Genomic DNA, 576,716 nt, shown 5'->3' with positions numbered 1-576,716 from the left:
TCTTCCTGCAACAGAAAGGGCTTTGGAAGCAGAAATTGTGCAGACTATGGTCGGGAAAAGGGAACTGATTACTAGCAATGGTGCACAGTGAGCCAGGCAGCTGACAGCAACAGAAGCCAAAAGGCCACTTTTTTTTTATTCTTGCTTTCCTCTCCTTTGAGAATGGCAGTCTCTGCCAACGACTGTATTTCTCGACTGGATAAAGATTTCACTGTGGAGACGTGTGACTGGAATTAATTGCGGGACTAGGAGAGGAAAATAAAACCCCAGCACATAAATACTGCGCTGTAGGGCTTTTGTTCTATCTGAAGTTGCTATATATTTTTAAGCAACTGGCTTCCGGAAGAAAAAAAAATGTTTTTAATGTCTAAGCAGGGAGCAATATAGTTTGGTCCATCTCACTTGGGTAGGTGATCATCAATTTAAAATCTGTTCAACCTCTTAGGCTCTATATTGACTGTTTAAATCTATGAATCTTTTACTTAATTCCTTGAGGAATGAAGTGCAGTTTACAGTTTCTTTGGTGTGATTCTCTAGGACCTGATTCAGCTCCATCTCAAGGACCAAACCCCAGCTATTACTTTGATAATATTTCATTGACTTGTGATGTGTTATTGTTTTAACTAGTGAATATGGACAAAAAAAATCAGATGTTTCACCTTTCACTGTGGGAAACAGTGTGTAGTTTGTTAAGCTTCAAAGTTCAAAGTAAATTTCATATCTAAGTACCTATATGTCACCGTATCCTATCTTCAGATTCATTTTCTTGCAGGCATTCAAAATAAAACAAAAAAATACAATGGAGTAAGTGAAAAACTACACACAAACAAAGATTAACAACCAATATGCAAAAGAAGACAAACTGTGCCAAAAGAAAAAAAAGAATATATAAAACTAAGCTTGGCTTAGGTACTACTGTTTCACAAGTGCTGTGAGACAGCTTTCACTAGTCAGACTTGGGCTGTTCATTTGGTTGAGGTTCTAGGCACACAAATGGCCATTATTCTCTCCTTTAATTGTTCTTTTTTCTGAGGAGACAGAATATTGAAGGGGAAGTTAGTCACAAGATAAGTCTTTCCTATTTTGGCTGTGGTATTAACATAAACTGAAAATGAAGCAGCAAAATCAAATCACCTCACTCAGAAATGGTATTATTACTGAACACAAGCACAAGGAAACCTGCAGGTGCTGGAAATTCAAGCAACACACACAAAAAGTGCTGGTGAACGCAGCAGGCCAGGCAGCATCTATAGGAAGAGGTACAGTCAACGTTTTGGGCCGAGACTCTTCGTCAGGACTAACTGAAAGAAGAGATAGTCTATTTCTTCTTTCAGTTAGTCCTGACGAAGGGTCTTGGCCCGAAACGTCGACTGTACCTCTTCCTATAGATTATTACTGAATTTGAGTTTCTGTGTGGTATATTTTATGTGCGTGAGTATACAAACTATATGTGTGCATATTTGTGTGCATGTATGTGGATGTAATTAAATATGCATATGTGGTGTTTATCTGCGGATATCTGAAGCAGTAACTTTCATAAAGTCAAGGCTAGTTCTTGCCTCCTTCTGCTACTTGAATTCATATAACGAGATCATTTGAATTACTTTGAGCACAGCTACTATTCCTTTGATACAAGAAACAATGCCAGTAGGTTATCATGCCTTTATTTGGCTTGCCCATACATCCTATACTTGCTTATGAATGCAAAGCAAGCATAGTAAATTATTTTCTCTTGTTCATCTGTTCTTTTCCATGGCATGCATCATTGCCCAGTGAAGACAACAAGCCTTTTGCCTATTAGACCTTCACCAGTCCTATTCTTTAACCAACCAGCTGGAGTATTTGAGACCCAAACACACTGGGCATCTAGGGATGACTGAACACTAAAATTGAACGACACAGGCCTATTCAGCAACTGCCTTAGTGCACTCCACTTCTGATTATTTCATCTGTCCACAGAATGACATTATCTATCCGAAGAGGGCAATTTCCCCACGCTAACATCCTCGAAGGTCCTCCATTTGTCTCCTACCTTTACGGCAGCCTGATGGATCAGCCAATTTTTAAATCCGCACCCTCCTATATAATCTGAAATATCCTCTGTAGGGCAGGAGGTGTAAATTGATATAGTTTCCCAGTATCAGGGATTTACTTTTAACGAGTTCTTACTGATCTGTTAAATTGTGACTGATTTAGACAAAGCTTGCCCCCACAAGATTAGAAATAGAGGACTGAGAATGAATGTGGTACCCTCATAAATATGCTTGAAAGCTATTTAGAGAATTGTTTTTATGCTCATAATGCACAACAAATTGCATTTGCACAGTAACATCAATACTGCAAAACGAACTAATATATTGCATCAGCATGTTATCAACAAAAAAAAAGCTGTAATCATAAGGAAGTCTCAAAGTAGAAAAAGAAGTCGAATTTTCCCTCGAGCAAAGGAAGTGGAAGTATGTCCAGATGAGGGGGATAGAAAGGAGAGATGATAAAAATGTTCCTCCCGTGGGGTATCTTCAAAAAGAGAGTATAGATAAGATGCATTAGGTCATTTAAGAAACTCATAGATAAACACATGGATGATAGAAAAATGGACAACTATGCAGGAGGGAAGAATTAGATTGATTTTAGAGTAGGTTTGCAAGATCACAAGACAAAGGAGCAGAAGTAGGCCATTCAGCCCGTCGAGTCTGCTCCGCCATTCCACCATGAGCTAAACTATTCTCCCATCTAGTTCCAATTTCGGGCTTTTTCCCCATATCCCTGGATACCCTGACTAATTAGATACCTATCAATCTCCTCTGTAAACACCCTCAGTGATCGGGCCTCCACAGCTGTATGTGGCAACGAATTCCATAAATCCACAACCCTCTGGCTAAAAAATTTCTCCTCATCTCTGTTTTAAATGGGTACCCTCTAATTCTAAGACTGTGGCCTCTTGTCCTGGACTCACCCAGGTTAAAAGATTGGCACAACATCATGGGCTGAAGAGCTTGTACTGTGCTATATTCTATGTTTAAGATAAGAACTGAAAGGTTTAGAGCAGGGGTTCCCAACCTGGGGTCCACAGACCCCTCAGTTAATGAGAGGGGGCTATGGCATAAGGAAGGTCAGGAAGCCCTAGATTAGAGGGAGTCTGAGGGGGAATGTTTCTCACAAAGAGGTTGCTCAGATTTAGAATGTGCCACCTGAGGAACTGGTAGAGGCAGATACGCTCATAACTTCTAAAAAGCATTTGGACTTTGAATTGTCAAAGTGCAGAAGACTATGGATTTACTGCAGGTTAATGGGGTTGGTATGGATATTTACAATGGGTGGCATGGGCATGGGAGTTTGAGGCACCGAACAATTCCATGACTCTATTGGTAAGAAATAGCTCGAAAGACGTGTAGTAGTAGTAGAGAAGCAGATAGTTTCAGTATAGAATTCCAGAGTTTAGGCACAGCCAGCCCCAGATAGAATAACTAAATTTCAGGATGATCAAGAAAACAGAAATGGGGAAAACCATTATCATGGATAGATGTAAAGCTGAATAAGATTACAGAGGAGGAGAGAGGCAAGCAATAGAGAGATTTGAAAGTAAGTTTAAGAACTTTCAAAACAAGGCTTTGGTTCATTGGAGCCAATGTGCACTGGATAGACAAGTTAGGACCTGAGAAGCAGAGAAGATTTATTTATAACCAGTTACCATGACCGAATCTGAATCTGGTTTATTACTATTGATACAGCTCGTGGAATATATGGTTTCACAACAGCAATGCAGTGCACAACACAAAAACTACCATAAGCTATAAAATAAATAAATAAATAGTGGAAAGGGGAATAATGAGAGATAATGGGTTCATGGACCATTCAGAAACCTGATAGAGGAGGGAAAGAAGCTGTTCTTATAATGTTGAGTGTTAGTCTTCACATTCCTGGGTGTTTTTTTTTTGTTTTGGTGTATTATTGGCACATGACCCAGATTCAGTGAAAAGCTTATCTTGCACACTGTTTATTCAGATCAAATTATTGTGTTGTGGTAGAATAAAGTAAAACAATAGCAATGCAGAACAAATAGTGAAAGTTGCCAAAAGGGTGCAGAACAGGTGAAAGATAAAGTGCAAGATTATAATGAGGTAGATTGTGAGGCCACGAGTCCATCTTACTGTACAAGAGGTCCCCTCAAGGGTCTGATAACAGTGGGATGGAAGATGTCCTTGAGGTGGCTTTCAGGCTTTAGTAACTTTTGCCCATTGGGAGAGAGGAGAAGAGATTATGCTGACTGCTTTACTGAGACAGTAGGAAGTATAGACAGAATCCATAGAGAGGAGGCTGGTTCCTGTGATGTGCTGAGCTGTGTTCACAACACTCTGCAGTTTCTTGTGGTCATGTGCAAAACTATTGTCATACCAGGCCTTGATGCAATCAGATAGAATACTTTCTATGGTGCATTAATAAAAAGTGGTAAGGGTTCAACAAGGACATGCCAAATGTCTTTAGCCTCCTGAGGAAGGTATTGGTGGGCTTACTTCACCGTGACAACAACGTGTTTGGACCAGGACAGGCTGTTGGTGATATTCACGACTAGGAACTTAAAGCTCTCAACCTCAACACCGTTAATTTATACAGGAGAATGTGCACCGCATCCCTCTTTCTGAAGTCAATGACCAGCACTTTTGTTTTATTGAGATTTGGGGAAGTTTGGTTGTCGTGATACCATATCACTATCTGCTTGCTGTTCTCCAACTCCTCATTATTTGAGATGCAGCGGACTACAGTAGTATCATCTACAGGCCTGTAGATAGAGTTAGAGCAGAATTTGGCCACACAGCCATGAGCGTATAGGGACTAGGGATGCAACTTTGTGCAGCACCAGTGCTTAGAATAATCATGGCAGAGGTGTTGCACTTTGTCTTTACTGATTACACTCTATTGGTCAGAAAAACTCCAGTTGCAGAAGGAAACACTGACTCCTAGGGCCCTGAGTATGGTGATGAGTTTACTTGGAATAATAGTATAGAAGGTGAAACTGTGGTCAACAATAGTCAGATGTAGGTGACCTTACTGTCCAGATGGTGAGGGTTTTTAACAATGGTGCCACCTTTCTGAGGCACTGCCTTTTGAAGATGTCCTTGATGGAGGGGAGAGTTGTTTTGAGATGGAAGGGCAGAGTCTTCAGCCCCCTTGCTGCCTTTTGCAGTCACGTGCAATGGGAATGTGACAATGTTTGGAAGCATTGTTTGCCTTGGGAGCAAATATATTCATGTTAAGTCAACTCATTATTAAGTTAGGAACAGGGCAGCATTTGATGTTTTATAAGGCAGCACATGGAGACAATTCAGCTGCTAGTAGTCAATTCGAATACGATGTTCTGCTAAGGGGTTCAGAGCTCATTCCATAAGACACCACCTCTGATTTTCTTTTCCTTCACTCCAAGTAACTGGATTCATTCCTTAGCTAGGTAGCAGAGTCAAAATCAATAATTCATTTTTCAGTAAATCAAAGCAGAAAGAAAACCTATATTCTCTACCTGTGATGTAGTGGCTTAATGTGTGCAACAGTGTCTCAATGGGCCTTTCCAGACTGAGTAATATTGAATATTTCTTTTGATCTCACTAACTATACAGTCTATCAACAATGAACTATAAAGTGTTTCACTGGAAATTTCACATTAAGCAACTGAAATATATTTTGAAAATTTGATGGGATTCACGACAAATCATTGTTTCTCCTTTCCATGATAGACTACTTTTCATTCTAAAGTAAAATGAGCACCTTGGCTTTATGTGTGTGGCACATGGATTCTCCTGGGTCTTTGGTGCCTTGTTGGGAGAGGAAGTCATGAGCAGAATTACAAGTTTGCAGTGGTGGTAGTAGTAGTAGAGTGACCATCCGAGTCGAGTATGGGGGTAATTCTCCTAAGGGGTTGACTATTGGTGGGTAACTTAATCCGGGATGCTAGGGTGGATTCTCTTAATGAAGAATGCCCGTGCATGATGTTGTTTAACATGGGGAGGTTGATGCATAGGCAGCCACCATGCATCAACCTTGACAGGACGGGATCAGGGTCCATTGGCATGGAATGCAAGGCGACTGGAGACCCTTCACTCTGCCTTACTCCTTCCTCCATCTTCACTGCCATTGTGATGTGTCATCATCTTCCTCCAGCTCCATCAATGAGGTCCAGGTTGGATCACTCTTTCTCTGGAACATTCCCCTTGACCTTACCGCCATGGGTGACACTACCAGGAGCTAAGTTCCTGACAGCAACGTTCTCAGGATTTCAGGAACTTTCGAGACTTTCTGCCACCACAAGGTGACGATACTTGAAGAAGCCTGTAGACCAGTTGGTAGGAGAGTGGAGAAGTAAATGTCTCTTAGAAAAGTTATTGCTGAAGAGAAGTTTGGCAATAAGAAGATGGACACCTTTTTTAAAAAAAGCACTGTCTTGGAAAGGTTACATGAGAGATTTGCCTGTGCATGTATGACATTAGTGCTGAGGTCTTATAGTTGTATGAAGAGATGAGGATGCTGGGTTTTCCTCCTTCGAGCAGGGAAGGTTAAAACACATTTAGTAGAATTGATTAAATGATGGGGAGTTCTAGTGAAGTGCAAAGGGAATAACTTTCATTAGCAGAGTTTTAGCAACTTGAAGACTTAAATTTAAAATTGTTGGTATATAGTTAGGTGATGATAGGGAGAATTTAGTTCACTTAACATGTTATTGTGTTCTGGAACATGCAGCCTTAAACTGTGCTAGAAGCAGATTTGGTACCAAATATTGAAAAGGAATCAGATCTGTCTTTCATAAAAGAAATATTTGCAAGATCTTGGGGAAAAGGTCAGAGGTGCAGGAGTAATTGGATAGCTCTTCAGAACACAGGTACAGACAGGATGAACCAGAGGATCTTCTGTATGAGAGTGTAATTGCTGAAAATTGTACTTCCAGTGAGTTGTGAACCAGGCGGCCTGGGATCCTGATGCGGAAGATGAATCAAATAAGTTGTCTTATTCAGTGCTGACTGTAACCTCTACAGAAGCATCACTGCTAATTGCAGAGATGGAGGTCACCCAGATCTTTTGTACCCAGGCAGCAAGTGGGAAATCAGTTTTTCTGATGAAATTAAGGCTGTATTGTGACAATACTTTTCTAAGCCAGAGTGACTATGGTTGGTAATTTGCCTGTCAATCAAGTCTAATAACTAGATTGTCTTATTATTCATTCACAGGATGTGGGTATTGCCGGAAAGGGCAGAATTTATTGCCAATTTCTAATTCTCCTTTAGGAAGTGTTGGCGAGACAAATTTCTGAAGTATTGCAGTCTTTCGATAAAAGTAATCACACAATGTGGATGTGGTACCAATGACTGATTTTATCAGTTGTGCTTGAGTATCTTCCACTCAATGCATGTTTCTAGAGAAACTGTTCTGATTTCAAAGTAAGTTATTCTGACTTTATTGAGAGCCAGATGGTAATATATATTTCTCAAGGTGAAATTATGAAATACAAATAAACGATGGCTTATCTGTCATGATGTTACCACCCTTCTCAAAACGTATCGTCTTGGCCAAACTTTTTATCACTTTTCCAAATCACTCCACTGGCTTGAGATTGATTCTTCTCTGGTTATGTTTCTGTGAAACACCTTGGAGACAGCTCACGATATCGAGTGGAGTATCTTACTTCGTGTTGCTATTGTTGGCACGCTATAATTTCCGATGAACGTGATTTCTTTTATTTAGAGATACAGCATGGAACAGGCTCATTCTGGCCCACTGAGCCACTCTGCCCAGCAAACTACCTACTAGCCTGAACACGGGGCAATTTATAATGACCAATTAACCTACTTACACATTCTTTGGAATGTCATAAGAAACTTTAGCACCCGCAGGAAATCCATGTGCTAGTGGGAGGGGTGTACAAACTTCCTTCAGACAGCGGCGGAATTGAATTTCGAATTCCAATGCCTGAGCTGTAATTGTGTTGCACTAATCACCACTCTACTGTGGCACCCCAATGACACAAGAAATCAAGTGGTTGCTTGGCCCTACAGCCAGTGGCAAACTTTCTCTCAGGAGGACAACAGCCATGAGTTAATAAGTGAACACACCATTCCCAGGAACTACTACTGTACATCTAACTTGGGGCGGTACGGTAGAGTGGTGGTTAGCACAATGCTTTACAGTACAGCGACCTGGGTTCAATTCCAATACTGCCTGTAGGGAGTTTCTACGTTCTCCCTGTGACCGCGTGGATTTCCTCCAGGTGCTCCACATCCTCCCACAGTCCAAAAACGTACTGGTTGGTAGGTTAATTGGTCATTTTAAATTGTCCCGTAATTAGGCTAGCGTTAAATTGATGGGTTGCTGTGTGACTCAGCTCGAAGGGCCCAAAGGGCCTACCCTACTCTGTAACTCAACAAATAAATAAATAAATAAAACTTCCTTTACCTTCAAGATAAGTAGTTCCTGGTTAGATGCTCAGGATGGAAAGGCAAAAGGCGAAATTATATTTGATTTGCATGGTGGGCGAAAATCAAACATCACGAATTTGCATTGATCCATTCCTCTCATTAGCTAAATTGAGCAAGGCTCTTCCCAGGAAACCCACCCCCGCTCAGCCTAGAATCAATGCTGTGCATGCAAACCCATGTCATGGCATTAATGACTCAGAATTATTCTGTGATAGTGAGGTTACTATGATGGTAAAATAATTTATAGTCTTCCTTCCAACATAGGACGAAATGAACTGAGTCAATCAAGTCAAAGTCAAAAGTGCAATTACACCACCTCCCTCACCAGTTTTCTGGGGTCTTTGTAAGACATGACATTTACTAGCAAAAGGGGACATTAACATTATTATAGATCAGATGGATCCCATTGGTTCAGACTCCTTACAATTCAACCCAAATCTTTATTAAACAAGTATGTACATTTGATTATCTTCCTAGTTGTACCTGTGGAACAGCTATGAACCCATCAACTGATGGGCCAAGGAAAAATTCCATACTTTAGTTCGCTCTGAACAATTAATCACACCAAGAAATGATGAATTTGCAGAAAAACAGTTGCATTTTGCCTGAAGCTAATCACTATGGTATTTTCTTGGCTCGAATCTTACACAGAACCTAACTTTGTTCTTCTAACTTCAGTTACTTGAAACATAATGTTTTATTCAATAATTTTAACAAACTGAAATAGTTTGGTTAAATAGTATTTGCAAAAGTTGACTCCATAGTTTGTCCTGTGGTCCAGTATGTTAGCTTTCCGTACTGCCTGTACATGTGGGGGGAGAATGCAGTGTTCTTCCTGCGGTGCCTGTATTAATTGGTTACTGCAAGTATATTACATTTGTAGCTGTGAAGATTCCCTCTGAGCTGTACTCTTCTTCACACCACTTGAGTTACTGTCGCCTTCGTGTTACCATCGCCTTCGTGTTACCTTGAACCAGTCTGGCCCTTCTCCTCTGACCTTTCTCATTAGCAAGGCGTTTTCACCCACAGACAAACAACTACTCACAGGATGGTATTTAGTTGTTGTCACCATTCTCTGTAAGCTCTAGAGAGTGCTGTGTGTGAAAAATCCCAGCAGATCAGCAGTTGTTGAGTTACCCAAACCACTTCGTCTGGCATCAACGGTTCCAAAGTCAAAGTCACTTAAATCACATTTCTTCCCCTTTCTGATGTTTGGTCTGAACAACATCTGAAGCTCTTGACCACGTCTGCATACTTTTATGCATTGAGTTACTGCAATATGATTGGCTGATTAGATATGAACAGGTGTACCTAATAAAGTGGCCACTGAGTATATGTTCAACGTTAAATCCCTCGGGGCAAACAGATTTTGAAAATCAGTTGACTAAATACATTTAGAATGAAGGGAAATTAGTGGTAATGTTGACCATGGAGCCACTGAATTTTTATAACATACTCTTATTTCATATATTAACTTAGCAAGGCTTTTGACAAAGTTTTAATATGGCAAAAAAATAAAAAATCAAAGGATCCATGTGAGGAAGGAAATTGATCTAGTAACAGGAAGCAAAATGTAATGATTCTCTGGTTATTTTGTGATTTAGATACCTGTATCAATTGGGCTTCACAGGTTTCAGTAATGTGATCTTAGCTGTTTGTAATATGTATTAATGATTTAGATTTCAGTGTCGGCGGTCTGATAAAGAAACCTGCAAATGATACAAAATTATCCATGTGGTTAACAGTGTGCTGCTTTAGATTGCAGGCAGGATTCGGTGTTCTGGTCTGTTAGGCAGAAACGTAACATGTTGCATTTAATCCAGCGAACTAAGAGGGGCAACAAGACAAGGGACTAGACATTGAGGGAGGATGATGAAAGGCAGATGGGAAAAGACAGATCATGATGTGTACTGTATGTCCACAGATCCATAAAAGACAGGTTAAAAATCAAATTAATGCTTTCCTTGATCAGGAAAGGTATCAAAATGTAAAATCCAGGTATGCTCAAACAGTATACAAGATTAATTAGGACATGATTGAGTTCTGGTCAGTGCAACACAAGAAAAATGTACTTGCATGAAGGAGAATATAAAGGAGATTCACAAAGGTATTGCCTTGACATAAAATTTTACCTAAGAAGAAAGATTGTATAAGCTAGGGGTGCTTGTCTTGGAACAACAGGGACTGTGAGGAACAATTTAACCAAGATGCAAAAAATTATAAGTGATATAAATTAAATAGTAGATATAGTACTGAGCAAAAGTCTTAGGCATATGTATATAGCTCAGACATCCCACCTCTCCCGGACGTTCCGGGAGTCTCCCGCATATGAATAGTGGTTCCCTGATGCCCGCAAATTATACACAATATCACGGAAATCAATTTTTTTGAGAGCGAGCGAGCGAGAGAAAGCAAGAGAGAACACGAGAGAGAAAGCAAGCGAGAGCGCGAGAGAGCGCGCGAGCGAGAGAAAGCAAGCGAGAGCACAAGAGAGCGCGCAAGTGGAGAGAGAGAGAGAGCGCAAGAAAGAAAGCAAGCAAGAGCATGAGAGCAAGCAAGTGAGAGAGCGAGAGAGAGCACGAGAGCGCGCCATGGCAGAGTGTTCCAAAAAAAAAAGAAAATATAAAATGTATGTCACCCCAGACTACACTAAAGTATACCCCTGCCTAATAGGGGTCAAAAATAATGACAGCGTTGCTCGCTGCACTGTTTGCAACGTGACTTTTCTATTGCCCATTGTGGGTTAAAACGTAAAAGACGTGTTGAGGTGAGTTTAACAGGTGCCATTCGTTCATTAGCATAGCTAACATTATTTAAACTAGCTGGCTAACGGCTAAGGAGCTACTCCATTGCAGACATCCCACCTCTCCCGGAAGTTCCGGGAGTCTCCCACAAATTGATGGTGCTACCTCCCTGAAATGAGTTTTTGCAGGGTGGGATGTCTGATAGCTAGACCTTAGCACAGTATTGTAGTAATTTTATATTTTGCACTGTACTGCTGCCACAATAAACAAATTTCATGACATGTGAGTGATGATAAATCTGACCCTGATATGGGTCTCTATTGTGGACTGATAGTAGGAAGGGGTCAGGGAGAGGGGAATTATATTTGGGAAAATGGGAAGGGAGAGGGCAGGGAGTAGAAAACACCAGAGAGACATTCCGTAATGATCAATAAAGCAATTGCTTGGAATCAAATTACTTTGCCTGGTGTATCAGGGCTGGGTGTTTCTGCGCTTGTGCCACCCCCCACCCCAGCACTCCTTCTCTGCCACCTGTCCCACCCCCCTCCTGCTGTGGCTCCACCCTCGCCATACCCAACCTCCTTCAATCCCACCATAATTACAAACTCACTCTCCACTCCACGTTCACAAATACAGTACTGTGCAAAAGTCTTAGGCACCCTAGCTATATATATGTGCCTATGACTTTTGCACAGCATTCTAGGTTAACAAGGTAAAATGGAGTTAAAGTAATTTGTAAGAGGCTAGAAAATAGTCATGGTAGAGGCCAAAACCTTTAAAAAGCAGTTGGGTGTCCATTTGAAGAGTCATAAATTGCAGGACTAAATAGCTGGTGCTGGAAGGTAGAATAAAGTTGGGTAGATTTTTTTAAGCCTGTACAAATACTGTACAACTGAATAAATAGCCCACTGTAGAGTTATAAGTTTTCTATTTTTGCATAATTCAATAAAGGGATAAAACTCCATTCCCTTACCAGTCCAATCTACATGTGACTTCTGGTTCATGGCAATTACTCTCTGAAGTATTGGAATGAACTACCTCATAATCATGGGCAATTAAGTATAGCCTTCATCCACTGAATGAATACATAAAAAGAAATCATGAGAATATCTGAGGAAGTATATACAGTAGATTCCGGTTAATTGTGCCATCGGTAATCATGGCAGCTGCTTAAATGAGACAGCTCTTAAAGTACAGAAATAAATCATGAAAATAGCTGGGATTCCCTTCTTTTATTTGGGATAATATGCCGCTTAACTGGGCTGGTGACTGTTGCTGAATATCTTCTAACTAGCGTAACTAGTATGCGCTTGTGTGGCTGTCCGACACTATACCATGCTTAGAGTGAACAGTTTTCAAACAGCATCAGTTGTGTTTTGGTGTTCAAAAAGCAGTGATTTTTGTCACTGATAGTTGGTGAGTTATAAACAGTAAGACAATTTAGAACCGTTTTGCTCACTGCTGTTTCAAGCATTCTGGCTTGAAGATGCCACAAAAGACCCGGAGTGAAAAGAAAACGATTTCACTACTTCAACAAGTTAGGAACAACAAAGAATTTGAAAGTATTGACAATAATCTTAAATATTACAATGAGAATGAAGATTTAGAAGGTGCTATCATCTAAAGCACTGCTTGAGGCAGTACACTATCTGCACTAGGTTTCTGTGCTTATTTTGTTCTTTATAATCAATCAAAAGAACATGTCAGTGTACACTGGATGAATTCCTCCATCAAGCAAATAATACACATTTTTATAGTACTGTATGAGTTTTGGTAGTGTTCTAATTTGTACTGTATTTCATTGAAATACATAATTTGTTCCTTAGTTAAACAGTAGTTTGTCTTTTTTCTATACCTTTTAAACTATTTCCATGAAATTTCAGCTAATTGGGGCAGCTGCTTAATTGAGCCAAAGTGTACTAGTCCTGCTGTGTCCCAATTGATTGGAATCCACTGAATTTGGAAAAAATGGAGTGTTTAAAGATTGATTCTTGGCAAGTGGTGTTTGATCAATGAAGAAGGATGAAGCAAGTAAACCTTCTCTCTTTATAGTTCAGAAGAATAAGGGATGATTTCATTGAAACATACAAAATTCTTGTGTCCTTGGGCTGGGAAGTTGCACGATGATGATTTTGGCCCTGTCTTTGGTGTCTAGAATTGAGGGTCTCAGACTTAAAATAAAGGATTGGCCGCTCAGGACTGTGATGAGTAATGTCTTCACCACGAAGAGTAGTTGAGTCTTTGGAATTCTCTACGCAAGAGAACTGTGGCTGCTTAGTCACTGATTATATTCTAAAATATAGACTGACAGATTGGAAATGAGGGGAATCAAGGGACATGAAATCGATGCAGGAATGCAGTGATGAGGTTGAAGATCATCATGGTTTTAGTGACTGATAGATCAGGCACAAGATGCCAATGGTTTACTCGTAATAATTATTATGATTTTATGTTCATTGAAAAGCTTACAAAAAAAGAGAAGTTTTATACGATGAATTACTTTGCTGGTATTGATGTTGACAACGCCAAACAACAAATGTCACACTTGCTACCTTTTCATTGTGAATGAGGTCACTTCAGTAGGACAGAAGTGAAGCAAGGACAGAAAATAACTTCATGCTGTGCTGATTATATTAATATTGCCTTCACTCAGCCAAAAAGACTATGTTTTAATACAACCACTGGAATAGTTGTTTGCTTCCTTAACAAAACAACAATACAAAAGGAGCTAGTTAACGGCAGAAATAACATATAGTAAAATGTAAGGTAATCCATTTTATATCTCACATGAGAGCGAGGCTTTAAGGGAAAGTTATATCACTGACTCTTATTTCATCTGCACACCTTAAACATGACACATGTGTTTGCTGAAAGGCTAAGTGTACCTTGTTTATGAATGGCTAACAATTATTCTTCTCAGCACCACCTGCAGTCCTATGCCCATTAGCTATATCACGTTTGATTTGTTGACCATGTAAGCTGTAGTAATGAAATGATTGCCTTTTGGTTGACAGAAATTCTATTCGTGATTTATGTCTCACCGACGAAAGCTATGCTTTGCTTTAGGAATACTTTACTACTGGCAAGTAACATTGTTTACAGTGAGATTTAAATGGTTCCATGCTCTAATTAATTGAATCTAATTAACATTGTTTGAGAAAGTGAGCTGCTTTCTATTCCTTTTCTTTCCATTCATCTTCACTTCAGAGCGCCAAGGAGAAAAGTCCAATCAGAATTGAGAGAGTAGCTCAAAAAGAATTTGGATTTAGATTAGGTATAAGATTGTGTGGAAAAGGAAAATTCCTTTTAAATCATTAAGCTTCCATTAGAATCGGTATCAGGTTTATTATCATTGGATGTGTTGTGAAATTTGTTAATTTAGCAGCAGCAGTACAATACAATACATGATAATATAGAAAAAAAACAAGTAAATTGTAAGTTTATATATCTATACTAAATAGATTAAAAAGTGCAAAAACAGAAGTAATATATATATTTTTAAAAGTGAGGTGGTGTTCATGGATTCAGTGTCCATTTAGGAATCGTATGACAGAGGGATGAAGCTGTTCCTGAATTGCTGAATGTGTGCCTTCAGGCTTCTGTACCTCCTTCCAGATGGCAACAATGAGAAGAGGGCATGCTCTGGGTGATGGGAGTCACTAATAATGGACATCGCTTTTCTGAGGCACCGCTCCTTGATGTCTTGGATACTACAGAGGCTAGTACCTAAGATGGAGCTAACTAATTTTACAACTTTCTGTTGCTTCATTCAGTCCTGTGCAGTAGCCCAGTTAGTTGAAATTGTAACTTCATAAAAATAATCAGAGCCAGCATGTATTAACTATACACAATTGTCCTTGTGAAGTATGTGGCCAACCACATTATTTGAACTTTGGTTCTCTATGTGATAAATCTATTGTGCTTTGGTACCTCTGGATCAGTTCAGAACCAGATACGAATCAGCCACTCTGTTGTGAGTCTGCAGTCACATAAAGGCCAGATAAAGCAATATATCAGAACTCATTCCCTGAAGTTCACCAGTTGGTAAACAACGATCCGGTACTTTGATGGTCATCAAAACTCACTAAAGTTTCTCATTGCAAATATATTTAGTTAATTGTCATGTTGTGATCTGAATTTCACATTACTTGTTCATCACTAGTCTGGACTGTCCTTCCATTCCCTAGAAGTATAAAGGTAAGAAATAGGATGCAGTCATTCATCTCTTCTTCTTTCTACTCGATGTTTTACATTGTCTTCATACTTAATTTGTCACCCAAGTTGTGCTTTGGCAAAATTGAGCCATCTGAGGCACAGTTCTGATTCTTTCCACTTCAAAAGTAACCCATCCTAACTCTTGATTTATAAAGATACTTGTAGAGGAAATTACTTTCTTCAAGCAACTCCGTATATCTCATGCACGTATAGCAATCCTGTCCATATTTAAAGGCAGTTGAATACTAGGAATCTCATGAACTTGATTGTAAAATCTAAGTTATACTTAAAAGGTACTTCCATGGATGACGTATAGAATCAAATTTGACCAAATTAAACCCTAGATACCAAAAAGCAATAAAAACTTCGATAAAGGGTAGAATGCAATAAATTACCATCGGCCCACTGGGTAATGTGAATCACTGAGAAGACATGAGACTAACATCATCTGTCTGATATCAAATTAGATCTGTCTCTTTAGTGTTATAGCATCTTCCATCAGTTTGTATAACTATAGATACACTGCAGAGAATTTGCTAGAGATTTCGTTCATTGAAAAAGGAGATCTGTACTTTTTTCTAATTTCTAGCCAAAGTGCAAGCATAACTTCCCTGGCTTCCTGCACCTCTCCTTTGATTTGTCCTCATAGTAAAACAGTAGACAGATTAGCATCAAAAAATAAATGTGATCATTACTCAAACAATTTTCTGCAAGTGATTGCCTTCTGCATACAAAGAAGGTTGAGAGATGAGCAGTTTTTTTTCTTGAGGGATGCAAATCTTTCAAATGGCAATGGGTAGATAGTAATTATGTACACTCAAGATATAGAATTTTAGATCATCGGTCTCCAAGGGAATAATGGCTGAGGAGATTTAGACTAGAATAGGACTTGATCTAAGAGATTGGCCTTGTTCTTACAGAATAGCAGAGCAGGCTCAAAAAGCTTACAGCCTAAATCTGCTTTTGTTTCCAGTGTTTAAATTTTAGATAATATTCTGAAGATGATTACCTGAGGAAATAATGTTCCTCCCTGTGTTATGATTGCTGCTTGTGAACTGACCTGCAGGATGTAGTCCAAGGCTATTTTAATGCCTGAAGAGCCAATTGTCTGATTCAGTCTGAATGGGCATAAATTAAAGTAGAATCAAAAAACAAAAATAAACATTATGCCTTACGCATTTGGAATTTGATCAAAAGGGGAAAAAAAGTAACTTCAAGACCTCCAATTTTTCTATGCCACATCTTTAGGAAATAATCAGTGGAATAAACAGTAAATATTTTAACACTACTTATAGGTATGAAACTCAGAATTTTGTGACTGAGGTTCTGCCAATATTAATTTCACCTAATTTGGATCATCAGAGCTGGTGTGAAAGATCATTTAACTGCAGCTCTTCACCCCTTAAGAAGCCATGATCCTGCTATCATATTGAATTCATTCACGGCTTAGTGGGAAGTGTGGTGTTTCCCAATTCGAAGGTTGAAGGTTCGAGACCCACTAAGTGTTGAGCATCAAAGTCTGCTTAACACAGATATTAAAAACTTCAATTTCTATCTGCCCTCTCACATGAGTGTAAAAGACACTACTGGCAGAATCTTGAAGGGGAAAGACGATGCTTCTGGTATGCAGGCCAATGTTTAATCTTCAATCAGTAGTACGAAGAAAAGATCATCAAGACAGTTGTTAGTGGGAGCATGCTGGCCACAAAGACTGAGAAAGATAAATGTTTTATGACAGTAAATTTGAAAACAACACCAATGACTGTAAATTACGCTAAGAAATTGAAGGGCTCAGTCGAAGGTGTCTTCTTTTACTTCCAATTATTTTTCCATAGCTTAACTGTAAGTTCACTATGTGGAGATTGGCGGGTTAAAAGATGTCAATTACAGAGGATATTCCAAATCACAAGGAATTTTAAGCTTCGTTTTTTATCAGGGTAGGAAAAATACTGGTGAGTCAAATACAAAATGTGTTATGTACAATCTTGTCGTCAATCTAGTTAGCACATAATTTTCCATGATGCATCAATGCAGAGAAGGTAGTGATTTGATTTAAGCAGCGAGTCTGCAACATTTTGTGCATGAAATTGTATTATGCAACATCATTTCGTAGCCCACGCAAACCACTTAAGAACTGAACATTTTTTTAAGATAAGGAAAAGCTTTACTTGCCTATTATGTCGGTAATGCAGGAGCGGGGCATTTAATTGACTAAATACATATTGGTGTGGAAGGTCAGCATAAGAAAGTAACTTGGTGAGAGTCTGAAACAACTATACAGCTTCTAATTCTTTTATTAAGAATAAAGCTAAATTTCTGATTAACTGCAGAACATGAATATTACAGCACTTGCTGTGATATTGCGTTAGACCAAAGCATAACAATATAAACACTCAGTGGCCACTTTATTAGGTACAGTAGCCCATCCACGTCAAGGTTCAATGTATTCTACGCACCATTGTTGTAAAACATGGTTGTCTCTCTGTCACTTTTCTGACCTCTCTCATTAACAAGGCATTTTCACCCAGAGAAATTTCATTCACTGGACTTTTTTTTTGTTTTTCACACCATACTCTGTAAACTCTGGAGTCTCTTGTGTGCGAAGATCCCAGGAGATCAGCAGTTTCTGAATTACTCGAACCACCCCGTCTGACACCAACAATAGTTCCATGGTCAAAGTCACTTTGATCACATTGTTCACCATTCTGATGTTTGACCATGTCTTCAAGCTTTTATGCATTGTTGCTGCCACACAATTGACTGATTAGATATTTGCATTAATGAGCAGGTGTACAGGTATACCTAATAAAGTGGCAAGTATGGGTAGCTGAAAATACCCTGATGCAGCTTCTTTCAAAGCTGCCAGGGGTTATGAGTCTGACTGAAATTACATCATGTATTCGATCAAAATTTGATAATGTACCACCCTACGTGATTGAAAGCAGAACTTTCAGAAAATACACAGATGGAACTATTATGCAATCTCTGATCTGAGGAATAGACTGAAAGCTAAAATATCTCCTATACTACAATACCATTTTGCATTAGCTCAGAATATTGGCCTGCTGCTCACAAACTAACTCATCTGAATAGGCAAAACAGAAAACATCAAGAACAAGCTCAGAACACTGTAGTAAGGACAGAAGTGGATAACCTTGCTTTGGAAATTTCCGATTATTAGAATCATTGTAATGGAGTTTTGAGTTTTTCAGATTTACACTGCAGTTGGCAGGGACTGAAGGTCACGAGTTGGAAAGCCTGCTGTTCCTTTTCAGCAGCCTAGCTAAAGAAAGTCATTTCTTTTCCACCTTTGTTCACAGGGCCTCTAATGTCCTGCCTGGTGATGGAGAAAGGATGCAAGTTTCAACAGTGGAAATCTCCAGGCAGTGGCACTCAGTGGAGGGTAGGAAGGGCAGCATTTGAGGCTGACAGTGAAGGAATTGAGGGCAAGACTCTGAGATTCTCATTTGCACACCCACATAGTCCATCTCTAGACCCAAGAAAAATAATAAAAATAATGGAGTCCATTGAAAGTGGTTGCTTATTTTGTATGGAAGGAAGCACAAGTATATGAAGTAAACAATATATAATGAAAGATTTATAACAATTATAAGTATTGTCAGAAATGCTCTACAATAAAATCAATCCTTTCTTGCCTTACATTATTTTACTTCATTCATCGTGAAACTCCAAATCCCAGACAGTAAGACAAGTAAGTATCCTTCTCCAAGCTTTCAACCAAAACTCAGCTACACTAAAAGGATTTTCAGAAGTACATGAGATGAGTCAGGGAATATTGTCCCTTCACTTCTTTTTCTTACTCTATTCTTCTTGTAAAGTAAAATCTGAGACACTTTGATTTCAGAACGTCACACTGTAATCCTGCCAGCACAAAGTCAATAGAGCCCCTTTTACCAGCTTCTTCACAGTGTCTGTTCTACCAGCAAAGAAACCATAGCTGCATGGCATTCCAGTTGTAAAGATGCACTCTGAATGACCAAAGACCCATCAGTTAACTGAAACTAAATTCACATTCACATGATGCAATGTTAGAAAACAGCATTTGCTGCATTATGGACAGTGGTTTAAGAACACCGAACAAACTCTATTCATGACACCAGCAGGAGAAATTCATCTTTGATTGCAAGTCTTTTCTATGTGTGAGGGCATCAGCCACAGATGGTACTCAGCTGCATACATCTAGTCCTGATTATCTCACTGCAGCTGAATGAGTGGAGGTGAGCACTACAGGAAACCATTACAAGGGCACGTTTTGCTCTGGTGACTTCAGAGGCGAACTTCTGTCTTGCGTTGTACCATGATTAAAATCAAAAGCATGAACTGAGCCCATTGTTGTTGGGATTCCAATTCATTTAAGTCAATCTAATGGTTTAAAAGGTTACATTGTGCACTCCAACTGGCATCATAAATCACATGGAAATTTAAAATGCAAATACTGCCCTTCAGTGTTGTGAACCAACACAGAAATTCATGAGGATAGCACTGTTTCTTCAGTGTCATGCATATTATAATCCTTAATTCAAGAGTGGGTAAAATTGTGACCTTTTCCAGACTAAACTATATAACTCGAGAAATTTGAGGGATACTTTTATCTGCATCTTCTGCGTGCACCAGTAAAACTTTCCCGCATTAGATTTGCATAGATTGATGTAATTGTCTGTGAGCTGCTCCTTTCGAGGTTTGCTCAAGTCATTAAGTTGTGCTCTCAGGAAGTGTGCCCACTGCTGGGCACTCTTGAAGCCACAAAACTCTCTGAACAAGTCCCAGCTTTGGATTCAGGTACCCTCCTTGACCTCTTTTAGAAAGCCCACCCCCCACAATACTGCTGAACCATCGCGCCCTTAGATAATCAGTCTCTTCCTTGGACTCCTGAGTTAAGCCCCCATGTCCGACGTTGACTTCCAACCCACAGGTGAGACCCCAATCTGACTCCTACCCGAATGGTTAACCTGCTCCTCCCCCCTTAACTCCAAACCTAGCCTTTTATTTGCAAGGGCTTCGATGTGTCGTGAATGGAGGTGTGCACCGAATACCATTCAGAAATGCCTGATGCAATGGCACCACTTAATTTTACTGAGTACAACTGTAATTAGTACATGTTTAGCATGCCCCTCCCAGCCCCAATGAATGCCCCTAATAGAATCATAGCATCATAGAAAAGTACAGGTCAGAAACAGGCCCTTTGGCCCATTTAGTCCATGCCAAACCATTTAAGCTGTCTAGTCCCATTGACCTGCAGCCAGATCACAGTCCTACATAACCCTACCACCCATGTAAACTATCCAAACTTCTCTTAAACATTGAAATCGAGTTCGCATGCACCACTTGCACTGGCAGCTTTGTAATATTTTACAAAAGGATAGTGGGAGAGGGGGTAACAATTGACAAGTTACACTAAGAAGATTAAAGGCTATCTTTCATTAAGTTGCATTCCTGTTCTCTTTTCCTTTCAATTATCATCGATTTTCTTTTTGATCTTTGTTACCTTCTGCTCCCTCGACACCTTGGATGGGGAGGTGCAGGATAGGTGCACAGAAATGGAAACCCAGAAAAATTGTTACCCCAGGGGCAGTTGTAGAGGTAAATTTAGGTAATGATACTAATTAGGTAGAGTTAGCAAATTCAGTTGTGCTCAAGACTCACTGCATCACGCATTACTGAATGGCTGCCAGCATATTTTTCCATTCATTACATATTGTAGAGCTTTTAAATAACCGTATAACAATTACAGCACGGAAAGAGGCCACCTTGGCCCTTCTAGTCCGTGCCGAACTCTTACACTCACCTAGTCCCACTGACCTGAACTCAGCCCATAACCCTCCATTCCTTTCCTGTCCATATATCTATCCAATTTAACTTGAAACGACAACATCGAACCTGCCTCAACCACTTCTGCTGGAAGCTTGTTCCACACAGCTACCACTCTCTGAGTAAAGAAGTTCCCTCTCATGTTACCCCTAAACTTTTGCCCTTTAACTCTCAACTCATGTCCTCTTGTTTGAATCTGCCCCATTCTCAATGGAAAAAGCCTATCCACGTCAACTTTATCTATCCCGCTCATAATTTTAAACACCTTCCATTTTAAATGGAAGAGTGCATCTGGAGGTTGGGGTGGGAAAGGGGTGACAACAGTCTAGGTAGGAGAAGTCAGATTAGGACTTCAGTCTTGGGTCGGACGTCATTGATAGAAGTTCATGGATAAACAATATTCAAAATAGAACAGAAACTCAGAAAGGAAAGTTGGAATACTTAAATTTTTCAAAGCAAAACTAGAGTTGCCAGTACATTTCCCCTGTAATTTCCTCAGTTGAAGCACATGCCCAAAGGGAAAAGGAGCCTGCCATAATCGGTCAGCACAGAATAGATGGGCTGAAGTGCATGCTTCTGTGCTGCTGTGCTCTATTTGCAACAGCTTGAAACAATCTCCTCTTCTGTGAGTTGACTCCCAAACTGTGCCTTACTGTCACGGCATGGTTCCGATTCAGAACTTCAAAAAATAAAGTGACTTTCAGCTCAGTTGTTTCAATAATTGTTACGTTGATAGCTTCTGATCTGGGATATTATATTTCAAGCTCCAAAATCAAACTCCCACACTTCAGTTCACTGATGCTTTACAACCATCCTGCACACTTCATAGAATTTTAGTGCATTAGCTGATTTTGTGTGCAGTTTATATGATCTTGCCCTCAGTCTGCATCTCACACTCATCAATAGAGATCAGTTCAAAGTAAATTTATTACCAAAGTACATATATGTCACCACATACAACCCTGAGATTTGTTTTCTTGCGGGCATATTCAGTAAACCTAATGAAGCATAATAGAATCAATGAAAGAATGCACCCAACAGGGCGGACAAACAACCAATGTGCCAAAGGCAATAAACTGTGTAAACCCAAAAAGAGAAGAATAAGTAATAGATATCGAGAGCATGAAATGAAGAGTCCTTGAAAGTGAGTCCATAGGTTGTGGGAACAGTTCAGTGATAGGGCGAGTGAAGTTGAATGAAGTTATCCCCTCTAGATCAAGAGCCTGATGTTTGAAGGGTAATAGCTGCTTCTGAACCTGGTATTGAGTCCTGAGGTTCCTGTGCTTTCTTCCTGATGACAGCAGCAAGGAGAAAGCACCTGGCTGGTGGGGGTCCCTGATGATGGATGCAACAACACTCCACGTATGTGTGCTCAATGGACAGAAGGGCTTTATCCATGATGGACTGAGCAACATCCATTACTTTTTGTGGGATTTTCTGATCAATGGCATTGGTGTTTCCATACCAGATAGAGATGCAGCCAATCACTTCACCACACGTCTATGGAAGTTTGTCAAATTATTAGATCTTATGCCAAATCTTTGCAAACTTCTCAGGAGGTAAAGGTGCTGTCATGCTTTCTTCGTAATTGCACTTATGTGCTAGACCCAGGTTAAGTCCTCTGAAGTTATAACATTGAAGACCTTAAAGTTGCTGATCCTCTCCACCTCTGATCCCACAATGAGGATTGGCTCATGGACCTCCGGTTTCTTCCTCCTGAAGTCAACAATTAGTTCCTTGGTTTTGCTGACATTGCGTAAGAGGTGGTTGTTGTGGCATCACCCACCCAAATGTTCAATCTCCATTCTATATGCTAATATGGATGTGGCTCATGGATCTTGTTAATTTTCAATATATTTAACAGCAGACTGATTAGGTGTTACAGTAAATTAGGGTGCTCAGGTGAAAAGGAGCAAATCATTTCAGAGTGATGTTGAAGATGTTCGGAAATCAATACTTCAGTCATATTTTCCATCAAGTTTCACTTCAGGTCTTTCTTCTAGATTCCAGAATCCATCTTGCTCCTTAGCTGAGTTGTTGCGTGTTTTACAATCATCTTCCAAATCAAAATCTCAGCAGGAAACTTTAATGTGGAGTTGCGTTGCTTTTGATTAATCATGCACAACATATCAGAAATTCCAACCTACACACCCTTCTTGAAGGCAGTGGTGGAAAGTTAGTTCCCTTGCCTAAAGAGTCACGATGCCCAATGATCAAAATGTAAACCCTATTCTCTTCCTTATTTTTATAAAGTCAAGCTAAAATCAGTCACAGATTACAGAAGCATAGCTGAAGTATTGCCAAGGGTTTCGTAAGCCAACATTTGCTGTTAATTTAAGTTGATTCATTGTTTGTGCTGTAAGCAAGAAATATCTCAAATTGATCTTTTATTCAAAATAAAATACTGTTTGCTTTAACAATGTGTATGCACCTTGGGCAAAAGCCAATTCCAATTGATCATTATTTAAATAAAATTTGATTGACCCTTTAAGTAGACTCAAATAAATTAGTTCAAAATGATCTCATCGAAAGATTGCATTAAATCTCAAACTCAAAAAAGAGAAATAAAATTCATTGTTTGTGATAACCTTCTGCCCTATTGTTTTACATCCCCTCAAAACAGATGACTTGGCTGCAGCACAGGCTTTGCCCCATTAGGTTTTACTGGGAAAAAAATTTGAAGCTTTGTAATAATATCACTAATGATATTTTTGAAGCTTCTTGTCATGAATTTTAAATAGCTTCTCTCCTATCATTTCTCTAACTCAGTCTCCTTCCATGAAAAACAATTTGATTTCCAATTGACAGGAGGTTTCTTTATATTTATCATTAATGTCCAATCAATAACACTGAGCTAAGGGAGTAGTTGCCAGTTTATGATTTCTTTTGCATCTGGCGACTTGGAGTGGGTTTGATTTTTATACTGGGATTGTGGATCAAACTAATGGCATCAGATGAGGCCTCATGGACAGATACTATGCTACTGCTAAGGTTTAATTAGCACTGGAATTCATGATTTTGCCATGGGCAGATCTGTGTAGCCCTGATTACAAGAGAGAATGCTTCTCAGATCTATTTGTGTAGTCAGCAGGCTCAATTTTTCCTGGGCCATTTTCAAATGGTTTTCTGAGTGTGGTCAAAACCGAGGACTTCCATCCTTGAGTCTTATCGCAAAGCATGCTTTTTAGGACAGCATTTAACCAAGAGCAGGGTTATTTTGTTGAGGGTAAATTTATCTTTAGAAGAATATTGACTATGTTCCAGGAAGGTTTTACTGGATTCGAGAGACACTCATGGAGCGTTCCAAACTAATTTGGCAAAGGGTTGGGAAACTGAGTGATAGTGCTGAGGATGGGGCAGTTGGCATACAAGCAGAGGCAGTGGGTAGTGAGGCCATCTGGAAGGACAGGCAGATGATAGAGCAAAATTACAGTAGGTGGGATGAGTAGCAGCGTATCGGGGGACAAAATTGAAAAGGGTGATGAACACAGGTCTGAAGGTGTTACATTTGAATGCAAGCAGTATACAGAATAAGGTAGATGACCTGGTAGTGCAGTTAGTGATCGGGAGACTTGACGTTGTGGGCATCACTGAGTCTTGGCTAAAGGAAGATTATAGTTGGAAGCTTAACATCCAAGGATACACATTGTATCAAAAAGACAGGCAGGTAGGCAGAGGGGGTGGTGTGGCTCTGTTGGTAAAATATGAAATCGAATCGTTAGAAAGTGATGCCATAGGGTTTGAAGATGTAGAATTGTTGTGGGTAGAGTTAAGGAAATACAAAGATAAAAAGACCCTGATGGGAGTTATATACAAGTCTCCGAATAATAACCAGGATGTGGGCTGCAAATTACAACAGGAGATAGAAAAGGCTTGTCATCTGTAAAGGGCAATGTTACAATAGTCATGGGGCATTTCAATATGCAGGTAGATTTGGAAAATCAGGTTGGTGTTAATTTTGGATCCCAAGAGAGAATTTGCAGAGTACCTACAAGATGGCTTTTTGGAGCAGCTTGTTGTTGAGACCACTAGTGGATCAGCTATTCTGGACTGGGTGTTGTGTAATGAACCAGATTTGTTTAGGGAACTTAAGGTAAAGAAGCACTTAGGTAACAATGATCATTATATGATAGAATTCACCCTGCAGTTCGAGGGGGAGTAGCTAAAGTCAGATGTTTCAGTACTAAACTGGAGTAAAGGGAATTAAATAGGCAGGAGAGAGGAGCTGGCCAAAGATGATTGGAAGGGGACACTTTAGCAGGGATGATGGAAGATCAGCAGTGGCTGGAGTTTCTGGCAGCAATTCAGAGGGCACTGGATAGATACATCCCAAAGAGGAAAAAGTATTCTAAAGGCAGGATAATGCAACTGTGGCTGTCAAGGGAAGTCAAAACCAACAAAAAAGCAAAAGAGATATATAATAGAGAAAAAACTAGTGGGAAGTTAGAGGATTAGAAAGCTTTAAAGCCAACAGAAGGCAACTAAAAACGCTATAGAGAGGGAAAAGATGAAATATGAAGATAAGCTAGCAAATAATATCAAAGAGGATACCAAAAGATTTTCTCAGATATATAAAGAGTAAAAAAGAGGTGAGTAGGTATTGGACTTCCAGAAAATGATGCTGGAGAGATGGCAATGGGGGACAAAAAATTGCAGATGAACTGAATAGATATTTTTCATCAGTATTCACTGTGGAAGCCATTAGCAATACAACAGAAATTCGAGAACAACAGGGGGCAGAAGTCAGTGCAGTTGCTATTACTAGGATAAAAGTGCTTAGGAAGTGGAAAAGTCTGAAGGTAGATAAGTTTCCTGGACCAGATGGACTACAATCCAGGGTTCTGAAAGAGGTAGCTGAAAAGTTTGTGGAAGCATTAGTAATGATCTTTCAAGAATTAGTAGATTCTGGCATTGTTCCAGAGGACTGGAAAATTGCAAATTTCCACTCCATGAAGGAAGAAAAGCAGAAGAAAGGAAGCTTTAGGCCAGCTAGCCTGACCTCAGTGGTTGGAAAAATGTTGCACTCGATTGTTACGGCTGAGGTTTCACAACACTTAGAGGCACATGACAAAATAGGCTATAGTCGGTTTGGTTTCCTTGAGGGAAAATTTGCATGAGAAATCTCTTGGAATTCTTTGAGGAAAGAACAAGCAAGATAGAGAAAGGAGAATCGATCGATGTAGTGTACTTAGATTTTCAGAAGGCCTTTGACAAGGTACCACATATGAGGCTGCTTAGTAAGATAAGAGCTCGTAGGAAAGATACTAGCATGGATATTGCATTGGCTGATTGGCAGGAGAAAAAGAATAGAAATAAATGGAGATTTTCCGATTGGCTGCCAGTGGTGAGGGGTTTCTGTTGGGGTCAGTGTTGGGAATTCATCTTTTCATGGAATTGATTGCTTTATGGCCAAGTTTGCCATCAATATGAAGACAGGTAGAGGGGCAGGTCATGTGAGAAGGCAGGGAGGCTGCAGAAGGACTTGGACAGATTACGAGAATGAGCAAAAATGTGGCAGATGGAGTACAGTGTCAGGAAGTATATGGGCATGCACTTTGGTAGAAGGAATAGAAGTGTAGACTATTTTCTAAATGGGCAAAAATTCAAAAATCTGAGGTGCAGAAGGATTTGGAAGTCCATGTGCAGGATCTCCTAAAGGTTAATTTGTAGGTTGAGTCAATAGTGAAGAATGCCAGTGCAATGTTAACATACATTTCAAGAGGACTAGAATATAGAACGTAGAACATAGAAATTACAGCACATTACAGGCCTCTTGGCCCACAATGTTGAGTCGACCATGTAGCCTACTCTAGAAGCTGCCTAAAATTTCCCAACCACATAGCCCTCTATTTTTCTAAGCTCCATATATCTATCTAAGAGTCTCTTAAAAGACCCTATTGTATCTGCCCCCACCACCGTCGCTGGCAGTGCATTCCACGCACCCACCACTCTCCGTGAAAAACTTAACTCTGACAACCCCACTGTACCTACTTCCAAGCATCTTAAAACTATGCCTCCTTGTGTTAGCCATTTCAGCCCTGGGAAAAAGCCTAGCTATCTACGCGATCATTGCCTCTCATCATCTTATACACCTCAGGTCACCTCTCATCCTCTGTCACTCCAAGGAGAAAGGCCAAGTTCACTCAACCTATTCTCATAGCAACACCCTTGTAAATATCCTCTGCATTCTCTCTATAGTATCCACACCATTCCTGTAATGAGGTGACCAGAACTGAACACAGTACTCCAAGTGGGATCTAACTAAGGTCTCGTATAGCTGTAACATTACCTCACAGCTCTTGAACTCAATCCCACAGTTGATGAATGCCAATGCACCGTATGCCTTCTTAACAATGCTGTCAACGTGCCTATGGACACAGACACCAAGATCTCTCTGATCCTCCACACTGCCAAGAGTCTTACCATTAATTTTATATTCTCTCTTCAAATTTGACCTACCAATATGAACCACTTCACACTTATCTGGGTTGAAATCCATCTGCTACTTCTTAGCCCAGTTCTGCATCCTATTGATGTCCCACGGTAACCTCTGACATCCCTCCAGACTATCCACAACACCCATAGCTTTTGTGTCATCAGCAAACTTACTAACCCACCCTTATACTTCCTCATCCTGGTCATTTATAAAAATCACAAAAGAGGAGGGGTCCTAGAATAGATCCCTGCAGAACACCACTGATCACTTACCTCCAAGCAGAATACAAACCATCTACAACCACTCTTTACCTTCTGTAGGTAAGGCAATTCTGGATCCACAAAACAAGGTTTCCTTGGATCCCATGCCTCCTTACTTTCTGAATGAGCCTGGCATGGGGAACCTTATCAAATACCTTACTGAAATCCTTAGACACTACATCCACTGCTCTACCTTCATCAATATGTTTTGTTACATTCTCAAAGAATTCTATCAGGCTCATAAGGCATGACCTGCTCTTGACAAAGCCATACTGACTATCCCTAATCAAATTATGTCTCTCCAAATGCTTATAAATCCTGCCTCACATGATCTTCTCCAACAACTTGCCCACTACTGAAGTAAGACTCAGTGGTCTATAATTTCCTGAGTTATCTCTACTCCCTTTCTTGAGCAAGAGAACAATATTTGCAATCCTCCATTCCTCTGATGCTTCTCCCGTCCCTATTGATGATGCAAAGGTCATCGCTAGAGGCTAAGCAATCTCTTCCTTCATTTCCCACAGTAGCCTGGGGTTTATCTCATCCCGACCCAGCAATTTATCTAACTTGATGCTTTTCAAAAACTCCAGCACATCTCTTCCTTAATGTCTATAGGCTCAAGCATTTCAGTCCACTGTAAGTCATCCCCATAATTGCCAAGGTCCTTTTCCCTGGTAAATACTAAAGCAAAGTATTCAGTAAGTATCTCCGCTACCTCCTCCGACTCCATGCACACATTTCCACTATCGCACCTGATTCGTGCTATTCTCACACGGTTCATCCTCTTGCTTTTCCCATACTTTTAGAATGCCTTGGGGCTTTCCTTAATCCTACTTGCCAATGTCTTCTCATGACCCCCTCTAGCTCCCCTAATTTCATTCTTAAGCTCCTTCCTGACAGCCTTGTAATTTTCTAGCACTGTAACAGTACCTAGTTTCTTCAACCTTTCATAACCTTTTCTTTTCTTATTAACCAGATTTTCGATGTCCTTTGTACACCATGGTTATTTTACCCTACCATCCTTCCCCGGCCTCAGTGGAACATACCTACGCAGAACACCATACAAATGTTCCCTGAACATTTGGCACATTTCTGCCATGCATTTCCTTGAGAACAGCTGCTCCCAATTTACGTTCCCAACTTCCTTCCTATTAGCATCATATTTCCCCCGACCCGAACTAAATGTTTTCCCAAATTGTTTGCTCCTATCCATATCCAGCTATGGTAAAGGAGATAGAGTTGTGATCACTACCTCCAAAATGCTCTCCCGAGAGATCTGACACCTGACCAGGTTCATTTCCCAATACCAGATCAAGTACAGCCTCTCCTCTCGTTGGCTTATCTACATATTGTGTTAGGAAACCTTCCTGAACACACCTAAGAAACTCCATCCCATCCAAATTCCTTGCTCTAAGGGGATGCCAGTCAAAATTAGGCAAGTTAAAATCACCCATCACAACAACCTTATTATTATTGCACCATTCTAGAATCTGCCTCCTTATCTGCTCGTTGATGCCTCTGTTATTATTGGGGCGGGGGAGGTCTATTAAAACACCTAGTCGAGTTATTGGCCCCTTCCTGTTCTGACTTCCTCCCACACTGACTCAGTAGGCACTTCCTCCTTTTCTGCAACCGTGATACTATCCCTGATTCGCAATGTCACACCCCCACCTCTTTTGCCTCCCTCCCTGTCCTTTTTGAAACGTCTAAAGCCCGGCACACTCAGCAGCCATTCCTGCCCCTGAGACATCCAAGTCTCTATAATGGCCACAATGTCATAGTTCCATGTATTGATCCACGCTCTAAGTTCATCCGCCTTGTTTATGATACTCCTTGCATTTAAACGGTCATTGTCTCAAGCCATCTGGCTGAGTGCATCTTTGCTCTGTCATTTGCCTATCCTCCCTCACAAACTCCCTAAAAGCTGTCTCTACTAGTGCGCCAACCACCCCACCCTCTGCTTCTTCACTTTGGTTCCCACCACCCTGCAACTCTAGTTCAAACCTTCCCCAACAGCATGAGCAAACCTCCCCCCCCCCCCCAGGATATTGGTTCCCCTCCAGTTCAGGTGCAACCTATCCCATTTGTACAGGTCACCCCTTCCCCAGATGATCCAAGAACTTGAAACCCTGGCCCCTGCACCATCTCCTCAGCCACTCATTCGTCTGCGCTGCCTTGCTGTTCTGACCTTCCCTAGCTCCTTGCACCGGGAGTAATCTAGAATTATCACCTTGGAGGTCCTGCTCTTCAGCCTCCCTCCTAACTCCCTAAACTTACTGTGTAAGAACTCTACCCCCCCTCCTGCCTATGTCACTGATAATATAAATATAAAAACAAGCATGTAATGCTTAAGCTTTATAAGGCATTAGTGAGGCCTCACGTGGAGTATTGTGAGCAGTTTTGAGTCCCTTGTCTAAGAAAGGATGTGCTGATATTAGAGAGGATTCAAAGGAGGTTCATGAAAATTATTCTGAGAATAAAAGACTTATCAGACCACGAGTCTTTGAATGCTGGCTCTGGACCTGTACTTGCTGACATTTAGAAGAATGAGGGGGAATTTCATTGAAACCTGTCATATATTGAAAAGCCTAGATAGAATGATGTAGAGAGGATGCTTCCTGTAGTGGGGGAGCCTAGGACCAGAGGGCACGGCTTCAGAATAGAGAGATGCCCATCTAGAACAGAGATGCAGAGGAATTTCTTTAGCCGATGAATGGGGAATCTATTGAATTCATTGCACAGGTGGCTGTGGAGGACAGGTCATTGGGTGTATGTAAGGTAGAGGTTGATAGATTCTTGATTAGTCAGGACATGAAGGGTTACGGGGAGAAGGCAGGTGAATGGGATTGAGAGGGCAATGGAACAGCCATGATGAAATGGTGGAGCAGACTCAATGGCCAAATAGCCCAATTCTGCTATTATGTCTTCCGGTCTTATGGTCTTATCATTTAAGCTGCTCTGACATATCAGAAGTGCCTCATTTACTCCTAGTTGGTGTTTGTGAAGCTTTGCTAGCAGCAAGAACACACAGTGTCTCAAGACTGTAAGACCTTGGAGCAGAATTAGACTATTAGGCCCATTATATCTGCTCTACCATTCGATCACATCTCAAATCGATTCTCCTGCCTTCTCCCTGAAACTTTTGACACCCTTACTCATCAATAACCTCTCAACCTTCAATTTAAATATACCCAATAACTTGGCCTCCACAACCATCTGTGACAACAAATTTCACAGATTAGCCACACTCTGGCTAAAGAAATTTCTCCTTATTTCATTTCTAAAGTAATGTCCTTGTATTCTGAGTCTATGCCCTCTGGTTCTAGGCTTCCCCCCTATTGAAAAAATCCTCTCAACATCCACTCTATCTAGGCCTTTCAATATTCCATAGGTTTCAATGAGATCCCCTTTCATTCTTCTGTACTCCAGCAGGAACAGACCAAGATCCATTCATCACTCCTCATACATTAACCTTTTTTTTTCCTTGGATCATTCTCGTTAACATCCTCTGACTCTCCTAACTGGAATGGGCTGCCAGCGATGGTGGTAGAGGCAGATACGATAGGGTCTTTTAAGAGACTCCTGGACAGGTATATGGAGCTCAGAAAAATAGAGGGCGATGGGTAACCCTGGGTAGTTTCTAAGGTAAGGACATGTTTGGCACAGCTTTGTGGGCCAAAAGGCCCGTATTGTGCTGTAGGTTTTCTATGTTTCTATGTTTTATTGGCACAGCAGCAAGCATCTGGGGCCTAAATAGTGAAACTTTTTGAACTTTGTTAGGTGTCTTTTTTTTACCAAACATCCAACAGCTATCCTGATGACAGCTTGGCCGAGTATTTAAAAATTCTCAGTGAGCAAACTAAACAAGAAAGAACATTTTAATTATCATTTTATATATTAACATATAAATTGAAATATTTTACATTTTGAAATATTTATCTGAGGGAGTAACTGTTTGATATACAAAAATAGTTTTCAAGTCCAACAGTTTGCTAAGCAGTAATTATGGCCTAGTACACCATTTTAAAAAAAACTGACTTTGATCTCATGCAACAAAGGGAAGATTTTCAGTGCATTTTATAGAGGGCTTAAATTTACATTGTGTTGCCGGATGCTGCAGGAAGAACCACTTGCGGAGAGCATTGAACCGATGACAGTAATTTCAGGTTTTCCACATTAAACCACTCATGTACGTAATCCCAAAGTTAGATAGAGAGACTCGTATGGCACGGAAACTGTCTATTTGGCATACCAAGTCTTTGCCGAACATCAAACACCCATTTTAAATTAACTCGATACTAATCCCATTTTATTCTGCTTGCATTACTATCACTGCCCATCTGCCACCCATTTGCAGACAACCCGCAGAAGCCAAATATCAACCACATATCTCTGAGTGTGGGAGAAGACTGGAGCACCCAGAGGAAACCCTCACAGCCACAGGGAGAAAAGGCAAACTCCGCGCAGAAGTGTTGTGACTATGAACTGAGTCACCTGGGAGAAACTGAATTGGGTTGATTCAAGGTTTTTATTCATCTGGACAACAGGTGTTCACTTGGTGACACTCTCAATAGCTTCTCCTCAAACTAAAGGCATATCAAATTTTATATCCTAAAAATACAAAGGTAACAGCAGGTAATTCAGTAGTTATAATGGCATTCTTCACTTCCATATTTTGAATTTAACTATGCTTTCTTTGGATTACATATCTACAATGAGAGACACCTCTAAATGTTCAAACACATTTTCTGGGACAAAGTAATGTATATGGATAGTCTAACAGTCTCGGAGACAGAGATCCAAGATACGGAGAATTACTGCTGCGAGAGTTGACTCTGAGTAAACCAATATCACATCCACTGATAGAGCAAATGTGCCTGTAACTAATTTGATGTACTTGAATGGCAAAAACAGTCTGGTCTGGAAGCTTTCTTGAACTCGACCGCATTGGTGGAAAATAACTTGCCTGGTTTGATGTAGACTTGCGTCATTGTCCTGCATTTGGCTGATGCAGGCACTTAACAGATCATGGGTCACTTCACTTTCCAAGCATGTCTCATTAGCTACCAGCATTCTGCTGTGGGCCTGTAGTCTGTGCTGTACAGACAATACTGTTTGTTTACAAAGCTGCCTTTTAAATTTCAAGCTGGATGACTGCTATGCAATCTACATTAGGAACTGAAGACTAGTACTTGTTTGATTTAATGCCTGGTATATACATATAATTCCACAACTGCGGAATCCCCAGCAGAAGGTACTGGAGGTCAGGGTTGAACTGTCAGCTCTAGAGCAGTGAAGCAACAGCTTTACTAGCTGCGGCAATATGCCACTCATGTTGTCAGAATGGAGTGAGCATTTGCATCATTCATAATTCAATTCTGAGTTAAAGTCTTCAGAAGGATGCTATGTGGTTGCTTTGTCCAGAAAGTGTCACCAAAGACAATCCTCAATCCTCTCCCCATTAAGATTTACTTCAGCATTCGCCAGCTACTATAAAATAATCCTAAAACGTACAAATTCTTTAATCACTGAAAGTGATTTCTTTTGTTTGCTGCTTTTGTTTAACACAGGGAAATAAAAATAAATGCTAATTATCTTCAACAATGAACAAGCCAGCCTCGCTCAGTGACTATTGAAAACTGAAACCAAAGTACGTTCGTTACTCATTCTTATCATGAGATACATTTTTAGTTACTATTTATGTGCAGTTTGGGCAATGTATCTAACTGATATGAGATATATGCCATTGATATGCATTCAAAATAATTCTTGCAATTTTTGTGGTAATTTTATTGTAATCTTCAGCTTAATTCATTGTATCAGTTCCAAATTTAATATTTTTATATTTTAAAAGCAGCCAACAGCAACCAGGGACAACTTTGCAGCTGTTTGTAATCTTCTATTTCAAGTGCTTTAAGATCTGTTTCACCTATTTCCCAAAGTGTTTTTTTCATTCCCTTAGATAAAATAAATCTGACCAAAGAGGTAAATACGTGGTCGGGAACTAAACTCATAGATACTGAAGTAAACATATCAGCAATAATAACTTGAATTTCTGTTGTGCTTTTAATAACTGCTGTAAAACATTTCATAACAGCTCCTACCAAATAAAATTTGCCACTGAGGTGATAGAAGGTAAGTGACCATAGGCTTTATCAAAATGTAAGATATTAAGGAACACTAACCAGAGAAAGAGGGATAGAGAGGCTCACAATCTAGAGCTTTGGCTGATGGCAGCTAACAGTGGATTAATTTCAGGATAAGTGGGGGCTTTTTAAAGTCATCTAGATTTCAGGATTTCTCCTCCATTAATGAGCATTTTAGCCAAAGCATTTGGTTCTGAAGAGGAAGCGATTATCTGAAATATCTTGGGACTGGGCTTGCAGTGTTAAATCTACTACATTGTTTTCTCAACTGGAATCTGTGAAGATTCTCAGACTGAGGAAGAGTTAATTTAGAACTGTGAAATAACTCATTAAGAAACTTCCAGCTGGACTGACATTTTGCCAGATAGTGCAATGATAACTGTCCCTTTGTGCGGTTCTGTCAATATTTTAGTGCCTACTCGGAACTCCTTTGAATTCTTAAATATCCTCCAGTCTCCAAGCCCCTTGTACTAAAGCCATTGTAAGATAAACTTTTTTTTTAAACCTTTCAACACTCTAAACACAGTCTTTATACCTATCTATCGGGAATTATGTTTTTCCAAAAATGTATATCCTAAAATGTATTATCCTAAAACTCAGCACTGAAGTCCTCAAAACCACAATTACATTGTCCACATCAAGGAAGAGGAGGATATTCTAAGAGACCTCAGAGATTCTGTAATCCTGACCATCTTCAAGATAGGAGATGAGTTTGACTGTGCTAAGTGCAAAGAGATCTCCTTGATGTTTGTCACAGAAAAAGTCATTTACAGGATCTTCTTTAACCGCCTCTTGCCACCAGTAACCAAAGAGCTGTTCCCTGCATCATAGTGTAGATTCCATCCATCTAGGTGCAGAGTGGGGTATGACCGTCACCATGCAACAACCTCAAGAAAAATACAGTGCCGGTCACTTTTCAACCACATAAATCTCTGACTCTATTAGTTGGGGAGGGAGACTATGGAACACCCTCCTCAAATCCAGCATCCTAAAGGAACTCATTCCATGGTAGCATACAAGCCATGTTACTAAATAATGACTCCACAATAGAACCAGCTTCACTGAAGACCTGCATTAAACAATGTAATTGCTGTTACTTTTCTCTTGCAACAATGAAGTGCTGTAACTCACCTACATCAAACCTCTCAAGGCAGTGAAGCTTACAGTGACTACATTCCAGAACCGAGTCACTTAAACTTCAGTAGTTGTGCTGCAATGTGCAGATAACACTTGTGTTTGTCCACACTCGAATACAGAGCTCCAAGACGCTGCAAGCTCATTCACCAAAGCATACAAGTGGATAGATCTTACACTCAATATTCACAAGACCTCATCGTCTACAAATTTCATCTGTCCCTCATAAGACTGCCCTGTGGCAATAAAGCAGCAAAACGAGACCGCAGAAAACATGAACGTCTCCCCACATCAACCTTACGCAAAGGCAGACTTTGTTGGTGAAACTCCCAACTACCTTCAGTGCTCCAACATAGCCTTTGGTCGTTTGTGGAATAGGGTATTGGAAGATCAGGAGCTTAGCACTAACAGAAGACTTGTGATCTACTAGGCAGCAGTAAGCCCTGCCCTCCTCTACACTGCTGAGACCTGGACTCCCTACTGCAGGCACCTTAAGGCACTGGAAAAATACCAGCAAATACTCTTTCCTTAAAATCTTCCAAATACATTGGAAGAAGAAACAAGCCAACACCAGTGTTGTTTTCCAGGCCAATTTTCCCAATTTTGAGGTTCTAATTAATCACTATTGGCAGCTCGAGACTGAACATGTCACCTGTATGCCCAAAACCAGACTCCAGAAACAGACCCTCTATTCCAAGCTCTGTAATGGAAGAAGATTACTAGGGAGGCATGGGAGAAAAATGAAGGATGTACTCAAAGCCTTCCTGAAAAAAAAAAGAAAATCCCCACAGAGTTTCTAGGCTCTGACTGTTCAAAATAGAGAAGGGTATGTAGGGTGGTACTGAGAATCTCAACATTATGGATCAAGTGCACAGACAAGCCATGCATAAACAGTGAAGGACATCTACCCAACTGCCCATCCACTTGTCCCTCTCCTGCCCCACACTGGCCTCATCAGCACAAATGAAACTGGAAGCAAGTCATTCTCAATGCCGAAAAAGATCTACTTTCATTTTGCATTCTTATTAGTGTCTGTTTTTATTTGACTCTTAGTAATCTCACTTTCAGAGTAAAATTGTCTCCTTGTAATTAGTTAGGAATTAGAATCAGGTTTTAATATTATTGACATACGTCATGAGATTTATTGTTAATCATCAACAACTCGCCTTCCTCAATAAAATAAATTTAAATGGTGATAATAAAATTCTGAGTCAAATCTAAAGAGAACACTTCATTACCAAATAAAGTGGAATTTCAACCGCAACATACCACACAACATCCTACAGACAGACAGCTGCAGATTTGGGTCATTAATAGATGAAGAAAACAGAGTCATCCAAGTTATGTTCCTGTGAAGATTTCTGTCATATTTCCAGTGCAACTCCACCACCAGGTAGGGTACAGTATCAAGTTTGGCAAGCCTCCGCCCCCACCCTCTAATTTTGGATTGGTTAAAGTGTCAAAGTGGCATAGTGACTATTATTGGATATTAGTGATTATTATTGGTCTATTGATCCAGAAACAAAAGTTTGAATCCCACTTTGGCAGCTGGGGAATTTACTTTCAAGTAATTACAAGATCAAAGATTATCTCTATTTGTCACATGTACATCAAAATATCAAAACATTCAGTGATATGTGTTGTTTTGCATTAATGACCGGAAGAGTCCTAGATGTGTTGGAGGCAGCCTACAAGTGTCACCATGCTTCTGGTGCCAACAGCGCATGCCCACAACTTACTCACCATAACTGTACTTCTGTGGTGTGTCGGAGGTGAACTGGAGCAGCCAGAGGAAACTCGCGCAACCACGAGGAGAACATAAAGTAATCCTTTTGGACAGCAGCGGGAATTGAACCCTGAGCACTGTAAAGCATTATGCTAAATGGTTTAGCACTGTGCTGCCCAAATAAGATTAAATAAAAGTGAAACGATGGTATCAATGATGATCACCATGTCAGAGGCAGAGGCCTCCATCAGTCAGATTTGACCATGGATATTGCATTCTTGTTACCTAGGTATGCAAGCCTGGGCAGTACAAAATGGAGAGCAAGCTGTTGCACATATAGTGACCCTCTCTCCACTCCTCCACGCATCTGATGAACCCAAACCCAAAGGAATGGCATAGACCGATACAGTTTGGTACCAGCAGCATCGCAGGAGTTGTCAGCCAGCATTGAAACTCAATGTAGGACTGCCAGCTTTGGATCTTTCCCTCGGGGTTTGCTCCCAAAGCCTTCCCCCGGTATAGCCGCAAGGCAGTGGAGGTTTGAGATCAGAGTTTTCCTTCTCCTAGGTGAGCTGCCAACCACGGCTGACGAGCCCCATCTACCCGAAGCTATCAATTTATTACCAAAGTCTGTCTGGGTCACTGATAACCTCCAGAAGAAGGAACTGGTCCACCCTCACCTGGTCTGTTCTATGTAACCCCATCAATATGCATGACCCTTAAATGCCCTCTAACCTGTCAACTCAGAAATAATCAGGATTGCTGCGAAGCTCATAAAATTCATTGACTAATTATTTAAATGGGGAGAGAATTCAAAGTTCTAAGATGCAACGGGACTTGGGAGTCCTTGTGCAGGATACCCTTAAGGTTAACCTCCAGGTTGAGTCGGTGGTGAAGAAGGCGAATGCAATGTTGGCATTCATTTCTAGAGGAATAGAGTATAGGAGCAGGGATGCGATGTTGAGGCTCTATAAGGGACTGGTAAGACCTCACTTGGAGTACTGTGTGCAGTTATGGGCTCCTTATTTAAGAAAGGATGTGCTGACGTTGGAGAGGGTTCAGAGAAGATTCACTGGAATGATTCCAGGAATGAGAGGGTTAACGTATGAGGAACGTTTGACCGCTCTGGGACTGTACTCCTTGGAGTTTAGAAGAATGAGGAGGGACCTCATAGAAACATTTCGAATGTTGAAAGGCACGGATAGAGTGGATGTGGCAAAGTAGCTTCCCATGGTGAGGGAGTCTAGTAGGAGAGGGCATGACTTAAGGATTGAAGGGCGCCCAATCAGAACAGAGATGCAAAGAAATTTTTTTAGCCAGAGGGTGGTGAATTTGTTGCCACAGGCAGCAGTGAAGGTCAAGGCATTGGGTGTATTTAAGGCAGAGATTGACAGGTATCTGAGTAGCCAGGGCATCAAAGGTTATGGTGTGAAGGAGGGGGAGTGGGACTAAATGGGAGAATGGATCAGCTCATGATAAAATAGTGGAACAGACTCGATGGGTCGAATAGCCAACGCCTGCTCCTTTGTTTTATGGTCTTATGGTCTAAATTAAGAGAAAGTACTTTACGTCCATCTTGCTGGGCAATCCTATTCCAATAAATCCAGTCTTGACTTGGTGTTATTTTTTGGCTGGTAGTTCTCCTTGAAATGACTTGGGATACTTTACTGTATTAAAGGTGCTATATAAATGCAAGCTTCTGTTTCAATTTAGTTCCAAGTACCTGTTAAGCCATACTGTCACTTCAGCCCTTTAACAATTATCATTTGCTTCCCACAGGGGTTTAAAAAATCAGCTAGCAAATGATATTTCCTCTCAAATAGGTTCTGCTATCTGGTAGATTTTTACAGAGAATTGAAAATCCTTTATACACAGGAATAAATTTTAACTAAATGGTTCCATAATGTGAAGCTGCCACATTCATGTCATACTGAGTGTCTATAATTCATCGTGGGGTAGCTGGCTGCAGCTCTTTGGAGAGTTGACGTCATTCCAATGCATATGCGCTGTGCACTCAAAAGTATAACTCATAGTTCATCATGGCTCCTCTGTGGGTTTGTAGATTAAACCCCTCAAAAATTTGACTTTGATACATAAGGTGGTTTATAGTGAATGAGAATGAGTCAGTAGTGTTATGTAGCGTGGGACAATGTTCTAGGTCGATGAAGAGAACCTGGCCTCCAGGCAGTTGTCTCCCATTCTTTTGTAGGGTCTGTTCCAGCCAGGTGGTCAAAAGAAATTTACCAGATTATCGGATTTTTTTTTAGATTATGAAGACGCGTAGTCCCCTTTTATTGTCATTTAGTAATGCATGCATTAAGGAATGATACATTATTTCCTCCGGTGTGATATCACAAAAACAGGACAAACCAAGACTGAAAAAACTGACAAAACCACATAATTATAACATATAGTTACAACAGTGCACAATACCATAACTTGATGAAGAAAATCCGTGAGCACAGTAAAGTTCAAAGTTTCTCAAATGTCCCACTTCTCACGCAGACGGGAGAGGGAAGAAAAACTCTCCCTGCCATGCCGACCACAATCCGACTCTGAGTCATCCGAAAACTTGAGCTCTGATCAGCTCTCCGACACCGAGTACTGAGCGCCATCTCTGTCCGAGCGATTCGACCTCCTTCTCGGTCGCCAAAAGCAGGCAAGGCCTGGGATTTTGAGGCCTACCCTCCGAAAGATTCCCGACCACACAGTAACGACAGCAGCAGATGGGTGTTTCAGAAATTTCTCCAGATGTTCCTCTGTGATTTCACGTCCATTCTCCATCAAATCAGAATTGCCCACGGCCCCTATTTAACAGATACGACATCATTTTTCACTGGAGAGCTGCACACGCGCGGCGCGCTGCCATCTTCTCCTCCCGCCTTTGAGGATGAGGACAACTTTACTAGTGTCCAGGATCATAGTGGCATTAGGACAACCTTCTCCTCCCGTGTGCTCATCAAAACGAGAAATTATACAGTCAGCACAACGAGGCACACTGCCCCATTGCTTGCTGTTTGCAAATACAATGTTGAACCCGCTGAACCACTACAAGATGCTTTCTGACATGAAAGTATCCCCCCGCCCCGACACCAGTTTTCTGAATGGACGACGAACCCATGTACCTCACTTTTTTCCCTTCTCTTTTTGCGTATACAATATTTTTCTCATTGTAGTTTATAGTGTTTTTATTATGTACTGCAATGCACTGCTGCCACAAAACAACAAATTTCATGACATATGCCAGTGATATTAAACCTGATTCCGAAACTGATCCTGCCAGGATTATCATCTGAGGATCTTTGGCTCACCAGTACTTTCATATGTGAACTGACTGCAAAGACTGGTGGTTTGCTGAGTACCTTCAAAGCTTTTCAGAGTTCCCATCTCCAAGAATATGAATCCGACCTGAATTCCCGATGCCTCTTGAACAGCTGTAACCAATAGTAGCATGAATGGAAAACAATTAAAAATTAATATCTTACGTAACAAAAATGAATTAATTATCTATTTCATGTGACGTACTGGCAATGAATTTCAGAGCAACATGGAGACTAAATATTCTATTGCAGGATTTTAGCAGTCTGTCCATCTCTGGCAAGGACTCTACTTGAATGAAATTGACCATCGTAAGCCAGTTACACTGGTACACCAACTTAGCACTATGATCTGAAATCCAAACGCTGGCATATGAATACTGCACCGCACTTTAAAAAAAAGGCATCCATTACCTGCAGCAAGTTGCTGTGCTGTGAACCAGGTACAAGCCCCTGTGCATCCTCGCAGCAGTCAATCAGTGATCTCATCAAGGCACAGCTCAACGAGCCACCAAGGCCAAGTGCATTGGATGCCTCTGAGGCAAGTGTTACAGCAGCTTACAGCTGAGGTGTGGGGCTCAAAAATGCACTCTGGCTAGTGCAGTGGGTGTGGAATACTGTTCGCAGCTGACAGTGGCTGCCCTGTGTGTAGGCTGACTGCCCAGATCCTACAGTCGCTGTCATTGCCTCCTGTTGGACATGATCAGAAGCAGCCCCCATTCCCACTCTCCTTGCTTGGCTGAGCAATCTGCCCTATTCCCAGCTTCTCTGGTCTGTCAGAACCTTTTTAGGAGCCAGGACTCAGCTCTACGACACCTTGGGCCTAGTGATCATCCAACCTTGCTGCTGGACAGAGAAGGTCCAACTCTGCAGGCCCCTCTCTGCATCTAGTCGAGGGACAATGGGATTCTGAGCACTGAGTTTCGTTCAACCGAACCCAGCCCACTGTGTTATGCTAAGAGTGGTTGTTACTGCCTGTTATGTTGCTGGCGTTTAGGGCAGCAAGAAGATCCTCCATTTCTGGTGGTATTCTAGGCTTCCTCCATCATGTCGGTAGCTTCCTCTCAGTTTTCACTACTGTCAGTCATGCAAATCCTGAGTGGAGACTCAGGAATACCATCGCACTCAGATGCAGAAGGACTCTTCCTTGCTCTTCCCATAACAATTTTGTTTTACCAGCCAGGGTTGTTAGCCCTGAGCTGAACCACCACCCCACCCCACCCCCAGCCCAACCTGGAGGACCAGTGGATCACTCTTAGTCTGACCTCTACCCTTTGACCTGTTTGGCATGGGTGACCCTACCAAGAGCCAAAGCATAAAGCCCTGACTCCAGCCAACACAGCTCCCCGGGTCATTAAGGCACACACAGGCCCCCAAACCATGACGGTCATGGTCCTTTTGGAGGGTTAAGAGTGGTAAATCATGCAATTTCTCTCTCACAGGTCAGATATTTTTTCACCCATCAGTATTATCATTTTATGATTTACTATAAGTTTCACTGCAGAATTCAGTGAAATACAAGAATACTGTCTATTATGCCAGCCAAAAATAGATATAGAATAATCTACACCTTCTGTCTCTTTATCTAATAACTGACTTAACTCCCTTAAATTATGAAGATACATTTTGCAGCACATAAAATGATTGAATGAAAAATAAGATAATGATAGGGAGCTGCCAGACTGCCTAGATACTTGTATTCATTATGTCATGTTTATTTGTATGCTTAAATAATGAAACAAAGTCAATATTACTACTTTATGCTGCATCACTGCCACTGTTGCCTGAGGATATCATCACATCCGATCATTAAGGCTAATATGATCCTTTGTGCTGCACCTAAATAGCTTTTCTGCTGAATTTACAAGCCAAATCTCCCCCCTGCATTCCTTTTTCTTCAATTATGTTGTGTCAGTCCGGCCAGGAAAGGGAATTCATCACTGTTAGTCTTGGCGAGGCAGGCCAATTCAGAGTACCCACTGAAAGTGCTGCATTTTGTATTCTTGCTTGAATACAAATTCTGCCTTGCTCCCTTTGGGAGTTAGTTGAGTGAACTACGTAACAGTAAAAGATTTAGGGAATTCAAGACAGAGAGGTGGGACTGCCTTTTGATCACCGTAGAGATCGCTCCACTGCCAGAGAGGGGAGAGCCTGCTGCTGTGCCCGGAGAATGTTACCTAGATTTTCTGCATTATGGATATGGACTTGGACCATGGACCTTTCTTCAGTCTTATAGCTATTTATATTGTGTGTATTTTGCCCGTTCTCATTTTTTCCATGTGTGGGGGAGGGGGATTTAGTGGTCAATGTGCCTGTTCCGTTTATGTTCATTTTTTTTTTGTGCGGGGAGAGGGGATTTGTGGGTTGATGACCGTGCTAACGTTTCTTTTCTTTCTTGGTTTTGTGGCTATCTGGAGAAGAAGAATTTCAGAGTTGTATATTTTGATAATAAATGAACCCCTGAACAGTGAAAAAAACAGATAGTTATCTCTCTTCTGTGCAATTCTCATTAATACGTTGACCTGGGTTCATTCTTATCTGCACAGCTGATATTTGCAAATTCTCCATGACAGTAGGTGGCCCATTTTCTTCCCATGTACCAAAGATGTGCTCATTGGCCATAGAAAATTATTCCTCACGTAGGTGGTTAGTGGGAGAATCGGGGTGATGTTAATGGAAACATGAGAGAGAATGGATACTGGGGAATAATTGGAACAATGGGATAACTCTGAGAGCTAGCATCTCTCAGTGAGCTGAATTGTGAAAGGAAATGTGGAAGCGTACGGAATATTCTGAATTTTGTTATTGTTTTCCCTTGTATTACCTCAATATGCTCATGTAATGAAATGATCTGTATGGATGGCATACAAAACAGTTTTTCACTGTACCTTCGTATATGTAACAACAATAAAGCAAATTTGTTAATTTATTTATTTTATTGAAATCAATGAGAATTATATTTATGAGATGTTTGAGTTTGATAACAGTTACACACACTGGATTCTTAGATGTTTGGAAGCCTCAGGAATGATCTTATTGAAACGTATAAGGTCCTAAGGGGGCATGGCAATATTGATGTCAAGATCTTTTCTCTATAGTGAGAGAACATAGAGCATAGACCATTACAGGACAGTACAGACTATTCAACCCACAATGTTATGCTTACCTCTTAATCTACTTTAAGATCAATCTAACCCTTCCCTCCAACATAGCCCTCCATGTTTCTATCATTTACCTGCCCATCTATAAGTTTATTTTATGCCCCTGATATATCTGCCCCTTACCACCACCCCTGGCAGCACATTCTTCACACCCACCACTCTTTGTATAAAAGTCGGGCACAGATCTTGAACAATAGGTGCTTCATTTAAAATCGATGTTTGGCCAAACTTCTTCTTGCAAAGGGTCACTGAATCACTGAAACACGCTACCCAATGGGGTGAAAGGTGAAATATTTAAGGGGACATGAGGGGGAACTTCCTCACTCAGAGGGTGGTGAGAGTGTGGAATGAGCTGCCAGCGGAAATAGTGGACGCGGGTTCGATTTCAACCTTTAAGAGAAGAGTGGATGGCCGAGGTGTGGAGTGCTGTGGTCCCGGTGCAGGTTGTTGGAACCAGGCAGAATAATAGTTTGGCATGGAATAGATGGGTTGAGCGGCCTTTTTCTGTGCTGTAGTATCCTATGACTCTGGAGATTTATAGGGCTACATCATTAGAAGTATGAAAAGTGGAGGCAGAGACCTCTATTTTTATAAGATCAGTAAGTGTGGGTATCTGGCACTGAAGAGTTGAGCCATGGTCATATTGAATGGCAGGGAAGGGTTGGAGAGAGCCAAATAGTCTTCGCCTGCTTCTATTTTCATGTGCTAACGTCCTGGGGCTGGGTTGATTTATCTCCAATAACCATACTCATCGTTCTTTGTGCAAGGCATTACTCCATCTGTTGAAGTGTTTTCCTCTTGATGCCCATTGATTTTGATTTAACTAGAGCTCTTTGATGCTCTACTCAGTCAATTTTTTATCTTCATATTAATTTTCTGGATCTGACTGTTGCTAGCAGGAGAAGCATTTATTGTCCATTGCCAAATACCCTTGGGAAGATGGTGAAGAGCTGCCTTTTTGAACCTCTGCAGTGCTTCCAGTGTAGATCCTCCCACACTATTGACAGTACAAGTTCCAGCCTTGAGCAGAGTCAATTTGATGAAAGCATTTTGTTTTTATTTAGAGGTAGATTGCGGAACAGTCTCTTCCCACCCTATAATCTCCGCTGCCCAGCAACCCACCTATTTAGCCCTAGACTAATCACAGGACAATTTACAATGACCAATTAACCTCTGGACTGCGGGTGGGACCTGGAGCCCTCTGTGGAAGCTCACACAGTCATGGGGAAAACGTACAAACGCCTTACAGATGGTACTGGGATTGAACACGGAACTTCCATGTCCTGAGTGTAATGATGCCATGCTAATCACTATGTTACCATGGCATCCTGGTAGTTCACTGTTAAATTCAGCAAATCCTTTTCACTTAGAGACACAGTATTTTTCAAGTCTTATATTTCTACTGCCACATTTATTACCAACTCATTGAAATCTGAAAAAAGAAATGAAGAACTTTAACCTGAAACACTGCTATCTACTAATTCAAATAATTCAACTTATTTACACATAACTCATTTCTCAGAAATGACTGAGGAGATGCAATATATAATCCATTGCCCTGAACTCGACAGATATTATGAGTCAAGTGTCAACCAACAGGAGAAGATTTAATTTTGATTGGGGGTTGTCTGACCCCAAGACAACTAAACAGTGTCTTTATAATTTCACACTTCTTCAGAAGACCTTTCGTGGTTGGTTTCTGCCCTGCCATAATTTATCCTTTGTCCTATTTTATCATGCATGAATAGATTGAGAACTACAAAGAAAACAGCCATTCAATTTGAAATATCAAATTCTCCAATTTAGTTAATCCAGGGCAAAAAATGAAACTCTTTCTAAAATCAAAGAACTGCCCATTCCATCTTCCTGACATTACCATTAAGCATTTACATTCTGTGGCCACTTTATTGGGAACCTCCTGTACCTAATAAAATAGCCACTGAGTATATGTACATGGTCTTCTGCTGCTATAGAACATCCACTTCAAGGTTTGACGTGCTGTGCATTCGAAGAAGCTCTTCTGCACACCATTAGTGTAATGTGGTTATTTGAGCTACTGTCACCTTACTCTCAGCTTGGATCTGTCTGGCTATTCTCCTCTGCCCTCTCTCATTTACAAGGAGATTTTGCCTACAGAACTGCTGCTCACAGGATGTTTTTATGTTTTTTGCACCCTTCTCTGTAAACTCTAGAGACTGGTGTGCATGAAAATCCCAGAAGACGAGCAATCTCAAACCATCCCATCTAGCGCCAGCAATCATTCCAAGATCATTTAGGTCGCATTTTTTCCCCATTCTGATATTTGGTCTGAACAACTGAACCTCTTGACCATGTCTACATGCTTTTATGCATTGATTTGCTGCCACGTGATTGGCTAATTAGATATTTGTGTTAACAAACAGGTGTACAGGTATACATAATAAAGTGACCACTCAGTCTATATTGAATATCCTTGATATGTGAGTGATAAAATCTCTGCTGTTTGTAGCTTACAGAATACACGAGCTCTTTGGAGTATCAATTCAATCACGTTAAACAGTTCCTCATAATGGGTTGAAGTAAGTGAAAAACACACCAGTAAAGCACTTCAATTAAATCTAGAAAAAAAACAATAGACATTCTTGAAGAACTAAAAAAATTCATAGTGTTTTCACTGCAATCAGTACCGTCAATGTAAAGTTGCTGAATGGCATAAAACTGATTAAAGTTTATTTTCATTTTCCAATCTCTAGTGGTTCATTAGATTAAAGAGTTTTGATTAACATGTTGTCACTATCAGAAAACAGACTGTCAACCCAAGCGGAGACAGGTTTAGATATCCCTGACGAAATCATACAGGGAAAATTGAGAATATTGACTTTAATTATCATCATTTCTTTCTTCAAATGAGAAACAATAACATCCTTGGGAAGGCTTTGTCAAGTGATTTCCCTGTTAATGAAGTTATTTAGCTGTCTCGTCACTTTGAAGGACTAACACTGGCAAGCTTTTGAATTTTTTTTAAATGTCTTCTTGAACTATTATATTGCAAGGGCCCAGAAATAAATCTTCATGATAAGAAGAGATTGACTTGAAGTTTAGAATGATCATTGATGAAAACAGATCTCTTAATTTCTCTTCTTGAAGTAGATTGAAATGTTGAAAGAAGCGACATCAAAAGTGTCCAACTTTAACCAATTGTTTGAAAAAATATTTGATTTTCCTAGGAACTGTATTGTAATTTTTGCATACAAACTTAAGGAGGACTCAACAAAGAGGTTCTTGAGTCATTGCAATATTTACATTCCAGTATTTTAAAAAATCATTCCGTTTTATCAAAACTGCCAAGTTTCTACATAATTAGCTTAAGGTTAACTTCCTTGGATATTTCATGTGTTGACACTTCAGATAATGGAATTTTAAATTTCTGTTAATCTTAATAATCTAATAATTCATAAGTAAACTCACCAAGTTAGTTCTTCATTTTGCTATAAGCTGCACTCTGTATAATCACTTCTTTAAATGAGCTAATAGTGTGGATAAGAAAAAACTATTTCTATCTGTGGCAGGGTGAAGAACCATAAGCATAGTCTGAATATTTGTAGTCATTTCAATAATGCAGTCATGAAACATTTTGACATACAAAATGTGACGGTGATTTGGAATTCTCTCAAGTATGTGACAATCTATGCTCAGTCAATTGTTAAGTTTAAATCTGATGTTGCTAAGAGTTTTTGTTGTGCCAGATGTGGAAGCAGAGTTGTGATCTCACCTGAAAGCAGAGCAGGCATATAGGACTACATTTCTACAAAATTGTTTCTCCGTTTCTGTTTTCCTGTGTACCAATTCCTAAATAGTTTGTACCAAGAACTTCGTATATGATTTTGTTCTCAATACAAGATGCTATGTACAAAGATATTTCAGTATTGCCACACATTAAATGCAGACATTTAATACACAAACCAAGAGAAAATCTGCAGGTGCTGGAAATCTGAGGAACACAAACAAAATGCTGGAGGAACTCAGCAGGCCAGGCAGCATCTATGGAAAAAAAAGTACAGTTGATGTTTTGGGGTAATATGCAGGTACAGGAAATACTTAGGAAGAAAAATGGATTATTGACCCTTATTGCCATGGGGTGGCTTATAAAAGTTGAGAAAACTTGTTTCAGCTATGCAAGGCTACACCTGGAATATAATAAACAAGAGAAAATCTTCAGATACTGGAAATCTGAGCAATACACACAAAATGCTGGAGGAACTCAGCAGGCCAGGCAGCAACTATGGAAAAAAGTATAGTCGACGTTTTGGCCTGAAACCCTTCAGCAAGACTGGAGAAAAAAGGCTGAGGAGTATATTTGAAAGGCGGAGGGAGGGGAGAAAGAAAAATGCCAGATGAGAGGTGAAACTTGGAGGGGGAGGGATCAAGCAAAGAGCTAGGAAGTTGATTGGTGAAAGAGTCAGAAGGCCAAGAGGCCACACCGGGAGCACCAAACACAGTATCTGACCCCAACAGACTCACAGGTAAAGTGTCGCCTCACCTGGAAGGCCTCTTGTGGATCGGTGAGACCCGATGTTGATTGGGAGGCCACTTTGTCGAGCACCTACGCTCCGTCCGCCAGAACAAGCAGGATCTCCCGGTGGCCACCCATTTTAATTCGACTTCCTATTCCCATTCCAATTTGTTCATACTGTCAGGATAAGGCCACACTTAGATTGGAGGAACAACATCTCACATTCCATTTGGGTAGCCTCCAACCTGATGGCATGAACATCGATTTCTCAAACTTCCAGCATTGCCTCCCCCACCCTCCATCCGTTCACCATTTCCCATCCCCTTGTCCCTCTCTCGTGTTACCTCCTTGCCCGCCCATCACCTTCCTCTGGTGCTCCTCCCCCGCCCCCTTTTTTCTTTCTTCCATGGGCTTCTGTCTGTTTCACCAATCAACTTCCTAGTTCTTTGCTTCATCCCTTCCCCCTCCAAGTTTCACCTATCACCTGGCATCTCTCTCTTTCTCTCCCCTCCCTCCACCTTTCAAACCTACTCCTCAGCTTTTTTTCTCCAGTCCTGCTGAAGGGTTTCAGTCCGAAATGTCGACTGTTTTTTTTTCCATAGATGCTGCCTAGCCTGCTGAGCTCCTCCAGCATTTTGTATGTGTTACCTGGAATACAAAATTTTCGTTTTCGTCTCCATATTTAAGGTAGGAATATACCTGCATTGGAAGCAGTTCAGAGAAGGTTCACTAAGTTGATTCGTGAGGTAAATAGGTTAATATCAGGAAAGACTAAACAAGTTATGTGTGGACTCTTCGGAATGTATAAGAATAAAAGGTGATTTTATTAAAACAAAGTTCTGAAGGGGCTGGACAGGGGAGATGTTGAGAGAATATTTCATCGAGTGTGGCGGAGTTTCAGAATTAGATCACCCACTTAAGAGAGAGAAGGAAGTATTTCTTCTCTTTACAAATTGTGAATCTTTGGAATTCTCTAACCCAGAGAGCTGTGGAGGTTTAATCACTAAATACTCACAAGGCCAAGATAGCTGTTTCATAGTGTGTAGGGGGGGCAAGTGATCTGGTGAATGCATAGTAAGTCAAAGTACAGACACATGGTAAACCATATATATGTTGCAACTGGGTTAACTGTCTGGACAGGCCCCTCTGCTGACTGCCCCTGTGGCTCCTCCCACAGAACCCTGAATAAAGGTGATTTCGCCTTGCCCCTCCCCCTCAGTCCGGGGGCAGACACTCACAATGGAAGTCGTGTCTTACTGCGAATAAAAGCCTTTCAGTATTTACCCCACTTCAGTCTTTTGGAGTTATTGAAGGTGCTTCAAGATAAAGGTCAAATCAAACATGGCTTGGCTGAATGGTAGAGAAGGCTTGAAAGGCCGTGTGGCCTCTCCAGCACCTGTTGCTCCTATTCCTATACACATGTCAGGGGGCTCTCCGAGATTAATGGAGAATTAGATCATTAAGTATTGTTCAACTCTTTCTACACTGTACTTCAGTCCTGTGCTGATAATGACTGTGTGTTATTGTATAATGCTTCTGCATTCGGATGCAGTGCTACCCAATGGGAAAAAGAAACAAATTATGGAATAATACAATAAAAAGGATGTTCAGCATGTAAGCTATGCCAATTATTTTCATTCATTCCATTCTACTGCCATGTCATTGAGTTTTGGAGTTTAGTTTTGCTCCAATTTCTCTCCAGATTCCTTGTTGAATCTGTTCCCATTTAATGCCTTTCAGGCCATACATTCCAGGCCACAGTGGTCACTGAGCTACTAAAAAGCATCTCCTCGGACTAATTCCAATTCCTCTGTCAAATCACCCTAAATCTGGGTCTTTGCTACCATTGGAAACAGATTCTCCTTATTCTCTTTCAGAGCCATCCAAGATTTTACTTGCATATCAAATCTTATCCTTGCCTCTATTTTCTGAAAGGGACACTTGCTTCTTTGAAGCAGAGTCACCTTCAGTATGTGTAGGCGGAGAAAGTAGACCTTACTCCTGTTGGATATCATGGGAGTAAATGAGGCAGAAGTTCCAGTTACTGTGGCCGAGCCTACTAGTCAATATACAGATTGGCCAGCAGTTCCAGAGAATGAAGAGTTACACCTCAGGTTATGAATCATCAGAATGTAGATGCTTTTCTGTACTTTGTGATTAGCTTTACATAAATGCTCTCTTGTCCACAACTTCTCCCTTATTTTTGTCAACTTGCTGGAGATGTGCATCATTATCAATGGGGCAGCAATCTCTTCCTTCACTTTCTGTAGCAACTCGGTGACGTATCTATCCTAATGTTTCTCAAAAATTCCAACACATCCTGTTTCTTAACCTTAACATGTTGCAGCACATTAGCCTGTTCTAGTCTGACCTCCAAATCATCAAGGTCCATCTCACTGGTGAATGGTGAAGCAAAGTGTTCATTGAGAAACTTTCCTCTGACTCCAGGCACGTTTCCTCTTTTATCTCTAATCTGTCCTACCCTCACTGTGGTTATCCTCTTGTTCTTCACTTACATGTAGAACACACTTAAGCTTTCCTTAACCCTACTCACTAAGGCCTTCTCTGGTCCTTTTTCACTCTCCTAATTCCTCCTTAAGCTTGTTTCTGTCTATCTAATAACTTTCAAGGCCCTGTCTTTACCTTGATTTTTAAACAAAAGTATGCTTCCTTCCTGCTCCTGACTAAACGCTCCGCCTGTCCTGTCAACCATGGTTCCTTCACCCTACCATCCCTTGCCTGACTCAATGGGACAAATATGTACAAAACCCTATTCAAGTGCTCCCTAAACAACCTCCATCTTTCCAAGCAACACACAGAAAAAATGCTGGTGAACGCAGCAGGCCAGGCAGCATTTATAGAAAGAGTTACAGTCAACGTTTCGGGCCAAGACCCTTCGTCAGGACTAACTGAAAGAAGAGATAGTAAGAGATTTGAAAGTGGGAGGGAGAGGTCTAACCTAATAGTATGATAATTAGCCCTCACCCTAACTAAATATGTTCCAATACTGTCTGCCCCTTTCCTTATCCAAGTCTATGATAGGGATCAGGGAGTTGTGATCACTGTCTCCAAAATGCTCTCCCACCGAGAGATCTGACACCTAAGCATGTTCTTTGCCTTGCACTAAATCCAGTATGGCCTCTCCTCCAGTCAGCCTGTCCACGTATTGTGTTAAGAATCCTTCCTGGACACACCTACCAAATTCTGCCCCATCTAAACCTTTTGCACTAAGGAGGAGCCAATCAATATTAGGGAAGTTGAAGTCTTCCATAACAATAACACTGTTATTTTTTGCACCTTTCCACAATCTGCCTACTGATCTGCTTCTCAGTGTGCCTGTTGCTACAAAATACTTCAATTAGAGTGCTTGCTGTCTTGAATCCACGCTGACTCAATGGACGCTCCCCCCACTCATTGCCCCTTTCTGCAGCTATAGTACTATGCTTGATTTGTAATGCCACTCCCCCACCTCTTTTACCTCCTTCCCTATCCCTTTTGAAATATTTAAACCCTGGAACATCCAGCAGCCATTCTCGCCCTTGTGACAGCCAAGTCTCTTTGTGACAGTGTTGTCATTCTATGTACTGATCCATGATTTAAGTTCATCACCCATGTTCCTTCTACTTCTCGCATTAAAATGTGTGCTCCCAATGCATTATATAGAGGTTTTCAATGGTATCCTGAATGCTGCTTCGCAATTTGAGCAGACTTGATCAGAGCTTCCCAGGTGTCAGTGGAGGTGTTGCATTACTTTGAGGAAATTGAGCATATCCTTGATTCCTTTGTAATTTTCCACTGGTAATCTTGCCATGCCACAGGTTGGAATAGTTGGTCACTTTCAGGAATCTGTTCAGGCTTGCAAACAAATTAGCCTGTTGAATATAGCCAATGAGGATTCATAAGTCCTTGAAACTGGGGAGTAACACGGACAAAATACTGCAGGGCTGATGAAAGCTCAAAACGATGACTGTTTATTCCCTACCATGGATGCTGCCTGACCTGCTGAATCTTCTGAGTGATTCCAGCATCTGCAGAATCTTTTGTGTTCTTGGTACAGGGGATTTTAACATGGGAGAGGATAGAGTCATTGGTTTATTTCTGCTTCCAACTTTGCAGAGGAAGTGTGGCTGGTACTTTTCTAGTGGCTTTAGTTGGCAGCTGTTAGTGGTCCAGATCTCAGAAGGATTGAGATCACTGTCTGGTAAACCATAATTTAGTGTCAGGTCAGTGCGATCATGTTTGCTGTTGTGTGCTGGGGCAGCAGGCTGAGGGTAGCAGACACCAACAGAATCAACAAACCCATTCGTAAGGCCGGTGATGTTGTGGGGATGGAACTGGACTCTCTCACGGTTATGTCTGAAAAGAGGATGCTGTCCAAGTTGCATGCTATCTTGGACAATGTCTCCCATCCACTACATAATGTACTGGTTGGGCACAGGAGTACATTCAGCCAGAGACTCATTCCACCGAGATGCAACACAGAGCATCATAGGAAGTCATTCCTGCATGTGGCCATCAAACTTAACAACTCCTCCCTTGGAGGGTCAGACACCCTGAGCCAATAGGCTGGTCCTGGTCTTATTTCCTGGCATAATATTACTATTTAATTATTTATGGTTTTATTACTATTTAATTATTTATAGTGCAACTGTAGCGAAAACCAATTTCCCCCAGGATCAATAAAGTATGACTATGACTATGACTATGAGATCTTTATCCGTGAGCTTTCCCCAGTAGAGTAAGGACTGCAATAATGCATAATAGGAATTTCATCATCAATGTCTGCCTTCAGTGAAAGTTAACTCATGGGCTAAAAGAAAATGGTCCATGTTAGTACAAGTACCTTTTAAACAGAATAATAGTTGCCATTGCAATGTAAATCAGCCTCTTATGCTCTAAAGTGAACAGAGTATTCAACCTCATTCTTGCAAGTAGTAAATTGTTACCAGAGATCTTTTTAAATTCTTTCTCTCTGTCTTCTTGTCTCTTGGTCTCCAGGGATGTAGCCCTGAATCTTTACTGTTCACTGCTTAGAAGAGTAATTCTCCACAGGGACACAGCTGATTGAATATCTATGACAAAGCATTAAGTGGACACTGTCCTAGAACAGGCAGGCCATTGCTCATTCAGTTAATATGGGTAAATCTAATGTGCCTTAACTAATGGCTGGAACAACTATATCAGCATTCATAAACTGAAGAAACTCTGACTTCATCAGTCAAGATCAGACTTGCCTAAGATATACATTTTTAAATTCATTCATGGGATATGGGCATCTTGAAATCCATTTCAAAAACATTCCACGAATTTGTCCTCCAGCATGTTATCAATAATTTGACTTGTGCAGTTCTATGATTACTGTTTCCTCTAGAAACTAAAGATTAATTTTAAAGATTAGCTTTATTTATTTGTGCCGGTGTGTCAGATCGAATCTGCGAGGATTGTGTTGCGCAGTCTGGCGCTGACATTGAACACCCAAAACTTACTAATCCTAATCATGTGTCTTCAGAATGTGAGGGGAAACTAGAGCAACCAGAAGAAACTCATGGGGTTATGTGAACATAATAATTCCTAATAGACAGCAGTGGGAATCAAACCCCCATCACCTTTACTTTCCTGATTTATGCTTACCCAATGTAACAACCATCATTTGGTGGCCTATAAATGATCCCTACCAATGTTTTCTGCCCTTTGCTGTTTATTAGCTTCACCTAGACTGATCCTAATTTCACACTATGACCCACTGAAATAATTTCTCACCTCTAGACTGACCTTGTTCCTTAATGGCAGTGGTTCCCAACCTGGAATGCTCAAACCTTCAGGGTGAGGTTGGGAGGGAATGCTAAAGTTTACAACAGCTAAGTTAATGTAATAGTATTCAAACAATTTAATTTGCAAGTCCATTAAAAACTATCTTCTTAAACATACTAGTCCATGATGTCATTATAGAGAGGCACAAGAGACTGAGCTACTGAAGTGGTTCTATTTTACAACTTCCTGGCTTATCCGATTCCATCATCTGCAGCTTTTTGCTGTCTCTACCTATCACCTCTCAACCTCCCTCCCTCATCTGACTCCATCTACCTCGCCCCACCTAGATCCCCACTTGCCCTACTTCTCCCTTTCACCTCTTTCTATTGGCTATCTTCCTTCTATCCTTTCAGTCCTGATACAGGGTCTCAACATAAAAGGTTGTCTTCCCATTTCCCTCCACAAAGCTGCTTGACCTGCTGAATTCCTCCAACACTTGTCTTTTTGCATGTCACTGTAGAGTATAGGATATCTTATGAGCATTATGAGTAGAAAGAAGTGGGGTTTTTGTTAAAAACATTAGAACTGACTCCTCTCACTGTTTTAGTGAAGGAAAGACCATGGGTTTGGTAGGGGCTATTGAAAAAACTTTGGTAAGTAATACTAATTAGACTATAAGAAGTCAACTATTTCATCCTGGTGGCCTATGTTAACAATCAGCATGATTTTCTGATTCAGGAACTTTATAGTTTCCCTGGGTTGATTTCTATGAGAAAGAATGAAAATTATCCATTTTTGACTTTAAGAACAGTGTAAAACCCAAGGCAGTAGCACTCACTAATTCAACAATCTGCCAACTACTGTCAGTTTTATTGCACTTGGTAGAAACAGAATTTGCATCAGATAAATAGGGAAAATAACCGAAAGGAGTAATTTAATAAAGAGTAATGATAATCTGCCATCCTCAGGACTTTGGTGGTGGAGCCAGATTAGCACCTTTTCAGCTATTAGATGCTATTCATATCAATACCCTAATAGGATCTTAAACCTTTTTTTAGATGTTTTCCAGTATTATATAAATTTCCCAAGTCAACCGGTTAAGTTTAAAGGAGGACAGGAAATGGGACTCTGGTCACTCAAAAAAAAGCCTGGAAGCTAATTGGGGCCTAGGCAAGTGGAAAGAAGCATGAGAGCCTGGCATGACAATCTGTAAGGGAGAGTGGTGACTGGAGTGCCAGCAAACCGAAAGGAATTGTGGGAAACAGGTGCCACAACAAGTCAAAGACGTGCATAAGCACCAGGACCTGATGTGTACAGGAAGCTCGGAAGCATTACTTGGTGAGCCAAATGGCAAACCATTGGGGACCATTAGGGTGACACGGTAGCATAACGCTTTACAGTGCCAGTGACCCAGGTTCAATTCTGCCTCTGCCTATAAGGAGTTTGCACATTCTCCCCATGACTGCAGGTTTTTCCAATGTCAGCTTCAATTCCAAAGACATACAGGTTAGGGTTAGTAAGTTGCGGGCTTGCTAAGTTGGCTCCGAAAGTATGGCAACACTTGTAGGCTGCTACCAGCACATCCTCGGACTGTGTTGGCTGCTGACACTGTCTGTTTCGATGTACATATGTTCAAAGTTCAAAGTAAATTTATTATCAAAGTACATATAGTATAGAGTGTGTCACTATATACACCCTGAGATTTACTTTCTTGCAGGCATTCACAGTAAGAACAAAGAAACACAACAGAATCACTGTAAACGTGCACCCAAACAAAAACGGTCAGACAACCAACGTGCAAAAGACGACAAATTGTGCAACTACAAAACGAAAAACAGAATAATGTAAATAAATAAATAATACACAGTACTGAGAACTTGAGTTGTAGAGTCCTTGAAAGTGAGTCCATAGGTTGTGGAATCAGTTCAGTGTCGGGGGTGAGTAAAGTGATCCACTCTGGTTTCAGGATCCTGATGGTTTAAGGGTAGTAACTGTTCCTGAACTTGGTGGTGTGGGAACTAAGGCTCCTGTGGCCCCTCCTCGATGGCAGCAGTGAGAAGGGAGCTGGATAGTGGAGGTCCTTGGTAATGGATGCTGCTTTCCTGTGACAGCGCTCCTTGTGCTCAATGATGGGGAGAGCTTTTCCTCTGAGCGACTCGGCAGCATCCACCACTTCCTGTAGGCTTTTCCATTCTTGGGCATTAGTGTTTCCGGAACAGGCCGTAATGCAAATAGTCAATCTATTCTCCACTGTGCACCTGCAGAAGCTTGGCAAAGTTTGAAATGACATGCCGAGTCTTCGCAAACTTCTCCGAAAGTAGAAGTGCTGCTCTGCCTTCTTTGGGGTGGCATTTACATACTAGACCCAGGACAGATCCCCTCAAATGATAACGCCAAGGAATTTAAAGTTACTGACTCCTTCTGGTGACAAGTAATGCTAATCTTTCATCTTTAATCTTTGGTTGAATATCAGATTATCCGAGTTCTACTGTAAGCACATGTTACAGGCCAGCACTACAGAAATGTGGAGGAGAAGTGGAATCTCGCTCTCCTCCATATTTAAGCTAATTAAACAACTTGCAGTGGGAGCTGGATTCTGCTGTATATAAACAATTGTTAATTCTTCGCAACCTGCCAGATCACCCAGCCTGCCAAAGTGATAGATTGATGCATGTGCATGAATTGGATTGGTTCCAACATCACTGCTGTTGATTTCAGCATTTTCTGTGGCCAAGGATGAAAACTAGCCTAGGGTGTCAACAAAAGCAAAATTGAACATACAAATCCCTGAAGCAAAATTTGCGTATTCATACTGATACAATAACATTATTCAGGTTCAGACATCAATGCCCATCCTTAGGATTTTTGGTCTAATTATTTGCTTTATGTTATGACTGCTTACGGTTTAGATTTGGATGAGATGATAATGAGGAAAAATTGCAAATTGATTTCAGTCTGAACTCATCAGGGACTGTCAGGACATCAGAAGAAATCAAGTTTGTGGAGACCAAACAGATGCCTCTTGATTTATTATTACCATTAAATGAAGGGTACATTTTTAATACATTTTAATTTATTTTCATTAGCTATTTGCATTTCTTTGGGGTTTCCAACAAGAGATCTGATTTGAACCATGAGAGATTCATAAGTTGCAGGGGTAATTTTGACTGACAGTGTCAATAAAGCTGCTCATTTAACACACCTCAGGTTCATTTTATCTTTTAAAAATTGGGACCGATGTAAAACAGAAAGCTGAATCAATATGGCTTGCTAGTCAAAATGAGTTTGTGTGGGACTCTGGATTTACTTCATGGCTCTTAGCTATTTGTTATACTCCTAAAGCAAGTGGCTCAGTTAGTAACTACTTTACAAATAAACTCCTCTTGGGCTTTCAACTGGGTACAGGTATCGATTATAACCAATGTTTCGATGGCAAACTCTGCTTCTGGGATGACGCCTGGGCATGTCTAGTCTGATGGTATTAAACCTGAATTCCATCCCTCCTGGTTGGTTAGTCCTCGTCCAATCAGGTTTCCACCCTCCCACATTGTATACAATCAAATTCCACTTCGTACTTAGAGCGTGACCTTCGTCCTTGTTAAAACTCTTTCCCTCCAGTTTTATTTCAATGGATTCCTTTACTAGATGGTCCTAAAAGCCATTGGCGCAGCAAAGTAGTTTTGTACCATCAAAGTCAATCCTATGGCCATTGCAAATGTAGTGTTCTGCTACCACCGATTTCTTTGGATACACCTCCTGTGCTCCCTGATTTGGGTTACCATTGTGTATCCCGTCTGGCTGATATACGCTGCTCCGCATTCACAGGGAATCCTGTAAACACCAGCCGACTTGAGTCCCAGGTCATCTTTGACCCACATAAAGCTGTGACTTGAACTTCCCTACGGGTAAGCTCTAAGTAAGAACTGGAATTCAAGAAGGGTTTATTCGTTGGGAAAGCACTAGATCCTTTTTCAGTAATTGCATTGTTCATTGAGAACTCTCTTCTGTGTTTCATGATCAGTACTTCGAAAACTACAGTTAACAGGGTGGCAGCACGTCAAAAACTAGTTAACTCACCCCATATTCCTTCTCTCAGTTATTGTGCAATAGTGCTTCACCAAGAACATGTAAAACATAATGCAAAACATGCAGATACACTGTAAAAAATACAAGAAAAAAACTCCCAAATAATCCATAAATTCAACAGGCCAGGTCTATTCTTTAGAAAAGGGAAGATCTTAACCTGGGCTTCCTGGGGCAGATTTCTGTCCAGGGGCTAAAAGGAGGGCACATTGGGATGTTGTAAAATTATGGATCAACTAAAGCGAGAAGTCCGATAATAAAACCTGCTACGTGTGGACTTATTTCTTTTAGAGCAATGACCACCCCTCCTTAGCAGTATGTATTGATCTGTTGTCCGTGCATGTGCTGTTATCTACACATGGGCATTGTTCTCTGACTCTCACCGCAATGTGAATACACCAGTTAAAGCCATATCCCCAGTGTGTGTGTTTATTTAATTGATATGTAGTTGTGCACAAATTGGCGACAAGTACGAACCTGAATGTCAGAGAATATTACAAAACTGCACCGCCAGTTACAGGACAAAACAGCGGGAGTTAAGCAGCGCAAGAAAGCTGGAGGACACATGAGTAGTAGTGAAAAACGCACTGAATTTAAAGTGAAAGTAACATGGCAATGGCTTCAGTCGGGGAAGTTGACAAATTTGATAGCATCAATGAAGGTCGGGAATCCTATATCGAGAGTGTTGAATTGTATTGTTACACGAACAACATGGAGGAGCAAAAGAAAGTCCCTACACTTCTTAGCTTAATGGATGCAAGACGGTGCCAATCTCCTGGACAACCTAGAAACCCTGCAAAGCCAGCAAACAAGACGTTTGATGAAATTGTTACAATTTTGCAAAATTACTTGAGCCCTAAACTACTGACAATAGCTGAGAGGTTTATATTTTACAAAAAGAATCAGTGAAAAGATGAAAGACTTTCTGAATAAATAGCAGAACTGCGCAAACTTTCCCAGTACTGTGACCTTAGAGATGGACTTTCTGATGTGTTAAGGGACAGGCTTGTATGTGGCATGCATAGACAAAGCACTCAAATGAGGCTACTGACAGAAAGAGATATTTTCCATTACAATATTGTTGCAGACTGAAGCAAAGGATGCAGCAGAACTACAGAAAAGGATGTTAGAATGTGAAATGAATGAAATGTCCATGAAGTGAAAAGCCTCAAACACAAAACTAAGCAAATGCATAAAGTTACAGAATGTAAAGCAGAATCAGACAACACAGAGTCAACATAGTGAACTGTCATGCTTAGAACTGCACAGTATAACTCTAAAATCATCTGGATCACAATAGATGTGTCTGGTGTAAAACTGAAAATAGAGCTGGCTGACCGCAAAAAACTATTTTCTAAGATACCATTAGAGAAAATCTCAGTGATGATAAAAGACTTAGGTGAAAATGTGTCTCCCAAAGGCAAACTGAAAGTAAAATGTGACATATGGAGACCAAACACAACAGTTAGCTCTCTATGTGTTGTAAAGTGGAGGGCCAGTGCTTTTCGGACATGAATGGTTGAGAAAAATCCAACTAGGCTGGCACTCAATCAAAGTTCTCAGTGTGGAAATTGCAGCCCAAATGGTAGCACTAACCAGATGCTTGCATGGCTGGTTGACGCTAATCAGAAGGTGTTTAAGAAGGGAATAGATAAACAGACCAAACACTTGGCCATAAAGTTCAAAATGCATCCCCACAGGCAATGTTACACCCGTGGGAGTGCCCATCATCACCATGGCAAAGAATACATGTTAATTTTGCTGGGCCACTCATGGACTCCATGCTTCTGATTGCTGTGGAAGCTCATTCGAAGTGGCCAGAGGTTATATCAAGAAGTCAGCCACCTCAACAAAGACTGTCTTTGTTCTGCGGATTATCTTCACCAGAAACGGCTTACCAGAACAAATTGTGAGTGACAACGGGTCACAATACACTTCAGAAGAATTCCGACTGTTCATGAAGAAAAATTATGTCAGATATTTCAAGTCAGCTCCTCACCATCCAGCAGCAAATGGGGTAGCTGAAAGCTTTATCCAGACCTTCAAGAAGTCCATTAAATCAATGGATGAGGAGGACATTTTTCTACAGCACAAGGTGGAAACTTGCTTTTCGTGTATCCGACCTCTGCTCATGCAACAACATATCAAACACCTGCATGGTATTCTTGAACAGAAATCTATATCTTGCATAGATCTCCTGAAACCAGATCAAGGACGGGAAGTGCAGAATAAACTGTTCAGCTAGTTGCCAAGTGAAGCAGCAAGGAGCTTCGAGATTGGACAGGACGTCCTAGCACTTGATTACCAAGAAGACAAGTGGATATTTGGTAGGATAGCTACAAGAAATGGACCACTGATGTACACAGTGGATGTTGGAGATCAGAAGTGGAACGTCTTGTGGACCAGCTCACTGGATGCTCAACAGAAGAACACACCTGAGTCGATTGCATCCGGCAAGACGGACACATTACAGTCACCGGACTTGCTTCTCAGTGATGATCATGTCACTGACAGCAACATGACACCAGAAACCAAGAACGTTGTCTTAGACAAGACACCTGCCAAATCTGATGCCACTCTACAAGTCCAGAGGCGCTATCCTAAAAGAAACAGTGCACCACCCAAAGGACTGATTCTTTAGAACTGTGCAGTTAGTTATGGACAAATGTTGAGAAAGCATCTTAATTTGGAATATATATTTACGAAAGGGAAATTGAGTGTTTTGTACATATACAGTTTTATTTTGCATTGATCTAAAGAGGAAAGAAATGTAATGTATGGATCTATTTCTTATAGAGCAATGACCCCCCCCCATCACTGCATATTGACTTGCTGTCTGTGCATGTGCTGTTGTCTATGCATATGCAGTGTTCCTTTTCTCTCACTCTTGCTGCAGTATGAATACACCAGTTAAAGCCATATCCCATGTGTGCTTTTATTTAATTGTTATGTAGTTATGCACAGACCCAACAAAACCTGTACAAAATTTAACTGCCAACTGCTACTTTGTGGCCAGTAAAGCCAACCACTAGGTGTGAGCAACTCATCAAGTCAGGCAGCATCGATGGAAATGAATACAGTCGACTTTTCGGACCGAAAAACTTCATCAGGACTGGAAAGGAAGGGAGAAGATGCCAGAATGAAAAGGTGGGGAGGGGAAGGAGAAAGAGCTAGAAGGTAATAGGTGAAGCCAGTTTTGGTGGGGGAGGAGGAGTTGAAGTAAGAAGCTGGTAGGTGATCATAGTCATAGTCATAGTCATAGTCATACTTTATTGATCCCAAGGGAAATTGGGTTTCATTACAGTTGCACCAACCAAGAATAGAGTATAATATAGCAATATAAAACCATAAATAATTAAATAATAATATGTAAATTATGCCAGATGGAAATAAGTCCAGGACCAGCCTATTGGCTCAGGGTGTCTGACCCTCCAAGGGAAGAGTTGTAATTTTTGATGGCCACAGGCAGGAATGACTTCCTATGACGCTCAGTGTTGCATCTCGGTGATAGGTGGAAAACACAAAGGGCTGGAGAAAAAGGAATTTGATAGGAGTGGAGACATGGGAGAAGGAGTGGACCATGGGAAAAAGAGGGGCACCAGAGGGGAGGTGATAGGCAGGTGATACATAACTATGGTAGTGAGTCTGGGTGAACACATGCCCAAAGAGTTAGAGGGCAGCAAAGGGTCACAGAGTGGGAGCAGAGAGAAAAGGTCTCATCAAAATTCTGTCGAAGGGAAAATTTAAACTTCTTCAGGGTAGGCATACCTCAAAGAGTATTCAAGCTATGCCTAACCTGAAGAAGTTTACGCTGAAGACATTCTGATACCGTCTCATTAAAAGTACATAGAGAAAGACAAAAGAAACATTTTTCCATTGTTAAAAGTGTATCCCTGCTATTCAAGATCTGTTCAGCCACTTAACCTTCTGGTTAGTTATATATTCATAGAACCATCCCTCAAAGCTGTAAGAAAAGGGATATATTTGGGTGCCGAGATTGTACTCACTGTTAAAATTAAATAGGACATTATAGCAATTGGAACTCTAGTTAATCTTTTATTGTTGAAGAAGTATAAAACATCATGTCAGGAGAGTGGGATTCTCTTGGACAGCCTGTCCTGAAGGTTTGCTGTGTGAATACAGAGTTTTATATTCTCCAGTTACAGCTTCTATATGGCTTGGTTTTAGTCAGTTACACCAGAGAAAATGGTTTGATGAGCTAGACATTGTCCTTCATAGAGGAGAGCAGAACTAGGGGCTATTAACTAGGAACATCACTCGTGAATCCTGTTGAATAATCAGCAAAGAGTGATTACATTGCAGAAAGTGCTATTACAATTACTAATTCAGGTGGACAGAACAAAGACATTTAAGGGGATGTAGTTGAGACTTAACTAAAAAAGATTGAAATGCTGTTGTTAAGATTGGATAAAAAAGTATAGAAGGAGACCTGTGTGAAATATAAATATTGACACAAAGCTGGTTGACCGAATAGGCTGTTTTCTTTTCTGCTTTAAATACCATATTATGCAATAGGTGTCAGGTGGAGACTGATAAGGTTTTAGCTATAATCAATAAACCCAGCACAGAATCTGGCATTTTAGTTTCAATTATTTAGTACTGCAACAGGTGCTGGCTTTAGCCTCTTCCCCTTTGGGAAAATTAAAACATTTCCCTTGCCAAGTGTAATCTTTTACTCATGATCTCTTTTAGAGATTTTTGGCATTTTCCTTTGAGCTCAGCAGCCACGGGCTTGGCACACATCTCTCAGCCTCTGTTATTAAAATACAGAAACAAGAGAAAGCAAGCCTTGTTTTTGGATCAAATGCAAAATATAATTAAGCAGTTTTTGGTGTTTAAACTTGACCCGAACAAAGGGGGAGAAAGAAAATCCTCTGCAGAGAGAATTTAAAAAATCACAGTATTGAGCATATTGGTAGAAATAGTCATTTTTAAACACCGGTATGTAAAAGCATCAACAGTCACTGTACTCTTGTGAGCCTAGGTGTGCAGAGGTAAATTGTACAGATGGCCAAAACATTCAATCCAATTTGGCATTATTCTTCTCATCACCTACCCATCAGATCCCTCTGAAACCTCTCCTCCTTCCCTTTCTTCCATTCTTCTACTGTCCTCTCCTACTAGATTCCTTCTTCTTCAGCCCTTTACCTTTTCCAACTATCACCTCCCAGCTTCTTTCCTCATCCCTTCTCCGCCCACCCACTTACCTAGCCTCTCACCTGGTCTCACCTATCACCTGCCAGCTTGTGCTCCTTCCCCTGCTCCCCACCCTTTCATTCCAGTTTCTTCCCCTTCCCTTTCCAGCAACGATGAAGGGCTTCAACCTGAAACTTCGACTGTTTACTCCCCTGCACAGATATTACGTACATGTTGAGTTCCTCCAGAATTTTGCTTGTGTTACTCAGGATTTCCGGCGTCTGCAGATTCTCTTGTATTTTACAATTTGCACAGTACCTTCTGACAGCCTCTGATCATTTCCAAGTGTTCTGTAGTCGATAGACTATTTTTAAAATACTATTGTTGTTGACACTAATAGCAGTACGATAATGAATTGTTTTGGTAATATTGAGGGATAAATATTGAATAAGACAAATAGGATGGCTCCCCAGAATTTTCTCAAGAATCAAGGGAAATTTTACCTCCACCTAAGAAAACAGTTTAAGCCAATACTTGACATCATATCTGAATGTTGGTACAGCAGTCAGAACAGCACGTCTTCTCTTCTCAACCATGCTGCTTTCTTAGTGTTGAAATTTGTCTACCACTCTGGCTCATGAACACTGAGAAAGATTGTGATGTTCAAACTACAGACCAGTGAATACAAAGCAGGTCTCACTGAACAGTGCAGTTACCAATTTATGTATATAAAGAATATCTTGGACAGCCAACCACCATTTAAAAAAAAAATCAAGGAGTCCACACAAGTTTACACTTTGGGTGACACAGTGGCCAGAGATTATTACTGCTCCCTAACAGAAACAGATCCTAGGTTTGATCCTGACCTTGGGTGTTGACTGTGTAGAGCTTGAACTTCTTCTAGGGACTGTGTAGGCTTTCCCTGGCTACTTCATTTTCCCCCCACATCCTACAGATATTTAAGTTGATTAATTAGTTCTGACATGTTGCTACTCATGTAGCTAGCTGGCAGGAGAATCAGGAGAATTTGATAAACATGAGAAAGACAAAAAGTAGCAGTGAAAATAAAAGTGGGTCATAGAAAAGATGGGAATTTTCCAAGAACCAACAAAAAAATCCTTAGGCCAAACGGCCTCCTTTTATGTGATAAGAAAATATGAGATATGAGAAAAATCTCCAGAGAGTGACTTTGAATTCATTACCTTTTGACTTAAAGGCAGAGATGCAAAACAAATGAGTCTTATTTTATATGGTGTAACCTCTGGTTAATTGGATGCCCATGCAAGTCATCATCGGAATCTGTTGCTGTCATTTCAAATACAATGTTTTGCATTAGCACTGTAGGGTTGCCGTTTGAATAATTGTTAAAACTCCAATTATCTGCTCTGAAAATAGATAATAGAAAAAGCAACACAGCAAATAGAAACATGTAAAAACTTAATAGATAAATTATTGCAACACGTACAAAATGCTACAGGAACTCGGCAGGTCAAACAGTATCACCAAAACATCGCCTGTCTATTCATTTCCATAGATGTTGCCTGACATGCTGAGTTCCTCCATCATTTTGTGTATGTTGCTTTAGATTTTCACATCTACAGGCTTTCTCATGTTTAAGATAAATTATTGGCCGGCCAGAGAGTGTCAAAACTTGTTGATTTCTTGTCAGTCATTGCCCCTCTGCCAAAATTTTCATATGAGGCCAAAGCCCAATCTTTGCATATTTTCAGAATCAACATAGCGCTGCTGTTGTGCTTTCCCCAGTTTCAGGGTGTTGGCATTGTCAAGAACCAATGTATGCTTTGCCATTGGAGATGGAGCAATGGCTATGGAAGGATTAGGATCGGAATCAAATCCAGTATTGGTGATGGTAAAATGGTTTGGGTGGGAGAAATGTGATTCAGTCAAATCAATGGTTCGGATTGGAGAAATAGTTGGAAGCGAGGATGACAGACGAAGACCTGAAATTTGAGTGATCAATGGAGTGCTGATGGAGGTAAGGGGCATTAATGAAACCAAGATATTCACTCACACTGCAGGTATCCAGGTTCAATGCCGTACTCATGGAAAGCTGTTTGCAAGTACCTTCAGGGTCACAAGGGCATGACCCACCTGAAGATGTCCTGTTGAAATTCCAGAATGATGCAAAAATGGCCATTATTGCGTGTCACTCAGACATTAAAAAAAAACTTCTTTCAATTGCATAATGAGAAAAAGATATTTACCCAGTTAAATTTCTTGTCATAGAGATTATAAGTAATCAGAATATTTTATATCCAATCAAAAATGAGGAGATCATCATTCAAAGTAGAAGCAGTGTCCTAATGATGGATTCTCTTTGAAATACTGAGTAGCAGCTTCATGTATCCAACGAGAAGATCCAATGTATTTCATGTCAGGTCCCACGTGTTCCCTGCCGCCACCAGGTAGCAGTCGCAGGAGGTGCATACCAGGTCAGTTACCACCTGAATACGGCATCCACCATTAAGGACTCCTCCCCCCACCCCACCCCCCTACCATCACCCAGGATGTTGCCTCTTCTCATTGCTACCATCATTCCATCAGCGAAGGAGGTACAGAATCCTGAAGGCACACACTCAACGATTCAGGAATACCTTCTTCCCCTCTGCCATCAGATTTCTGAATGGACGTTGAGTCCATGAACACTGCCTCACTACTTTTTTTGCACTCCCTATTTAAGTTAAATAGATACATCTACTGTAACTTACAGGTTTTATTATTATGTATTGCAATGTACTGCTGCCACAAAACACAAATTTCATGACATATACCAATGATATTGAACCTGATTCTGATTCTGATTGTGAATAACCCTTCATCAATGTTCTGACATAGCACTTAATTGATACTGAAAAGTTGGTTTAAAATTTAAGGGCCTGTCACCAAATTTTCAAAAACAGCTCGTTTCTTGATGTGATTCAAGTTGAAAGCAACGCCGTCAAGGCACAGTGGTAGTCGGTTGTTGCCTTGGCAACATTTGGAGTAATTTATGGGTCTGGCAAGGCCCAAAGGGTGCGATAACAGCAAAGTTTAGACTGAGTTCATGTTGGAGGACAACTTCAGCTCAGCCGATTACCGCACAGTCAGCTGAATTTCTATCATTAACAAAGTTAAAGAAGGAGTTACCAGTAATTATGACAATAAAATCGAGTCTGAATGTGTGAAAGAGGACATTTGGTTTGTAAGATTGAGAAGACATACTACAAGCACAATTTAATTGGATGCAAGGTTAGCAAGACCTGGAGAAGTTAATATGCAAATTCTTCAATGTGACACATCTTTAGTTGAGTCCTGACGAAGGGTCTCGGCCCGAAATGTCGACTGTACCTCTTCCTATAGATGCTGCCTGGCCTGCTGTGTTCTACCAGCATTTTGTGTGTGTGTTGCTTGAATTTCCAGCACCTGCAGATTTTCTCGTGTTTACATCTTTAGTTAGTAAGTTTCAGGATAGGGTAGTGACATTGTGGCTAAATTACCAGAATAATAATCTGGAAGATTTAATATTTGTAAATTCAACATCAGGTTGACCTATCACTAAGGTGCCAACCTAGCAAAGATGTAATATACAGCATGATAAACAAGAGAAGTATCATGCAACTAAATCTATGGCCAGTGGGTTCCAATGAAGATCTGCAGTCTTGTCACATTGAGGTGTGAATGACGGCAGACACCAACAGGAAGAGGAGGTGGAGGCTCAAGAACACCTCCTTCAACATTAGTGTGGCCCAGCATGTGAGTGCCAAAGATGAGGTTGGTGCATTCACAACTATTTTCACACAGAAATGCCATCTCAGCTTCTTCCTGAGATTTTTTTTTCCCCTCATCACTGCAATCAGGTTTCAGCCAATTTGATTCATTCCATGAGACATTAAGAAATGTCTGGAGCTGGTCCAAAAAAGAGTTTATACTAAAGGCCCGCACTCCACAAGAGGTCATGTCTCTAACTAAGCTGTTCCAGTACATTTACAATACTGTCCAACTATGTGGAAAATTTCCCAGGCATACCCTATATATGAAAGCAGGGCAAATCAATCAGTAATTACCAGTCCAAATCTCAAACATCAGCAATATGATGGAAAGTTTCTTAAACAATGCAATCAAACAGCATTTACTTGCTGATAACCTCTTCATTGATGTTCAGTTTAAGTTTCATCATTACAGTATATCACTGCCTTAGACTAAAATAGACCAAATTGCTGCATGTATTCCAAAAGTGAGAGTTACTGCCCATCATTGCAAGACTGCATTTGACAGAATGTAATATGAAGCAGCCTTGCTAAAACTGAGGTCACTGGGCATCAAAGGGGAAATATGCCAGTGCTGGGAGTCATATCTCCCACAAAGGAGGGTGCTTTTAGCTGTTAAGGTGAAGAGTGTTCTCCCCCCCCCCCCATTGGTTCCTCAGATCAGTGTTCTAGGTCCAACCATTTTCAGTCGGATCATCATTGATTTTGGGATGAAGCAGCTGTGGATAGTTATGAGTAGAATATGCACTTGAACAATGATTCCTTGAGCAAATTGGCCTCCAACAATCTCATCCATCTTTCTTTGTCACAATAACTGTCCAACTTTCAGGTAATTGTCAGTGAATATTGCACAAAGTTTAATTCCACTCACAATTCTTCATCAAATGAATTCCACACCAGCATGTTGCAAATTCTAGCTGGCATTGGGCTACTGGCTGTTAAGCAGCCAAGTGACAGAATTGTCCAACAAATTTCCCATGACAACAGCATCATAGAGGAACTAGATAAATACCTGAAAGCAAAAAAGAATGAGAGCACAGACTTAATGTGGCTCAAGCTATTCTTGTCAATAACCCACTCATCATCAATCATTTTGGGTTCTAATGTGACCATCTAGCTAAAGATTTCATTACAGCCTTAGTTCAAGGTTGATGAAGAAAGAGTGAAATTATCTGGTAGTTGGACCATTATTGTGACAAAGAAAGATGGATTAGATTGTGGGTGGCCACCATGCTGAAGATATTATTGCTCAAGTTTGTATTCTGGTCACAACTATCCACTGCTGCTTCATTATAGCATATGGTCAGGAGTGAGCTGGCTGCATGCTGGTGATTATATAGATAATGAAACAGCCCATAGCCAACTGCATCAAAGCTTGGAGAATATCCGCGCTAAGGCTAAAGAGTAGTGATCAGTATTCATGCCACAGAAGTGACAGAAAGAGACTTCCTAACCACCTTTCCTCGACTCTCTGTTGTGTTACCATTCAGGCAGCACAATGGCGTTAACAGTTAGCATGGTGTTTTACAGCAGCGGTGACCCAGGTTTCATTCACGCCACTGTCTGTACGAGTTTGTATGTTTTCCACATGACCACATGGGTTTCATTCACGCCACTGTCTGTACGAGTTTATGTTTACCACATGACCACATGGGTTTCATTCATGCCACAGTCTGTACGAGGATGTATGTTTACCACATGACCACATGGGTTTCATTCACGCCACAGTCTGTACGAGGTTGTATGTTTACCACATGACCACATGGGTTTCATTCACGCCACTGTCTGTACGAGGTTGTATGTTTATCACATGACCACATGGGTTTCATTCACACCACTGTCTGTACGAGTTTATGTTTACCACATGACCACATGGGTTTCATTCATGCCACTGTCTGTACGAGGTTGTATGTTTACCACATGAACACATGGGTTTCATTCATGCCACTGTCTGTACGAGGTTGTATGTTTACCACATGACCACATGGGTTTCATTCACACCACTGTCTGTACGAGGTTGTATGTTTACCACATGAACACATGGGTTTCATTCACGCCACTGTCTGTACGAGGTTTTATGTTTTCCACATGACCACATGGGTTTCCTCCAGGTGCACCATTTCCTCTCGCATTCCAAAAGGCGTGCAGGCTAGTAAATTGTGGGCAATCATGGCGACCCTTGTGGGCCAACCCCAGCAGATACTCAACCTCTGTTGGTCGTTGATGCAGAAGACACATTTCAGTGTATGTGACAAACAAAGCTAATCTCTGAAATCTCCCATCATCGGTATCTCCTAGGTCACCATTAACTGGACATACAACTGCCGACAGAAGGAGGGAACAGGTTTAGCTATTCCACAATTAGCTGCCCAGATAACTTCAGTCACAATAAGCTCAACACCATCCAGCATAGATCAGGCAGTGCATTCAGCAACTTCCTCACCAGTCTATCTGCTTTACACCTGTCCAAAATGGCTGCAGCCTGTACCATCTATTACATGCACTACAGCAGCTACAGCTTCCTCACTCGCACCCCTCCAACTCCACGACATCCAACAACTAGGAAAATAATAATAACAGGATCAATTTGCATTCAGAACACATTTTTAATGCAGGGAAATATTCCTAGCTGCATCATAAGAGTGTTTACAAATTTTGACACTAAGCACATAAAACTTTCATTCATAAATACATTTTTTAGAAGGGGTTGGGTAGAGATTTAGAGAAGCAGAAATGTTTGGAAATGGAATTCCAAAGCTTTGAAAGCCAAAGGCGCAAGTGTCAGTGATGGACTGATTAAAATCAGGGGCGTAGAAAAGGTCATAATTGGGGGAGTGCAGAGACCTTGAAGAATTGTATTGCAGAAGACCTTACGGAGTTAAGAAAAGGTGAGACCATGAGGGAATACGAAAACAAGGAAGATAATTTTAGAATTGAGGTGTTGCTTAACTGGGAGCCAAGCTAAGTTCATAAGCCAAGCTAAGTTTATAAGCCTAGGATCATGACTTGGTAAAAGTGCAGCAGAGTTTTCAAAGTTCAAAGTAAATTTATAATCAAACTACATATATGTCACCATATACTACCTTGAGATTCATTTTCCTTCAGGTATTCTCAGTAGAACAAAGAAATAAAGTACAATCAGTGAAAAACTACACACAAAGACTGATAACCAACCAATGTGCAAAATAAGACTATCTATGCAAATGTTAATAAGCAAGTAAATAAATAATATACAGAACATGAGTTGTAGAGTCCTTGAAAGTAAATCCAACAGTTCATTGTTGAGGTGAATGAAGTTATCTATGACTTGATGAAAGATGGCGGCGCGACGCAGCTCAAAGTGGCCACTCCGGTGGTGATGTCTGTTATTTGTCAAGTAGGGTGCTGTGCACAATCCTGATTTGATGGAGACGGACGTGAGAGCACAGAGGAACATCTGGAGAAACTTCTGAAATGCCTGCTTCGCTGCTGCTGCTACTGTGTGGTCCAGAATCTCCGGAGGAGAAGGCCCCGAGTCCTCGGCTTTGCTTGTTGCTTGAAGGCCGGGGCAGAGGATGGTGCTCGGAGAGGCTGTGTCGGAGGGGCTGGTCGGAGGCTCGAAGTTTTCAGACGGACCCAGAGTCCGCTGCGGTCGGTTGCTTCCAATGGTGCTGCATCGGCGAGTTGTCGGCGCTTGGAAGTTCATGGCGGGAAGAGTTCCTCCTTCTGCCGCCTGCGTGAGATGATGAGTCTATCGGGACCCTGAGACTTTTTTTTAACCGTGCCCATGGTCTGCTCTTTATCAAATTATGATATTGCTTTGCACTGTTGTAACTATATGTTATAATTATGTGGTTTTGTCAGTTTCAGTCTTGGTTTGCCCTGTGTTTTCTTGTGCTATCATTCTGGAGGAACATTGTATCATTTTTTTAATGCATGCTTTTCTAAATGACAATAATCAAAACTTGGTACTTGATTCAAGAGCCTGATGGTTGTAGGGTAACAACTGTTCCCGAACCTGGTGGTATGAGGCCAAGGGTTTCTGTACCTTCTTCCTGATGGCAGTTCTGAGAAAAGAGCATGGCCTGGATGGTGAGGGTCTAGATGATGGATGCTACTTTCGTGAGTCAGCACTCCTTGCAGATGTGCTCAATGGGGGTAGGGGCTTTTCCTGTTTTGCACTGGGCTGTAGTTACCACTTTTTGTAGGTTTTCTGCTCTTGGGCATTGGTGTTCCTATACCAGTTTGTGATAAAACCAGGCAATGATTGGAAGGCAAGAACCACAGATGCATGAAGATACCACCATTTGCTAAGTCTTCCTTGAGATAAGAAAAAAAATCCAAACTTAGGTAAATTTTGCTCTTCCTCCACCAATGTCAAACCAGATCCCTTATCTCCCTGCCAGAAAGCACTACTGGAGTACTTTCACCATTCAGGATGCAGTGATTTCAGAGAAGATCCGTCATCATATTGTCGAGAGAAATAAGTACTCACCTTGGCAATGCTGTCTGCATCTTAATAATTTACTAAAAAAATAAAACAGGCAATTGAATAGCTCATGACTCTTATTTGGCCCAGACAGTTATAAATGTTAATACTTGAATTTAAATTTGAAGTAGTGGCCCTAGATTTGGCTTCCACAACTGAGTGAAATCTAACTCTTAATAATATGTGGGTTTTCAGTTCTTTCGAAATGTTATTTCACTTTCTAGGCTTCTCAGCAGTTAATGAAATAACCACTGAATCAATTGATTCATATATTTTTTTAAAAAACCTGGAACATTAACCTTGATGTAATGTTGAGTGCAATGTATTAAAACACTTTATTGAAAAGAAACTTTGTGAATACACCCACAAACTTTTTGTGAAATATTATGAATGCACAATAATCAATTTTTAATTGAAGTTCACATTCCATTTGCCTTTTAATCCTACAATGCCCACCTCATCTAGAACCTCCTTTATACAGTTTAAATTAGTAGAGGGTTCCTCCTGCTGTTTCTAAGTAAGGTATATTTCCTGCCCCGAGATCCTGTGTTCATTTTAATTAACTTCGGCACATTTTAACTAAGAGTTTTTCACAGGCATTAAAGACAGGTGCTTCTAACTAAGCATGCTACCAGGTGCAAAGACAATAAAGTGCATGCCTTACAGACTGCCTCTGATGTAACCTTTGCTTATGTGTTACTTTGACAAAACACCAAATAACCTTGCCTGAAATACAGATGAAAGAATTAATTCTGACATATATTTATAAATGTAATTACTGCATTCTTTCTTCTGGAGCAATCAAAAGGGTGCATCTGCGCAAACTGGGCTGCAACCAACAGTAATTATTAATTCAAAACTGCCTTATAAACAGAAATCAATTAAAAAGAAAACAATTACAGATGCTCACAGTAGGTTCTTGATAAAGCAATTGTAATAGTTAATTTGTGTGAGACATTTTGTTTCCAAGCTCTGTGAACCATTGATTGTAAAATATTTTTTGCTATAAATGAAAACATGAGATTATCAAAAACTCTGCTGTCTGTGTCCTAACTCACAGCAGCTCCTGAACCTCCGGTGTCCACTGACTTAAAATGGCTCCAAGTTAACCAGCACCTCCAATCTAAAACGTTCATGCTCATTTATCTGATCCTCCATTTTCTTGTCCCTTTCCTTATAGTAACCTCCGGTGTTGTTATGCTCTGAAATTGTCACGTTTCTCCATTTCTGATCTCTGCTTATTTCTGAATGTAGATTAAGGCATCCGTTAGTCTTGCGAGACCATGGATCTGCGCCTGGAAAGTCTTCACTCTCCAGGGCACAGGCCTGGGCAAGGTTGTATGGAAGACTAGCAGTTGCCCATGTTGCAAGTCTCCCCTCTCCAAGACACCAATGTTGTCCAAGAGAAGGGCATTAGGACCCATACAGCTTGGCACCAGTGTCGTCACAGAGCAATGTGTGATTAAGTGCCTTGCTCAAGGACACAACACATTCCCTCGGCTGGGGCTCGAACTCACGACCTTCAGGTTGCTAGTCCAATGCCTTAACCACTTGGCCACGTGCCCACACTTCTGAATGTAATCACACTAATATTTGTGACTATAGTATCAACTGCATAGATCCTAAGCCTAATATTCTACACCAAACACTTTCCCTTATTTTTATCATTAAGATTCCCACAAAATCTATATTTTAGCCTGGACTTATAAGGCCCTAATATCCTTTTGTGGCTCAGTATTAATTTTTGCTCAATAATTTTTCTGTCAAGTATCAAATATTACTATGTAAGACTTAGAGTCTAGAATGACAGACGCTGGTCAGGATGATATTGATAAAGTCAAGGAGGGTGTTAACAAGGATGTGGATAAAGGTTTCTACAAACGATCACCTGAGGGACACTATTAGAGAAGTGAAAGTAAACAGCACTAATGAGGGCATGGGCATGCAGTGTGTTGAAATCCATGGAAAAACGTGCTGTGTCTGTGGTACATGTCACTCAAAGATCTCCGGCCTACTGCCTGGATGATATTATAAAAGCACAGTGAGTTCCATGATCATGTTAGAATGCCTCAGGGTCAATGAATGACCTTTCAAATGTCACCACTGTCAATATGTATGGAAACACTGCATTTATTTTAAAATACCTTATGTTGCAAATGACCTAATAACTAATAGGCTGCTTGATTGTAAACCTTTTTTTTTTGAAAGACCTTTATTTAACAAGAAATAAATGATTTTGGAACAGTCTTTCATTCAAAGAGATTTCAATCAGCCCTTTCAGTGAGAAGAGTTATTGGAATACCTGCCAACATGGAAACATAACAAAATCTGACCAACATGTTGACAGTTCAAAAACTGTCTGAATAAAAGTTTGCAAGGTGCAAGAGTACAGTGAAAATGAGATTTTAAGTTAGTTGGATTGGACGCAGTGTTATTTAGATATAAGGAAACATGAAAGGGCTTACAAATGTGAATCTTTGAAATATATTTTCCTGATTCCCAAACATAACTTTAATAAAGGCTTTCATTTATAATATACAAATCAAAATCTCACAGACTACTCAGAACAGAGAAGAGTACTGCACAGGAGCAGACTCTTCAGCCCATGATATCTTCACATTTTTATAACCAAAATTTGACTTCTTATTATGGCTTTTTGTAACATCTGACATAACAGGGCAATTGACAAACTTGGTTGAAGTTAAATGATTTTTTGCTGCATTTTAAAAGAGAGACATAAACCGACAAGAGCAACATTGATCAAACAACAAATGAGAAAGCTTTCGAAAGAACTGCAAGAGAGGTTCAATGCACAAATGCCCCAGTATTGCATGTTTAGTACATGCAGTTAAAGGCATATCTTAACTTCAATGCTAGGAAATTAAATAATTAATTTCCTTCCCACCACATTCACAGCTATTGGAATTTGTATTTCTACATTTGTAAAAATGCCAATGATATTTTGAGAAAGTTGGATGGCAGGTTAAAGGAGAAGATAATAAAAATGACAGTCAGATTCAAGTGGAGGCACGAGAGACTGCAGGAGCTGGAAATTTGGGGTAACACGCAAAATGCTGAAGGAACTCAGGGCATCAGGCAGCATCTGTGGAGGGAAATGGAGAGTTGACTGATCCTGATCTAGAGTCTTGACTCTGGGTCACTGACTGTTCATCTCTTTCCATAGATGCTACCTGACCCACTGACCCCCTCCTGCAGTTTGTGTGCTGAACCATATTCAGGTACCAAATCTTATTAATGGTTTTAAAGGAAGAAACATGGGTTATTCCAGAACTTGGCCAAATTTATCATCATGCTTGCAGAATATTGACTGACAGCTTCTGCAAATAAGGGTCGTAAAGGTAACATTGTTATTACTGCAGCACCAAAACAATAACCTCCAGCTGCATGCTTTACTGTTCATAAGACCATAAGATATAGGAGCAAAAGTAGGCCGTTCGGCCCATCGAGTCTGCTCCGCCATTCAATCATGGGCTGATCCAATCCTTCCAGTCATCCCGACTCCCCCGTCTTCACCCCATACCCTTTGATGCCCTGGCTAATCAAGAACCTATCTATCTCTGCCTTAAATACACCCAATGACTTAGCCTCCACAGCCACTCATGGCAACAAATTCCACAGGTTAAGAGGGAGTTAGATATGGCCCTTGTGGCTACGGGGATCAGGGGGTATGGAGGGAAGGCTGGTGCAGAGTTCTGAGTTGGATGATCAGCCATGATCATAATAAATGGCGGTGCAGGCTCGAAGGGCCGAATGGCCTACTCCTGCACCTATTTTCTATGTTTCTATGTTTCTATGTAATCAGATGTTCATTATCTCATTGTCGAGGTGCTAGGATAATGAAAGATAGTGAGGGTGTAACAAACACCATCCTTATCTAGGCTAAATTACTTCAGATGCCCAGTATTTTTTCATCTTTTATTTTTTGGAATTGTTAGCATTTACCTAAGGGGTAAGTATAGTCTCGGTTTAAGATCTCATTCACAGGATGCAAAAGGGTAGCACCTGACTAGGTTCTTGAACTTTGGTCTCCAGAAGAGCCTGGGCCCTCTGACGCAGAAACAAGCGTTAGAAACAAGTGTGAACGTTAGGCCACACTGACATTTAAAGGAACCGAAATCATTTTGAAGTTGCTAACATTGCGTGCAGTAGAATCTGACTGCTGCAGGCTTTGGTTGCTTCAGTTGTGAATTTCTGCATGAAACGAGATGACACCTCAGTGCAGTTCTGGGAGTGTGCTGAAATGGTGAACGTGCTGCTGTTCAGCTGCATGTTGAACCAAGTCCCCACCTGTTCTCCAAACGTTTTGTAGAATTATCAATGGAAAACAGTTTTTCCTTTGGAAATACACCGCAGTAACGGGCTCTTCTGGCACGACACGCTCACTCCTCCCAATTACGCCTATGTGACCAATTAACCTTCTAACACATACATCTTTTCATGGTGCCAACAGTCCTCCCAGGTGAGGCGACAACTCACCTGTGAGTCTGTTGGGGTCACATACTGTGTCAGGTGCTCCTGATGTGGCCTCCTGTGCATCAGTGAGACCCGACATAGATTGGGAGACCGCTTCGCCTAGCACCTACGTTCCAACCGCCAGAAGAAGTGGGATCTCACAATGGCACCCATTTTAATTCCACTTCCCATTCCCATTCCAATATGTCCACCATGATCTCCCCTTCTGTCCCAATGAGGCCACACTCAGGTCGGAGAAACAACACCTCATATTCCGTTAGAGTAGCCTCCACCCTGATGGCTTGAACATCAATTTCTCGAACTTCTGGTATTGTCCCCCCACCCATCCTTCACCATTTTCCATCCCAGTTTTATGCCACTTTTCACATAGCATTCAGCTGTATCCAAACCTCTTTTGGGAAAACAAATCTATTTCATCTGACGGAAAGATGCCACACTTGCAGGGAGCTGGTAGAAAAGCTACTCTTCCGTCTATTAACCACCTAGCTGTTGAAGTTACAAAGAAAGGCACTGATAATAAAGATATTTTTAGACACCACCTGCAATGTGCTGATCAAATCATTGCATACTGCAGGTGGCTTCCAAAAACATCTTTACTATCGATGTCCCTTAATATTAATACAGCAATAAAAGCCCTAATCTATATTGACAGTCTGTGGACAAAAATACTTCCTGAAATTCAATTGAATGTAAATAGTAAGTGATGAATATTCAAAGCTGGCAAGAATACAGTGTTGCACACCTGTTATAAGAGCCAATGTTTAATTCCTCTGGACAATTACTGTTTATATGTGGACTAATATAATCTGTCAGAAATTCAAATGGGTTGGTACTCCCTGGCGTCATTTTCGAGTGCTGACATTTCAAGGTTGATATTCACCCTGGTGCAGCCTCTGATGGATCTGTGGAACTCAATTTGAATATTTAAACACTAATTAGTGAGACATTTCGGAACATGTTTTCCTAGATTCTCATTTATATTTAAAACTTGGACACAAGGGTTGATTGAGAATGAAGGTTCTGCTTGGAAAAGGTAACAAGAGAAGAAATAATAGCCAGAGTCTGCTCTTCAAGCACGATTGCTGGAAATGCCGAGAAGGACAGAAAGATTCATTTGCCAAGTTTGCACTGCTACTGTGATATAAAACTGTGCTGCACAACTTGTAGTCTTCTTGCTCTGGGGACCAGCAAGACATGGTAATGCATTTATTAACATTATGTTCACCAAGAATGATGACTGTAAGGTTGGAAAAAAGTTTTTAAAAAACACTCTAACAGCAGACAAAATTCTACAAACTCCAGCTTAGTTGGTCTTTCAGATTTGATCAGTCCAGTCAGCTCCTCACCTGTCGAACGTGTGAAGTTAGTGCTGACAAGAAGGAATGGTAATATACTGTATAGTGGCCTATTAGAATACGCCAGTTCTTTATGCACGTAGCTCAGCGGAGTACGCTGAGTGCATTAGGTTGTGGATTCATTTCAGGCACATGAGCAGAGGAAATTAGACAATACATCAGTGCTGTTCTGAGCGAATGCTAAACTGGTAAATATGCTGCTGTTTAGATGTAATGCTACACTAAACCCCATCTATTCTCTTCAATGTTTGTGAAAGATCGCATGACACTGGTTCGGAAAAAGTGCAGACGAGATTTTTCCCAGTACGTCGACCAAACCAGCAGAAACAAATTGTTGGAGGAACGCAGCAGGTCAGGCAACATTTATGAAGAGAATAAAGAGTCGATGTTTCAGGCCAACTTCCTTCATCTAGCCTGGCCTATTATTTATCCTACAATCAAAAGCATAAAAACACATTACCTCTCATTGTCATCTCACTGTATGTGAAATTTTGGGCTCAAAATTCAACTGCCATGCAACTATCTTCCAATAGTGACTGCATAACGGAAGTAATTTATTACTATAGAGCACTCTGTTGGGGTGGTGGGGGGAGGTGATGCATGGCCTGAAATGACATCACAGGCACTATCTAAATGTACACCTCTCTCAATTTGTTTCAGTCTTTGCAGTCCAAAGTAAATACACTACTATACCATTTTTACATCAGGTTCATGCCTCAGGTTAGCGAAATTTCCTGCTAATCATTTTAATTCCAATTCTGGCAAGTTGGTCCATGGCCACCTCTTCTGTCATGACAAGACCATGCTCAGGTTGGAGAAGCAACTTCATATTCCGTCTAGGTAGCCTCACCATGATGGTATAAATATCGATTTCTCCGAGTTCTGAAATTTTTATCCCCTCCACCTTCCCCCTCATCAATTTCCCACTCTGGCCTCTTACACATTTGCCTCACCTGCCTATCAACTCCCCCTGGCGCCTCTCCTTCACCCCATTCTCCCATGGTCCACACTGCTCTCCTGTCAGATTTCCCTTGTCTCCAGCCTTTTGTCTTTTCGACCTATGACCCCACAGCTTTTAGCTTCAAAACCCCTTCCTCACCCACCTGACTTCACCTATCACCTTCTAGCTTGCCCTCCTTCACTTGCCCCATGTTCTTATTCTGGCATCTTCCCCCTTCCTTTTCTGTCCTGTTGAAGGGCCTCAGCTTGAAACATCAAATGTTTATTAATTTCCATAGACACTGCCTGACCTGCTGAGTTACACACGTCTTGTGTATGTTGCTTGGATTTCTAGCATCTGCAGAACTGCTTGTGTTTATGTTGGCCATGTTAGATTATTTGTTTAAACTTCATTTATCGTCTTGGAGAAAGAACTCCATTGTTAACATATAACCAACACAATGCATTAAATCTGTACAGATGAAAGAAGCATTAGAGGTGAGAAAGGCTTTCACAGGCTGGGAATCGGAATGCATCTATTTGTGCTGACAGGCTTCATATCGAGAACTGCTTTCAGTGCTCTCCTGCCTATTCAACTGGGTGCGAATGACTTCATCACTCTCGTTGAAACAGAATAAGGTGTCAGTAGCAATGATCTCTGATCTGTTCTCCTTTATTGAATGCTGGAGTTTGAGTTGTCAGCTGACTCATTTAGATGCTGCTGAACACTAGTCAATCCTATTGCTCCATTGGCTCATGGACTGTATGAGTAAAAGATCGCACAATTTGACTTGTGCAATTGGAAAGTTAATGAGCAGAAAAACTGTTTCCAAAAACCATTGCTAACTCACTGTTAACCCCTAGAATGGGCAACAAATCGGACCCAACTATGGACTCATTAACTTTACTTCAGTTATATGTGAACTAATGAAATCATCCTGGAAATGCAGGCTGTCAGGAGAACTTGCTAAACATACTTGGCTTCTTTGAAGAAGTGATTTTCCACATGAACCATGAGAGGTAAGACCTGCAAAGACTGAAAATGTTCCAAGCAAAATAATCCATTCGCCCTAAGTTTGTGACCTATGGCACCTAGCACAGTCATAGCCTGACCTTGAAAGAATCATTAATCTTCATGGCAAGAATTCCTGCGCTCCCAGAGCTTGATGCTGGCCAGCATCACTTCATTAGGACCATTGTCATGTTATTAAGCACATTAAAGAATTCTGATAGAGATCAAACCAGAAAGCGAACTATCAGTATTATAAAGATTGAAATGTGCACTTAAGTAGAAGCTGAAATATAATAAATACGTTTTTAAAAATTAAAATCTGTTACATACTGAAATATTCATGTAGAGAAATTGCAAAGTTTGAAACTATATACTTTTAGGCCAGATATGTTACTAAATTCTGACTTGCAGACCTCAAGTCATAAGCGCAGTATTTCAAAGGGAGTCACATTGAGAGGTAGACTGAGTGAGATAAATTTCTGAATCTGCTCTCTAAAAGCCTATCCTCTGTCTATTATAATTGACCTTAAGGCTAGTTATTGCAGATATATATTGGTTCACACCAATTTGAATTTGTCACTAGCGTCTAATGCAGAAGGAACCCCAAGACACTTTGCACTTGTGAAATCAAACAAGTGTGCATCAAAGACAGCAATATCTATTAGAATAAAGGTGTGTTTTTGTGTCAGAACTTAAAGGAGTGTGAGGGGGCAATCCTGAAGATATCAGTTCACCAAAGAGATTCAGAGCTTCAAGCTTAAGCAGATGCTGAATCAGCCCTTATTTGTTGCTTTATGAAATTAATTAGATATATTTTCACACATCCAGTATGATATTGGTGGTACAAAGGAAGGAAAAATGAGGGGATGAGATGCACAGGAGTCAGACAAAGTTGAAGTTCTAAGCATTGTTGGGCAGGAGGAGGTGGATGAAGTGGAAAGTTGGGCAAAACCATGTAAGGGGTTACGTGTGTGGAACTGGATTTTAAATTGGAGTCGTTAAGAGAAGAGGAGACATTGAAGATCAGGGCGGTGGGTCATTAGGACTGAAACATAGGAGCACAGGCTTGCAATGATATAACTGGAGCAGGGAAATCCAGAGATAGCAAAAGCACAGAAGTTCCTGCTAGCTCAGCAGAAGCTCACTGCTTAAGATCAAAGAGGTGCAGAGACGTGCATTTTTGCACAAGTGGCTTAGACATCCATCAGCTAAATTGGCTAGACTACATCAAGCACCACCTGACCTAGAATAGGGGAACATTAGAGATTAAAAAAAGATTACATTATATGGTTCCTTAAGCCTGTTCCACAACTCAATAAAACCATGATAACTACTACATCAACTCCAATTTTCCAGTCAATCCCCAGTGCCTAGAATTCTGTTACTCTCAGTCTTGAATATGTTCATTTATACAGTAGTCTGGGATTGAGAATTTCAAAGATTCACAACCTTTCTGATTGAGGAAGTCTCTTTTCATTCCACCATGAAATTGTCAGCCACTTATCCTGAGCCATGGCCTTAGCTGTAGCTTTCTGTCCACAAGGAACTTGAACACTGAACCATTTGGCTGTAGGACAGTATGACCAGTCCAGCCTCAGCTGACACCGTTAACCAGCCACCAGCTGGAGTATCATGGACAATTCCTGGCCCCCACTTCAAGAGTGGCTGGTAAAGGAGTTAACCACGATGTTACCAGGGTTGAAGGATTGTCATTGCCAGAAGAGGTTCAAAAAGTTAGAACTGTTCTTCCCTGGAGTACAGTGGTTAAGAGGTGACCTTATAAGATGATTTCAACATGATGAGCAATTTTGATAGAGAAAGGAATTCCCTCTGGGTCAGAAATGGCAGGTAATAAATTTTAAATCATTGGCAAAAGATCTGGAGGGGAGATGAAAAATTCCTTTACTCAGCAGGTTGTCATGATCTGCAGTGCTCGACATGGAAAGCTGATTCTGTGTCGCTCATTCCATAAATTATTTAAAAGGAGAGCCAGGCAGATACTTGAGGAATTTACAGGATTATGGCCAAAATCAAGGCAGTAAACAATTGCACTTTGAAGGCTTCCTCCTTTTCTGTGGCTTTCCTTGATGCCATGCCACAAAGTGTACCCTGAGACACCACCTATCCCCATCCTTCCTCCCACTGTCCCTCACCGCCATCATGTACAGCGATCAGCCATACAGGAAAAATCAAGTTTCCTGCCTTCTCTGATTGCAGCCTCTAATATGTAAACAACAGGCCCCTTTCAGGCTCTTGTGCAAGAACTGGAGATGGTTATATACCGTAAATTATGCATCACCGCACATGAGGCATGCTTGACAGAAGCGTGAACTTGGGTGCTCTCCTGCTAAATTGGATTGTTGTTTTATCCTGGCTGGGACTACTGCCAATTAATTTAACACCACTTGTCTTTTTTATATGTATGATATTAAGTACCATTGCAAAGTGTAAGCCTGTAGTTGATCATATACAGCACATACTTACTGGCCCAACTTTTACCTTTATGAATTGCACTTTGTTAATTACTGATCTCAGTAGACTGGCTCAATACTTCATTACCCTTTGAACATCAGAGTCTAGTAGATCTGAATGCCATACTTTTAAATGGGCATCTCATCCTCAGAATAAAAACTATTAACAGGCACAAAGGCCTCCATCAATGCCAACAATGGACACCACTGACAAGATGGTCACCGTCTTGTGGGGGCAAAGACAATCGCCCCATAGAGGCCAGTGAGACTTCTCTGATAGGTGTATCCCCAAGAACCTTCATCCGAAGAGGGGACATTCATCCACCATCAGGTATCATTGATGCCTAGAAAGTGCCAAATATTTATTTGTTTTAAATATTACTTGTGTGAGAACATCCAGTGCTGACAGCTACATCTTTCAGATTCACCTGCATCTTAAGGGGCTCCCAAGTTGTTGAATTGTGTGCACAGATACTATACATAAAGTAGGTTTGCATTCCTAGGGATATAAAAAGATTAAAAGGTGATTACTTGAGGAATTGGGATTCAGGGAAAATATCTGTAGGAGAGGGAGAGAAAGACTGAGGGGGAGGGAGAGAGAGAGAAAATGAGAGGGGGAGGAGGGGAGAGACTGAGAAAGGGAGAAAGAGGAAGGGTGAAGATGGAGAGGGAAAGAGAAGGAGAGAGCAAGAGAGAGAGTAGAACTCCCTTCCACTAAACAAAAAGGTGATAATTTGATTACTAATTACAATAGTCTGTGGATTTTTTTTCCCTAGGACAGGAATGCAATCGGCCAGATTACTGGAAGTGACAGTTGACTTGGGGATTGGGAGATGTAGCAGCTTAAATATTCACTGACACTTTCTTCAGAGCTGGAGTAGATCACAGCCTAACTAGTCTCAACTGAATCCCAGGTTCCTGGTATTCTTCGAGCCATAGTTTCATCTTTCCCCACCCCAGCCTATGAACTTCTTCCTCAGATCTATGGGACTAAGGGTCATGGAATTATGCAGCACAGAAACTGTCCCTTAGGCCTAACATAACCATGAAGACCATCAAGTACCTCAGAATCATAGAATGGCCGTGCCACACTGAAACTGGCCCCTTGGCCACCTCCTTGACATCGAGTACCTATCCATGCTAGGCTCAATTCAGCGGTTGAGAGAGCAAATACACCAGCCATTATTTAGCTTGAACGTTACTTGAAAGAGGAATTGCTTTTAATATGAAAAATAACTCCAATTAAAAAACTTTAGTTCCTGGGAGGAGACAGAGGTACACTGGTGGTATAACCAACCAACTTGCTAAGTTCTTGTACCAAACACAAGCATAAGCCAATAGTTGTTCCAAGAAATAGTGTCGATGTTGCCTGCTACAAAATTGTGCTCTTATTAAGGAGCTAGATCTAGCCAAATTTTAACCCAGTTATAACATCAAAAATTGCCAACAAAATTAATAATAAATGATTATAGCCAACTCTCCATGTGGTTTTCTGCCTCTTCATGAATTTCAGATTGGATCAGAAAAGATCAAGTCAACTCATGCATCAGCAGAGGTTTAGCTGGCAACACTCTTTGAATCATGAAGCTGTGGGACGTGCGCCAAAAAATCTGGCTAGCACTCTAGTACAACCCTGTAAGAGTGCAGTACTGGCCAGAATATCTCTTACAACTGGGATGTCAAACTGATGGCCATTTTCTGCTCTCAATCAGATAGAAAAGATCACATGACAACATCTCGGAGAAGAGCAGGAGAGATATTCCCAATATGCTGACCAACACCTGCAACAGCTCCTGAGGGCAGGTTATCAGATTATAAAAGTACTACTCGGTGGATAATTGTTAATTGATTTATTATTGTCATATGTAGCAATGTACAGTGACAAACTTTCTTTTACATGCCACCTATGCAGATCATTTCACAGTATCAGTAGTCCAATGTAGAAATGATGTGAATTGATCTATGCGGATGGCATGCAAAAGAAAGCATTTCACTGTGTGACAATAATAATACAAGTGCATGCTGTTTTTCCTGCAGAGGTAGGCTCGAGAAAAGACGTGTGCCGAACTCTGAAAGATGCCATACAGATGTGAGTCTTTCTTTCCCACCTAGTGGAACAAAGCAATCAAACCTCTGGATAGGGTGCAGAGAAGATTACTGAGAATATCAACAAGAATTAGAGATTTCAATTACAAGGATAAACTGGAGAACCTGGAGGAGTCAGTTTGGATCAGGAAGGCTGAGAGCAGATTTGTTAGAGGTGACAAGATTCATGATAGGCTTTCAGAGGGTGGATAGAGGTAAACTGTTCTCATTAGCAGAGGACTGAGAACTGGAAGCCGCAGATCTTTATTTGCAAATCCAATGGTGACATGAGGATTAGGTGTTTTTTTTTTGCAGCAGGAAGCTGTGATGTCAAAAATGCATAGCCCGAAAGTGTGGTCCACATGAATTCAATTCCAACTTTCAGAATGACACTGAATAAATCGTTGAAAATGAAAACAAAATTGCAAGACTGCGGGAAATGACGGAGAGTGGGACTGGCTGGATTACTCTGCAAAACCTGGCAGTTTACAGAAATTCATTCTATAGGACAGTGTCACCACAAATTAATCAGGCGCAGTCAGTACAGATTTGTTAAGGGCATGTGTTGTCTGACTAATTAGAACCTTTGAAGAGGAAACATGAAATGTTAATGAAGGCTGTGCATTTGACCACATGAAATTCAGCAAGGCTTCAGACAAGGTATCACATGGGAGCCTGATCAAAAAAAAAGGAAAGCCTAGGAAATGGCAAGCTGAGTGAATGAGAATCAACTCAATGGCAACAATTGATGTTTTTTTTTGTGGCTGGAGGAATTGTGTATTTAATGTCTCAGTAGTATAGTAAATATATTGTTTAATTAAGCATTCTTTCTTGCTTCTATAATTCATTACAGGTTACACGTAAAAGTATGTGAATGGTGTATGTCACTGCGCCACCACAAATTTCGCTAAAGTAGAAATGAAATATACACATTCTTCCGGGCTCCCATCTTTTTCTTTCAATTAGCTTTGTGTTCCAGAAATATAAAACATAACAATTGCAACAAGAAAGTTTTAAGCAAACCCGATGCACAACCTAATTGTTGAAGAGCAGTGAGATGTTCAAGTAAAATAACCGCAGCGAGTTTAAAAAAGGGGCAAAACAAAACAGATGAATTTATGGGTTCAAAAACAGTGAGTAGCAAGTGATAATAATAAATTTTAAAAAAGCAGAAATAGCTGGCTACATCAAAAAGATAGATGCTTTGATTGCACAAGAAATAACTGGAAAATGTATACTGAGTGAATTGAGCAGTATTTTAAAGCAATTGGGATAGCTAATGAGAAATGAATGCCAGCTTTGCTGAGTGAGATTGATGGAAGAGCATACAGTTTATTTAGAAGTCTGAATGCTCCAACTAAACCACACATAATGAGCTTAGCTAATATCGTGAAAGAAATGCAGGAATATTTAGAACCAAAACCACAGTGGATTGATTGTAGACTGCTTCAAGTTTCATAGATGGAATCAAAAGGAAGGGGAGCCCATTTCAGTGAACGTGGCTGAGTTGAAGAAGTAGTCAGAGCATTGTCTGTACAGTAATGAATCACAGAGAGATCAGTTAATTTGTGGAATCTTTCAGGAAACCATTCAAAAAATGGCTCCTGACATTTAAAAGAGCAGCTGATTGCACAATTGAGGTACAGTCAGGAATGAAAGTGAGTGTGAACAAAATTACAACGTCCTGCCCGCTGCCTTATGGAATTTGTACGTTCACTCCGTGATTCGTCTGGGTGCTCCGGTTTCTTCCCAAGATGTACCGGCGGGTAAGTTAATCGGTAATTGTAACTTGTCCTATGATTGGCCTAGGATTGAATCGGGGGTTGCTGGGCATTGTGGTTCAAGGGGTTGGTGGATTGTCCGGTTTACCCTGAGAAAAGAAAATACTGGAAAAAATTTACAAAAGAGGACCCTCCTCTTGACGTATTCTCCCGAATGCAAATTGAAAGGCTCCCTACTACAGGTCTACATGGCGACGCAAAATGGCTGGAGCATGCAGCAGAAATTCCAGTTCCCCATTTTTACCAGCAGCGGGATGAACTTGCCCTTCACAGGGGTTGCCTTATAGTGCGATAAAGGGTGTTTCACCACCATGCTGAGAGATGAAGTGTTGGAAAAGCTATATGCCAGTCATCTAGCTGTGGTCAAATTGAAAGCATTGGCTTAAAGCTCTGTCTGGTGGCCTAAGGTAGATCAGCAGATTGAGTACCTTGCCATGCACCATTTGGAATGTGGAGAGGATGTTTCCTATGGTGGGGGCATCCAGAACTAGAATGTACCACCTCAAAATTGATGGGCGACCCTTTAGAATAAAGGTAAGGAGGAATGTTTTTAGCCAGAGAGTACTAAATCTGTGGAATGCTCTGCCACAGTCTGCAGTGGAGGCCAAGGCCTTGCGTATATTTAAAGCGGAAGTTGATTGTTTCCTGATTGGTCAGGGCATCAAAGGCTATGGCAAGCAGGCAGGTGTATGGGGTTGAGTGGGATCCAGGATCAGCCATGATGGAATGGCAGAGCAAACTCGATGGGCTGAATGGTCTAATTCTGCTCCTATGGTCTTATGCTCTTAAGTAGTCCAGTAGGCAAGAGAATATGTAAGGAGTGTATGGCCACAAATCCTTAATAAGTGTCAGAAAGTTCAATAATCTAGTTGAATATGCATAACTGATACTTTCCTTTATTAACTAAGGCATAGACTCTCAGACCAGGGAGGTTATGCTAAAAATGTATTCAGCATCAGTCAAGCTGCAGCTTGAGTATGGCAGGTCACATTCCAGGAATGATGTGATTAAACTGGGCAGGGTGCAGAGGAGACTTACAAGACTTAGAAAATTACAAGCATGAGGAACACTTGATCGGCTGAGGTTTTTTTCTTTGCAACAGAATGTGTTGAGAGGGCTTAAATAAGCCATGTAGCATTATGAGATAAGTAAATAGGAAGAATTTATTTCCTTTTACAGAGGGGCAAAAACCAGAGGGCATCAATGGTGAAACAGACTCGATGGACCATATGGCCTAATTCTGCCCCTATGTCTAATGGTCTCAGCTCTAGTAATTGATAGGAGGATTAGAAAGGAAAAAAGAAAACCTTTCTTCACCTTGAAGTTGGTAGGCACCTAAACCTCATTGCTTGGAAGGATTGTAGAAGCAGAAACCCTCAATCACATTTGAAAGGTACAAAAGAACCAGCAAGTTGGCGGTGCTGGAGGTTTACTGTCTGCGTGAGATGATGGGACTTTCGAGAGACTTTGAGCTTTCTACTGTTCCATGGTCTGTTCTTATCAAATTACGGTATTGCTTTGCACTGTTGTAACTATACGTTATAATAATGTGGTTTTTGTTAGTTTTTAAGTCAGGTTGTCATGTGTTTTCGTGATGTTCTGGAAAAACGTTTTTATCATTTCTTAATGCGTGCGTTACTAAATGACAATAAAAGGGGACTGCGTGTCCTCGTAATCATATAATGAGGGAGAGTGAAAAGCTCATCTTGCAGGTCATTCATGCAGATCAATTCATTGGGCTAAATGTCAGTAAAACCAAAGAACTAATTATTGACTGCAGGAGTAGGAAAACGGAGGTCCATGAGTCAGTCCTCATCAGAGGATCCGAGGTGGAGAAGGTCAGCAACCTTAAATTCCTCAGGGTTATCATTTCAGGGGATCTGACCTGTGTCCAGCATGTAAGTGCCATTACAAAGAAAAGCACAACTGCACCTCTACTTTCTTAGAAGTTTGCGAATGACATCTAAAACGTTGACAAACTTCTATGAATGGACAGTGGAGAGTATACTAACAGTTTGCATCACAGCCTGGCATAGAAACACCAATGCCCAAGAATGGAAAAGCTGACAAAAAGTCGTGGATCGCCCAGTCCATCACAGGTGAAGCCCTCCCCACCACTGAGTACATCTGCAAGAAGCACTGTCACAGGAAAGCAGCATCCGTGATCAAGGACTCCACCATACAGGCCATGCTCTCTTCTCACTGCTGCCATCAGAAAGGAGATACAGGAGCCTTAGGACCCACTCCACCAGGTTCAGGAACAGTTATTATCCCTCAAACATTAGGCTCTTGACCCAGAGGGAATGACTTCAGTCACTGTTTCCACTGTCAAGGGCACTCCATCTCATGTTCTCAATATTTATTGCTTTTTGTTTTTTTGTATTTGCATAGTTTGTTGTCCTTGCACACTGGTTTTTTGTCAGTGTTGTTGCACGTGGCTCTTCACTGATTCTATTGTGTTTCTTTGTACTTACTGTGAATTGCCCACAAGAAAAAGAATCTATGGTGACATATAAGTACTTTGATAATAAATTTACGTTGACCTTTGAACGCTGAACAAGTTAAAACAATAATAGAGAGCTGTATAAGGTGTTACAGTACAGAGGCAGATAGACAGTAAGGTTCAAGACCATAATAAGATAGATTGCTGAGCTGTGTCCATAACTCTCTACAGGTCCTTGCAGTTGTGAGCAGAACAGTTGCTATTCCAAGCCATGATGCATCTGTGGTGTATCCAAAAACATTGGTGAGAGTCAAAGGGGACATGCCAAATTTCTTTAGCCACCTGAGGAAGCAGAGACATTGATGACTTTTCTTAGCGATGGAGTCAATGGGTTTGCAGCAGGATAGTCTAGGAAACTGAAACTCTCAATCATCTTGACCTCAGCACCATTAATGTAAAAAGGAGCATGTGCACTGAACACTACCACCTGCCCTTTCTGAAGTCATTATCTGTTCGTCTGGTTGACATTGAGGAAAAGGGTGTTGTCATGGCGCCATGTCACTGGCTCTCTATTTCCTTTCTGTACTCCAACTCATCAGTATTTGAGATTTTGCCCACTATGGTGGTATCATTTGCAAACTTGATGAGCTGTGACCTGCAAAACTACAGACTAGGTGGGGTTAGGGTAGATACGCAGTCCTTTTGATGAGCATGGGCATGGCAGACTGAATGGCTTGCTTCAGTGTCATAACCTATTTCTGCTTTTAACTTTGATGTGCCAAATGTCTCCTTATGCGCATAAGTTATTTGATTCTAATCTTTTTCAATGTTGGTACTTCTCAGATTTCTGCCCAACCTTCCATTCTCTTTTGGTTTTAATATGTGAACTTACCTAAATTGTCTTTTACTATGGGCTTAAACAGCAATGATTTTCAGTCCATTCCTATACTACATTTGGTCTTGTTCTTCATTTGCCTCTCTTTTCATGGTGACAAAAGAAGGCTCGAAAGGGTCTTATTCAATTTGTTCTGGCAGTGATTAGTTTGCCTCCACCGTAAAGCAAGGAATGCCCTCTAGTTCAGAAGGCCAATCAACCACACCATACAGAGCTGAGGAAGTTTGATGGAGGGCATGATTGAGAGGTAAAGGGACACAACCCATTCTGATGATTCAATCAAGCATATGGAGACAGATTGCCTGGATCAAAAAATCACTTGTTCCTTTCCAAGAAAGCAAAATTTGAGGAGTGAACAAGAGAGTCTACAGAATGAGATAAACTGTTCAAAGGAAAATATTTGATCAATAAAGAAGAATTGAAAAAATTAAAGCACTTGACCAACCATCACTCTCTGATTGCACGGCAATTTAGAGGCCATTATCAGTGTTTTGACTTCTATGACATTCTAAATGACTACTTTGTGCAGTTCAAATTACTTTAGGAATAGAAGACCTATCGTTCTGGAAAAGGGAATTGTACTGTCTAACAGTTCAAAAAGGGTACAGTTTCTGACAAGATTGTGAGAAGACCGATATTTAGAATCTTAAAAGCAATTTTGTTCCAAAATGTTCAGCTTGTCAGAATACAGTTTCATTCATAAAGGCCAGTTATACATAATAAGAGTTATTTTGTTTTACTGCATACTAATGAAACACTGGAATAACTCACATCATTTCTCTGTGATGTGGCTTCTGAAATGAACGGACAGATAATGAAAGGGCTTTGAAATAGGATGGTTGGGAAATTAGAACATTCTTGTGATGAATGTTTGAAAACGTGACATGGTTGACAGGCTGATGTTTTTTTTCTTTCTCATCTTTAAGTACTTTAAACAAAGGAATCAAATCAATGGACATTTCCTTCACTTGACTTGCAAACACTTAAACATGGAATAGACTCTTTTGTTTCTTCTGACTTCCTAAGACACTTTTTTTCTATCATTCTGCCTTTAGCTGCAATCCGTGCACCTCTGAATGTAGTTTGCATCTAAACTTTTCACTAATGAACCAAACTAAAACAGTTCCCTCCCCCTCCACCACCTCCCCAGCAGCCCCCCACCCCCCCAACTCTTCCTCTAACCTTAAAAATATAGCTTGTTCAGACTGGTTTTACTTCAGGGAACACTTGTCAAAGGAAGTCAATTTGATGATCAAATGATAGCAAATTATTTCAAAGGCAGCTGCATTAATGGTCTGCAGAGCAGCAGAATGCTCAGGGTAGTTGCTTCCAGCCAGAACCCAGTGATAAATGATGTGCTGCAGAGAAAGAGCCACTTGTTTTTGCCGAGTTCCTCCAGCATTTTGTGAGTGTTACTTGTTTTTGCAAGCATGATGCTAAAATGAAGGCTTTCTTACTTAACCCAAAATGAACGAATTTAAGATCTCCATCCGCTAATATCCCATGAGGTAAGAATTAGTTCTTGCATTTTAACAAAAAAAAAGCCGTAATATTGAACTGGGTCCTCAAGAGAGAACTTTGAAAGTTTCGTGATTGTTTTTATACCTTTATTGTCTTTTAATGGATTAATAGGATAATGTTATGAAATTGTAAAAATCGTAAATATTTCTCACTGTATTCTGTATAGGTAGTTTGCAATTAAAAACTCTCTAAATGAGGATTGAAATTCACAGCTGACTGTTCAAAGCTTTTGACATTAAGAAAGGAAAGTGGAAAGGCAGAAATAAGGACCACATGCTGAACAGGGGTAGAATGAAATAAAAGGATGGAAGAAGGTTAAAATTGGGATATTAGAGAAAGCAGAAAAAATGGTATTAATTGAAATGAAGAACAGAGATAACTTATTAATAGTAGCTATCTACACCTCTGTGATATCACACACTTGAGATCTGCCTTACCGACCTGCTGTTGAAACCCCTACTTATGCTCCCATTATCCCTGGAATTGACCATTCTCATAAATTCTGTAAACTTGAAGCTGTCCAAAATATGCTTCTCATCTCCTAACTTGTATGTTAGAACACATCTATGTTCACTTCTGTTATAAGATTCTCACCGTCTTTTCCGATCCTTTCCTACCTCAGTAATCACCTCCAGAGCCAAAACCCTAGAACATACCTGTACTCCTCCAACTCTAAGCTCTTCAGTGTACCTCAGCCTAATTGTTCCTCCATTGGTGGCCATGCCTTCTGTTTCCAATGCCCTAAACTGTGGAATCCCTCCCTGAAGATCTCTATCTCTCAAACTCTTTTCCCTCCCTTTAGGTTTTTCAAGATTGTTTAATGTTTAATGCTATTTCCAGTACACAAGTGTCAAGGAGAATGAAATAATTGTTACTCTGGATTCGATGCAGCACAAAATAAAACACACTAAGCTACAGAATATAATAATAGACACTACTCAAAGCCTGATTCCCGAACAAGCTTTTTGTTATCGTCCCAATCCCCTCCTTCACTTGTCACTTTGGGGTCTTTGGTTTATTTATTATTGATTTATTGGTCTATTACTGTCACATTTGTCAAGATTCAGTGATAAGTTTTCATTTTACAGGCCATCCAGGCAGATAATGCCAAGCATCTTTACACTGAAATAGAAAAAAGAAAACAGGTACAGAATATAGTATTGTAGAGAAAGAGAAATGCAGACTGATAAATAAAGTGCAAGGGCCACAAGGAAGTAATTTGGGAGATTGTCTTTTAGCATATGAGAGGAATCTGTTCAATGTGGGATCAAAACTGTCCTCGAGTCTGGTGATACATGCTCTCAGCCTCTTGTATCGTTTGCCCAAGGAGAAAGGGAAGAAGAGAGAATGGCGGGAGGGGGTCTTTGATTATGTTAGCTTCTTTCCTGAGTCAATGGAGGGGAGCCTGGTTTGTGTGGTGGACTGTGCTGCATTCACACTCCCTGCAGTTTCTTATGGTCTTGGGCAGAGCAGTTGTATACTAAGCTGTGGGATGCTTTCTATTGGGCATCTACAAAAACTGGATCCAAGTCATCAGAGATGTGTTAAATTCCATTAGCCTTCCGAGGAAACAGAGGTGTTTAGATGTCTTCATGGCCACAGTGTTCAGATGGCTGGATCAGGACAAAGTCTTGTTGATAATTTAACACCTAGGAATTTGAAGTTCTCAGCCATCTCCATTTCAGCATGATTCTGCCATGCAAACCTCAATGTATATTGAGTGCCCTTTTTATTAGTCGCCTCCTGGACCTAATAAAGTGGACACTGATTGTATGCTTGTGGTCTTCTGCTGCTGTAGCCCATCCACTTCAAGGTTCAATGTGTTGTGTGTTCAGAGATGCTCTTCTGCACACCACTATTGTAACACATGGTTATTTGAGTTACTGTCGCCTTCCTCACAGCTTGAACCAGTCTGGACATTCTCCACTGACCCCACTCATTAATAGGGTGTTTTCACCCACAGAACTGCTGCAGATTGGATGTTTTTTTGTTTTTCTCACCATTCTCTATAAAGTTAAAATCCAGGAGATCAGCAGTTTCTAAGATACTCAAACCACCCCGAATGGCACCAACAATCATTCCAATATCAAAGTCACTTAGATCACACTTCTCCCCAATTTTCATGCTTGATCTGAACAACAACTGAACCTCTTAACCATACCTGCATGCTTTTATATATTGAGTTGCAGCTACATGATTGGCTGGTTAGATATTTGCAGGAGTACAGGTGTACCTAATAAAGTTGCCACTGAATGTATAATTGAGCGCCATTTCTCACTAGATCACTGCAGGAAGGTGCTAACAAAATTGCTGTTCTTTAACTTGCTTACCCATCAACCCTTAAAACCCCTCTCCCTGCACTAAAGGCAACAAGACCATCAACCCCCAAACCCCGTCCCCTTGCACAACAAAGCGGAAAGGGAACGGGCAAGAAACACAGAATATAAAAACCATAAGTCTGAAAAAGTCTATAGCTCATAAATGCAATAGTCCAATCCATAAACTGAGAACTACAGTAGCATCCTCTGACATCACCAACATCATCGAAAGAGAGTTCCTTCATTATTGGCATTAAGCAGAAGTGCTGTTGGAACCTCTCAGTATCTGTTCAATGGGAATATATAACTCCTTTAGGGGCTATCCTCTGGATAGTTTTATGCTAATAAATATTCTAGCTGACATCGCTTTATGTGATTTATACAGTTGGCTCTAATCTGATAAAGGCAGCGCCAGTCTTTTGACTTGTACTTCCTCATACTAGACAGAATTGTTGTGAACCGGAATCGTACCCTCTTTGCAAACTAAAACTATGGTATTCCTGCTATGATTTACTAAGGTTACAATGATATTAAATCTGAAAGTTAGCACTGTGTCTTATTTCGTTATCTTGCCAAGCTGGTTTGAACTTTGCATGAATACGGGTTAGGTGTGGTAATATTGCGACCGCATCACTGGACTTGCAGTCCAGCGTCCTGTTATGGTTTCATCTCACTGCTGCTACACAGAGACCGAAAATCGTTCAATCAAATCAATTCTGAATTTTAAATATCAGTATCTGTAACCACAAAAGCACCAGCTTGTTATTAACATCCCACCTGCCACGTTAATGTCCTTTACAGAATTAAATCTGCTGTCCTTAGCCATGGAGGTACAGCCTAGCAAGCCACAGTTACATTAAAACATCACAGGAACATCTTCAAAACGTGGTTTACAGTGGTGCCAAAAGGCAGTTTACCATCAGGAAAGTAAGCTGCACTCATCTTGTAATTTTATAAAGAACCAAACTCCATTGATTTTCCATACTGCTGAAGTTTCCCTCATTCAAAGCTTCTATTTTGAGTCAGCAGATTTAACACCTGGAATGCCTGGATATTAAATCACACTATCAGCTTAACAGTGCGACCTTATCAATATTCTAAAGCACAGACTTAGCAAGAACCCACTTACTGTCTGATAAATAGTATCAATACATTACTGTACTATCAGTATCCCATTTGATCATTTTATCAATATCTACTTCTAACACTTTTTATATCAAATTGCACCATCTTATCAATACTCCACTTTTTTGGTATATCAACAAAAGCACTCACAAATTTCTACAAATGTATTGTGGAGAGCATTCTGACAGGCTGCATCACTGTCTGGTAAGGGAGGGTGGGGTGGTGGTTGCTACTGCATAGGATCAAGTTAAGCTGCAGAGAGTTGTAAAATTAGTCCGCTCCATCATGGGCACACGTCTCCGTAGTATCCAGGACATCTTCAAGGACCGGTGCCTCAAAAAGGCAGAGTCCTTTCTTAAGAAACCCATCAGCCAGACATGCCTTCTTCTCATTTCTATCATCAGGAATGAAGAACAGAAGCCTGAAGGCACACACTCAGTGATTCAGGATCAGCTTCTTCCTCTCTGCTAGCTGATTTCTGAATGGACATTGAACCCATGAACGCTATCTCTTTACTTTTTTTATTTCTGTTTTTTTGGCACTGATTTAATTTAACTATTTAATATATATACTTACTGTAATTCAGTTTTTTCTCCCTATTATTATATATTTTGTTGTACTACTGTCACAAAGTCAGCAAATTTCATGAGATATGCCGACGATATTAAACCAGATTTTGATTCTCTACCATCAATGATTTTGCACTGCCTTATCAATCTAATTATTATATAGTTGCAATGCCCCCTTATCACCGTGTTATTGATAGCCCACTGTACCTTCAGGTTACCATCACTGTGTGCCAGGTTATCATTACCCATTGCACCATCTTGTCAATATTCCACTGTGCTACCCTATTGAAATCGCATCGCATCATCTTATCGCCAGTTCTTTGCTGCTTCCTTCAGTCCTCAGCATTATTTGCTTTCTATTTTACTGCAGATTTTGTAACTCCTCTACCTGACCATATGTCCAAGTTAATCTGAACAGACATGGCCCTGGAACTCATCCCTTTAGGACATCACAACCATCTTAGGAGTTACCTTTACTCTTGTATCTGCTGTTCTTGATTCTCACTACTTTCTAATCCTTTGGGCTTATTTTCTCTTTGTTGTGATATTTTTCTTTATTTAGTTATTTATTTATTGAGATACAGCATCAGCCCTTTACCATCTCCAACTTCTGATGCTATTTCCACTCTCTCCTCCTTTATCTGCATATCACCCCTCACCTGGATCCACCTATCACCTGCAAGCTCTTGCCCACCCCTTCACTCCTTTCCCTCACCTGTTTATACTGGATACCTTCCCTCTATCTTTCAGTCTAGATGGAGGGTCTCAAACCAAAATGCCAACTTCAAGTTCCCTGTACAGTTGCTGCCTGTCTCTCTAAGTTCCTCCAACAACTTGTCTTTTATTTTATTTTGTGTGTGTGTCCAAGGCCTAAGGCCTTTGCACAGTACTATATTTGTCAACGTGGAGTGGAGAGCAAGGTTGTAAATCTGGCGGGAGCAAAGGATGTTGGGAATGGTGAGGGTGGAGTGCCACATGAGGGGTGTGGGATAGGTGGCAGAGAAGGAGTGCCAGGGGCAGAGGGTGGTGCATGTGCAGACACACCCAGCCCTAAGACACAAGGCAAGGTCATCTGACTCCAAACAATTGGCTTATTGGTCATTGCAGAATGTCTCTCTGATGTTTCCCACTCTCTCCCCTCTCCCTTGCCCTTTTCCCAACCATGATTCCCCTATCCCTGCCCCATTCCCATTCCCACTCCCAGTCCACAATAGAGACCCATATCAGGAACAGGTTTATCATCACTCACGTGTCATGAAATTTGTTTTTTTTTAACAGTAGCAGTAAAAAACAATACATAAAATTACTACAGTGCTGTGCAAAAGTCTTAGGCACCCTCACCATATATTTTTGAGCCTAAGACCTTTGGACAGTACTGTACAACCTGATCTCTATATAAGCATATTCTTGACTATCTTTCTTCTTGATTTCTCCTACCCCCCACCCCTACCCCCAGTTTATCAAACCCACCTCCTACTCCCCTGTTCCCATTCGTCCTGTCTGATGTGCCTATTGGAAGTATAATGATATGAACAGGAGTTTAAACCGGACTGGTTTTGGCACAGCATATTAAATACACTTATTGCATATTTCACAGATACACATACCATCAAGAGAAACTCTTGCCTATTTCCTCCGGTGTGCCTGTCCTATGTGGGAGACATCTTGACTACGCGTATTTAAATGGAATCTTTTCACTTTGTTACTGTTTGTGTCGGCATAGAATTCAAACGTGGCCAGGTTCGTTCTCCACTCAATGCTCGCTCGTGCTTTCCTGCTGCACGTCCATTGGATCACTCCTGTAATCTCTTGCTTCATCACAGGTTACTCGACTAGCCAACAAAAGCTCCTTATTTTGTGCGAGAGAAGAAATAGACATTACTTCCTAACATCCTTAATATATTGTCAATTCAACATCAAATCTAGAATTCTGCCTGCCTCTACACTGTACATTGCAATATTTTACAGAACTGTGTTACATTTCGTTCCATTCATACGAAATATTTCTAAACTAGAATAAGGAGCAAATTATTATTTATTTCTTCCATGCATTAGGAATATCATTCTGCAATCAAAATACCATCATCATCATCATTACATGTCGTGTCCTATGACGTGGGTGATCATGGTCAATGACCATGATTGTTCTTGGCAAAGTATTCTCCAGAAGTGTTTTGCCATTGCCTTCTTCTGGCCAGAGTCTTTACAAGATGGGTGACCCCAGCCATTATCAATGCTCTTCAGAGATTGTCTGTCCAGCGTCAGTGGTCGCATAATCAAGACTTGTTATATGCACCAGCTGCTCATACAACCATCCACCACCTGCTGCCGTGGTTACGTGACCATGATCGGGGGGGGGGTGTTTAGCAGGTGGTACACCTTGCCCAAGGGTCCCCTGCAGGCTAGCGGAGGGAAGGAGTGCTTACACTACTTTGGGGAAAACCTATCTCGATCCCACCACCCAAATCAAAATACATAATGAGGAAAAGAAATATAGTCTTAATTGTAGAATTTTAAAGTGCTGCGGGAACAGAGAAAAACTTGAAGGCATACATACTCAAGACTTTTAAGATAGCCGGACAATCTAAGAAAACTGTTAAAGGCATCCAAAAGATTTGGCTTTATAAATAAAAGTACTGAGTACAAAAGCAAGAGAATTGTACAAAACCTTTACAAGCTAAAAAATAAGCCCCAGTTAATACCTGGACACCAGACTTTGGGAACCGCATCAAGGGCTTAGAGAGATTTATTATGAACGACTTTGGTTACATCAAGCAACAGTAGTTGTAGTCCTCAGAGTATAGACAGTTTATCAGAGATTTGATGTATTTGTTGTTTATGTTTCCTTAAGCTTTATTCAAACTGTTTGAAATGAGCGAATAAGAAGGAACTATTTACAGTAGCAACATGGTCAATAATCAGTGGAAACAAATATAACATAATTGGGGAAAGTTACCAAAGGCACCAAAAAGGAATGCTTCATACAACATTGTTGTGACTTGGGATGAAGATCATATAATAATTTGATAGAGAGATCTAGATGAATGCTTGAAAGGGAAGAAAGATTTCAAGGAACATAGACGGGTATGGGGTCACTGGAAAGCTCTGTTGGAGCTGACATGGACATAAGATCGATTGTCCTTCTGTCCTGCACATCTGGGCCTGCATAGTGATTTAAATAAAGCTGGCTTCTGTAAAACTACCTGCAACTTCCCCTAAATCAACATTTGAATCAAATCAAGTCAGCGCAGGTTTATGCTGGGGGCAGCCCACAAGCTTCACAGTGCTTCCGGCGCCAACAGAGTGCCCGCGACTCAATAACCCTAATTGGGATATGGGAGGAAACCAGAGCAACTGGAGGAAACCCATGTGGTCACGGGGAGAACGTACAAACTCCTTGCGGACAGCGGTGGGAATCCTGTAGCTGGTATGAGAGAGCAATGTGCCAGCTCTAAGAGGAGTGGCAGAGCATTTCAGATCCTTAGACTGCTGTAGCGTGACCTCTTGAGTTGAGTATGATGTTCTCCTGTGGGTCCTCGGGTGGCTATAGAGGTTGATCCAGGATCCACTATATTCTGGTGCAGAGTGGGCGAGAGTAAGTGGTGGCTGTGGTTCGTGGTTGGGTCTTTTCCATGGAATGCACTCTCTGCACCACAGGGAACTCCGGGGCGCTTCCTTTCTCCAGGGACAACAATAGTTGTTGGAAATTTTGTAGACTGGAAAGCTTCAGCACTGGGTTTTGGAGCTTGTTTCTGTCAGTAAAATTCATTCATAAAGTCAAATCAAGTCCAGTTTATTGTCATTTAATTATATAATCATGTATATAATGTATTTAACATATACTGTATCTAGAAATGAGGCATTTCTCCAAACCAGGGTGTAAAATACAGTAGTACACATAATATACAATAACTTTTGAAGGTAAGGATAAAATCTACAGAAGAAACACACATAAATGACAAACTAAAGTGCATAAATTAAATACTGTAAGGTACGGAACAGGTTAACCAGTGACACTTCGAAGGCGATGCGGCAAGGAGTTCAGAAGCCTAATGGCCTGAGGGAAGAAACTGTTTCCAATCCTGACCTCTCTTGTTTTTATGCATCGGAGTCTCCTGCCTGATGGTCGGAAGTCAAAGAGGATGCTGGATGAATGGGTGGGATCCTTAATGATACTAAAAGCCCTGTGTACGCAGCGCTCCTAATAAATGTCCCCAATGGATGGTAGGGAGACCCCTATGGTCGTCACAGCTGTCCTCTGATCTTCTGGTCCGCCACTCGGCTGCTCCCATACCAGATGGAGGTGGACCAGGTAAAGTGAATCTTTCCCAAAGGGCATGGTTCAGGAAGTGTTACCCTACACCTGAAGAGAATGCAGGCAGAGAGGAAATGGGTAACTGCCAGACAGATGAAAAGAGGTGAGAAATAGCTAAAGAAACCCCTAAGGGTACTCTCAATGGTAGCGGTGGAAACGTATCCAACTGTATTTAAAAGGGAGATGGATGACTATCTAAAAGGAAACAAGTTGCAGGGTTATGGGGAGGCAGAGATTTTTTGAAATTAAGGGAATTAAAAGATAATAGTAAGAATGTGCTGCTAAATGATTAACAATGAAAATATTGACTGATGGAGAGCCAAAGGCACCACTGCTGCATCTAGTTTTTTTAATCTACCGATTTTCCCTCATCTACATAATGTGTGTAGATGAGGGAAAAATAAGATAATTGGTAGAATAATGTATGTGCTTCAAACTCAGGACTAATACTTTAAAGGCTGATATAGCTTTGACAAGTCTTTATCACAGTAGGTAAAGTGGATAACCCTCAGAGCAATTGACCATGATCGATTTGTTGGCTTTGTAACATAATGATAGCCTCTGAGATCAATGTGGGAAGAAAAGGTAAAGGCCAGCTTCATAAAGTTCCAATAGTTACATTCATAATCAGTCACTGGAAACAATTAGGACAGCATTGAGAATGACTTGCCATTAAGCAGGGGCAGTATAGGTAATGCAAATGCTGAGAATATAATTGTCATCAAAGTACTAGAATGAAATGAAAACACACTAATCTGTGATTGGAGAACAATATTTACTGTTTTGTGGGCATTGAGAGAGAAGGATTGCACATTGGTTTAATGACTTCATGAACTTGCTGATGAAACATAATTGCTGTTAACAATGCAAACACTATGGAATTAGCCTAATATTAACTTCAGGCTGTATCACAGTTATTCCACATTGAATTCAAGTAGCATTAGGGTTACATATCAACTGTGGATCAATTGTAGTGATCTCACCATTGAACAGCAGGCCAGAAGTTCAAGTCCCAAGTAGGGAATCTGTGTTCAAGAATCTTTTCTGCAATTCTGTCACTCTACTGAGAAAGTGCTCTGTTGTTGGATACTGAGATTGAAACTTGCCAATTCACATATGTCCTCAACTCAATAGAATTAATCCTAGAGCTCTGATCAATATTTATCCATCACAATATTGCTAAACCACATAATTCGCTTCATGTCACACCTGCTCCTTGTGGGAGTTCCTTGTCTGCAAAGTGGTTGCTTCTTTGTATATTACACTTTTCAGTACTTCATTGGCTTCATTGACACTGGAAGCGAAATGAAAGTCATGAAAATGTAGGATTTTTTTTAATGTAACAGCTGTTCGGTAGAAAGATTAAATCTGCACAGGTGGTTATGTTTTAGATGATCCCTCGTGAAGGTGGCAAATATTCACACAAAAAGTGGAGCTAGTTACAGACAACCGAACAATTCATGTGTTTCCCTATCATTTGTGATTTATACAAACATTTGAAAATGTTCAATGGTAACATTTTTAACACTTTGTTCTGTGATTTTATTAATGATTCATTCAAATGTTCATCATATTCCTATATCAACAATCCATAGCTTGTTCAGTGCTGAATATATATTGTGTCAGAATTGCTACTTCTCATTACTAACAATAATGAAATCCATGGTAATCTTTGTAAATATGGAAGTTATTTAATTTTATTTTACTTTGGACCAGTTTACCTGGAAGTGATTGCTCATTTTTGTGTTGCATCTCAGCTTGTGCCTTGCATTTTATGACTTTTATTTCCTTCATAATATCTTGATTTGAAAAGACTACCTCTGTGTGACACAGCAGGGAACTGCTTAGTTGTTATGGGTTCTAATCTGCCTTCACGCATCAGACGTAGAGATTCCTTGAGAATGAAGTGCTTTATTAAAGAAAGAGAAGTAAGGTGTTGTTGCTTATCAATCATGGGTCTTTCAACAGTTACCAGGTTAAGCCATACAAGATGAGGTATGCACGCATTATTATGATGACACATTTATAACTTGTCTTAGATCAGAAGATTGTTGCTAAGATGGTTAACAGAATTCAAAGGTGTTAGTGTCCAATATTTATGGTGTACTTTGGATCTTTGTCTTTCTTCACAGTCCCTTAACGTTTATTGTGAAATTGCACTGAGCTTTAAAACAGACCTTTGCTTTAAAGACAGACATCATATTTATTGCCATCTGGTGGTGTCTGCCAACTTCTTTATATCGAAAGGCCTGGAAAGAGCGGACATGGAAGGGATGTTTCCGCTACTGGGAGAGTCTAGAACCAGAGACCACAGCCTCAAAATGCAAGGGCATCCCTTGAGAACAGAGGTAAGGATGAGTTTCTTTAGCAGAGGGTGGTGAATGCACTGCCACAAATGACTGTCAGTGAGCATATTTAAAGTGGAGGCAAAAAAGCTTCTTGATTCGTAAGGACATCAAGGGTTATGAAGAGAAGGCAAGAGAATGGGGTTGAGAGGGATAATAAATCAGCCATGATGGAACGGTGGAGCAGTCACAGTGGGCTGCATGGCCTAATTCTGCTCCTATGTCTTATAGTTTGGTCTTCCTGGCGCACAAAACAATTCATCTACTCACTTCATCTGATTTTCAATGGAAGCACAGGACCAAGCAATCTTGCCATCAGTAGCCCCACAACTATAGTGATTTGCCCATCACATCCATAGCAGCATTAATAGTTAGCTGACGAACAGATCTATTTTGGTTTGGTTAATTGAAGCATTTACATTTGCTGAGCTTGCCTTTGATTCGAGGTGATAATGGACCAAACACTGAATGGGGACCAGTGAAAAATACTTGTGTGTTGTGTGAAGCTCTGCAGGCACTGGGCATTCTTTCTATCTGTTGCCCCAGTCATGGATACACTGGGAATAATCAACAGGAATGGAAATTAGGTGGAATATGGTGTAAGTGGACAAATCCTTATTTGCATTTGCTGAAAACACCATTCCCAAAACCATTAATAAATCAGATAGAACTAACAGTTTTTAAAAATGCATAAAAAACATTTAAAATCAACCCTAGCAGATTTGGAAGCACAATGATCTCAATCAATTGTACACATCAGGACATAATGAATCAATAGCGTATTTGATATTTGTTGCTGCTTTTATTTTCTTTAACACTGATGGGAATAAACCTCAATGGAGACATTAGATAGATTTTCCATTGGAATCGAAAGGCACATCTGTTATGTTTTGTAACTCAAAAACGTAGAACTAATTTAAAGGAAAACAGAGAACCATGAATAATGTTTTAGTTTTGTTTTCAGTTTAAATGAGGCGCGCACATATCATGTGGTAGCGTCATGACGTATACAATTCACGTATTTTTACATATATCCCATAATTATCTAAATAAATAAAGAATACATACTCAAACAATATACTTGCAATATTACTCAAATACGCACTTTCCAGCTCAGGTATAAACTCCAACTGAATACAAAATGTATCTTGACTATACACACAGTATACTATGTAATACAACTACTATACAGTCATCCACAGCATAGTAAATTTTAAATTGTCCCATTCAGGCCAAAAGATTTAATCACGGTTGAGAATTTCTTACTCTTGTGGGATAACTTCTTTCCTGACAAGGGGGATGACTCTGTTTCACAGGTGAGGCTCGTGGTTGTGAAATAATCTCAGCTTCTGGGGTTCCTGCCTAGTTGTAGTAGCTGTTGTCTCTGAGACTGCAGCAAGTGGTTCTGACTGCTCTGGGCACCTTTCTTTTCCTTTTCTCTTCTTTCTCTCTAGATCTACTTCAATCCCTGCTTCTCTCCTGGTCCTGGTTTCTTTCTCCCTGTTTTTTTCTCTCTTTCTTTCTAGGATGTGCATCTTGATTTTGGGTAGGTGCATTTGGTTCACCGGAGTATTCTCTTATTAATCCTTCTATTTCTCCTTGAATAAACTTATCTCTCCTTTTGGTTTCCTCATCCACAACATCATCTGACGAACCCTTTGTTTTTGTATCTCCATTGACTCCCTTCTTTTTGGCCTTCCATACATCCAGCTGGGCTTTAGTCTTTGATATCTACTTTTACAAGCAGCTTTTTATCTCCCACCTGAAGTTCATGCAATAACCTTAATGAACGCAGAGCAGATTCTTAATACTCATGAAAGCCAAATGCTTGTAACTTTCTTGAAGTTCCTTGAACTCTCTTCCAGCTTAAACCATGCCACTTTCCAAATTAAGTGCCTGATTAACATATCAGAAGCTTTCTCAAATATATTGCCTCCAAAAACTGTTTTAGTCAGACTACTGCTTTCGTCACTTTCAAGATTTCTCTGAGCAGCATGGTCCTTCCTTGGTCCAATATGTTTTCCAACTAGAGGCACAGGGGTAGGCACCGACACCTGGCTTGTTCACCGTTGGGCAATGGTTCATGGTGTATTGCATGGAGACAGCTGTGGCCTCATCCAGTACCTTTCCTAACTCACTTTCAGTTGATTCTTTTACAGGGGATGTGGCGTGCAAATGGTGGATGGACCTCCAATCAAGTTGTAGTTGTCTCAGTCAATCATGTCCCCATAATGCTAACCCTCCTGTTTTTACCACATTCAAGCTCAAAATGGCTTATTGGTTGTTGTATTTACCTGTTACAAATGTCATTCCCACAGGAGTCATCTTTTAACCAGTATGGGTTCTTAGTTGGATATCTGAAGGCTTCAGCTTAGTATCATTAAAGTGCCACTCAAACTTATTTTGTGGAATGGCTGAAGCAGCTGAGCCAGAGTCCAATTACATTTTAATTACTTTGCTGATGTAAGCCATATTGCTTGTATGTTGTTAGCTTTCACATTATAAATCTCAAGGGTACTCAGTCTGGTGTCGCTCTCATCAGCCTTTTCATCAACAGAATGCAGATTAGTGCTCTTTTCCAAATTGTAACCTGAATTTTCATCTTTTTCTCTTGTACAGTCCACTTATTTTTGTCTGCCCAACATGGTCTTTGCATGTGTCCAACTTCGTTGCATTTTCTGCAAGCTTCACCTTTAAACCCAAATTGGTCTGGCATATGCGAGCTCCTGCCACAACAGTAGTACAATTGGATCATTTAGACACTGCAACTTTGTTCATGCTCACTTTCATTCCTGACGGCAACTCAGTTGTGTCAGCGTCTGCTGTTCCTGCTGACACAGTTATTTCAATAGCTCTTTTAAGTGTAAGTTGTGTTTCAGTTAGGAGCCACTTTTGAATGCCTTCTTGTAAGATTCCGCAAACTAAACAAACTCTCAGTGCATCATTAATCCCATTACTGAACTGACAATGCTCAGTCAACTTCTTCAATTCAACCATGCACACTGAAATGGACTCCTCTTTTCGAGTCCACTTATGAAATCTAAAGCATTCTGCAATCAACAATGGGTTCAGTTCTAAATGTTCCTACATTACTTCCATGATATCAGTGTTAAGAGACCCAACCACGCCAACTTCTGGGGTTTAGATGCTCTAACTCTCTAGAATATGAATAGCTGGCGCAGTCCCTTTAAGGGTTCAGGACCATCCCATTAATTGGCAGCCATGTTTTGGCACCAGGATAGCAATACTTAAGAAGCACCTGAATGGAGGTTCAGTGCTCAATCATCAGCTCTACTTGGGTTATCGTCTAGTTTAGTACTCTGTTCTTGTTTTTGGTCTTGCAGCATACCTCAATTCCCGTCTTGGATACCCCAGCTCTTGGGTCCATCCATCCTAGCCCAGGTCGCTCATCACAATCAACAAAGCTCATTTCAGCTGGTTTAACTGGAGCAGCCAAACTTCCAAGCAAACTCAATGCGCTCAGCAAAACTGGCACACATTTCTCTTTGGCTATTTCATTTGCTTCAAAATAATGTTTAGAAACATAGAAAACCCACAGCACAATATGGGCCCTTCGGCCCACCAAGTTGTGCCAAACATGTCCCTACCTTAGAAATTACTAGGTTTAACTATAGCCCTCTATTTTGCTAAGCTCCATGTACCTATCCAAAAGTCTCTTAAAAGTCCCTATTGTAACCGCCTCCACCACCGTTGCTGGCAGACCATTCCACGCACTCACCGCTCTCTGAGTAAAAACTTACCCCTGACATCTCTCTTCCATATTGTAAGTTGTGCGACTGGAACTTCCATCATAAAGAACACCCTGAAGAACACCATTAGCCACTGCCAGCCAACCAGAAAAGGCTTGTTTTATTTCCACTCGCTGCCTCCTGCCTGTCAGCCATTCCTCTCTCCTGCCAGTATCTTTCCTGTACTGCCATAGGATTTTATTCATTTGATTCACTCAGTATACAATATCCAGTTATCTCTTGTGTAATCAAACACGTCAATATTTCTAATGTGGTCAGCGATTTCTGCTATTTTTCTATGATTATTATCACATGGTACTGTTTAAGAACCCATGAATTCTTCAGTTTTCTGCATTTTATTTAACTGGATCGTCTTTCCTTTCACAAAGAATGCTTGCTATTCCGAAAGAAAAAGAAGTGCCACCTTGCTTTTTTTTTAAATTAACCATTGCTTGCTGTGCTTTTTTTTAACTCTAAAGTTTTGCTGCACTTCAATAGGTAGGTAGCCATCTTGGCTTTGTTTAACAAATGCCTCACCACCACTGTTATGTTTTTTTAACTCCAAAACATAGAACTAATCAAAAGGAAAACAAAGGAGCTGGGAATAACATCTTAATTTTGTTTTTACTTTAAGCAAGGTGCGCACGTATCACATGGTAGCGTCATGACGTATACAATTCATGTATTTTTACATGTATCCCGTAATGAATTATTTAAACAAATAATGCTTATTCAAATGATACATTTACAATATTACTCAAATATTACTGAAATATTAAATACACAACAATAAACATTAAGTTTATGAGCAACCAAGCCAATTTCACCATTTTACACTGTTGTCAAATAGCCTACATTGGCTAACTTGTGTAACTTCTTCATTGATGAGAAACATAGAAACATAGAAAATAGGTGCAGGAGTAGGCCATTCTGCCCTTCGAGCCTGCACCGCCATTTATTATGATCATGGCTGATCATCCAACTCAGAACCCTGCACCAGCCTTCCCTCCATACCCCCTGATCCCTTTAGCCACAAGGGCCATATCTAACTCCCTCTTAAATATAGCTAATGAACTGGTCTCAACTGTTTCCTGTGGCAGAGAATTCCACAGATTCACCACTCTCTGCGTGAAGAAGTTTTTCCTAATCTCAGTCCTAAAAGGCTTCCCCCTTATCCTCAAACTGTGACCCCTCATTCTGGACTTCCCCAACATCGGGAACAATCTTCCTGCATCTAGCCTGTCCAATCCCTTTAGGATTTTATACGTTTCAATCAGATCCCCCCTCAATCTTCTAAATTCCAGTGAGTACAAGCCTAGTTCATCCAGTCTTTCTTCATATGAAAGTCCTGCCATCCCAGGAATCAATCTGGTGAACCTTCTTTGTACTCCCTCTATGGCAAGGATGTCTTTCCTCAGATTAGGGGACCAAAACTGCACACAATACTCCAGGTGTGGTCTCACCAAGGCCTTGTACAACTGCAGTAGTACCTCCCTGCTCCTGTACTCGAATCCTCTCACTATAAATGCCAGCATACCATTCGCCTTTTTCACCGCCTGCTGTACCTGCATGCCCACTTTCAATGACTGGTGTATAATGACACCCAGGTCTCGTTGCACCTCCCCTTTTCCTAATCGGCCACCATTCAGATAATAATCTGTTTTCCTATTTTTGCCACCAAGGTGGATAACTTCACATTTATCCACATTAAATTGCATCTGCCATGAATTTGCCCACTCACCCAACCTATCCAAGTCACCCTGCATCCTCTTAGCAGCTAACACTGCCGCCCAGCTTCGTGTCATCCACAAACTTGGAGGAAAGGAGGATAACAATTAAATACAAATAGTTTGACAAACAATTGTCAAACATTCCTTTAATCCAGAGCAAAATACAGAGAAAACAGGAGTAGGAGTGGTCTATTTGACCCTTCAAACCTGCTGCTCCATCCAGTATATTAATGGGTTATTACAATATTACTACCCTCTCCTCATTCCACTTACTTGTGTTTACCTCATTCATAAATATTTTCAGTAATTTGGTCTTTTCCATTGTCTGCACCAGTGAATTCTGCAAGTCCACCATTCTCTTAATGAAGAAAATTATTGAGTCATAGAAGGTTAGAGCACAGAAACAGGCCCGTTAGCCCATCAAGACCATGCCAAGCTATTAATCTGCCTAAGCCCATCGACATGCACCTGGGCCGTAGCCCTCCATAACCCACTCCTCCATCCAGGTACCCATCCAAAGTTCTCTTATAATTTGAAATCGACCCCCATGTCCACCAATTGCACTGGCAGCTCGCCCCTGTTTCCTCTCATATTCCCCTTAAACATTTCTCCTTTCACCCTTAACCAATAACTCTTGATTTTTTCCAACATCAGTGGAAAAAGCTTCCTTACATTTACCCTATATACCCCACATAATTTTGTATATCTCTATCAAATCTACTTTCATTCTCCTATGCTCCAGGGAATAAAATACTTACCTATTCAGTTTTTCCCTATAACTCAGGTTCTCAATTCCCGGAAACATCCTTGCAAATTTTCTCTGCACTCTTTCAATCTTATTGATATCTTTCCTGTAAGAAGGTGACCAGAAATGGATGCAATACTCCAAATTAGGCCTTATATCTCATACAACTTCCACAAAACATCCCACCCAATTCCTGTACCCAATACTTTGATTTATGAAGGCCAATGATCCAAAAGCATTCTTTGTGACCCTAGGTTCCATGCTCTGCCAATTCACTTTTTATTTGAATGCACTTTGAATTCCTTGTTTCTGTTGTAAATATCTCGCCTTGGATCCTAAGGGATCCTAAGACATGGAATCCCTTGTTCTATACCCCCAGCGAAAGGAATCATCCTTCCCACATCCAGTCTGGTTATCCCTGTCAGAATTGTGTACATTTCAATGAGATCTCCAATATTCCTTTTAAAGGTCTAATCTCATCTCACTATTCCAGGAAGCAAACCGATAAACATTTGCTGCACTCCTCGATGGCAAGTTTATCCTTTCGGAGGCCAGGAAACAAAACCTGCACAAAATATTCCGGATGCAGTCCGCTTGCATAATTGCAGGAAGATGTGCCCCTGTACTCAAAACCTTTTTGTAGTGGAGCTCAGTTTGCTGCCTGAACTGTTTTTTGCATCTGCACATTTGCACTCAGAGACTGGAGAACAAGATCGAGTTTAACGTCCTGTGCGCATGTCTGCATAGATGCAATGAAAAAATTACTTGCAGCAGCATCGCAGGCACGCACACAAGGGCACCCAGCCCCTTGGTTTAATAATATTTTACAGTCTATCACTGTTTAAATAATACATGTCCTTCTATTTTTTTTCTGACTGAAATGGATAACTACATTTATTCACATTATTCTGCATGTGCCCACTCACGCAACTTGTCTCAATCACCTTGAGGCCTCTTTTCAACCTCCTTACAACTCACAATCCTACACAGTTTCATGTTATCAGCAAAATTAGATGTACTGTACTCAGTTCCTTCAATTAAATCACTGATGCATAATGTATAATAGCTGAGGCCCTTGAACTGATCCCTGTGGTACCCGATTAGTTACCATTTGCCACTTCTAGTCAACTCCGTTTCTTGCCAGTTAACTAATTTTAAATTCATGCCAGTATGTTATACCCTATGCCACGTGTTTTAATTTTAAAAACTAACCTCTCATGGGAGATTTTATAAAGGCATTCTGAAAGTCCAAATACACAATGCTCATTGGTTCTGCCTTATCTATTCTACTAGTGACATCCTCAAAAACGTCCAGTAGTTTTCTCATATAGTTCGTCTTTCATAAGTCACTGTTGACTTTATCAATATTTCTGTGCCCCTTTATCACATCCTTTATAATATTGTCTAGCATTTCCCTACTAATAGGTTATATTAACTTGTTCGTAGCTTCCTACACACTCTCCCTGTAGTGGGGTTATATTTGCCATTCCCCTGCCCCTCTCCCTTCCTACTGCAAAATGGAGAAACCATTCCATTATCATGAAAACAAGTACATCCACTATTTCCATGGTTACCTCTGTTAATATTGTGAGATATAGATCATCCTCCCCTGGGAATATACTAGTTCTCAGTGCTATTAATTTCTCCAGCAACATTTCTTACAATTTCTCTTTCCCATTCAGCTCCTGTTTCCCCAGCACATCTAGGAAATTATTTATATCCTCTTTTGTGAAGTAAAAACCAAAGTACTTCTCTACCATTTCTTGCTCCCCTCTTTAAATTTCTTTGTCTTTTAATGTAAGAAATTTGTATTTGCCTTCATTATTCATTTTTGTTTTAAATGAGAGTTAAATAGCTAATAATTCTGTATAGATCTACCAGCTATCAAACATTTCCTGTCCTAAGTGTGCCGGATATCAATCTGTGTAGGTGTTAAAATACAAAATCTGAGGTACCTTCATGCCAGGATTTTCAACTTGCAGCTTCGCCACTGGACTCACTATAGAATCCAACATCAGAGCACAGAATCACAGAGCAGGGGCTCTGAAAGCACTTTCCATCTGGCCCTTGGTTTTACATTAGAGAGGTCTAATATGGAAACAGCAACCCCATTCATTTGAATGGATTGCCAACCATTGACAAAAAGTATGTGCTTTATTTATTTATACTATATTAATGTATTTAATTGTAAAATTAGTATTTAATTGTAAAATTAGTCTTTAAATGTGCTTAATTATTTTAATCATATTAATTACTTTAATCAATTGGAATACTTAAATGCCTCTGAGAGACATTTAAAATTGCCACTGCCTCACTACTTTTTTTAATCTATGCCCTACTTATTTAATTTAACTATTTGATATACATCTACATACTTACTGTAACTCACATTTTTCTCTGTAAGAAATTTCACAACATATGCCAGTGATATTAAACCTGATTATGGTTCTGATTGTTCAAAAGTCTTCATCAAGCACAAGTTTTCAAAGGCATGTCAGGGTTTCGGGTGGAACCTAAATTTACACCAGCTCAGGTTTGGTTCATAGATCTCAGCAAGCATTAGATATTAAGGTCAAATCATTCAGCCCTCCGCATATGGAAAGGCTCTGGTGGGCAGGAACCATGGCAGCAAGTTTGGTTAGAGGGATGGGCCCAGCACACTGTGTGCTTCCTGTCTTTCTGTTTTGTCATGCTTGGCATCTACTGTTCAATAACGTAATTTAGTTCTTAAAACACTAACCATAACCAAGTGTTGCAAGCTAGAAATAGAAGCTAAAAAACTTCTAAAGGCATCTGCTCAAAATACTCTTAAGAATGTAGGAATTTGGAAAAAGTATTGGCAAGAGTATTCATCAAAGCTTCCAGTGACTTTTTCGTTCTTTTCCCAGAATCCCTTCTTATGGCACTCTCAAAGGTTTACCTCCTGTCTGTGTTTAGGTCACCAATTCACACCGAAATTAACCCTCTACACAACTAGTTCAAGCAGCAGCCCCCCCTCCCACACTCACACTCTATGCTGCCTCAATATACCAGCAGTTTTCCCTCAACATACACAAGGGATGGTGATGAGACCCAAAGCACTTACAAAGCAATTAAATACATCAAGATATGTTTTTCCTTTATGATTTTCTTCTCAATTTAGCTGATCATAAAAGAATCTCTGACAACATATGACTATAGAAGGTCAGAATGCAGACATGATCATGGGCATGAAATACATTTTGGGATTTTGTATAGCACCTTTCACAAAGCCAACACTTCACTCACTGAAGCAAGAACAGAAGGAAATGGAGCAGCTATATCCCACGAAAAGTAATGTTACCATGTCCAATGTTGAGGGTTGAACAGTGACTGTGGCTCCACAGGAAACTTCCCTTTTTCACAACATTCCCATATTATGCTTTGGATCATGGACGGGTAGACAGATCCAGACTGCCAACAAGTCAAAATATTGCAGAGAAGCTTTGGCTGGAGTTTTCTGCTCAAGTCTGAAGTGAAAGTGAAAGCCATAGGCTTCTGACTGAAATATGAGTGTGTTGCTCACCGAGATATTGATCGGAACAAACAGAAATAGTCGTATCTCCTTCATCTGTTCATGTTATGGTCTGTTCCTAGATTCTGGTTGCTCCCTTCTTAGTCGCTATTTTGGGCAATTTTGATCAGGGTGGCCTGCAGATAATGAACACTGAGCTGAATTGAATATACCTGGGCTCCTTCAATTTTGTGTTTTATATTTTGTGCTTCTCATTTTTTTTTTTGTTGTCATTTGCGCAATTTGTTTTTTTTACACATGGGGGGGGTTGGCATTTTCTTTGAGCTTTTTCCCCTCTGCTCTCTGATTTCCAAATGGACACTGAACCCATGAACACTATCTCACGACCTTTTTATTTATTTCTTTGCTTGCACTACTTAATTTAACGATTTAAAAGACATATACTGTATATACTTACTGTAGTTCAGTTTTTTTCTATATTTATTTATCATGTATTGCATTGTACTGCTGCTGTAAAGTTAACAAATTTCATGACACATGCTGGCAATCTCAAACCTGATTCTGATTCCTGGTTCCATGGCTTTCTTTGTTTCATGGCTGTCCGTGGGAAGACAAATCTCAGGGTTGTATACTGCATACATACTCTGATAATAAACGTACTTTGAATCTTTGAGTAATTTCATTCCAATGGGAAGATAACCTTGTGATATTTGATCGTTCACACTACTTAAATATCGTAAAAATCTTACCAACAAATTGTTCCAGAAATTTAACAATTCCAAATATTCTACTGCTTTTCAAACACTTAAACTTATTTAAAAATTGACAACCTCTGAAGATGGAAAAGGGTGATAACAGATTTTTTGCACCTGAGGAAACTAAAAAGTTTTCAAGTAGAATATTGCTAAAGACTTGTGAAGAAATACGTTGTTTACAGGATTTGTGTTTAGAAAGAAAGGCTAGATGGCACCCCCTTGTGTTTAAAACGTGCAGATGACATCTCTGCATTGGCAGCCTGAATCAGTACTATGTGAGCACTATTTAAATATAATACACATGATTATATTTATATTATATAATATTTATATTATATTATATTACATCACCTACTACTGTAGGTGAAATAATCATATTAATAAAGCTTTCTTCTGCTCACTATTTCATAAAATTTATTAACTTGTTTGTGTTAAATCGGTGACTATCTCCATTAAATTACAAGTAAAGAGATAAGAGTAAAGGCTGATTTATACCTCTGTGTCAAATCGACGCCGTAGGTACAGCGTTGCCGCGAACCCTACACAGAGCCTACGTGGACCCCTACGCCGTAGCCTGACACGCACCTCTCCCAAAATGTAACTACGCGTCACGGCGATGCAGACCGCAACAACTGTGATTGGTCCACTTGGTAGCATCACATTTCCTCCTACGCTGCAATAGCTTCCCGTTGGCTGACTGAAGGGCAGGGAAGGAACTCTGGCTGCAATGCTTTCCATAAAGCTTTACAGACCTCCGAAATTATGGAGGACACATTTCACTTTTACGAAAAAAGACACTCACTTTAAACCTGTTTATCCCGAGAAAGACTACCATGACCACGAAGCCTTGAACGGGCAGGTGTGTGCACATGCGCAACGTGCCCGAATTGCAGAGCGACGTAGACACTCCAACGCACAGGTATAAATGCTCACAACGCACAGAGGCCACTTGCATAGATTATGGCGTCCATTTGATGCAGAAGTATAAATCAGCCTTAAGGCTTGCAATTCAGAAAAGCCTAAAGTGCTACGTAGCTGCTGAAGTACACTTGAAGAGTAGCCACATTAATAACACAGGAAAAGTGGAGCCAATTTTTACAGGTGCCTACACACAACTACATAATTTGTTTAAGAAACACTAATTCAAAACTAACTATTGGCTGTGGTGTTTAGGCTAACTCCCCAACTGTTATAAGTAGCACCATGAGATCTCACATCGCAGCCAAGACAGCAGATGGGGCTTCAGTGCAACATCTCACACCTCAAAAGCAACACCGCTAATAGTGTAACATTTCTTTAGTTCTACACTGGAGTTGAGTGCAGATTTTTGTGCTTGAGATAGCTTGAATCCAAAACTTGATGACTCATAAGCAAAGGTGCTACCAAATAAGCCACACATTAAGGATCCAATTTACATCTTTATCTTGCATGGTTTCTCAGGTTACACCAGCTCGTCACTGGTACTGTGCCATTTTACTTTCTTTCCAAAATATTTGTAAAGATCTTTCAAACTCAATGCTGACTGCTTTACTTTCAGAACAAAATGTTAACACTATTGTGCAGCTGTGGCTCCGAATTTGTTGGACCTGGATGCCCTGTGGTATTCAATTGTACTAGATGGATTCATTTCTGCATCCTTCATATTTAATTTTTTGAACAGCAAATTATTGCAAAGCAGGCTTATAATGGTTTAGAGAGTGCAAAGAGCCACTCAAGGGCCCGTTGAACTTCCTCGACATAAGATTCACAGATGGTGAAAGATTTTGAAAGTAATTTTAAGCGATCACCTGTAAAACTGTGGGTTCAATTTCAAAACTTAAGAGAAATTTGGGTAAGTACACGACTGAGAGGGATATGAAGGGCTATAATCCAAGTGCAGTTCGATGGGACTAGGCAGAATAATAGTTTGGCATAGACTAGATGGGCCAAAGGGCCTGTTTCTGTACTGTGGTGTTCTATGACTCCAAAAGATAAAAGAAGTAAAGAATAAATGGATTAAGAAAGCACAAACTGGAGTTAGAAAGGAAAAGCAGAAAATAAAGTATGCAATTGCCCAAAATAATTTACTGTGTTTTCTTCTAATTATTCATAAGTTCTGGATGTTAGGACAAGGCTGACAATTTAAGCCTGTCTTGGAATGCTCTTTGAGCTGAATGCATTGCTAGATATTTTCAGATGGCAATTAAGTGTTAACAACATTGTGGGTCTGCATCACATTTAGGCTGTAAGTAGTAAGTATGGCCGACTTCCTTCTATAAGGTCACCAAGCAACCAGGTAGCTTTTTACAATGTCTAGTTTCCTGATCACTATTACCGATACATGCTTTTTACATTTCAAATTCTTTTACTGGAATTGCTCCCTGCTGATTGGGAAATTTGAATTCAAGTTTTTATCTTCAAATCCATAACATGAGCTTTTGGATACTTTCCCAGTAATCTAACCACTGTAGGCCAGTAAGAAAAAAAGTCTACAAATCTCTAATTGTTGCCTCTCTGGACCTTCAATGTTGTGATATTTCAGTTCTAGATATCTAACTACTAAATACAAGATATGTTAATTTGTTTTAACTGTTCATAATACAGAAGAAGATAGAAAGCAAAGTATCATCTTGTGAGGCTACTAATGAAGCCACACACATTATTCAGTCACAAACAAGAGAAAATCTGCAGATGCTGGAAATCCATGTGTGTGTTGCTGACATTATTCAATTACTTGAGGGAATAGTTAGTTTACAGAGTATCTATTCTTGACCACAGATTCATGAGTTACCTACTCACTGAGATTTACAGGAAGATGCTTCCCACTCAGCATCGCCTCCTGCCGCATCTCCAGCAGTGCCCTGAGGTCAGCTGCAGAGTCACCAGCCAGGGACCACCGCTCACAGACGTTTCGCTCCCTTAACCCTGGTACGTCTCCTTATGACGGAGAGATGGCAGTGATGTCTCCTTGCCGCCCCCTGCCGCTTTCGATGGGTTAGTGGGTCCTCCAATTTCTGTCCTTCTTCCTCAGCCACAGCCAAAAGCTGCACTTCTCTGCCTCTTCGGCCAATTGTCCAGTGGCTCCCCTGAGCCTTGCTCCAGTCACCACCATATCACGGAGAAACCTTGTCCTCGATGTACCTTAAGCATGTTTCTTAGCTTCTACTGTCTTTTTTTTTGGAGAATTTTGGACCCGTGATTCCGACATGCATGGTCACATGCCTCCTGACTGATTAATTCTGAGTCCTGCTGAAGGGTCTTGGCCCAAAACATTGACTGTACTTTTTTCCATGACCTGGCCTGCTGAGTTCCTCCAGCATTTTGTGTGTGTTTCTTGGATTTCCAGCATCTTCAGATTTTCTCTTGTCTTTAAAACCAATCACACTTAGCCCAGAGACCAGCATGAGGAGAAGAGAGTCACAAACATTAATTTTAATTATTCATTATCATACTGCTAAATATTTCAGCTTATCTGACCTACAGTACTCTGCATTGCAGCGAATGGTAGGCAAGAGGTTTGTACTCAAGGTTCTAATGCTGATCTTGAATCCTACAAATCAAGAAGTGCAACTATCTGAGCTATGGCTGAAGCAGATGTTTTAATTCACCCATGTGGCTTCATATTCCCATTCTGACTTGTCTGAACGTGGTGCCTTCAACTACTACAATGAGGCCACACTCAGGTTGGAGGAGCAAAGTGTCATATTCCATCTAGATAACCTTCAACTTGATGGCATGAACAATGATTTCTTTAACTTCCATTAATTTCTTCCCCCCCTCTCCCTTCACTTCTTTTTTTCCATTCCCCATTCTGGTTCCCCTCTCACCCCGTTTCTTCTCCTCACCTGCCCATCACCTCCCTCTGGCCCTCTCCGCCTTCCCTTTCTTCCATGGTCCACTGTCCTCTCCTATCAGATTCCTTCTTCTCCAGCCCCTTACCTCTTCTACCTATCAACTCACAGCTTCTTACTTCATCCCTCCTCCCCGTCACCCACCTACCCCCTCAGCTGGTCTCACCTGTCACCTTTCTCCTCCCCACACTTTCTAATTCCGGCTTCTGCCCACTCCCTTTCCAGTCTCTTCTGCCTAAAACGCCAACTGCTTATTCACCTCCTTAGATGTTGCCTGACCTGCTGAGTTCCTAGCTCATGTGTGCCACTTCTTGTCTTGTATTTACAGAAGCATTTCTCATAAAGTGAGGTACTTGGGTGAGGACACCAAAGCTACAATCAAGCAGAGTACAAAAGTAGTGCTTAGGAGATGCCACAATTGTGCATTAAAATTCACTTGCCGGTGTACCAACTCATCAGTTGACAGAGTGGCTCTGGTTTCATCCATGTTTATCAGTACAGAAGAAAATCAAGTTCTTTCCAGTATATAAATTGAGGCGGATGTTCTCGTGAGATGGGGTTTGCTTTGGTTTTCTTTTGCTACAGTGACTCATCATGTGGGTCCCTATTCTTACACAGTCAGCAATAACCAATTGACCCAAGTGTGGTTTGCTTGTACAAAGCCTATTCAAAACCAAGGACATGCAGATAGAGGATGTTTTGTCCATGCTGAATGAATAATAAGTTTCACTGAGCAGAGCAACAACAAAACACAGAAGAAAAGATTGTGCCCAAACCAGCTAAAGTCTCAGGCTAATTTGAATTGATCTCAACAAAAGACTCTCAGCCATTGAGAAACTGTTCTTCTTGAGACTAGTATTGCTATCAGGTTAGAAAGTTGCTGAAGGAGAAATATGTTAACTTTCACAATGTATAAGCATCAACCTCCTGGGGTGGTCATTATTTAGCGATTATTATGTATCGGCATGTACTTTCATAAAATTTTCCATGAATGCTATATTTCAAAGTGTGTTGCATTAAAGGAAAAAAACTTAATGAACGTTTCTTTTTACACAGAGCTATCACCAAATTGAAATGCATTACGCGATGTGGATAATTCCTCATTGACAAAAATGTTGTCCTCCCTTCCCAAAAGAAAGTTACCAAGGGAGCTGCAAAACTGCACTTTTGATCAAATCAGGCTTTTGAAATAAAATGGATTAAAATATTTGTCAGATTTAGTACGTAAATCATCTTAAGTTCTTTCTTTCAGGTCCTCTTTATTTCATTAAATCCAAATTAAATCACAGACTAATGCCAGGAAAATATATCAGGCTTGCTAAACATTCTAGATAGCATATAGATTATTCAAGGGGAACAGTAAGTCCATTTTTTTCTGGTCTCTGCCTCTTTCATTTTGCTCTTTATTCAACTCAGTGTTAAATTTTATTTGATATGGCTACGGAGAAACAGCATGTGGTCTTTTTACTGTATTGATGAAAAATATAATCCAAGCTGTTGTTGATGCAGTTGTACAAAAGACAGCCCAGCAGTGTGCTTCTCAAAGTAAAACAGTCAAATACTTCAAAGTGCAACAATCGGTATTAAACCTGGTCTACAGCTCATAAAAACACTCCTTAATTCAGAAGCTGGATTCTTTAAGGTAGGAACTGATCCCCATCTTCATCGTAAAATCCTACAAGAAGTAATGGGTATGGCACAGTCCATCACAGGTAAAACCCTCCCCACCATTGAGCACATTACACGGAGCTCTATCGCGGGAAACCAGCACCCATCATCAAGGACCACCACCACCCGGGCCACACTCTCTTCTCGCTGTGGCCATCAGGGGCAAGGTACAGAACCCACACCACCAAGTTCAGAATCAGATATTACTATCAGGCTCTTGAACCAGTGGCGATAACTTCACTCACTTCATCAGTGAACTACCTCAACCTAAGGACACACTTTTAGGACGCTTCATCTCATGGTCCTGATATTTATTGCTTATTCTTTTCTCTTGTATTTGCAGTCTGTTGCCTTTTGCACATTGGTTGTCCATCCTGTTGGGTGTGGTCTCTTATTGATTCTATAAAAGTTCTTGATTGTATTGAGTATGCCCACAAGAAAATGAATCTCAGGGTTGTATGTGGTGACATATATGCACCTTGATAATAAATTTACTTTGAACTTCGAATTTTGAACTTAAGTTTTCCACCATTAGCTCAAACAAAATTTGTTGCATTCAAGTAAAACAGAATTGCATTGTGATAACTTAATCTGCCCCATTTTCCTTTATGACTGTCTTATTTAATATTCATTTCAAGGGAAAAGCAGTATAAGAACAGGGGAATCCTTCTGAAATTGTAGTGTGTTTTGGTGAGAATATGCCTGGAATATTGTCTGCAGTTTTGTCCTTTGCACCTCAGAGAGAATATACTTGCTTGGAGTCAGTTGCCTCCTGAGGCAAAGGAGAAGCATATGAAGAGGGATTGAATAAGAATAGCCTTTGCCCGCTGAGCAGGATTAACTGGGACTTGACGGGCATGCCTGGCACTACAGAGTTAGGGGGTATGGTCTCAAGATAAAGTATCAGCTAATTAGGACAGAATTAAGAAATTGATGTGCTCAGTTGATTTTCAATCCTTGGAATTTTCTACCACAAAGGATTGCAGTTGTTAGTTTGTTGCGTATGTTCAAGGCCTTGATCAATACATTTACGAGCACTAAGGGAATCAGAGATGCAGGGAATGTGTGAGATATCAGACTAAGGTCCTAATGTTATCTCAGGTTAACTCAAGATATTCCACTGGGTACTGATCAATTCTTATCTATTTTTCAGCAAGACAAAACAGATTATCTGGACATAATCTCATTGCAGCTTGTGGAAACTCACTCTACACAGATAAACTGCCATATTTCATGTATTATAGCAGATGACCACATGTCAAAACAGTATTTTATTGGCTGCTAGCTACTTTCAGACATCCGGAGGTTGTGAAATTCAACAGTTGAATTCAGGCAACACACATCAAATTTGCTGGTGAACGCAGGAGGCCAGGCAGCATCTATAGCAAGAGGTACAGTCGACATTTTGGGCCGAGAAGGGTCTCAGCCCGAAATGTCAACTGTACCTCTTCCTATAGATGCTGCCTGGCCTGCTGCGTTCACCAGCAATTTTTATGTGTGTTGCTTGAAATTCCAGCATCTGCAGATTTCCTCGTGTTTGAGTTGAATTCAGGGGCATGTCTGAGTGTGTAGGGCTGGGATGTTGTTTTGCAGATATGCCAACCTTTCCACAACAATCTGATGAGATTATAGATGCGCACATGGACTTTCACCCAATAATTTGTCCTCCAGTAACTTCCAATAAAGTTAAAAGTCCTGTAAACACCTTGTACAAGTGTAAATCTTTCTTTTTGATACTCATGGAGACATAAGAGAACTGCTCTGATATTGGCCATGTATATTCCAAAATCAAAATTACCTGCCCTCCCTCTTACAGTTGGTCATACAAAAGCTGCAATAGATGCACAAATTTCAACGTGATTTTTCACTGTTAGGTCAATTCACAACACTTCTCCGAATTAAATTAAGATCACGTGAAGCATCCAAAGACACAATGCAGTGGTTCAAAGTTAATGTTGAGTCATCATGTGTGGCTCATTTTTGAACAATGAAGTATTTCTTCTATAGACATTCCCATACAGTTTTGCATGCAAAAACATCAAATCCAACACTGCTGCTGTAGTCTGATATTCTCACAAATGCTTACTTGTAAGTTTAGTGGGGTTTTCGACTTGCTGCAACAACTTGCCTGAGACTTTCTATTCAATAAGCAGAGATCAGCCAAAAAAGAATTGACAAAATCATGGCTAGGCAAATTGAGCACTTCAATGCATTTTAAGTAGATTTAAAGCATAGACCAGTTACAGTATATTGGGCCACACTTCAGTGAAAAGAATTTAGTTGAAATATTGCATCCAAGCTGTGCACTCTAAATTCTTTAACCATTCCTTCAATTCTCTTAATGGCATCAGATTATTCAGAGGAGGCACTTGAAGTGTAGCAAAGATAAGATTAACCTCCAGCTTTTTTTCTATTCATATCTGTCTCATTTTTGTTTAAATCCCGAAGGATTTTCTTGTATTTATCCACAAATGTGGTGCTGTTAGCATTTTTCCACTCTCCATAATCATTCTTAAGCTGATTGGCTTGCAAGGCCATTTCAAGTCAATTGAAAGTCAAACACCTTGACCCAAGTTATATATAGGCCAGACCCAGACTCAACAAGGGCAACAAATTTCAATCTAAAAAGGGCGTTTTGAACTGAACTTATTTTTTTTACTTCTATAGCTTTGTGGTTGCCATTACTAGCGTAAGTTTTAAAAAATAACCTTAGCTCATTTAACTACTTAAATTGCCCAGCCACTATGGAGGGATTGGAAAACATGTCTAGCCCACAGGATTATTAACCCAGTAGCAGTAACTTGATTGGAGCAAAGTATGTAATCTATATTGGAGGAACCAAACAGACAGTCAGTGGCTGCTAGCCCGACCAGCTCCATTCAGCTCACTAAAAAGTTTCAGTTACCCGTCATTTTAATCCATCGATCCACTGCCACTTTGAACTCTTTGTCTTCATTCTCCTATATTTCCCAAATGATGCCCAACATAAACTGAAGAAATGTTAGCTCTTCTAATTAAATCACTCATTATAACAGTTGAGACTTAAAATTATATTTATCAACTTTAAATAACCACCTTTTTAATTTATCTTTAGTTGTGGCTGTATCTTGCAGCTTCATTTTGCCAGTGAATGCAGCTTTGGTCTGCACCCTATCACAAACATCTTCTCTTTTCTCTCCACCCCTACCCTTCTCTGCAACTTAAAGCACATTTGCTTTCTCCTTTTTCCAATGCCAATGATAGGTTCTTGGGCTGAAATATTGTCCCAAGGGCTCTTCCTGACCTGCTGAGTGCATCCAGCATTTTCTGCTTTTGTTTAGCATAACCGCACCCTAACTCATCATGGCTAAGGTGATACTGATCTTTAGGTTTGATTGGGTAAACAGGGCAAGGTGAAGGTTGGCAGCTGGTAGCCCATCTGTGCTTCCACTGAGAGGAGGCTGTGCATTGGGACTTGACTGGGAGAAGAACTCACGTGGAGGCGGCAAACGGAGCCTAGGCAGATGGCCATGGGGACTGAAGCTGAGGGAATGTGAGGCTCGATGGAGATGTTACTAGGTTGTGCATTCAATGCACATGACAGATTATACATTTCCATCCCCATATTCTCTCACAAGACAACAATGAGTTTACTTGTGGTGATAACTGCAAAGGTCACAATTGTTTACTGCTAGTCAATAAATTGTCAGACTAACCTCTGGTGGCTACTGAAACCTTTTCAGTCATTTGATTATGAGGTGTAACTGCTGAGTCAAGGTATTTAGAAAGGAAATAATGTAACTGATTTGAGTTAACACAAATAATTAATCAGGATAAAATATAATAAGAAGGACTGCACACATTGACAACACCATAAGTATTCTTTCCTTAAACAGTGATCAGATTGCAAATGAGTACCGACCTCAATAGCAAGAGGGAACTGGGGGAACATTAGCACTGCTACCGTCATTAACCTCAAAATGCTGCAGTATCATTAAGTATGTATGTTAATTAAGCTCCATCTAACCTTAAGTTAATCATATAAGACAGTCCTAATCCTGCTAGTTAAAAAATAGCAGAGTCATAAATCTTTTTAGTTTTTTTGTCTTTGTGAAAGCGATTTTGAAAGTGAGGCTTCCACTTGTAAGTGCCAGAATATGTGTCCTAGGAATTAATAGGAATCAAAGTTGAGAAAAAGACATTCTATTAATTTATGTGAAATATTATTGTTACTCTCATGTGCCTATTGAGTTTAAGGAATGCAATAGAACACTACTTAAAGCATTTTTATGCATGTAAGAACAAAAAGGAATTGCACAGTATATTCTTCTAAATATTTTTATTATGAGTAACATTTATTTTGATATATAAAAAACAGCTTCAGAATTGCAAACAGAAAAGAAATGATTTCCTTCCTCAGTGGAAGAATTGAGGTAAAAATGCAAATAAAGTAAGTAGACTCTCTAAGAGATACCGAACACAAACTACCAAGGTGTCACTTTTACAGTGAAGGTACACTTGTAGCCAATAGGTAGCAATTTACCGCAAGTAAGAAATGTTGTTGGATTTAAGCACCTTTCTAAGACTTACTGACAACAACCTGACTGATGCACCAGTGCAGTACTGAGGGGGAATGTAGGACTCTCCAAGATGTGATCTTTTGGACAAGTTAAACCATCTGCCCTCTCAAGAATTGCACGAAGTACCATAGTCCTTTATTGAAGAGGAGTTTTTGGCTGGTAGTTATAGGCTGAAAAGGGATTGTTACATTGCTATCTGTGTGTAAATTGACTGTTGCAATTCCTGCATTACGATAATGACTATTTACAAATTATCAATGTTTTTAAATTTTATTAGGACATTTAAAAATTTCGCATGCAAGGGAAAATATGACCATTTTTGACTATATGAAACTATCAAAAAGTATATGGTTCTCAGCTGCATTTTCAATGGAAAGTCTAGGAGCTTCTCCCAAGTTAAGTCCACACAGATATGTAGCACTAGATGACTAAAGGAAAAATCATTTGTATTGCACTCAATACTGCCTTGCCTTTGTGAGATGCTCACAGCTCCATGAGGATTTTGTGATTGTACAAAGAACATCCTCCTGACCTCACTGCTGTTGACCAGGTGCAACATGGTGCCACCTGTGAGCATCAACCATGCCATAGACAAGTATCAAGGCACCGCCCAATGACCACCCTGATAAGCTTCTGATGATACAAAACTGTCAAAATTCTCCACTATTTCAAGCGTTTCTGATGATGAGTCTTGCAAATAAATGAAGAGCATGAGGCAAAGAGTTCAGCGCACTGCGGAACCACTGATGGACTTGGGCCTGAGTCCAGTGGCAATTCCATTGAGGTTAGGTTGTTTTTTTTTGTATTGGAACAAAGCCATTATATGCCAGAAGGTGAGAATAGATTCGAAAAAGGTGATGACAAACTCACTAGTTGTGCTTTATGAACCCACCACTTATCTTGCTAAAAGACAGTGACCTAGATGGCACCATCAAGCATTTTTGGGCTTCCCTGCTGCAGTGACCAAGTGCAAATCTGGAATGCAAAGGGCCACTCAATGTAGTTAGCCATCAGTTCACTATGAAGCCACTGCCTAACAGGTAGTGCAAACTGGCTTGGTACATTGTCCATGGCCAGCCAAGGTAGATTAAAAGGATATTCAACAGTCTCTTGTCTTTCTTGTTTCCTCCATACATGTGTATTGTTGGGAATGCATGCTTGCTTTTCTTTATCATGCCCACAGATCCTTCACAACTACCTTGTGTTTTTTTTGCAGGTCGAGGACTCCTGGCCATTAATTGGATGAACACCTTTAGATTTTCCTGGCAACCAAGTGAAGAGCTCTTTGCTTATGAAAACCACCTCAACCCAGCACTCAATAGAGATACTATTTGACCAAAGACTGTTATGCCTAGTTTCCAAAAAAAGTTTGCAAAGTCTGAGCTCCTTCCCTTTTAATCTTCACCAACTTCTCTTGTAACAATTGGCATGTTAATTTACAATATAATGGGTAGTAAGTATATACGAGGATCCTGCCTACTTCTCTGTCTAGTTGATTTAGTGCAAGTACTGAATGTTCAGCCAGCAACCACAGTAGGGAACAACCAACATGATAAGATGCTGCATCATCGTGTGAAGAGAGGGTGGGTATGGAACCAATTTTTTGTGCTGGAAGAATACACTGGAACAGAACCTTTATACGTTGGCAAGGTAAGAACAGGATATTGAAAGCACAAAGATTGATGTTAATTTCATTAGCTGCTTTTTCTGAGCCCATCTTTAACCTTCTAGAAAGACAGAGACTAAGATTTATGAAAAATCATTCACTGCCTTCTGCACAGCTGCCAATAATTCCCTATGTATCCAATGGGGTCTTTGGGATTTTCAAGCAGATCCTGAAATCCTGAAAATTTTTGTTAGCTGTGTGAAGTATGTTTTCACAACAGAACTTGGACATTAATGACATTCAGTGCGGGAGCGCAAAACTGTGGCAATTTACCAGCTATTATAATGAGGCATCTATTTAAACAGTCTGTGTTAGGTAGGCAATGGAAGATGCAATGCAGATAGATTCTCCATAGATTTTAATGGAGACAAATGCTAGTCGGCCACTAAAGAATTAGTATTTTCATATTATTTTTCCAATCAATTAAGCTTTGTTGAATGCTTGCCATATGGATTTTAGCAAGGCCTTTGATAAAGTTCCTCATTGCAGGCTGATCCACCGGGTTAAATCCAGGGTGAATAAGCAAATTTGATACAAAATTGCCTTGGTGGTAGGAGGCAGAGGGCAGTTTTGGAGGGTTGCTTCTCAAATTGGAGACCTGTGACTAGTGGCGTGATGCAGAGGTCAGTGCTGGGTCCTCTATTGTTTGTCAGATATTTGATTTGGATGCCAATGTAGGTGAGAAGGTTAGAAAGTTTGCAGATAGTTCCAAAATTGGATAGGGAGGAAGTTTGTCTAAGGTTACAACAGGATATGGACCAACTGGGAAACTGAACAAAGGAATGGTAGATGGAACTTAATTCAGACAGGTACAGAGTGAAGTTAGAGTAAGGAACATCATACACCATGAAAAACAGAGCCTTCAGGGGTGTTGCTTAAAAGAGAGATCTATGGGCACAAGTACCTATTTCTCTGAAAGTAGCAACATAGATAGACAGGATACAAGGTGTATGGCAAATGTTGGTTAGGCAACACTTGGAGTATTGTGTGCATTTCTGGCCACCACTCTATAGGAAGGATGTGATTAAGCTAGAGAGGGTGTATAAAATATTCACAAGGAATGGAGATCTTGAGTTAACTGGAAAGATTGAATAGGCTGGATCTGGCTACCCAGGAGTAGAGGAGGGCGAGAGGTAAATTGATAGATGTATTTCAAATTTTGAGAAACATAAATAAAATATACAGCCAATATCCATTTCTCATGGTGTGAGGGTCCAACCAGAGGGCATAAGTCTAAGGTGAGGGGGAGGAAGTTTTCAGGAGCTATGAAGGGTCAGTTTTTCACACAAAGAGCACTTATTCTCCAGAATGAGTTGCCCGAGAAGGTGGTGGAAACTGGAAGAGTAATGACATTTAAGAGGCATTTTGACAGTAATTGACTGAACGAGGTATAGAGGAATATAGAATGAATGAGGGCATAGGGACATAATGGGATTTTGTGTTTGGTGGGTCATATCTACACAGTCTTATAGAGTTTTTCGAGGAAGTTACCAGGAAACAATGAAGGCAAGGCAGTGGATGTTCCCTTTGACAAGGTTCCACATGGGAGGCTAATCAAGAAGGTTCAGTTGCTCGGCATTCAGGATGCGAATTCAATTTCAACATTTAAGAGAAATTTGGATAGGTACATGGATGGGAGGGATCTGGATGGCTACATAATTAGGCAGATTAATAGTTCACCATAGACTAGATGGGCCAAGGTGCCTGTTTCTATGCTGTAGTGTTCTATGACGCTAAGAATGCAGACGAGGTGGATTGGTATAGACAGGCCCAACGCTCAGCATAGAAGCCATGGGCCGAGATCCTGTCTCGGTGTTGTATAAAACCAGAAAGCACTGAAAATGCCCAACAAGTCAGCATTTTTGTAAATTTATACATTTAAATGCATAAACTCAAGAGTTTCTGCAGATGCTGGAAATCCAGAGCAACACACACAAAATACTAGAGGAACTCAGCAGGTCAGGAAGCATCTATGGAAATGAATAAACAGTTGACAGTTTGAGCCGAGACCCTACATCAGGATTTCATGGATGCTGCCTGACCTGCTGAGTTCTTCCAACATTCGGTGTTCATTTAATTGCATACCTCTGTTTTCCCTTCAAAGTCTTGGCACTATAATTCCTTCAATAAGATATCTTTTGAGCATCACAAGTGAACCTGCTTCCAAGTATTGCATTCCAGATCACAACTCAGCATGTCAAAAGATGTTCCTGTTGAGACCTCCAGTTGCCTCTTAATTACTTTAAAAACATGTCCTCTAGTCATCAATCCTACAGTCACCAGAAAGGTTGCCTCCTTTTTTGACTCTATCAAAAGAAGCTGATTCTAAAAATTTATCCTCTGAGGTATAAAAGGTGGGGGTCAATTTTTTGTATATTGAAGATCGTAAACACAGCGCAGCACATCACACAAACCAATCTTCCGTCCTTGGACACGAAGAATTCTGCAGATGCTGGAAATTCAAGCAACACACATCAAGGTTGCTTTGATGTGTGTTGCTTCCGTCTTTGGACTCACCTTACACCGCACGCTGTCGGAGCAGTGCTGCCAGGATAATCAAGGACACGACCCACCAAGCCAACACATTTTTCGTTCCTCTTCCCTCCGGGAGAAGGCTCAGGAGCTTGAAGACTTGTACGGCCAGATTATGGGAACAGCTTCTTTCCAACTGTGATAAGACTGCTGAACGGATCCTGACCCGGATCTAGGCCATACCCTCCAAATATCCAGACCTGCCTCTCGGTTTTTTTGCACTTCCTTACTTTCCATTTTTCTATTTTCTATTTATGATTTATAATTTAAATTTTTAATATTTACTAATTTTAACTATTTTTAATATTTTAATATTTAATGTTTGTCATCCAGGGAGCGGGAAGCGCAGAATCAAATATCGCTGTGATGATTGTACATTCTAGTATCAATTGTTTGGCGACAATAAAGTATAAAGGAGCGAGGGACTCTGTTTCACAGCCTCCACTGATATACCTACTGAGAGTAAAAGGAAGACAGAGGGGTGGAAAATAATGAGGAGATAAAAGGTGAGGAAATCAGTTTTAATAAAACCAATCTATCATTGTGTACTTTCAGCTTCATTCAGACATGGACAAAGGAGAAGGGTCTGTCAGATACATCCTCTCTGGTGATGGAGCAGGTACTGTTTTCACCATTGATGACAACACTGGAGACATCCATGCAGTACAGAGATTGGATCGGGAAGAGAAATCTCACTATACTCTGCGTGCACAAGCCTTGGACAGATGGACTGGTCAACCAATGGAGCCAGAGTCTGAATTCATCATAAAGATCCAGGATATCAATGACAACGAACCAAAATTTCTTGATGGACCTTATGTAGCCAATGTTCCTGAAATGTCTCCAATAGGTAAGGAATCATTCGTAAAGCAGCTTCTTTAATGGAAGTTCTAAGTTTAGGATGTTCCTGTAAGTGACCATATAAGCCAAAGCAGAATTTCTATTCATGTTATTTTAACAATATTGCAAGTATGAGAGAGATAGCCAATGTAACTTGTAAAAGTTAATTGAGCCTGTATCATACATACAATAAAAAAAAGAAATTGCTGTAAATACTCAGCAGGCCAGGCAGTATTTGTGAAGAAAGGGAGCTAACTTTTCAGTTCAATTACCTTTTAACAGGGCAAAGTTAGAAATGAAACAGGCTTGAAGTTGCAGAGAATGTGGAAGGCATAGGTGGGAAAAAAGGAATGCTCTTTGACAGGGTGAGACCAAAAGAGATTGAATAATATAAAAGTGAGTGAATGATAAAAGGAATATCATTGGAAAGCAAAAATGGGAGGAGATGGATGAAATTTGAGATAATGAAAACTATAAATGCTGGAAATTTGGGGACAAAGTTAGAATGGCTGTTGATTTGAAATCGTTGAATCAATATTGAATCAGGTGCTACAATCAACTCTTGTTGAACAAGCAGGTACCTGAAAATAAAGAGGGAATTGGTTCTGAAAGAAGAGTGAACTCGAGCTTCCAAGAAACAAGAATCATGTGTCTGGTATTAAAATTTACAAAAGATATTCCTTTGAATATGAAGGCTACTGAGTTGGAAGATGAGGACTAGGTCCTTTCTCTGGGTGTGAGTAAAGAGAGTAAGGGAAGAAGTACAGGAAATAGAGGGGATGTATCCAGAGCATCATCAATTACGGTAGAGGAAGAATGTCAGTTGAGGAAAATGGAAAGCATATTGCAAACACTAAAGTGGAAAGTTGTCATTGGTAATTAAGTGAACACTAACAATTCATGTTGACTTATCAATCACACTTCTTTTACTTGTTCACAAGGAGAACATTTCAGCCCGTCACTAAACCATTCTGAACTTTTTTGTGGAGGTGGGTGGGGTTGGGGGAGGATCATTGCTTGGTGCTGCTGCGTTGGAGGAGGGGTGGGGGTCTTTAGGGTTGTAATGTTTTAACTATCACTCATTCTTCAGAGCACCCTTCTGTTTTTGTGGATGTCTGCAAAGAACAAAAATTTAAGGATGTATATTGCATACATTTAAACAAAGAAATGTCATTCTTATATAGAAATTGATGAGATAGATACCAATATTGATTAAATAGAAAATTTGTGCACTTCTGAATCTTAGCATTGCATATTTAAGTACCAATTACAACACGTTTCAGGTGTTAATGACCAATTAAATCTATGTGTTAAAGGCCAATACCTCTTGAGAATTAGGAAGGTACTACCCAATAATAAGTGTGGCCTTGGAATCCTTCGTTTACGTCTTTATCTTGTCTCAGTATGCTTGGTGACCTTGGTTCCCAGGTTTGAACAGAAAGGCTGTACAAAGGAGAGTATGGCTTTCGAGGGCCGTGTTCAGACTGGATGAGGGCATTATGACTGCTCACTGTCTCTCTCAGCTTATCATCTTGACTCTTGCCTTACTGACCTTCCACATTGATAATCGTCTATGCAAAGGGGAGTTCAACTCTCAAATGTTTAGTTTAGCTTGAGACTATACAGTGTCTGCACTCTATTCAGTCATCATACCATATTAACCCTTGCCTTGCTGCAACATCCACAAGGTGACACCCAATAGAGGTGGGGAAACTGGGAGAATGCAATAGAGTTCTTGTCGGAAAGGTGGGGTGGGGGCGGGACGTGTAGTGAATGCAGCTGTAACATTTTTGTTTCTCTTTACAAACTAAACTTGGTGCACTCAAAAGAACTGTTGCCTTTTATAATGTTAACCCTTTTCTTCAGCTGCATATCACACAGTGCACCCTGTTTAAGAATGAAAGTACATTTGTGATTGGACTCAAGCATTCCTCAGACCTAACATTCCTTTTAGTTGTATTTTGCCCAGTGTTCTGGCATTCCAAATTATAGCGTCACGCTCACAATCAATGTTTCTGGTGGTATTTTAATCCTTTCAAGAGATGTACGTTTTATTGGCAAGGCTAGAATCTAATTGTTCTACGTTGCCTTAAAATTTGCTGCAGCATTTGCATCAAAGAGACTCCCACAATGCTATTGGGTGGAGAGCTCTGGGGTTTAGACCCCACAATGATGAAAGAGTGGAAAGGATGCATGGTTGTCCCAGAGATATAGGTATATAGTCCCAGAGAGCAGTTTTGGACCCTATATCTGAGAAAGGATGTGCTGGCATTGGAAAGCGACCACAGGAGGTTTACAAGAATGATCCTGGGAATGAAAGGGCCAGCAGTATTTGTGGTTAGTGCAACACTATTGCAGCTCAGGGTGTCAAAGTTCGGAGTTCATTTCCAATATCCTCTGTGGGGAGTCTCTGTATGACCTCCAAATTGAATGCATGGGTTTTCCCTGGGTTTTACCACTCATAGTCCAAAGACATACCAGGTAGGTTAATTGGTCATTGTGAATTGTCCTACAATTAACTTAGGATTAAATCAAAGTTGTAGGGGATTGCTCGGATGGTGCAGCTCAAAGAACCAAAAGGACCTATTCTGCACTGTTTCCAAAATTTAAAAAAGTAAATAAATTATAGCGATACGTTATCAACATTCCGTACAATTGATTGCATCTAAGGTTGAAAGTAGAAAGTAGAAAGAGATCAATAAATTCTCTTTATAAGATGTTTGCTACTGTTGTGGAATTAAACACAATCACACAATTCAGCTTCTCTTTGCTTCAAATATTGCAACATGTCATCCTTCTTCTCATTTGATGACCTATTCCATTTGTTGCAATGTGGCTCGGTAGTGAAGTGGTTAGCACAATGCTTTACAGTACCAGCGACGCAGGTTCAATTCCCACCACTGTCTGTAAGGAGTTTGTACGTTCTCCCTGTGACCGCGTGGGTTTCCTCAGGGTGCTCCGGTTTCCTCCCACAGTCCAAAGACATGCCGGTTGGTAGGTTAATTGGGCATTGTAAATTGTCTCATGAGTAGGCCAGGATTAAATTGGGGGATTACTGGGCGGCGTGGCTGGAAGGGCCTGTTACACATTGTATTGCTAAGTAAATAAACAAATTATGGTTAGAGTTAATTCTATCTCTGGCCATCATGTTAGAACATAGAACAGTCCAGTACAGTAAAGGTGTTGCACCAACTTTTTAACCATTCTTTCACTTCACATGGGGTTGCTGACAAGTCTTTTTCTATTATTTCAAAATATGTATACTTTTTATGAATTAAGCTATTCTTAAGTTCTGTTAATTACATTTTTGTAAAGCATGTAAAGTAGAAAAAGTCAATATTTTCATTACAGCTCATTAATGTTAGCATTTTACTAGATAGCATTTGTTTAATTTGTGTGCACAGTCTGGAAGGCCTAGAAGATGCACCGACCTTCAGTACATCCCTCAGCACACGGTCTTGTACCTGAGAACATGGCAGTTTGCAGCACTCATTCATGGACAACATCTTGCTCTGGAAGGTGAAGAGTTTCAGATGGACCAGAGGGCATCTTTATTGCGATGATCGTTCCCTAGCAACTGATGAAATTTCAAAAAGCATACTTAACAGTGCAGGGTTCCGTGCCATTCTGGATAAATCTCGACAGACGTCTCTATGCCTTTTCCCAGACCACCTGGACAAACTCAACTTCTCCAAGGAGCCAAGGCTGGCACTTATCACCCAACTCTAATTGCTCTTAAACTACAAGGCATGCTAGGCCTCTTCAGAGGGCACTTAGAACTGATCACATTATCATGCACATAGATCAAGTCTCAAATACACTAGGTGAAAATTATTGACTTTCATCTTCATAAGATATGATTAAACCAGGCAGGTTTTATAGTAATCCACTAGTTTAATGGTCATTACTGATGTTAGCTTTGCATTTTCAATTAGTCAATCGCATTTATAATTCTTTGTTATCCTAGTGAGATTTGAACTCTTCTCCAGATTCTCAGGTCAGGCTTCTGGAACCAATATTGTAAATACTCTGGTCCCATTCATTGAAGGTCTAATGATCAGCAAGTGAGTTTAATTTCAAGGGTTACTATGCTATCAGTTAAAGGTCTGAGCCTGTGATGGTCATGTCTTCACCTATGCTAGTGAGCTTGGAGCAAGGGGTGTAAGAGCTCCTACTGTGGGCCAGGTTGTGCTAAGATTCAAGATTATTGGTGTGGGTGAGCAGGAAGAAACAAGAGAGGACAGGTGTGGTTCAGAATATTCCTGAAGTCAGAGACTTCATATTCCTCCTGAACTCACTGATGTCAGCTGTGGCTCAGTTGGTACACTCTTTTCCTCGAAACTAAAAGATTCCTGGTTTGAGTTAAACTTCAAGGTCTTGAGAAGAAAATAAAACCAACCTTGGACTTCAAGCCTAGAGACATGATAGTGCTACCCTTTTGGATAGGTTGTCCTCAGAATAAGATTTAGGTTTATCTTTTTGATAGGCGTTCATAGTTCAATGAAGCTTGAATTTCAGCAGTAGATTTGCAAACACATACGCCACTGTTTTAATTAATTAGTACCTTTGATGCAGGACAGATTTTTGTCTTGAAGAGTTTGCATTAGAGGAAAGGCAAGCCCATGGAAGAATTTGAAAGGCAGGATGAAAAATTCAAACTTAAGACGTTGTCAGTATTAGTCAGAAGTGATGAATGGACAGGGGGCAAGGTGTCAACTTGTTGACAGAAAGCAGACATTCAATGTGACACAGCAGAGGGATTAAGGCTTCTCAAGGAAAGTACTGGACTAGTGAAGTCTGCAGGTCACCAAAGTATGGGCAAGGGTCATATTGAAACTGAGGTGTGGCATGGTTATGTTATCCAGATGGAAGAAGACAATGTATCTGTTGGAACTGATAGGTGCCACGAATCATGTCTGCCTTGCTTATGAATTAGAGAATGGTCACTGATGGCCATCACAGAATGCAGTACCCAGATAGATAAATAACAAAAATGGAATAGGACTCATTAAGCCACCATGAAGATTTTTCATTTAATTCTTGTATCTCTTTGGACCCCGAGGTAGAAACTTGTTTTTGGTCACGTGTACTAAATGCCACGGCTTGATATTCATGAGAAGTAATAAGGTGCCTGAAGTAATTATAATTGGTTTGACAAACACCGAAGAAATGTTCCATGGCTCCTGTCAGGGATAAGTGGATTTTTATGTGATTTTTCATCCTGTTTCTGTTTTCCAAAACTATGTTGCTCACCTTAAGTACTTATTATCAATGTAAATTGTAAAAATCTACAAAGGTTCAGATTTACCACACGTACATCAAAATATATAGTGAAAGGCATCATTTGCATTAAGAGGAAAAAAGAAGTGATGGGCAAGCCACAAGTGTTACCACACATTCTGATGCCAACACAGCATGCCCAGGATACTCAGCAGAGCAACACAAGCAACAAAATAAAGCAAGACAACAGTAGCAAAACCTGCCCCTTTCTCACCCTCTGACCCAGTCACAGGCACAGATGGGACTCCAAGCACAGGACAGCCCACCACTCAACCTGCAGTCCTTGGCCCCAGACTCACAGACGCACATTCAGATGTCATAAGTATTAAGCTGCATCATTATTTGACGTTGTGATTGGGGCCAGAAAACCTTCTTTCCAAAACAGGCAATTAGCCTCTGCATTCTACAAAGATCTAGAGGATGAATTAATGAGAAGAAGCCCGAGGGTCAGATAAACTGTCTCAGTCTAAAATGTCAACTGTCCGTTTCCCTCTAAAGATGATGCCTGACCCATTGAGTTCTGCTGGCAGCTCATTCCTTTTGCTGCAGGGGAAATGGTAACAATTCACCGCCGCCTGTTTAACAGGATAGTGTCATCGAAACGTCTCCAACAATTTCCTTATGCTAACCAAGCCAAATAAACTAACCAATAGAAGGACATCAATTAGAACAAAGATGAGGAAGAATTTCTTTCGCCACAGAGTGGTGAATCTGAGAAATTCATTGCTACAGATGGCCGTGGAGGCCAAGTCATTAGGTATATTTAAAGGAGAGGTTGTGAGGTACTTAATTAGTAAGGATATCAAAAGTTATGATGAGAATGGAGTTGGAATGGAAAATAAATCAGCCATGTTGGAGCAGACTTGAAGGGCTAGTTCTGCTCCTATGTCTTAAAGGAATTCTCCGGTACATATTCTTCCATTCCCAAGTTAACAAAACTGTGCTTGCCTTTCTTCTCTCCTCAGGTACATCAGTAATACAACTGACAGCGAGTGATGCTGATGACCCCACATATGGAAACAGTGCACGAGTAGTTTACAGCATCCTTCAGGGACAGCCATATTTCTCAGTGGAAGCAAGGACAGGTATGCAATAACTCAGAGTTCAAGAGTAAAGAAATGTGCGGTGCTCTTCACAGGTCCGCTGTGCAAGCACATTAATAACCTTTTAGAAGGGATAATGAGTGTAAACTCCCAGAACAGGACTGACATGCCAAATGATTTTCGGTGCCATAAGATTATATACAAAGCACCGGTGCCTGTAGATGTTTGGTGTAGCGATGTTGCACCATCCATAACATGCAAAACATCATACGCAGTAGAATCAAACTGCCGAGGTTAATCACAGACAAGATGCATGGCTCAAACCTTCTGCCACAGACTAGCCATGAGTCAGGTGTCAGACCAACGAAGCCTTAAGCACCAGCTTCGACAGTTGATAGGACATTGGCTGTTGGAGGTGAACAACTGTGTCACAGGAACATAGAAAACCTACAGCACAGTACAAGCTCTTCGGCCCACAAAGCCATGGCGAACATGTCCTTACCTTAGAAATTACCTAGGGTTACCCATAGCCCTCTGTTTTTCTAAAACCCACATTGTCAGGTACCACAATGGATAGGGCCCCCTACCACTACCAACTACAGAGACTAGACGGAGGAACGTCCCCATCCAGCAGTTGTTGTCTGGGAGGAAGGTAAAGGAGACACTCAACAGTTCAGACACCTGTTCTGCCCTCTACCATCAGATTTCGGAATGGCCCATGATCCATGAATACGATGTCCTTATTCCTTTTTTTTTGCATTATTCATTTAATTTGTAACTTATACTAATTTTATGTTTTTTGTACTTGACTGCAGCTGCAAAACAAATTTTACATCACCCTGATAATGGTAACAAACCTGACTCTGAGTGTTTGTAAGTTGTCAAATTCCTAACCTGGGATGAAGAGTGACCCCCCCCCGCTTCTCCCATGTGAGGACCAACGTTCCGGCTGGGACTTTGCTGAGTGTGGCCAGCTACCCATACTCTCTGCTGTGTTATTCTGTTTCCTGAATAGACCATCATCAACACCTCACTTCCTCAGGAGGCGAAGAAACTTGGCATATTTCCTTTGACCATCACCAATTTGTATTGAGGCACCATTGAAAGTATCAAATTTGGATGCATCACAGCATGGCATGGCAACTGCTCTGCCTGTGACCACCAGAGGCTGCAGAGAGGTACGGGCACAGCTCAGTACCTCACAGAACCCAGCCGCCCCTCCATGGACTCTGTCTATATGTCTCACTGCCTCAGTAAAGCAGCCAGCGTAATCAAAGACCCCACCCACCTGGGATGTTCCCTCTTCTCCCTTCCCAACAGGCAGAAGATACAAACAGCTGAAAGACACAAAGAAGATACAAAAGCATGTACAACCAGGATTAAGGGCAGCTTCTGTCCCACTGTAATCAGACTATTGAATGGACCTCTTGTACAATAAGATGGATTCTTGGCCCTCGCAATCTGACACATCATGAATGTACACTTTATCATTTACCTGCACTGCCTTTTTTTGAAAACTTTTGCCCTTTATTCTGCATTGTTACTGTTTTATCCTGTTCCACCTCAGTGCACGGTGTAATGATTTGATCTGTGTGAACAGTATGCAAGACAAGCTTTTCACTATACCTCGATACATGTGACAATAATAAACCATTTTCAATTCTGATTCCTATTCCAAAGACCTTTCAGAGGTGAAAGTCAGCCACATTTCTGTGAGTCTGATGTTGTTTTAGCCAGACTAAGAAAGAACAACAGGTTCTTTGCCTCAGTGGTTTTACCACAACAGGTTATTTCATGGTCAGTATTGCAGACACAAGTATTTTAATTCAAGATTGGTTTAACTCAATGATTTTGAGTTCCCCAGGTGCTCTGGTGTGTGACATCTCATCATCAGTAATTCAAGTCTCCATATCATTACTCTAGCGATATAATCGATATGCTACCATGCTAACTGGACCATAAGGCAAACCAGCAAATCCCTCTCAGCAACGCAATAGCTCACATATTTGACACTTTTTAAAATTTTAAACACTTCTGAGACTTTTATCGCAGTGTTATTGAAAATTGTCAATTTGATAGCAGTTCTCAAGATTTGCTGAACTAAATTGAAGTGAATTTATTCTCTGCACTGTTGTTAATCTACTACTTCCCTGAAGCAGTAAGGGCGCCCTCTGCTGGTTGTTTCTCAAAACAGACCTTGTTTTAGTAGAGAAACAATGTCCGTCTTTTTTCCCCAGGCATCATCAGGACAGCTTTACCATATATGGACAGAGAGATAAAGGATGAATACCTTGTGGTGGTGCAAGCCAAGGACATGGGTGGACAAATGGGCGGATTATCAGGCACAACAACTGTAAACATCACCCTGACAGATGTCAACGACAATCCTCCAAGATTCCCTCAAAGTAAGTACAGCTCTTATTTGGATCAATGGTTCTCTAATGAGAAAATGCTTATTGGTTTGAGGTTCCATGCTGAATTTACAAAATCTTTTGCTGTTTATTGTAATCCACAAAAACTTTCATCCATAATATTTCACCCTATCAACACATCACTCTATTTCTTTTTGCCTTGCAGACACATTATTGTTCCTCATATCTTCTGAAATAAATGATATTCGTACCATAAAGTCAGTTATTACAATCAGGCTGGTCAGTGAAGTCTTGTCCCAGCCCTTCTGACAACTAGCTGGCTACTTATTATCAGCCTTCCTCTGCAATAGGGCATGGTGCTACTTTATCAACACTGGTGATGCAAAAAGTCATTTTCCATAAGCTCGAGTCATAACTGATCTCTAGCTACTGACATCACATTCCCCCAACAGGATAAAGAACTTACCAAGTACAAAGTACAAATAAACTATAAAGTAATTTATTATCAAAGAACATACATGTCACCATATACAACCCTGAGAATTGTTTTCTTGTGGGCATTCAGAGTAAATAAAATCAATGAAAGACCATACCCAACAGGAAGGACAAACAACTAATGTGCAAAAGACAACAAACTGTGCAAATACAAAAAAAAGTAATAAATTGTAAAATTCCCGTAACATCTGAAGAAGCATTGGCACAACAACCAAAAAAGGACAACCACTGTTATCAAAATAAACTGAGGCATTTTCCAGAGCAACTCTCTAAGTCCACTACGGCTTTGTCTAGCTTTAAACCCACTCTGTAGTTTACTGAATAGGATGAAAAAGTGTTATCAAATCAGGAGCAATCAAATGAATTATACCTCGACACACTTTCTATACAAGGATGGTTTGAAATTATATGTACCTTCATCAGCAAAGTTAAAGCAATTACTTTTTCTTTTTCAATCTTTTTATTAAGTTTCAAAATTAATAAACATAATAATAGTAATGATACAAAGAGATTGGGATTAAATTAATCCCGGGTTAACATGTACAAGCACAGATTCCAAGTAACAAATATAGTTTAGCCTCCTAGTCTCATAGTAACTAACCATGAAAAAGATATTTTATAAAGAGAAAAAAAAACCCTGAACTAAAAGAAAACAACTAAACTAAAAAAAAAACAAAGATTGGGCTGTCATATTACATCAGCTAAAATTATTATTTGTCGTTAACTCCGCTCCTCTATACATGAACAAAAAATTACTACAAAAGATTCAGAAAGGATCAACTTACATCATATGAAAATATTGAATAAATGGCCTCCATGTTTCCTCAAATTTAACCAAAGGATCCATAGTACCGCTCCTAATTTTTTCCAAGTTTAGGCATGCTGTCATTTGGGAAAACCATTGAAATGTAGTAGGGGGATTGGAATCTTTCCATTTAAGTAAAATGGATCTTCTGGCTATTAATGTAATAAATGCAATTAGACGACAAGCTGACAAGGATAAATGACTAGAGTCTATCACTGGTAGTCCAAAAATTGCAGTAATACGATGAGGTTGTAAATCAATATGCAGAACTACTGAAATAATATCAAAATTATCTTTCCAATATTTTTCTGGAAGAGGACAAGACCAGAACATATGTTCCAAGGAAGCTACCTCAGAATTACATCTATCACAAACAGGATTTGCATGGCAGTAAAAACGAGCTAACTTATCCTTGGACATATGAGCCCTATGAACCACCTTAAATTGTATCAAAGCATGTCTGGCACACATTGAAGAAGTATTAACTAGTTGAAGAATTTTCTCCCATTTCTCTGTAGGTAAAGGTATCTGAAGTTCTCTTTCCTACTCATTCTTAATTTTATCGGAAGTACCTAAGCGTATTTTCATAATTAAATCATAAATAAATGATATTAAACTCTTCTGATAGGGATTTAAACTTAAAATTTTTTCTGTAACCTCGATTTGATGTGATATCAGAAAGGTAGGTAAAATAACATTCAGAAAGTTTCTATTCTGTAAATATCTGAAAAAGTGTGATCTAGACAAACTATATTTATTAGACAACTGTTCAAAAGACATAAAACAATCATCCATGAATAAATCACGAAAACATGTTATTCCCTTTGTTTTCCATAAAAGAAAAGCTTGATAGACTCTAGATGGTTGAAAGAAAAAATTAAATATAATAGAACCTGACAGGATAAATTTATTCAGTCCAAAAAATTTACGAAATTGAAACCATATTCGTATTATATGTTTAATTATTGGATTTATCATTTGTTTATTCAATTTAGTAACTGCAAAGGGAAGCCCTGCCCCTAAAATAGAAGCCAATGCAAACCCCTGTACAGACTCACGCTCAAGGTTAATCCATCATGGACACTGAGTTTCAACCAACTCTTGTGTCCAAAACATTAAATATCGAATATTAATTGACCAGTAATAAAATCTAAGATTCTGCAAAGCCAAACTGCCTTCCTTTTTTGATTTCTGTAAATATCTCTTACTTAACCTAAGATTTCTATTCTGCCATATATAAGAAGAAATTTTAGAATCAATAACATCAAAAAAAAGATTTCGGGATAAACATTGATACCGCCTGAAATAGATACAGAAATTTAGGTAGAATAATCATCTTAATAGCATTAATTCAACCAATCAAGGATAAGGACAATGGGGACCATTCAGTAAACAGTTGTTTAACATGATCAATTAAGGGTAAAAAATTAATTTTAAGTAAATCCTTATGCTTCTTAGTAATTTTAACATCCAAATAAGTAAAATAATCAGTAACCAATCTAAATGGTGATTGTCTATAAATTGAGACTTGCATATTTAATGGGAAAAGCACACTCTTATTAAGATTCAATTTATAACCAGAAAAACTACTAAACTGAGCAAGTAGTGTTATTACTGCAGGAATGGATTTCTCTGGGTTAGAGATATATAGTAACAGGTCACCTGCATATAGTGATACTTTATGCATCCCATTCCCACGAATAATGCCAGATATATTGGGTGAATCACAAATAGCGATTGCCAAAGGCTCCAGGGCAATATCAAATAGTAAAGGGCTGAAAGGACAGCCCTGTCTAGTACCTGGGAAAAGCCTAAAGAAAAGGGATCTCTGATTATTAGTGAATACAGAAGCCAAAGGTGTATGATATATCAATGGGAACCAAGGTATAAATTTTGGGCTAAAATTAAATTTCTCAAGTATATTAAATAAATATTCCCATTCAAGTCTATCAAACACCTTCTCAACGTCAAGCAAAATAACACATTCTGGAGTCTTAGGTAAAGTAGTGTATACAATGTTCATTAACCTCCTAACATTAAAATGTGGATAATGGTTTTTAATAAATCCTGTCTGATTCTCGCAGACAATTTGTGGCAATACCTTCTCCAATCTAATTGCTAATATTTTAGAAAGGATTTTAGAATCCACATTCAACAAAGGTATAGGTCTGTATGATGCACATTCAGTGGGATCTTTATCTTTTTTAGGAATTAAAGAAATAGATGCTTCATAAAAAGATTGTGGTAATTTACCTACAAATAAAGCATCTTTAAAAATTCTGCATAACCAGGGAGAAAGTAAATCTGAAAAAGATTTTAAAAATTCAGCCATATACCCTTCCGGACCAGGTGCTTTACCAGAATTCATCAAAAAAATTGTAAAACAATTAATTCAAATGGTACAACTATCTTCTAAAGCTATAAACATGAACTTTGGACTAGATAAATGCAATAAGTGCAGAACATTAAACGTAAAGAAAGCTGCATTAGAGTGAATAGAATACAAAATGGAGCAGCGGGATACGACACAACCAATGGATAAACATGAAACACATAAGTATCTGGGATATCATCATGCAAAGAAAATAGATCATAGTGCAATAAAGGGAAAATTTACAACAGAATTTACTTCAAGGTTTAAGAAAATATGGCAAACAGAGCACAGTAGTAAAAATATTACGAAGACTATAAACACTTTTGCTATACCCACGCTACCATATTCTTGTGGCATAATATCTTGGTCTGAAACTGATCTGGAAAATTTTCAAAAAAAAAAATAAGAACTGAAATGACAAATTTTAGAGAACACTACGTACACTTAGATTAACACTACCAAGAACAGAAGGAGGAAGAGGAACAACAGACAAAAAACAATTTACACAACAGTCAGATAAAATTTCTAAGGATAGATTTTCATCAACAAAAACAGGATTTAGCACTCCACATAAGCAAATGCAATTCTGATCAGAAGTGAGCAACACTAAACTTAAATGAAAGCACAATCCAGAAGAATGAAGAATGTATCACTATTGAAGAAAGATTTAACTAAGGGAAGAGCATGACCCTTCATGGAAGACATCCCCACAATCTGAGGAGACTAGTTGTCAACTAGAAAGCGTCAAACGCCTGGCTCACAGTTGGAGCCTTCTTCCCAGAAACGGTGGGTTTTCTTGTAACAACACAGGACCTGGTGGTTAACACAAAAAAAAAATTGTCTAAAGTACATAATAAAAGACCAACAAATTCAAGATGATAAATGTAGAAAATCCAAAGAAAAACCAGAAATAATCCAACATGTTACAGGATCCTGTAACAATTTAACTCAATCTGATTACTTACACAGGCACAATCAAATGACAAGCACCATTCACCAAATTCTTGCTTTAAAATACAAACCCATAAAAGACACCTTACCTTTCTATAAATACAAGCCTAATACAGTTTTAGAGTCAGAGTACTACAAATTATATTACAACCAATCCATTAATACAGATAGGACAATTCATAATAACTGTCTGAATATAATAATACAGGATAAACAAACAAGAACAACTTATTTAATAGATATAGCCAATCCAAACACACATAACATACAGAAATCAATAAGAGAAAAACACCAGAAATATGCAGAACTGAAAGAGGAACTTGAAAGACTACGGGACGTGAACAGGGTATCCCACTCGTAATTGGGATGATACCAATTGATATCATCCGAAAGTCACTACACAATATCTTTCAACAATTAGGCCTAAACAGAAATATTTATGTAAATCTCTAGAAAGTGACAATAATAAGCACCACTTGAATAGTTCAAAAGTTCCTGGCAACTGAGGAATGAGTTTGCATGCTATGCCTGTACATCAGATTTTACCAGCTTGAACTGAGAAAAAAATTAAAGTACAATAATCATAATAATAATAATAATAAATAAGTGATAAAAATCAAGAACATGAGATGAAGACTCCTTGAAAGCGAGTCTATAAGTTGTGGGAACAGTTCAGTGATGGGGTGAGTGAGCTTATCCCCTCTGATTCAAGAACATGATAGTTAAGAAGTAATAATTGTTCCTGAACCTGGTGGTTTGGGTCCTGAGGATTCTGTACTTCTTTCCCAATGGTAGCAGTGAGAACAGAGCCTGGCCTAGAGCATGGGGGACCTTGAAGGTGGATGCTGCTTTCCTGCAACAGTTCTCCATGTAGGTGTGGGGAGGGCTTTACCCTTGATGGACTGGGCTGTATCCACTATATTTTGTGGGCCTTTCTGTACAAGGGCATTTGTATTTCCATACCAGGCTGTGAGGCAATCAGTCTATATACTCTCCACATTCATAGAAGTTTGTTTAAGTTTTAGATGACATACTGAGTCTTTGCAAACTTCTAAGAAAATGGAGGAACTGCCATGCTTTCTTTGTAATGGCACTTACGTGCTAGACCCAGGGCAGCTCCTCTGAAATTATAACACTAAGGAATTTAACATCCTTCAATAAGGACTGGCTCATGGGCCTCTGGTTTCCTTCTCCTGAAGCCAATAATCGGCTCTTTGGTCTTGCTGACATTGAGCAAGAGATTGTTATTATAGCACCACTCAATCAGATTTTCAATCCACTCTTATATGCTGATTCGTCACCACCTTTGATTTGGCCAACAACAGCGATGTCATCAGTAAACTTAAATATGGCATTGGAGCTGTGCTTGTCCTCACAGTCATAAGTATAGAGCAAGTAGAGCAGGAGACTAAGCACTCATAACCTGGACTGATGGCGATTGTGGAGGAAATGTTGTTGGCAATCTGAATTGACTTGGGTCTGCAAGTGAGGAAATCGAGGATCTGTTTGCACAATGAGGTATTGAAGCCTTGGTCTTGTAGCTTATTGGTTAGTTTTGAGGGGATAATTGTATTGAATGCTGTGCTGTAGTTAATGAAGAGCATCCTGATATATCCAACTTCACCGTTCAGATGTTCCAGGGTTAAGTGAAGAGTCAATAAAATGGTATTTATTGTTGACTTTTGTGATGGTAGGCAAATTGGACTGGATCCAAGTCAATTCTCAGGCTCCATCACCAGTCTCTCAAAGCATTTTATCACAGTGGATGCAAGTGGATGCTAGCCACTGAGGCAGATTACCATGTTCTTCTTAAGCACTGGTATAATTGAAGTCTGCCTGAAGTAGGTGGGTAGCTCAGACTGCCAAAGTGAGAGGTTAAAGATATCTGTGAACTCTCCAACCAATTGATCAGCGCAGGTGTTTAGTACTTGGCCATATACCCCATCTGGGCCGGATACTTTCCATGGGTTCACCATCTGAAAGATGGTGTCACACCAGCCCCAGAGACTGAAATCACAGGGTCTTTGGGGGCTGTGGGTGTTTGTGAAGGTGCCTCCACATTTTGACAGTCAAGGCAAACATAAAAGGCATCGAGCTCCTCTGGGAGTGAAACTTCATGGTCACCTTTGTCGCTTAGGTTCACTTTGTAGGAGGTGATAGCACTCAAGCCCTGGCCACAGCTGTCGAGAAACCGTCAGTGATTCAGGTTTGGTCCGGAATTGCCATTTCACTTCTGCGAAGGCTTTTGCATTTTACTTGGTCTCCTCTTGTATTTCACTTCCCCTTAATAAATTTTAAAGTGTCTTAAAATATAGTCCTAGAAAATGAGTTAATGGCAAATAAGGAAGGAGCTTTTAGCTTATGTGAGGAACTTTGACTCTCTTTGTCAGGAGTGTACAGATCTCCATGCTAATGTGCCACCTTTTAAACTGCCCACTCCCCCCCTATTGTGTTTGTTTATATCTATACTGTTAGTTGGTAAGCATTTTGAATCGTATTAAGTTCTGGATATTTATTTTTACTTTGGTCGACCTGTTTGGACAAAGCATATTCCTAATACTGTTCCTGTTACTTCTTGATGGAGGCAGGTCTAAATGTTATTTTATGCTCATTCTGATTTTGGTTTTCTGTATTTTCTAATTTGAAGAAAAAACTGCAAAATATAAGTTAAGAGCATAAGATATAGGAGAAGAAGTAGGCCATTCAGCCCATCAAGTCTGCTCCACCATTCAGTCATGGGCTGATCCAATTCTTCCAGTCATCCCCACTCCCCTGCCTTCCCCCCATACCCTTTGATGTCCTGGATAATCAAGAACCTATCTATCTCTGCCTTAAATAAATTCTCTGATGTTTTCTATTCCAAAAAGTAATTTGTCCTGTCTCAGATTATAATAGGCCCACATTAAGGGGAGCCAACCTTGTTCTTTTTAAATATCTCCGAAAAAGTTTACATCTGCTTTTATCATTCTCATTAAATCATTCTCTTATTCAACTTTCCATTCTCGTTGGTTATTCTTTCCCGAATTCTGATATATTCCGAATCCAAAGCTTTATTGCTTTTCTGGCAACGTCTTTTCTTTTTATCTATAGCTTGGTTTAACGTCCATTGAAAGTAGCTGCTGTATCACTGTTTTCAGCTTTTGTTATTGCCTTAAAGGAATATAGATTAATTAAAAATCATGTGCCGATGTTTTATGTGAAAATTACTTATTTTTTGCCACACCAATCTACCATAGCTGACTTGCGTCTCTTTCCCTTACAGGTTGCTTTATTCATATTTTAGATCCTTGTTTCAAATTGACCTAAATTAGTTCCATATTTCATTTAAAATTCTATCATATTTTGGTAACTAAAAGGTCCCTCAGCTATCAGATCACCAATTAACATTTACTTATTACACAGTACTACAGCAAAAAGAACCATTTCTCTTACTTAGAGGACATGCTTTTTTTCCCAAAACAACAACAGCCAAAGTCATTTTGCAATTTGCATCCATAAGGGCTATTAGATCATTCTTATTTCCTTCTATTTGTACCATAATTCATCCATCTGGTTACAAGTGCTGACTGTACTGTAAGTTCAGATAGAGACCTTGGTTTGCCTTTCTACCATTTTTCCCCAACTCTGACTCTTAAGATTTGCCCTATCTCATCCCTCCTCATTCCCTGGTTATCAAATCATCCATTTTTCTCTTATTCACTATAGCCTTGTCTTTTCTCTTTAACTTTCTCTGGATAAGAAAATACTTATTTTAAAATAAGAACACTTAATATTTATATTGGGCCAGAACTTTCTGGCAGCGACAAGCCACTGTTGCTCATCTTCGACCTAGGTTTTAAAAAATAATTACCTTTTCCAAAAATTGCAGTGCCAACTTGCTTTCCAGTCCTGTTCAGTTTCAAATGATGATACCAGAACAAGAACAAATTCCATTCAGGGAAAAAAAGTATGTCTGAAACCCAATGTACCATGATACCAGATGTGACATCGAATATGCCAAATGTGTCTCAAAAATTTGAAAGAGCTTTAGGATCAGATGACCGAGGCAGAGCAGACTTAATGGGCCGAATGGGTTAATTTTGCTCTTATGTCTTATGACTAAGGAGGGCAGGTCTATATGGACTTTAGTAAGGACTTTTGTCAAAGTCCCTTGAGGTAGGCTAGTCTGAAAGATTGGAGTACGAGGTGAGTTGACAAAGTGGATACAAAATTGGCTTGGAGGCAGAGCGTATTAGTGAATAATTGCTTTTCATTCAAATACATGAAAAATCTACTGAAGTTCAATAAAATAACTTTTTTTTAAAATTACCTTAAAGTAAAATACATGTAATCTCATTCAATTAATTTTTTAAAATAGTAAATTATCTTATGGTAACTTTGCTCCCGAACAGTTGTTCCTCCATATTCAAATTAAAGCTCTTCCAGTGAACACACACAGAATGCTGGAGGAACTCAGCAGGTCAGCAAGAACTCAAACGGTGGGAGTGGAGAAGGAGGGCCTATTCCCCACTCTGGTTGCTTATCTCTTCTCCTCACCTGCATATTGCCTCCCTCTGGTGCCTCTCCTTCTCCCCTTTCTCCCATGGTCTACTCTCCTCTGCTATCGGATTCCTTCTTCTCCAGCCCCTTTACCCTTCCCATCCACCTGGCTTTATCTATCACCTTCTAGCAAGTCCTCCTTCCCCAACCCCCCACCCTTTTTATTCGGGAGTCTTATCCCTCCCTTTCCAGTCTAGAAGGAGGGTCTCGGCCTGAAATGCCGACTGTTTCTTCATTTACATGGATACTGCCTGACCTGCTGAGTTCCTCCAGCATTTTGTGCGCGTTGTTCTGGACTTCCAGCATCCACAGGATCTCTCGTGTTTATAAGGCTCTTCCAGTACCAGGTCTAACCTGCTGCAGTTACAGCAAGCCAATTCCCCAGTGCGTGTGCTGAGAAAATGCGGCATTAGTGCCGCAATGCTGAACTCCATCAGGAGTCCAGTGTCAGGATACAATCAGATCATCACCAGTGGTTCTGTGTTCACATGGGAATCCTGTACTTTGTATCTCTCACAGCTTCGACGCGCAAGCTGTTTGCTATTTAACTGCCAGAAATTCCCAGCAAGTTTCAGCCTTAGAGTGTCTCTAAACATCCCAAAGTGCTTCAGGGAGATGCACAACAGTTGAGAGCAGCCTTTAAGAAGAAGATCACAGTACTTTAGAAAAGCTACCCTTTTGAAGTTTTAGATGTGGTGTTAATTTTTGGAGGGTGAAAATGATAAGAGATTTCCTCCAGTGCCACTGGGGGGAGATCTGCTACCATCACTGGCTCTGTTCCCCCAAATTAGGTTTCATTTCTATTATAAACATTAGCTTCCTGGAACCAACTGGGCAGAGGAACAGAGGTTCCCTCCATAAGTAAAACATGATTGCATCTCATCATTTAGTACCAAATGTTAATTGCCCATTATTTTAATGGGAACTTCCTCATAAAATAAGAAGCCCAAATTGTAGGCACAGAAATCTGCATCAAGCATTAAAGTGAAGCAAAGGATCTTTGACTGGACGATAAATGTTTACAATATGAAGAGCAAATCCTTGACCATAACAATTTGCACCTATGTGTACCATTTTGCCCTGGCACAGAGCTATATCAGATGAACGTGATGGAGACAGCTTTGGTTGGCTCAGCGGTGGGAAGAATTCTAGCTAAGGACGCAGATGAGGGGCTAAATGCAGAATTGAGCTACAGCTTCATCAATGGCGATGGGATGAACGTATTTGAGATCATCACAGATGAAAGTAACCAAGTTGGGATCATCACCTTAAAGGAGGTAAGGATTTTGCCAAAGAGAGCTCAGTACATTACAGAGAGGTGGCAAAGTCTGGACCTCTGACATGCTGTGCCTTTCATATTTACAAATTTATCCCCAATGGCTTCTCATCTCATCTTGCTATCAGTAACTTGCACTGATGCGACACCTGTAACAGAGCGAATCATCTTAACCTGCTTCATAAGAATGAAATTTTAAAAATTTAGGCATTGCAGTAGTGAGTTGCCATGTGCCCACTGGGGCTCGTGCAGTGGGGAGACTAGGGACTTGGACAAGGCATGGGGCAGTGATTCACGGTGGTCGGAATCAGAAGAGTATGGCGATTTCTGAAGTTGATAGAGCCGGCAAAGTTTGCAGAGAAGGGTGATATAACGGAGATATCATGGGTGATACCATGGAGAACTGAAGTAAATAAATCGAGCCTCATGGGCAAAACATCTTTGTGAAATTGGGATATGGTAAGCAAGAATTAAAGAAAGTGAAGGAAGAATTAAAGAAGGGGAAAATCTGCCGTCCTGAGAAAAAGACACTGGCTGTCCACTTTATCTATGCTTCTCATGATCTTATACACTTCCATCAAGTCACCACTCATCCTCTGTCGGTAGAAAAAGAAATGCCTTAACTCAGTTATACTAATGAGGAATGCAGGCTTGGAGATTTGCTCCCTGGGGGTGGTGGGGGAAGGAGGCACCAAGTGGAATTTATGAAGGACGTTAGTAGCTTCCTGTTGGAAGTGTGTTTAGGCCTTGTGAAAGTGAAGGGATCTGGCCATCAAACTGGGACATTGCGAGAAAGTGGTCCATAAATCGCACCCTGGGTACAGAGATCAGGGCCTTCCACGACATGTCCAGGAATCAGCCTCTGGGTCTGGAGACAGGGATTTGGAAACCATGACTCAGTGAGGTTCTACAGGAAACACCTTCATTCCCGATGATAGATACTATAGAGAGAGTGCAGAGGAGATTTACAGGGGTGGTGCCTGGATTGGAGAGCATGCCTTATGAGAATAGGTTGAGTGAACTTGGCCTTTTCTCCTTGGAGCGACAGAGGATGAGAGGTGACCTGATAGAGGTGTATAAGATGATGGGAGGTATTGATCATGTGGATAGCCAGAAGCTTTTTCCCAGGGCTGAAATGGCTAACACGAGGGGGCATAATTTTAAGGTGCTTGGAAGTAGGTACAAGGGTGATGTCAGAGGTAAGAGTTTTACACAGAGAGTGGAAGGTGTGTGGAATGCACTGCCAGTGACAGCAGTAGAGGCAGATACAACAGGGTCTTTTAAGAGACTCCTGAATCGGTACAAGGAGCTTAGGAAAATAGAGGGCTATGCAGTAGGGTAATTCTAGGCAGTTTCTAGAGTAGGTTACATGGTCAGCACAACATTGTGGGCTGAAGCGCCTGTAATGTGCTGTAGATTTCTAAAAAAAAGATATCAGACCCTTGATTAGATCTCTCACGTTGCTGAAGGTAGATCCTTGATCGCCCTGTCCACTTTGTCATGGCCTTTGTACTCTGTTTATCTCCACAGCGCTTTCAATACAGCTGCAACACAGTATTCTACAGTCCCAATGATGGTTCTCACTCCACAAGTTTATTCCCTTCCATGGATGCTGCCTCAGCTGCTGAGTTCCTCCAGCATTTTGTGGGCGTTGCTCTAGATTTCCACCATCTGGCAAATCTCTTGTGTTACTGTATTCTACATTTTTTTTTTCTTTTTGCTATCTCGATGCAGTTATGTATGGCGTGATAAGTTTGGATGGCATGCCAAGTCTTCCATTGTACCCGGTACACTTGACAATGATAAACTAATAATGGTGAAGGGGCTTGTGGTGGGAGTAAGCGAGTTAAAGAAAATTAAAAGAGCTTACCTAGGACATGTTGCCACTGCAGGGCTAGGACCTGCTCCAAGAAGCCCCCTTAAATGGTGTTGTTACAGTGAGTTGGTGACTGTTCTTGGAATGACCAATGATACTCGCTCCTTATAATCTGACTCAATTTTATGAGCAACAGGATATGATGTCATCACGTGTATATCTCAGGCCTCTTTGCTGCAAAGGTAATTTTGTGATCGGAGTTGACCAATCAAATTTCCATACTTGCACGATCCAACCCATCAATCCTCACAACCATGTGCTGCTCAGAAATAAGTAATCTTCAGCACAGAGCACTGAAGGAACAGTGCAACCCACTTGAATTTCCCAGCCAGGTAATGAATCAATGGCAAATTATAGAACATAGAATTTCTTAAAAATATTTTATCAATAGATTACCTCTGTGACTTTGAAGTACTGGAGTCCAAATTATCTCAATGAAAATAGCACCTGTGTTTTTCCTGTTTTTTGAAATGCGTCTTTAGATTTTAAGTCACCTCTCTATGTTGAAGGCAAATGGCTGCAATGTAATATCTAACACAGAGATGTATTCCTGGACCTCAGGGTTACATCCTTATGTTACATGACTTTATAACCATTTGCCATCAGCTAGCTTACATGACTCAAGTGCAAAATCCTGTCTATTATGTTTCTAACTCGAACTCCCAAATCTCACTAAGCATAACTAATACCTTACAACACAGCTGTTTATAAAGTGAGAAAATAAACAAACGCAGGTCTGTGCACTTGTCATGTTAAACAGACATGGGAATTTCACTAAAATCATTGACCCCTTCATTGCAAAGAGAAAACAAAGCAATATTATCACCTATCACATCTATGATCCACTACAGAATGGTATCGCATGGAGGGAGGTTATTCAGCTCAAGTCTTCTGTAGCCGTGCAGAACAGTGCAAAAATGGGCATCCAGGCCCGATTTCTGAAGGAGACCTTACTTGTTTACTGTGTACTTTAACAAGGAAAGGACAGAGGAGATTTATTAGAATGAGGGACTGGATAAGATATTAATATCTGAAAAGGTTGTAGAAAATTAGTGTTGTTCTCTTAAGAAAAGATTAGGGAGCATTTTAATCAACATGGATTCATTGAGGCACACAGGACAGATTCAGTTTCTTTGGCCCACCATGTCATTGACAGCCGTCAAGGGACTACCCATACTCATGTCATCTACTGTCAACCTGTCCATAACCTTCAATGCCTTGGCACAAGTGTTTGTTTAGAGATTTCTTAAATATTGTGAAAGTATTTGCTTCTACCATGCACTTAGGCAATGCAGTCCAGATTGCAACCACCCTCTTGGTGAAAAAGTTCTTCAGCTCCCCTCCAAACCTGTTGGCCCCTTAAACTACCCTTATAGTCTCTGGTTTTGCTATGTAAAAACGTTTCCTCTATCTACCCTGTCTATGCTTCTTATAACTTTGTATATAAAAATTTGTATCTGAAATTATTTTGAGGTTTGCCAATTCTAACTCAGTGGCGTGAGTATTGATGATGAAGACCCAAGGTAATATGAAAAATTCTTGTCTCCTGCCAAAGGGTTTCGGCCCAAATCGTCAACTGTACTTTTTCCCATAGATGCTGCCTGGCTTGCTGAGTTCCTCCAGCATTTTGTGTGTGTTGCCAATGAAAGTGTATTCAAGGATAACTTCCAAGAATCAATTGGATAATAGCTGAAATGGAGAGGTTTATAGAGCTTTGGAGGATGAGAGAGAGGCCTTAATCGAATTGCACTTTCAAAGAGTTGGCATGATCACTACAGGCTGAATGAATTCCTTCCATATTAGGTGATGTCAGGATTTCAGTGGATGAATACCTAATGTGATTGCTTATCTCTTAATTCCAGCCATTAGATTTTGAAACCAAGGACAGCTACATGTTGGTTGTGGAGGGCACCAACACCCACCTAGATCTTCGCTTTCTAAACTTCGGTCCATTCCGAGATACAGCCAGGGTGCGTCTGACAGTTGAGGATATGGATGAGCCTCCACAGTTCGATTCTCCCTCCTACATGGTGGAGGTGTACGAGGATGTCACAGTCGGAACTACTATCCAAATTGTTTCAGCAAAAGACCCAGATGCAGCAAACAACTCCATCAGGTACGAAATGACTATAACAATAGGCTTGTACCCTAAGCTGATCACACGATGGTCAACATAAACCTAGCATCCCAATTAATAGATTTCCTTTCATTACAGGCCCACTGAGCTTTGACCAATTTTGTACATATTTTCCCACAAATGCAATGTACAAGCCATAAGGTACTGTGGTTTATGTTGCTCTTTGTGCGCAACATATAAAGATTAGCTTTATTTGTCACATGTTCATTGAAAATGACGGAACATAGCGGCATGCGTCGTTTTGTGTCAATGACCAACAAGGGCCAAAGATTGTACTTGGGGCAACCTGTGAGTGTCACCACACTTCCAGTGCTAACATAGAACAGTACAGCTCAGGAACAGGCCTTTTGGCCCACAATGTTGTGTCAAACCAATTAAGTTAGTAATGGAATGGCCAATTTAACTAATCCCTTCTGCCTTCAAAATGTCCATGACCTTCCATTTCCCTCATATTCATGTGCCTATGCAAACGTCCCTTAAAAGCCTCTAATGTGTCTGCTACTCCCATCACCTCAGGCACCCACCACTCTCTGTATAAAAAAAACTTGCACCTCACAACTCCTTTGAATTTACTCCCTTTCACCTTAAAAGCATGCCCTCTGGTATTAGACATCTTAACCCTGGCAAAAGATACTGTCTTTGTCCTTTATTTGAGCTGTTCATAATCTTAGATGCCTCTATCAGATCTCTTCTCGGACTTCACTGCTCCAGGGAAAACAACCCAAGTTTGTCCAACCTCTCGCTATCAAATGCCCTCTAATCCAGGCAGCCCACATAGCATGCTTATAACTCACTAACCCAACTGTACACCTTTGGAATGTGGGAGGAAACGGGAGCACCCGGCACAAGACTACCCAGTCACAGGGAGAACGTACACACTCTTTACAGAGAGTGGCAGGGAATCGAACCCTGTAAAGCGATTGCGCTAACTGCTACAGTGCCACGCCGCACTGCACTTCCCATTTTTCTGCTTGGTCATAGAGCTTAAATATCATTAGTGTGATCAATGCACAGATACGCTCAACAAGAAATTTTGGCTCCAGATTGTCAGATTCAGATTAAGTATGATGCGATCCCAGTTCCCACTGCCACCTTTCTGGCCTTTCTCCAGATCCTCTGTAATTTATGACACATTGATATGTTTTGCTACGGTTTCTTTCTGCTCTCTATTTACTCCCATGCCGCACAATACAGAGGATGTTAATAATGAGCTTTTCCAACACCTCTATCAGTGCTGTGCTGCAATCACTCCCTAGGGCTGTTACCACAGTGTCTCCAACAGCCTAACACTTGATAATGTGCTCCAGATTTGTCCTTCTGTTGTGTTAGTCTCTTTGTTTATATAGCCTTTCAATTTGCGGTGTTCATGTAAATTAACTTGCCACCAATAAACCCAGGAAATATTCATTATTCTTCCTGTAGTTATCCCAGCATAAAATATATAACTGGTCAACAGCTCGAGATATTGTTAAGATCATATCTCGAAATAAGTGATCTGTTAGGCACAACTGATACCATGAATGGACTTGAATCTTTGCACAGAGAAAACAAAGCAGATTGCTTTGCGATAATGAAGGCTGACAAGATTGACCTGGGCATGTCTTGTCTTAGTAAAACCGATGCAAGTACTCTCTGCCCCTGGAGCATCAAAAAGGAAAAGAAGATTTGTAAATAATCTTGGCATTTGCAGTGATTACTCAAAGCCAGATACTTTATCTTTGTAAAGTGCTTGTGTATTTGTGGTGCACAGTGTCCTCTGACCATTGATGAGGTAACTTCAATAAGAGAGTGAAGAAGAGTTTCAGACAGTTATTTGTATCTCTCACTTGCTGCCTATCATTTTATGAAAGGATAGCCACCGCCAGCCTACCACTCCTGAGAGTTCAACTAGCATGCCGTCCAGCACACTATACAATACTGACAGCTATTTCATCAATACAGACACTAGCCTTGTACTTCATTGGAAAATCAGTGCCAGACTTCAGAGCTGCGATGTAAACTAGCAGCTTTCCTATTCCCAGAGTGAGGTGTGTCAATTTTAAGACTACACATTGTGTAAAATCTAGAAGCTACCCGATGAATTTGCTGTTGATGTTCTGCCAGGATCTCACTACCACCATTTTAATTCACTGTTCTCATCAGATGATGATATTTCTCTGCAGTAAGTGGGGGTGCGTTAAATAGTCAGCAACAGGTGGCACACAAGCACAAACTACTACTACTACATTGACTCAGGCCTAGGGGGCCGGCGTCGGGCATGATGACGGACTCTCCACTTCTCCCTCATCAGTGTGTTCAGTTCATCTACATTAGCTGCGCCGCTGTCTTCTAGGAGCACATTGACCATAGTCTTGGGAGGGCACTCAGGGTTCATCCTCCCGTGCTTGGGCTCCCATACGATGACTAGGCTGGCAGGTAGCTCAGGGTGGCGTAGACAGTGCCCCGCTAGTTGCAGTCTTCTCGCCTCAATTTTAGTGGTGAGCATCGGTAAGTCATTACAGAGCTCGACGTTCGTCATGTACTGTTGCCAACTCACGTCAACAGCCATCCAGAGCATTCGTGTATAGCAACCATCTAGAGACTTTCGCATAGTCTTGGTGAGTGTCCACATCTTGCATCCGTACGTGAGAATGGACTCTATGACTGCTATGAAATCCTCTTTTTAAGCCCTCTGGTCAGGTTCGACTTCCAGATTCCATTCATGTCGTTCATAGCCCTCCACGCCAGCTCCTTCTGTATCTTTATGTCCTTCTCCGAACTCATCATTCTTGACCCGAGGTACTTGTAGTCAAAGACTTTCTTAATGGTATCATTCTCTACATCTTGAGAGTACCTCATAGGCATATGTAAACCATATGAATTAGATGTGGTCACCTCATCCCTCAAGCCCTCTAAGGTGCTTAACAAGATCATAGGTGATATGATTATAAATTCAACTTTGCATTCTGACATACTAAGCCGTTTATCATGTTTGTATCTATTTTTGCTTTATCAATGTTCAAAGATTGTTTCCACTGCTGCTTGGGGAGCAAGATTGAAGGTTTAGTGGCCTTCTTCTGTTCTAGGTTATTTAATTGTATGTTCAATGACTTCATTGAGAGAAAGAATTCCAAAAATGGAACAATTATATCCACCTCCTTCAATCCCTCTGGTAGTTTGTTCCATATACCAACCAGCATCAGACCCCCTTTAAATTTTACCCCTCACACCTTAAACCCCTGCCCTCTTGATTTAGACTCCCCTACTCTGGGGAAAAAGACTGTCTTTCTATTCTGTCTATGCCCATCTTCATTTTACAAATGTCTATAATGTCACCATTTAGCACCCTTAGTTACAGGGAAATCAGTCCCAGCATATCCAATTTCTCCTTATAACTCAAGCCTTCCAGTCAAGGCAGCATTTTTGTGAATCTTTTCTGCATCTTTTCCACTTTAATCACATCTTTACTGGAGTGTGGTTACCAGAATTGCACTCAGTACTCCAAGTGTAGTCCAATAGAAACCATAGAACCATAGAAACTACAGCACAGAAACAGGCCCTTTGGCCCTTCTTGGCTGTGCCGAACCATTTTCTGCCTAGTCCCACTGACCTGCACAGGAGACCATATCCCTCCATACACCTCCCATCCATGTATCTGTCCAATTTATTCTTAAATGTTAAAAAAAGAACCCGCATTTACCACCTCATCTGGCAGCTCATTCCATACTCCCACCACTCTCTGTGTGAAGAAGATCCCCCCCTAATGTTCCCTTTAAACTTTTCCCCCCTCACCCTTAACCCATGTCCTCAGGTTTTTTTCTCCCCTTGCCTCAGTGGAAAAAGCCTGCTTGCATTCACTCTATCTATACCCATCATAATTTTATATACCTCTATCAAATCTCCCCTCATTCTTCTACGCTCCAGGGAATAAAGTCCTAACCTATTCAACCTTTCTCTGTACCTGAGTTTCTCAAGTCCCGGCAACATCCTTGTAAACCTTCTCTGCACTCTTTCAACCTTATTTATATCCTTCCTGTAATTTGGTGACCAAAACTGAACACAATACTCCAGATTCGGCCTCACCAATGCCTTATACAACCTCATCATAACATTCCAGCTCTTATACTCAATACTTCGATTAATAAAGGCCAATGTACCAAAAGCTCTCTTTATGACCCTATCTACCTGTGACGACACTTTTAGGGAATTTTGTATCTGTATTCCCAGATCCCTCTGTTCTACTGCACTCCTCAGTGCCTTACCATTAACCCTGTATGTTCTACGTTGGTTTGTCCTTCCAACGTGCAATACCTCACACTTGTCAGTATTAAACTCCATCTGCCATTTTTCAGCCCATTTTTCCAGCTGGTCCAAGTCCCTCTGCAGGCTCTGAAAACCTTCCTCACTGTCTACTACACCTCCAATCTTTGTATCATCAGCAAACCTGCTGATCCAATTTACCACATTATCATCCAGATCATTGATATAGATGACAAATAACAATGGACCCAGCACTGATCCCTGTGGCGCACCACTAGTCACAGGCCTCCACTCAGAGAAGCAATTCTCTACCACCATTCTCTGGCTTCTTCCATCGAGCCAATGTCTAATCCAATTTACCACCTCTCCATGTATACCTAGCGACTGAATTTTCCTAACTAACCTCCCATGCGGGACCTTGTCAAAGGCCTTACTGAAGTCCATGTAGACAATATCCACTACCTTCCCTTCATCCACTTTCCTGGTAACCTCCTCGAAAAACTCCAACAGATTGGTCAAACATGACCTACCACGCACAAAGCTATGTTGACTCTCCCTAATAAGCCCCTGTCTATCCAAATGCTTGTAGATTCTGTATCTTAGTACTCCCTCCAATAGCTTACCTACTACTGATGTTAAACTCACCGGCCTATAATTTCTCGGATTACTTTTCGATCCTTTTTTAAACAACGGAACAACATGAGCCACTCTCCAATCCTCCGGCACTTCACCCGTAGACAGCGACATTTTAAATATTTCTGCCAAGGCCCCCGCAATTTCAACACTAGTCTCCTTCAATGTCCAAGGGAACACCCTGTCAGGTCCCGGGGATTTATCCACTTTAATTTTCCTCAAGACAGCAAGGACCTCCTCCTTTTCAATCTGTACAGTTTCCATAGTCTCACTACTTGATTCCTTCAATTCCATAGATTTCATGCCAGCTTCCTTAGTAAATACAGACGCAAAAAACCTATTTAAGATCTCCCCCATTTCCTTTGGTTCCGCACAAAGCCGACCACTCTGATCTTCAAGAGGACCAATTTTATCCCTTACAATCCTTTTGCTCTTAATATACTTGTAAAAGCTCTTTGGATTATCCTTCACTTTGACTGCCAAGGCAACCTCGTGTCTTCTTTTTGCCCTCCTGATTTCTTTCTTAAGTATTTTCTTGCACTTCTTATACTCCTCAAACACCTGATTTACCCCCTGTTTCCTATACATTTCATACAACTCCCTCTTCTTCTTTATCAGAGTTGCAATATCCCTTGAGAACCAAGGTTCCTTATTCCTATTTAATTTGCCCTTAATCCTGACAGGAACATACAAACTCTGCACTCTCAAAATTTCCCCTTTGAAGGCTTCCCACCTACCAATCACATCTTTGCCAGAGAACAACCTGTCCCAATCCACGCTTTTTAGATCCTTTCTCATTTCTTCAAATTTGGCCTCCTTCCAGTTCAGAACCTCAACCCTAGGACCAGATCTATCCTTGTCCATGATCAAATTGAAACTAATGGCATTATGATCACTGGAACCAAAGTGCTCCCCTACACAGACTTACGTCACTTGCCCTAATTCGTTTCCTAACAGGAGATCCAATATTGCATCCCCTCTAGTTGGTCCCTCTATATACTGATTTAGAAAACTTTCCTGAACACAGTTTACAAACTCTAAACCATCTAGACCCCTAACAGTATGGAAGTCCCAATCAATGTACGGAAAATTAAAATCCCCTACCACCACAACTTTATGTTTCCTGCAGCTGTCTGCTATCTCTCTGCAGATTTGCTCTTCCAAGTCTCGTTGACTATTGGGTGGTCTGTAATACAATCCCACTAATGTGGCCATACCTTTCCTGTTTCTCAGCTCCACCCATAAAGACTCAGTAGACAAGCCCTCTAATCTGTCCTGCCTGAGCACTGCTGTAATATTTTCCGTAACAAGGGAATCGATTTATCGAATGCTTACGTGACATCCTAACTCTCCTACTCAGTGTGTCAGCCAGTGAAGGAAATCATGCAATACACATTCTTCATCAGCTTGTCGACTGGCATTGTCAATTTCAGAGAACAATGTACTCACACCTCTATGTTTCATGGTGCAAAAACACTCGTCAGGGCCAAAATTTAACTTTCCAAAATGCACCATTTTGCACTTGTCTAAATTAAATTATTCTTTCCCCATCGTCCCAGTTGACCTAAATCCTGTTGCAACAGGAACCTAGCACTGGTCCCTATGACACACAAGAATCAGTCTGGTAGAAACAACCATCCTCAATCACTCTAGCAAGCAAATTTTGTATCCAATTGGCGAGCTCACCCTGCATCCCACATGATCTCTCATACTCTGTCAGCCTGCCATAAACAACTACGTCAAAGGCCTTGCTGAAGACTATGTAGACAATGTGCACCATTGAGACCTCATCAGTCCTCTTAGACACCTTTTCAAATAACTGGATTAAGCTTGTGGGATTTGATTTCCATAAACAGAGCCATGTTAACTATCCACTATCATTCCTTGCCTTTCCAAATGCAAGTAATTCCGATCTCTCAGAAACTCTTTTGGCACATTTTCCACCATTGATGTAAGGCTCCCTGGCTTGTCCTTAACAATATTAGCCACACTCCAATCTTTGGGTCCCTCACAAAGATACAACAATCTCTTCCAGGGCCCCAGCAAATTCTTCCCTGACTTTTCATAACATCCCAGGTCATATCCACCTTATGTTCCTTAAAGTTTGCCAACATATCCTCTATCCTAATGTTGATAACTTCCAGGATATTACTATTCCTTGAACTCAGTAGTCTTCACGCCCTTCTCCATGGTGTGTACAGGTGAGAAGTATTAATTTAAGACCTTGCTCTTCCCCCACGGCTTCACACAAAGATTAGTAAACAAATCCTTAAGTGGAACACACAAAATGCTGGAGGAACTCAGTAGCTCGGGCAGCATCAATGGAGAGGAATAAACAATCGAAGTTCCGGGCCGAGACGGTTCGCAGCCTGAAATGTTGACTGTTTATTCCCCCAACAGATACTGCCTGACCAGCATTCTGCATCTGTTACTCTGGATTTCCAACATCTGCAAGATCTCTTTTGTTTATTATCTTTATAATCCCTCTAGCTACCCCTTTAGGACTCTGTAGAAAGCATCCCACCAATGGGCTTTATAAATGGAGTATGACCTCTACACAAGCAATAACATCCTGTTAACCTCCTAATTACCCACTACACCTTCACACTACCTTTTGTCAGTGGTTGCATTCGATACAGATCCCTTTGTGTCTTTGAGCTTTTCAGTTACCCAATATTTACATAATTTTGCCCTTTTATTTTTATGTCAATATGTTCCATTTTACATTGCAACACTATACTCTATTTACCAGACTTTTACTCAGTCACTTAGTTCATCTATATCCCTTTGCAGCCTCCCTGCATTCTTCTCAGAATTTACATTTCTCTCTTCACAAATTCAGCAACCATTATCTTCCATTTCTTTATCCAAACCATTTTATCCAAACGGGTCCTCTTCCTCAGCATGCCACACTACACTTGTTCAAGACAAATTGAATTGAGTTGACTTTATTTCTTACATCCTTCACATAATAATAAAGGCACCCATTAGCCTTGCGAGACCATGGACGTGCGCCTGGAAAGTCTTCACTCTCCAGGGCGTAGGCCTGGGCAAGGTTGTATAGAAGACTAGCAGTTGCCCATGCTGCAAGACTCCCCTCTCCACGGCACCGATGTTGTCCAAGGGAAGGGCATTAGGACCCATACAGCTTGGCACCAGTGTCGTCGCAGAGCAATGTGTGATTAAGTGCCTTGCTCAAGGACACAACACGCTGCCTCAGCTGGGGCTCGAACTCACGACCTTCAGATCACTAGTCGAACGCCTTAACCACTTGGCCACGTGCCCACACATAAGGAGTAAAAATCTTTATGTTACATCTCCGTCTAAATGTGCAATGTGCAATTTATAGTAATTTGTAATAAATAGTATGTACAACAGGACAGTCAATATAATATAGAAATATTGTATCAGCATGAATTAATCAGTCTGATGGCCTGTGGAAGAATCTTTCCTGGAGCCTGTTGGTCCCGGCTTTAATGCTATGGTACCACTTCCTGGATGGTAGCAGCTGGAACGGTTTGTGGTTGGGGTGACTCGTGTCCCCGCTGAGCCTTCCCTTTTCACATCTGTCTTTGTAAATGTCCTGAGTAGTGGGAAGTTCACATCTACAGATGCGCTGGGCTGTCCGCACCACTCTCTGCATAGTCCTGCGGTTGAGGAGAGTACAGTTCCCATACCAGGCAGTAACACAGCCAGTCAGGATGCTTTTACTTGTGCCCCTGTAGAAAGTCCTTAGGATTTGGGGACTCATGCCAAACTTCTTCAACTGTCTGAGGTGAAAGAGGTGCTGTTGTGCTTTTCTCACCACACAGCTGGTATGAACAGACCACGTGAGATCCTCAGTGATTTGTATGCCAAGGAACTTAAAGCTATTCACCCTCTCGAGCCCTGATCCACTGATGTCAATAGGGGTTAGCTGTCTTCATTCCTCCCATAGTCTACAACCAGCTCCTTTGTTTTCGCGACATTGAGGGAGAGATTGTTTTCTTGACACCACCGTGTCAGGATGATGACTTCTTCTCTGTAGGCTGCCTCGTTATTATTTGACATAAGACCAATCAATGTAGTATAGTCAGCAAATTTAATTAGCAGATTGAAGCTGTGGGTGGCAACACAGCCATGGGTATACAGAGAGTAAACGAAGGGGCTTAGGACACAACCCTGAGGGGCACCTGTGTTGAGGGTCAGAGGGGCAGAGGTGAGGGAGCCCACTCTTACCACCTGCTGGCAATCTGACAGGAAGTCCAGATCCAGCTGCACAAGGCAGGCTGAAGGTCGAGGTTTCTGAACTTCTTGTCAAGCCTGAAGGGAATTATAGTGTCAATTGCTGAACTGTAGTCTAAGACAGCATTCTCACATAAGCATACTTTATACTTTATACTTTATTGTCGCCAAACAATTGATACTAGAACGTACAATCATCACAGCAATATTTGATTCTGCGCTTCCTGCTCCCTCGATTACAAATCGATAGCAAATATTAAAAATTTAAATTATAAATCATAAATAGAAAATAGAAAAATGGAAAGTAAGGTAGTGCAAAAAAACCGAGAGCCAGGTCCGGATATTTGGAGGGTACAGCCCAGATCCTTCTTTTCCAGATGTGTAAGGATGGTGTGTAGAGCTGTGGCTATTGTGTCATCTGTCGATCACAGGCAAATGCAATGAGCATAGGAAGCATGATAGACAATCCACAGAAGGTAGTTTATTTAAAAAAAAATTAACAAGAGCGTAAACACTGTGCAGATCAGGTGCAATTTTGTGAAGAGAGAAATAGTGTTAACAGTTCATGTCCTTTCATTAGAATCTTTTACAGTGCTATTTCTGCAGACTAGCAGGGTTAATATCACCTCTGCTTCACCTTGTCAAAGCCAGGCAGGAAATTGAAACCACAGGTAAACATTATACCTGGCTGGGCAGAACTAAGGCCAAACCTGGTAAGACCTGATAAGCTACAGAAGATGGGCATTGTTAAAGGAAGATGAAAATGGGTTTTGTGGTGATTCAACAATAGAAGTTAAGGGTTGGGCATTTGATATTTGATTAGCCTCGAATTTAAATGGGTAGAAAGAAGAAGATTGTTAAAGTACTCCAGTATAGTCAACTTGAGAGGTTTCTGAAGCAGGATGAGGGTTTCAGCAGGTGAGCTGGGGCAGGATCGCTATCACATTGTTTTATGGAAGTGGCTGTTAGTGTAAATCTATGTGTAACCTAAGTGCATAATCTCATTGGGTGACTGCCGTTGTACTGCTAACGATATATTAGAATCAAAAGGATCTCTGGAGACAGCTTATCTACTGATGTCTACTTTAAGCATACTGACTCTCACAGCTATCTGGACTATTCCTCTTCTCACCCTGTCTCTTGCAAAAATGCCATCCCCTTCTCGCAATTCCTCCGTCTGCGCCGCATCTGCTCTCAAGATGAGGCTTTTCATTCCAGGACGAGGGAGATGTCCTCCTTTTTTAAAGAAAGGGGCTTCCCTTCCTCCACTATCAACTCTGCTCTCAAACACATCTCCCCCATTTCACGCACATCTGGTCTCACTCCATCCTCCCGCCACCCCACTAGGAATAGGGTTCCCCTGGTCCTCACCTACCACCTCACCAGCCTCCGGGTCCAACATATTATTCTCCATAACTTCCGCCACCTCCAACGGGATCCCACCACTAAGCACATCTTTCCTCCCCCCCCCCGCCTTTCGCAGGGATCGCTCCCTATGCGACTCCCTTGTACATTCGTCCCCCCCATCCCTCCCCACTGATCTCCCTCCTGGCACATATCCATGTAAGCGGAACAAGTGCTACACATGCCCTTACACTTCCTCCCTTACCACCATTCAGGGCCCCAAACAGTCCTTCCAGGTGAGGCGACATTTCACCTGTGAGTCGGCTGGGGTGATATACTGCATCCGGTGCTCTCAGTGTGGCCTTCTATATATTGGCGAGACCCGACGCAGACTGGGAGATCATTTTGCTGAACACCAATGCTCTGTCCGCCAGAGAAAGTAGGATCTCCCAGTGGCCACACATTTTAATTCCACATCTCATTCCCATTCTGACATGTCTATCCACGGCCTCCTCTACTGTAAAGATGAAGCCACACTCAGGTTGGAGGAACAACACCTTATATTCCGTCTGGGTAGCCTCCAACCTGATGGCATGAACATTGACTTCTCTAACTTCCACTAATGCCCAACTGCCCCCTCGTACCCCATCCGTTATTTATTTATATACACACATTCTTTTTCTCTCTTTCTTCCTCTGTCCCTCTGACTATACCCCTTGCCCATCCTCTGGGTTTTCCCCCCCTCCCCCTTTTCCTTCTCCCTAGGCCTCCTGTCCCATGATCCTCTCATATCCCTTTTGCCTATCACCTGTCCAGCTCTTGTCTCCGTCCCTCCCCCTCCTGTCTTCTCCTATCAATTTGGATCTCCCCCTCCCCCTCCCACTTTCAAATCCCTTACTAACTCTTCCTTCAGTTAGTCCTGACGAAGGGTCTCGGCCTGAAACATCGACTGCACCTCTTCCTACAGATGCTGCCTGGCCTGCTGCGTTCACCAGCAACTTTGATGTGTGTTCCTCGTGTCTGCTAACGATATATTAGAATCAAAAGGATGTTTCAAATGTTTTTTTTTAAACAAGGACTGTGGTTAGAATCATAAAATCTCTGCCAAAAACCGCTGTTGTTGCCGCAAACATAAATTATTTAAACAGGGAATTCAATAGCTGTTTGAAAAAGAAGGCATAATAAATAGTATCAGGAGCCAGCAGGGGAATGAAATGAGACTAGGCAGGACCCTTGGAGATAACACTTGATGTAATTGATTGGCTCAAAATGCTCCATGGAGTCAATTTTTTTTTAATGACTTTTGCCTCTGGGACTAATGGTTATTTCATATTGAAATTCTAAGTCTCTGTTCCTCTGGCATTTCAATTGGATGTTTTAGAGACGACACTTAGGGTTGAAGTAAGGGTCTCTGTCCAAAAGAGACAGTCCCAGCATTTCACTGACAGCAAGACTGGGGGATGAGTACAGTCCCAGACTTCCAGACACAATTTCCTGTGCTTTACAAGTCTACAGATCTCTCAAAGTTGGCACGCAAATAGACAGGGTTATTAAGCAGGTGTATGGATATAGGTCTTCATTAGATGGAGTCTGAGCTCATGAGCCACAGGGTAATGTTGCAGCTCCTTAAAACCCTGGTTAGACCACTCTTGGTGTATTGTGTTTAGATCTGGTCACCTCATTGTAGGAAGGATGTGGAAGCTTTAGAGATGGTTCAGTGGAGATTTACCAGGATGCTGCCTGGATTGGAGAGCATGTTTTATGAGGGTAGGGTGAGCAAGCTAGGGTTTTTCTATTTGGAGTGAAGAAGGATGAGATATGACTTGATAGACATTTACAGGATAACAAGAGGCATGGATGGAGTCGATAGCCAGCGACTTTTACTCAGGCTGGAAATGGCCAATACAAGGGAGCATAATTTTAAGATAATTGGAGAAAAATATAGGGAGGGATGTCAAAGGTAAGTTTTTTACACAGAGAGTGGTGGGTGTGTGGAGCAGCCTGCCAGGGGTGGTGGTAAAGGCAGGTACATTAGGGACATCTATGACATAGATGATAGAAATATTGAAGGCTATGTAGAAGGCAAGGGTTAGATTGATCTGAGAGTAGGTTACAAGGTCAGCACAATACCATGGGTCAAGAGACCTGTATGCTGCTTTGGTGTTCAATATTCTATGGTCTATGATAGGGATGCCAAAAGAAACTTTTAACTGTTCAACATCACCCCACCATGCCACACATCTTACTTTGATCAGGTTTAATCGTCGTTATACTCACATTATAATGAGGAGTGTATTGAGAACCAGGCAGAAACAGGCACCTCATAGACAATTTTCCAGCAACATCACGGAAAATGATCTCCCCTGTACCTAACTGTTAGAAGATCTTGAGGTGACAAGACGAAATTTTAAAAAAGCATGTATCAAGCATGCTCACTGCCTGAAGTGGGGGAGTGATGGCAGACTCAATCGTAAAAGATTGTCTCTGCTTCAGCAGCTCGGGGAAAGTATGTGAGGAGTCTGCAGCTTTCTCCCTGTTGGCCTATGTTTTCCCAGGCCAAAGATCAACACATTGTTAAGTGAGCCTATAAATTGCTCCAGTGTGGTTGGGATGGGGCAGAAGAATTGCGGGGAGGGGCTGACGGGAATGGGGAGGAACTATACAGAATGTGTGGAGAGGTGTTTAATAGTCAGCATACACATGATTGGCCAAAAGGACCAGCTTCTGTGCTGCATGATCCTACAACTCAATGACCATGACTTGAAAATAAATTACACAGTCGTGTGGAGAAGCAGGAGAGTTTTTTTTATTAATTAATATTTCAGGATGAGTGCGTCCTTGAGAATGCCTGCTCTTGTTGCCCGTCATCAGTTGCCCATGAGAATGTTGTCGTGACACGACTTCTTAAATCATCACAATCCTCCTGGTCCAGTCGCTCTCACAGTACTGTTGAGGAGGGATTTCTCGGACTTAAACATGGAGAAGAGTAGGAACCCGGAAGCTCCTACTTCAGGAGCAACAAACATCTGCTGGAGGAACTCAGCATCAATGCCGGAAGGGAATGGAACTGTCAACGTTTCAGATCAAAACCCCACATTAGGACAGCTCAGAATGTTTCCAAGCCAGGACTGAGTTGTCAAGTTCCTTTGCCTTCTTGGTGAGAGAGATCACGGGTGTGGCAGGAGTTAAGGGAGATGTCCATTTTGTAGATGATATAGAGCCAGCTCAACAACTCCTTCAAAGGGCCACCTATACCATGAAGGTCCAAATGTTCAGCTTCTGTAATATTCTGGAATTCTATGATAAAGGGACCATGAAAGGAGATGTTGCTACTCTGAGCCACATGGGGAAATTCAAGGTCCCAAGTGCCTCCCTCTCAGTTACCTGCTTATTGAAGAGGTCTACCTGCAGTGATGGTTGCTGGTTACTAAGTTCCTTGGCCTGCCTGCTGGACAATTGAATAATGGAATGTAGATAAAGCGTAAGCAGAATACGAGCTGCTGCTCTTCTAGTTTTTGTTTGACCTCACCCTGGCAGTGGAGGAGGCAGAGGACAGACAGGTCAGTGTGGAAAAGGGAAGAGAATTAAAATGGCCTCCAACCAGGAAGTTCCAGTTCGCCACTGCAGCCGGAACACAGGAGCTTGGCAGAGCAATCACCTAATCCGCACTTGGCCCCTCAAGACCACCAAAAGCAGTAAGTGAAGTTGGAGGAGACACACTGTTACAGTTGAAAGGGGAGGTGCTGAGGGAAGGATGAGATTAGATTAGCTTTATTTGTCACATGTACATTGAAACATTAAAACATACAGTGAAATGCATTGTCTGCATCAATGACCAACTCAGTCCAAAAATGAACTGGGAGCAAGTGTCACCCTGCTTCTGGTGCCAATAAAGCACGTCCACAATTTAAGCTACATCCTTGGAATGTGGGAGGGAACTGGAGCACCCTGATAAAACCCACATGGTCAAAACGGGCTGGGAGGGGAAAGATGTGACAGGTGGCGGGATCCTTTTGTAGCTGGTAGGAACATTGAGGAATGTGTGGTGGATGTGGAGGCTGGTGGGGTGAATGGTAAAGACCAAGGGAACTCTACCCCTGTTTCGTCTCTGGAGAGGCAGGATGAGAGTGGAATTATGGGTAATGAAGATGGGGGTGAGGGTTTGTAATAACTGTCACTGAATGATTTGTCTCCTGAGCTGGGAACTGAAAGAGAAGAAAGGAGAGAGAGATGTCATAAATAGTCCAAATGTCAGGATACCTACGTCAGACTGTTGTTTATCAATACAAGTACCTATGTCAGGGTGCTGTTTATTGACTGTAGCTCTGCATTTAACACCTGATTGAAAAGTTACAGAACTTGGGCCTCTGTACCTCCCTCCACAACTGGATCTTCGACTTCCTAACCGGAAGACCACAATCTGTACAGATTGGAAATAACATCTCCACCTCAGTGACAATCAACACTGGGATGTGTGCATAGCCCACTGCTCTACACTCTCTACACCCATGACTGTGTAACTAGGCATATCTCAAGTGCCATCTATAAACTTGCTGATTATACAGCTATTGTTGGCAGAGTCTCAGATGGTGATGAAAGGGCGTACAGGAGTGAGATATACCAGCTAGCTGAATGGTGTCATAGCAAAAACTTTGCACTCATCGTTTGTAAGACCAAAGAGCTGATTGTGGACTTCAGGAAGGGTAGGACAAGGGAACACAACCAGTCATCACAGAGGGATCGGAAGTGGAGAGAGTGAGCAATTTCAAGTTCCTGGGTGTCGATATCTCTGAGGACCTAACCTAGTCCTAACATATTGATACAGCCATAAAAAAGGCAAGGTAATGGCTATATTTCATTGGGACTTTGAGGAGACCTGGTTTGTCACCTGAAACACTCGAAAACTTCTATTGATGTACTGTGAAGAGCATTCTGACTGGCTGCATCACTGTCTGGCATGGGGGACGGTGTTGGTGGGCCACTGCGGCGGATCAAAGTAAGTTGCAGAAAATTGTCAAATTAGTCATCTCTATCATGAGTACTAGCCCCTGTAGTATCCAAAGCATCTTCAAAGAGTGGTGCCTTAGGAAGGCGATGTCCATCATTAAGGGCCCCCACCACTCAGGACATGCCCCCTTCTTAGTGATACCATCAGGAAGGAGGTACAGAAGCTTGAAGACACATACTCAATGATTCAGAAATAGCTTCTTCTCCTCTGCCATCCAATTTCTGAATGGATATTGAACCCGTGAATACTACATCACTATTTTTTTATTTCTGTTTTTTGCACTACTGATTTTAACATAACTATCTAATAGATATATACAGTACTTACTGTAATTCAGTTTTTTCCCATATTTATCATGTGTTACGTACCCCGTAACTGGTTTGCCAAACCAGCAGAAATGGATCACTCAGTTGGAGTCTGGATTACTAGAACTAAGAAAGTTTTATTAAAGAAACAAGCAACACAGTAATCAAAAGGATAATAAATGCAACAGTTCAGCAATGATAAAACCACATGTGCACAGAATTAAGATGACAGCATCAATCAAGCTCTATCGTTGTCTAGGGGTAAATGACCAATTTCAAAGTGACACAAAATTCAGTCCAATTTAGTTCAGTTCGCAGTAATCTTTGCCATGGCGATGGACAACGTGGGGGGAGGGAGAGAGAGAACGAGAACGACTGATCATTCAGAACGGCTTCCACTCACAGACTGGCGATATTGCTCACAAGCAGCTTTCGGGCGGGTCCTTTGTGATGTCACCTGGGGTCACCGACTGTGACCCCTCCTCCAGATGTGGTCGATCCTCTGCAGTGAACCCGGCACCCAAGCGAGGGTGGACACACATCGGGTTCCTGCTGATCGTACCTTTCCACCCTGTGCGTTTAAGGCCGATCCCCCGATCAGCCGTTCAAGAGCTTCCCACCGACTCGTGAGAGGCGCACCGCTTCCAGGGTCTCGTTACCTCGAGTGTCGTGTGTGTGTCCTGCCTTAGCGAACCTGTCCCTTTTTATCCCCCTGCTGGGGTATCGCCTGTCCATCACTTCAAACAGTTCAGGGTTCAAAGGGGGAGCCGCTCTAGACAGCTCTCTCTCCCGTCCCTTCATTACACATCTCCAGATCGCCTGTCCATCACTTCAAACAGTTCAGGGTTCAAAGGGGGAGCTGATCTTGACAATACCCAGACTGATGGCTCCTTCATTAACACCTCCAAATGCTGCTTCATTGTTCCTCATCTCTCCTTCCCCTGAGGACAGGTGGCAGACCAACTGCTGATGCCACTGTTGCAAGCCCAGGCCAGCAAACATCTTAATTTATGTGTATTCTCGTCACACCTGTGAAATGAATTTGAGGAGAATTGAAGAATGTAAGTTTATCATAATCATGTAGTGCAGTTTATTGAGAGCAGTGAAATAGGGAAGTTGATTGAAAGACATCAATCCTGTTCTTTTCATAATCTTTCTTAATATTTGCACATGAACAACCCACTGACTTCGAAATGACAGGAAACAAAATTAGCATGAAGAAGTTTGGAAACAGTAGTGATTACCTAAGCTTCATTCTTAGTGACTTTTCTCTGCATTTTCATTTAAAAAAATTAAAGCATCTTATTAAGAAGGTATTTTCTTCCTTTTCTCACTTCTCATTGTAAGGTATTCAATTGAGCGATCCACCGATCCTACAAGATCCTTTTATATTGACATCGCCTCAGGAGCTCTAATGACTGCAAAGTCACTGGACCGAGAAGATCTTTCTTGGCATAATATCACAATCCTTGCAATGGAAATGAGTAAGTATCTGCTTGATATCTGGTTCAGAATCATATGCTCTTTTCATTGCTGACATTCTGTTTAATTAAGTTGAACTTGCCAAATGGCAAGCAAGCCAATAAGGACAGATGGGGCAAAAAATGTATGGGAGTAGGTGAATTCTCAAGGAGACCTTCGAGTATTATTTCAGATTCAGATTCCAATTTATTTACCACATGAACATGGAAACACACAATGAAATGTGCCGTTTGTGTTAACAACAAACATAACTAAGGATGATTTGTGGGAGTTTGCACGTGTCGCCACACATTCCAACATCAACGTAACATGCCCACAATGCACAGCAGAGCATCACAGGACACTACAAGCAACAAAGCAACAGCAAGAAAACAACTTGCTTTCCTCCCTTGCATCCACACACATGTACAATCTCTAGGCTTCGGGCTTTGGGCTTTGACTTCCAGATTTCCAATCGACCTTCAGGCTTCAATCTTCGGTAAAGAACCAAACTCCAGGCACGCCACCTTACCGGCCCTCAGGCCTCCTCATCCCTCTTCTCGCACAGACATCCAATCCGGGAACCACTGACCTGGGAGAGCCTGACGGATGTCCTTCATCACCCGTCCATGTCACTGGAGCAGTGATGCCCACATCACTAGCCTTCAAGTGCTGAGCAAAGGCCCAGGCTGTGGATAACTTCATCACCAGGACTTTGAATGTCGAGCAGAACCAGAGGCCTGTCTTCCAGCTCCCTTGCTTCCCTGTCCCTTCTGTGCCCCAGAACCATCCCTACAAGCTTAAAAAAAACAACAATCTTGACGTTGATGGAGTGTGAACATTGCTGATACATTATTGTTCAGTTAGAAACGAATTGAGTGACTTGTTGACCAGTTTCCGAGGGCAGTTTGAAGTCCGCCACATTGCTCAGCATCCAGAGTCAAGCGTCAAGCAGACCAAGCTGGGACTGCAGATTTCCTTCCCTAAGAATGTGAATAAACCAAATGGGTTTTTGCAATGACCTGCAAGTTTTGTAATCATTATTGCTGTATGTTTTTTTTTAATTCCAGATATAATTCATTGAATAAATTTAATTTCTCTAGGGACCGTGATATGATTTGAACTTCCCTCAATGGGTCATTCAGTCAATGCCATTAGTTTACTAATCCAGTTAATTAACTCCCTTTCTATTATAGCACAGAATTTGCAATAATTAACAATTATTCAATTTCAAAAGTAAGGCACGGGTATGGATAGAGAGTTTTTGATTGACAGTTTGCAATCTGGCTGTGTTGAAATTAAAAGCCTGTGTATTTACAGTGTAATGTGCCCCTTGTGGGGGTACATTATATCCTTTTTAATGATCTTGTAAATTTCATGGATTTTCACAACATGGAAACAGTGCCCTCAGCCCACGAAATCTTCACCGATCATTAAGCACCCGTTTATATTAATCCCAAATTATAATCTCCCCCTTTCCCATCAATTCCTGCCCTCCCGCCACCAGATTCCACCACTCACCTACACACTACAGATAATTTACAGAAGTCAGTTAACCCACCAACCGGGAGGAAACAGTAGCACCCAAAGGAAACCCAGAGAGTAGCAGGGAGAATATGTAAACGCCACAAAGATAGCTCCAACATCCAGTGCTGAATTAGATTACTGAAACTGTGAGGTAGCAGGGCTACAAGTAACACACAGAATGCTGGAGGAACTCAGCAGGTCAGGCAGCATCTATGGAAATGAATAAACAGTCAGCATTCTGGGCCGAGACCTTTCTACTATCTGTGCCACTGTACTATTCACGATGGTCTGAATCTACCACTACCACTTACTCAAACCTACTCTGTAAAAGCAACTGCAACGTTGAGAGCCTTCTCCATTAAGAATTTAGTGCAGATATTCCAATTGTTTACTTAGAGATACAGCATGGCAACAGGCTCTTCTGGCCCAGCCAGCCTGTACCACCCCATGTGATCAATTAACCTACTAACCCATGTGTCTTCGCAATGTGGGAGGAAACCAGAGCACCAAGAGGAAACCCCTGCAGTCATGGGGAGAACATACCATACAAACTCCTTACAAACAGCCATTTTGTTGACAGTGATTAAGTGCCTTTCAAAAGCCTACACCAAACCTGTAATCTTCTCAGGAAGATTCCTGAACTGTCCATGAAGCCATGAACACTACCTCACTGTTCCTTTTTTACACTACTTATTTTGGTTTTTATTGTAACTGATAGTATTTTTTATTTTACTATCGTATGTGGTGCACTATACTGCTGCTGCAAAATATCAAACTTCAGTGATGATAAATCTGATTCTGATGTGAATTTCAGCTACGCACAAAGTAGGCATGGTGTAATGTTCTCTGGAAACATTTGTTTATATGAAATCAATCACTGAAAGAATTATTCTCCCATATGTGTATTATAATTTCCTGAGATGAATATCAATAAAGTAAAAGGTTTTTAATTTTTTATTAATTATTTATAGTTATATATTTTAATCATTTGCATATGTCCCAATCTATACTTTACATTCTGTATAAAGTTTTAATATTCTTTGAATATTGAGGCTTTTTGCTTCCTAGTTTGCTGAATGTGAGGGTTCTTTAATGTGATCGGTTGTTGAGCCAGTTTGATAATGTCACTCTGCAGGGATGCTATTCAATGGACATCTGACAGAAGAATTAAAACAGGGGAAGCTCTCTTATAGGAAAACTCTCTTCATTGGCTTTTAGTGCTAGTGATAATAAGGTCAAGATCACAAACGTAACCCCAGTGGAAAATTTTCTGTTTTAGAAACAATATGGTGAAATTTATAAAATAGTGTTCTGGCACACAGCTATGCACAGGTGTTGAGATTAGCACATTGCAGGTTATGCAATAGAAATCAGTAAGCCTTGCACTGGGAAAATTGATTCCTAAAATGTCCCCTTTAAGTGCTTCTGAAGCTGAAGGCTTCATTCCACAGCAAAAGCAATAGTTTTCTCTTGTTCCTTGTTACATAATATGTAAAACACAATGGTTGAATAAGCAAATGATCAAGCAGTATTTTGTAACTTCGGAGGACCAAGTCCTCATGTGCTTATCTCTGTTACGTGTAGAAAAGGTTCTTATTACCAGCACATAACAGGAATGGTCCAAGAACATCACCTCGTAATTTTGGTCTCGTTTTACACTACGTATTTATTTTTTATATATTTCTTCTTGTAGCTTACAATATTTTTAACGTATTCACTCCACTGTTGCCTCAAAACAACAAATTTCATGACATCTGTCAGTGATTATAAACCTGATTCTCTGATTCAACTGCATGCTGAGGCCAGGCATGACCGTGCGCAGAGAATCCTGATTAGCATCTGTGTGGGTTTCCAATGACTGCATGGAGAGCCAAGAGCATAATATTGAAATTATTTTGATCCCTGAGACAAGTTATTTGACCTGCTATACTTTAAAGACAAGATTGCAATTGGACAGCAGAAATACTTTGAAGCCAGAAGGTAGTGGATTCGATTCCAGCACTGAAGGCCTGAGCCTAGATTTAAGGCCTTCAATGCCAGGAAGATGTTATTGTTTAGAATAAATGTTAAAGATTTTAAATGACATCTGAGTTTGCAGAGGCAAAATTCTGGGCTCACAGGATTGAACAGAAGTGTCTGCAAAGTGATTACTATATTTGGTCAACATAGACGGGAATTAAACTCATCAGCTCTGGAGATTTCCTATCCAGTGCCACCGATCTCATGATTCCCTTGCCCTGTACTGATCTCTTCTACCTCCTACCCAGGATCCAGAAACCCAATTGTCTGGGTCCTTCTCCAGCCATATTGAGCTCGTGACTGCATACCTTGACTCCATTTTAGCCCATTTGGTTCAATGCCTCCCGCCTGTATCCACAACATTTCACACACTCTTAATCTCAACAACTTTCAACTCCCTGGCCCTGATTGCCTCATTTTCACCATGAATGTCTGGTCTCTATACACCAATATCCCCCATCAAGGAGGCACTATAGCTCTCCACTGCTTTCTCAAAAAGACACCTGACCGGTTCCCTTCCACCACCATCCTGCTCAGTATGGCAGAACTAGTCCTCACCTTGAACAATTTCTCTTTCAGCTTCTCCCACTTTCTCCAAACTCTAGGTGGAGCCATGGACACCTGCGTGGGTGGCAGCAATGTCTGGTTTTCTGTTTGCTACGTGGAATAGACCATGTCCCAAGCCATCCCTGGTAATGTGCCCCAACTCTTCCTTCATTACATTGATGACTGTATTGGTGCTGCTTCATGCACCCATGCTAAGCTCAGCAATTTCATCAACTTTACCACCAACTTCCACCCTACCCTTAAATTCACTTGATCCATTTCTGATACCTCTCTCCCCTTTATTGATCTTTCTGTCTCCATCTCTGGAGAAAATCTGTCTACCTATATCTGTTATAAACCTACAGATTCCCAATCGCCATCTTGACTATAACTCTTCCCACGCTGTCTCCTGTAAAAATGCCATTCCCTTTTCTCAGTTCCTTCGTCTTCTCTGCATCTGATCCCAGGATAAGGCTTTCCTTTTCACTCCTTCTTGACTGAATGGTGTTTCCCTTCCTCCACTGTAGAAGCTGTCCTTACCTGCATCTCCTCCATTTCATGGACATTTGCACTCAGCCCATCTTCCTGCCACCTCAACAGAGATAGAGTTCCTCTTGTCCTCCAATACATCCTATGAGCCTTTGTATCCAACACACCATGCTCCACAACTTCTGCCAACATCAATGGAACCCTACCACCAAACACACCTTTCCCACCCCCTCACTCTCTACTTTCCGCAGGTGGGTAAATTGATGGAAAGAATTCTTAGAGATGGTATATATAATTATTTCGATAGACAGGGTCTGATTAGGAACAGTCAACATGGATTTGTGTGTGGAAAGTCATGTTTGACAAATCTTATTGAATTTTTTGATGAGGTTACTAAGAAAGTTGACGAGGGTAAGGCAGTGGATGTTGTCTATATGGACTTCAGTAAGGCCTTTGACAAGGTTCCACACAGAAGGTTAGTTAGGAAGGTTCAATCTTTAGGCATTAATATAGAAGTAGTAAAATGGATTCAGCAGTGGCTAGATGGGAGACGCCAGAGTGTAATGGTGGATAACTGTGTGTCAGATTGGAGGACAATGTGTAGCGGTGTACGTCAGGGATCTGTACTGGGTCCAATGTTGTTTGTCATATATATTAGTGATCTGGATGATGGGGTGGTAAATTGGATTAGTAAGTATGCAGATGATACTAAGTTAGGACGTGTTGTGGATGATGAGGTAGGTTTTCAAAGCTTGCAGAGAGATTTAGGACAGTTAGAAGAGTGGGCTAAGAGATGGCAGATGGAGTTTAATGCTGAAAAATATGAGATGCTACATTTTGGTAGGACTAATCAAAATAGGACATACATGGTAAATGGTAGGGCATTGAAGAATGCTGTAGAACAGAGAGATCTAGGAATAATGGTGCATAGTTCCCTGAAGGTGGAATCTCATGTGGGTAGGGTGGCGAAGAAAGCTTTTGGTATGCTGGCCTTTATTAATCAGAGCATTGAGTATAGGAGTTGGGATGTAATGTTGAAATTGTATAAGGCATTGGTAAGGTCAAACTTGGAGTATTGTGTACAGTTCTGGTCACTGAATTATAGGAAAGATGTCAATAACATTGAGATAGTACAGAGGAAGTTTACTAAAATGTTGCCTGGGTTTCATCTTCTAAGTTACAGAGAAAGGTTGAACAAGTTAGGTCTTTATTCTTTGGAGCGTAGAAGGTTGAGGGGGTACTTGATAGAGGTGTTTAAAATTATAAGGGGGATTGATAGAGTTGACGTGGATAGTCTTTTTCCATTGAGAGTGGGGAAGATTCAAACAAGAGGACATGAGTTGAGAGTTAAAGGACAAAAGTTTAGGGGTAACATGAGGGGGAACTTCTTTACTCAGAGAGTGGTGGCTGTGTGGAACGAGCTTCCAGCAGAAGTGGTTGACGCAGGTTTGATGTTGTCGTTTAAAGTTAAATTGGATAGATATATGGACACGAAAGGAATGGAGGGTTATGGGCTGAGTGCAGGTCGGTGGGACTAGGTGAGAGTAAGAGTTCAGCACGGACTAGAAGGGCCAAGGTGGCCTGTTTCCGTGCTGTAATTGTTATATGGTTATATGGTTATATGGATCACTCCCTTCATAATTCCCTTGTCCATTCATCCCGCCTGGCACTTATCCCTGCAAGTGGCAGAAGTGCTACACCTGCCCATTCACCTCCATTCAGGGCCACAAACAGTCTTTCCAGGTAAGTAGATTTCACCTGTGAACCTGTTGGGGTCTTCTACTGTATCCAGTACTCTCGATGCGGCCTTCTCTGCATTGGTGAGATCCAACGTTGATTGAGGTACTGCTTTGTCAAGCACTTCCAATTCATTGGCAAAACTGTGGCGAACCATTTTAATTCTTATCCCCATTCCCATTCTGACATGTCAGACCATGACCTCCTCTTCTGCCATGATGAGACCACCCTCGGGTTGGAGTTGTAATACTTCTTATTCCATCCAGGTAGCCTCCAGCCTGATGGCAGCAACATTGATTTCTCCATCTTTCAGCATTTTTCCCACATCCCCTTCGACTTTCTTCAATTCCCCGCCCTGGCCTCTTTAGATAGCAGTTACCATGACACTATTACAGCTTGGGGTGTCGGAGTGTGGAGTTCAGTTCTGCTGCTGTCTGTAAGGAGTTTGTATGTTCTCCCCATGACTGCATGGGTTTCCTTCGGGTGCTGTGGCTTCCTCCCAAAGTCGTACCGGTCAGTAAGTTAATTGCTCATTATAAATTGTTCAATGATTAGGCTAGGGTTAACTAGGTGGGCTGCTGGGCCACGCTGCTCAAAGGGCAGGAAGGGACTAATCCTCACTGTTTTTCTAAATTACCTCTTCTCACCTGCCTGTCACCTCTCCCTAGTGCCCATCCTCCCTCCCCTTCTCCCATGGTGCACTCTCCTCTCCAGCCTTTTCCACCCATCATCCTCAGCTTCATTCTTCATCCTCCCCACCCCAGCCACCTGGCTTCACCTGACACCTTCTAGCTTGTCCTCCTTCCCCTCCACAACCTTACTGTTCTGCCATCTTTCCCCTTTCCTTTCCTGTTCTGATGAAGGGTCTCGGCCTGAAACGTCATCGGTCTATTCATTTCCATAGATGCTGCCTGACCGTCTGAGTTCCTCCAGCATTTTGTATGTGTTGCTCTGGATTTTCAGCATCTGCAGAATCTGTTCTGTTTATGAATCATGATCAGTTTTGTGAACTTAGTTAAATACTCCATTTGGATTCCCACTTGTAAAAGTTTGTTTCCTTTCAGGGAATCCCACACAAATTGGAAGTGTTTCAGTCTCAATTAAAGTCCTTGACATCAATGACAATCCACCAGAGTTTGTCAGGGATCATGAAGCCTACATCTGTGAAAATACCAAACCTGGACAGGTAAGCAAGGGGAAGGGTGTGTTTCTTACATATTCACAAACTTATAATTTGAATTATGCAACAGAGCTTATAAAACTGACGACAGGACTTTCTCACAAGGCAACATAATGAGGAGAAGTGGTTTGCAGATTTTGTATGCAGGATTAATTTTTTAAACTTCATTTCTGGTACATAGAGCCTTTTCTCCCAAGAGCCCATACCTGGAAACTACACATTCACAAAGCAGTTCTGTCCTTGAACAGAGAGTTGTTGGCTGAGAGCCTTTAGCCAATGATTGGTGATTCTGTTGAATTCATTGCCACAGTCAACAGTGGAGGCAAAGTCACTGGATATATTTAAGTAGATAGATAGATATACTTTATTGATCCCGAGGGAAATTGGGTTTTGTTACAGCCGCACCAACCAAGAATAGAGCATAAATATAGCAATACAAAAACCACAAACAATCAAACAACAAAATGCAAACTATGCCAGATGGAAAATAAGTCCAGGACCATTCTATTGGCTCAGGGTGTCTGACCCTCCATGGGAGGAGCTGCAAGTTCGATGGCCACAGGCAGGAACGACCTCCCGTGCCACCCAGTGTTGTATCTCGGTGTAATATGGCCGAAGTGAGTTTAATAAGTTCTTGATTAGTAAGTGTGTCAAAGGTTATGGGGAGAAGGCAGGAGAATGGGGTTCAAGTCAAGTCAAGTCACTTTTTATTGTCATCTCGACCATAACTGCTGGTACAGTACACAATAAAAATGAGACGACGTTTTTCAGGACCATGGTGCTACATGAACAATACAAGAACTACACTGAACTACGTAAAACAACACAAAACTACACTAGACTACAGACCTACCCAAGACTACATAAAGTGCACAAAACAGTGCAGGTGTTACAATAAATAATAAACAAGACAATAGGCACAGTAGAGAGCAGTAGGTTGATGTCAGTCCAGGCTCTGGGTATTGAAGAGTCTGATGGCTTGGGAGAAGAAACTGTTACATAGTCTGGTCGTGAGAGCCCAAATGCTTCGGTGTCTTTTGCCAGATGGCAGGAGGGAGAAGAGTTTGTTTGAGGGGTGTGTGGGGTCCTTCATAGTGCTGTTTACTTTACGGATGCAGCGTGTGGTGTAAGTGTCTGTAATGGTGGGAAGAGAGACCCCGATGATCTTCACAGCTGACCTCACTATCTGCTGCAGGGTCTTGTGATCCGAGATGGTGTAATTTCTGAACCAGGCAGTGATGCAGCTGCTCAAGATGCTGTCAATACAACCTCTGTAGAATGTGGTGAGGATGGGGGTGGGAGATGGACTTTTCTCAGCCTTCGCAGAAAGTAGAGATGCTGCTGGGCTTTCTTTGCTATGGAGCTGGTGTTGAGGGACCAGGTGAGATACTCTGCCAGGTGAACACCAAGAAATTTGAGAGGAATAATAAATCAGCCATAATTGAATGATAGAACAAAGTCAATGGACTAAATAGCCTAGTTCTGTTACTATTCTTATGGTCGTATAGCTGAGTGTTCACTATTTTCAAGTGTTGCATGTGACAGAGCTCCAATCACAATATCTTTTATAACTCAACCCCTGGATAAGACCCAATGTCACATTATCTTGAGTTTTGCTCAGGAAGAGAAAAAAAATGATCGAAGGGGAAAGGGGACTGGAGTGGAATTAATGGGATTGTTGTATGACAGAAAGTTTAGTGGCCTCTATTCATACGGAATCTTATTGTGTTTCAGTGAATCCCTTGATTCCAGCTTCCTCTTTCTTGCAGTTTAAAACTGAAATGCAACATATCTTGATTTAAATAAGAGCAAACATTAAAAACTACAGAGGAGAAATTTGCCCTCAGTGCCAGTAATATTTGAATGCAAAACAATGGGTCATCACATCCACTCACCTCCCTGCTTTAGTTTCTTAAATCTCAAAATGGCTGAATTTACACTGGGGAACATGATCAACATCTGGTACTTATAAGCCCAAAAAGCACTAGTGTCTGAGCACTAGTGTATTTCACCTCTAATTTATGTAAAATATGTGTGAAATACTATGGAGGCATGTTGTTATCACAAATCCAATAGATTCTGATACTTATTGGCAGAAGAAATATTTGTTCAGCTCACCTGCTCTGACGGTCAGCTGTTGAGAAATAATTCCAAACCAAATTTTTTAGCATCTTTCACATTTGGTTGGAAGCCACCAAATCAGATGTGGCTCTATGTTTGACAAGCTGCCCAAGGGATTGAGTTTCTCTTCAACAAATACAATGCCTTCTTTATTCCGCTAATGAAATCGAAGGAGTAGGGATCTCACAAGTGTGCTATTGATCTGATAAAATAATCTAATTTCCTGCTTCTTTTGATTAATAGAAAGATTCCTTCCTTTAAGAACAATATGGTTACTTTCTTTGCTTTTCGAAGAAATTCAGAGAGGAATTTGAGACTTGCGTTAATTACATAATCCGGTAAGATACTTAGCTGCACAGAGCAGAAGACTAGAGTCAGTTCAGGAATTTCCTGCACTTGTTGAACCCAATCAACACAACAGTGGGGTTCAGTGCCACCCGATTGGAAAATGGAAAGCGAGGAACATAAGCCACACGCTATTGGCCAGACAGCAAGAAAGTGTGGGCATTGGGTCTGCTTAGGTTTAGGCCCAGTTCTAGCTCCATAACTGGTTGGTCAATCAATCCAGCAATCTCTTTCTGTATCTCAGCATGAAGAAGGGAAGCAAGCCAGAAGGACACAACCAGCAGTCATGCTGACACATCCTTGCAAGAAACGCTGCAGACTGCAAACTGGTCATGGGAAAAATGCGGCTGAATAGGGGTACAAATGAAATGGTAGTCCAGAGAATGGAGAAACTAGTAAATGAGTTCTACAACTTGAAATGTCCTGGCCTCCTGATTTTAATATTTCATTACTGGCACTTTATCATAAATTACACAAGAAATAGGAGCAGGAGTAGGCCATCCGGCCGATAGAGCCTGCCCCGCCATTCAATAAGATCATGGCTGATCTGTCCATAAACTCAGCTCCATCTACCTGCCTTTTCCCCATAATCCTTAATTCCCTTACTAAGTAAAAACCTTTCTAATTGTTTCTTAAATATATTTAGTGAAGAAGCCTCAACTGATTCCCTGGGCACAGAACTCCACAGATTTACCACTCTCTGGGAAAAACAGTTTCTTCTCATTTCCGTCCTAAGTCTTCTCCCTTGAATCTTGAGGCAATGTTCCCGAGTTCTAGTCTCACCTACCAATGGAAACAACTTTCCTACTTCTATCTTATCTATCCCTTTCAAAATTTTATATGTTTCTATAAGATCCCCTCTCATTCTTCTGAACTCCAGAGAGTATAGTCCCAGGCGACTCAATCTCTCCTCATAGGTTAACCCCTTCATCCCTGGAATCAACCTGGTGAACCTCCTCTGCACTGCCTCCAAAGCCAATATATCCTTCCCCAAGTGTGGAGACCAGAACTGCACACAGTACTCCAGGTGCGGCCTCACTAGTACCCTGTATAGTTGTAGCGTGATCTCCCTGCTCTTGAATTCAATCCCTCTAGCAATGAAGGCCAACATTCTATTTGCCTTCTTAATAACCTGTTGTACCTGCAAGCCAACTTTTTGCGATTCATGCACAAGCACTCCCAAGTCCCTCTGCACAACAGCATGCTGCAATCTTTCGCCATTTAAATAATAATCTGCTCTTCTATTATTCCTCCAAAGTGGATGATCTCGCATTTACCAATGTTGTATTCCAACTGCCAGACCTTGGTCCACTCACTTAACCTATCTATATCCCTCTGCAGACTCTCCACGTCCTCTGTACAATTTGCTTTTCCACTCAGTTTAGTGTCATCAGAAAATTTTGCTACATTACACTCAGTCCCCTCTTCCAAGTCATCAATATAAATGGTAAACAGCTGCGGGCCCAGCACTGACCCCTGCGGCACCCCACAGACGGCCAACCAGAGAAACACCCATTTATACCAACTCTCTGCCTTCTATCAATTAACCAATCCACTATCCACGCCAATACACTTCCTCCAACTCCCTACATCCATATCTTATTTATAAGTCTCTTGTGCGGCACCCTATCGAACGCCTTCTGGAAATTAAAAGCCATGATTGCTGAAACCTGGGAATCAAAACCAATTAAGATTAAATATTGAAGTAACATCAAAGATACACATATTTTTGTAATTGCTACACACGTTTGGTATTTGATTTGAACACCATAAAGGTTTCCCATTCCACCAGGTAAAATATTCCAATGTGAAAAAGCTTTGGTGCATTGCAAATCTGGACAATGTATGTCTTATCCATAGTTCAGACCTGAGAGAGACAATGCAGTTTTTTTTGTGTTTAAATAAGCATTGTTAGAATGCTTCTGAAAGAAGTGCCTAATGCGGGAGTTATTACAGGAAAAGCAGTAGCTAAAGATGGGAAAAATACAATTATTCTTCTCAAAAATTCTCTTCCATTTTTAGAATATTTTTCTTTCAAAGTCCTGAATTTTGAATATAGAAGACGTCAGTATCATCAAAACCTTAAATTGACAATACACTAGGTATTTATAGGTGCACTCTACATATTTAAGGTCATCCAAAATTCTGTTGTCTGGTCCCAGTTCATCCTAAAAAACCCCATTCACCCATCATAAGGCTTCTGGTTTCATTGACACCCATCAGGCAATATCTCAGTGGTAAAGTTCTAGCCCTTGTTTTTTGGACCTTTCCCCACACATAACACCCCCTCCCACCCTTCCCCCTCACACACACTCTTATTTCACTATCTTTGTAAACCTATCCAGTTCTACAACCATTTCTGATCCCTGTATTCTTCCTATTTGGCTTCTTGTTAATGTCCAAGTGTAACCTTTCCACGACTGGCAGATGTGCCTTTAGCTGCTTAAACCTCCACACTGCAGAATTCCTTCCTTAAACTTCTCAGCCTCTCTGTCTTCCTTTCCTCTTATGGACATTCCTTAGTGCTTATCCTTGACTAACCATTTGGCTTATTCCCTCATATGGCTAGGATCAATGTTTTCTTTGATAACATTCCTATCATGTCCCTTGACGTGTTTTTGTTAAAAACACTTTTGATATGAAAGTTGTTGTTAGACGAGCGAGCTTTATAGGCTCTGTAAATGAAATGAAGCAGGTTAATCATATTTCATTTTTGAAATCAGATTTTTATGGAAACAATGCCATTTGATGAGAGACTGCTACTTTTATATGATACTGAGAATAAATGCCCAATGCCAGTGGATTGAGCTGATAGCTGGTTATGAGACACAGTTATCATTATCTTAGCTTCAAGAAGAATGATATGAAATTCTTTTTTGCAGTGATACCATACTGTCAGTTGCAGTAATAGACACGGTGTTATAGGCTCTGAAGCACTCGACCAGCATACATAATTGCTTGGAGTGAATTAAAATCATTCCATTGTGAATAAAACAACATGCACAGAACTAAGCACAAAAATCTTGAAGAGTAATGAGGTGGTTCTGCACTAGGTGAGATGTTATATCAAGGACAATATCTACTCTGTAAGATATCGCAACACTAATTCGAAAAGGAAAGGATTTCTCACCGAAGTCCTGGTCAATGTTAATCCCTTATCGGGTTATGATCACCTCAGTGTTTGCGGGAAATGTCTGTGTACATATTGCCACCAAACTGAATTACTACAGCAATTATATTTAGCGCTCAATTCAAGAGTGTTTAATGCCATTTCCAGGACACAGGTGTAATGGAGAACAAAATAATTGTTACTCTGGATCTAATGCAGCACAAATAAACACAATAAGATAAAGAACACAATAATAGAAAGCAAAATAAGTATAAATACATAGGATAGCTTATATACATAGACTGTATGTCCATAAAATGAAGCTAGGCACAGAAATGTCAGTACGTAAGGAATTGATAAAATACTGGTGGGGGGGATGGGTTAGCGGATTGATCTGCTGATGAGCCTTACAGCTTTTGGAAAATAATTGTTTATGAATTTAATTAATTGTGATTTTGGGATGAAGGGGCAAATTAGGGTCATTGTAGTGTAGCAATTAGCACAATTCTATTACAGCTCGGAGCGTCAGAGTTCGGAATTCAATTCAGACCTCATTGGTAAGGAGTATGTACGTTCTCCCCATGGAATGCATGGGTGTTCCCCAGCTGCTCCAGTTTCTTCCTACAATCCAAAGACGTCCCTGTTGTTGGTTAATTGTAAATTGTCCTATAATAAGGCAAGGGTTAAATTGTGGCGGCACGTCTCAAAGGGCTGGGAGGGCCTATTGCACACTTTATCTCAATAAGTAAATAATAAATAAATAAACTTCCTTTTCCTTTAGAGTGAGGTGTCTTATATTGATGCAGGAATGACAAATGAAGATCAGTTTTGGTTTGATTCCTTTCAACAGCTGATTCAAGTGGTCAGTGCCGTGGACCCAGATAACCCTCAAGAGGGTCATCACTTCTACTACAGTCTGGCTCCCGAGGCAGCAAACAATGCGAATTTCACCGTGCGGGACAATAAAGGTAAATCAAGATCCTCTGTCCATTTCATTCATAACATGTCATGGGTTAGCTGTTCAGTGAGTGATGAACGGAGGAGTCATACAAATATACAACATGGAGACTGACCGTGAATGCTGCACTGGCCGTCAAGAACCCATTCAACACTAATCCTACAATAATCCCATTCTACTCCCTTATATATTTATCAGATTGTACCACCTGTCTATACACTAGAGACAATTTACTGTTGCCTGTGAACCTACCAATGACACATGGTTGGGACGTATAAAGAAACCAGATGACCTTGCGGGCACCCATACTGAATTCAGAAATCAGATGTGCAAAGGGACTTGGGAGTCCTAGTGTATGATTCCCTAAAAGTTAACTTGCAGGCTGTTTCAGTACTAAAGAAAGCAAATGCAATGTTAGTATTCATTTCAAGAGGACTGGAATATAAAAGCAAGGATGTTATACTGAGGGTTTATGAGACATTGGTCAGACTGCACTCAAGAGTATTATGAACAGTTTTGGACACCATACTGAGGACAGGATGTGCTGGCATTGGAGATGGTCCTGAGGATGTTCCCAAGTATAATTCTGGGAATGAAAGGGTTATTATATGAGGAGCATTTCACGGCTCTGGACCTGTACTACTTGGAGTTTAGAAGAATGACGGGAGGATCTCATTGAAACCTACTGAATATTGAAAGGCCTGGATAGAGTGAGCATGGGGAGGATATTTCATATAGTGGGCAAGTTCAGGACCAGAGGGTACAGCCTCAGAATGAAAGGATGTCCCTTTAGGACAGAGATGAGGAGGAATTTCTTCAGCCAAAGCGTGGTGAATCTGTGGAATTAATTGCCGCAGATGACTGTGGAGGCCAAGTCAATGGGTATATTTCACCAGCAACTTTGATGGGTATACCTAAAGTGGAGTTTGATAGGTTCTTGATTAGTGAGAGCTTCATAGGTTACAGGGAGAAGACAAGAGAACAGAGTTGAGGGGCAAAATAAATCAGTCAAGATTGAATGATAAGGTTCAATGGGCTGAGTGGCCTAATTCTGCTCTTATGTCTTATAGTCACAAGGAGAATATGCAAACTCCACACATTCAGTGCCAGTGATCAAGAGTGAACCAGATCACTGGAGTTGTAAATCAATGGCTCTTCTAGTTGTGCCAGTGTCAGCCCAGAGAAAAAAAATCAGCTGTGCATTGTATCCATTTTTGAAATTCACTTAATGAACAGTAGTTGTAGCTGGTGACACACAGCTCCGGTGACCTGAGTTGAATCCTGACCACAGGTACTGTTTGCGTAGGACCTGCATGTTCTCCTGTGATCCTGTGCATTCCCTCAGATGCCCCCATTTCCTTCCGCATCCTAAAGACATACTGGAAGGTTAACTAGCCGCTATTAGTTACCCTTGGAGTTGGTGGGTGACAGGACGACAGGGATTAGGAGTGGGGGTAAGACAGGGAGAGCCGATGTGCTTGTGAGAGAGAGTAGTCAAGGAAATAAATGGGGGGGGGTGGGTAAGGTCTGAGGGACAGCTTTGATTCGATGGGCAACGTGGCTTCTTTGTAAACTGTGGGTAAATATATAACCTGCTAGCATCTCTACTTAAGCTAAGCACAAGTTACCAAGCATGAATTTGTATCCAGACACAAGAGGCTTTACAGATGCTGGAAACCTTGGGTAACACAGACAAAATGCCGGAGGGACTCAGCTAGTCAAGCAGGGTGAAAATAGGCATTTGGCTTTTCGGGCCAAGTCCCTTCATCAGTGCTGAAACATTGAATGTTTATTTCCCTCCGTAGATGCTGCCTGACTTTCTGAGTTCCTCCAGCACCCTGTGTGTGTGTTACTCATGAACTTCTATCCTTTTGTCACAACCTGAAATGCTGCCTCTGTGCTCCATCTCAAGATACAACCAAACCCATGGGATTTAGCATTTTCCATTTTTATGACTTTGTTTGTGAAGTTCCTTTTGAAATATTTCTGATATTGTTGTTTCTTTGTCTCTTTTACTTGTTTTAGGAAAGGTGATGGAGATTATTTCTATTCTGTGGGGAATTATGCTTTTCCTTAAATCCTATATGGCATTTCCTCATGATTATCTGTATAGTTAAGACTGGCAATTTAAAGCAGAGTGTTATTCGAGAACTGAAGAGAAATATGAGTTTCTAAAGCATTGGCAGTTTATTTTGAATAAAATGAAGAGTGGGAAGAGGTGACCCAAAGGAAAATATTCAAGTTTTTTGTAGTGCCAAAGAACAAAAGTCATGCGTTCCTTATCACAGTACCGAGCACGCAATGGCATTTAATTACTGTCGTCATCATACTGAGTTGGATTTCTCAACCTTCATTGTCAACTGACTTGCAGAATTGTGGCTGTATTTGGAATCAATATCTCACTACTTTTGCTGTTACCAGAAGGGACTGGTAATCTCATTCTATAAACAAGTTAATGGCTGTTTACACAAAGCAATAGAGTAACCTTAAAATGAGCTTTTAGACATGCAGCATGAAGGTTATTTTGTGTAATATGTTTGCTTTAACTTTGATTTTTTTACTCTGCATTCATGTGCATATTCAGGTGGAAAAAGCTTGTTTTTTTTTCAATCATCTACCCAACAGAGAACACAAACATTTGCATTACTGATCCATTGATAATCACTTTGTTGTCAGAGCAATACCACTGTGAGTTTTTGACAAAATGTTGGACCAACTAAAACAAGTCTTAATGATAGCTTTATTCCCAAGGCCCTCTAACCTAATTAAAGGCTCAGATCCAATTTATTTACGTCATTTATCTTGAAAAGCAGTCAGACCTTGCTAGAGAAAGCTTCAGCACCAACTTCAGTCAGAATAACTATCTGTGTTTATGTAATGGTTTTGGGATCCACTCTGTTGGATCACTGAAGTCAGCATTGTAGCCACTCCTGGTTCAACCCATACCCTACCTGGTATGGTCTCAAAGTCCAAAAACAACTGAAGCAAAACTACCATTGGAGCTGGAAATTTCACAGGGTAAGTGGTACAACCAGGGCTCCAATATTCAAGATCAAGATTCAAGTTTATTTGCCCCATGCACATCAAAACATACAGAGAAATGTGTCACTTGCGCTAACGACCAACGCACCTGAGGGTGTGCTGGGGACAACCTCCATTCTAGTGCAAACATATCATGCCCACAATGCCCAGCAGAACAATACAGAACACAATTAGCAATAAAACAACAACAGCAAAAAATGAACCCCGTTCCTCCATCCCACCTGTGGTCCTTTAACCCCGGCCAGGCCTTCAGTGGACCTGGGCCTGCGGACATCAGGTTTTGACCTCCCCAGTTGCACACTTGGCTCTGGCCAACAGGCCTCAACTTCTGTACATTCCATCTGACCCCCAGGCCTCAAACTTTGGCAACAATCCCAAGACATGCCAATCATCTAACAATAGGCCTCAAACTCCTAACTTGCCAATGATGGGACCCCGAACATTAGGCCTCGAACTCTGGTCTCAATGACTTGCATACCCTCGGGGGTCAGTGGAACTTATTCCTTCTGCTCGCACAGATCTTTGTCTCTGAAACCCAACAACTGGAGGTGGGGCCCTCATCCACTCTCTGCTAGTTTGACAGCCAACACCTGACCAGGAAATGTTCTATATCCACATTGCTGGTCTTTGAAAATGGAGACTCCAGCCTGACCCCTAGTTAGCCCCAACCCTGTCCCTAGATCCTAACCTGATCGGTAACTCCACCCTTTGTCCCCAGAGTTATCATTATGAACTCCCCCCCAAAAAAAATTAAAAGAACAACTAAAGTTGAGCTACGACTCAACGGAGGTCACAGCTTGGTGACCTCTTGGATTTTCATGACTATGATGAACTGGGTTTGCAAAGGACTCAAGAAATGAAAGTAGGAGTGGGCCTTGAGCTGTTCGTGCCCACTCCACAATTCAATAACACCATAGCTGATCTTTTACCTTTGTGTCATAACTCTTGATTCACCTAATGTCCAAAACAGAAGAACCCAGCCAATGTGTACACTTCTATATATATGCTTAGATAGCTTCATTAAACCATCTCTGCATTTGGGTTGAGATACTTCAACCATATCACACTAAACACAGCTCCCAGTAGATGTCCCTGATACTTTGGAGTGGCGTGGTAGCGTAACAGCATAACGCTGTTGCCACACCAGTGATTAGGGTTCAATTCCCGCCACTGTCTCTTTGGGCTGGAAGCACCTGTTGCTGTGCAGTATCTCGAGGTATATATAAAAAAATAAAGTTCAGGGTGACTGTAGGCTGGCTTTTAACTCACTACTACCACCTAACAGCCAATCTGGAATCCACTGCAACAAACGGTCTGCTAAAGCACTCAGTAAGACAAGCATTCTGATCAATTTGCAGTTGTCCTGCTGTAATATGAATAACAGTGAAAGAATAACGATTAATAAAATAAAATTCATATTGAAATTCAAATTGTTTTATTCAATAAAACAGTTTAACTCTTTTATTCACTATCTGGCTGCCAATGAAAGTCAAACCAGTTAGAGTTTGTGATTAGGTAAGGAAAACGTTAGCTCTTCCAATTAAAGTTTGGTTAATCAAGGTTGACTCTCCCCAGTAACACAACCCCAATATGTCAGTGCAATATTGAAATTGTTATACCTTGCAGCTTATTGTCAAAACTAACTCGCAGCATTACTGTAAACAATGAAGGCAAACTTTGTAATGTATCATCCAGAACAAACATAATATAGGCAAGGCTCATTGAAAAGCATAAAACAATCCTTATTTCCATCAGTTCTAATTTTGCAGATGCAAGATCTGCATTCAGCATGTAAGATATGATATGAAATGCTGAGTAGAGTACAGGAAAGCAATGAGAAAGGAAGTCTTAACTCTCATTTGGAGTTTAAACCAGGCCAGGCCAATGCTTTGAGTGTTCTCCTGTCATTGCCACCAGCAACAACAGCAATTTAAATTGACTCATCCAGTCACAGGTATGTATAGGTTTACAGAAGGACTGATCCTCAGTAGATAATTCCTTTGAGGGACAACAAAGATGAGTCCTGCCTGATATCCTAAAATATTGCATTTGTGGGGCAAGGGGAGATACTCATCTGACAGGGACTGAGCTGTGTCAATATTATTCCAGTCTTTTGCTGACCCTACAACAATCAGACTCGTGAATCATCATGGACAACTTCACTCACCACAACTCTGAACTGATTCTATGGCCTACAGACTCACCTTCAAGGACCCTTCTCCACTCATGTTCTCAGGATTATGTTTCTTATTTACACAAGTCTTAGGTTTGTTAGTCTTGTATAGGAATGTTTTTTTCATTAATTCTATTGTACTTCATTATTTTTCTTGCAAATGCCTGGAAGAAAATGAATCTCAACGTAGTATATGGTAACATATTATGTACTCTGATAATCCATTTTCTTTGAATTTTAAACTTTGATGTAAGAGACTTGTGACTATTGAATGCTGAAAGTGAGGAAAGGACATCATAATGAACACAAAAACCCATTTAAAGCAGGCAAGCATTTCAAAAATGAACTAAACCATTGTTAACTGAAAACAAATCTATGCATTGATGGAGTTAGATGAAGAGGTGAGCGGAAGCTGTGTAGGCTACAAACATAAGCCGTTCTGACCAAGTGAGTTCATACTCCCCTACTTCCACCTCTCTTTATGTATTCCTGTCAAAGGAACAAATTGTCTTCTTCAATTATTCATCCTGTAGTTCCCTAAATATATCCATCTTGCCTGCCTCAACAATAGGCTGATCTTGAGGTTCACATTCCAACTGCTCTCTAAGTTAATTCACTTTTGATAACATATTAATGGTTTCTAGTTCTGGTGTGGAGATGTCAGATCTTTGCCAACTCTAAATACCACGATAAACCTAACGAGTTAAGTGACCTCAATATGTGCTGCTAAAATGTAGTTACTTGCAGTGCTTTGTAAAACATTCATTATCTATATTAGATATTCCATACCATTTTCTTTCCTCTTTCAGATAACACTGCCTGGATCCTGACCAGAAGAGGAGGGTTCAACCACCAGGAACAGGGCACCTACTACCTGCCAATTCTCATTGCGGACGATGGACTTCCAATGCAGAGCGGCACCAGCACCCTGACAATTCGAATCTGTGGCTGTGATATAGATGGAAACGTTAGGTCCTGTAATGTCGAGGCCTACAGCCTTCCCATCAGCCTCAGCAGAGGAGCACTTATTGCAATTCTTGGGTGTATCTTCATCTTGTTGGGTAAGCATGTAGCTTTTATACCTGGATCCATGTTCAAGTTCAATTTTATATGTCATTCAACCATACACATGAACTCAGCCAAATGAAACATGGCCAAGATGCAAAACACAGTACCAACAGTCATACATAGTACAAAGTACATATAGCATATGTAATTACGATAGCAAAGAAACATGCAGTCCCAAAAAATAAAAATGCCCAAATCCCTGACTGCCATGGCCTGTAGATTAATGGGGTGTGGGATGTTGTCCTGGAACCACATTTCTGCAAGAACAAACACGCAGCACTCCTCATCACACACGAGTGCAGTCGCAAACACAATCCAGCGTATCTTCCACCGAGTGAGCACTGGAGGGCAGCACTGATGGGAGAGTCCAGCCCCCAACCCAGCTTGGGCTCCAGCACGCCCACCACACCTCCACTCTCCCTTACATGTGTGTAAATTTCAATAACATATACATAGGTAACAGTGAGCAAAATTCAAAACTGCCTCCCAATTTATTGTCATCAAGTTGATAGCACAATGTAGGTTAATAGTGATCTACTAAAAGTTTTATGAAATTAAGGAGAATTCCTTAAAGAAACTATTTTCACTGTTGTGAAACTTCGGGCTTGGGAGATTGGTAGAAGTGATAGATGAGATGTTGTTTATTAGAGCTTGGCCTTTCAAGAGTGAAATTAGAAACCTTCTCCACAGAGGAAGGGTAGTGGTGCCTGGAAGGCCTCTTTCATGGATAACAATTTATGGTGGATCTAAATTTGATGAGTAGATTCTTTTATTGTTGCTTGTTGTAAATCCTGGCAAATCTGTCCGGATCGTAGGAGTACCTTCACCATATACACTACTGTTATTCAAGAAGGAAGCTCATCTCATCCTTTTCATAAGCAACAAGGAAATAAAAAAAGTTTTGACCTTGCCAGAGAATACAAAAGACAAAAGTGTTAACCGATACAGGAGGAGAAGGGTTGTGGCAACCTGCTTTTACCACTATGTTTACTATCGCATCTGCAACTCCTGTAGGGATAAATGCAAATAAAACAAGATGCCATATTATTACAGTAGTTCAGTGGAATCTCTAAATCTGTATCTCACAAAATAATCCATGACTGATCTTCCAAATGGTCACGAGGGAGAGGATGCCCAATAGGAGCAACCAGAACCCAGTTAATATCACAAGAATATTAGAAGCAGCATTGCAGTACTGATATTCTGGGATTAACTGTCAGTATTACATTAAGTAAAGTTTGAAACACATTATAAAGAGGGGAAGTATATAATTACTGGATCAGGACACCTCCACATTTGCTCTTCCTTCCAGTCTAATTGGATTTAGAACTCTGAATAAAGGAGTCTGGGAAGAATTGGGTGAGATGCTCTCTGAATTATTGCTTGTAGTTGTAGCTTTGTTCCTTCAGAAATGATATACTTTCCTTCCAGCGGGTAAAACAGAAATCTGCTAAATTCAGACCTGCAAATAAAAACTCATCCTTTGAGAAGAACTTGAATAAGATTGGACCATGTAACGTAATTTTAGAAGGATGAGAGATAATTTCATCAGAACATTGACAATTTATTGAGCTTGACCTGTTAAATATACAGAATCTGCTTCATCCAGCTGGGGAGTGTGTAACCAGAGGTCATAATTTCAGAATAAGAGAGTTATGCCTCTAATACAGAGATATGCAGATGTGTCTTTGGTTATGAGCATTCGGCATGCTCTACCCTAGAGGGAACTTCAGTATATTCAAAGATGAAATCAATCAAATTTTAAACACCAGAAGCATCAAGAGAGATGGGGGTAAATTGGGAAAACAGAACTGATTTGGAAGTTCAGTGCAGATATTTCCAGTGATGCTAGAAACCCAAGGGGCCATTTGGCCTATTCTGTCTCTATTTTCATAGGTCTTCTGATGAGTTAATTAGCCTTAGCAGATGTGAAAAATGAATGATATTGAATTTCTGCCTAACTTCTACTGACTTCACTTGTAATGAAGTGTTACATTCATACTTATTATGATACAGAGGAACACCATCCAAAACATCAGCTGAATATGTATTAGGTAGCATTTGTCTACTTTACACTAACATAAAAATTAAATATATTTTTTTTAATCCAGAGTTTAATCCAGTCGAGTGTAAAGTGATGAATTTAGGGGATCAAAAGCAGGAGCAAAGTATACAGCAAACACTGGGCCTTTTGGAGCACTAATTACAGAGGGATCGAGGGATACAAGATCTTCATCAATGTTCCCTCTCATTTGTAATGAGCAGTGCGTGCAATTTTTTGCCCAGTGACAACAACATGTGTGCACTGAATAATTTCTCCAATAAAAATAGTATAAATAAGCCAGTTCTAAAATCTGCAGACAAATCATTGTCAATATCGTCCGCATCAGAAACCGGAAGAGGAAATGTGACTGTGTGCAGCCTTGAACTACACTTAACATGGTAACGAGGTAGAGGGTGACAACCTTCTGTGTGCAGTTTAAATTCCTTTGTGTGCTAGTAGCAAAAGATTTGTGTGCGCGCAAATGCGCACACCTTAGAGGGAACATTGATCTTCATAGTTCCCTGAAAATGGCCATACAGGTGGATAGACTGGTAAAGAAGGCATGTGGCATTGTTACCTTCATCATTGTCATGTTGCAGCCTTATAAAACTTCAGTCAGGCCACATAAGACATAGAGTAGGAGCAGAATTAAGACATTTGGCCCATTGAGTCTACTCCGTAAAGCAAAATGTGGATCGAACCCATCACCTTTGCGTTATTAGTACCACATTCTGACCAACAGAGCTAACCATCCTGCAATGTGGAATACCACATTGTAGCAATCACTGTTGGAGTGGGCAGTGTTAGAGTGGTCCAGCTTTGGTTCAACAGGCCTGAGCGAGAACAGACAGAGGCTCTAAGTACATTTCCAGAAGGTGTTTTTTTTTTTCTTTTAGTACATAGCTAGTGCACAGAGAATGGGTTCAGAGTTCCTTGTGTGAGATGTAGGAACTTTGGGAGACCTCCGGTCTCCTGGGTAACTACATCAGTACAAAATGCACCAACCTGCAGCTCCTCAGAGACTGTGTGAAGGAGCTGGAGCTGCAGCTCAGTGACCTTTGGCTCATAAGGGAGAATGAGGAGGTGATAGATAGGAGCTACAAGGAGGTAGTCACTCCTCAGTTGCAGGAGACAGATACCTGGGTGACTGTCAGAAGAGGGAAAGGGAATAGGCAGCCAGTGCAGAGTACTCCAGGGGCTGTTTCCCTCAATACTAAGTATACCGCTTTGGGTATTGTTTGGCGGAGGGGGAGAGGGGTTGGGATTGACCTAGCAGGGAGAAGCCATAGCGAGCAATCTCTGGCATTGAGTTTGGATCTGTGGCTCAGAAGGGAAGGCAGGAGAAGAGAAGAACTGCAGTGATAGAGGATTCATTGGTTAGGAAAACAGGAAGGAGGTTCTGTGGATGAGAACAAGATTCCCGGAAACTTTGTTGCCTCTGGGTGCCTAGGTCAGGGACATCTCAGATTGAGTCCACGGCATTCTAAATGGGAGGGAGAGCAGCCAGAAGTCATGGTCCACGTCAGTACCAATGACATGTTTAGGAGAGGTGACAAGGTCCTGCAAAGTGAGTTCAGGGAGTTAGGTGCTAAATTAAAGGACCTCCAGGGTTGTACTCTCAGGACTCTACCCATGTCATGTGTTAGTGAGGCCAGAAATAGGAAGATTGTACAGTTTAGCTCAAAGGAGTTTGTACACGAGAGTGGGCTTCAGGTTTTCATTTCATTGGGCTCTCTTCTAGGGAAGGTGGGACCTGTACAGAAGAGACAGTTTGCATCTAAGCTAGAGGGGGATTGATTTCCTAGAAGGAAATAGATGGGGGTATAGATAGGGTTAATGCAAGCAGGCTTTTTCTACTGAAGTTGGGTGGGACGACAACCAGAAGTCATGGGCTAAGGGTGAAAGGTGAAAAGTTTAAGGGGAACATGAGGGGAAACTTCTTCACTCAGAGGGTCATGGGAGTGTGGAATGAGCTGCCAGCACAAGTGGTACATGCGAGCTCAATTTCAACATTTAAGAGAAGTTTGGAGAGCAGGGAGGGCTATGGAGAGTTATGATCCTTGCGCAGGACAGTGGGAGAAGGCAGTTTAAATGGATTCAGCATGGACTAGATGGGCTGAAGGGCCTGTTTCTGTTCTGTACTTCACTATGACTCTAAGGAAGGCTTGCTAGGATGGGGAGGGGAGTTAAACTAGAGTTGCAGGGAATGAGAATCAGAGCAACAGAACAGATAGTGGAGTGGTTGTGCAGAAAGATGTTGTTAAGCTGCCATACAAAGTCAAGAATTAAAAGGTTGTGCATGGTTGGGCGGATGTTCTAAGCTGCATGTAGTTCAATGCAAGGAGTATTGTAGGAAAGGCAAATGAGGCCAGGGCATGGATCAGCACATGGAAATATGGCATTGTAGCCACTAGTGAGCCTTGCAGGAGGGGCAGAAGTGGTAGCTCAGTATCCTGGGATTCCATTGTTTTAGATGTGATAGAGTGGGAGGGATTGAAGGAGGAGGGATGGAATTACTAGTCATGGAAAATGTCATGGCAGTGCTCAATCAGGACAGATTGGAGAGCTCGTACAATGATGCTTTATGGGTAGAGGTGAAGAATAAGAAAGTTATGGCCATGTTAATGGGATTATGTATGTTACAGACCATCCAATAGTTTGCAGGATTTAGAGAAGCAAATTTGTACAGAAATTGCAGACTGCTTAATGAAACATAAGGTTTTGATAGCAGGTGATCTTAACTTTCTGCATATTGACTGGGACTTCCATACTGTAAAAGGGCTGGATAGGAAATAGTTTGTCAAATGCAATCAGGAAAGTTTCCAAGTACATAGAAGCCTCAACTAGAGAGAGTGTGATACTAGCTCTCCTATTGAGGAATGAGGTAGGACAGGTGACTGAAATTTGTGTAGGGAGACACTATGCATCTACCTTCAAGGTAAATATAGAAAAGGATAGGTCTGGTCCTCGAGTTGAGATCCTAAATTGGAGAAAGGCCAATTTTGAAAGGATCTTGCACACGTGGATTGGGATAGGTGTTTTCTGACCAAGCTGTACTAGGAGGCCTTCAAAAGTGAAATGTTGAGAGCACAGAGTTTGTACGTTTCTGTCAGAATAAAAGGCAAGCAAGCATAACAAGTTTATGGAACCTTGGTTTTTGAGAGATATTGAGGTGCTGGTTAAGAAAAAGAAGGAGGCACATTGCAGATATCAACAGGGAGGAACAAATGAGGTACTTGAGTATATGAAATGCAAGAGAACACTTAAGAAGGAAATCAGGAGGGCTGAAAGAAGACATGGGGTTGTCCTAGCAGACAAGATGAAGGAGAATCATAAGGGCTTCTACAGATATATTAAGAGAAAAGTATAGCAAGGGACAACATTGGTTCTCTGGAAGATCAGTACAGGAATTGGAAAGTTATTTGAGACATTATTGAGGCGTTATTTGGAGTATTGTGTGCTGTTCTGGTCACCTAACTACAGGAAGGATGCAAATAAGATTGAAAGAATGCAGAGAAAATTTACAAAGATGCTGCCAGAACTTGAGGTCATGAGTTTTAGGGAAAGATTTAATAGATTAGGACTTTATTCCCTGGAACGTAGGAGATTGAGGGAAACTTGGTAGAGATATACAAAATTATGAGGGGTACAGATAGAGCAAAAGCAAGCATGCTTTTTCACTGAGGTTGGGTAAGACTATAATTAGAGGTCATGGGTTAAGGGTGAAAAATGATGCTCAAGGGGAACTTGAGGGGAATCTTCTTCAGTGAAGCGGTGGTGAGAGTGTGGAATGAGCTGCCAGTGCAAGTGGTGGATGAGGAGTCAATTTTAACATCTAAGAGAAATTTGGATGAGAGGGGCATGGATGATTATGGTTTAGGTGCAGCTTGATGGGACTAGGTAGATTGATGGTTCAACACAGACTAGATGGGTTGAAGGGCCTGTCTCTGCACTATAGCGTTCTATGACTATGACTCAATGTGTATTTCTAGTCACCACCTGAAAGCAAGGATGTTGAGGCTTTGAAGAGGATGCAGAAGAGGCTTGTCAGGATGTTCTGGGTTGGACTGTATCAGCTATTAGGAGAGGTTGAACAAACATGGGTTGTATTCTCTGGGGTGTCAGATGGATAGTCAGAGTCTTTTTCACAAGGTGGAAATGAGAGAAGCTACAGGACATGGGTTTAAGATAAGAAGAGGGAAGTTTGAAAACGTGCAAGGTCAGAAAGTTCTAGATAGCTAGGCCAATCAAAAGAGCATCAGACATTTAATCTGAGGATCCAGGGTTCATCTCCCTGTTCAGGTGCTATCTTTATGAGGCTGCAAGGTAGCATAGTAGTTAGCACAATGCATTAAAATACAAGTGACCTGGGTTCATTTACCATCACATCCTGTAAGGACCTTGTACTTTCTCCCTCTGACCATGTGGGTTTCTTCAGGGTGCTCTGGTTTCCTCCCACAGTCCACAGACCTAGTGGTTGATAGGTTAATTGGCCATTGTAAATCAGGGAAGGATTAAATCGGAAGATTGCTGTGCAGCATGGCTCGAGGGCTGGAGGGGCCTAATCCGCAATGAATCACAATAAAGTAAAGATAATTTACACTGAGTGCACTAGGTGCCTGGAATTCATTGCCAGGGAAGATGGTGCAACCAGAAATGTTAGCACCTTTTAAGAGGCTTTTAGACAGGTATGTGAACAGGTAAGAAACAAAGAGATACAAGCCATATGCAGGTAGATGAGAGCCAGATTAGCAACATGGTCAGTGCAGGCATTGTAGGCCGAAAGGCCTATCCTTGTGCTGTCAGTTCAGCGTCCTATGTTCTTCTTTGGATCCAGGGCAGTCTTAATGTTTATTATTGTCCTTTTTTAAAATAATACAAAGGGCAGTCTCAGCTAACTTGTACCAATGCTTCTGCTTCCCTTTCAGTATTAATATTGTTAATTTTAACAATGAGAAAACACAAGAAACAATCCCTTATTGTTGACGAGGAGGAAAACGTCCATGAAAATATTGTAAGATACGACGATGAAGGCGGTGGCGAAGAGGACACAGAGGCCTTTGATATTGCTGCCCTGTGGAATCCCAGGGAAGCTCACTTGACAAAGTCCAGGAGGGACATGCTGCCAGAAATTGAAAGCCTGTCCAGGTATGTCTCGCAGTGCAGATCGGGCGACGACAGCATCAACAGCTACATTCTGACAAAGTTGCACGATGCCAACACGGACCCCTGTGCTCCCCCTTTTGATTCCTTGCAGACTTATGCATTTGAGGGGAATGGCTCTATAGCAGAATCACTGAGCTCCTTCGAGTCGACCACAACAGACTTGGACTTCAATTATGATTATCTCACCGAGTGGGGACCTCGGTTCAAGAAACTGGCAGACATGTATAGAGGCTCCGAGAGTGCTGAAGACTCATTGTAGCTGGTGGGGAGAGCTTCTTGATTAATGGCAGCCTCTGTTATCCGGCATGGATCTCTGCCTATTTTGGTCAGAAAGCCCATCGTCAAGATGAAGCATCTTTGGAGTTTCAACTGGGATTGAGCAAACCATGTAGGAAATAGTGAAACTGCAGATTGGCGGCTCAGACAGGCAGAACACATGACAGACAGGACAGGGGAAAAAAAACTTGAATCATTAAAGTCATTATCTGCCTGTATAGAAGGACAGAAAGTAAAAAAAAATTAAGGTATCTCAGCCTCTGAGGATAAAAGTGATTATGTCTTGCCTCTGTAACACTGAAATCTATTCTAACACTGAGCAACGGCAGCTCACACACCATCCCAGCCCGCACTTCAGTAAATCAGAACGAGACTGACCTATATTTGAGACTCGCTTGTTCATTTTCAAAACTCACTGTTAATATCTAGGCAGGGACGTGGGTTATTAATCAGGCCACCGCCGCAGTCACAGTGTAAACAGGTTTACATTTTACTTGGAAGTTCATGCAGTGTCATTCTGTGACCCGGTGGATTGTTGAGCTATGAAGAGCTCTGCCTTTCTGGTTTAATTACATGTCAAAAAAAAAGACGTTGTCCTTATCTGTGAAAGAATCCTATAAACTGATGAAGTGGCTGTGCCTACGTCTGCTGAAAATCCAGCACGATTCCGGCTCTCCAACCAAATACACAAAGGAGGTTCATAACTTCAGCAAGAGAGCCCCTCCCCCCACAACTCACCCAACATCCATATATGATGGCAAATCGGAAATTGCAAGGGAAGCAATTCTGGATCCTCCTCTTCCTTAAAATTTGCTTCGCATCCATAGTCAAACCCTCAGAATTCGCATTACTCAGCAGCAAGCCAGAGAATGGAACTGAGGAGTGGATTCATAGGTGGAGAATCGCAAGCCTCAGCCTCAGAGATAATCTGTTAAACAGCAGTTTACAGATGCACTGAATTCAAGACTCTCAGACCTTGGCTGATTGTCTAGTACGGAAAGGAAGTGCAGATCAAACAGATACACATTTTAAAATGTAACAGAATAAATTGTATTTAAAATAGGATGCAAAAATAATGACATTTAAGTCGGTGTGAAAAAATGTTAACCCATTATTTCCCTGACTGTGCATGCAGTTAAAACTATACTGGAATCAGATACCTGTAAATAGATGAGCAATGCTTTAATGAATTATTGATTCCATTGTCCTGAATACAGGATATGTGTCCAATGGTGGCCAATGCCTTTGAAAATGGCTACTAATCCATTCAATATGACTGGACCTGGTTCCATTTTGAAAACAAATTGATTTAGTCTGGATTTACAGTGCACATTGGAGACAAGAGATGTTTGGTAGTCAGGGGCTGCTGCCTTTGGTTTTGTGTACTTGCTGCACAGAGACAGAACTTACCACTCACTGTCTTGTGACAGATGAGACTTGTAAAAGGTACTCTGATTTCAAGGACAAAATGGTGAAAATGTGCATCTTTAACAACAAAAACTGTATTTTCTTGTTTATGGAAATTTTTTGTACATTTGTTAATTTCTTAAAAAAATGAATATTGATGTGCTGCTTGTCAGGACGTTAGCAGTTGTTTTAATAAAAGTAAATAAGTCATCATTATTCTTTCAATCATCCTCCATGAGAGTCAGCAATTGCCTCCGTTCAAATCCTACAATTACAGCTTTTGTCTTATTGAAATCAGTAACCTCTCCCCTCCTCCCTTTCCGTCACCATTCTCACCCTCCCAAAACATTCAATTCAAGTTTGATTGTCATTCAACCAAGCACGAATAACCGTGAATACAGCTAATCAAGACAGTGTTCCTCTGGAGTCAAGTTGCAAAACACAGTACCAACAGTCACCCACAGTACAAAGCACACGTAGCACATACAAGATCACAACCACATGTAAGATATCAGTAAAGTACGGCTACGCAATAAAAATAGTCCAGACCCTGTCCATGAATGCCGCAGGAATCTGCAGTCGACCACAATACAGCTTGTCTTCTGCCAAGCAGACACTGGGGGGCAGCACCGACTCCAGCCTGGATACTGTACCACACCACCATTATATTCTAGCAACTGCATTGCTCATTTACCTGGACAATCCCTTTCATCCTTACATTCCTGCCACTGGGCACTTAACATTCCTGTCCTTGCATTGCTTCACATCAAGCTCCCTAAATTAAACAAAGTCACTCCCAGAACGTTCTTTATTAAGGGAATCCACCCTAAAAGCCTGGATATGCAGATCCCACATCAGTCTCTACAGCCAACTGAGGAACAACCAACAGACAACTGCTTCGGAGAGCATTATACTCAACTCAAGCGATCGCACTTTTACTACTGTGGCCTCACATTCCCAAAACCAACTGGGAAGCACGAAGGCTCTGTGATAGCTGCCTAATTCCTGCCTTGTCAGTCAACCAACTAACAAATTCCCCAAACAGTTTTTTTTAATAGCTAATTTATAATTCCACAGTCTTTTTTTTAACATTACCTTGCATTATTTCCCTGTGTTGTTCAGAACAGGGTCCAAGACATTAAATATCTCTTCCTGGAAACCCTAGGCGAATCTCTGAGGGTTGGCAACACTCATCCAAGTATTTACTACAGGAAGGCTCCCATGGCAAGGGGAAGGAATTAAGGTCTAGATATATCAGTAGCTTTTTTTAAATACTTTTTTTTCAAAAATATAACAGTAGTTTTTAAGAGTAAATTCCATACATGGAACCCAGTCTGATTCAGAGGCTTGGTCTCTACCAGCAGGGAATGCTGCAGAAGTAGTCAGAATCTTCACTTATTTCTGGTAGCAGCAGAGAGGACGTAGAGGGAGAAGTTAATACACTGGAGTTTAGAGAGTCCGGGCCGGTGTCAGGGACTGCACAGGGGCATATCAGGGGAAAAAAAAGAGTTTAATTATGGGATGATCTGTGATGAGCAGGGATCAAAGGGACTGAGATATCAAGGAAACCGGAAACAAAACCAGAAAATGTTGAGAGCACAGCAGTTCAAGCAGCATCTGTGGGAAGAAAAGCAGAGTTAGTCTTTCAGATCGATTACTTTTTTTTTGTCAGAACTGCAAAAGAGATGAGAAACAAATTAATTGTAAGTTGGAGATAAAACAGGATAAAGTGGGAGGCCATTTATTCAGCATTTTCATTTGATGTAATTTGATCATTTCCAAACTGGTTTTATTTCTCTGTACTGTTGTTGGAGGGGAATGGAGGCGTCGACGCTGAGGTTTTCTTCTTTTCCATTTTTAAGTTGTTAGTTTTGCCCAAGTCTTTTAGTTTAGTTTAGTTTTTTTTTTCTTTTGGGATGGGTTTTTTTTCCTTTTTTTTGTCTTTTTCCTTTTTTTTTGCTTTATATTATCCGTGATCAGTTCTACATGTATGGGAGTTTTGGTAATTTCCACTATTTGGTTTTGCAATTACTCTTTTTTTAAATGTAACAATACATCTCATATTATCTGTATTATTGCTATGTTTTGTTTCTATATTTTGAAATTAATAAAAAGATTGAAAAAGGAAAACAGGATAAAGTGAATAGAGTAGGGTCATGATAGACATGCGAATAAGCTGTAGACAGGCTGAAATGAGAGCAGTTGGGGGGAGAGAGAGAGAGAGCACAAACAAAGGAACATTGCAGGAATGAAATGAGGCAATTTAAAGAGCAAGAGCACAAATAAAGGAACATAAAACATGTGAAACACCGAGCTCAGAAATAGCCAGAATGCTGTGTCGGTGGAGAGAGTCAAGATTATAAACACAGGAGATTCTGCAGATGCTGGAAATCCAGAGCAACACGCACAAAATGCTGGAGGAAATCAGCAGGTCAGGCCGCATCTATGGAGAGGACTAAAGAGTTGATGGTCTGGGCTGAGACCTTTCATCGGGACCTTTCAGGACCATTCAGTCCCGATGAAAGGTCTCAGCCCAAAACATTGATTATCTCTCACCATAGATGCTGACTTGACCCCCTGTGTTCCTCCAGCACTTTTGTGCGTGTTGAGCCAATATTGTGAATGAATAGCATACAGCAGAACCGAGCAGAAATAGGAAGTTACCTAAAGAATGAAACCTACTAAAAGTGAAGGTGAGGTGCTCTTCCTCAAGCTAACATTGATCCTTATTATAACAGTCAAGGAAGCCACAGACGCCTTTGACAAATTACTTGTCTCAACCCTGGCACCAGCCATAATCCTACACTAGACTGTTGAAGTGTTGTCTAGGCTTCCTTATTGGCTTCGATCAGCCCTAATCTACATCATACCTAATCCTCTTCTGAGTCATCCATCATCCCAGTACTGATTGCTCTACCTGCAGTCCAGTAAAATGTAAGTTTAAAATCCCTATACCTAAGTAATATTTTTTTAAGCAAAACTTCAAGAGTTAGAGAACAGGGAAAAACAACACAGAGGCCCACAAAAGAGCCATTCACAGAATAAATCTCCAGAGGATCATTTTGTGGAGCTTAAGATAGGGTACGTCAGCAGTCCCAACTTGCCTAAATGCATTCCCATGCACAGATCTTCCTTTAGATTCAACCAATATTAGACAGTTGATCTGACCTGGGATATTCTCAATGGGAGAGAAGCGACTGGGTGTTAGGAAGGAAAGGTGAGAGTCAGATTTGCTCTATCATTACCTACTTCCATATTTCGTATGCAAAAGCCATCAGGTTTCCCGTGGAGTCAGGAGTTCGACCAATATTACGTGATATCACAGAATTGAAACCTTTGGCTTCTCCATCGGAGCAGCTCAGCGAGGTCGCTGTGATGAGCCCGATAAGTACATTTTACAATCTCGGTCTGAAATGGGTTGAAGCTGATTCCAGGCAGAATAAGCTCAATAACAGGTGCACATGCACAAAAAGAAATCCCTGATGTTTATCAGGGACCGGATCATCCTGTAGATTAGGTGTACTCCTTTGCTCATCTTCGGCCTAAGGTTATAGCCCCCATCACCACCAGCTCCCCCAGCTCTCATCTGCCAGGTCGCTACGGAATGAACTTACATAAACTCTTTATAAAAAGAGTACCTTTCCAATTCGTCAGCATGATGGAGTTTTCAGGATATTTCTTAAAGATAGTGTAGACTTTCCTCAGGCTACTTAATTAAACTCAGTCTCTTCATCCCAGAGATTTGCTGACTTAGGGCAGAAATAACTTGAAATGCCTCTTTTATCAATGAAATCAGAACATGTTACACAGATAGTGCTGTCTTATAATGATGCAAAAGCCCTTGGAGCTGGCTTGCAACTGATGTTGTAGCTTGGCGTATGTCGTGTTGCCAAATGAAACTCAAACTTGGGGAAGAGCACTGATCAGGACTGCTTCGAATACAATTTTATTTATTTAAAAATGTGATTTTTTTTTCCCCTTCTTTGTCCTCAAATTATTCAAAAAGGTTTGTGGAACGAGAAACGGGGTTGATATTTCAGGTTGAAGACTCTTCATCAGGAATGTTCTTCAGCCTGAAGATATTAGCTCTGTTTTCTTCCCACAAATGCAGCCTGATCTGCTCGGCATTTCTAGCCCTTTTTATTTTTATTTTAAATTCCCAACATCTACAGTCCTTTTAAAATTTTTCATCTGTTTTAATAATGTTGACCAAGGTGGTGAATATTTACCAGGATAATAGGAATTGCACTCATCTCTTGCTCAACAGAACACTATATGAACACCACTTACACCCATCAGTTAGACAAGCTGGGATGTTTTGGACATTAAACTTTAAAAATGTATAGGTGACACATTTAGATTCAACGTATTCTGATACTATCTTCTGCCCATAAAGAGCCAGAGAGACCAGATGAAGGCAAGAGAAAGGTTCATCTATATCAGCCTTGAATTTCAAGGACATTTGAGCCCTGGAAATACTACACGTCTAAACATTACCTCTAACCTATTCAATAAACTGGCTCTCTGATAACATTAACCTGTCTAATCAATCTAATTCCCTAAATAAATCTCACTGATTGAGATCAATCCCACGCTTGAATTTGTAACAACAAATATTTGATGCCATTTGTGATAGATAAAGAATCTTTCTGTTGCTGAGGTGATGGGGACAGGCATTACTGTGGGAGTTTAAGTCAAAGGAACATAATGCTAAAGTCAACATTGATCTGTTTAGAAGTGTAGTTAAGAGCAATTCTCCGTACAAAGATTGGTTGACATGTAGACCTGTATTGTAGAGAAAAAATAAACAGTAGTTACAAATGCAAGTAATAAAATTAAAACAGTGCTTAATGGATTTTACTCAACCTGTGAGCCAAGAATGCGTACAGATTAAGCTTTGAGATGAAAAAAAACTGCAGATGGTGGAAAATCTGAAATAATCACTGCAAGTTAGCAAGTCAGGCAGCATCTCTGAAAATGAATAGACAGTCAACGTTTCGGACCGAGACCATTCATCAGTCCTGATGAGTTCCTCCACCATTTTGTATTTGTTGCTCTGGATTTCCAGCATCTGCAGAATCTCTTATGTTTATAATTACTACAAGCAATGGAAACACTCAGCAGGTCAGGGATTATCAGGGCACAATTGTTTCACATCAGAGGTGTGGAAGTGAGAAAATAATTTAGTTTTAAATTGCAGAGTGGGGTGGGGGGGGGCAAGGGAGTGGATAAGACAAAGCAAATATCTCTGATAGGCCAAGGCAGGGTTTGCCCAGGTGTTCACAGTGTTTGCAGAGCACCTAGTTCGTACATTCAAGAAAGGTGTCAGAGAAGCAAAGCCCAAACTAAAGAAAGATGTTGAAGTGGTGAGATACCATTTTGAAACTTGGCACACCAGTCCTCACAGAGAAATCAGAAGTGGAGGGTGTTGTGTCTATGCAATCACATATCAATTAAATAAAAGCACGCAAATGAAGGTGAAGTTAACTCGTGTATTCACTTTGCAACGAGAGACAGGGAGCCATAGATCAATGAGCATAGGTAAGTTCCTCCCCCATTAGATTACTGTAACATAAAACTGTATATGTACAAAACATTCAAATTTCCTTTAATAAACTATAACTAAGTTCACTATACTAAATATTCCATCTTTTGGGTGGTGCTCTGTTCTTTCAGGATAGCACCTATGGACTAATGGAGTTGTATCAGGTTTGGCCAGTGTCTTGTCAAAAACAATTTTCTCTGTTACAGGTGTCACATTACTGCTAATGACATGATCATCACTGAAAGTCAAGTCCAGTGGCTGTAATGTGTCTGTCTTTTCGGATGCAATCGACTCAGGTGTGTTATTTGGCTGAGCATCCAGTATCTGGTCCCCATGATGTCTCAATCTCCAACATCCACTGTGTACATCAGTGGTCCTGTTCCTGTAGCTATCCTACCGGTGTCTCTTCTTGGTAATCACACTTGTCTTCTTGGTAATTACGTGCTAGGACTTCCTGTCCAACCATGAAGCTCCTTGCTGATTTACTTGGCAACTGGCTGAACTGCACTTCCCTACATAGATCTGGTCTCAGGAGGTTTATGCAAGGTCTCAGATTCCTGCTCATGTATAGCATTTCAGGTGTTTGATTTGACGTCACGTGAATAGAGTTCTGATACATGAAAAGGAAGTTGTGTCCTCCTTGTCCATCACTTTAATATACTTCTTGAAGGCTTGGATAAACCTTTCAGATAACCCATTCATTGCTGCGTGGTGAGGAGCTGACTTGAAATGTTTGATGCCATTTATTTTCGTGAGTAGTTTGAACTCTTCCGATGTGTATTGTGTTCTGTTGTCACTCGCAATTTGTTCTGGTAAGCTATTTCTGGAGAAGAGCAGAAACAGTCTTTTCTGATTGTGGTTAACTTTATTGGTGTGACCCCAGGCCACTTCAAATGAGCATTCACAGCAATCTGGAAAATGGAGCCCATGAATGGCCCAGCAAAATCAATATGTACTCTTTGCCATGGTGAAGATAGCCAATCCCATGTGTGTAACGGTGCCTGTGGGGGTGCATTTTGAACTTTGTGGCATCCCGAACAGCTTTTGGTCAAGTCATCAATCTATCTACCTTTTCCCAGCCACCACATGTAGCTCAAGGTGCGACTCTTCAAGTTGACTGTACCCAGGTGTTCATCGTGCAGATTCTGTAAAGCTCTGGTGTGCAACTTAGAGGGAACCACAACACAAGATCCACACATTAGCGTTCTTTGGCATACTGACAGTTGGTCTCATCTCACTGAGAATTGTGGAAACATCGGTTTACCAAGATCTAGCTATCGTCGCATGGTTATGTCACAGACTTTTGATAATGTTGGATCATTCCTTGTTTCTCTTTGTATTTTAGAATTTGTTACTGGCAGCTGGTCCACCAATGCTGTGTGAAACACTTCTGCTGGGTCACAGAATGAAGACTTTTCTTCAGTTGTCAACGGTGGAAGATGTGACAAGCCATCAACTTTAATATGTTGTTTGGTACTCTTGGACTCTGTGTCATAAGAGTGGACCCCTAGGAAACGTGCCCAACATTGCAACTGAGTAGCAGACTTTATTTGGATTCGCTTCCTGGGATTGAAAATGGTCACAAGGGGCTGGTGATCTGTCACTATTGATCTTTTATCCTTAGAGGCAGTGGTAGAACTTCATTATTCCCCATATTAGACTGAGGGCCTCCCGGTCAATTTGTGTGTAATTGTGTTCTGAGCTCATCAGTGATCTTGAAGTAAATGCAATCGGACATTTTTCCTGGTGTGTGACAAACCGGCACCAATGCCATAAGGGGACACATCACATGCCAGTCTGATGGGCAGGGATGGGTCATAATGGGTGAGCAGTTCATATGATGTTATTAGTCTCTTTTGATTCCCTGAATGCCCTTTCACATCTTTCTGACCACCTTGCTCCTGTCTGCAACAGTGTGCTCAATGGATGCAGCACTGTAGCAATGCAGCAATGCTTGGGAGAAACCGGTGGTAGTAGCTAACAAGGCCCAAATATAACCTGAGTTATGACATGTTTTCTGCTTTAAGCACCTTAAGCACCTACAGCATTGCTTCACTCTTCTCTTGTGACTTGTGCAAGCCAATCTTGTCAATGACATGTCCACAATGTAAGATTTTGTTCTGGAAAAACTTACATCTCTCTTTCTTTGCATGCAGACCATACTCACTTAGCCTGGGAAGCACCTTCCCAAGGTTCTGGAGGTGCTCTTCATCATTCTTGCCTGTCACGATGATGTCCTCAAGGTGACGTTGTGTTCTGGGGATATTTTGGAGCACTTAGACCATTGCTGTTTGCCAAATTGCCACGCCAAAGACGAAACAAATATACTGGAACAGACCCTTGTGAGTGTTGATTGTGAGGAACTTCCTGCTTAACTCTGCAATCTCCATTGGCAGATAGGCTTCTGACAAGCCAATCTTTGAAAACCTCTCCCCGTCTGCCAAACATGCAAAAATGTCTTCTATTCGTGGCAGGGGATACTGCACAGGACGCAGCACCAGGTTAATTCTCACTTTGAAATCCTCGTATATATGGCATTTGCCTTCCCTTTCTTGTTCGCTAGGACAAATTCAGTATCAACTTTAGGACAAGGTGCTTTATGGAATTGTGGTGTTGCTGCTTCATCCAGTTCAATTCTGGCCTTCATGCCTTTGAGTTTACCAATCCCCTTCTCAAACACCTTCTCACTAGCATTATACAGCTGTGCCAGTCTCTGGTTAGTGTTACCATTTGGGTTCCAGGTGTCTGTTGATGCCAGACTGAGGGCTTTGATTGAGTGCCAGTCTAGTGGGACTTTTCTCAACCATTCACGTCCGAAAAGTGCTGCCCTCCACTTTACAGTATATAAAGCTCTAACTGCTGTGTTCGTCCTCCGTACATCACATTCACTTTCAGTTTGTCTTTGGGAGACACTTTTTCACCAGTATAGTCCTTTAGCATCACCGAGGTCATTTATAATGGTAGCTTAGAAAACAGACTGTTGCAGTCAGCCTCTGAAATTATGGACAAAGCTGACACTGTATCCAGCTCCATTTTCAGTTTTACACCAGACACATCAGTTGTGATCCATATGATTTTGCAATCTGCTTCTATAATGATATACATTTCTAGGCATGACAGTTCATCTTTGTCAAACTCAGTGTTTTCTGTTTCAACTTCACATTCAGTCACCTTATGCATCTGTTTAGTTTGGTGTTTGAAATTTTTCACTCTGTTTTTTCTCTTCAGTTGTGCTTTTGATCTGACTTGCACACTCTCTCTGTGTAGTCGTGCCTTTAACATCTTCTGCAAACTTTTTCTTTAAACCAACAGTCATTTGCATCATGGGAGAATTTGCAACATCAATAACATTTATGGCCTTCTGCATCTTTCAGGGACATTTTTTGATCTTCACATTCTAAACTCTTTTTTCTTGTAGTTCTGTCGCATCCTTTGCTGCAGTCCCTAACAATATTGCAATGGTCAATGCCTGTTCTAAGGTTAGGTCTCTATCAGACAGTAGTTTCAAATGCTTTGAATATGAATGCCACATACAAGTTTGTCCATTCATGATTCAGGAAGTCAATCTCTAAAGTCACAGTATTGGGAAAGTTGGTGCAATTCTGCAATGTATTCAGAAATGCTTTCATCCTTTGACTGGTTTCTTTTGTGAAATCTAAATCTCTCAGTTGTTTTGGGCTCAAGTGATTTTGCAAAATTGCAACAATTTCATCCATCATCTTGCTGGCTGGCTTTTCAGGAGTCACCAAGTTACGTAATGGACTGTTCTTTCTCACACCCATTAAACTAAGAAGTGTGGAGACTTTCTTTATCTCATCCACATCGTTGGCATTACAATACATTTCAACCCTCTCAATATACGATTCCCAGTCCTCATTAAGCACTATCAAATTTGTCAACTTTCTCGACTAAGGCCATCGCCACATTATTTTTACTTCAGCTTTGCTAGTTGCATTTCTCACTGTGTACTGTGCACTGTTATTCTCGAGCCCTTTGCTAGCATCCATGACCACCTTCTTTGTACTGGGTCAGTTCACTCTTTCCTCTAACTGTCTCTCTCCTTCCCTCTGATTTCTGTTGTCTCATAACTGTCGGTGTAGTTGGTCATATTCACTGACATTCAGGTTCAAATGGTTGGACAATTTGTTGTGTCTGTACAACTACATATCAAATAAATAAAGGCACACACACACAGAGAAGAAGTTAACATGTATATTCGCTTCACAGAGAGAGCAGCAAATCAATGTGTATGCATAAGTTATCAGTCAATAATTAGTACTAAGAGGAGTCTTTGCGCTAAAAGAAATAGATCCATACATTACACATTGCAATAGTTTAACTAAGCTGACAATGTTTAGTTGATGATTTTTGTTTGTACTCAGTGTCTGAGGCTTCTCACTTAAGTGTTCAACAATAATCAGCCAGCACTGATGGATTCCTGTTGCCCTGATACCATTTCCTCATGACTACAATGTCCTGGTGAAACCTTTCACCATCCTCATCAGTGATTTGGAGAGAAGAAGTCTAAATAGGAATGCAGAAAATGAAGTGACATATTGCACTTCATGATTTTGTATGCTTGAAACATGTTGTCAACCAGATGCATGTAGTTTGGTGCTCTGTGGTTGCCAAGAAATTTTCAACAACATCCTTGAATACCTTCCATGTAATTTTCTCCAGTCCCACTAGAAGTTCTTCGAGTTGCCTGTCATTGATGTCCTGTTTGGTGAACCAACAAAAATGCTTTTCTTAATCTTGGCATCACTTATTCTGACATGAATTATGAATTGAAATCACAAATATCGGCAATTTCAAAAATGTGGTGCATGATGGGGATTTTCATGATCGGCAGCCCAAAATCCATAAGATACATCCAAAAGTATTCATGAAGTAAAATCTTTGTTGTCCAGTGTAATCTAACCAGACTACTTTTGCTAGCTGTTTTGCTGTTAATTAATTCCACCTGGTAATATTTTGTATGCTCATTGTCTAAGTTGAAATATCCCAACAGTGCTTCTAAGTATAACACAAAATAATCTATTGCATCCGGTGCTCCCGGTGCAGCCTCCTCTACATCGGTGAAATCCGACGCAGATTAGGGGAGCACTTCGTCAAGCACCTCCACTCCGTCCGCCAGAACAGACAGGATCTCCCAGTTGCCACCCACTTCAACTCTGCTTCACATTCTCATTCGGATATGTCCATACATGGCCTCTTCTACTGCCATGATGAGGCTAAATTCAGATTGGAGAAGCAACACCTCAAATATCGTTTAGGTAGTCTCCAGCCACTTGGCATGAACATTGACTTCTCCAGCTTCTGGTAATTCCCTCCCCCTCCCTTCCCCTATCCCAGTTTCACTCTGCCCCTCCCCCAGCTGCCTATCACCTCCCTCATGGTTCCGCCTCCTTCTACTGCCCATTGTGCTTTCCCCTATTCCTTCTTCACCTTTCCTGCCTATCCCCTCCCTGCTTCCCCTCCCCCACCCCTTTATCTTTCCCCTTACTGGTTTTTCACCTGGAACCTACCAGCCTTCTCCTTCCCACCCTCCCCCCACCTTCTTTATAGGGCCTCTGCCCCTTCCCTCTTCAGTCCTGACAAAGGGTTCTGGCCTGAAATGTTGACTGATCGTTTCCACAGATGCAGCCCGAACTGCTGAGTTCCTCCAGCGTGTTGTGAGTGTTGCTCTAAGTATAACAGACAACTGTTAGTTCAGTACTTTGCAGAGACTGCCATTTTGGAAACCAGGACATTATAACATCTTTAATTACTACTTTAATATCCATTTTGAAAAATAAGTCGGAAGTTCTGTTGATTTTTTTTCACAATTTAAAAAGGGAAGGTTTGACTTTCGTGTGATATCCAAAGAAGGATAAGATTTTCTGTTCAATGGAGTCAGCCAGACAAGTAACAGTTACATACTTCTGCCTCAGTCGCAATACCACGATGTTCTACAGTATTAATTCCTCGGATGAGAGGAGTGCTCCATGTGGAGAGATTGGGTGGAATGAAATTTAGGATCATTATATTGTATATCATCTCAAGAGAAGAGACCACTGCCTTGTTCCAAAGCTATTATAGAATATTAAATTGAATCTGGAGGACCTCCATTGGTTGGGTTGACCATGGAAGTTGCATCCTAGTTGTCTATGTTGTTGTTAACAATGCCAGTAGTCAATACGCAAGCCAGAGCAGTACGATATGGAGAGCAAGCTGTTGCCCATGCAGCAGGCTCCCCCTCTCCACACAGCTGCTGAATCCAAAGGAACGGCAGAGTTTGAGACCAGCAGCGTCACAGGAATTGCCAGTCAGCAATGAACAACACAGGATTGCCTTAGGGACTCCAGCTTCAGATTTTTCCACAAGGTTTATCCTGAAGCCTATCCCAAGAGTTGGTATATCCACAAGGCAGCAGAGGTTTGAGAACAGAGTTTTCCTCCTTCTAGATGAGCTGCCAGCCACGGCTGATAAAACCCACCTGCTCCAGTAACCCACCTTTTCCCCTTCACCTTCAGTAGAAACAGTTCTGCCAGGCTTCGTAGCTGAGCCACACATGAATGCGAGGAGCTGGACTTGGTTGTCAGAGGCTATTTGAGACATATGCCATTGGGAGCATTTAATAAGAAGTAGGAGCAAATCTCCACTACACCACCCTCCCTCCACCCCCAATTCCACCCCCTCCCCCAGCCATGACAACCTTAAAGAACCAAATCTGATACATACACAATGGACAGGTCGTTATAAATTACCCATTGCTAATTAAATACTGTTCCGTCATGTAAGCAATATGGAGACACAGGCTGTGAAATTCTTCTCAAACGATTGACTGACATGAGGGAAATTCCCCTGAAAAAGACCATAGATGCAAGTTTGATTAATAATTTAAAATCAGAGAATAATAATTGTGAAGACAAAATTAATTGTGATTTGGCTGTCTGCCACAAAGCAAGTGAAGCCCAGAGCCCTCCCTCCCAATCACCTCCTCCAAGTGGCTGTACCCTAAATCAAAGTGCAACTTTCATCCATGCAGAGACACGATGGATCTGGTCTTTACTGCACGTCAACTCTGAAGAGGTTCTGGGAACAGCACTAAACATTCCATATGGCCATTTTCAACCTAACCGAAACTTTTTTCTTATTTTAACTGGGTGGGGGAGGAGAAAGGGAAAGGGTGAAGACACAAGGATTGTGGAGCATCCTCTTCAAGTTCAGCCATTGCAAATATTCATCTTCATGAAACCCTTGTTTCCTTGGGCTAGGTACGTCTCGGGAATACACATTTCAGTCCTGCCAACTCCGTGAGATTGAGATGGCTCTCCCACCCAAACCCTGGTTTGTGTGGATGCTGTGTGATTTGCTACCCTGTTACAACTTGATGTCAAGAAAAATTTCAGACAGCACACTGCATACGATTAAAGGAATTATATTTATGAATGTTAACTTATCTGAAGGGTTAGTAAAGAAAAGAAAGAAAAAAATCAAAAAGGGTCCATTATAATTAAACAGTCAAACGTGCACAAGTTGGAGCACAACTCTTCCAAAAGTCATATTCACTGATCCTCAGTAGACCTCTGCACCTTGCTCCATCAAATCATGATCCCCCACTGGGACGAATCCTATGACCGGTTCTCTCCAGCATCTTCTCTCTTCATCTCCCACTGAACAAAGACCTCAGCTCACACTAGGGTCAGACACACAAACAAAAAAAAAAGTTCCCCTGATTAGATGGCTCACATTCCCAATATCTCTAACCATAACCCTAACACTGCCTCTACAGAAAGACCATTACATTAGCAGTGAAACCTTCACCAGGGTGTTACATTCATTTTATGTTTGCTCCAAGGTGACACGCAAGTCTGAGTATACAGTAAACTCTTAGGTCTACAACAGAATCATTCTTGGTGAAGACTGGTGTCAAAGAAAGTTCTTATTATCCCATCATTTTCCCCAATCTTTCTTGCCACAACATTGCACCTCACCTCCAATGGACTCCCTGTAGAGATGGAGTTAATCTTCAGAATTAATTTTCAGCCTTTGGGGTCTATAGTCCTGATCCAAGGTTACGAATACTTCAAGAGTTGAGATGAAGTATGAAGACATTGGTTGAGCTGGCACACATACAAAGGTTGATCTCCAAGCCATTGTTGAAGCAGTTGAGACAATTGATCTAATACTAAATATCTCTAGCAACTTCCCTTTATGGCACCACAATGCAGCTGGAAAATGTGGATCACTTCCCTTATCCCAAGTGTTACCTTTTGGTGAAAGCATATATCAGCAACATCTCCATGGATTACAATGTATATGTGGAGCCTTTGGTTGGTTGAGGCAAAAAGTATTTGAAAATCAATACTGCATATGTGGCACTAAACTCATCATTTACCAGGCAGCAATGAACCCTGCCCTCCTATATGCTTCTGAGACCTGGACTACGTGCAGCAGGCATCTCAAGGCACTAAGAAATTATTACCATTGATGTCTCTGCACAATCCCCAAAATTTACTGATGAGAAAAGCCAATAGCCGCAAGTACTGACTGCCTAGCCATACACAGTTGGCTCTGTTAGGCATGTCACTGTGTTTGCATTTTGGCACCGGGTTGCCAGAACAGACCCTCTATTTCCTATTCTGACCAGCTGCATTAATGGATGTTTTTAACTGCTCTAATATTGACTAAGACAACCATAGCGTAAAAAGTTTGAATGGAATGAAATTCATGAAATATGTCCAAAAAACATTTCCTTTATCGATATACAGAAGTTTCTACTAGAGATAGAGTAACACTGGACAGGCTGCTGGGAAATGAGGTGGGGCAAGTGGTGGAAGAGTTTGGCGCAAGCACTTTGGTCCAGTGACCACAATTCTATTAGTTTTAAAATAGAGTCATAGAGAAGTACAGCAGAGAAACAGGCTCTTTGGCCCATCTAGTCCATGCTGAAACCATTTAAACTGCCTACTCTCATCAACCCTTCACTATTTATGCATTTACCCAAACTTCTCTTAAACATCGAAATCGAGGTCACATGGACCACATGTACTGGCAGCTCACTCCACACTGTCATGACCCTCTGAGTGAAGAAGCTTCCCCTCATGCTCCCCTTAAACTTTTCACCTTTTACCCTTAACTCATAACCGCTAGTTGTCATCCAATCCAACCTCAGTAGAAAAAGCCTTCTTGCATTTACCCTATCTGTGCCTCTCATAATTTTGTCCTGTATACCTCTATCAAATCTCCTCTCAATCTTCTCTGTTTAAAAGAATACAGTCCTAACTTATTCAATCTTTCCTTATAACTCAGTTCCTCCAGTTCCAGTAACATCCTTGTAAATTTTCTCTGCACTCTTTGAATCTTGTTTACATCTTTCCTGTGGGTAAGTAACCAAAACTGCACACAATACTCCAAATTAGCCTCACCAACATCTTATCCAATCTCAACATACCATTCCATTTTCTGTACTCTAGACATTAATTTATGAAGGCCAATGTGCCAAAAGCTCACTTTACGACCCCATCTACCTGTGCCACCACTTTCAATGAATTATGCACTTGTATTTCCAGATCCTTTTATTCTACCACACTCTTCAGTGCCCTACCATTCACTGTGTAATACCTAACCTAGCTGGTTCTACCAAAGTGCAAAACCTCACATTTGTCTGCATTAAATTCCATCTGCCATCTTTCAGTCCATTTTTTCAGCTGATGTAGATCCCTCTGCACGCTATGATAGCCTTCCTCATTGACCACTGCACCCCGAATCTTGGTGTCATCCATAAATCTGCTGATCCAGTTAACCACATTATTATCTAGATCATTGATGTAGATGACAAACAACAAAGGACCCAGCACCGATCCCTGCGGACACACCACTGGTCATAGGCCTCCGGTAAGAAAGGCAACCTCCTACTACCTCTCTCTGGCTTCTCCCACAAAGCCGATGTCCAATCTAATTTATTACCTCATCCTCAATGTCAAGTGACTGAATATTCTTGACAAGCTTTCCATGCGGGACCTTGTCAAATGTCTTGCTGAAGTTCATGTAGACAGCATCTACTGCCTTGCCTTCATCAACTTTCCTGGTAACTTCCTCAAATTACTTTATAAGATCTGGAAAAGGGTATGACAGCTCAGGGGTCAAGGTCATGACTTGGGGGAGAGCAATTTTTCAAACCATTAGACGGGATCTCGCAGTGGTTATTTGCAAGGAAAGGAGCGTTTGCCAAGTTGGAGGCCTTTAGGAGTGTGACGTCAAGAATTCAACACCTGTGTGTTGCTGTTAGGGTGAAGGATAAGACTGGCAGGTTTTGGGAACCCTGCTTGATGAGAGATGTTGAATCTATGGTTAAAGAAAAGAGAGAGGCCTGATACTGTGCATTAGTAATTGTGAACTAGTGAATTCTCTTGACGTCTACAAGAAGTGTAAGAGTGTACTTAAGGGGGAAGTTAAGGACAAGAAAATGAGGATTTGGCAGGCAAGATTATATATATAGAATCTCTTCGGATTTTGCCTATCCCTTTACACTTTATATACACACACACACACACACACACACATATATATATATATATATATATATATATATATATATACACATATATAGTGTAAAAGAGCGATAGGGAGTGATAGGGAGTGAAGAGGCCCCCTTAGAAATCAACATGACCATCTATGTGTGAAACCAAAGGAAATGGGTGAGATTTTTAATACATATTTCTATTTAGTTTTTACTGTGGAGAAGATGATTCTAGCTTAAGGAAATGGGGCAAATGGTGATGTCTTGGATCACATAGGAATCTGCAGCAAGGAGGTACTGGAGACTTAAAGTGTATTAAGATATATAAGATCCTGGGGCATAACCTAGTGCATACTCAAGCCTTGTGGGAAGCTTGAAAAGGAACTGCAGAGGCCCTTTCAGAGATATTTGTTTCTTCTCTAGCCACAGGCCAGGTTCCAGAGGACTGCAGGTTGGCTAATGTGGCACAATTAAGCCAGTAAACTACAGGCCAATGAATTTGACATTGATGGTGTGTAAATTACTGAGAGTGGGTTTCTGACAGACAGGATCTACTAACATCTGGAGAGAATGGGTCTAATTTGTGATAGCCGGCACAGCTTTGTGCGTGCAAAGTCAGGTCTGCAAATATTTTGTTCTTTGAGGAGGCAAATGTTATGTTTTGTAACTCTAAAACATAAAGCTAATTGGAAGAAAAACAACGGGAGACAGGGACGAAGTGTACTCTGTCTTTACAAAGTGTACTTTTAGTGAGGCTCGCACTTAATACATGGTAATTTGATAACGTATGCCATTCACTTATTTTTACATAGAATCCACAATGCATTATGTAAACAACAAAGAATGCTTAATCAAACAATATTACTCAAATATTACTGAAGTATTAAATGCACAACAGTTGCTCTAAATTCTAACTCAATATAGAATGTATCTCAACTGTATATATAGTTATACTATGTATATAATACAATTACTATACAGACATCCACAGTCAATTTTAAATTGTCCCACTCAGGCCTGAAGATTTAATAGCTGTGGAGGATTTCTTACTCTTGTGGGATAACGTTTTTCCTAACGGGATAGGGGCAGGGCAGGGGTTTCACTGCGCTTGGCAGGTGAGACTTGTGGCAGTGAAATAATCTCAGATTCTGCAGCCTTCTCTGAAGTGGTCATACAAGTTGACCCTGGGACTGCAGGAAGTGGTTCTGGCAGCTGCAGACACTCTTCTTCTGTATGTGTTGTCGTCCTGAACAGTGCATGGTAAGCTGCTCGATCTGCTGATCTATCCCAAGCCACCAAACAAAGCCTTGAGCCAATGCTTTCATTTTAATGACGCCTAGATGACCAGCATGCAGATCCCCCAACAGTGCAGCTTTAAGCTTGGTTGGTGTAACAACACTCAATCCCCACATAAGGCAATCTCTGTCAAGGGCAAGTTCATCCCAGTGCTGGTAAAAATGGGGGAAATTGAATTTCTGCTGCATATTCCAGCCATTTTGAGTGACCATGTAGACATGAGAGCGTGGAGTAGTTTCTGGTTTCCCCTTGAATCATCTCTTGCCATAATAGGGCAACTTTCAGTTTACATCAGGGAAAGGAATGTATTATTTGGTCAATGTTCAAGTATTTCCTTTTCCAAGGGCAAATGGCACAATCCATCAGCATTTCCATGATTAGTCATCCTCTTGAATTCAATCTTTAAATTGCGGCCTCCAAGAAACAAAGGCTATCTTTGCATTTGTGCTGATGCTGTTAGTGGAACTCCTTTCTGTGGATTGAAAATTGACGATAGTGATTCATGATCAGTAGTGAGGTTAAACTCTCTCCCATACAAGTACTGGTTGAAATGTTTACACCCCAAACCAGACCTGAGGCTTCTCTGTCAATCTGTGCATAATTTCTCTCTGCAGTGTGATGCAAAGGTTATGGGTGCATTTACTTCCATCATACATAACATGTGACGTGACCGCACCTACACCATAAGGTGAGGCATCACAGGCAAGCCTTACTGGACGATGTGGATCATAATGTGTGGGTCTGATGTCACCGTTTCCTTTGCCTTTAAAAAGTCACCTCACACGGCTTTGCCTTTGCCAGTTCTTCCCAATCTGTAGTGCCATGAAGCTCAGTAGCCAGGTCTGCCAGGAACCTGTTATAGTAATTGACAAATCCTAAAAAAGACCGCAACTGTGACACGTACTTCGGCGTTGGGGCATCCACTTGAATTTTTTCTGCACACATGTGTAATTCTTGTGTGAACACAGTAAGTGACGCTTGGTTTAAAGAATTCACATTTGTTGCCTTGTGCTCTGAAACCATAATCTTCGAATCTACTTAACTTTGTTTTGAGATTTTGGAGGTGTTCTTTGTCATCCTTATCAGTAACAATGATGTCATTCAGGTAACACTGAGTCCCTGGTAGCCTTTCAGCACCTGGTCCATAGCTTTCTGCCAGAGCGTAGATACAGATAGTACTCCAAAAATAAGCCTATTATAGTAATAAAGCCCTTTGTGAGTGTTTCTGGTGAGAAACACTTTGAACTCTTCCTCCATCTCCATCTGTCGGTAGGCCTCAGCTAAGTCAACTTTGCTGAAGTGTTTCCCTCCAGAAGGCTTTGCAAAGATATCCTCTACCCTGAGCTGAGGTTATTGATCTACTTTCAGCAGTGGGTTGATAGTAACCTTAAAATCACCACGGATCCTGACACACCCAATCTTCTTAGTTATAGGGACAACTGATGTTGCCCATGGGCTCCACTCAACTTTGGAAAAAATTCCTTTAGTTTCCATGCAATCTAGCTCACCGGCCACATTATCATGGAAGGTATAAGGAACCCTCTGGGCTTTGTAAAACTTGGGCGTGGCATTTTTATTTTATACTATTTTGCCCTTGATATGCTTGAGTTTTCCAATGCCATCCTTGAACCCTGCTGTGGCGTCATCCAGTTCTTATTTGGCTTTCAGTCGACTCTTTTGCAGGTGGCATGGCATGCAAATTGTGAATAGATCTCCAATTAAGTTGTAGTTGCCTCAGCCAAGCACTGCCACGCAACACTGGCCCTCCTGTTTTTACCACATGCAAGTCCAATGTGGCTTGTTAGTTGCTGAATCTCACTTAATATAAATGTCATGCCCATAGGATTTATCATTTCTCCAGTATAAGTTCTCAGTTGGATATCTGTAGTCTCCACTTCAGTATTTTTGAAATGCCATTCAAACTCATTTTGTGGAATGACTGAAACAGCTGAGCTAGTGTCCAACGCCATTTTAATTCATTTGCTGTTCACTCCTTGTGTACACTACATTGTTGGTCTCTTGTCAGTTTCCACACTGTAAATCTCAAAGCTACTCAGTCGTGTGTTACTCTCATCATTTTCAAACTTTTCATCAACAGCATGCAGATCAGTGTTGTTTTTGAAACTGCGATTTGACTTTCTATCTTTTTTCTCTTCCCTGTGCAGTCTATTTGTTTTTGTCTGCCCCTCATGCTCTTTGTATGTGTCCTATTGAGTTGCATTTTCTGTAAGATTCGCCTTTAAATCTGCGTTCCTCTGGATATGTGGGACCTTGCCACAACGGTAATGTAATTTATTTGGTCAGGCATGCTTCTGTTTAGACGTTTCACTGACTTTAATTCCAGACCTCAACTCAATTGTGTCTCTGTCTGCTGTTTCCATTTCTCTTCCAACTGTTCTTTTAAATGTAAGTCGTGCTCCAGTTTGGAGCTAGCTTTGAATGCTTTCTTGCAAGATTCCACAAACTAAGTGATTTCTCAATGAATCACTAAGCCCATCACTGAAATGAAAATGCTCAGACAATCTCTTTACTTCAGCCCCATGTGCTGAAATGGACTACCCTTCCTTTTAATTCTGCTTATGAAACCTAAAGCGTTCTGCAATTAACAATAGTTTCAGTTCTAAATGTTCCTGCATCACTTTCACAATATTAACAAAGCTAATGAAATGCAACCACAGGTCTGCTGCAGATGCCATTTCTTTGGCTCTCCACTCAACCCTTGATTATCTGGACAGGAAAGATGAATACGTCAGAATGCTCTTTATTGACTACAGCTCAGCATTCAATACTATCATCCCATCAAAACTAACCAATAAGCTTCAAGACCTTGGCCTCAGTGCCTCCTTGTGCAATTGGATCCTGGATTTCCTCACTTGCAGAAACCGAATTGAGATTGGCAACAACATGTCCCACACAATCTCCATCAACACAGGTGCACCACAATGCTAGGTGCATAGCCTCCTGCTCTACACACATTACACTAATGACTGCATGGTTAAGCACAGCTCCAATGCCATACTTAAGTTTTCTGTTGACACTGCTGCTGTTGGCCGAATTATAGGTGGTGATGAATCAGTATATAGGAGGAAGATTGAAAATCTGGCTGAGTGGTGCCACAACAACCTCTCACTCAATGTCAACAAGACTAAGGAGCTGATTATTGACTTCAGGAGAAGGAAACCAGCGGTCCAGGAGCCAATCTTCATTGGACGGTCAAAAGTGCAGAGGGTCAGCAACTTTAAACTCCTCTATGTTATAACTTCAGAGGACTTGTCCTGGGCCCAGCACTTCAGTGCAATTATGAAGAAAGCATGACACTGCCTCTGTTCCTTAGAAGTTTGTGAATGATTCGCATAACATCTAAACACTTCAGCAAACGCCTGTAGATAAGTGGTGGAGATAATATTGACTGATTGCATCACAGCTTGGTATGGAAACCTCACATCTTGGGAGAAGCTCTTCCCACTATTGAGCACGTCCACATGGAGCAAAGTTGCAGGAGAGCAATATCCATCGTCAGGGATCCCCCACGAACCAGGTCATGCTCTCTTCTCACTGCTGTCATCAAGAAGAAGGTGCAGTTGCCTCAGGACTCACACGACCAACTTCAGGAACAGTTATTACCCCTCAACCATCAGCCTCTTGAACCAGTGGGGATGACTTTGTTCAACATCACTTGCCCCGTCACTGAACTGTTCTCATGACCTATGGACTCCCTTTCAAGGACTCTTCTTCTCATGTTCTCAATGTTCATTACTTAATTATTTTTTTTTTTGGTCTTTTGCATTTGCTCAGTTTGTTGTCTTTTGCAGATTGGTAGTTGATCCGTTCCGTTGGGTGTATTCTTTCATTGTTTCTATTGGTTCCTAGATTTACTGAGTATGCTCACAGGAAAACGAATCTCAAGGTTGTATATAGTGACATGTATAGTTTTACCTTGAACTTTGAAATCTCATTTCAGCTGGTTTGGTTGGGCAGTTAAACCTAAGCAAACTGTATGCCTTTACATCCAATCCATTTAGCAAAACAGGCACATACTTTTCATTGGCTATTTCATTTGCCTCAAAATACAGGTACTACTCAATTCACTAAATATACAATATCCAGTTACCTCCTGTGCAGTCGAACATGTCTATCTTTCAAATGTAGCCGGCCATTCCTGCTTCTTTTTTATTTTTGATTATTAAGACCCAGTAATCAGTTTGTGAAAATATGAATTTGTCTATATTCTGCCTTTTTTTTTAAACTCGCTCATCTCTGTCCCTTCCCGAAGAAACACATGCTGCATTGTTTTTTTTACTCGACAATTTCTCATTGCATTTTTTTTAACCTCAAACTCCTCGCAGTGCTTCAACAGGTAAGTAGTCATCTCAGGTTCATTTAAAACTTTCTTGCCACCCCTGCTACGTTTTGTACCTTCAAAACATAAAACTAATTGAAGGAAAAACACAGGAAGACTGGGAGAACGTGTACGCTTCACTTCTTTACTTAAAAGCCAGACACGCACTAATGACATGGTGGAAGTATACCATTCACATACTTTTACATATAACCCACAATGCAGTATATAAACAACAAAGACTGCTTAATCAAACAATATATTTACAATATTGTTCAGATATCACTGAAATATTAAATACAAAAGAGTAACCATGAGGGTAGATGTGGGTAGGGTAGTGGATGTTATCAATATGGAGTTCAGCAAGGCCTTTGACAAGATCCTCCATGGCAGTCTAGGCAGGGAAGTTAGACTGCATGGCATCCAAGGAACATTACAGATTTGATTCATAAACGGCTCAGTAGTAGCAAGCAGAGAGTGTTGCTCAGAGGTTTATTCTCAGACTGGAGATTTTCTTGTTTGTAATTTATATAACTAATTTGGATGTGAATGTGCAAGGTATGGTTAGTTAACTTAGAAACTGTAAAGTAAGTAAAGTAAAGGCATCCGTTAGTCTTGCAAGACCATGGATCTGCGCCTGGAAAGTCTTCACTCTCCAGGGCGCAGGCCTGGGCAAGGTTGTATGGAAGACCAGCAGTTGCCCATGCTGCAAGTCTCCCCTCTCCATGACACCAATGTTGTCCAAGAGAAGGGCATTAGGACCCATACAGCTTGGCACCAGTGTCATCACAGAGCAATGTGTGATTAAGGGCCTTGCTCAAGGACACAACACGTTGCCTCAGTTGAGGCTTGAACTCACGACCTTCAGGTCGCTAGTCCAATGCCTTAACCACTTGGCCATGTGCCCACACTTAGAAACTGTAGGTGGTGTTATAGAGAGTGTAGAAGATTATGACAAAATACGAGGTACCTTGATCAACTGGGTAAGTGGGATAAGGACTGACAAATGGTGTTCAATCCAAATAAATGTGAGGTTATGCAATTTCGGGGTTCAAAGCAGCATAGGAATTATACAGTGAATGGTAGGGCCTGGAGAGTGTTATGGAATAGAGGGACCTAGGAAAGTAAGTGCATGGTTTGCTGAAAGTGACATCACATGTAGATAGGGTAGTGAGGAAGGATTTCAGCATGCTGGCCTTCACCAGTCAGAAACAGAATCAGGTTTAAAATCACTGGCATGTGTTAAGAAATTTGTTAACTTCACACAGCAGTACAATGAAAGATGTGAAATACGTGATAAATGAACATTGATTTAAAAAACTGAATTGCATTAAGTGTATATATATATATATATATATATATATATATATTAAAATGTAGTTAGATAGCGTTCATGGGTTCAATATCCATTTAGAAATTGGATGGCAGAGGAGAAGAAACTGTTCCTGAATCGTTGAGTGGGTGCCTTCAGGCTTCTGTACCTCCTTTGCTATGGTAACAATGAGAAGAGGACATGTCCTGGGTGGAGGGGATCCTTAATTATGGACGCCACCTTCCTAAGGCACCATTCCTTGAAAATGCCTTGGTTACTATGGAGGCTATTACCCAGAATGGAGCTGACTAATTTATAAGTTTCTGAAAATTACTTTGATTTGTGCAGTAGCCCCTACTACCCCCTATACCCCCATACCAGTGGTGATGCAGCCAGTCAGAATGCTCTCCATGGTACATTTGTATAAATTTTAGAGTGTTTTAGTTAACAAACCAAAACTCCTCAAACTCCTAATGAAATATAGCCACTGTCTTGCCTTCTTTATAACTATATCAATATGTTGCATACAGGTTAGGTCCTCAGAGGGTTTGACACCCAGGAACTTGAAATTGCTCACTTTCTCCACTTCTGATCCTTCTATGAGAATTGGTTTGTGTTCCCTTGTCTTAGTCTTTCTGAAGTCCACAATCAGCTCTTCTGTATGCCCTTTCAGCACCATCTGAAATTCTGCCAACATTGGTGTATCATCAGCAAATTTCAGGGCACTGAGCATAGGAGTTCTGAAGTTATGTGGCCGTTACACAAGTCAGTGGAAAGTTTGCTGTTGGAGTATTCTGTGTAGTTTTGATCACCCTGTTGAGGAAAGATAATGGCATCCATAATTAAGAATCCCCTCCACCCAGGACATGTCCTCTTCTCATTGTTACCATAGCGAAGGAGGTACAGAAGCCTGAAGGCACTCACTCAACGATTCAGGAACAGCTTCTTCTCCTCTGCCATGCAATTCCTAAATGGATATTGAACCCATGAACGCTATCTAACTACATTTTAATATATATATATACTTAATGCAATTCAGATTTTTAAATCAATGTTCATTTATCACGTATTTCACATCTTTCATTGTACTGCTGCGTAAAGTTAACAAATTTCTTAACACATGCCAGTGATTTTAAACTAGGAAATGAGCAGAAAAGATTTACTAGGATATTACCTGGACTGGGGGCCCAAGTCACAAGGAGAGGGTGCATAGACTGTAACTTCATTCCCTGGAACACAGGAGATTGAGGGGTGACCTGATAGAGTCATATAGATCATGAGGGACATAGATTGTAAGCACCCCCTCTTTTTCCCTGGGAGGGAGTGCTAAAAACAAGACAGCATAGGTTTAAGATCAGAGACAAGAAATTTAAAAGGGACGTCAGGGGAAATTTCTTTCCCAAAGGGTGGTGCACATTTGAAATGAGTTGCCAAGATAATGGCTGAGGTGGGCACGTGAACAGTATTTAAAAGGCATCTAGATAAGTACATGGATAGGAGAGGTTTAGAGGGCTACATGCCAAATGGGGGTAGATGGGACAACACAGATAGCATAGGCCAGTTGGGCCGAAGGGCCTATTTAAGTAGTATATGACTCTAACAGGTTACTTGGTAGACAGAGGGTAAGGTTATACAATATTGCTGAAATCCTCCCTAGCGAAATGCAACATTTCCTCTGACTTTTGGGAAACTTAATGACCAGTCAAGGACATTGAGAATGTTATTGGCAATTTTGAGTCCATGCACTGGGTGGATACAAGGATGCTTTAACTGAAGGAGGCTTCATCCCACAAACTATCCAGTCACCATAGCCTATCAGACAAATCCTGCCTCTCTGTGAACTCCATGCAGTACCCAAACTGAGCTAGTTAGCTGCCTCAGAACCCATCAAAGGAATGGAAGTAAGTCATTGTCAATGCCAAGGGACCGCCTAAGAAAGCGAGCGCTTGGTAGACATTTATTACACCACCAATATAAAGAGGCATGAAGCCAATGGGAGAAAAGAGCCAGCTATAATTTTATTGATTGGTGAATCATGGTTAATCATCTGAACAGTCAGTGCCAGTGACATTTAATAGCTTGCAGTGTGTGTTTGTCTTTATTTATTATTTTCATTATAAACATATCAACCTTAGTTTAACTTGAATAAGCTCACCCTATGGTATGATGTGGCTAATTATCCAAATTGAACTGTTAGATCAGCATGCGCTATACCAGTAATCAACTTACAATGACTGAACAAATTATTAAACAACTTGCACTTAGAAAGTGCTTTTAATTCAGTAAATTTTACACAGGGACATTGGTAAAATTTGATGCTGAGTCACTTAGGAAAAGTGGTCAGACAAGAATATGTTTCAATGTTAAGTCCGCAGTATGACGATGGTTGGTGACTAGGCACAGCCAAGTTGGTGATTGGGCTCGCTTATTGGTGATGGGTATTATTTGGCACTTCTGAGGCATGAATGTTGCTTGCCACTTTTCAGCAAATGCCTGGATGTTCTCTAAGTCTTGCTACACAGAAGCATGTACTGCTTCATTTCCTGAGGGGTATCAAATGGAGATGAATGTTATGCAACCAATAGTGGATATCCCAATGCTTATATTAGAAGATCATAGACATAGGAGCAGAATTAGGCATCAAGTCTGCCCCGTCATTCAATCTTGGCTGATTTGTTATCATACTCAACCCCTTTCTCCTCCTGCCTTCTCCCTGTAACCTTTGACACCCTTACTAATCAAGAACCTATCACCTCCGCTTTAAATATACCCAATGTCTTGGCCTCCACAACCAAATCTGGCAATGAATTCCACAGATTCACCACCCCATAACTAAAGAAATTCCTCTTCAACTCTGTTCTAAAGGAATGTTCTTCTATTCTGAAGCTGCACCCTCTGAAATGAATGTCATAGAGTCACAGAAACAGGCCCTTTGGCCAAACTATTGACCTTACTAATCCCATCAACCTGCTCCCAGACCATAACCTTCCATATCTCTCCCATCCATGTACCCATCCAAATTTCACTTAAATGTTGAAATTGGATCTGAATCCACAACTTCCACTGGCAGCTCATTCCACACCCTATATAAGAGAGTCACTACGATGAAAGAAAAGTTACTGATAAACCAGTGTCCTGAGGAAGTCTTGCAGTGAAATCCTGGTTGAGACATTGAATTTGCTGAAACCGCGCGATGTAATTCTCCGACTTGTGGAGTCAGGTGACTATAGCAAAGAAACCGAAGCAGATAATTTATGACAGAGACACACAAGACTGCAATTGCTGGAAATCTGGAGCAACACACAAATTGCTGGAGGAACTCAGCAGGTCAGGCATCATCTCTGGAGGGGAATGGAGTGTTTCTGGTTGAGATCCTTCATCAGGGCTAGCCTGACCTGCTGTGTTCCTCCAGCGCTTTCTGTGTTGACCAAATTATGCATTTCTCACAAGTGGCAGTGTGATAATAACAAACAGAGAAAATTATCAAATAGAGGGATACAATTGGTCAATGAGGAATACATTGGAAAATATCCTATCTTCCAGCTCAGAAGATAATAGCATGTAAAGATTTAAGGACTTCTCTTTCAACTACACTGACTATACTATGATCTCAGTCTCTAAAGCTGACGTCCCTCAGGAAGGTGAATCCATGGAAAACATTCAGACTGGATGGTGTACCTGGCCACATACTAAAGACCCATGCTGACCATTTGGATAAGATCTTTAACCTTCCGTTTCAGCAGTGTGTGGTACCCACCTGCTTCGTGCAGGTTTCAATTATACCAGTACCTAAGGAGAACGTGGTGACCTGCCTCAATGACTATTGGCCAGTTGCACTTACATCCACAGTGATAAGGTATTTTTGAAAGGTTGGTGATGAAACATATCAGCTCCTGGCTGAGAGGCAATTTGGATGAGCTCCAATTTGCTACCAGAGCAACAGGTCCCACAGCAGATGCCATCCCATTGGCTTTTCACTCAATTCTGGAACATCTGGAGAGCAAAGATGCATACATTAGCATGGTCTTTATTGACTACAGATCTGCATTCAATACCATCATCCCCTCCAAAGTAATGAATAAGCTTCAAGCCGTTGGCCTCAATACAACCTTGTGCATTTGGATCCAGCGTTTCCTCACTTGTAGACCCCAGTCAGTTCAGATTGGCAATAGCATCTCCTCCACGATCTCCATTAGTGCAGGTGCACCACAGGGCTGTGTGCTTAGCTCCCTGCTCTACTCACTTTACACTTATGACCGTGTGGCTAACCACAGCTCCATGCAATATTCAGGTTTGCTGATGACACCACTGTCATCGGCTGAATCAACAGTGGCGACAAATCAACATTTAGGAGGGAGGTTGATCTGGCTGAATAGTGTCATAACAACAACCTCTCACTCAATGTCACCAAGACCAAAGAACTGATTATAGACCAGGAGAGGGAAACCAGAGATCCATGAACTAGTCCTCAACAGAGGATCAGAGGTGGAGAGGGTTAGCAACTTTAGATTCCTGTGTGTTACTTTTCAGAGGACTTGTCCCAGACCCAGCAGTTAAGTGCAGTGACAAAGAAAGTACAGTAGTACCCTACCTCCTCAGGAGTTTGCGGAGATTTAGCATGACATCTAAAACTTTGACAAGCTTCTCCAGATGTGCAGTGGTGAGTATATTAACTGGCTTCATCACGGCCTGGTATGGAAACACCAATGCCTTTGAATGGAAAATCCTACAAAAAGTAAAGGATTCAGCCTAGTACATCACTGTTAAAGCCCTCTCAACCATTCAGTACATGTACATGAAATGCTGTCATAGGAAAGTAGCATCCTACCACTCAGGTCATGCTCCCTTCTCACTGTTGCCATCAGGTAGAAAGTGCAAGAGCACCAGGACTCACACCACCAGGTTCAAGAACAGTTGCAACCCCTCAACCATCAGGCTCTTGAATAAGAAGTTATAACTGTACTCAATTTCACTTGCCCCATCATTGAAATGTTCACACAACCAAATATCTCACTTTCAAGGACTCCTTATCTCATTATCTCAAGTTCTCATTATTTATCACTATTCATTTATATTGCATTTGCACATGCTGTTGTCTTCTGCACGCTGGCTGATCGTTCATTGATCCTGTTATAGCTACCATCCTACAGATTTGCTGAGTTTGCCCACAAGATGAATTTCACATATGTACACATATGTACTTTGCTAATAAAATTTACTTTGAACTTTGAACCTACCAAGTATGTCTTTGAAGTGTGGGAGGAGCCGGATCACAGGGAAAATCCACGCATGCGTCGGCAAGGACATACAGACTCCTTACAAACGGCGTCGGAATTGTACTCCAAACTCTGGAACGCCCTTAGCCATAATTGTGCTGTGCTAAACACTGTGCTACTGTGGCACTATTCTTATTCATCGTAGTTAGTCCTCTCAAAGTTTTATACATCATATTTCAATTCACTTCAGCCTTGAAGAAACAATTTTTTTCAGCCGGACTAATCTTCTTCACAGCTCAAGTTCCCCTTACTGGCAAGATTTTTGTGAGTTTCACAGACCGGGGTTTATTGCTCATCCCAAACTACCTCCAGCAATGAGACATTCTAGACCATTTCAATGGATAATTAAAAGTTAATTACTTTTCTGTGTGTCTAGAATTACAGTACATATGGAATTGGTAAACTAAGAATTAAGGAGGTTGCTCTCTAATGTTGGTATTGCTCTGTGGATTATTGACTAAATATTGACTCTAAGTACCAATATTTCCTGTAATTTTTATTTCATGGATGCATGGACCAACCATTGATCTGAGCAGGAAATTTCTACACAGCCTGAAAATTTAAATTCCAACTGCACAGCAACAAAGGCTATATGCGCAGGAGCAGGAAAGGGTTAATCTGATTTGTCAGGGTGTTACGGCATGGCCATGCACCTGTGCAGCTCAGAGGGAACAGGGGTAAATCCTGTTATTAAGCGCACAGAACAAAATGGTGAAATAATACAAGAAGAACTGAAAAAATATTCTGCAGTAGAGCATGGAGAGAGATGCAGAGTTGATGAAGATACAGGTGACAATTTTTAAGATGCAGAGGGAAAAAACAGAAGTCCTGTAACAAGATGGAGGGTAGGAGGGATTAAATAGAAAAATGGAGGTGTTGTTCCACATTTATCCAGAAAGAGAGCACCTTGAAACCTGTTTCTCTTTCGACCTATCTTTTACCCACATGCTGAAGGGAACATAATAAAGTATTAAAGAATCCCGCTAATGCCCAATGCATATATGGATTCTAATGGACTTTAATCAGATTATCAAAAAGGTCAAGAGTTGACCTTTCCCACATACATAATTAGAGCTTCCACTACATATTGGCCCTTGTACATCTTAATTCATGCAATTGAGAAAAAATACTTTATATTCCAAAAAGCAAATAAATTAATAGGCTAATACTCGTTGGAATTTAGAAGATTGAGGGGGGGATCTGATTGAAACGTTAAAAATCCTAAAGGGATTGGACAGGCTAGATGCAGGAAGATTGTTCCCGATGTTGGGGAGGTCCAGAACGAGGGGTCACAGTTTGAGGATAAAGGGGAAGCCTTTTAGGACCGAGATTAGGAAAAACTTCTTCACACAGAGAGTGGTGAATCTGTGGAATTCTCTGCCACAGGAAACAGTTGAGGCCAGTTCATTGGCTATATTTAAGAGGGAGTTAGATATGGCCCTTGTGGCTACGGGGATCAGGGGGTATGGAGGGAAGGCAGGGGGAGGGTTCTGAGTTGGATGATCAGCCATGATCATAATAAATGGCGGTGCAGGCTCGAAGGGCCGAATGGCCTACTCCTGCACCTATTTTCTATGTTTCTATAAGTTATGACTGCCTTTCATTTTTTGCACGTGTGCAGTTCAAAGCTGTAAAAATTGAAATTACAGGCCATAAAAATTGTAATTCCAGGCTATTGCCTTGTTGGTTTGTTGGAAGAAGTGATTTGCTGTATGTTTTGACAACAAATGCACTATTACTAAAAGCTCATTTCACATACAACATGACCTTTCCCAGCATAAAGCATCAACAGCCAACAGCCAACTGCGAGAGCACAACATGAAGCAGGTCCTTAATTTCTGTCTTTCAAGGTGACAGGAACTGATACATATTATTCCACAATCTAACTCGCTGCATAATGACCATTATTTTAAATCAGTTAGCCATTGCATTCCAAAAATTTAATAATGAAAGATAAGTTAAATGCAAACATTTCTACTGACAACTGGAACTTAGTTTATGAATGAGTATCAACCAGATGGATTATTTTTTGCAAGATGGATTATTTTATTCAATTCTCATATGAGATATCAATTTTGGGACAATTGTGTAGCATGCCAAAATCACCAAACTGAGTTTAGCTGGTGGATTAAGCTGCAGGCATATCAACTATCTCTTATCCTGCGAGCAAATAGAAAGGAGAAAAGGAACATACTCCTCTTGATCCGTCCATCTCTCTAACCAGTGGCCTTGTTCACATTTCAGCTAATTGGCCTCTTAATTCCACTCTAGCTAATAAATGCAAACCACAGTAATTTGGTTCAAGTCCTTCATGCTATGCAGCTCACGGCCAATTTAGAACAGTTATTTACAAAAATTTTGATAAGCATGAAGTATAGGAACAAGAAATGGAAAATCAACAAACTTGCCAGGATTGAAAACGCAAAACTCATTAAAGTGTTATTACCAACCAAACTACAAATGATTTCAAGCGAAACCCATCCAAATTTGGAAATCCTACTGCATCAAACTGTATAGTATTTAATAAGGTAATAACATTTAACACTGAAAAGGGTTGGACAACTGATACTTTACATTTGGGTTTGCTTTAGGAGTCATATTCATAAAATCTTCTGATCTGCAGAGTCATTAGGAAATGTTTGGCTGATCATTACTGAAACAGCCTGAAAGAAGAATGGGAAGGGGGAGGAACCTTATTAAAGCCTATTGAATATTAACTCACAGAGTCAAAGTGGAGAGGATGTTCCACTCTGCAATTCTGTCTCACTCAGGTCCCACCATCAGCTCTTAGGCCCCCTGGAGTCTTCATCTTCCTCTCACCACACCATCCCTGAACACCCCAAACCTCCCTTCCCCTCAGACACCACCAACCCCCTTCCCCCTTCGATCCCAGCTCTCATCTATGCCAGTTTTCACCATTTCCTCTGACCTTCCCCTCTCCGAGAGAGAATGTTCTGTCCTCAGTAAGGGCCTCACTTTTGTCCCCCTGTACCCACACCTCAGTGAGTTCTGCAGCTGCCATGATGCTGAGCTCTTCTTCCGCCATCTCAATCTCCCAGGCTACTTCTTTGGCAAGGTCTCTCCACCCCGCACCTACTGTCTTCAACCCTCCTCCTCTTCCTGGACACCCTGCCCTGGTCTTCTGCCTGCTCTGGACCTTTTTATTGCCACCTGTTGACGGGACCTCAACCGTCTCGACTTCAACATTCCTCTCTCCAATTCCAAACTCACTCCTTCCGAATGCTCTGCTCTCCACTCCCTAACCTCACATCAAACCCGCAGATAAGCGAGGTGCTCTAGTAGTCTGACGTACTGACCTCTACCTTGCTGAGACCAGCAACAACCCACAGACACCTCCTCTTACTTACCCCTGGAACAGGACCCCACTGGAGAGCACCATGGCATTATCTCCCACATCATTACACAACCATATTAACTCTGGGGATCTCCCATCCACTGCCACCACCCTCATAGTTCCTGCACCCTTCACCTCCCATTTCTACCTCCTACCCAATATCCACAAACCCGTTCATCCTGGTAGACTCATTGTTTCAGCTTATACCTGCCCCACTGAACTCATATCTGCATACCTCAACTCTGCTTTATCCCCCACTAATTCAGTCCCTTCCTACCTACATCCATGACACTTCACATGCTCTGGAACTTTTCAATGATTTCAAGTTCCCTGGCCCCCATCATCTTATTTTTACTATTGATGTCTAGTCCCTACACACCTCCACTCCCTCACCAGGAAAGCCTCAAAGCTCTCCATTTCTTTCTGGACCACAGACACAACTAGTTCCCACTACCACCACTCTCATCCATCTAGCAGAACTTGCCCTCTCTCTTAATAATTTCTCCTTTGGCTCCTCCCACTTCCTTCAAACAAAAGCTGTAGCCATGGGCACTCGCATGGGCCCCAGCTATGCCTGCCTGTTTGTCAACTACATGGAACAATCTACGTTCCAAGCCTACACTGGTAGCCATCCCACACATTTCCTACACTACATCAATGACTGCATTGGTGCTACTTCCTCCTCTTTGCCTTCAGCTTCCACCCTGCTCTCAAATTTACCTGACACCTCCCTCCCCTCTCTCGATCTCTCTGTTTCCATCTCTGGAGACAGTTTATCTACTGATGACTATTATAAACTCACAGACACTCACCGCTACCTTGACTATACCTCCTCCCACCCTGTTACTTGTAAAAATGTCATCCACTTCTTTCAATTCCTTCACCTCCGCTGCTTCTGCTCTGCTTTCATTCCAGAACAAAGGAGATGTCCTCCTTCTTCAAAGGAAGGTGCTTCCCTTCCTCCACCATCAATGCTGCCCTCAACTATATCTCTTCCATTTCATTCACGTCTGCTCTCACCCCATCCTTTCGCCACCCTACCGGGGACAGGGTTCGTTTTGTCCTCACCTACCACCCCACTAGCCTCCACGTCCCGCACATAATTCTCCGCAACTTCCGCCATCTCCAGTTGGATCCCACCACCAAGCATATCTTTCCCTTCCCCCCACTTTCCGCTTTCCGCAGGGATCGCTCCCTACGTGGCTCCCTTGTCCATTCATCCCTCCCCATTAATCGCCTCCATCACTACCATTCAGGGCCCCAAACAGTCCTTCCAAGTGAGGCAAAACTTCACCTATGAGTATGTTGGGGTCATCTACTCTTTCCGGTGCTCCCAGAGTGGCCTCCTGTATATCAGTGACCATAAGACCATAAGGCATAGGAGCAGAATTAGGCCGCCTGGCCAATCAAGTCTGCTCTGCCATGACTGATCCCTTTTTTGCATTCTTCAACCCCGATCTCCGACCTTCTCCCCGTAACCTTTGATGCCATGTCCAATCAATAACCTATCAAGCTCGGCCTTAAATACACCCAACAACCTTGCCTCCACAGTTGCTTGAGGTAACAAATTCCACAAATTCATCACGTTCTGGCTAAAAAAATTTCTTCGCATCTCTGCTTTAAATGATTGCCCATCTATCCTGAAGCTGTGCCCTTTTGTCTAGACTCCCACACCATGGGAAGCATCCTTTCCACATCTACTCTGTTTTGGCCTTTAAATATTCGAAAGGTTTCAATGAGATCCCCCTCATCCTTCTAATTTCCAGCAAGTACAGACCCAGAGCCATCAAACCTTAGTCGTATGATAACCCTTTCATTCCCGAAATCATCCTTGTGAACTGCCTCTGGACCCTCTCCAATACCAGCACATCATTCCTGAAATGAGGGGCCCAAAACTGTTCACAATACTCAACGTGGGGCCTCATCAGTGCCTTATAAAGCTTCAGCATCATATCCTTGTTCTTGTATTCTAGACCTCTTGAAATGAATGCTAACATAGCATTTGCCTTCCTCACCACGGACTCCACCTGCAAGTTGACCTTTAAAGTGTTCTGCACAAGGACTCCCAAGTCCTTTTGCACCTCAGATTTTGGATTTTCTTCCTGTTTAGAAAATAGTCTGTACGTTCATTTCTACTGCCAAAAAGCATGACCATGGACATCTTCCAACAATGTATTTCATTTGCAACTTTCTTGCCCATTCTCCTAATCAGTCTAAGTCCATCTGCAGCCTACCTGTTTCCTCAACAGAACCTGCCCCTCCACCAATCTTCATATCATCTGCAAACTTGGTAACAAAGCCATCTATTCTATCATCTAAATCATTGACATACAGCTTAAAAAGAAATGGTCTCAACACTCCTGCAGAACACCACTAGTCACTGGCAGTCAACCAGAAAAGAATCCCTTTATTCCCTCTTGCTGCCTGTTGCTGATCAGCCAATGTTCTAACCATGTTAGTAACTTTCCTGTAATACCATGGGCTCTTGACCTGGTAAGCAGCTTTATGTGTGGCACCTTGTCAAAGGCCTTCTGAAAAACCAAATGTACTACATCCACTACATCTCCTTTATCTATCCTACTTGTAATCACTTCAAAGAATTCCAACAGGTTTGTCAAGTAAGATCTTCCCCTAAGGAAAACATGCTAACTCCTGTGTCACCACATACTTCATAACTTCATCCTTAAACATTGATTCCAACATCTTCCCAACCACTGAGGTCAGCCTAACTGGTCTATAATTTCCTTTCTGCTGTCTTCCTCTTTTCTTAAAGAGTGGAATGACATTTGCAATTTTCCAGTCCTCTGGCACCACACCAAAGTCCAAAAATTTTTGAAAGATCATTGCTAATGCTTCCACAATCTCTACCGCTACCTCTTTCAGAACCTGAGGGTACAGTTCATATGGTCTGGGTGACTTATGGACCCTTGGGTCTTTTAGCTTTTTTGAGCACCTTCTCCCTTGTAATAGTAACTGCACCCACTTCTCTTCCTTCACACACTACAACATCTGGCACACTGCTAGTGTCTTTCACAGTGATGACTGAAGCAAAATAATTATTTAGTTCATCTGCCATCTCCTTGCCCCCCATTATTATTTCTCCAGCCTCATTTTCTAGTGGTCATATATCCACTCTCATCTGTCTTTTTTTTTACATACTTGAAAAAAGCTTTTACTGTTTGCTAACTTGCTTTCATATTTCATCTTTTAGTTGCTGATGATTCTAATGATTTTTTTAGTTTCTCTCAGTAGGTTTCTAAAACCTTCCCAATCCTCTATCTTCCCACTAATTTTTGCTTTTTTTTTGTATGTCCTCTTTTTTGGTTTTACATTAGACTTGACTTCCCTTGTACTATTTTGTGCTCTAAAATACTCAAAATGTTGTACTATTTTGAGTATTTCTTCTTTTTTGGAATACATCTGCCCTGCAACTATCTCATTTTCCCCAGAAACTCATGCCATTGCTGCTCTCCTGTCATGCCTGCCAGCAGTTCTTTCCAATTTACTTTGGCCAATCCTTCTCTCATACTATAGTAATTTCCTTTACAAAACTGAAGGCCTGCTACATCAGACTTTACTTTATCTCTATCAAATTTCAAATTGAATTCAATCATATTGTGATCACTGGCTCCTAAGGGCTCTTTTACCTTAAGCTCCCTGAACGCCTCCATTCATTACATAACACCCAATCCAATATAGCTGATCCCCTAGGTAGGCTCAATGGCAAACTGCTCTAAAAAGTCAACTCATAGATGTTCAAAAAACTCACTTTCGTGAGATTCATTACCAACCTGATTTACCCAAGCAACCTGCATGTTGAAATCTCCCATGACTATCATAACATTGCCCTTTTGACATGCCTTTTCTCTTTCCAGTTGGCAGCTGGTCTGTATATAACTGCCCTCTGGTTCCTTTTACCCTTGCAGTTTCTTAACTCAACCCAAAAGGATTCATCTTCCGATCCTATGTCACATCTTTCTACTGATTTGATGCCATTCTTTACCAGCAGAGCCACATCATCCCTTCTGCCTACCTTCCTATCCCTCTAATACAACATATAACCTTGGATATTCAGCTCCCAGCTACAAACATCCTTCAGCCAGGATGCAGTGATGGACACAACATCATACCTGACAATCTGTAATAGTGCAACAAGATTATCCACATTATCTCTTATACCCTGTGCATTGGGATATAACACTTTGAGTACCGTATTTGCTACCTTTTTGATTTTGCATCCCTAATGCACTGATACTCACCCTGCTGGCTGCAATTTTGTCCTATCATCTGTCTGCCCTTCCTGACAGTCTGACTGCTCGTTATCTTTGGTTTTTACCACCCGTCCTATCCTGAGTCCCTTCACTCCGATTCCCACCCCCTGCCAAATTAGATTAAACCCTCCTGAACAGCTCTAACCAATCTGCTCATGAGAATATTGCACCCTCCCTCCCCAGGTTCGGGTCATACCCCCAACCCCGAAGCGATCCCAATCATCCAAGAACCTGAAGCTGAACCCTGCACCAGCTTGTCGGGCACATATTTATCTGCCAAATCATCCTGTTTCTACCTTCACTAGCACATGGCACAGGTAGCAATCCAGAAATTACTATCCTGGAGGTCCTGCTTATCAGCTTTGTGCCTAGCTCTTTAAATTCTCTCTTCAGCACCTCTTTGCTTTTCCTTCCCATGTCATTGGTGCCAATACGGACCAAGACATCTGGCTGCTCTCCATTCCTCTCCAAAATGGTGTGGACGCAATCTGAGATGTCTCTGACCCTGGCACCTGGGAGGCAACATACCATCCGGGTGTCCCGTTTACCCCCACAGAATCTTCTGTTTGTTCCCTTCACTATTGAGGCCCCTACCACTACCACTCCCCTCTTCTTCCTCTTTCCCTTCTGCACCACGGATCCATGCTGAGTGCCAGTAACCTGGTCTCCATGGCATTCCCCTTGGAGGTCATCACCACAACAGCCTCCAAATCTGAATACTTATTATTGAGGGGAATGGCCACAGGGGAGCTCTGCACGAACAGCCTATTAACATTTCCATGTCTCCTGACAGTCACCCAGCTACTCGCCTCCTGCAACTTTGGGGTGACTACTTCCCTGTGTCTCTGATTGAGTATCTCCTCACTCTCCCGTACAATCCGAATAGCCATCCAGCTGCTGATCCAGATCCCTAACATGGTCCTCAAGGAGCTGCAGCTGGATGCACTTCACGCAGATGTAGTTCCCAGGGAGACTCTGAGTCTCCTAGGACTCCAACAACCGGCATGAAGAACACACAACGGCCATTTACTACACTAAATACAGCAAGAGAGAAAACAAAAAGGGAAGCTTAACAGAAACATAACCAGAGCCAATACTTCTTTGGAGCCAAAGCCTGACACTCCTACTCTCACCACTGTCCACCCTGCTTGTCTCTTCTGCACTTTTGTTTAATTTGCTGTGCTCTGCGAGAAACCTTGACATTGTGCTCTGCTCCCCCTGCTGATTGGGCTTTCGGAATGTCCAAACACTACAAAGCTTTCCTTTTAACCAATCATCATCAACCTGTGAGAAAACTCGTTGCTGTGCTCTGCTCCCACCACTGACTGGGCCTTCAGTGAGGCCTGATGTAGATTGGGAGACCGCTTCGCCAAGCACCTTTGCCCCATCTGCCGGAAAAAGCGGGATCTCCCAGGGGCTACCCATTTTAATTTCACTTCCCATTCCCATTCCAATATGTCTATCCATTACCTCCTCCACTATCACACTCAGGTTGGAGGAACAATACCTTATATTCCATCTGGGTTGCCTCCAACCTGATGGCATGAACATCGGTTTCTCAAATTTCCGGTAATAGCGCCACCCCCCTCCCATTCACCATTTCCCATCCCCTTTTCCCTCTCTCATCTTATCTCCTTGCCAGCCTATCACCTCCCTCTGGTGCTCCTCCCCCTCCCCTTTTCTTTCTTCCATGGCCTTCTGTTCTCTCCTATCAGATTCCCTCGTCTCCAGCCCTGTATTTCTTTCACCAATCAACGCCCTAGCTCTTCACTTCACCCCTCCCCCTCCCGGTTTCTTCTATCATCTTGTGTTTCTCCTTCCCATCCCCCCACCTTTTAACTCTCCTGCTCATCTTAATTTCTCCAGTCCTGCTGAAGGGTCTCAGCCCAAAACGTCGACTGTCGTCTTTTCCATAGATGCTGCCTGGCCTGCTGAGTTCCTCCAGCATTTTATGGGTGTGCCTAGGTTGTTTACAAGAGTGGTGGTGTCCAGGACCAGTGGGCACAACCTTAGAACAGAATGATGTCCCTTTGGAATAGAGATGAGGAGGAATTTATTTAGTGAGGGGGAAGTGAATCTGTGGTACTCATTGCCAAAGACAGCAGTGAAGGCCAAGTTATTGAGTATATTTAAAAGCAGAAGTTGATAGTGTTTGTGTCTGTGCACAACTACATATCAATTAAATAAAAGCACACACATAAGGGATGGATTTAACCAGCGTATTCACATTGCAATGAGAGAGAGAATGCTCATGCATTGACAACAGCACTTGTGCAGAGAACAGATCAATATGTAGTGCTGGGTGGGGTCATTACTCTAAGAGAAATAGATCAATGCATTACAATTCCTCCCCCTTTAAAATAAAACTGTATGTGAACAAAACATTCATAACCCATATTCCAAATAAACATGCTTTCGCAATAACAATCCATAACAACTTCACAGTTCAGTCTTTGGGTGGTACCCTGTTTCTTTCTGGATAGTGCCTCTGGGCCTGTGGAGTGAGTGGCATCAGGTTTGGCAAGTGCTTTGTCAATGACAATGCTCTCGCCACGCCTCTGGGCCTGTGGAGTAGAATCAGGTTTGGTAGGTGTCTTGTCTGAGACAACATTCTTGGTTGCTGGTGTCACGTTGTTGTTAGTGACATCATCACTGAGAGGTAAGTCAAGTGACTGTAATGTGTCCGTCTTGTTGGATGCAATTGACTCAGGTGTGTTCTTCAGTTGAGTACAATATTTGGTCCACATAACATCTCCATGTGTGATCTCCAACATCCACTGTGTACATCAGTGGTCCAGTTCTTGTAGCTGTCCTACTGGGTGTCCACTTGTCTCCTTGGTAATCACATGCCAGGACTTCCTGTCCAATCTGAAAGCTCTGTGCTGTTTCACTTGGCAACTGGCTGAATTGTTTATTCTGCACTTTCCTCTGTAGATCTGGTTTCAGGAGGTCTATGTGAGATCTGATTCCAGTTCCTGAACAGCATTACAGGTGTTTGATTTGTCGTCACAAGAATAGGGTTCCAATGCACAAGAAGGAAGTTGTCCACCCTGTGCTGTAGAGGAATTTCCTTCTTGTCCATCGCCTTAATGGACTTCTCGAAGGTTTGGATAAATCTTTCAGCTAACCCATTCGTTGCTGGGTGGTGAGGAACTGACTTGACATGTCTGATGCCATTTTTCTTCATGAACAGTCAGAATTCTTCTGACATGTATTGTTGTCCGTTGTCACTCACAATTTGTTCCGGTAAGCTGTTTCTGGCGAAGACATTCCTCAAAGCAGAGACGGTCTTTCCGAGAAGGTTGACTTCATTGGTATAACCTCTGGTCACTTCGAATGAGCATCAACAGCAATCAGGAACATGGAGTCCATGAACGGCCCGGCAGTGTCAATGTGTACTCTTTGCCATGGTGACGTCAGCCACTCCCACAGGTGTAATGAACGGTGCCTGTGGGGTGCGTTTGAACTTTTATGCATCCTGAACAGCTTTTGGCCAAGTCTCCATTCTATTAATCTATTCTTGGCCACCATATGTAGATCCAGGTGAGAATCTTCACTTTGACTGCACCCAGGTAGTATCCTTCATGCAGATTCTCTAACACTCTGGTGCACAGTTTAGAGGGAACTGCAATACAAGATCCACACATCAGTGTTCTTTGACGTACCAACCGTTGGTCTCCTCTCGCTGCAAACTCTAGAAACATAGGATTACCATGAGCTGACCATCCTTGCATCAAGATTTTATAGATTTTTGACAACATTGGGTCATTCCTCATTTCACTTTGTATTTCAGAATTTGTTACTAGCAACTCGTCCACCAATGCAGTGTGAAACACTTCTGCTGGGTCACGATATGAAGAGTTTTCTTCTTCAGTTGCCAATACTGGAAGACCTGACAAGCCATCAACATTGCTATGTTGTTTGGTACCCTTGAACTCTATGTCATAAGAGCAGGCTCCTAGGCTCCTAGGAATGTTATAACCAGGTAACAGTCATCACTGGAATTCCCTTCCTGGGAGTGAAAATAGACACAATGGGTGGTGATCCGTCACTAGCGGAAACTTTTGTCTGTTGAGGTAGTGGTGGAACTGTTTTATTCCCCATAATAGACTAAGGGCCTCTCGGTCAATCTGTGAGTAGTTGCATTCTGCACTTGCCGGTGATCTTGAAGCAAACACAATCGGACGTTCAGATCCATCTTTCATGGTGTGTGACAGAATGGCTCCATTGCCATAAGGGGTCACATTGCACACCAGTCTCATGAGGAGGAAGGGGTCATAATGGGTGAACAATTCATTGGATGTTATTAGTCTTTGTTTCCTTGAATGATTTTTCACATCTTTCTGACCATTCCCACTTTGCTCCTGTCTATAACATTGCATTCAATGGGTGCAGCACCATTGCAAAGTTTGCGAGAAACCGGTGGTAGTAGTTTACAAGGCCCAATTATAACCTGGGTTATGTCACGTTTTCCAGTTTGGGTGCCTGTAGCTCTGCTTCAATATCCTCCTGTGATTCATAAGCCATGCTTGTCAATGACATGTCCACAATATGAGATTTCATTCTTGAAAAACTCACATTCCTTTGTGCACAGACCATACTCATTCAGTCTGGTAAGTACTTTACCAAGGTTCTGGAGGTGCTCTTCATTATTTTTGCCAGGTACAATAATGTCATCAAAGTAACATTGAGTTCCTGGGATATCTTGGAGCACTTGGTCCATTGCTGTTTGCCAAATTGCTGTCAAACATAAGATGATTATACTGGTAGTCCTTTGTGAATGTTGATTGTAAGGAACTTCCTGCTTGACTCCTCAATCTCCATTTGCAGATAGGCTTGTGACAAACCAATCTTTGAAAACCTCTCCCCATCTGCCGAAGATGCAAAAGTGTCTTCTATTCGTGGCAAAGGATACTGCACAGGATGCAACACCAGGTTTATGCTTACCTTGAATTCCCCACATATGCAAATGGCTCCAGACTTCCCTTTCTTGATTACCGAGATGATGGTCATGGCCCAATCACACCATCCAACCTTGGCGAGAATTCCAAATGCCTCCAAGCTCTAAAGTTCAGCATCCACTTTAGGACGTAGTGCATAAGGCACTGGATGCACATTATGGAATCTTAGTGTTGCTGTTTCATCCAATTCCGTTCTGGCCTTCATGCCTTTGAGTTTACCAACCCTCTTCTCAAACACCTTCTCACTAGCATTAAGCAGCTGTGCCGGTCTCTGGTTAGTGCTACCGTTTGGGCTCCAGCTGCCTTTCGATGCCAGATTGAGAGCTTTGACTGAGTGCCAGTCTAGTTGGATTTTTCTCAACCACTCATATCTGAAAAGTGCTGACCCTCCACTTTTCAATACATAAAGCTCTAACTGTTGTGTTTGACCTCCATACATCACATTTACTTTCAGTTTGCCTTTGGGAGTCACTTTTTTGCCTGTGTAAGTCTTTAGCATCACTGAGGTCTTCTCTAACGGTATCTCAGAAAACAATCTGTTGTAGTCAGCTTCTGGAATTATGGACAACGCTGACCCTATATCCAGCTCCATTTTCACTTTTATAAGGACGCATCTATTGTGACCCAGATGATTTTGTGATCTGCTTCAGTTATACTATGCAGATCTGGGCATGACAGTTCACCTTTGTCAGACTCTGTGTTGTCTGATTCTGTTTTACATTTGGTAACTTTATGCATTTGCTTAGTTTTGTTTAGGACTTTCCACTCAGCTCTGCTTTTTGTCTGCCTTGTACTTTCTCTCCATGTGACCTTATCTGTGATACTTTCTGCAGACTTTTCTTTGAACCTACAGTCATTTGCATCATGGGAGGATTTGCCACAGCGATAACATTTTTGGCTCTTTGCACCTTTCAGGGACATTTTGTGCATTTCTCATTCTAACCTCCTTTTCTGTAGTTCTGCAGCATCCTTTGCTGCAGCCTCTAACAATATTGCAATGGTAAAAGCTCTCTTTCTGCCATTAGTCTCATTTGAGTGCTTTGCCTATGCATTCTATATACAAGCCTGTTCCTTAATGCATCAGAAAGTCCATCTCTAAGGTCACAGTACTGGGAAAGTTTGCACAGTTCTGCTATGTATTCAGAAAGGCTTTCATCTTTTCACTGGTTCCTTTTGTAAAATCTAAATCTCTCAGCTTCTACCAGCTTTTTAGGGCTCAAGTGATTTTGTAAAATTGTCACAATTTCTTCAAACGTCTTGCTTCCTGGCGTTGCAAGTTTTACTAATTTGCGTAAGAGACTACATACTTGCACCCATTAAGCTAAGAAGCATAGGGTCTTTCTTTTGCTCTTCCGCGATGTTCACTTTACCTTGTTTGCTCAACCCTCTCGATATACAACTCCTAGCCTTCAATAATGCTATCAAATTTGTCAACTTTCCCGACTGAAGGCATTGCCACATTATTTTCACTTTAAATTCAGTGCGTCTTTCACTGTTACTCAGGGGTCCTACGACTTCACGTGCTGTTTAACTCTTACTGTTTCATCCCGTAATTGTTGGTGCAGTTCGTGATGTCTTCTGACATTCAGGTTCGTGCTCATCGCCATTCGTTGTGTCTGTGCCCAAGTACATATCAATTAAATAAAAGCACGCATATGGGAGATGGCTTGAACTGGTGCATTCGAGAAAGAGAGACAATGTGCATGTGTAGACAACAGCAATGCGCAGACAACAGATGAATACCTAGTGCTAAGGGGGGAGAGGGGTCATTGCTCTAAAAGAAATAGATCCATACAATACAGATAGGTTCTTGATTAGTAACGGTATCAAAGGTTACAGGGAGAAGGCAAGAGAACAGGGTTGAGCAGCCTAATAAATCAGCCATAATGTAATGGTAGAGCAGACTCGATGGCTGAATAGTCTAATTCTGCTCCTATGCTTTTTGATCTGATGATCCTGCACAAAGCCCATCCTCAGAAACAGGTTTTGTAATTTGTGATCAGTGATAAAGTGATGTTACCCATGCAGAGTTCAAAGGAAGCTGACCGAACTTCCACTGCTTCGCCACTTTCTCTCAAACTCGGAGACAACAAACCAGGATGTTTAAAGCAATATCTATGAATTGCATGAAACACTTGACACAGTATTATATAGAGATGGGGATATTTACATGGCATTGAGGTAGAAACTGGAATAACAGAGATTTCAAAAGCATAAGCATCTGTTTGTCTCATGAGACCATGGATTTGCGCCTTGGAAAGTTTCCAGGGTGCAGGCCTGGGCAAGGTTGTATGGAAGACCTGCAGTTGCCCAGGCTGCAAGTCTCTCCTCTCCACACCACTGATGTTGTCCAAGGGAAGGGCATTAGGACCCTTACAGCTTGGAACCGGTGTCGTCACAGAGCAATGTGTGGTTAAGTGCCTTGCTCAAGGATACACACGTTGGCTCAGCCAAGGCTCGAACTAGCAACCTTCAAATCACTAGACAAACGCCTTAACCACTTGGCCTTTGAAATAATTAACTGAAGAACTGAAAATCCATACTTAAAGTTTAGATTTTAGGTTTGAGAGATTTGTTAAATTGTTTAGTATACCTCTCAAAGCCCATTTAAAAATCAAATAACTGTAAGATAATCACACCGAATCAGTTTGCCAAACAGTGCATCCTATGAGGTACAGGGAACCACTGGCAGTAATATTATTGTCCTCCCCATTTAATTGCACTGGTGTCTACTCAGGAAGTTTCACTCCATTTCATAATTTTGTAATAGAGATTGGTGGTTCAATCACAAAATATAGGTAAAAGTAATATCATTGAATAGCATATACCTTACCCTTCTGGCCAGATTACATCTTTGGCTTCAATGGCTGGCCGAGTTACATTTGTTAGAACAAAGGACAGTACAGCACAGGAGCAGGCCATTTGGCCCACACTGCTGTGTAGAAGCAGCTAAAAAGTAATCAAAAACACCCAAACACTCGTCCTTCCTACCCACACCATGTCCATAGCCCTCCATCTTCCTTACATCCACGTGCCTAACCAAACTTCTCTTAACAATCTGCAATGCATTTGCCTCTACTACCACACCAGGCAGTGCATTCCAGGCATCCATGACTCTCTGAGTAAAATACTTACCCCTCACATCCCCCTTGAACATACCTCTTCTCACCTCCAATGCATTCCCTCTGATATTAGACATTTCAACCCTGGGAAACAGATACTCTCTGTCCACTCTACCTATGCCCCTCATAATCTTATAAACCTCTATCAGATCTCCCCTCAGCCTCCTGTGCTCCAGAAAAATCAACTCAAGTGTATCCTCTTGTAATAGCACAAGCACTCTAAACCAGGCAGCATCCTGGTAAACCTCTTCTGCACCTTTTCCAAAGCTTCAACATCCTTCCTATCATCGTCGTGGCTATCCCTCGGGGTCGAGGATGATGGTCTTCATTCTGAAGAAGTGGCCCACAGAGTGAAGACGCCTGTGCGTGTATTTGTTTAACGTGTACTTGATGTTGCACTCCAAGAAGCACACAATACTTCACAAATCAACCAACTGATTCCAATGGCATGGAAACCATGACGATTGGAGCTGATGGATTTGTTGCAGCCTTCATCCACCTTCACAGCCGTTGAGTTCAAAGTAACGTCCTCCGCCTGTTCCACCATTGAGGTCTTGGTTGGATTGTTCTTTGTCAGGGACCTCACCCTCGACCTTACCGCCATGGGTGACCCTACCAGGAGCATAGCTCCAGACGGCATTGCTCTCGGGATCACAGGATCACACAAGCTTCTCCACCAAGACAAGGTGACAATCCACGGAGAAGACCCTTCCTATAGTGGGGCAACCAGAACTATAGGCAATTGTTAATCAGGCAGTTTTTATAACCATTGGAAATTCCGCTCCACGGTTATTTAGTGCACAATTGCAATAATAGGAGCACATTTGACCTCAGTTCAAATTGAAGCATTTCACCTGGCCATCTCTTTTTCATCTGATACTCCAGATAGAACAATAGATTACAAATTTTGAAAAGAAACTCATTTCCAATTCTATTGATTGGCCAGGTTCTCAATGTTTCACTGAAGGAAAACTGAGTACCTTCCAACCAAAGATTCTAAAAAATATGTTCAGTTTTCTTTAATCTCATTTGAAAATTAAGCTGTTTTAGCCTTAGGACTGATACACTTTGAGTTGTGGTATCAATTAACCAGAAGAGTCACTGTGAGGCAAACTGACAAGTTCTCAGCAATGCAGATTGATATTTTGGGATTGAAGCACAGATATAGATAGAGCCTTATTCAACTGCTGAGTCATTCCCTCTGAGGAATCTTAGTTAAAACTATTTGTTTTTTCTGAAAGTCAGAAGTCTCTGAACAAAATTGTTAACTAAGAGACTCGAAGATGCAAAAGGTAAATTATACAAACTGCGTCCATTTTCACTAGTCAACAATGGGTCAAACAGCCTCTGATGCAAGAAATCAAACACTAGAAAAAGCTTAATATGACAGATGAGTGGAGAACTAAGGGAGTTCTGAACTCTCAGAGATGCCATCTTTCATATGAGACAGAAACTGAGAACCTACCTTATATTTCAAGTAGAAATAAAAATCCTTCTGCATGCTCTCAAAGAAAAACAGAGGAATATTAACCCACTCTTTATCAATATTTATCCTACAACAGTCAGTCCCTCTTACCATTACCTCATAGCACACACAAAATGCTGGAGGACCTGCTGAAGGGTCTCGGCCCAAAACGTCAATTGTACTCTTTTCCACAGATGCTGCCTGGCCCACTGAGTTCCTCCAGCATTTTGTGAGTGTTGCTTGGATTTTCAGCATTGTTACTTGCTCAAGGAGATCTGTTTTTTTTTGTGAGAATGATGTAATGGTCTTTTGGAGGTCACCTAATGTGATATTCCCGCCGATGTGAGGTCATGGGATGACATGTGACCCATGACTATATATCAGGGTCGACCCAGGTGACACAGGGGCTTTTTTTAGTTTGTAGATTTCCAGGTAGAATGGGCTGTATCTCCATTTCTGTTGCGTGTTTGTTTTTGGTGACGCAGTTTCATTTTTAAAACGGAGTGTGCGTTCTATTGCAAAATACCATATTATTTGGATTGGAAATTTTTGCTAGATGTGTTGATTTACTCAATTTCAACATTAGAAGGGAGAGTGAAGAATTTATCGAAGTTACAGGATCGAAGGATCGAGAGGAGTCAGCATTGTTTGGCAGTTTAATAAAGGATCGACCTTATTGAGTCTTCATTGGAGGAGTAGCTACCTGCATCGAGATAACTCTTGCCAAAAAGAGCAAGGAGTTCATGCAAAAAGGTGCTCTCTCTCTCTCTAAAGGAATTTAAGGTCAGTTAATTTAAACTGTTTATTTTCGGCATTGTGAATCCTGTGGACAAAACCAGCAGTAAAGTTGCGTCTGTGAAGAAATCCTTCTCCAGAGAAGTCTCTCCCAATTGAACGTGTAAATCTGTTGGACTTTCGAAGTTATCGCTTTAAGAACTAGATTTGACTTTATCGTTTTAAGAGCTGTTTTTGCATTTAACGCTTTAAGAACCAGAACCGAGTGGCAAGTTGGTGAACGGCTGCATATCTGTTAACTTCCGGTTAAAGTTTTGTTTGTTTTTTTTTCCTTATCGTTTATCTGTGTTTAATAAATGTATGGTTGTTTTTATATAACCTGTCTCAATTGATATTCATTGTTGCCGTTTACGTAACAAGCATCTGCAGATTTTCTCTTTTTTTTTATCATTACCTCACTGCTGTTGGTAGGAAAAGCTGCTTTGCTCAAATCTACTGCATGTTGCAAGAGTAGCCTCATCTCAAAAAATGTTTCATGTTCTACAAAATGATTTGGGGTGTACTGAGCATGAAAGATACTATAGGAATTCTAGTCTTCATTCTTTTCTTAAGTTCTTAACCAAATTAGCAGTCTAATTTTGGTGTTTTTCTTGACCTGGTAGTGAAATTGTTGAATGAAAATCTTTCTTGAATGTAATTGGAGTGAAATGTATTGACTGATGGAGTTGTTTTCACTGTTATTGTCAAAAGGGTTATGATTTGCTTTTCTCTTAGAAAATGCAGTTGAAATCAGAGAAGACACTGAGATTTGTATTTGATTCATTTTTGATTAATGAAACTTGGCCAGACGTTGGTGCTTTTTTAAAAATTCTCTCTCTGCCAGGGAAAAAGCCAATATTTGTTTCCCACCCTACATGTTCCAGAGAAGATGCAACTTTCTTAACAACTGAGTGACTTTTGACATAGTTTCAGTGACCAATTAGGCATCAACGTCATTGCTGAGGGTCTGCATTTATGGGTAGGCCAGACTGAGTAAGAATGGCAATGTTTCTTCCTGAAGTGAAATTAATGAACCAGATCAAATTTTGCACATCAACCCAATATTTTCAGGATTACCAGAAACACAGTAAAGCAAACTTTATTTTCAGCACCTCAATGGGAATAGAACTTATGTAGCTGAAACATCAACCAAGATTTCTAATCACTGGTACAATTACTTTGTCAACCTATCTTAACATCTGAAGTCTGGGCAGAGACCAATTAAAAAAGATTTGTTTTACTTTTCCCTTTCAATTCATCCCCAGCTCATTGGCTAAGAAGGTCACTTGTGGGAATTTGGTTAAAGTGCATTCCGTACAGGTGGGCGTGCATATATATTCATCAGAACTGGGATCTAAATTTAGGCCTCTGATTGGAAGCAGAACACTGTTGCATTAGAATGATCAGCTGGAACGTTAACACATCATCACACCAATGCTCTTCTTTATAGCAAATTATTAGGTTGTTGCCCAGAGGTTATCCTCAGATGTAGCAGAGGCAATTAATATGTTCTTCATGATTGTGTATCAAGAGAATTATATTTCCAGGGAACATCTATCTGCAAGAAAAAAAGATATTCTTCCAGTTCCATTTCAGCTGTGATTTATATCATTTTGTCCATCTGCTGTATTGTGTACAGTGCATGAGAAGAGCAATTTTATATTAACAAATACTCACATTTTGTCAATTTCTAGGTATATGTTTCAAATATAAGCATAACAAACTGGATCTAAATAGTGTTACTCAACTGAAAACAACAGCAAAAATATGGATTTATCTATTTCATAGTATCAATACAATGAGAAATTCTTAACCCCATACATTTACTCTGCACAGTTACTCTCTCACAACAGTTATGAAACTTGAACCCACAAAAGCTGTGGGTTCCAGTCTCATTTTGAAGATCTGAGCATAAAAATCTAGCCCTGTACATTATTAAGGAAGTCTTAGATTTTCAGTGATGCAATCTATCAGAAGAGACATTGAATCAAGATCTTGTCTGCAGTGTCTGATAAATGTAAAAGGCACTCTTTAGGGAGGTTCCATTCATAAGGGAGCGAGGGATTTAACTCTCATTCTGCAATGGTGCCAAGAAAGGAGGTTTGGTCATTCATCATGTGCCTGCTTGCACAATTTGGCTGCTATGTTCATCTCATTATAATAATGCCTACATTTTGAAAGTACTTTGTCATTTGTAAAATTGTTTAAGCATCATATGAGGAACGTGAAAGAAGCGACAGAAACTCAAGGCTTTTTTATAACTGTAATCATTATAATTTATAATTGGTAGACTTTCCTTCACATTGCAGTTGTCTTTCTTCATTTCGCTATTATGTTCAGATAATAATCTGTTTTTAAGTGAATGAGCATGATCTCATAGCCCTATAGCAATGTTTATCCATCAATCAACACCACTAAATACAAGTTGCTGTTTTAAGGTAATTCCTAAGCACAGATTGGCTGATGTTACAAGACTGATTGCTATCCGATATTTCATACGCTGCAGAGCATGTTAGGATGTCCTGAGGCCAAGAAGGCTTGTGTGCACATTGCACCCTTAACATGTCTTTCAGTATGTACAAAAGGCTTTACAGCTAATAAAGTAACTTTGAAATTCACCTATCATTGTAAAAAACAAACAGGGAGATTCTTTTTTCAGGACTGTTGAGTGTCAACTTTAAGTTTTGATTTCAGGGTTTTGGTGTGAGACTTGATCTTTCAACTATCTGGTGCACATGAGATTGTTGATAATATAAGTTTAACTAAGAACGACAACAAAACATTAGAAGCCACTTTACATCAGAAGCAGAGTGCAATTAAAGAAATGCTGTTTGGATAGTCTATAGATCCTAACTCCCAACTGTTATGATAGACTCCGCAGCATTGTGCCAATATAGCGACCTTAATTAAGAACATCAGATTTAAGGGCAGCATAGTTGGCCAGCTGATAGAGCTGCTGCCCCACACTCCAGCAACCTGCTTTTGATCCTGACTTCCAGTGGTATCTGTGTGAAGTTGCGTGTTTATGAATTTCCTCCAAGTGTGCCAGTCTTCCCCTAAATACCTAAAGCCTGTGTGCTGATAGATTAGCTCACCCCTATAAGTGATCACCAGTGTGTAGTTGAGTGGTAGAACATAGAACATAGAACAGTACAGAACAGGGATATGCCCTTTTGCCCACAATGTCTGTGCCAAATTAAACTAAACATACCTTCCTGTACATTAAGGGTTCCCAATCTGTGGTTCACAGGCCCTTTGTTTAATACCATTGGTCCATGGCATAAAAAAGGTTGGGACCCTCTGCTGTACATAATCCACATCCCTCCATTCTCTGCATATTTAGGTGCTTGTTTAAATGCCTCTTAAACATCGCTATTGCATCTGTTTAGCCTCCGGCCCTGGATACATGTTCCAGACCCCTACCACGTGTAAAAAGAACTTTCCACCTCTCACCTTAGAACTATGCCCTTTAGAACTTAACATTTATGTTGAGTTTTTGTAACTCCAGAAACTAATTGAAAGAAAAGCATACGAGCTGGGATATTTGTGTACTCAGTTTTTCTTTAGTGAGGCACTCACATATGACATAATAACATATGACATTCATGTGCTTACTACATATGACCTGTAATGAATTATGTAAACATCAAAGGATGCTTAATTAAACAATATATTTACAATATCACTCAACTATTACTGAAATGTTAAATGCACTACAATTTATACCCTGGGAAAAAAGACTGACCATCTACCCTATTGAGTCTCCCCTCAGCCTCTGACTTCCAGGGAAAACAGCTCACGTTTGTCCATCCTCTCCTTATAACTAATATGGCTCAAAGGCCATACTTAAGTTTGCTGATAGCATCTCTGTTGTTGGCCGAGTCGAAGGTGGTGATGAATCAGTATAAAGGAAAGAGATTGAAAATCTGGCTGAGTGGTGCCACAGCAACAACCACTCAGTCAACGTCAGCAAAAGCAAAGAGGTGATTATCGACTACAGGAGGAAGAAACTAGAGGTCCACGAGCCAATCCTCATCGGGGGACTGCAATGGAGAGGGTCTGTAACTTTAAATTTCTCGGTGTTGTCATTTCAGAGGATTGGCCCTGGATCCAGCACGTTAAGTGTCAATACAAAGAAAGCAAGGCAGCGTCTTGATTTTCATAGAAACTTGTTTAGATTCAGCATTTTATCTAAAACTTTGACAAACTTATACAGATTGTTGCATACCCCGTAACTGGGTTGTCAAACCAGCAGAAATGGAACACTCGTTGGAGTCTGTGATTACTAGAAACTAATAAAGGTTTATTAACAAAAGTAAGTAATACAGTATACTAACCGCAAGGATATAAATGTAACAGGTTAGCAATGATAGTATACACATATACACAGAAATAGGGTAATAGGAATCAACCAAGCTCTATTGCAGTCTAGGGGTAAAATGATCAGTCTTAAGGTGAAGCAGAGTTCAGTTCAGTCTAGTGTAGGTCGAAGTAATCGCTGTTGTTGTACCGTTGGAAAGAGAGAGAGAGTAAGAGATACAGTTGAGGTTTCAGGCAAACCTTTCGATGCCTTCTGATCCCACTGTGGTCACTGACTGTGACCCCTCTGTTCTGGATGCAACTGTTCTTCCGTGGTGAACCCTGCACCCAGGCAAGGGCGGACACACAACAGGTCCCCACTGGTCGTACCTTTACACTCTGGGAGCCTCTGGCCGATTCCCGAGAATCGGTCCTCCAAACTCCCACCAACTTGTGGGGCACAATGCTCTTTCCAGGGTCTCGTGGTGTGTGTGCTGTGCCTTCGCAAACCCACTATTTTTATCCCCCTAATGGGGTATCACCTGTCCATCAAACTTCACACTTCCTATTGTCTCAGCAGGATTGTTAATGAACAGTTCAGGTTCAAAGCAAACTGTCTGTGGCAGATGCCAACATACTGAATTATGTCTCTCTCTCTCTCTCTCTCTCTCTCTCTCTCTCTCTCTCTCTCTCGTTATCTCTCTCTTCTCTCTTATTAGCATTTTGAATGGCTCTCTGTTGTCTCTCGTTATCTCTCTCATTAACATCATCCGTTCTGCAGCTCTGCTTGGCTTCACACATGACAAGATGCACATTGGAGAGTATACTGACTGGTTACATCATGGCCTACAAAAAGTAGTAGATACAGACCAATCCATCACAGATAAAGGCTTCCCTACTATAGAGCATATTTACAAAGAGCGCTGTTGCAGGAAAGCAGCATCCATCATTGAGGACCCCCACCATCCAAGGCCAAGTTCTCTTCTCAATGCTGCCATCAGAAAAGAAGAACAGGAATTTTAGGTCCACACCACCAGATTCAGAATCTGAATCAGGTTTATTATGTGATGTGATGTGATGTGAAATTTGTTAACTTAGCAGCAACAGTTCAATGCAATACATAATCTAGCAGAGAAAAAATAATAATAATAAATAAGTAAGTCAACTACAGTATATGTATATTGAATAAAATTTTAAATTTTTTTTAAACGCAAAAAACAGAAATACTGTATATTTTTTTAAAAGTGAAGTAGTGCCCAAAGATTTAATGTCCATTAAGGAATCGGATGGCAGAGGGGAAGAAGCTGTTCCTGAATCGCTGAGTGTGTGCCTTCAGGCTTCTGTACCTCCTACCTGATGGTAACAGTGAGAAAAGGGCATGCTAGCTCTACATCTAAATGGCTGCATCTCTGTCTGGTATGGTGGCGGGGGGTTGAGAGTATGTGGGCAGTAGGCGAATCATCCCTCTTGTGCTTCTTGATTTTGTTACTTGAGGTTCAGTGTCACGCAACCTTGCCACTTTGATCCGGCCCACGCCTTCATTAGCCAGGTGCAACACTTGCCTTTATTGGATCTTGCTCCTCCTTACACAAGTTATCGGGTTTGTGGGGGTGTGGCCAGGGTTAATCAGGGTGCGCCTGGAGTTAGTGGGGGTGCATGCCCCCTTGGACCTTAGAATTAGGTTTGAGGGTGGGCTGGCGGTTGTATATGTGGGGCTGGGAGAGATAAGGTTGTGGAGTTTTGTGTGGTGAGGTATGAGGTGCTATGGCGGATAGGGTAGTGTAGTGGAGCCACTTTTTGATCTGGCCCATGTCTTTCATTAGCGTGGTCCGACACCACTTGGCTTAATGAACCAAGTGTGCACTGGGACACATCATCAGTAATGCGTCCTGGGGTCATTGGGTGTTTCTGGTCTTTAACCCAGGCGACCCAGCCAGGGTTGATCAGACCCGGCTTGTGTTTATCCCATGGACCAAGATACTGAGAGGCATGTAGTTCTGAGGGTAATGATATTTTTAAACCTCATTACCTGGCATCTGCATGGGTTAAACTGACAGTGTTTACTGGAGATTCAGTATCACTCCACCCTATGACTGAGTTTAGTGGTGATTTGTTTTCTGTGGATCCAGCTTGGGTTTAACTTACTGGTTACAGGAACAGTTATTACCCCTCAGAGATCAGGCTCCTGAGCCAGAGCAGATAACCTCACCCACCCTAACGCTGAGCTGATTGCACAACCTATGGACTCACTTTAAAGGACTATACAACTTGTGTTTTCAATATTATTTGTTTATTTATTATCTCATTTTACATTTTGTATTTGCACAATTTGTTTTCTCTTGCACATTGGTTATTTGTCTGTCTTTGTGCGTCGCTTTTCATTGATTCCATTATGTTTCTTTGTACCCTACTGTGAATGCCCACAACAAAATGAATCTCAGTCTAGTATATAGTGACATAAACATGCTTTGATAAAAAATTTACTTTGAACTTTGCACTTGGAATACCGCTTGATCCCGGCAGCATCCTGGTGAACCTCTTCTGCACCCTCTCCAAATCCCTCCACATCCATCGTGTAATGGGGCATGCAGAATTCACACAATTTGAGGGAAAGCAATGGTGGGAATGTGAGGAGAATAAAAATAGGTTAGGGTAGGATTACTGCAAATATAATCAGTCGGATCAGTGCTCGATAATCAGTGCAGATGATGAGCCTGTTTCTATGTTGTATTTCACTATGTTCCATTTTAAATATTTAGAAGAAACAAATTATCATATCAAAAATTTGTCTAAGATTAAATACATTTCTTTACATTATTATAGCCTAATAAGATCTGAAAAACAGATATATTTTATTTCAGTGAAAATAAAGGAGTACTGATGATTTCTGGGCACTAGTTTAAACTTTCTGGGAACATTTTTGTCCTCAGCTCTCAGCATTCCTTCCCTCCACTTCTGTAGCTCTGATGGTTCTGTGTACCATCTGTAAAATGCTCTCACTCGTCTTTGGTTTCGAAGTATAATACTATGTTCCTTCATCGCCTCTGGGTCAAATTCTGGGCTCTCTCTCTCTCTCTCTCCCCAACAGCATTGTGAGAGTATCTTCACCGCAAAGTTAAAAGCCTGGCTCACCACCTCATAGTCAAGGGCAGCTGAGGATATGCAATGAATGCCAAATCTTTCTAGCAAAGATAAAAGATAAAAATTAGGTTTATTTGTCATCAAGACATGCAATAGAAAAGCATTGTTTGCCTCAAATCAAATTAGCTCATGATTGCCGCCACTCTACCAGTGCCAACATAATACGCACACAACTCATTAACCCTAACCTGTACATCTTTGGAATTTGGGAGGAATCAAGAGAACCTGGAAGAAAGAAGAAGAAGAAGAAGAAGAAGAAGAAGAATATCTTTATTGTCGTTGTTGTGGAGCAATGAAACACAGTTTAGCAGCTCAACATTTTGCAGCATGACAAAGAATATATACATAAAATAAACTCTAAAACCTCAGGAGTGCAGTCCAAAATTAATAATATATGGATGGAGGGGGGGGGGTAGGACTATTGCACACCTGCCATTCCTGGAAGTGTGATGCATTTAGCTGTCGCCGCCTTAGGAGGGGGGCAGGAGAAGGGAAGGGGGTGTTATACATTGCACTGCTTGTGGGTAGAAGCTGTTAAGGAGTCTCTTTGTTTTCATCCTTAATGCTCTGTATCTATTCCCAGAAGGTAGAGGGGAAAACAGATGATGTCCAGGATGAGTGGGATCCTTTGAAATACAAGTAGCCTTCTTTTGAAGTCTGCCAATATAGATGTCTCTGAGGGAGGGTAATGTTGTGCCAATAACCCGCTCTGCTACCCTCACCAGCCGCTGCAAGTCCTTCCTGTTCTGTTCTGTGTAGCTGGCAAACCACACTGCCCAGCAATATGTCCAGAGGCTCTCTATAGTTGTGCGATAGAAGTTGATCAGCAGGTGATGAGGGAGGAGAGCGTGCTTTAGCTTCCTTAGGAAGTAGAGCCTCTGTTGGGCCTTCCCCACCTTATAAGAGATATGGGCAGTCCAGGTGAGGTCAGCCAAGATGTGGACGCCGAGGAACTTGAAACTCTCTACTCTCTCCACCTCTTTCCCGTATATGTGCAGAGCAGACTGTTTGACGCGCTTTGATTTCCTGAAGTCTACTATCAGCTCCTTGGTTTTTGTGATGTTTAAGTCCAGGTTATTATGACAGCACCATTCTGTCAAATGTTGTACCTCCTCCCTATAGGCTGTCTCATCACAGTCTGATATGATACCTATTAGGGTGGTATCGTCAATGGTGACAATGGTGTTGGTGGAGTGAATGGTAGAGCAGTCTTGGGTGAAAAGAGAATAGAGGATGGGGCTGAGAACACACCCCTGTGGTGTACCGGTGTTCAGGATGAGAGTAGATGATGTGTGTTCTCCCATCCTGACTCTTTGGGGTCTGTTACTCAGAAAATCCAGTATCCATGAGCACAGTGAACTGCCAAGGCCCAGGATGCTCAATTTCTGCACCAGGGATAACGTGCAAATTCCTACAGACTGTGGTGGGAAATCAAACCCCGATCTTACAGACAGTGTCATTAAGCGTTGGGATAACCGCTACAGGACCTGAACACCCCATACGTACTCAATCATACTCTGCACATGAATTAAGAGAAAAACACAGTGCCCATAGTAAAGGTGTGAAAATCAACCTACTTACGCTATTGATAATTGTTGAGTGCATTAAGAAGCAAAACTCCTTGTAGTAATTGATTTCAGGCATTTAGATTCTCATCCTGCTTCTAAAAAGACTCCTTTAATTGTAGATCTTTAGCTCTCTTCTGCGTCCTTACACACAATCTGTTACATATCACATTAAGCAGCCTTTGTCTCTGATCCATTGTTCCATCAATGACAATATCTGCTCGTGGCGTAACATCAGTAGTTGCTCTATATGAAATCTGCTGTCAGTTTGTTGGGCTATGAAGTCTTGCCATCTTTCATGTCTGATAATGCACCTCACTCTGTTTCAGCAACTAAGCCTGTTGTGAGCACCTCGGGCTTCATGTTTTGATAATGTTTATCCTGTGACTGCAGGATCAGACTTACTATTCTTGACACATTCCCTACCATGCCCAGATCAGCAGTGCTGTCACCTCATTCATGGCAATCAGATCATACATGCCTTTTCTATTGCACTAATTGAATACAGGAAATCTCCAGGTAACAAATCAATTCCATTTTTACAGACGGCCCTAAATCAAATTTATCTATAGATCAGAATATAAACGCAGATCAGTACAGCACAGGAAGGAGACTTTCAGCCCACAATGTTGTGCCAAACTAATAAATGAATAATCAATAACAATCCAACTAAACTAATCCCTTCTGCCTACATAATGTCCATACCCTTTCATTTTCTGCACATTCATCTGCCTATCTAAGAGCCACATGAACAGCTCTGTAGGATTTGTCTCCAACATCAACCCAGGCTGTGCATTCTAGGCACTCACCACTCTTTGGGCAAACAAAAAACTTGCCCCACACACCTCCTGTGAAATTATCCCCTCTTACCTTAATTGCATGCCCTCTGATATTAGACAAAAGATACTGACTGTCTATCTATGCCTCTCATAATCTTATAACCTCTATCAGTCTCCCCTCAGCCTTCACTGCTACAGAGAAAACAACCCAAGTTTGTCCAACTTCTCCTTATAGCCCATGCCTGCTAATCCATGCACTATGCTCTTCTACATCCTTTTCAAAGCCTTGACACCTTCCCAATAATGAGGTGACCAATACCGAATGTGTACTGCAGATGCAGCCTAACCAATGGATTCCAGTTAACTGGGCCATCAGTTATTTGGGACAAAATCTAATTGAGAAAATACCCAGGATTCTCTTTGTTTATTTGCATACTGTGCCACTTATTTGGGACAGGAGATTGTTGCCGAACTGTTTCTAACTAATGTCAGTCACGTCGCCCATGTGGCCTTTAAGACACTACACCATGTTTAAAGTGAACAGTCTTTAAATAGTGTCAGTTGCGTGTGCTTGTGTTCAAGAAGCAGAGTTTTTTTGTCACTGATAGTTGATAAGAAACAAGCAGTAAGATCATTCGGAACCGTTTTGCTCACTGCAGTTTCAAGCATTCAGGCTTGGAGATGCCAGCAATGGCCAGGAGTGAAAATGAAATGATTTCACTTCTTCAACAAGTTACGAGCTATGAAGAATTTGGAGATATCGACAATCATCATGAAGGTTACAATGAAAATGAAGATTTTGAGAATGCAAGCATCAAAAGTATTGTATATGAAGGCTATGCATTACCTGCACGAGGGGGTCTGTGTTGATTTTGTTTATTTACAGTCAAAGGACATGGTAGCATGCAGTGGATTAATTCCTCAGTTGCTAGGTATTAGGAACAAATACACAATTTTATAGCACTGTAGTAGTATTGTAATTTATTCTGTATTTCATTTAAATACATAATTTGATAGTTAAATGGTAATTTGTCTTTTTATACCTTTTTAACTATTTCTATTAATCTTCGTCTAATTGAGGCAGCTGCTTAATTGGGTCAAAATGTACTGGTCCTGATGTGTCCCAATTAACTGCAATCCACTCGATTTATATAGCCCACAAACAGCAGAGGTCCCAAGCCAATTCTAAATCCAAACAGTCAATTCACCACATCCCATGCATTTTAATCTTCTGGATGAACCTCCCATGAGGGACCTTGTCAAGTGCATTACCAGAATCTCTGTAGGCAACCTCCGCAGCCTGACCTTCATCAGTCAGCAGTGTCACCTCCTGGAATAACTCAGCCAAATTAGTAAAATGTGACTTGCCCCACACAACGCTATGTTAACTGCCCTAATTAGGCCATGATATTCCAATTTTTAATAAATCCTGTCCCTAGGAATCCTCTCCAGTAATTCTCCATCACTGATGTGAGACTCATCAGTCTAAATTTTCAGGATTATTCTTAATCCACTTTTTGAATATACAAAAATCAGTCGATATGGTAACCGTACCTCAATGCTATTATAATGGATGGCATGTAAAGCATACAAGACTGATAACAAAGAAAAATTACAAACAATGGAGAGAGAGAAAATAAGTTATGCCATTCATAGCAATGAACGAATATATATACATTGGGATTTTGAATTTAATAATATTATGAGAGTATAATTGTATGTAGGGATGTCCACAAATCAGGTGTCATAACCCAGTCATGTCTTTCTAAATTGGACATGAAATCTTATGCAAATTGTGACTTCGTCCCAACATTGCTTTGACATTATTTTTCTCTCTACCATATATCAGCCCATAATTTGCTCCAGGAGTGAATTTAATGAGATCAGCCATTAGTTAAATTTGTCTTGTTTAATGGCAGCAACGTTTTGCAGGCAGGCTGCTGTTAATAGCTGAGCAAAGAAAAGTCGGGCGCCTGGAATCTGTGAGAGCAGGAAAAGAACATTGTAATATCACAAACATTCAGTAAGGGGGACTGTGACATAAATAGTTCAGATACAGCACTAGGGAGACAATACTGAGATGACATCTTCACAATGCCAACAGTATGCCAGCGCATCTTCAGCAGCAGCTTTGAGATCTCGGTATTTAATTGTTCACCTCCCATCACTGCAGCACTTACACAGAAACAACAGCGGTCACTATTATTTTGACAGGAAATTGTGGCTGTCGCTTTTTAGTTGGCAATTTGTTAAATTCCGAGGCTGATTTGACATACAATTCACCCACACTAATTAATACTTCCTTCCTAGTCCTGCCCAGTCAATTTGCATATGACGCTAAACATTTTGTTTTTATAAAACAGCAACTACATTATAATAACTTTAAACATAAGATATTCCACAGATGCCAGAAATCCAGAGCAACACACACAAATTGCTGGATGAACTCAGCAGATCAGGCTGTATCTATAGAAAGGAAGAAGCATTCCTGGTGCTGAGGCCTGAGCCCCAGAAACCAAGATTTTCGATGCCTAGTCCGGATGAAGGGCTTCGTCCCAAAATGTTGACTGCTTATTCTAACGCAAACACGAGGAATCCTGCAGATGCTGGAATCTCAAGCAACACACGTAAAAGTTGCTGGTGAACGCAGCAGGCCAGGCAGCATCTCTAGGAAGAGGTACAGTCGACGTTTCAGGCCGAGACTCTTCGTCAGGACTAACTGAAGGAAGAGCTAGTAAGAGATTTGAAAGTGGGAGGGGGAGGGGGAGATCCGAAATGATAGAAGACAGGAGGGGGAGGGATGGAGCCAAGAACTGGACAGTTGATTGGCAAAAGGGATATGAGAGGATCATGGCACTGGAAGCCTAGGGAGAAAGAAAAGGGGGAGGGGGGAAAAGCCCAGAGGATGGGCAAGGGGTATAGTGAGAGAGACAGAGGGAGAAAAAGGAGAGAGAGAAAAAAAGAATGTGTGTATATAAATAAATAACGAATGGGGTTCGAGGGGGAGGTGGGGCATTAGCGGAAGTTTGAGAAGTCAATGTTCATGCCGTCAGGTTGGAGGTTACCCAGCCTCCAACCTGAGTGTGGTTTCATCTTTACAGTAGAGGAGGCCGTGGATAGACATATCAGAATGGGAATGGGACGTGGAATTAAAATGTGTGTTTCACTGGGAGATCCTGCTTTCTCTGGTGGATACAGCGTAGGTGTTCAGCGAAACAATCTCCCAGTCTGCGTCGGGTCTCGCCAATATATAGAAGGCCGCATCAGGAGCACTGGACACAGTATATCACCCCAGCCAACTCACAGGTGAAGTGTCGCCTCACCTGGAAGGACTGTCTGGGGCGCTGAACGGTAGTGAGGGAGGAAGTGTAAGGGCATGTGTGTAGCACTTGTTCCGCTTACAAGGATAAGTGCCAGGAGGGAGATCAGTGGGGAGGGATGGGGGGGGACGAATGGACAAGGGAGTCGTATAGGGAGCGATCCCTGCGGAATGCGGGGGGGGGAGGGAAAGATGTGCTTTGTGGTGGGATCCCATTGGAGGTGGCGGAAGTTACGGAAAATAATTTGTTGGACCCGGAGGCTGGTGGGGTGGTAGGTGAGAACAAGGGGAACCCTATTCCTAGTGGGGTGGCGGGAGGATGGAGTGAGAGCAGATGTGTGTGAAATGGGGGAGATGCGTTTGAGAGCAGAGTTGATGGTGGAGGAAGGGAAGCCCCTTTCTTTAAGAAAGGAAAACATCTCCCTCGTCCTGGAATGAAAAGCCTCATCCTGAGAGCAGATGCAGCGGAAACGGAGGAAATGCGAGAAGGGGATGGCATTTTTGTAAGAGATAGGGTGAGAAGAGGAATAGTCCAGATAGCTGTGAGAGTCAGTAGGCTTATACTAGACATCAGTAGATAAGCTGTCTCCAGAGACAGAGACAGAAAGATCTAGAAAGGGGAGGGAGGTGTCGGAAATGGACCAGGTAAACTTGAGGACAAGGTGAAAGTTGGAGGCAAAGTTAATGAAGTCAATGAGCTCAGCATGCGTGCAGGAAGCAGCGCCAATGCAGTCGTCGATGTAGCAAAGGAAAAGTGGGGGGCAGATACCAGAATAGGTTTGGAACATACAAGCTTTGTAGATTGTTCCACAAAACCAACAAAAAGGCAGGCATAGCTAGGACCCATACGGGTGCCCATGGCTACACCTTTAGTTTGGAGGAAGTGGGAGGAGCCAAAGGAGAAATTATTAATAGTAAGGACTAATTCCGCTAGACGGAGCAGAGTGGTGGTAGAGGGGAACTGGTTAGGTCTGGAATCCAAAAAGAAGCGGAGAGCTTTGAGACCTCCCTGGTGGGGGATGGAAGTATACGGGGACTGGACATCCATGGTGAAAATAAAGCGGTGGGGGCCAGGGAACTTAAAATCATCGAAAAGTTTCAGAACATGAGAAGTATCACGGACATAGGTATGAAGGGATTGAACAAGGGGGGGATAAAATAGTGCTGAGGTATGCAGAAATGAGTTCGGTGGGGCAGGAGCAAGCTGAGACAATAGGTCTGCCAGGACAGGCAGGTTTGTGGATCTTGGGTAGGAGGTAGAAACGGGAAGTGCGGGGTGTGGGAACTATAAGGTTGGTAGCAGTGGATGGGAGATCCCCTGAGCGGATAAAGTCAGTGATAATGTGGGAGCCAATGGCCTGGTGCTCCTTAGTGGGGTCACGATCGAGGAGTAAATAAGAGGAGGTATCCGCGAGTTGTCACTGTGCCCCAGCAAGGTAGAGGTCAGTGCGCCAGACTACAACAGCACCCCCCTTATTCTAATAACATTTTTCTCTTTCACTTATGAGTAATCAAAAATAGGTGGTATTGTAGTGTAGTGGTTAGCACAACGCTCTACAGTACAGGCGATCCAGGTTCAATTCCTGCCATTCTCTGTAAGGAGTTTGTACATTCTCCCCGTGACTGCGTGGGTTTCCTCCCACAGTCCAAAAGGTATACCAGTTTGTAGGTTAATTGGTCATTGTTAACTGTCCCATGATGAGGCAAGGGTTAAATCAGGGGTTGCTCAGTGTATCTCGATAACATTTTTAAAGAATTTAAATGTTGTTTTTAGAAATTCTATCAAAATGATTAGAAAGGCTGTTACACACTTTTCTCATGATAAAGGTTAGAAAGAAGGTCTTGCCTTCCACTAACTGCAACACCTTTCACAACCTCAGGACATGCCGTAGTCTTTATCTACCTTGCAGGATGTGGTCTTTGCTGGCAACGTTACCATTTATTGCTCATCCATTATTGTACTGAACAGGTGGAGTTACTTCAAGAGTCATACGGTTCTGGAGTCACATATAGGCAAAAACAGGTAAGGATTTTCTCCCAAGAGGGATTGCTGAATCAGACTTTTTTTAACGACAAACTGATGGACTTGGGAACATCATTACAAAAACTATTTTATTTTGTTTTAAATCCAGACAAAGGTCTCGCTTTAAGTAACAACTGGAATTTCATTGTAAGCAAGGTGGAAGAGCGGATACCTGATTGGATGAGGACTAACCAATCAGGAGGGATGAACTACAGGGGATATGAATTCCACTGTACTTGACATGCCCAGGCATCATCCCTGATGAAGATGGCAGAGCTTGTCACTGAAACATGGATTATAATCGATACTTGTACCCTACTGGATGGCCGAGAATAGTTTAAAAAGGCAGTGTATTATTTAAATGGTGCCAGCTTGAGAAGTGTTGATGTGGAAAGGAGCAGGCTATTCTGTCACACCAGTCACCAGAAACAAAATGTAGGTGGAGCAAGTCCAGGCCCAAATGCCTCAAACAACAAAGGCTCAGTATATAGAACTGAGATGAGGAGAAATTACTTCACTTGGAGGTGGTGAACCTGCACAATTTCCTATATCACAGGGCTATCACAATCCAGGCCACGCTCTCTTCTCGCTGCTATGATCAGCAAGAAGGTACAGGAGCCTCAGGACCCACACCAGCAGGTTCAGTAACTGTCATTACCCCTCAACCATCAGACTCTTGAAGAGAGGAGATTATATCACTCAACTTCCCTTACCCCAATACTGAACTGTCCCCACAGTCTATGGACTCACTCACTTTCAAGGAGTCTTTATCCCCTCATGATGGTGAATTTTATTGTTTTGTTTTATATTTGCACAGTTTGTTGTCTTTCACACATTGGTTGTTTGTCTGACTTGTCACGCACAGTCTTCCATTGATTCTATTGTGTTCCACTTGTATTAACTGTGAATGCCCACAAGAAAACCAATCGCAGGGTTGTTTATGGTGACATAATTTTTGATAATTAATTTACTTTGGACATTGAACATTTGAACTATAAAGTCTAAACTACTAAACACACTTAAGAAGTTGTTTAGCTAAATAATATAGGTAAGTTAGATAAGCCCAGAACAAATAGTATCAAGGGGAATGGGGAGAGAGTAGAAGTGTTGTACTTCATTAGATGACATTCAGGACTAGTGATCCAGCACCTTGCAAAGTATGACCTATGGAAGGCTGTTTTAAGAGTGAGAAGAACAACTCTGATTGAAGTTAGAGATGGACTGGGATGTACGAAAGTTCTGGCAGCGTTTGCAGGCCAGTACTTCCTACGAGGCCAAACCTAACATCATAAATGTCTGTGATGCTTCACTTCCAGGTGAGTCAAGAAAGAATAAAACTACAACTGCGAGAATCCTTCCAACATCTGGTGACCCCGTGATCTCTGTCCCAGAAGTTGACGTCAGAACATGTTTCAACAGGATACTGAAAACCTGTGGCAACCAACTGGCGGGAGTGGTCAAGGACATCTTCAATCTTTCACTGCCATCCGCTGTTGGAGATCCCCACTCGCTTCAAAAGGGTAACAATCACACCAAAGACAAAGAAGAGCAGGGTGAGCTGCCTCAATGACTATCGCCCAGTTGCACTCACATCTACTGTGATGAAGTGCTTTGAGTGGTTGGTCATGGCTAGAATCAACTCCTGTCTAAGCAAGCTGCAATTTGCCTACCGCCACAATAAGTCTACAGAGGATGAAATCTCACTGGCTCTCCACTTGACCTTAGATCATCTGGACAATAGCAATACAGGTGTGCGCTACTTAACGTCCACGCGGACAATGTCCGATCGCATATATGTCCGTAGTCCCGATCGGAGAACGTGACGTGGCAGACGTAACCAATCTCATATATCGCGCGTCTCGAATGTAGTAACGTTATCTCTCTGTTTAATTTTCTTTCGAAAATACTACCGTAAAGTGCATCATGGCTTCCAAACGCAGGTTATTCAACCTGATAGGTCAGTGGGACTAGGTAGAAAATGGTTCGGCACAGCCAAGAAGGACCAAAAGGCCTGTTTCTGTGCTGTAGTTTCTATGGTTCGATAGGTCAGTGGGACTAGGCAGAAAATGGTTTGGCACAGCCAAGAAGGACCAAAAGGCCTGTTTCTGTGCTGTGGTTTCTATGGTTCTATGGTTTCTATGAAACTCTTCCAGTAGAACACTATGAGGAAGTTGAGAACAGTGACGTGGATGATCCTGATCATCTTTGATAAATATGGGCTAAGAAAGTGTTTACATAAAAAGTGAAAAAAATTTAAAAGGTTAAAATGAAATAAAAAATTATAGTGTATGTATGTATTATAGTGTACAGCATAAAGTTTTAGTGTAAGTTCTTGGCTATTTAGTCAATACAGGTACACTACAGTACTCCACATAGGTTTGCTAAGTATATAATATGGTGTTCGCATGACGTCCAAATCACGTAACGTCCGATTTCACAGAACGTATCGTGGACATTAAGCAATGCATACCTGTGTCTAAAGCAGGCTGCTGTTTACTGATTGTAGCTCAGCATTCAACACAATCATACCCTCAGTTCTAATCAACCAAGTCCAAAACCTGGCCTTCTGTATCTCTCTCTGCAAATGGACCCTTGACTTCTCAGCAGGAGACCACAGTCAATGTAGATCAGAGGTAACATCTCCTCCTCGCTGACAATGAACGCTGGTGCGTCTCAAGGATGCATGCTTACCCCACTGCTCTACTCTCTCTACACCCACACCTGCACAGCTAGGCGCAGCTCAAATGCCATCTATAAATTTGCCAATGACACCACTGTTGTTGACAGAATTTCAGATGGTGGCGAGGTGGTGTACAGGAGCGAGACAGATCAGCTGGTTGAGTGGTGTTACATCAACATCCTTGCACTCAACGTCAGAAAGACTGAGGAATTGACTGCGGACTTCAGGAAGGAGAACATAAGAAATAGGAGCAGGAGTAGGCCATCTGGCCCCTCAAACCTGCTCCAATATTCAATAAGATCATGGCTGATCTGGCCATAGACTCATCTCCACCTCACTGCCTTTTCCCCATAACCCTTAATTCCCCTACTATGCCAAACTCTATCCAACCTCGTCTAAAATATATTTACTGAGGTAGCGTCCACTGGGAAGAGAATTCCACAGATTCACCACCCTCTGGGAAAAGCAGTTCCTCCTCATTTCCGTCCTAAATCTACTCCCCCCGAATCTTGAGGCTATGTCCACTAGTTCATGTCTCAACTACCAATGGAAACAACATTCCTGTCTCTATCTTATCTATCCCTTTCATAATTTTATATGTTTCTATAAGATCTCCTCTCATTCCTCTGAATTCCAGCGAGTTCAGTCCCAGGTGACTCAATCTCTCCTCATAGTCTAACCCCCTCATCTCTGGAATCAACCTGATGAATCTCCTCCGCACCACCTCCAAAGCCAGTATATCCTTCTTCAAGTAAGGAGACCAGAACTGCACACAGTACTCCAGGTGTGGCCTCACCAGTACCCTGTACAGTTGCAGCATAACCTCCTTGCTCTTAAATTCAATTCTTCTAACAATGAAGGTCAACATTCCATTCGCCTTCTTGATAGCCTGCTGCACCTGCAAACCAACCTTCTGCGATTCATGAACAAGCGCTCCCAAGTCCCTGCTGCAACTTTTTTACCATTTAAATAATAATCTGCTCTTTCATTTTTCCTTCCAAAGTGGGTGACCTTGCATTGACCAACATTGTACTCCATCTGCCAGACCCTTCCCCACTCACTTAACCTATCTATATCTCTCTGCAGACTCTCTGAATCTTCTGCATAATTTGTTTTTCCACTCAACTTAGTGTCATCAGCAAACTTAGATACACTACACTCGGTCCCCTCTTCCAGATCGTTAACTTATGTTGTGAACAGATGTGGACCCAGCACCGAACCCTGCAGTACATCGCTCATCACTAATTGCCAATCATGGAGTATCCCAGCTCTCTGCTTTCTATTAGTTAACCAATCCTATATCCATGCTGATACATCACCCCCAACTCTATGCAATCTATCTTATGGATGTCTTTTATGTGACATATTATCGAACGCCTTCTGGAAATCCAAGTAAATGATGTCCATCTGTTCCCCTCTATTCACTACGCTCATTATACCCTCAAAGAACTCCAGTAGAAGTCGAGGGAACACACACCAGTCATTACCGAAGGATTAGCAGTGGAAAAGGTAAGCCAGTTCAAGTTCCTCAGTGTCAATATCTCTGAAGGTCTATCTCTGAAGTTCGACATATTGATGCAATCATACCACCACTGTTGTAGGTTAAATCAAAGGTGGTGATAAATCACTGTATAGAAGGTAGACTGAAAATCTGGCTGAGTATTGCCATAACAACTCTTTACTCAATGTCAGAAAGATCAAGAAGCTGATTATTGACTTCAGGAGGAGGAAACCAGAGGTCCATGAGCCAGTCCTCATCAGAGGATCAGAAGTGGAGAAGGTCAGCAACTATAACTCCTCAATGTGATTATTTTGGAGGACCTGTCCTGGGCCCACACATAAGTGCAATCATGAAGCATCTTTACTTCCTTAGGAGCTTACGTAGGTTGGGCGAATCAACGGTGGTGAAGAATCAGCATTTAGGAGGGACGTTGAAAATCAATGTCAGCAAGACCAAAAAGCTGATTATAGACTTCAGGAGAGGAAAACCAGCAATCCATGAACTAGTCCTCAATAGGGGATCAGAGGTGGAGAGGGTTAGCAACTTTAAATTCCTGGGTGTTACTTTTCAGAGGTCTTGTCCCAGACCCAAAACATAAATACAATTGTAAAGAAAGCACGGCAGTACTCTACTTCCTCAGGAGTTTGCTGAGATTTAGCATGACATCTAAAACTTTGACAAACTTCTATAGATGTACAGTGGCGAGTATATTGATTGGCTGCACCACAGCCTGGTGTGTAAACACCAATGCCCTTGGACAGCCCAGTCCATCACAGGTAAAATCCTCCCCACCATTGTGCACATCCACACAAAGTGTTGTCACAGGAAAGCAGCATCCATCATCTGGGACCCCCACCACCCAGGTCATGCTCTTTTCTCACTGCTGCCATCTGGAAGAGAGTACGGGAACTTCAGAACTCGCACGACCAGGTTCAAGATCAGTTATTACCCCTCACATCCGACTCTTGACTCTTCAATCAGTATCATTTTCCCCATCATTGAACTGTTCCCACAACCTATGGACTTACTTTCAAGGACTCTTCATCTCATGTTCTCGATATTTATTGCTTATTTATTCCTTCTTGTACTTGCACAGTTTGTTGTCTTTTGCACACTGGTTGAGCGCCCCAGTTGGCGAGGTCTTGCATTGACTCTATTATGGCATTTATTCCATTATCGATTTATTGAGTATGCCCACGAGAAAGTGAATCTCAGGGTTGTATATGGTGACATATATGTACTTTGATAATAAATTTACTTTGAACTTTAAACTTTGAATTACAAAGATTGCAAGACAGTGTTGTACATTCTGTTCGGAGTATTGGTATGTCACCAAAGACTGTAGCAAATTTCTACAGGTGTACCATGGAGAGCATTCTAACTTGTTGCATCGCCATCTGGTATGGAGGGACCACTACACAGGATCAGAAAAAAGCTGCAAAAAGTTGAAAACTCAGCCAGCTCCATCATGGGTAATAGCTTCCCCAGCATCCAGGATACCTTCAAAAGCCAAAACCTCAAAAAGACAGCATCCTTCATTAAGGACCCATATCTCCCAGGAAATGCCATTGCTACCATCATGGAGGAGATACAAGTGCCTAAAGACACATATGCAATGTTTCAGGAATGGCTTCTTCCTCACCACCATCACATTTCCTCAGTATTTTTCCCTCTTTTTTTGCAATACTTATTTAATTTAAGTGAGTTTTATGCATATTTATTGTAATTTATTACTGTGTATTGCAAAGTACTACTACTGCAAATCAAAAAAAACTCACAACACATGCCAGTGATATTAAACCTGATTCTGATTCTGAAAGGTGTCTGAAGGCAGTGGTGTAAGGTCAGGAGGAAGTATAAAGAGGATCTGAGAGGCAAATGTTTCATGCATAGAATGGCTGGTATCTGAAATGTGCTCATAAACACAAGAGATCCTGCAGATGCTGGAAATCCAGAGCACCATACACAAAAGGCTGGATGGAACTTAGCAGGTCAAGCAACATCTGTGGAAATGAGTGAACAGTTGACATTTTGGGCTGAGACCCTTCATCAAGACTGGAAATGAAGGGGAACGGTGCCAGAATATAAGAGTGGGGAGAGGGGAAGAACAATGTAGATTGTGCTAGATGAAGCCAGGTGGGTGGGGGAGGGGCATGAAGTAAAAAGCTGAGAGGCGATAAGTGGAATAAGAATTGAAATTTGTTGCTGGGAGCTGGACAAATTGATGTTTATGCAGTCAGGTTGGAGGCTACCTAGACTGCTTTATCAAGCACCTCAGCTCCATGCACAAAAAGCTGAATTTCCATTAATTCCTATCCCAATTCCCATTCCAACTTGACATTCCATAGTCTCCTCTTCTGCCACGATGAGGCCACTCTCAGGTTGGAGGAGCAACGCCTCATCTTCCAATCTGATGGCATGAACGTCAATTTCTCCAACTTACAGTAATTCTTCCCCCTCCCCTACCCTCTTCTTCATTTTCCCACTCTGGCCTCTTACCTCTTCTCCTCACCTGCCTATCACCACTACTGGTGCTCCTCCTTGTTCCTTTTCTCCCATGATTCACTCTCCTCTCCTGTCAGGTTCCTTGTTCTCCACCCATTTGTCTTTTCCACTTATCCACCCCCCTTAGCCCACTTGGTTTCACCTATCACCTTCTAGCTTGTACTCCTTCCCCTCCCCCAACATTCTTTCCCCCTTCTTTTCCAGTCCTGTTGAGTGGTCTCGGCCCTAAACATCGACTTTTATTCATCTGAAATGAGCTGCCAAAGGAGGTGATAGAGGCAAGAATGGTAACAACGTTTAGGAGGTGTCAGGACAGGAACTTGAATGAGCAGGGCACAGAGAGATAGAATTAATGCAGAGAAGTAGGATTAGTACAAGTAGGTATCAGGGTCGGCATTGAGATGGTGGCAAGAACAGCCTGTTGCTGGCTGCACCCATAATGGGATATTGACTAGATAACTTGCTTCTGTAACTTTGATCTGGCTTTAAAAATTGACCAGGATTTGTGGATAGCTCCACTGTTCTTTTGTGTATTAATTCATTTTAACCCTTCTATTCCCTTTAGAAAGCAAACTGATATAGACCACATGCAAATAGATGCACAGTTTAAATTGGCATCAGGGAAGGGCCAATATTATTCTGCATCCTGATGCTATTTCCAAAATCCTCCACATTCATTGGGAGGAGACGGACCTAATATTAACTCCCCTCAGATCAAAATCTTCAGTATTGAGGCCCACTTTGCAGTGAATTCTGGTGTACAGGGTTGGTTACAATTGTCTGTCTCCCTCAGTTCAGAACTCTACCACAGGAAACAATCTACAGAAGGGCAGAACGAACACTTTAATGATATCCTCAAACCCCCCCCCCCTTAAAAAATGCAACGAGTCCAGCTCTGAAGGCCATCAAGCAGATGAGAAGCATTCAGGAAGATGCCACGTGTACTCTTTGAGTTAGTGTGATGGGAGCATACAGGAAATGAGAGCATATGCTGGAATCAACAGCCCAAATCACCTGTCGACCCATCTTGTCAATCATCACTTATGCCAGATCTACAAGTTTCATCTGGTGCTCATTTGCCATCTCAGGACCAGCAGAACTCAGGTGGAAGCTGTTACTCCTGACCCCGGGAATCTGCCAGAGAGCAAGGAGCAGTGAACGCAAGTCTAAATGTTTGAATTTAAATCTCTGGAGCATGACCCAGCCGACAACCTTGTGACTCGGCAATGAGTGATTGCTATCACTGATGGAATAAACTGCAATCAAGTAAGCCTCCCAGCCGTAGCGATAAAGTTAATAGCTTTTTTCCCCAGAAACACTGGACTTTTAAAAAAACAATCAAGGCAGCTCATAACATTGTATTCCTCTGATCAAAAGACTAGGAAGCATACATCTGATATTGCCCATGATCTTACAGTCACACTTTGTAAGACACTATCTTTCAGAAATCCTTTACAAAGCAGCGGTTCCAAACAAGGAATTTGTGATGCATGTGACATTTACTTATGCTTTTTGTGCCCTATAGAAAGAACAGAATGTTTTTGTCTTGCTTATCACACGAACTAGAAGATGTTATTACAGTTATTTCACTTTGTGAACTAACTGGTAATAATGCAGGCTTAATGCTAGCAATGGCTTCGATAGCTTTCTTCCCTCCAATTCAAAACATTGTGGGTTCATTATACACACCCGAGCACAAAAAGTTCTAATTTGACATTCCAGCGATAAGCAAAGGGGTGTTACATTAACAATGGCGTCATCTATCAAATGCCCCATTAAGTTTTTGTTCAGGAAGCTAAACCTACTCACGTGGCTTGTTCTCAGGTGAGTTGCAAAACAAAGTCTCGTCAAGACTTGCAGGTGATGCTGAAGAACTTAAGCTCAAAGCCTTGTACAAAATTTGGATAGTTCTTCAAATTAAAAAGATATTCCTATAAAGAACGCTGTTCAAATGACATCATTTGTCTTTGGCCAGCGGGGCACAAGAGAAGCTATTCATTATTATAACACCTTCCTGAGCCTCTGGATATCCAAGTGCTCAAAAGACAATGAATTTCAAGAGCAAACACGAGGAAATATGCAGATGCTGGGAATTCAAGCAACACACATCAAAGTTGCTGGTGAACGCAGCAGGCCAGGCGGCATCTCTAGAAAGAGGTACATTCGACGTTTCTGGCCGAGACCCTTCGTCAGGACTAACTGAAAGAAGAGCTAGTAAGAGATTTGAAAGTGGGAGGGGGAGGGGGAGATCTGAAATGATAGGAGAAGACAGGAGCTGGAGGGATGGAGCCAAGAGCTGGACAGTTGATTGGCAAAAAGGATTTTCGCCAATCAACCGTCCAACTCTTGACTCCATCCGCCCCCTCCTGTCTTCTCCTATCATTTCAGATCTCCCCCTCCCCCTCTCAAATCTCTTACTATCTCTTCTTTCAGTTAGTCCTGACGAAGGGTCTCCGCCAGAAACGTCGACTATACCTCTTCCTAGAGATGCTACCTGGCCTGTTGAACTTGAAGTGCAATATGTTTCGGGTAGTTTTCGCAGACAAATACAGTAGCAAATGTGCATGCAATGGTGATAACATTTCAGGTGTTTAAAGAAGAATGTCACTCAAAAATTCTCCTTATCCTTTGAAAAGACGCCTGGAGGCAATTTACTTTCTGACAAGCAGACAGGGTCAAAGTTTATATTTGCTCCCAAGTCATATCACTCCACCCCTTCTCCGCTATTACATTAAAGCCTGGGTGGGGCGAAAACATTATTCTGATTGAAAGAGTATAATCATTGAACCACCCCAATACTTGATGTTGGCTCATACTTTAGGTCCTTTTCACAAATATATGTAGCGTTATTTCTATGCAGCTTCAGGACACCAAGTGAAATGTTAACATATTTTTGTAGAACTAGCAAAATCTTTGGACAGTTTCCCACCTGTTAATTAGGACTTGTTAATTAGAAGAAACAAACTATGAGTGAGCCCAACAGTTCTGGTTAATTTTCAGCTGGGAGCTCTGACATCTTAAGCAACACACACAAAATGCTGGAGGAACTCAGCAGGGGAAAGATACCAGAATAAAAAGGTGGGAAGAGGGAGAGGGGAGGCGAAGGAGGATGGCTAGAAGGTGATAGGTGAAGCTAGGTGGGTTTGAAAGGTAAAGGACTGGAGAGGAAGGAATCTGATAGGAGATGAGAGTGAACCATAGGAGAAAGGGAAGGAGGGGACCCAGGGGGTGGTGATGGGCAGGTGAGAAGATATAAGAGGCCAGAGTCTGGAAAAGAAGATGAGGGGAGGGTTAAGGAATTTTTCTTAATCAGAAAGAGAAATCAATATTCATGCCATCAGGTTGGAGGGTACCCAGGTGAAATCTAGAGAATTTCTCGTAGCTATGACATCTTGCTCTGCAACCATCAAGTTATCACTTGGATCAATGCTCCTCAAAGACGACTGAAATTTAAGAGGATTTCTACAGATTTCAATGTGGAAATGCTGGAATTCATGTGCAAATCCTCACACACCTCACAGAGTGAGTTAAAAATAATCTGAGGAATTCTGAAGAAAACAGTCATCACATAGTTAATGTTAATGGCCTCTCTTCAGAGCAAGGAAATGGTAGAAAAACAAACATGTTTTGAGTTGCAGAGAAGAGGGAATGGAATAGAAAACAGTGTTGCTTCTCATGGGGCAGGGATAAACAGAGACTGGATGAACAGGTGATATTGGTGAGACAGGGTGTTGAAAACACAATAACTACAGCTGATCTGCCCTGAGGAAGCAAGAAGACAGATGAACGAGAATAGAAGAAAAACAAAACAAAATAATTGAGTTACAAGATACAGAACAAAACATACAGCCAGATCTAATACAAACTGGAAAGGCTGAACATCTAAAATTATTGAATTCAGCTTTAAATCCTGAGTGCTATAGCATGCCAAGCAGAGAGTCCATGCCTCAACATGATTTTGGACTGTAATGAACAAGCTGAGAAACCAAATACAAACAGTGGAATGGAGAATTAAAGTGACAAGCAACTGAAAGCTCAGGCACATCCTTACAGACTGAATGAATACACTCTGGCTCACCACAGCATTAGACCGAAAAATGTACAAGCAAAATCACAGTATCACCAGGAATGATCGCTCTCTGAACTGGGGGCGGGGGGGGGGGTAGATTGAAGGAGGAGGAGGTGATTTATGGTGGAGGTAGAAGAAGAGATAGGTGTATTTAATCTTCTACCATCACTGTATGAGGAGGAATGGGTGGAGATGGAAGAGTTGACCAGAGACTTTTACAGAGAATAGTCCCTTTGGACTTCTGAAAAGGCAAGGAAAGAGTATCTCATTGAGGATGATGAAAATTATAGAGGATAATTCATTAAAATTGAGTTTGATGGGTGGAAAGTGACGACAAAAAGGAATTCTGTCCTTACTCTGGAAGGGAAGAAAATGGGTGAGAACAGAAATGCAGTCAATGGACTGAATACAGATAAGAACTTGAAACTATTATGGAGAAAACCCATAGCTAATGAAAAAGCAAAGGTGGGCATTACCCCATTTTATAACTCTTAATAGAATGCATATATTGCATACTGTATTTATGCCATTTGATGTATATTCAAACCATTTGTGCATGAAGATGGAGAAATCAATAATGTATTTCAAAATAAGACTGAAAACTCTTGATTCACAGGGCATGCTATAGAGAAAAAGATGTACTGTTAGAATTTTCCCATCCCTATTTTTAATTCAGCAGCTGTCGTGAGAGTTGGTGAAAATCATTATATTTATTCGCACACAATTAAATATGAAAAGATTCTGGCTTTTTTTAAAAATTTTCTTTCACCACTAAAATACACTACTGTGCAAAAGTCCATGTAGCTGGGTGCCTAAGACTTTTGCACAGTGCTGTGGCAATTTTATATATTGCACTGTACTGCTGCCACAAAAAAAAACAAATTTCATGACAATGTGAGTGACGATAAACCCAATTCTGATTCTATTATGGACTGAGAGTGGGAAAGGGATAAGGAGAGGGGAATCATGGTGGGGAAAAGAGGAAAAAAGGGTAGGGAGCAGAAAGCACCAGAAAGACATTCTTTAATGAGTAATAAACCAATTGTTTGGAATCAAATTACCTTGCCTGGTGTCTCAGGGCTGGGTGTGTTTGCACCTGTGCCACCCCTCCTGCAGTGTTCCACCCTCACTATTCTAACATCCTTTGCTCCCACCAGATTTATAAACTTGCTTGTCACTCCATGTTGACAAATACAGTACTGTGCAAAAGTCTTAGGCACCTTAGCTATATATATGAGCCTAAGACCTTTGCACAGTACTGCAAACTCCACAAGAATTTGTTAAAATTTTTAGCATGATGCCTATAACAATCATTAAAGTAGGTAAAGAACCCAGTTTCCATTGAATTTGCTTGCATTCCCCACTGTACAAAGACCAGTCATAATTTCCTTCTCAATATAGGCTGCGTGACTTTGTACTGTATGTTGAATAATGAGTATGGAGGAAATAATGTATCATTTCTTAATGCATGCTTTACTAAATGACAATAAAAGAGGACTACGTGTCTTCATAATCATAATTCTGTGTTCAGAACAAAAAAAAATTATTATGGATTTAGTACCTCAAAAATCTTCTTCCATCAAACACCTGATGGAGCTCCCTTCCACAGAATTGCAGTATACTAGAAACTGAATTTTGTGGTTGTAATGATGGAGAAGTTACTGTCTTCCTCACACCATATAAATGGTTCCTGAATGCTGTCACTGAAATAGAATGTATTAGAAATTACCACATTATGAAGAAGTACTTCATTGGCTTTTTTCACTCTTTGGGGTATTGTGATAAAATGCATTAAAGTCACTAAATGCAATACTTATTTTGCCCTCATCCACCTGATGCAAGTTGTGCACTCCTCTACTTTCCCGTTTCAAGCACAACTGTGAGTTACTCTGAAAATAGCATCTTCACTGCGCAGTTTTAAATCCATTAACAAATGTTGGTAACATTGTCAAGGCCAGTACTTACACCTCATCCATGATTGCCTTTAAGGCAGAAGTGATCAACCACATTGAGCCTTCTAGTGCAAGTACAACCATAGTGACGTTTGGTGTAGTTTCAGCATTTAGACTCAGCAATGACGAATGGATGGCAATGTTCTTCCAAGTCAAGTTGATGTGCAACTGGGAGAAGGACCTGCACATTACTCTGTTTCGTGATTTGGCCGTAGTCCTTCTTAGTAGTGGAAGTTACAGGTACATGAGGTGCTGTTAGAACATAGGTAGATAACAAAACACATCTTGAGGGTATGCCTTTGGTGAAGAGCAAGATACAGTACTGTGCAAAAGTCTCAGACACATATATGTAGCTAACCTGCACAGGACTGTATTTGTCAACATGGAGCAGAAAGCACGTTTGTAAATCTGGCGGGAGCAAAGGATGTTGGGAATGGCGAGGGTGGAGCAATATGGGAGTGATGCGGAACACATGGCTGAGGAGTGCCAGGGTTAGGGGGTGGCACGGGCACAGATACACCCAGCCCTGAGACACCAGAGAAGGTCATTTGATTCCAAACAATTAGTTTATCGATCATTCCAGAACACCTCTCTGGTGCTTCCCGCTCCCTTCCCTCTCCCTTGCTTTTCTCCCCCAACCATACTTCCCTCTCCCTGCCTCCTCCAACTCTCAGTCCACAATAGCGATGCATGTCAGAATCAAGTTTATCATCACTCATGTCATGAAAGTTGTTTTTTTCCTATTGCAGCGGCAGTACAGTGAAATTGATAAAATTACGACTATACTATGCAAAGGTATTAGGCACCCTGGCTATAGGCACATATATACTGTATAAGATTTTTGCACAGTACTGTAGATCGGCTGGTTGAGTGGTGTTGCAACAACAACCTGCTATTCAACGTCAGAAAGACCAAGGAATTGATTGTGGATGTCAGGACGGGGAAGTCTGAAAAAACACACCTCTAGGTATCAGCTGTGGAAAAGTTGAGCAATTTCAAGTTCCTGAGCATCATTATGTCAGAGGATCGATCCAGAGTCCAATATATTGATGCAATTATGATGAAGGCATGCCAGCAGTTATACTTCATTAGGGGGTTGAGGTGTTTGGTCTGTTGATGATGATTCCGGCAAATCTCTACCCCGTCTGGTATGGAGGCTCCAATACACAGGATTGTGGACTCAGCTATCTCCATTCAGGACACTAGCCTCCACAACATCAAGGATATCTTCAAAAGATGATGCTTTAAGAAGGTGGCATCGATCATGAAGGGCCCTCACCATCCAGGACATGCTCTTTTCTCATTATGACCAGCAGGGAGGAGGGTACAGGAACCTGAAAAGGGATGTTCTCAACATTTTAGGAATAGCTTCTTCTCCTGTGTCATTAGATTTCTGAACAGTCCATTAACCCATGAACACTACCTCAATATTTTGCTCTCTATTTGCACTATATTTATTGTGTATATATTCTTAGTGTAACATTTTTACCTACTGTACTGCTGCCATAAAACAAGTTCTACAACCTATGTCAGTGATAATAAACCTAATTCTGAATGTTCAGCATGACGAATGACTAATTCAAATATAGAACCTAATCATAATTACTGCTTAGTACGTTCTTTCACCCTCAAAAAAACAATTTATATGTGCAATGTAATTCCCTCATAAATAGTTTGAAATATATTAGACTTTAAAATAACTTTAAAGAAGCTAATTTATGATACTTCAGCTTGCAGATCTGAATGTCTGGCTATGTTTCAATTTTTATTCAACACCTTATAAAAATTCAAAAAATTATGACAAATTGAGTTTTATCCTTCAAGGCTTAGTCCCTGTTAAAATTCTTTAATGTGATTGGCAGCTCAGGGAATAGATGCCAGTGATCCTATTGAATAGCTGCCTGGCTGACAGACAGGAAGGGAGCAACAAACAATCTGCTGGAGAAATTCGGCCAACCAAGCAGCATCTGTGGGGTGGAGGGTAGAGGAAAGGAATTGTTGACATTTTGTGTGGAAGCACTGAATCAGAAACATGCTGCTCGACCTGCTGCATTCCATCAGCAGGTTGCTTGTTACTCCAGATTCCAGCATCTGCATTCTCACATCTCTGTCAACAGAAAGCAACTTCGCTGCTGGTCACAAGATCTCAGCCAATGAGAGGTAAGTAATAACATCTTTTGCATAGCTGCAGAAGAATAGAATCAATTGGGCAATTATTATTGCTCAGAAATGATCCTTAAGAGTCATAGAGAAGCAGGTCCTTTGGCCCATCTAGTCCATGCCAGAAACATTTAAACTGCCTACTCCCATCAACCTGCACTGGGACCATACCATAGCCCTCCATACCCCTGCCATCCATGTACCTATTCAAACTTCTCTTAAACGTTGAAATTGAGCTCGCATGCACCATCTGTGCTGGCAGCTCATTCCACACTCTCATGACCCTCTGAGTGAAGAAGTTTCCCCTCAAGAGTATGTTTCTCAAATGAGCGACTTGGATAATATTTACGAAGTTTATTATAAACTGTTGAATAATGTTGTCAATACAACCAGAGTCACAGTACAGTGGTCCATTTCAAATTATAGGAATGAACGCCTTACAATCATCATTAAACTAACATGAACACATACAAACAACAGGCAGGTTCAGAACACTATCATAAAAATATCAGTGAGGAAAAAATACTCTATTGCAGCACCATGCAATATTTTATTCTACAAAAGAACAAGCACAAAGACAATGATCAGCAACTTATAAACAGCAGATTCACCATCTCTTCCAACTTCTACTTTTGTAGATTATCACAGGTATGTGCACACACCAACAGTTCAAATACCCCTATATACTTAGGCACAAAGATGGATCTGTAAATTAAATAATCTATGAAAAGACAAAACCATTTATTAGCATGCGTAGGCAACAGTGATCATGGGATATTAGTTGAGGCATGTTACCAGTCTATTAACTAGTGTTTGGAAACAGCAGGTCACCTAACACCTGTGAAAAGAGAAGCAATTTTTTTTTGTTCTGATACAAGAACATTGACATGAAATGTTAACTCTTTCTCTCTCCATAGATGCTGCCTGACCAGCAGAAAAGTGTGACATTATGTCAGATTTCCCAATAGTCATAGAATTAACCAGTGTTGCTTTCTAAGGGAAAAAGATATGTTCGACTTCTGTCAGCTGAACTGGTGTAAGCCCTGTTCCCTTTTGAGTCCATGATTAAAGCATTATGTTAAAACATTCACAAAATTAAACAGAAATAAAGTACAGAAATCACTTGATATTTGGTTAAAATACTTTTAAGTTCAGTATTTCATTTTCAGTATTTACAAAACTGGAAGGAGAAGCAAAGTAAAATGTTGGACAATAGTATTTCAATCTCTAGTTAAAAATAAGAAAAAAATGTACAATACAGGCAATTATACTCCACATATAAATCAGAAGCAACTTTAACAATTATGCCATCATAGCTTATCCAAGCTCCATTCATAACTATTTTTTAAACAAGTATTTGTAAGCCATGAATGATTATTCTGCCTTCTCTACATTAACTATCACCAGACACTGTCATTATGATATTGCTTATCAAAGTCTGCCAGCATTTCACAATCCCATTAAGTTCAGTGCTTCCTCACCATGAAACGGTATGCAGCAGCTCATCACATCACATCATGAACTGTGAATTAATTTATATTTTCTCCTAATTTAAAGTGTTGCAATTTCATAGGTAAGTGCTTTTAATAAAATCTAGCTGAATGGTTTAAACAGCAAAATCACATGGTGTAGTTGACACACTAAACTGAAAATTCAATGCACCACAAAGTTAACTATTCAAAACTGTCTCTATTTAATTAATATCCTACTGGGCACATCAAAACACCTTCTAAACAGCAGAACTATCATATAATGAGCTGGAAACTAAAGTACTCCACCAGTACAGTTCCAGCTAACAGTGTAGAAGTCTAATCACTTTTGTCAGCAACTGTGCACATGCAAGATAAACAGTCTCCAATGGTGACTGGCTTCAATAATTCTTTGATCCTTTTGTCACTGTAGATGTACATGTACTGGATTTTAAAACCTCAAAGTACATTAAAAACTTCATTGCACAACTTGCCAAAAATCCAAACTTTAAAAAAAATCCATACAGTTTAGCCCCAATAAAATAATTACAATTCTATATGACAGCAGTTGCACACTTGTTTAAAATCTGTCCTCACTGCTCACAAGATGGTAGTAAAAATATAAACATGATTCTTTTAGAAGACTGTTGCAACTCAATTAACTACCATCATTTAAAGCCTTGGTTTTGATAGAGCAGCCTTGTTTACAGTGTATAAAATTATGCCTACCAATACTTAAATGAAATTGATTCAAGTTACACCATGAATAGTATTATTGCACTACCCTTTAAAAGGGAGATCATGGTTAATAATAATACAGAAAGACAATGTGATATTAAGAGAATGAATGGAAATTAATTCCATGTATGGACTAAGATACAAACCCCCTTCAAAATTCACCCGAAGTACAGTTTTCATTTAATCTCCCAAATTACACCATAGGTATTCATCACTTCCGAAATGAATCATTCCTTGTAGTTTTATGCATTTGCGTAGCTACCCGGCATGGCCCTGAAGCCTGGGCCACAAGAGACTAAATGCTCTGCACTCCTCATTCCATAGTCCAGGTTTCTTGCAAACTAGTAAATTCTGGAAGCCCATAGTAGATTCGCACTTTTTATTTCAGCCACAGGAGATAGCAGTGAATCGCTTCGATATGCAAGACATGTTGTGCAGCACGATGCCAAGGAGGAACAGGAGGACACAAGCCACAAGAAGTACAGTGCAAACCCCTGAGCAAGTGGAGGTCTTCACAACTTCTCTGCTCTCCTCCTCTTCCTCATCCTCCCTTGGTCCACTTTGCAACGGATGCTGCTGGTGCTGCTGCTCGCCAGGGATCAAAACAGCAGTCACAGTCTTCCGCTGGTTTCCCGGCAACAGCCGACAACCCCCTTCGCCTGGCAACAGAGTGCTCTCCTTGGTAACAGTCAGGGGGACCATGTAGCAACCAGTGCTTGGGAGCTTGATGAAGACTGGGGTGCGGTCTGAGGCACTGGGGATGCTGATCACAGCAATTACATCCGGGTCGTCGGGCAGCTGAGACACAGACAGGCTGGGAGAGAGCTTGGTGATACTTCGACACCAGGGGCACGTCAGCTCTTTCTGACTGCTTCTCATCTGCTGAAGGCAGACAGAGCAGCAGGTGTGCTTGCAGTCGAGTAACTTGGGGCGACGGCATGGGCTGTAGTAATTGAAGCAGATCTGGCATTCCATTTGGGAGTCTTGGGAAACGGTCTCCATTTCCACACTGACAAATGGGGACTTTTAAAAAACCTGGCTCTCCGGCAACCTTCTCTCTTGTGCCTTTTCCCCTACCCCTCTTCAGAAACTCTCAGTCACAGACTTCCAGTGGTTAGGGTCTCCTCCTGGAAGCAGCAAGTTCAGCAATGTGCTATCACTTCCAGTAAATGCCCAACTGCAGTCTTTCATTACCTACAAAACAAACGTAAATTTGTAAATCTACATGTAAAAAGTCAATGCTCATAAATTTGATAGCTTACTTAAGTGATAAATTGTGGTGTTGGCCCCAGTTAACATAGTATTACAGTCATGGCTGAGACAGAAGGTTGCAGTCTGAGGTCCCACTTCAATGACCTGAGCACAACGTTCTATGCTCTAGTGTAGCTGCAAGACGATGCTGCACCAACAAAGGGCTGACTTTCAAATCAAATTTTAAAGGTCAAAAACGCTCTTTCTTTTGGAATAAAAGGTCCTGCTATTTTGAAGGCGGCAAGACTATGGATCAAAAGCTGAAAATCCAGAATTACCTCATTCTTTTTTTTAAAGATCAAATTGCCTCCTCCTGGACAGTAGGTACGTAGAGTATCTTTACTCAGCATTACTAAAATCTATCACTGAACAGAAGGCTCTCAGCCTTCTGTTCATGAAAATTGGCTGAATACAAATTGTCTGCTGCATTTTCTTTATCACAAGTACTTTCCTACACTTGAAAAGTAGTTCAAATTGCAATTCCCTTTAGGGCACACTCAAGGAAGTTTTATAAATAAAAGTTTTATTTTTATTCACAAAATCACTACACACTACCAGTGTTTGAGGGTAGGAGATGATCTACATAAATGTTTATAATCGTTTTTGTTTAATTTTTTGAATAAAGATAAGCATTCATCTAGCACTTTTCACAAATGCCAAGATAAAAGCACAGCCAATGAACTACTTCCGAAATCTGAAACCCTGTGAAGAGCCTGCAGACAACGTGATTACAGAAAACAGCCACAAAGAGCAGCATTGGTGACGTTTCTTAAAGATATTAATTGGGGTAAATATTGGGTTAATTCCTTGGCTCTCCTTCAAAATAATGTTACCTAATCTCTTAAATCCACTCGGGAGAGAAGACAAAGTCTTGAGGTCTTATCCGACAGGCAGCACCTTTGACAGTGGAGCACTCAGTCTTGAACTACAACGTCAGCCGGGATTTTTGCGGGACTTGAACCCAAAATTTTCAGACTATTTCCCACCCCCCGCCCCCAAATAAGCAGTCAGTTCTACGCATGCCAACAATTATATATTCAGGTTTATTCTTCATCGCTTGCACAAAAATGTACTGCTGAAAATTATTTGTACCCTCAGCTGAGCAACCCATGTGCTTCAAATGGATCATTTGCAACTACTTCATTAAACATGGAAAAGGCAATTCACTTCGTTGAATATAAACTACTGAATGAATTAGCAAAATCAGGAAAGGTTGCCAGCAGTATTGTCTGCATTTCAAAGAGGTAGGAAGTGAATTTGCACCTAAGGTCCTTCTTACCTTTTACAGTTGTTCCAAATTGGGGAAACAGATCAGTCATGCCTGGGATTCCCCAATAAGGCAAAACTCTGCAACAAAAATTGACGGATGGTTAGCCAGGTTCTTCCCATATACTTCCATAAACCCTAAACCCAGATGGCTGTAGACAGGCTGCTTACTCACTTTGTCATACAAAGCCCTGCAGAACAGTTAGGCAGTGTGATAACGAATTGGTGTTCCAAAACAAACAAAAGATATCAATGTGTATACTTGCAGACACACAGGAAGTTATCTGCGTCATCTTTGAGTCAGTAGAGGAATTACTCTTCGGATCAGATTTATTTTCATGTTTTCGGTTGGAGCAGACATAATTCAAAATACCTTCACAAACAAAGAAGATTATTTACCTTACAATCAGAATATCCTATCAAATTGCTTTCCCCTTTCTGAAGGAAAGCTAAAAGATTTTGAAAATATTATGCAGGGGGATACTGGGTTGGTGGTTGGTCAGATGTGGCAGACTTGGAGACCCCATGCCCACCATTTGTTCCCAAGTAACTTCCCAGCCACTATGGGCCAAACATTTCTAGATCCTCCAACCTGTAGCTTACTTTCCTTTTCACAGCAGATATTACATCAACAAATGTTGAGGTAAAAACAATACAATTTTTATATTGCTTCTTCTACATCACGTTTTTGAAGAGGCCAATATAAAAGGGTCTTTTGATCATGCTTGCTCACTCTTATAAACCAAGCAATTACAGCAGTCAATTCACACCCAGCAACTTCCCACATAAGACAATGAAATAAATCACTTTTGTTTCCATCTGTCAAAATTATTGACAGAGTAAAGCTATACTCTCCTTCAAATAGTGGAAGTGAAGAGGTTTAATTTAGTAGTTCATTTGATGACAGCTCCTCTAAAGGAGCAGCATTCTCTCCATAGAGTGTTTAAGGATCTGGAGTGGTCTTGAACCATGTCTGTCTAACTCAGAGATAGGGATCATATCATTTGGGCAAGATTCAGTCCTAATGATTTCCTACTTTACTATTAATTCACACAACCCATTAATATGCATCACGATTAATGTAACCAGCACATACGATGCTCTAAGAAAGGCAGAAAAAAAAATCCTTTCTCATTGCTGAAGCACTTGACCTATTAAGCATTATGTTGATATTTGTTAAGCAGCACATGTGAAATTGGTTTGGTAATTAAATGGCTTCCCCACAGGGAATGAACTGTTTACCAATATCATGAGCAAACCATTACCCAAGAGCTGGCTTTGAGTATTTTGTGTTTTTTATTTTAGGCGAAAAATAGCCAGTGTGTGAGGAAGTGGAGGCCAGGCCATGTTCTTGATTATGAAATGTCCCAAGGCAGGATAAACAACAACTATAAAATCACACATTTTCTCCTTACAGATTTTTTTTACAAGCAGTCAAACAATAATTAACAAATGAGTGGTGTACTGGGAAGGGCTGTCTTTCTGATGACATTTAAATCAAGGCCTCATCTGCTTGTCCAAGAAGACATTATAAACAGATCTCATTTTGGAGGAAAGAAGGAGGAAGTTCTCCATGGTGTCCAGGGAATTCTGATCTCATTGAACATCATACAAATAGACAATATGGATATCATTTCACTATACTGTAGTTAATTGAAGCTTTCTATGTGTAAATTGTTTTATGTTTTCTATAACCATGGCTAAATTCTGAAAATATTCCATTGTCTATAAAGATGTTTGGGACATCCTCAAAAGCACTACATAAACAAAGTTTGTTTTAAATTCACAAATATGATTTATCTTACTCAAAATAAGGAATTGATAGAAAAAATACAACTGTGTATCTGAAATAACTGCGTATCTCCATGCACAGATCCCTCCTACCCTCATTACCATAGCAATGGTACAATTTGTGTTACAAACGACCTCAATATATAGTCTCAGTTACAGACCCACATACACCTCCTACCTCCATTGAGAAACCCAGCCTCCTATATAATTACACCGGTATGAACCTTTTAGATCCAACATGGGAGCAGTAGGTAAGTAATTCCCTTCAAAACAATAGAATATCTGTATATCTAATTCATGAACATATACATTTCTATCATTCTCACAATTCTCATTCAAAAATCTATTACAATAGGCAACACACACACACAATGCTGGAGGAACTCAGCAATTTGCTCAAGCAGGTTGCTCAGGATTTCCAAGATCTGCAGAATCACCCGTGTTAATTATTATAATAGACCAGACCTTGCAAAGTCCAGGCACCAACAAAAAATATTACACGCAAAAAAAGGAAACTATTAATGTGGATAATGGGGCAACAACAGCCAAACACCTTCATTGATGCAGACTGAAAAATATGTTCGTCGCCCTTTGCAGCTGATCAGATCTCCGGGATGAAACTTAATTAAATACATATGAAATAGCAAAGATAGTACAATTGCGCACGACAATTAAAAAAAAAATAATTCGGATAAACCAACGCTGGCAGCAGCACCTCATACCCTCATATTTCTCTCGGTAGTCTATGACCTTCCACAGTCTGCACCGAATGTTATTGTACAGAATAAATAAAGAATTCTTTACTGGCATTGACTGCACTGTCCTCTAATATAAAGTGTATTATGTAGTCTCGCAACGGTCCAAAAACTGCCACCACAAATGTTATCTTTCATTTAACTACATTTTTCCCCAAGCAAGCTTAATAAAAAAATTGGTGATCCTTCGGCCCATCCTGTCCTTACTAGCATTTTCAGCTCATAATTATTTTGGCGTCACTAACACCCTCATTGTCTGTTCAGCCATCAAACAGCATACAACTCCAGCGAAGCGCTACGATACCCTGCATTCATAATTGAAAGTTGGCATTTCTATGTATGCTTAAGGTCCACACTGCACGGATACAATGTTAAAATTTCCACGCAAACCCTTAAACCAGTCAGTTAATGTGGCACGAACATACACCATTCGCTTTCAGAGAGTGAATTAGCACGGCATCAATGACAGCTCGTCTCTGTGTAGCCGCACTCGCGTAAAAAAAGACATAAAAATACAAATACCTTCAACAATCCCTGATACTACACTTGCAAGCTGCTTTTGCTTGCTGCAAAAGCTAATGGTACAAAGTCTATACTTTTCACTGCCGCAGTCTCTCGTTCCCTGTTGCTTATTTTCTTGCACTCTCTTGCGCAAGCTGATGCTTCGCCTTCACTCTTGGAAAGTGTCTGTTGCTACCGCGGACACCACCCCATACTCAATAATTTCTGACTGACTGTTTCCTACCCTGCGCTTGAATACATGAGGCAAGTGAACTGGCAGCCAGTCAGGGAGGGAGTAGAAAGGCTGGTTCTGGGACACACTGGGACTTGTAGTCTTTCAGGAGCAGTTCTCTACTCTACTTTCTCACACTAGGACTACGACTCCCAGAAGACAAAGCGCCCACCGATGGGCTCCACCTCTTCGCACTTGACAGCTGGCCCCGCGCGCGCAGGTGAAGGCCAGTCATTGTTTCTCTTTGATTGTCAGCGCCTTCAAGGCGGAGCTCAATTTGATTGACAGCTCCCTCAGTCAGGTAGCAGGCTTTTCCTTGAAGGAGACCAATATGCGCCTCAGTTGATACAATGAATGAGAAAATAGATACGTTCATTAATATATATTATGTATCATTGAGTTTTATTCAAACAAGCATTTTACTATAATTCTAGAAATGCAATTTCAGACTTACGTTTTATCCACAGCACTGACTCACCGTTCAGTGCTCGTATTTTGCAAATAATATAGATATCACCTACAAAATAATGTTAACGCTAGAATAATCGCTAGAAGGAAAGAAAATCACAGCACTGCAAAGCCGGCAGTGTCCATTCTTTTCTTCACCTCCAGTTCTCAGATAAAGATCACTGTCTGGCCAAAAGTGAGGCATCTATTTATATTGTTCAGTTCATTTTGAACGGCGCTGTTTCATTCTTAAAATACAGAATCACGTTATATACAAAAATGCATTGTGAAAATTCTTTTAAAATTGCAGCAAAAATAAAGACGCTATCTTTTGGCGTGCAAGAATATTGTGTTAGTGAAAGCTCAATTAACAGTTTCTTCCTTCATATATAATATTTGAAACTCTGTAACAATACTGTGTTCTAAGGCACAATATGTTTGCAAATTTGCAAACGTTTTCGTTGTATATACAGGGAGGAAATAAGCTATGTTTGTAACGCAGTGCATTTAACCAAGCAATTCTTTGTTTCCCTTTCTATGGTAGCCCTCTCTCTGCCTATACTGTTACATCCAATTTTCGGTCCCCTCCCCATTCGTCAAACGTCTTCATTCGTTCGAAGATACACATTTGCCACACACGTCCAGCATTCATTGCCTATCCCTAACCGCCCTTGATCGCGACACCGTCTTCAACTTTGCGGTCCTCGCGAAGAATTCCACAGATCCACCGGACGAGGAGTTCGCGGATTTTTGGCGCATGCACTCTCGCATCGGGATAGTGTGCGACTGGGGGACAACCCGCAGCATTTGAGTGGAATTTGAATGTTAGCAGTTCGCGTCAAGGGTCACATTTTAGCCAAATTGCCGCCAATCAGTATTTAAGCAACGTTGGCTTTCACAACTGGTGGTGCGAGAGGGGCTGCAAATGATTGGATGTTACAGCAGTGAAGGAGAGTTTCCAGTCCAGTTTGCTGTTTGCAGAGGGGTTTTGTTCTGAGCACAAACAAGAGCCGTTCACCATGTGTTGAAATTGCTTGCCTAGTGATCCTGACTGCACGGTAGCTCCCCTTCCACCCCATCTCTCCCTCCCCCTCCCCCTCCCCCCCATGAGCAGGACCTCAGTGCAATACATAAAAAGTTACAATAAGAATTATAAAAATAAATAAGTAGTGCAAAAATAGGGCATCATAAGTGGTGGCAGTGAACAAGGGTTCAATGTCCATTCAGAAATCTGATAGCATAGGGAAAGACGGTGTACTCAAAACATTGCGTATGTGTCGTCAGGCTCCTGTACCTCCTCCCTGTGGTAGTAATGAGAAGAGGGCATATCCTGGTCAGTGAGGGGTCTTCGTGATGGATGCTGCCTTCTTGAGTCATCGCCTCCTGAAGATGAGGAAGCTAGTCCCCATGATAGAGCTGGCTAAGTTTACAACCCTCGGCAGCTTTTTTTCCAATCCTGTGCATTGACACCTTCACTCCAGGCAGTCTTGCAACCAGTCAGGATGCTCTCCATGGTACATCTGTGGAGATTCGCCAGAGTCTTTGCTGGCGTACCAAAATCTGTAGTTACAAACAAGCTGCTCACTGATCAATCAACATCTGTGGGACTGAAGGAATTGTCGACCTTCCAGGCTGAAAGTCTACATCAGGATCTGTTGTTGCATGTACTAAGATATAATAGCAATTTGTTCCTACACTTTTTTCAAAGATTTTACAAAATATCCTTGCCCTGTCCTTTCTATAAGATGGAAGCAATAAAGTGTTTAAAAAGGTGCTATTGCTTTTAAGATAACCACCATTCTAAGTAATCATTATCATAATTTAGGGTGTGCATATCAGGACACTGTTCTGGAACTAAAGAGAGATTGGATTGAATCCTGGTCATTTTGGAACCCATCATTATCGATTTTTACTGTTAAAAGGTAACAACTCATTATGCACAGAAATAGTCACACAGATGTTTACATCCCAAACAAGCCTCACTTCATAAAAGTTGCTGGTGAACGCAGCAGGCCAGGCAGCATCTCTAGGAAGAGGTACAGTCGACGTTTCAGGCCGAGAACCTTCATTAGGACTAACTGAAGGAAGAGTTAGTAAGAGATTTGAAAGTGGGAGGGGGAGGGGAGATCCAAAATGATAGGAGAAGACAGGAGGGGGAGAGATGGAGCCAAGAGCTGGACAGGTGATTGGCAAAAGGGATATGAGAGGATCATGGGACAGGAGGCCCAGGGAGAAGGAAAAGGGGAGCAGGGGAAAAAAACAGAGGATGGGCAAGGGGTATAGTGAAAGGGGCAGAGGGAGAAAAAGGAGAGAGAGAAAAAGAATGTGTGTATATAAATAAGTAAATAATGGATGGGGTACGAGGGAGAGGTGGGGCATTAGCAGAAGTTTGAGAAGTCAGTGTTCATGCCATCAGGTTGGAGGCTATCCAGATGGAATATAAGGTGTTGTTCCTCCAACCTGAGTGTGGCTTCATCTTGGCATTAGAGGAGGCCATGGATAGACATATCAGAATGGGAATGGGACGTGGAATTAAAATATGTTAACATTGACTTCTCAAACGTCCGTTAATACCCCACCTCCCCCTCGTACCCCATCCGTTATTTATTTATTTATATACACACATTATTTTTCTCTCTCTCCTTTTTCTCCCTCTGTCCCTCTCACTATACCCCTTGCCCATCCTCTGGGCTTCCCACCCCCCCCCTTTCTTTCTCCCTAGGCCTCCTGTCCCATGATCCGCTCATATCCCTTTTGCCAATCAACTGTCCAGCTCTTGGCTCCATCCCCCTCCCCCTCCTGTCTTCTCCTATCATTTTGGATCTCCCCCTCCCCCTCCCACTTTCAAATCTCTTACTAGATCTTCTTTCAGTTAGTTCTGACGAAGGGTCTCAGCCCGAAACTTCGACTGTATCTCTTCCTAGAGATGCTGCCTGGGCTGCTGTGTTCACCAGCAACTTTTATGTGTGTTGCTTGAATTTCCAGCATCTGCAGATTTCCTCGTGTAAGCCTCACTTCATCCTAATTCATCTCTTCCACTCATTTATCCAGCTTTCTGATCAACGTATCACTACTGTTCACCTAACCATCTCCTCTCAGAAGCACGTTCCACTTTCCAACCACACTCTTTATTTAAAATGTTGCCCTACATTAATTATTGGATTTATTAGTGACTCCTGCAACTGGAATCACTAAGTCTGCTCTGTCAAGTTGTACAAGAATTTTTGAAGAACAGGATGAGATCCCTTCAGCATTTTTACAGAGAAACAGGTCTTAACTTGATCAGACTTCCCTCAAAGGAATAGCCTCCCCATTCACAGATCATCTGGGATCATCTTTGTGAACTTCTTTGGTTCCTCGTTAAAAGAATCATTAATTTCTATCAAACAGGTCAGGCTGTCTATGATCTATGAACCAGACGCAGTTACGCAGTTACAACAAAGCCCAATCATACACAATCATTTCACCTCCTGAGCACCTGGGGACTGTGTCCGTGTTGAAAAAGTTGCCCTATCAGATTACAGAACTGACAGTCATATTCATGGAATATTTTTGTGGGCACAACATGCCAGGGCAATTTTCCTCCTTGTCTCATCACTAGCAATGTTTTACTTGAAATTTTTGCTGCAGATGTGGATACATTTAAGGAAGTCATTGAGACCTAAAGCTTTTATTGTGTTCAGTGTCCAACCATGTTGCCAGGCTCTTAAACAAAAGGAAATATCTACACTCAATCTATTTCTGGTGTTCCCACAACTGATGGTCTCACTTTAACGACTCCTTATCTTGTTATTTCATGCTTGTTATTTATTGCTATTTACTTATATTTGTATCTGCACAGTTTGTTGCTTATTGATCCTGTTTACAGTCACTGTTCTGTAGATTTGCCCAACATGCCCACAGGATGTGGTGACATGTGTACTCTGAAAATAAATTTTACTCAGACCTTTTCTGAACATTTTTCTTAATGTGACATAAGATGTTACACAATATGAATCATGTTGTTTGAGTATAGATTTTTGTGTTCATGGTGAACTTAGGATAAGCCAAAAAGTCAATCTCCCCCAATACAATCTCTAGGCATACCTGGATAAGCCTTTCAGTGGGGGGACAATATTGGAACTTCAGCAACAACCCCAGATCCAATGAACTCTCATGGCATCGAGTTCAACAAGAGCGAGCAAAGCTCCTGTTGAGATTCATTTGTTATAGGAGGGTGATACACTGAGTGCAGCAAATAGGATATTTTGAACTCTAGGTGAGAGATGTCAATATCCACAGCTAAGATTTACTCAGTAACAACACTTCTGAGCAAGCTGGCCAAGTCCTGAAGAGCATAGTTGCCAGACTGGGTCCGTGTCAAATGGTCCCTAGTTGCCAGACTGGGTCCCTGGTCAGGCCCCACTTGGAGTACTGTGCTCAATTCTGATCGTCTCACTACAGGAACGATGTGGAAGCCATAGAAAGGGTGCAGAGGAGACTTATAAGGATGTTGCCTGGACTGGGGAGCTTGCCTTATGAAAACAGGTTGAGTGAACTCAGCCTCTTCTTCTTCGAGTGACGGAGGATGAGAGGTGACACTCACAACACGCTGGAGGAACTCAGCAGGTCAGACAGCATCCGTGGAAATGATCAGTCAACATTTCGGGCCTGAACCCTTCGTCAGGACTGTAGAGGGAAGGGACAGAGGCCCTATAAAGAAGGTGGGGGAGGGTGGGAAGGAGAAGGCTGGTAGGTGCCAGGTGAAAAACCAGTAAGGGGAAAGATCAAGGGGTGGGGGAGGAGAAGCAGGGAGGTGATAGGCAGGAAAGGTGAAGAAAGAATAGGGGAAAGCACAATGGGTAGTAGAAGGAGGCAGAACCATGAGGGAGATGATAGGCAGCTGGGGGAGGGGGCAGAGTGAAACTGGGATGGGGGAAGGGAGGGGGAGGGAATTACCGGAAGTTGGAGAATTCAGTGTTCATGCCCAGGGGCTCGAGACTACCCAGACGGTATATGAGGTGTTGCTCCTCCAATGCCTTATAAGAATAGGTTGAGTGAATGCGGCCTTTTCTCCTTGGAGTGACAGAGGATGAGAGGTGACCTGATAAAGATGTATAAGATGATGAAAGGCATTGATTGTGTGGATACTCAAAGGCTTTTTCCCAGGGCTGAAATGATTGCCACAAGAGGACACAGGTTTAAGGTGCTGGGGAGCAGGTGTAGAGGAGATGTCAGGGGTAAGTTTTTTACTCAGAGAGTGGTGAGTGTGTGGAATGGGCTGCCGGCAACGGTGGTGGAGGCGGATACGATAGGGTCTTTTAAGAGACTTTTAGATAGGTACATGGAGCTTAGTAAAATAGAGGGCTACAGGTAAGCCTAGTAATTTCTAAGGTAGGGACATGTTCGGCACAACTCTGTGGGCCGAAGGGCCTGTATTGTGCTGTAGGTTTTCTATGTCTCTATGTTTCTATGAAAGGTAAAAACACTATTTGACCTCATCTACAACAATTTAATTTTGCAAATCCAGCTACACATTACGATATTAGTAGAAGTGATCACAGCAGAGTTGCTGCAGAGACCAGGATCTGTACTGCAAAGATATTTTTCACCTTGATACATTGTACTATCACGGCCTTGGGTAATTGAATAGATGACGAAGCGATCTAGCAACTTAATACCTGAGAGGTTCTGGGGGCAACTAGCAATGCAGAATTGCACTGCACTACAGTCCTTCTCCGAAGGACCTGGCATTTACCATCAAGTCAGAGTAAAGCAGCCTTGCTTCAAAAGATGCCCATGTTATGAACATCATCAGATAAACCTACTATATATTCACCTTGTGCTGCTCCTAGTTCCAGCACAGATCTATGTGCATGGTCAATACTGGGAGCAGCCCAATACAGACAGAGTTAAGTTATGTAGACCTACCACATCCATTTGGGAACAGTGATAGAGAACGCTGGACAACAAAGGTTTTGCTTCCTGTATACATTTGGGTGTATATTATGGATTTTGAGCTGCTGATCATGAAAATCACCATGAAATATCCTTCTCAAACCATTTTCTGAAATTGCCTATATTTATTCTTTCAATTCAAGTCAGAATAACTGATGCCAAGGTTAAAAAAGGCAGCTTTTGTTGGTCCACAAATTAAACAGGTCATCAATAACAGGCAGTTCTAGTGGGACCAGAGAAAATCACATGGAAGGCATTGAAGGACGTTGTTGAAATTTTTCTTGGCAACTACAAAGCATCAAACAATGTGCAGCTGGTTGACAACATGCTTCAAGCACACAAAGCCATGAAGTGCAACATGTCACTAAAGTTTCATTTGTTACATTCCCATTTAGACTTCTTTCCTGCAAATCTTGGTGCACTCAGTGACAAGCACGGTGAAAGTTTTCACCAGGACATTGCGGTCATGGAGAAACAGTATCAGGGCAACTAGGGTTCATCAATACTGGCTGATTATTATTGGATACTTAAGCGAGAAGCCTCAGACAATGAGTACAAACAAAAATAATCAACAAAACAGTTTTAGCTTAGTTCAGCTATTGCAGAGCAGCTTCGCAATTAAATGGATTATATTGATTAAAAGTTAATTTGTTGTTTCTCAAAATTCCTATGTAATACAAGTAGTCTGAAATTACATTTGTGTTCAGCTTCAAGCAGTCTATCATAAACTAAAAAAAATTCTGAGGAAGCAACAGTTTTGAAAAAAAAATTGTTGTCCAGTGTAATTAAACAGCGAACTTGAGGAGACTGCATAAGCATCCCTAACACTGATGATGGACTGTGAATGTAACAGGCAAAGCTGAAGCAGTTGTAACCGTCCTCAACCTTAAATGTTAAGTCTTGATCTCCTAATCTACTCTGCTCTGGCCCTAGTGCTTTAATTATGTGCTAGAATTGTACTTTCTCTGCAGCAACAGAACAACAAGAGTTAAAAATACACGTGGACTAAGATGTTAACTGTCCTGTGTTATCACCAGTGGGATCATCAGCTGATCTGCAACCTGTCTTCAGGAGTCTCGGCCCGCTTATGATCAAGACTCCCTCGAGGTGGTGGGCCAGCAGTGCTAAAGCACCACCTCCCACTGGTGAGCTTAAAAACTTGGCATCTACCTCTATCAGTTGTTGGTCACTTCCATCCAACAGATAGTCTGCTCTTCAGGTGTCTATTCAACTACTGAAGGGTTTGCAAGATATGTGTACACTGTCTGCCCCTCTGGACATACTTGGTCCATACCCATGCTGATCCTTTCTCTGCTGCCTCAGCTACAGCCCTGCTGGTTGACCTGATCTCTCTTCTAGTGAAGCCAAGGTCACGCAGCCACTTCTGGAAAGTAAACACAATAAACCCACGGCAGCCTACTTCGAATGGATAGCATGAGTCTGTGGTGGCCAGTGCTATCATCTTTGCTGTAGTGTGCTGGGGCAGCAGGCTGAGGGTAGCAGACACCAACAGAATGAACAAACTCATTCGTAAGGCCAGTGATGTTGTGGAGATGGAACTGGACTCTCTGACGGTGGTGTCTGAAAAGAGGATGCTGTCCAAGTTGCATGCCATCTTGGACAATGTCTCCCATCCACTACATAATGTACTGGGTGGGCACAGGAGTACATTCAGCCAGAGACTCATTCCACTGAGATGCAACACAGAGCGTCATAGGAAGTCATTCCTGCCTGTGGCCATCAAACTTTACAACTCCTCCCTTGGAGGGTCAGACACCCTGAGCCAGTAGGCTGGTCTTGGACTTATTTCCTGGCACAATTTACATATTAATATTTAACTATTTATGGTTTTATTACTATTTATTGTTTATGGTGCAACTGTAACGAAAACCAGTTTCCCCCGGGATCAGTAAAGTATGACTATGAGACCTTCCACCCTCTGTCTCTGCACTCTGATCTTAATTCTGCATACTTGGTTAACTTGCGCTCATGGGCTTCATCGATGTTGTCTATTCAGGGGACTTCCCAGTGACAGAACAACAATATATTCTGCATTCTCTTTTTCTTTTTACTACCTCTAAATATGTATGGCATGGTCTGACTGGATGGCACACAAACAAAGGCTTTTCACTGTACCTCAGTGAAAATAAACAAATAACAATACAAATATCTATTTCAGTCTCATCCTAAGGTCACCATGATCACAAAAAACCTGCCCTTGTCTCTTAATGCCACAGTGAAATACACCAAACACAACAAAAGCGAGAGGTCTCAGTGACATCCTTGTAATGAACTTCAGTAGTAGCTGTATCTGCAGCTAACATTTCAACTAAAACACTGATGAAACAAGGTGGAAAATTGTCCTTGTATGCTGTGTCCACAAAAATAAAGCAGCAAAAATGATGTTTACAGAGTACAAGGAACAGTGCAGATGGTAATTAGCTTTATTTGTCACGTACAGTATCTTAAATCTCATACTTTGACTATGACTGCTTAATCTTAACAGGAAGCAGATACTTTCCACTGGAAACAAGGATGTTATGGCAAAGAATCAATCAGCAGAATTAATAAAATTGACAAACTCTCCAATTGATTGAATTTGTATGAATTTTGGACACGGTTAATCATGTTGAACCTGATATGGTCCAACTTAAACCAAAATAGATCAGAAATCTCCATTGTTATGACAAAATGCAGGAGTCTTTCATTTTGTACATGGTAAACATTGTGATGTTAACTGGAGTGAGTAACATTGTTGAAGCGCAGAAAGAGGAAAACGTATCCTCACTGACAGAACTGGGGTCAGTCATACACAAGGAATGTTGGCAAACTTAACTGTGTCTTGCAAATCAGTTAATATCTGTTGGTGAAGTAAAAGGAAAATTTAAAAACCATTTCAAGCCAGCACCACAGATACTGAAACATTTTAAGTTTGGCACCCAGAGATCCGGAAAGAAGCAATTAGAAAAAACTAAAGGAAAGGGAGCCAGTAAAGACCATCTGACCGCTAAAACCTGTTCCACCATTTGACACTGCCTGTCTGAATTTTTACCTCAGTGCCACTTTCTTGCACATTCGAAATTCCTTCATTCTGCTAACATTTGGAAATCTTTTGACTTTATTGAATATATTTGCAGTCTAAGTTCTAGAGGAACTGCTGCAGTACGATGACTTCAGTGTCTTCCTGGACAACAGATAGACTGTTGAATGTGTGAGCTAACAGATGAGCCCATCTAGGCATAATAGTTAAACACATAAGATCTAACATGAGAAAGAGCATGCAAGATGGTTAGTTTTATGTAAGTAGCTTCTAGAAATGTAAAGGAACTCAAGTCAGTACAGAACCTTTGTATTACTGTGGTGCATATGTGTTATGTTTTGTAACTCCAGAAAATAATCAAAATAAGAACACGGGGAGACCAGAAAATAAATGTATAGTTCAATCTTGCTTTAAGGGAGGAGCGCAATTATGGCAGGGTAGTGTAATGACGAATGCCATTTGCATATTTTTATATATAACTCATAATCAATTATGTAAACGACAAAGAATGTTTAATCAAACAATATATGTACAATATTACTCAAATATTATTGATATATTCAATATACAACAGGCAGGAGGTCCAACATCAAGCTTGAACAGTATAAGCAGCAAGAGCATGAAAGCTCTTGTCACTGCTCTGGGAATTATACAACACTAGTGTGTCAGTTCAATGCAGCATGATGTTTTAATTATAAAACACAAGGGCAGATAGCCTCTATATCCGAGACCTAAAATAAAATCCAGCAAACTCGCAATCAAGCAGTTTGTCAATGGTAACTAAATAATTACAGTAGAAAGCCACATAATAAGTGTTATTAAAAGGCTTGAGCAACACAAGGAGTACATTTTAAACAGATGCACCACTAGAGGCCTGTGTAAAATGCAGAGTTTCAAAATGAAAATAATCAAGATATTCACATGGATATTGGTACATCTCAGTCATGAACAGTGACTTGTATATTAGTTTCTGTCATATGTCATTGGTAAAAAGCACATTGAAGTTGGCAATATTGTTCCGGCAAAACCTCATGATATGTATAATATGTGGTCCTCCACCATGAGCAAAACAAACCACCAGTAATAGCAATTGGAAAAGACCATACGACATGGGAGCAGAATTAGGCCATTCAGCCCATCGAGTTCGCTCCACCATTCCATCTTGGCTGATTTATTATTCCTTTCAATCCCATTCTCCTGCCTTCCCCCCAAAACCCTTGATACCCTGATTAATCAAAAACCTACCAACTTCCACCTTAAATATACTCAATGACTTGCAGTGCTCAGCCACCTGTGTCAATAATTCCACAGATTCACCACGCTCTGGCTGAAGAAATATTTCCTTATCTCTGTTCTAAATTGACAGCCCTCTATTCTGAGGCTGTGTCCTCTGGTCTTAGACTCCCCCACTGTAGAAGATATCCTCTCCACATCCACTCTGTCCGGGCCTTTGAATATTCGATAGGTTTCAATGAGATTCTCTCCTCATTCTTCTAAACCCCAGTGAATACAGGCCCAGAGCCATCAAACTCTCCTCATATGTTAGCCCTTTCATTCCTGGGATTACTGTCATGAACCTCCTCTGGACTCTCTAAAATGCCAGCATCTGTTTTTGTAGATCAGGAGCCCAAAACCGTTCACAATACTCCAAGTGCGATCTGACACTTGAAGTCTTAGCATTACTTGCTAACATTTTTGCTTTTGTATACTAGTCCTCTTGAAATGATTGTTAAGGTTGCATTTGCTTTCCTTACCACTGACTCAACCTGCAGATCAAAATCTTTAGAGGATCCTGCATGAAGACTCCCAAGTCTCTTTGCACCTCTGATTTTTGAATTTCCTCCCCATTTAGAAAAGTCAACACCTTTATTCCCTTTACCAATTCCCTACACTATATTCCATTTGCCTATTCTCCCAATCTGTCTAAGTCCTTTTAGCCCTTCCCCTATCCCTATGTCACTCTGCCCCCTCCCCCAGCTGCCTACCACCTCCCTCTTGGTTCCACCTCCTTCTGCTACCCATTGTGTTTTCCCCTATTCTTTCTTCACCTTTCCTGCCTATCACCTCCCTGCCTCCCTTCCCCCACCCCTTTATCTTTCCCCTTACTGGTTTTTCACCTGGAACCTACCAGCCTTCTCCTTTCCACCCTCCCCCCACCTTCTTTATAGGGCCTCTGCCCCTTCCCTCTACAGTCCTGACGAAGTGTTCCGGCCCGAAACGTTGACCGATCTTTTCCATGGATGCTGCCCGACCTGCTGAGTTCCTCCAGCGTGTTGTGAGTGTTGCTCAACACTACTTGCCCCTCCACCTATTTTCATAACATTTGCAAACTGGGCCACAAAACCATCAATTCTTTCATCCAAATCATTGACATATAATGTGAAAAGAAGCAATCCCAACATCAACCCCTGCAGAACACCAAAAAAGACCACCTTTATTCCTACTCTTTGCCTCCAGCCATTTAGCCAATCTTCTATCCATGCTTGTATCTTTCCTGTATTGCCATGGACTCTTAACTTGTTCAGCAGCTTCATGTGCGGCTAAGGATTGTTTAAGGATTTCTGAAAATCCAAACAAACATTCACTGACTCTCCTTAATATATCGTCCCTGTTATTTTCTCAAAGAATTTCCACAGAGACATCAAGCAAGATTTCCCCGTATTAACTATGTTGATTTTGGCCTATTTTGCCTTCTGCCTCAAAGTAACCCAAAAGCTTATCCTTTAAAATAGACTCCAATGACTTTACAACCACTGAAGTCAGGATAAGGGCCTATAACTTCCTTTCTTCTGCCTCCCTCCTTTCCTAAAGAGTTGAGTGACATTTGCAATTTTCCAGTCCTCCAGAATCATTCCAGAATCTAGTGATTCTTAGAAGATCATTACTAATGCCTCCACAATCTCTTCAACTACCACTTTTAGAATCTTGGGGTGTAGTCCATCTTGTTCAGGAGAATTATCTACCTTCAGACTTTTCAGTTTTCCAAGGGGAGGGTTTACTTGAGGGTCAATATTCTTGTTGTGTTTTGTGTGGGAGAGGGGGAGAGGGGGTTGATGATTGGGATGCCATTCTGTTTTGTGCAAATAGGTAGGTTTGACATTTCTCTCTGAATGACTTTCATGTTCTTTCTTTGTTTCATGGCTGTCTGGAGAAGACAAATCTCAGAGTTGTATACGGATAGATGCGTTGACAACAAATGAACCTTTGAACCTTCTCCTTAGTAGTAGCAACTACACTCACTTCTGCCCCCTGACACTTTTTCATTTCAGGCATTCTCCTCATCTCCTCCACAGTGAAAACTGTTGAAAAACACTTATTAAGTTCACCCACTATTTCTTTGTCCCCCATTACTATCTCTCCAGCCTCAGTTTCCAGAGATCCAATATCCACTGTCACCGCAAACAAGAGAAAATCTGCAGAAGAGAAAATGCCCCACCTACCCCTCGTACCCCATCCGTTATTTATTTTTATACACACATTCTTTCTCTCACTCTCCTTTTTCTCCCTCTGTCCCTCTGACTATACCCCTTGCCCATCCTCTGGTTTCCCCCCCCACCCCCTTGTCTTTCTCCCCGGACCTCCTGTCCCATGATCCTCTCGTATCCCTTTGCCAATCAACTGTCCAGCTCTTGGCTCCATCCCTCCCCCTCCCGTCTTCTCCTATCATTTTGGATCTTCCCCTCCCCCTCCCACTTTCAAATCTCTTACTAACTCTTCCTTCATTTAGTCCTGACGAAGGGTCTCGGCCTGAAACGTCGACTGTACCTCTTCCTAGAGATGCTGCCTGGCCTGCTGCGTTCACCAGCAACTTTGATGTGTGTTGCTTGAATTTCCAGCAACTGCAGAATTCCTGTTGTTTGCGAAAATCTACAGATGTTGGAAATCCAAGCAACACACACAAAATGCTGGAGGAACTCAACAAGCCCAGAAGCATCCATGGAAAAAAGTACAGTTGACATCTCAGCCTGAAACATTGACTGTACTTTTTTCCATAGATGCTGCCTGGCCTGCTGAGTTCCTCCTGCACTTTGTGTATATTGCATCCACTCTCGTCTCTCTTTTATTCCTTATATATCTGAAAAAAGTTTTTATATCCTCTTTTATATTATTGGCTAGCTTATCTTCATATTTAATCTTTTCTCTTTTTATGGACTTTTTAGTTGCCTTCTGTTAATTTCTGGAAGATTCTCTACCTTCTTGATAATTTTTGCAATATTATATGTCCTCTCTTTTTCTTTTATGCCGTCATTGACTTCCCTTGTTAGCCATGGTTGCCTCATTCTCCTTTTAGAATACTTCTTCATCGTTGGGATGTATCTTTGCTGAGCATTCTGAATTGCTAAAAGAAACTCCAGCCATTGCCAATGTCCACTTCCAGTTGACTTTGGCCAGTTCCGCTCTCATGGTAACTCCCTTTTCTCCACTATAATGCTGACATATTGGATTTTAGCTTCACCTTCTCAATTTGTAGGGTAAATTCCATGATACTATGATCACTGGATTCCTTTACCTTAAGCTCCCTAATCAAATATGTGTCATTGCATAATACCCAATCTAGAATTGCCATTCCTGTAGTGGGCTCAACCACAAGCCAACAGTAGGCATTCTACAAACCTCCTCTCCTGGGATCCAACACCAGCCTCATTTTCCCAATCTACCTTCATATTGAAGTCCCCCATGATTATCACAACCCTTCATATTTACATGCCTTTTCTATCTCCTGTAGTAACTTTTAGCCTATGTCTTGGCTACAGTTCTGAGTCCTGTATATAACTCCCATCAGCGTCTTTTTATCCTTGCAGTTTCTTAATTCTACCCACAAGGATCCTACATCTTCCTACCCTATGTCAACTCTTTCTAATGATTTGAATTCATTCTTTACCATCGGGGTAATTACCGCCCCATCCTTCCCTCCGAAGGTCATTATTGGGAGATTAACATCAAAAGATATACTTTGTATTGAAAGGACAGGCAGGAAGTCATCGGCAGTGGTGTGGTTCTGTTGGTAAGAGATGGAATAACACTTTTAGAAAGAGGTGACATAGGGTCAGAGAATGTTGTATCTTTGTGGGTGGGGTTAAGAAAATGCAAGGGTGAGAAAATCATTATGAGAATCATATATAGGCCTTCAAATAGTCACCAAGATGTGGCATCGAGATTACAAAGGGAGCTGGAAAGGGCATGTAATAAGGGTAATGACACAATTGTAATGAGGGACTTCAATATGCAAGGGGATTGGGAAAATTAGGTTGGTGTCAGATTGCAAGAGAGGGAATTTGTTGAATGCCTGTGAGATGTCTTTTTAGGGCAGTTTGTGCTTGAGTCTACTCGCAGAAAGGCTATCTTAGATTGGGTATTGTGTAATATCCCTGATCGTATTAGCAAGCTTAAGGTAAAGGAACCCTAAGAAAGCAGTGATCATAATATAATTGAATTCATACTGAAATTTGAGAGTGAGAAGCATAAATCACATGCGTCAGTATCACAATGGAATAAAGGGAATTACAGAGGCATGAGAGAGGAAGGGTAATAACTGTTCTCACTCTGTTTACACCTTGTTTCTTTTTATTGGCCCTGCTGAGTGTAAGGATTGCAGAAATTTCCCTCCGGAGATTCTCGATTGCACAGTAGCAGCGGCAGCGAACCGGGCATTTCAGAAGTTTCTTCAGATGTTCTTCCGTGCTTCTCACGTCTGTCTCCATCAAATCAGAATTGTGCACGGCATCCTACTTACAAATACGATATCATTTCACCGGAGAGCTACGCGCGTTGCGTCGTGCCGCCATCTTCTCCTCCCACTGGGTAAGGGATCAAGAGAAAGAAGGAAGTTTCTCAATACTTTTCTCATTGTTTTTCAGAGATTGGGAATGAGTGAATCCTACATGACTATTAAATGATTAAGAATATTCTTAAGAGGGAAATCAGGAAGGCAAAGAGGGGGCGTGAGATGGATCTGGCAGGCAAGATTAAAAAATCTACAGAAGATAATGGGTGGCTAGAGAGAGAATAGGTCCCCCTTGATATTGGCAGGGCCACCTATTTCTCGAGCAACAGGAGATGGTTGGGATTTTCAATGAACATTCCTCCTCTGTGTTTACTGTGGATGCTCAAGAGAAGTAGGTCAAGCCTGCTCCACCATTCAGTATGATCATGACTGACCTAGCTACAGACTCAGTTCCAATGACCTACTATTTTCCTGCAACCCTTAATTCTTTTACTATACAAAAACCTGTCTGACTGATATACTTAATGAGGTAGCCTCTACTGCTTCCTTGGCCAGAAAATCCACAGATTCACAACTCTCTGGGACAAGCAGTTCCTCCTCAGCTCTGTCCTAAATCTACTCACCTGAATCTTGAGGTGATGTCCCCCTTGATATAATCTCACGTAGCAGTAGAAACAATTTACTTTCCTCTATCTTATCTATCCCTTTCATAATTTTAAAAGTACAGTTGATGTTTCGGGCTGAGATCCTTCACCAGCCCTGCATTTTGTGTGTGTTACTTGGATTTCCAGCATCGGCAGATTCTCTATTGCTTGTACCAATACATCAAGGCTTTTTTTAGCCGTGTCTCCCAAATCCTTGAATATTATATCATTGAAGGACAAGGACAGGGAGGCAAGAGACTGCAAGCTTTCTTCCTAGTTCACATACTGCAGTGGCATGTGAATTCTTCAGTTCATTCACTTTCCTGGCTGCAATCACTGGAATGCCCCACCTAAAATCATTGTAGAAATACATTCACCAGAAAAAAACAGCGATAATTCAAGAAGCAGATCACTGCTACCCTCTCAAGGGCATTCGGGCTCGGACAATAAATCTCCAGCTACTCCCACATGCCCTAATGAATAACATTTTAAGAACCTAGATTAGCAACATAAATTAGTTGAGGGATTTGCATTTCCATATTTCAATTTAGAATAGCTTAGTCAGCACTGGGTATTTGAAGAAGCATTTATATTTTAATTACCAGTTCAGTGATACAGAATGTTGCAACATGCCCACCTTTGAGCCCTCGTTCAGAAACAGTGAGTTGCTATTTCATTCTGGCAAGGGGACCTTGATTAGCTGGGCCTTTTTTTTCCAGTATAGTTCTGTTTGAACCAGAACTTAGGCTACTGGCAACAGGTTCATACTGAAAGTATGTTGCTAGCAAACTTCGGCTTACATGTGATTAAACACAAGGTGAAAAGGAATCTATCAATGTTAGCGAAGCAGTATGATCAAACCACAACACAGCTACCCTCTCAGGTCAACATGTACAGTCTCGTGGAACTATTTTGAAGAAGAGTTCAACTTGGTGTCCTGGTCAGTCTTTTTCCCTCATGAATGTGATCATGGTCAGTTAATATTTGTGAACGCTTGCTGAGGCAAGATTTAATGCTGCAATAACTGTACTTGAAAAGTAGATCATTGATGTAAGCATTTTGGGATATTATAATATGATGAAAATGCAAACTTTCTTTTAAAAACATAGAAATTCTATTAAGGATTTTTTTGCCATTCCTGAACTCTGCAACTCAGACTGAGCATAGTTTACACAGAGCACTAGTTCTCATTCGGTGAGTCTCATGCATATCTGTACACAGGTATAGGCTACACTCCTCAAGGAAGTGTCCTTTGTGATACGTGGAGAATGTCTTAAAGAAGGGACTGGAATCCCTGATTCACTGACTGGGAACTGCTGGCAACCAGAAAAGAAAAGTTCAAAGTAAATTTATTATCAAAGTATGTATATGCATTATATGTATTATATTTATTATGAAAGTACCATATACTACTTGAAATTAATTTTCTCGCGGGCATTCAGAGTAGTATAGACAAATACAATAGAATCAATAAATAAAACTGCACGCAGAGACTGACAAAGAACGTATGTGGAGTAGAATACCAATTGCCCAAAAATTAATTAATAAATAAGCAAAGAAATGAATGAACCAATCGATCAATCAATCAATAACTAAATAAATACAGAGAACATCAGTTGTAGAATCCTTGAAAGTGAGTACATAGGTTGTGGAATTAGTTCAGCAATGAGGAGAGCGAAGTTATCCAGTTCGGTTCAGGATCCTGATGCCTGAAGGGTGATAACTGCTCCCACACCACCAGGCTCAAGAACATTTATTACACTTCAGTCAGCAGGCTCCTGAAGTAGACTCACCTCAACTCTGAACTGATTCTACAATCAGTTCAAATGGACTCATTTTCAAGGACTCTAAAAATCATGTTTTTAGTATTATCTACTGTATCTCTCTATCCATCCATTTATCAGAAAGTTGACAAGAAGAGTTCTTGACTATTTATTATTGCAGAGTTTGTCTTCCTTTGCACATTGGTTGTATGTTGCTCTTTGTGTGTAATTTTTTTGTTCTATTCTTAATGCCTGCAAGAAAATGACTCTCCAGATGGTTGAAGGATAATAACTGTTCCTAAACCTGGTGGTGTGGGACTTAAGGTTCCTGTATCTCTGATGGAAGGAGAGAGAAAAGAGCATGGCCTGGATGGTGGGGGCCCTTGAGGACATGTGGCTGTGGTCCTTGTAGGTGTGCTCAATGGCGAGGAGAGTCACTTGTTGTTTGCTAATCTTCCAACTGCTTGGTCAGGGGTGAAGCCAGTCCATCACTCCTTGCTGAGAACTAAAATCTCCTGCTGGCAACAGCTTCACTGTGACATCACCTTAAATATGATAAAACAGGAGGCCACTTGACCCACCTGGTTCATGACACCTCCCAGTCTCATTCCCCCTCTCCTTTCTATGTTATTCTGCATCTTATTATCTTCCACCCACTCTTCAACTCTCTTTCAATTCCTTTTGTCTATTACCTATTCTAATGGGTAATTTATAATAATCAATTACCCATTATTATGATCAAGGAAGGGGAAGTCAAGGGAACACACACCAGTCATTGCGGGATCAGCAGTGGAAAGGGTGAGCAGTTTCAAGTTCCTGGGTGTGAACATTTTTCAAAGATCTATCCTGGGTCCAACATCTTGATGCAATTACCAAGAATGCATGGCAGCATCTATATTTCATCGGGACTGTGAGAATACTTGGTATGACACCACAGACTCGCGCAGATTTCTATATTTACCATGGAGAGCATTCTAACTGGTTGCATCGCTGCATGGAATGGGTGGGCCACTGCGCAGGATCGGGAAAAAAGCAGCAGAAATCTGCAAACTCCGCCACGGGCACTAGCCTCCCCAACGTTGAAGACATTTTCAAAAGGTGATGCTTCTGAGAGGCAGCATCTAACAGTAAGAACCACCATCATCCAGGACATGTCCTCTTCTCATTGCTAAAATTAGGAGGTGGCACAGGAGCTTGCAAGCACACACTCAACATTTTAGGAGTGGCTTCTTCCTCACCACCATCAGATTTCTGAATGGACAATGAACCCATGTACACCACTGAGATCTTTCTGCTCTCTTTTCACACGACTTATTTAATTTTAAAATATATTTTTTATTGTAATTTATAGTTTCTTTATTACAGTGTTATGTATTGCTGCTGCAAAACAACAAATTTCACAATATATGCTAGTGGTATTACACCTGATTCTAATTCCGGTTACTAACCAGCTTAGAAAAGTGGGAAGAAACTAAGGCACAATGTGGTTGTGGTGAGATTGTGTAGCGAGCCTGACTCCGCAAAACTGCTCCATGATCATGCTGCCATTTGACTCAAAATCTGGACTGCCGCATCCTGTGATTATGCTGGTGAAGTGAGATCTGACTCAATCTAGGACTTTAGGGGTTGGAGAGAGTGTAGAAAACTGACTCTCAGTTTTCTGCTAGACACCCAGTAAAGGCATTGTTGAGAACTTCTTGTGGCCAAACACCAGTATTAAATGCAGCAAAAAAAACCCTTCTCCAGTCAGCTTTTCTCCAGGGCTTTTGATGCTTCACCAGCAACTCTGACAACTCATCATTCACTGCTGGCTTCAAAAGAAAAAGCACTGCTATCATCTCTCTGCAGAATGGGAAGAGCGTTGGACTGTCTGTTTCAAGTCATTTGCTCAGTTGTTCAAAAGCACACAATTACATCAGATTTTATTTGGTACCATTTTCCCCATCTGAACTGATCAAGGGACCCTGCTATAATTATATGTAATTCGTTTTCAAATTAATGTTATGCGCTAATGGCCGTTTTATCCGGGCTAAGTTGATCCAAGTTACTTCTATTTTTGATTTCTGTTGTTGATGTATCAGATCAGATGGTGCATGAAATTCTCCCGGAACTCCACTGATCTTGCGTTACTTCACTGCGTTTTGCATGAGATAACTCGACAACGTGAACAGGTTTTAAAAGGAGTACCTTCCCAGAGACTTAGATAACTAGTGCATTTTGTTCCAATGTTAATCTTCAGTTAATTTGTGATCAAATAGGTCACCAATTAGTTAACATTTCTAAAATCAATTTATAGTTAATATTAATATAAAGCTTGTGAAAAATAATCAAAACCTTCAAATTTTGTTTGGCAGGAAGAGTGATGGTTGTTTCATTAACTCTGATTACAACAGCACAATCAAGTTCAAAGTAAATTTATCCTCCGAGTATGTATATGTTACCATATACTACCCAGAGATTCATTTTCTTGCAGGCATTTACAATAGATAGAAATACAATAGATACGCTGAGAGATTACACACAAATAAAGATGAACAACAACTAATGTGCAAAAGAAGACAAACTGCAAATAGAAAAACAATAAATAGAGGGAAGGAGGAAGGAAGGAAGGAAAGAAAGAAAGAACATGAGTTGAAGAGTTCTTGAAAGTGAATCCATTCGTTGTGGAATCAGTTCAGTGTTGAGGAGTGAAGTTATCCATACTGGTTCAGGAGCCTGACCGTTGACGGCTAATAAGACAACAGATCACATGACCAAGCAACACACATAAAAGTTGCTGGTGAACGCAGCAGGCCAGGCAGCATCTCTAGGAAGAGGTACAGTCGATATTTCGGGCCGAGACCCTTTGTCAGGACTAACTGAAAGAAGAGCTAATAAGAGATTTGAAAGTGGGAGGGGGAGGGGGAAACCCGAAATGATAGGAGAAGACAGGAGGGGGAGGGATGGAGCCAAGAGCTGGACAGTTGATTGGAAGTCAGTAGGCTTATAGTAGACATCAGTAGACCACATGACCACTCACCTGACAAAGAGACTATCACAGTGCAGGATTCAATGGTGGTAGGTCTGCTGAGATAGGCTTGGGGGGGGCGAGGGGGCGACCGTTTGTCCAAAATCACACGGTGAAGCAGCTAGTGATCAGTAAGTAAAACATTGTGGCTCTATGTCAGCCTTAAGCTTCATCGTTTTGTAATCAAAAGCAACGGCTTTCAAAGCAATAGGTGACGGAAGGGAAGCAAAGAACAAATGGGGAAGCGTGTGATTGAAGCTGAAGAATTTATTGGGGGAGTGTTATTTCAATGATATACTTCATACCTAAACTGAGTCATCTTGCTTTACCTTGGAGCTTCAATTCCAACAAAATCAAATACGGAAGCCCACTGGAGTACTGTAACCTAACACCATCAAGTATGACAAGTTATAGCATGCACCTTGTGAACTGGAGTTTGAGGTAAGACACAGCAATCCCTTGAAAGCTCTCTTTTATGACCCCTATCCCAGCTGGATTGCTGCCCCTCCCTAATACCAAGCAGTCTTTTAAATAAATGGCCAGTCATGGAGCTATAGCAAACACTATTGAATGCAGAGGAAAATAAAAGGTCATTAAAACTTCTGCAATGTCCCCAGTGGAACTAATGGCTTTGTGGCCAAGTTTGTGTACGACCGGTGGAGGGGCAATTGGTGTTGGGGAAGTACGGAATCTGTAGAAGGACTTAGATCAATTAGGAGAATGATAAAACAAATGGCAGAGGGAATATAGTGCAGGGAAGTGTTTGGTCATGCATTCTGGTAGAAGGAATTAAAGTGTGGACTATTTTATACACAGGGAGAATATTCAGAAATCAGAGGTGCAAAAGGGTTTGGGAGTCCTCATACTGTGGAGGCCTAGTCTTTATTTTTATTTAAGGCAGTGGTTGGTAGATTCTTGATTGGTCAACGCATGAAGAAGGAAGGAGATTGGGGCTGAGAGGAAAATTGGATCAGTCATGGTGAAAGGGCGGAGTGGACTCAATGGGCCAAGTGGTCTACTTCTGTTCCTTTATCTTATGATTCCCTAAAGGTTAACTTGCAGGTTGAGTTGGTGGTAAGGAAGGAAAATGCAATCTTAGCATTTATTTTGAGAGGACTAGAAAATATAAGGCAGAATGTAATGACGAGGCTTTATAAGGCATTAGTCAGACTGCACTTGGGGTATTGTGAGCAGTTTTAGGCCCCTTATCTAAGAAAAGATGTGCTGGCATTGGAGAGGATCCAGAGGAGGCTCATGAGAATTATTCCATGAATGAACAGGTTAACGCATGAGGAATGTTTGATGATTCTCAGCGTGTACCCACTGGACGTTAGAAGAAAGGGTGGGGGGGGGGGTTGGAATCTCATTGAAATCTATATAATATTAAAAGGTCTAGGTAGGATGGACGTGGAGAGGATGTTTCCTATAGTGGGGGAGTCTAGGGCCAGAGAGAAAAGCCTCAGAATAGAGGGATGTCCATTTAGAACAGAGATGAGCCAAAATGTATTTATCCAGAGTATAGTGAATTTGTGGAATTTATTGCCACAGCCAGGTTTGCAGGCCAGGTCATTGGACACATTTAAGGTGGAGGTTACTAGGTTCTTGATTCATCAGAGCGAGAGGGCAGGAGAATGGGGTTTGAAATGGATAATGACTCAGCCAAGATGGAATGGTGGAGGAAACTCAATGGGCCGAATGGCCTAATTCTGCTCCTATGTCTTATGGTCTGGCAGTCTAAAAGTTCAATTTACTTAACAAATGCATCATCTTAAACTTGAAAAGATTGTGAGCACAGAATCTAAATTGACATGCCAGTGCAATACTGGAAGATGCACAGTATCATTGAGCAAAATACTTAAAATATTTATTAATTTTTCCCAAACCTGGACCTGTGTTCCTGATCCAGCAATCTAATGGCAGACATAAAACCTCACAAGTTAGACGTAACAAGGATAATTGCGTTTCCATGCTGGGACACTCCTAATCTTATCAGCTGAGCTTTATTAAAGCAATGATGTCTAAAGACCAATTTATAACACAATTACTGCTGTCACTCAGTCAGCATTGTGCCCGTCCTTGACTCAAAGTTTGGTGGAATCAAGTGCCACTCGAGAACCTTAAGACTTCAAAAGGGTCCCTGTATCTTAAATCCATACACAAACTATTGTTACATTTCAGCTGCAGTACTCCAGTACGTCTACACCTTCTGTGCAGATACGGAGAGTTGCCACCTCTCAAACCGAGCATTCAGTTTCGGCACAACCTTTGGTGTAAAATATCTAATTCAACAAAAGAGTGCAGTAGTTCCTTTCAGGGACCAATCCATTCATTACCTCCCAATGGAAATCAATTGAATCTTGCTGAAGGATATTCTTATGCATGAATTGCCCACTATATTTGCCAGATTATCTCACCACTGCAGACTGTAAATGGCTTTGCAGCATCCGCAACAAAAAGGTGCATCACAAATGGAAGGCTTAGGTTTTTTTATCTTCTAAAAAAAATCATAATTTTTTAACACAAAGTTTTGAAAACTTTCAATAAATGTTAACAATCTATTTGGTCAGGGATCATAGCTTTCAATTTCCATCAGGCTTTTTAATACAAGTAACTGACTATAAATTTGTCTTAAAATCAGCAAAAATCAGTCTTTAAAGACTGCATGGGATCTTGAGATTTTACTTATTGAAAAGAGGTAGAAGTAGATTAAATGTTCACTCCAATATTCACACCCATCAGCATTCTCCCTGCATGTTCATTGTGATGTATTTGGTGTCAGGATTTAACTAAAAATGCATACAAAGTCTGATCTCATGTAAGGTATCGTGGTACCTTTTTTAAATAACAGGTGGTTTCAAAGGAGATCCTGCTCTTTCATGGCCATATTTGCAAGCAAGTAAAATGAGAGCACCAGTATACTTTGTATGTGGCTTCCACTCTCACATGAAACTTAGAAGATGGTAGAAATCAAGAGAGAAATATTGTTTTTTATCTGCATCCTCCCCCTTTACATTGATAAACTTCATGACAGGATTAGCTCATTGATATTTTTGCTAATTAGCAGAAGGGACCTTTTCTTTCCATTGATCTGCAGCAGGAGGTACATTTCAAATGTGGAACATAGAACTGCATTGTACAGGAACAGGCCTTCCCACCCAATGTGCTGAACTAGTTAGTCAGTAATTAAATGGTCAAGTAAACTAATCCCTTCTGCCTACACAATGACTATATCCATTTCCTGCACTTTCACCTGCCTATCTAAGAGCCCCTTGAATGTCTCTATTGTACTTACCTTCACCACCACCCTAGGCAACGATTCCAGGCACACTCCAACCACTCTCTGTGTAAATAAACTTACACCACACATCTTTGAATTTATCTTTTCTCATCTTAAATGCATGTCCTGTATTCTATCCTGGGGAAAAGATACAGACTGTCTACATTATCTTTGCCTCTCATAATCTTACAAACCTCTATCAGTTCTTCTCTTAGCTTCCACAGCTCCAGAGAAAACAACTAAAATTTGTTTAGCATTAGCTCATGGCATATGTCCTCTAATCCAGACACCATCCTGGTAAACCTCCTCTGTATAGTTTTCAACATCCTTCCTGGAATAGGGCAACCAGAATTGAGTGCAATGCCCAAGATGCAGCCGAACCAGAGTTTTCAAAGGCAACAACATAACATCCCAATTTGAGCTCAGTTCCTCAAATAATAAAGGCAAGTTTGCCATCTGCTTTTCTTTAACACTTTATCAACTGGTGTAGCTACTTTCTGGGACTTTAAAAGTCTTCTTTGTGCCTGTTGGTCACAAACAGGGAGAGAAAACTGGCAAAGTCTGTGAAATCTTTTGTTCGGGTGTATTTCATGTGGATTCTGTGAGGAAATAAGAAAATTTATGTGAAATCTAACCAAGATAGGGTGCATAAACATTTCTTTCCTAGTCAACTTCAAAGAGGCCAAAACAAAATTCAATCTATATTATAAAATTCTCCTAATATGCACAGACCAGGGGAAGAGGAAGCATTATTAAATTACAAATTTGATTACCCTATATTCAAAACTTCATATTTACAGTTCAGGGATCAATTAATCTTACATTAAATCAAAGCCCACTGCTCTTATTTTTCTCTTGGAAGGCAGATATGGGCAACAGTGCTTGCATTTTGGTCAATGTAATTGTCCAGCTGCTGTCTCACTTTGCCTTTGCATGACAATCCCTTTTGTCAATTAATCTCTCCTATCTTCCCTGCACTCACAGACCTTCCCTTTTTAATTCTTTTCTGCCGTACCCTCCTTACTCTTCCTGCCTTCATATTTGCTTAAAACATTTATAGTCTAGCATTACCCTTCAACTTGATAATAATCCTGAAATTAAAAGTCAGTGGTCTTTAAATTACTTGACAAAAGGCTTAACATAGAAGCAGCTGATACGTTAACCGCAATGTTTCCTGTTGTTTCATTTGCTGCAAAAACTATCAAGACTTTTTCAACCACACTTCCAAATCTGGCTCCTGTGTACACACAGGGGGACAAATATGGTAAGCATTCGAGAACACCTTCAGCTTCCCTTTAAGTTAGACACCACTATGATTTTGAAATACGTTGCTGTTCTTTCAATTATCATGGAATCCATATCCTTGCAGGCCCCCCCCAACCACAATGAGGAAGAGCTGTCACCGCAATGTTTACAACAGTAAAAATTAAGATAAGAGGTTTCTGCTATTGACGACTGAGAAAGGAAGGAAGTTATTCACAGAGGCTTGCAGATCTTTGCAATTCTCCACTTAGATTGCAGGATGCTCATTCATTGTATTCAAAGCTGAATTAGTTAGATTTTTGGACAAGGGAATCAAGGGATGGTTGGAGGGGGTTGGAAGGGAATCAAGGAATATGAGGGATAAAGCTGTAAAGTGGAGTTGAAGTACAGGATTGTCCATAAGCTTGTGAATGGTGGGTCAGGCCCTAGAGACAGCAAGTCTTCTTTCTGTTTCTATTTCCTATATTCAAGAATATGACTCAAAAACATCCTTTCATTGGGTAATTAAGGATGGGTATTAAATGCTGGGCTTGCCAGTGACGTTCGCATCTCCTGAAGGAATAAAACATGTAGAAGCTCATACCATATAGGGCAGAATAATTGCTTTGCAGAAGAGGCTGCAAAGGGAATTTCAAATACCTTTGTGTGTATAGATTGGCGTCTCACAGCTAGCAAGGTTTCAAAGTGTGCGCGCATAAGCACGGGAACACCCATCACTGACTAATAATGTGGTGACAAAGTACAAGTAAAATGCTATAATTTGAAAAATGTATTGTCTGAAAAGATGCATTACTGATTAGTAGTAACTTGATTCAGTGTAATGCTTACCAAAGGGAAGACAGGCATATTGATTTAATGTGACAGATCTACTTGTAGCTAATTCCCAGCTGGGACTGCAAGTTGGGAAATTTCCATCAGATTTATCATCAGAGTATTGAGTGGCTATAAATGGTACCCATTCTACTCTAAAATAGAATTTTCTCCAGTTATTCCTGTTGTAAATTTTGGCTTGCAAGTCAAAGAATATAAACTTTCCACTAAAAAAATTATCTTGCTTTTCAACAAAAGAAGCAAAAGAAGCAAACAAGAAATGCCACAAAAGATTGTGATCAGGAATTAGAATCAGTATTAGGTTTAATATCACTTGCATATGTCATGTAATTTATTTTGTGGCAGCAGTACATTGCAATACTTAATAATTTAAAAAAATTACAAAATACAGTAAGTATATGTATAAGAGTGTGTATATATATATAAACCCTTCAAGAGAACCACAACCTTGAGTAGGGTTTGGAGGTTTGAGTGCCTCAATGACCTGAAGGACTTTGTTAGCCACAGTCATGGTCTTGTGCTTTGGCTCTTGGTAGGGTCACTCACGCCAAACAGGTAAAGGGTAGAGGCCTGACTAAGAATAGTCCGCTGGTGGATTAGATCTGAGGGTATGATTGTCTTTAACACTGAGCTGTAATCAATAAACAGCAGCCTGAAGTAGGTATTATTATTATTATACAGATGATTCAAGGCCAAATGGAGAGCCAGTGAGATGGCATCTGCTGTAGACCTATTGTGGCAAGAGGCAAACTGCAGCAGGTCCAGATCCTGACTTAGGCAGGAGTTGATTCTAGCCATGACCAACCTCTCAAAGCACTTCATCAAAGTAGATGGAAATGTCATTGGGTGATAGTCACTGAGGCAGCTCACCCTGCTCTGCTTGGGTACTGGTATGATTGTCATCCTTTTACAGCAGTGACAAACTGAAACACGAGAAAATCTGCAGATGCTGGAAATCCGAGGCAAAACACACAAAATGCTGGAGGAACTCGGCAGATCAGGCCCCATCTGTGGAAATGAATAAACAATTGATGTTTCGGGCTGAGACCCTTTATAAGGACTGGGAAAAAAAAGATGAGGAGTGGGGCAGAAGAAGCACAAGATGGCAGATGATAGGTGAAACCGGAAGAGGAGGGGGTGAAGTGAAGAACCGGGAAGTTGATTGGTGAAAAAGATAAAGGGCTAGAGGAGGGGGAATCTGACAGGGGAGGGCAGAAGATCATGGAAGAAAGGGAAGGAGAAGGAGGACCAGAGGGAGGTGATGGGCAAGAAAGGAGATAGGAGAGAGAGGAAGCAGGAATAGGAAAATGGTGAAGGGGGAACAGTTACTAGAAGTTCAAGATATCGATGTTTATGCCATCAGGTTGGAGGCTACCCAGACAAAGTACAAAGTGATGCTCCTCCAACCTGAGTGTGGCCTCATCACGGCAGCAGAGGAGGCCATGGACTGACATATTGGAATGGGAATGGGAAGTAGAATTGAAATGGGTAGCTACCCGGAGGATCCCGCTTTTTCTGGCATAGGTGCCTGGCAAAGTGGACTTCCAACCTACATCGGGTCTCACTGATATACAGGAGGCCACACCAAGAGCACTGGATACGGAAGATGACCCGAACAGACTCACAGGTGAAATGTTGCCTCACCTGGAAGGACTGTTGGGGCCCTGCATCATAATGAGGGAGGAGGTGTAGGGGCAGGTGTGGCACTTGTTCTGCTTGCAAGGACAAGTGACAGGAGGGAGTTCAGTGGGGAGGGATGAGCAGACAAGGGAGTTGTTCAGGGAGTGATCCCTGTGGAAAAGGGAGGGGGGTGGGAAAGATGTGCTTGGTGGTGGGATCCCATTGGAGATGGCGGAAGTGATGGAAGATTGAAGATGTCTCCAGTTAGTTGGTCCGGGCTTTCAGGGTCCTCCCAGGTATAGTATGCCAGCAATGGTCTTATTGGTTGAATGGTCAGAAGCCTGGAGTAATAATCTAATGATGAATTCAAATACTGTCACAGTGGGTTTGCAAATTAAATTCAGTAAATTAAACTGGAATGAAAAGAAAATATCAGTGACAATGTCTGTGAAATCACTGGGTTGTTGTAAAAAGCCATCTGACTCCATATCCAATTCAGTTTGATGGCATAAGGCTAAACATAGTCAAGGAAGAAAATCATCTACTGTCCTTCAGCTTCCATGCTTTGTACCTCCATAGTGAAAAACAGCTCCATGTAGTACGTAATGTACTCAGGGTGGAGGATTTTACTGTCCATCGCCAGCAACGACCGAGCTGCTGGAGTCCTGGAGCATACCACTAACAGACTGGGTCTGCAGCAGTTATCAGGAGAAGCAACAGAAGGTTGAAATCCAGGCACACACACAATGCTGGAGAAATTCAGCAGGCCAGGCGGCATCTCTGGAGTAGAATAAACAGTCGACGTTTCGGGAAATATTATCTGGCTGTATCATCACCAATCTACATGCAGATGCACGTACTCACAATGGCTTTGGTAAATAGGACCACAGCAGAGCCCTTAGTGACACTACCCATCTTATTGTGTGATACCAGAACATGCTAAATGGAATGGACACAGAAGGCATTTCCGACATCACAACAGTAAATGCACTTTGAAGGCACATAGTGATGTCTTGAGCTTGTGAGGAGCTGTATACAAATTCCAATTTGCCTTTAATTTGTCTGAGCCATGTGACACATAGCCATGAAGAGAAGCAGCAAGCAAGCAGCTGAGAAATACCTTCCTATGGTTAGTTTATCCTTTTCTTGGCAATTCAATCAGCACTGGAATCTAAAAACAATCACAGTTCACAGAACAAAGCACTACTTTCTCTCAATTCAGAATCCATTTCCATGACATAAATTCATTGCAATAATCTTTGCTCGGTTCTGACTCATTGTATATGGCTTCAACTTGTTATTTTTCGGGCACAGTGAGTACAGTTCTTATAACTCAATTGTCTATGAATAGTCCAAGGTTACTCTTTCAGTAAAATATTAACTTGTATAAAACGTATTTATGACCGTGTTAAATATAATTTTAGTTAAAGTAAATGTTAGGCCAGGAACTATGGAAATAAAAAAGCTCTCCATTGCATTTCAGTACAATATCATGTTTTTTTTGTTTAATTTAAAGTAAACCAAGTCTTTAATCAATAAGAGAAAGTTTGTTTTAAAGCTACATGTGGACCTTCACAATCTCATGCTGCAAGCTTCTAGTGGGATTTCATTTGGTGTTATTCTTAAGTAGGACAGCTGCAGTCAAAGATGCAAAAGTTTCAGGATTGAGAACAACTTGAAGGAAGAAAGAAATAGTGGGATTAATGCCAGCTTTGGGTATGGATCTATCTATGCAATAAAATTATGGGAAACATCTGGAAGGGCTGGCGAGGTTGAACAGTCAGATGGTTGAGCGGTCACCAAGATTTAGTACCATTAAAAATGATGCTAGATTAATATGTCACAATTAAAATGACACTGAATTAATATGCTTCAGTTTAAAGTGCTTGGTGATAATAGATTGTAAAATTTTGGAGTTGTTAAATCCTGGTGTTTTTAACCATTGCAGGTGAGCTCATCATCCAGTCTTCTGCCTCAATGTCTGAAATCCAGAGTTTGATGCACAAATTACTTCAAAATGATGAAGTCCCTACTTTATTGAATCTGGAGCCAAGAATTTTCTATGTGCTTCAAATCCCTTTTGGGTTCCACAGTATCATGGTAAAGAAAGCAGGCTTCACTCAACTGTCTCTTTGCAGGAAGCCCACCAATTTCATAGCTAAATGTGAAAAGAGGTATTTGAACACCTGCAATGGAGGGACATGGTGCAGAAGCAAGTACTGGATAGAAAAATGAATTAATACAGTCTATATCCTTGAGAAACCCTAGACACGAAGTCACTGCCACTGTGACATATGTACCCCCATCTTGTGGAGATGAATCTCTTTTGGCAGCTGAAAGAGAATGGTTAAAAAATATCAGACATTATTAGGGAAAGTAAGCTGAATAGTTGGCAACAGTTTGAGAAAATAGGATCTTTATTTGAAAAAGGATCTAGTGCTTTCCTGGCGTATCTGATGAATAAACTCTTCTCAGGCTTCCAGCAGAGTACAGCTATCGATTTTATCCAACGTTCTGATGATAAATTCCGCCATCTTCATCAGGGATGATGCCTAGGTATGTCTAGTTTGGTGGTATTTATGCCCCCATCATTCATCCCTCCTGATTGGTTAGTCCTCAACCAATCATGTTTCTGCTCTCCCACTTTGTCTATAATCAAATTCCAGTTCTTACTTAGAGTGAGACCATCTTCTTTGTTAAAATTCTTATTCTCTAGTCTGATCTATATTTATTCAGAAAATGTGCCCCAAATCAGTAGTAATGCAATGATGCCAGAGAAATTCAGGACTTGCTAGGACAGGTGCCATTAGATCTAACATTGAATATAATCCTCAGTTACATTCATGAGCAGTATAAGCTCTTATCTCAACTTTTGTGCTGTCTTTTGCAACACCATCTTCTCAGTTAATCCTAAAAGGAAGAAATCTTTCTTGCTGGAAATACAACAGCATCATACAACATTAACACATTCAATTGTTTAATAATTGTCCTGCTCTACTTGTGGAAAATAAGATGCTAAAGAACAGTTTGGATATGAGGGCAAAGAGCAGTACGTAACTTATTTTTGCATGCATAGTTGCAATAGGAAGAGTTTGCTTCAATCTATTAGTGTATTATATATGAAAAAACAAGTAATGATATTGAATTGGTAATGGTATTGACCTTGGAACACTGTATGGGTTACAATTTTGGGCACCAATCACAGAAAAGACATAAAGTGATGAGCTGTGCATAACATATTGTCTTATACTGTCAACAGCAACTGAGTGATTACAAGAAACTTGCAAGGTTATTCTTTCTTCTTGTGAGACCTGAGAATGTTGCATTATACATCAGAACTGATTGGATTTTGACATACATAGTGGTTGAAGCTACAGACCCCAATCAGTTAAGTTAGACAACCTCTCCTCCTCCACTCTCACCCTGAACCGTGTCTCAAGGCTGTGTGCTGAGCCGCCTTCTGTACCGCTTTTCACCTATGACTGCGTTCCTGTACATGGTTCTAACGCCATAATCAAGTTCGCAGACGACACCACGGTGATTGGCCTGAACAGAGGGGATGATAAGACTGCCTACAGGGATGAGGTCCAGCACCTGGTCACGTGGTGTGCCGACAACAACCTGGCCCTTAACACCCAGAAGACCAAGGAGATCATTGTGGACTTCAGGCATGCTAGGAGCCACACTCACATCCCCATCTACATCAACGGAGCTGTAGTGGAGCGTGTATCAAGCTTCAAATTCCTTGGTGTTCACATTTCCGAGGATCTCACCTGGTCCCTGAACTGCTCCATCTTGGTCAAAAAGGCGCATCAGCGCCTTTATTTCCTGCAGAGCATCAAGAAAGCTCACCTCTGTCCCAGGATACTGACGGACTTTTACCGCTGTACCATTGAGTGCATATTCACCAACTGCATCTCAGTGTGGTATGGCAATTGTCCCGTATTGGACCGCAAAGCACTCCAGCGTGTGGTGAAAACTGCCCAGCGGATTATTGGCACCCAATTGCCCACCATTGAGAACATCTACCATAAGTGCTGCCTGGGCAGGGAGAAAAGCATTATCAAGGATGCATCTCACCCTAACCATGGACATTTTACTCTCCTCCCATCCAGTAGGCGCTACAGGAGCCTCCGCTCCTGCACCAGCAGGCACAGGAAGAACTTCTTCCCTGAGGCTGTGACCCTGCTGAACCTCACATCACAGTGCTAAGCAGTATTGCACCCATATTGGACTGTCTCAGTACTTTTATATTTGTGTGCTGTAGCACTTACTTTTTATTCGCAGTTATTTTGTAAACAACACTATTCTTTGCATTTCTGGTCAGATGTTAACTGCATTTCATTGGCTTTGTATCTGTACTCGGCACAATAACAATAAAGTTGAATCTAATCTAATCTTACCAAGCTAATATTCTTCAATCAAAATGGGACAATCTGTCATTGTCATATCTCTGTTCTGCAAAGCTTGAATTACATGTTTGTACAAGGTACACTGATAATACTCATAGTATACAGGCAGTAAAATTTTAAGCTAAAATATTTTTGATGCCATAGACATTGTGCAATGTAGATGTGACCAACATACATGGACTTTCCACTCAAGTAACAGTTATTGAAATCAAAGTTACATAAAAGCTATGACCACCTCAGAGAGGACAAAGTGCTTAACATTCAACGTTCTGCCATGCGTTTCCTCAGGGTGCTTTGGCTTCCTCCCATAGTCCAAAGACATACCAGTTGGTAAGTTAATTGGACCTTGTAAATTGTGCTGTGACTAGGCTCGGGCTACATCAGGCGATTAGCAGGTACCACAGCTCGAAGGGCCTTTTCCGCGCTGTATCTCAATCAATAAATAAAATCATTTGGAAAAGCAAACCTTGATTGCTTATTCAAAGGTGTAATCAATTTCAACAGGGACAGGGCATAGTTGAAACTGGAACCTGGACATATGGCTTTTCAGATTTCTTGTCAAAAAACCTAACAATGCCACATTTAGAACAGATAGTTCCTTTACAAAGGGGGCGGGGAGAGGGGGAGAGGGGGAAGATTGCAGGAGGGACAGTGGCCAGGCTGGAGAAAAATCCCCCATTCTTCTTTGAATAGCCTCAAAGGACCGTTATCTCTGTCAGAAAGAGTAGACAGTGCCTTGAAGAGCATCACTTCCTCACTCTGAAACTGAGTAACAACCTGAACAGCATCCAAAATGGAGTTTGAATCCAAGATCTAAATGTGAGAAGAAAAAGTACTTGGTCAAGATTAACATTCATTGATGTATGGTAATATGAACGCCCAAGGCTCAGATCAAACAGATTATTTTTCCCTTTGGCTTTTAAACTCTTTAAAAATATTATCTATTCTTGGTCATAGAGTAATACACACAGAAACAGGCCCAACTTGCTTATGCTAACTAAGATTCCCATTTGCCCATGTCTAGCCCATATCTCTCTAAACCTTTCCTATCCATTTACCTGTCCAAGTACCTTTTAAATGTTGTTAATGTACTTAGCTCAAACACTTCCTCTGGCAGCTTATTCTATATACTGACAACTCTTTGGTGAAAACGATGGCCCTCAGTTTCCTACTAAATCTCTCCCCTCTCACCTAAACCTATGTTTTCAGGTTATTCTCCAATCCTAGGGAAAAAGGCTACGTGTGCTCTCCTTGTCTATGCCCCCTCCCACAATTTTATACACCCCTCATGCATCTGCACTCCAATGAAAAAACATCCCAGCTTTCTCTCAGTTCAAGCCCTGGAAAATCCCCACAAAGCTCCTTTGAACTGTTTCCTATAGCAGCATGACCATATCAAACACAGTGTTCCAAATGCAGCCTCACCAACTGCAACATAACATCCCAACTCCTGTACCCAGTACCTTGACTGATAACATCCAGAAGGCTGAAAGCCTTCCTCACCTCCCTCTCTATGTGTGACACCATTTTCAGGGAACCGTGTTCTTCCACTCCTGGGTCTCTCAGCTCCACAACACTTCCCAGGCCCCCTACTGTTAGCGTATATATTCCAATCCCATCAAGGATTTTGTTCATTCCACAGTTTTCCTAATGAAGTAAGTATATAAAGAACTTCAAACTGCAGAAATCACAGGAAATAATGAGAGCCTGGGAGTGATAGAACTACCAACATTTGGATTAGTGGTGTGCAACTAGCCTTGGGGACCAGTCGAGATAAGTCAGCTGTTAAGTTTCCATAAACCATTGCCGTCCAATATGTCTTCTATTTATACAACAGATGCCTTCTGGTTATTGGAATATTTTGAGAGCATCTGCACCACCTCATTGTCAAATACCATAGTAAAAATAAAAGGGAAGTCTCTTTTTTTCCAGCCTGTAGCTTAAAATCTTTGAGCCAGACAACCTACATAATTCCCCCATCCCCCCAAGAGCCCATTGAACTCGTCTTGGCCTCTTAAAATACGTGCATTAAAGAGTAGAGCAATGGCCTGAAACAAATTGGCCGGTTTAATATCTGATCCAGACATATCGTCAGAAAATCATTTATGTGTTTTAGTTTTATTTTGTGTTGGTGTTTGGGTGCATTTATAATCAGCAAACACCTCGAGTGATATTACATACTGATAAGTTTTGTTCTTAGTGGGATGATTACATGGTTGAAATTACTCCCTTGATTACCAACCGAAATTCTTTCCTAAGCCAGACCAGAAATAATGGAATCTATTCCACAATTTGCCTTTGTACGGACGGACTAACAATTTTGCTGCTGCTAGTCCATTGCTGTAACAATACTCTACATCCACTCAAAACCAGTTTAATGCCGTGAGCACGTATGCTTTAAGGACTGCTTTGACAGTGCACGAATGTATTTCAGGTCAAGAACTTAACAGCTAGCAAATTGGGGAGCTTTAGATGTACAAGCCTAGGAGACATTTCAATGAATAGATGAGTGTGCCAACACATCCCAACAGTAATACAGCAGCAGTATGAAATAAAACTTCATATGCAAAAATGCCCAGTCTATGTCGTTCCTGTGAGATGTAGAATGCATCCCCAAAAATAACCCTTGTCATTTTATCAGCAGCTGCCTGTTTGCCAATGTGGACATGGTAAGGATGTGTGTACTCCAGGGTTATTAGGGACTAACCTTGGTGCCAAGGATGGTTTAATTCTATTTTAAAGTAAGCGCTGCTGTTGTTGTGGACTGCAGTTCTGTTTTTGTAGGTCAAGCTAATAAATCGCTGTTGTTTTTGTTATGCTGATTCTCTGCAACGGTTCATGATGCTAGCAGCTGGGCACTTGCTGATGCCGAGAAGCAGTGAGCACAGCTGTTCTATTCATTTTCTAAACCCTAACTGGTGCCTTGTCATAATTTAGTCTTGTTTGGGTTCTGTCACTTTTTTTTTTAAGAAAACAGGAAGCAAATCCTGCATTACAGTGACAATATGCTACATTTAAAGTAAAAAATCTATGCAAAATAAAAATTATAATTTCCATTTCCCCTCGTCATCAGCTCCCTGCACCTTGAGATGAGGCTGATTAAAAACTCGACACCAAGTTCAAACAGCTTCATGTGATGATCAATCCACACTTCTTCACGTGTCTTGTTACCATCTACTCTCACCTCGCTCAACCATCACTTTTGTCACTTAATCCCTGCTGTCATTTTTTATGTATGTTTTTTCCTTTTGGTACCCTCTGACCCCAACAACTCACCCCAACTCTACTTCATTGCCCAACACATTCATCTCCGTCCCTCACGACCTATTTTATCACCAAACACACTTCCCACTTTGATGAGCATCCACGGACCTAATACTTTAACTCCACTGACAGTATCTGGCCTCTACTTTCTTAGAAGTTTGCGCAGATTTGGCATGTCATCTAAAACTTTGACAGACTTCCATAGAAGCCCACTGGAGAGTATTCTGACTGGTTGCATCACAGCCTGGTATGGAAACACTAACGCCCAAGAATGAAAAAAATCTGCACAAGGTGGTGGATGCAGCCCAGTCCATCACAGGTAAACCCACCCCCATCTTTAAGCACATCAGCATTGCCACAGGAAAACAGCAGCCATCATCAAGTACCCCCACCATTCAGGCTGTGCTCTTTTCTGGCTGCTGCAATCGAGAAGGAGGTACAGGAGACTTAGGCCCAACACCACCAGGGTCAAAGTTCAAAGTAATATATTATCAAATATTTTCACAGGCAACTACAAAGGAACTATTAATAGAATCAGTGAGAAATCACACACAACAAAGATGGACAAACAACCAATGTGCAAAAGACAACAAATTGTGCAATTACAAAATGAGAAAAAAACAAAATGATAACTAATAATAAGTAAATAAGCAATAAGCTTTGAGAACATGTATTGTAGAGTCCATAGGCTCTGGAACCAGTTCAGTATTGGGGTGAGTGAAGTTGAATGAAGTTATGCACTCTGGGTTCAAGAGTCTGACGGTTGAGGGGAAATAACTTTTCCTCAGCCTGGTGATGTGGAACCTGAGGTTCAGGAACAGTTATTACCCTTCAACCATCAGGCTCCTGAACCAGCGTGGATAACTTCACTCACCTCAACTCTGTACTGATTCCACAACCTATATTATTTACTTTATTTGCAGTTTGTCTTCTCTTGCACATTGGTTGTTTGTCAGTCTCTATTTGTGTGTAGTTTTTCATTGATTCCATGTATTTCTTTGCCTTACTGTGAAAGTCTGTAAGAAAATGAATCTCAAAGTAGTAAATGGTGACACATACCTACTTTGATAATACATTTACTTTGAGCTTTAGAACTGCTAAATATTCCCAATAATTTCTACTTCTCTTTATACATTTCCGGTATTTGTAACATTAGGAGAATCAATACCATGACTCTAAAATACAGGACGGAAATACTTATTAATGGCCATCTGTCATATTAAAAATGTTTTTGTGAGAAACTACCCAAATTATACTCGTCTACTATTATACAATGGTCGTTCTAACACTAGCGGTCAATTCAGCACCAGCAAGATCTATTTGTATTAGATAAACCACAGAACGAGCAATGAGATTGACCCCCAACTAAAATCAGAACAAAAGACAAGTTTAAATTTCAGGATAAGAAATATTCATAGTCATACTTTATTGATCCCGAGGGAAATTGGTTTTCGTTACAGTTGCACCATAAATAATTAAATAGTAATAAAACCATAAATAATTAAATAGTAATATGTAAATTATGCCAGGAAATAAGTCCAGGACCACCCTATTGGCTCAGGGTGTCTGACCCTCCAAGGGATGAGTTGTAGAGTTTGATGGCCACAGGCAGGAATGACTTCCTATGACGCTCAGTGCTGCATCTCGGTGGAATGAGTCTCTGGCTGAATGTACTCCTGTGCCCAACCAGTACATTATGTAGTGGATGAGAGACATTGTCCAAGATGGCATGCAACTTGGACAGCATCCTCTTTTCAGCCACCACCGTGAGAGAGTCCAGTTCCATCCCCACAACATCACTGGCTTTACGAAATCAGTTACAGGATACTACATAAAATCTACATTGATAAGGTTAAATCGAAGTATGACATTAAAATATGGAAGGAAAGAATAACCAGCTGAAAAAAATTGCTATGAAGAAGTACACTTAAAAGTGGTAAAGTTCTTTATTTAAAGAATTACAAATGTTTGAAACAACCCAAAATATTACACATAGGAATAAATGTTCTTGTGGGCTGAGATTCCAGGAACAACTAAAAATGTTTGAATTCTTTATATTCAAGTCAAATCACATAAGAATCCAGATCTTGTACAAGAAGTCTACAAGTATTCAAGTTGGGTGCAACATATTCAAATCAAGACCATTATAAATTTCAACCTTACTGAGAGGAATGAAAAAGGGCAGAGTTTCATTTTACAACTAATAATAGGCAATGCATAGCCATTACGATTTTCTCTCAGACAAAAATCCCAGAAACCACGTGTGCCTGGCAAATACATATATTTACCCAAATTTAGAGTCTTGAACTCTATCTTGATCTAGTTATGTCTTAACAGCATCAACTTTAATACTATTTAATTAAAATTTGACGCCAGACATGTCAAATCTGTGGTGTGACTTATATTACCACTCCCCTGAAATTCACGACATAGCATGTTCAAATGCAGGGCAGCAGGTAGAACAAGTCCCAATGTATCAAACTGAGTTCAAAAGAATCAAAATGCTTAATCAGATCAAATGCAGAAGATTTCCCATTTCAGCTTGGAATCTTTTCTCAATACACATTTCATTTTAGGCATTTCTTTTTTAAAATTTGACATTCCTCTTCTTGAATAATCCCCCACAGACTTGCTACCTCCACTATTCCACCACATTGCCAATTCCACATTCTGGCTATTCAATAGAGCACAGAACCAATCCCGATCACCAAAATGTAATGGTGTACTCCAGCTGAAAATAGTTTGCCAATGCCTCCATAACCCAGACTGGTTGTAAATTTAGGTTATTATGAATGCAACTGTCCTTGCAAAATGCATAAAATTGCTTAATTTGGTTACAGACGTTTCACCAGATTAAAATTGTGTTCTTTTTTTAATGAATTTAACAGTTGTCTTAGTAATCCCAGAGCAATTGCATATTGCTTTTACATCATTTAATTCAAATCACGCCAATGTCAGTACAAACCTCTGGTCACTTAAAGTTTATGAAAATTGTTTCATGCATTCGGATGCTTATTGTCCCTATGAGGCAAATGATACAAGGACTGAGGCTGGCGTGATCAACTGCACACCATGTTACCCATTTTAATCCAATGCTAAATTCAGCTCCGCAGTTCAAATGGAGCATCAGATTCAATCATTCCAAGTTGCTCAAAAAGTTATGTGAAATGCTGCTTGAGTTTTCCTTGAAGCCTAATTCTCCAACTGGTCAGTGTCTCAGCCAACCGACTTAGGAGCAGGAGAAATATGGTCATGGACATCACGATGACGTAATGACTGATACTGTAACAAAGAGAACAATTATTTTTAACAATATGAAAAAAGATGTTAATTTTGCACAACAATCCCCAAATTGAGTTAAGTATTTTTGCTGCCATGAGGTTTACAAGTGACCTGGAGAATTCAAAGTAACCAAACAAGGTCTTATCTCTGCATCAGAATGGCCTATTCCTGTCCTACAGAAAGACACTGAAGCCTTATGCGCAAATATCAACACTGCACCAGATTAAATAGTGACGTCCATGTTTTAAGTGGTCTCCTTGAATGCCTTGCTGTCTGAAATGTTGTCTGCCATTACAGAACTGCTTTCATCAAAATTATTGTTTACGTATTTTTGTGTTGGCTACAGCTGGCAAGGTTTCTTCCAGCAGTGCAATACAGTACTTAAAGGCTAAATGATGGAGGAAAAACTGTGTAACTCCACTGTCTCCCTTATAAATAACGTGTGGAATATATATCTTCTCTTTTAATGCCTAAGGCATGCGACACAACCACCACAGGTTTGGTACGTGAATATGACTATGTTTGGTCTTCACTTGGCTTTATTGTTAACAACTTCAGATCAAAAAGAAAATAGGCTTTGAGGTCACTTCAGGCAAGTGCTTACAACCCCACTATACTTTGCATCTTATTGTATCCACGTAATGTATGAATATATGTAAGTAAACTGCAGATCTATTAAACTGTAGTCTCTATCTGGCATAAGTTCATGTGTTAGTTTCAGTGCAAAAACCAGAGTTGATAATGTCCTAAGATCCAAAACTATGATAAAAACAACAGTTAGTCACTGTCCACCAACTTTACTTTCATACATTGGCAAACAGATATCAAGACCGTGCTGGGCTTCTTGTCACATTTACCAGCTAGGTCATCATCATTTGCTGAACCACTGTAGTTAGATATAAAATTCTTTGCCTATTTTGTGCTGATTGGCTGTAAATTACTTCAGAAGATGCTTTATAAATGGGTTTTGCATTAGTGATATCCATCAAGGAGGAGGTACAGTTCAAAGTTCAAAATAAATTTATTAGCAAAATGTGTAAACTGTATGTCACGATATACAACACTGAGATTCATTTTCTTGTGGGCAACTCCACAAATCTAATGTAGAATCAATATCTAACAAGGATGTCATGAACAGAGCAAACACAAAAAGAGAAATAATGTATGAGATCATGAAAAGGCAATGTAACTTCACTGGACATGTGGTTAGGAAAGAGGAGTTAGAATGCATGGTAATTATGGGAAAGATTAAAGGGAAGAAAACAAGAGGAAGACAAAGACAAATGATGATGGAGACAGCAGCCAGAGAATTGGAAATGAATACCAATGAATTGATCCACCTGACCTGAAACAGGAATGTGTGGGCCATGGCAGTCAAAGCTCAAACTGGGCATGGCACCTGATGATGATGATGATAGAATCAATGAAAGACTGCACCAACAGGGTAGACAATCAGTGTCCAACAGACAACAAACTGTGCAAACACAAAAATAAATAATAATAAATAATAAATAAGCAATAAATATAGAGAATATGAGATGAAGAATTCTAGAAAGTGAGTACATAGGTTGTGGGAACATTTCAGTGATAGGGCAGGTGAAGTTACCCCCTTTGGTTCAAGAGTTTGATGGTTGAGTGGAGCCTGAAGACCCACACTTGACAATTCAGAAACAAAACCAGAGGTCCATGAGAACGTCCTCATCAGGGGATTGAAGGTGGAGAGGGTCAGTAACTCTAAATTCCCTGGCATTATCATATAAAAGGATCTGTCCTGGGACCAACGCGTAAGTGCCATTACAAAGAAGGCACGGCAGTGCCTCTATTTTCTTAGAAGTTTGCTTAGGTTCGGCAAGTCATCGAAAACTCTGATAAACTTCTATAGATGCACAGTGGAGAGTATCCTGCCTGGTTGCATCATAGTCTGGTATGGAAACACCAGTGCTCAAGAACAGAAAAGCCTACAAAAACTGGTGGATACAGCACATCCATTACTGGCAAATCCCTTCCCATCACTGAGCACATCTACAAGGAGCACTGCCAAAAGAAAGCAGCATCTACTATCAGGGACCCCCAACATCCGAGCCATAGTCTCTTCAGGCTGCTGTCGTCAGGCAGGAGGTACATGAGCCTATGGTCCCACACCAACAGGTTCAAGAACAGTTATTACCCTGTAACAATCAGGCTCCTGAACCAGCGTGGGTAATTTCACTCACCTCAACACTGAACTAATTTCACAACCTACAGACTCACTTTCAAGGCTCTACAACTCATGTTCTAGGTTCCCTATCTATCTATTGTATTTGCACTGTCTGTCTTCTTTTGCACATTGATTGTTGGTCAGTTTCTGTGTAATTTTTCATTGATTCTATTGTATTACTTTATTCTACTGCGAGTGCCTGCAAGAAGATGAATCTCAAGAGTAGCATATGGTGACATATATGTATTTTGGTAATAAGTTTACTTGGTATTTTGTATGGTGCTACAAAACAACAAGTTTCACATCATACAGTGATAATAAACCTAATTCTGATGCTGAAATTAAGGGAGCTAGGGTTTTACTCTTTGAAGAGAAGGAGGATGAGAGGAGACATGATAGAGGTGTACAAGATAATAAGAGAAATAGATAGAGTGGATAGCCAGCACCTCTTCCCCAGGGCACCACTGCTCAATAAAAGAAGACATAGCTCTAAGGTAAGGGGTGGGAAGTTCAAGGGGGATATTAGAGGAAGGTTTTTTACTCAGAGAGTGGTTGGTGCGTAGAATGCACTGCCTGAGTCAGTGGTGGAGGCAGATACACTAATGAAGTTTAAGAGACTACTAGACAAGTATATGGAGGAATTTAAGGTGGGCAGTTATATGGGAGGCAGGGTTTGAGGGTCGACACAACATTGTGGGCCGAAGGGCCTGTAATGTGCTGTACTATTCTATGTTCTATGAAACAAGGTAAGGTATCCACCAGGATTCTCACTTCCAATTATGACACAAACTGACCTCTCACGTAATTAACAGTCAAAGACTGAAAGGCTAAAATTAATGGAACTATAGCCAACACTTATCAGGAGAACAATGGGGTTGTGTGTAGGGCAGGTAGGGATGGATGCAATTAATTAATATATAGGGTTGAGAAGATGTACCAAGTTCTATTCTCTTTCTTGCATATTCCAAAACCACAGTGCGGCAGTACAAAGACACTTATCACTGTGTACAGATAACAATGCACAGGATTGGAGAACGTCAGAGTGTCAGATCGCAGGGGCCGGCATCATCTAGCTGACACTGTATTGGTTTTTGCCTTACTTGTGACAACTAGGTAGGTGGGCAACATGTTCCTATTTGTTATAGCACCAGTGTGACAACTGTGAATTTCCCAGAGTTAAAAGAGATTAACAGATCAATTCTCACTTTGTACTTTGAACTTCATAGCATGGTAAACAAGGGAGCTAAGAAGATTGACAAACAGTAGAGGAAAGAACAGCCATTAACAAAGACTGTCAGTGCTCATCCAGTTTCTTGACACTCTTTATTTCTTGCCTAGCAAATACAAAAATAAAGAAGATTGAGAATCTATATTTGCAAAAGACCATTTTTAATTCAATCAAGTATTATGCAAAGCATTCAAATGCCCTAGCACCCACCATTTCAGGATTCTAGAGACTTTGCGTAATGCGAAAGTTTGAAGAGGTAATAAGTTATATAGATCAGGGCAGGGTAGTAGATGCAATTTACACGGATTTCAGTCAGACCTTTGAGAGGAAGAAGTTGGCAAACTAAGCCTCATCTCTGCCTGGCAATACAAGACAGAGAGTAATGATAGAGGTCTATGTTTGTGATTAGTTGCCTCTAACTAGTGGCATCCCATAAAGATCAAAGCGAGGACACTTGCTATCTATAGTCGACATGAATGACCCAGAGCTAGAATTGGGAGGCACGATCAGTACGTTTGTAACAACATGAAGACTGGCGGAGTTGTGGATGATGCAAAAGGGCAGTCCAAGTCTGTAAAGAGACATTCATGTGTTGTGAAATGGACTGAATAAGAGTTTAAACCAGGCAAGTGTAAGGTGATGCATTTTGAGAGCACAAAGAAGACAAGGAGATCGGCCGTGAATCACAGGGTTTACAGAATATTGAGGAACAAGCAGACCTTGCAGTACAAGTCCATTGATCCATGAAGGTGGCAAAACAGGTAGATAATGGGCGGCATAGTAGCACAATGCTTTACAGTACAGGCGACCCAGGTTCAATTCCTGTTACTGCCTGTAAGACAGCGCTGTGTGGGGAGTCTGTACATTCTCCCTGTGACTGCATGGGTTGCCCCTGGGTGCTCTGGTTTCCTCCTACAGTCCAAAGACAAACCCGTTGTAGGTCAATTGGTCATTGTAAATTGTAAGGTTATTAGGCAAGGATTAAATTGGGGGCTGACAGGTGGCATTGTTCGATGGGCCAGAAGGGCCTATTCCTTGCCATATCTCAATAAAGAAAAAATGATTAAGCAGGCTTATTGGATACTTGTCTTCATTATTCAAGGTAATGAATACCAAAGGAGCGAATTTATGCTTCAACCTTATGAAGCCCTGCTCAGGTGGCAGATAGAGTAGTGTTTGTAATTCTGTCCCCAGGAAGGACGCAGTAGCGATGGAGAGGGTGCAGAGAATATATACAAAGAATTTGCGTTGTATGAAGAGGGTCACTTATGAGAAGAGGCTGGAGAAGCTGAAGTGGAGGAAATTGATAAGGGACATGTTTAAGGTATATAAAATTACAAGAGAGGATAGAATGTAGGAAATATTTCCCCATAGCAGTCATAGATACAACCAGATGACATAGATTTAGGGTAAAGGAGAAGAGAATTATAGGGGAGATACAGAGGACGTTCTTCACCCAGAGAGTGGTGAGTGCCTGGAATGTACTGCCAGAGAGTGGTTGAAGCTGCATCAGTGCCAGTAACTAAAACCAACTTCCCCCGGGATTAATAAAATATGACTATCTAGGAAGTATCTAGGTGAATCACTCTGGCGTAGAGGGCTATGGGCTGCTAGCTGGGATTAGTACTGAAGAAAGCTCACTGCCTGGCATGGACAAGTTTTGCTGAATGGTCTGCTTCCATGTTATATGATTCTATGACTTCAGTTAGCACCAGTGTTTATGTACACACAAGTAATGCAATGAGTTGGAGCTTTCCAGCTCTTTTTCCTTATGAGCTACTCAATGAATGGCCCAGTACAGAAGGACATCATGAATATTATTGTTATGGCTTTTTCACCTCGCAGTCAGTATCTCTAAGTAGAGTGGAGAATGTGGCCAGATTCAGAAGGAGTGAGGTGCAATAGTCTGAACTCAGTATTTCTTTTGCAGGCTCTGCTTCTTCCCCAACGATGGATGCCGTCCTGCATGTGAAATGCAAGTGACAGTTGTTCTTCTTAGCTGCACATATGGTGAGCATGCTATCGGAGCCCACTGACACCTTGCAAAGGATTCAATGAAGACAAACAGTTACTTCCTTGAACCTGCAGTCAAGAATCCAATGGGGCAGATCTAGTAATACCTGCTGTAATAGTTTGCCTTCCAAACTCTCCAGAAATAAAACTGGCCGGGCGTGGGGCGGGAGGGTTTCTATGCTGATCAATGTTAATAGCGTTAATGGAAGTAAAACCTGAGCAAAAACACATGGCAGGCATTTGTGACAATGATTGGGCTGCACAGTAGTGTAGCGATCAGAGTGATGCTTTTACAGTGCCTGTGACCCAGTTTCAATTCTGCTGCTGTGTGAGGAGTTTGTACATTCTCCCTGTGGGCCGGAAACGCCTGTCACCACAGTGCATCGCTAAAAAAGAAACAAAACATAGCACAGGAACAGAGCCTAAATGATGTGACAAACTAATTAGATTGGTAGTCAAATGCCCAACTAAACACAATGTCTCTACCCTACCGTTTCCTACACATTCATTTGCCTATGTAAAAGCCATCTTAACGCTTCTTTTCTATTTCCCTCTACCACGCCAGACAGTGCAACCCATTCTCTGTTTTAAAAAAACTTGCCCTGCACACCCCACTTTGAACTTGTCCCCTCTTAGCTGAAATGCACGTCCTCTGGTATTAGACATTTCAACCCCTCCCCTCCTCCCCCCCAGGAGAAAATATACTGGCTGTCTGCCTATGGCTCACTTAATCTTATAAACCTCTTTCAATCTCAGCCTCCACCGCTTCAGAGAAAACAGCTCAAGTTTGTCCAACCTCTCGTTATGGCACATGCTCTCTAATCCCGGGTAAACCTCTTCCACGCCCTCTCCAAAGGGTCCACATAATGGGCTGACCAGAACTGAATGTAAAACTCCAGCTGAGATCTAACTGGACTTTTATAAAGCTGCAGTAAAACTACCTGACTCTTGAATTCAGCTCCTTGCCTAGCAAGGGCAAGCATGCCACATGCCTTCTTTACCACCTTATCATCCCCGTAGGCACTTTCACGGAACTGTGTACTTGGATCTCAAGATCCCACTGCACATCAACACTATTAATGGCCTTGCCATTAACAATGTACTGTCCCTTTACATTTGATTTCGCCAAGTGCAACGCTTCACATTTGGCCGGGCTAAACACCATCTGCCACTTCGCTGCCCATATCTGCAACTGATCCATATCCCATTGCATCCCTTGCCAGTCTTCTGTGCTACCCACAACACCACAATCTTTGCATTGCCTGCAATATTTATTTTTCTAACCATCTGCTTTTTCATCCAGGTCATTTATATATATCACGACCACCAAAGGTAGACAAACTTGTCGTGGTTTGGAGGTTTGCGTGCATCAGGGCATTATGGTTTGGTTTTTGGTGGAGTCACCTATGCCAGACAGGTCAAAGGGTAGAGGCCAGACTAAGAGTGTTCCACTGGTCCTCCAGGTTTAGGGGGTTCTGCTGAGGACTACCAACCCTGACTGGTAAAACAAAGTTGTTACAGAAACAGCAGTGAAGAATCCTACATCAGAGTGTGATGGTATTCCTGAGTCTCCACCCAGAACCTACATGACTGACAATAGTAAAAACTGAGAGGAAGCTACTGACACGATGAAGGAAGCCCTGAACACTGCCAGAGATGGAGGACCTTCATTGCTTTTCTAAATGGCAGCAGTGTAACGGGCAAAGGAAGAGAGAGACCAGACGTCCCAGTGCAGGTCCCTGCGGAACACCACTCTTCTCAGACCTCCAGCCAGAAAAAGTCCCATTGACCACTACCCTCTGTCTTGTATGGGCAAACTAATTCTGCATCCAAACAGCTACAAACACCATGGATCCCTTGCATCTTAATGCTCCCACGCATTTCACTCCATCGCTCAAAGTTAATATAGCACAATGGTTTAAAATCTAATCTAAACTTTCCTCAAGCTTTGCTGATAAAGTTTAACAAGCTTACTGGGCTGAATTGACCTTGAAGATATTATTAAGATACATGGTAGCTGTTAAACATGTCAACTTTTGATTCAGAAACTAAAATCAGGTTTTATTGCCATCTCCAAATGGTGGGGGGGGGGGGGGAACAATCTTGTTAGCATGCTAGGAGGACTTGATTACATCTATTAAGACAGAGTGTATTAAACAGGTGATAGTTCTGTATTCTGAAAATTGTAAAGTACAATATATTTTATTTTATTTTGCGACACAGCGGGAGGTAGGCCTTCCAGCCCTTCGAGCCACACCACCCCAGCAGCCCCTGACAAACCTGATTAACCCCAACCTAATCACGGGACAACTTACAATCACCAATTAACCTACGCGGTACGTCTTTGGTCAATGAGGGGAAACCAGAGCCCCTGGTGAAATCCCATGCATTCCATAGGGAGGAGATACAGCTACAGAATGGCACCGGAATTGAACTTTGAACTCCAGAACGTCCTTAGCTCTAAGTGTTGCGCTAACCACTACGCTACCGATAAATTTGCAAAGATAAATACAAACGCTAACTAGGCAAAGTAGTTTAATAGTCAGTAAAGCACATCGCTGTAACGCATATGAAAACAAAATTAAAAATGACCTTCAAATGAAGGGATAGGCCCTGACATTTTCCGCAAGCTCTTAAATCCATTTCTACCATATTACAGAACCTTTAGCCAGCCTTCACAGGAAACTACGTTGGACCACTGGGAGAATCTGCACGGGATTTCGGCGTCACCTTCTTTTCCTGCCCCAGCATCGTGTTAAAATACTTAGCTTCAGTGGTTGTTTATATGATCGTATTGTTCAGTACTGAAATCTTGGCAATCCTCAATTAGAAACAAGGGAAGACCAACTCTAATCCTTTTCAACAAATCACTTCAACTCAGTTCCAGAATTTTACATCCTTCCACCCTACCTGTGCAGTGATTCCCACAATCAAATCTACTTTTTAAAATTAATTTATTCAATGCCATCTCTGGCATGATCATCATTTGTTTCCAGAACAAGAATTCACTGCCCATACTTGACTGCCCTTGAGAAGCTACTGGTGCATGTCTTCCAGAATGGCTGTAGTTCTGTAATTAACTTCAGTGGCTTGACAGAACTGACTGGGTTGCTGGCCACTTGCAGCGACTCTGGTGTCCTATACATGTCAGACCCAGTAAGAAAGGAGATCCCTTTCCCCGCTCACAGTTCTCTTAATTTAGTAAACTGCAGATGATGACGTTATGTCCACCCAAGATGGATCTTTTTAAATCCATATTATTTAATTAACTGAATTTAAATACGCCAGGTGCCATGATTGAATTTGAACTCGGTGTCAGCTGATCATCAGTTCAGAGCTCCAGATTGCAGATCCAGTCACTTAACCCATTAGACAACTCATCCAGAATGCTGAATGTTGGGAATGAAACTGCTACCAAATTGCTTTTTAAATGATAGTAAATCTGGAACTGAATTTGTAAAAATGTGTTATCATTGGATTCCTGCGACAGAACCCAATCATGCTGAAATTTCAAACAAGTGAAAATCTGCAGATGCTTGAAATCCAGAGCAACGTACACAAAATACTGGAGGAACTAGGCAGGCCAGGCAGCATCTATGGAAAAGAGTACAGTCAATGATTCAGGCCTAGAGGCTGATCACTTTCACTCTCTTGCCTTCTTCCACTGATTTGTTAAATTTAACCAATCTCCCTCAAAAAAAATGCCTAAAACCATAAGAAATGCAGACTCAGTTGCCACTTTGAAACACCAGCACAAAAGCTATTTAATTAACCTTGCTTTTAATAAACACCACTTTGTCTTTTATTTTTATGTCTACACTTTATCCCATTGTAAAACACTCTAAACTACGTCTTTTGTATTAACAGTACTCTATAAATAAGTTATTATTTAAATATTTCTAAAGATAAAGATTAGCTTTATTTGTTGCATGTACATCGAAACATTGAAACATACAGTGAAATGCATCACTCGTGTCAAAACAAATTAGTGAGAATTATACTGGACAGTCTGCAAGTGTTGCCACGTTACCGGGGCCAACAAAACATGCCTATAATTCACTGACCCTAACACGTACACCTTTGGAATGTGGGAGGAAAGCCAAACGAACCCCTTACAGAAAGTGGTGGGAATTGAACTCCAATCCGCGATTGTTGGCGCAATAATAGTATTACACCGATTGCTATACTACTGTGCTGTCCTAGTTCCAAAAATATTAAAAGATTCCTCACAACTTTTAATGCTTTCTGTATAAACTGTGAATGACACTTCCAAATGTGTGGTTGGGGGTGGGCGGGGAGGAAATCAGGTCAGTAACATTTGGCTCCTTATTCTATAAAAAACGTCACAGTCGGCAGACAGGAGACAGCAGCCAGAGTGGCTCCCAGAAATGAGTATTTATTGCTAAAATGCCACCTAGTCCCCAAATCCTGATCTCTTTTTAAACATAGCTCACTAAAGTGAATGAATTATAAATTACAAACATTCCTTACCAAGACTTTTATTTAACTTGTCAGAGTAACACAAAAGTCAGTGTTAACACTTTCAAAATATGAAAATTTGAACACAACTGTAATTACCAAGTCAGTATCACTTTTATCATTTGGCTGATAATACATTTTAAGTTTGGCTGTTATTTCCATCTGCAGTAGATGCTCATTTATTCCCAAACTTGCCACAAATGTGTCCGTAAGGCACTGCAAAATGCAAACTAAAACTCAGGTGAAAATGAGTAAGGACACTAATAGTCAACACTGATGTTTTCATTTCTTTGACATGGTGACTGATATAAATGTCATGGCAAGGTATTTTTATAACTTGTAGCTCACTCACTTCATAATGGATCCAGTTTATACTGGTATACTGTTAATACAGAAGTGAAGGCAAATCATCTAAGTACACTTTCAATTCATCCACCCCCCCCCCCCCCCACCATTCATCACCACAACAGCAACTGGGGAGTTTAAATTCAATCGATTATATAAACCTAAAAGACAGCTGGCATCAATACTAATGATCGTGAAACTATCTTCATCACAGGCATAACCTTCCCCGCCATCCAGGACATGGTGAAGAGGCAGTGCCGCAAGATCTTTTCCCTTTGGCATTATTTATTTATTTTGTAGTTTAAAGCAATGTTATGTCTTTGTACTTTACTGCTGCCTCAAAACAAAAAAATTCGTGTCATATAAGGCTGTGACAATAAACCTGATTCCAATTCTGATTCACCAAATTAAAAATCTAATTGGTTCAATAATGGTCTTCAGAAGTGAATCAACCACTTACTTGCTCTGGCTTGCAAATGTCTCCACAACTATAGCGAAGAGATTGACTCTTACTGGCCCACTGAAATGGCAGAATGTGACTAAATTCATGGATAATTAAGGGTATACAGAACTCTATGGCTTTGGCAACAGAAACTTAAATTTAAAAAAGGTGACAGCTATGTTAACACTCACAAAATGTTTATGGATTATATCGAGTCTGGAACAAACGAATGTACAAGTCACTAGAAAATCTGTCTTCATTAAAATCACGGGCCACAATAAATGATCACCTCAAAACAGGGAGAGTGCAAAGGATGATTAATTGCAAGAGGAGAAGATGGGAGGAAACAACTTTCATATTACTCAGTGGTAGAAGAGAATCCTTTGTTCACGAAGAAAGATGGCATCAATGTCAGAGAATGAACTCTTATCCTCAAGCTTTTAAGGAGCAAAGAATCATGGAACCTTATAGCACACGACACCTTTCAATGATCTCTCCCATCCATTCAACAATCTCTTTGACACCCTACCATCAGGCAGGAGGTACTGTAGTATTAGGACAAGAGGTTTTTATGATGGGAAACAACTTCTTCCCCCAGGCCATAAGACTACTGAACTCCCTGCTACCAACCAGTTCTCAACACGTATGAAGTGCCAGTAGCATTATACTGTTTACTTCTTAAACCTGCGTCGTAAATGCACCTTATTATTTGTTAATTTATTTGTGTTGTGTGTGAGAGTTACATATATTGTGTTGTGCACTTTGATCAGGAGGAACATTGTTTCCTTTGGCTGTATACACATGTACGTTGAATGACAATAAAGTGAACTTGAACTTATTCATGTGTCTACCTAAAAATCTTAAAATCCATCAAACTGCCTGATTCCACTACTACCCCTGGTATCCTATTCCAGACACCTAGCACATCCTGCATTTAAAAAAATATAACACTTATGTCACCTTTTAACTGCTCCCCTCTAAACCTCGTATCCTCTGGTGTTTGAAATTCATAACCTGGGGAAAAGGTTCTGACTGTCTAACCTGGCAATGTGTCTCATTATTTTAAGAACCTTTATCAGGTCTCCCTTCAGCCTCAAATGCTCTGGGGAGAACAACCAAATGCTAAAAGCCCTATACAAATGGAAGCTACTGATTAGGGTAATCCTACAAGGAGGCAGCCATTTTCATGCACCAAAACTAGAGTCATTACGCTATAACTTATACAGTGGGTTGCAGTGGAGTGGGGTTAAATCAGAACATGTGGTAAGTGACAGCTGTATAGAGCAGGCAAAAGTCACAACAGTACTGTTGCTACCACAAACTGTTAACTATGCGATTAATTATATCTTTGTTGATGAATTATAAGCATCATGCCAACCACAGGTACATGCAGCATAACTCTCAGGTGAGGAAAGGGCCAGATCTTAACTCAAGGGTTCAATTAACTCGTTAAAACTACATATAGAGGGAAGACTCTTATTCAACTAAGTAAAATGTTTTCTGTATTTACTTATGTTTGGAAATATTATAACAAACCTCAGGCTCTGGGATGTTGGAAATAGAAAAATTAGTAAGATAGAAAAGTCATATCCAGCTAACCAAATCCAGTGCTTTATTTTATTGTATTAATAAGCTGTATTAGTTCGGTTAGGTGTCATGCTAAAATCACTGCTGAGTTTCTCAGTAAACTGCGCTAGACTAAATGTCACATAGCCATTTAATAAATCACAGTAGCAACTCCAGATAAGCAGGTTTGAGGGGTGTAAGCTGAATTTCCTTCTCAAATCCTATAAACTGGTAGAATCAATTCAGACCTAATTCATATCAAAGCCAGTTTTAGATTCTATGATGAACAATCTAGTCCCCTTCCTGTTTTTAATCTAACTCCACTTGTGCAAGTGCCAAATCTACATCATTTGCAATTTGTGCAAGCATTGCCACTGTGAAGATTGCTGCATGCTAAATTTTATAAAATAATCTGGCTTTTTACGTAGAGAAACAGACTTGCAAGACAATGAAATGCTTACTGACCCATATCTTCATGTTTACATTATCATGGTACATTACCTGGGTGAAAAGGGTCAGATGAAAATCAGGAGGGGTCAAGTACAAAAGATTTTATGATGAGCATCTTATAAAACATGATAGATATATATAGATATAAATCAAAAATCAGCAGGGCATTGAACTGATTCAAAAATTTACCTACCTGGTTCCAATGTCCAGCCAACTTCCATTGTCTTTAACCAGAAAGAAAAAATGCTGCAAATATATATCAACATTAAATGTCAGAAATGCTAGTGATTGGAAAAAGTAGATTATTTTTCATTCATTAAACTGTATTAAGAAAAGCAGTGTCTTTTTAAAACTATCACAGCAACACTGTTTTCCCAGCCACATCTTCTTACATGTTTGAAAGCATTGGCAATGCTTTCAAACTCATGACCAGAAGGCCAGAGTATTCTGGGGTCAGTCATCTATCAGAGTTTTCCTGACTCAATGTGTCATTCTGCTCATAACAGAACCGCTCCTAATGGAGAACCTCAGCATGGTACTCCTGCCAGCTTAGGAGCTCTCTTCAAACTGCAACCAGATTTTCAGATGCAAGGGAGATACATTTGCATTTATTTGCTTGAAAACAGTTTTTAAAAACAAATTGAGGTCTCCTCTATATCCAATGTTTCACTGGATGTGTTTTTCTGTAGTCTGTTTCAGTCCCATTAAAAAATGAAAAGCACCTGATTACACATGCTCAAATGTGTCATATACCAATCATACTATAGTTATTTTTTTAGATTAAAGTCTGTCACCAGTCTTGTGGCCCATCAGGCCGGTGCTTATGCCAGTTTCCGTGGCGTGAAGTGACTGAGAGTACGAGACTCCCCCCCAGATAGGACACCAGTCTATCGCGAGGTTAACCCCCAGCATTTTTGCTGGTACCCATTCTCAGCAGGGTAGACTGGAGCATTGTGTGGTTAATTGCCTTGCTCAAGGACACACACGCTGCCTCAGCTGAGGCTTGAACCCTCGACCTTCAGAGCGCTAGTCCAATGTCCTAACCACTTGGCCACGCGCCACACGCAAATGAAATAGTTATAGAAGTACATAAAATTATAAGAGGCATAGATAAGGTGGATAATAATAGTTTTTTCCCCATGGTAGGGAAGTTGAAAACTTAGTTGAAAAAATAGATTTAAGGTGAGAGGAGAAAGATTTAAGAGGGACTTGAGGGGCAACTTTTTCCACACACAGGGTGGTGAGTATATGGAATGAACTGCCAGAGGAAGTGCCTGAGGCAGGTACAATCACAAATAAGAGAAAGTGTGCAGATGCTGGAAATCCAAAATGCTGGAGGAACTCAGCAGGTCAGGCAACATCTACGGAAAAGAGTACAGTCGACATTTCAGGCCGAGACCCTTCAGCAGGAGTGGAGAAAAAAAAATGTAAAAAAAAACACATACTCTACTCATCTTTTCTTCTCCAGTCCTGCTGAAGGGTCTTATCCTGAAGCGTCAACTGTACTCTTTTCCTTAGATGCTGCTGGTACTGCTGAGTTCCTCCTGCATTTTGTGTGTGAGGCGGGTACAATAGTATATTTTCAGAAGCATCCCAATGGGCATGTGGTGGAGTCAGGCTTTGAGGGATATGGGTTGAATGCAGAAAACTGGGACTAACTGGCCAGCATGGAGTGGTTGGGCTGGAGGACCTGCATCCATGCTGCATTGCTCTTGGACTCTATACCTGATGGGCATGAACAATGTTTATTGAACTCTAACTTTATTTTTCATATGCTAAAGATGACAGTTTTGGTGCAGCATTATTTTGAGACCCAGATTGCAGCTCGTGAGATTCCAACCACATTGATTTCAGGGGTATGCTTCAACATAACCCACAAGAAAAACAATGATTATTTTACACTGAGAGAAGTGAGGAACGTAATTGTCCAAAAAAGAAAGGACATTTAAGCCCTCTGTATTGTGCAATTCTGACCAAGAGTGGGACAGACCAAGTTTTCCTTCACTCCAAGTAATTATAATAGTCATAGAAAAGTACAACACAGAAAAAGGCCTTAAAGCCCATGATAAACCATTTACACTGGGACCTCAGCCCTCCTATCTCATTTTAATATTTGGAGTAGACTACAGACATTAGAACCCACTCTCAACGGGCCTTCTATGTTAATGGGGGAAGGGGTGAAAGAAAGGTCTTCAGTTGATCGAATAGACAAGGCACTGACTCAGTAGTACAATTAAAAGTACATTGGAAATGGGTAGACAGGGTATAGTGCCAAATCGTACAAGTCATTTATGTTTACTCAATGCTGGAAAAAGTTCGATGATTTAATGAGGTCAAGTAAGATAAGAGGAGTGAGCCACTTCCTCTGAGAATGTATGGTACCATGTACTGTATGCATACCACTTAAGAGTATTGTGTGTTCTAGTGCTGTAATTGCTTGTCATTACTGCCCACACAATGCCCATTATATTCCTAGCTCCCTCTTTTGAATATTACTTTACTCACATTATTATAATTGCTTTTCAGGGAATGAAATTACATCTGTCATTCATCTGCCATCACATTCATTATGCGTTAACTTACATTTTCTCATAACCCCTTTCATTGTATACTTTTTCCAACAATTACAGGAATGGCAATGACACGGAGGAAAATTTTGATGGTTATTGGTAAAAATGTGTTACTCAAGGTACTGTGTATACCTGCACGAGGCTTGCAGTGGATCAGGATTTTGTGAATCCACAGTGGTAGTGGGAGTGGGGTGACTGTTCAAATCAAACACTGTAGTTCAAGTGAAGAAGCTCATCAGTAGAATGTCATTGCAGGGCAGAAGCTTCAATGAAAATGTCAGTCACCATGGATCAGGATGTGGATTAGAAGGCACCCCCATTTGAGGAAGCGAATATAGAAACAGTCTTCACTTTTTCTTAAAATGGTTGTGCTCCTACTGAGTTGTAGAATACCAGAATGGATCCCTTGGGCCTCTGAGTCACAGATATCTAGCCTAACACTGAGAAACCTGAGGAAGGATGGCACTGTTCAAGCTGCTTTCATTCAAATGAGGTATTGTACTGAGGCCTAGACTGTTCTCATAAATGGTTATAAATGATTCCGTCATTGTATTTCAGAAAAATTCCAAAGAAATTATCCCTTCTGTTAAAACCAGCACCTGCCCTTCAATGAACGGAAGGAGGACTATTCATGATCACTTTACTGTTTGTGGGACATTGCATACATCGTGATTCTTAATACTGCAGCAGTGCATGCTCTTCAATAAGAACATCCACTGCCTGTTTTGGGACGTAGGAAATGGATATAAAGCATTCTAAAAAAAATCCTCTTTATCACATGAATAACTTGACTACGTTTATAAGGCTTTGGATCTGAATTTATTTGATGTTGAGCAAAACACAGCAAAATGTGTAAATATTATCTAAAATGGTAATTTTCTTTCACTCTCTTTCATCATATAATGTCAGTTGAAAATTAATTTATAAAGCCATCAGCTTATTTACATATTAACAGCAACTCACCAAAGCCATAATGTCGGAGATTAAAAGAACAATCAAGAAAAGGCTATTGGAAAAGATCACAAACGTGTGTTAAAGATTCACATATTATTTCGAGCAATAGATCAATATCTGTTGCAAAATCATCTTATATAACATACATAGTTACTAGTTGTACCTGTTTGATGACAACTGAGTTGAAACTCGAATACTTTCAAATGCACACATCACGATTACAAAAGGAATTAATATCTGAATAAAATAAAAAAAATATGGGTTCATGATCTGTGAGGTAACCAATCATTGAATTATTTCATTTTCATTTTTTAAATCTTTTTTATTATTAAAGATCAACAAAAAAAAACATTAGGGTAATCAAGTCAACATGTCAATACATACAATGAAGAATTAAATTACCAAATAACTGATGAACAAAGCTAAACAATATATCAATAATAATAAGAAAAAAATGAATATTTTTTTAAGGAAAAAAAAGGAAAAAAAGAACCCCTACTAAAACAAAAAAAACCTGCTAACAAAAAAAAACGGGAAAAAAAAAACATTGGGAGCACATCACGATTACAAAAGGAATTAATATCTGAATAAAATTTTAAAAAATGGCTTCATGATCTGTGAGGTACCCAGTCATTTAATTATCACCTAGATAAATATAAATTAATTACAAAATATTTGGCATAATATGCAATGACCTCAATAAAGGTCTCAAGATGGCGTTGAGCTGTATAAGTGAATGAGTGGGAGGAACAAGCTTGTTCTGTTGTGTTCTATGTTGTTCTACCGAGCTACGTTGGCACCAAAATGAGTGGTGAAACTTGCGGGCTGCTCCCAACACACCTTCCAGTGTTTTGGTTGTTAACACAAACAACGCATTTCACTGTATGTTTCGATGTACACATGCTAAATAAACTTCAATCTTGAATCATCTTCAAATTAAGGTATATTTTTGATGAAAATGTAAAATACATAAATCAAGCCCTTGGTGACACAGGACAAGATAGGACAAAGTCAACATGGTTTCCTTAGTGGTAGACCTGAGGAGAGCTAAGGTACCGGTGACCCCTGTTTCCATTCAGGGGGTCAGTGCGGACATGGTGGAGGATTACAAATACCTGGGGATACGAACTGACAATAAACTGGACTGGTCAAAGAACACTGAGGCTGTCTACAAGAAGGGTCAGAGCTGTCTCTATCTCCTGAGGAGACTGAGGTCCTTTAACATCTGCCAGACGATGCTGAGGATGTTCTACGAGTCTGTAGTGGCCAGTGCTGTCATGTTTGCTGTTGTGTGCTGGGGCAGCAGGCTGAGGGGGGCAGACACCAACAGAATCAACAAACTCATTCGTAAGGCCAGTGATGCTGTGGGGATGGAACTGGACTCTCTCATTGTGGCGTCTGAAAAGAGGATGCTGCCTAAGTTGCATGCCATCTTGGTCAATGCCTCCCATCCACTACATAATGTACTGGGTGGGCACAGGAGTACATTCAGCCAGAGACTCATTCCTCTGAGATGCAGCACAGAGCGTCATAGGAAGTCATTCCTGCCTGTGGCCATCAAACTTTACAACTCCTCCCTTGGAGGGTCAGACACCCTGAGCCGATAGACTGGTCCTGGACTTATTTCATAACTTACTGGCATAATTTACGTATTACTATTTAACTATTTATGGTACTATTACTATTTATTATTTATGGTGCAACTGTAACAAAAACCAATTTCCCCCGGGATCAATAAAGTATGACTATGACTATGACTATGACTATTAAGGGGAAATCTTGCCTGACAGACCTGTTGGAATTCTTTGAGAAGATTACAAGTAGGATAGATAAAGGGGATGTTGTACATTTGGACTTTTAGAAGGCCTTTAACAAGGTGCTACACATGAAATTACTTACCAAGTTAAGAGCCCATGGTATTACAGGAAAGTTACTGGCATGGTTAGAGGATTGGCTGATTGGTAGGAAGCAGCGAGTGAGAATAAAAGGATCCTTTTCTGGTTGGCTGCCAGTGACTAGTGGTGTTCCATAGGGATTGGTGTTGGGGCCACTTCCTTTTATGTTATCAATGATTTAGATGATGGAATAGATAGCTTTGTTGCCAAGTTTGCATATGATATAAAGATTGGTGGAGGGACAGGTAGTGTTGAGGAAACAGGTAGGATGCAGAAGGACTAAGATAGATTAGGAGAATGGGCAAGAAAGTGGCAAATGAGGGTGGTGAATTTGTGGAATTCATTACCACAGGCAGCTGTGGAGGCCAGGTCAATGGAAAAGTTAAGGCAGAGCTCGATAGGTTCTTGATTGGACATGGCATCAAAGGTTACCGGGAGAAAACCAGGGAGTGGGGCTGAGGAGGGAAAAAAAGGATCAGCCATGATTGAATGGCAGAGCAGATTCGATGGGCCAAATGGCCTAATTCTGCTCCTATGTCTTAAGTCAGTGACCAGAAAATAATCTTGGGAATTGTGGCTGTTCCAAGCAAAGGTTCATGATAATTTTTGCTGCATTATGTAATGACATCAAAGGTTGCCCCATTCTCTTTTCAACAACTAGAAGCAAAGGCTGTATCAGCAGATAGCTCAAGAGAAATCATATGCCTTCTTAATTTAAGGTAACTTTCAGTGGAAAGAAAGAATGGTGGATGACAACTGATATCAACAATGTAAAGCCTGTTAGGTAGTAATCTTGGTTACTGGCAACATCGCAGTCCCTGAGAGGAGTATGGTGCTAGGTAAATATTATGAAAATGTGACTACTATTTTTTAATGTTCCTGTAATTTGCACCTAAATGTTTAGTATATCTGCCTAACTTGGGTCTGGTTTACTGACTAAGATCGTTGGGTCTCTCAGCTCTTGGGTCATAAGTTTGTATGTTCAAGACACTTAAGCATAAAATCTAAACTGACTGTTATTTGAATGAGATACTAAGCTAAATCATTGTCTGTCCTCTCATTTGGGAGCTAAACAACCAATAACAATATTTAAAAAGTGCCACTTGTGGCTTTGTCCATCCTTTTTACGGTTCTACACATGTTGCAGAAGACAAGACAGAGAAATGCAGCCTTTCCACATGTTAAAATCATCACCCAGCTAAACTATGAGGGGCACATCAATGAACAAAGTGAAATTATGCAGTAAATAGATGATTACTAGAGAACAGGTAGATGCAAATGTCTCCAAACTAGATGGGAATATAATACATGCACAAAACAATAGTGAACAAAATTTAATGTAGACAGCACTGCACATGAAAAGAACATCAGACAATGCATATAGTCAGGATCAAGGATCTGAGAACCTGATTGGACATAATGCTGAATATAGAAGGTGCAAGCCATGAGCCTCACTGCTGAAGACTTAAGCATCTTATAAACATAGTCCAATGAATGGAATGGGTAAATCAGTTACATGGCAGATTTCTGTTTAAAAGTAAGCAGGTGAGTTTGAGCAACACACATCAAAGTTGCTTGTGAACGCAGCAGGCCAGGCAGCATCTCTAGGAAGAGGTACAGTCGACGTTTTGGGCCCAGACCCTTCGTCAGGACTAACTGAAGGAAGAGTGAGTAAGGGATTTGAAAGTGGGAGGGGGAGGGGGAGATCCAAAATGATAGGAGAAGATAGGAGGGAGAGGGATGGAGCCAAGAGCTGGACAGGTGATTGGCAAAAGGGATATGAGAGGATCATGGGACAGGAGGCCCAGGGAGAAGGAAAGTTGGGGGGAGGGAACCCAGAGGATGGGCAAGGAGTATAGTCAGAGGGACAGAGGGAGAAAAAGGAGAGACAGAAAGAATGCGTGTATATAAATAAATAATGGATGGGGTACGAGGGGGAGGTGGGGCATTAGCGGAAGTTACAGAAGTCAATGATCATGCCATCAGGTTGGAGGCTACTCAGACGGAATATAAGGTGTTGTTCCTCCAACCTGAGCGTGGTTTCATCTTTACAGTAGCGGAGGCCGTGGATAGACATATCAGAATGGGAATGGGATGTGGAATTAAAATGTGTGGCCACTGGGAGATCCTGCTTTCTCTGGCGGACAGAGCGTAGGTGTTCAGCAAAACCATCTCCCAGTCTGCGTCGGGTCTCACCAATATATAGAAGGCCACATCGGGAGCACCGGACACAGTATATCACCCCGGCCAACTCACAGGTGAAGTGTCGCCTCACCTGGAAGGACTGTCTGGGGCCCTGAATGGTGGTAAGGGAGGAGGTGTAAGGGCATGTGTAGCACTTGTTCTGCTTACAAGGATAAGTGCCAGGAGGGAGATCAGTGGGGAAGGATGGGGGGGACAAATGGACAAGAGAGTCGCGTAGGGAGCGATGACTGCGGAAAGCGGGGGGAGGGGGGAGGGAAAGATGTGCTTAGTGGTGGGATCCCGTTGGAGGTGGCGGAAGTTAAGGAGAGTAGTATGTTGGACCCGGAGGCTGGTGGGGTGGTAGGTGAGGACCAGGGGAACCCTATTCCGTGGGGTGACGGGAGGATGGAGTGAAAGCAGATGTGCGTGAAATGGGGGAGATGCGTTTGAGAGCAGAGTTGATGGTGGAGGAAGGGAAGCCCCTTTCTTTAAAAAAGTAGGACATCTCCCTCGTCCTGGAATGAAAAGCCTCATCCTGAGAGCAGATTTGGCAGAGACGAGGAATTGCGAGAAGGGGATGGCATTTTTGCGAGAGACAGGGTGAGAAGAGGAATAGTCCAGATAGCTGTGAGAGTCAGTAGGCTTATAGAAGACATCAGTAGATAAGCTGTCTCCAGAGATAGAGACAGAAAGATCTAGAAAGGGGAGGGAGGTGTCAGAAATGGACCAGGTAAGCTTGAGGGCAGGGTGAAAGTTGGAGGCAAAGTTAATGAAGTCAACGAGCTCAGCATGCGTGCAGGAAGCAGTGCCAATGCAGTCCTCAGCATGCGTGCAGGAAGCAGCGCCAATCTGCTCTTTAAAAAAAGAAAATTCAGGACCTGCATGCAAATGCTGAAATCAACTGTCACAACATACAGAGAACGGGCCATCTCGAAACTTAATTAACTTCTAACATTTCATGAAAGGTCATGGATCTGAAATATTAACTTTGTTTCATCCGCTTTTTTCAGCTGAATTATTTCCAGCATATTCTAATTTTATGCATTCCTATCTTACGCTTTTCAACTCTAGGATTTACAAAGCACTCCATAATGAAGTACTTTTGGTACACAATGGTGATTCTATAGGAAATGGCACATTCAATATGCACACAGGTTCACATGTGTCAGTTCTCCTTACCTTTCTCTATGAAAACGATCAATAATCTGCTTTAGTGATATCGACTGAGTCTAACTAAAAGGCAGATAACCAGGAATATTACCTTGTAAGTGCCACTGGAGATGACAAAAAACATCTCACCAAACCAAGAATATTTCTAACAATGACAGAGCATCTCAGGACTGCTATGCACAGAGGTCTGTACCTAGAACAAAGAACACTACAGCACCGTACAGGCCCTTCAGCCCATGATATTGAGCCAACTTCTAACATATTCTAAGATCAATCTAACCCCGCCCCCCACCTACATAGCCCTCCATTTTTCTATCAACCATGAGCCCATGTAAGAGTTTCTTAATTGTCCCTAATCTACCTTTATCATCACCCCTGGCAGGGCATTCCACGCACCCACCACTCTCAGTGCAAAATGCTTATAGGACCATAGACCGTAAGACCATAAGAGCAGATTTAGGCCATCTGGCCCATCAAGTCTGCTCCACCATTCAATCATGGCTGATCCTTTTTCTTTCCCCTCCTCGGCCTTCTCCCCATAACCTTTGATGCCGTGTCCAATCAAAAACCTATCAATCTCTGTCTTAAATACACCCAACGACCTGGTCTCCACAGCTGCCTATGGTAATAAATTCATCACCCTCTGGCTAAAGAAACTTCTCTGCATCTCTGTTTTAAATGGATGCCCCTCTATCCGGAGTCTGTGTCCTCTTGTCCTAGATTCCCCCACCATGGGAAACATTCTTTCCACATCTATTCTGTCTGGGCCTTTCAACATTCGAAAGGTTTCAATGGGATCCCCCCCTTATCCTTCTAAATTCCAACGAGAACAGACCCAGAGCTATCAAACGTTCCTCGTATCATAACCCTTTCATTCCTGGAATCATCCTTCTGAATCGCTTCTGAACCCTCTCCAATGCCAGCACATACTTTCTTAGAAGAGGAGCCCAAAACCGTTCACAATACTCAAGGTGAGGTTTCACCAGTGCCTTACAAAGCATCAGCATCACATCCATGCTCTTGTATTTCACACCTTTTGAGATGAATGCTAAATTTGCATTCGCCTTTCTCACCACCGATTCTACCTGCAGGTTAACCTTTAGCGTATCCTGTGCAAGGACTCCCAAGTCCCTTTGCATCTCCGATTTGTGGACTTTTTTCCCATTTAGAAAATTGTCTACACATTTTTTTCTCTATGAAAGATCATGACCATTCATTTTCCAACAATGTATTTCATTTGCCACTTTCTTGCCCATTCTCGTAATCTGTCTATGTCCTTCTGCAGCCTACCTGTTTCCTCAGCATTATCTGCCCCTCCACCAATCTTAGTATCATCTGCAAACTTGGCAGCAAAGCCATCTATTCCATCATCTAAATCATTGATATACAGCATAAAATGAAGTGGTCCCAATACCAACCCCTGCAGGACACCACTAGTCACTGGCAGCCAACCAGAAAAGGACCCTTTTATTCCCACTCACTGCCTGTTACCAATCAGCCAATGCTCTAACCATGTTAGTAACTTTCATCTCATAACATGGGCTCTTAACTTGGTAAGCAGCCTAATGTGTGGCACCTTGTCAAAGGCCTTCTGAAAGTCCAAATATACAACATCAACTGCATCCCCTTCATCTATCCCACTTGTAATCTCCTCAAAGAATTCCAACAGGTTTGTCAGGCAAGATTTCCCCTGAAGGAAACCAAGCTGACTTTGTCCGATCTTGTACTGTGGCACCAAGTACTCCATCACCTCATCCTTAACAATTGACTCCAACATCTTCCCAACCACTGAGGTCAGGTTAACTGACCTATAATTTCCTTTCTGCTGCCTTCTTCCTTTCTTAAAGACTGGAGTGCCATTTGCAATTTTCAAGTCCTCTGGCACAATACTAGAGTCCAGTGATTTTTGAAAGATCACTACTAATGTCTCCACAATCTCTACCGCTATGTCTTTCTGAACCCAAGGGTACAGTTCATCTGGTCTGGGTGACTTATGAACCCTTAGGTCCTTCAGCTTTTTAAGTACCTTCTCCATAGTAACTGCACTCACATCTCTTCCCTCACATCCTTCAACATCTGGCACACTGCTAGTGTCTTCCACAGTGAAGACTGATACAAAATACTCATTTAGTTCTTCTGCCATCCTCTTGTCCCCCGTTATTATTTCTCCGGCCTCATTTTCTAGCGGTCCTATATCCACTCTCATCTCTTTCATTCATTCATTCATTTATTTATTTATACAGACTTGAAAAAGCTTTTACTATCCACTTAGATATTGTTGGCTAACTTGCTTTCAGATTTCATCTTTTCCCTCCTAATCCTTCTTTTAGTTGTTCTCGATAGGTTTTAAAAGCTTCCCAATCCTCTATCTTTCTGCTAATTATTGCTTTTATATTAGTTTTGCCACCCATTATCAGCCACGGTTGTACTGTTTTGCCATTTGAGTATTTTTTTTTGTTTTTGGAATACATCTATCCTGCACCTTCTTCATTTTTTCCCAGAAACTCACACCATTGCTGCTCTGCTGTCATCCCTGCCAGCATCTTCTTCCAATTTACTTTGGCCAACTCCTCTCTCATACCACTGTAATTTCTTATACTCCACTAAAATACTACTACGTCAGACTTTACTTTCCCCCTAACAAACTTTGAGTTGTACTCAATCATATTGTGAACACTGCCTCCTAGGAGTTCTTTCACCTTAAGCTCCCAAATCATCTCGTTTATTATGTAACATCTAATCCAGTATAGCTGATCCCCTAATAGGCTCAATGACAGACTGCTCTAAAAAGCCATCTTGTAGGCATTCAACAAACTCACTCTCTTGAAATCCACTACCAAACTGATTTTCCCCAATAGACCAGCATTTTAAAATCTCCCATGACTATTATAACACTGCCCTTTTGACACACCTTTTCTATTTCCATTGTAATCTGTGGTCCACAACCCAGCTACTGTTAGGAAGCCTGCATACAACTCCCCTCAGGGTCCTTTTACCTTGGCAGTTTCTTAATTCCACCCACAAAGATTCAACATCTTTTGATACTATGTCACATCTTTCTACTGATTTGATGCCATTCTTTACCAGCAGAACTACACCACCCCCTCTGCCTATCTTCCTATCCCTAATACAATGTGTAACCTTGGATATTCAGCTCCATCTGTAACAGTCTTTCAGCCATGATTCAATGATGGCTATAAAATCATACCTAACAATCTGTAATAGTGCAACAAAATCATCCACCTTATTTCTTAGACTCTGTGCATTGAGAAAATAACATTTTAAGTACTGTATTTGCTACCCTTTTTGATTCTGCATCCCTAATGCACTGATACTCACTCTGCTGGCTGCAATTTTGTTCTATCATCTGCCTGTCCTTCCTGACAGTCTGACTGCACGCTATTTTGGCTTTTAAAAAAAAACATCGGTCCTATCCTGAGTTCCTTCACTCCGGTTCCCACCTCCTTACCAAATTAGTTTAAACCCTCCCCAACAGCTCTAGCAAACCTGTCCGCAAGAATATTGGTCCCCCTCAGGTTCAGGTGCAACCTGTCCCTTTTGTACAGGTCATACTCTGCAATGAGATTCCAATGATCCAATAAACTGAAGTCCAGCCCCCTGCACCAGCTTCTCAGCCACATATTTATCTGCCAAATCACCGCAACGGTGGGTGGCACAGGTAGCAATCCAGGAATGACTACCCTGGAGGTCCTGCTTCTTAACTTTCTGCCTAGCCCTTTCCTATCACCTCTATACTTTCCTACTATCACCTTAAAATTATGTCCTCTGCTGTTAGCCATTTCCGTCCTGGGAAAAGGACTCTGGCTATTCACTCGATCTGTACCTCTTACCATCTTATCACCTCAATCAAGTGACCTTCTCTCCAAGGGAACAGCTCTAGCTCACTCAACCTATCCTTGTAAGATATGCTCTCTAGTCCAGGCAGCATCTTGGTAAATCCCTTCTGCATCCTCTCTAAAGCTTCCATGTCCTTCCTATAATGAGGTGGCCAGACTGAACACAATATTCCAAGCATGATCTAGCCAGGGTTTTATAAAACTGCTATATTACCTCACCATTGCTGTACCTTCTGACAGAAGCAGGCTGGTGATCAACTGATACCATATGCCCACTTTTATAAAGGAAACCATTTGTGTAAACTTCTCAAGCTTTGTTAAAGATGGTGACGCCATATTTTAAGAAGGGGGAGCACCAGGAATATTGCAAGCCCCAGAGGCTACTTCCTTTATGGATAAAGGAATGCATTCATGGGAAAAAATGAAAATAAAACAGAAACACTGTCAAAATCACTAATAAATGACATAAATATCAGCAAGGCTTTTTCAGATATTAAGGTATTTAATGAATCTGAAGCAGAGAAATACTGGTAAACTCAAAAAAATTTAAGAGATAAGTGGATTCTGCAATGGAGAAAGAGACACTGCTGAGTGAATTAAAACATTGATCCATCTGATATATTATTGTGGTCTATAAAAATTCAGTATGACTTTTAACACTGCACAAAAAAAGATTTCAGTACATTAGAATGACTATACTAACCTTCCACATCATTAATGCTCCCATTGTAAAAGGATTAAAAACTGTCAGGAAGCAGTAGACAGATGCAGGATCAAAACTGGAATGAGATGATGAAGAACTTAGCTATATTAGTAACTACATTCTTCTCAATTCCTCCCATCCCCTGCAGATGCAGTAGAGAGTTTTTACATTTGCTTTCTGTTTTTATTTTCCAAATATCTAATTCGACATGCTAGGCAAGTAGATTCACTGCAATTTTGCTTTTCATTACATTTAAGAATTTTGTGATTATAGTATTAAACAAATTTTTTTTTAAAAAAATCAACCTTTATTAACCACCCGCAGAGGCTCATTTAAAAAATAACTTGGATTACCTGTTGATAGAGGCTATATTTCCAGTGCCAAAGAAAGCTGTCACAATGAAGAAAATCTGCAATTCCTTGGTTAAGGAAAACTCAAGAAAAATTACAATCCACATGGAGTAATTATGTTAGCCTTCATCTTTAAGCTAGAACTACATCACATTAATTAACTACAAGCCTTTGAATTATATCCAGAAAATGCGTTACCACAGACTGACGAATGTCATTTACACATCACTGGATCAATTCAAATGCAATCCGGAGTTCAAACAAGTGAAGTGGAGTGACTTGGAGTAGAAGAACTTCCACAAGGTTTAAACATACCATATCTAACCTACTGTACCACCTAAATATGATGAGACATGAACTAATATGTACTTTTTAGAACTAATTTAAGGAGTAGACCCAAGGTACAAAATTCTCCATTATCTTTACAATAATTATTATCTTTCTTGAAAGTATTATTTCCATTCCATTTTTAATGTGGAAGCCTCAAAAGCAAACTGATTACAGGACACCTCAAATTAGAACCTAATTTTGTGTTCAGAGAAAGTGCAGGTACTTCTAGTATATGTCTGGATACTGGTCACTGAGCAAAAGTATCGGCAGATTCTTTGAATGTCAACTGCAGCACAGACTGAACCAAGCAAAAGCAACACGAAGCCAGGTTATTTGTGATCCCTAGGGCTCAGTTATTGGAAAAGCAATTATGGTAAACTACAGGAGATTCTTGTTCAATCTCTTCAGCAGAAACAAGAGCAAGTGGCAAATATCTTAGCAGCATGAAGAATTCTGGGAACCTTCATCTCCATGGGTGAATGTGAGGCACCAGTTATGTCACTGGATGGAAGTTGAGCCACCTTCAAACTACATACAAGCTCCTTACTTAACGATGCTCAACAGGTATCTCACCTGCTCCATCAAGAAAAACAACAGAGTGATACCAAGCTTTACTAAGCAAAAAAACAGTTCTGTGGAAATTTTAGGAGTCCTAATCTTGCCTTAAAAACCAAAAAAAATAGACATTTTTGAAAAAGTCAATGATTATCTCTAGAAGTCATATTTATTCTGAGCCGCAAGTACAGCTGTCAGGTCTGGGCAGGCAAATATTTCATATGAATGTCAAAACCCTTATTGGAGGAATTTCAGAGATAGCCCATAAGCTGCACCAGAAATACCTACTCAATGGGGAGTTATCTTTTCCCTAAAATTATCTAAAGCAAATTTGCCAGAATCACAGTCTGCCCTAAATTCTAACTCCAGTTGGATTAGCATCAGAGAATACAACACATTAAAGTTCAACGTTCGAAGTAAATTTATTATCAAAGTACATATACACCTCACTATATACATCTCCTGAGATTCACTTTCTTGTGGGCGTATTCAGCAAATCCAATATCCATAATAAAATCAATGAAAGGCTGCACCCATCAGGGCAGACAACCAGTGTGCAAAATACAACAAACTGCATATACAAAAGAAGAAAAAAAGCAATAAGTATCAAGAACATGAGAGGGAGAGTTCTTGAAAATGAGCTTATAGGTTGTAGGAACAGGTCAATGATGGGGCAAGTGAAGTTATCCCCTCAGAGAAGAGGCTGATGGTTGAGTGATTATAACTGTTCCTGAGAAAGAGCCTGTCTAAGATGCTGGGTTACAGACTATAGATTTTGATGGACTCTTGACCAAAGTCTCTTTTAGGGCTTTTGCTATTGCTTTCATTGGGGGGAGGGGGTATGGTGCTTCTGTTGGTGCACTGGGGGAGATGGTGGGAGGAGGAGGGGGAGGCCAATCTTCTGCTGCTTGTGTGTGGGGGTGGGGGGTCTTTGGGGTTCTGATGTTGCTATTCTTCATTCTTTGAGGTTTCTTGTTTCGTGGATGTCTGTGAAGAGTAAGAATTTCAGGTTCAATTTCAATGTATACAATATTAAATTGAACCATTTGAACGTGGTGGTGTGAGTCCTGAGGCTCCTGATGACAGCAGTGAGAAGACAGCTTGACCTGGGTGGCAGGGTCCCTGACGATTGATACTGCTTTCCTTTGACAACACACCGTGTAGATGTGCTCAATAGTGGGGAGGGTTTTACCTGTGGTGGACTGGGCTGTCGCCACTACCATTTGTAGGATTTTCCATTCAAGGGCATATGTGTTTGCATATGAGGCTGTGATACAGCCAGTCAATGTACTCTCCACCACACATCTACAGATATTTGTCAAGGTTTTAGATGTTGAATCTCCGTAAAGAAGTAGAGGCGCTGCCATGCTTCGTCATAATTGCACTTACGTGTTGGACAGGTCCTCTGAAATGATAACACCGAGGAATTTAAAGTTGCTGATCCTCTCCACCTCTGATCCCCCAGTGACTTCAGCTTCCTCCTCCTCAAGTCAATAATCAGCTTGGTCTTGCTAACATTGAGTAAGAAGTTGTTGTAGCACTACTCAGCCAGATTTTCAATCTCCCTCCTATAAGCTGATTCTTCACTACCTTTGATTCAGCCAACGACAGCTTCTTTCCAGTTACAATGGAAAATCAGATCAATTAGAAACAAATACCTCCAAACAACACCACAAAAATCTAGAACATTAAAAGCTTAAGGATACAAAGAAATAAGAACGTCTTATATCATCTAGTCTGAGCAGTCGAATTTCAGTGCTGTCAGCCTTCTGGGTGAAATCCATCTGGGACAGCTGTTAGAATGAAAATACATTTTATGACAGGAGAAATCTTCAACTCTGTGTTAACTACTGCATATATGTGTCATTGTGGAGATATATAGTATAGTTCACATTATCAAAGGGATTTCATAAAGGAATGAAAAGTTGTCGTGTCTCTTTCAAACTGAACTACAGTTGAGGGAAACCACTCAATCCTTCTTGCATCCTTCACCCAGAATGGTTAAGGATTTGCTTCCCTTTCTGTCAGTGTAGTCAATACTCTCTTAAATGAATCTGAAATTTTAATCACCTCTTATCCTGCCTAGAAGTACATAATAAGTATAAAACGCAATTTGTTTGAAGAGTTTCTTTCCAAAACCTTCTCAAATTTTATACCTGTGCACTTTGTTTTAGTAGTCTGATGGATCTGGACATCATGCACCAGTTTCACCTTTATCTATGCCATTAAACACTTTAAGATCTTCTTTATACACAGGAGAAACACTCCAGTTTTAGTAGTCCTTCTTCATAGTTTAATTTTTTGACACCTGGATGTTCCTCTTCCCATTGTGTCCACATTTTCAAGCTCTATGTACTTCTTCAGAATCAGAATCAGGTTTATTATCACCTGCACGTGTTGCGAAATTTGTTAACTTCTTAATAACTAAAATAGAACAAATTACATAAACTGAAGGGAGGCTGGGTCAGGACACTAGCCAGATTTCCTGAGTAAGCGCACTGTCCAAACTTACTGTAGTATCTTATAGTCCATGTCAGACTGCTACTGCACCGAAATTATAAATTTTGTTTGCTTTATTCTCTCTGTCTCTGAGACAAAATGTCCAGGCTTTAATCTTGATGTGTGAGGGACACCAAAACGGATGGAGTGTAAGGAGATTACCAGTTAAGTAGAAGGCTGTGAAGTAATAGTTTCTGAAGTTCAGCTTTAATTACATGTCAAAATCTGATCCTTATGATGCTGGTTTCTGAAACTAATCACACAGTAAGTGAACTGCAAGTTAGAACAGTAAGTCCAGAAGCAAATTTCCTCCAAAATTAGCAGATACAGATCAGTAATAATTCATTGTCAATAGCTATCATGTTAATAAGCTCAATGCTGACCATTTGGGAGCTGCTTAGTTCAACTTTATGCCACTCTGTGACCAACACCGCTTTGTTTTACTTTTGTACAGGCCTCCTGTTTATAGCAAATAAATTACTTTGGTATCTCTGCTCTACTGATTTTTTTAAAACCACAGGGCGGATTTTATGAATTGATGTTTATGCCACAGATTCACTTGAGGTGCAGGACTGCATTTTGGAAAGTGAAGTGCGACAGTCAAAATGAATGCATTTTAATTAGATGAGACGCTGTGCTCACTTTCACACCTTAAAACAGGGCATGAGGTATCACAAATCAGTAAAGTGTTTAATTAAATTCACTCAAATAAAACTGGGCAAATAGAGGTGTATAAAATGATAAGGGCATTGATAGAGTGGACAGGCCATTATGAGAGGGCATTATTTCAAAGTGACAGGAGGAAAAAGAAAGAGAAGGGATATCAGAGGTAGTTTTTTTTTAAATTCAGAAAAGGGGTGGGGGTGTGGAATGCACTGCCAGAAGTGGTACTGAGGCAGATATATTAGGGAAATTTATGAGACTCTTAGATAGGCAAACGGATGAAAGAAAAATGAAAGGCTATATGAGAGACAAGTGTTAGATTGATCTTGCAGAAGGTTAAAAGGTCAGTACTACATTGTGGGCCAAAGGACCTGTACTGTTCTATGTTCTAGAAAGCACATTTTTGCACCGAAACTGTGATATATTTTGTTTCTCTCATGGCATGGACTCTTCCTTTTCTTCTACAGCTTATGCACCTTCTGCATCACTGTCAATGTTATTACTTAGCTGCTAGAAGTCTGCTTTCTCAAGTTCCCGGCGGGGAGAGCATACAGCCACAATTTAAATCCTGAGGTTAGAAAGTTCAGATCATTGATAGAATTGAAACTGCATTCCATCTCTCCACGGTATTTGCCACTGCTGCAGCGTACTGTACTGTTTTGGAAACCAATCTTTAAGAATGCTATAAACAAGCAGAGATCTTGCCATTCATGTCCCCTTTACAAACTGAATATTTAGACCTAAAACTTAAGTTTCTGCATGTCTTTGGGGTTGATTTATGGCAGCTGAACACAGTGGTTCTAAAGAAGTATTGTAGAAGTATTTTGAAGTGCACTGTTAAAAGGCCCAACTAAAACCTAGTCAAAAGAGATCTCAACTTACTTTTTCCATAAGACATGGACACTACTGACTCACTCCAAATCGCTCTTGAACTAAATGGACTGCTTGGCCATTGAAGTCAAGTACTGACTTAGTAGCTGTGGGACAGAGACACTTTTAGCTCAGCCAGGTAGTTTTGTCCAGCAGTTGAGGATAAATATCAGAACCAGAATGAGGTTTACTATCGCATGTCATGAAATTTGTGAACTCAGTGGCAGCAGTATAATGCAATACATGATAATACAGAAAGAAAAAATAAGTACATCAATTACAGTAAATATGTTTACTAAATATTTAAATTAAAAACAGTGCAAAAACAGAAATAATATAAAAAAGTGAGGTGGTATTAATGGGTTCAACATCCATTTAGAAAGGGAATGGCAGAGAGGGAAAAGCTGTTCCTGAATCTCTGAGGGTATGCCTTCAGGCTTCTGTACATCTTCCCTGACGGTAAAAATGGGAAAAGAGCATGTCCTGAGTGATGGGGGTCCTTAATAATGGAAGCCGCCTTTCTGAGGCACCGCTTCTTAAAGATGTCTTGGATACCAGAGACTAGTACCCAAGATGAAGTTAACTAATTCTACAACTTTCTGTAGTTTATTTTAATCTCGTGCAGTAGCCCCCTTCCCCCATACCAGACAGTGATGCGCACTATCAGAATGCTCTCCACAGTACACCTTTAGAAGTGTTCAAGTGTTTTAATTGACAAATCAAATCTCTTCAAACTCCTAATGAAATATAGCTGCTGTTTTGCCTTCTTCATAGCTGTATCAATATGTTAGGACCAGGTTAGAACTTCAGAGATCTTGACACCCAGGAACTTGAAATTGCTCACTCTCTCCACTTCTGATCCCTCTACAAGGATTGATTCATGTTCCTTAGCTTTACCCTACCTGAAGTCCACAATCAGCTCTTTCGTCTCACTGACATTGAGTGCAAGGTTGTTGCTGTGACACCACTCAACTAGCTGGTACATCTTGCTCCTGTACGCCCTCTCATCTCCATCTGAGATTCTACCAAGAATGGTGATATCATCAGCAAAGTTATAGATGGCATTTGAGCTATACCAAGCCACACAGTCATAGGTACAGAGAGAGTACAATAGTGGGCTAAACACACATCCCTGAGGTGCGTCAGCATTGATCAGCAGGGAGGAGGAGATATTATTACCAATCCACACAGATTGTGGTCTTCTGGTTAGGAAGTTGAGGATCCAATTGCAGAGGAAGGTACAGAGGCCCAGGTTCTGTAGCTTATCGATCAGGACTCTGATCCTGGTCATATTACAATCAAGGAACATGTTTGTAGACCGGATATTGAACTTTTTGCTGTTGGACTCCAGCCATATTCCACCGAGATACAACACTGGACGTCACGGGAGGTTGTTCCTGCCTGTGGCCATCGAACTTTGCAGCTTCTCCCATGCAGGGTCAGACACCCTGAGCCAATAGGCTGGTCCTGGACATATTTCCATCTGGCATAGTTTGCATATTGTTGTTTGATTGTTTGTGGTTTTTGTATTGCTATACTTATGCTCTATTCTTGGTGTAACGAAACCCAATTTCCCTCGGGATCAGTAAAGTATATCTATCTATCTATCTGTGGGAATGATGGTGTTAAATGTTAAGCTATGGTCAACAAACAGCACCCTGATGTAATTATCAGTGTTGTCCAGGTGATCTAAGGCTGTGCGAAGAGAAATTGAGATTGCATCTGCCATAGACCTATTATAGTGACAGGCAAATTGTAGTGGGTCCAGGTCCTTGCTGAGGCGGGACCAATCTCTCAAAGCATTTCATCACTGCAGATCTGAGTCCTACTGGATGATAGTCATTAAGGCAGCTCACATTACTTTTCTTAGACACTGGTATAATTGTTGGCCTTTTGAAGCAGGTGGGAACTTCCAACCATAGCAGTGAGAAGTTGAAAATATCCTTGAATACTCCCGCCAGTTGGTTGGCATAAGTTTTCAGAGCCTTACCAGGTACTGCATTGTGGCCTGCTGCCTTGTGTGGGTTCACACTCCTGAAAGACAGCCTAACATCGGCCTCTGAGACAGAGATCACAGGGTCACTGGGTGCAGCAGGTATCTTCACAGCTGTAGTTATATTCTCCCTTTCAAAGTGGCACAGAGTGTGTTAAATTCATCTGGTAGCCATTCATGCTATTAGGTTTTGCTTTGTAGGAAGTAATGTCTTGCAAACCTTCCCAGAGTTGTTGTATATCCGATGTCGCCTCCAACCTTGTTCAAAGTTGTCTCTTCGCCCTTGAATTAGCCCTCTGCAAGTCATACCTGGTTTTCTTGTATAGACCTGGGTCGTCAGACTTAAATGCCACAGATCTAGCCCTCAGAAGAGGACGAACCTCCTGGTTCATCTATGGCCTATGGTTTGGAAATGTACAGCAAGTTTTCATAGGCACCCGCTCATCCACACAGATTTTAATGAAGTTGGTAGTAACTGCAGCATACTCATCCAGATTCGAAGATAAATCCCTGAATCAAGTTTTTATTCCACAACAAAATTATTGATTCAATATTAGCCATAACCTATACTCCCTTGTTCCGCAGTCCTCTTTTATTGTCATTTAGTAATGCATGCATTAAGAAATGATAGTGTTTTTCTAGAATGATATCACAGAAACACATGACAAACCAAGACTGAAAAACTGACAAAACCACATAATTATAACATATAGTTACAACAGTGCAAAGCAATACCGTAATTTGATAAGAACAGACAATGGGCATGGTAAAGTCTCAAAGTCTCTCGAAAGTCCCATCATCTCATGCAGACGGTAAACCTCCAACACTGCAAACTTGCCGATGCAGCATCCCGGAAGCATCCGACCACAGTCCGACTCCGAGTCCGTCCGAAAACTCAGAGCCTCTGACCAGCTCTCCGACACCCAGCACCGAGCACCATCTCTGCCGAGCATTTTGACCCCAGCCCCGGCAACAAGCAATAGGCAAGGCTGAGGATTTGGGGCCTTCCCCTCCGGAGATTTTCAATCACGCAGTAGCAGCGGCAGCAAAGCAGGCATTTCAGAAGTTACTCCAGATGTTCCTCTGTGCTTCTTCACATCTGTCTCCATCAAATCAGGATTGTGCACGGCATCCTACTTCACAGATACGATATCATTCAGAATGGCCGCGCGTGCTGCGTCACGCCGCCATCTTCTCCTCCCCTCCTATCTACTAGAATTTAACTTTCCCAGCTGCCATGGTAGAATATGAACCCAAAATGCTGCATCTTTCATCAAAGCCCTGGAACTATCAACCTGTGACATCAGAATGAGACTGCTCTATCCCTCATTCCTACATATCCGATTCAGTACAAAAGTTAAAGATCTAGATTGATCTGAACCTGAACTACAGAAATGATAATGTTTTTCATACCTGACCATTGCTGCAAATTTAACGTCATATTGCTTTTGATCCATTTGTGGATGAAACACCAAATTCATTCAACTGAAACACTGTTTTCTTACAATTATTTCCTAGCAAAGCAAACCACCCTGACCTGGGTGAAGTACAGTATGTAGCCAGCATGAAGCAGAACCCACCCTGGCCTTAATCCAGAACATACTGCCAACTCCTGCCGAGCAAGATTCTAGTGTACTACAAGACAAGCAATGTTCACATTGACATAACAATGGTCCTGATTTGCTATGTGGGGCTCAGCAGCATTTGCCTCAGAGAAACAGCTTTCCTGAACTTAACTGGTGCCTGAAGAAGAACATGCTGACAGACAGGATCCTGGACCTAACCGTGGTCCCAAAGCCAATCAGGTTATATGTGCGAGCCAGAACAAGGCCTACACCCGAAACTGCTAAGACTTTTCAAATGGCAAGTCAAGCCTAGATCTCGTCTATATATCAGAGCTGTCAAGGGTATTTTAATGATTGACTATGTTGGATGTTCAAAAGCAGTTAAAGTGATTAAAAGTGAAATTAACAACCAAAATTCATGAATATAGAAATAAAATCACATGAAAATATTTAACACTTAATCAAAAACATTACAGTAATCACAAATACTTTTTTCTTCACAGCTATAAACTTTATAGCCGTGAAAAAGAAAGTATTTGTGATTACTGCAATGAAGTGAAGAGTCTCAGATCCTGCACTAGGTTTGGATCTGGAAGCAGCTACCTGAACAAATATGCTGGGGATTTCCAACAAGCTCTTGCTCCCCCATTGGACTCCATTAGCCCAGTATTGAAGTAAGATTGGAAAAGCACCAGCCCTGGTCAGTCAACAAGCCCCTGACCTTCACATCTACTTGGGAATCCTAAACGCACCAACACACACAAGGGCTAATTTAAGCCCAGTGTTGTAACAACATTGAATATTATTAAATAACAATATTTTTGTAACAGTATTATTTGTACTTTGTACAGCACATACAATCCCTGCTGGATCTATTTATAGAAATACTTTGCTATTATTTGCAATGGCAACGTCACAGTGAAACTTTTCTATTTAATTTTTGGCAAATGACTGATTTTAAAACATTCGGCATCTTATTACCTTTGGAACTGGAGAAACATGGTGAAGCTGGATTGTCTCTTGTTCCAGATGAATCCAGACAAATGTCAAGCACGACAGCAGGAGTGGAAATAAAGCTTCATATCTGATTAAAGCGTGATCCTTGTTAAGGCAAAACCATCAATGAAATTATTCACCGTCCAAATGTTATACAAGGTTATTAATCATTCCTTTAAAATAACTAAAAAGAAAACCTACTATCTTCTGTTTTCCTTTAAAGATTATTTAAATTTATGGATCTTATGTCAAGCCAATGTGAAACATAGGGGGGAAAACTTGATAGGTTCCAAGAACACACTGATCAAAGAAAAATTTCCTTTCTGATTTAGTAACAGGTATTTCGATCAGAGGAACTCCATTTCAGAGAAGCTGATTTAGGAACAGAAAAAACCTCAAGCATGGACAGGCCAATTATTACCAACGTTCATCACCCTTCACCTGGACACATCAGATAAAAACCTTTCAAGCCTCAAGATTTACCCTGTAAGCCTTGTGAGATTAATGATTATCCTCCTGAGATGAGCAATCCAAGGAGAAATTCAGAGGGGTATTAACATGTAGGGAAACGTGTCAATTGTGTCAACATCTAACACTGTGGTGGGGGCAGCCCACGTGTCGCTGCACTTCCGGCACCAGCCTAACATGCCTACAATTCACTAAACCTAACTGTGTGTGGAAGGAGAGGGAAAAGTGTGGGAGGGAATTGGACCATATGGAAGAAGCTCATGCAGTCATGTGGAGACCATCCAAATTCCTTATACAGACAGTGGCAAGAATTGAACCCCTATCGGTGACTGCCTGCATTATAAAGCGTTGCACTAATTGCTATGCCACCAAGCCACTCATTTACTTCTACTCATCTTAATTCCCTAGAAAAATATTAAAGCTCGAGTCAAAAGAAGCTACATTTCATGAGGTGGTTGCAAGTAAAGAATCAAGTGATGGCACCTCCAAGAATGCATCCATTCAGAATTAGCATTCCACACTAGAAGCAAAGCAATGTGGTTGAAATCAGATTCAAAAGCTTCAGGTTCAGGAGAGAATTGCTATTATTTACTAAAGCACTCAAAACAGAGTATCTCAGTATTACCTGATCAACGCAAAGAGAATGGAGATCCAGACTTAATGGGCTTTGCCTTTTTAATTCTCTGCTTACAGCCAGACAATGCAAGATCCCAGCAGAAGCTTTTACAGGTCATATTCTTATCATTGTCTTTGAATTCTATCAGTCATTTCAGAATCAGAATCAGGTTTATTGTCACTGAGTGGATTATGAAATTTTGTTCTTTTGTGGCAGTAGTACAGTGCAGGCATAACAAATTACTGCAAATCACAAGTCGTGCAAAAGAGGAATAATGAGGTAGTGTTCATGAATCAGATGGCAGAGGGGAAGAAACTGTTCCTTAAACATTGAGTGCAGGTCTTCATGCTCCTGTATCTCCTCCCTAATGCCAGTAAAAAGAGGAGGGCATGTCCCAGATGGTGAGGATCCTTCATGATGGATGGCGTCTTCTTGTGGCATCACCTTTTAAAGATGTCCTCGATGGAGGGGTAACTTGTGCCCGTGATGGAACTGGCTGAGTCTACAAACCTCTGCAGCCTCCTACGATCCTGTGCAATGAGCCTCCACACCAGAGGGTGATGTAACCAGTCAGAAATGTCTCCGTAGTACAAATGTAGAAATTTGTTACAATCCTTGCTGGCATACCAAATCAACTCAAACTCACTTCATCATGCCTTCATCATGACTGCATCAATATGTTGGGTCTCTGCGATGTTGATCCCCAGGCGTTTGAAACTGCTCACCCTTTGAGATACTTGTACTGGTATTGATATTGGTTTATTATTGTCACAAGTACCTAGATACAGTGAAAAGTTGACATATAGGTCAAATCATTACACAGGGCATGTAAGAGCTACAGAGAAAGTGCATTGCAGGAAAACAATATTAAGTGCAAGATCATAACAAGGTACGTTGTGAGGTCAGGCGTCAATCTGCTCCGTCATCTGATAATGACAGGATAGCATCTTTCTGTGAGCCTGGTGGTACGTGCTTTCAGACTTTTGTATCTTCTGCTCAAATGAAGAGGAGAGAAGAGAGAAAACCCAGGGTGGGTGGGATCTGTGATTTTGATTACTTTCCTTTAATCACCCTATATTATCAATTCACTAGATCATCAGCTCACCAACTGACCTCAAAAACTGATCTACATCTACCTCTCTGTACCCATAATCCAGACATCTATTGTCTCAAACCAATGAGTCATAAATAGTTTTGTCTCGATTACACAGGAATAAAACACTTATAAAATGTTGCATAAACTGTGAATACCACGCAGGCCTCTTCCAAATAGAATGAAGAGCAACATCTCAAATATTCCGGAGTGCAATTAGTTTTGATGGCTGAATCAATTACCACCATTTTCCAGTTCGGTTTTACAAAGGAAAGAATTTTCATTCATTTATTATTTGACTCCATTGCTCAGAATTGTCCCAAAGCATTCTTCTTGCAAGGAATTACTGTGAGGAACGAAGACTCCTACTCGGGGTATAACCTCAACAGTTGAATGATGCATAGCGTGATTCTCCCATGCAACAAATTAATGAATGGCCAGCTAATCTCCATTTAGTTGTGCCATAAGGCAGTTTACTACCTGTCCAAGGGTGACCAGTCTCACCTGAAGAGCACATCTAAAACTTGCAGTGTGCAAGCCTAGTGAGCAACAAACTAACAGCATTGTGAGTCAGACACAAAGATTATAGTAAATGAACTAATCTATAGCAAGACACAAAAATTGCTCCTTGTTTAATATTAACTACCCCCAAAATTCCATGGATTTTGTCTCTTCATCCAATCTGCTATTTATGTGAGAATTTGCAATATGATTGCTAGGCTGAGCCCAGAGATTTATAATCAGACTGGAGCTCATAGTTTATCTGCAATTAGTCAAAACAGAACTGGGAAGGTCTGTTTACTAACCGCAGTGCTAGAAGAGCAATAAACCACCAGAACAATACATTTAAATGATAGAAAGATAAATTTAAGTATGTCTTCAGAATCATCCAGCACTTCCTCTAATATCACCATTAAGCCTGCTATCTGTGCTTGAGGTTGTTCCTAATTTCAGACATAAACCTGTGGTTTACAGAGAGCTTATGGTAGTGAAAATTAGTAATAAGTTTTATGACAGGAGACAGACTATGACAGTACATGCACAATGGGTTTAGCAATTTGAGAGTTCGATAGAATATTGTGATGATGAAAGTCAGCCATGATTTTATCCATCTGCCAGATAGTTTGCTGCCCTATTACATTCATAAAAAGACAATGATTGCAATTAAGATTTTATGCACATATAAAAAAATTCTAAAAGCAACTGTTTTAATGTCAGAAGCAAGCTGTCCAAAATATTGTAAGAAAACCAAGGGCATTAAACATTTCTGAGAAGGAATTAAATATCACTGCCTTGAAATTCTAGTTTGGAGCCAACCACTGCAAATTTCTGGAGGGTTCAAAGTATGCTGCATGTTTTTAGCATCCCATCTTTTATTTGTTCCAGCACTGACAGGTGTTCTCCTTTAAAAACCAAAGACCTAAGACTCTAGAATTCCCATCCTGTACCTTCCTACCACAATTTCCTCCCTTAATACCTCTTTAAAACTCATTCTTTCACCAAACTTTTTGACCTTCAGTGACTTAGTCTAAGATATTGTTTAAAGAAATGTATTGGTACATTTTCCAAGTTCGAGTTGCTATATGAAGACAGCTTGTCGCTGATGTACCTACCAACCAAACATCCACTAAGAATGACACAAAGCATTCATACAAATGATTAGTGTTCTGTATCTTACAATATCACTAGTGTATAAACTAAAACCATTAGTATTACAGATGGGAACACCCAAAAAGTTTTCTAGGCCTGATGTGTTTCTGCAATTACTACCATACTACAATAAAAGGGGTATTCATAATTTTATAGTAAAATTGTAGCTTGTAAGGCATCTGCTGCTTCAAGAAAATGTACACCTATGACGTAGGACCTTTCCATCTTGGTAGTCCTTAATCCATACCCACTTTTGCAGTCCAAAGAAGTACTAGAGTACTGGTTAGTAGGTTGATTTGCTGTTGTTCCTTTTTGCATCTTGTGGTACATCAGGGAACATTTTCTTTGCTGTTTCCTCAGCAGTTGTTTTTTTACGAGGCTGAGTTGGTAGCTCGATGCTCGAAAGCGTGCAAGGGGGCGGCTAGATTAGAACCCAGGACCATTTGCCTCAAAGTCCGGTGCCGACGCCACTACACCACCAGCCAGCATTAACTGACTGTCCTATGATTAGGCTAGGTGTTAAATAGGTGGATTACTGAGTGCTCAATGGGCAGCAAGAGCTTGTTCCACACTGTATCTCTAAATACATACAGACAAATACAACAAACTTCCACTCCTCCCACCCTTGAACAGAGTGAGATAATCTCTCTAACTTCACACACACAGCCCAACTTCCACGGATAAAACAATGTCTACTGTACTTCCATGCTAAAGAATTCCAAGAAAACAGAGCCTAGGGAAGTTGGTGTCTATTTTATTTGTTGAGATACAGTGTGAAATAAGTCCTTCCAGCTGCACCACCCAATTTAATCCTAGCCTAATCACAGGACAATTCCCCATGACTAATTAACCTACCAACCGGTATGTCGTTGGACTGTGGGAGGAAACAGCAGCACCCGGAGGAAACCCATATGGTCGTGGGGAGAACATGCAAACCCCTTATAGGCAGAGGCGGGAATTGAACCTGGGTTGCTGGCACCACTAACCACTACGCCATTGTGCCGCCCCACATGTTATTTGTGAGGAGTGCATGTGATCATGATGTTCCCATTATATGTTTCAAAATATTGCCTATTTAATGTTTCAATACAGAAGCTACTTACGTGCCTTATTATGCTACATAACAAGTACAGATATTACAGCATTACTTATGCTGCATTAACAAAATGATACTATGTTATTATGGAACATTATGGTGTCTCTTTGAAAATTGTTCAATAACCTTATACTGTGTAGTATTTTTTTGACCTGCAATTCTGTTTAAACTGAAAAAGCATGTAGAATATCATTGGTTCAACATGCATTTGTTCAACAAGCGAGTGAAGAATGCATATATTATAGCACCTCTGGAATTGTGAAGCTTGGGGAAAAATTCTCCGAAAAATCTGTAAAAAAAAAAATGTCATTAACATCAGCAATTTGTTTTAGATGGGAAAACAAAAGGATACCCTGTGCTGAGCAAGAGGTAGGTGGACATCAACGAGAGATAAATGCTCAGCAGTCGTTGAAAGAGAAGTGTAGAACTAAGCAAAGGTATCAGTAAGGAGGAGGCTGCAAGAAAAAGTAAGGGATATCAGAAATGTAATAGCATTCAATGTCAATGTAAAATGTGATATCTCATCACCAAAGGCAACAGAATTCATCCTACTATAATAAAGAATTTTATGCTCAGTCAAGCCGTATTTAATAATTAGCAACAGAAACATCTACTTCAATTCAGTAGAACTCATGCTAAGGAAAATCTTCAGTTTACATGATTGCCCTTTGAGATCTCTGAATACCCCAGGACACTTCTCATCGGAAGTGCTCTCTCACAGTTGTTGATAAATTCATATGCCGACCTTTAACCTATTTGTGAAAAGCATGGTGTGGCAAACAACACTGCAAAGATTCTGTTTCTGGGATTTGGATTAAGTTGACTAGGTCATCAGACTTACAAAATCAGAATCAGGCTAATTAACACAGAACCTGGAGGACCAGTGGACCACTCTTAGTCTGGCTCTATCTTTTGTCCTGTTTGGCATGGGTGAACCTACCAAGAGCCAAAGCATAAAGCCCTGACTCCGGCCAACAGAGCTCTCCAAGTCATTGGGGCATGCAGGCCTCTAAATCCTACGACGAGGTTGTGGTCCTCTTGGAGGCATGATGGAACTGAGTTCATACCCCTCTGCAGTCTTTTACAATCCCGCGCATTGGCGCTTCCATACCAGGCAGTCATGTAACCAGTCAGAATGCTCTTCAGGGTAGAAATTTGCTCAAGTATTTGGTGACAAAGAAAATCTCATCAAATCCCAATGAAGTTTAGTCGTTATCATGCCATCTTTGTGATTGTATCAAGATCGATCCTCTGAGAGCTTGAACTATCCCACCACTAAGCACATCTTTCCCTCTCCCCTCTGCTTTCCGCAGGGATCGCTCCCTACACGACTCCCTTGTCCATTCATCCCCCCCATCCCTCCCCACCAATCTCCCTCCTGGCACTTATCCTTATAAGCGGAACAAGTGCTACACATGCCCTTACACTTCCTCCCTTACCACCATTCAGGGCCCCAGACAGTCCTTCCAGGTGAGGTGACACTTCACCTGTGAGTCGGCTGGGGTGATATACTGCGTCCGGTGCTCCCGATGTGGCCTTCTATATATTGGCGAGACCCGACGCAGACTGGGAGATCGTTTCACTGAACACCTACACTCTGTCAGCCAAAGAAAGCAGGATCTCCCAGTGGACACACATTTTAATTCCATGTCCCATTCTGACATGTCTATCCACGGCCTCCTCTACTGTAAAGATGAAGCCACACTCAGGTTGGAGGAACAACACCTTATATTCCGTCTGGGTAGCCTCCAACCTGATGGCATGAACACTGACTTCTCAAACTTCTGCTAATGCCCCACCTCCCCCTCGTACCCTATCCGTTATTTATATAAACACATCCTTTTTCTCTCTCTCCTTTTTCTCCCTCTGTCCCTCTCACTATACCCCTTGCCCATCTTCTGGGTTTTCCCCCCTCCCCCTTTTCTTTCTCCCTGGGCCTCCTGTTCCATGATCCTCGATCCTCTCATATCCCTTTTGCCAATCACCTGTCCAGCTCTTGGCTCCATCCCTCCTCTTCCTGTCTTCTCCTATCATTTTGGATCTCCCCTCCCCCTCCCACTTTCAAATCTCTTACTAGCTCTTCTTTCAGTTAGTCCTGACAAAGGGTCTCAGTCGAAAACGTCGACTGTACCTCTTCCTAGAGATGCTGCCTGGCCTGCTGCGTTCACCAGCAACTTTGATGTGTGTTTTTTGAACTTGAAGCTGCTCACACTTTCTACTGCTGCCTTCCCAACGACGACTGGTATGTTTCCCCTTACTGAAGTCCACAATCAACTTCTTGATCTTATGATGTTAACTGCAAGGTTGTTGTTGTGAAAACACTCAACCAGCTGATCAATCTCACTCCTGCCACCGTTTGATATTCTGCCAACAACGGTTGTGTCAGTGGTGAATTTATAGATGGCGTTTGAGCTGTGTATAGCCAAAGTCATAAATGTAGTGAGAGTCCAGCAGTAGGCTAAGCACGTATCCTTGAAGCACACCGGTGCTCATTGTCAGTGAGGAAGAGATACTGTTTCTGATCCAAACTGACTGTGGGGGGTTTGGAGTGATAGGGATCAAATGCAAGTGGGACTAGTTTAGGTGAGAGCTTGGTTGGCAAGGACCAGATAGACCAAAAGGCCTGTTTCCATGGCCTATGAATCTATGACCCTGGAATCCATACAGTTCAGATTATACTGAATAACAAGGCTTAACAAATTTAGTAGCATATGTCATATCAATAAAGTATAAAACTTAAGTAATTAGTATCCTATGAATATAGATGGTTGACACCTGAAATAACTGAGGAAGAAAACACCATAAAAGTATTTTATAGGGTCATTGTGACCAATTTCCAATGTTGGAAAAGTGAACAAAATAAAATTATCATTAAATTATGAGCTAATTATAGTGGAAGGACTCATCACCAACAACAATCAGATGAATTACAGAGAGGAGATGAAAGAGTTCGAGGCCTGATGCTTGGCAAATAACCTCTTACTCAATGTCAACAAGACACAGGAGATGGATATCGACTTCGGGTTAACTTGCACCACTCACACCCCTCTTTACATTGGCAGCGCAGCAGTGGAGACTGCAAACAGTTTCAAACTCCTGGGAGTGCACATCCCGAACAAGCTCCAGAACACATGCTACATAATCAGAAATGCTCACCAACATCTCTGCTTTCTGAGGAGGCTGAGGAGAACTGGACTATGCACATCAATACCAATGCCATTCTACAGATGCGCAGTAGAGAGCATCCTAACAAGCTACATCACTGCATGGTATGGAAACTGCACTGCCGCAGACAGGAAGGCTCTACAACGGGTGGTCAAAACTGTCCATTGCATCACCAACACCAGACAACACCCCCTCCCCCCAGCTAGGATATAGATACACAAGTATGCAAGAAAAGTGTCAGTAACACCATGAAGGATCCCACCCACTCACCCTGCTCATAGACTATTTGTCCCACTCTCGTTAGAGAGGAGGCTGCACAGCATTCACGCCAGGACCACTAGACTCAAAAACAGTTACTTTCCCCAAGCAGTAAGGCTGATCAACACCTCCACCTACTAACCCCCAACTCCCGCACCACCATCACCTTATCATTTCCTGTCAGTCACCTTATTAGATTAGATTAGATTCAACTTTATTGTCATTGTGTCAAGTACAGATACAAAGCCATTGAAATGCATTTAGCATCTGACCAGAAATGCAAAGAATAGTGTTATTTACAAAATAACTGTGAATTAAAAAAAGTGCTTCAGCACACAAATATAAGAGTACTGAGACAGTACAATATGGATGCAATACTGCTTAGCGCTGTGATGAGAGGTTCAGCAGTGTCACAGCCTCAGGGAAGAAGCTCTTCCTGTGCCTGCTGGTGCGGGAGCGAAGGCTCCTGTTGCGCCTACCGGATGGGAGGAGAGTAAAAAGTCCATGGTTAGGGTGAGATGTGTTCCTATGTACAGAAACTCCTGTGCCTAGCATCACTTTATGGACATGTAATCAATGCATATCAGCTATCTTGTGTATTTATAATTATTGTGTTTTATTTATTATTATTGTATTCTTTATCTTGTTGTGTTTTTTTTTTGTGTTGCTTTGGATCTTGGATTCATTATTTCATTCTTCTTTACACTTGTGTCCCGGAAATGACATTAAACAATCTTGAATGTTGAAAGCAGGAATCATTTTCCAGACAGTAGATAATAAAAACCAGAAGCTTAATCTCTCAGAATTTCTTGTGGTCATTTAAGACTCTTAAAGTTTGTTTGGTAAGTGAATAAAATGTATAAACCAAACAGACAGCTAATTAAATCATAGCAGATCTGTACCACTCACATTAATGCCCTCATCTCTCTGGACTGCATTTGAACAATGGTTTCTAAAGCAAGAATGATTGTTCTACCACTGAGCCATGGTTGACACCCTTTTCCTACTTGGTTTCCATTAATGTCACATTTATGAACCACTCAAACAGACTGAAGTCTGTTTCTGCTCTGCTCTGCTCTTTCAGAATGTAGTTCTCACAACACTTCAGTGTGTCTCACCAAACCTAAAAGCTGAAGACTACAGGAGTTTGGAAAAACTCACACAGGACATTCTTACCTAGAGTTGTCCAACTGATAATCTGGTTGACTAAAGGCACTCCATGTTTAAGAACCAAGCTGGAGTGTGTGCTGTTCACAATATAGATTGACAGAACAATGAGCAGGATCTGCAAAAAAAGGGTCTTGCATTAGATTTTTTCAAACAATACCAAATATTGGAAAAGCAGCACTAATTAACATTAAAACCAAGTTATCCAGAAAATATGGCGCTAAACGACTTTGCCAGCTTAAAGCAGAAGTGAAAGCAAATTTTAATGACATCTTTAACAAACTTAAGGAAAATTTTAAAAAAACTGCAGATGTTGGAAAATTGAAACAAAGGCGGAAAATGCTGGAAAAAAGTTCAACAAGCCAGGCAGCATCTGTGGAAAGAGAAACAGTCAGAATGAAGGGTTGCCAACAGAAAACATTGTTTCTCTTTCTACAGATACTGCCTGATCTGTTGTTTTTCTTCCCCCAAAATTTTCTGATTCTTGACTTCAGGATGTTCCAAAGCACTTTATAGGTGATGTAGTACTTTTGAAGGGCAGTCATTGTTGTAACTTAGATATGTGCCCAACAAACTCCCACAAACAAAACTGTGAAAATGGACAGATAGCCTGTTCTAGTAATGTGGAGAGAACACCAGAAATAGATCCCCTCTTCTTCTTTAAAGTAACATTGTTCTTTTCTTCTTCTACCCAGCAAAGCATCCAGTCAATTGCATCTCTGACAAAACAGCACACTCTCACTATTGCACAATACACCAGTTTTTTGTTTAATTCTCTAGGAAAGTGACACAGACCCCTCATTTAGAGCTGCAGTGCTATAACCTGATCATACCTCTCTGCTATAATTCATCAAAAGGATACTTAGCGCAACTGAGCATTGGAAGAGATGCTTAGCACAATCTGTCCAATTAGTATTTATCCTTGGGATGGTCAGCATTAGGTGGCTGGAGGATGTTTTAGGTAAGGAAGCAGCAGAGGACTCCAACTACCACTGACTATTTTAGTGCACTTACCAAAAACGATTATTAAGCAAACTACTGAAGCGTGGCAGCATAGAAATATAGATATGGGAAAAAAAATCATTTAGTTCAAGGTTGTTGCGCCATTCAATGTCAAAAGTGAATTATCTTTTTCCCCATAACATTCAATGCTACTTGCTGATAATTTGCCTACCCGGTCAAGTCGACAGCAAAAATAAATAGTTAGCATATCCTACTGGAAAGAAATAATGAACAATTTATACATTATTCTGACTTGCAGATGTTTGAAATGGGTGTAAGTATTATTGTACTGTATTCTTAAGTGAAAATGGCATTCAATTAATCATGGGCTGAGGGTCTGAAGAATATGGGATTTTCCCCTTCACCCCCACAACCCCTCTTCTCACTTCTCTCATCCCCAAAACTGAAACCTCTAGATACAGCCAATATTAGAAGGAGAAAGCACTCAGTGCATTTATCAGAAGAAAAAATACACACAGTGTCAGTGCTTCCATCAAAATGCACTGGCTCATAGTGGAGGTGCATGCAGGTGCATGTCAAATTATAGCAAGGATATGACATTCATTGCTCAAGTCAATCCACAAGACTGGCGGTTTGAGTTACCGACAACTTGATAGGTCCGAACAGAAGATTTGTCAAAGAAAACAGCTGTGTATGGTTAAAGCATTTCCAAGGACTAACAAAAGACAGAGACTTTGTTTGGCAGGGCTGCAGTTGCTGTGGTTCAATAACTGTTTTTTCCCTATATTTTCATCTGGATGTCTTTGAGCCATTTAAAACAATAGATTTGTGCACAATTTATATATTAAATTTGTATTAAACAAACCACTAATGGAATTTGAAGGTATTTCAGAATATCAGAAATGTGAGTATCACCTACTTAGTATTTACCTCGCAGCAATGATGAAGAGCTTTATTGCACACCTTATGTAAATGCATGCTGCTCAAGATAATTAAATGTACAAGAATTAATCCTGCATAATTATGACAAGCACGTACAGAAATGATATTCACACAAACCTGTACAACGTATACACTTTTGGTCACTGTAGCCTCAACTGTTTGTTGCTTTTCCATCTTGATTGAAGTGAAAAAGACAAAAGTGCAGATGACAGTGAGTAATCCAGCTCCTGTTCTGTTTCCACAAAAAGATGTCTAATTAAATCGTATAAAAGCTGACTGGGTATTACCAGCATATTCTTATTTTATCTAAAACACACATGTTAATCTCCAATCAATTTGCCACAGTCCTTTAAAATGCACAGAATCATGGAGTACAAAAGGAGGCGTGACTTGCTTGAAAAATTATCAATTACAATTCTCTGTCCTTTTCCTTAAGGGCTGCACTTTTCCTCCTGTCCCAATATACCTTCAGATTAAAGTTCTAATGTATTCAGAACATTATAAACAGAAGTTAATCACAGGAAATCATCCAGCTTCAATTTTACGAAAGAGCAATGTGATGTCAAACTGTCTATTTTTGCTGCTTTATGAGATAGAGCCACAGAATCATAGATCACTATAGCACATAAACAGGCCCTTCAGCACATCTCGTCCGTGCTAAATTATTAATCTGCCTAGTCCCATCGACCAGTACCCAGACCGTACCCCTCCAATCCTTTCTCATCCATGTATTCATCCATATTTCTCTTAAATGTTAAAAATGAACTCGAATCCACCATTTCTGCTGGCAGCTCAATCCACACTCTTACCATGTTTCCCCTTAACTTCTCTTCAAACATTTCACCTTTCAACCTCAACCCATAACCTTTAAATTCACTCAACCTCAGTGGAAAAAGACCTGCTTGCATTTACCCTATCTATATCCCTCATAATTTTGTATACCTCTACTAAATCTCCCTTCAATCTCCTATGGTCCAGAGATAATATCCTTCCCTATAACTCAAGTCCTCAATTCCTGAAAACACCCTTGTAAATTTTCTCTGCACTCTTTCAATTTTATTGATATCTTTCCTTCAGTTATGTGACCAGAAGAGCACATAATACCCCAAATTAGAGCTTACCAAAAAGTTCAAACTTTTAATTCTCAAACTCCAAAGTTCAAAGTAAATTTATTATCAAAGTACAGTACATAAATGTCAGCATACAACTATAAGATTCATTTCCTTGCTGGCAATCACAGTAAATACAAGAAACACCTTAGAATCAAGGAAGGACCACGCCCAACAGGATGGACAAGCTATGTGCAGAAAAAATATACCAATAAACTTTGCAAATATAACATTTTTAAAAAGAAAATAATAAATACATAAGCAATAAATATTGAGAACATGACAACACTGTGTAGATGTGTTTCAGTGGTGGGGTGGGTTTTACCTACGATGGACTGGGCTGTATCCACTACTTTTTGTAGGATTTTCCATTCAAAGGCATTGGTGTTTCTATACAAGGCCATGATGCAACCACTCAATATCCTCTCCACCACATATCAATAGACATTTGTCAAAAACTGAGATAAGGAAGTAGAGGCACTGCCATGTTTTCTTCACAATGTCATTTATGTGCAAGACGCAGGACAGATCCTTTGAAGAGATAACACTGAGGAATTTAAAGTTGTTGACCCTCTCCACCTCTGAACCTACAATTACGACTTGCTCATTCACCTCTAGTTTCCTCCACCTGAAGTCAATAATCATCTCCTTAAGTCTTGCTAACATTGAGTAAGAGGCTGTTGTTGTGGCACCACTCAGCCAGATTTTCAATCTCCTTCCTATATGCTTACTCATCGCCACCCTTGATTCCGCCTACGACCATGGTGACGTTGGATAACTCAAACATGGCATTGGAGCTGTGCTCAGCCTTACAGTCATAAGTATAAAATGAGTAGAGGAGGGGGGTAAGCACTCAGCCTTGTGGTACACCTCTGCTGAGGGAGATTGTGGAGGAAATGGTCATGCCGATTCAAATTGCCTGCGGTCTGCAAATGAGGAAATTGAGTATCCAGTTGCACAATGAGGTGGTGAGGCCTAGGGTGTGAAGCTTAATGAAAAGGCATTTGCTGTTGAGCTGTTGTGATGGGAGGCAAATTGGAGTGGATCCAGGTTACTTCTAAGGCAGGAACTGATATGTTTTCTCATCAGCTTCTCAAAGCACTTCATCACCATGGATGTATGTGCAACTGGCCAACAGTCATTGAATTTAACATGGTCACCAGACTTGAATGCCACTAATCTGGCCCTCAGCAGATTGTGGATCTCATGGTTCACCCAGAGCTTCTGGTTAGTGAAAATTCGGAATGATTTTGTGGGGACAAACTTATCTATGACTGTTTTTATAAAGTCCATGACAACCGTGATGCATTCATATCCACTGATGAGTCCTTGAACACAGCCCAGTTTACTGACTCGAAACAATCCCATATCCGCTCCCCTGCCTTGTTCTCATCTCTGGAGCCTTACTCTTTAGCCTCTGCCTGTATGCAGGTGTAAGGAGGCCAGCTAAGTGATCAGATTTCCCAAAATGTGGTCTAGGTATGGAATGGTAGGCAGTCCTAATGGTAATGTAACAGTGGTTAAGTGTGTTTGGACCCCTGGTGCTGCAGGTGATATCTTGATGATAACTTGGCAGAGTTTTCTTCAAACAAGCCTGACTGATGTCACTGACAAGTATTTGAAAGATGTCAGGGTAGTCTGTTTCACTTGCTAATTGTGACATTCAATACATCGAGTGCTTTTTTAATATCTGTTTTTGGCAGTACATAAACTGATCAGGATCATGGAGGAGATCTCTTCGTTAATAGAACAGTCAGCACTTAATCAGCAGATGTTCCAGATTTGGGGAACAAGAGTGCGACAACAGTGGTTCAAGCACCACAAAGAGTTGATCATGAAACACAGACCTCCACTTTTTGCCTTCTCTGAATCAGTAGTCCAGTCTAAAAAGAAAGAAGTCTTTGGTTTTTACCAACATATCTGGAGTGAGCCACGTCTCTGTGAAACACAGAATGCAGCATTTCCTCATTTCCCACTGACACAGCAATCTTGCCTTTAGGTCTTCAATTTTGTTCTCCAGCGACTGTACATTTACTAACAAGATACTGGGTAGAGAGGGTTTCATTCCTCTGCATTTCAACCTGCCTTGGAGTCCTCCCCTCCTTCCTCTCCTCCAGCCATATTGATGTACCTTTGGCTATTTAAGTGTACCACACCTGTATGCTTCAGTGTCAAGTCCACTGAGTACTTCAGAAGATAGTGAAATTACAAGTTCCTTAAGACAGTTCGAAAGCACATTGCTTAAAGGGAAATTATAGGCTGCAGATTTCAGCAGTAGGAGAAATTCAGAAGACGTATATTTATAAGTTTTGTAAGCATCTGCAACATGTTGTCGTGATTCACCAGCGTTATCTTGGCGAAGGGTCGTGAATACCTTCACATGACATCCAAGCTCCTGCTCTCAATATAGTTAATTATGACACAACTGGACCAGTACATTTTGGCCCAATTAAACAGCCGCCCCAATTAGCTGAAGTTTAACCGATTAACCGATGGCCCAATTAACCGGAATCCACTGTACTTTGATTTATGAAGACCAATGTGTCAAAAGCTTTTTTTATGACCCTATCTACTTGTGATGCCACTTTCAAGGAATTGTAGGTCTGTATTCCAAGATCCACCCCCTGTTCTACCACACTCCCTAGTGCCCTACCATTTGCAGTGTAAGTCCTATTCAGGTTTATCCTCCCAAAGTGCAACAACTCACATTTGTCTGCATTAAATTTCATCTGCTATTTTTCAGCCCATTTATGCAACTGGTCCAGCTGCACATTGTGCATGAATATTACACAGTGTCAAAATAAACTTCTGATAACATATTTTCTCTATTAATTACATACTTATTTTCCTTTAAACGTTATCTGAAGATACCATTATACTTTATTATTAGAATCAGTTTTCTGATGTGTTAAATTTCAAAATAAACAATTAAACCTTTTTAATTTTTTTTATAAAGAGATGAGCAAACTTACACAAGAGTAATATTAGGACTTCTTCCAAGAACTGGCATCAATGGAAATACAGCCAGGACTAAGCAGAAATATATCCAGCTTAAAGACATGGCCTACAGAAAATAAAAACATGATCATAATAAAACAAAAAAATAACACATATACCATTTAGATCAGATGCAAGTTTATCATTTCCAGTCACAACATGCTGGAGGAACTCAGTAGGTCGGGCAGCATCCGTGGAAAAGATCGGTCGACGTTTCAGGCCGGAACCCTTCGTCAGGACTGTAGAGGGAAGGGGCAGAGGCCCGATAAAGAAGGTGGGGGGAGGGTGGGAAGGACAAGACTGGTACCTGGAACCTACCAGCCTTCTCCTTCGCACCCTCCCCCCCACCTTCTTATAGGGCCTCTGCCCCTTCCCTCTACAGTCCTGACAAAGGGTTCCGGCCCGAGACGTCGACCGATCTTTTCCACGGATGCTGCCTGACCTACTGGGTTCCTCCAGCATGTTGTGAGTGTTGGTTTGATCCCAGCTCTGCAGATTATTTTGTGTTTATCATTTCCAGTTCAAGCTAGATGTAATCCATTTATCTGTGTGTTAAAAACCTGTTGAGTGATTGATGCATGTAATCTGCATAGTCCGTCCCAGTTCACGGGATGATGGTCAGGGTTGCTAAACTATAAAGAAAGAAGAACTACCACAGATCCCATCTTTGGATTTACATTGCTTACATAAAGCAAAATATTTCCTTCACCCAAACTTATAATTTCATTTGCATTAAATTATAAGCTTCCAAAGGATAAGATATATTTTTTAACATGAAGATTAGTTCTTAACAGCAACAAGAAACCTTGCCTACTAAAACCAAATCCGAAAATACAGGTTGCATCAGCAACTTGAACACACAATCTGGGAATACTTAACATTGGGAAGATATCCGTGTGATCCACACTGATAGCTATGAGATTAAGGAACAAACTTTCAAGTTTAAAAGTATATTTATTATCAAAGTATGTATAAATTATACAACCTTGAGATTTGTTTGCTAACAGTCAGCCACATAGCATGAAACTCATACGAAACCAATTTAAAAAATAAAGACCAACACATGATGCGCAAAGAAAGGGGGAAAAAAAGCACAAATGATGCAAACAATAGAAGCAAGCAACAACATTCCGAACCAAAATGGGAAAATTATTGTAAGGTGCTCTAAGGGTCCAGATATATAAGTATTTGGATAGGCAGGGAGAGATTAGGGATAGTCAACATAGCTCAGTGCGTGGTAGGTCACGTCTAACCAATCTTATAGTGATTTTCTAGGAGGTTATCAGGAAAGTGGAAGGAAAGACAGTGGATGTAGTCTACCTGGACTTTAGCAGGGCCTCTGACAAGGTCCCACTTGGGAGATTGGTCAAGCTGGTTCAGTCACATGAGCGAGAAGTTGCAAACTGGATTCGTGATCAGCTTTGTGGGGAAAGCCAGACAGTGGTCATAGATAGTTGCCTCTCCAATTGGAGGTCTGTGACTAACAGTATTCCACAAGGATTGGCGCTTGTTCTGTTGTTGTCATCTACAGTTATCAACAATCTGGATGATAATGTGGTAAACTGTGTCTGCAGAGTTATGGATGACACCAAGACTGGGGGTGTAATGGACAGACAGGATGACTATTAAAGCTTGCAGGGAGATCTGGACAAGCTGGAAAAATGGATTGACAAAATGGCAAATAGAATCTAATGCAGACAAGTGTGAGGCATTGCACTCTGGGAGGACAAAGCAGGGTAATACTTACATGGTGAATGGTAGGGCACTGAGGAGTGTGGTATAACAGAGGGATCTGGGATCTGGAAATATAAATCTATAATTCCTTGAAAGTGCCGTCACAAGTAGATAAAGTCATAAAGAGAGCTTTTGGCACACTGGCCTTTGTAATTCAAAGTACAGTGGATTCCCATTAATCGGGCCATCAGTTAATCAGGGTGGCCACTTATTTGAGATAACTCTAAGAAAACAAAAACTAATCAAGAAAAGCCAGAATTCCCTTCATTTATTTGAGACAGGAGACACTTGCTGAAGTTTCTAACTACCGTCAGTTGCATGACTGTAAGACACTACACCATGCTTAGAACACTAAGTTTTTAAGTAGTGTCAGTTGCATGTGTTTCAGTTCAAAAAGCAGCAATTTTTCTCATTTGCGAATGACACTAAGATTGCAGGCATAGTGGACAGAGAGAGGAAGGCGATCAAAGTTTGCAGCAGGGTTTAGACCAGCAGTAACAACTGACTGTCAAAAATGGCAGACAGAATTTAATGCAGACTAGTGTGAGGTGTTGCACTTTGGGAGCACAAACAAGAGTAGGATTCACACAGTAAATGGCAGGGCATTGAGCCGTGTAGATCTGGGAATACAGATCCATAATTCCCTTAAAGTGGCTTTACAGGTACAGAGGGTCATACAAAGAGCTTTTGGCACATTGGCCTACATAAATCTAAGTATTGATTACAGGAGTTGGGACATTATAATGAAGTTTTATAAGACGTTGGTGAGGCCTAATTTGGAGTATTGTGTGCATTTCTGGTCACCTAGCTACAAGAAGGATATTAATAAGATTGAAAGAGAACAGAAAATATTTATAAGGATCTTGTCAGGACTTGAGAACCTCAGTTGTAGAGAAAGATTGAATAAGTATTGACTTTATTCCCTAGACTGTAAGAGAATGAGGGGAGATTTGATAGAGGTATACAAAATTATGAGGGATCTAGATAGGGTAAATGCAGGTAGGCCTTTTCCACAGAGGTTGGGTGAGACTAGAACTAGAGGTCATAGGTTAAGGGTGAAAGGGGAAATGTTTAAGGGGAACATGAGGGGGAGTTTCTTCACTCAGAGAGTGGAGAGAGTGAGGAACAAGCTGCCAGCTGAAGTGGTAGATGCGGGTTTGATTTCAACATTTAAGAGAAATGTGGATAAGTATGTGGATGGGAGGGGTATGAAGGGCTATGGTCTAGGTGCAGGTCAACAGGATTAGGTAGAATAATAGTTCAGCATGGACTAGATGGACAGAATGGCCTGTTTCCAGGTTGTAGTGTTCTATGACTCTATGTACAAACTATGCTTGAAATACTCACAACCATTAAGATGGAAAACATAAAGGTAATTGAGTGTGTACAATTTGAGATACTAATGTACGTCTTGAAGAATTAATGTTTATTTTAATACATCGTTCATTGATGTATATTCATCACAAAGAATTGACAGGGTAATGAGCCAATCATTTCTATTGGCTGGCTTTAGTGTTGAATATGTGCTAAATCTGTTGTGTAATGAATGAGCGATTCATTACGTACCAGATTTAGCTGCAGTGATTTGCAAGTGAACCTCTGCCTGCTGTAAACTGATACTGATTTCATGCATGTAATTTGCAATGCATTCAATGTATTTTTCAGGAGCAATTGCTCTGCTTTTATTGAAAGCAGTTTGTGTAGTATCTGTTTTCTCTGTTCTCTGAACAGAGTGGCTGAGCAATTTAACTTTGTTTGATGTGTAATTGACTACTGTTAGCCATATGTCCCACTGCCAATTCATTGGCTTGATGCAGTGTTGTCAAAAGGTACACTGATGTACAGAAGGCTTTCTAGTCATGCTTAATTTCATAGAATATTACAGTTATATAAATAGAAGTGCTCTTTAAAGGAAGTACTAGTGTCTTAAAATTCACCATGATTTCGGTTTCTGTACACGAAGGAAAAACATAAATCAGTATTCTATTTAAAATCTTACAGAATTAGTATATTCAATCTAAGCCATGCACAGATTTTGAATTTAATTCTATTTCCTTTTGTTACAGAATCTCCTAAAGCAAGAAAAGTTTTTCCCTACTCATTTCAAATACCTAGCAACCTCAAATTGCAATTTAGTTTGCAAGCAAAATTAGGTTAAAAGATGACAAATGGTAAATTTATCAATTGAAAGTGAAGTAGCATTATCCTTCAAACAAAAGGAATGTTTTCCGGTGCAAGTGCAGTGTCACCTTATTGCGATAAAACAGCTTGGATTGTAGAGGCCAGCCAGCAAAGGCAATCAGACCAAGTGTAAGAACTTCACGGTAGAAGAAACTCGCAATCTAGAAAAAAAAAATTCTATTATTAGATATGGGCACAGAAGAATTGAATGTCATTAAAACACAGCCACACAAGTGCAAGTATGTCAGCACCACAAAGCAACAGTTTTACAAAACTCAGTGTTTACAGATACTAGAGCGGTGCCCAGCTCTTCCAACAGAACACCTGACAGAATAGCAAGGATGAAGTTGGCCTTGCTAGATATCTTTAGGATATCTTCTCCACAGGCAGATCAATGTGTGCCTTCCTTACTTTCAATTGATAAAAGGGAGCTGCAGAAATAATCAGGACAGAGCCACAGTTGCAAGAATTATTACAGAAATTAGTTGTGAACATTAAAGAAATGATTTCAACTGCAGTTAAATACAGAAGTATTAACCATTATAGAGTATTCTAGTTCAAATGGGAAAGATTGTGAGATGCTCATGAATGGTTGCTATGTTCCTATCAATCTCCCTTTAGAAGATAAATAGACAAAAAAGAATAAAAGTAGACATGCTCAGATGTTTATACTTGAAAGACTGATGTCTATAGATCTCAAGAAAACAGTAAAGCTGTCTGATGTGAAATGCAACCAGTTTCAACATAAAGCGTCAACAAATATTTGCTCACAACACAAATACTTTTTCCTTGTCAGCCATTGAAATCAGACCAGTAGGTGACTCCAGGCTGGCAAGCTCATGGCTAATTAGTGGTGGACAATAAATGTTACCAGATTATTTATACTGCATTTCATTGCTTAATATATAAAAAAAAACAATCTTCAAATGTTTTCACCTGCTATTATTGACTAAATCCTAAAGATGTTCCACAGGGGCACAATTGAGAGCATCCTGACTGGCTATATCACTGCCTGGTATGGGAACTGTACTTCCCTCAATTGCAGGACTCTGCAGAGAGTGGTGTGGACAGCCCAGCACATCTGTGAATGTGAACTTCCCGTTATTCAGGATATTTACAGTGACAGGTGCAAAAAAGAGCCCGAAAGATGTTCCAGTTACTACCATCCAGGAAACGGTACCGCAGCATTAAAACCAGGACCAACAGGCTCCAGGACAGCTTCTTCCACCAGACCATCAGACTGATTAATTCACGCTGATATGATTGTATTTCGGTGCTACACTGGCTGTCCTGTTGTACATACGATCTATTACAAATTACTAGAAATTGCATATTCAGACGGAGACGTAACATAAAGATTTTTACTCCTCGTGTACGTGAAGGATGTAAGAACCAAAGTCAATTCAATTCACAACCAGGTTCAGGAACAGTTGTTAAATCTCAACCATCAGGCTCTTGAACCAGAGAGGATAACTTCACTCACCCCAACACTGAACTGTTCCCACAACCTATGAACGCACTTTCTAGGACTTCATTTTATGTTCTTCATATTTATTGCTTATTCACTAATAACAATTTTTTTTGTATTTGCACAGTTTGTTGTCTTTTGCACATTGGGTAGTTTCTCTGCCTTGCTTTGTGTAGCTTTTCACTGATTCTATGGTGTTTCTTTATATCTGCTGTGAATGTCCGCAAGAAAACAAATCTGAGGATTGTAAATGGTAGCAATTATGGACTTTGATAATAAATTTACTTTGAACTTTATTGGAAAGTCATTATTGACTTTTAACATTGGACAAGTGCATTAAGAGTCATAGAACTACGACAGGCAGCTCAAATTAAAGTACAGATCAGCCATGATCTAATTGAATGGAGAAACAGAATTAAGAGCACAAACAGACTGACCTAATGTAGCTTTCAATGTTTACTGTACCCTGATTAAATTAACAATAGTATGTGCCCAAAACATTGATGTTTGCATTCACATAGCCATTAGTATTTTGCAGAGCATCTGGGAAATAATAAATTTCTTCTGCTGTGTTGCTATCTACTACAATTCCAAAGACAGTACTGTATTTAAAAGCACACAGCAATGTCCCTCAAATGAAAAATGAATGCCTAAATAATTTTTTATGGTGGGATTCACAGAGAAGCTTAAGGGACATTTAGGCAGACATAAGAACAGTCAGAGAATGGATGAGCAGGAAGATGTGCAGTTTAAAGTGGCAATGTGGTTGGCGCAGTCATTGTGAGTCAAAGGGCCTGTTCCTGCATTCTGTGAGTGTAAGCCAAGAGACTGGATGAACTCACTACTCCAAAGAGCTGTTTACATCTCTTTGAAACTGAGGGCTTATCTTCGTACACAAATTAGAAATTAGAAGCAGAAGGTAGAAACTGATCAATATAATTATGAAATTTGCAAAGCAAAATGTCAACAAAGAAGAACTCCCCTTGCTTTGATATTTGAACATCAGAGTAAACTCTCAGAGGCTGGAGAGGTGTTTGAACCCACAACACTCTGAGGCAAATTCAAGAGCAAAGGTGTTACTTCCGGGAATGGACAGAACTATTAACTTTCTCTCAATTGTGTTAACTGTAAACTTCTGCAGGGTGTTTGATTGCGAGACTCTCTGCCAGTGCCATCTTTATTTATTTAACAATTAAGTGCAGAGCGGGCTATTCTGGCCTTTTGTGCCACACTGCCCCAACAACCCCACAACCCCTGTTAACCCTAACCTAATCACAGAACAATTTACAAAGACCAATTAATAGTGGTGTGGGTCTTGGGCTGTGGGAGGAAACCGGAGCACCTAGGGAAAACCCCTCACATTCCTTGGGAAGGACAGACACTCCTTTCCGAACAGTGCCGGAATTGAAATCCAATCTCTGGAACGCCCTGAGTTGTAATAGCATCGCATTAACTGCTACACTACTGTGGCGCTTCTTGCACAAGTAAACATCAGGTATTTGCCTTTAAATCCCACATCACACTTTCTGAGAACTTGTATGCCAAACTATGACATGTATTGATCGGTGAACTCCCCAGCTGCCAGAATTTCCATTTGCTGGAGCTTCACCTCTGATTTTCAAAACCAAATCTAAAAATAGAAGAATAGTTTGCAATGCTTACCAAAGTTTCAATCCCCAGAATAAAAAGCAGTGAACAGCCAAGGGATTTTATAGGGTGATGTGTTGAAAATGAATTGATTACATCACAAATGACTCTAAACCTGTTAAACAAGAAGACTAATGTTATTTTGGATGAATCCTGCCCACAGGAAGTTAAGTTTCAGTCCTATCAAAAATACCATTTGTAAAGTAAGCACGAGAATTGGTGCAGATGCCGGGAATCCAAAGCAACACACGCAAAATGCTGAAGGAACTCAACAGGTCCTAGAGCATCTATGGAAATGAATAAACAATCTATGTTTTAGGCCGAGACCCTTCCTCAGGGCTGAAATAGAAGGGGGAGGATGCCAAAATAAAAAGGTAGTGGAAGGGGAAGGAGGCTAGCTAGAAAGTGATAGATGAAGTCAAGTGGATGGGAAAGGTAAAGGGCTGGAGAAGAAGAAATCTGATAGATGAAAGTGGAACATAAGAGAAAGGGAACGAAAAGAGGACCCAGGAGAAAATGATAGGCAGGTGAGAAGAGGTTACAGAATAAATTTGGGAATAGAAGAAGAGGGGAGGGGACGGGGAGGGAAAGATCTTATTACTGGAAGGAGAAATCGATATTCATGCCATCAGGTTGGAAGCCACCCAGACGGAATATAAGGTGTTGCTCCTCCACCCTGAGGGTGGCCTCATCCTGGCACACAAGGAGGCTGTGGACCGACATGTCGGAATGGGAATTAAAGTGTTTGGCCACTGGGGAGCTCTGCTTTTGGCGGATGGAGCCGAGGTGCTCGATGAAGCAGTCCCCCAATTTTCAACGGGTCTCACCGATGTAGAGGAGGCTGCATTGGGAGCACTGAACACAACAGTCTTGAAGGTGAAGTGTTGCCTCACCTAGAAGGACGGTTTGTAGCCCTGAATGGAGGGTGACGGAGGTGGTGAATGGGCAGGTGTAACAATTGGGCCACTTGCAGGGATAAGCGCTAGCAGGTGTAATTTTTTTTAAAGAAGTTAACAACTCTAATCAATCACATTTACCAAAATAGAAAAAATTACAAATTAGAAATGCAGAGAGCAATGGCAACTTTCAGTTATAATGCAGCTTCAAAAATGGCAAAAATGTTCCCAAGGCTTTTATTTAAAAAGAAAATGGCAAGCCTTGCAAAACTGTTGTTAAGTTCCTCACAACAGTTGCCCCTAAAACTGGTACTCCAAATTATTTTCACATTTCAGAGAAATATTTGCACGTATGACCAAAATTTGTGTAGTAGAATTGCTGTTAAAAGCAACAGCATAAAATGTTTTAAACTCTTAATCTACACAACATAAAGGTGGTGGTGCAGTGGCCTCAGCACTAGACTTCGAGGCCAATAGCCCCAGGTTCAAATCCGGCTGGGTCCTTGCACACTTTCCATCCGTGCTGGGTTGAGCATCGAGCTAGCAACTCGGCCTTGTAAAATCAGACAAGTGTTAAAGGAACAAGAAAAAAAAAATGCCGCCAAATGCACCACAAGGCTCAAGAAGGAGCAACAACAACACAGCATAAGCAGAGGACCAGTGAGTGGTCAACCCCTAAATGGTCCCCCCAAAACATTTTGAAAGACTTTTACAACTCTGTTTTGCATCCTTCAACACAATTTTTTCTATTAACGAACTGTACTGAAGTCCACTGTAATGAAGTACAACAAGTTTGACAAGTCGATCTAAATAATTTACCACTTACTCCTTTATGACTGCATACCAGACTGCAACTGGCAGCAGGCAATAAATAAAATATGTCCATGGACAGCTCTGAATCAGCAGAAACGACGTTATGATAACACCAACTCCAATGAATATCACAGGAAGGTGATTGCCAGTCGACAGCTGTGAAATACATGAAATTCAGCAGAAGTTTACATTACTACCAGAACAGTCTTTGAAACTGCATAAACAATCGAGAATGGAAAAAGTAGTCAGGGAAACATTTATGGTGATTACAGTTAATGATTTCAAGCTGCAAGGCATTATTGTTAGCTTCAGAATTATGCATACAATTTTACTATTTGATGCCAACTCAGACCAGACTGGGGAGCAATTTTAAAAGTTCATTTTTTTTTCCACCTACCTTGTCCAGTTTGGAGATTGGTTTAGATAATCTTGTGTGGAATTTGACAATCAGCACAAAAACAAAGGATATCCAGCCCAAAAATCCAAGAGCTACACTAATCCCCAAGAATATACGATCGTAAGTATGATAATAAGAGAGTCCTTCCAGACCAAGTTTTATTAGAGACGTGCAAAGTTTGATCTGCAAAAGAAAACAATGTTACTAATGAAAAGTGCTCTACTGTTAAAATTGTTTAGACCATCAAAATGGAAATCAACTGGCTCCCTTCTGTAATATTATCACTAGTTATTGTTTCTATTATATTAATTGTACTTCTCAGACATACTTTTGGACACTTAAAGGATCAGAAAACAGAAGGATTTTGTGGAAAAGTGATGCTGAAATATATCAACTATGAAGGGCGGAGCAGGCTCAGGAGCCTATACATAGCAAAATTCTTTGAGTACATAATTCAGGGGCGAGAAGATGGGAATGCAGGGAGGATAAAAACAGGATTAATGAAGGATTAGTGTAAATGGGTGGTGATGATCTGCATAGGCTTGGAGAGCTGAAGGGTCTGTTTCCACATTATGACTTAAGTTATTATTATACATATGGCAGAGGAAAATATTAATTTTCTCATCACTGAATTCTGGGTTCCAATTTGATCATTTATTAATTTCCAACACATTTTTCTTCTAAAATACCTTATTTCTAAATATATTATCTCAAGGTAGAGCAGAAATTCGTGCTTCATTAATGAATAGGCACTACGATTATTTTGCTTGCATATATTACTTAATATATTTTTTCCAAAATTCTTAATTGTCTAAACTGTAAGTAATAGTCACATCATTATATTTGTTTAGGAACATACAATCAAAACAGGACACTGTCACAAGCCTCTACACAAAGGCAAATAAATCTGCTTTTTGAGTGACATGGAAGTTCCATGTTGCTTGCAGTGGCCATAACCTATCCATTAGACTTGAAGGCGTTTTGCCAAAATGCAACACATCTTTGGACAAGCTTAAAAAGATTTGTTAAGGTCATTATTTTGTGAGAATGTTTAAGAAACTCCACCCTACAACAGCCATTTTAAGCAAATATGCCTCTTTTTTTTTCTCTCTGCACTTGCAGAAATAAAGCAGCTAATTGTCCTGCTGTGACATCTCTAATCCACTGGTGCATAGCCTATGCAGCATTAGGAGTAAGTATGAAAACAAAAAAACTCGGGAAACTTATAGCACACAAAAAATTCTGAAGAACTCAGCAGGTCAGGCAGAATCTATGAAGGGAAATAAACAGTTGATATTTTGGACTGAAAACCTTCACTAGGCCTGGAAAGACAGAATAAGGTGGTGGGTGGAGAAGGAGGAAGAATATAAGCTGGCAAGTGATAAGTGGGTCCAGGTGAGGGGAAAGCATTTGGTGGATGGGTGGGGGGGGAGGGTAAGCAGGAATGAAATGCGAAGTTGGGATGTGATAGATGAAAAAGGTGAAGGGCTGAAGAAGAAAATATCTGATAAAAGAGGACAATGGACCATGGACCATGGAATAAAGGGAAGGGGATGGGTAGGTCCACCATTCTTTGGGGCGTATCCATGGAGCTCAAAGGAAGGAACACGATGATGATGAATGGACAGTGTTTTCAGCCTTCTTAATAATAGGAAAAATATTCAGTGATGCTTCTCTCTTTTAGACAGAATACATCTGCCATATATTATTTATTTATTTATTGTTTTTATTTAGAGACATAGTGTGGGTCAGGCCCTTCCATCCCAACGAGCCACACTGCCCAGCAACCCACCGATTTAACCCCTAGCCTAATCACAGGCAAATTTACAGTAATCAATTAACCTACTAACCGGTACGTCTTTGAACTGTGGGAGGAAATGCGTGCAAACGGGTAGAAGAATGTACCAACCTTAAGCACGAGTTAGTTTCTTTGCTTTGTGAGCAGGCAAGTGTTTCAAAACAGGCAAGTTCAGTTTAAATTGCAAGAACCTTGTTTTATCCATTGATACAGTGGAAACTTCAGTCATGTGCTGCAGCTTTACATTTTCACTATGTCTACATATTCTGCAGACAACCACATTCACTTATCACTGATTTCACTTCCGTCAAATGCCTCATTAAGTGGACAATGACACAGAATAGAGAAGGATAGAGAATCTAAGGGTCAGCAAATTAAAGATTCACCTCTCGGCCTCTAATATTGAATATTTTTAAAGCCTTATTTTGTCCCATGAGAAGCACCATGGGATGCAAGGAAGCTAAAATATGTTAAATTATGAAGGACCGTGGTGTATTAATCCAATTGGGACCTCAGAATTACGAAAACATGGTATAAACTTCAAATTAGAGCTAAACCACTGTAGGACGATGTCCAGGAGCACGCAACAAAAAGTATGAAATTCCCCTCCTGATATGACATTAGGTGGGGTGGGATTGGATCACTTGCAAATAACATCTTGACTTTTAATATAAATAAGCAACTAAGGTTGGTAAATTGTCCATTCACTGGTATTTCTCCATTAATTTATAGCCTATGGAACTAACTGTACCTCTAATCTTGGAATTCGAATTGGTATTGGATTATTATTGTCACGTGCTGAGATACAGTGAAAAGCTTGTCACTATGCGGTAGAACAAGACAATAATAATGCAAAATAAAGTGCAACAGCTACAGAGAAAGAGCTGTGTTCTTTCTTTTTGTCCTGTAAGCGATGTGGTGCAAGATCACAATGAGGTAGATTGCGAGGTCAAGAGTCCATTTTATCATACTAGAGAACCGTTCAATAGTCTTTTTCATACTTGGGTAGAAGCTTTCATTGAGTCTGCCTTTCAGGCTTTTGTACCCTCTGTCCGATGAAAAAGGGGGCAAAGAAAGAGAATGTTTGGGGTGGGTGGGGTCTTTGATTATGCTGTTTGCTTTATAGAGGCAGCGAGAATTACAGACAGAGCCCAGAGGTGGAGGCTGGTTTCCCTGACATGCAGAACTGTGTTTACAAATCTCTGCACTTTCTTTTGATCTCATGCGGAGCAGTTGCCATACCTAGCAGTTATGTATCCAGATAGTATGAAATAGACTTCTTAAAAATTCTAACTTCGGTTTTCTTTTTGTAAAGTCATAAGACCATCAGATATAGGAGCAGAATTAGGCCATTTGGCCCATTGAATCTGCTCCACCATTTCATCACGGCTGATCCAATTTTCCTCTCAACCTGCCTTCTCCCCACATCCCTTAAATCCTGACCAATCGAGAATCCATCAGCCTCTGCCTTAAACATACATAAAGATTTGGCCTCCACGGCTGCCTCTGGCAAAGAATTCCACAGATTCTGTACAGGTCCCACCTTCCCTGGAAGAGAGCCCAGAGATCCAAAAATGTTATGCCCTTCCACTTACATGAACTCCTTAGCCACGAATTAAACTGTATAATCTTCCTAGTGATGGTCTCACTAGCACGTGGCATGGTTAGCAATCCTGAGATCACAACCCTGGATGTCCTGTCCTTTAACTTAGCACCTAACTCCCTGAACTCCCTTTGGAGAACCCTGTCACTCATCCTAGCCATGTTATCGGTACCTACATGGACCATGACTTCTGGCTGTTCACCCTCTCACTTAAGAATGCCAAGGACTCGATCCGAGATATCCTGGACCCTGGCAGCTGGGAGGCAACATACCATCTGGGAATCTTGTTCTTGCTCACAGAACTTCCTGTCCATTCCCCTAACTAATGAATCACCAAACCAATCACCACGGCGTGCTTCTTCTTCCCCCTTCCCTTCTGAGTGACATCATGTATAAATTAATGTTTAACTTTAAGTATTTCTTGTCAATGCTACTTACTTTAATGATGCATGTGTGTGTGATGTTGCTGCAAGAAAGTTTTTCAAAGTGCCTGTGCATGCATATACCTTTGCATATGACAATAAATTCAGCTTTGACTTTGCCTCATTTGCAGGGTATTTACAGCATTCCCTTATTTCCAGTTTCTAGCCTTTTTCCCTACCTCACAATTTCAGCCCCCTTTTATTCCCTCCTCCTTTATCCTCATTCACTTTCTTCTATTTAAATCTCCTCCAGACAGATCCGGCTCTGTAATCAACAAGCCTCCCAACCACCACGGGCACTGGCCAATCTGCAATTGTCTGCATTTTGATTTGCAGTTTCTAAAGGTCTTATCAAATGAAGAGACATGTGATAAAAATGGAAATACAGCAGAAAGCTTACCAGACTATAACATTTTGTATGAACAGTAACATTAGAAGATAAACACATTAATCTTTTTGAATCCCAATGTATAGAGGTTCATTACTCAATTATAATCTGTATTTTAAGATCAGTATTTAAGCATGGACGGTTTTGTGATTATTCTCTTCTTAAGCGCCTTCGACAAAAATAGAGTAAAATACATTATTGTTTAATATTAAAAATAAATCAAGATTCTATTGCTTGCTTAAATTGTTTACTATGTGAATTTAATTCAATAACCTAAACAACTAGTTTCAATAGAATACTCAAACAACAGGAATTCTGCAGATGCTGGAAATTCAAGCAACACACATCAAAGTTGCTGGTGAACGCAGCAGGCCAGGTAGCATCTCTAGGAAGAGGTCAGTCGAAGGGTCTCGGCCTGAAACGTCGACTGTACCTCTTCCTAGAGATGCTGCCTGGCCTGCTGCGTTCACCAGCAACTTTGATGTGTCTTGCTTCAATAGAATACTTACTGCTTTATCATACTGATGTTGCTGTATGTACAATCTCACTGTTTGAAGCATGTCCTGTTCTTTAGAAAGCGGAAGGGGTCTAATGAAAGAAAATATTAATTACTGAAACATTCGAATGCTCAATAAGCTAGCCCTTCATGGATACAAACCCCTGTGACACGCACCATTCCATGGCTACTGACTCTGTCTTGCTCTTTGGCAAAAGTCTAAGGCGCAGGCAGACTCTCTGTAACCTTGGACTTGTCTTCACACAAAAGTGAGACATAAAGAGTGACCCCCATATTAAGGAGGGGTTGCTTCCTAGAAAACTTGGCATATCGCGGGTTTCCACTTGTCACTTGTGCATGCGTCAAGAAACACAGGTTGAAAGAAATTGTGTTGACTCATGTACTTATATCTCCCCCCCACCACACCCACACAAACCTTGTGATAGCAATTTTTATTCCATATCTCAAATTGCTAGGCAAAGATTTGTGAATTCCATAAAGGTGAATTTCCGTAACACTGGGGCTGCCTGTATCCACATAGTCATAAAGGGTGCTTATTCTATCTCTGCAATATCACTGACCACTGCTCCTCCTTTATTCTATCTGCGATTGATGGGTCATTCCAAAACACTGTTGTCAAAATGCCAGTTCATACCAAATCCTATTCACCCATTTACCCCTGACCCACATTAGCTCCCAGCAGGAATTTAAAGACTTACTTTAAAATTCATCATTGTTTTTTTTTTCAAATTCCTCGAATTACCTTGTTTCTTTCTACTACAGCTATAAACTCTTGAACCCGATAAATCTCCACAGTACATGTCCAATTTTAGTTGCTTCACCACTGGTATTCATGCCTTCATAGGATTATGTATTAAAATCTGAGATTCCCCTTCCTAAACCTTTCCAGCCATCTCCCACACTTTCTTCATTCAAAATGCTTGTTAAACTCCACCACTTGAATCAAATTTTGCTCACCTGCTCTGAAGTCCCCCTGTGGTTACGTAGCAAATTGCATCCAAAGACACCCCCAACAAACCAACTGGAAGGTTTCACTACTTAAGTCAGTAGCCTTGACTTTATGCTCAAAAGTCAGCATTCACTGAGACCCCATTAGGTTTTACCAACTCAGCTTAGAGAAAGTTCAGGGCTCCAGGGCACAGGCTTTCGTCCAACCTTCTGTCTGAATCGCGTAGTCACCTGGAATGAGCCATCATGAAGTTCAAAGAGGGAGTGGGGAATTCCTCAGATTTCTCAGCATTTTTACTGAGAAATGTGCCTGTTTTGGGAAGTGTGCTAGTGATTTCAATGGGAAGAAAAATGCCACTGGGAAGAATGCATAGTTAAGTTAATTTTCTTATTGAAATGCTGTTCTAAGTGTATTGTTTTGTTGCTGGATAGTATGATAATTGCATAATGAATGGTCAATTCTATGTGCACTTTCACAGATGATGAAGCTACTACACCTGTCACAGTGCAACAAGATCTGTACAATATTCAAGTAGAGGCTGCTGACTGTTTATTCTCTGTATGTTTAGGACTGGGTTCAACTAGCTACCCTTGACATCCAACTGCATTATCATTGCAAAATCCCCTAACAGTAACTATCCTGGGACTGATCAGAATCTTGATCAGTCCCAGACAGATATATCATGTGGTTACAACAGAAGATCAAAAGTTAGGTGTTTTTCAGAGACTGACCCAATTCCTGACTTTCACAAACTTTTTTTTTTACCAGCAACAAAGTATAATTTAGAAAAGCAATGGTTCTTGAATACTGTTCGGCAAATCACAGTAGCTTGGATGTCTGCATCACGGTCAAAAACTCACCATCATTTAGTACAGGCAGTTTGTTTGTTTCTCCCTCATCAACTCATCACTCTTAGCATTCAGTCCTCTGCCACAGGTGCACTGTGCCACAGTACGCGCAATACACTGCAACAAATCACTAATGCTTATTTTTGACAGCACTCCTCAAAAAAAGTGACCTCTATGATGCAGAAGGACAAGAACAGCAAGCACTTGGGAACACTGCCTCATACAAATTCCTTTCCAGGCTATGCATATGGCACTGAGTTTCTTGACTGCTGATTAGAATAAGATAAGATTAGCTTTACATCACAAGCACGTTGAAACATCGAAACATACAGCGAAATGCATCTTTTGTGTCGATAACCAACGCAGTCTTGAGAACGTGCTGGAAGCAGTCCCCAAGTGTCGCTATGTTTCTGACGTCAATATACCTTCTGTTGCCAACAACTTACTAACCCCAACCTGTATGTCTTACTGGAATGTGTGAGGAATCCAGAGTACTCAGAGGAAATGCATTCCGTCACTGGGAGGATGTACAAACCCCTTACAGACAGCAGTGTGAATTGAACTCCGATTGACTTTACAGATGGTGCTGTAAAGTGTTGTGTTAACTACCACGCTACCCTACCACATGGTGCATTCATGCCAAGGTTGGTGTACTAAAATTACAAGGATAAGTATATACTCTTACAATCTAATAGCCATAAGGGACATGAAGAACAAATTGCTTTAATGGCAAGAAATTATTTCCACTGCTTGATTAATCAAAGACTGAGGGATATCATCTCAACATTAAATCAAAAACAAAGCAACTGCTGGTTGATGCAATGTCTGTTGGAAGTCTGAAACTCTCCCACACCAGAGACACTTAATGTTAGATCCAATAACAATCCTTGGCACATGTGGATGGGCATAAAGGGTATTACTGACTATGCAAGGAAAAATAACTCGTGACGCCTCCAAACAACCCCTTGACGCTCTAAACAACTTTTAAGGAGGCTTCAAGGCATGCAACACAATACCGGCCAAACATGCCTGCTCACCCTCCCAAGTGTGCGGCCACTGTCTGTAACAGCAGTAGACGTGAGAAGGACTCTGCAGAGAGTCAACCCCCAAAGGCAGCCGGGCCAGAGAACATCTCAGGGAGTGTGCACACTAGCTCACTGATGTCTACATGGACATCTTCAACTCTGCACTCATCCAGACTGCTGTCCCCACATGCTTCGAATCAGCCACCATCATCCCTGCCTTCAGAACTAAACTACTACCACACAGTGACACTGACTCCAATCATCATGAAGTGCTTTGAACGGGTAAAGGCACGCATCAAAAACTCCATTCCTGCCACACTGGACACTCATCAATATGCTTAATAGAAATGCTCTATGACAGATGCCATAGCATCAGTCAAGCACCTGACCCTGACACACCTAGAAGACAAACACACATATGGCAGGATGCTGTTTCTGGATTCCAGTTCGGCATTCAACACCATTGTCCCACAGACCTCGGTGATCAAACTCCTATTCCTCAGTCTAAATACACAACTGTGCAACCGCGTGTTGGACTTCCTAACCGGCAGAACTCAGATAGTTAGCATGCACAACTGCTCCTGTCTACTCCTGGCTGAGCCCGATGTTGTACATTCCGCTCACACATGACTGCATGGTTAAATACCCAAGTAATCACATTGTCAAGTTCACTGATGACACGACAGTGTGGTGGGACTCAGCACCAACAGCGACGAGATGGCCTACAGAGAGGAGGTGGGAGAGTTCAAGTCCTGATGTCGGGGGAATAATCTCTTCCACAGTGTCAACAAGACAAAGTAGGTGGTTATCAACCTCAGAAGAACCCAAACACCTCTTTATATCAGCGTCACAGCACTGGGAACTGCGAACAGTTTAAAACTCTTTGAAGTGCACTTCTCGCCCAACCTCTCGAGGTCCCAAAATACATTCTTCACAATCGGAAAAGCTCACTAACACCTCTGCTTTCTGAGGAGGCTGAAGAGAGTGAGACTATGCACATCAAGACTTATGTCCTTCTACTGATTCATATCAGAGAGCATCCTAACAAGCTACACCCCTGCATGGTACGAGAACTACACTGCAGCAGACAGGAAGGCTCCACAGCAGGTAGTCAAAACTGCTTAATGCGTCACCAGCAACATCACGAAGCATTCCACCCACTCTGCTCGTGAACTGCTTGTCCCCTCCCATTAGGGAGGAAGCTATGTAGCATCCACACCAGGACCACCAGACTCAGAAACAGTTACTTTCCCCAAGCATTAAGGCTGATTAACACTTCCACCCACTAACCCAACCATCCACACCGCCAACGCCACTAATTTATCATTTCTTGTCATTCAACTTATGACATTCCTGTGCCTAACGTCACTTTATGGATGAACATGTTTTTTTTTATTATTGTATTCTTTATCGTAATCTGTTATTTTTCTGTTGCATTGTATCCAGAGCAACAATACTTTCATTCTCCTTTACATTTGCATTCCGGAAATAGCATAAAATTATCTTGAATCTTGAATAATTACAAATCTGAGAATGATTTATCTCTGTTAAATATATTTCGGGATTTGGAACAATTGCAATTTTTGGGAGGTAATTCATCGCCATTAAGTGATAGTCATGCTTGATAGGGTGAGTGAAATGGCTCCCCTGTCACAATGTTCTTCTACAGCAGAGGTTCCCAACCGTTTTTATGCTATGGACCCCAGGTTGAGAACACTTATTCAAAAAGAAGCAAAGTGAGAGATACAAATACTTCACAAATAGTGTGAAGCAGCTTTTGGAGGTGAGAATCATAGACAATTTATGAGCTACAAGGGACTTTACCATAAACAATTCCATCCAACGGCAAGCAGCTGACAAGAAAAACAATCTATGTGGTGCAAACAGTAAAATGTCATAGCAGGTAATGACTAAATTTAATCGTGCTTTATAGATCCACTGAACCTGCACTATTACCAGATTGACTGATTGTCGGCAATGGAATAATATCATGGGAGGTTACCAGGCAGACACAGAGAAAGTTTCAAGGATGTTCTCAAAGCTTCCTTCCCACTGACACTTAGGGATCCATGAACCAGGACCATTCAAAGTGGAAAAGGAGCATTTGGGATGGTATTGAGAACCAGAAGGTCATGCATCTGAACCATTAAGAAGTCCTGCTTGTAAGGCAGGAGGAGTTTACTGGCTTCTGTTGGTCACTTTCTGACTACCACCACACAGGTCCTGTCCTCTTCTCACTACAACCATTGGGTAGGTGGTACAGGAGATTTAAGTCCCACACCACCAGGTTCAGGAACAGTTATTACTCTACAACCATCAGGCTTCTGTAGAGGCATGAATAACTTCACTCACCACAACACTGAACTGACTCTACGGCCTACAGACTCACTTTCATGGACTCTTCACAACTCATGTTCTCATGTTTTTATTTGCACAGTTTAACTTCTTTTGCTGTTGTTGTTGTTGTCAGTCTTTGTTTATGTATAGTTTTTCATAAAATTCTATTTTTATTTCTTTTTTGCTATAAATGCCTGAAAGAAAATGGATTTCAAGGTGAAGTATGTGGTAACATATATGTACTTCGATAATAAATTTACTATGGATGAACTTTGACTTCCTGTGCCACCTGAGAAAGAGTCTGCAGTTCCCACACAGGCCTTGTAGATCATCTCTGAAGCAGTCAAACCAGAGCAGAATTTAAAAACGCAAACACGAGGAATTCTGCAGATGCTGGGAATTCAAGCAACACACATCAAAGTTGCTGGTGAACGCAGCAGGCCAGGCAGCATCTCTAGGAAGAGGTACAGTCAACATTTCGGGCCGAGACCCTTCGTCAAGACTAACTGAAGGAAGAGCTAGTAAGAGATTTGAAAGTGGGAGGGGGGAGGGGGAGATCCAAAATGATAGGAGAAGACAGGAGGGGGAGGGATGGAGACAAGAGCTGGACAGGTGATTGGCAAAAGAGATATGAGAGGATCATGGGACAGGAGGCCGAGGGAGAAAGAAAAGGGAGAGGGGGGAAGCCCAGAGGATGGGCAAGGGGTATAGTGAGAAGGACAGAGGGAGAAAAAGGAGAGAGAGAGAGAAAAAGAATGTGTGTGTATATAAATAAATAACGGATGGGGTACAAGGGGGAGGTGGGGCATTAGTCGGAAGTTTGAGAAGTCAATGTTCATGCCATCAGGTTGGAGGCTACCCAGATGGAATATAAGGTGTTGTTCCTCCAACCCGAGTGTGGCTTCATCTTTACAGTAGAGGAGGCCGTGGATAGACATATCAGAATGGGAATGGTACGTGGAATTAAAATGTGTGGCCACTGGGAGATCCTGCTTTCTCTGGCGGACAGAGCGTAGGTGTTCAGCAAAACGATCTCCCAGTCTGCGTCAGGTCTCGCCAATACATAGAAGGCCGCATCGGGAGCAAATAAGAGTGGAAGCAAGTCAACCTTAACCTTGAGGGACTGCTGAAGAATATTTAGAGTCACATCACAGAGCCACACTCATCAACGCATCGTGACCATGTCAACTATCAAGTAACTATCTATGATGGTCCCAGACACCAGCACTTGGTCCATCGCAAATCTATGCCTTAGCGACTCTAGTGCTTGTCTAGGTATTCTACTCTCAGGAAATATTTTCTTCCATCTATCCCTCAGATAGTTATGTATACATCAATAAAATTCTCCTCTTTACTCCATGGAAAATAAAGACAGCCTATCCAGCCTCTCCTCCTAGATAAAGCTCCTCAACAGAGGCGCCAACCTTAAAATCTCTATTACATTCTCTACAGAGCCACTTGTGCCCTGTCTATAGTGTGGGAACCAGAACTATGACCTATGGATCTATCCTAAATTTGAAAGGTTGTTTCATAATCACCCTACTGTTGTATTCTATGCTCCAGCTCATAAAGGTAAGTTTAACTTACATTTAACTTCTTCATCATTTTATTCACCTGTAACCTACAGTGATACTTGGACTTACACCATGATCCCTCTATTCCTTAATACTCCCCAGGGCCTTTCAATTCATTATATGTTTCCTATATTTATTAGTCCTCCAAATGAGCATTACCTTGCACTTACACACCATATTTGTCATGTTTCCAAGTACACTTACCTGGTATGCTACTTCCTAATGGCATTTCATTTTAAATTCTTGTCCAAGTGTTAAGTTCAGCCTTTAACTCTAATTTTTAAATGATTTTAAAATCTACTTCCATATTTTGGCTGGCCACAAGTGATTGAGTGTGAAGTCAATGAGATGAACAAACTTTCAAGAGAAGTGACAGCTTTGGCAGCTTAATGAGCCCTGGGCAAGGCATTATTTGTTGTCAAAGCTGTTCCATAATAGCAGCCGGGTGAGTGTGCTAAGAATTTTCCACTGCACGACATGATGTCAAAAAATGCAAGAAGGTTGAGTTCCCATTGGGGGCATGCTAGAATAAACAACGTGTCCTTGGTGTCAAGCAATCTCAAGCCAGTAGCAGATCTGCTCAATTTGTTGTGTTGAAGGAAAACAATGGCACAATTCAAGCCAACTGGTATAAAGGGAGACATACACTCAGTGGCCACTTTATTGGGTACCTCCTGAACTTAATAAAATGGCCACTGAGTGTATGTTTGTGGTCTTCTTTCACTGGAACCTATCCACTTCAAGATTCGACATGTTGTGTGTTCAGAGATGCTCTTCTGCACACCTCTGTTGTAGTATGTGGTTATTTGAGTTATTATAGCCTTCCTATCGGCTTGAACCAGTATGACCATTCTCTGGCCTCTCTCATGAACAAGGCATTTGCACCCACAAAAATGCTGCTCACTGGATTTTCATTTTGCTTTTTGCACCATTCTCTGTGAACTCCAGATACTGTTGTGTATGAAAATCCCAGGCAACAATTATTCCAAGGTCTAAGTCACATAGATCACATTTCTTCCCCCATTTTGATGGTCTGAACAACAACTGAACCTCTTGACCCTCTGTCAGCATGCTTTTATGTATTGATTGGCTGATTAGATATTTGCATTAGTGAGCTGGTATATCTAATAAAGTGGCCACTGACTGTACAAAAATGCAATAGATGCATTATAGCACTAAAAAATAAATAAAATTCAAAGGGTTTATTGTGCTAACAATCTTCATTTCTTGAGGACATTTCTTGCTTAAATATTGTGAAGATGAAAATATTTATGAAAATAATAATATAAAAATAATATTTTCATCTATTATTTCCTCATTGTTTATATCCAATATCACTCAATTCTGTAAACAAGAGGCCAAGCAGGAAACCCTCTTGCCATATTTCTGCCAGTACTCATCTCCCTGTTTTAATTTTGACTGACTTCTTAAAAAACAAAATTGCTTCTAGGCTTGGCCACACTACAATAACTATGTTTTTAGGGTTAAGGAAAGACAGTGAGTAAAAGCTGAAGCAATTCCTGATAGATTTACGTGCAATGAAATACTACAGCAATGCTAGTCCATTTGATATAAAGATTTTTAAAACATGGATGCTTGCTGTGGGATAAAAGGCACACTTACAAGATTGATTTAAGTGGTTTTCCCTCAGGGGTCTCTGAGAATCTGAAAGGATTTTTTTTAAAGATAAAAAAGGTTCAACATGGACCACATTTTTAGAAATCTATCATTTATCAAATAGTTTGAAGAGCAAAAGGGGGTTACTGCTTAACAGATCACTGATTGTTAAACCTTCCCTGAATAAAAATTACCTTGGGCAGAATTTAAATACTTTGTCAATTCATCTAAAGCACCTACCATGCAAGACTTTGTTTAAAAAGCTGTTTAAATGACACAATGTTTGCATAGTTTACTATATTTTTTATAAATAAGGCATCTTTAGTGAAAAGAATAAGAACTGACATTTCCAAAGCAATTTCTCGGGAGCATTGCGAATATGGGCACATGGTATGGATAGCATTATTTTTTTCTTCTTCATAATCCACTGAATGCTATGGCTTCTAAATTTTCTCCTTAATGTGGACTTTCACTGCATCTTCCTGGAGGGTACTCTGATTTTCAGGGAATTCCTACAACAATGATGGGTGAAGGATAAAAAAAAAGCATGCCTTTCAGGTCCTCAGGATGTCCCCCACTGCTTAACAAGCAATGAAGTGTTGCACCATAGGAAATTCAGCAGCCGTCCTTGCAACAGCAAACTCTTACAAACAAGGATGTGGAAATGATGAGGACAAAATTCTACAACATATGAACATACACAAAAGGTCGTAGATGCTGGTAATTAAAAATAAAAGCAGGGAATTTGAAAATAATTAACAGGCTTGGCAGCATTTGTGAAGAGGGAGAAAAAATACTTAACAGTTCTGCTTCAGCAGCAAACAACCTATCAACATTTCAGGTCGAGACCCTGCATCAGTAGAGGGGGAAGTAGCCAATATAAAGATTGTGGGGGGGGGGGGGTCAGTAAGTGAGACGTGGACTGAGGAGGAATGAAGGCGCCAGGTGGAGGAGTGGAATTGGGAGACAGAGGCAGGTGGATGTAAATAAAGAGTAACAGAGAGCATCTATCCATTGTCTCCTCCTCTGTCACGGTGAAGACCAACACAAGCTATATACCACACCTCATATTCTACCTGTGTGGTCTACAACTCAAGGGTTTGAACATTAAATTTTGAATTTCAGGAAAATCCTTGCTCCTTGTTTTGCCCCTCTCCCCCTTCTTCAGATCCATTTCTGATCCATATTGTTCCTTCTCCCATACCCCTCAACCAATGCTCATTAACTATTTTTGCCCCCAATCCATCCACTGACCACACACCACTGGATCTCTTCCCCCATCTGCCCTTTATCGCTCTTTTAATGCCTCCCATCATCACCTTCCCATTGTCTCAGATTCCAGCACCTGTAGATTTTGTGTCCTGCTTATCATTCTCCAGCATTCTCCACCTTCATATTCCATCTTCCCTCGCCTTGCTCCATCTGCCCTTCCTTTCTTGTCTGCTTCTATCTACCACCTACCTGCTTCTGCCTCGCAGCCTAACCCTCCCCAATTGGGTTCTCTCCACCCATCATCCCTCACACCTCCTCTGAATACCCACCACTCACTGTCTCCACCCCCTCTCCTCATTATATCAGCTATCTTCCTTCTCTACTCTCAGACCCAGTGGAAGGTCTTAACCAGAAATGTTCAAGTTTAATTGTCAATCAACCATACATAAATTCAGCCAAATGAAACAGCGTTCCTCTGGAGCCAAGGTAGGAAGCACTGCACCAACATTTAGCAGAAAAACATAAAGTCGCAATAATAATACAGCCCAGGTTCCTGAGTGGCATGGCCTGTAGATTGATGGTATGTTGTCCTTGTCCAGCTTGTCTTCCACCGAACAAACACTAGAAGACAGCAGTGAAGGGCAGCATTGATGGGAGGGGCCAGCCCCGACCCAGGGCAGGGTTCAGCACACCCACAGAGGCCTCTGCTCCCTCCCACACCGCCTCGGTGGCCACAACAGGCAACACCACAGTATGAAGGCCTGGTCCGCGCAACAACCAAGGAAATGCAGCTACCCTGCCATTGATCTCACCAATGAGCCAGTAAACCAAATTTTCAGTTTTCTGCATTAGCAATGTCCAACAGAGTCTTGCGATCACAGTAAGAACATCCAAGGCAATCATTTGCACCGTTTCTTGGACTGTGCATCTTCAAACAACAACGGTATGCAGCAAGTCGAGGCAAGAAGGTACGTAGCTCCATTGCTACTGAGCAACCCACTAATGTGGAAGACCTGCATTACTTGACAATCAATGACACCGTTGGTTGGACCATGGAAAAGAGTCAAGTAGACTTTGACAATTTCTCTCCCCCACTAACCTACCGACAGAAACTGCTCAATCTAATGAGTTCCTCCAGAGCTCTCTTTTTTGCACCAGATAACAGCATCTGCAGTGTCTCGTGTCAAAACCTTAGATCAATTTCTTAAATGTGGCCTTTGCGTAGAGGCCAGATGGAGACTCAATTTAACATCTCAACTGAATCATGGCACCTTTCACAGATTCAGATCCTCTCAGTACTGCAACAGGATGTTAGCCCAAACTTTTGTGCTCAAGAATCCCGAGTGAAATTTCAACCGACTATCTGAAGGCTTAGACATAGGGGTGTCATCAAATTGAAGCATAACTGAAGTTGGCCAGAGTTTTGCTTATAGAATATTCTTAATATATTTTGTCGAATAAGAGAACAAAAGGCCAAACTTCGCCAAATGACAACTGAATGACGGTAACTACTCATTTCAATGGTTCACAGAGTTGACACTGGAAATATTCTGTAAAATAAGACAATTATTTTTCTAACATCTTTCATCAAGCACCTGGGAATACGTTAATAAAAAGCTCAAATACATTTTCCTTCAGCCAACTGTATCAAAGAATCATTAATGAGCAGCAGTGTAAATCCAGGAAGGGCTCATTAGAGAGGTAATTCAGTGTGACAATGTGAAGTATTATACAGAAAGAAAAATTAGCTGGCCGGTGATGTAGAGGCATCCACACACTTCAGAGCGAATGGTCTCAGATTCAAGTCCGGCCAGCTCCTTGCACACTTTCCACCCGTGCTGGGGTCAGCATCGAGCTATCAACTTGGCCTCGTAAAAAACAGACAAAATGCTAAAGAAACGTCTAGGTTGCTGCCTGATGCACAGAAAGGAACAACAAATGAAATTTAAGGTAACACAAAATGGGATTATAATAGAGAAATAAAAATAAAATTATTTAAAAAACTTAGAAAACTGGAAAATTCAGATATAAAAACTATACATCAAGCCGGTAGTTGTTTGGCGATGTCCTGGAGTGGGAGGGAGAACAGCCAGAGGTCGTGGTACATATTGGTAACAATGACATAGGTGGAAAAGGGAAAACGTCCTGAAAACAAACTACAGGGAGTTAGGAAGGAAGTTGAGAAGCAGGACTGCAAAGGTAGTAATCTCAGGATTACTGCCTGTGCCATGTGAGAGTGAGTATAGGAATAGAATGAGGTGGAGAATAAATGCATGGCTGAGGGATTGGAGTAGGGGGCAGGGATTCAGATTTCTGGATCATTGGGACCTCTCTTGAGGCAGGTGTGACCTGTACAAACAGTACAGGTTGCACTTGAATCCCAGGGGGACCAATATCCTGGCGGGGAGGTTTGCTAAGGCTACTGGGGAGAGTTTAAACTAGAATTGTTGGGGGGTGGGAACTGAACTGAAGAGACTGGGGAAGAGCTAGTTGGCTCACAAATAGAGAAAGCTCAGAGACAGTGCGAGGGGGAGGATAGGCAGGTAATAGAGAAGGGACACGCTCAGACCGACGGAGATTGTGAACAAAGCAGATGAGCTTAGAGCGTGGATCAGTACTTGGAGCTTTGATGTGGTGGCTATTACAGAGACTTAGATGGCACAGGTACAGGAATGGTTACTTCAAGTGCTGGGTTTTAGATGTTTCAGAAAGGACAGGGAGGGAAGCAAAGGAGGTGGGGGCGTGGCACTGTTGATCAGAGATAGTGTCACGGCTGCAGAAAAGGTGGACATCATGGAGGGATTGTCTACGGAGTCTCTGTGGGTGGAGGTTAGGAACAGGAAGGGGTCAATAACTCTACTGGGTGTTTTTTATAGGCCGCCCAATAGTAACAGGGATATCGAGGAGCAGATAGGGAAACAGATCCTGGAAAGGTGTAATAATAACAGAGTGGTCATTGTGGGAGATTTTAATTTCCCAAATATCGATTGGCATCTCCCTAGAGCAAGGGGTTTAGATGGGGTGGAGTTTGTTAGGTGTGTTCAGGAAGGTTTCTTGACACAGTATGTAGATAAGCCTGATCTGGTACTGGGAAATCAACCTGGTCAGGTGTTAGATCTCTCAGTGGGAGAGCATTTTGGAGATAGTGATCATAATTCTATCTCCTTTACAATAGCACTGGAGAGGGATAAGAACAGACAAGTTAGAAAAGTGTTTAATTGGAGTAAGGGGAATTGTGAGGCTATCAGGCAGGAACTTGGAAGCTTAAATTGGAAACAGATATTCTCAGGGAAAGATACAGAAGAAATGTGACAAATGTTCAGGGCATATTTGTGTGGAGTTCTGCATAGGTACGTTTCAATGAGACAGGGAAGTTTATGGTAGGGTACAGGAACCGTGGTGTACAAAGGCTGAAGTAAATCTAGTCAAGAAGAAAAGAAAAGCTTACGAAAGGTTCAGAGAGCTAGGTAATGTTAGAGATCTAGAAGATTATAAGGCTAACAGGAAGGAGCTTAAGAAAGAAATTAGGAGAGCCAGAAGGGGCCATGAGAAGGCCTTGGCGGGCAGGATTAAGGAAAACCCCAAGGCATTCTACAAGTATATGAAGAGCAAGAGGATAAGACGTGAAAGAATAGGACTTATCAAGTATGACAGTGGGAGAGTGTGTATGGAACCAGAGGAAAAAGCAGAGGTACTTAATAAATACTTTACTTCAGTATTCACTATGGAAAAGGATCTTGGTGATTGTAGTGATGACTTGCAGAAGACTAAAAAGCTTGAGCATGCAGATATTAAGAAAGAGGATGTGCTGGAGCTTTTGGAAAGCATCAAGTTGGATAAGTTGCTGAGACCGGATGAGATGTACCCCCAGGCTACTGTAGGAGGCAAGGGAGGAGATTGTTGAGCCTCTGGCGATGATCTTTGCATCATCAATGGGATTGGGAGAGGTTCCAGAGGATTGGAGGGTTGTGGATCTTTTTCCCTTATTCAAGAAAGGGAGTAGAGATAGCCCAGGAAATTATAGACCAGTGAGTCTTACTTCAGTGGTTGGTAAGTTGATGGAGAAGATCCAAAGCAGCAGGATTTATGAACATTTGGAGAGGTATAATATGATTAGGAATAGTCAGCATGGCTTTGTCAAGGGAAGGTTGTACCTTACGAGCCTGATTGAATTTTTTTGAGGATGTGACTAAACACATTGATGAAGGAAGAGTAATAGATGTAGTGTGTATAGATTTCAGCAAAGCATTTGATAAGGTACCCCATGCAAGGCTTATTGAGAAAGTAAGGAGGCAAGGGATCCAAGGAGACATTGCTTTGTGGATCCAGAACTGGCTTGCCCACAGAAGGAAAAGAGTGGTTGTAGACGGGTCATATTCTGCATGGAGGTCAGTGACAAGTGGTGTGCCTCAGGGATCTGTTCTGGGACCCCTACTCTTCGTGATTTTTATGTGACCTGGATGAGGAAGTGGAGGGATGGGTCAGTAAGCTTGCTGATGACGCAAAGGTTGGGGGTGTTGTGGATAGTGTAGAGGGCTGTCAGAGGTTACAGCAGGACATTGATAGGATGCAAAACTGGGCTGGGAAGTGGCAGATGGAGTTCAACCCAGATAAATGTGAAGTGGTTCATTTTTGGTAGGTCAAATATAATGGCAGAATATAGTATTAATGGTAAGACTCTTGGCAGTGTGGAGGATCAGAGGGATCTTGGGGTCCGAGTCCATAAGACACTCAAAGCAGCTGTGCAGGTTGACTCTGTGGTTAACAAGGCATACAGTATATTGGCCTTCATCAATCGTGGAATTGAATTTAGGAGCCGAGAGGTAATGTTGCAGCTATATAGACCCCGGTCAGACCCAACTTGGAATACTGTGCTCAGTTCTGGTCGCCTCACTACAGGAAGGATTTGAAAACCATAGAACGGGCGCAGAGGAGATTTACAAGGATGTTGCCTGGATTGGAGAGCATGCCTTATGAAAACAGGTTGAGTGAACTCGGCCTTTTCTGCTTGGAGCGACAGAGGATGAGAGGTGACCATATAGAGGTGTGTAATAAACTGAATAAACTGGACTGGTCAAAGAATACTGAGGCTGTCTACAAGAAAGGACAGAGCCATCTCTATTTCCTGAGGAGACTGAGGTCCTTTAACATCTGCAGGACGATGTTGAGGATGTTCTACGAGTCTGTGGTGGCCAGTGCTATCATGTTTGCTGTTGTGTGCTGGGGCAGCAGGCTGAGGGTAGCAGACACCAACAGAATCAACAAACTCATTCGTAAGGCCAGTGATGTTGTGGGGATGGAACTGGACTCTCTCACGGTGGTGTCTGAAAAGAGGATGCTGTCCAAGTTGCATGCCATCTTGCACAATGTCTCCCATCCACTACATAATGTACTGGTTGGGCACAGGAGTGCATTCAGCCAGAGACTCATTCCACCAAGATGCAACACAGAGTGTCACAGGAAGTCATTCCTGCCTGTGTCCATCAAACTTTACAACTCCTCCCTTGGAGGGTCAGACACCCTGAGCCAATAGGCTGGCCCTGGACTTATTTCATAATTTACTGGCATAATTTACATATTACTATTTAACTATTTATGGTTCTATTACTATTTATTATTTATGATGCAACTGTAATGAAAACCAATTTCCTCCGGGATCAATAAATTATGACTATGACTATGACTATGACCATAAGATGATGAGAGGCATTGATTGTGTGGATAGTCAGAGGCTTTTTCCCAGGGCTGAAATGGCTGCCACAAGAGGGTACAGGATTAAGGTGCTTGGGAGTAGGTACAGAGGAGATGTCGGGGGTAAGTTTTTTCTTATGTAGAGAGTGGTGAATGCATGGAATGGGCTGCCGGCAACGGTGGTGGAGGCGGATACAATAGGGTCTTTTAAGAGACTGCTGGATAGGTACATAGAGTTTAGAAAAATAGAGAGCTATGGGTAACCCTAGTAATTTCTAAGGTAGAGACATGTTCGGCACAACTTTGTGGGCCAAAGGGCCTGTACTGTGCTGTAGGTTTTCTATGTTTTATGTTCTATGTTCTGTTAAGACAGATCAACCATTCAAGTTCTGTTTATATCAGTATGGTCATGTCCTAACCTGCTCTCATATAAAAAATACAAATGATGCAACAATCAATCAACAGACCAGGTAGCAGCAAAAGAAACAATTTAACATTTCAGATCAAAGACTCCTTGCTGGAACTGAAAAAGGTGAGTGAAGGTTGTATAGGACAAAGGGAATATTTTTGATAAACTAAGGCCGGGCGACTACAATGTTTACAGAGCTATCAGATATATACTGTAGATTAATGAGGAAAGCTGAAGAAAGAAAACAATATGGATATGTAGAAAGGTGTGAAATGCAGCTCAGAGAAATGCAAGAAAATAGGAGCAGGGGTAGGGATTGGTCACCTGGACCCTCACAACCGCCCTGCCATTCAGTATCACCATGGCTGATCTATGTTGGTCTCAACTCCTCTTCTGTGCCAATACCCCATGACCTTTAACTTCTTGATCTTAAAAATAGATGACCGTCTTCACCTTAAATACGTCTAATGATCTCCCCCATCCCACCCCCATAAACAGAGAATTCCCAAGATTTTTTACCTTTGAGTGATGAAATTTTGATGCATCTCTACGTTAAGTGACTAGTCCCTAATTTTACTGCGATTCTCCCACTCGTGAATCAACTCAACATCTATCCTACCCTTAGAATCTTATATGTTTGAATCAGGTCAACCCTCGTTCTTCTAAGCTTTAAAGAATGTAGATCCAAATTGAACTGCTTCTCTTGAAAGAACAACGCTCTCAAAGGAATTAGCCTAGTAAATCTCCTTTGTATTGCCTCCAATGCTACTATATCCTTCTTTTGGGAGGAAAAGGAGACCAAAGCTCCACAGTATTCCAAGTACAGTGCCATCAACAGCCTGTAAAACCCATTAGAGAACCAAAAGCTCCACTAGGCATTCCAGAAGCTTCAACACCCTGTACAAGTAACACAACCTCCCTATTCCTGAACCTGAAGCTCTTCAGAGTAAAGGCCAACACAGCAGTAGCCTTTTTAAGTATCTTAAGAACTAGTTTGCTATTGTTTTGTGATGCATGCACTAGAACACATGGATCCTTCTGAATTTCACCCATTTGCAGTCTCACTGCTTTTAGATAATAACCTCCATTTTGATTCCTCTTATTGATGCAAGTGACCCTATATTATACTCCATTTGCCCACATATGAACAAGGCAGTTAAATTTTCCACTCTTCTGCAATCCTCCTGGAATTTAGCAAGTACTGAAGTCTTTCAAACAACTGGCTCCAATCTCTACAGCAACTTCTTTTAAAAGGTTTGAGTGCAGGTCATCAGGCCCCAGCAGTTTGCTTGCCTTTATCCCTCAAACTTCCTCAAAATTTGCACCCGTGAGTTACCTTGAGCTCCTTATCCATTGTGGTTGAGATTTATTTAAAATTCTCCTTATTTTAATTTAGCTTGTTTTTATCTTGGGGATAAAAACAGTGTCCTCAACACTGAAGATACAGAAAATGGATTGACCATATCTATGCAAACACAAGGAATTCTGCAGATGCTGGAAATTCAAGCAACACACATCAAAGTTGCTGGTGAACGCAGCAGGCCAGGCAGCATCTCTAGGAAGAGGTACAGTCGACGTTTCAGGCCCAGACCCTTTGTCAGGACTAACTTCTAATAGGATCTTACTAGCTCTTCTTTCAGTTAGTCCTGACGAAGGGTCTCGGCCCGAAATGTCGACTGTACTTCTTCCTAGAGATGCCGCCTGGCCTGCTGCGTTCACCAGCAACTTTGATGTGTGTTGCTTGACCATATCTACCATTTGTGCTGTGATTAATTCAACAGCTGCATTCTCTAGAAGTCCCACACCTACCTTAGCCTTTTCTTGCTGCTTATATATTCACAGAAACTCTTATCATATGTTATGATAAGCATTCTTCCATTTTTTAATCAAATTTTTAGTCTTTTGATGCTGGATCCTAAAAACCTCAGTTCCCCGGCCTACCACCAGCCCTTGCCACTTTCTATGTCCTACTTTCAGCTGTTACTGAACTCAAACCAAAAAGAGATTATCAGCAGATCAGGCAGTTTCAGGAGTGAGGGAAAAAAAAGTAAGTTAATATAGATGGATAACCTTACAGTGAACTGGCCTAACCTTCTTTGCTGTCTCTTCACCAGAGGCTTCCCCACTTATTACAATACTGACTTTCTTAGCCAAATACCAATATTACAAAACTAATGGTGGTGTTGGGTAACATTAAGAGCAGAGCTGCAATTTCTGCACTTAATTATAGCTATGCGTTCATGCGAGATTGCTGTTTGGTTACACTGCACACTGATTTTGTCATTCATCTCAACCGCAAAATCAGAGAGCTCCGTGGTTAAGAAATTGTGGCCTACTAAGAGCTTCAACCAGACACTAATCATAAAAAAGCATTGGAACTCACCAAGTTAAATGAAATACATATACAGACAGGGATTGTACAAAATAGATGTTATAGAAACAGTAAGCAAGCCAAGCTTTTCACTGTATCTTGGTACATGCAACAATAATTCACGCACACACACATATATATATGGTACAAACCCAAAACAGCATGCATCTTTTATAATCCTATTAATTCTCTTACCGAGCATTTTATAATATTCGCTGTTTTAGCAAATACAAGAAATACAGACAGATAAAAATCAAAAATGATTGAAATCTGTGGCAAACGCACACTAGACAGGCACAGTAAGAGCATCAGCAGATTGCTGAACAATGATGCATAACAAAATGCTCATCAGTTCCTCTCTTTCATCCAAAGATGAACAAAAGGAACATAGTAAGGATGTTGGAAATTGGGAATAGTAATAATCAATGTGTAAAGAAAAAAATTTATGAACAGACTGTTAAACAGTAAATGCTCAATGACTGAAAGAAAAAAGATAAAGATGGGACTTATTTGTCACATGCTCATCGAAATGTGTTTGCTTGTGCTAATGACCAACACAGTCCAAGGATGTGCTGAGGGCAGCCTGCAAGTGTCCCCATGTTTCCAGCACCAAAATAACAAGCACAGAACTTACTGATGCTAACCCGTACGCCCTTGCAATCTGAGAGGAAAATGGAGCAGTTGGAGGAAACCACGCTGTCACAGGGAGAAACTCTCACAGCCAGCAGTGGGAACTGAACTCCAATCTTACAGCTGGCACTTTGAAGTATTACACTAACCACTACACTACAGTGCTACCAAATTTCATCTGAACTGACAGAGGTTTACAGTTTGTAAACTGATCAAAGTTTGTTCATATTTTGTTTTCATGGTGACTTGATCCCAATATTACCAGTTCCATTGAAGTCTAGCTCTTACATCCAACACTGGCAAAAAACATGTCAAAAATATTTGTTCGGCTCTGAAGCAGTTTGGGCATCGTGGAGCTGTCAACAGCTCCTGAACACTCCCCTTTTCTTTTCCAATTTCCTTCAGAGCTTCAGTAGGTGCCTTGCTCCAGTAGAAGCTTCATAGATGATCTGGAAGGCTCAAGGACAACAGAGGTGACCTTTAGAGAGTCACTCAAAACCTAGTAACATGGAGTAATGTAATACAAAATGCTGGAGGAACTCAACAAGTCAGGCAGCATCTATGGAAATGAATAAACAGTCGACATTTCAGGCTGAGACCCTTCTTCAGGACTGGAAAGGAAGGGGGAAGGGGGAAGACACTAGAATGAAAAGGTGAGGAGAGGGGAAGGAGGACAGCTAGAAGGTGATAGGTGAAGTCAGGCAGGTGGAAAAGGTAAAGGGCTGGAGAAGAAGGAATCTGTTAGGAGAGGAGAATGGACCATCGGAGAAAGAGAAGGACGAGCACTAGGGGGAGTGATAGGCAGGTGAGAAGAGATAAAGTGTAAAGCAGGGACCAGAAAAAAAGGGAAGACAGAAGGAAAAAAATTATTTTACCCAGAGAAGAAATCCTACCACCAAACACATCTCTGCTTTCCACGGGGATCACTCCCTCCATGATTCCCTTGCCCATTCATCCCTCTCCACTATCTCCCTCCTGGCACTTCCCCTGCAAGCCACCAAACTGCTACACCTGCCCATTCACCTCCTCACTCACCTCCATTCAGGGCCCCAAACAGTTTTTCCAGATGAGGCACCACTTCGCCTGCAAATCTGATAGGGTCGTCTTTGTACCCGGTGCTCCCGATGCGGCCTCCTCTACATTGGTGAGACCCATCGTAAATTAGGGGACCGCTTTGAATAGCACCTCCGCTCCATCTGTCAAAAGCAGAATTTCCTAGTAGCCAACCATTTTAATTCCAATTTCCATTCTGACTTGGTCCATGGCCTTCTCTTGAGCCATGATGAGGCCACTCTCAGGGTGGAGGAGCAACACCTCATATTCTGTCTGGGTAGACTCCAATCTGATGCCATGAACATTGATTTCTTCTTCCAGTGAAGAAATTTCCCCACCCCACTCCCCCCTCTTCTATTTCCCACTTTGGCCTCTTACCTTTTCTCATCTGCCTGTCACCTCTCCCTGGTGCCCCTCCTTCTTCGCTTTCTCCTTTTGACTTTCCCACCCACCTGGCTTCACCTATCATCTTCTGGCGAGCCTCCTTCCCCTCCCCTACTTCTTCATTCTGCTGTCTTCCCACTTCCTTTCCTGTCCCGAAGAAGGGTCTCAGCCTGAAACGGCAACCGTCTATTCTGGATGCTGCTCTGGATTTCCAGCATCTGCAGATTTCTTACATTGCTAACCTGCAGTAATGTGACTTAATTTGAAAAACCTCACCAACACAAACGGCAAGGCTTGTATCAAGCTCAGCTTGGCGAGTGCGAGGGAATCCCACAGAATGTGGCGTCTCACCAGTGGATCATGTGGAAGATAAACTTCAATACTTTAACCAAAAGCCATATCAGGCTTTGTGTATGAAACAGGAGACCGAAACTACAGTCCCCAAAATTCCTTTTTCTATTTACATACTCAGAGGATGGGAAAGGGAGCAATAAGTGCAGAAATTCTAAAACATTCAAGTAATGATGCTGTTTTCATAATATACTTTATATAAGAGTGTGTGTGAAATCCAGTTCTTTGCCTAGGTCAGTAGGTCAGTCAGGAAACAAACAAAGGAAGGAATAATTGAAACCTCAAACAAGCTTACACTCTTGATGATGGCAACACTGTGATGCTGGCTTTCAACAGCACCAGCTGCATTCATGATGTTTTCATTTCACATGTATGTCTCAAGCTCCGACCACACAATGGCTGATTGTTTTCCTTCAGGTGAAATAGCAGGCACATGACTGCTACAGTAATAGGGTTCTGGTTCTGGCTGGTATTTAACAGAAACAGAGGCTCTGTAGCTGCTTGCAATCTGGCGCTTAGGTCACCATACTGATTTTTGTGCAATGTTAGCTAACAATTTAAATAAGAATTGACAATTAGACTTGTCAATTTGCAGAAAAGCAAATTCTATTAATATTTTCAAATGTAAACCTTCACAGACATCTTTTGTTCAGCTGCTGGCTCTCCCGCCACAAGGTTCAAGACCCACTCCAGAAATTAGATCACAAAAACAAGCTTTTGCTCAGGGCTGCACAGCCGGAAGAATCGTTTTTTGACTGAGATATTAAACTGAGGCCCCACCATTTCAGGCATAAGGAATCCCACGGCACTATTTTGAAAGAGATCAAGTTGTATCAAAATTTACCCCTCAATCAATACCTACAATAGATCAGCTGGCCATGACCATTTTAGCAACTGTGGAAGCTTGCCAAGTACAATTTGGCTGCTATGTTTCTCTGTCAACTCCAGTAAGTACCTCTTTTTGGCCATTAACTGTACTGAAATATCAAAGCCTATGAAGGACAAGAAAATATGTATTTTTTAATAATTTGTAAAATGTGTCACTCTTTATAAAAAGTTACAGCTGTTCAGAGTTTGACATTTTCATAAAATCAAAAGTAACACTAATCTTTCATTCTTTTCCATATGACATTTTGATGTCATTGCAACATGCTTGAGACACTGATGCTCAGGGCACCAAAAGAACCTTTATATTTAATGAAAAGGACTTCTTGATTGGTCTGAAATTACTGTCATTGGGGTTATGAATCCATGGCTTTCTTCATGCCAGAATTTGAGTTGGTCTGATCTGAAATTATGGCACCATCAATGTCCAGCCCAAAGTTGGCAAATAGAAGAATACTACAAAAACTATTGTATACAGCCCAGTCTATCATGGCTAAAGCCCTCCCCACCATTTAGCACGTCTGCATGATACGCTGTCGCAGGAAAGCAGCAGCCATCATCAGGGACTCCCACCACCTAGGGCATGCTCTCTTCTCACTGCTGCCATCAGGGAGGTGGTACAGAAGCCTCAGAACTCACACCACCAGGTTCAGGAACATTTATTACCCCTCAACCATCAGGCTCTTGAATCGAAGATGATAGCTTCATTTAATCATTCTCACAAGCTATATAGACTCCTCACCTCATAGAAACATAGAAAACATACAGCACAATACAGGCCCTTCAGCCCACAAAGCTGTGCCGAACATGTCCCTACCTTCGAACTACCTAGGCTTTACCCACAGCCCTCTATTCTTCTAAGCTCCATGTCGTCATCCAGGAGTCTCTTAAAAGACCCTATCGTTTCCGCCTCCACCACCGCTGCTGGCAGCCCATTCCACGCACTCACTAACCTCTGGGTAAAAAACTTACCCCTGACATCTCCTCTGTACCTGCTTCCAAGCACCTATTTATTTATTATTATTTTTTTCTTTTTGTATTTGCACAGCCTGTGTCTTTTACACACTAGTTGAAACCCCAAGTTGGTGCAGTCTTTCATCAATTCCATTACGGTTATTATTATATTACGGATTTATTGAGTACGCTCAAGAAAGTAATCTCCGGGTTGTATATTGTGACATTTATGAACTTCAATAATAAATTTACATTAAACCAGAGGTTCCAAACAATGCAGCCATTTAGCTGGAGTGCTCTCACCCTGAAGGCTGCAGGCTGAGGTGCACAAAGGCTCATGCAGAAGATCTTGGTTCATAGTTCAATGGGGAATTGAATCAATGCACTTTCATAAGTGATTCCTGTCAGATAACAAGTTAGACAAAGGCTCTTTCTAATGCACAACCCGATAGCACTTGTTTTAAAATATTCACAGTTTTACCTAGGATCCTTGCCAACAGTTATTCACCAAACAACATTAGCTACTATATTAGTTGGTTATTGTTATACTGCCATTTTTTAAGAGTTTGTTGTATTTATTTTGCATAAACTGGCCAGCACAGTTTCCCTGGTACAACAATACTTCAAAAATACCTGATTAAATGGAAGCCTTTTTCAAGATATCCCAGGGTTACAAAAGTTACTACACAAATGCAAGTATTTCTTTACTGGTGCAAGAATGAGTGGATATTGCCCATGTCAGATATTCCCACTTCCCCTTTCCTTACAGGGACCAGAAATTTGGTAAAATTCGACAGAACATGCTCTATATTCACAGTAGCTGGACTTAGTATATCTAATGAAGATCAAACTATTTCCTAAAGGTGGAATTAAATACCTTTGTGTTGCTTCTGTAGAAGACCCCTACTGTCACTATCAATAGCAAAACAAAATCTGTGTTGGAAACTATATCATTACATCTACTTTATGAATATCTAATGTTTGTTTTATGAAACCTTCCCAGGTTATGAGATCTTTCACCAGCTATCCCATTACTATTACTGTTATTCAATGATACCACACAACATTGGATAGATGAAAAGTGGGTAAGTCACAATTTTATTTTGAAACCACACAACATCTTGGTATAAAGAGCACTAAAACCAATTTTTGATTAGCAGATATCCACCCAGTGGCCACTTTATTAGTTACCCCCTGTAAAATGGCTACTGAGTGCATCTGTGTGGCCTTCCACTGCCGTAGCCCATCCACTTCAAGGTTCGACGCGTTGTGCGGTGTCAAGTTAGGAAAAGGGGAAGTACAACGAGATCTAGGTGTCCTTGTTCATCAATCACTGAAAGTAAGCATGCAGGTACAGCAGGCAGTGAAGAAAGCTAATGGCATGTTGACATTCATAACAAGGGCAGTTGAGTACAGGAACAAAGGGGTCCTTCTGCAGTTGTACAGGGCCCTGGTGAGACCACACATGGAATATTATGTACAGTTTTGGTCTCCAAATTTGAGGAAGGACATTCTAGCTATTGAGGGAGTGCAGCGTAGGTTCACGAGGTTAATTCCCAGGATGGCGGGACTGTCATATGTTGAAAGATTGGAGCGACTGGGCTTGTATACACTGGAATTTAGAAGGATGAGTGGGGATCTGATTGAAACATGTAAGATTATTAAGGGATTGGACACGCTGGAGGCAGGAAACATGTTCCCGATGTTGGGGGAGTCCAGAACCAGAGGCCACAGTTTAAGAATAAGGGGTAGACAATTTAGAACAGAGTTGAGGAAAAACTTTTTCACACAGAGGGTTGTGGTTCTGTGGAATGCTCTGCCTCAGAAGGCATTGGAGGCCAATTCTCTGGATTCTTTCAAGAAACAGTTAGATAGAGCTCTTAAAGATAGCAGAGTCAAGGGATATGGGGAGAAGGCAGGAAAAGGGTACTGATTGTGGATGATCAGCCATGATCACAGTGAATGGCAGTGCTGGCTCGAAGGGCTGAATGGCCTACTCCTGCACCTATTGTCTATTGTGCACTCAGAGATGCTTTTCTGCAAGCCACTGTTGTAATACATGTTTTTTTTTGAGTTACTGTTGCCTTCCTGTCAGCTTGAACCAGACTAGCCATTCTCCTCTGACCTCTCACATTAACAAGAGATTTTCGCACACAGAACTGTCACTAATTGGATGTTTTTTTTTGTTTTTCCTCATCATTCTCTGTAAACTTTGGAACCCAGTGTGTGTGAAAATCCCAGGAGATCAGCAAGTTCTATGACAGTTAAATCACTCCGACTGGCACTTACAATCGTTCCGCAGTCAAACTCACTGAGATGACATTTCTTCTCCATTCTGCTGTTTGGTCTGAACAACAACTGAACCTCTTGACCATGTCTGAATGTTTTTATGCATTAAGTTGCTGCCACATAATTAGCTGATTAGATACTTGCACTAAAGAGGTGAGCAGGTGTACCTAATAAAGTGGCCACTGAGTATATAACAATGTTAATAAGCATAACTAAGAAACTAGGTATAAAATAGAATAGCTGACAGCATTAAAAAGTGACTACTTGAGCTCTGGCAAATGAAACCTAACAATTAAATGGATTACGGAATTTAGCCAGTTCATTTATTTGTTCCAAAAATGGGGAATACAAATACCAGAAGATATAAAACTGAGCAGCATTTCAATAATAATCTTAAAACTTGCTGACTTCATAATTCCAAACATAAAACAAAACAGTATGATATTTGCATTTTGAAATATGGCAACCAAATCATTACCTTACAAATTATTATTCCCATATTCTAGTGGCTCCATCCTACAAGGTTCAAAGAGATACTCGACTCATTCCAACCTCTAACTTTGTGTTGCAAATATGATTTCACTTTCAAATCACCTAGTTAATACTCAAATTAAGTCTGCCACATTTCTCCCCTTCCAGCTCAGTCAAGCTGATCTTCCATCTATTCTAAAGGGCCTAGCATTCACAACCGCACTCCCACTCTGACACCAAGTCAACCAGCTAATCTTGCCTCTCCAGTTCGAGTGCTGGTGATATCCTCTCCCACAATCAACAGGCTCACACTTATTAGCACTTCAGTGAATGCGCTGACTTTCACATAACTCTTAGCCTCTCCCTTTTTCAACTTCTTTCCGATTTCATGTATCATTCATTGCCAGTCATTTTACTGTCCCTTACACTTCCATTCACTTCCCTCTTCATTCCCATTGTCAGCTGTTCCTTTCACAATTATGAAGGCGGCACACCAGTGCCTATATTTCATTAGGAGTTTGAGGAGATTTAGTATGTCTCCAAAGACTTCAGCAAATTTCTACAGATGTACTGTGGAAAGCATTTTGACTGATTGCATCACTGCCTGTTACGGAAGCTTCAATGCACAGGATCGGAAAATGTTGCAGAGGGTAAATGATTCAGCCTGCTCCATCGTGGGCACCGGCCTCCCACTATTGGCGGCATCTTCAGAAGGCAATGCCTTAAGAAGGCAACATGCATCATGAAGGAGCTTCACCACCCAGAACATGCCCTCTTCTCATTACTGCCATCAGAGAGGAGGTACAGAACCTGGGGACCCACACTCAATGTTTTCAGACCAGCTTCTTTACCTCCACTATCAGATTTCTGAATGGACCATGAACCCCTTTGCTCACTTTGTACTGCTTATTTCGAGATATTTCTTACGTAGCTCAGTTTTTTTTTACTGTACTGTGCTGCTGTTGCAAAATAAATTTCAAGGCATAAGTCAGTGATAATAAACCCGATTCTAATTCTGCCTTGACCACTTCCTTTACTGATTCTATTGTCCTCTTTCATTGCTGCCCACATCCTTCATCTATCAGTTGTTCAGCCTTACTCCTCCCATTCCCCTTCCTGACTGTTCATACTCATCAAGTGTCTACACCGTCAGAGAAATCCTGCTCAGTTCTTGGCTTCATCCCCTTCCGTTGTCACAATACCTCCAACCAACCCTGCCTACTCCAAATGGCAACTCATGCCCAAAGTCTATCCAGACAAAAGTTCTATTCATTTCCGCCACACACTGGGAAAATAACTGGGCAGATCCTGTGTCTGAGCCAGAAAGAATGGGACTGATGGCTGGTGATAAAGAATGCCTGCTCCTAAGGCTGGCCACCAAATGTTATCAAAATGGTGTGAACGTGGAATGGAAAATATAACTGAAGGACACACTCCACAAGTGGTTCATTCTTATCATTCATACAACAGAAGTAGTAACTTTGGTTTAGTAACCTTAAAAAGGAAATTGACTTACTTGAAGGGGCTAAACAAGAAGGACAGAGTGGTCTCTTTCTTGTGAGTCATCTTAACCTAGAAAAAGGAAATAAGAACCTTCAGCCTACATGGCTCCACATCCAAAGATTTTCTGGCATTCACTCAATATATGGTTGTAAAATCCCAATAATAACACAGTAATACCCTGCCTAAATTCCTCCACAGGTTGCAGCTTGCACTGTCAATTTATCTGCCTGAATCTCTGTCTCGCTTGCTAATTCACCATCTTCTATCCCCTCTAACGAGCCCAACTTAATGCAGACACTTTTCATTATATCCTACCAGGTTTATTTATTTTTCCCTCTACTGAAATGATAGGGGATAATAAATGATATTATTTGCTGCACGTTGTTACCAAGAACTTTATATTTTTAAAACGTGGCATTAAGGGGCCATTTGGACAAAAAAAAAACACACAGCATATTAATATGCTCAGGTAATTAGAAATGCAAATGGCACACAGAGTATAAAAGTAAGTCTTACTGCAAGTAGGTAGGGTTAGAGTACTACACAATGCTCCGATCTCCTTCCCCAAGGAAAGATAGAATTATCCAAGAGTGGAACAAAGCTGAAGCGTATAACTAGACTGATTTGTAAGATATGCGGGTATCCACCAACGAACAGAAATTAAGTGCAAAACGCCAATATTTCCTTAAGTTTTTAAAAATAACAGGAGACCTTCCTGAAAACAAATTAAAATTTGAGTGGCTTGACATGCATGATGCCGGGTGGCTGTTTCTGTTAGCTGAATAGAATAATATTAGGGTCAATGTCTCAGGCTGAGAGTCAAATCACCTGACTAAGATGTAACACACATAAAAACTGCTGGTGAACGCAGTAGGCGAGGCAGCATCTCTAGGAAGAGGTACAGTCGACGTTTCGGGCCAAGACCCTTCACCAGCAATTTTTATGTGTGTTGCTTGAAATTCCAGCATCTGCAGATTTCCTCATGTTTGCGTTTTTACATATGACCAAGAAGTATTTTTTTCATGCAGAATTGTGAACCTTTGAAGTTGAGAGCAATTAATGCCTCATCTTTATGTTTTCAAGACCAAAACTGATAGATATTTAGGCATTAAGGAAATTAACAGATCTGAGTATTGGGCAGGAAAAAGCATGCATGTTATTTCTACTTTGCTGACCCAACATAAAGTATGCACACAGATCTATTAGTTAATTCCAGTCCACCAGTCATTTTGACCAAGGAACAAATGACTGGTTACCTTCCAAGTTCTGCAGAAATTGAAATTAAGTGATATTGATTTTCATAATTTCAGCTCATCAACATGAATTAAAGTATCCAGAAAGAATGGGGGTGTCTAAGGCACACATTAGAGGCAACCCATTAAGCTTAATGTAACACTAAATCCTTTAAGAATGCTAACTAAAAATAATGATTTTTGTACCTTAAATTGTTCCAGTACTTGCAAGGCATTTGTCAGCATGCATTCAGCTTTAAACTGATCACTGTTGTTTAAATATTCCAAAGGTAAAATGCCCTATCAAAAAATGTACGAAAATTAATTTGTGAGACACATGACATTTGCAAAAGAGTTGCATTTGGCTTTTTTTTAAAACATATTTTCTAGTTGAAGATTATTCAGGATACATTTTTCAGAATAACAAATAAATTAATAAGATCAGAATACAAACAGACATTAATACAACGTTTGAGCACTGTATGGACTGTTCATGGTTTCAGTTAATGCATACCAAATAGGACAAAACTAAAGCAATGAAAAAAAAGCATTGAGTCTCCTATTACAAATCACAGAGTGAGTTTATATTAAGCTTCAGAATTCCAACTGTTCAGAATTAATAAACAGTACTATGCAAAAGTCTTAGGCACACACACATACACACACATATAGGGTGCCTAAGACTTCTGCTCACACTGTATTTGTCAATGTGTTCTCAGCCCTGAGACACAAGGCAATGTCACTTGATTCCAAACAGCAGGTTTATTGTTCATTACAGAATGTCCCTCTGGTGCTTCCCACTTGCCCCCCTTGCCCTTCCCCTTTTCCCAATCACGATTACCCTCTCCCTGCCGTCTTCCCACTCTCAGTCCTCAATAGAGATCCATATCAGAATCAAGTTTATTATCACTCACATGCGTCATGAAATTTGTTTTCTTTTGCAGGAACAACACAATGTAATATGTAAAATTACTGCAGTACTATGCAAACTCACAGGCACCCTAGATAGATATATCTGTTTCTATACATCTCTCTCTCATATATAATAGCTATATAAGACTTTTGCACAGTACTGCACATTTTTTCTGCAAAACAGTAGTTAATTGATTAGGAAAAATTTGTCCCTCATTTGCGAGAATAAAGATGTGAAGCTCAGTATTTTGGATCAGGTTTGGTGTACCAGCTGGACTTTTCGTGGTTGTCAACTTCATGCAGTTATAAATTTAATACAAAATTAATTTGACATGGCCTTCCATAGTTAAATGTTGCATTGCCTCCCCTCTAAGGTATTCTTGAAATTTTGAATGACAGTGCCCTGGCATGCTGAAGAAGTCAAGGTTGATGGCATGTAAAGCAAGTCACAACAAATAAGAAACAAAAACTGCAGATGCTGCAAATTTGAAATAATATGAGAAAGTGCTGAAAATATTCAGCAGGCCAGATCACATCTGTGAGAAGAGAAGCATGACTTCAGATTGAAGATCCCGTGTCAGAACTGTGTAGAAGCAACAGAAACTTGTTGTATCCAGGCAGAGTGAGGGAGAGAGAATGTCTTCAGTAGCATAAAATCAGGTGGCCATGGGAATTATGTGTAAACAAGATTCTCTGGTCAAAGGTGCAATGAGAGCAGACAAAAGAATGCAGGCGTGCAAAGGACAGGACGAGAAGATGTGTTCCGTCCATCAGGCTGGTAATGTCTTCCAATCCCGGTAGGGGTAGGAAGGGAATGAAGGAGGAGAAAAATAAAATAGTAATGACTTACTTAGAGGAAGTTGATATTTTATTCCATTTCCTGAGTAGGGGAGGGAGAGGGGTGGAGCAGAGAGAGGGAGGGAGATAGGGGGAGGGAAGGGGAAGCGCACAAGGTGGAGAGGGGAGGGAGAGCAGGGGAGGAGAGAGATGGGGAGAGAGACAGACAGACAGAGAGAGACAGAAAAAGAAAGAAAAAAGAATGAGAATTGTGGAGGGCGAGGTTTCAAATAGTATTAGCAGGCCACTAATGCCGATGCACAGGTACAAATGTCAAAAGTTGATCATGATGCCAAAGAGGCCGGAATACAAAATCAAGAAACCTCAGCCACCAGGATTGTTCCCCAATTACAAAGGCGAACATCCAATGGATACAGTGAGCAAAGATGCTGGTGGAAATATGTTATTTGAGTATGATACCACAGGATTATAGATGCAGGTTGAGTATGATACCACAGGATTATAGATGCAGGGTGGGATCCATCTCTTGTTGACAAAATTGCAATAAGGAAGCTTTGCTAATGACAACTCTCAATTAAGCTGATGATGAAGAACACCAAGAATATTCCCCTTAAGTTGAGCAGTAGACCACAGACTTATAAACATGCGGTCCTTCTTATTCTCCCTTACAGAGTTGTGGGATGGCTAAGAGGGCAGGGCACTCAGGTAGGCATGCAGAGAGGCAGCATGCTACAGAAATGTGAAATATAGTAGTATCTTCAAAGTGTGTACATCTGGGTCATGGTTCTGTTTTCTCCATTTAAACATTAGTATGTCGCTTTTGTGGGGATTTGCTGGCAGCTTTATACAGTGCACAAGTTCTGAACATACCGGCTGGACTCCACCTATGGCTTTGCTTCACTGCTGGATTCTGCACAGAGGTCATCTGGTGAAGCCTGATGAAATTGCCCAAAGCTACTCCGTGGAATTGGCTATGATATCTTGTGCCAATTAAGACCTGATACAGAATCTGAGAACCCATTTAACTCACACTGGGAATTTTACTGTTGCCATTAAAAAAGACAAACTCAAGAAAAATGGTTTGGCACAGCCAAGAAGGGCTAAAAGGCCTGCTTCTGTGCTGAAATGTTCTATGGTTCTATAAAATAATTGTGTCAGTAATATTTTTAATTACTGTATGTAAATGTGTTTTGCTGTGGCTTTGTTAAAAAACTGCAGGTTTTAATTATTTCATTTTCTACCTTTTTTAAAGATATTTCTAATATCAACAGCATTGAAAACCATTTGAAACAGTAAAATAGGGTAAAAGGATTAGTTGTTAGGTAAAGTTTTCCCTCAAGAGCTTCAGTGCCTATTTGAGATGATCAATATGACCCTATTACATGGTTCAAGACTTTGCCGTTGCTCATGATCTACTACTTCACTTCAGAAATATTACTTCATTCCAGAAAGCAGTGGAGTAAATATATTTAAGACAAGGTTGGATAGGTTTTTGCATAGTAGGGGAATTAAGGGTTATGGGGAAAAGGTTGGTGGGTGGAGATGAGTCCATGGCCAGATCAGCCGTGATCTTATTGAATGGCGGAGCAGGCTCGACAGGCCTAATGGCCGACTCCTGCTCCTATTTCTTATGTTTTACCTTTCTAGTTTTAAACAAGGGAACTGCACAATTACAATGTAGTTCAGTTATATTGCAATCCACTCAGCAAAGTCCAGGCTATGAGACTGCAACAACTTTTTTAAAAACTTTCTCACTGAGCAAAATAAAAATATACACTGTGCCATTTTGAGAAATTTCTTAAATCTTAATTTGTCTGTCAAAAAGCTTAAATTATTTTTTCTTCCTTAGATCTTTGACCAACCATTGAAAATCCTCTTTGAGACAGCGTTCTATCAGAACTGCAATGGAAGATCAGAGATAATACAAGTTACAATTCACTTCAATGAGACTTTAAAAATTGTCAGTTCTCATTTGGCTCTCAGGATGTACTTTGGAAAGCTGGACATCTGAGGTTCTAAACCAGATTTTACTTTTTTCCACCATCATCAGCAAGGTTCTTACTGAAAAAAAATTACCATTATTGTCACAGTTAATACCCATCATAAAACACCGAAGCAATTCACAAGTTATTAAAGTCAAATTAAATACCAACTGCCTTATGAATTAAATAATAATATAAAGCATTTGCTTACCACAGAATTTAGAGGGAAGGGGACTCCGATGAGAGAAGCCATCAATGGAGCAATATCAGCCTATACAATATAAAACAGAATTAATTCAGAGTAATTAGAAATCAAAGTAGATGCTTCTTAACTCAGAATTCCTCCAGCAGTTTCTTTTTGCTTTAATATATAACATGCCTCTGCAAAAATGGTCAGATTTTAATTCCTGTACACACCCAAGTGCGACTCAGTATATGCAGACAACATTCAGGTTCAGAAGTACAGCAAGTTCCATAGGTTAGAAAGTGAATGGGCAAAACTGAAAAAAGGACTGCAGTGCTAGACACATAGCAATTAATTTATTTTGGCTGTGACATGGATAAACTTTAATGGTGTCATGTCAGCAGTACACTATTAAATTGTAAGATAGAACAAAATTACACAACGCTGAATAAGGCCATCTCACCCATAATATCTGTCCCAGCACATTGAGCCACCTCATTAGTGCTTTCTACCCTGCTTGTTCTCTACATCATTACAAATATTTGCTCAATTTCCCTTTGAAAATTAACTGTTGAACCTTTTTCCAGTACTCTTTCAGGGAATCACAAGCTGTGATGTAAAAAAATGACTTCATCCACAAAATTGCTGATTTTTCCCCCCAATTCCATACAGTTTCTACATCAATGGTTAACAATTAAGTACCCAAGTTACATACTAAGCATCAGAAAGTAATGTGTTCGTAAAATGAAAAAGATTGACAATGTTTCATCTTTTCTAAATTTGTAAATTGAGAATGTCAAAACATTCTTTTACCTCTTCAACTACCAATCATTACTGGCATGGAATGGTGATGCCCAGTTTCCTTAAGATGAATTTTAGTACCCCATTTTACAGTGGAGTAGATCTTGGAAATATATAGCATAGAAATGGACACTAGCTCACAACATTCATGCCCCAACCTTTTTGCTCATCTATATTAATTCTAATTGCCTGCATTTGCACAGTATCCTTAAATGCCCTGTCCATTTAAGTGTCTGTCTAAATGGCTCTTAAATATAGTGATGGTATCTGGTTCCGCACAGCAGTGTGACCCAATGCTGTCAACCACTGTCCGTGTAAAATCAAAATTTACTCCTCCTACCCCTTTAAAATTTCTTTCTCTCACATTAAACCAATGCCTTTTGTTTCTGATACCTCTACCATAGCGAAAAAGATTTGACCATCTACCCTATCATTATATTATATATTTCTATCCCACCTCAACCTCCTATACTCCAGGAAAAGTAAATCCAGTTTATTCAACCTCTTCCCATAACTAATTTTTTTCTAATCCAGACAAAATCCTTGTGAATATGCTTCCTGCTCTCTCCTGCCAAATTACATCCTTCATATTGTGTGGTGATTACACGTGAATTTGTGGATGTGAATTGATTATGGTTTAAATGGTGCAGAGCCCAGGACTATCAGGCAGACAATGCACCTATCAATGAGGCAGTATTTACATGAGGTTATGACTTGTGTATCACTGCTCTCCAATAAGACATATATATAAATAAAAGAACTGTGGTCTCGATCAGAAAAAGACAAAAAGCAACACTGCAGGATGAAAAAGGAAATAAAGAGAAACTTAAAAGCTTTAAACATTCAACTGCAATTACACTAATAAGAATACTCTTAGCTATCAATATTTTAAATATTTACATTCTGCCTATATTTACATGGGAAAAACTATACTAAACTTACATTTTGAAGTTGTTACATTTTTGTTTCCAACAAGTGGTGCCTAAAAAACATTTGTCATGTGCATATATGCATGTAATATACCTTTAACCTGTGCAAGGTATTGTCCATATAACTGGTTAATTTGAAAAATGACAAATCTGTCACATAGTTTTCTAATTAATTTCAGGAGCAATTAAATATGCTTCATGTCAGATAAAAGCTACTATACCTACAATGTCTCAAACACCCTCTGTTAAAAATGTGCTGTAATCAAAGCACAATTTGCTCCATTTCTGAATTTTTGCTCTTCTGCTACCAATGAAACCAAATTTCAGAAAAACATCAACACAAGCATTATTACAGTATTAGAAAGCACATATGAAAGACAAAGGCAAACTTATAACACAGAGTCCCATATCCAGTCATGAAACTGACACATGAGTAAATTAATAGGAAGAGAAATATTATAGCTTTAAATTAACTATGATAGATAAATCTGAAATTTCTGGTTTTAAGATTTATTATGGCAGAGCTCTGTTCATTGTTGAACTAATGTGGTTGTCAATTACCAAAACTGATAGCTGTTAAAGGAAAAAAAAATATTTACCACAGATTTACAGTTTCCTCATAACTACATCCTCCATTAGAGAGCTTTGAGAAATTATTTGGATAGCAGAATAAACCTGACAAATGAGGAAGTGAGGAAGATCATAAATCAGACTGTCACCCTGCTCACCAAATCAACCATAACACGCTGCTCAATACATCATGTGAAATTTGTTTCATAGGAGAAACTTATCTGATAATGATTGAAAAATCAGTTGTTTTATATGTTGGTAGTTGAGAGACGAATGTCATCAAAGGCACTTCCGCTGGTCTTTGAAAAGTGTTTTAGGTTCATTTAAAAGAGCCTTAATTTAAATATCTCATCTAGAGGAACAATTGACTTAGATTTATCTATATGTTTGAAAACACTAAAAATTAATTCTAAATTGGTTTGGAGCTTATTAAATACAACGAATAAAGAAATAGAATGAGACAGAAAAATAGAAAGAAACAGAATGCAAGTGCCAGAAAATTCACAATTGCAAAGCAAAGTTTTCAATGGGTAATAAGAGGGCTCGTCACTGCATAGGGAAAACCAAATTTAATATGATATAGTGATCAGCCAGAGATTTGATTAGTAGGATGTCAAGTCAAACAAGATGATCCTCAACAGTCTCTTGAAATCTGGAATTAACATGCCGAGAGTATCTAGTAAGGAAAAATAGAATCAATGCTGCAGCAGCCACAGGTAAGAATCACCAACAGTGGATGCAGAATGAACTTTGTACACAAGTCTTGAGATACATTGCACTTCCCTAGTCTCATGGATAGCAATGGCAATTCCTGGAGTAGCCTCTTCTCAGATACCAGAACTTGGTATGGCAGATCAACTGCTGTCATTTTCTCATTATCTGTTAAATTGTGATACAAGTATGTATAATGCAAAACTTTCAAACTATTTTTCATGAAAGGACTGTTAGTTTAAAACTGAAAGATTAGCTTAGTATTGTTATTGATCTGAAATGAGTTTTGCTAATGAAGAAACAAAATTGTATTTTTACTTCAATAAAGGCAGATTGTTTTCTCCAAACCGAAATATTGTGCTTGCTAGACTGTGTTCAAATCACTCCATGGTCTCATCATTTCCTACAGCAACATAAGACAGTTATGCATGTCCTTCCAACTCTAGCGATTTGACCCACCATTTAATCATTCCACCATTAATAGCCAATCTTCCAGCTGCTAAGACTCTAAGCTTTACAATTCCTTCCACGAACCGCTCTAGCTGCGTTCCCAACCCCCTCAAAGCACTTGTGAAAAATTCTGATTGAGTGTTTGGTCATTGGTCTTGATACTTCCATTGGTGGGCAATATTGCCTTGGAATATTGGAGACACCACCCTAGTGCAGTCACAGAAAAAAAATGAGAAGCACTTTACCTTTACAGGGGCACAACTGAGAGCACCCTGACTGGCTGCATCACTGCCTAGTTTGGGAACTGTACCTCCCTTAATCGCAGGACTCTGCAGAGAGTGGTGTGGACAGCCCAGCACATCTGTTGTTGTGAACTTCCCATGATTCAGGACACTTACAAGGACAGGTGTGTAAAAAGGGCTCGAAGGGTCATTGGGGACCCGAGCCACCCCAACCATAATCTATTCTAGCTGCTACCATCCAGGAAGCGCTACAGCAGCATAAAAGCCAGGACCAACAGGCTCCGGGACAGCTTCTTCCACGAGGCCATCAGACTGATTAACTCATGCTGACTTAAGTAGTTACATTGACTCTATATTACATTGACTGTTCTATTTATTGTAAATTACTATGATTGCACATTGTACATTCAGATGGAGACGTAACATGAAGATTTTTACTCCTCATGTGAAGGATATAAGAAATGAAGTCAATTCAATTCAATTGACTTGAAAATATTATTAACATACAGCAGATCATCATTCAATAAGTGTGACAAAACAAAGCTTCAACTCTTAATGACTGTTTTACCTGGTTTATATCTAATCTTCTTCTATCAGCCAGTTTCCATTCTGAAAGAAAGAGGAAAAAAAATTTAAGATATTATAAGATAACCCTTGGCCAAATGCTGGCATGAGAGTCCTAAAGGGCAAGTACATGGATCTCTGAAATTACAATACAGGTAGACAAAGTGGTGAAGGAGGAGTTCCGCACACTTGTCTTCGTCAGGGTACTATGGGACACAATACTACGGCTGTACAAGATGTTGGTAAGACCACGTGATATATTGTATGCATTTCTGGTTGCCTATCTATAGGGAGGATGTCATTAAACTAGATAGAACAACAAGCTTGTTACCAGGGCCTGGGTATCTATGTTACAAGGAAAGTCTACGTAGGCTGGGGCTTTTTGTCCTTGGTCCTTGAGAGGCTGAGGGGTGATCTTGTACAGCTATATGGAGAACCTTTTCGAAATGCATTTTTCTGGCGAACTGAACAATATTCATTTAAACTTCTGCCTTGTTTCTTGTAAATGGTGGAAAGGCACTGGGACACTTGCTACACATCACCCAGCTTCAGACTTGTTTTTATCTGTGTTATTGGTTGATGCTCTTTCAAACACTGACCAGAAATCTGTGAAAACTCTTAAGATGAATTTTGCTTCTTTAATATTCATTTGGCCTGTGATCTCACACATTAAAATCATAGAATTTTCCAGCACAGATGGCACCTGGCCCATCGTGTCTCTGATAAATCCCGTTAATAAAGGCTTTCTCATAACCTACTAACTTTTTATTCCTTCCCGACTTACACTCAATTGTAAGTTATTGTTGAACCTGCTTCCACTAGTATTTCAGAACGAAGTTCACTACATAATATAAAAAATTCTCAACTCTTCCTTAACATTTTCTGGTTATCGATAGTTCTGATATTAAAGGCTATTTCTCCTTACTTTCTTCATCAAACTTTCACATAATCTTGAACATTATAACTGATTTTCTCTGCCTTTATGGAAAAACATCACTTAAGATCCATTCATCACCCAGGCAGTCCTTCCAGGTGAGGTGACACTTCACTTGTGAGTCGGCTGGGGTGATATACTGCGTCTGGTGCTCCCGATGTGGCCTTCTATATATTGGCGAGACCTGACGCAGACCGGAAGATCGTTTTGCTGAACACCAACGCTCTGTCCACCAGAGAAAGCAGGATCTCCCAGTGGCTACACATTTTAATTCCACATCCCATTTCCATTCTGATATGTCTATCCACAGCCTCCTCTACTGTAAAGATGAAGCCACACTCAGGTTAGAGGAGCAACACATTATATTCCCTCTGGGTAGCCTCCAACCTGATGGCATGAACACTGACTTCTCTAACTTCCGCTAATGCCCCACCTCCCCCCGTACCCTATCCATTATTTACTTATATACACACATTCTTCCTCTCTCTCTCCTTTTTCTCCCTCTGTCCCTCTGACTATACCCCTTGCCCATCCTCTGGGATTTCCTCTCCCCCTTCCTTCTTCCTGGACCTCCTGTCCCATGATCCTCTCATATCCCCTTTCCCAATCAACTGTCCAGCTCTTGGCTCCATCGCTCCCCCTCCTGTCTTCTCCAATCATTTTGGATCTCCCCCTCCCCCTCCCACTTTCAAATCTCTTACTAGCTCTTCTTTCAGTTGGTCCTGACGAAGGATCTTGGCCCAAAACGTCGACTGTACCTCTTCCTAGAGATGCTGCCTGGCCTGCTGCGTTCACCAGCAATTTTGATGTGTGTTGCTTCAGATACATCATACTATTTACATCTGCTGCTATAAAGTGAGCCAACATCTGATTACTTCATTAATTTTGAGCATTCGAACCCAACTTTCATGGTGGTGTTTGCCAATTGATAAAGGAAATAATTATCTGTGACACTGAGAACATAAAAAACCCCAGAAGCAGAAATAAACCATTTAGCCTCTAACGCCTGCTCTATCATTTAATAAGATCGTGGCTGGTCTCCTACCTCACTGACGCCTACATGTACTGAACACATATCCAACCAAGGCAAAGGTCTTCACCACTTCAGTTTATATTATCATCTCATCTTATTATTTCCCCAGTACATACACGCAAAATGTTATTCTGATTTCATATCAGTTTTTCATTACAATGACCTAATCCCACTAAACCAAAGCATTTCTAAAGTTAACACTTTGTGAAGTGAAACGGAGACACTTCTTTTTCCCTTATTAGGGAAAGAGAGAGCCTGTGATATCACGAATACTGGGTGAACGAGTAGTCTTTGAGGTATCTTTATTAATGCTTTGCTGCATGCTTGAGTGCTCAGTGGGGGGCGCCAATGCTTTTCTTTTTGCTGGTGGGGGAGGGAGGATTGTTGCTTTGCAGCTACTTACACGTGGGAGGGGGGAACTGGGGGGGCCTTGGGGTTCTAATATTTAGCCGTCATTCATTCTTTGGGGCACTCCTGTTTTCTTGGGTGGCTGCATAGAAAAAGAATTCAGGATGTAATTGTATACATTTCTCTGATATTAAGTGTAACTTTGAAACATTTGAAATTTTTCCACCATGTTGTTCTTCTTTTCATCCCCTAAATTTTAGCTCAGCTCAGTATGAAAAGATTTGCAATAATTACATGGTCCCAACACATTAAGGTGCCAATGTTACTTTTAAAGTGGTTTCAACGTTGGTAACGATGGTATCACAACAGCAATATTGCCCAAAACCTGTAAGCAGGAAGTTGTGAATATTTCACAATTCTTCACCATGTACACTGATTGTTTAAAAGCAGACAGCACTCAGTAAAATTTTTCATATTACAGTATTGACTAAACTGGGTCTTGAGCATTTACAGGCTAAGCGTCAAGTATTTGCAGGCATCTTTGGCATAATTCAAATGCAGATTTTTCTTTTATCAAGAAGACCAGCTTATAAATACTAACATTAAATGAAACTAACCATACCTTGTAGAAAATTATCCTGAAACCGTTGGTTTGAACCTGGCTGAGGCCCATTTATTCCAGCTCCCCAAGTAACAAGTGGGGTGAGGGTTTCTGAAGGGTGCCCTGCACCGTGGGAACCTACATCAACAAAGAAATCAGGAATTAAGACATTTTTCTGATGACCAAGATGTATTGTCATAAGGGACTGGGCTCTGGCTAACTTATAAAGACACTGAGCATTTCTTTTTCCCCCATCTGATCTTTGGCAATTTTTCACACACACGAAAACATCTTCAGAACGAAAAGTTCTTTCTTCCACACAGTGACGTGAAATGGCTTTCATTGATAGCACCCAAGCTCATTTTATTTTGCTGTCTCCAATTTACACCTATAGGTGCGGGGATAGGGAGCGAAAGCTGTGATAGAAGGTCAGAACAGCACTGGAATCAGTCTAAATGTTTTGTTGAAGCCCCCAGTAGTGTCACAACTGAACCATAGCTCAGATGTGAATAAATGCAAATCATTGTAAATGGGCAGGACGGGGTCACTCAATGCTGTTTACATATTAAGCCACTCTGCCCACCCACCCTATTGTACGTACACCACAAATAGTAGTTTTGATAACTGGTTGATCCTAACTGTTTGCTGAATGTCAGTCCTGGGAGAACTTTAATTCCAGACATTGTTCGCTTTAATCTTCCTCCAAAAGTATAATAAGTAAAATAGAGTAATTAAAATATTCAACTGGTATGGGCATTTTGTCTGCTGGTTAATGTGTTCCTCATCCTTTACAAAGGTAGCCATCATTCTCCAAAAAAACCATGCACACACATGGGTGTATCACCACCTGGTGGTGAATGCAAACCGCTACTCAAAAAATTCTGAAAAATAGTTTAATCAGCTGACTGGTGATCACATTGCATTAAATGCTGAGCAAGAGTGAGCTATTGCCACTGCAACAGCAAGCTGTCAGGATCATCTGCAGGTGCAGTTTCTTGAAAAAAACTGATATCACCCACCTATGATAGATTAAATCCCCATCCAACCGAGTCTTGCCAGCTTCTCGCCATCATCAAGCAAGAGGTACAGTAGCCTAAAGTCCCTCACCACAAGGTTCAGGAACAGCTACAATTCCTACAACCATCAGGCTCTTAAACAGACCTGCACATCGTTAACACCCTACCTCAACAATGGAACACTGCCTCCGCACTATCATCGTCCCTGGGGTTTTCTTTGCACTATTCTCTTGCTTTGCCATCTTTTTCTTCACTGTTCAGAAACTTACATATAATTTATATTTCATATGTCATTTGAATTATGTGCCTCTGATTCTGCTGTAAACAAACTTTTAAATTGTGTCTGCATCTCACTGTAGTTGTGCAAATAAACTAGATTTAAATAAATTTAATTTTGCTGTAATAAAAATATCATTAACCAAGACACATCAATGCTCTTACCCCATTCTGTCATCCCATGATCAGATGTGTAGATAAAGGCAGTTTTCTTATCATTTTCATAGAAATTTTCAATGACAGATACGACTTCTTGGATACCTTTATCTACTGTTCGAACATTTTCCTTGTATTCACTGTATAATCAAACGATCAGATTCAGCAGTTAGGAACACCAACTTGTCAATAGCCTTAAAAAAGTAGATAAGCACAGCAGAGTCCTCCGTAAGTGCCTTATCAATATAATTTAACAAGGAGTCACATGAAGTAACATTAGGGCGGATAGCAAAAGGTTGGTCAAAGTTCCTCTTACTTAAAGCTTAAACCATCATTGGAGACTCCAAAAGAGATTCACTGGGTTAATTCCTGAGATAAGAGTTTCCTATCAATTTAAAATAGTTGGATCAGTATCCCTTGTTCAGAAGAACAACTGGTGATCTTATTGAAACATAAAATTCTAATAAGGCATGACAAGGTCATTGTCAACATGTGTCCACCAGTGGAGGGTCTTGAATGAGGGGACATGGTACAAGGGGGAAATTGATCAAAACTGTGGTGAGTAGGAATTTCTTTTCATGAATGGTGGTCTACCTCCTGAATTCTCTACCCCAGATGATTGTGAAGGCAAGATCACTGGGGGTATTTAAAGAGTAAATAGATATGTTTTTGAAAAGATCAAGGAATTAAGAGACACGTGGAATGGGCAGAAAAGAGTAGGTGAGGTTTGAGTCAGTTCACCATGAAGCTTAACAGGTTTGAGGGGCTATGTGGCCAACTCATGTTTTTTTTTTAAAAGGAAAGAGAGAAAGAGTGAGTGGAAGAGATAGAGTGGTTTCAGAATGGAATTCCAGAGCAAGGATTTTTGGCCGTCAAAGACATGGTCATCGGTGGTGGAATAATTGAAATCAGAGTGACAAAAAGACCAAAAGTGGGGAGCATTGAGATCTTGAAGGGATGCAGGAGATCTGCATTGATATCTTGATACAGACTGAAAAGATAGGGAAACATGCCAACGTTAGTCAGAAAGTACATGGGTATTGGCTGAGCTGGACAAAGAAATCAGGATACGGGCGGCAGAGTTTTGGAGTTTACGGAAGGAAGAATAGGAATGCCAACCAAAATTACATTGGAAATGTCAATCTTCAGCAAATGAGCTGAGGCTAGGAGGAGCTGAATGATACTGGGAGGTGGAAGGAGAAAGTAGCGGTGGCAGCTCAGTAATGTATCGGTAATGTAATGCTTTACAGTGCCAGTGATCGGGGTTCAATTCTCACCACTGCCTGTAAAATGTTTGTACATACTCATATTTGTATGTGACCCCTGAGTGCTCCAGATCTCCCCCCCCCCCCGCCCCACAAACATCTCAAAGACATACAGGTTAGTGAGGGTCAGTAAGTTGTGGGCATGTTAGCTCTGAAAGCACGGCAACACTTGCAGGCTGCCTCCAGCACATCCTCGGACTGTATTGGTCATTGACACAAATAATGCGTTTTATTGTATATTTCAATGTTTCAATGTACTTGTGTCAAATAAAGCTTTAAGGTAGCACAAATATGTGATCGATAGTTAGAGAGGAGAATATGTAACAGGACCTGACAACAGCAGAATGGAAAAGCAAGTGGCTTCTTAAAAAACAAACCTGTTAGCCAAATGTCTTTTGTCAATGTATTCAGATGAATAAAAATCCAGAAAGTACAACAAAAGCTAGCATATTGTATAAAAATTCTGAATAGTGATCTGATATTCTGTAAATTACAGAACAGTAGTTCTATTGCACAACTTCAAATGCTCGAGTACAGGAACTAGATGATACATGCAGTTTGAAATGGAATTTTCAACTTTAACAACACAAGCTTTGGTTCAGTCGGAATAAAACAGCTACTAGATTTTAGACCAGGGGTTCCCAACCTTTTTAGTGTTATGGACCCCTACTATAAGCCAAGAGGACAGTGAACTCCAGGTTGGGAAACCCTGTTTTAGACAGTTCAGTAGGAGCGTGCAGCCTTAAATAATAATAAAGCAGATACTCAAACAGAGCCAAAAAGAACTAATGAGCACTTGATCCCACTGTAGCTTTGATGAATATAATGCGGGGAAAGACAACTTAACCTTCCAGTAAAATCACACCTACTAACACTTTTCCAGTAAATCAGATTCAAGAAACCTATTAATCACAAACACTTTATGGACTGGCATGTGGTGTCCTAATTTACAAAATTATGTGCACTACAAAAAAAAATCAGTTGGATTTTGAGTTCTTTAATCAGTATCCCCAGCAACGGAGAAACTGCTGTACCAGGTATACAGAGCTGTCAATGCTTTCAAATTACAGGACTAGGGTACAATGCAAAGAGCTCCGTATGTCACAGACATTTCAGGTTACTGATCCACCATTAGAAGTAACTTACCATATCACTTCAACCCACTAATAATACCTGAAATTTTTATCTCAAAATTTTCCTGAAATATTCCATTAAGTACATATTATAGCTTTTCCACCTCTACTGATCAGAATGACAGTATTTCAGGTGAATGTGTTGCCAATTTCCGAGTTGCACTTCACCCTCACTGACCTCAGACTTTGCATAAACAGCGTGACACAGAAGGAGCTACAGTACAATACCACAAACACTAGAAAGAACCTGGATTATTCCTGTTTGGATTCCACTCCCTCAATGGGAAAGCAGAAACTAAAAACTAAGTGTGCTCAGAAAAATAAAATGCTTTTCCAAAACCATCTCTTCAGCAAATGCCAACGTTCACCGGTGTTGTAGTTACTTTCAAATTCCAAAGTTGCATTTCATTTCGAATGAGGAAGTAGAAAGGAAAAGGATGAAAATCCTGCGTAGTAGTGCAATATCCACAAATATGATGCTCAGAAATGGTAACAATGATAGCACAAAAGACAGCACTGAAATAATCTGCAAAGATACTGCCGATTAGCCAAGTGGGAGGAGAGATCAGCTCAGCTGGGGAAGCTTTCTTTGGAACCCAGAAACAACAAGGAGTAATGTGGAACTTGGTAACTGAAAACTCACTATGTTTAAATAAAAAACAATAAGAGTTAAAAACTACAAAAATATTGCCCGAGAAACAGGAATTGGGGTTAATGACAGAGGATGCACTTCATTCTGTATCATAAATTTTCACAATTCTGTGAACATCAGGTTTGCTCATTAGCTGGAACAATGGACTTCCATCAAAGCAGCTTTCTCACAACAGCCTCTCCATCACTGATCTGCTCTCAGAAACACTGGGAAGGTGACTGCTTTTTCCATCATTTAACTTCTACTGGAAAGCTGGAAATACATTTTTTCCACAATGAAGGATAAAGGTAAAACCATCCCTTGATGCTTATCATAAGGAAGTGCTTCAGCATTTTGCACTGCAATTCATACCCATAAAGAACAGGCAAAATCATCACGGAAATGCAAATGAAAAACTCAACACCATGCATTGGCTGCTCGGGAAAGTTAAATCGCATGAAATCAGGAGAGCTGTTTGATTGGAAAGAGAATTGTCTTGATGACAGAAAGCAGAGGGTGACAGTGGAAGGTCGTTCCTTGGTGGTGAGCCTCAGTGGTCACTGCTAGGAGACAAAACATGTGGTATAGTGGACACTGAAGAAAGTTAACAAGAATTACAGGGAGATAATGATCAGCTTTATAAGTGGGCCAAAGGGTTTAGTTTGAGTAAGTGCAAGGTGTGACATTTTGAGAAGTCAAATCCAGGTAGGGCTTTCATAGTGAATAGTAGGGCCCTGAGGAGTAACACAGGGGGACCTTACAGTGCATGACTCACTGAAAATGGACTCATGGGTAGAGAAGATGGCCAAAAAGGCTTTTGAGATGCTGATCTTCATAAGTCAGGTCATTGAGTAGTAAGGTGATATTCAGTTGTACAGGACATTGGTGAGGCTGCAATTGGCAGTCTTGGGTCACCCTGCTATAGAAAATATGCTTTTAAATTAGAAAGAGAGCAGAAAAAATATAAAAGGATGTTACCAGAATTTGAGGGATAGAGATAAAATGAAAGATCTGACAGATTAAGCCTTTATTCCTTGGACTGCAAGAAAACAAAAGATAATATTACAGTATAAAATCATGTGGGGCATAGATAAAGTCGATGCACTCAGCTGTTTTCCCAGGCTTAGGGAACCAAGGACAGAGGAAATGATTTTAAGGAAAGAAGGAACCATTTAATAGGAACTTGAGGGGCAACGTTTTGGTTTTACACTAAGAGTGGTTTCAATAGGTTAAAGCAAGTGCAACACCAACTTTTAAAAGACATTTGGTCAGGTTCACAGATTGGATAGGTTTAGAAAATGTCGGCAAATGGGACTAGCATGGATGGAGCATCTTGGTCAGCAAGGACCAGTTGGGCTGAAGGGTCTGTTTCCATGTTAAATAACTCTATGATCATTCTATAAAGTAATATTAGAGTTAAGACCATAAGACACAGGAACAGAATTAGGCTGTTAAACCTATAGTGTCTGCTCCGCCATTGCATCATGGATGATCCCCTATACCTGCCGTCTTGCCATAACCTTTGATGCCCTGACCCATCAGGAAACTGTCAATTTTCGCTTTAAATATCCCCACAGTCTAGGCCTCCACAACTGTCTGTGGCAGAGCACTCCACAGATTCACTACCCTCTGACTGAAAAAAATTCCACCTTACCTCTGTTCTAAAGGGTCGCCCCTCAGTTTTGAGGCTGTGCCCTCTAGTTCTGGACACCCCCACCACGGGAAACATCCTCTCCACATCCACCCTGTATATTCCTTTCAACATTTGGTAGGATTCTATGAGATCCTCCCGCATTCTTCTAAATTCCAGTGAGTTCAGGCTCAAAGCTGCCAAACAATCCTCATATGTTAAACCCTTCATTCCCAGAATCATCCTCGTGAACCTCCTCTGGACCCTCTCCAATGACAACACATCCTTTCTGAGATATGGGGCCCAAAACTGTTGACAGTACTCCAAGTGTGGCCTGACTAGTGTCTTATAAAACCTCAGCATTATCTCCTTGCTTTTATATTCTATTCCCCTTGAAAGGAAGGCAAATAAACGTGCATTATAGCAGTGGTGTGCCAAAGAGCATCTCTGGATGCAAAATACGTCGAACCTTGAAGTGGCTGGGCTGTATCAGTGGAAGATCACACCAGATTCCACTCCTGCAAGTAATGATGTGCCACTGAGTGCACAGTCTATCACAGTGGTGACAAATAGTTTTGAGAACATGTGCCCAAATTGGTGATAATCTTCTAAAAATTTCTCTCATGTTTCCTGATAAATTTGAGCAAAGATGATTATTAGTTAATGAATTAGCAACAATAATTATGGACATTGATGAAAAGGGATGAGTCCTGTTGCTTACTTATGCACATTCATTATTTTGTTAATAATAAAAGAATAAGAGACGGATTGAAGTGAATGAAACATTTAAAAAAATGTTCAAAAATTAATATTAATTTTTAAAAACAATTAATTACATCATTTCTAAATAGTGTTGTTATTGTAACTATTTACTATCCAAATACTGATGTGTACATTAGATCTAGGAGTACTTCAAAACTCATCATCCAGTGTCAAGTGTTCTCGCAACCATCTAGCTAGTTGCAAGTATGAGGCTTTTCCTGTGAAAATAACTCACTACCCTCAGGGTGTAAAAACTCGTACGCTGATTCATTTGGCAGTGAAGATATTCATTCTGTATCCTTTTACTATTGGTGGGGCTTAAAGATTTGAAAGGTGGCACTACATGACATGTTTCAACAAAATGTTTGCACATGTCATCATGAGAACGTGAGCTATGGCTTTGCCAGCCATGGAAATAGGCAGACAGCACCTAGTGCTTATCAATTTATCAAAGGTGCTGAGCAAAGTTGATAGGCTGTAACAAAATCCAACATCTGTCCATTCGCTAACAATAACATTCAACTAATAGCTTTGGACATTCAAGACCAATAGGTTTTTTTCTAAAGTTTTTCTGTGCCATGCGACACATCGGGTGACAACCTTGCCTTTTCTCTCGCACTTTTGACTGTTTTTTTTTAACGAGGCCCAGTTGCTAGCTCAATGCTCAACCCAGCACGGATGGAAAGCGTGGAAGCAGTCAGCTGGATTTGAAACCAGGACCATTCGCCTTGAAGTCTGCTGCAGATGCCACTACATCACAGTCAGCTATATAGTCACGATTGCTGCTCTGTATTTTATTGCCGGTAGATTGTATCGTACTTATGATGAAAACCAGACTTTTTTTGAGGAGACATAATAATTGGGGTAAATATCACGGATCTGTTGCATGGAGGAAATTTCTTCCTATTTGCAGATGCAACAGCCATAAAAACAAAATGAGAGCGCATTCTGCTTCTACAAGGGCAAAGCAGTACATTTTGGCTGAAAAGGTCATCGCAATCCTTAGTACTGATGGAAGTTAAACTACAGTATTTGTGAGTTTGAGTTCTCCCCGCGTGGATAAGATTATAAAACAAAATAAATTGAATATCTTGCTTTCAGGACATGAGATGCACTCAGTAGCCAGATTATTATGTACACATGCTCGTTAATGCAAATAGCTAATCAGCCAGTTAAGTGGCAGCAACACAATGCGGAAAAGCATGCAGATATGGTCAAGAGGTTCAGTTGTTGTGCAGACCAAACATCAGGATGGGGAAGATATATGATCCAAGTGACTTTGACTTCAAATGACTGCTGATCACATCTCCTCCCCATTCTGATGTTTGGTTGGAACAACAACTGAACCCTTTGACCATGTCTGCATTGAGTTGCTACCACATGATTGCCTGATTAGATAATGGCATTAACGAGGTGTACGGGTGTACCTAGTAAAGTGGCCACTGAGAGTATTTTGTGTAATGATATATTTTGAATACATATATAGCAAAACACCCACACTCTGTTCTGAACATCAAATCATAAACCATATTACCATGGCAGGTAATACTTATCCTTGCAATAGCTTCCAGCTATTTTTATGTTATTAAATTTCAGCTCAGTTTTATACTGTCTGTTTTGTACTTTTTGTACAATTTTTGAGGTATAATAAAATATTTGCAGCCTTTCAAGCAGGTAACAATATATGAATCTAACAAGCTGCGAAAGCTGAAAAAAATAAAAGGCCAGAAATGGAAGCAAGCAATTTCATTTGAAAAAGATTAAGATAATTACCTTGACTTTGGCCTATGAGCATGTCCATTGGTGTCCAGGCCAAGTAAGTGTAAGAAATAAATAACCTGATTTTCTTTCATTTTCTTTGAAAGTGTTTCATTACTCTTGGCATATTGAAAGAAGTTCTGTTGCAGAAAAAATAGAAAATTGTGGAATTTGTGACAAATTTTAGCCTGCACAATTCAGCAATATTTCTTCTACTGTGACCCCAAAGCATGCTTAAGCCTAGCCCCAGCTTCAGAGAAATACCCAACACCAAGGCCAACTTATCTCATTTTTACAACTTGTGGGACCAAAATCACTGTTAAAAAAATATGCTGTCACTTCATCCTGAAAATTAGATGCAGAAGAGATCAAAAATTATTAAGAAGATAATAAATATTTCCTGGGAAATCCTCAGGAACTCCACACTTATTGTTGATTTGTGTCTAGCCAGAACATTGTGCATACCTTCACTTCATTAAATACCCAAGTGTCTAGTCTTGATGCATCTTCAGCAGCAAAATCCTCTTTTTCAGCTGGGTACATGTGAGTATAAATATGGTCACCACTGGCACCTGTATCACAAGAAATTGAAGTCTTCATTTCAGTGAAATAAAGATAACTTACCACCTGGACATTGGATACACAAAATACATCATGAATCACAACTTTTATGAGAGTCAAAGGCTGGTATTTCAACATTCTGGCAGATTTTTCCCTTGAGGTTGTAAATGTAAGTGAATTTTGCTTGCAACACCATGGTGAATGTTAACAGAGTGTTTGCTTAGGCATCAGTAAAGCAACAAGGGGGCATTAAAATAAGTTTCACTCATTTCCACTGATGACATACACTGTTTTATTTCCACTTATTTGCAGATTTTATGGAATTGTGCATTATTAGAAAATCTATCTCCTTATGTAATTTGAGATGGTGGCGGGGGAATAGCGGAAATTAAGACAGCACACTCTGAAATTGGCTCTTGATTTCTATATTAAAATCTAGTCCAGAAATGCATGTGTATTAAACCTGTGTGAACATTACATGGTGCAGGCAACGCATTGACACGATTCACTCCCTCTCTGAACCTTATTTTCAACTGACAAAGCAAAAAAGATGTAGTTTGGAACTGATAATAGGGAGCACAAAGTCTTATCACTGAGAGAGCAATATTCATACCATATTTCTAGAATATCAGTTTTCTGCAGGAGTTATTCATCCAAAGGTATAGTGGTCATTTACTACAATGGAACAAGGTTTAAGGTTTGAAAGACTTCAGTTACATAGGGTGGGTGGATAAAAATGAATTATTCTCCTTCAAATAAATGAAGCATTAAACAAAAATTAAACTGAGCTGTTCAAAATTACGGAAGTTTTGACTGAACAACAAGCAATAATGTTTTCCAGTAACAGACTTGTTGGTACTAACAGACATGTAAGAAAGGGAACTGGCAAAACAAACAACTGTGGTACGATTTCCAGCATCCGCAGATTTTCTCGTTTGTGAAAATTCGCACATCATGCTTTTGTGATCTGAAAGGCACTACTAAAGAGGGGAGGTGCAATTTGTTTCAATAACTTTCAAGGAGGACTTTTATAAATTGAGGAAGATGTACTAGGGTGGGAGCCACGAGCTGAATAATCAGACCAATCAGATAGTACTTTCAATGAGCCTCCATGGAGTGTTGTGCTGTAACATCCTACTTCACAATGCAAGAAGAAAGGTTGCTAAAATGATACTATATTGATAACCAGCTTTCTCAACAGAGACATAAACTGAAGCATAAACAGCTTTGTGTCATTGTCCCACCATTCGATATGATCATGGCAGAAGCTATGCCTTATCCATTTTCCAGTTGCTTGTCAATCCCCACAGCTCTCTGATTCCTTGTCTAGTCCTTATCCTAAGACTACGCCCCTATTTCTGGAACTGCAGTGAAAGGAAACAGCTTGGGAGCATCCACCCTATCAGTCTCTTTCAGAATGTTGGAAAGGCAGAAAACTGCTTTTCCTACCACAAACTCTGTTCTTCTCCCAGTCTTTGTGTGTATTCAATCTCAAGATCAGCTTCCAACCACCTTCTGATCCTTTACTTGGACTGTCTCCATCTACCCACCCCTTTAAGGTCACCTACCTTTTAGTTGATCCTACCCTTTAGTTGATGAAACCTTCATCTACATTTTCATTACTTCCAGACAACTAGTCAAGATTCTCTTGCCTTTCCTTCCATTTCCCATTCTCTATAAAGAAAAACTCCACTGTCATATCACACTACACACCAATTCACCCATCACACTGTGCCAATTCCCAAACGACACCTTGATTTTTAACATTTTCTTCTTGGTTTTCATATCTCTCCACAGATCAACTCATCCTTTTCTCTGAAAGCCCCTTTTGCTCTACAAGCATTCTGGAACTCTTCTAATTCTGAACTCATGAATGTTCTTGAATGTAACCACTCTACATCTGGCAAGGGAGCCTTCAGTGGCCAAGGCACAAAACTTTGGAATAAAAGATGAAAATACTGGAAACACTCAGCAGGTCATGCTGAGAAACCAATATGAAGTGTTTACTTGGTTATGCTTTCCACAGATTCTCCCTGATCTGCAAAGCGCTGTCATTATCTTCTGCTGTTATTTCAGAATACTAACATCTAAAGTATTGTTTAAAAAATGACTAAACTCTGGAATTGGATCCCAAAACCTCCCACCTCTCCTCCTTCCCTGTAACTTACCTGTTTAAAAGGAAATAATTTTTTTTTTAACAGTTTGCATTGAGGTTTACCTACCTTTTGCAAACATTGGTAAAATGTCAGGGCTTCCCCAGCACCAGGTGTGTCTGCTCTCATTAAAAACAGAATCAAATTCAACTGGGTTCTCTTTCCAACCTGCAGGAATTTAAAAAAAGTGTTTGCAAAAAGCCATATTTGATTAGAAGCTAAATATAGCAAAATAACTTCTATTAATCTAGCAGGTCTGAGTATCAGAAGTTAAATCAGTAAATTTTCTAAATGCTCAGCTGAAGGTCTTTAATCCAAGACCCTTGCTTTTTCCTTCTCATTCAGAGATTTTCCAACATGTACTGATTTTGCTTCCGAAATTCACAGTTTAGATATCAACTCTTTCTGAATTGCAGCCATAATAAAAAGCTAGCAATCTCACACATTATTTATTTTTGGTTATGCTTAACTATTTGTTGCAAAATGTTTGTTTATGTATTTATTTATTGAGACACAACATGGAGTAGGCCCTTCTGGACCTTCGAGCCACGCCACCCATCAATCCGCCAATTTCATCCTAGTCTACTCATGGGACAATTTACAATACTAATTAACTTATGAACCAGTACGTCTTTGGACTGTGGGAGGAAGCTGAAGTACCCAGAGGAAACCCACACGGTCACTCAGAAAACATACAAACTTCTTACAGGCAGCATCAGGAATTGAACTCAGGCTGCCTGTACTGTGAAGTGTTGTGCTAACCACTACGCTATCGTGCTGAACTTCTGCTTTGATAAAATATTATAAACAATGTCACCTGCATCAGCACTAAAATCACTGACAAAATAATACTACTAACCTATATTTGTGGGTAAAAAAAAATAAAAACTATACCCAAGTTGAAACAAAATGTTTAAAATAATGATTATCTTTCTGCAAAACAGATTAAAGGTCATTGAAATAAACTGCATGAAATCTTGTTAAAACAAAAAGCAAAATGTGTGGTTCTGACAAAAATTTGGGCAATGAGTATTAAACTGCACAGTGAAATGCTAAGTAAACTTTAATTTGCCATCTCACAAAACAAAAAGGACAGTAATCTCTCCCTGATGTTAAGCAGTTACAAAAGATAATCATTCCTAGGAGAAAATATTGTTTTTTAAAATTTTTTTATACATCCTCATTTCTTTCTTATAGCACACGATTTGATTCAGTAAAATATAAGAACTAATTAAGTACTGCATACCTTTAGCAACAGCACTGACATCTTCATAAAACCCTGCAATCAAAGCCACGTGACCAGGCCTGGATTCAGTGGGAACTCTTGTGTGAGACACACCCCAACTTCCTCTCCCCTTGATCACATCCCTGAATGGAGAATATAATATGCTTTTAATATTGTAATAATGTTTTTACTGTTGACAATGAAAATAAAAACCTAACAGAACTTTATTGATCCTGAACTTGAGTAGATTACATGCCAATTTGTTACTGAATTCTCCTTATGACATAGAAGGAATCATTCAGCCTCTCAAATCTATACTAGCTGTCAGAGCCATCCTATCAATCATATCCACCCACTTACTTTCCTGTAAGCTATTCTCCCTCAAGTGCTCATTAACTACATCCCAATTCACCTATCCCCAGCTTACACTCAGGGTAATTTTCAACCATCTTTGGGACATGGTCGTGGGGAGCAATTGGAGCAGCTGGGGGTGGGGAGGTTTTGGGGGGAAACACAAGGTTGAACATGAAGAGTCCATGCAGAGAGCAACTGGATGTCAGAATGGAGCAGGGGCTGCTGAAGCTGAGAGGCAGCGGTACGACCTGCTGCACCACTATACTACCATGGTACAAGCTTTCCCTCCTCCTCTCCTAATTATAAAGGCGTCAGAACTAAAGTGCAAATTCGTCATTTCTGAGCCCGATCATGAAGAAAAATTAATTAATTCAAATTAATTATAACGAACTTCTGGGAACTGACAGGCAAGTGATGAGCACTGCTTTTAGCAGAATTTAAGCAGACCTTTCTTTTTTATGAATTAGTAAAGCAAACACTTGTGCCAGGGGAGGAAAAGTGTTTTGGACATGTTTTGAATGGCTGGTCTCCACTGCAGAATGAGCAGGTCGTCAAGGCTGTCCTTTTTGAATCATACTGAGAGAGCACCACATTCTCAGAGGTATAGACATACCCACAAGGTACTAGTCAAATCTCCATCTGCTTGCTGTGCTGAACTGAAAAAAAAATGGAATGATGGGCCTCAGGCAAAATGAATCCTTCAGTCATCATCTGTCATTTATCATACCTGTTACTTGTTGAGTCTTAATGTGATTTTACAGAGAGAATAACAGTCCCAATATGTGCATAATCTGATGGTATTTTTCAAGACATAAAGATATAAACAAACTGTTATCTTCATCAGCAGAAAAAGATTATGTGCTTTTCTCCATTATGCTTAACCTACTGCAATATTCCACCCCAAACCATCCATCTTTTTGCTTAATATCATGGGTGGGGGAAGTCAGTGTTTGGCTTTTAGAAGCAACTTTAATTCATAACATAGCCTGGATAATATGAGCTTGCTGCTCTACATTGTAAAACTTCCAAGGGCTTATAAGTGCCTTGAGATATTTTAATATACACTTGACCATTAAACATACGAACACACACACACACACACACATATATATATAACAAAAAATATACTTCTTCCTATATATATATAGGAAGAAGTATATTTTTTGTGTGTTATTAGTTTAGGCAGTTTGGGTTTGTCTATTATTGTAACTTAGAAGATCAGACCACACTTTATGAGTAACTAATGCAGAAAACCAGGTAATTGCAAAGGGTTCACAAACTTTTTCTTGTGTGTACTTATAAAATGTGGTCTGATCTTCATCCAGGTCACAATAATAGACAAACACAATCCGTCTAAACTAATAACACACAAAAAATTGTACTTCTTCTCTTCAATACTGAGTAAACCATTTAAACAATCACAGTCTAGGTTTTAAAAAAGTATCTGAACCTCTGGGGTAATGCCTTCTATAAAAGCTATTTGGAGTCAGGTGTTCCAATCAATGAGATGAGATTGGAGGTGTGGGTTGTATAGGTGCCCTGCCCTATAAAAAAAGACACACAAAGCCAGGTTACTGACAGACCCTGCTCTTCTTAAGAAAGATCTGTTTATGTGCACCATGCCTTGATCAAAACAACTTTCAGAGGACCTTAGAAGAATTATAGAGATGCACGAAGCTGGAAAAGGCTAGAAAAGCATTTCTAAAGATCTGAGTGTTCATCAGTCCACAGTAAGAGAAATTGTCTGCAAATGGAGGAAATTCAGAACAGTTGTTACTCTCCCTAGGAGTGGATGTCCTGCAAAGCTCACAATGTGCAATGCTGGAGGTGAAAGAGAAGCCAAGGGTAACAGCATAAGACCTGCAGAAATCTCTAGGACTTGCTAGTTCACGTGTCCACTATAAGAAAAACGTTGAACAAGCATAGTGTTCATGGAAGGACATCACGGAGGAAACTACTGCTCTCCAAATAAAACACTGCTACAAGTCTCAAGTTTGCAAAAGACCACCTGGATGTTCCACAGTCCTTCTGGGACAGTGTTTTGTGGACAGATGAGACAAAAGTTGAATGTTTTGGCAGAATTGCACACTGATATGTTTGGATGAAAACAGGCACTGCACACCAATACCAAAATTTCATTCCAACTGTGAAGAATGGTAGAAGGAGCATCATGGTTTGGGGTGGCTTTGCTACCTCAGGGCCTGGACAACTTGCATTTGTTGAGGGAACAATGAATTAAAAATTGTATCAAGATAATTTACAGGAAAATGTCAGGGTAGCCATCCGTCACCTGAAGATTAATAGAAGTTGGATGATCAGCAAGGCAATGATCCGAAACACAAGAGTAAATCAACAACAGAAAGGTTCAAACAGAAGAAAATTTGTGTTTTGGAATGGCCAAGTCAGGGTCTAGACCTTAACCCAATTGAAATGCTGCGGCATGGCTGAACAGGGCTGTCCCAGAGTATCCCAGAAATATTGATGAACTGTTTTGTATGGAGCAATGATCTAAAACTCCTCCCCATTGTGCAAGTCTGATCAGCAGCTACAGGAAAAGTTTGGTGGAGGTTGTTGCTGCTAAAGGAGGTTTTACTAGTTATTAAATACAAGGGTTCACATACTTTTCCAAGCCTGGATGGTAAATGATTCAATAATTTGTTCAATAAAGACATGAAAAGTACCATTGTTTGTGTGTTATTAGTTTAGGCAGATTCTGTTTGTCTATTATTGTGACTTAGATGATGACCAGACCACATTTTATGAGTAATTAATGCAGAAAACCAGGTAATTGCAAATGGTCCACAAACTTTTTCTTGCAACTGTATATAATTTCCTATCTATCTATTTATTGAGATACAGCGTGGGATAGATCCTTCTAGCCCTTCGAGCCACGCCGCCTAGCAATCCCCCGATTTAATCCTAGCCTTATCAAGGACAATTTAGAGTAACCAATTAACATACCAACCAGTACGTCTTTGGACAGTGGGAGGAAACCAGAGCACCCGGAGGAAACCCACGTGGTCACGAGGAGAACGTGGAACTCCTTACGGGCAGTGGCAGGAACTGAACATGTGTTGCCTATACCGTAGAGCGTTGCACTAACCACTGCACGACCATTAATCTTAAAATAGATCGATAGTGATAGACTATTTTTATAGATTTTTACAGTTTATTAATTTTCTCCACTTTTAACAATGTTTGAATTTCGTGCACTGGTGTTGTCCAAGCATTTATACCTCATTTTTTAAAAAAATGATCTACTTATTTGGATCCAGCACAGAATAGGCCCTTTTGATCCGGCAGCAAACTGAATTTTCATTATTGCTTTTTGAAGCTTTGCCAGTAACTGCTTTGTTTTTCAAAAATAAAACACTGGAGATGTCATAAATGAGCACCACTCAAGGACCAACACTAGGGAGAAAACAGCAATTTTCTGGCATATACCGTACCAGGGCAATGATGCTCACAATGAACAGCAAAAACAAAAACAGCCTATAAAAAACTAGCAAGTCTACAGGGCAGATCTTTCCTTTTCAAATGTCAGTTCAAAAGGATTCCTCATTTCAGGCAACTACAAAGTCATCAAGCTCACAGAGCTCCTCATCATGTTAGAGAAGTCAGATCCATAGCAAACCAGGAAGGCAAAAGGATGCCAAATGGAAACTTTATAAGGGATGGATTGTACACAAATAATATGCTGTCAAATATATATATTCTATTCATCTAAACTACTCAATCATTGGTAAGCTCTACATTATAGGCAAGTTTTTTCTGCATTCCCTTTGAATAATTCAATTAATGTCATATATTATGGTGGCAATTTTCATTCTCCAAAACATGTAAAAATTATATTCTCTACACACTAACTTAAGATCTGTGTTTTCTCTGATCTTCACGATTCATACCGGAGAAATGGTGAACGCGTCTGGCCATTCATATCCAGCTCAAAAAATGTATCCGCCCGCAATCCATCAGCAACAAAGAGGACAAGGCGCTTTGCCGGTGGAGAATGTGGCACTCGATGTGGGGTAGTTCCGTGGACCAGTGGTGAGGTAAAATAGATGTCAAAAATGGAGGCAAAGAAAACAAGATGCACAAGAAAGCCAATCAGGAAAAATGCCAGCATCTCTTCAGGTGTAAAACCACACACTTCATTCAAAGCGAAACTGAAAAACAAAAGGGAAGTATTTCACAAGAAAGTTTGAACACAGTAACACTATATGGATTTATTTGTATTTTTTTATAATGCATGCTTAAGCATTAAGAGATATAAAATATAAATAATCACTTCACTGTTCTTTTTAAGACAAAAGTAAATTAAATAAGGAGAATGATATTTATTCTACACTCCTGCAAAATGTGGGCAAATGGGACCAGCTTAGATCAGCATCTTGGCCAGCATAGACCATTTGGGCTGAAGGATACGTTTACACACTGTATGAGCTATGACTCTATGACTTTGAAAGTAATGGCTTTCAAAGCTGCAGAAAGATGTAAACTCCAACAGCTCCATCATGATGCCTCCCAGCATTGAAGACACCTTCAAAAGGCGATGCCTGAAGAAGGTATCATTCATCATTAAGGACCCCCAACACCCTCTTCTTATTACTACCATTCAGGAGTAGATTGAGGAGCTTGAAAACACGCACTCAACGTTTCAGGAACAGCTTCTTCCACTCTGCATCAGATTTCTGAATGAACGACAAACTCGCAAAATAACAAATTTTACACACAACATATGCCAGTGATATTAAAACTGATACTGATTCCAACTGTGGCTTTATAACTTGTGTGTAATTTTAAAGTCAATATAACCACAGAAAGTAAATGAGAAAGAAGAAATAATTTAGTTCATCAAGTTAAGCCTGCACCACCACCCAATTCTTAATATGTACCTTTGCAGCTCTGAGACACTAAATTGCAAATCAAGCCAAGTCAACTCATCAGCCAAGTTCAGTTGGTTATTCAGTAATAAATGAGTGACCTTACCCTTTTGTAGCCCAAGGTTACAGGGTCAACTGCAGTTCAACTGCTACTGTTTCAGCTAATTTCAACTATCATTCCATGGAGAGATCTGATAGGCATGAAATAATGGCAAACAAATCTAGAAATGTTTACTTTTAAGATGTGCTTCATTTCTTCCAATAAATGGAATGAGCTGTCCACTGCCAAGTAAACACGAAGAAGGTTCCAATCTCCTCTTTAGATTTCAGTGCCAGCTGAAATCCCTAACCTATGACATCTGACACGAAGGAGCCTTCCCAAAGTCAGTGTATCGCAAGCTAATTAAAAGCAGTAGAACTACTTCTTAGAGTACACAATTCTACAGTGGCAACAAAAAGACATGAGGGATGTGGGTGGAGAGCCATACCAACAAATTTTCAAAGATAGTAATGATGGACAAACTAAGCCCACATTAAGTGACAAGCACAGAGGATATCTAAATGAGGGAAGCAAAGTTTATATGGAAGCAGAGTTTAAGAGAGAAACAGGGACAATAAGCACAATGAAGAGAGCAAGGAATTGAGCAAAGGAAGCAGAAGGGAGCGTTCCTTTTGCGTACCACAGTACTGAGGGGACATTGGATTGTGTACAGTCAGGCGATAAAAAAAACATTTTGTGTGTGTTGCTCCAATCAAAAGACGTTACAGTAAGTGGAGTGGCCACGTGGGATCAGCCATTGTGTAAGTGGGGCAGTGTTTGGAGTGGGGAGTTGAGACATTGGTTTAGCGAAACTTCAGTAAGGAGAGGCGCAGGACATAATGAAAAACAAATCTACCTTCCTTTCTTATTGCACATTCCGAGCAGTGGAGATGCCAAACAGGACACTGGAATGGCCCTTGTGCGGGATGTGGGAAGGCAGCGTCCCTGAAGATGACACCTGCAAGAAGTACATCCAGCCGCAGCTTCTAACAGACCGCGTTAAAGAGTTAGAGTTGGAGCTGGAGCTGGAACTGGACAAACTCCAGATGACTCAGGAAGATGAGGGGTTGATAGACAGGACATACAGAGAGATAGTTAAACTCAAAGTGCAGGACACAGTAACTGGGTGACCGCCAGGAGGGGGGAAGGGGAGAGGCAGCCAGTGTAGAGTATTCCTGTGGCCGTTCCCCTCCACAACAAGTACACTGTTTTGGAGAGTGTTGGGCGGGATGACCTAGCAGAGGAAAGCAGCAACTGTCAGGTCTCTGGCACTGAGTCTGGCTCTGTGGCTTAGAAGGGAAGTGGGAAGAAGGGGCAAGCTGTAGTGATAAGGGATTCAATGGTTGGTAGACCAGAAAGGATGTTCTGTGGATGAGAATGAGATTCCTAGATGATTTTTTTGCCTCCCGGGTGCCAGAATCAGAGACATCTCAGATCAAGTCCACTGCATTCTACATAGGGAGGGTGAGCAGCCAGAGGTCGTGGCTCACATTGGTACCAATGACATAGGCAGGATGGGTGATGAGGTGCTGCAGGGAGTTAAGTGCTAAGTTACCAGATAGGACCTCTAGGGTTGTGATTTCAGGATTGCTGTCCATACCATGTGCTACCGAGGTCAGAAGTAAGAAGATCATACAGTTTAACACATGGCTATGGATTTGGTGAGGAGGAAGTGCCTCAGATTTTTGCATCAGGGAAGGTGGAACATATACATAAGGGATGGGTTGTACCTGATCTGGAAGGGGGCTGCTATCCTAGCGGGAAAGTTTGCTAGTGCTTCAGTGGGTGACTTAAACTAGGGTTGCTGGGTTGTGAACCAGAGCACCAGAACAGATATTGAAGCGGTTGTGGAGGAAGATGTTGTTAAAACCACATGCAAGGTCAGGAATGAAAATGTCGAGCATGGTGGGAGTAATGTTCTGAGCTGCATACATTTCAATGCAGGGAAGATTGTATGAAAGGTGGTTGAGCTTAGGGCATGGATCAGCACATGGAATTATGATATTGTAGCCATTAGTGAGACTTGGTTGCAGAACAATATTTTGGGGTTTCATTGTTTTAGATGTGATAGAGCAGAGGGATTGAAAGAAGATAGTGGTATTACTAGTCAGGGAAAATGTCATGGTAGTGCTCAGTCAGGACAGACTGGAGAGCCTGTCGAGTGAAGTTTATGGGTAGAACTGACGAACAGGAAAGATATGACCACGCTAATGGGATTATATAATAGGCCATCCAATAGCCCGCGGATGTATAGAGAGATCACAGGCTTTTACAAGAAACATAACGTTTGTGATGGTACATATCTGCTGGGAATACCATACTGCAAAAAGACTAGATGGGAAAAAGTTTGTCAAATGTGTTCAGGGAAGTATCCTTCATCTGTACGTAGAAGTCTAAACTAGAGAGTGCGATACTAGATTCCTACTGCGGAATGAGACAGGGCAGGTGACAGAAGTTTGTAGGGGAACACAGTGCATCTAGTGATCAAAATGTCATTTTTGTAATGATGTTACGAAAATGTAATGACGTTAAAGGATACATCAGACCTTTAGGTTGAGATTCTAAATTGGAGAAAGGCCAATTTTGATAGTATCAGAATAGATCTGGCAAGTGTGGATTGGGCCAGGCTGTTTTCTGGCACCTTGGTTTTCAAGAGATATTGAGGCCCTGATTAAGAAAAAGGAGAGGCATTGCAGGTAAAGGCAAGCAGGAACAAAGGAGGTATTGAGGAGTATAAGAAATGCAAGAGAACACAAGAAGGAAATCAAGAGGGCTAAAAGAAGACAAGGTGAAGGAGAATCCTAAGGGCCTGTGCAGAGATATTAAGAACAAAAAGATAGCAAGGGACCAAATTGGTTCTCTGGAAGAGCAGAGTAGTAATCTATGCTTGGAGCCAAGAGATGGGAGAAGATCTTAAATAGATTTTTTTTTTGCATCTGTATTTATTCAGGAGATGGACAGAGAGTTTATAGAAGTGAGGCAATGCAAATGTGAGGTTATGGATCTTATACAGATTACGGAGAAGGAGGTTTGCTGTCTTGAGACAAATTAGGGTGGATAAACCCGGAGTGTCCAACAATGTATTCTCTCAGACCCTGTGGGAGGTTAGTGCAGAAACTGCAGGGGCCCTAGCAGAGATATCTAAAACATTCTTAGCCACTGGTAAGGTGCCAGAGGATCAGAGGACAGCTTACATTCTTCTGTTGTTTCAGGAAGTCTCTAAGGATAAGCCAGGAAGTTATAGTCCAGTGAGCCTGACATCAGCAGTGGGAAAGTATTCTAATGGACCGGATATATAAGTATTTGGATGGACAGGGACTGATTCGGGATGGCCAACATGGCTTTGTGTGTGGTTAAGTTGTGTTTAACCAATTTTACAGACATTTTCGAGGAAATTACCAGCTAAGTTGATGAAGTCAAGGAAATGGATGTGTCCACATGGACCTTAACAAGACCTTTGCCAGGGTATCGGATGGAAGTTCGTCAAGAAGGTTCAGTCTCTTGGCATTCAAATGAGGTGGTAAATTGGAATAGACACTGGCTTTGTGGGAAAAGTCGGAGCCTTTGTAGATGGTTGCTCCTCTGACTGGAGGCCTGTGACTAATGGTGTATTGGATTGGTGCTAGGTCTGCTGTTGTTTGTCACCTATATAAACGATCTGGGTGACAACGTAATACACATTACCTGCAGAAAACACCAGAATTGGGGTTTAGTGGTCAGCAAGGAAGATTATCAAAGCTTGCAGTGGGATCTGGACCAGCTGAAAAAAAAAAATTGGCTGATAAATGGCAGATTAATTTAATGCAGACAAGTGCGAGGTGTTGCACTTTGGGAGGACCAACCATGACAGGACTTACTCAATGAAAATAGGGCACTGAGGAGTGTGGTAGAGCAGAGGGATCTGGGAAGTCAGATCTGTAATTCCTTGAAAGTAGCATCACAGGTAGATGGGGTTGTAAAGAAAGCTTTTAGAACATTGGCATTCATAAATCAATGTATTTATGAAGCAAGGATCGCTCCCTACGCAGTTCCCTTGTCCGTTCGTCCCTCCCCACTGATCTTCCTCCTGCACTGATCCTCGCAAGCAAAACAAGTGCTGCACCTGCCCTTACACCTCCTCCCTCAATACCATTCAGGGTCACAAACAGTCCTTTCAGTTGAGGCGACACTTCAATTGTGAGTCTGTTGGGGTTGTATACCATGTCCAGTGCTCCCGGTGTGGCCTTTCTGTATGAGACCGACGTAGTTTGGGAGACTGCTTTGCTAAGAATCTACGCTCCATCTGCCAGAGAAAGCAGGATCTCCCAGTGGCCACCCATTTTAATTCCACTTTGCATTCCCATTCCTATATGTCCGTCCATGGCCACCTCCACTGTCGTGATGAGGCCACACTTAGGTTGGAGAAACACCACCTTTTATTCTGTTAGGGTAGCCTCCAACCTGAACATCGATTTCTCAAAGTACCGACAATGTGCCACACGCCTCGCCCCTCTCCTCCACCATTTCCCATCCTTTTCCCTCTCTCACCTTATCGCCTTGCCCACTCATTATCTCCCTCAGATGTTCCTCCCACTTTTTCATTCTTCCATGGCGTTCTGACTCTTGCACCAATCAACTTCCCAGCTCTTTACTTCATCCCTCCATCTTCCGGTTTCACCTATCACCTTCTGTTGCTCTCTCCCCTCCCCCACCATTTAAATCTATTCCTCAGCTTTTTTTCTCCAGTCCTGCCAAAGGGTTTTGGCCTGAAACGTCAGCTGTACTCTTTTCCGTAGATGCTGCCTGGCCTGCTGAGTTCCTCCAGCATTTTGTGTATGTTGCTCAGATTTCCAGCATCTGCAGATTTTCTCTTGTCTACAGGAGTTGGGACGTTATGTTGAGATTGTGTAAGATGTTGGTGAGGCCTAAATTGGAGTATTGTGTCCAGTTTTGGTCACCTACCTACAAGAAAGATATAAATATCATTGAAAGAGTGCCTTTAAAACTGTAGAAGGCTGTTGCCAAGAATTGAGGACCTGAGTTATAAGGAAAGGTTGAATAGGTTAGGACTTTATACTACAGAACATAGAAGATTGAAGCTGGATTTAATCGAGGATTATGGATGGTGGGGTGAAGATTCGTCTCTACCAAAGGAGGTGTAAGGTGCTCCTTCCCTCCCCTCGGCCCCCCTCCCCCACCGATCAGGGTCATGAGAAACAACAGGAGCAGGTGGTAGACGGTCGTATGAGCAGCTCTGCAAATCATAAGTCCTGTTTATGTGACAAGTGACACCAGGCAGACAATTTCTAAAGGATATTGATAAGGGCTGAGGCCATCCACCTTGTAAAGACACTGCCCAGAGAAGGCGATGGCAAACCAATTCAGTAAAAAAATTTGCCAAGAACAATCATAGTCACGGAAAGGCCATGATCACCTACATCATATAACATGGCACAGAATGAACGAATGATACAGAATTATGAGGGGTTTTGACAGGTTAAGTGCAATCAGGCTTTTTGCACCGAGGTTGGATGAAACTACAACTAGAGGTCATGGGTTAAGTGTGAAAGGTGAAATATTTAATGGGCATATAAAGGAGAACATCTCCACTCAAGAGGATAATGAGAGTGTGGAACAAGTTGCTCATGCAATTTGTGGATGTGAGGTCAATTTCAACATTTAAGAAAAGTTTGGATAGGTACATGTACAGAAGTATGCAGGGCTATTGTCGGTTACAAGTTGATGGGACTAGGCAGATTTATGGTTCGGCATGGACTAGATGGGCTAAATGGCCTCTTTGTGCACTGTTGTGTTCCACAACTATAAGACAATGGTCAAAACTGCTAAAGACAAGCAGTCATAGTGCATCAGAACACAAGAATCAGAAGTAGGAGGAGAATATTTGGTTCCTTATGCCTTAATTCTCAATTATCAATTTCTGACTTGAATATATTCCATTGCTTTTCTGTACAGCAATATCTATCCCCTGGATGAAAAAAAGATTCTTCTCAACTTTGTCCTGAATGGCTAACCCCTTACTGAAGTTGTGATACCCTGCAGTGGACACCCCAGCCACTGGTAACATTGAACCTGCATCCTCTATCATAACTCCAAAAGAATTTTAGATATTTCAACAGAATATTAGGAATTCTTCTCAACTTCTTCACAAACAAGAAATACAACGATCCAAGAATTATACTGGAGAATCTTTGTTGCACTCCGTCTACACCTCTCCTCTCGGAGGCAGAGGAGACCAAAACTACATGCTCAAAATTCACAATGTGGTCTCACCAGAACGCCATATAATTGGTTCAAGGAGTCTCTATTATCATACCCAAATCCTCTTACATTAGCCTTTACAAAGACTGAATGAGAAAATCCTAATTTTGCTTTGAAAGGTTGTTCTGGATTCTCCTGCTGAAGAAAATCATTTCTCCGTTTTTCTCATCAACTTCTTTAATCTACAGAAATTTGCAATTTGATAAGGGATACTAAGTGTTAGTAAAAAAAAACTTCATTTTCGGAAGTTAAATACTGTATTTCTGCACGTTTTCATATATCTTAAGTTTTGCAAACCCATTTACAAATAGCCTTCTCTGTGTGAAGACAAATGTTTCTACTTGTCCATATGCCTATCCATGACTGATCACTCAATTATTTCAATAAACTGCACACCCAAAGAGCAGTAAAGGCAGAAGCTTAACACCTTACAGTCCATTTGTTGTTCCTTTCCTCATGGATCCAATAGAGAGGCAAATTAATAAAAGTCACAGTGTATTACATCAAATAGTCCACAGTGGTGTTGGATTTTGATGAAAGATTAATAATCTCCCTCAACTGAAAATAAATGAATTTTGCTTGTGATTATTTTCAGCAATATAATATTCCATAACAATGTTTTTGAATGCAGTAGTTTTAAATAATTTCTTGAAAGTAAGTCATTTAAGGAATTTAGTTTAATGGGCACATGAAAGAGAACATCTCCATTCTGAGAGTAGTGAGAGTGTGGAATGAGCTGCCAGTTTCAGGATTTTATATCAAACACAGTTTGATAATTTAATTTTTGATACCTTTTACACTATAGTGTTATTAAAACAATTCGCGTTGTATGGTCCTCAGCCCTTATTCCCTCTAAAGGTGTTAGTTCCTTGTTAGGTGATTCATATACTCTCAGCAGAACATTAATTTCTTGAGAAATCCAGGCTTGAAAGCAACTTTGCTTTGTGCCCTGCCCAGAAACTTTCAAAGAATTCATTTCAATGTAAAGGCATTGTTTCAACTCTTTTTCTTTAGATTATTTAACCCGCACAGTTATCAATTATTGCCAGCTGAGAGAGCACCACTTATTTTGATAAAAAGGTGGCACAAAAGTTAATGAAGGGCAAAGAAAGTTGTTTGCTACTACTGCCCAGATCTTGGTTTGGAAATTTTTATTTAGAGATACAGCACAGTAACAAGCCAAGGACCCATACTGCCCAATTACGCTCATGTGATGAATTAACCCGTACATCTTTGGACGTGGGAGGAAATTGGAGCACAATGAGGGAACACACATGGTCACAAGGAGAACGTACAAACTCCATACAGACAGTGGTGGAATTGAACCTGGGTTGCTGGCACTGTTATGGTAAAACACTATACCACCATGCCGCTCTTGTGTCATCGAGAACTTACCAACTTTCAGCCAGCAAGTACCAGACACCATACACCAAACACTATCTGGGTAAAAGTTTTTGTTTTCAACTTCTCTGAAATCCATCTACCCGTTGTTTATATCTGTACCACTGGTTAGCAACCTTTCTACAAAGGGAAATGGGTTCCTCCTGTCCTCTGCTTCCTGGCCCTCCATAATGTTAAATGGTTTTACTAAATGACTTTTGATTGGTTTGTTGCACCAGTAGTTGGAATAGTAAAAAAAAAACTGTCATATCTAAATACCTAAAACTTCTGGTAAACATTATTTTACTGCAATTAATGCAGTAACAGGAAAGGAAGGGCAAATTATCTGACTTTATGAACTTACAACATTGAAAAAGGCCATTCAGTCCATCACATCCATGCTGATGTTCATATTTCACAAACCATTTCTCAATGTTTCTTCAACTGACTTGATCTCCACATCCTTCTATTCCTTTTACCTCTCATATTCTGACTTCACTTCACTTAAATTCATCCACGTTATTAACTTTAACCACAGCTTGCCTCCATCACTCAGAGTATTCAGTATAAAAGTAGGTAAATAACATTCAGCTGTATGAAATACATTGGTCACATTCAAAAGTATTGAGTCCAGATCTGGTCGCTGAATAAAAGGAAGCATGAGGCGGCTTTGGAGATGGTGCAGAAGACATTTGCTGCAATGTTGGCAAGATTGGAAAGTATTAGCTAGGAAGGAAGAATTGGACAAACTCGGATTGTTTTCTCTGGGTTATCAGAGATTGTGGGGCATCTTGAGGGAAGTATAGAAAATAATGAGAGTATAGACAGAGCTGATAGTCACAGTCTTTTTCCAGGGAAAAAGATCCTACTAAAGTGGGATTGAGCTCAAGAGCCGAGAGGTACTGTTACAGCTTTATAGGACCCTGGTCAGACCCCACTTGGAGTACTGTGCTCAGTTCTGGTCACCTCACTACAGGAAGGATGTGAAAACTATAGAAAATGTGCAGAGGAGATTTACAAGGATGTTGCCTGGATTGGAGAGCATGCCTTACGAGAATAGGTTGAGTGAACTTGGCCTTTTCTCCTTGGAGCGACAGAGGATGAGGGGTGACCTGATAGAGGTGTATTAGATAATGAGAGGCTTTTTTCCAGGGCTGAAATGGCTAACATGAGAGGGCACAGTTTTAAGGTCCTTAGAAGTAGGTACAGAGGGGATGTCAGGGGTAAGTTTTCTGTTTTTACGTAAAGAGTGGTGAGTGCGTGGAATGGGCTGCCGGCGACTGTGGTGGAGGTGAATACAATAGCGTCTTTTAAGAGTCTCCTGGATAGGTACATGGAGCTTAGAAAAAATAGAGGGCTGTGGGTAACCCTAGTTAATTTCTAAAGTAAGTACTTGTTTGGCACAGCATTGTGGGCCGAAGGGCCTGTATTGCGCTGTTGGTTTTCTATGTTTCTATGTAAAGAGCATAACTTTAAAGTGGAAAGAGGAAAATTCAGAAGAAATCTCTGAGGCAAGTTTTATTTTACATAGAGGCTGATAGGTGCTGAAACACACTGCTAGGGACAGTTGTAGATGAAGACATGATAGGAACATTTAATAAGTATTTCAACAGACCCATGAGCAGGAAGGGAATGGAGGGATATGAACCTTTTGCAGGCAGATGGGATTAGTTTTAGATTTACATCGTGATTGGCACAGACATTGTGAGCCAAAGGACCTGTTCCATGATGTACTATCTATCATCCATGTTCTCTACATTGTAAATCTATATTCTCATCAGTAACTTGGGAAAAGAATGTTTTCTTCAATTCTCTGTTAGAATTATGAGTAACTCTGTTATGCATATGGCCCTAACTTAATATCTCTCGGCAACAGAAACACTTTCTTGGCATCTACCCTATCCATAAAGCATGTGTTTATCAGTCCACCCTTAGGACTACTTTTTCTAAGAGATGACACACTATCAATTCAGTCTTTCCTGACAGTTATACTTAAAGAGAGCTTGCAGACTTTTATCAATCGTCTCACATGGAGATCATACTCAAGCAGGGATTGTTCTGCCTACTGAAGCTCTCCAGGTTTAACCTGCACATTTCAAGACAAAAAAAAGTTTGTCCATGAAAATGATACTCAGCAAAAGGATGCTAAATATATCCACCAGCTTGTTTTCAAATCATTTGGAAAACAAAGAATGAAAGACAGAAGCTCCCAGGAGTCGTCGATATGATTGATGTTGAGACTACTTTCGGTAATTGGAGAATTAGAACTAGTACCAGCATGATCGTAGGATGAAGGGTCAGCAATTCAAGTCATAGTAGGGAATTTTCTCTTCGAATTCTCAATCTCAAGGCCTACAGATTGTCAATCTTTGATTATGAGAGTGCAAGATTGAAATGTTTTTAGACATTAAGGCAGAGGTCCCCAACCTTTTTTATGCCATGGACCCCAACCACTGACCAAGTGACCCATGGACCCCAGATTGGGAACCCTAGCACTAGAGAAATCAAAGCCTGTGGAAAGAAGTTGCCTTTTAAACTCACAAGAGAGCATAGGCCATCATCTTTTTGCTGTTGATGTTTCTTTAGCAGGCAATTTTGTTTTTATGAGGTCAAGTTGCTAGCTCGATGCTCAACCCAGCACGGATGGAAAGCGTGCCAGGGCAGCTGGCTGGGTTCGAACTCAGGAGCCTTCGCTCTGAAGTCCGGCGCTGATGCCACTACGTCACCAGCCGGCCAAAAAGCCTATGCATTGGTTAACAATTTGCATGAACTATATATTCAGCATGATCATTCTAAATGCTGAAAAATGTTCTAACAGCATAAACTACACTTGCTCTATTTCTCATGTAAAATTCAAAAGTATTATTTACAGACCTGCTTTATAATAAAGACCTGGCTGGTGGCATAGTGGCATCAGCGTCAGACTTCGGACGAAAGGTCCCAAGTTCGAATCCAGCCGGCTCCCCTGCACGCTTTCCATCCGTGCTGGGTTACAAGCTGGAAACTCACCTGGCAGAAGGCAATGGCAAACTACTGCTGTAACTTGCCTCGTACGCGGTTCCCCACTATATCAGAGAGGCATGGAGGGAAATCGTCCGCTAACCGGAGAACCTCCGGATGCGACGTACCTTTCCTTTCCTTTATAATAAATAAATAGGAACCTAATATATAGCAGGACCGGGCTTTCCTATCCTACTCCATCACTCTATAAGATCATGACTGATCGATAACCTCAGTAGCATTTTCCCATACTAAACCCATATCTCTTGATTCCTTTAAGCCATCTAAGTCGCCTACCTAAGCTAGTCCCATTTGCCTGATTGGCCCATACTCCTCCACACCTTGTTATCTATAGGCCTGTCCAAATATACGTTAAACACTCCAACCGTAACCAGGTCTACCATTTTCTCTATTTATCTATATATCCGCATCCTCTGTATGAAAAGCTTGCCTTTCAGTTCCACCTTAATTCTTTCTCTTATACCTTAAACCTCAGCCCTCGAGTTTTAGACTCCCCTTTCATGCAAAAAAGACTGTGACCATCGAACTTGTCGATGCCCCTCGTGATATTATCTACCTCTGTAAGGACACCTCTAATTTTCTTTTTCACTCCAGGGAAACAGATCTAGGCATCCAGTCTCTCTCCCCATGTAACTTGAGCCCTCCAGTCCTGACAACATTCTTGTTAATCTTTTCTGCAATCTTTCTAAATTAATCACATCCTTCCTGAAGAGCAGTGACCAGAACTGCAGACAATATTCCAGGTGCAATCTCACCAATGTCCCATACAGCTTAAACATGACCGTAATAGTTCAAGATCCAGCAATCTTGAACTAAAGGTGATTTGTGTCCCAGCCCCTCATCAAAAATTCCACTGATTCACGTCACTGTAAGTGAGAAATTTCCACTTCCTTATATCTTTAATAGCCAACTTCTCACTTTGACACCATGGTTCTTGATTTTACAGATTCCAGTCAGCAGAAACATCTGCATCTATCCTGTCAACTCCACTAAGAATTTTGTACATTTCAATGAACACCATTCTTGTGAACACAAGATTATCAGTAATTTGGTTAATCACTCTCATTCAACATTCTGCAGCAGAAATGAACGTAATTGACCTTTGCTCCACTTGCTCTACCACAGGTATATCCCTCCTTCTGTAAGAAGACCAAACCTTTAGATTTTAGATTATGAGAACACTCAGTCCTCTTTTATTGTCATTTAGAAATGCATACATGCATTAAGAAATGATACAATGTTTCTCCGGAATGGTATCACAGAAAACAGGACAAACCAAAGACTAACACTGACAGAACCACATAATTATAACATATAGTTACAGCAGTGCAAAGCAATACCATAATTTGATGAAGAACAAACCATGGGCACAGTAAATAAAGTCTCAAAGATCCCCGAGTCCCCGATAGCGGGCAGCAAAAGGGAGAAACTCCCTGCCATAAACCTCCAGGCACCATCAACTTGCCGATGCCTTGGAAGCAGCCGACCACAGCCGACACTGAGTCCATCCGTCCAAAAACTTCAAGCTTCCGACCAACCTCTCCAATACAGCCTCCCGAGTGCCACCCCCTGCCGAGCGCCTTCGACCTCGCCCCGGCCGCTGAAACACGCAAGCCGAGGATTTCGGGACCTTCTGCTCCGGAGATTCCGGTTATCACACAGTAGCAGCGGCATAATATTCCAGATGATGTCACATCATAGTTTTACATAATTGGAAAAGGACATCTCTGGTCTTATACTGGAATCCTCTGACCAAAAAATGGACAATGTACTTACTATTTGTCTTCTTAGTTTCTGGCTGCAACCATGGACTAATTTGTAGCAATTCATATATAGGTACATCCAGATCCCATGACACTGAGTAACTTTCAAACTATCAACATTCAAAAAAAGTTGTTATTTTTTCTTTCAAAGGTGGTGACTTTACGTTTTTCCTCACACTGTACTCCATCTACCACATCATTGTCCATTTACTTTTCCTTCAAAGCCTCTTTATATTCTCCTCAGCCCACAATGTCTCCTGACTTCGGATCATCATCAAACTGGGATATGTTACACTCAAGTGGCTTATCCTGGTCCTTGAACAGTTCTGGCCCTAGCAGCAATGCACCAAGCTCCCCAACCGCCAAATATGACCTTTTTAAGCCTACTATTTTCTATCCATTGAACAATTCTCCATTCAAATCAGTACTTGACCCCAATACAAAGCACCCTAATTTCATTGAATAACCATATATATGGCAACTAGCCTTCAGAAAGTCCACATACATCATATAAATACACACAAAATGCTGAAGGAACTCAGTAAGTCAGGCAGCATCTATGCAGGGGAATAAACAGCTGCCATTTCTCAAGCGCAAAACTTCAACTGTCTATTTTCTACAGAGATGCTACCTGACTCGCAGAGTTCCTCCAGCATTTTACATGTGTTGCTCATGATTTCCAGCATCTGCAGAATCCGTGTTCATGATATGTATCATATCAATCAGTTTGTTCTCATCTGCTCTTGATAGATACAATTTCCAAAAATTCAAATCAGATCTGCATGTAATAAATCAATGGCAATTTTACCCCATCTTACTATCCATGATCTTCTTTACCATTTCATTAATAAAGCATTCCAGCAGTTTTCTGTGGGAACGCTTCAAGAACCAATGGAATATTGAATGATGATAATCAATGTATTTATCCTTTCCATTTGTCATCTACCTCAAAACCCAGGAACGCAGATCATCAGATTCTGGGTTTTTTTTCTCCCCTTTTCATTCCTGTTAATTTCTCCTCTACAGACACTCCCCAGATTACAAACGACTTTCTGTCTTATTTAGTGACATACAGCACAGACTTTTTAGGCCCAGTGAGCCTAATTATACCCATGTGGCCAATTAACCTACTAATCTGTACATCTTTGGAATGTGGGAGGAAACTGAAGCACGTTGGGGAAAATCATTTTCCACAACTTCTGCCATCTTCAATGGGACCCTACCACAAAACACTTCTTTGCCTCCACTTTACAATCCACCTTCCACAAGAATCGCTCGGTCTGCGATTCCCTTGTCCATTTGCCCACTGATCTCCCTCCTGGCACTTAACCCTGCAAGAGGCAGAAGTGTCACCTCCTCCTTCTCCTCCTCCATTCAGGGCACCAAGCAGTCCTTCCAGCTGGGGCAGCACTTCACCTGCGAATCTGCTGGGGTTGTCTACAGTACCCAGTGCTCCTGATAACGGCCTCCTCTGTATTGGTGAGGCATGATGTAGATTGGGGGACTGCTTCGAGCAGCCCCTCTGCATCAGCAAAAGGCAGGATTTCTCAGTGTATAGCCATTTAATTCATATCCCCATTTCTTTTCTGACATGTCATTCAATAGCTTCCTCTTCTGCTATGATGAGGCCACTCTCAGGTTGAGGGAGGAACGCCTCATATTCTATCTAGGTAGCCTCCAACCTGAAGGCATGGACATTGATTTCTCCAACTGCCAGTATTTTTTTCTCCCCTTCCCCTTCCCTTTTATTCAATTCCCCACTCTGGCCTTCTACCTCTTCTCCTCACCTGCCTGTCAATTCCCCCGCTCCTCCTCCTCCTTCCCTTTATCCCCACTGCCCACTCTCCTCTATCAGATTTCTTCTTCTGCAGCCCTTTATCTTCTCCACCTATCACCTCCCAGCTTCTTACTTCATCCCCCACCCCCTGCCCCACCTACCTGGCTTCACATATCACCTTCCAGATTGTCCTCCTTCCCCTTCCCCCCACTGGCATCTTCCCCCCTCCCTTTCCAATCCTAAAGAAGGATCCCGGCACAAAATGTACACTGTTTATTCATTTCCATAGACGCTGCCTGACCCACTGAGTTCCTCCCGCATTCTGTGTGTGCTGCAGACGAAACCCGCGTGGTCGCAGGGAGAACGTACAGACGGCAGCAGGAATTGAAACCACTTGCTGGTGCTGAAATTGCATTACACTAACATGCTGCCCCAATCTTATGTGCTTATGAAAACCTGTACATGCAAATAAACTTCCATAGATATTATCAGATTCAAATGAGACCCAGTCTTGCAAAAATAATCCTGGATTATGTACCCGCTAGTAATCAAATATTATTGTCTCTTAAGAACATAGCCTGCCAGTTTAACAAAGAGGTTGCTTTGGAAACTGGCAAGCACTTCCATTGATACTTGCTTAATAGAGTATCATTGCACAATGTAAAATGCATGAACACTTCAAGCCCACTGAGCGTGGGACATCCTGACTCTGCACCATCGTAACCAGGCAGGGGAAGATAATTGTTAACTTACTCTCTTCAACACCATTGATTACAATACTGTGGAAATATGGCTATTGTATCAACTCCACAAATCTCTGCAGAAGGGAAGCACTGCTTGACCTGGCTGGCCTACAGCAAGTTCTCACAGGCAGCTCCTCCACACAGACCCGTTGGCGATTTATTGGTGCAGAAGTGCTAACTGAGATCACAGGTAGTGTATATTCCACTGAGTCAGGAGATTATGGATCCAAAACCTATTCCAAAATCTCGAGCACAAATTCTGAGCTGACACGCCCAGTGTAGCAATGAGGAAACACCTTATTGTCTCCCGGAAAACATGAGACGTAAACTGCCTTCTCAGGCAAATGTTAAAGATTACCTAATGCCACTTAAAGAGTAGGAGAGTACTCCCTGACGTTCTGGCCAATACTTTTTTCCCCCTCAATCAACTAGCTGTAAAAGATAAGACCTGGATATGCTCATTCCTCTTTGTGACAGTTTGATCGAGGGAAATTGATGTACTTCTTATATTACAGCAATGATTAGTTATCCTTCAAAAGTAGCTCATTAGCTGTAAAGTGCTTGGGACATCCTTAGTTAACCCAAAGAGGAAAAGCTCCCTTCTCCTCCTTGCTGTGGTATCATTCATGTAACCTCAATCCTTTATCATTCTTCTTCCAGACCTCGATCCTCCTCCCCCCCCGTAGTTAAGACCATACTGCTTCTATTAGATTTTGCCTCCAGGACCATACATTCATATCCTTCCATGTCACCAGTGTCACCACCAATTGAGCTGTCCAGGAAGACGAACCAGGTCCTTAGGTGGACAACTCAGATCAACCCTTAAATTAATTTCGGTAACCTTTGAAAAAGCAAAGGTATGAAATATTTTGGTGCGCTAAAAATTAAATAAATACTGTATTTCAAAAGAAGTTAATGCTATTTCACTTGTTAATTTTTAGAGTCAGGATCAATGTGACGAAAATGGAAGGGAAAATGTGGCAAAGGCAATAGTGTGGACTTAAGTCACAAATCAGTCACGATATCACTGGTGGAACAGGATCAAAGGGCAGCAATATTTGATTCTTTTTCACAAATGTTAATATTCCACAACCTGAAATGTTAACTCTGTTTCTCTCACTCCACCGATGCTGCCTGACCAAAGCTGTTTCTCCAGCACTTTCTGTTGTCCATTTCAGATTTCCAGCATCTGCAGATGCTTGTGTTTCATTTAGTTGCAACATTCACTCAGTAAATTGCTTTGAGTAGATGTCATTTTATATTTTGTAAAATGCAACACCCTTTGTTAACTATTTAAATAAGTTTAGAGAATTAGTTTTACTTTATGTTTTACAATAGTCTACAAATACATATGGAAAACACACACATTATTGTATCACCCATGTATAAAAGAAATAAGGCTATAAGCATTATCTAATGTTTAGTCACTGCATAACACTAAGGGGCAAAAAACGCTGGTGGGAGTTGTGTACAGGCCACCTAACAGTAGTAGTGATAGTATTAAACAGGAAATTAGAAATGTGTGCAATAAAGGAACAGCAGTTATAATGGGTGACTTCAATCTACATGTAGATTGGGTGAACCAAATTGGTAAGGGTGCTAAGGAAGAGGATTTCTTGGAATGTATGCGGGATGGTTTTTTGAACCAATATGTCGAGGAACCAACTAGAGAGCAGGCTATTCTAGACTGGGTATTGAGCAATGAGGAAGGGTTAATTAGCAATCTTGTCGTGAGAGGCCCCTTGGGTAAGAGTGACCATAATATGGTGGAATTCTTCATTAAGATGGAGAGTGACATAGTTAATTCAGAAACAAAGGTTCTGAATTTAAAAAAGGGTAACTTTGAAGGTATGAGATGTGAATTAGCTAAGATAGACTGGCAAATGACACTTAAAGGGTTGACGGTGGATATGCAATGGCAAGCATTTAAAGATCGTATGGATGAACTACAACAATTGTTCATCCCAGTTTGGCAAAAGAATAAATCAAGGAAGGTAGTGCACCCGTGGCTGACAAGAGGAATTAGGGATAGTATCAATTCCAAAGAAGAAGCATACAAATTAGCCGGAAAAAGTGGCTCACCTGAGGACTGGGAGAAATTCAGAGTTCAGCAGAGGAGGACAAAGGGCTTAATTAGGAAGGAGAAAAAAAAATATGAGAGAAAACGGGCAGGGAACATAAAAACTGACTGTAAAAGCTTTTATAGATATGTGAAAAGAAAAATGTAGGTCCCCTACAGACAGAAACAGGTGAATTGATTATGGGGAGCAAGGACATGGCAGACCAATTGAATAATTACTTTGGTCCTGTCTTCACTAAGGAGGACATAAATAATCTTCCGGAAATAGTAGGGGACAGAGGGTCCAGTGAGATGGAGGAACTGAGGGAAATACACGCTAGTAGGGAAGTGGTGTTAGGTAAATTGAAGAGATTAAAGGCGGATAAATCCCCGGGGCCAGATGGTCTACATCCCAGAGTGCTTAAGGAAGTAGCCCAAGAAATAGTGGATGCATTAGTGATAATTTTTCAAAACTCTTTAGATTCTGGACTAGTTCCTGAGGATTGGAGGGTGGCTAATGTAACCCCACTTTTTAAAAAAGGAGGGAGAGAGAAACCGGGGAATTATAGACTGGTTAGTCTAACGTCGGTGGTGGGGAAACTGCTAGAGTCAGTTATCAAAGATGTGATAACAGCACATTCGGAAAGCGGTGAAATCATCGGACAAAGTCAACATGGATTTGTGAAAGGAAAATCATGTCTGACGAATCTCATAGAATTTTTTGAGGATGTAACTAGTAGAGTAGAGTGGATAGGGGAGAACCAGTGGATGTGGTATATTTGGATTTTCAAAAGGCCTTTGACAAGGTCCCACACAGGAGATTAGTGTGCAAACTTAAAGCACACGGTATTGGGGGTAAGGTATTGATGTGGATAGAGAATTGGTTGGCAGACAGGAAGCAAAGAGTGGGAATAAACGGGACCTTTTCAGAATGGCAGGCAGTGACTAGTTGGGTACCGCAAGGCTCAGTGCTGGGACCCCAGTTGTTTACAATACATATTAATGACTTGGATGAGGGAATTAAATGCAGCATCTCCAAGTTTGCGGATGACACGAAGCTGGGCGGCAGTGTTAGCTGTGAGGAGGATGCTAAGAGGATGCAGGGTGACTTGGATAGGTTAGGTGAGTGGGCAAATTCATGGCAGATGCAATTTAATGTGGATAAATGTGAAGTTATCCACTTTGGTGGCAAAAACAGGAAAACAGATTATTATCTGAATGGTGGCCGATTAGGAAAGGGGAAGGTGCAACGAGACTTGGGTGTCATTAAACACCAGTCATTGAAAGTGGGCATGCAGGTACAGCAGGCGGTGAAAAAGGCGAATGGTATGCTGGCATTTATAGCAAGAGGATTCGAGTACAGGAGCAGGGAGGTACTACTGCAGTTGTACAAGGCCTTGGTGAGACCACACCTGGAGTATTGTGTGCAGTTTTGGTCCCCTAATCTGAGGAAAGACATCCTTGCCATAGAGGGAGTACAAAGAAGGATTGATTCCTGGGATGGCAGGACTTTCATACGATGAAAGACTGGATCAACTAGGCTTATACTCGTTGAAATTTAGAAGATTGAGGGGGGATCTGATTGAAACGTATAAAATTCTAAAGGGATTGGACAGGCTAGATGCAGGAAGATTGTTCCCGATGTTGGGGAAGTCCAGAATGAGGGGTCACAGTTTGAGGATACAGGGGAAGCCTTTTAGGACCGAGATTAGGAAAAACTTTTTCACACAGAGAGTGGTGAATCTGTGGAATTCTCTGCCACAGGAAACAGTTGAGGCCAGTTCATTGGCTATATTTAAAAGGGAGTTAGGTATGGCCCTTGTGGCTAAAGGGATCAGGGGGTATGGAGGGAAGGCTGGTACAGGGTTCTGAGTTGGATGATCAGCCATGATCATACTGAATGGCGGTGCAGGCTCGAAGGGCCTACTCCTGCACCTATTGTCTATGTTTCTATGTTTCTAAGACACTCATGCTCAAGACTAGGCTACAGAATTACTGTGCAGACAGAAGGGATACAAAAATTTCTTATATTTTACTCATGACGGAGAAGAGGTGATATGACCCATCAAGTTTCTGCTGTTTCTCAAAGCATTATCATCAATGCCATTCACCCACTTTTCCCCTGTGGCCCATCCTTTGATAACATAGTCAAAGTTTCCAGTTCAATGAATTACAATACGAGTTCACAAAATAATACAGTACAAGAGGAAGCTATCCTTGCCATCATATCTATGCCCGCACCCAGTTCATTCCAATGTCCTAATATATACAAAAGTAATCGTACAAATCTTTGGTGAATTTTTTTTCTGATGAGTCTGCTTTCACTATCCTTAAAGGAAGTGTATACATACCTGATCATAACAATTTACTCCATAAAACAAAAAATGATTTCATCGACTGTCTCTTTTGGCAATGCTTTAAATGTTCGCATTCTGATTTCTTAACGATGGTTTAACATTTATAATATGACTAGCACATCTAGTCTACCCTTCTGATTTAAATCTGAAGCATGCGTAGTGTTTGAAAATGAACACTTCATCATGGAATTGCAGACTCCTGATGTGGAAACAGTAAACTTACCTCTTTAAGCTTTTGATACCTCCACAGGCACTTTATAATGTACCATTAAATGTCATTCAGAACCGCTCACACCGGACTGCGCTTGCGCATAGCTCAGTGCATCCTTTGACCCCTGACAGCGTTAAAGCCCATCAGTACGCATGTGTAAACTTAACCTAAAGGACTGAATGGGCTCAAATATTTTTTTCTCAAATCTCGGATGACTTTATGAATAAAAATAAAAATGTCCTTTTGCAAGCTGTATAAGACATTAGCCCTTCATTTGATTGAATGTCTAAAGCTCTATAATTGCAAGTCTGTTGAGCACCATAAACACACACAGTAGCTCCCCGACGGGAGATCCATGAGGTTGACAGCCTTAGGTTGATGACGAATGGTTAAATCCGCTGTCGATCAAGTGATGCAACTGTCCAATCGGCTTTCGGGTAGTTCGGTCCAAGAGGACGGGCCGGGCAGACGAGGAGAAACACTCCGCGAGAGTTAAACCAGGAAGACGAGAAGTAAGATGGCGGCGTCTAGTGTTAATCCGTTCCTTAGCGACTCGGATGAAGAATCGGAGAGAAAGATGGGGCGGAATAGGGAGGCTGGCGCCCTGGGCCCGGCAGGTCCTGAACACGTCCCTCCTTCGCTGCCGCTGTCACCTCAGCAGGAGGCGGGTTACGGGTGCGGAGGCGGCACGGGAGTGTTGAAGGCTGAGGCGCAGCGGGTACCCCTGGACACAATTGCGGCTCAGCTGCTGCGGGATCAGTACATCCTGACCGCGCTCGAGTTCCATACCGAGCTGCAGGAGGCCGGCAGGGAGCTTCCCCGGCTCCGGGATTACTTCTCCAACCCTGGGAATTTCGAAAGGCAAACGTCCACTCCCCCCAAGGACCTGGCGCCCATTCCCGGACAGCTTAGTAAGTGTGGCGATGACACGGAACGAGTTGGGTGATTGGTCCGTTCCCCGGGAGGATGCTCCAGTATATACAGTATGCCTTTATTTACAGAGAGATCGAGGGGTAGCACGCTGAATGAAGTTTCATAAATGATTGGATTGGTTTCTAGGAGTGACATGGTACTGGGGGAAAAGAATGAAAACCAAAGCGTTTCCTCTTTTGTTATCCAGTGAATGTACAAGGCCCTCATGGGGAGGAGGAGGGTGGGGAGGGAGATAAATTTTAATGTGGGGAAAGACCGATACCAAATCGTAGATGGGTCCAAAGGTCTGATTTAGAATTGGAGAGTTGCAACACAAATAGTGTATTTTCACTTGCGTTACCGGTTTCATTTTGTGAGATATTTTGCCCATTGCATTTCTTTGTGAAAGTCTCGAGGATACCGAGTTATATGGCACATTGGTATTTGTTTTGCCTTCATGGTCTTAATACACGAGGAGTGTAGTGTGGTTAACATTCCTATTTACCCCGCTCTGCAAGAATCACTCGTATGCTTAATTTGATAATAAGATGGATCTGAATGGAAACATCTTTTTTAGGCTACCTATTTTCACTCTTCCGAGGTTTGCACCTCACTTTCAACTAGTCAATTGAGCAGGGTTCAGCGGATATCGCATCAGCTCATTACAACTGAATAAATTCATGACCTAAGTTCGAGCCCTATCACCTGAATCAAAAACAAGCTGGTGGAGGCTCTGCTGGTCAGGCATCATCAGTGGAGGTAAAGAAATAGTTGGAGTTTCTAGTGGAGTCCCTGCATCAGGACACGTGCTGCATGTCCTCCTTATATTTTAGAACCATTGGCTGCATTGTCCATTGCCCGTCTAAGAGTTGTTTTGCTAGCTTTGGATCTGCAGGATATTATTACAAAACTGTGGAAAAAGAAGTTATGTGATGCCTGATAAGGTAAATGGAAGTGAAAGAGATGAGGAGAGCCAGTGAAAATGCATGCAGCGTCTCATTGGAAGTTAGTAAATATTGCATGTAGGATTGGAAATAATATGCAGATGGATTAATTAGTTAATAGGCAGAACTTAGAAAGAAAGGATAAATAGAGACATGTTCAGCATAGAAGACTGGCTAATGTTGTTTGATGTTGATGATATATATATCATTTGAATAGTGGGACCTAGGTTAACACCCAAATTTGCTCATGCTTCTAAAACCATGTGATGTTGGCTGTGAGGGGACAGGGGTTTCGGGGTGATACAGGTTGAATATTGCATAGACTTTGCAGATTGCAATTTGTCATCGTCAATTTATGTGATGGCTTTCTCATTTGAGACAAGAAGTCGCAATCAGGGCACATTACAGGAACTCTGCTTTATCTGATTAATGCTGTCAAATATACTGAGAGAATTCTAAGCTATCTGCTGTGCCATCTTTCAAATTACATCCTAAAGGGAGGTGTTACTTGCTATCTTAACTGATGCAAAGATCTGTGTTATTTTTGGTTTGAGACCTTTTTATGTCATTTATCGTTTATTTCTTTATCAACTCCACAGAAAAAATAGTCACTTATTTCACAAGTGTGGCAAGTTGTACACCAATCGGTAACCATGGTTGTACATGTCACAAATGATTGCCAGTGAAAGAATTTGGAGCAGTCATAAGAAAAGAAAAATGCTTTAAAATTGCAAGTTTCCAATTTATTCTGTTGTCCTAACGTAAGTTTTGAATGTAATTGAATCAGGTCTGTGAAGGAAAATAAAGCCCATCCCCATCATCAGTTAATAGAACAGGAAGTTCAACTGGTCTATTCATTATTAGAAAGAATAATATGAATGATAAATTTGTGCTTTTGTGAACTGCTCCATTTCACATTGCACTTTCCCAGTGATTCTAAAACTGACATGGCAGTAGATTGGAGCATTAAAGAGTGTTCCATCTGAATTGACCTGTGTTTGACATTGCAAACAGTTTGGCCCATATTACCCTGATTGTATAAAATAGTGACAGTAAGAATGCTCACATTTTATTATTTACAGTAAATGAGTTTCAGTTAAAAAAAGCTTCTGATTTTTCTATCACTTATTGGGTAACATGATCAAAACCTGAACCCTTGTCTTTTTAATAAGGAGCTTCAAAGGAATTGACAGAGAGAAGCAGACAGATTGGAAGTTCTTTGTAAAGCATTTTTAAAATCTGTCCAGTGTTGAGAAATGCTGATAAATCAGTTCCAGAAATCCAGAGATTTCTACTGTCTTCTGCAGATTTGTATACCTTGAAGATGCTCAGTTTGGGTTCCTGAGGCCACTCAGCTCCTGACCTCATCACCTCCTTGGTCCAAACACGAACCGAAGAGCTAAACACCAGTGAGAGTGTTAGCCCTTGACATCAAGGCAGCATTTGATTGAGTGTGGCATCAAGATGCCCTAGCTAAAATGGAGTCAATGGGAATTAGGGGGAAACCCCTCTGCTAGTTAGAATCATACCTGACATGAAGAAAGATGGTTGTTGTAGTTGAAGGTCAATCATCTCATCCTCAGGACATCACTGCAGGAGTTCCTCAGGGAAGTGTCCTAGTACCAACCATCTTCAGCTGCTTCATCAATGACCTTCCTTCTGTCATAAGGTCAGAAGTGGAGATGTTCGCAGATCACTGCACAATGTTCTGCACCATTTGTGACTCCTCGGATGGTGAGGCAGTTCATACCCAAATGCAGCAGGACCTGGACAATATCCAGGCTTGGGCTGACAAGTGACAAGTAACATTAGAGCCACACAAATGCCAGGCAATGACCATCTCGTACAAGAGAGGCCCTAACCATCGTCCCTTGACATTCACTGGCATCACCATCACTGAATTCCCTACTATCAACATCCTGGGGGTTACAATTGACAGGAAACTCAGCTGGTACCGTGGCTACCAGAACAGGTCAAAGGCTAGGAATCTGTGGCATGTAACTCACCTTCTGCTCCCCAAAGCCTGTCCATCATGTACAAGGCTCAGGTCAGGAGTGTAATGGAATACTCACCACATGATTGGTACTCCTTCCACAAGCATCTAATCCCTCCACAATTGATGAACCATTGCAGCAGTGTGTACCATCTACAAGATGCCTGGGAACGACACCACTTGGAAATCCACCTCCTCGTCACTCACCGTCCTGACTTGGAAACGTATTGCTGTTCCTTCATTGTCGCGGGGTCAGAATCATGGAATTCCCTCCCTAACAGCACTGTGGGTGTACCTACACCTCAGGGACTGCAGCGATTCATGAAGGTCGCTCATCACCAGCTTCTCAAGGGCAACTAGGGATGGGCAATAAATGCTAGTTTAGTTGGCGACACCCACATCCCAAAAATGGATAAATTAAAAAAAATACCTTGAAGAGCAGCACTATTGCTAACCTTAAATACCCATCCTAGTGCTCTAATGCAAGTCATGGCTAAATTAATTACAGGTGCCAAAGTTGCTTGACAATGTGTTACAAAAAAATGCTGACATGACTGATTTAAACATAATGAAAAATAATTAATGGAAGTTCACAGTGACTGAATTAAAACTGAATTTGACACTAAAGTAGCATGCATGTATGTTTTCAAAGCATTTGTTTGATTTAATGTTTTACCCAAAAGTACTTTTCTTTGGATAAATAGAGTATCATTCTCAACCACACTGAAAATTTCTTTTTAATGAAAGGATTGCCAATATTTTTTTTCTGTTTTATCCTCAATGGCCATTGCAAGCCAGGATCTAAACTTGGCTCTAGATTTTGCAGCCAGCTTAAGATCAACATTGTTTTTCATTATTAAGTGGCTATACCCAACTGCTACATGCAGTGACCTTGGTTGCATCACAGTCTGGTAGAGAAACACCAATCATCAAGAGCAGAGTAGTCTACGGAATGTGGTGGATACAATGCAGCCTAGTCCATCATAACCCATGGGGCACTGCCACAAGAAAGAACCCCCACCATTCAGGCCATGCTCTCTTTTCACTCGTACCATCGGGCAAGAGATACAGGACTACCATGAACACTTCCAAGGACTCTTTGTTCTCAGTATTTTTTTTATTTGCACAATTTGCCTCTTCTCGGTGGATGAAGGCTCACGGAAGGATTGAATACGAACAGTTGCTCTCATTGATGCTGATGGAGGATGTTTTCCAAATTCCAAGACGTGATTATTGGTGTGGACTGTAGTTTCTACTAGTTTCCTTCAGTTTTTCTGTGTTTTCTTTCTTGTTGTTGATTGGCGAGTAGGTGATGTGTAACTTTTTTTGGGTAAGGGAGGGGTTGGGTGTTTGATGTTATTGTGACTTTTTTGCGTGGGAGGAGCTTGGGGCTTAGGAGTTTGATGCTTTAGCTGCCGTGTGCATGTCTGGGAGGATGATCTGTTAATTTTGTGCAAGGGAGAGGTTGGGAGGTTTGGGGTTTGCAAGTTTTGTTTATTTTTCTTTTTCATGCAGGAGGGGGCCTCTATGATTTCCATGGTTTTTCTGTAGTTTATTGCTATCAGGAAAAGACTAATCTCAGAGTTGTATTCTACAAGCATACTTTGATAATAAAATGGATGTTTAAACCTTTTGTCGTCTTTAGTGCATTGGTCATTTGTCAGTCTTTGTTACGTGTAGATTTTTTTTGTAAATTCAGTTGTATTTCTTATTATCCTATAAACTCCTGCAAGGCAATGGATCTCAGTGTAGTGAATGGTAACATATATGTACTTCTGATGATAAATTTTACTTTGACTTTGACATGAATTCTCTGTAGTGTTATGTAGCTCAATTAACAAATTGTGTCCTTTTTTTGTTTCTGTTATTTCTGATCCCATTTTATCTTATTTTTTGAATTTCAGCACCTTCCTGTGGTCTGCTTATTAATCAGTTGCAATACTATCCTGGTGAAATGATGTCAGTAGTTTGTTAATTTCAGTGGCATTGGTTCTGACTTTAAGCATAAATGTTGCTCATTCACATTTTGCACGTTTTCAGCAAGGCCAAATACTTTGCCCAGATATGCTTTATCTCTTACCACCTCAAAATATAAACACAATTAAGCAATGGTCTTGTAGACTAAGATAATTGTTGATGATAATTGCAGGGCTGAAAGAATGTGCAGATCTTTTGTAGGATAGAACAACATTTTACATTTAACAACACTCACAACACGCTGGAGGAACTCAGCAGGTCGGGCAGCATCCGTGGGAACACACTTGTCTTAATTATTCATTACTCCTGGCATATAGGCCGAGACTGCGAACTGCAACAGTCTGGTCAAAGGAGGCAGGAGAGCATTTACAGGACTGCTTTAAAACAGCGACTAGACCATATGCAGGAATTCATTTTCAGGTCTTAACAAATTTGCCACAGTCATCACCATCTTCCTTGAGACCTTCATGGAATAGTGTATGCCTTTGAAAACATGCAGTTTTCCTGAACCAGGAGATTTGGAGATGGCTGAGGGGTGTAAGTCTGCGGCTTTTAAGACTGGCATTCCAGAACCCTACAAGAAGTCCTGGTACAACCTACGTTCGGCCATCATGAGAGCAAAAGGGCAATTTTGTGTGAAATTAGAGATACAATCATGACAATTGTGGCAGAGTTTGCATGACACACCTTTCTTTAAGGTGTAATCTAATGACCCAATAGCAGTGATGCTTAACTTCCCAGTGGACTCAACATCATTTTATACACACTTTGAAAGAGAGAATGACACTATGCTTGTGTGACTTCCCACAGCAGCTGGTGATCCTGTGACCTCTGTCTTGGTGGCTGATGTCAGAATATCCTTCAATAGGGTGAACACTTGCAAGGTGTCCGGCTCCAACAGTGACATCTTCAACCTCTTACAAATGCAGTTGGAGGATCTCACCTGCTTCAAAAGGGCAGCAGTGATACGCGTGCCCAAGAAGAGTAGGCTGAGTTCTTCAACCTTTGTTTCTTTTGGTAACACTCACATCAACTGTGATGAAGCACTTTGAGAGTTCGATCATGGCTGGAATTACTTCTTGCTTGAGCAAGGTCCTGGACCTGCTGTAGCTTGCCTACCACCACAACAGATCTACAGCCAAAGCAATCTCACTGGCTATCCATTTGGCTTTACCTAGTCAGCAGCACAACATACATTAGGCTGCTGTTTATTGATTACATCTTGGCGTTCAATACTATCATCACCTCCGTATTATCAGCAAGCTTCAAAATCTGAGCCTTTGTACCTCTCTTTTCAACTGGATCCTCAACTTGCTCATTGTGAGACCAGAGTCAGTGTGGATCAGTAATAACGTTCCTTCCCAATAATAACATCTCCTCACTGAAAATCAACACAGGCACACCTTAAAGCATGTAGGCTTAGCCCAGTGCTCAACTTTCTCTGCACCCATGAATGTATGTCTTGGCACAGCTCAAATGGCATCTATAAATTCACTGTTGTTGGCAGAATCTCAGACAGTGACAAAGAGGTGTAAAGAAGTGAGAGAGATTGGCCAGTTGAGTGGCATTGTAAAAACAACCTTGCACTCAATGTCAACAAGGGATTGTGAACTTCAGGAAGTGGAAGTTGGAAGGACACACCAGTCTTCGTTGTGGAGTCAGTGGTGGGAAGGATGTGCTCGAGTTCCTAGGCTTCAAAGTCTCAGAGGTTCTATCTGGGGCCCAACACATTAATGCATTCACTAAGAAGGCACACGAGAAGCTCTACTTCATTAGGGTTTTGAAGAGACATGATATGTTACCAAAGATTCTTGCAAATTTCAACACATGTACAATGGAGGACATTTTGTCTGTTTGCTTCACAGTTTAGTAGAGAGCTCCAATGTGCAAGATCAAAAAAGGATTGGAGCCTCAGCCAGCTCTATCATGGGTCAACCTTCCTCATCATTGGGGACATCTTCAAGAGGCAGTGCCTCAAGAAGGCGGCATCCCTCTTCTTGATACCCATTTGGGAGAAGGTACAGGAGTCTGATAACTCCATTTAACATTTTAGGAACAGCATGTTCCCCTCTGCCATCAGATTTCTAAACAGTCCATGAACCCATAAACACTACCTTGCTTTTTATTTATTTTGTAACTTATTGTAACTTTTTTTTGCTCTGTACTACTGCTGCAAATCAACAAATTTCATGACGTGTCAGTGATAATAAACTTGATTCTTATAGTTACTGTAGTACACAGGAATTGAACTTGATGCCGTCTTATTCAATATGATGGTGTATATTTTCCCATCACCTCAAGGGGGGGACATAAACAGCAAGACTTCATTGATCCTTTGGCACATTCCAGTCTTCTATCATTACAGTTTTTTACTAAGACAAGAAATGTGAACAAAGCTTTTCAAAACAGGGCAACGATAGCTAACACTGCTTTTCATTTATGTTATACAATAAATATATTGTATAGTGGATGCTTTCTGCAGATGTATCACAGATAAATGAGGACACAAGATATTTTCAGCTTCATGAGCCAAAACATTTTTCTTGCCTTGTTTTAAAAAAAACTTAGAACATCTTTTGATTTTTGCCTGCAGTCTCAGAGTAGTGCTATTAGGTTTTCATTAGTATTAAGAAATAGTACCTGCAAACTAGGTTGAAAGCAAAATCCATTTAGCAACTAATTACAGTAATTGTGATATTTTGTGGTCTAACATCAAGACTAGTTGTATTATAAATTGATGTTATATGCAAAAAAAAATGCTTTTGCTTTAAATAAGCAACAGATCAGATGACAAAAGTAGTTGTCTTGAGCAATTTGTGAGATGAATACCTTTTAGTTGCGTGTGCTCTGAAAAGTAGCTGCAATTTTATTTGTATTTGGATGGCACAAATCTTCCAGCAAGTGGCAATTCACTTTTTACTCGCTTAAGAGAAAGCATTATCTGAAATTTCAAATGAGAACACCATGGTAGAAATTTAAATTATAGGTGAAATCTCAGTCAGAAAATGCATTACCTTCACGCCATTGATAATATCGAAAGCATTTAAAGTCCATGTATCTGTGAAAGACCTTTCACCTTGGCTGCATTTGATAAAGTACGAAAATGTTTCAATTTGAAAGACATGGTTTCATTAGAGTGCTTCCATTTTACCTCACCTCTATTTTGTGCAGTTAATTATAGTTTTATGGGACAGCATTGTTGCTTTGGCAACATGAAGGTTGCTGGGAAACTAATGGAAGATGATCTTCACTTGCATCCTCATGGAGTGCCTCAATTTGACAGATGTCACACCTGAATCTGTGAACAACTATGCTTGTATGAAAGAATTCAGTCCATTTTTGTATTTTGTATTTAGATGGATTGTTTCCTAATGAGCCAGACAAGTTGCATAACCACTCTTTGTTGCTGTGCCAATTAGCATTTTTTTCCCTATGGGTGACAATTAAATTCTGTTGTGGCATTGAGCAATGAATTGCAAGTTTAATGCAACCTGCTGTAACTGTAACTATTCACCACATAAGACAGTAGCATCAGGATTGGCCTCTGCTGAGAGTCAAACAATGGAGAAACTGTCATCCCCAGGTCGTCTTGTGCAAAATCATTGTTGTGGGTAGAGGTTTGGAAGTTGCATTTGGCAGAATGAGTAAGTGCAGACTTCAGCAGTAGAAGTGTTTTTTTTTCAAAAAAAAAGATGGTGAGCGTTTGTCTTTGAGAAGCTTGGTAAATCTTTTAATTTGTTGGTGCATTTTCAGAAATATCTGAAGTAGGTAATCATACTTCTGAAGTGGTATCCAGCACAACAAACTTAATTGGTACATATCAGTTTTCCCAAGCACGTTGGTAACCAACAGGATTGATGAGAGCAGGGTGGTAGATATTTTCTGTATGACTGTAGGAAGGTCTTTGACAAGATCCTGCAAGAAAGACTAGATTGCATAGGATTCAGGGTTTATTGCCATGTGCACATACAGTGGTGCTAGAAAGTTTGTGAACTCTTTAAAATTTTCTGTTTCTGCATAAATATGACCCAAGATGTGATCAGATTTTCATGTAAAGCCCAATTTATACTTCTGCGTGAAATGTACGCCGTAGGTACGGTGTAGCCGTGTACCCTACGCTGTACTCTACGCCGAACCCTACACTGTAGTCTAACGCGCACCTCTCCCAAAATGTAACTACGCGTCCGAGCGACGCAGACTGCAACAACTGTGATTGGTCCGCTGGGTAGCATTGCATTTCCTCCTACGCATTTCCGGTTGCTGCTGCTTCTCCGCCATTTCAGAATTGAGAGAGGAGAAACTCTTGTTCAACATGTATTAGCTGCAACTCCAACACGATGCACTCAGTTTCAATCGCCATTGTTTGAAGTACAGGAGGAAACTCAACACAGTGGCATAGAAACCCCACCGCCAACTGGCGTTTTGGTGGTGAATTGCAGAGCGACACAGACACACCAACGCACAAGTATAAATGCTCACAACGGCGTAGGCCACTTGCATAGGCTACAGCGTAAGCTACACCATAGCCCGTACACACAAGTATAAATCAGCCTTAAGTCCTAAAACTAGATAAAGAGAACCCAGTTAAATAGCGCAAAAAATCATATTGTTCATGTATTTATTAAGAAAAATGATCCAATATTACGTGTATTTGTTGGAAAAAAATCTGAACCTAGTTAAGTGAAGTGACACCCTTGCACAGCAATAACTTCAAACAAACGTTTCCCATAACTATTGATCAATCCTGCATGTTGGCTTGGAGGAATTTTAGGCCGTTCATTCCTCCTTACAAAACTGCTTCAACTCTGGGATGTTGGTGGGCTTCCTTGCATGAACTGCTTGCTTCAGGTTCTTTCACAACATCTCTGTAGGATAAGGTCAGGACTTTGACTCAGTCATTCCAAAGTGTGAAATATCTTCTGCTTTAACCATTCTTTGGTAGACTGACTTGTGTGTTTAGAGTCATTGTCTTGCTGCATAACCCACTGTCTCTTGAGCTTCAGTTCATGGACAGATACCTTGACAATTTCCTGTAGAATTTGCTAGTACAATTCAGAATTCATTGTTCCATTATTGATGGCAAGCAGTCCTGGTCCCAAAGTAGCAAAGGAGGCCTAAATCGTGACACTGTTACCACCATGTTTCACAGATGGGATGAGGTTCTTGTGCTGGAATACAGTGTTGGCTTTTCTCCAAACATAACGTTTCTCGTTAAAGCCAAAAGTTCTATTTTGGACTCATCCGTCCACAGAACATTCTTCCAATAGCCTTCTGGCTTATTCACATAGTCTTTAGCAAAGTTTAGATAGGCAGCAATGTTCTTGAAGAGTAGTGGCTTTCTGCTTATAATCCTGCCATGCACACCATTGTTCAGTGTTTGCCTGATGGTAGGTTCATCAACACTGACATTAGCCAATGCCAGAGAGTCCTGTAGCTCCTTAGATGTTACCCTGGGGTGTTGAATTTCCAACATTTGTACACCATTTGCCTGATTGTGGATTGGTGGAGCCCAAACTCTTTTGAAATGGTTTTGTATCCTACCTGGTGAGCATCAACAACTTATTTTTCCTGAGGTCCTCGTAAATTTCCTATGATTGAGGCATGGCACACTTCCAAAAACCTGTGTGGTGAAGATTAGACTTTGATAGTGAAGGCCTGGGTTTATGTTCTTTAAATAGAGCAGGACCTCCCATACTCACATCTGATTGTTATCCCATTGATTGAAACATCTAACTCTAATTTGCTCTTTAAATCAACTGATAATCCTTGAGGTTCACATACTTTTTCCAACAATTACATGTAATATTGGTAATTTTTCTTATAAATAAATGAAAAAGTATATTTATTTATTTGGGTTCTCTATCTAATTTTAGGACCCGTGTGAAGATCTAATCACATTTTAGGTCATATTTCTGCAGAAGTAGAGAAAATTCTAAAGGTTTCACAAACTTTCTAGTACCACTGTACAAAGCAAACTTACTTGCAGCATCACAGTCCTATAGCATCAGAGGCACAACATTCAGAGCAAAAATATAAATTATATAAGATTATACAAGACCACCCAATTAAAACAAAAATCTGTCCATTGTAATGCAAACTGGTTATTGTGTTACACTGAGGTATTGATTAGGGTTGTGTAGGTTGGTTCAAGGAAGTAGCTGTTCTTGAACCTGGTGGTGTGGGATTTCAGGCTTCTGTGCCTCCTTCCCATTGGTACAGTTGAGAAGATGGGATGGCAGGAGGGCATCCTACCATCCCATTAGAGATGCAAACACGAGGAAATCTGCAGATGCTGGAAATTCAAGCAACACACACAAAAAATGCTGGTGAACGCAGCAGGCCAGGCAGCATCTATAGGAAGAGGTACAGTCAATGTTTTGGGCCGAGACCCTTCGTCAGGACTAACTGAAGGAAGAGCTAGTAAGAGATTTGAGAGGGGGAGGGGAAGGGGGAGATCCAAAATGATAGGAGGAGACGAGGGGGAGGGATGAAGCCAACAGCTGGGAAGTTGATTGGCAAAAGGGATACAAGGCTGGAGGAGGGAGAGGATCATGGGACGGGAAGCCTAGGGAGAAAGAAAGTGGGAAGGGAGCCCAGAGGATGGATTTTTCCAATCAACTTTTCAGCTCTTAGCTTCTTCCCTCCCCCTCCTGTCTTCTCCTATCATTTTGGATCTCTCCCTCCCCCTCCTACTTTCAAATCTCTTACTATCTCTTCTTTCAGTTAGTCCTGACGAAGGGTCTCAGCCCGAAACGTCGACTGTACCTCTTCCTATAGATGTTGCCTGGCCTGCTGCGTTCACCAGCATTTTTTGTGTGTGTTGCTTTAATTAGAGATGTTGCCCTGAGCAGGCACCTCGTGTAGATATTTCCAATGGTGGGGAGGGATGTGCCCTTGTAGATTGATCTGAGTTCATTACTATATGTGGTTTTTGGTGTTCCTGTGTATTGGAAATGCTGTACCAGACAATGATGCAACCAGTCTGGATGCTTTCAGCAGTCTATCTGTAGAAGTTAGTGTTCAGCGAATGATACAGCAGTAGTGAATTTTATGGAACAAGGACCTCTGATTATAAATAAATCTATGGTTCATTGAAAGTACAGCCACAAATAGAGAATGGTGAAGAAGGCTTTAAGTCTGGGTATTGAATATAAAAGTTGAGAGGTACAGAACATTGATGAGACCACACATGGAGTATTGTGTTCTGATTTGGTTGTCCTGCTATAGGAAAGAAGTTCATAAACTGGCAAGAATGCAGAAAAGTTTTTGAAGGATACAATCAGGACTAGAGGTACTGAGTTGTAGGGAGAAGTTGGACAGACTTGGACTTACTTCTTGGAGCATAGGAGACAGAGGTGTAGAAAATCATAAAGTACATTGATAAGGTGAATGTACTCTGTCCTTTTCCCAAAGTTGGGGACAAGAACTGGATAGTATAGATTTAAGATGAGAAGGGAAATATTTAATAGGAACCTGAGGGGAGACTTATTTACACAAAGGGTCATGTGTATGTGGAATGAGCTGACAGAGGAAGTGGTAGGGGCAGGTAAAATAACAGCTTTTAAAAGACATCCGTGCAAGTACTTGCATTGATTGGATAGGTTTATAAGGTTGCAGGACAATGCTGGCAAATGAGACTAGCTTTAATGGATACAACAGGAATTCTGCAGATGCTGGAAATTCAAGCAACACACATCAAAGTTGCTGGTGAACGCAGCAGGCCAAGCAGCATCTGTAGGAAGAGATGCAGTCGAACGTTTCAGGCCGAGACCCTTCGTCAGGACGAAGGGTCTCGGCCTGAAATGTCGACTGCACCTCTTCCTACAGATGCTGCTTGGCCTGCTGCGTTCACCAGCAACTTTGATGTGTGTAGCTTTAATGGATATCTTGTTCAGCATGGACCCCTTTGGCTAAAGGTCCTGTTTCTGTTCTGTATGACTACCTACAGTATGGCATGCCGAACCTCCTTAACCTCCTACGAAAGTAAAGACACTAGAGTGCTATACTTGTGCTGGGTGAAGAGCAAGTTATCGGATATGCTAATGCCCAGGAATTTAAACTGATAATCCCCTGAACCCATGGTCCATTAATGCAGATTGATTCATTTTTGCTCTCCTTTCTCTTCCTGAAGTCAACCATCAGATTTTTTAGTTCCACTGGCATTGAGAGAGTAGTTGTTGTTGTTGTTACGGTACCACTTTACCAAGTAATATATCTCACTCATGTACCTATAGAGGGAAATGAGCCATATGTTGGCAAATGGGACTAACTTAGGTGAGCATGGGGCAGTGGGCTGAAGGGCCTGTTTCTGTACTGCATTACTTGATTCAATGAAAAATGAAATATCAGGCTTTTTCTAATTAGTAGTAAAAATTAATATATCTTGAATAGTAGTGATTATTAGCACCTTCACAAACATCCATCCACAGAAGAGAATGAATACCTGGATGTAGCTATTAAGTCTTATGAAGAAAACCAAAAACAGTGGTATTGAATCTAACGTCTTCTTTCCCTTTAATAGATCGAGCTGGCAGCATAAGCACTTTAGATTCTTTGGATTTTGCTCGGTATTCTGATGATGGGAACAGGGAGACAGATGAACGTTTGGCAGGTAAACCCTATTTTACTAACCCTGATATAAACTTGCAGAATCACTTCAGCATTTATATCTGTCTTTTTATCTAAACAAGCCTCTTCAGCATTTTATACCTTTTAAAATCTGGATCAAAGTAAACAACAATTTGTACAATAAAAATTGTTAGTATACAAATAGCAAGGAATCATTGGGACATGATATTAAAATCAAGTGTATTTATATTTTGCATATGCACACATAATTCGTAAAAGCTATTGTCTGTTTGGGAAACTAATATTGCTCTGCTCCATGTAATGAATTGAATTTGGTGAACTATCTAGTTCTGGATTTGCTAAATTATGTAACTTACATTTTACATAGCAGGGTCAGTGAGTTAAGACCCTCTCTGACAAGTATTGTGATTTTTAAACAAAGCATAATTTGAGACCATTGAGCATAATGTACTCTTGAGTTTTGAAAGCTCCCAAACATCATTATCCAAAATTACATAAGTGAAGTTTCTACAGCTTTTTTTTTACTTTGTCTTTCTGTATAGCAGGCACTGCGTGGTATATGAGTGACATTGGAGTAGCTGTTTATGTTGACTTACTCAAACTTGAAATTATTTTCTTCCTTTCATAATTTTAGTGCATTTAGACTTCTTTAAAATGCTTTTCGTTTCACAGCAGAGAGATTTTGATGTGGAACAAATTTTATGTTGCATCTACAGACATGTAGATATATCTAGGGTGCCTAAGACTTTTGCACTGCACTGTATATTGATTAAATTAAGAAGGTTAATAAACTGGCAGAAAGCTTGTGATTTTGTGGGTAGTGTAGAAGGGTGTCATAGGTTATAATGCAATATAGGCAGGATGCAGAATTGAGTGTAGAAGTGGCAGATGATGTTGATATGGGAAAAGTGTGAAGTGATATAATTTGGAAGATCAAACTTGAAGGCAGAAGTTAATAGCATGAATTTTAGTGTTTAGGAACAGGGTGAACTTGGGGCCCAAGTCTATAAAACCCTTAAAGTTGCTGCGCAAGTGGATAAAAATGGTTTAGAAGGCATATGGTATGCTGGCCTTCATTAATCGGGGGAATGAGCTCAAGCACTATGAGGCAATGTTGCAGGTCTATAAAACTGGTTAGAACACTCTTGATGTTCAGTTCTGGTCATTTCATTATAGGAAGAATGGGGAAGCTTTGAAGAGGGTGCAGAGCTGATTTACCAGGATGCTGCCTGGATTAGAGAACATGCCTTTATTTTTTCCAAATTGATTTTCAATCCAATTTATACTGAATCCATTAGTTCCACCAATATCCAAACTGTACTGAACATTGTTTTGAATGCAACCAGTCTGAACCTCCAGTTTCCCCAATTAACTGGCCTCTTGGACTTCCAACTGTTTTCCAGAGTTTTAGAATGGTTGGCCGTAACTGAACTCTAGCAACTTTTTTCAGAGACTAATCCCTCTGGTGCTGTCTCTTGAAGGATGAGCCTTCTGTAATGCAAAGCAAATTCATTCATATTGTTAAATAAATCCTAATACTCTCAATGCTGGGATAAAGAATACGGATGTCAACAGCAAGCAAGTTTAGAGATCTGTTAAGGCACACACAGTGTGTGTGCCAGAATTGCTCATGATTTATTCTAAACTTTTCTTCAGATTGTCTGGTAATCTAGGATATCTCATCTAACTTGGTAAAGGAAGGCATGCAGTGTGGATAAACAATGTGCAATGAAGTAGGGAATTGTACTAATGAAAGTTTTCCATCTAATATCCTTGAAACTTATTCAAGTAACATTGTACTTTTGTAATCTTGGGAAGGGGACAGAGGTAGGGGAGAAAAATTAAAATGCTGCAATGAAAACTCAAATTTCTTTTTCAGTGATATGTAACTGTTATGTATTTTTGGAGGAAAAATGTCTTTAACCATTGTTTAAAATTAGGACAAATAATAAAAGTATATGGGAGTTTCCTGGAATGCAACTCATTTTAAGCTCATAAATCACTAAATTTAAGCCAATCCATGGAACAGATGCAAGTCTATAATTCAGAAAGAGAGTTAACGATTACATTTCTTAATTGACTGTCTTTTTTAAACATAAATGACAGGTACTTTTTTTCTAGAAGCTGTATAAAGTTATCTGCTTTAGGCATGTTAATAGTGCATGTGCAAAGAAATACAGCAGAATATTTTACGGTTGAATGGCTGAAACCAGACTAATGGAACCCTGTTCAAGCCAGCCAAATGTACATTAAAATGCTGATTCCATTTACTTGTACTCATCTCATTATGTGCCAGGGTTATGTTCTTAACGTAGTTGTAGTCCTCTCATGCTGAAACTTACTGTTTTGTACATCTGTGAAATTCTGTAATTCTTTTGTTTTCATCTATTTAAATCCATTGTTCTGCACTGTTGATCTGCATGGGGGGCGGGGTGGAATATAGAAATCCTTAATAAGACTTATTTAAAAATTTCCAGCTTAATATTGTAGGATTATACAAGGGTCTTGAATTGTATGTAAACCTGACCAACTAAGTCCGACAGATTTCCTTTCCCGAAGAGTACAAGAAAAACAAATGAGTTTTTAAAACATTCTAGTGATTACATGGTAATCGTTAAGCAAACCACTCGTATTCTCAATTCTAGATTGTTAAATGTACTTGGGTTCCTTGGTTACTGGTCCAGCCATTATGTTCTTATGTGGTCGAGTTACTTCTAATTGTTTTTTTTGGGTGGTGTGGTTTTCAAGTGGCTCATGAGCCCATTGTGGGAACTGCAGACTCTGCCATAGATGGTGCAGGCAAATGTGTGGTTTATAATGTAGTCTGTATCATCTGCTTGAGTGGGACTTCTTGTCCCCAGGTGTGGTGTGGCCTCTGTTCTCAATTCCATCCTAAATGTTCCTTCTGCACTTCAAGCAGTTATGGGCCAAAGGTTACTAAGTGACATTAGAGGTGTTGTAAGTCTTCAGGAGATTCTGAGCACATCCTTACTCTGTTCCTCCATCCAGCTGGTAATCTCTATTCTTAAATTTTGAGGAATGGAACATGCTTCAGGAGTCTGGTGTCATCTGCACAAAATGATGCAAGCTGCTTAGGAAATGTGATGATCAAGTATAGTTTTGCCTTGAAAATGAGTTGATGTAGTAACTCTTTTCCAATCTAGGACAAGATAGGGTAAATACAAGTAAGTTTTTTCCACTGAGGTTGGGTGGCACTAGAGATACAGAGTTCAGGGTACATTTATTATCAAAATATGTATACCATATATAACCTTGAGATTCATCTTCTTGCAGACCCCCACAAAACAAAGAAACACAATAGAATTCATGAAAAACCTCATACCATAAAGACAGTCAAACATGTAATGTGCGAAAAAGAAAGAACAAATCGTGCAAGCAATAACAAAAAAGCAAACAAACAATCCACAGGGCATGAACTGCAAAGCCAGTCCAGAAGCCCAATAGCTGCAGGCCCCAGCTACAGAGTCAGGTTCAGTACTGATAGCCGCAGGCCATGGATGTAGGCTACAGCTGCGGAGGCTGTTCAGTGCTGAGGTGAGTAAAGCCTAACAGAGTAGTGCGCTGAATACCTGTTCATCCTTTACCCTCTGCCTCAACACCTTAATCTTTTTAATCTGGCTCAGCGCTTAAATCGGCCAAACATCAGTTCATTATCTGCTCGAGTTTGGGCCCCACTGCATTAATCTGGCCCAAAGTTTCAGTTTGGCTCCAACTCTGCTCCAGTCAAGGCTGAAACATCTGTACCTGAAGTCTTGACAGTCCAGTTCGCTAAATCCTTCAGACTATTATTAAAACGCCAATTCATACAAAGGTTCAACAGAAAATTACAGGCTGTGGCTTGCAGTAATTGTAGTCCTGATGAAGTATATTTAGTAGAATTGTTAGTAATTTTGTTAGCTGTCTGCAAAGCATCTCAACACGTGCCACAATTTATTAAATCTGAATCAATTTTGTAATACCTAGGGAATACAGTCAAAGTTTTATTGATCTCTCACTGGTGAATTTGAAATCATTGAAATGCAAGTGCAATTTGCCAAATAGATTCAATACTTCTTACAAGATCTGTACAGTGGTACTAGAAAGTTTGTGAACCCTGTAGAATGTTCTGTACTTCTGTATAAATATGACCTAAAATGTGATCAGATCTTCACATTAGTCCTAAAACTAGATAAAGAGAACCCAATTAAATAAATAACATGAAAAAACACATTATGCTTGTTCATTTATTTATTGAGAAAAATGATCCAATATTGCATGCGTTTATTGGAAAAAGTATGTGAACCTTTGCTTTCAGTAACTAGTGTAACTACCCTCTCCGGTATAGCAATAACTTCAACCAAATGTTGGCAGTAACTGTTGATCAGTCGTGCACATTGGCTTGGAGGAATTTTAGGCCATTCCTCCTTACAAAACTGCTTCAATTCTGGGATGCTGGTGGACTTTTTTTGCATGAACTGCTTGCTTCAGGTCCTTCCACAACATTGCTATAGCGTTAAGGTCAGAACCTTGACCAGCCATTCCAAAACACAGATTTTCTTCATTTTAAACCATTCTGTTGTTGACTCACTATTGTCTTTCAGATCATTGTCTTATTGCATTATCCAATTTATTTTAAGCTTCAAGTGACAAACTGCTCCCCTGTCATTTTCCTGTAAACTGTCTTGATACAATTTTGAATTTGTTGTTCCTTCCACGATTGCAAGCTGTCCAGGCCCTGAGGCAGCAAAGCAATCCCAAACCATGATGCTCCTTCCACCATGCTTCACAGTTGGGATGAGGTTTTGGTGTTGGTATGCAGTGTCCTTCTTCCTCCAAACATGGCAATGTGTATTTCTGCCAAAAAGTTCAACTTTTGTTTCAACTGTCCACAGAACATTGTCCCAGAAGTATTGTTGAATATCCAGGTGGTCTTTTGCTAACTTGAGATGTGCAGCAATGTTTTTTTTTTTTTTGGAGAGCAGTGGTTTCCTCTGTGATGTCCTTTCATGAACACCATTCTTGTTCAGTGTTTTTCTTATAGTGGCACGTGAACTAGCAAGTTCTAGAGATTTCTGCAGGTCTTTTGCTGTTAGTCTTGGGTTCCTTCTCTATAATTCTTCTAAGGTCCTCTGACAGTTGTTTTGATCAAGGTTTGGTGCACATAATGAGAGAAGCTCTTCTTGAGAAGAGGAGGCTCTGTCAGTAACCTGATTTTGGACTGGTCACCTCTATAACCCACACCTCTAATCTCATCTCATTGATTGGAACACCTGACTCCAAATAGCTTTTGTAGAAGGCATTGCCCCTGAGGTTCACATACTTTCTTCCAATACATGTAATATTGAAATATTTTTCTCAATAAATAAATAAATGAACAAGTATAATGTTTTTGGGTTAATTCTTTATCTAGTTTTTGGACTTACATGAAAATCTTATCATATTTTAGGTCATTTTTATGCAGAGATGTAGAATTTTCTCTAAGGTTCATAAGCTTTCTAGCACCACTGTATATACTCGGACGTGAAGCTTGGCACAGCTCGCTTTGATCATGTGCCCTAATAATGCCTTGTATAATGGGAGCATAGTACAGTGGATTCTGGTTAATAGGAACACATCTGGCCCAGTACATTTTGGCCCAATTAAGCGGCTGCGCCAAATCATCGAAGTTTCATGGAAATAGTTTAAAATGTATAAAAAAGATAAACTACCATTTAACCAAGTAACAAATTACCTATTTAAATAAAATACAGAACAAATTAGAATACCAACAATACTACTCCAGTACTACAAAACTGTAGTTCATAATAGTTGTCGAAGGACAAACTCATCCACAATGTTCGCTAGCATGTTCTTTTAATTGATTGTGAACATATCAGTGCTGACACCTTGTGCACATAATGGGTTGCCTTCACACAATGTGTTTGACAATTGCATCCTACAAATCTTCATTTTAATTTTAACGTGCAAGATGATTGTCGATACCTTCAAATTCTTTGTAGTTCCTAACTTGTGAGTGAAATTGTTTCATTTTCACTCCCAGCTGTTTCTGATGTCTCCAAGTCTATATACTTGAAACCACAGTAAGCAAAACAGTTCGAAATTGTTTTACTGCTTATTTCTCCTATACTATCAGTGACAGACATCATTGCTTTTCGAACGGAAACATGTGCAACTGACTGTTTAAAAACTGTTTACTCTAAGCACGGTGTAGTGTCTGATAGCCACATAAATACAATGACTGACACTTGTTAGAAACTTCGACAACAGTCTCCTGGCTTAATTAGGTAAGATTCTGTCCCAACGAGAATCCCAGCTATTTTCTCGATTAGTTTTTGTTCTTTAAGAATTGTCCCAAATAAGTGGCTGCCCCAAATACCTGATGACCCAGTTAGCTCTATTTACATTTTAGTGTACAAGACTTGTGGTTTTATCAGGACACTGTTCCATTAGTCTTCGTAATTAGCTGTGACATTTTGCATTCATTAATCATAAGTCTGTTTTGTGGTCTGTTGCTTCTAGCGTTTTATTAGTTAAAAGTGCAGCTTTTGATTTGAGCATTTGCTTCATGTTGAAAAACATTCCCACAATATTGCACACCAAATTTCCATGATTAAGTACTTCTAAGTACATGATTTATTATGACATTTGTCTTTGCATTATTTACAAATGTGGTTTCTTGTTGCAGCTTTAAGTTACTTAAATAAATGGTTGCTGTCTCAACGAAGATGCTTCATTGATGAAGTGACAAGATATCTGCTAGTATCTCTGCTGTTGACTGCCAATCAGCCAATTCCCTACAACACCCATCAAAGTTGCTGGTGAATGCAGCAGGCAAGGCAGCATCTCTAGTCATAGTCATACTTTATTAATCCCGGGGAAAATTGGTTTTTGTTACAGTTGCTCCATAAATAATAAATAGTAATAGAACCATAAATAGTTAAATAGTAATATGTAAATTATGCCAGTAAATTATGAAATAAATCCATGACCAGCCTATTGGCTCAGGGTGTCTGACCCTCCAAGGGAGGAGTTGTAAAGTTTGATGGCCACAGGCAGGAATGACTTCCTATGATGCTCTGTGTTGTATCTCGGTGGAATGAGTCTCTGGCTGAATGTTCTTCTGTGCCCACCCAGTACATTATGTAGTGGATGGGAGACATTGAGCAAGATGGCATGCAACTTAGACAGCATCCTCTTTTCAGACACTACCGTGAGAGAGTCCAGTTCCATCCCCACAACATCACTGGCCTTACGAATGAGTTTGTTGATTCTGTTGGTGTCTGCCACCCTCAGCCTGTTGCCCCAGCACACAACAGCAAACATGATAGCACTGGCCACCACAGACTCATAGAACATTCTCAGCATCGTCCTGCAGATGTTAAAGGACCTCAGTCTCCTCAGGAAATAGAGACGGCTCTGACCTTTCTTGTAGACAGCCTCAATGTTCTTTGACCAGTCCAGTTTATTGTCAATTCGTATCCCCAGGTGTTTGTAATCCTCCACCATGTCCACACTGACCCCCTGGATGGAAACGGGTCACCGGTACCTTAGCTCTCCTCAGGTCTACCACCAGCTCCTTAGTCTTTTTCACATTAAGCTGCAGATAATTCTGCTCACACCATGTGACAAAGTTTCCTACCGTAGCCCTGTACCCAGCCTCATCTCCCTTGCTGATGCATCCAGCTATGGCAGAGTCATCAGAAAACTTCTGAAGATGACAAGACTGTGCAGTAGTTGAAGTCCGAGGTGTCAATGGTGAAGAGAAAGGGAGACGAGACAGTCCCCTGTGGAGGTACAGTCAGTCCTGACAAAGGGTCTCGGCCTGAAACGTCAACTGTACCTCTTCCTAGAAATGCTGCCTGTCCTGCTGCGTTCACCAGCAACTTTGTGTGTTGCTTGAATTTCCAGCATCTGCAGAATTCCTGTTGTTAGCCAATTCCCTAACTGGGTCAATCTATTTCACCAATTGCCTTAAAGTCCATAGACATGTACTTGTCGCTGTATTTTTTTTGGGAACTTATCCAGTTCCTTAGGCATGACCTATGTCTTGCAAATCTATACTGACTCTCTCCAAAGCAATGGCTGAAAATTTTGCAGGTTTGGTCAAACTATCTTCTATTAAATTCACGATTGTAATTGTCAGCATAACTGAGTTATTATTTCTGTTTTCCCATACTCCTTTCTTAGAAAATGCAGTAATATTCAGTTTCCCAATCAGTGACAATGATTGTGCAGTGAGAATATTGGAAGTTACTGTAAGAGAATTTATTATCAAAGTTAAAAAGTTCAAAGTACATTTGTTATCGAAGTTTGTACACTTTATACAACCTTGAGATTTGTCATCTTAAATGCAGCATGAAACACAGCAACCCAATAGAACCCATTTTAAAAAGTCCATCTAACACCAAATATGAAAAAAAGAATGAACCGTGCAAATAATAATAAAAAGTAAGCAAATAACATTCAGAACTTAAGTTCATGAAAGTAAGTTCACAGCCAAAAAGGTGTTCATCACTGCAGCCTGTTGCGGAGCCAGTTTATTGCAGACCACAACCTCAGTTCTTCGCAGAGATAAGTAAACCTCACCGAGCAGCGAGCTGAACTCTGGCCTGATGCTCACCACTAGACCTGACACCCTGATCTTTTCAATCTGGCTTGGTGTTTTAAATCGGTCAAGCATTGACTCATTCCTCGCTCACAGAACATTATTACCTTTAAAACACTGGAATGGGAATCTTTGATTATTGCAATCCTTTGGCAATAATCAGCAACAAATGCAATGTTTTATTCATTACTTTTCCATTATTTTGATTCTTGTCTGGGTTGGTATCTTCTTCCTCAACTTCAAAATTTAATATGCTTCATTTAGTCTGCTCTCTGCTTTTATGTATTCTACCATTGCATAGCTGCTATAATGGAGAGAGACACTGAACTCCCACTGGAACTTTAAATGCATTTGTATTTTTAATTTGCCTATTAACGTCTCATTGCTTGCTCATTTCCCATTAGGTTCTTACAATGTTAAACAATTAACTGTTCCCTCTATCATTTTCCCCACAAACCTCAAAACTTCATAGTTTATTGCCACTTCTATACCCTTGTCTCAGTGTCGTCCATGCATCTTTGTTTATGACTTTTTAAAAAATGTGTTTGTGTATTTGATGCAAATATCCCAATCTGTTGCTCAGTTCTAATTTTGTAGGTTGTCCCCAAAGAATTTTAAACTTATGGACACTTCTACGTATGAACGAATGAGTACCCATAATATTAAGTTCAAATGTCCAAAAGGGGTGTACATTACTTCTTGGAGCTTGGTCTCTCTTCACTTATGGAAATTGTTTTGTTTCTTATCAGTCTTAGGTTGTGTTGATTGATGTCATTCAATACAAGCCTGTGGAGGTAAGGTTTCTATATTGAGTGGGTTGTTATTTTCCAACTTAGGAGCAAGATCAACTTATTCAGAGTCAAATTGTAATGAATGGCATCAATAAAACCATTCGTTACATTTATTCATTAAGTGCATTTTCTAACAATTCTGCTCCCTTCCCTTGCATTTAAGACTAACGTGCTTTGTCCTTGCAACATCCTTCTCAATACCACCTAAGCACCCTAATTCAATTTGGACCTAAGAAGTTTGTGTAAGTCCTGAGTTGCCTTGAGGGGAAATATCCATAAATGCCATGGTTTAATTATCATGATGTACAGTTGTGTTCAGTAGTGATGGTTAGGACTGCCAGCAATTTTGCTGCTATGCATTATTATTTCAAAAGTCTATTGCTCATCTATTAAAAAACTTCCAATATTCATTCCATTCAAATTGTAGGGCAATTGTAGGATAAAAGTAGGGCAATTTCTATGAAAAACAAGTTGTAGCGTATTGTGTTTGTAGCACCTGTTGACAATATAAAATGCCAGTTATGTAATTTACAAAATATGTGGTCAAAGATGCATTTTAAAGTTGAGTCTGGGACTTAGCGAGGATATTGAAGAGTTTTTGACTTTGGCAGTTGACAATTGTCAGTAGTGGAATAATCACATTCAGTTTAATCAAGAGGCTACATTATTATCCTCATTTTAAAAATTACTCATTTTCTGAAGTTTACTTTATGTAATCCAGGTACCAATGTTTTGGAGATTTTGAATGTTAAATTGTCGTGCTTCGTATCCACTCAATTACAGTCATCGCTTCTGATGGACTTGTGGTCGGATGGTCAAAACCATTCTTTGGACTTGACTGGATGCAAACACTGTGACAGCTCCTATGTTGTGCTATGCCATGCCTGTGTGCCTGGGCTGTCAATGAAATACTCCCCAGAGCCATGCTAAAAGAAACTACAGGCCCCAAAGACAGATGGTCAGAAATTTCAGGTGTACGACAATTTGGACAGATAACTTTTATTCTGGTTGGTGTAGCTTCCAGTTAAGAACTATTTTGTAAAATTTTGTAAATTTATGCCTTGTTTATAATTCTGCCTTTGGTAGACTTGATTGAATGGGCAAACATGATGCACATGATCAAGGGCATAATAGTATAATCCATTGACAATCGACCATTTCAGAAGTGAATGGACTTGGCTGTCCAAATTTTTACTTGTTATTTGTATACACCTGCAGATCAACAATGCATTATAATTTTATTCATGCTTCATATCTGTGTGTTAGCTCAATTTTTTCGTGAATGACATTATCAGGCACATTTATGTCAGTCACCTTAAACCACATTATTTTGTGCTTTATTTATTAAAACACTTTATTATCATTGACTCATACAGAAACTCGAACATTTACTTTGATGCTGTGAATTTTTTCCATACTATTTTCTTTGAGCAGCAGGTTTTCGTTTTAATTTTTGATAACATGTTAGAAAAGCCGTATTTGAAAGTGGTATATCATTAGTTGAGTATGTAGCCTAGCAGCTGGTTTATTTTATTAAATTTAGGGAAGGCAATCTTAGTATTCATACTGCTCCTTGCTTGAATTCTGGTTCTGAGTGAACTGGGCGATGCACCTGTTCCCATTCTTTGTTCATGCAACATGATTCATAATGCTCTATTAAGTACGACCTGTCTAATTGCTTATTTCTCACTAACTATCAGTGACAAAATTCACTGCTTTTTGATCACAAATACACATAACTGATGCTATTTCAAAACTGTTCACTTTAAGCACGGTGTGGTGTCTAACATCCACACAAATGATGTGATTGACGTTAGTTAGAAACAGTAGGCAATGGTCTCCTGGCCCAATTAAGTGGCATAGTGTCCTAAGTAAATGAAGGCAATCCCAGCTATTTCATGATTTAGTTTTTGTTCTTTAAGCATTGTCCCAAATAAGTGGTAGCCCATTTAACCGTTGGCTCAGTTATCAGGAATCCACAGTGTATAATAGTTATAACTTATCATCTTAAGTGACGTTGCTTCATCCATAAGGAAACTTTCAGCAAAAAGTTGGTAAACATTTTTTTTACTGTCACTTGACCCAGGGTACAGTGAAAATTTTGTTTTGCATACAGTTAATGCAGATCAATTTATTATGTTGAAGTAGTGCAAGGCAAAATAATGAGTGCAGAATAGACTATCACAGAAATGCAATGCAGATAGACAATAAGGTGCAAAGTTATTGTGAGCTCAAGAATCCATTTTTTTCATACAAAGGAATTGTTCAATAGTCTTATAACAGTGGATAGAAGCTCTTCTTGAGCCTGGTAGTGTATGCTTTCAAGCTTGTTTTTTTTCTACCTGATGGAAGGGGAGCAGAATAGAGTACGCCAGGAGTGAATTAATCTTTGATTATGCTGGCTGCTTTACTTGGCCAGTAAGAAGTGTAGACGAGGCTGGTTTCTGTGAAATGCTAAGTTGCGTTCACAGCTCCACAGTGTCCTGTGGTCACATGCAAAGCAAATGCCATATCAAGCCGTGATGCATCTGGATAGGATGATTTCTATGGTGCATTGTTCAAATATTGGTGAGAGTCAAATGCAATATGCAAAATTACTTTAGCCTCCTGAGGAAGCAGAGGTGTTGATGAATTTTCTTGTCTGTGGTATCTATGTGGTAGGGCCATGACAGGTGTGGTATGGATTTCACATCTAGGAACTTGAGCTCTGAATCCTCTTGACCTCAGCAGCACTAATGTTATCAGGACCATGTGCATTATCCTCCCTTCTGAAGTCAGTGATCAATTCTATTGTTTGCCAACATTGCTGTTGTTCTTTACTGCGCTTTGTGACGCATTGGTTGGCAATCTTGCCATTTCTTTTGCATTTTTGTCTTTTTTTTTAAACAAAGCTGAGTTGCTAGCTCAGCGATCAACCCAGCATAGATGGAAAGTATGCAAGGAACCTGCTAGATTCAGATCTGGGCCACTCGCCTTGAAGTCCATTGCAGATACCACTACACAACCGGCTGGCATTGCCAACGTAGATGGAAAGTGTGCAAAGAGCCTGCTAGGTTCAGACCCGGGCCATTGCAGATACCATTACACAACCAACCGGCATTGCCAGCATTGAGGGAAAGGTTATTATCAGACACTTGCTGTATTTGTATGAACATTTTTCAGAAAATGTTCTGTTTTGTGGGATGGGAGATAATGGTTACTTAATACTTATAGTGTGCAAAAGAGAACAAGTCAAAGCAATCTAGATAGTGTAGATTAGTATGTAGTTAACATCAATTGGTTCTGAAGCTAACAGTAAAAGAGGAAAGGTTAAAGGAAATCAGTGGGGACAAAGATTGAAAACTGAAATCTCTTTCCTTTTTGTTCCAAAAGTGAAGCAAGCCCATGTAACTGTAACCTAAAATCATACATAGTTGTCCCAGATAATGAAAACAAATTCAAATACATGCTTAAAAGACATCGTTTAAGTACACCTGCTTGATCTTTTGGTATCATCAACATCTTAAGTTACTCTTTCCACTAGTGTGTCAAATCTATCCAGTTGTTGGGTAGATTAGCATACAGCAATCTGAAATAATTTCTACAAGTTTTTGAAGGTTTTCGTTTTTGGAATTGTGGAGAAAGCTGAAATTTCCAAATCGCAATGCAGCAAATTATATCAAACACAATAAACAGGATTTTGCAGGGAAATGCTGCAGTTCCATGTGCAACTGTGACACTTCCTCATAAGGTTCCAGTATGTTTTGTATTTCTGCATGTGTTTGAACCTGGTACTTTGCTGCTTGCTAGCTGTTTGCTGGAGGAGAGCAGCTAGAAGGGATTAAGGTAAGTGTTTATTATTAGATTTTTTTAATTGCTTATTTGAATGTTTGGTGGAGGGAGGTTGTCTGATAACTTATAGAAGAATAGCAGGCACCTAAAAAGCATTGTTGTCCAGGTGTAACATGGGATATAAGTCCATAGCTGCCTGAAAATAGCAACAGTTGAATAAATGTAGTGGAAAAAAAGCACTTACTCTACTTGCCTTCTTAGACTGAGGCATTGACTGTAAGGGCTGGGATCCTGTGTTGCATTTCTATGATTCATTGGTTAGACTACACTTACAGTTTTGGTTACCACTCTGTAGGAAGAATGTGTTAGCAACAGAGGACTCGGAAGCGATTCACAAAAGTTTTCAATCGGTTTGAATGTAGATATAAGGAAAATCGGAGAGACATTTTTCACTGGAACATAGAAAGCTGATAGGTAACTTTATAAAACTTTAAAAAGAAATTGAGGGGCAGAGTTAGAATGGATAATCAGAATCGCTTGTTTCCAGCGCAGTGGATTCTACTATGATGTCACTGGATTAAGGTGAGAAGAAAAATTTCAAGTAGTTTGGAGGGATAAGTAATTCACACAGAAGATAATGAGCATCTGGAACAAATGGCAGAGGTGATAGTGGAGGCAGATGCAATTACAACAGAAATTCTCTTTAATAGGAATTTGGGTAGGAAAGCGGTAGAAGGATGTGGCATGATGGGATTAGTATAGATAGGCATCAAGGTAGACATGGGCAAGGTGAGTTGAAAGGGTTCAATTCTCCTCTGTGCATTTGTATGAGTTTTGTTAACAACTTTCAAATGTTTTTGAATGTCTCTGTATTTTAAGCAAAACATACAGAAACAGTCCTTTGCTTTGAGAGGTGGCTAGGCAAGGAAACATGGTTAACTGCTTATCAGGTTTAATTGGCAGTGTCTAGTGTGCAGTTACTTCTTGTTCCTCCACTTGATGTGCCACAGCACATGACATTGTGGCCAAGATTAGAGCCAATTTTATTTGAAAAGTTTCTATGGGAAATCTGCACAGTGTAGAATTGTTGTTTAGGCCAGTGGCAAGCATTGCATGCTCTCCAGTTAATACAAAATTCAGGCCATTTCATTGGATCTGATCCATCTATAAATATAACTTGTTCAGTGCAAGAGAGAACAGGTCCATTGTCATCAAACTCAACTAATAAATTTCATCACCAGTTTTTGATAATAGACATAAACAGAGCCCCACGTATGGCAAAGAAAGAGGTTTATTAAATGCTTTCATGCTGAATATCCTTTTAGTTTAAATGTGATGTATTATTTATTTCACAGTACATATACATTTGCACATGGACTCTTCAGTACAATTGCCAGTGATGATTTTATATCCTCAACAACTTTATCTATCTTATCAAATTTTAGGCAGGAAATATGTTTTTGAAAGAGGCATAAGCAATAGTTCTAGAGATGCAGTAAACTTCATCATTTGAGCCATTCGGTATATTTTCAGCTGCCTATACTGAGATTCTATTACATATGCAAAAGTGTGGAAAAAATTTCACCAGACTAGTAAACTTTGCATGTATTCACAAATTCCATAAGTTGCATGCATTCTGTTTTCAAACTGTTTTTTCTTTTATTTTCACACCCATCCTTGTTTTTATTTTCCCTTTTTCTTGGTTGGATTCCTCTGTGTGTTTAATACAATCCCTATCCAGTCCTGGAATTTGAACTGCGGAAAGCCAAGGAGACCATTCAGTCCCTTCGTGCCAACCTGACACAAGCTGCAGGTGGTGTACATTATACTTTCTTCATTTTCTGCTTTGTTAATGCATAAACAGACCTGGAATATTTGAGACATGTAAATCTATTTTTGCTTTTTCAGCTTTCACAGAAAGTGATGTTCCTTTACAGGAACGGAAACATTATAAATCCAGCCCTGAAATTCAGGTAAGGTTTGATCAGAACAAATCACATAAAGCAAAATATGTCTAGCATTCATCATCCCTCCCCCATGGAGTGAGGAGATAGTTATTTGGAGCAAATTCTTTGCTTCATTAATTGGACTTTACAGGGATTTTTTTTTTCTAGTTGCAAGTGTTTTGGCAAAATAAGAAATTTAAATACTTCATATTCTCCACAAATTAGTCTGTAGAAGCAAGTTTTGAATGTGCTTTGTCTATCCCATTGTCTGTTTTTGATAAATGCTTACTACCTTGCAAAGATGGTCTTCTTTCCATCTATATCAGTAACATCTTTTTGTTTAAATCACAGTGATGTAGACTTATTGACTTATTAACTTGAAATTGTAATTAGATCTTCTATCTGACCTATCTCCTTTGTTGATCTTTCAGTATATTTTGATACTGACTTTCACATTAATGAGTATCCTTTGAATTGGTATAACGGAGATGGAAATTAGACCACTTAAGAGAAGTGTCAGTTCTTTGGAGAACCTATAGAGAGGTGATGGGGCTCCTTTGAACAGAAAAGGTTCAGAGGATATTGTGTTCAGAATTGAAAGGTTTATTGAAATGAAAAAGGCAATGGCAGGAGGGTACCCAAATATAGGGTATGAGTTTAGCATATTCAGCATACAAATACAATAAATGTCTTGGAATTGGAGGATGATGAAAGCAGATTTAACAGCAACGTTCAAAGATCAATTGTATAAGTACATGAGAAGGAATTTTTTTGTTAGGGAGAAAGCAACAGAGATTGCGGCTAATTGGATAACTCTTTCAAAGAGCCAAATACATCATAGTTTCAGTGGTTATATGTTATTAACATGGTGGCAGCAGTCATGTCTGCAGCACTTCCTACCATGCTGCAGCCTGGATTGATTATCTTGCCAAGCATTATCTTGCATGTAAAATAGTATTTTGTGTCCATTTTGCAATATGTCAAAGGACAGCTTTGATCTTTCAAGCAGTCATTGTAATGTAGGCAACGCAGCATCCATTTTGTTCACAGCAAATCCTCTGGAGCAGCATTGCAGTTATGACTAAATAATCATTGTTTAGCAGACAGATAAATATTGGAAGACACACACACAAACACACCCCTGTTTTTTGATGATAGTGCCATGGTTTTTATTTGTGTCCATGCAAAAAAGCAGTCAGGGCATCTGTTTAATGTCTTATCTGAACACTCCAGGAATAGAACAGTTGCTCAATACTTCACTGAGGGACCAACATAATTTCTTGTGCTTTTGACCTGGAAGTGTGTCTTGTGTGTCGAATAGCTTAATCGTGTGCTATTGATGTAGATACAGATGATGTATAATAGATGCAAAAATATATTTTCACCAAAATGTGTGATATGATTAAAAGAACTAAAATTGTGATATTCTGTGCTAAAATAGAATGCATCTGTCATGAAAAATGTTTTGTACTTTGCCTTGCTCAACAGTAATGTGAAGTCAAAATCTTCAGGGAGATGATAATTTCAGTGAGGTGACAAATCAGTGTATAGGAGGGAGATTAAACATCTGGCTGAGTGATGCCACAGCAACCAATGACTTGGTGTCGGCAAGAGTGACTTCAGGAGGAAGAAACTAGAAGTCCATGAGCCAGTCCTCATCGGAGGATCAGAGATGGAGAGGGTCAGCAACTTTAAATTCCTTGGTATTATCATTTCAGAGGAGCTGTACTGGGTCCAGGACATAAGTGACATTACAAAGAAAACACAACAGTTCCTCTACTTCCTTAGAAGTTTGCATAGATTCAGCATGTCATCTAAAAACTTTGACAAACTTCTATAGATATGTGTTTGAGAGTAAACTGGCTGGTTATGTCATGGCCCGGTATGGAAATACCAATGTCCTTGAATGGAAAGGCCTACCTAAAGTAGTGGATACAGCCTAGTCCATCATGGTAAAGCCTTCCCCACCATTGAGCACATCTATGCAGAGTGCTGTCACAGGAAAGCAGCATCCATCATCGCGGACCCTCATCATTCAGGCCATGCTCTCTTCTCTCTGCTGACATCAGGAATGAGGTCCAGTATCCTCAGGAGCCACACCACTAGGTTCGGGAACAGTTATTACCTGTCAACCATCAGGCTCTTGGATCAGAGGTGATAACTTCACTCACTCCGTCACTAAACTGCCCCCACAAGCTGTGGATTCACTTCCAAGAACTCTGCATCTCACATTCTTAATATTTATTGTTTTTGCGTACATTCGTCCATCTTGTTACGTGTGGCCTTTCATTGATTCTATTGTGTTTCTTTGTATTTACTGTGCATACCCACAAGAAAATGAATCTTAGGGTTGTATATGGTGACTTGTATGTTGATAATAAATTTACTTTTGAATTCTGAATTTTTTTTGATAGCTTTGCTGTAACTTGTTATTTTGTCATCTTCAATAACTGTCGGCAAGTGCTGCATTTTAATGATCACAGGAGAAAAAGTTTCTTTGGGCCTCGACACATGACACCTTTGACAGAGTACTTTAAGTTCAATGAATATTTATTGTTATTTTGTCTGTTTTACCTTGCAAACAAAGAATTTGGTTCTTTTTATAGGAGGCTGTTAAACCTCTTGAGAAAAGAGCATTAAATTTCCTAGTGAATGAATATTTACTGAAGATTAATTACAAACTCACCTCGATAACCTTTTCGGATGAAAATGATGACCAGGTAATGTTTAGAATATTTGTTACCAAAAATGTGGAGTGACTAAATTTTATCTTTCTTAGGATTTTTTTTGTGATGTAAAGTACAATTACGTGACATTGTAGCTCCTAAGTTGTGTTTCTTAATGGCACAGTTGAGAGAATAACAAGTGAATTTAAAGCTGCTTCATGTAAAAAAGAGTCAATCCACAATGACTTTGTATTGAGGGAATTGAAGGTGAGCCCAGGAAGCAGAAAACAATTTCACCCATTATGTATATTCCAGGTTTCATTTTAAAGTTAGGAGTGAATTTGATTTTGATTTGAGTCTTAGATTTTTATTTGAAAAGCCTTATTTAGAGCGAAATAAGATCAAGAGAATTCCTCTAGATGTTGGTTTAAGGAATGGAGACACATAATTCAAGGTGTTAGGCCCTCTGCTGTTAGGAAGATATTTTACCAGTAATGAATATGTAGTTGCCATTAAAATTGTGCTCTTAGAATTTTTCAACATAAAAATGTGACTGGAAGAAATGTCAAACTGTGATTTCCATGTTTTATGTGGGTACAGCTGCAGGAATCCAATTGTCCAAAGGAGACAGCTATGCACAGTTGACACATTGAAGGCTGGGATAGCAGAGAGATTATTTATTGCATGAGTAATGTGAAGAACACATGACTTATGGACACGTGCATACAAATTAGCATTTGGGAGACCAGGATGAAAGGGAATGGATTCTGCTGATGGCTGCAGGCGTCTTCTGCTGGATGGACAATGGACTTTCCTGCTGTCTTTTTTTTGTCCCCATCCCTAAGCTGCAGTAATCAGGGGCTGAGCAGATTCCCTCCCTCACTCAGTGAGACTGACCGGCACCCTCACATCCTGTACCTTCTCACTTTGTGGCATTCTTGGAATTTGAATTGAGTTTGAACTTACAATCTGTAATGAAGAACTAGTTTTTGTACTGGCAGTATCCTGGTTATAACAGGATTTTGTTCCTGAGAAATATTCGCAGAAACAACTGTGACATGAGAGCAAGCAGGCATGGGAGGAGTGTCTGCCAGCTTCCTCACTGACTCATTGAGTGAATGACTGAGTCGGCCCACTTCTCAGCTCTTCTGAACCCAGTCCAACATGAGTATGGCTTGAGGGAAGGGCATTGGATGGTAAGAAGAGAAGTCAGGCAGGAGTGCCTTATTTTGACCTGATAGAAAATCCCTGCAGCTGCTGGCAAATCCATCCCCACCTATCCCACCAGTCTCCCAAATGCTTGTCTGCAATGGATGTCAATATGTTAGATATTTATAATCTGGGGAGGACCTACATATGAAGGGATTGTAGATATAATTGTGTTTCATCAGAACAAATAGAAGTTCCTTTGGTAACTTCAACATTAACCAGGGGTCACATGTACTAACTAATTGGGAGAATAACTTGAGCAGAGATGGGGCATTCAGGAAACAGTTGAAAGAACTATTTTGCTTGGACTTAATATAAAAAAATAAATAGGAGGTGACATGATAACTAGTGGTATCTTTGGCACTTAAAGTGACAGATGTGAAGGGTATTAAGCTGTTTCAAACCACACCAAAAAAAAGACTAATTGACATAGAGTGCAAATTAAACAGTGCCCTGTGGGGAGTGGGGACTGGGCCAATTAAGGGAACCACAAAAGTCCATGTTTTTGGCCCCATGGTAAAATATGGACATGACTGCTTCCTTGTGTTTAAAATTGTCTTCTCAACTGACATACCAATGTGGCTGTGTGTGGGAAAGGTTGATGAGAAACTGCAATAGCCAACACAAGCAGGAGTACCTTCAGAAACTACTAAACAAGGCTTCTGGTGGGAGAGCCACATTGAGGCAATAACATAATTGATCTAATTAGTTTTCTTGTCATGGTTCTCCATGAGGATCTGGAAGAAATACCTGGAATTTACTATCTTCTTCAAATAGACCATCTGAGTCCATCCATTGATTTCATGTGTAGCACTGCTACCACGCAAACTGTAATGGTTTAAACCAGATCTCTCAGAGACAATCATTCGAAAAATTGAATTCCTTTGTAACTCGTACCCTGTTGGCCACATATTTCCAGAAATATGTAATAAGAAACCAAACATTTGCTGGTATTTCATGATGCCACAGAAGCAGGCCATTGAGCCCTCTGAGTTATCAAAGCAATTCCACCCCCCCCCCACTGATTTCCATGCCATCTATTATTCCTCTGAGACCTTCCCTCCCAATCCCCAATTCTTAAACTACCCACCCATGAGCTAATTATTGTGGCCGGTTAACATAACATCCGGTGCATCTTCAAAATGTGGAAAGAAACCCGAGCAGTCACAGGAAGAATAATTGGGTTGTGTACACGGTGTGTGACCAAAAGTAGCATCAGAGGACCGGTAGATTTCCCAGTTTAGTGAAGGTACTACACAGCGTATCTACATAAGTAACAGCTGATGCAGTACAGCAATAATGAGACAACCGACAATCAAGTCAAAGCTATACATTTCTATTGCATTTTATTTCACAATTGAATGTGGTAGATTTTGGACCAAAAAGTGGGAAGGAAAGACTCCAAGAAGTTTCCACCCACAATTTTTAGAGTGGATCCCACAAGAACAAACAAAGCATTTTTTTTTTGGAAAGTACAGAAATCACTGTCATTTCCAATTCTTGCATTGCAATTCTGAACTAGAATATACTGTATACAATTTTGCTCTTGGGTTGTTAATTTTTAAAGCATAGGCTTGAACCATGACTCTTTAGACTTGAAATCTTTAGAATTAAACATATTAATTTCTTAAGGCAACATTGTTGCTCCATTACTCAGGAGATGGTTCTCAAAAAGATTATTTTAAAATGAATATTATAAATGTTAACAGTGCTGGTGAAACCTGAATGATGCCAACACAAAATAAAATAAACTGCTTTATTGAGTGAGCTGTACTTAAAATCTGACCTCAGCAGAATAACCCATTTTTCTCATTCAATTAAATTTCCTTGTATGTTCCATTTATGAGATAGCATGTGCAGACTTAAAAGTTACAATTGCGCAGGATCTGATAGTTCAAGAAACCTATCACATTCTTGGAAAATTCATTGGCTTTTAACAATAGGCATGAATTAAAATGTAATGGCCTGTCCAAGATGCCAAATGGACAAAATCTGAATGTCAACATATTTGTGGAAGTACTTAAGCTTTTGTTCTGATGCTTGATAGACATGTATTATTTTTCTCCATATCCACGTAAAATTGATTTACTCTATCTAGACATGGACTGCTAATTTTCTGTTAGGAAACATTAGAGAATCCCATTACATGAAATCCTAAAGTTTCTGTATGTGTTAATCATCTCTAATCAAAGGCACCCTAGGGTTCACCTTTTAATAGGATACTAATGAGCAAGTATTTCTTGATCTGCTAATGTTGTCTCATGTGATTTAGTTGGTGCCTGGAACAAACCACTACAGTGAATCTAATCTGATTGTTCATTCTGAGGTTTTTATTTTAAAATTAAGATAAAATGGCTCTGTATCTCCTAACGTTAGAGAAGAGGTACAGGAGCCTGAAGATGCACACTCAATGCTTTAGGAACAGCTTCTTCCTCTCCAAAATCAGATTTTTGAATGAACCATCAACACTGCCTCATTTTCTTTGCTCTTTTTTTTTGTACTACTTACTTTTTTTCTTATTGTAACTTATAGTTATATTTTGGATATTGCATTACACAGCTGTTGCAAAACAAGAAATTGCACAACATGTCGGTGATAATAAACCTGGTTCTGATTTCACCCCCCCCCCCAGCTATTAAAGAACCAAGAGATCATATACCAGCATATTCCCTACTTTGTTGCAAAGCTTTTATGTGTATTCTGAATTGTACTTGATATTTTATTTTGTTTTTAACTAGTAGTGGATAAACTTATTTCAACCCTTCAGGACTTTGAATTGTGGGATGATGTTGGATTGAACATTCCAAAGCCTCCAGACTTGCTGCAAATGTATAGGGAGTACGGAAGCCATGCAAATGCATCAAAAGAAATGAGAGATGTAGCAGTTGGAGTGGTGCCAAAGGACTTGGGACCAATCCCTGATGACAAAGAATTAACTGCTTTACAGCAACCGCAGCCACAAGAGGTACGAGATAAGTAAAAGTGTGATAACAGTCTAATATGAAAATAGCTGTTGAGATTGAGTTAATTAGTACTTTTTAGCAACACAGATTCAAATACATGAATCTTTCACTAGCCTTGTATAATTACCATTTACCTTTTGGGGTTTGTAAGCATAATAAAAAATAGAAACTTACTTGTAGACTTATTTTAAAAATGATTATTTCATATTTTCTTTTTAGTGCAATTATAGCTAATAATGTTTTGCATTTCCATTTTTTTCCTCAAGAGGTAGCAGAATTTATACAGACCAAAACTGTTATAGGCTCAATTAGTGATCGAAATTTGACTTGGCAAGTGCTATTTGAAGCAATCTTAGTAAAGTACAAGGGACTATTAATGTGACAGATGTCCTTTTTCACAATATACATAATTACGAAAAAATATATTGTATTATGGATCGTTCAAACCCAATATGAAGCTTTTTCTTTAGCTGAGATGTCCTTGAAAGGATTCCTGCAACTCCCACTGTGTCCTCATGGGTGATGGTGATGTCCTATTTCTATGCTCAGCATGACAGTAGTTCCTTAAAGCAGATATTTTACTATAGGTTCTTTCCAAAGTGTAAATCAATTAATTCTGCATGTATGTTCTGTAAACTTACCTCTAGCAGGCAAAAATAATGCAAGAACTCCAAGATCAACTCAGTATATTAAATAATGAGAAACTCTTCCTTGCATCACAAATCAGACAACTTCAGAGGTATGTAATTCTTTTTAAAAAGTGTAACATTTACATTGCTCAATTTATTGTCAGTCTACCCCAGTTGTTTACAGTGATAATATTGCAAAAAAAAATCAACAGTGAAAATCTGCCCTCTGTTGAATTGTTGAATTCTTCTCAGTATCTTAAACTGGTAATCTATTAATCAACATATCAGATTTAATGGGATAAAATTTGCTTCAAAACAAATAAAACCCATTTGAGTCTTTTAGCAGTTGCTGTTTCAATTTGTCTCGGTCTAAATTTTTCATTTTTATCACCAGTTGAATTCAAATATCTGTTGAGGTTCAGCGTATGTTTCTGCCATGAGCGAGGAGCATTTAATCCTCACGCTATTATATGTCCATTTTTATAATGGTGGCTAACATTAGAAGTAATTTGAAATCGAAAGGGAGATAAAGTATTGTGAATTTAACTGAATTTCTTTTACTTGTAACAGTGAAATAGAAGTGCTCAAGCAACAGAATTTGACTGCTATAGCAGCTGCACCTGAAAGGACAACAGTTCCACCCAGTACATTAGAACAAGTGCCTCAGGTTAAACCAACAGATAGTGGGGAGTATCTGGATGTACGAAGCTTTGAAAACGATCTCTGCAATCCGGAGAAGGAGGACATGAACACTTCTTGCCCAATGAACACTAACAAAGATTCTAAAGTTCACTCTGTTGCTCCAAGTACGATGACAACACTAACCCCACATGACAAAAAAGAAACTGAATTAACTACAGTCCATTCACATGAACCTATACAGTTCAATAAGCCAAACAGGTTAGTCACTGTTGTATATGTTGAGTAATTAGAAAGTAATAGGAGGTAGCAGAGATCAATTATTATTCCCAAGTCAAAGTGGATTTTCATACGACCACTTGCTTTTATTCTAGCATGAATGAAGTGGTGGCTGATTGGCAGGAGGCAAAGAGTGGGAATAAAGGGAGCTTTTTCTGGTTGACAGGGGTCTGTGGTGTGACCACTTCTTTTTAGGTTGTATGTCAATAATTTGGATGATGTGAATGGCTTGTTGCAAAGTTTGTAAATGATATGAAGATAGGTAGAGGGGCAGGCAGTTTTGAGGAAGTAGAGAGGCTACAGAAGGACTTGGACAGATCAGGAGAATGGGCAGAGAAATAGCAGATGGAATACAATGTTGGGAAGTGTATGGTCATGCACTTCGATAGGAACAAATGAAAGGGTTAACTATTTTCCAAATGAAGAGAAAATACAAAAAAAAAACTGATGTGCAAAGGGACTTGGGAGTCCTTGGGCAGGATTCCCTAATGGGTAATTTGCAGGTTGAATCTGTGGTGAGGAAGGCAAATATTAGCATTTATTTCAAGAGGACTAAAATATAAATGCAAGGATGTAATGTTGAGGCTTTACAAAGCATTGGTGGGGCCTCACTTGAGGTATGGTGAGCAATTTTGGGCCTCTTAGAAAGGATGTGCTGGAAACTGGAGAGGGTTCAAAGGAGGTTTGTGAAAATTATTCCAGGATTGAATGGCCTGTCATCTGAAGAGCAGGGTGATGGCTCTGGGCCTATATGCACCAGAATTATTTAACTATTTATGGTTCTATTACTATTTATTATTTATGGAGCAACTGTAACGAAAACCAATTTCCCCCAGAATTAATAAAGTATGACTATAATTCAGAAGAATGAGGGGTGACCTCATTAAAACCCATTGAATGGTGAAAGTTCTTAATAGAGAGGATGTGATTCCTATGATGGGAGAGTCTAAAACCAGAGGACACAGCCTCAGAACAGGGGGACATCCTTTTAGAATGGAGATGAGGATGAATTTCTTTAGCCAGAGAATGATGAATCTGTGGAAGTGTTTTTGCAACAGGCAGCTGTGTAGGCCAAGTCTTCACGTATATTTAAAGCAGAGGTTGATAGATTCTTGATTGGTCAGCGCATGAAGGGATGCAGAGGGGAGGCAGGAGATGGGGCTTAGAGGAAAATTGGATCAGCCATGATGAAATGGTGGAGCAGATTCAATGGGCCCAATGGCCTAATTCTGCTCGTGTCATATGAGCATGACTTTTTTATAAAAATAGGTTTTATGTTGATTCGTTTTCTATGGCAAATTACCACATATTTATTGGTTTACCACCTATTATTAGATAAGGCTTCTTATAAAGTGCTTAATCAAGTTTAATTTGAAGCTGAACTATAAATCTGTTCTTTCTGAATGTCATCACAAAATTTTGCATGTATTGTTTGTATTTGAAGTCTACTTTTGAGTTTTATTCTGACTCTTTTCCAAACAATTTCTATAAAATATGCAGGATTTTATAGATTGAATCAATAAGAGATCATCGGTCTTAAATTTGTATTGTGACTAGTAGAGTGGATAGGGGAGAACCAGTGGATGTGGTATATTTGGATTTTCAAAAGGCTTTTGACAAGGTCCCACGCAGGAGATTTAGTGTGCAAACTTAAAGCACACGGTATTGAGAGTAAGGTATTGTTGTGGATAGAGAATTGGTTGGCAGACAGGAAGCAAAGAGTGTGAATAAACGGGACCTTTTCAGAATGACAGGCACTGACTAGTGGGGTACCGCAAGGCTCAGTGCTGGGACCCCAGTTGTTTACAATATATATTAATGACTTAGATCAGGGAATTAAATGCAGCATCTCCAACTTTGCGGATGACACGAAGCTGGGTGGCAGTGTTAGCTGTGGGGAGGATGCTAAGAGGATGCAGGGTGACTTGGATAGGTTAGATGAGTGGGCACATTCATGGCAGATGCAATTTAATGTGGATAAATGTGAGGTTATCCACTTTGGTGGCAAAAACAGGAAAACAGATTATTATCTGAATGGTGGCCGATTAGGAAAAGGGGAGGTGCAATGAGACCTGGGTGTCATTATACACCAGTCATTGAAAGTGGGCATGCAGATGTAGCAGGCGGTGAAAAACGCAAATGGTATGCTGGCATTTATAGCGAGAGGATTCGAGTACAGGAGCAGGGAGGTACTACTGCAGTTGTACAAGGCCTTGGTGAGACCACACCTGGAATATTGTGTGCAGTTTTGGTCCCCTAATCTGAGGAAAGACATCCTTGCCATAGAGGGAGTACAAAGAAGGATTGATTCCTGGGATGGCAGGACTTTCATATGAAGAAAGACTGGATGAACTGGGCTTGTACTCATTGGAATTTGGAAGATTGAGGGGGGATCTTATTGAAACATATAAAATCCTAAAGGGATTGGACAGGCTAGATGCAGGAAGATTGTTCCCAATGTTGGGGAAATCCAGAACGAGGGGTCACAGTTTGAGGATAAAGGGGAAGCCTTTTAGGACCGAGATTAGGAAAAACTTCTTCACACAGAGAGTGGTGAATCTGTGGAATTCTCTGCCACAGGAAACCGTTGAGGCCAGTTCATTGGCTATATTTAAGAGGGAGTTAGATATGGCCCTTGTGGCTAAAGGGATGAGGGGGTATGGAGGGAAGGCAGGTACAGGGTTCTGAGTTGGATGATCAGCCATGATCATACTGAATGGCAGGCTCGAAGGGCCGAATGGCCTACTCCACCTATTTTCTATGTTTCTAATACTTCAGTATGGCACTGGGCTTTTTCGAGAGGTGTACCAATAGAAGGGTGGTGATAGGAAAAGTGAAATTTTGTTTTTTAGCCATGCATTAGCCACTTGGCCTGTTGGATTGTAATTAGATTATCTTTCATAGTGAGTGAAGTACAGAGCCAAGTTGATTTGAGGAAGAGAAGTGGGATTTTGTTTTGCTTCCATTTGTAATATAATTGAAAGTGAAAATCAGTAAATTTCATGAGGCCCAAATGAGCTTTCATCATTATCAGAAAGAAACGTTTATGGACTGAATTATTTTGGTCTGAAGTTTTATATAAAATAAATAAACTTTTTTTAAGGATATTTAGCAGTATTTAGAGGTATAAATAGTGCTAACATGCTTTTCCAATTTTAAAAAAAGTCATTGAGGCCCCAAGGAAGAAGAATATATCATCCTCCCTTTAATTGTGTGTTGAGTGCAATGATTTTTGAAAATGTACCTCGATTTTTGCAACTTGTAGTTGGCTGGTAGAAATAACCTTATGTTAATGTGGTTTACTTTGAATTCTCAGGTTCAGTGAACATTTTAATGTGGTCAGCAAAACTATTGCCTTTAAATATATTATTCTTGTGCAGAATAATTTGTAGGCTTGGATTTCAAACAATCAAATGATGCTGCAAATGCACATTAAGCAATTACAGTAGCAGATGATGAGCATCTTGTATGGAGACCCACAGCTTGCAAATTCAGTGGTGTACAAAACCTAAGTTGTTATGTGAATTCACATTTGTTTTAAAGATCAACCATTGGCAAATAAACCACAGTATGTGGTTTCCTTGAAATTCCAAATCAAGGCACTGAGTGATCAGTCTCAGACAGATTTGTGGCTTCCCTTTGTTGTGTTTTTTTTTTTAGTGCCAGATTTTGATCACTTCTATGACTTTCAGTAGTCCCAGGTTCTTGTGCTATTCCAGGGTTTGGTAAGGAATTAAATTTCCACTTCACTTACTGTGTGGCATCCCAGTTATTGGTACTGATCCTATTAAGTATAGGGGAATATGGAATTGCCTGCATTTGACTTAACTCCCCATGGGTCAAATCACTAGGATATTTCATTGTCTTAAACTAAACTTCTAATTATTAGATTCTGTAATGACCAGATCCTGTTCTGTTGAGCTCTTAGATGCCATTGAAGATTCTTTCTTTCCTGTGTTACTATCATCACATAGTCACTCATTTGTTGCCTCCTTCTCATAAGGTCTTTAAGATCTTCGGATTGGAGTAAAACAAGCTTTCTTTCCAGTTCACCAGTGTTGTTAAGAGAATGTTGTAGTGGGGTATTGTACCTTGTCTTCTGTTAATCTACTTCATCATGCTCAGTCAGTACTGGAGGTTTACTCCTTTGATTAAGATGCCATTATCCTCCTTATGATTTCTTAATGTGCCTAGGGAACTTCACAGACAATTAGCCATACATATCGACCTTCACTAATCCGGCAGCATTGGGACCTGAGGAGTACCGGATTAGTGAAAATGCCAAATTACAGAAGGATCACACTAAGCAATAGCTAACTGCCTCATCATACCTTTAAGATATCATATAAATCAGTACAAGTTAGATAATAATGAAACAGAAATATTGAATGAGTAGCAAGTGTAATTTTAATAAGGTAATATACTGTACAGGCACAGATAAAATAAAGGGTACAGGTAAATGTACAGGAATTAACTTATACAGAAAAGTTGAGCACTTCCGCTTCTAAAGTGAGACATTTAAAATGCAGCAGTTTTTCATTCTGGTTTCTTTATATGGTCACAAGCTTTTCACCAATGCACCACTGTCCAGTTTTTTCAAGAGTTCAACCTTATCTTTAATGAATAATGTGTGGTACTTTCGCTTCATAGCACAAGGTGCATTTCCTTTACTCACTGGACCCATAATTGGGGTTAAAAAAAAAAAGAGCCAATGATATTAAATACAGGAAAACAAGCAGGAATCGCCTGTCTGTGCTTACAAGAGCGCGCCAACACATGAACAGATCTAGCGCAACCAAAACAATGTGCAGCAGATTGGTACGGTGGCCCGAGAAATTTGAAATTACAGTTGCGTGGAAAATTTGAAATCTGTGCCAGATTATCGAAGGAACCGGATTACAGGTAGTCGGATTAGTGAAGGCCGACTGTACTTGTATATTGCAAGCTCCCGACATTGGTTCAAATTGACAACAATGTCCATTTTTCCTCATTTCAATGGTTATTTTAATCCTTTGGTGACCAGAAAGGCATATGTTAATAAATTGTCTAACATGCGGTAAAGCCTTTGAGCAGGGTAAGCAAACAAAAAATAATTTTGGAAAGGGATTGTACTGTCATAATATAAACAAGCGTAAAGAACATTTCATTTTTTTGCTAAGTAGTTTTTTCATGACAACTGGATTCTCCTTCCATCACATTGCCATCTCTACCTCTAAGGTTTTGGTTGTTCTTCAGTTGTGCTTCAGAGTTGAGAGGTGTACAAAATATAGACAGCATATTTGTCTACATAAAATGTTTAAGTTGAACAGAAAACTGTAATACTATTTAATTTCAAAATGTTTCTGATCTCTTTATAGGGCATTATCACCTGCATTTCATCAAGCACTGCTATCTTTTTGTCGGATGGCCACTGACAGTCGTTTAGGTGCAGAGGTAACCTCCTGAATAAAATTGGCACACTTAGTATAAACCTAAACTGAATTTCCTTCTGTTTTAGATTTTTCTATGATGCAGTCAGTCAACATGTGAATGTAACCTAATGCCCTAAAATTGTGCATGCATACTTTTAATGTTTGTTTTTTTTTCTTCCACATTGCATGTAGTTTCATCTCTGCTTCAGGCTCCGAACTAGCAGAAGTTATTCAAATGATGTAAAAATCCCACAAGTTGCCTTCTATAACTATTGAGTGAATGGGAAAGTGGGGTCAGGGTTATCCATATGGCTACTTGTTCGTTTCACCAATTTTCTTCCGCTGACTTTCCTATTTGCTCATCTTGGCTCTCTGAAGATAAGATACAAGATGGCTCCTAAGTGAATCATCTGATCAGTATTTTAAAATGTAGATATTACTTTGAATCTAAAACTACACGGCCTATAAAAGTTTGTAGATGCGAAAAAGAAAGCATTGCTTCATTGTGGATTATCAATTTGAAATAACAATAGCACAGTGAGGAGAGTCACTGTCTCGCAACACCTGTATTCAATCCTGACTTTACGTACAGTTTGGGAAGTTTGCATCTTTTTCCTGTGACAGCGTGGGTTGCCTCCAGCTGCTTGAGTTACTTGACAGATTCCAAAGATGTGGATTGATAGTTTAATTGTCCAGTGTGAATTGTTACGATGTGTAAGTGAGGGATAAAATTTTGGGAGGGGGAGTTGACATTGTCAGGACAATGTAAATAAGATTATCATAAATTGGCATTGAATTTATAAACCAAGGGCCAATTTCTGTGCTGTATCTCTCTCCAGCTGTGCGTGCATTATGTGCAATATGTTGTCTTCCTTTTTTTCAGCCGATTTTCTAATTTTAAGCATCTTTTGTTGGTAACTCTCCTTGACAGTTACTAAGGGAATCTGCTGTATCACATTTTGGGGCTAACTCAAGCTGGATTTAGCTTGAAGACTGTCACCTTCTCCTCCTCTCATTAGTGGCTATGGTGCAACACTACTGTTGTCAAGCCTCAAAGTGCTTTATAACATTGTTCAGTGTCTTATTCAGAAACATTAATTAGGCTGATTTAAATAATTCGTAAACATTAAATAAACTTAAGCTGCAATAAGTAATAAGTTAAAATACTAAGAGATAGTGAACAGGAAACAAATGACAACTTGATTTACGATTTCCATTCAGTCTAAAGGCAGTCCCGTAAATAGTCACAAGTCCAGAAGCAGGTAAGGTAAGATAACACTGAAACAGTAGAGATGACCCATCCAGTGAGCAGAATTACCACAAGGCATAGAAACAGAATTAGGCCAGTTGGCCCATTGAGTCTTCACCATTCGATCTTGACTGATTTGTTTTACCTCTCAACCCTGTTCTCCTGCCTTCTTCCTGTAACCTTTGACACCTTTACTAATGATAACTTATCAACCTCCACTCTAAATATACCCAATGACTTGTCCTCCCTGAAACTACTCACAACAGGCCTACTGTTCTCTTGCCAATGTCTTAAAAGTCCTCTTGAAATGAATGCTAACATTGCATTTCCCTCCTTTAATATTGACTCAACCTGCAAGTTAACCTTGAGGGAATCTTGCACTTGGATTCCGAAGTCCCTTGGCACCTCCAATTTCTACATTTGCTCCGCATTCAGAAGGTAATCTATGCCTTCATTCCTTCAACTAAAGTGCATGACCATACACTTCCCTACACTATTCATCTGCTGCTACTTTGCTCAGTGGTCTTTTTAAAGCATGTTAGAATTGTGGATTGGAATAGGAAGAGGCTAAAGATGTCAGTAAGTACCATGACCAGCTGATCTGCACAGAATCTGAGCCAATGACTTGCTGGGTCTGGACAAGACCATGACAGAATGAATGCAATTGATGCCCTTCAACTCTGATCACAGTCTGTTTTATTTGACATTTTGTCCTTGCATGCAGGAAATTTGATTTTCATTGATTGCAAGGAGGATTGTGCAAAGTTAAGCTTCCATGCAAAATAATCATTTTTTCCCCCCCATTTCCATTGCATGGTCTACCCATGTAGTTGATTGAGCGAAAGTATAGTAGATGCAGAATCTCTGCTACTATGCAGATCTAATTTACATGCAGACAACAGGAATTCTGCAGATGCTGGAAATTCAAGCAACACACATCAAAGTTGCTGGTGAACGCAGCAGGCAGCATCTCTAGGAAGAGAATATACCTTTTGCCCATCCTCTGGGCCCCCCCCCCCCCCTTGTCTTTCTTCCCGGACCTCCTGTCCCATGATCCTCTCGTATCCCCTTTTGCCTATCACCTGTCCAGCTCTTGGCTCCATCCCTCCCCCTCCTGTCTTCTCCTATCATTTTGGATCTCCCTCTCCCCCTCCAACTTTCAAATCCATTACTCGCTCTTCCTTCAGTTAGTCCTGACGAAGGGTCTCGGCCTGAAACGTCGACTGCACCTCTTCCTACAGATGCTAATTTACATGCATGTTAATTTTCGAGCTGATCAGTAATCTATATGTAAATTGCACCCTATGCCGAGTTTTCACTGAACATTAATCTTGACATTAAGGGGAATTTTCAATTAATGTTAATTTTGAAAATTTGTCATAGCTTTTTAACTTTCATAATCCAGTTATAAATTTGCAGATCAATGCAGTCGATTTAGAATTCCAAGATCATTTTCTCAATATACTGAAGAAATATCTTCACGTTACAACTCTTGTATCTAGTACTTAACGTTGATCGTTTCCCAAACTAAAAGAGCTGAAGAAGCAATCATTCTTGTGAATGTGCACACAGCCAATGGTGATTTCCACATTTGCTCTATCTAGACAGGGGAACTTGTCTCAGTTGTAAACTGAATCAGAATAACTTCTCCTTTGGACTGCTGCAAGACCTCATTCAGTGGGAGAAGTTGGTTTATGTCTTAGCTATGATACCACTGAGTGTAGCCAACAAGCTCTACTATTGGATTGTATTATGTACACTAAAAGTAAATGAAGGTTCTAACAATTTCTAATTGTGAAAAAGAAGGTACTTGAAGCATGTTAAAGAAACTGATTTTTATATGCATTTAATCGATGAGTACATAGTTCATAGAGCTTTAATTGGGAGCTTAATGTCACAAATAGTGTTAATTGGAAATTGAGAAGTGGATGAGTGGAACTGAAAATGTAATTTAAAATGTCTTTGTTTATGATAGTGGCCATTGTTTATTTTTATTTTCAGGAACTTGGTATTAGGACTGTGGTGATAGTAAAATGTGTTTTCTGTATCTAGGTTTCACGAATAGCAGATAGTGAACAGTGTGTGATGCTAATGTTGGGACGCTGTCTTCCACACATAGTACCAAATGTACTTCTGGCAAAACGAGAAGTAAGATGCACTTTATCATATTTCTGGAAAATTTTGGTACACTATAATTTTCTTTTTCAGTTTAAATATTTCAAATTTTAGAGTACATCTTATTTTTTGTTGAAACAATACATTTAGTCATTTTCTGCAATATTCTTATGTTTATACTTGCATCTCTGATCCTAGAGAGTGGTGCATCTGTGCCAGGTGAGTGGATAAGACCACAAGGTATTAAAAAGATTTCATCTGATGTTGCTGCTGTTTTGTGTTGCTATAACTCTTAAAGCAGGCTAACCTATTTAATTTTATTAATATTGTGATGTTTGCAATTGAAAGCATAAATTCATTTCACTGTCTTTAGCCTTTTAATAGATTGCTTTACTTAAAAAAAAACAAATCTAACTTATAGAATAAAATGCATTTACCAGTTAAATCATTTTGTGTGATAAAAATTAATCAGACAATATTAAATGTGCACAAAAATATAGTTATCTACAACGGATATTAAATAGTTGGGAAGGATGTATTTAGCCAGTATCTGGAATGAATCAGAAATGGTCTTGGTTAATAATGTTGTAAGAGCAAGAAATGATTCCCTTTGATTTATTTCAGTCACCTTTATCCTTCTTGTTTTCCCAGCATTGCATCCATATCATTACAACCCTTAATTAGCCTAAATAACTTGAGCGCCCTGTTCAACCTCAAATTGCAATTGTACACCTTTGTTTTATCCATCATTGTCTGCTTCCACTTTAACAATTAACTTCTATCTATAGAGTTACAACTATTATTCAACAAGTTACTCTACTTGTTTAGATAGATATGGCAAGAAAATTTTAAGGGTTTAAAAATAGAAGCCGTGCTATTCTTTTTACCTGTTGAAGATTGTGACTTAGTTCACCTGTGCAGGCTGACAAGCTGCATGCTCAGCACAAATATAGAAGTGTCAGATCATTGCATCTGGACAGTGCTTCATTGTTCCTATCCTTGTGTACAAACGTGTATTTCTAAACAAGCTTTTGTTCCTTTCAGTTATGATTTTTAAATATAACCTGGTCTAAAGCTCTTCAAAAGAAGCATAGCTTAGTGTATAACATATTACAGAAATGTCTTTAGAGGTAATACTAAATAGCTCTCTTGATGAGTGGTTCCCAACCTGGAGTCCACAGAATCCTTGCTTGATGGTGTTGGTCCATGGCATAAAAATGGCTGGGAACCCCTGCTCTGGATTGAACACTTTTTTTTTTTGTAAGTGGCTTTTTTGCCTCATGATTTTCCTTGGAGCTTTAGTGTGTTGGTACTTGTTAATGCCAAGTGACGAAGCAAAAACATTAACTGGGTTGGTGTATCATCAATAATCCAGGAAAGTTACAAAATAAGAGGTCAAACATTTAAAACTGAAGTGTACAGAAATTTCTTTTTTCAGAGGATAGTAAATCTCAGGAATTCTCTGCCCTAGTGCTAGTGGATGTAGATCATTAGGTACATTTAAGGAGGAGATAGATTAGTATCTGAAAGGTCAAGAATTTGAAGAATGTGAGTAAATGGCACAAAAAAGTACTTGGGCCAGCATAGATTAGCCATGATCATCACAATTGGCAGGGCAGGCAAGAGGAGGCCTAATGGCCTACTAATGTTCCATCTCCTACCTGTGTTCCATCATGTGATCATGAGAAAACCAAATTAAAGCAAGAGGAAAAAATAAGCAAAAACAATAAAGGGTAAAGTGCTCTACAGAGGCACATTTCATAATGAGATAAAAAGAATTTGAGAGAAGTTGGAGCACTTGAATGTGATAACTAAAGCCAAGGCACTGGTAGTACATAAAAGGTTCAAAATAACCTGAAAAGACAATGGACACAGTTGATGTGCATTCCAGATTTCTAATGGTATTAAGAATTATAGTTGCAGAGGCTCTCGCAGCAGTCTTCAAGTTACCTTGGATCTAGAAATAGTTGTGCAGAACTTAATGGTGTTAAATGTCATGAAAAGAGGAAAATGAATCAAATGGAGGCCAAATGCCCAAATATTTGTCTGTGGAATGGCTTTCTTGGAGAAATCAAATGATTTAATAAAAGAAATGTAAATGTATGCAGAAGCATATGTACATTTTCAACATGTTTGTTTCCTCCACAAGAAGTTTGTTAGTAACATTTATGAGAAAGAAAATGTAAAGCTCGGCTGGAAGTTGGTTGTAAGGCAAAAAGTAACAGATATGATAAGGTTCTATAGTAGTGCTGACTGCTTTTAATGCAGGTAAATGATCTGTCTTGTCATAGACCACAAATTGAATTACAGACTACTCTAAATTAAGAAGTGTAGTTTAACCAAAATAAGGACTGTCAACAGAGCATGTGAATTCCTAATGATAATCCAGTATTTGAAGTCAAAGAGCAAAAGAAAACAGATGCTAGAAATGCGAAATGAAAATAAAAAAAAATTCTGAAACTACTCAGCAAGACGGGCAGCATCTGTGAAGAAACAGTTAAGGTTTCATATTGGCCTGAAACTTTAACTCTGTTTCTCCCTCCACAGATGCTGCCTTCAGTTGCTGCCAACAATCAGTTGGTTTAATTTGGACAAATGAGGTGATTTGCTTTGTGGGGAGGAATATGAAGATGAAATTCACCAAATGGTAAGACTTGGCAAAGAGGAACTGAAAGGGTGAGCATGCTGAGATATCATGCATTAATTGAAATGCTGGTCTTAAATGTGTTTGTCTTTATAGGACTGAGGCTGCACAGTATGATCAATGACACTGGTTTTGCCTGTAGTTAGTAATAACCAAATAAATGCAAGTTACTCAAAGTTAAATTGACATGTTTGCAGTAAAAGGTTTTAAAAACTATGAATGTAGTATCCACTCTTGCTGAAATGCTCACACAGTATTGTGATTTTCTGCATCTTCTGGTTCCAAAGATAAGGATTTCATCCTGTTGCCCGTTCTTTGAATAGAAGCAAAAAACATTAATGAAGCACAACCACTGTCAACTGATCAGTAACCATAAACTGAAGCTGTATTAGCTTTGTGTGCAGTGGACAACTGGACAGCAGTTAGAGACTGACTGTAGCCAATAACGGAACTCATCAGTGCACAATAATGAAGATCCCAGTGCAAATTGTAGGAATTTTTAGCTGTAACTTTACCAATACATTCTGACATAAGGTTAAAACTAATTCTCTCTAAGTTTATGAAGCTATTTCAATTTTTGTTTTGCAGCCTCTTTTTTTTTAATTGCTTAGTGTAATATCACTGGATAGTGTGCGAATGGTACATAATGATGACTTTGATTCTCAATAGGGACCTTAGTTTATCTAGATTAACATGACTTAACTAGCACAATACATGATCATCAGAAGCAGCGCTCATCATTTGCTGCATGGGCACGTGCACACAGAGAGACACTTCATGGAATTATTCAGTGCAGATCACTGACTCCCATTGCGGGTTTTCTTTTGTTCACCTTATAGAGGGAGACATGCATGAGCCACAATTGGAGATAGCAAGTTACTTCAATAGTCAGGAAAATAATTTAATAAATATGAATGCAGTTGTAAGAGAGCCCTAATTCTTTTTTCAAAAATCTGTCTATAACGTCAAGAGCTAGAGTTATAGAGCAATACCACACAAGTTTAAGACCCTTTGGCCCAACCAATCTAGTGCTGACCACAGTGCCCACCCAACGAATCGCAAATGCCTTTGCTCAGCCAATATCCCTGTAAGCCTGCTCCTCAATGTACGTATCCAAGTGTTGCTTAAATGATATTATTGTACCTACCTCAACCACTTTGTCTGGCAGCTTGCTCCATATGAAGTTGTCCCTCAGGTTGCTTTTACAGTACTGTGCAAAAATCTTGGGCAACCTGGCTATATACAGTGTCTTGAAAAAGTATTCAGCCCCAACCCTTTGTTCACATAAATGAGCATTACCACCGGGGTTTTGTGATCAATTTAACTGAGAAATCTTATTTGTGAATCGCATGCTTTTTTTTCCCCCACAGTAGAGCCCAAAAACAGGGAAAACTGTAAAACGTGAAAAACTAAAAATTCAAAAACTGATATGTCACCAGCTCAAAAGTTTTCATTCCCCTTTGCTCAGTACTCACTTGAACCACTTCTCCCAGCTATTTCAGCCAGTAGTCTTTTAGGATAAATCTCATAAAAGATCTCTGGCAAGATCTCAAGATCTGGTCATTCCAATTTGCAAAATTACTCAACCTGTGCTAAATCATTTGGCAGCAACGGTGGACGGCAATTCTGAGGGCTTGCCAGAGATGTTCGATCAGGTTATGATTAGGACTTTGGGCCACTCAAGGACATCAATTTTCTTCATTTGAAGCCACTCCATAGTCGTTCTGGCAGTGTGCTTTGGGTTGTTCTGAAAGATGAACTTTTTCCCCAGCTTAATGGCAGAGGCTAGCAAGTTTTTATCCAGGATCTCTCAGTATTCATCTTCCTATCAATCCTGACCGGATTTCTAGTCCCTACTGCTGAAAAGCATCTCCACAGCATGATGCTACCTCCACTATGTTCTACAGTATGGATGGTGTTACCTAGCCTATGCACAGTATTAGATTTACACCACACGTACTGCTTAGTGTTGAGGTCAAAAATTCCACTTCATTCTCATCCAACCACAAGACCTTCCACATTTTGCAATATTTTCTAAGTGATGCTTTACAAAGTCTTTAAGGACAAAGATTTTTTTTTAGTGGTACTTGTGGCATAAATTTAATACTGTGCATCAACCAGGTAACACCATCCCTACTGTAAGGTACGGTAGAAGTAGTATCATGCTGTGGGGTTACTTTTCAGCAGCAGAGACTGGAAATCTGGTCAAGGTTGATAGGAAGATGAATGTTGCTAAATACAGAGAGATCCTGGATAAAAACCTGCTAGCTTCTGCCAGAAAGCTTAAACTGGAATAGAAGTTTGTCTTTCAGCAGGACAACGACCCAAAGGACACTGCCAGAGCAAACAGGGGGTAGCTTTGAATAAAGAAAATTGATGTACTTGAGTGACCCAGCCAGAGTCCTGACCTTAACCCGATCGAACATCTCTGGCAAGACCTCAAGATTGCTGTACCACCACTGCTCCTCAACTAACCTGGCACAGCTTGAGCAATTGTACAAGTAGAAATAGGCAAATCTTGCAAAGCTGATAGAGACTTATCCAAAAAGACTACTGGCTGTAGTAGTTGCAAGAAGTGGTTCAACTACGTGCTGAGCAAAGGGAGATGAATATTTTTGATCTGCTGAAAGTTCAGTTTTTGAATTTTTAATTTCTAATACTTTACAATTTTCCCTGTATTTTGGGGTCTACTGTGGGGGGAAAAAAAGAGCATATCATTCACAAATAACAATTCCTCAGTTACATTGATCAAAATCTCTGGCTGTAATACTCATTCATGTGAATAATGGGCTAGGGGCTGAATATTTTTTAAGGCACTGTATATGTGCCCAAGACTTTTGTACATTTTGTAAATTTTCCTTTCTCACCCTAAATCTATACCCAGTGGTTTTGGACTCCCCTGCGGAAAAGATTGTTACCATCCACCTTATCTCTGCTCCTCATAACTTTCGACGTGTCTATAAGGTCATTGGTGGGTTGGGGTTAGGAACACGTTCACAGTGCTCTGTAAAGTACAAGAGAATTTGAATTTTTCTTTGATTTGAAAGGTGATAGAGTGAAGCTCTGATAAGCCTGCATACTTAGGACTTCAGTGGTGCCAGCCTGACGGACTTTCCCATCTATTGGATGTTATTTCTATTAATACACCAACACTCTTTCAATTGACTTTTTTTTAAAGTTACTGCTCAGAATTATTTTCTGTATTCATGTGGCTATGATGTTTACCACCAGATGGCACCAGTACTAATGGTTTTGGCCAAGTTTTGCACACTTCTAACACCACAAAATCCAACTGGTGGAAAATAAATGGGAGCAATTTCTCCTTTTTTACATTTATACATCTAAAACATTGACCACCAACCGTAGAAGAAATAAAAAACAGATAGTTATGGAGAATGTGTAAAGCTTACACTGAAAGTGTCAGGACTGAACTGGGATCACTGGAGGTAGTAACTCTACTAGTGTGCCATTGCACCACCTTGAATTGCAGTAAATATGTGCATCCTGGCTTAACCTTATCAACTATTCACAGAGCCATGAAATCAATTTCAGGATTCCCAGAATTTAAATAAGTAACTTCCATTTGTTTAGCTTGGGAGCTGATTAGATCATTAGTTTGACTTGAATGGTAAATAAAATAATGAAATCCTAATACCAGTCAAATCCTAAATATAATAAAATACTTATTTGGCTAAGCCTAATAAAGCTTTATACAAAATCCCTGTCCACTATTCCACCATTGAATAGTTTCTTGCACAGTATCAGCTCTACCAGTACTTACTTTCAGCTTCATCTGGAAATCTGGTGATTTGGAATAATTAGCTTAAAAAGAAGAGGTAGGAGTGGGGATCAGAAGTGAAAAGCACTAAATAATATGGGATTTAAAAACCTAATTTTGAATGTGAAAAGGATGGCTAAGGGGTGTGTAGGGATCGGGTGAGGTGATGATGTATATCCAACTAAATTACTGAGTAAAAGAGACTTTGTCCTGCCAAGAATGAAAAAAGACCAATAAGCTGAACAGATGGTCAAAAGGGGCTCCAGGATGAGAATTGTTAATGTATTTGAAATAACTGGTTGATTGGTGAGGATGTTTTTTTCTTCCTCTTGAAAAGAACCAGGCTTCATAATTCCTATCATTGACTTAAATGGAGCTTGTTTGGGCATGATTACATTATTGAGCTGCAGGCATATTGGAATTGTGCCTGCATTATTGCCTGGGTAATTGAGGTTTACGGCTTGAGCATCAAACTGTTTCAAAACATGGTCAATATCGGTAAATTGGACGTCTTGATTCTGTTTTTTGTTAATTTCATTGCTCTGCACCACACGTCTGTTCAAAGTGGAAAAATGTGGATCACCTCAAGTATCGAGGCAGTATCATCTCCAGTGATGGTTCCCTGTATAAAGTTTGAAGTTCTAAAACTAGTCAGACTCTTGGCTGAATTCAAACACAGAAATCCTCATCCTCACCTGTGTCTACAACAAGCTGAAAACCTGCAGTGCCAAGCCTTAACATTTTTTTATATATAGGTGTGAAGCAAATAGTCTCTATGGAAGGCCTGCCAAGCACTAGGCAGTTTGCTGAGCAAGACAGAGACACTTCTGCTGAGGTCCTTCAATATGCAAACGGTTTTGAGGGAATGCTGCTTAAAATGATTTGCGTGCTCTTGACTGGTCGGTGGCTCCCAAGCAGGTCTTGCATGGGTCAGAAAAGAGAATGTTTGTTTCTTTTGCACTAATTATTTTTCGTAACTTGTAGTAATTTATATGTCTTGCGCTGCACTGCTGCAAAACAACAACAAATTCTAACATGACCCTCAGTGATAATAAACCTAATTCTGATTTAAAAGACCACATGTAAAATAATCTTTTGTGGACCAATATCACACTCTAAAATATTACATAGATGACTTGATTTTAGATTTGCATATCTTTTGAAGACGCTGTATAATTTTTTGGAGAGAAATTGATAAAATTGCTTCTGGGCCACACACCAAAATTATCAAAGCTGCAAAGACAGACAAGTTCAAACTTTCATAGTATACCCAGCTTTGTGCATTTACAAATTCGATGCATATCCAAATGTAAGATTTACAACAACATTTGCTTCTCAGGAAGCAATACACTACCAACATCAAGAAAAAATAGGATCCTCGGCTATGAGAAGTCTCAGGATAAATTGATTGCCTTTTAATTAGATTGCAATTTACAGTTTAACCACTTAGAAATTTTTCAAGTTTTAAGTGAATAGCAGATTGCTACGAGGTTATACACATTTTTTATCTTGCAATAGAAATAAGTCAAATCATTTTCTGGGTCAAGTTGTTGATTCAGATATAAAGAATAAGCATCATTTGTTTCCATGCTATCAAATTTGTAATTGGTGGTACCTTTATAAAACAAAAGTGTGCTAGTTCTTGTTGCCTCCCAAAACAAATAATACACCTCTTCCTTTAAGTGTCATCTTCAAGAACAGAACTATCAGTTTAAAAATCTTGTTTTGAGTGTCTTTTGGGAAATGGTGAGAGAACATCTTGGGAGAGTGACTGTTGACTATCCTTTGATTTTGACGACAACGATTGTGTTTATGCAGCTCATCTGATATGTGTTTGGAGGTGACTCTAGAGGCTAATTCTTGAACAGTATCGACATTCACTGTGAGCACAAGGGAGTTGTCCTGATTACGTGGGCATAGCTTTTGCTTCTGCTTTCCTTTCCTGTTGGGCAGTCTCCAGGTCCATATGGTGCCTATCTTCCAAGTTGCTGTGAGAAAGTTTAATCAAGGTGCACCAACCAGTTCTGTCTCGTGCTCTATGTTCCAGATACCAGGGAACAGGCCCACTAAAAGCAGCGCTAGCTTTCACAATCTTTCTTTCTCTTACGAGGTCTACCACGGTTTCTGCTTCTCTGTGATAACTGACCATAGAGCAGCTGCTGGGAGTCTGGAATCCTCCATATGTATAACTTGTCCAGTTCAAAGAAGTTGTGCTTTCAGGATCATGACTTCAATACTGTAGTCTTTGCCCTGTTGAGGAGTTCCAGGTTTGTGATACAGTCATGCCAGTAAATGCACATGTGGAAGCACTCCAGTTTGAATTGCCTTTTGTACACGGTTCACATTTCATGACCATTTGGTAAGCTAGTGAGGACAACATTCTTGTACAGGTTGATCTGAGTGGACACCCGGATATTGTGCTGGCTTAGTACATGTGATCACAGGCAGCCTAGGCTCTGACTAGCCTTGCAGGTCGTGGTGTTGATTTCTTTATCCAAGGAATATGGTGATAGGGCAGGTGTACGAGATTGAGTGGGGTCTGGGATCAGCCATGAGATGATGGAATGTTGGAGCAGACTCGATGGGCTGAATGGCCTAATTCTGCTTTTATGTGTTATGGTCTTATGGAATCATCACTGGAGATGACACTGTGGGGTACTTAAATTCCTTTCCTGCCCTCAGTGTTGTGCCTTCGATGATGATGAAAGCTGGCACAACAGCGGATGCAAGAGCAGGCTGAAATAAGGCCTCTGTTTTGTCCAGACTGGGGATGAAGCCGAACGTAAGCAAGGCTTCTGCAAACTTGGAAGACTGTTAGATTTGTTAAGTACGTAGTTTGTATGAAAAGTGCTCTCTAAATAAGTTACTATTATTAAATGTTTGAAGCAGCAGCTATGCTTAACGAACAGTGCCTTTGCAAGAAATCACCCATAGTTTTGCGTCAAGATGTATTGGGGTTATCAAATTTGACAACTGGTTGAGTAACTGCCAAGTCATTTTATTGTGCTGACTTAGCAGCAACACACTTCAGAAGCAGTTGAATTAAAAGGTCAATAGAAGTATATTTTATACAAATTAGTTTTGCTTCAGTTAAATGTGGTCATGATATGCAGCCCTTAATCATTCCTATTTTTTTTGGAAGTATGAATGAGGGAGCTAATTGTATTGATTTTAATAGTGGCCATTAGTTAAAACTTTGAAGACTCATATAAAGTTCTTCTTTTCTCAAGATCTAAACATTAAAGGGTTACTTGTTGAAAACCATGATTACAAAAACAAATTTGCTTTTGGCCTCTACACCATGGGAGGAGGGAGAAGAGGAGGAAGTGGGGAATATTGTGTGATTTAGGCAAGTATAATGCAGTGCCACTACAATAGCAGCAAAGCTAAAAGCATTGAGAGCCCCTTGTATTAACAAAGCAAATGTTGAATAGAAAATTAAGCTTTTAAGATTTCAATGGTTTGAGAACTGACCTGGCTAGGGTAAATGGGAATTAAAGTTTGGCAGGCAAATCTGCATTTGAACAATGGGAGATATTTACGATGGAGATGGTTTTTTTTAGTTACAGTCAACATACATTCCCATGTAGGAGAAAGGTAGGGAAATTCTAATGATAGATGTACAGTTCAGCTGCTTAATACAGACTGAGATAGAATGCTGAATTATTTGCCATCATATTTATAGCCTTGATCATGCTCACATGCTGTGAAATGTGTGATTTTGAGCTGTGGCAACTAAAACCATAGGTTTAAGCCTATGTTATTCATAAAGTCTACAATAAACATTCTATTCCAAACTTAATTTAAATACACTTATATTATTGGGCAGTGTGTGGTTTGCGAATTTTGGAAGCTATTTTGCTTCTAGAAATGTGTTGATGCTCCTCTGTTGCTTAGCATGTGTGATTCAAATTGCTCTCAGATGTTCTGCACTTTCCAATATGTCCTTTTTTGCATATTTCTTTTAAGATGTCTGTCTAAAAGTCCACTCTCTAGAACTGCTCACTACTTTCAAAGAGAAGCAAGGCATATATAGTGATATTTGGAGATTGGAAAGAACTCTAGAGTAAAGAAACAGAAGCTGATAGTTATGCCTGGGACCAAGCAACCTGTGAAAATGTTATTATTGCAGCCTGCCTCAGAATGGAATGGTGCTGGGAAAAGCTTCCCATGGTGAAACACTGCTCCAACACAGAGCATGTAGCTTCTATTTGCTTAGTATGATTCCCATAAACCATGTGAAGTAGATGGATTGTAAATCTGTTATGCTGATCTTGGTTGAGGAAAATGTCTATCGACCAGGAGAAATTTTACAAGTTATGGAGGAATACCACAGTGGCATTCTTTGCACCTATTTGGGCCTGATGAATTTTAACATCTTGTTCAACAGTCAAAACAGCAGTCTCTCATTACTACAGCAAAGTGGCCCTGGAGCCCAATAAGTCTGATGAAAGTAATACATTTCAAAAAAGACTGATGGAGACAAAAGCCTTAATTGTATGGATAATCTGTTCATATACATGACCTTAGATAAACCATAAGACAGAGGAGCAGAATAAGGCCTTATAGCCCATCAAATCTTCTCCAACATTTCATCATGGTTGACTCCTCTCTAACCTTTGGCGCCCATACTAATCAAGAACCTACCAACTTCCGCTTTGAATATGCCTAGTGTCTTAGCTTCCACAGTTGTCTGTGGTAATTTCACTGATTCACCACTCTCTGGCTAAAGAAATTCAGACTTATTTCTGTTCTAAGGGAATTGTTATGGCTAAAATTATGAGTTGTAACTTTTTTAGAAAACCAATTTGGAGTTGGGATGAGTGAATAGATTGAATAGGAGGAAATGTCAGAAGTGCACTCTTTGTGGACTATGGGATGCCATTGTAGTGTTACTGGAACTCAGAAGACAGAGAAATAAGTGGATGCTGCAGGGATCTAATAAGGTATAATAGTAATGCTTCAGCAAACTCCGTTGTAAGGGTAAGTGAATAAAAGAGAGCAACTAATAATATGCCAGCCAGTGGTGCAGTGGTTAAAAAAACAAACAAAAATGCTAAAGAAATGGCAAGATTGCCGCTCGATGTGCCACAAGTTGTGGAAAGGAACAACAATAATTAATATAAACAATTGTAGTGCACGTAGAAAGATCAGTCACTCCTATGCATAGACACCTCATTGTTGCAACTGATAATATTCAGAATAATTTTAATAAGTTGCAAGAACTCTACAACCCAAACACTGTACATAGAGGACCTGCAGACTGAACTAATGGCAATATTTCTGTAAAGTTTTTAACAAACAACACATATGCTATATTGCCCACTATTTATCATTTCTTTTTGTTTCCCCTCCCCAATTTAGGAGTTAATTCCCCTAATCCTGTGTACTGCTTGCCTCCATCCGGAACCCAAAGAAAGAGACCAGCTTCTGCATATTCTCTTCAACTTGATTAAGCGTCCAGATGATGAACAAAGGTACAAACTATTGCCATATATTTCAATAACCCATTCTTTACCTTTTAAGCAAACGTGTCTTTAACTCACTTATACTCCTAACCCAAATTAAATTGCAACTTTTAGAACAGCAATCCAGACAAAACCCTGGCACTCCATTGATACAATTTTCCTGCTGTCATCGTTGTCATTGTGTGCTGTGTCGTATTACGTGGGCAGTCGTGGTTTTTCCATGACCATGACTGTTCTTGGCAAATTCCTCTTCAGAAGTGGTTTGCCATTGCCACTTTCTGGGTAGAGTCTTTAGGAGACAGGTGACCCCAGCCATTAGCGCTGCTCTTCAGAGATGGTTTGGTTTCAGTAGTGGCATCACCAGGACTTGTGATATGCGCCAACTGCTGATATGACCATCCACCACCTGCTGTGGCTTCATGTGATCCTGATCATGGGTGGGTGGGGGGGGGGGGAGCTAAGTAGGTAGTACACCTGCCCGAGGGTGACCAGCAGGCTAGCAGAAGGAAGGAGGGCTATACACCTCTTTGATAGACATTTCTCCATCCCACAACTCCTGTATTTGTTAAAAAAAATAGAAGACCACATCATGTTATATGATTTGTCGGGAACACAGTTACTGCTGATCACAGGTGCCCTACTTAATTCTTGTTCAAAGTATATGTACTTTGATAATAAATGTAACCATAAACAACCCTGAGATTTGTTTTCTTGTGGGCATACACAGTAAATCCGTGAAACCCAATAGAATCAGTGAAAGACCACACCCAACAGGACGGACAAAATACCAATGTGCAAAAGATAAACTGTGCAAATACAAAAGAGAAAAACAAAATAATAATAATAAATAAGCAATAGATATCGAAAACATAAGATGAAGTGTCCTTGAAAATGAGTTTATATGTTGTGGGATGTGTTCAGTAATGGGGCGAGTGAAATTGAGTGAAGTTATTCCCTCTGTACCACCTTCCTAATGGCAGCAGTGAGAATAGAGTATGGCCTGGATGGTGGGGGTCCTTGATGATCAATGTTGCTGTCCTGTGACAATGCAATGTGTAGATCTGCTCAGTGCTGGGGAGGGCTTTACCGATGACGGACTATGCTGTATCAACTTTTTTGTGTCGGATTTTCCATTCAAGTGCATTGGTATTTCCACACCAGGCCATGATGCAACCAGATAATATACTCTCCACCACACATAAACAGAAGTTTGTCAAAGTTTTAGATGAGATGCCGAATCTTCACGAATTTCTAAGAAAGTAGCGGCACCACCATAGGTTGTAATGACACTTAAATGTGTTGGGCCTAGGACAGATCCTCTGAAATGATAACACAGAGGAATTTAACATTGCTGACCCTCTCCACTTCTGATCCCCCAATGAGAACTGGCTCATGGACCTCCAGTTTCCTCCTCTTGAAGTCAATAATCAGTTCCTTGGTCTTGCTGACATTGAGTAAGAGGTTGTTATTGTGGTACCATTCAGCCAGATTGAGGAAGATTACCACATTCTTTTTAGTCATTAGTAGAATTGAAGCCTGCATGGGATCTCAGACTGCGGAAGTGTGAAGTTAAAGATATCACTGAACACTCCAGATAGTTGATCAGCACAGGTTTTTAGTACTCGGCCAGGTACCCCATCTGTGGGTTCACACTCCTAAAGAATGCTCTCATATTGGCTCAGTGACTGGAATCGTAGACTCATTGGGGTTTGAGGGTTTATGAAGCTTCCTCCATGTTTTGACTGTCAATGCGAGCATAGATAGCATTGAGCCTATCTGCCAGCGAAGCCTTGTTGTCATCTATCTTGCTTGGTTTCACTTTGTAAGTGGTAATACCATCTTTTTGTCTTTCCTTTATTAACTTTAAAATAATTGGGCTTGTAATAATTGAATCGAAAATAATGACGCCACCACTTTTTACTGTCTCATTTTCCATTCTTGATCACAAAATTCACAAAGAGTTATTAATCAGAATAATTCAACCTTATGCTGAAAATAAGAAAAAAAAATGGCTTATGGATGATACGTGGTCAAGAAATTGATTGGAAAAAGTAATAATGTTTACCTGAAATATGCATGTAAATACTAAAAATTAAGATTTAAGATGAACATCAGTTTTGGATTGTTTAATTGTTTTTAATGTCTTGAATTCATTGACAATCTGATATTAGTTTGTGTTTTTTCTTTTAAGCCGTACATTGTGTTGCACCTGGCTCTATTGAAAACTTGACTAAAAAGGAATGTATGTGTTTTGAAATGAAATGGTTGAGTCAATCACCATTCACCATGAAATGGTTGTGTCAATGAAATGGGAAACATTCAAAAGTCACTAGGTCAAATGGAAAGAAAATTTGATGGGATGTAATGTCGAAAAATTCTCGTGAGTGATTAGGTTCACTATTAATTTACTTTCCTTTTTCTGGTTTTAGACAGATGATTCTCACTGGCTGTGTTGCATTTGCTCGGCATGTTGGTCCAACACGTGTTGAGGCTGAACTACTACCACAGTGCTGGGAGCAGGTAAAACAAGATTTTAATCAAACAAGCAACACACACAAAAGTTGCTGGTGAACGCAGCAAGCCAGGCAGCATCTCTAGGAAGAGGTACAGTCGACGTTTCAGGCCGAGACCTTTCGTCAGGACTATCTGAAGGAAGAGTTAGTAAGAGATTTGAAAGTGGGAGGGGGAGGGGGAGATCCAAAATGATAGGAGAAGACAGGAGGGGGAGGGATGGAGACAAGAGCTGGACAGGTGATTGGCAAAAGGGATATGAGAGGATCATGGGACAGGAGGTCCGGGGAGAAAGACGGTGGTGGGGGGGGGGGAACCAGAGGATGGGCAAGGGGTATAGTCAGAGGGACAGAGGGAGAAAAAGGAGAGTGAGAGAAAGAATGTGTGTATAAAAAATAAATAACGGATGGGGTACGAGGGGGAGGTGGGGCGTTAGCGGAAGTTAGAGATGTCGATGTTCATGCCATCAGGTTGGAGGCTACCCAGACGGAATATAAGGTGTTGTTCCTCCAACCTGAGTGTGGCTTCATCTTTAAAGTAGAGGAGGCCGTGGATAGACATGTCAGAATGGGAATGGGATGCGGAATTAAAATGTGTGGCCACTGGGAGATCCTGCTTTCTCTGGCAGACAGAGCGCAGGTGTTCAGCAAAGCAGTCTCCCAGTCTGCGTCGGGTCTCGCCAATATATAGAAGGCCACATTGGGAGCACCGGACGCAGTACATCACCCCAGCCGACTCACAGGTGAAGTGTCGCCTCACCTGGAAGGACTGTTTGGGGCCCTGAATGGTGGTAAGAGAGGAAGTGTAAGGGCATGCGTAGCACTTGTTCTGCTTACAAGGATAAGTGCCAGGAGGGAGATCAGTGGGGAGGGATGGGGGGGACGAATGGACAAGGGAGTCAAATAGGGAGCGATTCCTGCGGAAAGCAGAGAGAGGAGGGGAGGGAAAGATGTGCTTAGTGGTGGGATCCTGTTGGAGGTGGCGGAAGTTACGGAGAATAATATGTTGGACCCGGAAGCTGGTGGGGTGGTAGGTGAGGACCAGGGGAACCCTATTCCTAGTGGGGTGGTGGGAGGTTGGAGTGAGAGCAGATCAAACAACTTAACTTTGGAATTAGTTATCAGTTATAACAAAATCGTTTTGATTTTCTAAGTAAAACTTGATGCATATAAGTTTTACTTAAAAATCTATTAACATTTAGCAACTAATTCGTGTCAAATACTTGATAAAACACCACATCACATCAAACACCACATAAAATATATTTTGTGAATGTTGCAGATTGCAATTGAATAAATTTGATACACGTTTGGGATCGGTTTTAAAACTATTCAGTGCCATAGATAATTACTGCAAAACTGTCTTGTTGATTATCACAACTTTATTACGTTCAAATAGAAAGTTTACTTAACCAATTAAACTTTGGCAATTCACAGCTGGATGCTGTAATTATACTAGACAAATGTCTGCTAAGAAAGAAAAGGATAAGATTGTTTCTTTGCGCATACTGCTGTAAACAGACAAGTAGAATTTAACTTTCATTGTCACTTGCATCTGCTATTTGAAAGGGTTAAAATTTTCTGAAACCAAGGTGTCATCCAGCCTCCTGCAAGGTCACCCATGATTCTTGTATAACTGAGGATACAACTGTTCTTTGGAACTATGAGGAGAAAGACCCATCTTCGATTCTCCCTTGAAAGGTTATTTGGCAAACTGCTGTATGTGTTCCTTGCTGATACCTGAAAGAGCGCACATACTCCATGTAACACAAGTGATCCCTGGCAGGCCATAGTCATAAAAGCAGTCCAAATGCTTTTATTTGGACTCTGACTCAATTTGGTTGAAGTTTTAAGAACAACTTAATAAACACATAGCAATTTTTAAAGTCTGTCTTTCTATGAGAACTTAAAAGCCAAATTCCTTAAAGGCGTTCTTTTTTAATCACTGCATGGAACTGTAGTTGGTTTCCACTGAAAGCAGGACCTGAGAGTGCAGGTTTACACTACTGATTGTACAGTTCCTCCAGTCTAAGCATGACCTACTTCCATTAAGGTCCCATCAGTCACCTTAGAACCCCTCAAAAAACAGTACAGTAGGAACTGCACACTGTTTCACAGATGGGGCAGGAGGTGCTTGCAGAGGAAAAGGCAGAGGCAGATGGCTAGATTGTGTGCTGGTATATTTCTTCTGCCATTTAAACACGGCTCCATTGATCAGTTTCTCAATACGCTTCTTCTCCCCCTGCATGTTTACAGGCTAGGGATTTAAGAGTTGGTGAGAATTTTGCACTGTTTCATGGAGTCTTTGAACACAATAATGATGCCAATGTTTATATATAATGTGGAACGACAGAACAGACTGTATGGTCCATACAACCAGCCACTATTTCTTTGATTCAGACCAATCCCATTGAGACCCATGCGACTAAAGTTGTTGGCATCCTTTAGCTTGTGATCCATTTTTGCCTAACTGTAGCATCCCGAATTATACTATTTCTAAGTATGGAAGCTCTTAAAAGTACCATTTTGGATAACCATATAACATTTTGGTAACACATACAAATTCTTGAGGAACTCAGCAGGCTGGGCAGCATCTATGGAAAAGAGTACAGTCAAGGTTTTGGGCCGAATCCCTTTGACAAGACCTGAGCAACACACACAAAATGCTGGAGGGACTCAGCATTTTGTGTGTTGCTTGGATTTCCAGCATTTGCAGATTTTCTCTTGTCTGTAACATTTTAAATCAAGACAATACCTCACGCCAAGTGGAAACGATAGTATTTTTCTTTTGAGTCAACTATACTTCCAACAACTATCTTGTTGGAGGGCAGGGAAGAACAGGGCGAGTAAGTGCAAAAGATGTCTTGGTATGCAAATCTGTCTAACTTGCATGTGTTGAAAGACAGCTAGCTTCGATCAAATTTGTGCTGTTGTTGAAAGGATTCCCGTTGTAAATACAGAGCTCCTTTGTAGCCTCCTTTGTTTGTATTTTCTCACATGTTTTACTCTGCAATTTTTTTATTCAAGTTCTTTCTTATCATTCTCCCTTGTTTAATTTATAAACCCTTCCCCAACATCCTCCATCAGCTTCACCCTTTATTTCTTTCTCCCGCTTGCCCATTGTATTAGTTCCCCCATTTTCTGCATGTGCATGTTATATGTATTAATCCTCAATTGCAATGTGAAATTATTTCTTTCTAAGCTTGAATATGAGCAGCTAGGATTATGAATTTAGCAATTTTTTTGTGAACTATTTAAAATGAAATGAACATGATTATCCCCAGTCTTCTGGTCACATTCTATTAGAGCACCATCAGGTAGCAGGTACCACAATATAAGAACAAGGACTGTTAGGTTGGATAATAGCTTCTTCCCCCAGGCTGTGAGACTTCTGAACACCCTGCTACCACCTAGTACACATTATTTATGACAGTGCCAGTGGCATTAAACTGCTGTATATTTAACTATTTGTTCTATATGCACTCTGTCAGCTTGTACATCTACAAAATACTTGTCTGTTAATATTGTGTTAATTTTATTTTATGTGCTATATATGTGTAATAACCTATAATATACCGATAGCGAGGTTTCCAAGAAAGAAGATAAGTGACCAGGGTTAAGTAGAAGAATTCAAGCCCAATTTGTGCTGAAGAACACAATTTTTAGTTGTCTCATTTGTAGTCTTTTTAGCCCCTTTGTTACATTAACCCCATATTCCTTGATTCCCTTAAGCTGTTGATTTCTGACTTGAACATGCTGAGCAACTGAGCTTATATGCCTATCACAGGTATATTAACAGCCTTCTAGATGAAGATGCTACTACACAGCTCTGACCAGTCCCTTATTTTATGAGTGACTCCTGGTTCTAGACATGCCAGCCATTACATTGTAATCTATAAAACCCATTAATTTTGTGAAGTTTAATGAGATCACCACACATTTTCTTGATCTCTTGACTGTGACCCCAGTTTGCTTAATTTCTCCTTGTACCACATATCTGCAGTACAGAGAATCAATCTCATTAACCACTGCTCCAAGTATCTCCCTCCTGGGGATGGAATACCAGACCTCTGCATAACTTTCTAGATTTAGAGTATTTTCTACCAATCTGGGCTACGAACCCAAGGAGGATCAACTTTTAAACACAAGAGATTGTGCAGATGCTGGAAATCCAGTATAACACACAAAATGCTGGAGGAACTCAGCAGGTCATACAGCATTACAGAAAGGAATAAGAGTCAAAGTTTCAGGCCAAGACCGTTCGTCAGGACTTTGACCATCAGGACATCAGAAGATCTACTTAATTGCCTGCTAAACCATGATTCTGCTTTAAATATGTTCTGTCATAATTCCAGATACGGTACCTTCACAATGTTGGCTCCTTGGGCAAGCACTTGCAATCACACTGGAGATGAGGAAATGCATTAAGATTGTATTGAAGATGAGAAAATGGCAGAGGAAGTAATCATATTTTTGTGTCCACCTTCCCAGAGGCGCAGAAAATGTGGAAAATGGCAGAGAACTAAATGTTAAGTTAATGAACAAATCAGCAATTATTAGGAATTAAATTTGAAGACAAATGAAACTTTGTCTGAAGAAGTTTCAAGAATTGTCCCTTTTATGCAAATAGAATGTTAGCAGATGTTTAAGAAGGTTTTTCAGTTTGGGGCTTTGGAAAAAGTCAGGTGGAAAGTTGTGATAAGTAACTGCTAAGTGCAACAGTCAGCAATACAGAACAGGCTTATCCTCGTTTATTTATGTATTTACTTAAAATAGGTTAGTTCAAGTCAACAAAACTGGAGGTGCCAAAACCTGAAAGAAAAACTAAATGATGTAGTAACTCAGCAAGTCAGACAGCATCTGTGGAAAGAAAACAGTTAGCATTTCAGGTGTAAGACCTTCATCAGAGCAGCCCCAGACCTAACACACAAACATCGGTGGATGTTGTGCTCTTGGATTTTCAAAAGGCCTGAAGCTGCTTAACAGGATAAGAGCCTGTGATATTACAGGAAAGATACTGGCTGGTGCATTGGCTGATTAGCAGGAGGCAAAGTGTGGGAATAAAGGGAGCTTTTTCTGATTGCCTGCCAGTGACTAGTGGTGTTCTGTAGAGTTCCCTATGGGAACCACTTTTCTAATGTTGTATGTCAATGATTTGGACGATGAAATTACTGGCTTTGTGGCCAAGGTTGCAGATGATGCAAAGATAGGTGGAGATGCAGGTAGTATTGAGGAAGCTGGGAGGCTGCAGAAAGATTAGGAGAATGGGCAAATGGAATACAGTGTCAGGAAATGTCATCTACTTTGGTAGAAGGAATAAAGTATAGAGTATTTTCTAAACAGGACGAAAATTCAAGGTGCAAAAGGACTTTGGAGTCCTTGTTAGGACTCCTTAAAGTACAAACATAGTTTGTAAATTTGCAGTCCAAGTCAATGGTGGAGAAGAAAAATGCAATGTTGGCATTCATTTCAAGAGTACTAGAATATAAAAGCATAGACGCTGTATAAGTCATTGATGAAGCCTGACAGAGTATTGTGAGCAGTTTTGGGACTCCATTTTTAAGAAAGAATGTGCTAACATTGGAGGGGGTTCAGAGGAGGTTCACAGAAATGATTCCGGAATTGAAAGCTTGTTAAATGAGGAGCGTTTGATAGCTCTGGGCCTCTACTCACTGGAATTCAGAAGAATAAGGTGTGACCTCATTGAAACCTATCAGATGTCAAAAGGCTGAGATAATGTGGATATGTAGCGGATGTTTTGTATGTTCAGGGAGCATAGGACCAGGGGCACAGCCTCAGAATAAAGGGATGTCCATTTAGAACGGAGATAAGGAGGAGTCTCTTTAGCCGGAGGATGGTGAATCTGTGGAGGTCAAGCCAGGTCAGGTCATTGGATGTATCTAAGGCAGAGGTTGATAGTCTCTTGATCAGTCAGGGCATGAAAAGTTACAGGGAGAAGGCAGGTGAATGTCATTGAGAAGGAAGGGGATCCACCATGATGAAATGGTGAAGCAGTCTCAATGGGCCAAATAGCCTGGTTCTGTTCCTCTGTCTTATGGTCTAATTCCTGTATCAGACAGTGATGTAGCTGGTCAGGACACTCCCGATGGTGCTACTGAAAAAATTGGTTAAATGTCTGGGAGGGAGCCTCAATCTCAATCCCCTCCATGAAGTGGAGATGCTGCTGTGCTTTCTTGACCAAAGAGGTGGCATGGATGAGCTGATCCATTATGTACACTCTCAGAAACTTGGTGCTCCTAACTCTGTCCATGTAGGAGCCATGTATGGTATGTACAATAAAGAGTGGTCAGTGTGCACCTTCCTGAGAACCCACTCATCACTTGTCACAGGTACATCTAAATATATAGTGAAATGTATCATCTTTGTCAAATCAAATCAGCAAGGATTGTGCTGGGGACATCCCGCGAGTGTTGCCAAATTTCCAGCATCAACGCAGTATCGCCACAACTCACAAACCCTCACCCGTATGTCTTTGGAATGTGGGAAGAATCCTGAGCACCTGGGAGAAACCCGTGTGGACAAGGACAACATTTAAACTTTTATAGGCCGCAGCAGGAATTGAACACCAACCTGTGAACATTGTAAAACATTGGCGCTAACCACGAAGCTTCTCTGCCACCCCAAGGATATAAATCATGTTTGTAAAACAACCAGAAGCTCTATGTGTGCTGTCTAAAATGGTCTTCTGGATGGAATATCAGTGTGCATTGTTACTTGATTATAGGCTTGCTTAACTATTGCAAAGGGAAAAACATGGGAATTCCCCACCTTTGAACCAGGAGAAACCCTTTGTGTAGCTGTTTAAATTGAGTGAATGATTTAGTTAGCAATGCAAGTTTAAGGCAAATTTCTTCTCCGTTGAGCTTGGTATAATTTGATATTTTGCATATTATTTAACTTCCAGGTAGGAAAAGACACTTGCACTGTGGAGGCAGAAGGATGACCTGTTTATCAAAATCCATTCAGATTTTGAGAATTATGCTATAATGTATGAACATACAGTTTCAAGAAAGTTGAATGGTTTGCTCTCCTGTTGAACCTCAAAATTGTGCTGCATTATATTACTCTAATTGAAACAAAATGAGCAAGTATATAAAAGCTACAGTACAGCATATGGTAGCATTGAGTGTAAAGCATTGCTTTACAATTGAAAATTTCACAACGATAGCTGTTATGGTGGATGACAGGAAGAGTAGCAAACTGGAAGATTAGCTGCTGCCTCAAACTTTGTATTTTTAAATATTCTTAAAAAGTTCAATGATAAGTAAACAAAGGAGCATTACAAAATACTAATTTAAAAATGTATATAAATAATCCTGACCCTTCTGGCTGAGCAGCATGCGTGCTTCTAAAAAAATTGCACGACAGTTTTATTCTTCTTGAACTAATGTGAAAACTGCAGTTTTCATGGACTCAGTGGTTAGTGTTCTGTGTATTATTTGTTTACTTTTTCATAGTTTACCCAATTTGTTCTTGTTGCACACATTGAGTGTTTGATGATCTTTGCTGTGTGGGGGTTTTATAAAGGATTCTATTGTGTTTTTTTCTTGTGGCTGCCTGCAAGAAAACAAATCTCAAGGTGTATACAGTATGCATAATTTGATAATATATTTTGAACCTAAAGCAAAGTTAATCAAAAAAATCATAGGCAAACTGTAAACTGGCGAAGAAGAAAGGAAAAGCTGCAGATCAGGCTATGGAAGGTGCCAGGAGAAACTCGGGCAGTGGACCTTCGTCTGAAGGATTACTTTTTCTACAAGTGAAGTCAGATTTGAGTGTTTCCAGTGCTGCTTGTATTACTATTAGTTAACGATGTACAGTGGATTCCAGTTAATTGGGACACATTTTAATCCAGTTAAGCAGCTGCCCCAATTAGCCGAATGTTCATGGAAGTAGTTTTTAAAAAAGTTTAAAAATTACACACTACCATTTGACGGGGTAAGAAATTTTCTATTTAAATTAATTACTGAACTAATTAGAACACTACCAATATTAGTGGTGGTTGTTCATCATATCCGACGATGACAGGAAACTTGTGCGGGAGAGTTTTTAAAGTGGAAAAGGCATTTCACTGGATGCAGTGACTGTCAGACACTTAACCTCTCTGGTTTTGCTGCTTTTAGGGTTGCGTCTACTTGTCAAGCTGGAGTTCAGTCACTGCCATCTGACCTTTGGGTTTCTTTATGACTTCTGTATTGCTAGACCACCAGTCAAATATTAGTATTTTTAACCCATTGTACTTGAAGCAAAGTGGACAAGGATTTATTGATAACTCTGTATCAAAACAGATAGCCAGGAACCAAGTGGGTGTATTTTGTGAATTTAGTTTATACACTGATGTTGAAATTATGAAATTTGTTGCCATGCTTCCTCTATACTGATTAGTCCAAGATGGGTATTTCATTATTTAGACAATATTTAAATTCACTATCAGTGAAATTGTTGCTTTAAACATGGATATTAGTGTCACTTTTGTGTCCGTAGGTTACTGAAATGTACCTGATAAGTTGAGTATTTGAGTTTGTATTTATCCTCGGTATGTTTGTGACATATAAATGCAATTTTCTCAGTAGAAATGCTTCTAAATTGATTTCTTTGGTGTTCCTTTTCAACCATTTACCTGCAGTTATGGCATGAACTTGAACTAAGTTAACATAAAAGTAAAGAACATTTTATTCATTTATTCTTTCCCCAGATCAATCACAAGTATCCAGAACGAAGGTTACTGGTGGCCGAAGCCTGTGGAGCACTAGCACCTTATTTGCCTGTAAGAAAAATTCATGTCTTTCTATTCAAAGCCAAACAAGCAAATCCTTTACCAGGCTAAACATATTGTTTTATTTCCTCATAGAAGGAGATTCGCAGTTCATTGGTGCTTTCAATGCTGCAGCAAATGTTGACAGAAGATAAGGCAGACCTAGTGCGAGAGGCAGTCATTAAAAGTCTGGGTATTATTATGGCATACATTGATGATCCTGATAAGTATTTGCAGGTATGGTATTACACCAAGAACCAATGGTTATAGTATTTCCTTTCTATTCAGGTGAAATATCTTTTTGGAAATTCCCACTTTTGTCCTTTGATATATTAATAAAGCTTTATTTTCCACCACAGGGTTTTGAACTGCAAATGTCAGCCTTAAGTGATCCCTCCGAGAGGGTGATTAATGCTACACATCAAGTTTTCCTGCCAGCCTTTGCAGCATGGACTACAGAATTGGGTAAACTCCAGTCGCATCTCATTCCAACTCTACTAAGCAACATTGATAAAATACTCAGGGTAGGTTAGAAGAATGCAAATGTATTTCTTTTCAATTGGTGCAAAGTCCTGTCTACCAATCATTACCCCTATACCTGCCAACCTGGATTCTCTCTTGCTTGAGCAACACCTCAATTTTAAAATTGTCATCCCTTTAAATTATGTTCATTGGTCTTGACCCTTGAACTGCCTGTTATCTGCTGCAATTCAATAATCCTTGGATTATGTCCTTTTTTGTCATCCTCAAATTTAGTTGTTCAATTTTGCTCTTATCTCAATATCAAACTCTAAGCTCTTTCAAAATGTGAAGTTCTGGAATTTCCTTCAGTGAATTTTTCTTTCCTTTACAATTAGCTGAAGCTCTTTGATTACTCATACTAATAATTTCATGGCTATATTAATTTTTTTATTCTGTTATTGGCATTTTGTCTATTTTTAAGGCTCGGAATAAATCAAACAAGTGTACATAATATAATAGTGCATTGTGTTCTGTCCAGTTACAGCTTAAAATGTTGACAAGCTGGCTTTCAGTAGTTTTGTTGCATACCAACTCATGGACTCAAAATACATTCAATGTCAGAGAAATGTATACAATATTTTTTTTAGATTAAAGTCTGTCACGAGCCTTGTGGCCCATCAGGCCGGTGCTCATGCCGGTTTCCGTGGTGTGAAGCAACTGAGAGTACGAGATTCCCCCCCCCCCCCCCGCCAGTCTATCGCGAGGTTAACCCCCAGCATTTTGCCAGTACCCATTCTCAGCTGGGTAGACTGGAGCATTGTGTGGTTAAGTGCCTTTCTCAAGGACACACATGCTGCCCCGGCTGAGGCTGAAACCCGCGACCTTCAGATCGCTAGTCCAATGCCCTAACCACTTGGCCACGCGCCACACATGTATACAATATACATCCTGAAATTCTCTTTCTTCACAAACATCCATGAGGAGGAGTGCCCCAAAGAATGAATGACAGTTAAGTGTTAGAACCCAAAGCTCCCCCGTCCCCCATCAGCAAAAAAGCATCTGCATCCTCCACCGATCACTCAAGCGTGAAGCACAGACTTGCAGTAACTCAAAGTCTACTCGTTCACCCGGTAATTCGACATGCCACAGGCGCTCCCCCTCCCCCCCTCCCCCCCTCCCCCCCTCTCCCCCTCTCCCCCCCCGATATGAGGAAAAAGGTGTCCCCATCTCACAGCAAGAGGGGAGACATAACAAAACAACTCATCGATTTATGGTGTTAAAAGTCTGTTGCTTCTCTTTTTCCGAGCTCTGTGCCCAATGATCTCGGGTCTCTGGGCATAGAGCCAGCAGCCAGCTCGCTGCTTTTGAACTTCGGCGTACTCCCACGACACACCAGTTTTCTGCAGCGGCACTGACCTCTAACCTGCCCACCTCCAGAGCCACGAAAATCCGGCACCCTGTAGGCATCCTTGACATATCAAAAAGCGGCCAGTTGTGAGGCCCTGATAGTGGGTCTCATTCCCTCAAAGAACCGATATCAGCATGTAACTCCAGGCCAGGGTCTTCAAAAGAACCCTGAAAAGGAAAGAAAAAAGGGATATTAAAGATAGAAATAGAGCTGTTTCCGAAGATGCAAGCAGAGGAGTCGCTGTTAGGTGCCATCATCCTAAGCTCTGTCCTCCGGATAAGTAAATTGTTTGGTACTACTTCACCTTAGTGAATGATGTGTGCAGGGAAGCATTGTGGAAAAACTTCAGGAAGAATGAGACCACAGAGATTGATTTCTGGTTAAGTACTTTATATCTGTGGTAGAAATAAAAATGATTTTGTTCAAGAGAAAAGACCTCCTGACTTACAGGCCAGATCAGTAACACACAAAATACTGGAGGATCTCAGGCCAGGCAGCATCTATAGGAAAAAAAAGAGTGATTGACGTTTTGGGTACGAGACCCTTCAGCAGGACTGAAGAGAAAAAGATATGAGGAATATATTTAAAAGGTGGGGGAGGGGAGAGAGAAACAGAAGTTGAGAGGTGAAAACGGAAGGGGGAGGGATGAAGCACATAGCTGGGAAGTTGATTGGTGAAAGAGAGAGGGCAGGAGGAGGGGGAGTCTGATAGGTGAGGATTGAAGGCCATGGAAGAAAGAAAAGAGGGGGAGGAGCACCCAGTGGGAGGTGATGGCCAAGTAAGAAGATAAGGTGAGAGAGGGAAAACGGAATGGGGAATCATGAAGGGGGCAGGGAGGCCATTACTGGAAGTTCGAGAAATTGATGTTCATGCCATCAGGTTGGAGGCAGAATATAAGGTGTTGTTCCTGCAACCTGAGTATGGCCTCTTCGCAACAGTATAGGAAACCATGGATTAACATATCAGAATGGAAAGTGGAATTAAAATAGGTGGCTTCCAGGAGATCTGCTTATAGATCAGTAGTTAAGTTTTTAGACGGGCTTCAATTTTGCAACAGAACAAATTGGGTGTTTGTGTTACCAAGCTATATTTTTCATGTGTGTTATTACCAGTAAGAATTTCCTACTGAATTTTTGTGTAATGGATTAGATCACATTTGGCTTGTTCTGCCTCTTGCTGTCATCTGTTTGAATCCTCATGCAATGACTGTAAATGTGCCATTTGACTGCTGTACTTGCATTGTCAACTTACAATAATTAGTGTAAAAAGGCAATAGGTCCCTCTCAGAACCTAGACCATTCAGTCTCCTATTATCATTAAAAAATTCTCCAACTTTTCTGTTATTTTACCATACACATATCTAGCTGAGGGCGCTTGAGATTTTTGCGCAGTACTGTAGTAATTTTGTCTTGCACTGTACTGCTGCTGCAAACTAAAACAAATTTCATGACGTATGTCAGTGATGATAAACCTTTATTCTGATATGGGTCACTATTGTGTACTGAGAATGGAGAGAGGGAAATCATGGTTGGGAAAAGGGGGAAGGGAGAGGAGAGGGAGTGGGAAGCACCAGAGAGAGACATTCTGTAATGATCAATAAACCAATTGTTTGGAATCAAATGACCTTGCCTGGTGTCTTAGGGCTGAGCATGTCTGCAACCATACCAACGCACCCCCCCCCCCACCAACCCCAGCACTCTTTTTTTTCTGCCAGCTGTCCCACATCACTCCCGTGGTGCTCCATCCTCGCCATTCCCAACATCCTTTCCTCCTGCCTGATTTTTGCTCTCTGATCCATGTTGACAAATACAGTACTGTGAAAAGGTCTTCAGCACCCTAGCTATACGTAGGTGTCTAATACCTTTGCACAGTACTGTATTCTGTTCTATCTGCTGTCACCTCACCTATTCACTTAGGCCTTGCACATCCCCTTGAAGCCTTACTGCATCCCGCTCCCAGCCCACACTGCCAACCACTTGTATCATCAGCAAATTTGAATTTATAGCATTAAATCCCTTCATTATAAATAATGAATGTACAATATAAATGGCCAGGGCTGTAATGTGAAAAGTGTGCCACCCTTCCAGTAATGACCTTCCAAATTTACAATGTTATTTATTGCTTCTGTCCCTGCCTTTTACTAATCTTCAATTATGCTTACAAATTAACCCCCAGTTCCACTTTTCCGTTTCATGTTTAATGAGTGGCAACTTATTGAAGGTTTTCCGTTGAAACAGTATTGACTTTATCGTGCAAAAAAGTAACAAGTTCATCAAAATTGACTTCTCTTTCATAAACCTTCATTACCTTGCCTCAGTTTTCTTCATAGTTATTCAGTGCTCTGTTGCCACTTCCTTAGTAGATTCCTACATTTTCCTAACTGCTGATTTCAGATTTTTTTCTCTTCAGTTTCCCGTCTATCATGTAACTTGCTGGGGGGGTGGGGGGGAGGGAGCAGGCGTACTCTGATCGGAGTACCCGTTGTCCCTGGATTTCAGACTGTGAATGATTATTAAAATGCACCTGAACCCCAGTGCATTCCACACCTTGCCACATGCAGGCCTGGAAGCCTTTTAACTCACTGGTACATCCTCTCAAGTTCTCAGTGGACTGGCAGGTTATCAGTTGGTGTTATCCAATCCAATATGTTTCTGCCCTGGGTCTTGCACAAAGTTATGAACTTCTGTAGGAGTCATGAGCTTCAACCATGTTAGTTTACTTGACACATCAGGCAGTCCAACCTGTATCTAATGAGTCTTATCCTCAGGAACACTGCATTTGAGGATATCATTCTTGTACCAACTTCATTTCTGCTGTTTCCATCACCCTCTCAGGCACTAGTTTCCAAATCTAAACTTGGCAAGGTGAGGTTTGTTTGACAAGGATAGTATCAGAAGTAACAGATAAATGTATGCACTATTATCCATTTGTATGAAGACAGATGGTAAAAGGTCTTCTACCTCAGCTCCCCTCTGATCGGTGAATAACTGATTAACAGGTGACAATCAGTCAAATAAGTGATTCCAAACAACTTCATCTCAAGCTGCTTATCAAACTGCTGCTTCTTTAGCAGTGCCTTTATTTTTAAACGACAAATAAAGGATTTTTACCAGTAAAGAATCTTGTTCTGTATCTTCTAAAGCCAGACAGGTGAAAATGGCTGGTGATCTTTTTCATGTATTCTATAATAGTTTCATCATTAATCACATATCAACATAGGCAGAAATGGACATCAATGTCTTTGCGTTATTGCCTATAAGGTTATAAGGCAGTCAGTGTTGGCCAGGTGTGTGAAGTGGGCATACGTGAATGTTTGAATAGTTACTTTGGGATTCGTTGATGGTCAAAATTGTTCAAAAACTTTGTATTTGTGAGTACTTTCTTGTAGACTTTAATTTTGATATTGAATTAAGGTTAAGATTTTATTTTTGTTAGGTGGCTGTCTTGAAAGTGTATTTAGCTTTTCAATTTGCAATCAATGTATAATTTTTGAAATCCTAACACCTGTGTTTCTGCATATTCCCCATTTAGGATGGAGAGCATGGGCTCGATGAACACAAGCTACACCTGCATCTTTCAGCCATGCAGTCACTGATTCCACCATTATTTGCCGTGGTGCTGAAAAATGCTCCTTTTGCAAGCAAAGCAAAACTTCAAGGAGAAGTACCACAGATAGAGGGTATTGCATTGTACATTGATCTGATCTTTTGTAAACAAAATAACAAGTAAATGCAATTTTCACATTATTAAATCATTGCATTCTGGATGTTGGAAGTTAATTTGCTTTCCTGTCCTGTTATGACCTTTGAAAGGTCATGCATACAGTTTGGGATTAATTGGTCACATGGGTGTAATTAAGTGGCAAGGACTTGATGGGCTGGAGGGGTTTGTTGCTGTGCTGTATCTCTAATTAAAAATAATAAATAAAAGCCTGGAACTACTGTTGAACCCATCCATGCAAACCCTTTTCCCATTAGATTACATTTGTTTCATTGGTGGGGGGGGGGGGGGAGGAGTTGAAGAATAAGCAGCAATAGATATTCTGCAACTTTACTTGCTTGGAAGGACTGGTCATAGATTGAGAAGTATTTGGCATGATATTTCCCAATGAGATTATTTGATAGGTATGGTCTTTGACTAGGTGAATTATCAACTTTGGTTAGCTCGGAAGGTGACCAAATGTCACTTCACACCCTAGATCAGTGATGAGACTAAACTAGAGAGGACTTTTCTCGTTAGAGTTAAATTACATAGCTAAATTCAGTAAGCTCCAGAAACACCAAATTTCCTTTGTTATATTTTGTAGGAGACAACAAAAGTGAAAATTGCTTCCATTATTGAAAATATAACCATGGACATAATGTATATGTGTGCATCTATGACCTCAATTTTCATTTTAAAAATGTCTTTAGTGACCAGGTTCCCTCGACCAGCCTCCCCACTTCAGGATTTGGCAACAATTATTGGAAGTAGAGAACAATTATCGGTGCTATTGCAATTGTATGATAACCAGCTGGAACACGAGGGCACCACTGGCTGGGAGAACCTATTATGGGTCGTTAATCAATTGTAAGTTGATTTCATTCTACTAATTGTTGACTTTAATGCTCATTACCCCAGACCATACTTTTGAATTACAAACATGTTGAATGTTTTCACATGCGTCTTTTAAAGCTTTTTAAAAATGTGTGAGACCATAAGATATAGGAGCAGAACTAGGCCGTTCATCCCATCAAGTCTGCCCTGCTGTTCCATCATGGCTGATTTATTATTCCTCTCAACTCAATGCGCTGCCTTTTTCCTGTAACCTTTGATGTTCCTACTAATCAAGAACCTATCAACCTGTTTTAAATATACCCCATGTTAAATATTTAACATGGCAATGAAAGCATTCTTGAATTTGAAGCCATTTGGTTTAATTTTCAGGTTTTAAGAGGCTTATTATTTACACAATTTCTTTTATTGTATTCAGAGTACTCATCTATGATTTGTTTGGCTAAGCTTACTTACTAAAGAAATTGAGTTGCTGGAAACATTTTCTTGGGCTAGTCATTATTAGTAATTATTACTTTGGTCATTTATCACTTATTATGGATCTTGTCACAGTGTGAATCCTAAATTATAAGAGTTTCTCCTTTCTTTGCAGATTACCACATCTAATAGAAACTGTTGGTAACATTAATGTTACCTCAACGTCCTGTGTTCATGACTTCTCCCGGTATTTTTGGAGGCTATGTAGAACATTTGGTAAAATTTTTACAAATACAAAGGTGAGTTAATAATTTTGCCAGTGATCTTGTTTATATATAGAAGAGAACTTGAATCCATATAACATCTATTTGTGTACCGCATATCAACTGGTTTCATTATCCAAATGTTCGTATATTCTGACTGTATTCAATTTTATCCATTGTACACAAAAGCAAAAGAGGAGTCTCTACTAAGTTGTCCTGATTTTGCAATATTTGGATTTCTTGTAAATTTAGATGAAGTTTAAATCAAATTAGATTTAATACAATATCATAATTTTCATTATAGATGAAGTGTAAAATAGGACATATTGTTGCAGTTGTTCAAAATGAGTTTCCAGTTAGGTCAAACTGAGTAATTTGACCACTCCTTGCCGAAATGAAGTGGTAACAATTAGAAAAACTCAAATATAATCTTCAATGTATCCATATCTTGTGACTTCCAGTTTAGTGCAACGTAATATGCTGATATCACCAGAGACTGAAATTTTTATTTTATTGCTGCATTAATCTTTAAATCTGCCTAAACTGTCAATCTATGGTGGGTTTTTTTTTGGAGTTTATCAATTGAGAATCTAAAAGAAGTTTTGTAAAATGTTACCCAAGGTAATGAAATGGTAGGTTAGAATCCACATTACAATATGTGTCTTTTCCTGCCAAGCAAACCCTTCTTCTTTAGAATTATACTTGTTTACCCAGTTTTAATATACTTTTATTTCAGAGCCAAAATCCAGAGGCTCTTTCCCAAGAGAAGTGGCAGAGGGTACCTGAAACCCATGCCTCTTCTCAGTGGGTTATTAAATGTTTCAGCATTATGGAGATCGGGAGGTGGGGGTGGCAGGAGGACGGTGGTGGAATTTGCAGAACTTCTTTTATTTCACATACTCTCTGCGTGTGAAGGTAAGGTCATTGCATAAGGTGAAACGCAAAGTGACAGGTAGCAGGCACTGTTTTATAACATTATGGTTTATTTTGTCATTGAATTCTATTATTATATGTTGGAATGCTCACTGGTGGGTTATTGTGGCTTCGGTCATTGTGAAATTTTCAGTACTGATCGATGTGATCCTTTTACTTATTGAATTAAGTACTGTAATAATATGAAATATCCCAAAAGTCCTTGCTACAAACATTAACAGTATAGCATAATCATTCAAAAGTACTGGTCTATGGGTCACTTTAATTTTGTTCCATTGGATTCTTGTTGCTGCTCTTGTTTTCAGATAATGACTCCTGCAATCAATTTGATAGTTTAGTTCTTTTTTTCGGTTACTTGTTTGCCATTAAACAATTAATATATGCACAGTTTTGCTACCTATGAGAGCCCTGTACTTATCCCTTGATTTGCATTGGCTTCATGTCAATGAATTATAGGGCTCAGCAAAAAGTAAGAAAAATATTGTTTGCTATTGATTTCGTCTAAAATAGAACAATTTTTATAATTATGTTGCCATTACTAGTTCTGTTGAGTTGCATTACATTTCACTTCAGGAAGTCCTGTGTTACTTCGGCATGGAAATTGGTGTAAAGTAACTTGCACTCCCATTGGTTCTGATCCTGAAACCGCTGCTGTGGTCATTGGAAAATACAGTAGCTATTAAATAATAATAAAAGAATATTGAGTTGGAACTCTAGTTGCGCACCCTCGAGACCTACCGGTTCAAAGAAATTGCCCCCTATCGTCATCTTCCAAGCAGAACTGTTCTTTATAACATTGTTCTTTTTTCCTTCTGGACACTCCCTGTGTTATGTAGGGGTTCGAAGCACGATCTGTAACCCACAGTCAGAAACTCTGGCTGAATTTGCAAAAATTGTACTGGTAGATTACTTACCTACAAATTAGTTCAGATCTTGGTTAATTTTGAATCTCAGTTAGATCTTAGTTAGAGTTAGTTAATGAGTATACATCTGTACTACAGTTTCAAAACACAATGGACCACAGGAATCGGCCGATCACAGCACACCAGATTAGTGAGTTGTAATCAGTACTGTCAGAGTTTATTTTTCAAAATGCAAAAAGTCACTCATAATATGGTTTGAAATGGATCACTGCAATGTTCAATGGAGTTGTTGAATCAGTAGAATTGTTCGTTATTCAGCAAAGTAGTATTTTGCATTGTAATCTTTCCTCTAGCCATGTTTTCTTCAGTCTCTCTCAGCCTATAAACTATCACCCATCTGGGAATCATTTAACTGTAACATTGAAAATGTTCAAGGATTCTACCTCGTTGAATCTAATTTGGCTCCTCAAATACACCCAAGTCTAATTATCTTGCTGTAACCTATTTTTTCCATGTTGCTATCAACATGTCATGCGGTACACTTGTCAGAATTTACCAATGAATTTTCCAACATGTCATTGGGATATAGCAGGGAATTGGATCACCTGCAGAAAACCCTTGCTGGCACGTGGAGAATGTGCAAACTTTGCACAGACAGCATCTTTGAGACTAATTAGAAGATTATTCTTCTAATACTTTGCACTTGTTATCTTTAAAAATATATTTAGATCCAAATTGGCAATCCCAGTCAAATTAGTCCTCTATATGCACGTCAAGATTGTATGGTACTCCACACATTTAATCTCTCAAGTAGCAGTTCTTCTGGAGCAGACTCAGGTATATCGGCACAGATGATGAGACCAACAGGGAAAATTGGTTAGCAAATTTCAGTAGCATCTTAGAGCTTCTTTCTTAACTGTACCAATTTTACTTTTAAAACAATTCTTGAAAATTGTGTTTTGAGTATTCGAGTTTCAAGAGATAATATTCCGGTATTTAATTTTTAATATGTTGCTTATTTTTATATGCAAAGGCCGTCATTTGGAAAGTAATTCAATGTGATTCTATAACTTCCTGTCTTTCCTGCAGTCTAATGTAATAACTTGTACACTCTTAGGTAAAACCACAGTTTCAAGAAATACTGAGACTATCAGAAGAAGCTGTTGGTAAGCCACAACTTAAGTTTTATATTTTGTTATAGTTATTGAAAATTTAATTTGCACTTTTGGGCAAAAGAATATAATAACTTCAGCTACCATAAAATGAGTTAGCTCTGTATAATTTATTTTTTTTTTAACTCAGTAAAAGACAACCCTTAAAATATGTAATTTTTTTTTGTAGGGATATTATCAGTACAGCTTACACAATATATTTTGCTTCCCTAAGTGTGACCATGCTTGGTTACCAAAAGACTTGTTTTATTGTTGGTACTTTTACTGTTCATGACACATGGTTTTGGCATCCAAACTCTTCAGCAGTTATTGAGGAGCAGCTGTCAGGTTTAATGCTCATTACAAAACAAATTAAGTATCATTGTTGGGACCAAAAATTAGATTTAGCTTTCCTCTAGAAAATAGCAGTATAAGCCTTGGTGAGTTTTGCTTCAGATTTGATATAGCAAGGAAATTATTCTTATTCTAATGATAGTATGATATAATATTTCTGGAAATGATTACTGTACGTTTCTAAAATTGGCCTCTGTATGCTAAATTAATCATGAGATAAATGTTTCCTGCAAAAATAGATTAAGTTCGGCAGTGAAGTAACTTTGTCCATTTAATCTTTGTTTTGAAAAGATGTCTCTGCTACAGCTGGCAATGGAGTGCTAACAAAGGCTACTGTTCCCATTTACGCAACTGGAGTACTTACTTGTTACAATCAGGTAATAAAATTGTAAATATCAACTTCCATCTTCAACAATCAATTTCTTGCTCTGATAGTGTTTTTGCAAGTTCTATGCTCTGTAATTTTCTGCTAGGAAGAAGACAGGAAACTCTTGGTTGGATTTTTGGAAGATGTAATGACCACACTTTCATTATCACATGCACCACTTGATAGTCTGAAGGCCTCATTTGTGGAATTGGGGTAGGTTATTCGACAATTTCTGAACGTTCTATATCATTTACTACTGTACTTAATCCTATATTTCTAGAGTTGTGTCTATCTACTGATAAGTAACCAACCTGGTTAGTCATGTTTCTTGCGCAGTTTTTTTTTATTGCTCGCTGCTCCCCAATTTTATTGCCAAAGTCTTCTTTCAAATGTGAGGGTGTTATTTTGAACCTTATTCCGAATGGATCCTCGCAAGGCCAGAATATGGGCATCTCATAGTGTTTCTAGTTAATTAAAAATTTACTTGCACCTTCGGCTGGGGTCTTCTACATGCAATTTACTTGAAGTGTAAGGCTGATGGTGATGCAAGAGCAAGAGGGTATCTGAAAACTTGGTGAATAAGATTCAGGTTTATTATCACTGACATGTTATTAAATGGGTTCTTTTGTGGCAGCAGTACTGTGCAAGACATAAAAATGGCAGGAGGAGCAGTTTGTTTCCTTAATGATTTTTGTGATTTCTACTGAAACTTAAAAGAAGTAAAAATGGACAAAAAAATTTTTGCACAGGGAAAGGAAGATTATTTATAAAATCTCCAATGACAATTGGGTAATGTGAATGAGTTTGAATGCTTGAAATTATCCTTATTCTGTGATTCTGTATTGGAGGTAATTGGAAATGCAATAACAATTGACAGATTGCTGTGAGGTATCTGCATTGTAATTGCCAAAATTAAGCATCTGTGGCAAGTGTAATGAACAGTTACTGTGCAAATGCAGCCATATCTAAGGATACAAGGGAGGCTAGGAGTGATTTGTAACCATGATAATAAATAAGTTGATTAACCAGCTTTTAAAGTAAGCAAGCTATGGCGTATCCTTCAATCTTCCTATACTAGGCAATTTATACATTAATGAGAATGCCTTCATAGCACATTATTTCTCCCTGCAAGCTCTGCACCATTATTCCTTATAGTAGAATCCTTTCCAGTCATCTGTAACATGTACTGATCCAACACCCAAAGAGACAATTTGCACTCTAAACATATGACCCCTGAGGCCAAAAAGGCCATAATTTTTACTCATTGAAAATAACCACAGTTTCCTTGTTTTCCAAGCCTGTTTGTGAAAATGCTCGCAGTTTTTAAAAGTCCCATTGTCCCTTTGCATTTCAAGGCTGGTGATAAGTATTTTGATGTAATCATTTCAGTCTTTAGTGATGCCTACTTTTATTCCCTTATTTTTGTTCATGCTTATAGGTTCCTTCCCTGTATAGTTATAAACCTTGAACTGTAACCATATTTAATTGATTTTTTTAAGAAAATTGTGGCTATCCCAAGCAAGCACATTTAATAGCTTCTAGCTTTCGTTCAGTTCACTGAGCACTTCATCTTTAATCTTTGTTTCCTCGTGGCTGAATTCCTCTAAACATATTATTCTCCAGTTTTCTGCATTTCTTTTAATCTGTTTTCTGAATTTCAATTTGTTAAATTTGTCAACATACTCCAGTCGTCTTTTAATCTTTAAAGATACATCCTGTAATATTTAAGGATTCTGTCTCATTCCAGTGATCCTCTTTTGATTCTCAATATTTTCCTTCCAAATCAGTTTTTCATGTTTCTGCTCTTAATACTGAATTTCTTTAGGTGTGTTCTCAATTTCTTTTCCTCCTTTCTTTATGATGGGTTTGAAACATCTGTGCCATTTTTTTCCAACTTTGAAGGAGTTCTTTCAATGCTGCAAGTTCTTTTTGTAAAATATGTTTAGCTCTGAAGAATGCATCATCTGTTTATTTGATTCTTGTTTTTGATATACAGTACATTTTGATGCTTTGGCTTTGTATTTGAGATTGGAGGAAATGCAGACCTGCCAGTCAGCAGAAATCAAGAGCTAAAGTTATTATTCTGTTATGGTTAAAACTTACAAGTGCTTAATTATTCATGACATCGGAAAACCTTCAATTGTAGGATTTTGTTTTGCCATTTTTTTTTGTCATTTACTTTCCTATTTCAAATATTATCAATCAACTTTAGTGATTACTGTAATATGGATGCCAAGGCGTTTAGTGTTGGTACATAGCTGAAGTGTAACTCTTTCTGGTTAAGCTGCTTCTCCATTTTGAAATCAATATGTGCATCATTGTGTGTTGAAAGTGAGACCTTAAAGAATTTGAAAGGCTTCTGCATAAAAGGGTTAACCATTTTCGAAAAGAGCAGCTCTTTGTTGATGCTCCAAATTTGATTTATTAAGTCCCTATTTTCTGTTTTAATAGTGCAAACCCAGCATACCATGAGTTGCTTTTAACAGTGCTATGGTATGGAGTTGTACATACTTCAGCACTTGTAAGGTGCACTGCTGCTAGAATGTTTGAGGTAAGATTTTCAGTTGTATTTTGATGGTATTCATATTTTTGGAACCTAGCTACCTTTAAAGCATTGTTCAAATTCTGTGTAATAAATATTCCTGGAACATCTTTTACCCTTATGACTAAGTAAATTACTGAAGCACAATGTATCTCAATACAGAAATGTGATGTATGTAGTTATCCCATTTGAGATCAGTTATGCTTTAGCCATTAAAGCAATGTAATTAGATTCTTGCATGCTTCAAAACATAAGCTGCTTATGTAGGGTGAGATATTTTGTTGCCTCTGTGCCCACCCAAAGCTGCCAGACCTGATTGGTCAAGGGAAGGAAAATTGCTCCTTTTTCTTTCTTTCTAAGAGATGAATATTGGGCAAATGTTGAAATACATTATGTGCTGATGGTGCTATTAAAAATGGCATCCTGCTACTGGTATTATGAGCTAATGAATATTTGATGGAATAGAATATTCTGTGATTTGCAAAGTCGTCTTCATTTCGATGAGTTTCAGAACTACAGGATTCCAAGCATGCTTGGGATTATTCATTTTTGACCCTGCCAGACTTAAGATAGTTTGTTTAATGCAGATACTTGTTTCCTGCAGTTATTGTTCTGAAGAGATGCTTATAAGCACAAGCAGGGAGAAGGTTTAAATTGGTATCTGCTTTCAAAAATATAATTCCCCATTTGGTGTGCACAAAAGGAATTAAATATAAACTCTGAATTACCTATGCTTGTAACTTAAAGTGGAAATTGGATAACTTTACCTGTCATAGTGATAAGAAAATTAAAAGTAATTCCACTAATGATGGACATGTCAGTTGAAATTGTTGTATTGTGTTCTATCAACATTTTAAGATCTGACCAGCTTTGGTATGTGGCATTGTTTTAGAGCTGTTATTAGTGTTTCAAGCTCTGTAAATATTGAGCTGTTTGTAGAAATTGTTGCTTGGCATCTAATTTTGTTTGCTCTTTTGTCCCTTCTCTCTTCAATGTACATGCTGCTTCCATGATACTCTGCTCACTCTTCCCACGTTATCACATGTGACACCCTTGTTGTGCCCAATCAGCTGTTGGTGAAGGGGGTGAATGAAACTCTAGTAGCTCAGAGAGTTGTCCCTGCTCTTATCACTCTCTCCAGTGACCCTGAAATGTAAGTTTCTTCCTCGCCAGGTGAAGCACTTCACTTTTTTTTATTAACTTGCTGAGAAATCACCCTTTGATTTGTTCCTTTACACTTTCAAATAACTTGGCTGATTCTCTGTCAGGTTGTGCAGGAATTAAATATACAATCCATATTGGAATTGATAACTTAAAAGCTATCATTTTGTGCTTAGTTGAAAGGGATTGGTTGGTTCCTGGACTTAGAAGTGCACTATTTTAAAGTTGAAACTAAACAGTATATTGAGAAATGGAAACGAGCTTGGACATTATTCATGTCCAGGCCTCAAATGTTTATAAATCTATATTGTCAATATATTTATATTCTTGGTTTCCATTATTTTACATGTTAATAAAGATGTTTTGATTATGCAAAACAAAATTTGTTGTAGTTATCTGCTCCTGAGAGGTTTTGTTTTCCCTGATTGTTTGTACAGTTAGACCTAAAATTTGGTGGTGTATCCTACCCAAACATCTTTTAAACCTCAAATTTGGAAAATATTAACTAAAACTCTACACTTCAAGTCTGACTTATCAATAACTATCCTGTCAGATCAAATTAAACGGGTGATTTTTCAGAGTGAAAGGGACGCATGGCTTTGTTTAACCTACTAAGTTCCACAGGTTGATGACTAGCTTTTAAGCATGTGCAAGTACCTCATTTTTGTGAACCTTATGTTGAGTAGTTGGATGCTTCCTTGAATGGAACATGTCCGAGTGCTCCCCTGTGAACTAATCATTTTTGTTTTTCATTAATTTTTTTTTTGTTTTTGTTGGCACTTGTTTTTCTTTGACTGGTTACAGCTCATCGTGCGAGGCATGAATGAAGCCTTAATTGACAAGCGGGTTGCTCCGGCCCTTGTTACCTTATCCAGTGACCCAGAATTGTGAGTTGTTCAGACTGAGTCCATAGACTTAAAAAAAAACACAACATAAAAAAAAATAACTGTCTGGTGTAACATTTGCACTGATCTCTGTTCGATAGCATTACAGTCTTTTCTCCAGGCTCCATGGCTGACTAACAATATTTTTGATGAACAAAGATGTTGAACTATCAGAATAGGTTTATTCCAAATTTAGTTCTTGCAGCACATTTTGCAATATCTCTTGAACTGTAAAACTATGACATACCCTGCTATTGCCAGTTTAGTCACCTAGAAAGCACTGGTGAAGAAGCTGTAAGATTTATGTCTATTGTTTTACTAACAGTCTAACAAAACTTACCTACTAACTTGTGCAGTAAAATATGTACATTATGTCCGAAGTACTTTGATGTACTGTAATACCAAATGGTTTTTTTTTCATTTTCCAGCTCTGTCCGAATAGCTACAATCCCTGCCTTTGGCACCATTATGGAAACAGTCACTCAAAGAGAGGTACAGTAGTGGGCAAACTGACTTCATTCGTTCTGGTTGTTCAAATATGTGGCTATAATAATAAATTGGAGTTGTGTGTGTTACCTGATCAAAAGGTCATAATAAAAGAACGAAACAAAAAAAAACCCTGGTTGACTTTGAGGTATTAAAGGGTAGCAGAAGCAAAGTTCTTGAATATTTTTAGGGCATAGATGGATTCTTCACAAGCAAGGGGATGAGAGGTTCATGGGATTATGGAGCAGTGATTACAGACAGATCAACCATGATGTTATTAAATGGTAGAGCATAGCTGAGGGGCAGAAAGGAATCCTCCTGATCCTGATTTTTATGGTGAATGTATCTATTGCATTGCTGCATGACATGCTAGCAATCCTGGCTGACTGGCCAGGGAGTATTGTTCAAGTGTTAATTTAGAAATTAAAGGAAATAAAAGTTAAATGCAAACAAAATTGCTGAAAGGTAGGTAATCAAAAACTAAAATATGAGGTGCTATTTTGGGCAGAGATACTTTTATAATTGGGATGAAGGAGAGTTGCTTCAGTCTAAGTAAGATAAAGGGGAAGTGTACAGAAGAGTAGTTTGTTTAGCTTATGGTTACTCTCCAGGTTCTGATTTTGTGAACCTCTATCTGTTTTCAGTGCTGACTGGCCTGTTCACAGCAAACTGAAAATCGTTCAGAATGAATGTAAATGCAATATTTTGCTGTCACTTTTTTGGAAGTCTTTTCCTCTTACTGATTGAGAAGTGATTAGAGTGGGTGCCTATGCTTCATAATGTTAATGCCCCATTACTTGTACTTAACAGCTGTTGGAAAGAGTCAAGATGCAGTTGGCTTCCTTTCTTGAAGATCCACAGTACCACGATCAGCATTCTTTGCACATGGAGATTATAAAAACTTTTGGAAGAGTTGGCCCCAATGCAGAACCAAGATTCAGGGATGAATGTATGTATCTTCATTTATTTCCATAAATTTAAGTTCTCCCCCCCCCCACCCACCCGCAAATCCACTGTAATTCAAACACTTATGCTATTGTCAACAGTGCCTTTTTATATTTCATCTTGATTCTTTCATTTAATTCCCCTTTAAGTATGTGTAGGATAATCTGCCTTATTAGTTATGTGTTCCCTAGATGAGCTCTGGTTTTCCTGTACATGTATGACACACAACCGTCTGTTATTTTGTTAATGTCTGAAATCACACATTTCAAAGATTGAATGCTGCCCATCTCAGAATGATTATTATCATCTCCCTAACAAAAAAGTTATTTGCTATTTCCTATTCCTAAGCCTGGTGTACATTTATTTTGTTGGAATTTGGATTACTGACATTGAAGAAAGCTATTTTTGTTAATTTAACAAATGGGATCTTTTTCCGAATTACTTAAAAGCAAACATTTTAAAGGGAAATATTTGAGGAGAAACGTTTAAAGAACTTGATATTTTCACCTACCGTTAACAAATGGGGAACCCTTCATGTCTTTATGGAATATGAATAAATTGTATCAATTACAATATAATTATACCTTCCCTGAAATTTGATAATCTGTTCCTGTCTCAGTGTTCATGGTGGTTCAGTAATAGGATACATTGCCCTCTGTACACCTAACTGAATCACTTGTTACTTGGGAATTTCCAGTTTCGTTCAGATAAATGAATATATTTATGTAAGTGTTGCTTTGATCAGCGGGATCTTTGAAGTTCTGAGTGATCTTGAGTGTTCGTTTCTAGTTATGGTACTATAAATTAATCAGGTTTACCAATTATCTTGTATACCAGGATTCTCAGTTTGTTCCTAACTTAATCATCTTCACTTTCCCCTCACCTGGCTCATCTCCATATCATCCGCCTGTCACCAACCTGACCTTTGACTCACCTGTCACGCTTACATATTTGTACTGATCATGTCCCCTCTCCATTCTTGATACTGAGATTTTCACTACTTGGATTATGGCATTTTTGATAGCAATCTGCTGCCTTTTTTCTTCCCTTTTTCTTTGTTCATACTTGTCCTGTAAGGACCTAATATTTCTCTATGCTTAGAACAAATGAGTTGATATATGAAAATGGATGTTTTTATTGGTTAAGGGAGTTTCTTGACATAGATTTTGATGAAGAATTTAAAAGACTACAAGTTGAGTGTAAAACGAACACTTTCAGCCTCACTGGAATTGTCATTATTGTCAACCATGTGTTATTTTTTTTTCTGTACAGTTGTTCTTCCAAATCTACACAAGTTGGCTATCTCAAACAACCAACAAGCAATAGACACGAAAAGATTGGATATTGCCATTCAGCTCTTTGAGGCTTACAGTGCTCTGTCCTGTTGCTGTATCCTTTACTGCACTCAATGCACCACATAACAGTTATTACCCCTCAGCCATTAGGCTCTTGAATAAAAGGGGATAACTACTATTCTGTAGATTTGTTGAGTATGTCTACAAGAAAAATGAATCTCAGGGTTGTATGTGGTGCAATATATGTACTTTGATAATAAAATTTACTTTGAACTTTGAAAAGGAAAATGCATTACTTTTAACATTATCTTGACTGTTTAGCGGATGGAGAAGGATGCAAACAACAATTCCATTGTTCCCAAATTGGGGATATTTCTGCTTCAAATTTTAAGTAGTAATCATTATGGATCTGTTTGATTAAAACATGTGTAATCTAACATCCCAAGTTTCTTGGGTCCAAGCCACCACTTTTTAAACTTCTCTATCATTTTTAAGTGCTATATTATAGTCTGTAAGCATACTTACTTTCTGCCAGAAAATATTTATGTTCCTCTTTTTAAAACTTCCCTTTGCTTGTATTTTAGCATTCTTTGAATACAAATGGACTGGATTACCTTGGTAACCTTAATGGTTGTTTATCAGCCAGCTTTTGCCTCCTAAAGGGTGACATTAAAGCATTGTCTGTGATTTGGAGAAATCTAAATCTAAAGTTTACTTTAGCTTAAAATATCTTAGTTACTTAAGTTAATTTAAAAGCTTTGTCTTTATTCTCACAGTAGAGGAAGAATATATGGTGGGGGTGGGAGTAAGCAGCAGGAACTTAATTTTCTGTGACTTCTCCAAATTGCTGCAAGTTATTAAAAGATTATCTTCCCCCTTTAACCTACAAATTCTTCCCTTTTATACAAATGGCTTTATCCTGTTTATAAACTGTTATTGCTGTGCCTTCTCCTACAAATGCTTACACTTTTTATTGCAGTAATAATCCTCATGAATCCCATGTATGTATTTCAGAAATACCTTTAAGTGTGTGGAAACAAAATCAATAAATGAAATAGGAATAATTTGGTGATAAACATGGCATCCACCCAAATCCTTGGAATGCCCTCTTCAGCACTGCATTTCTTTTGTCAAGATGCTCCTTGGTCATTTGTACAAACATGCTTCAGTGTCTGTGTATTTTAGCAATGCTCTGATGAACTTCCTTAGTTGTGAATTAATAAAATCTTAGTTCATGAGACAGTTTAACCTGCAGGAGGGGCTTTTCTGCCGCATTGGATTGTATTTTGATTAACTAATTTGAAATTGCACTTTTTGCATTCTTTTGTAGTACTTGTTCCACAAGCTGGCAATGAATTACATTTGCCAGTAACACAAATTTTCTTAACATTCAGTATATGAGACTGGAGCAGTTGTTGAGCAAGACAAAATGAGCAGTACCCAGTAATTTGTGTGAAAGACCAAGAGTTTATTGAGTACCACATTCTATACTTTTCAACGGGTGATGCTTTGCAAGTAGAGCAGCTAAGATCGTGTTGCCTTTACTCGTTTTCTTGTCCTGTCCTCCCAAATAATTTTTGAGCCTATGTGAAACAGTTTTCAATCTCTTGTTTGTTAAGGATCACTCAACCACTGCCCATTGGTTTCACCTGATTTGAAAAAGAAAATAAACTGCTGATGCTGGATAGCTCAGTAAGCAACATCTTGGGAGCGTAGGTTGCAATGAGCATTGTCACATCACCAGCTCTACCTGTGTCTGTCAGAACTGGTCATTTTTGGTGTAAAAACAGGGAAAACTGAAAGTATTCAGCCATTGGACAAGGTAGAGTAAAAGGGAGCAAAGTTGGCGTTTACTGTTGATCTGTGAGAAGGAGGAAGATGTTGGACTCGTGAGTTAAGTCTGCAGCTACTGAGTACTTCCAATAATTCTGTATTTTCACACTTCCAGCTGCTTTTCAATTCCAGGCCAGTTCTAATGTAATTCGAGAGCAAAAGTGACATTAGTCACTTCCTCCTCCTCCCAATTTTGCTTTGATTACTAAGCCTTCAACATCCTGTCATCTCTACATGAGTCTGTATCATCTGCCTTTTGTTGGTCCCAAACCAAATCGTGAACATTCTCCTTATTCTTAGTATCCTTCCTCCTCTGACATTCAAATGAGTCTTGTATTAAGTGGTCCTTGACCTTGATGCTGTTTTTCACCATTGCTGTTGCCTGGCCTGAGTTTTTGAGCCTACACCCATTTGGATAAGCAGGTCAGCACTGTCAGGATCATGTTTTTAGAATTCTCAAGTGCCTTCAATACCATAAAGCCCTCATTGCTGGGGGGAAAGCTCCATTCAGTGCCTGCTGGTACTTCCATTGTATCCTGGATAATGGACTACCTGCCTGGCAGACTGCAGTTTGTGCAGCTTCAGAGCTATGTGTCAGACATGGCTATAAGCAGCACTGGAGCCCTACAGGGGACTGTATTGGCTCCCTTCTTGTTTACTCTGTATACTTTGGACCTTAGATACAACACTGAGTAATGTCATCCGCAGAAATTCTCTGCTGATTCAGCAATAGTCAGATGTATAAAGGGAGGACGGGAGGATGAATACGGGGCCCCTGGTGGAGGACTTTGTCAAATGGTGAAAGCTGAATCATCTGCGGCACAACATCAGTAAGACAAAGGAGATGGTGATCCACTTTAGGAAGATTAAGCCTACACTGCTCCCCAATACTATTGATGGTGAGGATGTGGTGAGCACCTGGGGGAATGACAGACTTGAGTAGAGCACCAACACAAAGGATGTGTACAAGAAGGGCCAGAGTCTCCTTTACTTCCTGCGGAGACTGAGGTCCTTTTGAGTATGCATGTTCTGCCATATTCGACAAGATTGTTGTCGCCCATGCAATCTTCTATGCGGTGGTGTGCTGGGGCATTGGCATCAACATGGGTGATGCCAACAGGCTCATTAAACTGATTAGAAAGGCTGGCTCTGTTATAGGAGTCAAACTAGACACACTGGAGGCTGTGGTAGACCGAAGGACCCTATGGAAAATCTGGCAATTTGGACAATGTTTCTCACCCTCTGCATGCCACCTTGGCTGAACAGGAGACACTTTTAGTAATAGACTAAGACAACCACGCTACTCCAAAGATGCTACATGGGTCATTTTTACCTTCGGCCATTAGGTTCTATAATGAATCAATCTATAGCTGGGGAAGTGATGACCCCTTCCTGTTAGACTGTTTGAGGTAATTTATTTTTTATTGTTTCTACTTCTCTTCTAATATTTATATATCTGTCTACTTGTAATGCTACTTTGACACTGTAATTTCCTTTGGGGTCAATAGAGTATAAATCTATTTATCTATTCAACCTGACTTCTAGTGCAACACACACAAAATGCTGAAGGAACTCTGCAGGTCATCAGCATTTATAGAAAGAAATAAAGAATCGACTTTTGGGCTGAGACCCTTCATCGGGACTGGAAAGGAAGGGAGAAGAAGACCAAATAAAAAGGTGGGGGGATGAAGGGATGGAGTACAAGCTAGAAGATGGGTGAAGCTAGTGGAGGGGGAAGGTGGGTGGATTGGGGGGAGGGTGAAGTTAGAGTCTGGGAAGTGATGGGTGGAAAAAGTAAATGGCTGAAGGAGAATTCTGACAGGAGGAGGAGAGGGGACTGTGGGAGAAAGGCAAGGAGGAGAGGCACCGGGGGAAGTGGTAGGCAGGTGAAGAAAAGAGAAGAGGTAAGGGGGGACCCAGAATGGGAAATAGAAGGAGGAGGAAAGGAGAAGAGGGACAGAAATCGGTGTTCGTGCTTTCAGGTTGCAGGCTACCCAGAGAGAATATGAGCTGTGCCCTCAACCCAAAAGTGGCCTCTTCATGGCAGTAGAGGACACCATGGGCCAACCTATCAGAATGGGGTTGGCTACCAGAAACTCACTGATGTAGAGGAGGCCACTCCAGATATACAGTAGTCAGCCTGAGAGAATCGCAGGTGAAGTATTAGCTCACCTGGAAGGACTATTTGGGACCCTCAATGGCGCTTGAGGGAGGAGGTGAACAGGCAGGTGTGTCATTTCTTCCGTTTGCAGGAATAAGTGTCATGTGGGAGATTGGTGGGGAGGAATGAACGGAGAAAGCAATCCCGGTGCAAAGCAGAAGGTGGGTGGTAGGATCCCATTGAAAATGGCGAAAAGTTGCAGAGAATGGTTTGTTGGATGCAGAACATTGTGATGCAGTAGGTAATCAGTGTTAGTATCAAAAATGATACTGAATTCAGTCACTGATGATACATGTGGCATTTAAGCTTCACCCCAATTGGCACCTCATGCAAGTCTAGCCATTGTTTACCCTCATGCCAGTATTTCCTGCTATTGCTCCTCTATTCTTCTATTCATCAGTCTCTTATCATTTTGTTTTTTCAACTTGGTGACCCCACAGGTTTGTTCTGCTTTTCCAGTCTGTCTAAATAACAAACTGACAATTGATTTCACCAGCTGTTACTGTATGGAAAAGCTATTTTAGGGCATCATTTACATTTCATCTTAGTTATGCAATGTCTTGAGTCATTTAGTGCAGTTAACAGAATCCACCTTGTGTAAGGTTTACATATTAGCTACCTTGTTCTTTAACCCTTAACTAAGTCTTACGTCCTACATTATTTTATTTTGGAACTACTCATAAATAAAAATTGAGGTTTGTATAATTCTACAGGATTTTGTATGTAACAGACTTGAATATTTTTATCATGTAGATAATTTTTAGAAAGGAGGTTGCAAAATGTAGGATTTTCTAAAAAAAAATTTATTCTATACTTTAATGAAGTTTAAGTTTTTGTAGTACAGTTCAAATTCTTCAAAGCCTTTACTGGGTGTATTGTGTATTTAGAATGCTCATCTGAGCTACTAACTTCAAAGAAATTTATTTTAGTGCTGAGTGCTGCCAAAGGAAGTCTTTAGCGATAGACCAAATTAACATTAATGGCAATTAATGCCTATTTGTAACCCACAAGTCAAGTGTAGTTTTTTTGTCATTTAACTACATACATGTATATAACATATAATGTATATGGAAATGAGATGATGTTTCTTCAAGCCAGGGTGTAAAGCACATAACACACAATAACTTATGAAGGTATGGATAAAATCTATAGATGAATCGCACAAATAACAAACTAAAGTACATTAATGTTAAATATTTTACAGTACAGAACAGATTAACCAGTGACACTTTGAATATGATGCGGCTGGCAATTCAGAAGCCTAATGGCATGGGAGAAGAAATTGTTCCTCATCCTGACCATTGTTGGTTTTATGCATCATAGTCTCCTGCCTGATGGTAGAAAGTGAAAGAGGATGCTGGATGGATAGGTGGGATCCTTAATAATACTAAGGGCCCTGTGTATTCATCGCTCCTGATAAGTGTCCCTGATGGATGGTAGTGAGACCCCTATGATCCTCTCAGCTACTCTCACAGTCCTTTATAGGGTCTTTTGGTCCAATACTTCACTGCTGCAATACCAGATGGAGATGCAACTTGTCCTTAATGGTGCTACTGTAAAACGCATTTAAGATGGGGAGTGGAAGCCTTGCTTGCCTAAATCTTCTTAGGAAGTGGAGGTGATGCTGTGCCGCCTTGTTCATGGAGGTGATATTAAGGGACCAGGTGAGGTCACCTGTAATGTGAACTCCCAGGAACTTGGTGCACTTAATTCTCTCTATGGAGGAGCCATGTATTTGCAGAGGAGATGGTTTGTCTGCACCTTCCTGAAGTCCACAATGATTTCCTTTGTCTTTTCCACATTCAAGCATAGGTTGTTCTTCTTACACCAATCCCCCCACCAGCCTCTCCACTTCCTGTCTATACTCCACCTCATCACAATTCTTGATAAGACCAACCACTGTTGTGTCATTCGCAAACTTGATGACAGGATTTGAGCTTGATCCTGCAACACAGTCATACGTCAGCAGTGTGAACAGTGGCAGGCTGAGCACACAGCCTCAGGGAGCCCTCATGCTCAGAGTGATGGGACTAGAGATGTCGCTGCCCACACAGACTGACTGTGGCCTTACTGTTAATAAGTCCAGTATCCAATTGCAGAGGGAGGTGTTGCGACCCTGCAAGGACAGGTTCCCCACCATTTTCTGGCGTACGATGGTGTTGAATGTTGAACTGAAGTCTATAAACAGCAGTCTGGCATATGAGAACCAATTTTCTAGGTGGGACGGGACATAGTGGAGGTAGAGGCTATTGCATCAGCAGTGAATTGATTTGAATGATAAGCGAACTGGAAAAGGTCCAGCGTATCCAGGAGAAAAGCTTTAATGTGCTTCATGACCAGCCTCACAAAGCATTTCATAATGGTTGATGTTAATGCCACCGGATGATAGTCATTTAGGTAGGTTACTGTTGCCTCCTTTGGCACCTGAATGATGGTTGCCACCTTGAAAACTGAGGGGACAATGGATTGTTCCTGAGAGATGTTAAATATATCCGTCAGGACCTTTGTCAGCTGGGCTGTGCAGTCTTTCAGAACCTGACCTGGTAAATTATCTGACCCCACAGCTTTGTGTGGGTTGACTCTGGCCAGGGTCTTCCTCACCTCTGCTTCGGCCTGATCGAGTGTCTGCTCCCCTCTGGGGAGAGGTGCCCTCCTCGCCAGCACTTTATCCTGCATATCAAACTGGGCATAGAAGACATTCGGCTTCTCAGTGAGTGAAGCATCCTGGTCATTGATGCACGGGGTAAACTTGTAGTCTGTAATCCTCTGAATTCCCTGCCACATGCAGCTCTTGTCTCCGGTATCACAGAAGTGACTGGAAATTCTCTGAGAATGCTCCCATTTTGCCTTCCTGATGGAGCGGGAAAGCATAGTTCTTGCTTCCCTGAGAGCTGTCACATCTCCTGATCTAAAAGGAGCATCACAATCCCTCAGCTTGGTACAGACCTCTGCAGTAAGCCATGGCTTCTGACTCGCCCTCACCCTCACCCGGATGCGTTTTGTGATGGCAACATCCTCAGTACACTTCTTTATAGAGCTAGTCACAGAATCCACATCTTCCTCAACGTTAACATGGTTGCTACAGGTAGCAGCCTCCCTGAACATTCTCCAGTTCGTATTATCAAAGGAATGTTGCAGTGCAGAGATTGCACCCTCAGTCCAGGTTTTTCACCACCTTCAGTAAACGGGTTTGACCCATTTGATCACTGGTTTGTATGCTGGAATTAACATTACAGATAAGTGATCTGAGAGTCCAATGTGGGTTTGAGGGACTACTTTATAAGCACCTGGTATGTTAGTGTAAACCATGTCTAGTGTATTTTCACCTCTGGTAGTAAAATCAACATGCTGGTGGAATTTAGACAGGACTGTCTTTAGGTTCACATGGTTAAAATCGCCTGTGATAATGAATATACCATTGGAGTGTTCGGTTTGCAAGTCACCGGCACTGTAGAGTTCAAGCAGTGCCTCATTGGCATTAGTGGGGGTGGGATATATACAGCTACCAATATAATGTATCTCGCTGTTACTTTTTCATGGATTTTTTTCATAATGTACTGATGTACTTTTAATACATTCTTATCAGAACTAGTGCTTGGTTAACTGCTGTCATAGTGCTGAACTTCCCAAGTTGCTCTCTGAATTATAAAATGATCAGCATTTGGTTAAAACGTTTTGAAATTGATGGGGAATATTCCTTAATAGTTTTATCTCCAGTTATTTCAGAGGAACTAATGGTGAATCATTTCCTACCTGGCTTAAAGTGTTTGCGAATAGATATGGAACACCTTTCACCAGAGCATGAGGTTTGTAACTGTGAAACTTCGAGATTTCCGGTTTTCTTTGAATAGAACTTGAGGCGTGCTAACTTGTGTAACGTTTGAGTTTTGATGGAATGTTTAGTACTGGAAGGATGTTACTAGTGAGTTTTCTTCCTCCTGGATCTAATCTCTGTGTCTTCTCTCTTAAAGTACAAACTGAGCAAAAGGAAGAGTAAATTTCCCTCTAGTCCATAACTAAGCTTGACCCCATTTCTGATGATCACACCATCTCAAACTGTCTAATGCAGATTTTATCCAAACTTTTCAAGAAGTGAGTGAATATAAAGGTACAGGTGGGGCAATAATTTGATGAATTGGATTTTGACTACCTCCTGTGGGCAAGGTATACCTGTGTAATTTTGCATATGTAGATGCTGCCATTGTTATATATCAATTGTGGAGTAGTTTCTTCAACTAATATTTTCATTCAAAGCCTTCACCAGCGTACATTATTGCTATTCTGCTGCTTAATGCTTATATCTAACATAACTATTTAACCTTTCTCCCAGGAACTGGTTAATCCTATTCATTTGAAAGGGAGCTACTGTGGTTGTGCCAGGCTTAACCCAGACTGGGCTCAGCAAGCAGTTTTCCCAGCCTATGACCTGGCACAGCTGCGGAAAATCTTGATGGGCTAGGTGAGATAGAGCTTGTGGAGGGCGGGGGGGGGAGTGCATTGCTAAGTGGAATATACTGTCATGGATTAGAACAATTTCCAGGTCTCATTGGAATGAAAGAAATAGACTTACACAGGGGTATACAGTTAATTCCCATCACTGAGTTAATAGGTCTGCCACAAATTAAAATTATTAGTGTACTGGAGAATAAAAAGTTATTTCAGCTGAAATTAAGTATTTCATTGCAATCATATACCACTTGCAAGGATATAACAGATGCCTATTCACTGTATATCATTTCAGGTTATTCTGAACTCTATGATTAAGGAATGTGAATTGAAGGTGGAGAACAGGACTGTCCAGGAACCTCCGAGGTAACTTATTAAATTACATGCATTGATTATGTTGTGATTGTGAGGCAAACAACTTGCATTTTGACATATTTCATCCTCTAAACAAGAACTGGATGGAAAAAGAAAAATGAGAGATCATCTTAAGTCTGTCGGTTTAAAAGCTTGTCTTTTAACTGGGCACATTCACAACTCATATTATAGCTGTATTCAGACTTATCATTTAGGCTTGGGTTTATTACGTTCAATAACTTCAGTAGGGGGCAGAGCAGCTGGCGTAATGCTATTACAGCGCCAGTGACCTGGGTTCAGTTCCTCAGCTGTCTAAAGGAGTTTGTATGTTCGCCTCGTGACCGCATGGATTTTCTCTGGTTTCAGCTGTCTAAAGGAGTTTGTATGTTCTCCTCATGACTGCATGGATTTTCTCTGGTTTCCTCCCACATTTCAAAAGATGTATGAGTTAGTAGGTCAATTGGGTGTTATCGTGTGGCATAGGTTCATTGGGCCAGATGGGCCTGTTACTGTGCTGTTTTTCTAAATAAATAAACTTGATTCCTTTTTGTGGGCCTGTATAGAGAGAATGAGCAAGATAAGCCTGCAACTCATTGGAGTTCAGGAGGAAACAATCTATAAAACTAGGGTACTTACATGCCAGGGTATAGAGCTAGTCACTTAGGACGATTGAGAAATTTCTTTGTGTAGAAGGTTGTAAGTCTTCGAAATATTCTGAGAACTCTGGTCGGTCATTGACTATATTTTAAGCTGGCACTGCTGAGCACAACATTAACCCAAGGACGAGAGATTTTGTGGGAATGTGGACTTGAGGTATCAGCTGAGTCATGATCTCACTGAATGGTCAAGCTTACTCACCTCAAAAGGTATTTTTGCACTCTCTCTATATTAATATCAGCAGAGAAATATTAGACAAAGAAAGATCAACATCTTTATAGAAAAACAGCAGATACTGGAAATCTGAAATAAAGCAATGCTGGGAAGACTCAGGTTAGAGGAATTGTGGAGAAAGTTAATGTTTCTGATCAAAAACACTTCATCAGCCATAAGGGCATCAGTCTAAAGCCTCCACTCTTTTCTCTCTCTACATGACTGATGCCTCACCTTGTGTGTTCTTCCAACACACTCTATAGTATTTCAACATTCATGTGTTTGTCTTAAGCTTTTGATTTTCAGTATGTTAAATCAAAAGTGTTTTACTTGGAATATTCCTACTGTAAACTGCAGAAGTCAGTTTGAATGTTTGATTTGGGGACAGAGTTTAAAGTCAGAAATTTCACTCTAATAATCAACAGCCTATTTTATAATCTTTACCTGGGTGACTACCAAGTTAAAAAAGCAGATAAAGGCTATAATGATTTTCTTTTGCCTGCATTACAATCCAGTTGAAAACAGCCATGCCTCTGCAAAAGATCAGAGATTTCTGAGCTCTTGTTATAATTGTGTCTAATTTCTTCTGCCTCTTGAGTGCTTTAAAAATCATTTTGCCTGAAGCATCTCTGCCCATAAATCTGCCAATATTTGCAAATGGCCGGTTTCTGTTGATTCCTACTCCCAGCCTTACGAGGAGTTTGTTCAGTTGTTGATTATCTTGTACAAATATGTACTCCTTTCATATTTGTAATCATTGGAAATATTAGCCTGTGAATAAACCTGCATGGGTAGAAAAGTAAACTTTTCTGTCATTTTCAATGATTTAAAGCCAGGTTGCTCACAAACACAAGAAAAGCTATTTTTTGGTGATTCTCATTTTCACCAGGATTAATTAGTCTAAAATCCACATTGAAAATATAATGTTTAAGACACAAGCAACAGGAATTCTGCAGATGCTGGAAATTCAAGCAACTTTGATGTGTGATGTTTAAGACACAGTTTTGTTGACTGCTTAACACTACAGAGGGTTTTACTATTTCGTTTTAATTTTGGGCTATCGTCTAACCAGGGCAATTTGTGTGTGATTTCCTGAATTGCACCCAAAGCGTAAATTCATCTACCCTTCTCCTCACTCTAATATTGCATACTTAAAGATGTATCATAATATAAATTTACAATTTATGCATAAATGTACAACTTTATTTTACAGCAATAAAAATCTGAGCAACCCATCTTGGATTGTGGGGGGTGGTGAGTAGAGGGTGCCATTTGTGGTGAATCTGTGGAGGCCAAGTCTTTATGTATAGTTAAGGCAGAGGTTGATAGATTCTTAATTGGTTAGTGCAGGAAGGGATACAGGGTGATGGCAAGAGATGGGCTGAGAGGAAAATTGGATCAGCTCTGATGAAATGGAGCAGACTCGATGGGCCAAATAGCCTAATTCTGCTCCTATTTCTTAAGCCTCATGTTTCTCTGCATTTTAAAAATAATTGACTGTAAATTTATTTGAACTGTTTCTTTACCTTTTAATGATTACTGACATCTTGCATATTTGACAGCTAAATTAAACATGACACTTCATCTTAGTCACAAATTGTTTTTATTGTTTTAAGTTCTATGTCTATTGCTGCAAGTCTTGTAAGTGAAGATACAAAGACGAGATTCTTGAACAAAATGGGTCAGCTCTCCACTTCAGGTGCAATGTTGGCGAATGTATTCCAACGGAAGAAATGAATTGAATGAAGTTCATAAACACTAAACTGACTTCTTATGAGTCACATATCTTGTACTTGAAGTAAATTATCTGCCTTTTTTAAAAACATGTTTGTTTTAGTAATTATTTTGTTCTAACTTCCAAAGATATTTGCACTTAATATTTTTGTGTGTATGTTGCTATTTCTTGTATGCAGGGTGCAAAGATAACTGTGTTGGTGTCAATGTATTTGTTCTTTGCTGTATTCAGTATTTTCTTCTGTATGGGCAGTTTATTCTCTTTATTCTGTAATTAGACTTTGAATAGTAAAATCTTGTATTATACACTGAAGCATTATCTTTAATTTAGATATAATGTAAATTTCACATTGGTGTCAAAATAATGAAGTTGAACCATTTATGTATTTAATTATGTGGGATCCATTCAGACTACTTTTATTGCCTGGATTCTTGACTGATTTTAAAAAGTCACCAGCATATTCCTGTGCCTTCCGACCAGAAGAAAGCAAGACTACAGCATAATACATGACTTTCGAAATTGCCGTAGGACGCTATTATAATCACGTGATGTTTCTTTTAAATTGGAGATATCTTCTGTTGTGTTGTGGTAAAAATGACTTTTACTTTGCAATAAGCAGTTAAGTAATTTGTGTTAATAAAGAAGCCACAATATTTCTGTTTTAACCTTAAATTTGTAAAATCAAGAATGTGAATTAGAGTGTCTGTTTGTGATGTTCATATAAAAAGACATTGCAGAAAGGCTGTGTATATTAAATTGCTGCATTGCTTTTAATTCAGCTTGGTTTTAATTGTGACCAAGAGATGGTGGTTACATTTAACTGGAAAAAAATGTACCAAACATAAATTGCATGAGTGTGCTGTTTACCCACAGTGCAATGCATTTCTTTCTGTGTACAGTTTGGAGATAATTATATTTCACTAGCTGGAATAATATAAATCTACAATGTTTGTTTGCGCTGGTTATGAAGAAATTCATGCAAGACATAGGCTAGACATTCAATAATGTAATTTTAAATAGTTTCTGTAAATGGTGATTGAAACAATTAAAGTATTTCTGTGCCACTTTACTCGTGTAACCGTTCTACTTTGAGGGATGGGAAACTAATCAACACACATTTGAATTAAATGTAAGACATTGGGTTTTTGAGTTTATTGTCACAGTTGAGCTGAATTTATTAAGGCAGTCTTAAGAACATTAGGATGAAGAAGTCTGGTCTATGGTTTCATCAACATCACGGCTAATCACTAACCTCTGTATCCTTTATCTACACTGTTCATGTGAACCTTAATTTCTTCAGCACTTAATAATCTAGTGTTGTTTGATTTGAAAAATTCAACAACAGCTCCCACAGTACTCTGGGGTAGAGAATGCTAAAGTCTTGCCACCATCTGCATGAAAGAAACTTCTCCAGTTACAGTATATCAGTTCTGAGACTGAATCCTGTCTCTAAATCCATCAGCCAAGGAAACATACACCAGGTAAAAATTGTTTAAGTTTCAAATGAGATCTCATTTAAACTGATCAGGGACAGTCAGCATGGCTTTGTGAAGGGCGGATCATGTCTAACAAACCTGATAGAGTTCTTTGAGGAGGTGACCAGGCATATAGATGAGGGTAGTGCAGTGGATGTGATCTATATGGATTTTAGTAAGGCATTTGACAAGGTTCCACACAGTAGGCTTATTCAGAAAGTCAGAAAGCATGGGATCCAGGGAAGTTTGGCCAGGTGGATTCAGAATTGGCTTGCCTGCAGAAGGCAGAGGGTCGGGGTGGAGGGAGTACATTCAGATTGGAGGATTGTGACTAGTGGTGTCCCACAAGGATCTGTTCTGGGACCTCTACTTTTTGTGATTTTTTATTAACGACCTGGATGTGGGGTTAGAAGGGTGAGTTGGTAAGTTTGCAGAAAGTGGCAGATGGAGTTCAACCTGGAGAAGTGTGAGGTGGTACACCGTGAAACCATAGAAAAAATACAGCACAGAAACAGGCCTTTTGGCCCTTCTTGGCTGTGCCAAACCATTTTCTGCCTAGTCCCACTGACCTGCACACGGACCATATCCCTCCATACACCTCCCATCCATGTATCTGTCCAATTCATTCTTAATAGAAGAACAAACTCCAAGGCAGAGTACAAAGCAAATGGTAGGATACTTGGTAGTGTGGAGGAGCAGGGGGATCTGGGGGTACATGTCCACAGATCCCTGAAAGTTGCCTCACAGGTGGATAGGGTAGTTAAGAAAGCTTATGGGGTGTTAGCTTTCATAAGTCGAGGGACAGAGTTTAAGAGTCGAGATGTAATGATGCAGCTCTATAAAACTCTGGTTAGGCCACACTTGGAGTACTGCGTCCAATTCTGGTTGCCTCACTATAGGAAGGATGTGGAAGCATTGGAAAGGGTACAGAGGAGATTTACCAGGATACTGCCTGGTTTAGAGAGTATGCATTGAGATTAAAGATTAAAGGAGCTAGGGCTTTACTCTTTGGAGAGAAGGAGGATAAGAGGAGACATGATAGAGGTGTACAAGATAATAAGAGGAATTGTTAGTGGATAGCCAGCGCCTCTTCCCCAGGGCACCACTGCTCAATACAAGAGGACATGGCTTTAAGGTAAGGGGTGGGAAGTTCAAGGGGGATATTAGAGGAAGGTTTTTTAACTCAGAGAGTGGTTGGTGTTTGGAATGCACTGCCTGAGTCAGTGGTGGAAGCAGATACACTAGTGAAGTTTAAGAGACTACTAGACAGGTATATGGAGGAATTTAAGGTGGGGGGTTAAATGGGAGGCAGGGTTTGAGGGTTGGCACAACATTGTGGGTTGAAGGGCCTGTACTGTGCTGTACTATTCTATGTTCTATGAATCCAGGCTGAGACTATCCCATCTCTCCTCACAAGGCAGATCAGCCACTGCACCAACTGGTCAGGTAGTTCTTCAGTACACTCTGTGGTAAGTATATTCATTGTTTTTGAAACAGTCAAAGACTAAAAATTCTGGTGTGGGCATTCTGAATTTCCATGCGATTACAGTAAGACTTCAATCTCATGGTAAAGGGGGCTGCTATATCGTTTGCCAATTCATACCTGTTAGCTGCACTTGATCATTGGCTTTGAGGCATGTTATAAGACACCCAGGTTCATTTGAACAGTAGCATTTCTTAATCATTGCTTTCTCAAAATTTCATCTTTCTTTTCTAATTTGTACACTGAATTGGATACCTCATTTTTTTCTGATATTTTTCCATGGTTTCAACCATGTACGTGTTCATATCTTTTAGAAAGCTCTTTACATCATCCACTTTTAATTGTGACATTTTGTCTTGTAGAAGACCTGTGAACTAAAGTCAAACCTTCTCTAGTAACCTGAAAAGGCATTGTGGCAAAGTTGAATGATGCCTATCTAATGACAGAAAGAAGTCCATGTGTACACCGTACTGTGCAAAAGTTTTAGGCACATGTAAAAAAAACACTCAGTAAAGTTAAGATGAATTCAAAAATAATGTGAAAAGTTTCTAAATATCAAAATAGCAGGGAATAATAAAAATTAAATCAAGTCAATATTTGATGTGATCACCCTTTGCCTTTAAAACTGCATCAGATCTCTTGAGTACACTGTCAGCAGTTTTATAAGAAAATCAGCTGGTAGGTTGTTCCAAGCATCTTGAAAAACTTGCCACTGTTCCTCTGCAGACTTTGGCTGTCTCATTTGCTTGTCTCCAGATAATCCCAGACAGCCTCAACAATTCGAGATCAGGGCTCTGTGGAAGCCATATCATCTGTGGCAGAACTCCTTGTTTTTTTCATTGAATATAGGTCTTTATGACCTTCGTCTTGTGTTAGGGTTCATTGTCCTGCTGCAGAATGTAGTTGGGACCTGATTGAATTGTGTGGTGGATGAGAATCTGCTTGTACTTCTCTGTATTGAGGATTCTATTAATTCTGACCAGATGACCAGATCACCAACTCCATTTGAAGAAATGCAGTCTCAAACCTGGGAAAACACCACCTTGCTTCGCTGTTAGCTGCAGCTGCTCATCCATGTAGCAGTCTCCAGCTCTTCTACGGATAAACTGCCTCCTGTTTGATCCACGAATTTCAAATTTTGACTCGTCAGTCCAGAGCACTTGCTACGATTGTCCAACACCCCAGTCTTTGTGTTTTTGTGCATAGGTGAGTCTCTTGGCTTTGTTTCCACTTAAGAGGAATGGCTTTTCAGCAACAACTCTTTCATGAAGACCACTTCTGACAAGACTTCTAAGAACTGTACTTGGCTTCCAGTGATCTCTGAGTTCAGAGCTGATGGCGTTGCTGGATGACTTCTGATTTAGAAGAGACATCAGTTTCATATATTGCTAGTCTGCTACGCTTAGTTTCTGTGGCTACTACCTTTCTGATCTTCAACCTCGCCTGTTTTTTTCGTGCTTCCTCAGAAGAGCTTGGACAGCACATCTTGAAACACCTGTCAGCCATGAAATTTCTGCTTGGGAGAGATATTGCTGATGCAAAATGACCACCTTGTGTCTTGTTGCTATGCTCACACTTGCCATGGTGTAAGAATTGATGATTTCAAGGTTAAACTGTCACATTTACCACATACTCACCTTTTAGTTTGGTTGTCTTCTGCCAAGTTTGATTCCTTCTACACCCGTTTCTGATTCAGTTAGTCAGTTTAGCTCATTCAATGCATAATGTCATTGACGATTAGCATCTGTTTGTTATCTTTGTTCAATCATGCACTGGGCTGTATACCTACAAAGTAATCATTTTCATTTAAAAAGTGGTCCATTACTTAATATGATATTTTCTTTAACAAAGTATAAAAAATGTCTCTACATTTTAATTTTTTGGAAAATGTATCTTTGGAAATCTAAAATTTGCTCTTTTCTATGGGCACACTAATGCAAAAGACAAAAAATAAACATCCAAAACAAAATTTATATAAAATATCTAGGGTGCCAAAGACTTTTGCACAGTACTATTACCACTCAAAGCAAACAGGATATATCCAAGTTTTGAAAAGATAAATCAGCTCTGGCAAAATCTGCAGGTCTTATATTGGGTCTGTTATTTATCTTAGTACTAAAAAGTTTATTTTATTCCCAAAGCATTAAAACAGTGGCAAACTCTTGGCTCTGGTTAACAGATCAACAAGACGTTTATCTGCCTTTCTGATAGGACCATTCTGTTTAGAATTTACTTGTTTGTACTTGCAGCAGGCTTGGGATAAAATATGTAAAACGTACCCACTCACCTGTGACCCTTAATGAAATGCCATTTTCTTTAATAGTGAGAAATACACAATATTTCTAGGCTCATTTTCACATCTTTGCAATGTTGAACCTAATATCTTCATTCTGTTTGCAGTTTTAGCTGTGTCAGCAAAATGACATCCCAGAACTAGATGTGAAGTGCTTCGGGGAAATTCCAAAAATATAACATTCAATGGAGAAAATTGTAAAAACTCAGTATCAGCTTGGTTGGATTGCAATTGCCAGTGGTGGACACTTAGATGAGAAAATAATAAAGGCATGACTGGAGGTATCGCACAATGTAGATTACAACAGAGCAGGTGTGAGTTGCAAATCACACAGGTAAACAGTGATCTGAAGTTTGAGAATTCAGTATAACACCAACAATACACTTAAAGCAATATTCAACCCTAAGGGAAAAGCAATTTGCCATTAGATCAATAGTAAACATTTCAGAATGTTTAACACCATAAGTTGATTGAAAGATTATTAGATGCTATATTGCACATCTTTAATAACCATGTAACATTAAGCAGTGGCTATATTTGTTTTGTTTAAATGTTAGGACTAGTTCCCTACTTTAATAGAACTTTTCATGCTCTATATTTCATTATAGAATAAATTTAGAATGATATTAAAGTTCTGTATATCCTGCTGTCTGACTATGCATATTCAGTATTGGATTTTTTTAATATCATAATATACTACTGTTGCAATTCACACAATTTATTGTCGAGGATATTTTTGAAATTTTATTTAGAGATACAGGCCCTTCAAGCTGTGCCACCCAGCAACCCTCAATTTAACCCTGGCCTAATCATGGGACAATTTACAATGACCAATTAACCTGTCAACCGGTACATCTTTGGACTATGGGAGGAACCTGGAGCACCTAAAGAAACTCATGTGGTCACGGGGAGAATGTACAAACTCCTTACAGCAGTAGGAAATGAACCCAGGTCACTGGTACTGTAAAGTGTTGTGCTAACCACTACACTACCGTACCACCCAAAGGTAGCCAACTGCAAAGAAGAAACACTTCGATGGGTCCCTATGCTGCCTTCCTGAAAAATCTATGATCTATTGTCATCCTATCTCCTCACTTTTACCACTTGTCCTGTTTTTCATTGTGGTGCACTGCATTTAGTGTTGGCAAAGTAATTTCTGCTACATCAGAGAAGCAAAATGCAAACCAGAGGCTGCTTTGCAGAACACAAGTTCATTTTACGGAGGTGAAAAAGAGTTTTTCTTACCCTGACTCCTCATCCTTTTTTCTAGTCATGAAGGGTCTCAGCCCGAAATGTTGACTGCACTCTTTTCCATAGATGCTGCCTGGCCCGCTGAGTTCCAACAGCATTTTGTGTGTGTTATCTATGATACTTACACTTTCCTCTTTCCATTAGCACAGGCCAAGCTAGTAGTGAAGTTCAATGGCCAAGCTTTTTAACAACATTTTACACTCCTTTTCATTATGACTCTCTGTGTTGCCATTAATCCATCAAAAATTATTTATCCCATGGACTTGTTCTATCACAGATTTTCACTATCTTTACCACCTCACATGCCTACAACTGATTTATTTTTCTCTTAGAGTCATAGTATCGTGCCATAGTGAGCACCCTTCCATGTTAATCCCATCACTCAGCAGTCTGTCTACAGCGTCCAGATGCTTCAGTGATGCCAGCAAACCTACTTCAACTATTCCTTCAGGAAGTGTATCCCAAGTACTTGCCACTCTCTGGAAAGAGATAGTTTCCCTTTTATGTCCTTTTAAATCTCTTGCCTCTTTATCCTAAACCTCTGTCTTTTAATTTTATCTACCTCTGATATTGTGAAAATGTTCTTGCAGTCTTCCCTAGCTGTACACCCTCATAATTTTATATACATTGATTATATCACCTCTTAACCACTTCTGCTCTAGGGAGAACAGACTTAGCTTCTCTAGTCTCTCCTTATAACTGAATGTGTTGCTCTTCCACCCTGAGGGTGCCCCATATGCTTTCCATTCTATTCTCATCTTCAAAGATCTATGGACTTTCTGAAACTGGAGAAACTTCTGAAATGCCTGCTTCACTGCCACTGCTACTGTGCGATCGAGAATCTCCAAAGGGGAAGGCCCCAAATCCTTGGCTTTGCCTATTGCCTGTCAGGGCCGGGGTCGAAGCGTTCGGCAGAGATGGTGCTCGGTGCTCGGTGTCGGAGGGCTGGTCGGAGGCTCGAAGTTTTCGGACGGACTCAAGAGTCAGCTGTGGTCGGGTGCTTCCAGGGTGCTGCATCAGTAAGTTTGAGGCACTGGAAGCTCATGGCAGGGAGAGTTTTTCTTCCTTCTACTGTCTGTGTGAGATGATGGGACTTTCAAGAGACTTTGAGACTTTTTTTTACCATGCCCATGGTCTGTTCTTTATCAAATTACAGTATTGCTTTGCACTGTTGTAACTATATGTTATAATTATGTGGGTTTTGTCAGTTTTTCAGTCTTGGTTTGTCTTGTGTTTTCGTGATATCATTCTGGAGGAACATTGTATCATTTCTTAATGCATGCATTACTAAATGACAATAAAAGAGGACTGTGTGTCCTCATAATCTAATCCATTTACCTCACATTTATTCTAGATTAAAACTCCATCTGCTATTTTTCAGCTCGTTTCACCACCAAACTGACTTCTGCAGCCGAAAACTACTTTCCACTCTATCAACAACTCTGCCAAACCTGTGTCATCTGCAAAACTTACTGCTTTTGTCTCCCAGATCCACATTCAGGGCATTCACATATATTAGTAACAGCCACGGTGCCAGCACTGATCTTTGTATGACACCACTATTCACAGGGCTCTACCACCACACCCTGTCTCCTGTTGCCAAGCCAAGTTTGAATCCAATTTGTTAGCTTGCCCTGGGCCCTAAATTTCAGAACCAGTCTTCAATGTAGGACCTTGTCAAAGGCTTTACTAAAGTCAAAGTAAATCACATGTACTGCTTGCCCTTATTGATATGCTTTGTCACTTCTGAAAAATTCAGTCAGATTGGTTAGACAGGATCAGCCCTTATCAAAGCAATATTGGCTGTCTCTGATCAGTCTCTACCTTTCCAAGTGATTGTGAATCTTCTGTCTCAGAACATTTTCCAGTATCTTCACACCAATGTTGTTAGGCTCATTACCAAGCTTATTGGGATTGGTTTATTATTGTCACTTGTACCAAGGTGCAATGAAAAACTTGTCTTGCATACTGTTCATGCAGTTCAAATCATTACACAGTGCACTGAAGTAATGGGCTACAAAAATTTAGCATCATCTACATCCATTTCTGATGAGTGTAATGCACTCTATGCATGTTTTGAACAGAAAGAGATTGGCACGTTACTACCTACTCCGACAGCCTCCAATGCACCCGAAACCACAGTCACCACTCACCAAACGGACATAGGACTAGTTATCCAGAGAGTGAACCCATGGAAAGCATCTGGGCATAGTCACGTTCTTCGATCTTGTGCAGATCAGCCAGCGAGGATACTTGCAGATATTTTTAACTTATCTGAGGTTTCCACCTGCTTTAACAAGACCACTAACTCCAGCCTCCCAGCAACCTTAACCCACTGCAATTCATCGACTGCCAAAACAGGTCTACAATAGATGCTGTCTTGGTTGTACACTCATCTCTGGAGCATCTGGACAGTAAAGAATCAGAATCAGGTTTATTATCAGTGGCATGTGACATGAAAGTTGTTAGCTTAGCAGAGCAGTTTAATGCAATACATAATATAGAAGAGAAAAAAATAAATAAAATAAATCAATTACAGTATATGTATATTGAATAGATTAAAAAACGTGCAAAAGTCAGAAATACTGTATATTTTTTAAAAAGTGAGGTAGTGTCCAAGGGTTCAATGTCCATTTAAGAATCGGATGGCAGGGGGGAAGAAGCTGTTCTTGAATCACTGAGTGTGTACCTTCAGGCTTATGGACCTCCTACCTGATGGTAACAGTGAGAAAAAGACACCTATGCCTGACTATTGTCTACTGATTGAAGATTCCTTCAGTACTCTAATTCCAAGCAAACATTACCAAACTCCAAGATCTGGGACTCAACATTACCTTCTGCAACTATATCCTCAACTTCCTGACCAAAAGACAACAATTAGTAAAGATAGGTATCAATACTTTATACTTCATTGTTGCCAAACAATTGATCCTAGAACGTACAATGATCACAGCGATATTTGATTCCGCACTTTGCGCTCCCTGGAGTACAAATCGATAGTAAATATTAAAATTTTAAATTATAAATCATAAATAGAAAATAGAAAAAGGGAAGTAAGGTAGTGCAAGAAAAACCGAGAGGCAGGTCCGGATATTTGGAGGGTACGACCCAGATCTGGGTCAGGATCCATTCAGCAGTCTTATCACAGTTGGAAAGAAGCTGTTCCCAAATCTGGCTGTACGAGTCTTCAAGCTCCTGAGCCTTCTCCCGGAGGGAAGAGGGACGAAAAGTGTGTTGGCTGGGTGGATCGTGTCCTTGATTATCCTGGCAGCACTGCTCCGACAGTGTGCAGTGTAAAGTGGGTCCAAGGACGGAAGCTTGGGTTGTGTGATGTGCTGAGCTGTGTTCACTTCTGCTATACTATACAGAATACCATACAGAATACTTCTACCATAATTATTCTAAACATTGGTGTAAAGCAAGGTTGCATCCTTACCCCCATACTCTACTCCCTGTTCACTCATGACCTCATTAACTCCATCTACAAATTTGCAGATTATAGCACCGTAGTGGGCCATAGCGCAACCAACAATGAGTAGGGAGTACAACAGGAAGGAGAAAGATAGAGAGTTGAGTAACATGGAATCATGACAACAACACTTCCATGCAGCCTGCTTTGAAAAGGGGGAACACATGTACTGTTTGCAGGTTTTAACACCATAGTGGACCATATCTCAAACAATGATGAGTTGGAGGACAACAGGAAGTAGAAAGAGAGAGATTTTAGGAACATGACAACAACCTTTCCCTGCAGCTTTTCTTGAAAAGGGGGAACACAGTTGCCATCCTCCAGTCATTGGCATCTCTACTTGTTTAAATTCTCAGCCAGAGCCCCAGTAAATTCTTCCCTTGCCTCCGACAGCTGCCTGAGATACATCCCCATCTTATCCTGTAGACTATCCACCTTTAAGTCCAGCAAAACACCTTTTTTATGGAGACTTGTATGTTTTTCATCTACCATTTCACTGAATTTCCCAACTACAAATTGTTTCATTTATGAATGTTAATGATATCTATTCATTTGAGACTCACTTTTACTTTCTGCTCCACGCACCATTTGCCAATGTTGCCCATAATGGTGTGTATATTTCCCTAGATTTTCTTTTACTATTTCTTAACAAATTTAACAATTCTGACTGCCAGTGATTTATCAGGGACCTTCTTTGCCTTCCAAATTTTCTTTTTAAGCATCTCCCTACATTTTTTATACTTTTAACATGTCTTGCTCGTCACTTGTTCCCAAAACCTGTCCTTGTGGTTTTTTTCCCTCTATATCCAACCCACAATAACCTTCCATGTCTACGATTCCCTATATTTGTCACCCCTAACTTTTACCCTTACAGGAACATGTTAGCCTTGAACTCTTGTAATTTCTCCTTTGATTGCTTCCCACTATGCAAATGCAGACTTACCTGCTAATAGATGTTCCTAATCTACCTTTGCTCGGTTCTCTTTAAATTAATGAAATTGGTCTCCCTTCCCACTACCCCCTCCTTCCACTTTAATTCAAAGTTCTAAGTAAATTTATTTTCGAAGTACATATTTGTCACCATATACAATCCTGAGATTCATTTTCTAGCAGGCTTATTCAAAAAATTCCTAATTGAATCAATGAAAGATCACAAGATTTTTATTACTGGTTCATTCCTATCCTTTTCCATAACCACATTAAAGTATACAGAGTTATGATCACTACCTCAAAAATGATACCAACTGATGCTCTCTCCATATAACCAGGTAAATTATCCACAATAAAGTCCAGTAATGCTCCTTCCCTCCTTCCCTTGTTGGTCTGTTTACTATTGTGTTGTAAAGCTCTGCTGGCCATAACTCAAAAATTCCACCCCCACCCCCCCCCCGCCCCGAGCCTTTGAAGCTAAGGCAATCCCAGTTAATATTTGGGAGATGTAAATACCCTGGTATAATACTCCCCTTTATGTTGCATGTTCCTGATATCAGTCTGCATATTTGTTCCTCCTTTTCCTGCTGAGATCTGCAATACATCCCACCCTATAAACTGTGAAAACCCTTTTTTGTTTCTATTCTCTACCGTTTCTCTTTCCCAATTCTGATTAGGAGGCCGTCATACAGGAATATTAGTTATTTTTCCCCTTACACGGATGATGTCTGGACAACTGAAGTGTTTCCAGCATTTTCATTTACTTTATTTTTATTTTAAGTCTCCAGTGGAATTCTACCCTTAATTTGCACAGATTAGCAAATAAATATCATTTGTATGTGTCTAGATCTGTCAAACCAAAATGGGAATATTTGAACCAATTTCCATTATTATGATCCAGACAAGACAACATAAACTTCACAGTAAAGTGGATATAATTATGATTATGATTATGAGGACACGCAGTCCCCTTTTATTATCATTTAGTAATGCATGCATTAAGAAATGATAAAATGTTTTTCCAGAATGGTATCATGAAAACACATGACAAACCGACTTAAAAACTAACAAAAACCACATAATTATAACATAACATAGTTACAACAGTGCAAAGCAATACTGTAATTTGATAAGAACAGACCATGGCACAGCAAAAGTCTCAAAGTCTCTCGAAAGTCCCATCATCTCACGCAGACGGGAAACCTCCAGCGCTGCCAACTTGCTGATGCAACATCCTGGAAGCATCCGACCACAGTCCGAGTCCGAGTCCGAGTCCGTCCGAAAAACTCCGTGCCTCCGACCAGCTCTCCGACACCAAGCACTGAGCACCATCTCTGCCGAGCGTTTCAACCCTGGCCCCAGCAACAGGTGATACGCAAAGCCGAGGATTTGGGTCCTTCATCTCCGGAGATTCTCGATCGCACAGTAGCAGTGGCAGTGAAGCAGGCATTTCAGAAGTTACTCCAGATGTTCCTCTGCACTTCTCAAGGCTGTCTCCATCAAATCCGGATTGTGCATGGTACCCCTAGTTACACATATCGATATCAATATGATGATCTCTACCAATATGATTGGTATTTACCTATATTATTAAGTGGAATTTGTTTTCTATTGTACACATTTAACACCTATGATAGTAAAAATGTGGCTAAAATTGTTGCACTTAATTTGTTTGTAATGTATTACAGAGTTCACAAAAGTTGGAGATACATAGCAAAGAAAATAGTGGGAGATAAATCAGCTGGAGAGTTGGGCGGAGTGGGACTTAATGCACTTTGGTAAGTCAAATTCTGGTAGGTCATAGAGACCTGAGCAGCATTGATATGTGGAGAGATCTTTGGTATTAGTCCATAGCACCCTGAAACTGAGGTAAGGGCGACATAGTTAGCATGGATAAGTTGTAGCAAAGAGCCTGTTTATGTCTCTAAGATACAGAAAAATGCATTGGGTATGCTTGCCTTCATAGGCTGAGGCACTGAGTATAACAGCTTTACAAAATGTTGGCTGGGCAACACTTGGATTATTGTAAACAGTTCTGGTTGCCACACTACAGGAAGTATATGACGGCAATGCAGAGAGTGCATAGGAGGTTCACCAGGATGTCGCTGGAATAGAGGACTGTAGTTGTAAAGAGATATAGGATAGGATTGAGTTTATTCTCACAGAAACAGAGGAGGTTGAGTGGAGACCTTGAAGATATTTATAAAATAATGAGGTTCATTCATAGGATGAAGAGAGTCTTTTCCCCAGGGCAGGGGAATCCACAAGTAGATGGCACAGGTTTAGAATGAGAGGGAATATTTAAAGAGACGTTGAGGGATACAGAAGGTGGTGATTATTTGGAACGAGCTGCCGGAGGAGGTGGTGCAACATAGAACCAGTTTCCAGGTTGTAAGATTTTATGATTCTTAAATCTGACTAAGTCTTTTGCCGCCCATCGTCTAGTTGAACTTTGGTGGTAAACCACCTATCCAAACTGGGGATTAAGTACACAAAACTGATTCAAAAATGTCAAATAAATCTAAGGTAATGGATCTATTATTGGAGCAGGGGTAGGACACAAAGCCTTTCAAGCTGATGGGTACCTCCTGGATTAAAATTGAGGAACAAAAGTCAACTTTCCCAACAGACTTTGCAATTTTTAATGTAAAAGTGGAACATTTTCATAGTATCATACTCACGCATTAATTTCCTCCTGAATTATCTGTCAAAACATATGTGTAAAAAAGCAAATAGGTACAAGGATAGAAATAGCTCATCTCGAAAATTTCAAAACATTTTTTTCTTAAATGGAAAAAATAAGGAAAATCATACTTTCTCAGAAGGTGGGAGTGAGTGGGAATAATATGAGCTATGAGCCAGATCATACTCTAGAACATTCTGAAGGGACTGAATGGCCCTCCCTCTATTTTCCCATTTTACTTCACTCAGCATTCATATCAGGCAAGCATTATTGGAGTTAGAAGGAAATTTTCACATGGTTATAGCCTTGAGGTGAAAGCCATCACAAGTTATTTTGAATATCAACTGAAATATTGTAGCCTAGAGTCGAATTTCATTATGTATGGTTTCATGAACATTGCTTTCCATACCTCAGCACTGGGTTCAGAATAATGAGGTAACTTAATTAGTTCAGCTTTGTTTACAGACATGTCCAAAGGACACCATCCTGCCACTCAGTCAAACACAAAAACATTGGTTGGAGGGGCAACACCTCATATTCCATCCAGGTAGCCTCCAAACTGACGCAATGAACATCGATTTCTCTAACTTCCAGTAAATTCTCCCCCTTCCCCCTTTCTCTTTTTCCATTCCCCATTCTGGCTCCCCTCTTACCTCTTCTCACCTGCTCATCACCTTTTATGGTGCTCTTCCTCATTCACCTTATCCCATGATCCAATGCCCTTTCCTATCAGGTTCCTTCTTCTTCACCCCTTTACTACTTCCACCAATCACCTCCCAGCTTCTCACATCATTCCTCCTCCCCCACCAACCTGGTCTCACCCATCACCAGCTAGCTTGTAGACCTTCCCCTCCCCCTCCCAACCTCTTATTCTGACTTCTTGCCCCTTCCTTTTCAGCCCCGACAAAGGTTCTTGGCGCAACACATCTATCACTTATCCCCCTCCATAGATGCTGCCTGACCTACTGAGTTTCTCTAGCATTTTGTATGTGTTCCTCTGGATTTCCCGCATCAGCAGAATCTTTTGTGTTTGCAGAGATGTATTTTTGCTAGCTTACTTCGTTTCAGAGACAATTTCGTTTCTCCTCCACGCTAGCAATATTGGCACACTCATTGCTACATTTAAATTACTATTTTGACAATACTTAATTTCTGTATTATATCTCACCATATTTTTTGTGATATGTAGAAGACCACAGCTAACTTAACAATATATCCCTGTGTTAATAGCAACATTCGACCTTATGCTTCCACAGAAATCATACTTTTTTTATAGTGTGAGATTTTCACTGGCAAAGGCAGTATTCACTGATGATCCTTTGATGTCCAGGGGAGCCTGCTGGTGAGTTGTCTTGAATCACCTTAGTCTAAAATTGGTCTTATAGTATTCCACTTGTACAGTGATTTTGTGAGGCTTGCTGGGTGATTTCAGAGGGAAGCTGGATGTCAATATATCACTCAGACTCTAGGAATACTGATCACCCAAGTGTGTTTTCACAAGAGTTTCAGAATTATCATTGCTGCTACTGGTTTCTCATACTTCAGGTAATTTATTAATAATTTTTGATGAACTGAATGACTGCAGTTTTGTAATGTAGTTAAAATCAATTAAAGTTTAATTCCAAGTGCCACAGTGGGTTTTGAACATGCAACTTAAATTAAAAGAAAGAAAAACACACAAAATGCTGTTTTCTTCAAACTACAATAAATTGCATTAGAAAAGTAAATGTCATAGTTCCATAACGCAGTTATCACCTGACACTGATCCTCCAGCCATACAAATGATGCAAGTTACATTCAGTTTCTTTTTTCAAGTAACTTGGTTAACTTCTGGATATTAGCAGAAGGTTCTTTAAGGTTGTCATAGCCGGAGGGGGATGGGGGTGTTGTATTTGGCATAAGCTCCTACTACCTCTCAAATGCTCCAAATGGTGTGAGTCCCAAATACGAGGGGTGATTGATAAGTTTGTGGCCTAAAATAGAAGGAGTCAATTTTAGAAAGCCTAGCACATTTATTTTTCCTACATTTACACACTTAGTCCAGCGGTCGTGGAGCATACGGATCCCTTCCTTGTAGAAGTCGGTGTCTTGGACCTCCAGAAGTGGTCCACAGCAGGGGTGATTGATAAGTTTGTGGCCTAAGGTAGAAGGAGATGAGTTATTAACTTCAAACTTTCTGCATTTTCACTCAAAGAGCTGAACTGCATTTGCATGTAACAAGAGCTGTATAACTCATCTCCTTCTACCTTAGGCCAGAAACTTATCAATTACCCCTGCTGTGGACCACCTTGAGGTCCAAGACGCTCTCGTTACATATATGTGCATTTCAACTCTTTGAGTGATAATGCAGAAAGTTTGAGGTTAATAACTCATCTCCTTCTACCTTAGACCGTGAACTTATCAGTCACCCCTGCTGTGGACCACTTCTACAAAGAAGGGATCCGTATGCTCCACGACCGCTGGACTAAGTGTGTACATGTAGGAGGGGACTATGTTGAAAAATAATTGTGCTAGGTTTTCTAAAATTGACTCCTTCTACCTTAGGCCACAAACTTATCAATCACCCCTCGTAGCCTCTGACAACCAAGTCCAGTTCCCGGGCTTCTTGTGTGGTGTAGATACCACGCCTGACCGGACCTTTTCAATAATGGCAGGAGAAGGGGCAAAGGTGGGTTACTGGTGCCTTAAAACCAGTCACTCCAGGCAGTTGGGGCTTGTCAGCCGTGGTTGGCAGCTCATCTAAGAGAAGGAGAGCTCGGATATTAAACCTCTGCTGCCTTGCGGCTATACTGACTCATGGGGAAGGCTTTGGGAGTAAACCCCAAAGGAAAAATCCAGAGCTGGAGACCCTAAGGCTGTTCTACGTTGAGTTCAACACTGACTGGCAACTCCTGCAACGCTGTTGGTGCCAAACTGGTTCATCAGATGCGTGGAGAGGAGGAGCCTGATACTTGGGCAACAGCTTACTCTCCACGGGCTTGGCTTGCATGTCATGTAATCAGCTGGGATGCAAAATTGATGGTCAACCCCGACCCTGACCATCAGAGGGCCTCAACTAGCCAGAAGTTGCTTGCTTGTTTAAAAAACACACTTCTTATAGTGGAAGTAACTGCATTTGCCACCTTTCAAGGTTGCATTGATCTGAAGTAAGCTACAGTCAACTGTTTCTTTTTCCACAGATTCTGCCTTTGGAATTCTTCCAGCACTTTATGTTTTTGTTTCAAATTATAAACTAGCCTTGCTTATCCATCTCTTGGTTCTGAATCAGAATTTTGCCTTCAGTTTCAAAAATACATAGTTCCATTTTTCTTAACAGTCAAATATGCCTCTTGGCATCAAGACCACATCAGTTTCAAAAGGAACTATTGCATTTTATCTCAGTCCTCATTTACAGGATGTGAGCACTGCCAGCACCCACACACACATTCATCCTTGAGAAAATGGTAGGGAGCCAACCCTTCAACCGCTACTGTTTCTGTGGTAAAAGTACTTCCACATTTTTGTTGGGAGGGAGATGTTATCAGTCAGTGTAGACAGAATAGCAATGTATATCTGAGTGAGGCCAGCTAGAGTTTGGTGGTATTTC

General features: G+C 40.6%; 4 protein-coding genes across 15 annotated transcripts in view; 2 read left to right on the top strand and 2 right to left on the bottom strand.

Annotated features, from left to right (window-relative positions):
- The window catches only part of LOC140212482 (cadherin-20-like), a 196,880-nt gene extending 733 nt beyond the window's left edge, over positions 1-196,147 (top strand). The window contains exons 2-12 of the mRNA XM_072283345.1: positions 122,559-122,992; positions 126,096-126,390; positions 132,626-132,745; positions 134,941-135,108; positions 145,329-145,516; positions 149,254-149,507; positions 166,629-166,765; positions 174,125-174,246; positions 180,666-180,783; positions 186,798-187,049; positions 194,029-196,147. Of these exons, the coding sequence (XP_072139446.1) occupies positions 122,771-122,992; positions 126,096-126,390; positions 132,626-132,745; positions 134,941-135,108; positions 145,329-145,516; positions 149,254-149,507; positions 166,629-166,765; positions 174,125-174,246; positions 180,666-180,783; positions 186,798-187,049; positions 194,029-194,525 (2,373 nt within the window). The 5' untranslated portion in view covers positions 122,559-122,770 and the 3' untranslated portion in view covers positions 194,526-196,147. The remainder of the gene's footprint in view (positions 1-122,558; positions 122,993-126,095; positions 126,391-132,625; positions 132,746-134,940; positions 135,109-145,328; positions 145,517-149,253; positions 149,508-166,628; positions 166,766-174,124; positions 174,247-180,665; positions 180,784-186,797; positions 187,050-194,028) is intronic.
- Positions 196,148-272,566: 76,419 nt separating this feature from the next.
- On the bottom strand, positions 272,567-280,133 carry rnf152 (ring finger protein 152). Of its 3 annotated transcripts, none has more exons than XM_072283033.1 (3): positions 279,958-280,133; positions 276,903-276,970; positions 272,567-275,566 (listed from the first exon to the last, which is right to left on the bottom strand). In XM_072283033.1, exon 3 carries the CDS (start codon positions 275,372-275,374, stop codon positions 274,757-274,759), a length of 618 nt encoding a protein of 205 aa, XP_072139134.1. In that variant the 5' UTR covers positions 275,375-275,566; positions 276,903-276,970; positions 279,958-280,133; the 3' UTR covers positions 272,567-274,756. The 3 variants fall into 3 exon arrangements, with proteins under 3 accessions (XP_072139134.1, XP_072139135.1, XP_072139133.1); XM_072283034.1 differs by lacking the exon at positions 279,958-280,133 and adding an exon at positions 277,065-278,715; XM_072283032.1 differs by lacking the exon at positions 279,958-280,133 and having other exon boundaries at positions 276,903-278,715.
- Positions 280,134-317,325: 37,192 nt separating this feature from the next.
- On the bottom strand, positions 317,326-461,093 carry pign (phosphatidylinositol glycan anchor biosynthesis, class N). Of its 4 annotated transcripts, XM_072283341.1 has the most exons (29): positions 460,211-461,092; positions 439,612-439,872; positions 435,374-435,495; positions 434,197-434,295; positions 431,879-431,985; positions 431,429-431,553; positions 424,244-424,374; positions 422,808-422,924; positions 419,875-419,915; positions 415,631-415,690; positions 411,935-412,027; positions 410,509-410,564; positions 383,935-384,013; positions 379,215-379,397; positions 378,831-378,973; positions 377,124-377,223; positions 374,062-374,154; positions 370,054-370,145; positions 366,090-366,204; positions 364,077-364,185; positions 359,830-359,932; positions 354,540-354,642; positions 347,675-347,761; positions 345,087-345,142; positions 344,734-344,809; positions 335,088-335,161; positions 334,934-334,976; positions 331,594-331,646; positions 317,326-318,680 (listed from the first exon to the last, which is right to left on the bottom strand). In XM_072283341.1, exons 2-29 carry the CDS (start codon positions 439,830-439,832, stop codon positions 318,557-318,559), a joined length of 2,805 nt encoding a protein of 934 aa, XP_072139442.1. In that variant the 5' UTR covers positions 439,833-439,872; positions 460,211-461,092; the 3' UTR covers positions 317,326-318,556. The 4 variants fall into 4 exon arrangements, with proteins under 4 accessions (XP_072139442.1, XP_072139444.1, XP_072139443.1 ...); XM_072283342.1 differs by lacking the exon at positions 334,934-334,976 and having other exon boundaries at positions 318,565-318,680; positions 460,211-461,093; XM_072283343.1 differs by lacking the exons at positions 344,734-344,809; positions 345,087-345,142; positions 347,675-347,761 and having other exon boundaries at positions 460,211-461,093.
- Positions 460,656-560,605, top strand: relch (RAB11 binding and LisH domain, coiled-coil and HEAT repeat containing). 7 transcript variants are annotated; one of them, XM_072283334.1, is made up of 30 exons: positions 460,656-461,109; positions 474,546-474,635; positions 489,522-489,593; positions 489,689-489,753; positions 492,333-492,446; positions 496,369-496,566; positions 497,212-497,303; positions 497,764-498,093; positions 503,469-503,544; positions 506,824-506,919; positions 507,085-507,105; positions 518,673-518,785; positions 521,206-521,296; positions 530,003-530,074; positions 530,159-530,299; positions 530,422-530,586; positions 535,464-535,611; positions 536,345-536,501; positions 537,079-537,202; positions 540,080-540,128; positions 540,759-540,844; positions 540,941-541,047; positions 543,286-543,385; positions 545,342-545,424; positions 545,850-545,913; positions 546,718-546,856; positions 548,125-548,241; positions 555,859-555,947; positions 556,883-556,953; positions 559,428-560,605. In XM_072283334.1, the coding sequence occupies exons 1-30, from the start codon at positions 460,716-460,718 to the stop codon at positions 559,546-559,548; spliced, it is 3,585 nt and encodes a 1,194-aa protein (XP_072139435.1). In that variant the 5' UTR covers positions 460,656-460,715; the 3' UTR covers positions 559,549-560,605. The 7 variants fall into 7 exon arrangements, 6 of the variants coding, with proteins under 6 accessions (XP_072139435.1, XP_072139434.1, XP_072139441.1 ...); XM_072283333.1 differs by lacking the exon at positions 545,342-545,424 and adding an exon at positions 544,447-544,529; XM_072283340.1 differs by lacking the exons at positions 507,085-507,105; positions 545,342-545,424 and adding an exon at positions 544,447-544,529 and having other exon boundaries at positions 497,215-497,303.
- Positions 560,606-576,716: the final 16,111 nt, after the last annotated feature.

This window comes from Mobula birostris, chromosome 19 (genome assembly GCF_030028105.1).
Source record: "Mobula birostris isolate sMobBir1 chromosome 19, sMobBir1.hap1, whole genome shotgun sequence".
NCBI classification, from domain to species: domain Eukaryota; kingdom Metazoa; phylum Chordata; class Chondrichthyes; order Myliobatiformes; family Myliobatidae; genus Mobula; species Mobula birostris.
This window is presented reverse-complemented; position numbering and strand designations above follow the sequence as displayed.

Coding starts and splice junctions, on each gene's coding strand:
- rnf152 (XM_072283033.1), bottom strand. CDS start 275,374: ATGGAGACCGTTTCCCAAGACTCCCAAATGGAATGCCAGATCTGCTTC.
- pign (XM_072283341.1), bottom strand. CDS start 439,832: ATGCTGGCATTTTTCCTGATTGGCTTTCTTGTGCATCTTGTTTTCTTT. Junction 434,296..435,373: donor TGTCAGTGCTGTTGCTAAAG/GTATGCAGTACT, acceptor AAATTCCTGCAG/GTTGGAAAGAGAACCCAGTT. Junction 424,375..431,428: donor GCTCATAGGCCAAAGTCAAG/GTAATTATCTTA, acceptor TTGATTATACAG/TGAATACAAGGAAAATGTTC.
- relch (XM_072283334.1), top strand. CDS start 460,716: ATGGCGGCGTCTAGTGTTAATCCGTTCCTTAGCGACTCGGATGAAGAA. Junction 530,300..530,421: donor ATCCTGATAAGTATTTGCAG/GTATGGTATTAC, acceptor TTTCCACCACAG/GGTTTTGAACTGCAAATGTC. Junction 543,386..545,341: donor CTGCTGCTAGAATGTTTGAG/GTAAGATTTTCA, acceptor GACTGGTTACAG/CTCATCGTGCGAGGCATGAA.